Below are 409,760 nucleotides of genomic sequence, written 5' to 3'. Positions count from 1 at the left end.
AGGAGTAATCTGCTGAATCACTAACTAACTTCGAATTGCAGTTTAGGAACATCTACCATACTCAAACATTGCAAATTATCTCAAAGAAAGCGATTTACTGACGGATTACCAACACAGGTTCGGAAAATACCGTTCTTGCGAAACACAACTAACTCTTTATTTTCATGAAGTAATGAGTGGTATCAACAGAGGATGTCAAATTGATTCCATATTTTTAGATTTGCAGGATTTTGACACCTTTCCTCGCAAGCGACTCCTAATCAAATTATATGCTGCAAGAGACGACTGTGCGAAGGGCAGAAGTAGAAATTGTTCTGTATAAGGATGCACTCTCCCCGTTTGGTCCTTGCCAGTTTTCCTCGGAAGGATGGTGGTGATCTGTTGTCGTTGGTAGAAGCAGTGAAAGAAGATAGATGATTAGTTATTTATTTCCATAAGTTACAAGCAGTGCCTTCACATGCTATAGAATTGCGTTGTAAGCAGCCTTCAGTCTGCTCAAGGTAGCTGACACTGCACATCCGCTCCTCACCAGCTGCTGCTATGACATTACGGCCATGGTGGCTTTGACACTCGCCGCACTGCAATGCCGTGGCACTGGGTGAAGGCGACGTGTGTGTTGGACATACAGACGCCCATTTGTGAGGTGTTCTGTCCCCTCCCGCCCATCACCGTTCATCTTTATCTTTTGAACCACAATGATGGTTGTCATGTAGCTACATAGTACGACAATCGAGGCCCGCCAATTAGGAAGGCCCTGCCCCATCGGCCAAAGTATCAGGAATGCTGGTGTCCTGAACCAAGACGATAAGGAAGGCACCAACATCTACCCATCTGCGACGGTAGCAGACTGTGGTGTTTAACTCTGAGATTGTGTTTATAGCGAAGTAGTCAATTTCTCCCCATTGTAGCTGCTATTGCCCAGTAACCTGCAGGAAATCTACAATAGACCTTTGCCAGATGTAACCTTACTATAATCTGGGAATTGAGTGCGAACATTATGTGTGCCATTGATGAATCAATCTGACTGACTGCCTTACAACCTAAAATGTTGGGTTATTCATGGAGTAAAGTAATAGCTAATGTTCACCTGACACCATTTGTCAAGACTGCGTAAGTCCAGGTATTATGAAGGTATCAGCAGTATCAGTCTGCTTTGCTCGCTCAATGAGTTTGTAATAGTACAGGACAGGTTCGCAAAAGCTCTTGGCACATGTTGTTGCATTAGCAGTAGCATTTCTCTCGTCGCTTAACGAAGGTGATGTGATCCTGTCTAGTTGTCCTGCATATTCAATTTCTGCTGAGGTCCACCATCTGGCTTGCAAAAAGTGCTGATATTGTATTTTCCTCTGACCCAGTTCTCAGTCGTGAAACTCTGTTCTTTGCACCCACCATTTGTTGACACTGCCATAATGTATGCATGGTAACTTCGCTCTCAGACTTCGAAAATATTACCTATTTGCTGCCTTGTAAAATGTTGGCATGTGACATACCCCTCTCCTGTAAAAAAAATCGTCCTGAATTTTTAGGAAAAACAATGAAAATCTGAACTTTTAATATACAAATCTTACTTTATTTGCAAAATACTTTACCGGATTAACCTATGCTATAATTTCTATGTTTCTTTCTGGTACAAACTATGGCAGATTGATCTCGTGTTTGAGTTTTAACTCTGCTTGCCTTATTTTACCTCCTAGAAAAAGGTAAACTGCACAAATGACGGCTACTACTGCGATTATACTAAGGGCTGTTGCACTAATTGTAATCATGTTCTGCTTTCATTCATGGTGATGCTCCTGAACAAGTCTTAACATTTGATCAATGCAATTTACCCATTTCCTACATCAATTAATTTATCTATGCTCTATAGAACCATAGCATGTAGTGTATAACTTAGAAAGGAAATATTTTGAAAAGGAAAAGTGCTGAAAGGATTTTCTGGACAATACAATGTTGATTGTATGTTAGCAATTACGCATGATGGTTGCTGATAAATGAAAGTCTATTCCTGGAAAATCACATTCTGTTCCATTGATTAAGATACCACTCAGCTGCAATTCTACCATTACTAAATACCATGAGCAGTGATGGATCATTGTAAATACATATTTGTTACCTGACTTACTTCTGTGAAATGGTCCCATAATATCACCTCCTACCATCTGAAATGGGTATTCGAATGCTGATAGTCTATGTAACTGCTTCTTTTGATGGCATAAACCAGCACATTGTGCGCATGGAATACAGTTCTTGACATTGGCACATCTTGGTTTCCATGAGACCCTTCTTCATGTGCTTTCCATGATACTTCTGTCCACAAAGTTCCTGGAACTACAACATATGGTCTACACTTCGTTGATATACACAATATCCTATCATGTATGACAAAATGTAGCTGTTTGCAAAACACCTGATACTCTTTATCACTTGTTTGCGCCTCTTCAGATCTTTCAGATAAAATGCAGAGATTTGCAATGCCCAAATCTTCCTGCCAAGTGTGTCAGTATTTGTGTGTTTCACACCCAATTTGTGGATTACATCATATTGAAATTCAAGTCCAACTCATTAGATCACTTGAAGGGTCTACCATTTTAAAGCTGCATGATCAGTAATCACTTACGAATTCATGTCCATCTAGACAACATCGAATATAAGAAATACCTTTTCAGTGATATAATAACTTTACTTGGCATTATTAAGCTGATGAGGTGCATATGCGATTGGGTGTTCTTTCACAACAATAATTTGCCACAAAATTGCTCCTAAAGCTGTCCCACTTGTGTCACACAACAATACGAATTCTTTTGTAAAATCTGGAACAATTGAAATTGGATGCAAAGTTAACACATATTTTAAATTTTGAAATGCTAGCTGACACTCAGGTGTCCAGCTACATGTAACAGCTGTATGTAATAATTTTGTTAGTGGCTGTGCCACTTCAGCAAATCCCTTCACTAATTTTCTGTAGAAATTTGCTAATTCTAGGGAAAACTATAATTGTTTAACTGTCTGAGGGACCAGAAAGTCATATACTGCTGATGTAAGGCGCATATCTGTCCTTCCTCCATCTTGGCTAATTATATGTCCCATATAGTTAACCTGTTACTGTGCAGAGTAACACTTATCAATACTAAATGTAAGTGAAGCCTTCTCAAACTTATCAAATGCCATCTCTAAATGCTGAAAATGTTCTTCTAGACTTTTTGAGAATACAGTTATATGATCTAGATTGACCATGCGTTTTTTTTAGTTTTACACCTTGAGAACTCCATCTAATAAACAAATCTTTAACATAATGCAGCGCTTCAGCTACCATAAATTGTTCAGAAAATAAAAAAATGCAGCCTTCAGTGGCAAGGTAAATTGTTTAGATTACCTAGGTTTCGATGCCAATAATGGTATCTTCTTCAAAACCTATAAGTAAACCCATAGAGACATATGTTAAACATTGAAATATAACATCAATCTAAAAATTTCATAATAAGGAAAATCATGATACTTACAAAAATTAAATTATTTTGAAAGCCAAACTCTGGCCACGTCACAGAATAAAATTAATACAGTATAAACACACATAATCATAAGATTATGTCTGTCAATACTAAAAACAATAAGGCAAATGTAGACGGAGCTATGGCGAGCCAGGAATAAGGTCACATGTAAGCAACAAGGAAACTAGGCATCGTCAGCAGTTGTGTGGCGAGACTCGGCCAGCGCTCGCTATAGGGACAAACTGTCTCAAAATTACTTAGAGCAAAGTAAATTGTAAACAAAATGTGATGGGAAATAGTCCTGCAAATGGACGAATGCTTACCTATTGGTACAGTACATTAAACAACTTTACTGAGAACTAGCTACTATGTCAGAGCACGCAAATTTATATTCAAATATTTTAATAAGAGGGCAAAACCCCACTACAGTAACTAATAAATTAGTATGAGAAACACAGTATTGTGAAGCATAAAGTATCTTGAACATTAAACAGGCAAATAAAGAAACACCGTTGCAACTGGCGCCATTACCAGTATAATACAAAATACGCTACTGGCCATTAAAATTGCTACACCAAGAAGAAATGCAGATGATAAATGGGTATTCATTGGACAAATATATTGTACTAGAACTGATATGTGACTACATTTTCACTCAATATGGTGCATAGATCCTGAGAAATCAGTACCCAGAACAACCACATCTGGCCGTAATAACAGCCTTGATACGCCTGGACATTCAGTCAAACAGAGCTTGGATGATGTGTACAGGTACAGCTGCCCATGCAGCTTCAACACGATACCACAGTTTGTCAAGAGTAGTGACTGGCGTATTGTGATGAGCCAGTTGCTCAGCGACCATTGACCAGACGTTTTCAATTGGTGAGATATCTGGAGAATGTATTGGCCAGGGCAGCAGTCGAACATTTTCTGTATCCAGAAAGGCCCATACAGGACCTGCAACATGCGGTCGTGCATTATCCTACTGAAATGTAGGGTTTCACAGGGACCGAATGAAGGAAAGAGCCACGGTCGTAACACATCTGAAATGTAACGTCCACTGTTCAAAGTGTCGTCAGTGTGAACAAGAGGTGACTGAGACGTGTAACCAATGGCACCCCATACCATCACGCCAGGTGACACGCCAGTATGACAATAACGAATACATACTTCCAATGTGCGTTAACCACAATGTCGCCAAACACGGATGCAACCATCACGATGCTGTAAACAGAACCTGGATTCATCTGAAAAAATGACGTTTTGCCATTCATGCACCCATGTTCGTCATTGAGTACACCATCGCAGCGCTCCTGTCTGTGATGCAGCGTCAAGGGTAACCACAGCAGTGGTCTCTGAGATGACAGTCCACGCTGCTGCAAACGTCGTTGAACTATTCGTGCAGATGGTTGTTGTCTTGCAAACGTCCCCATCTGCTGACTCAGGGATCGAGACGTGGCTGCACGATCCGTTACAGCCATGAAGATAAGATACCCGTCATCTCGACTGCTAGTGATACAAGGGCGTTGGCATCCAGCACGGCGTTTCGTATTACCCTCCCGAATCCACCGATTCCATATTCTGCTAACAGTCATTGGATCTCGAACAATGCGAGCAGCAATGTCACGATACGATAATCTGCAGTCGAGATAGGCTACAATCCGACCTTTATCAAAGTCGGAAACATGATGGTACGCATTTCTCCTCCTTACACGAGGCATCACAACAATGTTTCACCATGCAACGCCAGTCAACTGCTGTTTCTGTATAAGAAATCGGTTGGAAACTTTCCTCATGTCAGCTTGTTGTAGGTGACACCACCGGCGCCAAGCTTGTATGAATGCTCTGAAAAGCTAATCATTTGCATATCACAGCATCTTCTTCCTGACACTTAAATTTCACATCTGTAGCACATCATCTTCATGGCATTTTAATGGCCAGTAGTGTACATAGAAACACAATGTACAAACGCACTATAATAAAGGGAGAAAGCAGACAGGAAACAGCATTGGCCATGCCATGTGGACATTAATGACATTAATGTTCTCTCACTAAATCATCACTCACCTGTGTCAGTTGTAGATGAAGTATTCAAATAACAAAATTAGATAAATATTTTACTACATAATTTTTATCATCACCAACTACTATTTTCACAAACAGCAATAGCAGAACAAACTTCATTTCTATATACTTAAAACATTATAAGAATAATTTGAACCAAATATCAATGTATTTATTAAAGAACCAGCATCTGTGTGTGGTGTACATATAATTTTCATTAATAAAATTAAGAAATCTAAACAAAATTTCTCTCCAAAATTCACTCGATTATACACATCATAAACAATAAGTTTACATATAACAATAAACAGTTCTCTATGATTATTGATGAAAAGAATAATCTGTGGTTTTATGTAAAATAACTTCCTGACCTTTTAGAATAAAATCGTCATCAAGATGCTATCAAACTGCATGTTAAAGAAACGTGTTGTAAAAATTTAAAAATGTCAGTAATGGCGAAAAAATTCAAACTAAATATTTAACAAATTCAACAGCATTTATCAATGAACCTGGTCTATATTCTATAGTTATGAGATAAAAATGTGCCTTTTGCTCAAAATTTTGCTGTTGTGGTCTTCAGTCCTGAGACTGGTTTGATGCAGCTCTCCATGCTACTCTATCCTGTGCAAGCTTCTTCATGTCCCAGTACCTACTGCAGCCTACATCCTTCTGAATCTGCTTAGTGTACTCATCTCTTGGCATCCCTCTACGATTTTTACACTCCACACTGCCCTCCTGTACTAAATTGGTGATCCCTTGATGTCTCAGAACATGTCCTACCAACCGCTCCATTCTTCTAGTCAAGTTGTACCACAAACTCCTCTTCTCCCCATTTCTATTCAATACCTCCTCATTAGTTATGTGATCTACCCATCTAATGTTCAGCATTCTTCTGTAGCACCACATTTCGAAAGAGTCTATTCTCTTCTTGTCCAGACTATTTATCGCCCATGTTTCACTTCCATACATGACTACACTCCATACAAACACTTTCAGAAACGACTTCCCGACATGCAAATCAATCCTCGATGTTAGCAAATTTCACTTCTTCAGAAACACTTTCCTTGCCATTGCCAGTCTACATTTTATATCCTCTCTACTTCAACCATCATCAGTTATTTTCCTCCCCAAATAGCAAAACTCCTTTACTACTTTAAGTGTCTCATTTCCTAATCTAATTCCATCAGCACCACCCGACTTAACTCGACTACATTCCATTGTCCTCGTTTTGCTTTTGTTGATGTTCATCTTATACCCTCCTATCAAGACACTGTCCATTCCGTTCAACTGCTCTTCCAAGTCCTTTGCTGACTGACAGAATTACAATGTCATCAGCGAACCTCAAAGTTTTTTTTTCTTCTCCGTGGATTTTAATACCCACTCCGAATTTTTCTTTTGTTTCCTTTACTGCTTGCTCAATATACAGATTGAATAACATCGGGGAGAGGCTACAACCCTGTCTCACACCCTTCCCAACCACTGCATGTCCTTCATGTCTCTCAACTCTAATAACTGCCATCTGGTTTCTGTACAAATTGTTAATAGCCTTTTGCTCCATGTAATTTACCCCTGCCACCTTCAGAATTTGAAAGAGAGTATTCTAGTCAACATTGTCAAAAGCTTTCTCTAAGTCTACAAATGCTAGAAACGTAGGTTTGCCTTTCCTTAATCTTTCTTCTAAGATAAGTCGTAAGGTCAGTATTGCCGCACGTGTTCCTGTATTTCTACGGAATCCAAACTGATCTTCCCCGAGGTTGGCTTCTACTAGTTTTTCCATTCGTCTGTAAAGAATTCGTGTTAGTATTTTGCAGCTGTGACTTATTAAACTGATAGTTCGTTAATTTTCACATCTGTCAACACCTGCTTTCTTTGGGATTGGAATTATTATATTCTTCTTGAAGTCTGAGGGTATTTCGCCTGTTTCATACATCTTGCTCACCAGATGGTAGAGTTTTGTCAGCACTGGCTCTCCCAAGGCTGTCAGTAGTTCTAATGGAATGTTTCTACTCCCGGGGCCTTGTTTCAACTTAGGTCTTTCAGTACTCTGTCAAACTCTTCATGCAGTATCGTATCTCCCATTTCATCTTCATCTACTTCCTCTTCCATTCCATAATATTGTCCTCAAGAACATCGCCCCTGTATAGACCCTCTATATACTCCTTCCACGTCTCTGCTTTCCCTTCTTTAATTAGAACTGGGTTTCCGTCTGAGCTCTTGATATTCATGGTTCTCTTATCTCCAAAGATCTCTTTAATTTTTCTGTAGGTAGTATCTATCTTACCCCTAGTGAGATGAGCCTCTACATCCTTACATTTGTCCCTGCTTAGCCATTTTGCACTTCCTGTCGATTTCATTTTGAGACGTTTGTATTCCTTTTTGCCTGCTTCACTTACTGCATTTTTGTATTTTATCCTTTCATCAATTAAATTCAGTATCTCTTCTGTTACCCAAGGATTTCTACTAGCCCTCGTCTTTTTACCTACTTGATCCTCTGCTGCCTTCACTATTATATTCCTCAAAGCCACCCATTTTTCTTCTACTGTATTTCTTTCCCCCATTCCTGTCAATTGTTCCCTTATGCTATCCCTGAAACTCTGTACAACCTCTGGTTCTTTCAGTTTATCCAGGTCCTATCCCACCTTTTTGCAGTTTCTTCAGTTTTAATCCACAGGTCATAACCCATAGATTGTGGTCAGAGTCCACATCTGCCCCTGGAAATGTCTTACAATTTAAAACCTGGTTCCTAAATCTCTGTCTTACCATTATATAATCTATCTGAAACCTTCTAGTATCTCCAGGGTTTTTACATACATACAGCCTTCTTTCATGATTCTTGAACCAAGTGTTAGCTATGATTAAGTATGCTCTGAGCAAAATTCTACCAGGCAGCTTCCTCTTTCATTTCTTAGCCCCAATCCATATTCACCTACTATGTTCCCTTCTCTTCCTTTTGCTAGTGTCGAATTCCAGTCACCCATGTCTATTAAATTTTCGTGTCCCTTCACAATCTGAATAATTTCTTTTATCTCATCATACATTTCATCAATTTCTTCGTCATCTGCGGAGCTAGTTGGCATATAAACTTGTGCTACTGTAGTAGAGGTGGGCTTCGTGTCTATCTTGGCCACAATAATGCGTTCACTATGCTGTTTGTAGTAGCTTACCTGTGCTCCTATTTTTTTTATTCATTATTAACCCTACTCCTGCATTACCCCTATTTGATTTTGTATTTATAACTGTGTATTCACCTGACCAAAAGTCTTGTTCCTCCTGCCACCGAACTTCACTAATTCCCACTATATCTAACTTTAACTTATCCATTTCTCTTTTTAATTTTTGTAACCTACCTGCCTGATTAAGGGATCTGACATTCCACACTCCGATCCATAGAAGGCCACTTTTCTTTCTCCTGATAACAATGTCCTCCTGAGTAGTCCCCGCCCGGAGAATATTTTACCTCCGGAATATTTTACCCAAGAGGACGCCATCAATATTTAATGAAGAATATAAAATTAAAAAAGAAATAAAAGAGATGTATAAACATCAAATAACTCACTTAGAAAATTTAAATAAAATTCAATAAGATAACATTCAAAATTTAAATGGAATAGTTGCTAGAGCTAGAGAACGTTTACATGAAAGAAAAGAAGAAATGAATACATTATTAACTCATGTTGTTTCTCAAGCACTCAATGAAAATTTAAGACCAACTTTCGTTCACTTAAAATTATTTTATTATGACTGTGACCAAAAAAATTATATAGAATTGAAAATAGGCATCGTACTTGTGAAGAAACGTTAAGAATTAAAGACAATCCTACTTCAGTAAATTTATATCAATGAATGAAACAAACCTTAAGAATCATTTGTTGTCAGAATTATTTTAATATTTTAAACATATACACTCAAGAACAATTGATAAATGATACAATAAATCTAAAGGCAACGAATTGAGTTTATATTTTTTTAATAACATTTCTAAACAACGGACAAATAACTTCTTCTTTTAACCATTCATCAATACTCTCTTTACGAAAAATATGATTAGATTTTGTTTTTACAAATTAATAATTTTCATTACTTAAACATACAGAACATTCATTATTTTCTGAGATTGTACAATTCGTTCATATGTTTAAGATATTTTTTGTGTGAATGATTCAGATAATACTTAATATTTTGGTTATATATTACAAAATAACTTTATCGTGTAATGCTATTATAAAATTTTCAGATAATATTTGATTACTTGGTATTTCATCCCAATCAGCTATATATTGATATTTTGTTATTAAATCTTCAAAAAAGTTTCTCTTATGAAAGCTTCTGATAATTGTTGATTTCCTGTTGAGTTGTTTCAGCTTAATTTATCTTGGAATCTTCATACTGTTCCATTATAAATAGCCATTGTGTTTCATAATCATTGAATATCTTTAAAATAACCAAAATTTTATTTCTGTTTGTTTCAGGTAGTATAGAATATAATTTATATGATTCCTCAAAACATTAATTTTCAAGAGAATAATTAATTATTGTGATGACTTTCGTTTTTAATATCCTTTCATTCCTAATTCATTTCCTGTAGCTAAATTAATTTATTTACAGTATAATTTTGTAGTTCATTGTTAATAATTTTGTTAATAAGTACAATAAGTAATTGTTTTCAAAGTTTATAATATCGTTTAATTCCTCATTCTGATGATTAAACTTTTAATTCCCTAGTAGTATAATTTTTTTACTTCACTGTTGTTGTTATTGATTTCTACAATGTCATAGTTATTAATCAGTTCAATTAGTTGTACTTTTCTTATTTATGAATAATGTTTAAGGCCAAATTGTTTTGCTCCAGCTTTCAATTTGTTTACTTTAGACTATTTAGACCCACAATCTATTAAGAAATAAATTTTATTAGATTCATAAAAGAAATATATAAATTTTTAGTCATCTTCAGTGATATAGATATTTAATATTTCAAGGCTCGAATTATCAATCTAAGGATTGTTCAGTAAAATATGTTGATTACAAATGATATTTTATCTTTTCTATATGGAATTCCAGGGGAGTAGGCAGGTTAAAATTTTAAATGTATGTGTTTTTTAAGTGAAGATATTTGTAATTTTCGGTAGTTGATGAGATGTGAAATATATATTAAGAAATTTTAATAGTGCCAATTTCGCAATATTAAGAGGGAATGAAAAAAAATACAAAGAACATGGGTGTAACCAAAAGCTACTCCCTTTGAACACATATATTAATTATTTCTCAATGAAAGTAAATTTCCAAATACTTTCCTCATATTTAATTTTTGTATAACAGTCATAAAATTATTTATATTCATCTAATACACTAAATATTCGAAAACTATTTGTTTCAAACAACACAAATTTAAAAATCTCAAATCATTCTGACATTAATTATTTTTGTTAAATTTAATTTTAAGGTCATAATACACTTTTTCTTCTTTAATAAATCATTTAGCAGAATGAATATTATAATCAATACCAAAAAGTATTAAATTATCAATAAATCTCTAAATTTATATATACAAGAATTTTTAAAAGATATTTTTAAATTATGTACTTGATGAACATGATCGTAAAATATTAAAAGATTTAAATCTCGTCTCCCAGATGGGAATAAAATGTAATGATAATCATCGTAAAATATAGGAAAATTTAACGGGGTGCGTTTTGCTCCCCAAGTCATATGTACATCCTCATAATGATTTTATTAATTAGTCTGTATTTAAGAGAATTTAAACTCGTTCAATTTAGATGTTATAAAAAAATCAACAATATTTATCTTCATCAAACAGAATTAATGTAATTTTAATCCCACATCCCAGGTAGTCCTAATTTGTAAAATAAAATTACTTTTATTTAACCAACTGTGAATTGTCAAACACAAACCATTTATCATATAATTCTTTATCTTCCTTTTTTTAAACATTTTCAACAAGATATACAGTGGGTATTTTGTTTTCTGTAATTCATGCTCATAAAAATTTCCTTTTATTTGTTCACCAGTTAAAACCCTTAATTTATATGTTACTGGTTTAGAATGAATAACATCTCGATTTCAAAAAATTCTTTTGACGAATTGGCCGTATACACTTCTTCAATAATTATATTAAACTAATTCTAACTTTATCACCAGTCTTAAATTTGCTCTATCATTAGGTTTGAGCCCCATCTATGAGATGGGTTTTAAATTTTTTTCATTAACTTGTATTGGTTTCAGTTTTGTCCTTGATTGTTTTGTGTTGTTATAATTCTTCAGTTTCTGGTGATTTGAGGGAAAAGTGAGGTGGTGATGTGCAAGACTCATACTATCCCTTTATTACTGAACTTACACAAAGTTCCTTTGCCAATCTTCTTTTCAGGGTAACCGGCTGAGATAGTCTGCCCCACTTCTTCTCCAAAGATAAGATGCTGTTTCTAGGAATTTTCTCTGCTCTTAAAATAACTCCATACACTCAAGATACTTTGAACTCAATCCCACTATATTTTCACAACATATAACAGTTTTCACATACATGAATCATTTTCCGTAAGTTCAAGTATTTCTGGTCCGTCAGATACTATTACATATTCTTTTTCATAAATACGGTTCTATAAATATTTCAAAGTTCTAGTTAGTCAACCATCCGGACCTTACGAAAGTAAGCAAAAAGTAAGAGTTTTTTTTTCTTTTTCACAATTCAGCTTTATTCTCAATAATGACAGACTTTCCACTGTCATGGTGTATGGTGCACTTGCTCCTTGTGCTTGGTGTGTAACTTCTGAAACGAGCACTGCGGATACCTGCACGCGCCGATTAAGAGGACAGGAACAGACTACAGGATAGACTTGAAGAGAATTTGGTGTGGAAAAACGAATATGGAAGTAACACCGAACCCAACTCAGGATCCGACGGTCGTCGCTCTGCCCGTTAACACAGAATGTTAATGTCCCTGGGGTACAGATGTGACTTTCTCCTGGATCCCGTGGATCTAACATTAACTTCACTTGAGCAAATGCAAACCTGTACTTTTCGTTAAATTTTGTGTGAAAGTCTCCCCATAACAAAACAATCACTACTTTACTAGGGAACACAACATTAGGTAACATTATTATATTTTCTACCTTGTCATGGAGAAGTCTGAATTTTTCATCCATAACCGTGCCAGTATCATTAGATTTTGAGAAAGCAACATTCGCAACTTTGCCAGAGATTATACTCTAGGTAATTGCTCGATCTATAACTAGCTCAAAATGTTCCGCCAGACTACTTACATTTATAATGTCAAAGTTGATTATTTCTTCCCTGAAATTCTGTCCTTCATTATTTATCCGCGGTCGATCTGTGTTCTCTTTCAAAATATTCATTTCCTGTCTTATGGAATTAAATATAACCTTACATACAGTTTCACAAGATTCTAAACTTTCATTAAGCTCAGGTTCTTTATTATTACTTTTGGCGTCAAATTCTAGTTTCTCTGTAAAATTATGAAATCACTCTTCCTGTCTTCGGTTAAATTCACTAAATAGTTGATTGATATGGGTATTTAAAGAACTGAATAGTTCACTCTTTAAATCTACCTTCAAATTCTAGACTTTATTGTTCAGAGTGCCAAATTCAGTCTTTACAGACCTATTTTTGTTGCTTGATGGTTTAAGATTTTACTTTGACCACTTAGAACCTCACTTTGAGCATCTAATTTGATGTTCAATTGTATATTTACTGAACCTAACTTAAGACCTTGAGCATTTAAGATTTCATCCAATACCTTTCTTAAAGTAGCACTGAGTTCCTATCTTAAACAAGCACTTCGATCACTTAGTTCTTGTCTTAAAGAAGCTCAATCTGCGTCTAATCTAGCATTTAATGTTATACTCTGGGCCTTGATTAAATTTTTACTTCGGACAATTTTGGCATGTCTTTATTCACCATTCTGGCCCAGCACCAGCACCAGTGAATAGCACAGGCACTGGCAGTGTCGAACGTTGGTCTCGGCGTCGGCGTCGGCGAGCGGACGAGAGTCAGCAATTCAAAGAGCAGCCGTTGCAGTCAGGTAGGGTAGTGGGTTACTGCGCTGGCGTCAGCGGCTGGTTACTGCGACAGTGTCAGCTGGTTACTGCATCGACTTTGGTGGCTCGTTACTGCGTCGATGTCAGCTGGTTACTGCGTGTGTGAGGATTGCTTCCTTCCCACATTCAAATCCTCTTAATCGAATTCTGCGGACCAATTTCTATGTCTTGTTATTATGGGTTGCTATGGCAACTCTCAACTTTTTCTTATCCCATTTTCTCCAAAAATTTCCTCCTTTTCGTGTCCTGTCATGGTAGCCACGTTCTGGCGGTTTCCGGTGATTAGAGGCAACAGTGTGGTGCTGTTGTGCATGACTTACACTTCGCCTTGATTATTGAACATACACGAAGTTGCTTTGTCGATATTCTTTTCAGGACAGTCTGCCCCACTTCTTCTCTCAAGATAAGATGCTGCTTTGGAGATATTTTCTCTACTCTTAAAATAACTCCACACACTCGAGGTACTTTTAACTCAATCCCACTATATTTTCGTAACACATAACAGTTGTCACATACAAGAATCATTTTTCGTAAGTACAACAATTTCCAGTCTGTCAGATGCTATTATATATTCTTTACCATAAATACAGTGCTATAAATATTTCAAAGTTCTAGTTAGGCCACCATCCGAACCGCACGAAAATATGTAAAAGAAACTGTCTTTTTTTTCACAGTTCAACTGTTCTCAATAATGAAGGTCTTCGCACTGTCACGGAATACGGCGCACTTGCTCCTTGTGCTGGGCATGTAACTTCTGAGGTGAACACTGCGGATACCTGTCCACGCCGATTATCGCCCAATACACGCCAGTCCTGCACAGACATAATCATGGCGCAGTAGACGCAGTTCCACTTTCACAATCTCATCTTTAAAATATCGCGTGTACGAGATGGTGGAAATACGAGTGTCTCTAGAATTTGACCAAAAATTCACGAGTCACTGCACAATCATAAAATAATATCGACACTAGTTCAGTCCATTTATAGTTTCATTGTAAGTCAAATTTTTCCACATCCTTTTTAAAAGTGTGCTGATAAATCTTTCAAATGCCTTTAAATCTGTAGAAGCTGAATAATGTTTAATATTATATTTTTCATTGCATCTTGAAAATCTTTAATATAAGATTCTTTACCACTATCTGTTAGTAAATTTTGTGATTACTGTCACTACGTTTTTTTTCTTTAACTAGAATAGCCCAATCCAATTTTGGAAAAACATGAATAACAGTTAATAAGTATTTGTATCCTTTGTTTATTTCCGAAATTCCTTTCAAATTGATTAAAACCACTTCTAATAAATCAGGTTGCCATTTATCATCAAATTTTTTCTCATTGGTTTATGTAATTCATTAATTATTTCTTCACGGTTGAACAATTCGTTCACCCTAGCACCTGCTCCAGTACTTTGTAAGGGCGTCGCGGAGATGATGCTTAAATTTACCATATGTCTTTAACAAAGATACTCTTTTTAGTTTTACATACTGTACAAACACCTTCAAATCTATATTTTTCATTTTTAGTTGTAACTCTGTGAGGATTACATGTTTCCACTTCGAACAGTAAATGCGATCCTCCATTTATATAGATGAAAAATTTAACAAGATTTAAATTTTCGCCAAATACAATTTACTTTACATCAAGTGGAATAGTTTTTATGTTATCCTTTAATCTTACAGTTAGAAATTTTGATTTGTGTACGATTATTTATTGATTGAATAGTATTTATTTAATACAGTTTATCAGATACACTTAATATAATATTAAAATCGTCAGATTCCAAATCCCTCATTATATTCTTACCTACAACAATAATTCTTTTAAGCCTGAAATCATTATCGAAATTGTGCATTTTTGTTCATCTCCAGTTATAATAGCAAATTCAATTGCTTGTCCATCATATACTATGCTTTCTAGTCTATCACACCTATCTAACACAAATGTAAGATCTGTATGCATACTTTTCAATTTTTCATCGAGCTGTGTAACTTTTTCTAAAAATGTGTTTTAGTAAATAATTTTCGAATTGTGTTAGAATACTTGTATAATTAGGTTTTGTAACATATTCTGTTTCTCAGTATTGATTAGTAACCTCATCATAACCGTTTACTCGATCTTTTGTAACTACTATTCTTCTACCTTTAAAAGCAAAATACACTTTAGCTGCAATGAAATTTTCACTCTGCAGATTGCGCGCTGATATGCAACTTCCTGACAGATGAAAACAGTGTGCTGCATAGAGACTCACTCTCGGGACCTTCTTCGCAGAAGAGCTTAAGTGAAGTTTGGAAGTTAGGAGATGAGGTACTTTCACAATTGAAGCTGTGAGGACAGGGTGTGAGTTGTGCTTGTGTAGCTGAGATGGTAAACCACTTCCCCACAAAAGGCAAAGGTCCTGAGTTTGAGGCTCGGCCTTGCATATGCTTTAGCTGCATTTAAAATGGCATTCATGAAATTCATTTTTTATCCTTTCTAAATTTATCTAACCATTAATTGTGTGACCTTCAGGCTGCAGCTTATTTGCAAGAATGTCCATTTATTAGATTCAAAATATCATTAATTTATAATTGCCTGATAACAGTTTGAAAACAAATAGACACAGATGACCACACGCTATGGCATCAAAGCTTTACATTATCTCGATATTGTAATATAGATAATTTATTTCCTAAATGGTTAACTACAAACAACTTTCAAATTTTTTGATTTATAATAACAATTCCAATATGTAGCAACATAAGCAGAAGTATCAAAATTGACTATTCCACATTCAAAATTTTTTGGTTCATTAGGTAATTTGTCAATCATATAAAACCTATTAAATATTTAATTTTTAATTCCTTTACAATTTTTTCTATATTAAAATTAGAGAAAGGATTGTTATACTTTTTGAATATTTTGTTTAAAATTTTTTAAAACCTTCCTTTTCCTCAACAGTTATATCTTTTTTGTTCTTCTAATTCTTCATCTGGTTTTATGTCATTTATTACTTCATTTACGATTTCTGCAGAACCAGCATCTAGTGAACAAATAGTAGCAAGATATGGTGATGCAGCTAAAACGCAACTTCATGTTTTGTTAATCTAGAACTTCCTTTCTTTTTTGTTCGATATACGCTGATCTTTTTCACAACAGGAATATCTAATGTTATAGGTGATTTTCCATCATATTTTAGCTAATAGTAGTGGTAAAAACTCAACTTCATATTTTATTAATCCTAAGCCTTCTTTCTTTTTTGTTAGACATTCACAATTTTTTTTTCACAACAGGTAAATTTAATAGGTAAATTTCTACCACCTTTTGTATCTCTCTTTCTCTTCTGGCCATCAGTTAGAAATTGATCAGTGCATTGTAACTGTTCATTATTTCCAGAATGAGATTTTCACTCTGCAGCAGGGTGTGTGCTGATATGAAACTTCCTGGCAGATTAAAACTGTGTGCCCAACCGAGACTCGAACTCGCATTATTTACTTTAATTTTAATTGATTTTGGTTCGGATTTGCCACATGTTAGCAACATATAGTCAATACTAAAGTTATACACTTAAACGTTTTATAAACATTATTTTACAATCCCTATCCTTTTTCATCAGCATTTAAACCAGCGACAGCTGAAGCAGTCATGCCTGCGACCATTCCTAATTTTCGTTTTTACAGTATTCCTCTAACTGCAGTTGCTGCTATTTTTTCCTAATGACGAAGCCCTTGCATGCATTTTTTCTTTTGCAGGTAACTCGTGTTGCCTATCAGCTTGATTTCTAGATTCTAAATCTTTACAATGCCAATAGGTAATTTCATGTGTTTCTATGCTTCATCTAATTTATTTACTCCTGGATAACCTTTATCTAATCTTCCATCAAATTTTGCCCCAGGATCACTGTAATTGTAACCAGGAAGATGTATTTCTAATTGAAGTTTGCTAATTAATGTATTTATTAATCCTTTGCCATGATTGTCGCTTTTCCAAAATATGTTGAGAAGATAATTCAAAAATCTAGTGCAATATCGAATTCCTTTAGGATTATTTATATTAAAATCATCTAATAGTTAATGTCTGTGTGTAATGTTGTTGGATTAATTTGTTCTGAAAGCGGTGCTGATATTCAAGACCATAAAAGTGGGTTAAAAGCTGTGAGCTATCTGCGGAAGTTAACCTTGCATTACTGCACAACTGTTTCACCAGGTACCCAGTATAGCTTACCAAATTCCCAACCAGACTAACGTTAATTATAATCTTTTAGTACTCATCTTACAATAACCAGTGATATATATATATATAAAGACAATTTAAATAAAAAGAAATAAACCAGATTATATTTGGACATTTATTTTAACATTGATCATTGTTCCATTAAAATTTCAGCATATCAAAGTTGATTCATAACTAAACTGGTGCCTTATTTAGGATTGTGAAATTGTGAGTTTGTAGTCTTACGGAACACATCAAATAGGGAGCCAAGATTTGGAGACTACATACAACACTGCATTCATAAAATAACACACGAAGAACATTGAAACATATCCAAGAGGAAATTAACCACAACCAACCGACTCAATTTTCAACCAAAGAAGTTACGTTCGTAGCGCAATCCTGACCGTCATGAAATTACCACACACTGGTATGCTAAATTCATACAAACGTTCTGTGAGATCTTCCCGAAAAGAATAGCTGAGGGCTACTTTGATGGTTACACCACATGCTTCATGTGGTCAACTTGGTTTACACAAAGAGTGTAACTCCACAATAATTTCGATAATTAAAACAAATTACATCGAAACGAAATTTACAAAAGAAAAACCTCGAACTGTTTACTATCGTCTTACTATTAACCTTATGGGTCAAACAATTGTATAACCACGTGGTACCGGTCTCACAAAGTACACCCCACGTGGGTTGAACATAAAGAAAAGTTGCTATATTGAAAAATATTGTCAAGTCGAGACATTATAATCTCATGCACATTCGCATTTAAGATTGATGATCTTAGTTCGAGTTACTGATCAACACGTGGTTCCACTTTACTCACAAAGTAGTGACAAAGCAACTACCGGAAGATATTCTGAACTTCACACTCGAATTCCACTGTGTTGCAATTTAAGATAACATTAGATATTTTAGAGGTAAACCGGAAATAAAGGTGATTAAATTTTCAGTTAGGCTGACCTTAAGAAATCCATTGTCCTACGGATTTAGCAGACATGCGCCTAGCTTGAGATGTTGTCACTTCATACGCTCGCCACGGACAGACTTCCTGGGCCCCTACCGAGCATGCTTAACAGATACAAACGGAAGTGACCACAGAAGCAGCTTCCTATACCAACATGACAAGGGACGGACAGGACCATACTAAGAATAGAAACCTCTCTGCCTTTAGAAAGCGTAGCTACCTGTTCTGACGTTGGTCCTACTGTTCTCTAGCAGACAGGCTTGTCTGCTACCATCAAGCATGCAACTAGAAATACATTTGCTCATTCTTCCTCTCACACAGAAGGGAAGGGAGATGACAGTATCTTATCATATACAGTATATAAAAGAAAGCGGATGTAGGTTCTGTATGAGACTGTGTGACATTAATTACATATAAACTGTGTTTTAAAGTGTAGTAGTGTGACAGATCATTCTTGTTTATGCGTAAAAGTAACACGCTTCACTGCTCAGTCTCCTCCCAGATAGTCAGAAACACCACAGTAAATTTAGAAGAGGAATTTATGCCGTAAATGACGACAGATTTAAGAAATTAACATGAAAGGAATCCAACAGAGACCTTTCATGTGTTATTCCAACTTTTTTACTGTGATAATTTTTATTTGCAGCTAATTTTCCTTCATGAATTACTGTTAATTTATCAATTAAATCTCATACATCATTCATTCATATTGTATAGGTTTTTCTGAATATTTGTTTACTAAACCTCACTCAGTTCTTTTGGGATTGTTGATTTTCTTATTTTCTGCCATTTTGGTTTGATTAATACATTATATTTCTGACTTATTCTATATTTAGGTTTACCAGTATTTGTATCATTATTTAAAAATTAGCATTTGTTGATATTAATATGTCTTTATATTTAACAATAATCTTCCTGATTGTATTTAACTTCTATATAACTTTATGTCAATAGTTTCATTAAATCATCAGTTGGTATGTAATTTTATCATGGATACACATAATTTCAAAATCCCCTGTATAACATTTAAAATTATCTTCAAAAAGCAAGCCAAAAACGTTGTCATTCAGAGTGCAAATATAAATTGTCATTCTTGGATGAATATTGATAGTTTTAGATAATATTTGGATATCTTTCTCATTTTCTTTTACCCTTTTTAGTATTTCATTATGTTATTTTCATCTTTGTTGTGGTGGACTTTCTGTATGAAGTAAACTTTTCTCAAATGAAGATTCTGACGATATTAATAGAATAGGAAACATTGTCATAATTTTCTTTGTGGTGATAAGGAACCATCTGTTTCTCAGTCTCTCTGCATTCTTCCATAGCTTTTAGAACATTATCACCTAAACCTTTGATTCCTTGTTTTACCTGTTCAGTACCATCGATAACTGGATGGTCTTCTTTTTGATATTTTTCATATTCCGTTTTTGGCTGTTTTTTCCATAGTTTGAATTGTTCTTTCATTTGTTCGCTTTTCTTTCTATTTCATTTAGCTTTTGTAACAACTTATGGAGCATGATCTGCAAACATTTATTAGAGATGAACAAACATAATTTTTAAGGTTATGTGCTTATGCTCAACATTCTTATTTAGCATTATGCTTCAGGTTTATGTTGCGAAGAAATTCTTTTTTCATTTCTGAAGCTACTTTCATTTAGATTTTCATTCATATCTATCGTAAAAAAAGTCCAAGTTGATCATTCACTGCACATTTGATTAACATCATCAATTTTTAAATCACCACCAATAACCTCATATTAACAATGTTATGAATGTAACCACTATAGCATCCTAATTTATTTAATATATTTTTATTCTATATTAATGGTGACAATCATAAACCTTGTTAATAACAGGGTTACATACAACAGTAATCAAGTGTCTGTCATTATTGGTGAAAATAATAATCCATGGTTTAAAGCAAAAGATGTTGCAAAAATATTAGAATACGAAGACCTTAACTATTCGATTAGATAATTTTCTCAAAACCTGTATTTTCTTATTTTGTGACAATTATGTAATGAAAGCATTGATAATCTTAAAATGAGGTGGCTCACTGATAATTGTGTGTCAAAAAATAACAGCTTACCATTCTAATGTAGGGCATGAAATCATTTACTGAAATGTAATTATGTACAGTCGTACTCAAAAGTATCCAAACGATCTGAATTGCATTTCGCCTGATTCGCATACAACCCTCATAACGCAGCTGTCTAGCAGGTCCTCTAATCGCTCCTCGGTACAGTTGTTTGACTATTGCAATGGTTCCAACAAATCACCACTAGAAAACACTGCTCTGTATCGCAATAACTCAAGATGTAAAGTAATACCACGATACTACATATATCAGGGAACACCTTATCCCAGATCAGACTGTCCTTAAGGCTTGTAAGCTCACATTTATTACAATAAATGAAACACCTGAAATGATACCACTCTCATTATTATATCAGATAGGTAATGCAAGTAGTAAGTTCGTTGTATTCTTGATTTCCTCTTCAAAGTAACATACCGTACTTATTATTTAACACAAAATGATATTAAAAATTTAAGTTTTTCTTGAGCTGCTAGTTGAGAATATGAATGAACTTCCAATGAAACGACGAACCGTCTCGTTCTGCATATGGATTCAAACCCAGGTCATGCAGACTAAGCAAAGATTTCGTGACTGACAGAAACTAACAGTCATTCCTGACTAGGCATACAGAGAGTGATATACCTCGGTTTTAGACGGTATCAGTTAGGAAATATTAAATATTAATTACATAACGTAAACATTTTTAATGGACGCGGATTCCTACCCAGCATCTATTGTTCCTGTTAATGAACTACAAGAGATGTTAAATATTGCTGCTTCACAAGTAAGTTACTTGAAATGCCGTGAGGTAAAGCTTTGTGTTGGACAGGGATTCGTACCCAGAACCTAATCGGATTGTTACCAAAGCACAATCAGCTGTGACATATAGGATTTTCTCGGCAGTAGCAGATGTTTTAACTGAAATGACGAGACAAAACATTAACTTTTTTCTTCCCAGGACTCCAACCCGGCATCTATCGCTGTTATATTCTAGAGAAAACGAACGTCAAATATGGGTTTGTTACACCAGCAGCGACATGTGAGCATGTTTGAACAACTAGTAATCGAACCTCGCGCATATCGCTGTTGACTACACACAAAGAGAAGTCAGCTACCGAATTTTTCTCCACCAGCAGCTCGGAATAACATCCTTGAACTTACAGTGATCTCGCAAATAGTTCTGTGTCTCACTGAGAGTCAAAAACGTCATATATCGTTAGTGTTGACAACGAATGAAAATATATTAAAAACCAAAATTATTATCCACCAGCAGATAGGTGTTCTCATGCTAGAGCTTGATTATACATAATGAAAACTTCAGTGATGGGCAAGGATTCGAACCCATTCACGTTCAATATGTGGAGATGTTGAGGAATCTGCAGTTTTGAACAAACAACAAATTGTAGTCGAGCTGCTGGCTGGACTGGCCGACTGATTCTAGGCGCTACAGTTTGGAACCGCGTGACCGCTATGGTCCCAGGTTCGAATCCTGCCTCGGGCATGGATGTGTTTGATGTCCTTAGGTTAGTTAGGTTTAAGTAGTTCTAAGTTATAGGGGACTGATGGCCTCAGAAGTTAAGTCCCAAAGTGCTCAGAGCCTTTTGAACCATTTTTGTAGTCGAGCTGTATTGTCACGAAAGGATCAAATTCCGTGTTAAGGGCGGTCTTAGTTGCATTCCCAGTTCAGAACCAATTTTATCGACATACAGAAGCTCAAATAAAGATGGAATAAGTGTCCTATGACCCTACATAGCGTTTGTTTCGTCACTATAAATAAATAACTACTATAAGAAAGGTTACTAGTGATTGAGTTTCTACATGTTGCCACTCCTGACTTTACTGTGGTTCAACCTAATGTCTACTTGGTAGAGAAGGAATATCATGTTTAATGTGAATTTCAGACCACAATGCCATTATACCTTCTTCACTTAGCATAGACAGAACAGAATAGAATCCGTGTCTCCCTATCACAAATCATCGGCAGAAGTTGGAATTTAACCCAGACCACGAGTATATGAATCTATCAGCACTCCAACAGACCACCAAATCCTCTTCTCCAGAGCTCATTTTTCTATTGTAACGCCATTGCGCCACACTGGATGAGAATGCTGACACACAGCCTCCCTGTTGTGGTTTGCAGCATGTTCGGTACATTCATTTACTTGGTGGACCGAATCGCCATGAACTAGCTGCCTCGGCTACCCAGTGCATACATTCGGCTCTCTTTTGTAATCACCGAAATAAAATCATGTAACTGCCACCTACACAGAACTGCCAACAGTGTAGGATGCAGAAATTTAAATAGGAAGTGTTCCCTTCCACTTGAGCTACTCTATTGCACTATCTGTTTGTTGAAAACGTCGTGCAGTGCAAAAGAAAAGCTGTAACTGTCTGTCTCTCAGAAGTCTACACCCGGCCATATGCATTGTCTCGCAACACTGTGGAATGCGGAAGTTCTGGAGGAATTGCAGTTGACATCTTGAGGGGCTGTAGCTAAGGTTCAGTTAGTAGTGTAATGGTAAGTGTCGTACGCTGTACACAGGACGTCGCGAGTTCAAATACATTCTCTGCTAAATTTTTTAAAACGCAATTCTGCTGTCTGCTGAAGTTCTCAATCTAACGAAACTCTGAACATAATTCCATTCACTTCTCAACCCAAAATAGTCACATGTGGAAAAAGGGTCAACTACTGAGACATTATGTTCTTTTCAGGTTCAATATATGGCCAGGCAGCAGATGCATCTCAAAACTTTTGTATTATGTATGGGGAGAGCGCATCGTGCCAAAATACGTCAGAAAAGTATTTTCTACATTATCTGTCGTGTGGAAGTGCCATTTTGTTCTTCTTCAAGCTTTGTTTGACAGAACAAGTTTTCTACATGCATGTAATCAACAAACTGCATGTGCATTTTCAGACTGTTATAGATAACACCAGAGAATTCGCATATATCGTTGATGTTTACTATTTTTCAAACAATACTAAAAGAAACCCTAAGAAAATTGTGCAATGTATTATAAAAAATGAAATAATACTACCCACGATAACGTTTCAATGCAAGTCTGTTTTAATAAAGCTGAGTATCTGTACACAAGCGTGCCTCTATCAAACCAAATTAGTAAAATACTGCTCACTTAGATTTAGATTGGGTCTGTGTTTAATTGGTATGCTGTGTCATACTCAAGAGTTATGCAAATGTAGCATTTCATAAATAAAGTTATGTCTTCCTATAAACCCAAAATTTGTTTGTCAGCAACGGAAAGAGGCATTACCTGTTGTGCATTATTGTACGTTTTTCATCATTGCACTATGAACCGAACGTATTTTCTTGCGTTTTCCTTGTCGATGTCTGATCTGACCGCTTGTAGCTCTTTCACAGATGGAATAAAAACGCCACACTCAGCGAGACTGGAACAGCGAACCAGAAAAGGCGCTTCTTTACATGTCTGCAATTTACCACAGAGCTAGCGAAGAAGAATGTACCTGCGATTCCTGCGTTACAGACAATTGTTAAAGATTAACAAAATAACCAAGAATGGCTGGGTGTTTAATTGGCGCACTGCATAAGTGTTCTTACCAGTTTGTTAGTGAATTATGTTCTGGTTGAATGGCAGAGAGAAAAGAGAGAACCCTGTAGCCATACATATTGCTAGTACAACGAGATATTACCTACCAACTATCCTTACTTTATATCATGAGACGAACATGGCGTCACCGAGCTGATAAAACAGAAATACATTTCTGTTTTCTCTGTCTCTCTTTCTCTCTTTTTATTTTTATTTTTCTTTTAATTTTCTGAGAAAAGCATCAAGAAGCGTGAATAATAAACAAGTAGGCATATAATCCCTTTACAGTTATTTTCATTGTTTATATAATGCAAAAATGCATCTTTTAAGTGTATTAGTGCATAATTCCAATTGTTGATAATCTACTCGTGAGCTTGCGAGCATTTGGTGGGGTGAAACCGATCACAGAAGCAAGCAAAACACAAATATTTCTTGCACCATGCGCAACACACAAACGAAACCTCGCTGCAGATACGTATTGTCGGATATATTGCTCGGAAAACGTATCTGATTCATGTTGCTAAATACAGCTCTATCAGATATCAATGTGGATGTGTAACAAGTGTATAAAAATATATATCTTGAAATACACAGAAAGGCACAAAGTGGTAGTCGACTGAAACATAGCCATGACCAGATTGTAACTGTGGTCGACAGCATCGTCGTCTACCACCTTGACAACTCGAACAGTGACAGTGCTCGGCCGGTTAGTTACGTTTACTGATATCAAAGCTACAGCATAAAAACACAAAAATGTTAATAACCTGAAGATCATTAACTTTGGAACCCATAGTAAAGTAAAGCAGTCATCAGTTAGAAGATTGGTTTGAAGACCACAGTGCTTTAATAGGCACGGTCCTGTTGGAGGTGGTACATCGTTGCTTTCCTCCAACCATTGAGTTGATGTGCCTAGACAGTTAATAGGGGAACCTACAGTTTCACGTGGCTTTCGGATCACAGTGCATTTCGGCATTTTTCACATCAACAAATACTACTCCAAGGGAAATAAGTTCAAAACGGGAGATAAAATTCGGGGGATTGACCAGGGATCGAAGCCGAGACCTCCGTACTCGCAGTCTTGCTGTTTATCACTTTGCTGCCATGTAGCCACCTTTGTGGCTTCTGCTTGGCCTTAAAATTAAGGATCTCTTGTTTGTGCCTGCATTGGCATTTGGGCGTCCCTGCACCAAAGTAAAGAGAACTGAATTTAATGTAGTGCCTTCAAGTTGGCATAAACAGAGAAGGAGAAAATTAAACGACATAAATGGTCTCTCTGTGATGCCTCGATCTTCATTGCCATTATGCGTCATGTTGTTTATTTAAATGATTACAAAATCAGGTAAAACGAACAGTGAAGATTACTGTTGTCAGTATGATGTTGCACTGCCCAGGGCCTGCAATGATAAAGCGCCCGTTTAGATCAGGCGTATTGTATACAGAAGTGGAAGAGAGAGCACTACTAAATTCTACAATCCGGATGCGTTGCGTACACACAGAAATTACTGTTACAGTCTATTTATGGTTTAACTGCGTATTTTCCGATGAGAAAGAACATTGGCAAATAGTCTTCGCAACATTGGGCTACTTAAACTGGTGTCACTCTGAGCTAGAATTTATGGTCAGCGACTAAGTGTAAGGTCAATGGGTCGGATGCGGGTTTTGCAACTGTGAAATACTTCCCCACATTACAGAGGCGAATATTAAATTTGAAGTAATATTGAGAAAATTTTGAACTTGGGTAGCTTAGAATGAAAATCTTTCTGTTTTTTGCAAAGGAAAATAATTTATTTGCTAAAACATTCTCTGTACTACACAACTTGAAACAGGTCACGTCGACCAAATCATATGGAAGAACCGACAGCGATGCATATTGGTAGGCAGTAAGATACCTTGGCTTTTGGTTCGGCAGTATTCAACAGTCATTTATAGGCGCAAGTAAATAAAGAAAGACAGCGCGTTTTCGTTATCAAGTGACGTCTTCATCAATTACTTCAGTTTTAATGTAATCTACCAGTAATTGCTGATGTTTGATATTAACATGAAAAGAATTCCGTAGATAGGGAAAGAACCTGTTCTTGGGCAACTACTTTTATAATGACCAAAAGGCATGTTCATGCACATGTGTTCCAGCAGCGATACGAAGAAAATGATAGTAATAATGATGGTAATAATCCAATTATCCAGTAACTTCACACTTCACAGTGGATTTTCTCGAACTAAGAAATTTGCTGAATTAGGGAAAATTTCAAAATGCTTCACATTGGGGCTATGGTGCCTAGAAGAGTCTTTGCATCCTGCTGACATGAGAATAGCATAATCTCTGTGCCAGAAGCATGCTTCTACTTAACCATTTAATAGACAGGCATTTTCTCCACTGTGACCAATTTTGTAAGCTAAGCATATGATCCATTACAGCACACTCCTGGGGCTGGGAAATGTGGCCACAATGGTCTGGTGGAACGAACAATCACAGGTGAAATGCATGGGTTCAGGCATTTGCTTTTAAGAGGAACAAACATATTTACTTTACCTCTGGTAACCTTAAGAGAAAGACGTTATAATTCTGAATCCGCATTAAACATCACGTTCATTCATTACCAATTGGGCAAAGTCAGTTTACGTTGGGAAATGGCATAGGCGGAAGACATGGCAAACAGAAATACTTACATTAGAAAATTTTATTTTATTAGATGAACCGATAGCCATTTAAAGGAACAGGGCTCATATTTTACTTGCACTTGATTGAACTACAGATGTTGAAAAATTTGGGCTGGACTGTGATTTTAATTCGTATCTCCTCTCTCGAGGAAATTAATTTAGATTAGATTAGATTAGATTTACTTTCATTCCAATTGATCCGTAGTGAGGAGGTCCTCCAGGATGTGGAACATGTCAGAAAAACAACAATACATGACAAATATTTAAACTAAAACAAATAAGCTAATGTACCATTCCACAGGTCCCAAGTGGAATGATCGTCATTTTTTAATGAACACTAAGAGTCATTTTACAAATACTATTGCACTGAATTTAAAATAAAAAAGTTTTTTATTTATTTATAAGGTAAGAAACATGTAATACAACTACTGTAATACTTATTTACAATGAACACATTACTGCACTGAAATGGTGCAGAAGTTAGATTATACTTACACACACACACACACACACACACACAAATTTTCAGTGAACACATTACTGCACTGAAATTGTGCAGAAAATATGTTGTACTTATATACAAATCAGTTGGTTTTCCTCAGAAATTCATCAATGGAGTAGAAGGAGTTGGCCACCAATAAATCCTTTAGGCTTCTCTTAAACTGAATTTCATTGGTTGTTAAGCTTTTTATGGCTGCTGGCAAGTTATTGAAAATGTGTGTTCCTGAATAATGCACACCTTTTTGTACAAGACTAAGTGACTTTAAATCCTTGTGAAGATTATTCTTATTTCTAGTATTGATTCCATGAATTGAGCTATTGGTTTGAAAAAGTGATATATTTTTAATGACAAATTTCATTAAGGAATAAATATATTGGGAAGCTGTAGTTAGTATCCCTAGTTCCCTAAACAGGCTTCTGCAGGATGTTCTTGAGTTCACACCACATATAATTCTTACTGCACGTTTTTGTGCCCGGAAAACTTTAGCTTGGCTTGATGAATTACCCCAGAAAATAATCCCATATGACATTATGGAATGAAAGTAAGCATAGTATGCCAGCTTTTTCATTTTTATATCCCCTATGTCTGACAAAATTCGCATTGCAAACAGAGATTTGTTAAGACGCTTCAGCAGTTCTGTGGTGTGCTCCTCCCAGTTGAATTTATTATCAAGCTGTAATCCCAAGAATTTAACACCGTCCACTTCTTCTATCTTCTTGTCATCATATGTTAGACATATACTCTTGGGACACCCCTTACAAGTTCTGAACTGCATGTAGTGTGTTTTTTCAAAGTTTAGTGACAAAGAATTGGCTAGGAACCAGTGATTAATGTCTACAAATATTTTATTGGCTGATCTTTCTAAGACTACACTTGATTTGCTATTTATTGCAATGTTTGTATCATCAGCAAACAAAACAAACTTGGCATCTGGTAATGTTACTGATGAAAGGTCATTGATATACACAAGAAAAAGTAAGGGCCCCAAAATGGAACCTTGTGGGACCCCACATGTAATTAGTTCCCAGTTGGATGATGCCTGATAGCTTGATACATGTCTCTTTCCTAATAACACCCTTTGTTTCCTGCCAGAGATATAAGATTTGAACCATTTTGCAGCATTTCCTGTTACACTATAATATTCTAGTTTACTTAAAAGGATATTGTGATTTACACAGTCAAATGCCTTTGACAGATCACAAAATATACCAGTTGCCTGCAATTTTTTGTCTAATGAATTAAGTACATTTTCACTGTAAGTGTAGATAGCCTTCTCAATATCAGAACCTTTTAGAAATCCAAACTGTGACTTTGACAGTATGTTATTTGAGATAAGATGGTTATAAAGACGACTGTACATTACTTTTTCGAAAATTTTTGAGAATGCTGGCAACAGTGAAATTGGACGGAAATTTGATGCTATTTCTTTATCTCCCTTCTTAAACAGTGGCTTAACTTCAGCATATTTCAGCCATTCGGGAAATATTCCACTGATAAACGACTGGTTACACAGATAGCTTAATATGTTACTTAGCTCAGAATCACATTCTTTAATTAACTTTGTTGATATTTCATCATACCCACTAGATGTTTTTGATTTTAAAGATTTTATGATGGACATTATTTCTGTTGGGGTAGTGAGGGTCAAATTCATATTATGGAAGTTACTTGAAATGTCTGGTCTAAGGTAATCCATAGCAGCATCTACCGAACCTGACAACCCCATCTTTTCAGTAACAGTTATAAAATGTTTGTTAAAAAGTTCTGCAACACTATACACATCTCTCGGAACAGTATAGTTCAGTCATTTCATTCCTTTTCCCAACACTGCAATCTTCTCTAGGTCTCCTCCAAAGGTAAGTATGTGAGTCGGAATACTGATCCAGTACAAAAATATTCATAATTTCATTTCAAGCCCTATCACGTGCACACCGGCCTGCTAGTGAAAATTAACATGCATTTTTAATGTCTGTTCACGTGTTGCCAACATTCGCAATAGGTGTAGTTATTTCTGGTCAAACACACACACATCTTACTGTTGGTGAGTAACCAATTGATACTTAAGCTATATTTGTGGATGATAAAGAAGGACGGTAGGTGTGTGGTTTGATTGTCGCTCAGGGACAAAAATTTGTATCCTTATTTTAGATTCAAACACCTAGCAGTTGGTAAGAAAAACGATACATAACATTTGATTTTACTTAGTTAACAATCCGATTACGTGTTGGGTTCGTATCTCCATCACAGAATTTCACATCATGCACATCATCTTTAAATGCATGCACACCTTGTTACTTCTGAATGGAGGTATATCAGACATCTCTCGTGATTAGGTAACAGAGACGAAAGGGTCTTGGTAGGAGTCCCAGTTTATTACAAAAACTGTGGTCTTTTATTTTCAAGTTTACATTTGTTTACCGATATTGGCGAAAATTTCGGTAATTCATGACTCTTCATGGGTAATCAGCAATATGATTAGATTAGATTAGATTATTAGATTTGATTCGATTAATATTTGTTCCATAGATCATGAATACGACATTTCATAATGATGTGGAACGTGTCATTTTAATGAAAGATTTCTTTACATACCATGATGCAATTTCTTTACAACAATTATTTAGTCTCTATCTCATTCTCTCTCCCTCTCTCTCTCTCTCTCTCTCTCTCTCTCTCTCTCTCTCACACACACACACACACACACACACACACACACACACACACACACACAGACACACACACACACACACACACTGATTTTTATTTTTATTTGTTTATTGTGCTCGACTATCGGCCAGGAACGAAAACGTCCATGAATGAGTTTCTTAGTTTTGAGTACACTTACGAAAGAAATATAAAAACAACTATGAGAGTTACTGATTTATGATGCTTGGTTTACAGTTAGTTCTGGGTATTATTAGTAACTCTGCTCCAGTCCCTAAACCTAGTTACAGAAATGCGAATCAGTCGCATTACGTATTCCAGGCCGTGCCAGCAGCGTCTTTGAGATGCTAGCTATGGTCACTTCCCAGCCCTCTGTAGGAACACATCGGTTTGTCTTCTTCCTGCTCGTACTGTAACTGAGATTTGGCAACAAGGAAAGGTATGTTTGGCAACTCTGTGATCGACGAGTTACTTCCTGGTGTGCACGGAATTAAGCCTCAAAGTTCACTTGATTTTTCCTGTCAGTTCCATTGAATAATCTGAGTTATTATCGCTTGAGGTGTAACAAAATATCGTAAATTTACGGTTTTCAGCCCAGGAAAGTCGTAGCACGTAAAAATCGCAACTAATCTCGTCCTTTAAATAGCGATTTACGAGTTCTAGTCACAGGTACATTCTTCTTCGCTAGCTCTGTGGTAACATACAGACATGTAAAAAAGCGCCTTTTCAGGTTCGCGGTTCCAGTCTCGCTGAGTGTGACGTTTTTATTCCTTCTCTTGTTTACTCGACGACCAGTATTTAGCCAAAAAAAGTTGTTCAAACTCAGTGCAGGTATGGCAACTTTCATTTACATCGGCGGCCCATAATGCGGCTTCTCCGGTAATTTTTGATACTATAAATTGAAGTCGGTCGTGTTCTGACCAGCTACGTGGAAATATTCTATTGAAATTATTGATAAAGATTTTCGGGTGCAGGTTGTTCTTTTCAGTGGAGAATGTTGGGAATTGTCTACTTTTAAAAATGCTGTTCTCCACCTTTAAAGAAGACAAATATCCTTGCTCACCAAAAGACTCATCATCTTTACCAACCGAGTCATCAACTTCCCAATGCAAATTTTCACCACAATTGTACTTCGTATTATCACACGTTCGGTTGTTTTTCGACCTATTCTCCAAACATTCGTCCTCTGTCAACAAATTTTGTGATGACTTTCGTTCTAACTCCGCCAATTTATGATTGGTTTTCTTTTGCCATTTAGGTAACTCATCAACTATTTTGTCTTTTATTTCCTGAATTTCGCTAGTGAAGAGCTTAATTAATTCATCATTTCTACTTAGGTGCACATTGATATTGGGTCATTCCATGCCAAACTGAGCCTGAGGCTTATTTTTTGAAAAAATGCCAAATTTAACAATGTTATAGTTTTTTGAATCTACAAAGGTTGAATTTTACTGTCCTGAAAAAATTATAAAAATTACATAATTAGCTGAGGAAATATAGTTAAACAAAGTTGGCGATTCTACAGATGAGGATGGAAAACAAAAGGTTTGCTTTTTGTGTTGGCAGCTGTTTAAATTTGGGTTGCAGCAATTGTTGATGTTTTAATTGTTTAATTTCAAGAGCGGAATCTTATCTTCCTGACGAACTTCAGTTTTTAAAGAAAGGTAAGTTATTAAGTATGCAGCTAATTCACAAAAGTTACTATGTATTTAGTGTCCCACCTGTGACAAAAAACATGAAAAAGTTTACCTTCTAACTCAGCAATTATAGTAATTCTATATATTTTAGGTTAGAAGTAAGAAAAACAAATAAAAACATCCAATGAACCATAAGGCACCTTCTAAGTTGTAAATGATCATCTATAAATGTTAAAAGAAATTGTGTCCCACCCATGACAGATTTTTGGATGTTAGACAAATCTAAACCATTTAACACTTCTTGTTATTGTTAAGTTAAATTGGTTGATATAACAAGTGCTTTGATGGTTTACACTAAATAAAAACTTACTGTTTATTCAGAAAATGGGGAAAACAACATCAGCACAGTGTATGAGAAAACTTCGAGAAAAACTGAAGAAAGATACCAGCAAGTACAATGTCCATAAAGAAAAAGAAAGAGAGTGGGATAAAAGAAGAAGAGAAAATATGAAGATGAAGGTATCCTCCAGTGAAAAATCTTTATTGGAATATCGAAAGAGGGAAGCTGAAAGAAAAAGGAAGTACAGACTTAAACTAAAATCCGTATTAATTGAAGATCAGTCTGAGACCTGTATTTCCCAGTTAGGATCATATAAATGTTCTCTGTCCCTTGGCAAAGCTGTTTCTCGGGTAAAGAAGTTGCTTCCTTCAAGCCCCTCAAAAAAATCTGCAGTAATAAAAAAGCTTGTAAGTGAAAGCTTACTTAAAAGGTAGTAAAGCAGATTTTTCCAGTAGTGAAGAAGACATCTCGAAAACTTACAGGTGATAATCTGCTCAAAATACAAAATTTTTTCACAAATGATGAAATCAGCAGGCAGACATCTGGCATAAAGGATGTAAAGTCTATTGTAGACCATGAAACTGGGAAAAGAGTTAGCTTGCAAAAACGTCACATGAATATGACAGTTAAGGAAGCATTTTTTCTTTTTAAGCAAGACAATCCAGATATTGATAACAAGATTTCAAAATTCTACGAGTTGCGGCCTAAAAATGTTGTTCTAACGTCTCAAATGCCTCACAATGTATGTGTGTGCAGATATCATGCTAACTTCAACTTCATCATTGAAGCCATTCACAAAGAAATAGCTAGTTTCCCTGCTACTCACACTCACCTTATGAATCTTGTTTGCTGTGATGTAGAAAGTGAAATATGCATGACAAGTCAATGCAAGAAATGCATCATGAATTTACACGCATTAATAGATGGAAAGTTTGATTTGTGTGACATAATATCTTGGAGAAAATGGACCGAACATGAGTGTCACCCTAAACAGAGTACTACCAGTGGAACACTTTGTGAAGCTCTCTCTGAACTTCAGTCTCAACTAAAAACATTCAAAGAGCACTTCTTTGTCAAAAGGATGCAATCTGGAGCTTTCAAGACTGCGAAAGCATCAGTCAGTGATGATGAAGTGGTATTGCAAATAGATTTTGCAGAAAACTATGTAGCACTAGCACAAGATGAGATACAAAGTGCCCACTGGAGTCATACACAGATTACAGTGGTCACTATTTGTGTTTGGATGAAAAAAGGGCTACAGTCATTTGCAATTGTGAGCGAGAAACTGTGCCACGACAAGTACTCAGTTTATGCATGTTTGAAGAGTATAATAAGTAAGCTGAAACAAGAGCTTCCCAATTTGACCTCGATACGAATTTTCTCTGATGGTTGCGCAGGTCAATTTAAGAACAAATTCACCATTTCTAACCTCTGCTACATGATGCAAGACTTTGGAGTGTCTGGAGAATGGTTTTTCTTTGCAACATCACATGGGAAAGGTGCAGTGGATGGCATTGGAGCTGTAACAAAAAGGGCTGTTTGGAATAAAGTTAAGCAAAGAAAAGTCATCATCAGCAATGCACAGGAGTTTTTAGACTGTGCCAAATCATCTGTTTCTGGAATAAACTTTCTTCTTCTGACGAAAGATCATATTGATGAAAACAGAGACCTTCTGGATGGCCACTGGAAAGCTGTTAAAAAAATAAAAGATATTTGCAGCAAGCATTACTTCAACTGTTACAATACCTGTAACCTAGTATGTGGTAGAACTTTCCTAAAATCAGATTTAGAGAAAGTGGAGGTTTTCCCACTTTCACCCAACATATATTCACTAATCTACACAGATTCTGAGATGAGTGATGAGGAATCATATCCTGATGTCCTGTTGACATCCAATTCCCAAGAAGTTACAGGTTCAGAACCAGCTGTGGAACAAATCATGCCAGGAACATTTATTTTAGTTGAGTTCCAAACTGCAAGAAAGAAATCCACTACATACAGATACGCTGCAATTGCACAGAGAAGTGTAGAAGACAATGGGGAAATACAGATTATGTGTATGCGATCTGTTGGGGACTCAGCAAAGGTATTTAAAGCTGACGAGGAGGATGTATCCTACATAGAGTTTAAACAAGTTCTTGCTATTCTCCCGAATCCAAATGTCAAACATGTTAGGGACACCTTATATTATGAGTTTCCTGGCAATTTAGACATTTTCGAAAGTGGGTGAGAGGCCAAGTATATTTTTACAAAGCGGTACATTCTTCAAGTGAAATAATTAAGTACTCAGAACTGTAAACTAATACCATACCAAAATTTATATTATTTATAAGCAACAAAAATGTTCTACAAAGTTATTAAAACTTAAAGTGTCCTCTAAGTATATGTTACCTACTGATTCATAGCTAACTGACATAATAAAATCAGTTTAAATAAAAAAAAAGATTGTACTTCACATGAGTCCCACCCGTGACAATTCCTTGTCCCATCCGTGACAGTCTTTGATTGCAATTATTGTAAGTAAGTATTACTAATCTAATATTTATTGATATTATGTCATGTAGAGAATTGTTTTATTAATGTGAATTCAATATTTTGAAGAGAAAATAAGTGCATAAATCACAGAATTCTTCTAAAATGTTGGTGGTTATTCAATGCTACGTCTATTTGCTGTCCCACCCGTGACAAAGTTTTAAAGATGAATAACAGCTCAATATGTAAACTTCTGACATTCAGATTTAAAGGGAAGGTAAAACAATTATTTGTAAGGCAACCAGTCAATTTTTACTTTATTTCTACTTATACTTGATGTTATATCAGCATCTGACTGTTGAAAAACGTAGTGCAACTGTCCCACCCGTGACAATGGAATCCCCCCATTTTCATTTGGCTGGGATCCAATAGTAGTCTTAACCTTGCCTACAATTTCATTTCCTTTTATTTCTATCCATTCAGATAGATCTTCGTCAAGTCTTTTAGTTTGATCTACTAAATACTTGTCAATCCCCTTACGAGCATCAGACTCAAACTCGACTATTTGTTTTGAAAGCCCTTCTATCAGTGCGCTAGCATTGAAACAGCTGCTTTCACACTTAACCATCCTATTGGACAGGCCATCATAACTCTTCGAAACTACCTCATATTTCTTTTCTACTTCATGAACTTTTCCCATTAAATTATTATATTGCCTCTCTAAGGTGTTAGAAAACTCTGCATCTAGTTCTCCAAATTTCGCATTTAATTGAGTCTCCCAGTCCGCCTTTAATTCTTTCTTAGTATTTTCCAGTTTATAATCAAAAGTGTTCAGTTTGCTTTCCAAAGAATCCATTTTAACTTCTAATGAACCAAATTGGGCCTCAAATTTTTCATTTAACTTTTGATTGTCCTCTTTTAATTGTTTATCATCTTTTTCTAGTGAACCAAGTCTTCCATTCATTACACCCATCTGAGTATTTATTGATACCAGCATATCAAACATTTTTTGATTAATATTTCCATTTTGAGGATCAACTTGCTGATCTACTTCCGAAACCCCAAGATCTTTATGTTTTCCCACACTGCTTACCTTACTTATCATTGTATTTGAATCTCCTAACTCAATAGCTGTATTATTACCTGTACATGTCTCCTGTCCCACATTGAGCTCATGGGATGCATCATCCATATCCTCTTCACTTTCCTCTCTCTCTCTACTCATTACTCTACTCAACTGCACATTATCATGTATTCTTTTCGTTCGTTTTGACATGATTATTCACTACCAAGACATACACTTATTTTCACTATGTATTTATATACCAAAATCACAAGTCTCAACTTCCTTTTTTTTATAATTATACTGTTATTTTAATCATACCTGGCAGTATCGCTCAGTTTTAGCGATTATTGAAGAATACCTCTCTCATTTGACAGATTCACTGGCTGCTACAATATTTTCCAACTCTAGGGTTCGTGAATCCGGATGACACTCGACTCGATGCAGCAATCCTCCTCGATCGAGCCGCACGTTGTGGCGCCACATCTACCGTATCTTCCTTCGTCGTCGGCGTTGTCGTTGTTATCGTGAGACACCGTTATACCAAGAGGAAAGGTGCGTCGATCTTAGAGCATGAGATATGATGACCTTAAGCCATTGACAACACACAACGGTCACGGTAGCACCTGATTCCAGAATAGCTGCAGTAGTTAGGATCTACGAACTATCCCCTCTTGACCAGGTCCCCAAAACTTAACTCGTAACGAGATCCCTTCAAAGCAAATTGTCATAACGATCGTCTATAAAGGCTTCACTGACGAAGAAATTTTACAGTTTATTGAATAATAACAGATACTACCAAACTGTCTTGTCTCTTCTGCTTTATTTAACATAACTTCGTTCACAGTTTCATTTCGCATTCACCACTCATTCACTGAAACCCATTGATGAACAGTTTTGGTTGCTTGACACCAACAGTCAGTGATAATGATACAGCTTTTCTCCTTTTTATAAATTGAAGCCCGCTCTCCGCAATATAATTAAAAAAAAAAACTGTCTCAATACCGCGTCCCTCCTGGGATGCGAATAGACTTATCCTGGAACTGACCACCCTGTCGGTGTACTCAGTTTAATGACCACACTTTGCTATCCGCTATTTCGCGTAACTGAATGTCCATTTGTTAGTCTGATAATACACTGTAGCTATTTAAAATTGGCCCCTTTATTTTTCACAACGCACAATTAGCACTTCTTTACTTGTTTTTTTTTCTAAGAGTAAACGAAAAAAAAAGAAAGACGCCATATCATCGGCTTAGTCGATATAAAGCAAAACACCTTAATATGCCCAATTTTACCTCTTCTAACAGGATCGGCTATCTTACTCATTAATTTACTACATATTATTTCCAATAACACTAAACAGCTATCGCCGTTATATTTTAATTGTATTCAAAAGCATGTTACTATTATTATGACCGACCAAATAGTAACAAATCACGTGGCGTGCGTTTTTAACCATAACTTTACGCTATTCAAGTTCCGTTACAGCTATCTTGACTCGTAATGTTACAACTTTACACATGTGGCTGAACACTTCCTGTTCCCTTAAATAACGTAACTATCTGGCGAATGGTCCGAACACTTTGACGATGTCGTCTAGGATACCGAGCAGCATACATAGCACACGCCCGTTGGGCATTTTAATCACAACACGATATCGATCTTTTCCGCAATTGGTAAACGGTCCATTTCAACATGGTTAATGTATCACGAAGTAAATACCGTCTGTACTGGCGGAATGTTACCTAATACCACGTCCTTAACCGTTTGTGGCTATTACAGCGCCATCTATCACAAAGCGAAAAAAGTGGTCCAACTAAAACATTCATATTTCTTTACATAATACACGAATACGTAATAAAAAATGGGGGTTACTATTTAAAAAATCGCAGTTGATATCCGTTTGATCTATGGCAGCGCCATCTAGCAGGCCAATCATAGCGCCATCTGGTTTCCCCCTTCAAGCTAGCTGAGTTTCGTTCTTTGTAGTTTTTTCGTTTGATGTTTATTTCATGAGATATTTGGCCCGGTCACTATCAATGGACCACCCTGTATAGCAGTCTGACAATGCACATGCAGTTTATTGATTACATGCATGTAGAAAACTTGTCCTGAGTTAAATCTGTCAAACAAGGTTTGAAGAAGAATAAAATGCCACTACCACACGACAGCTAATGTCGAAAATACTTTTCTGGCATATTTTGGCACGATGTGCTTTCCCCATACATAATTTTAACTGAATCGTAGCTACAGCCCCTCAAGATGTCAACTGCAGTTCCTCCAGAACTTCCGCATTCCACTGTGTTGTGAGACAATGCATATGGCCGGGTGTAGACTTCTGAGAGACAGACAGTTACAGCTTTTCTTTTGCACTGCACGACGTTTTCAACAAACAGATAGTGCAATAGAGTAGCTCAAGTGGAAAGGAACACTTCCTATTTAAATTTCTGCATCCTACACTGTTGACAGTACTGTGTAGGTGGCAGTTACATGATTTTATTTCGGTGATTACAAAAGAGAGTGGAATCTATACACTGGGTAGCCAAGGCAGCTAGTTCATGGCGATTTGGTCAACCAAATAAATGAATGTACTGAACATGCTGCAAACCACAACAGGGAGCCTGTGTGTCAGCATTCTCATCCAGTGTGGCGCAATGGCGTTACAATAGAAAAATGAGCCCTGGAGAAGAGGATTTGGTGGTCTGTTGGAGTGCTGACAGATTCATATACTCGTGGTCTGGGTTAAATTCCAACTTCTGCCGATGATTTGTGATAGGGAGACACGGATTCTATTCTGTTCTGTCTATGCTAAGTGAAGAAGGTATAATGGCATTGTGGTCTGAAATTCACATTAAACATGATATTCCTTCTCTACCAAGTAGACATTAGGTTGAACCACAGTAAAGTCAGGAGTGGCAACATGTAGAAACTCAATCACTAGTAACCTTTCTTATAGTAGTTATTTATTTATAGTGACGAAACAAACGCTATGTAGGGTCATAGGACACTTATTACATCTTTATTTGAGCTTCTGTATGTCGATAAAATTGGTTCTGAACTGGGAATGCAACTAAGACCGCCCTTAACACGGAATTTGATCCTTTCGTGACAATACAGCTCGACTACAAAAATGGTTCAAAAGGCTCTGAGCACTTTGGGACTTAACTTCTGAGGCCATCAGTCCCCTATAACTTAGAACTACTTAAACCTAACTAACGTAAGGACATCACACACATCCATGCCCGAGGCAGGATTCGAACCTGGGACCATAGCGGTCACGCGGTTCCAAACTGTAGCGCCTAGAAACAGTCGGCCAGTCCAGCCGGCAGCTCGACTACAATTTGTTGTTTGTTCAAAACTGCAGATTCCTCAACATCTCCACATATTGAACGTGAATGGGTTCGAATCCTTGCCCATCACTGAAGTTTTCATTATGTATAATCAAGCTCTAGCATGAGAACACCTATCTGCTGGTGGATAATAATTTTGATTTTTTAATATATTTTCATTCGTTGTCAACACTAACGATATATGACGTTTTTGACTCTCAGTGAGACACAGAACTATTTGCGAGATCACTGTAAGTTCAAGGATGTTATTCCGAGCTGCTGGTGGAGAAAAATTCGGTAGCTGACTTCTCTTTGTGTGTAGTCAACAGCGATATCCGTGGGGTTCGATTGCTAGTTGTTCAAACATGCTCACATGTCGCTGCTGGTGTAACAAACCCATATTTAACGTTCGTTTTCTCTAGAATATAACAGCGATAGATGCCGGGTTGGAGTCCTGGGAAGAAAAAAGTTAATGTTTTGTCTCGTCATTTCAGTTAAAACATCTGCTACTGCCGAGAAAATCCTATATGTCACAGCTGATTGTGCTTTGGTAACAATCCGATTAGGTTCTGGGTACGAATCCCTGTCCAACACAAAGCTTTACCTCACGGCATTTCAAGTAACTTACTTGTGAAGCAGCAATATTTAACATCTCTTGTAGTTCATTAACAGGAACAATAGATGCTGGGTAGGAATCCGCGTCCGTTAAAAATGTTTACGTTATGTAATTAATATTTAATATTTCCTAACTGATACCGTTTAAAACCGAGGTATATCACTCTCTGTAAGCCGAGTCAGGAATGACTGTTAGTTTCTGTCAGTCACGAAATCTTTGCTTACTCTGCATGACCTGGGTTTGAATCCATATGCAGAACGAGACGGTTCGTCGTTTCATTGGAAGTTCATTCATATTCTCAACTAGCAGCTCAAGAAAAACTTAAATTTTTAATATCATTTTGTGTTAAATAATAAGTACGGTATGTTACTTTGAAGAGGAAATCAAGAATACAATGAACTTACTACATGCATTACCTATCTGATATAATAATGAGAGAGGTATCATTTCAGGTGTTTCATTTATTGTAATAAATGTGAGCTTACAAGCCTTAAGGACAGTCTGATCTGGGATAAGGTGTTCCCTGATATTTGTAGTATCGTGGTATTACTTTACCTCTTGAGTTATTGCGATACAGAGCAGTGTTTTCTAGTGGTGATTTGCTGGAACCATTGCAATAGTCAAACGACTGTACCAAGGAGCGATTAGAGGACCTGCTAGACAGCTGCGTTATGAGGGTTGTATGCGAATCAGGCCAAATGCAATTCAGGTCGTTTGGATACTCTTGAGCACAACTGTACATCATTGACTTTTAGTGTGCCGTCAGTTATTTATAAAACCGAAAAATTTCATCAACAGATGCTTTAATTTTTAATAACATCTTGAAACTTTCCGTCAACATTAAGGTTTTTTCGTGATTTAGACTCGGAAGTGCATCATTCATGATTATATCTTTGGATTTATTCATGGCAGCTATGTTCATTCAAAACAATGGAAAGTAAACACTGTGACAAAATGTGTGTGAATTCCTAGGGAACCAAACTGCTGAGGTCATCGGTCCCTAGACTTACACACCACTTTAACTTATGCTAAGAACTACACACACACCCATGCCCAAGAGAGGACTCGAATATCCGGCGGGAGGATCCATGGAACCCGTGATAGGCCGCCTCTAACCACACAGAAACCCCGCGCAGCAAACAATGTGACGAAATATCTACAAAATTAAGGAGCAACGACGAAAGCACATAAACAAAGTACACAACATAAATGGAGTGGGTGGTTATAAGAGGGAGACGTCGAAACAATTATATGAATATGTGATGTCTCTTCTTTCGGTCAGGTCAAAAATAACAGACACCAAAAGGAATCAGCAGCTGTGATGCATGTTATGTAAATTGAAGGATGAAGGGGAGAAAGGAAAGGAAAGGGACTACTGTTATCTACTGGATCAGAACTTTGTACGACGTCAGTGGCAACGAGTGAAAATGCGTGCCATACTGTGTTTCGAAGGCAGGACCTTCTGCTTACTAGGCAGCTGCGTTAAGGCCAATTCATACTGGCTGTCACGGCACCATCAAGTCACGGAACCGTCACGTCAACGTGTATTCCCTCTGTCGGTCTCGTCATGGCACATCAAGTAAATTCAAGACACGTGATCTCAACTCACGTGGCTGTCCTCAACTGTTTTTTTCGCAGCAATTGCAATCTTCACAAAATAATGTTCGTTTGTTTTTACGCTCTGCCGGCCAGTGTGGCCGAGCGGTTCTAGGCGCTTCAGTCGGGAACCGCGCGACCGCTACGGTCGCAGGTTCGAATACTGCCTCGGTCATGGATGTGTGTGATGTCTTTAGGTTAGTTAGGTTTACGTAGTTCTAAGTTATAGGGGACTGATGACCTCGGAAGTTAAATCCCATAGTGCTCCGAGCCATTTTTTTTTTTTACGCTCGAAGTACAGAGAAGGACGACCGAAGTGCAAAACAACCCAGAAATGACTGTTGGTCCGAAAAATGTCAATGTGTGGAACAGAGGATAAATTTCGCACACTATACAAGGAGCTCGAGGAATGTGAATTTTATAAGTAGTGTGGAAAATCGAAGGACCAGTTTTTTCATTTGTTACATCAAATAGCACCCTATTTTGCAGAAAGGCTGCCATCACATCCCATGAAAATTTGTTTCTTTACATTTAGCTGCTTGTCCAGTGCAGATATTTGTGCTGTTGTCATATCATAATAGTTCAAGTGCCATATTTGTCGGTGGGGGGGGGGGGATGAAACCATATAAATATTGACCAATTATGTTTGCAAAACTGTTTCACTCACAATTCCGAGAGTTACTTAACAATAAATGAGCCTGTCACAAACACATATTTAAACAAACAATTCTAACACATTCTTTGATGTATACTTAAAAAAAAGCATTTTGCCTCTCGTGCAATGTCTGTAGCTTTCTGTCCATTTCTTTATGAAACATTACAAATGCCTGACAACAACAAATAAATTCCACTTATTAATCAATCTGATTCTACCCACAGTCCTTTTTTCACTTCAAGTTGCAGCCATATTGCAGTGCATTTCATTGCAAAACATTAAGTATTGCACCAGTATGTTATCAAAGTAGGTGGCAAGTAATTTAATACGATCACGTCATGCAATTCAGACAGCTGCCTCACTGCTTTAATTAATCTTTCGTCATTTATTATAAAACTATAAATTTTAACAAAATACATAACTGAACAGAACAGTTAATAAGAAATAACAAAAATAACAAACAAATGAAACCAGCCACGAAAATAACGACAAAGTGAAATATGGAGATGTGGGCATGGGTGTGTATCATGAGGAAATGAGCTTGGGGTTCATGTGATCAACAACGGATGGAAGATGTCAGCTGTCAAATCTTTCTTCCCGAGAATCCTTGACGGTACTGTGCCAAGATGTGAGCTGAAGGGATTTAATGGGACGGTACGTGACTTGTCGTGATGGCTAATATGAGTTATGCTTTAACCAATGCGCCACTAGGTCACAGTGTTTATCGCAACTGCTCGTACTGTCTTAGTACGCTTCTCGGCCACCACCCTATCCATGTCATCCATGCTCGCTACGTGGGAATGTGGGTCAGCCGAGAGGCGTGCCGAGATAGACCGTCCAGTTGTGATGAAACTGTGTGTGGGTGGTGCTGTGGTTAACGCAACTTCCTAGTAAGCAGGACATCCCGAATTGAAATCCCGGCTGGCACACATTTTCACTCGTCACTGGTGATGCCGTACAAAGTCAAGATGCAGCTGATTTCCATTTTCTTTTCTTTCCTTTTTCCCCCCTCCTACTTCAATTTACACAATAAGATCGAAACAAGGTGTGGTGGCTCTAAACAGTTGATTATCATGTGATGTAACTTTCTCGTCTCTAAACGGCACTGCAGTCGACTGCCTTCGGATTCAGACATTACACTGTTCCATACGTCCAGTGTTAACCTTGAACCGATCTCTGTATTTCTCATCGATACTACTGCTTTCAAAGTTGGTTTTTATACATGGAGGTAGAATATGGGCAGATGGCGCTACAGACCTACGCTGTACGTTGTTTTGAAGCCAGTGGGCAGGACCTGCCGCTATCTTGGATCCCCCAAAACATTAGCAGACGAGTGTTTACAATTGCTTCTTGATCGTTATTTCTGTCGTGTGCACGCGATATCTATTTTATATAGTAAATGTTACACTGTTTTAGTTAAAAAACACAGCATAAGGAAAGCAACTTCAAACGTTTTTCTGATCTCAAAATGCGTATTCGAAACAGTAAAGCCGGGTTCACACACGCAACGAAAGTATCGCCCCAAGTCAAGTCATTCTGAAGTGGCGCTGTGAGCTACCGTTCACACAGGACGCCACAAATTCTTCGTAATTGCGCAGTTTGCAAAATGGCGTCACCTGCATAAGCTGATTAAACGGCTGTACATATTACTAAATAAGATGTTTTGGAAACATAATAAATGTAAAATATTACTTACCAAAGTGTTTCTCGTCTCTCTTGTCTTGACTATATGTTTTAAGAACCGGTCTGCAGCTTCAAACCAAGCAGGGCTGGGTTTATAAATACCGCCTGTAGACACACACACTGATTTCAGTACTATTTTTTATGTTCATTCATGTAAACATTTCGAATGCTTCGAATTTTTAACTTTGTTGTAGCTACATCAATTCCAGGTACATATTCACGCATACTGTTTACTATTTCAATTAATGCAGCACCTCTCAAATTTCTGTCTTTGTATGATTCGCTTTTGTGGTTCCAAAGGCATTCTCGTTCTTGATACACCTCCAAGAATTGTCGCTGTGGACCACTTTTTCGACATATTAATAGCAAATGCACAAACAATAGCACTATCTGCGAACAAATACGCACTAGAAAGGTTTGAATCCAGCCACGAGGTACTGTAACTTGGGGTGAATTGGTACAGAAAATGAAATTTTTACTGAAAATTAATATCAAAATATTGTATTATATTTTTGAAATTTTAAATACAGCATCTCTAGTCCTTCCTACAGCAATGTGTTACATGTATGAAAATGCTGTACCATAACCCTGCTTCAAATTTTGATCTGAATTGTGTTCCAAATCACCCCAAGACTTGGGGTGAATTGGAACACTGCATATTTTGAACTGTAGTTGCATTTGAAACATGTGGGGAGGTGGATTGGAACATGTGAAACACATCTAACAAGCATTTTACCAAGAAAATGCATTTATACTACCTCAACTTTGTATTAATTATTGCCAATTAATATTTTTTATATTAGCGACCAGCTTTATTAACCATTAAATCTCTGAGCTTACAAATGCTTATCTAAGACAATTATTTTACAAAAAAAAACCAATCATTCATTACTTAATGCAACACTTTACATCACATGATGTCAAGGCCTTCAAGAGTTTTAAATATCATTCTACCTCGTCAAAAATCAGTTCCTCGCACTTCATCACAACTTGTGCTTTTGACACCACACACATGTCTACAACATCAGGGAAAAAAAGTATTCTTGCTTCTCACTAATTTTTTTCCTCACGAAATTAACTGGAATGTCGTCATGCAGCTCCATAGCCTCAATCCTTCCTACATATAATTTTGAATGGTTAGTCTCTGTAACAGGAAACTTAACGAAGACAAAATCGTTTTTGGCCTGAGTCATTGGAGGTGCCTCAGAAGGTCCAGGTCCATATTCCTCTTCAGTCGTTGCCTCAGATATTATAGTTTCCTGCTCCAAAACTTTGGGATGATCAGCTTCCTTCTCCTTGCTGTCCTCTCCAATATTGACTGAAATTTCTGTCTGTGACATGACACTTTTCCCAGGGAGAACTTCCAGTTTTCTACCACGAGCTTTTTTGGGTTGGGAGTTAACAGATCCATAACGAACATCTTTCAAGTGTTCCACAAAGGCTTCAGACCATACCTGCATTGGGTCACCTGTTTCATTTTCCAAACTACTAACAGGTAAGAGAGAGAGAACTTTTCCTGGATTGAAAGGTATGATACCAGAAGCACGAAATCCTGCAATCATTGTCTCGAATTTTCTCACCCATGTAGTGAAATGTCGCCTTCAATGTCGTAGGGAAGACGTTTTCTGGAAGCACACCCCTATTGCCTTTCTTCCAATCAGTCAAAGCTTTTCGCCAAGCTATTTTCATTGGGTGAAAGAATGCCACGTCTAGAGGCTGGCAGATGTGTGTTGCATTTGGTGAGAGCAACACAAACTCAATATTCTCCTTCTCACATTGGGAGACTACAAACAAAGAAATGTGGCTTGAGAGATTGTCTCCTATCAGAACTCTGACCCCCTCAAGCCTTCTAAGATACGGCAAAGCTATTGTCTGAAACCAATCTTCAAATATACTGTGGTCAAACCATCCACTTTGGTTTCTGTTGTACGCTGTACCATTCACTCCACCTTCTGTCCAGGTTGGATACAGATGAGTGGCGTTGTAAACTGCATAAGGTGGCAAAAGATGTCCATTTCCTGCAGCAGCTATCATTACAGATGTGCTTGTTTTGGATGAGTCTATGATTCTATGAGGATGGTTACATCCCCTCTTGACCAACACTCTGATAGCACCAGGATCATCGGAGAAGTTAGTCTCATCGTAGTTGACTATGTGGCTAGGTGGAACACCTCTCATAGTCTCCTCCAAATTTTTGAAATAGCTTCTCTGTTCACTTGAGCTCTAGCTCTCTTTACATTTTCACTCAAACGGACAGTAAGATTGTGGTGACGTGAAAGCAGATTTTCTCCCACTCATATCCAGGCCTGTTGTCTTCAAACCTCTTTTCCACTCTTCCCCTTCGGTCCAAGTAGCTCTTTACAATATCCCTTATCTCACTTGTTGTTAATGGCTGACCCCATTCTGTACATTTAAATAATCCACTGACTAATGTCTTCTCTTCTTCTAAGCTCAAAACAGTTTGTCCAACCATTTTCAAAGTAGTTTTGTTACTTAATTTCCTTGAAAGTGTACTAGGTGATATACCATATTTCTTGGATGCATTCCTGAGTGATAATTTACATGCCTTGACATCACTGACAGCTTGCTGCAGGCTTGTCTCGCTGTATTTTTGAAAGCCAGCTGACCCAATCTACTTTTTGTATACCCGTGGCATGTTTCAATTCACCCTGAAAAAATATGATTTTCTACATTTATGCCTGCAGCTAATGAATAACATAACCAAACCTAACCTAACTTTTCAAACATCATCACTCATAGTTGTCGTCCACATTCCAATGTCAGAGAACTGTATTATTATTACCAGAGTAGCTGTGCAACAGTTTGTTTAAAGAGTTTTAGAAAAAAGGTAAAGTTTACACTTAAATACATTATTTTTAAAAAAATCACATACCTCTTTGACACATACAATTTTTATATCACTGGAACAAATAATATCGGTGGTAACTCTAGAGGGTGGTTTCCATTAGTTACACCAAAGTATCACTCCACAGCAAAAATAATTTGTTGAAATGGATGCCGTGTTCCATTTCACCCCAGTAGTTCCAAATCACCCCAAGTGACGGTAGCAATCGAATGACGTTATTCGATTGCGGAGAAGGCAAAATGGCGCAACAAAGTAGAACCAAGTTCAACTTTTTGTGGCGTGGCGAAAGTTGCGCTTCTTAAATGGCGCCACCGAAAACTAGGAGTTCACACATGCAACTACAAAGCAACTGCAGTTCGCCATTCGCAGTGGTGATACTTTTGTTGCCTGTGTGAACCCGGCTTAATGCGACACGAAAATATGACGCTTTTGGCCTCAGTGCTGTAATTCCCTTTTGGTTATACACTTAGAATAACCGAGAAGAGAAGTATGTGCCATGAAAAGCGTGCATTCTTAATCAATTTCTTATCACTTTCATTGTGTTTGTGTCGATAATTGATAAAGCCGGAACTCCAAAAGGAATGATTGATAGTTTAGAGGCACAGATTTGTATTCGTTGCATTTTCAAGGCAAATGCAAATTTTAAATGTTCAAGTTTGCAAGAAACTTACCTTATTTCCTGTGGTGTCCCATAGATGTATGCAGGGATGATATAAGCAAGCCAGCTGTAACAAAGTGAAAGACTCGTTAAATTAGGAAGGAAAAGATCCGAATATAACATTGTCAGCCCCATTGTAGTTTACACATGTGCTTTGTTTTTAAATTGTACCTACCAAGTGACATTCAGTGTGGCAAATAACAGCAATTTACAGGGTAACAGAACAACACAGTGGTTAATGTAATGATCTAAATAGCCTGGACTTAGATATGGAACTTTGCTTTAACACATATGTAACCCTTTTAGTACTTATAATTTAACCACTGTAACAGATGTTCCACACATTTTACTGAAGATTTAATTAACTACATATTGTTAAATTACTTTTATATTAAATTTTTGATTTTTAAAACATTAGTCCCCATTTCCAGGATATTTCTTGCCAGGAGTTTTTAGTTACTAGGGAATAATCAAACAATGAAAACCAAGTGTCTTGCTCACCTCCAGAGAGGTCCTCGCGTTGGAGTGATAGGAAATCTAAAGTCAAATCACAGAAATAAAACCATACCGTAATACTTTACATTGCATTAAAATTTCAAGTATATATAAGAAAATAGTGCTTAAATAAGTCCACTTTTGAATGTAATGTGATTTGTTTAAACTTTAGACTACAATCAGAACTATTAGTACACCCGTAAGCGACGCAAGCCGGCATTTTTTATCAAAACACTTCATAACTACACGGGATCAAAACACCAGAAGCGAATGTTTTGGGGTAGCTAACATGGCGGATGTTCACATGGGTCGGCTGCAAGTTTGTGACGACAGGACAATTCCTTGTTTGTACAAGTGTAAGATTATCTCTGTTCCCGCTGGTTATTTGAATTTCGTGGACAAACGGCTGTTCAGGAGGTGTCAAGTTTGTTGCAAACTTACTGTTATTTAAACCAACCTAATTTATACAGATCACTGTGTTTGTAATTGTAAAAGAAAGAAATACTTAGACAGGCAATTTTATCACTGTAAAAGCCCAGCAGCCGACCGATGACGGCAGGGCAGTCGATTTTGTTTCATTTGGTATTCGTTTGCTGTTTTTACAATGAAGTAGTGTTAATGGGTTCTATTGTTACAGCGATATTGGTGAATTAGCTCCGGTTGGATACATTAACGGATATGTATGTTGCGAAATACATGATTTGTGGTGCTCCACAATTTACCCCTATTTGACTGTTATAAACTGACGCAGCGGTGTACATCTTCTGCACACCTGTGTAAAAAATAACATAAGTTCAGTATCTGGGGTAGTGTGTGTTATTGTAAATCTTGATTGTGGCGACACGCAGGTCTCCAACTTAGTCCGATGTCTAAAAGTAGGTCGTGTTTGTTTCCTAGGCTTTATAAGCAGTTTTCCGAACTTTTTATTAGACCGCATGTTACAGATAGGTTCGATTCGAAATGTAATATTTTGCTGTCCGTGTCGTTTGTACATGTTTCCTGGTGTCAGTACTCGTATGTGTTGTGGTGCGTTGTGTATTTTGAAAACATTTGAGAGTGATGCGAAAAATTCATTCTATATTGTCAATTGCAAACTTAATTTGTGGCGTTAAGAAACTTGCAACAATATGCTCGTTCAAAACCAATCATTTCATTATATACTAAAGTTCAGTTGTGTCTACGTAAATACATGTATAATGGTACAGTTATTTTTGAGAATTTTTGTTATTTATCATTGTGCGTAACATTTGTTAGTAAATCATTGTTTGAGTTAGTTACAGTTACTGCAAATATCTAACATCGTGTCACATTAGCTTTTTTATTAATAAGTGTGTGTAGCGGCTGCATTTGTCGTGAGTTAACGTGAATTTCGAATTTGTTTGTAATCGCAATTTTAAAGTTTCTGAGAAGTAGTAAATTTTATACGAGTATTTTCCCATGCGTGTGGCTATATCCACACCCTGCAAACCACTGTTAAGTGCATGGCGGACGGCAATCCCATTGTATCAGTTATTAGTATTTATTTCCGTTCTGTTCGCTTAGGGAGACTGGTGTTCGCACTGGTAATTTGATATCGGCCTCATGATCCATAGGGGATCCTTTTTAATAAATATCTCGTTTTATTTGGTAATTGGTACAGTTCTTAAAAGCAAATGGTAATGCTTTTAGCTTATCACACAGATAAATGTGAATCAGCACGCTTAAAGGTATTGTTTACGGTTAAAGATTGCACAAGCCACAATGCTGCCGTACTGTGTGTGCTATGCTTGGGCACAAGATGAGTTAGTCGCTGTTCGTAAGCAAATTGAAATCACACTGGTTACTGTCAAATGATTGGAATGTGCTGTGAATGGGTGTGTTGCGATGGCTACTAATAAAGTTACCAGAGTTACCTCAAGTACTGTTCTGTGCTGTTCATACTGTCCTATCTGCAGGAAGTACACAATATATTACTACTTGCCCACTTGACTGTGAGTTTTATGTCAGTGGTAGGGATCAGGGTGTCAGCCCCATCGTCCTAACTGGGAAGTTTGAGGTATTATCTTCCAGTAAGATAATTTTCATCTGTGGGAAGTGTGCTGTGTCCCATGTCAAGTGGAGGTGAACACGAAAGAGTAGGGATCTATTAATCATTTGCAGTGCAAATATGTAACCAATAATGAGACCCCTTAGGGTCATTCCATATCAAATCACCCAATAAAAAATAAATTTTACACCCACCTCCTTAGATTTTCATGAAATTTGGTTCAAATGGTTCTAATACCATCCTGACAACACCTGCAATTATTTTTGGTGTATCTCTTACAGTTTTTTTTATAAATTTTTAAAGTTTTTATGTTTTGCGTTTTCTGAACCTTCGGAAATGGTCAGTTTAATTTGTATTCAAAACTTTAAATTTGTTTATCTTAAAAACTCTTTTAGATAACATCATGAATTTTTGCAGCAAGTTTATTCATTATACATATTTGAAGATAAAAGTGATGCTATTAAAATATATTAATATTTTCTATGAAAAATAATATATATATATTTTTTTTTTCTTTTTTTTTTTTTAACGGATGTTTTGTTTTATAAGACCTGATAGAATGCTCAAATTTGTTTTAATTTACTCTTAAACATATAGGCTACTTGATAAAACAAAAATAATGATGGCTTTTTAACATGTTTATTAATTATAGTAGATTACATTAGAATTATGTACAAAGATAGTTTACTTACGACACTTATGTATAACCCAACTGATTGCTTGAAACATTGAATTTTTTTGAGTAATTTTGTCTTTTTAATAAACATTAATGCTGATTCAAACTGTTTTTCCACTTCATCCAAGAGCTTTCAGTTCTTTTGATACAGTCTTTTTTGAAGTAATACTTTCTCCCAGTGCCGCTTGATTGAGGTGCGTCTACTACACAGACTATGTGCTCCAAAGGCACTATGCAGGAATCTTCTCTTTCAGGCCAATAAAATGATGCAGCGGGTCCTGAAGGATGTAGAAATAGAATTTCTGCATCTTCTTCATCATTGAATATTGTTTTTACCAGTCCAAAGTACCAGTTACCATCATAATTTGCAGCCACATAGCAATTTATGGACAGTTCAACACGAACCCAATCAGAAGAAGAATGGAAAGAAAAGACTAAGGAGGGTTTTACACTATCTGTAGTCCTTCTAATTTCAAGGTTGTTTGTTGGAAGTGGTTTGAAGTTATGAAAACTTCTAGTTCCAGGAAAGGTTCGGGTTGCTGAAAAACGTTTATCTAGTTTTAACCGTAGCAAATCAGCTTCTTTTTTGTCAATAAAGTGAAAATGAATGTTTTCAATATTTTTTTCACAAAACGTATAGACATCGATTGCTGTCATTATTTGTTCTTTGTCTGAAAGCTGTAGACTGGCTTTCCTTAAAATTCTTTTAATAGTTCCTCCTAGGCCATCACAAATTGACTTCCCATGACTTGTTGCAAAAAAAGAGTGTTGGGCCTTCAGATTTTAGCTTTCTAGCTTGTCGCACCATGTACTCACTTACATTAAATTCTTTCATCACTTTATTTCGAATCCAAGCATCTGGAGCCAAGGTCAGAATCTGGATTTTTGTAGACCTCCCAACAGATGAAATCTTCTCTTTCATAAGAGAAATCATTACATCAAAATCCTTTGCTTTCTCAACCACACTTTTATCTTCTTCGTCATCATCAGAACTTGGTGCATCATATTTTAATGCTTTTGAAACCGCCTTTTTTGCAGTCTTTTCAATACTGCTAACCTTCCTTTACTTTGTTCTGACAAGCCATGAAGCTTTATCAGTGTTAAACCTAAATAATCAAGAGCAATGTTTGTTTGTACGAGGGATTCATTTCTGGATTCCAATGATTCTAACTCAACCATGACTTCATCATCTGTTTCACTTTCATTGACTTCAACTCATAGTTTTTCCTCACAAAAGTTACGGCATGTTGAGCAAAGCTTTTGTCCAGGTTTTATGCTAATATTTTTTGTCAGTAATTGTTTAGAAAGATCCAAGCCTACACTTCTCAACGATTTTTTGATGGGATTTTTGTGTTTTTTTAGTGGGTCTACACATGTTGTTTGATACTTTTAAAAAACATTTAAAAAGTAGTAGCTGTGGTGTGAACATATATTCTTAAATTCACACAGATTAATTCCAGATCGTAAGTGGATCAAATCTTTTTCTTCCTCACTCTATTCTGATACCGGTTGTAACTTTTTTGAAAGTGTGTAGGTTGTTTGGAAACAGTCAGATTTTTTAAATAACTCTACACTACAGGTTTGAATATCTGACATACTGATTTCACTTTTGATCTGGTTACTTTTGTAGGATATTGGAAAAGAATCTCTGTAAACTAAGCAACAGTATTTACTGAGAGTTCGAATAAACTTAATAAAATACTATCCAAGCACTATTTAACACTGTAATAATTTTTTACTTCAAAACACAGGAGTAACAATACAAAATCCAAGTGTACATTGTTACTCCAAGAAGACAAAAACTTATTTTCGGTGTCTAAGTCACTTGGCATTTTTTATTTTTAAAATATAATTAATATTATTTTAAAAATCATTTAGATATAATACACAAACTTATTCCAAAATTTCATACTGATATCTTGAGTATTCTTTAATATACAATTTTTTTTAGTTGTGAGGACACGCTTAAGTTACAATTTCCGACTGCTGTAACAAAGCCAAATCTAAAAACTTTAAAAATTTATAAAAAAAAACTATAAGAGATGGAGCAAAAAAATTTTACAAGCGCTTTCAGGATGATAAAAGAAGTAATTGTACCAAGTTTCATCAAAATCTGACATGTTTGGTGTCAAGGCCTGGGTGACTTGACATGGAATGACCCCTTAGGAAAATGGCAGTAAGGGATGAGAAGGAACACCATGTGCTTTCAGTAGGTATGACTGGGGGCCTTTGTTGGGGAGACTATTATGGAACACACTGATGGAACAATGTGTAACCAACTGCAGATTATGGCACATGTTGGGACAAACTGGGTATGTTGTCTGGGCTCTGAGATGAGTCTTGAATCATTCCAGTGACTGGCAAAGAAGATTGAGAATTCCAGCCTTACTTGTGGAGTTTCAACAAAGCTTACAATTGGTTTGATTGTCCTCAGAATAGATTGTACCCCTGTGGTATTCAGTTGAGTGGAAAGCTTGAATTAGAGAGTGTGTAGGTTCTGTGACAAACCAGGATGCAATTCCTAGACTGGCCCCATAGGGTTGAGAATTCTAGGGTCCCCCTAAATGTGTTAGGTGTGTACTACACATCAGAGGCTACTGCCCAAGTAGTTGACTTTGATAATTCATACAAAGGTTCTTTTAAATTAGGCGACTCCATGCAGTCCACATAATGATAGCTGCAGCAGACCTGAAAGTATTAATGTAATAATTTATTAATCTAATAATGTAATAAATGAAATAAATGCCACCCCATGGCCAAAAGTATTATATTCCTAGTAGCTAACTATTGAAGAATTCGTAACAAATTGCCAGTGCTTTAATTTAAGTGCTAGCAAAAAGCAGTGAAGCTTACATAGTACTGGGTACAGAAATCTCATTAAAACACTAAGTGAATAGCTGTAAGAATTTTGGGAGAAATTTTAAGGATCAGTATCAGGGGTGGGTGTACACTTACAGTAGGGTCCTTAATGACCACTACTCACCCCCTGATATCAGCAAAAACTTTAGAGGAGACTTCACTTTGCGTGTACAGGAATACCCCAGTCATACTGTCATTGGAGGAGACTAATCATACAACAGTCAATTGGGATGGGTAGTTTTGTTGGTGGTGGATCTGAAAAGCCATCCTGCCTTCTCTGAAAATTGCCAAGAATAGATGTTCAGAACCACACTCATGCTGGAAATACATTGGATTTATTGGCTACATGTAGACCTGACCTCTTAAAAGGTGTCCACATTGAAATTGTGGTATGAGTCACTATAAAGTAGTTGCAGCAGCGACAATTGACAAAGAACAAAGGGCAAGTAACAAAAGTAGAAATATTTCTAACTTCAGTTAACAAGATAAAGAATCAGCTGTGTCTGAAGATTTTAGTTCAGGACAGGAGAATGTAGAGGAACTATAGTTAAAGTTTGAAAGAATATGTGACCATGACCATGCATTGGAGGGTTCAGTAGATACGTACCTAGTAGAAAAGTTCATGATGGGAGGAACCTCCATGTTATACAGTCACTGTAAAAAAAACTTCTAAAGAGACAGAGACTACTGCATAATTGATGTAAAACAAAAGTAGATAGAGATATGCTGAAAGTTATATGTGTAACTGTCAAGATGACTACACAGGAAACTTCAGTGACTGTTATAGCAGAACATTACCAAAAGATATGTCACAAAACCCAAAGAAATTCCGGTCATATGTGAAGCTTATTAATGGGACCTAAGTTAGTATCCAGACATTGATGGCTAGCCTAGAAACAGAAATTGAAGGTAGTAATGCAAAGCAGAAATAGTTCACTGTTTTCAAATTTTCCATTAGAAAGGAACACACAGGAGTATAGCCCCAGTTTAATTCTCGTACCACTGCAGAGATAAGCGCAATAGATGTCAATGGCATTGAGAAACAGCTGCTATTGTTAAAATTGAACAAAGCTCCCAAGATTCTATGCCAGAATTGTGTCTGTGTCAAAGTCCCTTTTATCCATAAGACACTGAATATCCCTTGACTAAAAAACTGTGCCTAGTAGTTGAAAAAAGCACATGTCACACACGTTTACAAGAAGGCCAGCAAAGTATTCCACCAAAGAACTACCCAATATCATTAATATCAAGTTGTGTAATTTTAGAATATATCCTGCGCTCCAATTTAATGTAGTTGAATAGCCCAACCTCCTCTATGACATACACCATGGATTCCAGAAACATCATTTGTGTGAAACCCAACTAGTACCTTTCTCACACGACATCCTTGAAAGCCTTGGTCAATACAATCAGATAACAGTGTTTCCTGATTTCTGAAAGGTATTTGACCAGGTACCACATATAAGCTTATTGAAAATGCTATTATACGGAATATTAAGCAAAGTTTGTGAGTGGATTGAGTATTTTTTGGTGGGGAGGACACATTATCGTGGATGGAGAGCCATCAACAGATGTAGAAGTAATTTGGGGAGTGCCCCAGTGAAGTGTGTTACGCTAATGATATTGCGGACAATTTTTAACAGATGTTGCAGTTATGCATACTGAAATATTGGATTAGATTAGATATATTTTTTGCTTCAGTAGATCTGTAGTGTGAAAATCCTCCAGGATGTAAGAACGTCAGAATACTAGATGTGGGAACATCTCAAATTTATACAGTCTACAGTAGTATTTGACAAGAAATGAATACACAATGAACATGTGCAAAAGAAAACAGATATCCTAATGTACCTTCCACAGACCGCAAATGAAATGGCTCTCATGGGTGTGGAATAAGTCAGAAAACTAAAAAGTATTTCTGTTTAAAAGTTAATAGCAAAACTGTCACAAGACATGTAAATGTTTGGTATATATAGAGGCATATATGATAATTCTTTGACTATTGTAACCATTCATCATGAAATACAAATATCATTTTACAACTTTTGCGTATGCTGACCACATTACGGTGTTGAGAAGTGAGATTATACACAGGGCTCAGATCGTTTCATGGTATTAGTACTAAACACACACACACACACACACACACACACACACACACACACACACACACACACACACGCACCATTTGGTTCAGTTACGAAATTAAGCAATAGAGTAGGCGTAGTGGGCTCCTCTTAAACATTTTATGCCTACTGGCAAGTTACTGAAGAAGTGGATAAAAAAAGAAAGACTGTAATAATATTCAGTCAGATCCTCATAAAATTTTAGAGCGGTGCAAAGCTTGGTAACTTGCTATAAATACTCATAAATATAAAATTGTACGTCTCACAAAAACGAAAGAAATTTATCTTATGACTTCAATGAGTCACAGTTGAAATAAGTCAACTCATTCAACATGTATCAGATTGTAACAATTTATAGGGATGTGAAACGGAACGACTGTGGTTCATTTGTAGAATACCAAGGCAATGCAGTTAATCTACAAAGGATATTTGTCACTTGTGCACCTGTTCTAGATAAAGTGTGTAGGATTCTTACCAGATAGGGGTAACAGGACATACAAGTGGTCACAGGTTGCACCCTTGGGACATCATGCGGGTGCTGAAAGTACTGAACTGAAGGGCTTATGAAGATAGTTGCAAACTATCCCATGAAAGCCAACGTAGAGAAATTTGTAGAACCAAGTAATCTATAAATATACTACACCTCCTTACACAACACCCCCATAGGAAATGTAAAGACAAGATTATACTAATTACAGCACGCACAGAGGCGTTTAAGCAGTAATTCTTTTCACACTCCATATGTGAATGGAATGGGCAAAAGACCTAATGACTGATGTCTGTTTCTGTGGTGTTACACAATCAGATTCCAGTAAACACTGCTTTTGCATTTTCATTGTATGACATATACATTTGGAACAGTTATTTCATGCAAATGCAGCCAAGTTCACAGTAATCCCCCTAAATGTGTGTTTTGCAAAGTTTCTTTAGTCACTAACAACAAATGCTGATGTGGCTCCTTCGAAAATGGCAGCTTGTGATCCATGTGTTAACGACTATTCTAGATGTGGGAACATCTCAAATTTATACAGTCTACAGCAGTATTTGACAAGAAATGAGGTTACTGTTAATGAATTGAACTCTTGTAGTTGTCGATATTTTTGTTACTCGTAATGATGATGTATTGTCTTGACACAGACCTTATACACTAGTCTCCTGTTTGGGGTAGGCAGTTGCTGATTCACTGTAGATAAAAAATGTATTTTCTGTTGGTATGGCAGTGTGTTGAAAATTGGTCTCTTGGAATTGTTATACTCTGTTTTTGATTAAAAAGTAACAAAAGTAACTGAATGACGGCATATAGTTGTATCATTTTGTGGTAGTTAACAAAAGTTTGCAAGTTGTACATGTGGATATGAGGAAGTCATATCTCATCACATAGTGTTCTCTGTGAAATGATTCTGCATTACCGCTAATGCACATCCCTTCACTGAAGAGGAAACACACCCAGTACATGCAACTGGGAAAGGCTATTGAGTGAATAATTTCTTTTTTTAATACAGTTCTTTTACTGTTGCAAAGGCCAGTTGCAAGAGACAAGCTGCCTGCTATTTTCCTAAAAGTTGGCAATAACTATATGTTTTTGCACAGACTAAGTTTTGTAAAACTGTTCCTGTAGTCCCTCAAAGTGAGTGTGTTTTCACTTCACTGTTGTGTTTGTCATCTTTGCATTGTGATCATTGACGCTTATGTATTGGGCCTAGCTCACTGCCAAAGAGGTCAGGCCACCTGTTGGTCCGTCGTCTGTGCTGCTGGTTTCCCAGACTTGAATTTAGCTGGTTGTCAGACTGCCTGATGCTTCATAGAACCATCAGGCAGTCTGTTTTATGCAATCCGTTATCATGGTGATGCCTGATTCCACATGCAAGGCCCTGGGCAAGCCATAGAGTTCTCCCTTGCAGCACACAATGTGTACATCAGCTGTGTTCCCCCACACTGTAGACGCGTATTCTAGCACTGGTTGGATCAGTGCCAGATATAGCATAATTCCATAGTGTGGAGGAAGCGTTGATTGTGGATTTAATAGGGAGTAAATTACCTTCAGATGTGAGTGACCTTTCCCCCATGCCTCATAGATATGTGGCTTTGAGGTCAGATGCCTATCAAAAGTTACCCCTAGATACTTAGCCATGTGAGACCAGGGGATAGGGCCTCCCATGATTCGCAACAGCTGAAGGTCTATGGGCACTCTACATTGTGTTATTACGACCGACTGACTTTTAGTGGCATTGAACTTAAGGCGCCATTTCGTAGCTCAGGCTCCCAGAATACCGCATGCTTCCTGTAAGTGGTGGCGAATGACATCAGTCCTTCGGGAATGTGCCTGGAGTGCGGTGTCGTCTGCGTATAATGCTAGTGATACCCTATCTGTGTGTGGTACATCAGCCATATACAGGGAGTACAGCAGGGGGCCAACCCCTGCGGTACTCCTACATGTATCGGCCCATTAGTTGAGATACCATCTTTGGCCCGAACATGAGAAGTCCAGTCATGGAGATGTGGTGTGATGAGTCTCAGTAGTTGGTGTTCATGCTATGACTGTGCTAGAAGCTGAACTGCTCAGTGAGGATCAGCCCCTTCCTGTTCGCATGCTCCATGAGTTGTTTGATGTAAATTCTTTCGAATACTTTATCCAGAGCAGGGAGCAGAGTTATTGGCCTACAGTTTAGAGGAAGCCTCACGTCTTTGCCTTGTTTGGGAATGGCAACCACCACTGTGTGTTTCCATGCAGAGAGATAGTTGCCAGTGCGCAGAACATAATTGAAGGCATTTGGGATAGGCTGCAGTGCATCAGGTAGGAGATGTTTCAGCATAAGAGCTTCCACCTTGTCACAGATGCAGGTCTTCCTCATATTTAGGGAGCAAAGTTGGCTGTCAGTTTACTTCTCAGTGACGGGTTCATTGGCATCAAGTGCATTTTCTGCAAGGAAAATATGCAGCCGTTGTACAATTTGTGTGTGCTCTTCATCTAGATCATCCTCTATCCGAGTGTAGTTTTTCGCAAAGTAATCAGCCAACATATTGGCCTTGGCATAGGGCTTGCAGACAACTCCTCTGCCGTCTTGCAGAGGAGGAAGATTGTGCTCCTTCCTTAGGATTTTTTTTGTTAGTCGCCAGGAAGAGCCATCTTTAACACAAAGCATGGCTATTTTGTGTGCCCGGTCGCAATTTCGGTGGGTTTCCACAGCCACCTTTATTTTGTGGGGCAACTGGTTTAGGTGGCGTTTTGGTGGCAGGATGGCATGTAATTTGCCATTCATGGAAAAGCCTATTCGTATCTGAAATGACCTGCAATATTTCAGGAGAGAGCAGGTGTGACCTGTCAAGAGGCCTTAGTGTGGCAGCGTCTACAGCCCGGTGAGTGTCCACTCTAAGCTGTCACACTGTCTCGTCTGTCCCGACGATATTTGGACCTGAGATGGCAGCAAGAGTGTCCTCTCTAAACTGTTCCCAATTTACCCTCCCTAGTTGCCGATGTCGTTTTGGTGGCTCCACACTGTCATGGCTCCTCTGTGTCGAGAGTGACTGGCAGATGGTCCGATGAGAGAGCCACACAACTTGTGGTGCGATGTCGAGCGCGTCAGGATGGTTCTGTGCATTGTTTGGGTATTGCGTTGGGTTGTATGGCCCTAAAACTACTGCCATGTGCTGCTGAACTATGCTTAGTAAATTGCGAACATTATTGTTCGCTACTCTGGAGTACCAATAAGCGTGTTTTGCATTAAAATTTCATGCAGTAAAAAGTTTATCGCCAAGCGACAGTAATGTTTCAAAATCTCTGGATTCTTGTGCTTTTCTAGGTGGCCGATACACTGAGATGGATGTAATGTGACCTGACATTGTTTCTACCGCAATAGCTGTGGCCTCAGTTGTTGCTAGTTGGGGGAGCTGTACAACATAGTGTTTGGGTGAGGTCTTAATGTAGATGGCAGTACAACCTCCAGCTGTAAGCCTGTCAGTACGGTGGCAAATGAAATTTGACACCCATGTGTGGCTGGCAGATTTTAGGAAGGTTTCCTGGATGAGGCAGATGTCAATTGCCTCATCACGAAGGAACTGATGGAACTCTCCTTCCTGGGGACATATGCTGTATGCATTCCATGTGCATACAGTTAGGCCACGAACCGTATTATGCATGGTGCGCCTGTGTTGCCTGCTGATGGTAGGCCACAAGTGGCGTTTGCACTGCCGTCACAAGGAGCGTGGGAAGAGTCTGGAGCAATTCTTTGATGGTTTTTAGAAGAGAGCAGAGCTCATCTCTTAAATCGTTGTGGTTTGCACCAGTTTCCTCATTTGCAGAGGTATTTATGTTTCGCAGGTGTCTATCATGGCTTGTTTGGCAGCCGAGCACTCCCTATTCGGTCCGCACCCACTTGTGACTTCAGAAGTGAAGAAGGCAGCTGGATGTTCCCTATTCAGTCCGCGCCCGCTAACGATTTCCTTAGCGGAGGTTTGTGCGACATTCATTCCAGCCCACTGGCCAGCGTGATTCACGTCGGCGCGCGTGCCATGACTGTTTGCGTGCTTTTTCATACGTGGCTGTTCTGGTACAGCTGGAGGAGGGTGTGCAGCACCCTTTTCCCTCCTCACATTACTAAAACTAAGTCCAGGAGTGACTCGTCTGGCTGGAGTGTTATTGGCGCTCTGCTTAGCATCGGCCTTTTGGAAAGTGTCATATCCGCATGCTAGCACTGGGGCATTTCCTCTGGCTTTACTTTGCACTCATAGCTCTCATGCGGCCCATTGCATTTCATGCATTTGGGTGGCATAGTGCAGATGATTTAGGCCGTGACACCAAAAACGTTGTGCCTTTTGGCCCTTGTCACAAAACTTTTCTACCTGTATTTCAGTGATGTTTTTCAGCTGGTATATTTTCCTATTTTCTATATTGTCAATCAAGATAACCACAAACAGTGGATTCTGTTTATTTGTGTGTGGTTTCTGACACAGAAACTTAATTCTTCCAGCTCCTCTTTGAGTTGGGCTGGATCCATTTGTAAAGGTAGTTAGCAGAACACTACCTTGAGCAGTTTGAGTGGCTCAGATGAGTGGGTTTAGTATGGCAGACCTTGGGCCTTAGCCACACACATAACTGCATCGTAGTCCTCTTGTGATTTCACAGTGATCTTATTAGTATCGCGGCCTGCTGTCCTAATCGCCACAGAAGACTTAGGCTGGACTGCACTACGTAAGAGCTGTTGAAAGTTCTTAAAAGCACTTGACCATTGTATAACAATGGGAGGAGACCATCTTTGGTCTACTTGGCTGTCCATTGTTATCATCAGTTGGTGCATCAGTGAATGAATGTGACATACCGGTTTGCAGTTAGCAGCAGCTGTGCCGGTGTGGGTGCAGCTGCCCTGGCAGTGTGCTTCCTGTTCGGCAGTTGGTAGCCGTCCTCAGTGGAGAGGTTGTCCTTGGCTGCCTTCATACCTGCAGCAAAGGACTTTTTCTTTGTGTGTACCTTAGGGGGCACCATGCTTTTTGAAGTGGCAGGCTTCTTAATGGAGATTTTCTCAGAAGATGCCACAGGGGCTTCTTAGAGGGTGCGTCCACGTCAGGTTGTGCCCTCGCAGTTGCGTCCACCTCCATCTTGTCTGGTTCCTGGCCGGGATTAATCCTTTCAGGAATGCCAGACTTCCACAGGCCACAGCCGTGGTTGCAGAAGCCGCTGAAGTGCCATTGCAGCTAGTAACTGTGCCATTTGCAAAACAGGTGTCTCGTCCGTAACACAGCTTTTGCTGTCACTGACGGTGCAAGGGGCAGGTACCACTGGAAAACAGCCAGTGCACGTCAGAGGCCTCCCCCTACATCTAACACACATGCTATGGTGTTTGAGAACAAGCCCCGCCCACCACTTGTGCTGATTTACGGACTGTGTTACCTGTGTGTACAGCCGAAGCCGTGTCTGCTAGCATAGTGCTCCTCACGTTGGCATCCATTACTCCCACTACAGACAAACAGTTTCTTACTTAGTGCAAATTTAATATGTTATGGTACTTGACTTCTCATGTACAGAGTGTGTAGCCAAAGATGAAAGCAATGTTAAGTGACAGAATACATCACAAAATCTTTTGGCAACGGAATCTTGAATCTTTGAATTTGTAGATGATTACTTAAGCAGTGACCATTTGTCCTCAGTCTAGCTCCTAGGCTCATTATTGCAGCTGCTGTATAATGTTCTCTTCTTATAGACTTATTTTGAGCACTGAATTAAGTGTTTGTTCACACAATGTAAACTTGACATTGCTTAATGCATAATCCGTGTCACTTCAGGTAGGGGGCTACCTTCATAGGCTCAGATGTTATTGAATTTAGCATATGTTAAAATTCAGGAGTAAGTAAGAAACATGTATTTTTTTTGTTTTCTGCAAAAAATTCCTGCCCCAAGATACAGGCCTCCACAGATGACACTGCAAACACCATTTTGAAGATGCGAATTTCGGAAAATTTTTAAAATGCTGTATTTCTGTAACAGTTCTAGATATTTTGTTAGAGTATTTTTATTTGAAAGGTAGTTGCTTTATGATTGCAATGGTATCCTCCATTTGGACATATGTCAGAATTCCTTTACTGCCACTTTTTGAATTTTTTTTGTAATTTGCAGATTTTTTTTTTTCCAAAAATCCCGATCCAGAAAAATTAGATTTTTTCTGTTGATTATTATCTTGTAGTACTATATTCTCTCTAAGGGAGAGCTTCCTCTTTTTAGTTGGACAGGTTTTATTTTTTAAAATTTTTTTTTTAACTTTCAAGGGTAATGTATGTCTTCACTGAAGTTGTTTCTTACTAATTTCTCTCTTACAATGTTTATTTCTATTGCCTTAGTTGCAGTTATTTCTTATCACTTTCTTTGTTGCAGTTGTTTCTTTTTACTTTCATTGTTGCAGATATTTTTTACACTTTGTTTTAGTTTCTTGTCAGTTTCTTTGTAATGGTTGTTCATTGCAGGTTTCTGTATTGTACTTGTTTGGTGCTAATTTGTTTACTGAAGAGGCTTCTAAGAAATCTGAGACCGTCCAGTGAGTTGTGTGTATTCATGAGGAATTTGCTAGTTGGCACAGTTGCAGTGTGTTTTGTGAAAAGCACTGTTTGAAATGTCTTCTGACTGCAGCCACAGGAGAGTGAAGTGTGCTGACTATTTGCATATCCATAAAAGACAAAAAAGAAAACCACACTTTGTTCATGTTGGGAATAAGTCTTCTCATTTGAAGACTCTTTCAAAGTGAAGATGTTTCCAGTGACGACTTTTTGTGTTCTAAATGTTTTGACAGAATAACAACAATGATAGTATCTGAACAAGGTGAAGCCTCCCATGGTGCAGATTTTGCATCAGTAGTGGAAGAATTACATACCCTGAATCAGTCAACTACAGAGGTAAGTGGGTCATTCCACACTAAATCATCCAGCCAAAAAGAAATATAAAACCCAAGGTTTTTGGATTTCCAAAATTTACATGTGAAATGTATGCATAAAGATAAGAAAACATCCCAGTCTATGGGGTTCTGAGTTGTAAAAATTTTATCTTATATTGAGGGTGAAACAAGTTTTATCTATTCAAAACATATAGAATGGCTTTTTTAAGATTCAAAATGGTTATAGTAGACGTTATGTAGAGGTTATATAGAAGTAAAAGGTTTTAAAACTATAATTTGGAAGATCAGCTACTTAAAACAGTAACTTATTAGTACATTTTTGTTACGTATTTTTAAATTGTGGCAAAGTTTTTACTGCAGTTGTAATTTTATTTATCTTTTTCGGTTTATTTAGCTGAAGTTAAAGCCAAGAAACATGCAACATTTTTGGAGTCATGAGGAGTGTGTTGAAGTTCAGACAAGGCAGTACTACTATGCAAGTATGCACATGAAAAATTCACCAGGCTGTCTGCTGTCTTCCGTCAAGACATGAAATTCAAGTCAGGACATGAAACCCTCCCTCCCCTCACAGCTTGCCCGTACTGCAAGTCTGTCACTGTGCATTTGGCTCTGTTCAAGTTAACTGCCTAGTGTTTTGTGGTTAGTGACATTTTAAATCATTGTTATATAAAAACAATTATAATTTTATTTTTAAAACTATGTTTCGTGCGTGTGTTTCTTACCATGGAGATACGAGCAAGTTCAAGTAACGATGAAACTAATTTTAAGTGTTCAGTAGGTTCATTACTAAATTTTTATGTGAACATACTTCACTGACAAAAAACCAAGACATTTATTTATTTACGGAAAGTTGTTCTTGATAAATTCTTATTTTAAAGATAAGTAACTATTTTGTGGCTTATAAAGGAGAACACTTCCATATGTCATTCACTTATGTACAGCACTACACCATGCTTGGATATGAAAACAACTGACTGACACACAGTAACTATTTCAGTATTATTGCACGGAACATGGAACATATATAAAAACACCGTGCATAACATATTACAAGACAAAGAAAATAATTAACACTTAACACTCCTTAATAATTTTTCTTCTTAATTCTTGAAACACATTTACAGTCTGTGGCTTTGTGAGTATGTCAGCAAGTGGACTTGAACTGTCCACATGTTTCAGTTTGACAGTTGTTCCTGTGTGGTGTTGAACAAACTTTCGTGAAATTTCAATGTGTTTCTTGCCTCTTGTTATTTTTCCTTCATAAGTATTCTTCAACATATGTATTGCAGCTTATTGTTTATTCAAGCCTGAAATTGTAAGTTATTGTCCAAGGTGTCATATCAAACGTATATCATTGATTGAAGAGACAGCAGCTTGGCATTCTGCTTCAGCAGTTGAAGTTGCCACAAGACGTTGCTTTCGAGCATACCATACAATGGGCCCTTCTCGTATGATAAGACTCCACTGGTGGAGCATCTGGTTGCAGTATCACCACCATAATCAGAATCAGTACAAGCAAGCAATGTTGAGCGTCCATCAAATAATATGCCATACTTCATAGTTCCTTTTAGGTACTGAAATATTCATTTCACCATTTTCCAGTGACTAACCATTGGTTAATTACTGAATCTGTTTAAGTAATTAACAGCAAAACTAATATCCGGACATGATATTGTTGCAAGCTACAGTAGACAACCTATAGCTTCTCTATAAGGTTCTCTATAAGAATTAAATAATTAACAGCAAAACTAATATCAGGACGTGATATTGTTGCGAGATACAGTAGACAGCCTATAGCTTCTCTATAAGGTTCTCTATAAGAACCTTATAGAGAAGCTATAGGTTCTCTACTGTATCTTGCAACAATGTCATGTCTGGATATTAGTTTTGCTGTTAATTACTTAAGCAGATTCAGTAATACACCAATGGTTAGTCACTGGAAAATGGTGAAATCAATTTCCAATTGTTCATCGTTGATAAGATTTAGTTAATGTCATCATTCCACACTCCATAGGTGTGGCAACTGAATTTAAATCATCAAACTCAAATTGTCTTAAGATTTTCTTTGTATATGTAGATTGATGTACAAAGATTCCTTGTGAACTTATTTTAATTTCCATTCGAAGAGATCTCATTTGATTTTGCATTTTCCTGTCAAATGTTATTTCAGACATCTGATTAAGTTTGTTCAAAACTTCAATGACGTTGTCTGTCATCCTCCCAGTAACTAGTCCATCATCAACAGTCAGTGCTATAATCATGCTTCTGTCTTCATTGTAATAGTTGCAAGGATCATCGTCTGCATTTTCAAATCCTAATGTCTTCAGATAATTTGAGAATTTATCGTTCCAGTTCTTTGGAGCTTGTTTTAGGCCATATAAACTCTTTGTACTCTATTTGTACTATTGTTGAATCTGTCAGGTTGATTCATGTAGATTTCCTCTTGGCAGATCACTGTATAGAAATGCTGTCTTCACATCAAATGTAGTCACAATACTAAGCAATAGTCTAATTGGTTCATATCGTGCTACAGGACTAAAAGTTTCTGAATAATCCAGTCCTCCTCCTTGCTCAAAACCTCTAGCATCTAGTCTGGCTTTATAACACCCGTCTTGCTTTTTACGCAATAACCAGAGACACATTAAAGGTTTTGCATTCTTTGGAAGTTCTACGAGACTCTAAGTTTTTAATTTTATTAGCGATTTGTATTCTTCAGACATTGCTTTACACTAGTTCTTATCTTTCAAGGCATTTGAAACAGAAATGTCTTCATCTTCGCCAATCATGCCAAAGTTTGCATTATTATTGTGTTGCATGTGATCCATTTCATAGTCTGTAAATCTGACAGGTTGCCTAAGGTTTCGTGGGTCACATAATTTTGGTTGTGAGACTTCATTTTTTTTATGTTATCAGATGACATACTACAATCTTCAGAGACATCAGAGAAACAATCATCTGTGTTTCTTCTGGATATTTTAATTCATACTTTTCTCCTGTGAAAGATTTAATTACAATAGCTCCTTCTCTACGTCATATTCTTTTGTCAAATATGACATTACTAGAGGTAACTATGTCCTTTTCATCAGGCAGATAGGTTCTGTAGCAGGGTGAATCCGAATCATACCCAACAAAGGTTCCTTTCTTTGATTTCTTTTCAGTCTTTCTTCATTTGTGACCTTTAGTCAGAACATAGCAGTCACATCCAAAACTTCTCAACTTATCAAAATCTATTTTTCGTCCGAACCACAATTCAGTGGGACTTTTCCCTTTTACTGACTGAACTTCTACCAGTTTGAGTTAGCGTAAAGACGGCATAATTTATCGCTTCAGCCTAAAGGTTCTCATTCAGATTTTGTGCGTGTATTGCCGGTTGTGCTGTCTCAACAACTGTGCACATTTTTCTTTCAATTCTGCCATTTTGCTGGGATGTGTACGTTTTCATCTTCATGTGAAAAACACCAAGTTCATCTAGAAGCCTTTTAGTGAGTGCATTCTTGATTTCGGTCCTGTTGTCTGTCTTTAAACATTTTCCTTTCTTCCCAAACTGATTTTCTACCATTTTTATGAAAGTTTCTAGTTTGGAAACAACTTCATCTTTCGTCTAGAGAAAATAAATAGTTCGCAAATGAGAAAAATCATCTTTAAACAACAAGAAATATCTTTCTCCTCCTAATGATATGAGATTCATTTCACACAAGACAACATGAATTATATCTAAAGTATTTTCAGCAACTTTTCTTGATTTGAGATGTTGCTTGCCATAGATACAACCAACACATACATATTCATTCCTGTCATCAATATAATCAATACCATTACTTTTTAGTATGTCTCTGACATAGGCGACATTTTAATTGAGATTGCTGTCATACGTTTGTTAAATTCTTTTGTACGAAACAACATTTTTTACAGCTGTCGTTAGTGTCGACCTATTGCTGCAGTTTCCAGATTGTCAGCGGTTTTGAAAACTGAGAGATCTGCATTTGCAGTCTGAACATAGCCTTTGTCTAAGGCTTGAGCAACAGAACGTAAATTGAAATTTATGTTTGGTACATATAGAACATTCTTCAGAACTGCATCATACCACTGTTCTCCATCGAAAGCCTCTAATTCGACATCTCCCACTCCAATTCCTTCTAATTTAGTTTCATCATGAATTAACACTTTTGTACAATGATTTAATTATATGTAATTTATTAACCATTCCCTTCTAAATGTCATATGTTGGTGGCAACACAGTCTTGGTACCAAATGTTCTCTTGACCCGATTACAAATTTATTTCATTTATATTGGCAATAGATAATCCAACAGTGACCAGTGCTTTATGTTTGTAACCTTTTGATTCTTTATTGTCAAGTTTATCACTTGTCTTGTATCTGTCTAACTTTGGACTTCGACATTCCCTGGCAAAATGACCCCTTTGTTTGCAGTTGTTACGTGAATAATTCTCTCTACAGTATACTAAATATTTGGCACTTGGTTTATTTCTGCAGTGTTTCTTTACATGCTCGTTTTTGCTGCATTTGAAACATTGAACTGTAGATGTTTCCTGCTGACCTCCTTTGACAAATTGTTTACTTTGTTTTGAGATAAAAGCATTAGTGTGGGACGTGCTTAACAGCTCTGTTTCATTTAACCTATCTTCCTCCAGACGCAAACGTTCAAACAATGTGTCAAGATTTTTGTCAGCTGCCGCTACATTATCTCATGCAGTACGGAAGTGGTGAAGTTTTTGTATCGTATTTGTAACTAAAGATTCTCTGCAAACCTTCAATTGTCAAATCCGATTTCTTGCCATATAACATTTCTCATTTTTTAAGCTTTTGACTAACAGACTTGCAATTTACTATTTTCCTGGCTATGTTGCTATTGACGTTTAAACCTATAAAAATTTGTGCCTCAAGATCTTTCTCAATCCAAGCTTTTACATGTCGATCAGTTTGTCCTCCTGTTGGTTTAATTTCCTGTCCAGTTGCAACTGAGTACAATTCTTTGACTTTAATGTTAAATCCTGTTTAAATCGCCAAGAAATGTAGTTAATATTTCCGTGATGATCCTCTGACAAAACTTCCAATTGTGACTTGATAGAATCCATTAACAACGGCTAAAAACTCTACTGTCTGTGAAGTTAATACACATAACTGACTGTTCTGATTGTACTTTGACGATTAACAAAGTTTTCGCAAACTTAATTTTTGTGATCACTTAACTAATGAGGAGGTATTGAATAGAACTGGGGAGAAGAGGAGTTCGTGGCACAACTTGACTAGAAGAAGGGATCGGTTGGTAGGACATTGTCTGAGGCATCAAGGGATCACCAATTTAGTATTGGAGGGCAGCGTGGAGGGTAAAAATCGTAGAGGGAGACCAAGAGATGAATAAACTAAGCAGATTCAGAGGGATGTAGGTTGCAGTAGGTACTGGGAGATGAAGCAGCTTGCACAGGATAGAGTAGCATGGAGAGCTGCATCAAACCGGTCTCAGGACTGAAGACCACAACAACAACAGCAGCAGCAACAACAACAACAATTTTCGTGACACTAATTTGCCGATTGATGCTATTTCTGACTGTTTACTGATATGCAATGAGTCATTGACGTGTTTGTGTGCTCCTTTAAAAATAACAGATGAATAGTTACATATCCAGCTTTGTACTTGGGTTTATCTGAGCAAGCTTTTAGATTTGTCCTGGGCCCATAACCTCTTGATAAATTCTTGTTTTAAAGATAAGTAACTATTTTGTGGTATATAAAGGAGAACACTTCAATATATCATTCACTTATGTACAGCACTACAGCATGCTTGGATAAGAAAACAACTGATGGACACAGAGTAACTATTTCAGCATTATTGCATGCAACATGGAATATATATAAAAACACCTTGCATAACATATTACAAGACAGAAAATAATTAACACTTAACAGTTGTCTAAAGAAGAAGTAGAAATTTTAGTCTGGCATACTAATAAGCAGTACAGTGAAACAGATGATATTTGCTCCCATCATTTGTGTTATTTTTGAAAGTATTTTGAAAAGAACCAAAACTCCTGTTGTGATCCATTTAAGAAACATTCTGTACCTTTAACAAAGAAGAAAGAGTTTAGGGTAATTACTGTGTAAAAAGCAAAATATGTTAAGGAAAATAAGAACATTATTTTAGTGCCAGGAAAGCTGTTGTGCAGTAAATGTAGAAACTGTTGAATGAGGCAATACCTACTTTATATCATGAAGATATTGCTCTGTTTGAAAGTGACAAAGCAAATGAGAGGGAATTAACCAATGCAAAAAGAGTAGTAGAAAGAGAAAAGTTGAATGATACTCTTTTAGGGTTGGATGCGACACCACTTGGACTTCAGTCGTTATCTACCCAAGAAGAAAAAATTTGCTAAAAAGTAGTTTAAAAAGGCAAAAGACAAGGTTAAAAAAAGTTGTCATTAGTTTTGAAAGTACAAGAATCCAACGACTCAAGTGAGTCTGACAGTACAACTCAAAGTAATGAATTGAAGACAAAATCTGAGGGTCTCGATCATTTAGTGGGTGCTATAAAGGAAAAACTCAATACAAACTTAACCAAACGGGGAAAAAATACAAATATTAACAATCACACCAAAGTCTTGGTCTTGCAGAAAAGCAGCGGAGAAATATAATGTAGCAGAGTATTTAGTGTGAAAAGCCAGAATGCTTGCAAATAAGAAAGGTATTTTGGATTTGACAGAACCCTTCCCCAAGAAACAATAGACACTGTCCAACTGTTTTATGAAGATGATGAATTTTTTTACATGTTGTCAGGTGCTAAAGACAAAGTTAGTATAAAAAAAAAGCTTACAAGCAGAAAAGAATTCTCTTATGCAACTTAGAGGAACTATTTATTGCGTTTAAAGACAAACACCCAAATATTAAAATTGAATTTTCCAGATTTTGCTCCTTGAGACCGAAATGCTGTGTGCTTGCTGGTTTACTTGGAATTACAGTGTGTGTGGTTGCTTGTACCACCAAAACGTTGAGCTTTTAGCAAATGCTCTGAACCAGCCTGATAAAGAATCACTACACACTGTGATGGACAAATTGGTTTGTGATAGACAAAACAGAAACTGTATGTCAAGACATTGTGATGTGTGCCTGAAAACAAGTGAATCACTGCAGCTACATATAAGAGAAAAAGTAGAAGATTACGATGAAGATGAAGACATTAAATTTTTGCAGTGGGTTTCAAGTGATGGCAGATTGACTTTACAAACAATGCTACTACCTTGCAAGGAGTTTACTGATTTTACTATAAAAAAAAATTGAGTCTCTGATACCTCATTCTTACATTATAAAAACTCAAAACTCTTACTACATGAAACAGAAAAAAGAAAATTTGGCATTTAATGAGGTTTTAGTTCTTATGGATTTTGCAGAAAACTATAACTTCATTCTGCCAAATGAACTGCAATCCTACTACTGAGGCCACTTGAGCTGCTCAGTTCACCCAGTAGTGATTTTTTCTAAAAAATGAAGATTCCACCACAAAAGAAACATCGTTGTGTTTCATTTCAGATGATCTAAAACATGGTGTACCATTTCTTTATTCAGTACAAGAAAAAACCATAGATGTCATAAAGCAAAACTTTCCTGACGTTGACCAGATGGAGTATTTTACAGATGGTTGCAGTGCTCAGTATAAAAAACTTTAAAAGCATGGTAAATTTATGTTTTCATTATAAAGTTTTTGAATTAAATGCAAGCTGGTCATTTCATGCTACAAGTCATGGTAAAACAACATGCAATGGGATCGGGGGCACAGTCAAGAGAACTGTTACCAAAAAAACTTGCAGAGCAGTAGGCAAAGTTAGCAGATAATAAACACTGAACAAATGTACAATTGTTGCAAAAGTTAATTCTCAAAAATAGATTTTTTTTTCTTTTTAAAGGAGGAAGAAATTGAAATTAAAAGGGCAAAGCTTGAATCAGATTTCAAGTGGGTCAAACAATACTGGGTACAAGAAGTTTCCATTATTTTAAGCCAGCTTCTTGCGAAGAAATTACAGCCAAATGAGTGAGTTCAGACTTGGAAATTTTGTTGAAACAAAATATTTTTATGACTATTCAAACTATTAAACCTAACCTACATTTTTTTGTTGGATGCATTTATTAGCAAAACTGGTGGATAGGAATGGTTCTGGGTTTCAGTGAAGAAGAAGGGGACAATGACAATCTTTTTATGCACCCTCATGGACCAGCAAAAATTTTCTTCTGGCCTTAAAAAGAAGATAGATGTCCTGTTCCACCACCCATCTTCTATATGTAATAGTTCCATGATGCTAATTCCTGAAAGGAAATCATCAAAACATGGAACAGTTTCAATGCTTTATTGTAAAAAAAAAAACCCTTAGTGGATATTTAAATCTAATTATTGTACATACTGCTTCATATAAACTTAGTATAATACTTCAACTGAATAATTACTAAACTTTAAAGTCATCAAAAACTCTTTATACAAAGGATTTGTTTGAAAACAAATAATTGCCATCTCATGTATTCAAATGTAAGTAAACCTATGTAAACCTATTTTGTAAAATTCTCAATGTATGTATCTTTTATTTTGAAATAATTGATACATAAAACTAGTAGTTTGACTGTTATATTGACTTAAGATATTTAGTTATTGTATCAAACATTTATTTTACAAAGTAAATTACAAAATTTGACTTCAATTTGTTATAAAATTGTTACAGCTCAGAACCCCACCAATTTTTTGCACCATTTGAAAGGTAATTTTATGTTGTGTTCAAAAATATATGACTGTATTGGGTTATTTGGAGAGAGATTTCAGCTATTAATAATTTTTGATGCCTACGCCACAATTTTGAAATTAACATTATTTTTAATTTCAGTACAGTTTTTCAACACAAAAGAACATTATAAATCAGAATTATGTAGATCTAGCAATTCAAGTGTTTAATTTAGAACAAAACAGTGAAAATTTCGTGGCTCTAGCTTCAAAACTTAATCGCCCTCAGAAAACTTTAAACAGTGATAACTCAGAAACTACTTGTTAGAACTGGATGAAACTTGAAATATTTTCTTTTCATTATGCATACAATTCAAATATAAATTTTCATAAACATCTGTGACAGGTGGGTATAGGGCCCTGGATGACTTGCATGGAATGACCCAGGTGTTAGTCCTGTTAAGAAACTGTGGTCAGTGTAGTTGAGTCATAAGCTCTATGCATCAAGAAAGTGCAGAAAAATTACTAAAGCTATGGATGAATACATTACAGCAAAACTGACCACACTCTTCAAATTGGAAATTCCATCTTCAGAAGAAAATGAACCAAAGCACTCTTGCACCTCTTGCGAGGAATTTTTCACAAATATCAATTCACCTGTTGAATACTGCACATCCTACAGTGAAAAGGTGCAAGTTTTAACTATTATTCCAGAGACATTTTCAAAGAAAACAATATTGAACCATGTTCCATCAATGTCAAAGTGCATGGTAGACAAATCAAGAAATGTGAGGTCTGTAAAAGGAGTCCTTGGAAGACCAGATCCCTATTACGGCCATTCTGTAGAAACAGCTCAAGTTCAAATAGTACAGCCCTTTTATCTGGAGGATAAATGGGACTGTTCTCTCCAGAGTGCCAACAAGAAGACGCTATAACTGTAACAGTTGAAGGTAAAAAAGTTTTGAAAGTGAAGAGCTACATGACTCGCAGTATTGAAGAAACTTTGCAATTTATAAGAGCAAATATACAACTTCACATATTGGAAGATCAAAATTTATGCACTATGACCTAAGTGGATAGTTCCACACCCACCTGGAGATGTCTGTTTATGTGTGTGCTACGTGAATTTTGAACTTTGTATGGTAACTTCGAAGAACGTACTGGAGCACGTGACATATGACACCTTGGTTGGGCGTGTGAAGTCATTAGTGGTCTGTGACATAAAGCGAGAAACTTGTTTGTTTCAAGAATTTGGTGACTGTCCTGGAAAGGAAGGAATGTCTTTACAGATACTTGGCCTGGAAGAAATTACATATACGACATGGGAGGAAAATAAAGTAATTAAGAAAACTGTTGCCTTTGATAGTTTCATTGACGAACTTGGTAAATAGTCAGTGAAAGCAGTAACACACCAGCATCTGAAGAAATTGCAACAACACCACATTGCAGAAGTGAACAGGTGTGTACAGGCTGCAGGACTATGCATAGTGCTTCACTGTGATTTTGCTGAGAACTGGTCTGTAATTCTCCCACAAGAAGTACAAGGGTATCAGTGGAGTAATGATCAGGTTTCAATTTTTACAGGAGTCAAGTATTTTCAAAACAAGACTACAAGTGTTGCAGTTATAAGTGATGACATAGGATGTGACTCAGCACATGCTTTGCTAGCAGTGTGCAAAAGTCTTAAACTGCAAACAGGGGCAGAGAAGATCATCATTATTTCTGATGGTGCTCCTAGTCATTTTAAAAATCGTTACCAGCTGTTTGAATTGAGTAAGTCGCTTGTTCCAACTGACTGGGTATACAGTGCTACTGGTCACGGGAAGGAGCCTTGTGACGGCATAGGAGGCCTGCTGAAGCACCATGCTACGAAACAATTTTTCCAGGCCAAATATAGCTACGATTCAGAATGCAGAGGACTTTACGAGAGTCATGAAATCTTACACATCCACAGCCCTTATTATTTTGTCCAAAGAGGAAATTGAAGATTCTGTGAGTAGAAAAAATATGAATGGTCCAAACAAACTACTGAACTTTTGGACTCAAAATGATGGGCAAACTCATATTGCACACACCTTAAAGAGCAAGGAAGAAGAAATTTTGTTCGTTCGGCCAACACCTTAGAAACAGAAGGATAATATTCAGATTCACAACCGGAGAAAGGGGATGCTTGTGGCGTGTGTGTATTACTGTGACTGGTGGATGGCAGAGATTATAGACACCAGTTAAACGAAATTGTAGTGAACTTTATGCTACCACATGAACCAGTTGCTGAATATAGGTTTCCAGCTGAAGGACAGCAACAGTGCCATCAGTGCTCACTTCCTGCTCACAATGTTTTGAAGATTATAAGTGCTCCAGTTCCTATTGGTTCAACAGGAAGGTATCACTCTATATCAAAGGAAGATACTGAAGCAGTGGAACAAATTTTTAGTTGAAACTTCCTGGCAGATTAAAACTGTGTGCCCGACCGAGACTCGAACTCGGGACCTTTGCCTGTGCTCTACCATCTGAGCTACTGAAGCACGACTCACGTCCGGTCTCACAGCTTTACTTCTGCCAGTATCTCGTCTCCTAACTTCCAAACTTTACAGAAGCTCTCCTGCGAACCTTGCAGAACTAGCACTCCTGAAAGAAAGGATACTGCGGAGACATAGCTTAGCCACAGCCTGGGGGATGTTTCCACTCTGGAAATTTTTAGTTCATTGACTGGCTAATTTCAGTACAAAACAGAGTGCACAGAAGTTGTATAAATTGAAACCTTTAAGTATTTGGACCTTTCGCACACATTTTGGAACCATTTAAAATGCTTGAAAAATGAGTCTCTTACTCATCTTTGAAAACTAAAATTATGTTCAATAAGGCTAGGTTTTGAATTTTATGAGCCTGTTATGTGATAATGACCTGTTCAACCTAAAAGTGGCAGATAAGTCTGAATGGAGGATTTCTTAGTAATCATAAAGCAATTATCTTTCAAATAATAATAAAACAGAATATCTATAACTGTTACAGAGAAACAGCATTTTAAAATTTTTTCCAAAATTTGCATCTTCAAAATGGTATATGCTATGTCATCTTTGGAGGGCTGTAGCTCGGTGTGGAAATTTTTTTGGTGAAAACAAAAAAATATGTGTTCCTTACTTAGCCCTTCAGTGTAACACATGCTAAATTCAATAACATCTGAGACTATGAAGGTAAGATTTTCGTTGCCTGCCTGAATTGATATGGACTATGCCTTAAAACTTTTCGGCTAACATGCTGTGGTCAATGTACAAAACTTTCTTCTAACATTTCCTCTCTGACTGTAAATTATTTATGTTTGCAGTATTTTATACATTACAAAAGCAATTTTTTTTTCAGTTATTTACATGTTATGAACTGAAAGTTTGCACGCTTTCTTAAAATGAAGCAGTCAGTCAAACCAGTTACGGTGGCACTCAGAGTTAGGCCTTTAACAGAAAGTGAGAGAACTCGTTCCATTGCGAGCATTATCAAGCAACCTAGCAATCCAAAGGTAAGTTACTCTTCTTTGTGGGGTTCATTCTAGATTTGTTAGTGATGGTAGTAGTGTAAATAAAATAAATTGGTCTTTCAGTATAAGATAACACCTCTGGCCTTCCAACTTGTCATAATAGAAATAACCTAGCCAATTATCAAAGTTCTTGGTGCTTGTAAATTCTGTAAATGGCTCATTGTTTATCACATAGTTAATAAGTGTGCCCAGTTCCTAATTTTTTGGGTGTGCATATTGGTATGTACTGAAACTGGTAAAAATACATTTTGGAGCATCTTAAACTTCCACACTTTCTCACTGAATGCCTCAAAACATCAAGAAGTTACACATTTTAGCGATTTTTATGTACTAGTGACTTATTATTCTTGTCAGCTAATCTTTTACAGGAAATAAGTTTTTTTTTCTGTCTCAAAATATGGGCTTGTACATAATTCTTCTATAGACATTTGAGAGACTTTTGCAATTTAACTATCCTATTATAACTCCCTGGACTGGTATTATGCCATTTTACATCCCTTCCTATATCAGGCTAATTTTTCCATACGTGGATACCTGTCTCGTATGGCTAGATATATGTACTCTAGTCATTGTCCTCGGTTGCTTTCTTTTCGGGCATTGTTGTTTCATGTGCCAAGTTGGTATGCCCCCATAGACTGTCCACCCTTTTGATAAGGGTTTTCGGAAGGTTTCTTTCATAACCTGTTGTGTGCTTTATGTTTGCATTTTGTACTTTTTTGGCTACAATTTATATGGAGTGTCCATGCTCTGAGTTGTGCACTGTGCAAATCAGATGTTGAGAATGCATGGCATGTTTGGATGGAAGCAGTCAGTAGTTGGGTACTATGAAGTAGCCAATGTCAAGCTATTAACAGAACGATTTAATTGTATAGATAAATAAAAAAATCTACTCACCAAGCAGTGGCAGAACACACACATACAAGGTTGTTATAATTGGCAAGCTTTCAGAGCCAGCAGCTCCTCCTTCAGGCAGGAGGGTTGAAGGGGAAGGACGAGGGGGTGAAGGAAAAGGACTGGAGAGGTTGTAACATTACGAGTCAAGACAGCTGTAACGGAACTTGAATAGCGTAAAGTTATCGTTAAAAACGCACGCCGCGCGATTTGTTGTGATTTGGTCGGTCATAATAGTAGTAACATGCTTTTGAATACAATTAAAATATAACGGCGATACCTGTTTAGAGTTATTGGAAATAATATGTAATAAATTAATGAGTAAGGTAGCCGATCCTATAAGAAGAGGTAAAATTGGGCATATTAAGGTGTTTTGCTTTATATCGACTAAGCCGATGATACGGCGTCTTTTTTTTCCGTTTACTCTTAGAAGAAAAAAAAGAAAACCAGTAACGAAGTGCTAATTGTGCGTTGTGAAAAATATAGGGGTGAATTTTAAATAGCTACAGTGTATAATCAGACTAACAAATGGACATTCAGTTACGCGGAATAGCGGACAGTGAAGTGTGGTCATTAAATTGAGTACACCTACAGGGCGGTCAATTCCAGGATAAGTCTATTCGCGTCTCACGAGGCACGTGGTATTGAGACCGTTTTTTTTTTTATTATATCACGGAGAGCGGGCTTCAATTTATAAAAAGGAGAAAAGCTGTATCATTATCATTGACTGTTGGTGTTATGCAACCAAAACTGTTCATCAAAGGGTTTCGGTGAATGAGTGGTGAATGCGAAATGAAACTGTGAACGAAGTTATGTTAAATAAAGCAGAAGAGACAAGACAGTTTGGTCGTATCTGTTATTATTCCATAAACCGTAACATGTACTCTCGTTGTACGAAGCCTTTATAGACGATCGTATGACAATTTGCTTTGAAGGGATCTCGTTACGAGTTAAGTTTTGGGGACCTGGTCAACAGGGGATAGTTCGTAGATCTTAACTACTGCAGCTATTCTGGAATCAGGTGCTACCGTGACCGTTGTGTGTTGTCTATGGCTTAAGGTCATCATATCTCATGCTCTAAGATCGACGCGCCTTTCCTCTTGGTATAACGGTGTCTCACGGTAACCACGACAACGCTGACGGCGAAGGAAGATTCGGTAGAAGTGGCGCCACAACGTGGGGCTCGATCGAGGAGGATTGCTGCATCGAGTCGAGTGTCATCCGGATTCACGAACCCTAGAGTTGGAAAATATTGTAGCAGCCAGTGAGTCTGTCCAATGAAAGAGGTATTCTTCAATAATCGCTAAAAGTGAGCGATACTACCAGGTATGATTAAAATAACTGTATAATTATAAAAAAAAGGAAGTTGAGACTTGTGATTTTGGAAGATAAATATATATAAATACATAGTGAAAATAAGTGTATGTCTTGGTAGTGAATAATCATGTCAAAACGAACGAAAAGAATACATGATAATGTGCAGTTGAGTAGAGTAATGAGTAGAGAGAGTGAGAAAAGTGAAGAGGATAGGGATGATGCATCCCATGAGCTCAATGTGGGACAGGAGACATGTACAGATAATAATACAGTTATTGATTTAGAGCCGTTAGGAGATTCAAATACAATGATAAGTAAGGTAAGCAGCGTGGGAGAACATAAAGATCTTGAGGTTTCGGAAGTAGATCAGCAAGTTGATCCTCAAAATGGAAATATTAATCAAAAAATGTTTGATATGCTGGTATCAATAAATACTCAAATGGGTGTAATGAATGGAAGACTTGGTTCACTAGAAAAAGATAATAAGCAATTAAAAGAGGACAATCAAAAGTTAAATGAAAAATTTGAGGCCCAATTTGGTTCATTAGATGTTAAAATGGATTCTTTGGAAAGCAAACTGAACACCTTTGATTATAAACTGGAAAATACTAAGAAAGAATTAAAGGCGGACTGGGAGACTCAATTAAATGCGAAATTTGGAGAACTAGATGTAGAGTTTTCTAACACCTTAGAAAGGCAATATAATAATTTAATGGGAAAACTTCATGAAGTAGAAAAGAAATACGAGGTAGTTTCGAAGAGTTATGATGGCTTGTCCAATAGGATGGTTAAGTGTGAAAGCAGCTGTTTCAATGCTAACGCACAGATAGAAGAGCTTTCGAAACAAATAGTCGAGTTTGAGTCCGATGCTCGTAAGGGGATTGACAAGTATTTAGTAGATCAAACTAAAAGACTTGACGAAGATCTATCTGAATGGATAGAAATAAAAGGAAATGAAATTGTAGACAAGGTTAAGACTACTATTGGATCCCAGCGAAATGAAAATATCAATTAGCACCTGAGTAGAAATGATGAATTAATTAAGCTCTTCACTAGCGAATTTCAGAAAATAAAAGACAAAATAGTTGATGAGTTACCTAAATGGCGAAAGGAAACCAATCATAAATTGGCGGAGTTAGGACGAAAGTCATCACAAAATTTGTTGACAGAGGACGAACGTTCGGAGAATAGTCGAAAAACAACCGAACATGTGATAATACGAAGTACAATTGTGGTGAAAATTTGCATTGGGAAGTTGATGATTCGGTTGGTAAAGATGATGATTCTTTTGGTCAGTGAGGATATTTGTCTTCTTTAAAGGTGGAGAACAGCATTTTTAAAAGTAGACAATTCCCAACATTCTCCACTGAAAAGAACAACCTGCATCCGAAAATCTTTATCAATAATTTCAAAAGAATATTTCCGCGTAGCTGGTCAGAACACGACCGACTTCAATTTATAGTGTCCAAAATTACCGGAGAAGCCGCATTATGGGCCGCCAAAGTAAGTGAAAGTTGCCATACTTGCGCTGAGTTTGAACAACTTTTTTTGGCTAAATACTGGTCGTCGAGTAAACAAGAGAAATTAAGAAAAGAGGTTTACCAACCTGAGTATTTTAACAGTAAAAGGAGTACTTTAAGGCAGTATTTTGAAAAGTACATAAATAAGACACGTTATTGGAGTGATCCAATTTCTCACAAGGAAGTGATCAGAATTTTGAAGGGAAGGTTGCCCATAAATATACGTGAAAAGTTAATAAATGTTCCTGACCACGATGTAGAACAATTCTTGTCGGTGATTGACTCAATAGATATGATTATGGAAGACGCAAGACTAATGAGTAGTAATCAAATGTTGACTCTCACTCATAGTAATACGAATAATTATAATAATAATTTAATGTATGATAATAATAATACTGAAAACCAGGTCAAACCCGCATCACAGGAGCGTGGACAATCTTCATCCTATGGTTGCAATAAAAACAATGATTATAATAAATATAGAAGAGATACTTACTGTGCTAGAGGTAAACCTCGATATGGTGACGCGAATGTGCATAGTAGTGATATGAACAAGAGTAACAGGTACCCAAGTGATGAACCCAATTGCATTTGACCTTGGGAAGATAATTCGAAGCATAATGTTCATCGGCAGGATGGAACAAATGCCTCGAGTCCTCATCCAGCACAAGGAGTTATACCAATGGGCGAAGGAGCCTCCAATGTGCGACGGGGTGAATACCATAACTCGGATCATACTGTACGGATTGTGGAAGTTCATGAACCCCCACCGATGACTCAACGAGATAGATTAAACTAATACCAGTCACCAAATGCCTTCCTAGGATGACTGGAAAGGAGAAGGAAGGCAGGCATCAATTTGAACTGAGAGTATTAAGGTACAATAATGATCATGATATAAGGAATGAATTAATTGAAGAAAAACCTGAAGTTTCTAATAAATGTGGACAAATTTTACAGGCAATAATTCCAACAAGTATAAATAATGTTGATGTTGAAATATTAATTGATACTGGAGCAACTATTAGTGTCATGACGTTGGACTGTTTAAAACAGATAAGCCAAGGGGTAAAAATGCCCACTTTTCCTATCACAGGATGTACCGTGTCTGGCGCGTTCAGCGCAAAAATGCAAAAAGTTGTGAAACAGGTACGTGTTGACGTTACAATACAGGGGGCTCAAATAGAAAGTACATTCCTGGTTGTTCCTAAAATGACAGTACCATGTATCTGGGGTTTGGATTTTTTATGTGAGACCGGTGCAATCATTAATTTAGAGAAAGGTGAATGTATATTTAATTCCAATGGTAATGTTTTGACAACCACCCTGAGAAAGGGCCGAGTAATTCCAAATCAATTGTGTATGAATCTAATGGTAAAATATGTCAGTATTGATGATGAAAATGTGTATGATATATGCCTTATTGAATGTTCTGAAGAAATGATGGATAAAATGTCATTGCAGGAAAAGGTGTTAGAATCAGAATATTTATCTGTTATCCAAAGGGATGAACTGTACTACTTGTTGGAAGCATATCAGTCAATTTTTAGTAAACGTCCGGGTATAGTAAAAGACTTTGAATACCATATAAAGACGTATGCACATAAACCCTTTTGTCGTACTTCCTATTCTATCCCATGGACAAAGAAAGAAGTAGTCAGAAAGGAAATCAGTAAAATGTTAGAATGGGGTATTATTGAGCCCTCAGATTCTGAATATTGTAACCCTCTTGTGGCGATAATTAAACCCAATGGTGACATCAGATTGGTGTTGGATGCCAGAGAGATCAATAAGATCATTATACCTGTACAAACGCGACCGGAGAACCTAGAAGAGTTAGTACAAAAGTTTTATGGTGCCCGCTTCTTAACTTCTTTGGATATGCGTAGTTCATATTGGCAAACTAGAATATCGAAAGAATCTAGAAAATATACTGCATTCGTTTTTCTGGGCCGAAGTTACCAGTTTACTGTCATGCCATTTGGGTTGAAAATAAGCGGTGGTGTTTTCATATCGGCATTAGATACCGTACTGGGCAGAGACCTTTTGAATGAAGTTACTTTATATGTGGATGATTTGCTAATTGCTTCTGAAACTTGGGAGGAACATTTGGACTTATTAAGAAGAGTTTTTGTGAAATTTTTGGAATACGGAGTTACTGTAAATTTGAGCAAATCCAAGTTTGCTCATAACCAATTGAAATTTCTTGGACATATAATCACTCCTGAAGGGATAAAACCAAATCCTAAAAAGATGGATGCGATTAACAGATGTGCTTATCCAAAGAATAGAACGGAATTAAAGTCATTTATCGGCTTAGTTTCATTTTTTCGACGATTTTTACCCAATCAGTTAGGAAGCCAAGACTGTTTGTTACGGCTGTTAAGAAAAAATGTCATGTGGGAGTGGAATTCCGAATGCACGCAAGCTTTTGATAACATCCGCAATGCTTTGACTAATGCTCCACTGTTACATCATCCGAGACTTGATCAAGATTTTTATATTGCTGCGGATGCTTCTGAAACAGGATTGGGTGCCACTCTTTTCCAGATGGACAATCCAGAAGATATCAGTACCATCAAGATAATTGGGTTTGCCAGCAGAACACTCTCTAGCTGTGAACGTGCATATTGTACTACTGAATTGGAAGTACTGGCCGTGGTCTGGTCACTTAGAAAGTTTCGCTATTTTGTATATGGAAAGAAGATCATTGTATTCTGCAACCACAAAGCTTTATCTTTTATTTTAACAGGAAGGATGTTCCATTCACGTTTAACCCGGTGGGCCTTGCTACTGCAAGAATATGATATTATGCTCAAATACATCAGAGGGAAAGACAACATCATAGCCGATGCTCTTTCAAGATTACCGAAAAGAAATAATGCTGACGAGTGTGAAGAACGGACTACTGACTTTAAAGTCATGAATTTATCAAGGCAATATTGTGAGAGGCAGATTTCACAGCTATCTCGAAGTCTTCCACAACTGCAAGAAGATGATAAGTTGTGGAAAGCCATTAGGCAGGCTGTTGAAAGCAAAACGCTAAGTCACTCTCAAGAACAGTATCAATTAAAATCCGGAATATTGTATCGGAGGAAGGATGAAGAAGATGTTTGGAAAGTTTGTGTTCCAAATAAATATTTAGAATCACTAGTGTGGTTGGTACACTCACTTGAATTGGGGTCATTTTGGTGCCACTAAATGTACAGCCAAAATAGCACAATACTGCTATCATCCAAATTTGGGACGTATAGCTACAAATATTATTAAGAAGTGCAAAATATGTCAGAAGGCGAAACCCATAAACTATTGTCGGAAGATAGAATTACATCCTATCATCCCACAACAACCTTTAATGTTGGTGTCATGTGACGTCTGTGGGCCATGTCCCATGACACGTGGACGGTTCAAATATGTATTGGCTTTCTATGATCTCTTTTCAAAATATGTGAAATTATATCCTTTGAAAAATCTCCACGTTCGACCCATGTTACGCAAATTTATCAACAACTATATAACTGAGCTTGGCAAACCTATAATGATCTTGACAGACAACGCTGCTTATTATACAAGCAAAGTATGGAGAGACACTATGAAAGAACAAGGAATCCAGCACATTTACATCTCAAGATTTTACCCTTGTGGAAATCCGGTTGAAAGAATCTTCCGAGAGTTGAACCGATTTTTACGGACGTACATACCCAAACAACATTATAAATGGATCGATTGGATTTATGAATTTGAGAAAGTGTATAATGACTTACCACACTTATCGACAGGTTATTCACCTAACCAAATAGTATTTGGTGAAAGTATTGTGCCAGAATGGATGAAGAAATTACCTGCAATAGAACAAAAGATTACCAAGAAAGAAGATATGGTGAAGAAGGTCTACGAAAACCTGAAGCATCAAGCACAATTGAGAAAAACCCGTTTTGATAAAAATGTGAAGAAAGTAGTCACATATGATGTAGGGGAAGAAATTTTATTGAGAAATCACCCAAAAGCATCAACCAGGAAAAGACTGAATAAGAAATGGCAATATTTATATACAGGTCCATATAAAATAATGAAAATACCTCATGAAGGGAGCTACCTCCTGGCAGATTGTGATACTGATGTAATTAAAGGCTTGTTCCCTCACATAGACCTGAAGAAGTATTATCAATAATGAGCAAAATATAGATTCAAGAAACACTGAATGATACCAAGACTACACTCAGTGTACTAAATAAAAGCACCAATGGATAAATACGTACTTATACTAACTTACAAAGAAAATTAAAGAATGTACCGATGATTTCCATGAGATACCTTCTTGGTATCAGCAACAATGACGACGCTGAAATACGATTTATCCTCTCACTGAACGGCAATGATGGATGATTTGAAAATGGAATTAAGAGGAAAAGAAAAGGACCAAATCCTCTCTGGTTAAACAAGTGGCCTGATAAGGGTTTTGGCCTAGGATGCCAATCGTCGAACCCGGCTGTGATCCCTGCCTTGCACAGTCGGTTGAAGAACTGAGGGCTTCATCCAAGAAAAAAAAATGTGGTGTGAATATGAAGTGATTAGTGCGAAGTGCTTCTAAGACAACCTATAAACAAATGTGGAATTTAGTTAAGGGCATTTTGTCTAGGCCCATTAACTCAACTTAAATATTGTAGAATGTATGTACTGACTTGTTGAGTGAATCCGAGAGTGAGTGTATTCGCCGAAACAAATACCCTCTCCTGTCACAGTACACACAAAAAAAAAAAAAGCCTGTTCTGTCTGGAACCCTCTTCAAGACATCACAGTCTGGGGGGCCGTGTAACATTACGAGTCAAGACAGCTGTAACGGAACTTGAATAGCGTAAAGTTATCGTTAAAAACGCACGCCGCGCGATTTGTTATGATTTGGTCGGTCATAATAGTAGTAACATGCTTTTGAATACAATTAAAATATAACGGCGATACCTGTTTAACGTTATTGGAAATAATATGTAATAAATTAATGAGTAAGGTAGCCGATCCTATAAGAAGAGGTAAAATTGGGCATATTAAGGTGTTTTGCTTTATATCGACTAAGCCGATGATACGGCGTCTTTTTTTTCCGTTTACTCTTAGAAGAAAAAAAAGAAAACCAGTAACGAAGTGCTAATTGTGCGTTGTGAAAAATATAGGGGCGAATTTTAAATAGCTACAGTGTATAATCAGACTAACAAATGGACATTCAGTTACGCGGAATAGCGGACAGTGAAGTGTGGTCATTAAATTGAGTACACCTACAGGGCGGTCAATTCCAGGATAAGTCTATTCGCGTCTCACGAGGCACGTGGTATTGAGACCGTTTTTTTTTTTATTATATCACGGAGAGCGGGCTTCAATTTATAAAAAGGAGAAAAGCTGTATCATTATCATTGACTGTTGGTGTTATGCAACCAAAACTGTTCATCAAAGGGTTTCGGTGAATGAGTGGTGAATGCGAAATGAAACTGTGAACGAAGTTATGTTAAATAAAGCAGAAGAGACAAGACAGTTTGGTCGTATCTGTTATTATTCCATAAACCGTAACATGTACTCTCGTTGTACGAAGCCTTTATAGACGATCGTATGACAATTTGCTTTGAAGGGATCTCGTTACGAGTTAAGTTTTGGGGACCTGGTCAACAGGGGATAGTTCGTAGATCTTAACTACTGCAGCTATTCTGGAATCAGGTGCTACCGTGACCGTTGTGTGTTGTCTATGGCTTAAGGTCATCATATCTCATGCTCTAAGATCGACGCGCCTTTCCTCTTGGTATAACGGTGTCTCACGGTAACCACGACAACGCCGACGGCGAAGGAAGATACGGTAGAAGGTGTAAGAAATGGGGAGAATTGTTAGGGGAGACTTACAGCGTGGGATGAGAAGGAAAGACTGATTGTTTGGGACTGCACCGGACAAGACTTGAAAACCTGAGAGCTTAAAGGTGGAAGACAGGCTAATATGCAAGACAGAGATTACAGCTAAAACATCGTGCACGAGTTCAGAAGAGTGAAAAGCGAAGCGCATTGTATGTAACAGAGGTGGGACAGGGGACAGCAAAAAGTAGGCAAGTCAGAAAATGAAAGATGTAGGAAACTGAAATGGAGTGAAGAGAGAAGTAGTTACTGTGAACAAATGTTGAGATGGACGGGATTAACGTAAATTAAGGACAGGTGGTGGCGAGAACCAAGGGCATGTTGTAGTGCTAGTTCCCACCTGCGGAGTTCTAAGGAACTTTGTTGTGACTCGCCGATCTTTCAAAGTGCCGCCGCGCAGTTACGTGTGTCCTCTACATGCGGCGCTGTCTGCCAGCCATGCACCAGCTGCGCCACCTAAGTGGCCAGCCAGCCAACGGCCGCTAGACTTGGATTTGACTGTTACCGTGTACACATGTCTTACTTTGTCTACTTGCTCTGTGACTTACATGTATTGTGTTGTCTTTGAAATATATGTGTTCAACTTGGCATTATAACAAACTTGTTACTGGGGGAAGAATCCAGATGGCGTGTGTGGTGAAACAGGCACCGAGGTCACAACTGTCATGTTGTAGAGCATGCTCTGCAACGGGATATTGTGTGTTGCCCATATACACCCTCAACCTATGCCCATTCATCCTAATTGGTAATTTGGTGGTAATCAACCAAGTGGGATGAATGGGCATAGGTAGAGGATGTATATTGGCAACACACAATGTCACATTGCAGAGCATGCTCTACAACATTACAGTTGTGACCTCAGTGCCTGTTTCACCACACACGCCATCTGGATTCTTCCTCCAGACATCAGTATCTCAGAACTCTGCAGGTGGGAACTAGCGCTACAACATGTTCTTGATTCTCGCCACCCACCTGCCCTTAATTTACATTAATTGTTTCCGTCTCAGTATTTCTTCACAGTAACTATTCTTTTCTTCACTCTGTTTTAGTTTTCTACATCTTTCATTGCCTTACCCTTTCACTGCCCCCCCTCTCACCTCTGTTACATACAATGCACTTAGCTTTTCACTCTTATTAACTCATGCATGATGTTTTAGCTGTAACCTCTGTCTTGCATATTAGCCTGTCTTTCACCTTTAAGCTTTCAGGTTTTCAAATCTTGTCCACTGCAGTCCCCAACAATTAATCTTTCTGTCTCATCGTGTACGGTAAGTCTCCCCTGACCTGCGGTTCTGGGTGACTTTCCTGAAATCTACCCCTTTTCCTAGACCTCTCCAGTCCGTTTCCTTCACCCCTCTTCCTTCCCCTTCAATCCTTTTGCCTGAAGAAGGAGCCACTGACTTTGAAAGCTTGCCTAATTATAATCTTCTTTTATGTGTGTGTTCTGCCACTGCTTGGTGAGTAGATTTTTTATTTATCCATCCAATTAAATTACTTATTCAAAAACTGATTGTTTTTGTTGTTATATTAACAGAGATGTCCATATGTAGTAAAATATGACTTGGTCTTTGTGTACGAACAGCCCTTCCTTCACTATATGTGTTCCTCATATTAACGTTTGTATTATGAAGGTATGTATAGTGTTTTTTCTTACTAATTATGTTGAAAAAGTTATCAGTATCGTAGGAAATAGGTCATTCAGTGTCAAGTCTGTCGAGCAACCTTGCCCACGATCTCAGATTTGTTCTTCCTATAGAGACAAATACATATACCATATTTTAGCATTTTATCTCTGTTCTCATTTTATGGCATTTCAAAATTGGAGAATTTTGGCATGGCACGAAACAACACTTGCTAACATTTTTAAAATAAATTACAATTTTTTTCATTTATAATCAGATCATGTGAAATATACTCTTAGATTATAACGACGATGACTGTGAACAGAAATACCTAATACCTTTTAAGTAAACCAAGCAAGGCACGAAAAAAAAGAATATTATTATTTTTGTTTCTTATTTTGTTAATGAGACAGCTATCAGTCATCCTTTCCTTTCAGGCTTTATTAAAGCAAATCTAGATTTTGGATAGTGCATAGCCATTATCACTGCACCATTTCATAGTTTCAATACTTGTCCTAGTACGTCAGTCCCCTGTTGTTCAGGATTCTGTCTCAGTTCATTCTTCTTCTTCTTCTTCTTCTTCTTCTTGTTTCGAACGGGCTTACTTTCGACCGCACTTGTTCAATTGTTGGGCTTTGGTCTTTGCCCAGTACTGTCGCATCTGCTGCCGATGTAACTCCTTCCTTTCTTTTGTCCAGGGGCTACATTTCCTTCGGGGCTTTACCTGAAATCCTCGGGCTTCCTTCAGGGTACGTCTCACAGGGTGTCTGTTCTGATCAGTTATTCCCAGTGCTTTAAGGATACAGGGTACTTTTCCAGCTCAATATTATGTAAAAATCAACACCTATTTTTTTCAGGCACAGTTTATAATGTATATGTTTTACAGATTTTTTATTGATATCAAGTAATGCAGCACACTTTCTAAACAAATTAGAAGTATTTTGAATATTTTTGAACCTGCATAGGGTTATTAAAAAAAATTACAAAGAAATTGATCCAATTTTTTCCCAAAATGCTTCTTCAAATTGAGGTACCATTTAATTCAATGTTATACATTTGGAGGAGACCAAATTTTTACCAGGTATACATGACATGATGGCTGAGGTACTAGACCTATTTAATTCCACCTATTATGTATATTACAAGGATAAAAAAATATCACATCTTACATTTTAATTTTTATAATTTTTTTCCTAATTAAAATGTTATTTTTTCTATAATTTAGTTGATTCTTCAATAATGCTTAGGTCTACTACATAAGTATGAACTATTGCAAGTTACAGAAAAAAAATTAGAGCAATGCTTTATAAACTTAAGGAAATATTTGTACTTGAATTCTGAAAAATACAACTTGTGGGAAGATGCGAATGAAGATATGACTCCAATTAAACTGTGCCTCAGAACATTCCTGAAGCATAGTCTTCATTATGCAGTATTTCTTTATCTTCAAGCTTCCTCTTGGCATTCCTTTTGCACTTCTTGCTTCTTTGGCAACTTGAAGAGCGAATCTTTCAGCTTCATGCACTCGTTGTCTGTTACATGCAAGCAATTGATCTTCCATATTTTTATGCCTAAATTTCTCAGGACTTCCAACTTTCCTATCACTCCATCATTGAAACTGCATCTAGTACACCAACTTTTAATGTAGTTAGTCCTACAAAAACATTCTTGGGTAATCTTTCCCATATGCAGCAGTTGAAACTTTCATTTGTATTCTGAGTGCCCCCATGAAGACATTTACTAATCAAAACAGGGCCACTCAGGTCTCTAAGAAATTGGTTTTATTTAATTCATAACAGGTGCAGGAAGAGAATGCTTATGATGGTATATTTGACCACTTTTTGTTTTGTTTTTGGTAACCACACCAAGAATCTGCTCCTTTAGGGCAAAGTCAGTTAACAGGTTGGTCATCTGTGGACAACTTATGAAAGTAGGTGGCCCGTACAGCTTTCCTCATTGCTGCAACATCATTCAGAGGTGCAGTTCGTCTAATGGCCAGTCCATAATAATTCTGAAGGAGGTCGGTCTGAGTTTCTGTAAATATGCCTCGGCCAGACAGAGATTTTCCATCAGATAGCAACTTTCCTTTCATTTCTCCTCGTAGCTTCCTCAATCTAGCACCCATACTCTTTTGCACGTGTCCACAACACTCCAGTTTTGTTACCAAGGTATCACCACGAACATTGAACACATTAATTTTATTGAAAGCTTTAGAGTCCCCATGGCCTAGGTACTTCGTATATCTAACATTATAATTGGGCACTGACCTCTGAAATATTTGTAGAGCGCCATCAGACTCCATGCCTCCACTGTAACCATCATAATTCTTAGAACGCTGATGTTCAATATGTCCTTCAGTGTTACCAAGGCAGATGTGGCGGTACTTAGATAAGCACTCAACATCAACAACTTTTCCATTCTCCAGAGAAGTAGCACTTACAACACCATTCAAGGAACAATGTCCTCGACGTTGCCATGCCCCATCAAGTGCAACAGAAATGTCCCTGCTTCCACTAATATTTACAATTTCTTCTATTGCATGTTTCATAGATGCTTTAGACACAACTGTCAAGACACCTAAAAGTATTTTTATGTACTTGCTGAGCCTACTGGGACGAGGAGGAATTTCTATCAAACCAAAAAACATTTGAGCAGCCTTTTTTCCTTTTCCTATTGCACACATTGCATACCCTGACGTCAAATTCACGTCATATGAATTATGCACCATGTTCTAAGTCATTTTGGAGGTAGATTTATTGCAGGATCTACACAGAACAACTAATTTTGATGCTAAACCCTTCCTGTTACTTTGTTGTTCAGTTATTTCCAGACATTTTTTACATTTCGCCACTTCCTTTACCAAAGAAGATAAGATGCCCACATCAACAATAACAAATTTACTACAAACAGCGTCATTGTTAACACAAAAATTTGAATCACCAGGAGGCATGCCATGTGGGAGTTTTTTCCCTGAAGAACTGATGCATAGGTTACTTTCAACAGTGAGGCTTGCTTTGTTTGTGAGCTGGTTACCACGGAATTTCCCTGTTTTGAATTTCTTGGTGCGTGGCATAGTTCGTATTTATTGCACTCTAAAGGCTATGTACTTCCACAAATATATGTAGCACTTGGGCAACAAACATTCAGCAACACATCAACAAACTGCTTCAGTGAAACAAAGTAAATTCTAGCAAAGATAATCATTTACAGACACTAGAAACCTGCACAGTTACCAACAAATACAATGTATCATACGTGTAATCGCAGGAAACAGAAAGTTCAGAGTTATTTTCGAAATAATACTGGTTTCTGTAACAGAAATAAAGGGGGCATGGTGGAATATGTGACTGTAACTTTAAAATTTGGTATATATAGGTCATTTTTCATGTATATATCAGTGTAATCAGGAAAGACTATAGAATTTAATAAAGTCGTAATAAATTTCGATTTTTCCACCATTTATTATATTCTTAATATCCTTTTCAGTTTCTGTCAGCCAAGTGGTGCGAACCTTCTTATTTTTCCAGAAGGTGAACAGACAGTTGGCCAGTCTGTTTGGAGACAATCTTGCAACATGGCTATAGAAAGCTATCCTCCTTTTTATTGCACAGTCAAAGAGCCTCTCGATATGATCGTAGAGCTCGGAGTTATGTCGCCTTCTGAATTCCCCATCTTCTTCTATCAGGCGTAGGATCTTCCTGATTATTCTCCTCTGTCTGACTTCCAATTTGTCCATCAGACCTCTCCAGTTCATGGCATACAGGGCTTCTGGTCGTGTAACTGATGTGTAGTGCTTAAGTTTCAGGTTGTGTGACATCCATTTTTTGTTGTAGGCGTTCATAGTCAGTCGATAGGCAGTTCCAACTTGTTGACTCTCATGGATAATGACATTTTTTTCTGATAAGTGCCGAGATACTTAAACTTCTCAGTCCTTTTGATGTTTCGCTGGTCTAGTAACTTCTGCCCGTTAGCTTCTTTGATGTTGGTGAAGAACTGTTTTCTTCAGTGACATTTGAAGACCCACTTTGGCTGCCTGTTTTCTGAGGCAGTTTACCTGCATTGTTGTCATTTCAAGAGAATCAGCAATCAGTACCATGTCGTGCAAAAGCCAGGCAATTTACAATCAGTCCTTTGTTCTTACAGCCCAGATAGACACCAGTCTGAACACCCAAATTGGTCAGTTCCTTGCGCCATTCTCTCACAACCTTTTCAAGGACACAGTCGAAGAGAAGTGAGGAGAGTCCATTCCCTTGTCTCACTCCAGTTTTTATCTCAAAACTTTCTGAGTTCTCACTTCTAAATTTGACCTTAAAATGGGTGTGGGTCAAGGTTTCTGTAATGAGTCTGTGGATTTTGTTGTCTAGTCGTAGTTTCTGGAGTATTTTCTGAAGCGTTTATCTATCAACGGAGTTGTAGGCTTTCTTGAAATCAACAAAGGTGATGACCACTTTGTGGTTTCTCATCTTGGAGTGTGCCAGTACAGTTTTAAGGTTGGGGATCTGTCCAGCACAGGATCTGGTCTTCCTGAAGCCTCCCTGATATTATCCCAGCTGACTATCCAGTTCGTCTTCTGCCCTTGTTACTAACGCCTTGGAGAGAATCTTGTACGTTACCAGGACAAGAGAAATTCCACGGTAGTTGATCAGATCAGTAAAATCTCCCTTTTTGTGAAGCTGGTGGATCAGGGTCGTGTTCCAATCAGGCAGTAATTTCTCTGTTTCCCAGATGTCCTGGATGATCTCGGTGAGCTTCCCCACTTCATTGCTTCCAGCACATTTCCAGAGTTCAGCAATGATAAGAGTCCCCTCCAGCTGCCTTGTTATTCTTTAGAAGCTGAATGATTTGTCCAACTTTTTCCAGTGAAGGAGGCAGTCCAGGTTTGGTGTGGTTCGTTTGCAATCGAAGTCTTCACTGGGTGGATCACAGTTGAGTAGGTTTTTAAAGTATGGAACTAATAGGTAGCAGTTTGCTCTGTGAGTCTCTGAAGTGGAGGCTTGGGCGATTGTATTTTCTGAGTGTCTGTCTGAAGGCAATGTAGAAATATCTGGAGTTATTCTTAGTGAAGTTCTCTTCGATTTGGGTTAATTGGTTTTGTGTGAAGGTCTGTTTGGTTCTTCAAATTATCTTAGCTGTAAGCCTTCTTTGTTCCAAAAAGTTCTCAATTTTTCTTGGCTTTCTAACAATTCCACTTCCCCCAGAGCGTCTGTCTTTGGGCTATTGCATTGTTACAGTCTTCATTCCACCACAGATGCTTCCTACTTCTTGTGAGGGAGTCGAGTTCATTGGCCGTCTTTACAAGAGTCTCCCTCAGTTGGTCCCAGCTGTTGAAATCTGTACTGTTCAGTTTCTGGCTTACTTCTTGTCTGTTCTTAAGTCGTTCTATGTCAAATCTTACCAGCTTGGAGGTTCTGTGTACTCTAAGTGTTTCTAGGCTGCAGTCTCATTTTGATCTTTGAGAGATAGTGGTCTTACTCCAGATTGGCACTTCTTAATACCTTCACATTTTGTATTTCCTTTAGAGATTTTCTTGAAATGGCTACATGATCTATCCAGAATTCACCCAAATTGGTGTTAGGAGAAATCCAAGTCTTCTGCTTCCTTGGCAGGTGTTTGAAGGCTGTAGACTTCATGACCAACCCAAAAGTCCTACAAAGATCCACCAATCTTTCCCCATTGCCGTTGGTTCTCATATGTGCTGGATAGTTGCCCACTATATTTCTGTACTTTTTCTCTCTTCCCAGTTGACCATTGAAGTCACCAAGCAGTATGATGGTGTTTGTCTCTCGAACTTTAGAGAGAATATATTCTAAGTCTTCCCAGAATTTGACAGTTCTGTCTAGAGTGCATCTGTTGTCCTGGTTGGCAGGAGCATGTACGTTGACTACATTGTAGCCCTTCTTAGCACATTTGAGGGAGAGAATGGATACACGACTGCTTGGGGAGGTGAAGGTAATCACTGAATCCAGTATCTTGTGACTGATTATAAATCCTATACCTAAGTGGGGTACGTTCTTCATTACCCGTTGACCCACTTTTCCCTAGAGCATTCTGTATCCTTGGGACACGAAGGCATGATCATCCGTGAATCTGGTTTCCTGTACTGCTGTCAGTACTGTGTTGTGTTAGTGAATCGGTCAGATGTTCCATTTTACCCACTTTGAGCAGTGAATTAGCATTAAATGTTGCAAAGAAGCTTTGCTGTCTTGGTCTTAGTTTACATTGGGTGAATTCAGGATGATCCAACTCATCCTCAAAGTATGTTGGTGTGGACTCCCCAGAATCCAGAGGTCCGCTAATGTCACCTAGGGTGACGGTGGATTGGTTACCGCCTGGGGTAGTGCATTCAGCGAAATTTCCCTCCATAATCAGTTGAAGATTATTTTTTGTAGGAGAGTGGCAACACACTGTCCAAGATATTGCCCAAGTTGTTAGCTTGAGAGGCTTATTATTTGGGGTTGTCACCCCTAGACAGGTTGCCTTCACCATGGCTAAAGACTCCTGTCCACCCCACTCTTTACTTATGACAACAAGGGATGGTAGGAAAAAGGACAAGGCAGGTATAGGATGAGGATAGGTAAGTTGGCACAGATAGGCCGTTGTGGGACACACTTTGTATGTTTATTCAAGTTAACACTTTATGAAAATTTTTCAGAATTACATTGACTATCACATAAATGTAATAGGAAAATTCACAATCCATTTTTCCAAAAGTATTCCTCATAGCAAGGGCATTCACCCGTGGAAATACTTTAGGTTTGTGTATTTTTTTACACCCATCTACCACATGGGAAATTTTATCTCAGTTTTTATTCAGAAATCTTGCAATATATGTTACTGTTCATTTAGGCTTAACTTTTTGTTTTCATTGTTATTATCCTTTCGAACCAGCCCGTGCACGACAGTGCACGGTACCAGTATGTTCTAAAAAGCTGTGTGCAAAAATGCAAGTTTCCAGGGGTTTATATCTCACATTCTTTTGTTTCCAGAGATGTTTTAGAAAGCCATTGACCTAGTGATCATTTGTATACCTATCGAAAGATCTGGCATACTGCAGCTACCGAGTCAAAATTTAAACATTACATGCTCCCTTCAGACCAAGCAGATCGAGTAAATCAGTTAGTTCTTTTGCATTACACGTGGTCTAGGGTGGGCCTTAGATGGCTTATAAAAGCACCATTTGTTCAGGGGCAGTTCCTGAGAAAACTGCCAAAAAACGTGATTTTTGGGTATCTAAAGTACGAATTGGGGGAATGGTCACTTCTATAATTTTTATTCATGGCAAATTGACAAAATTTTTACCGTGTGTTTTTTAGATGATCTCTGGGAGCTTTGAAACATCTTTCAATATCATTATCCATTACTGAGATCCAGAGATTCAGAGTTACTGTACACATGCACATGATATTCAGTCGGAGGTGTAAATGTAGTTTTAATTGACAGTGAACACATGACAAGGTTTCTGGGGTAATTGTGAGTGTACCGAGGTCACCATACTATGTTTTTAGACACCATTTTTTCACTGATAAAACTGACATGCTGCTCCTGTAAAGTGGGCACTTCCCACCTATACAAGCTGTCTTGACCTGGAAATTATTCAATGGTGCCACCTGGCAATGTAAACACTTTACAAAAAATTATTTTCTCATATGAAATTCTTTGTACTTCAAACCAAATACACCTTTTCTTTGGTTTACTGTAGGTGTAGCCTAAAATATTCATTTTTATCTAAAGGAGCATAAAGTGAACTATAATTGGATGGGAAATGGTTTTGTTTTAATCCTGTATTAAGTATACTTATTTGTTTTAATCCTGTATTCAGTATACTTATTTGTTGTTTATGTACGTCAAAGTATGTAAATGTATTGAAGTATATAAATAAACCGTACAAACTTGACTGATGTACAGAATTCACATTATGTAAGCAGCACACACAGCTGCAACAAGGAAAAGAAGGGAACCAGCCAAAAAATGCTCCTGTCGGAGCAAAAAAAAGTGAGTACCGTATTTACTCGAATCTAAGCCGCACCTGAAAAATGAGACTCGAAATCAAGGAAAAAAATTTTTCCCGAATCTAAGCCGCACCTGAAATTTGAGACTCGAAATTAAAGGGGAGAGAAAAGTTTTAGGTCGCACCTCCAAATCGAAACAAAGTTCGTCTAGTTATAATATGAGACACAATTTAGGTCGAATGAATGACGATACAGCTGCAGTAGTTTGGTTCGAGTCGTAAGCTTAGCAGTTACGGTTTACCAGGTAGCCATTGCTACGCGTCACGCGCTCCGTCCGTATTTATACGGATATCCTTCCTTTTTCACGTGCTTCGTCTGGTTTGAATTGATTGCTTATTTTTCTTTGATCTGATAAATGCCGTTCTCTTTGTTATAGGTGTTTACGTCACTCCAAGCTGAAAATGCATTACTGCACTGTGTCATGCATTGTTTGTCGCATTCTGATAGTGCATGTTTACGGCCTGTCGCCGCTCGCGGCGTGGCTTGCTTTTGTGCGCGCTACCGCCGCTTACAAATAAAAAATAGAGAGGAGTCGTCTCATTAGCGAAACATTTGTTGTTACTTACACTACTGCTTTCTTTGATAATGATCAACAAGAACCAAATAACAGACTGCGTATGATAGATGATGTTCTGAACGAAATTTTAGCGAAAATTTTTCTCCGTTCCAAAATCTTTGCAGGCGCCTCTTTAGTTCATTACATTCTGCACAGAAATTAGAGTCATCTTAGATTTAAAAATCTAGTCAGTTGCCGTGCTTCATTTCTGACTGTATCACTATCGGGCATAAGAATAATACGAATATAAACATGACATGATATGTATATTCTTCCCCGTTTGCTGTTGTCTCACTCTAGTTTCGTAGTTTATTAGGCAGACAGGATTTAAATGAGATAGTAGCAAACACGAAACAATACATGGCAAAATGTTTATATTCGTATTAATCTTATGGCGAAGAGAATACTACATGTGATTCACAATTCATAAAAGCTCCTATTAGCAACCATCTCTTCTCACAGGTAGGAAAAAATTCAGAACGTAGAGTTGGCCATATTGACAAACATCCCAAACAGTCTTGCCAGTCGGATTTTCGTAGTACATTGAAATGCTGCTACATTCGAAGATCAACAATACAGAATTTGTATTTACTTCGTTGGATAATGTACCAAAATGCAGTGGTCGAAACTCTGGGCGGAGGAAGAAGGCTCGGCTCGTCTTCCACTTTTTTTTAAATTTATTTATTGATGCAGAGATTTTGGTGCCAGTATGTATCTTTGTGCCTACAAAGCACGCGTGTGTGGCGCTACATATATTCGACCGCAGAAGTTAGTTGTGGCGGCACCCACCAACATTTTTCAGAACTCCCGCTTGCTTTGCACTCGATTCTAAGCCGCAGGCGGTTTTTTGGATTACAAAAACTGGAAAAAAAGTGCGGCTTAGATTCGAGTAAATACGGTATCCCCCTCTTTAAAAGACTGACATCTTCCTCACCAAAAAGTTTGGCATTCAAACATATGCACACTTTTTCTGATGAAAAAGAGTAAAGACAATATCGGTGTAAGAGAGAGGAGACAGTGCCAGTGGGAGAGAAAGATAGATGAGACAGTGATCATATGGGAGAGAAAGTGGCAGTAAATGAGACAGGGCGATGGATGAAGACAGTTAGCATTGAGAGCGAAGGAAAGTGGAGATAGTAATGGTCAGTGAGAGACAGTGGCAGTAGAAGATAGCTGGATGCAGATAGTAGCAGTGGGAGCAAAAGAGAGAGGAGACTGTGGAAATGAAAAATTGTAATGAGTGGACACCAAGCATATTCCTTGGGGGTGGGATCTGTTGCATCCCTTCCCCCTCTCCACCCCCACCAGCAGACCATAACTTGAAAAAAATTATCCTCTTTCCCCATATCCCATACACTCATGTGTTGAAGTTTCCTGGTCTGTGGCTCAAAACCCTGAACAAATCATCCTCAAGGACATGTATGAGGAGGAGGCGGTTGAAGAGAAAGACAGCAGACTGTAGGTGAGAAAGAAAGAGACAGTGGCAATAGGAGAGAAAAAGAATGGGAGAAAGACAGTGGCACTGGGCCAGAGAGACAGTGAAAGTGACATGAATGGGATAGTGGTGCGGAAGAGTGAGAGAAAGGGATGGAGACAGTGACATTGGGAGACGCAAACAAGTGAAAGTGGAAGAGAGACATATATAGACAGTTAGACAGTGGCAATGAGAGGGAGTTGCTGAGTATGAAGGCTTAGGTACAAAGAGAGACTGCACAAAAGGATGTAGAATGCTCCGTGTTAAAAGACCACAAATATGTTTGCAAACAAAAAATTTTTGGTAAGGGAGGCAGAAGGAAAATTGAGGCAGCTAGTGCCTCATTTTTCTGTCAGTCTTTTAAAGATCTGTGTAGTCACCTTTTTTGTGCTTCAACAGGATAATTTTTCAGGTGATAAATAATACTTTTTTCTAAAAACCAACGAAAAAAAATGACAGTAGTTATGATTTATGAGTGAGCAAGTGGGAAAGGGGGGGTGTCACAGGTCCTGGATGCAACTGAGATTTTAAGTAGTTGTAAGTTTACAGTAGCTCAACCAACAGCAGTTAAGAAATAAAATTAAAACAGTAACAAAACTTCTGGTTATTTCACCTTTTTCTACCACACTGTATGAAGGTACAGTAATTATAACAACAATTTTTTTTTCCTGAACAGAGCACATATGCTCTTCTGAGAATTGATAGGTTCTTCCACTTGTCCTGGGAGGTTCTAGAATATGAACATGAGAATGTGACACTGGGCAGATATTCTGGGGCAATCAAATGGTTCTCAAGGATGCATAAATTGAACTGAAACATCATGTTCTGTTGCAAATAGCTAAGTGGTGATCCCAAAGTACTACAAACTGTAATATTTACAAGCTACATATCTAGAAGCAAATTTTCTTTAGTCTCAAGGGTTGTCACTTTATTCCTTACATTATATTTCTGGATGTGTTCCATAGCACTATTTATTGTAGTGGTTTCCAACTTCCCCAGTCTGTCGGACGGCTTAAAGTTAGGAAAATATCTGGTTCCTTGAAATATTTGAAGTCTTACAAAACAGAGTCTGAGATTCAAACTGTTTAAAATAGAAATTAACTTTATTGGTGAAAAAAATTACAGTTGCTCGCTCCATGTAAGATATGTACTCAAAAACTGGAAACTTGTGCAGGTCTCACTAGTACTCAAGAAAGTAAAGAATAATCTGCTGATTAGACCCTTACCACTGATGTCGATTTGCATTAGGATATTGTAACATATATTGTGTTTGAACATTATGAAATACCTTGAAGAAAATGATCCATTGAAACTGTCTGCACGGATTCAGGAAATATTGTTGTTGTGAAACACAACTAATGATCCATTGAAACTGTCTGCACGGATTCAGGAAATATTGTTGTTGTGAAACACAACTAGCTCTTTATACACCCAAAGCAATGAGCACTACCGATAGATTTCAAATTCATTCCATATTTCAACATTTTTAGAAGGGTTTTGAAACTGTTCATCACAAGTGGCTTCTAACCAAATAACATGCTTATGGAGTATTATTTCAGTAGTGCGACTGGATCATGACTTCCTGTCAGAAAGGTCACAGTTCACAGTAATTGACAGAAAGTCATGGAGTAAAACAAAAGTGATATCTGGCATTCTCCAAGGAGGTATTATATAGGTCCTCTGCTATTCCTAATAGCTGACCACACATGAGCAGATTTCTGCAATGGGCCAAATCTGTGGGCCAGTTCTGTGGATAATTTTTACAGATCTGGCCTGCTGATCTCAGGTCTGTCGTTATCCTCTAATGTGACTCGTCAGGCCAGATGCCGGAGGCCATAGGTGATTTCAGGAGTCGTGATTGTCTCTCACTGAAAGTACGTTGTACAGTGGAGGCTTTTTAAGACATTGTTTGATGGTTGTACATTTTTTGGTTTGCAAAATTCATTTACATTGTCAAGAAGTAGTTGTTATAAAGAATAGTAGGAAGAAAATTGTGACATCCAACGGCAGTTTATACACTGTGTTCTCGTGTGCCTCTAAAAATAAAACTCGCACCAAATGGGTGAAAAAATGCAACATTCTAGCCGTATAGTCATGACTCAGAATCTTTAAGATTCTGAACCTGGTTCCTACAAGAGACGCTTAAGGATGTGTTGGTTTATTCGTGGCATAAATTTCTTTTTGTTGTTATAGAGCATCCGGTCCGGTACAGAAAACTGTTTTCTAATGGTTAATGGTGTGCTTCTGGGTGTTCTTCGGAGTTGTTGTTTCCATTTTATGCACAAAATTTCACTGACTGATCCAGCTGTCATCTTTAGGTGCTGTGAGTTTTGCTGTTTAGTGTACTGTAGTTGCTGTCTGGTGGGCCTCATGCTGTAGAAACAAGATACAGTAATTTGTAAAAGTATTTCAACATGACCAAGATTTGAAAAGAAAAGCAATTTGTAATCCTTGTAAAATAATGGATGTAGCACAGCAATGCATAATAAAATAGTGGAATAGGACAATAACTTTTTATTGGTTAATCCTTTCCTTTTTTTCCCTTCTTTCAGAGGCCGTCACTTCTGAGCTTTTTTCTTAAACTTGATTTGAAATTTTCTAGACTATTTTTTATTACACATCGGAATTTTGTGTAGAAATGCTTCAACCATCTCTTCATACATCCTCCTTTTTACATTCTTGTTCATGAGTCATTTTCCACAAAGCCTTTCATGGTATAATTCTGAAAACTGTTTGATGTGGTCATTGGTTCATTCACTCACAATATTGGAAGCAACTAGAACTGACTGTCACATGAAAACCTCATGAAAAATCATAGACTATCTGAGCTGGGTCTTTTGCAGAAATCTGCGCGTGTCCAGCCAAAATGAGGCTGGATTGCCCGTTCAGAGAACTGCAGGTAAGGATCTGAAGGTTGTGTCTCCACTAATGCACAGACAGGGGCTGCAGGTGTTCCAGAATCTGTTGCAAATATCCCTAAAATGCACTCGTTTGTGGCTCACTAATCTATATAAATGATTTTGCTGACAATATGAGCAGCCCTCTGAGATTGTTTGCAGATGATGCCATCGTTTACTACCTAATAAAGTCATCAGAGATCTAAATGAACTGCAAAAAGATTTAGACAAGATATCTGCATGGTGTGAAAAGTGGCAATTGACTCTGAACAATAAAAAGTGTGTAGTCCTCACTTCAATACTAAAAACATTCCGTTAAATTTCAGTTACACAATGAAAGTACAGATTGGTTGTAGATTTGACTAAATGCCTAGGGATTAGGTACAATTACAAACAGCTTCAAGTGGAACCATCAAATGGAAAGTGTGGGGAAGTTGAACAAAAGACTATATGTTATTGGCAGAACACTTAGAAAATGAAACTAATCTACTAAAGAGACTGCCTACATAACACTTGTCCGTCATCCTCTAGGGATTATGCAATTTTTATCTGATGGGATTGAGGAAGGAGATTGAAAAAATTCAAAAGAGGGCAGCTCGTTTTGCATTATAGCAAAATGGGGGAGGGAGTGTCACAGATATGATATGTGCGAAGGAGTGGCAACTAGCAAAACAATGAAATTTTTTTGTTGCAGTGAGATCTTTCCAAGAAATTTCAATTGCCAACTTTCTCCTCCAAATGTGAAAGTACTTTTTTGACATCCGTCTACATAGGGAGAAATGACTGTCGTAATAAAATAAAAGAAATCCGAGCTCGTATGGAAAGATATAAGTGTTCATTTTTGCTGCATGCTGTAAGTGTGGAATGGTAGAGAAATAGTCTCAAGGTGCTTCAGTGAACTCTGTGTTAGGCACCAAGTATGGATTGCAGAGTAATTGTGTAGTTGAAACTGTCAAATTCAGTTTTTCCAAGGAAAGTCCAGGATAAAATAACAACAGTATGGAAAGGATAGATTGTTACTGACCACATAGAGAAGGCATGTGTTGCAGAGAGGCACAATGAAAAAGGATTGCTGAGTATAATTAACTAATTATTAATATTTCTAGTATTCTTTTTCATTGTGCCTGTGTGTGACTCAATACCTCCTCCATATGGTCAGTTTTTTCATGTCTAGTTGCAAAGAATGACCACTTAGCCAGCACTGATCTAAAATCATTTTGATGTAGACTTACTGTAGGTTTATAAATTTTTCTGTTGCCTTGCACAATCATTAATACAATAGTGGAATCACAATTTTTAAATTTGATGACTGTACGGATATGTTTCATGTTGTCAGTATGACACAAAGATACTTAATTAACCTTTCAGTACCTTTTTAGCTTAATTATTGCAGGTTGTATAGTGCAGGGGTCAGATATTCAATTGTACCCATGGGCTGCGTCCTGGACAGTAAAACAGTAATTTTCACTGAAGTCCATTCACACTGTGATGATGTTTACCTTAGGTGGACTTATAATTGCATCATATTACTTTGATTGATACTTTGCAGTGTAAGAATGTGGAAAATGTTTTTTTTTTTTTCAGATTAGATGAAAGGTCCTGAATAAAGTCAGCCATGTTTGTAAAAGTGTGATCTTTTGTGTTCAGTCTGTTGGAATCCATTGAATAAAGGCAGTTGTCTTACTTCATCACAGTTTTCAGTTTTTGTTTTTAAGAAACTTCCTAATTTTTCATTTGGAGGACATTAATTACAGTGGTGTGGTATATATGCGCAGGTCAAGTTTTCACATAGTAGTGCCTTTTTGAGATCCGTTATAGTTTTCTTCAAATGGTACTGCATCAGGCACTAAAATGATGATCTGATGGACGGTACAGACACATACTGAGTGGGCGCCATTAGCATGTGCTAAAATACACAGTCTGGGGGAGAGTGAACAGAATTTACAAAAACCTACTTTCATTTCAGAATAATCACTTCTAAAATTTGAATAGAATCCATATAAAGGGCATAAAATCAACCATTTTCTTTCATATTGTTTTCTTCTCTTTGCATTTCCCATCTTTCATACCTGGTAAAATTCTAGTCCATTCAATACTTTGGTAAAAATTCATTGCTATGTCTGTTACTTCAGGTTTCGGTTTTCTCTCTCTCTCTCTCTCTCTCTCTCTCTTTCTCTCTCTCTAAATATGTAAATGTTTCAGTGTTTGTCACACACAGTGTTTCAAATTTTTGTTAAGACCAGTTCAGTGACATGGTGATGAGGGAGATGAGCTCAATTTATTTCTTGTTTGTAGCTTGGTGTAAATTATGCCTAATCTTCTTGAGCAATAAGTTCACACCAATAGCTGTTTCTTCTACAGTATTTTTTGATATAGTACCATTTTTGGCGTTTCAATTTCTAATACAGGTTTTGTTTCTTTTTTATATTTCCCTTAGTTTTCAAGTTTAACTTTTACACATGTCTTTTGACAGTTCTCATTAAGTGCATGCAGTTTTAGAGATGAGCACTTTAGTTTTGTGAAAGTAGTATTTAAAGAGTTCATAGATATGGAAACATTGCTGCCAACATGCAGATATTTGCAGTTTTTCGATTGGAATATGACCAATCATTTGAGCCATAGTTTTTCGATAAAATATTATTTATTAAAATGAATGATATCACTGAAAATATAAAAAAGCACTGAATGATTATTTTTACAGATATTTGAACAATAAGAGATTTAATGAATGCCCGAATAGAAAACTTAACTAAAATTTCCAAAATAACAGGAAAAATACTGTAAAGAAACAAAACCCCACCTACTTTATTCTTCTTCTTAAGTTGCCAATCCTAAGATTGATTTGCAGCAGCTCTCCATTCAGTGCGATTGTCGGCCAGCCTCTTCAATTCCGTGAAACTTCCGCATCGTAGGTCCTGCATTATCTGGCTTATGTACTTTCTTCTAGGTCTGCCTCTTGCCCTTTTGCCCTCCACAAGGCCTTCCGTTATAGTGTGGAGAAGACTTTCATGTCTCAGAATGTGTCCCATCCATATATCTCTCCTCTTCTTGGCCGTCTTCCAAAGAACTGGAACTTCCTCCGCTCTCTGCAGGACTTCTTCATTTGTCATCCTGGCCGTCCATGGAATTTTTAACATCCTTTGCAGACACCACATTTCGAATCCTTCAATCCTTCTTCTTTCGTCCTCTCCAAGTGTCCAGGTTTCGCTGCCGTAGGGAAGCACACTCCCAACAAAGGTCTTTATTAACCGCTTCCTTAACGACAGACTTATCATATTTGATGTGAGGAGTCCTTTCCTTTTATAGAATGCAATCTTTGCCTGATTTATTCTACTTATTACATCTTTCCTACTACGACCATCTGATGTTATTCTGCTTCCCAAGTAGACAAAGTCTTGTATTTCTTTCAGCTTCTCTCCATTCAGCCTTATATTCGTAATTGCTTGATTATTTTGTTTGCTTGCAACTAAGATTTTTGTTTTTGACTTATTAATTTTCATGTTGTACCATGTAGCAAGAGTGTTTTCCATTTCCTCCAACACTACTTGTAATTCTTCCTCATTTTCTGCTAGGACAGCAATGTCATCCGCAGAACGCAGCATAGCAACTATTTTTCCCTGGATCCTGATTCCATTAGCTTGTCCTAACTTTTCTCTGACCTCGTCCATTGCTTTCTGTATGTACATTGTTCATACCTACTTTATTATTCCATATTATTTTGGGAAAAAGATGTTGGGGAGCATCCCACAACCTTTATGTGATATTTACTGTAATGTTGAAGCGTATTTTTGCACAAAATAGAACACAAAAATGTAACTTTCCAATTTTTTTCCAGTCTTGGTGGCTCAAAGCAGTAATTTTGTTTACATTCCTTATACTTCAGAGTATATAACAATCAAATTTCACACAGATTTATTTGAAAATGAGTTGGAAACTTTCTCAAATCCCTGCCAACAATCCGTTGTGTTGCTTTGTTCCATTAAAATCCAATTTTTGTTGGGTTTTGGTATAGATTTTAATGAATATCTTGTAAGTAATGTTGAAGAAGGTGGAATATCTAGCTTTTATGCGTTGTCTGTCTCCTTTACGTGTGAAGTAGAATCTCTATAGTATATTTGCAGCTTTGGTAATTTTCTTTTTTCATAGATATACTGTAAACAACACTGCAAATTATGAGTCCAGGGTTAAGCAGCTAGAATAAATTTAAGTTTTATTCTTTTGGGTGTGCAACCTTATTGTGATATGATAAATCTGCAGAATGACTGTACAGTTTCCTCTCTGCTTTTAGTTGTCTGGCCTCACAGCTGATGAAAGTTGATGTCTTTTCAACACAGGCTTCTGTTTTGTCTTCTTCATTCTGTTATTGTTTTCAGTTGTTTCTATTTCAGATTTTGATTGTATTGTTTTCACATTGTCACACATTCCCAGATAATTTTATTTATCATTATACAACTCCTGACATCCCTTAAATGAGTCTATTTGAGATTTTATTTTCTTACTGTCTTTGTGCCTTACAATATTTTTGTCAAATGACTGCCCCGGTCTATGTGTGTCTTCATTTACTAAGACACTAAACTTCATTTTTGATTTGATTTTGTATGTCACCCTATTATTAAGTAAATGCTCATAATCTACATTCAGGCTGTCTGTTTTTAATTGAGAGTACTAAGAGTCAATGATTGCTTGAAATTAAGAAGTTCTTTATACTGAACAATTTCTTTATTGTCTGGCAAAGTGTCAGTAATTTCATTTTTACTTCCATTTGGTTCTTTTCGAGACCAATTTCTGTTTGTTTTCTTTGTGAAGAAATTGTTAATGTAACAACTGTTATCTATGGTATCATATCCATTGTTTACCATTGAAGTAAGTTTCTGTGCTATTGTATAAAAAATCCCTCATTATAGTCCTATTGTTATATTTGCTGCCATTTATTGATTTTTGTAATTCTCGATGAATAATTTCTACCACCTCCCGCAGGGCTCAAACTCTATATGCTTTGCTACCATGAGCCCCCAGCCTCAGCAGCATTACTTTCTTTCTATGCTGCAAGCTTATACTTCCACTATCTCTCCCCGCTTTGCTTCTCCATCGGATGGTTTTCTTGGTGCAGACCTTGCTTGGACATGGTTTATCATTGGGTCTAGAGGTTCCATTTCTGGCATTTACTACAACTTCTTAGTAAATAAACACATGGTCCCTATTGTTGGATTTGACCTGCCACCAATTTTCAAAACTCTCCAGAAGTGCGAATTGTTCAGGGAAAGTTTCCTGATTTTTATGAAATCTGCGACTGGCTTCGCACCACTTATCGGTGCATCCTCAGGCAATATACGCTATTTATAACATAACATTGCCCTGTAGCCACTCCCCACCATTCACGTCCAATATACCGTCATCTGGTGAAAGCGGAAGTTAAAATTTAAAAAACTTCTTTAAAAAAAATTTTTAAACGATGGGAGCGGCAATGACCGTGCAAGTTGAGAGGAGCCACGCGGCAGTGGACACAGCCTGCCACAATTGTAGTGGTTTTCTCCACCAATTGATTGAGCTATGACATCTTTTAAACACTTCTCCTGCTTTCTGCATTTCAGGAGACTTGGTTTCCAGCAACGCGTACCCTGGCCCTTCGTGGATGCTAGAGTTATTAGAAGAATTGTGCTACGTATGACACTGTGTTGGGTGGAGTTTGCACATATGTTCTAAACACTCTGTATGGCGAACTTGTGCCTTTTAATACACCTTTGGAGGCAGTGGCTGTTCAGATAAGGGCATTTCAGTTTATTATTATGTGAAATGTTGGTGGTATGTCTCAGAGCGTATTGGTTAAAAAACAGTCTTGGTTGCAATTCTAGTTTTTTATTTTTCAGAAGTGTGAATTGTTCAGGGAAAGTTTCCTGGAGTGGTGTATGTTCCACCTTTGTGCCTTTCCATCTTTGCATCCTTCCCTTTAATTAGGTAATACACGCAAAACCAAGCACGGTAGCCATCCCGTTTTGTGTGTGTGTGTGTGTGTGTGTGTGTGTGTGTGTGGAGGGGGGGGGGGGGATCAACTAGTACCTGCATGGTGGTAGCCCCTGACCACACAAGGATCATAAGGCATTTCGCCTTATTTAGGCATCTTTAGGTTATTTTTGCTAGATGGACGTGGAGACATCAAGATCTGCATAACGCGTTCCCGTTCACGGGAGCGAGTAACATAACTGATTCTGTTACTCGCTCCTGTGAACGGGAACGCGTTATGCGGATCTTGGTGTCTCCGCGTCCATCTAGAAAAGATAACCTGAAGATGCCTAAATAAGGTGAAACACGTCGTTGAAAAATAAAAAACTAAAATTGCAACCAAGACTGTTTTTTAACCAATACTGTTAAGCACTGGTTTGCTGTATGCCACATATGGATTGGAAGAATTTCAGAGCGTATTATTGCATTGGTTTCTCAGCTCCCCACATCTTTCCTAATCTTGGGTGACTTCAATGCCCATAATCCTTTTTGGAGTGGAACCATGATCACTGGCTGTGGTAAAGACCTCAAAAACTTTCTGGCACAACTTAACCTTTGCCTCTTGAGTACTGTTACCCCCACACTCTTTGTTGTGGCACATGGAACTTTCTTGGCCATTGACCTTTCCATTTTTAGCCCTTGTCTTCTCCCACCCATCCATTGGAGAGTCCATGATGACCTGTGTGGTACTGACCATTTCCCAGTCTCCCTGTCCCTCCCTTAGCATGCCGTGGATGCCTGCCCAGATGGGCTTTCAACAGTGCTCACTGGGGTGCTTTTGTCTCTGCTGTCACCCTTGGCTTCCTGCAGCCTGGAAATGTTGATAGGTAGTCCAGAATACAACTACAGCCATTCTTTCGTCAGCTGAGTTGCTGATCCCTATTCCTCGGGCCTGCCCCGATCGAAGACAGTACAGAGTCCATTAGAGATCATAGGCGGGCTCTCCAATGCCATAAACAGCACCCAACAACGGAGCATCACGTTGCCTTTAAGCGGCTCCTTCGCCCTTAATAAAACGACAGAAGAGAGAATGCTGAGAATGATACTTTTCAACCCTTGGACTTGAGCCTCAGCACGTAAGGATTATCAACTTGTCTTTCATGTTCTAAAACAGTGGGTGGAGTGAAAGCAATTATCTTTTACTGCACACGACCTGGAGCCATATAGTACTCCATTCAGCGAATGAGAATTTGTCGGTGTCCTGATACAACTCCAGGGCCGAATTGCATCCATAACTTAATGATAAAGACCTTACCGGTGGATTACCAGCATTATATCCTTGTATCTTTAACTGCTTCTGGATGAGGGTGCATTCCTGCTGCAATGGCGAGAAAGCACCATTGTTCCAGTGCTGAAATGGGTAAGCACTCACTAGAGGTGGACAGTTATCGCCTAATAAGTCTCACCAATGTTCTCTGTAAGTTGCTTGAATGCGTGGTGAACTGGTGGCTGTGTTTGCTCCTTGAGTCTTAGGGTCTTCTGGCTCCATCCAGTATGTTTTTTTCTAAGGCTGTTCCACTTCTGATAATCTGCTTCACCTGGAAATCGCCGTCTGAACAGCTTTTGCCCGACATCAATACCTTATAGCTGTCTTCTTCAATCCTACAAAAGGCTTGCGACACTACATCATTGCTTCCTTACACGAGTGGGGTCTCTGGGGTCTGCTCCTGAATTTTTATCCAGAACTTCCTGTCGCACCACATTTTCCAGGTTCGAGTTGGTGGTTCCCACAGTACACACCACCTCCCCCCCCCCCCCCCCCCCTCCCTCCCTCATATCAACCATAGGGCTCTGTACTGAGTGTCCCTCTTCATCATGGTCTACCAGCTGCTGTGGGGCTGTCAATATCACCCTCCTTGTGTGCTGAGAACTTTTTCCTCTACTGTTGCTCCTCTAATGTGAGTGTTGGTGAATGTCGACTGCAAGGTGCCATATGAATGGTGCAGGCATGGTCCCTCACCCATGGCTTTTGGTTTTCAGTTGCCAAGACTTGTGTCATGCATTTCTGTCAACGTACTGTTCACCCACAACCAGAACCGTACCTCAATGTTCAACTACTCAATGTGGTGGAGTCTTAGTACCTTTTAGGACTAGTCTTCGATTTTTGGTTGATGTGGATTTCTCATCTTTGCCAGCCTAATAGAAGGTGCTGGCTGCGCCATAATACACTTTGCTGCCTGCACCTTAATACACTCTGCTGCCTGAGTAACGCCAGCTGGGGTGAAGTTTGTGCTACCCTTCTGGAGCTTTACAAAGTCCTGATACAATCCCTTCTTGATTATGGGAGTTTGGCATATGGTTAGGCATCTCCCTCAGCATTGTGGATACTGGATCTGATACACCACTGTGGGGTTTGACTTGTGTCAGAAGCCTTTCGAACTAGCCCTGTGAATAGCTTACTCATGGATCCATTGCGGATCTGGTGCCAACAACAGCTTATCAGTTATGCTACCCACATTCATAGCTCTCCTAAGCACCTAAACTACCATCTTCTCTTTCCACTGTGGAGTTGGTAATGATGTCTCATATTCTTGAGCACATCTGTTCCTGCACTGGTGGGGTCCTTTCTCATCTTCAGTGACTCCTTGAGCAGTTTGCAAGCTTCCAACCAGTATGAACCTCACCATACCTTAATCATTGCCATGCAAGATTTCATCTTGAACAATGTGGAGGCTAAGTGACCTTCGGCTGGACCTCGGGCCACATCAGAATCCCGGGGAATGAACTGACTGATAGCGTGGCTGAACTGGTTACCAGTAAACTTGACTCTTCAGGTCAGTATTCCGGAAACAGACATCCGATTGGGAGCACGCTGTCAAGTTTTAGGAATCTGGAATATGGACTGGCTCACTCTGACTTTGCCAAACAAACTGTGGCTGATAAAGGAGATGACAAATCTGTGAGAGTATCAGCATTCCAATGGATATGCTATGTATCTATGAAGAATATATTCTGCTTATACTTTAATTTCACATTTCAGCAAGACATTCTGAGCAGTTTTGTCACACCATTTTCATAGATGTCAAACTGATTTTGGTCTACTGACTTTGATACCATCTGTATGACTAAAGAAATTATGTGTTTAACAATGATGGAAATTCCTAACTGGATTAATATGTAAAACAAAGAAAAGACAACCACTCACCTATTGTTGATTGATGTATGGAGCCTAGAAATGTGCAACACAAAACTGTATTTGCACTAGCTTTTGAGCTCTTTCTCTTTCTCTAGTAGATATTTCTCTGGCAGGTGTGTGTGTAGGGTTCAGTTAGTTTTTATATTACATCGTCACTGATCTCCAGTTCCTAGCAGTCTTTGAACTCTTGACTCGTTGTTATACTGTTTTATGTCTGTTGAAGAATGCTATTTATATCCAGAACCAGAACTCAACATCTCTGATTTGTGTGAAGGCTTCTATTATGCCTTTTACTACAAGTGTGATCTGAAATTAATCAATTCGGTACACCTTCTGTGAACCAACTCCATGCTTGCCAAGCAAAAAACGAAGAGTCTATACATTAGCATTTACATTATTATTATTATTATTATTATTATTATTATTAATCTGATGGTCATTGGTATTCTATGATATCATGTTTCGTGCACAAGATTCTTTGCCAACACTGATCATTCTGTGCATCGTGAGGCCAATCATCACTTTAATGTTTCTTGGGAGACAGGGGACACACTAAGCTAAGCTCATGTGGAATACCTATAATTAAAAGAGAGAGAGAGAGAGAGACCTGCTCCTTGGGAAGTCGTCTCACTAAATAATTAAACTTTTAACCCGTGTACAATTTTTGTAGACAAACAAATGAACAGATCTTCTACTAATAACGCCTGTTCATTTATATTTAAAATTGACACAAAATTTCCCATCATTCAACGAAATTATTTATTTTCATGAACTTTGGTCACACGTCACCTGGGAAATCTTGTATCATCACTGTGTGTGTGTGCACTTATAATAGAGAAAGCTTCTATAAACACTAGTTTCTGTTGTGTATTTCTTTGCACCACACATTAGTCAGCCATATGTGAGTGGTTGCCTTTCCTTTATTTTGCGAAATGATGCCATAAACGTGTAGTTGCTGCACAGATTAAAGTGTATAAAAGCAACTATAATGTTGTAGCCACATAAACGAACACCATACTACAGATTTTGTACAAAGTGCAATTCTAAGCCTCCTCTCTAGAATGATCACAGACAGCAACAAAATGGACATCACTGCAATGATTTCGATTGTGAAAGTGGAAATATTGTACTCAAGCAAACCTGACAGCAATGAGAATAAATTTTAATAGCAAATTTGCTCAAAAGTAGCAAATGATATGTTCTAGTCAAGTATACCTGGACCAGCCAAGCCAGGCACTCATGGAAAGAGTGTATGTGGAACCAAGCAAGAAAACTCCCATTTATCAGTGCTTAACAACACTGAAATAGATCTGAATACATATATAAACAATGTAGTGAGTTTTACTCAACAATTGCATTAATGTAGTTTCTCTTGAAATAATATTATCAGTAGATCATATTCTTATGCTTTATATACTCATGTCAGACACATGAACTACTCTTGTAAATACTCTTGTACTTGCTTAATTTGACAATCCTACTGAGAAAAAAAATGACCGATTTTGTAAAATGTGAGAAATTGTTTTCATGTACATTCACATGACAGCTCCTGGCAATCACTGTTTGCCTCTACACAAATAAAATGTGCACAACCATGATTCAGCAGCCATACAGACAAGGTCTTGACGAGTTTAGTACTTGTCAAGTTCAGGCCAATAGAAACCATCATCTTTTCTGACTGCGATGAATATGACTGACGAAAATTATTATGAAAGACTCTGTAGTACAGATGGATGTGTTAATAGTCCTCAACATGCAATTTTTCTGTATGCCTTACACAATCCGCCCATGCCGAGATTGTGATGCTCTCAATCGCTGCGTGCATAAGACTCTCAACCTGTGCAATTTTAGAAGTATTCCTCTTCTCTGTGAAGTAGGGTTTCAGCTGCGTCCATCTCATCTCGATTGGGTTTTAATGGCAATGATATGGTGGCAATTTAATTACTTGGTGCCCACGTTGTTAAGCAATGTCGTCTGTATCATAGATACGGTATGCTGGTTTATTTGTGCTGGCAACCAGCATCAATTCCGCTCTGGTTTGTAACAGATTTTGAGGGATACTATTGCTTAATAACCAAGTAATAATATTGGATTTCTTGGTATATGTATTAGGGCTTTGTTGAGTTGCACTGAGTGGACACTGGCATTGTCCATCACAATAACTGAATTTGAGTGGAAGCATGATGATAACTGTTTTGTAAACCATTGTTGAAATACAGCATATGTCGCGTCAGTGCAGAACTCTTAGACTTTGAAGCCTTAAATATTAATTTACTATCAGGAATAAATCATGTGTCCACTGATGCTGCACGTACAGTTGTAAGAAGACTATATATACCTATTGGAACCAACAGGCCTATTATTCGCTTTCCGGCACTTTGCCCTAGCATGGTTCTGGTTCACATAAGTTTCATTAATATAATAAATGCGAGATGTTCCACTGTCTCAAGTCTCCTGCATTTTTGTTATAAATACTGTCCTAGCAGTCACAGCAACACTTCTCTTCATAAGGAATTTTCTCCCATTGCTTATCTTCAATATGCTTAGCATTGACCATCGATTGCTGCTAAAATCAAAGTTCTCATTTGGGTATTAATGCCTTGAATACTCTTAACGCTTAGCACGACTTAAAGTGGTGAAGTATGTGTGAAAACTCCCACTTCTTTAACAATATGACCTACTTGAGATGGTCAGCCGACTTTCCTTGCTGGTTAGCTTGCTGCTGCAACCTCTTTTCCTCTTTGTCTCTGAAGTATATTTGCTAGGAACAGGAATTTCTCAAGACTCTTTCTGCTTGTAAAATTAAGCAGATGTATACAGTTTCTTTTGCTTCACTTAACAATGTATATTTAAACATCAGACTTTTGCAAATCTCATTCACCACCTAAACAAATGCTGTCAAGTAAGTCTCCTCGTGTATCCAAAGGTTAGAAACAAAGTTCATTTACACATATGAGAAAGTTGGCTTAAAACCCAAGTCCATTCTCATCCTGAATATGAATACATGTCTTATCCTTTCCAAGTCCAAGACGAGCATTAATTAACAATATTTCAGCTGTTCTTCTTTGTTTCACTACAATAGTCAAAGTTATAAAACAGCACAGAATACATAAACACTCCTTGTTCTTTCACTACGGCTTCCATGGTGCGACCGGCAAACACTTGTCGGTGCTGTTTGATCGCCGTGTCTACAGTTGTCTCGTGATAAACTTCAAACCTGCTCACACAGACAGGTGATGCACAGTAAATAGGGTCCCTTTCTCCCACTCACAACTAAAATATCGGGTGTTTGAGACGGTGGAAGGCAGAGTGGTTCTAGAATTTACACAGAAATTCTTGAAGCACTACAATACAAATGGAATATTGTATGATGCAAAAAAACCTTGGAAAAATTATCAAAGTCACCTACCACCTTCTTATGATTGCATCACATTCCTGTCAGTTTAAAAGATACTGATCCAGTGGCTTTGATAGATGCAGTCACTTCACTGGGAATACACTGTACAGTTCTCAGTCACACATCACGCACCTCTGCCTCTCTTGCCTGGCTATTGGTAATATTTTGGCGAGCACCACTTGGCCACAAGTCATCTTCTTCAGACTGTCTTTTTCAAAGAGTTATACACTTGGGGCACTATAGCTCTTGCTTGCTTGTCTATGTCTGGGCACCTTTCTGATCCATCAACCTTAACAAATACTTTGCAAACAATTTAGCCTTTAATACAGTAGAATATTAAACAGTTCCATTCTATAGCTTTATTATGCCCACAACACATCTGACCTCCAAAATGATCTGTCACTCTAATACTATCGAACCGATGACACATTTTACCTTAAATTTCCTGTACTTCATGTCTGTGGTCACACATTTTTTGTCATCAGACTACTGGTTTCGGCCAGACCAAAACTGGTAGTCTGATGACAAAAAATTTGTGGCCATAGACATGAAGTAAAGGAAATTTATTCTATATTCAGGTCACTGTTCAATTTGTGACCAAGTCGCAGCTTATGAGATTATTTACCTTAATTATTTTCTTGTTTTGTTTTCCTTTCCTGATTTTTTCATGATGCTGTGGACATGCTATGCAGTGCCATCAACGCTTTCCATATTACTTCTCCGTCTGCAGAGGGTCAAGGGCTGGAGGAGAGCTTAGAAGTATTCAAATTATGTAAAGGTCTTTTAAAAACTCTTCTGTATTTTGTTGTTCTGATACAACAAATACAACAATGGGTGAACAGAACTCGTATCTGTACATCGGAACAATTTCTCTGTGCCCTCTTACAACAGAAGAAAATGACATTCCTCTTCAGCTTCTTTCAACTGTTTCTGGGCATTGTCATTGTTCGCAGCTTCTCTTGTTCTCTGCCTTTCAAACCACTGTCAAGCCTTGATGCCAAAGCATAAACGACCCCTTCACAGCAGGTGGACACACCCAATCGCTGTTATGGTGGTGATGTTCTGTGCTCGTGCATCTTGCCCTGACTCTGTGCCGAGTTCAAAGTTCTCTATGTGTGAACTACCTAAACAATGTTTTCACATGAACATCTTTCATCTGATTGTGAGGAAGAGGTGTAACAATATGTACATGGAGAAGACCTAACCACTACACATTCAAAGTACACTCAGCAATGCGTGAAACTTGCTCAGATGATTGAATGACGCTGTTGGCTGGAGCGTCATGTGGTACGTTGTCTCTTGCTGCTACGCATTGCTCCAACACCCACCTTATTACCTACACACCTCTATAACACCTGGGAGGACAGTTGTTTACTCGACCATGCAGGATCGTACAGCCACATCACGTACCAGGAGCCAGGAGACTGTCTTGATTTGTACTAGATAAGTATCCACACAGAGGGTGCGATGATTTGTGGAGCACCATGGATTGTTAGCACTGCGACTTGATGCGACAGCAGAGGGTGTTGACAGTGGTGCTCCCAATGACAACACTGGACACACGAATTGTACCATGTCTTCCAGATTGCATTAGTTGTTGCATGATCTCAGCACCTGGCCTGATGGTAAACAATAAATAAAATAAAAAAATAAATAAAAGGTGTGCCACTGGTTACACAACACAATCAGCTATGGCTCGCGTAGTTGGTAATATGGACAACAGGCATTATTTCTGTTAAATTCCATGAGTTTGTCCTATCTTAAAGTTCTCTGTGACACATTTCTAGAAAGTAACACAAGACTACTGTTGCATGTGCTGTCCTGACCTCCCTTGAAACAGAGGATGTTCGACTACTACTTTGGACAGCTCTAACCCATTGAAAACATATGGCCATTGATTGCCAAAGAGATTGGCACACCACTATTTAACAGCCACTATGCTTGCTAAACTCTAGTATAGAGTTGAAGCAGCATGGAATGATATACATGTAGTCAAAGCAACATGTTTCTTGCCACATACGTCTCGTGAAGTACATTTTGCTTAAGTGGAAGAAATTAGATCTCATATGGAACTTAATCACTGGACTTTCATCCTATTTAACATTTGTGCATGGAAGAAGGTAGAGGTAAATGATAGTGGTACATGAAATATTCTTACCATGCACCATGAGGTGAAGTCACCATATGTGTCAACCAAGCTCAGTTAGTCAGTGCCCAACCCAGTTAAAGCAGCTGTTTCTGTCAAAGGTACCAAATTTTGCTCCCTGTATATCCAAATTTCATCCACAAGCTTAATCATGTATTCTACTACTATACTGTACACACACAGTAATAAACATTTCATTATTTGATGTGCTTTCTAGTGTTGCAAAGTTAATGACATGTAGTGTAGTATGGAAACAGAGGTTGAAACACAGAGGACCAAACAATGAATTAAGTGTACAAGTTTGTTTCACTGGAGTTACATACAAATGCTTAAATTAAAGTTTGTGAGATAGTATACTGTAGTTGCTCAACAGAGGAAAGGTGACCGGATCTGATGGGACTCTTGCACAATTCTATACAGATTATGTGAAATAACTTTCTCTCTTCAAGCAGCAGTTTATATTAGGTTGCTGTTGCAGTAAGTTATTGGCCACAGGCATGTGAATAAGCCTATAATGCCAACATCAGTATTTTGCAGAATTGTGGGACACATTTTAGGCTGCTGTGTTATGCTCTTCTTTTATACTGAAAATTTGCTCTGCAAGAATCAACAGGATTTTACAAAAACTGGTTTTATGAATTTAGCTTGTTGTGTTCATCCATAAGATCCAGAAAACAGTAAACAACTGAAGTCAACTTCATTTTGCAATTATTGCTTTATGGAAAGCTTTCAATACAGTTTTGCAGTGTTACCTGATGAGCAGTATAAGAGATTGTGGAATATCAGACAAGATTTGTGATTCATTGGGCAACAAATAGAACTCAGGCACTTGGCTCTTATCAAGGGGAAATTGTTATAAGTGGAAATATACCACAAGGGAGTGCTCTGAGTGTGCCACTACCATGATATGTGTAAAGTACTGGTCTGATGGATAATGCTTGAAGCTCCATCAGGCTGTTTACGGGTAATGCTATATAACTATCATGATATGAGTAAAGTACTGGTCTGATGGATAGTGCCTGAAGCTCCATCAGGCTGTTTACGGGTAATGCTGTATACAGAGGGAAGTTGCAACAGCAAAATAATAGTAGGGAAATGTGACATTTTTGTTTAGGGACTAGCTGTTGACCTTTAACATAAACAAATTTAAAGTTGTATGTGCAATTAGCTGGAAAGACTTAGTAATGGTTTTCGACACAATTGATGATCAGTCAATAGGAATACAGTAGTTGTGACCATTTAATATCTAGGAGTATAAATTTGAAGCAATAGAAATGGAATGATCACATGAAACTAGTTGTAGATATGATAGATATTGGACACACAATGCTAAGAAAATGTAATCCGCCCACAAATAAAGTAGCTTACAAACCACTGTTTGACAGATCCTTGAATACTGCAGGTCATCCTACATCACTTAACTGACTGAATTAATAGAGGTAACGGAGAAGGTGGAAAGATCAGCAGCATGTGACATGATGAGTTTGGTTAATTAATGGAACTGAATCATGTGGGCACTCATTCAAATCCAAAGGCAGCTGCTACAGTAACGACATTAAGCATCATGCAAAGATTTGCTCTTAAAATTTTGAAAATGTGTATTTCTAAGTGAGTCAAGCATTTATTTCCTCTCACATAAAATTTGTGAAGTGACCATGATGATAAAATGGAAGAAATTAGATGTCATATGGAGGCTTATCAACAGTTTTTCATTGTATTTAATGTTTGTGGATAATGATGCATGAATACTCTTACCAAACACCACGAGGTGACTTGTGGCATACAGGTTAAAACTGCAAATGAATCAAATTAACTAGCTAGAAAGAATAATCAAGCTGCTGTTGTGTACACCAGCAAACAGATAAATAAAAACTGATTAATTAAATTTGTATTAAGAATTGGAAAAAAATTGAATATACTGAATACAGGTTTAATTCCATTAAGTTGTGCTACTTGGAACCAAGGATTGGAATTTTGATGTAGAAAAATAATATGTGCTACATCAAGAAATACATTTTGAAATATATTTGTCTTTCAAAACCACAGATTGAATGAAGGATTGTCTGGTATTGAAGTAAAATTTCTGCTGAATTTTAACTTTTTGACATATGGATACAGATTTCTATTTTTCCATTCCTTCATAAAATGTGGAGTATCCCGCTGACCATCACATATCTTGCTCGATACTGTCCGTTAATGTTGCAAGGGTGATGTGTGATCAAAGAACAGTTGATAATATGACAGGTAGTGTAACTATGACATTTTTCTTTAACATGATATCCTAAGCATCAATTTTTGCTTTTATTGCAAACTGCATACGTTTGTGCCCGTGCTCACACTTTGGAAGTGGGGAAAACATTATGTTCACTAGAAACAAAGCAAATTGTCATTGCTGGCACAAGCAATGTAGTTTTGATATGCCATAACTGGTCATCCCAGAAGCAGTATAACACCTTAACATACAGTGTTAGTTAATATAGTACTTATAGCTATACAAACTCTTTCTAAAGAATTTTAAATATGTTAATAATGTTATGAGAATTTGTGATGAGAATATTTGTTTCAGATATGCTTTTTCACATTTTATGCCACCAGACATGCATAGATTTTGTAAAGAGCTTTGTTGTAACTACAGTGAAGTGATTTTTCTTCTCTAGCTTGCCATATTGTTTTGGTATTCATACAGCATAAACTGTTTGTGGCTGAAGAACCTTATTACAATAGTTATTGCTTCATTGATCAGGAACTTCCTTTGTTTCAGGTTGTTATTATAGGAGAGCGTGGATTTTCTTTTGATCATGTATTTATCGAGGAAGGGCAGGAGACCATTTTTAATTTACTTATGACACCTGTCATAGAGAAGTTATTACAAGGTGTTAATTGTTCTGTTATTGCCTATGGACAAACAGGAACCGGAAAAACATACACAATGGGAACAGAACCACAGGTAAATACATGTGATGCTATGTTTCCTGATTATCTATAGGCTGTTTGTTGCCAGTATTTAACAAAGTAAACCAGTTAAACTTTTATTATTTATTCTGTTCAGTCTTATGTTACTTGATTGTAGTTACTTCATTAAAGTAACTCACTCAGAGTAGGATTAGCAACAACATATGTCTTGAAACACAGGAAAATCAAATACTATGAAACATGGCCCCTAACTCATTTTGCAGACTGAACTGTGAAAGACTGATACCAATTATGAAACACAGAAACCATTGTGCACAGATTGAATTTTCTGTTTACAAATAGCTTTCTTAATAGCTAGAAGCATAAATGGATCATGTAGAATGTTGACATCCCAGCTAGGACATTGTTACATGATACACACATCATTAGCGAGAAAGAAGCTTCCAGGTCTGGGATAAACAAGATGGAAGTTGCATACCAACTCATTGGAGCTGTTTGTAACAAATGATTTATGTTGTGTAATGGTAAGCTCCAACACTGTCCTACTGGAGCCAGTGGAAATGATGCCTTTGATTTGTTCTTATGGCAATCCTCCACTGATCCATGTTTCCTTAATGAAATTCTTGGATTGGCTCATAGCTAGAGACCAGTCCTGTGGGGAAACTTTAACAATACTTCTTTTGTCTGCCTTTGCACCTCTCTAAGGATAAACTTTTTGTTTTTTCTTGCCATATTACTTTTTACTTGAGGCTTGCATAAAGTCAAAATAAATGGAAATTGCACGGAAGATGCCTGGTTAAGCTATGCCCTTTCACCATAATCAGTTTCCACAGAAACCAACTTGTTAATGCGGCTGCAAAGGAGGCTTGCTCCCTTACATGTCATGCTCATTGCTCTGTTTCCCCTGCAAGCTGTTACCACATTATATGACCCAGAAGACCATGTTATGATGGGTGGCTCTGTGGTTAGCAGTGCAGAGCAATAAGCTGTGGTTGGTGAAATCTTCAGTGGGACCAGCTCCTTCTGACTACGATGAACTGAAGAAGTAGCACTTACATGTCTCAGAGTGACACATGACTCTCTCTTACATCATGAGGCATCACCAATGTGTCAAAGATGCAATATGTAGTTGTCAATATGGCGTATTTTAACTGATTGTTTTATATGACAACATGAGGGCAGATATATGTCTGCCACAGTATCTGCCGTCTATTTTAACTGATAATAAGGCAAGTATGGTTCGTGTCTTAATGTTTTGTGTGATGTCAGGACTCTTTCCCAAAATCGTAGTTTTGCGCTTTCAGTGTTCTGGCGTAAAAGTCAAGTGCTGGCCATGGTCAGGAATGGTAGTGCCGACTGTGAAGATGATGTCAGCCAATAGTATGCTGACCGATCCCTCTCCTGGATGAGACCAAGACAGCAGCGGCCTCTAGGTGAAGAGAACGTAAGTGCCTTGGTGCCTGGCCACGGTCCAGCTGAAGACTAGCTGTTCTACGAGCTCTACAGCAGCGACTTAGGAACTGTATTGTTTCACTTGTATTAGGAGTTGTATGTGTCTGTCACCCATTGTGTGCGACACACCATTGTAAATTCTCAGCGTTAAGTATTGTCATTTATCTTGATTTGCTTGAATTGTTGTCTAGCGATCCGAGAAAGCAGGTTTCCTAGGCACCCCATATTCGACGAATAGGCAGGACACAACTTTTAGTGTGTCATCGAGTGGTTTGGTCACCAATTATATGGTTTGGTCACCCGTTATATCCAGTAGTCACACAGCCACAGTAATCTGGCTCCATTTTAAATGTATCTCTGCTGGTATTTTATACTTGTTTTTAAGTAGTTATTCTGCTGTGTTCTACCTAAATTTTATCGATAGCTTTGTATGAATCTTCTGATGCCAATTTTGTATTTTAAATGTTTCTTTGTTGTTACAGCTTTGTTTTAAAATTATTTTTAATTGGTTTTGCCCACCTATTTCATGCAAAGGCGCTGATGACCTCATTGTTTAATCCCTTAAAACAATAATCACAACAAATCACATAGCCAGTTCATTGACTGGATAGCTTGTTTTTTTGGCTGTACAGGTTCAGTTAATGCTGACTTATGCATGCTAAGTTTAGCTGGAAAACTGGTCTTTTCTTCACATTTATTCTAATTCTCCTGCTACCTATTGATACATTTGCAGCCAACAAATGTGTTTTCAGATGACCTCTTTTCCAGCGGATCTTGTGTTGGGATGTATCACACTGTTACAAAAACATGACTCATACAAAAACATTAGTTCACATCAGCAGCTGACTAATACTGCAATGCTTACTTCATATCATGAGATAAAGAACATGGAAACAGCCGATGCTCAACAGCATGTGCTTCTGTTCAAAAATGGTGTGGCAGCAGGATGCTCTCTGTCAACCTAATGGTGGGGCAGAAGGGGAAGCTGGCTTGTAATTGTGATTTCTGTACAGGGACAAACTATCAAGAATCCCATGTTATTTTAATCACATTATTGATATTTGAACTTTTCTTCTTGCTGATGTTTTCCTGATATGCATTTAGATCCTGGGGCACTGGCTTGATGTCAGTTGTAAACTCCATTTCTCAAGGAGATTTGGAGGCCTGCTTTGGCTACGTGGGTTGACCTCATTTTGACTCCGTAGGTCTTTGCATAACTTCTCTGTTCTACTCTTGAAGGTGTCTGAAATCTCGCTTCTGAATTTTACTTTGTCTCAATCAAGGCCTGTTGTGTAATTGCTCACTTTGTTGTCAAAGCATCTTTCTTTCAGGCTTTGGAATTGTGCATTTTGATCAGTAGGGTCTTAGGCCTTCTAGAAGTCAACAAAAATCACCACTAAATTTCTGTTTCTGAGCTTCAGATATGTAGGATCAGGGTGTATATGCCCGGGGAAATCTGGGAAAAAACCCGAAAATTTTTTCGTCTGGAAGAAATGCAGGAATGTTTTAGAATTCCAGGAATTTTTCATTGTTTTGGGTTTCAGTTAACTTTTTGTAATGATACTCTAACAAAGAGTTTTACTTTAGCCCGCTACTGCAGAATACTACTGCAGCAATAAAATATAAATGAGAGATTAACACCAAAATAAAACTTCAGCTACAAAGAAAATGCATCATTGACAACAACAAAACACAGTGCACACAGAAGCATCTGCCAAAATCAAAATGTGTCACAGACTGCAATACTTCATGACAACAAACTGCTTTCAATGCGTTTTTCTTGTGGGCCTTGTTTCGATGAGCGTGATGTCACAACTGTTTATATTTCAAACAGGCAGTGGGAAAATATTGCGAATGGTGGTTTGAGAAGTGTTACTTTCAAAGTAAACTTCCTTTTAAGCAAGATGAATTATGCTACGTGTGAGAACGCGCGGTGAATTTCTTACATCACAGAGCGTTAGACTGTCATTTGAAATTTAACACTGAGGATCAGGCACTTAGAAAAATTTTGGGCCCAAAAGGCCAGCCATTTATGACATTACATAAAATTTTACTGTCGCATTTGTGTTTCATAACTTAAAGGACAACACGCTAAAAAAGACGAAGTTTGAAGGTTAGGTTGTCATATTTCTTTTAGTTCTTTCATATTGATAAATATTACATGTGAAAGTTTAGCTTTTCTTGTAACTATATGTATGCATATTAATTTAGACCATTAAATTTTCTCATTTGTGTGTTCGTGCTACTTAGCAGTGATGTTGCTATTGGCTGACTACATCACATGTTCTATCGCTCAAGTATCTGCTGTTATTGGCTGGCGAGATCGCGTCTCATGAGCTATAATTGGCTGACAAAAGTGGGTCACACTGTAGAGTTCAATGTGTCGGAAGCTATCATGTTGTATTTGGTCAAATTTGTGTTTATATTTTCATAATATGAAAATATGCACTGTAAATGTTGCCGCACATCAAAGAGCTTTACAAAACGTGTTGTTTCTTCCTGGGCTTTGTTTCCTAAAGTGCTGGGAATCTCTATGCTTCACTATTCAAAGGACTGATAAGTTTTACAGTACCGAGGTAAAGTGTATTGTCACTTAATACAGAAAAAAATGTGCTTTCACCCAGGAAAAAGTGAATTTTCACCGGGGAAGTAGTGTATTTTTAACTGGGAAAAATCTGGCTATTTTTTTCTTCTTGTCCCCGCATACACCCTGAAGATTAAAGTTTGATAAGCTGGTCAACACAACAGCATCTTTTCCTAAACCGTCCCTGATATTTTTGTAGTTGTGAGTTACATTGTTCCTCTGTATGGGTCTGTAGGGCTTTCAAGTTAATCTGGTTGTTAAATGAGTGAGATGCCATGATAGTTGTTCATATCAGATTTAATACTTTTTTTGTGAACAGTGTGAATCAGGACTGGTGTCCAATCACTTTAATTTTTTCTGTTTCCTAGATCTTATGGATTCTCTGTAATGGCTTTTCTATTGCTTTTTCACCAATGTGCTTCCAAAGTTGAGCAATTATTGCGTATTTGCTAGTTCCTTTATTGTTCTTGAGGGTCTGGATGATCTACATAATGTCCACTTTTGTGGGTGAATATGATTCTGTTTGTTTGTGGAGTTTCCTGAAGCTAATTTGTGTGTTCACTGCTAAGAAGTATTTTCCCATTCCTGTCATTGTGAGTCACTTTTCCTTTGGGATTTCTGAGTGTAGACTGGGAGGTATGTACTGTAAGTACTAAATTTGCCTAGATGTGCCTAAATTTGCCTAGAGATGCCTAAATTTGCCTAGAGATGCCCTGGGAATTACAAGTGGTTTTTTTTTCCTGAAATCCTGCCTGACCTGTCCAAACTGGCTTTCGTCAAATGTATAATTTTGTTATATGGTTTCTTGCTGTAAGGAATTTCTTCTTACTATCTTTACTCTGGTGCAAGTTAACCTCCTTGCCACATGAGCCATCTTAGCCCTATCGTTTCACATTTGTGAGTGCACTAGGGTTGTTCCCTCTGTTCCCTTAGTGCTGCTGTCTTCTTAGCTGTTTTGATCATTTGTTCTTTGAGTTATTTTCAGTTCTCTTTCTCTGTAGGGACTCTAGTTTTTGAGAGAACTCATGGTTGGAGTAGAGCTATTCTATCGAATCTGCTAACCTTCACTCTCCAGACCCATCTGGATCTATGAGAGGTAGTGATCAAGTCAAGGTTGGGTCTTCTCAAGTATGTTCAGATTCTCAATTCATCAAGCTGCCATGTGTAATGGAAACATGGTCACTTTGAAACTCACCAATTGCAATTTGGTGATGTTCAGGTCTTTTGTTTCCTGAGAAAGTATTTGATGGCTAATCTTAGAACAAGGTTGAAGACCTTAAGGAGTTCTGAAAGTCTGTCTCCATTGCAGTTAGTTCTTGGCACTGAGATGGTATTGACGAAAATGAAATTCTGTTTTATGTTAGTACTGCTTGTAATTAATGTAAGGCAAGCATCAACTTGGTGTGAGGGAGAGTGCTGTTTGTATGGCTTTTTAAAGTAGCCGCTGTAGTGATTCGAGAATTTCTGTGTTAATTCTAGAACCACTCAGCCTTCTACTGTCTTGAACACACGATATTCTAGATATGAGTGTGGGATGGTAAAATCCTACCTGCTTTGTGTCACATGTTTGTGTGTGCAGGTTTAAAATCAGTCACGAGAAGAAAGTAGATGCGGCGGTCGAACAGCACCGACAAGTACCTCTCGGGCAATCCATAGAGGTGTTACTGAGTGTGTAATGAAGAACCATGGAGTGTACATGCCACTCTGCTTATTGTGTCAGTGACTTGTTAATTAAAATGAGAACAGTTGAAAAAGTACTCTTATAGATTCTTGACTCAGCCTTGGTAGAGGCAAGGCGTATTTTCTGATTCATTTTAAGATAGTCATGGTAGTCAAGCCAACTTTCTTTTAACTGTAACTCATTTTGTTTCTAATGTTTGATGGTATGATGTATGTATGTTGAAAGTGTGAATTATATTGTGCACGAAAGTCAAATACATTGTTAACTGATGAAAAGGAAAGTTTGTATAAGTAGAAAGAGGTTTAAAAGTGCCTGTACCTAGCACTATTCGACGGAGAAGAAGTCAACAGATTTTCCAGCAGCTGACTATCCTGTGAAGAAGAGGGGCTGCAAAATTCCAAGTAAGCCACCTCGTAAAGAAGTGGAATGTGGTTTGGGGAAATAAATCAGTATAACCCACACTCACACCTTTAAGTTATCAGAATGTTAGAATGTGGCGACCTGTGTGAAAGGACCGAAAAAACTGGAATTTTCAGTCAAAAGCGAGAGAAGAATCTGTTGTGTGTTGCCGTAGCAACCAAACATAATACTCTGAGACATGGGAATATGTTCAAGTATCTAATGGAAAAGAAGGGAAAGCAGAAACGTGGAAGGAGTATATAGAGGGTCTATACAAGGGCGATGCACTTGAGGACAATATTATGGAAATCGAAGAGGATGTAGATGAAGATGAAATGGGAGATACGATACTGCGTGAAGAGTTTGACAGAGCACTGAAGGACCTGAGTCGAAACAAGGCCCCCGGGGTAGACAACATTCCATTGGAACTACTGACGGCCTTGGGAGAGCCAGTCCTGACAAAACTCTACCATCTGGTGAGCAAGATGTATGAAACAGGCAAAATACCCTCAGACTTCAAGAAGAATATAATAATTCCAATCCCAAAGAAAGCAGGTGTTGACAGATGTGAAAATTACCGAACAATCAGTTTAATAAGTCACAGCTGCAAAATACTAACACGAATTCTTTACAGACGAATGGAAAAACTAGTAGAAGCCGACCTCGGGGAAGATCAGTTTGGATTCCGTAGAAATACTGGAACACGTGAGGCAATACTGACCTTACGACTTATCTTAGAAGAAAGATTAAGGAAAGGCAAACCTACGTTTCTAGCATCTGTAGACTTAGAGAAAGCTTTTGACAATGTTGACTGTAATACTCTCTTTCAAATTCTAAAGGTGGCAGGGGTAAAATACAGGGAGCGAAAGGCTATTTACAACTTGTACAGAAACAGGATGGCAGTTATAAGAGTTGAGGGACATGAAAGGGAAGCAGTGGTTGGGAAGGGAGTAAGACAGGGTTGTAGCCTCTCCCCGATGTTATTCAATCTCTATATTGAGCAAGCAGTAAAGGAAACAAAAGAAAAATTTGGAGTAGGTATTAAAATCCATGGAGAAGAAATAAAAACTTTGAGGTTCGCCGATGACATTGTAATTCTGTCAGAGACAGCAAAGGACTTGGAAGAGCAGTTGAACGGAATGGATGGTGTCTTGGAGGGAGGATATAAGATGAACATCAACAAAAGCAAAACGAGGATAATGGAATGTAGTCGAGTTAAGTCGGGTGATGCTGAGGGTATTAGATTAGGAAATGAGACACTTAAAGTAGTAAAGGAGTTTTGCTATTTGGGGAGCAAAATAACTGATGATGGACGAAGTAGAGAGGATATAAAATGTAGACTGGCAATGGCAAGGAAAGCGTTTCTGAAGAAGAGAAATTTGTTAACATCGAGTATAGATTTAAGTGTCAGGAAGTTATTTCTGAAAGTATTTGTATGGAGTGGAAGTGAAACATGGACGGTAAATAGTTTGGACAAGAAGAGAATAGAAGCTTTTGAAATGTGGTGCTACAGAAGAATGCTGAAGATTAGATGGGTAGATCACATAACTAATGAGGAAGTATTGAATAGGATTGGGGAGAAGAGAAGTTTGTGGCACAACTTGACCAGAAGAAGGGATCGGTTGGTAGGACATGTTCTGAGGCATCAAGGGATCACCAATTTAGTATTGGAGGGCAGCGTGGAGGGTAAAAATCATATGGGGAGACCAAGAGATGAATACACTAAGCAGATTCAGAAGGATGTAGGTTGCAGTAGGTACTGGGAGATGAAGAAGCTTGCACAGGATAGAGTAGCATGGAGAGCTGCATCAAACCAGTCTCAGGACTGAAGACCACAACAACAACAACATTAATGGAGCAAAATTTGAGTGAAAAATGTGAAGATGTGAAAAATTCACAACGAAAAAACAGCAAAGAAGATTTCGATGAATTTGTCTAAGAAGAAATATGCACAGAATGCTTCAATCAAGAAGATCCAGTGCAGGGAGTATAAAGCTCTCACACACATCGTGGGGATGCAGACACGGATACCAAGGTACATCCGATGCTGATGGCACCAGCTGCTGTTGTGCAAATTTTTATATGTGTATACATATAAATATATAACAATAATAAGAAGAAGAATGGGTACACAAATAAAGAGATTAATAGAAATAAATTATTTTCACTTAATGCCCAAATTATAGGTCTGAGTATCTCTCCATGGCGTCCGTATTAAGTTGAACTAACTTCCTTATTGTCGAGATCTATACACTTCTGTTAGGTGCTTTTCCTTCCGATGCCGCAAAACTTCTTCGTGACTGTGTCGGTAATGTAATTTTCATTTATCTGACTTCTTCATCAGTGGCAGGCTGCATATGTGACATGACATTTTCATGGTACGCGGAAGAAAATAAAAAGCCCACAAATTTTTGCACTTAGAAAAATTGTTATTCAGATACCGTGAAAGCTACTACATGCATCTCATATCTACACGCATCATCTCTCCACGAGAACTCAAGACGTAATGTGACAAAAAATTGAATGAGGTCTCTCTCATTTGTTCTTGCCTTCCGGTGTAGCAAAATACATCTTTTGCGGGCACTTACAACAGTTATCCTTGGCTTTTCCTACGTACCAATACTCTGTCCTCCGGTGCTGACCTGCCTCCACATCCGCTCACCTACGCTGCGAGAATTCTATGGCAGGTGAGCGTGAAACAAAACTTCATTACTTTAGCATGAAGTGGTACAAGATACTGTTGAGTGAACTTTATGTGTGTAGTTATATTTAAAGTTAGTTTTAAATGCTTACAAGAGCTAAAGCACATAAGAATATGGAAAATGTACAACATGTTGAGGAAACTCAAGACGCAGCTATGGCCATGAAAGTTAGCAAAGAAGTACCTGACTGGTCTGAGTTGATAAATTTAATTAAAGCTCAGAGTCTGCAATTAAATGTTCAGAGTGAGACTCTAAGGAAAGAGTTAGGTTTGGTAAATTCTCAGTTAAATGCTCAGAGGGAAACTCTAAATATTCAAATGACAAATTTGGGTTTGTTAAGTGCCAAGGTCGACTCAAAGAGAAGAATTTAGTAATCTGCATGAAGGAATGAGCGCTTTGAAGAACTCGTATAAATCATATGTTTACTGACCTTAGTCAGAAGCAGAATGATACCTTAACACCAAGAACAAATGTAATAATGTAGAATCTGAACTTATTGAAAAGTTAGGCTCTTTTGAAAACGTATACAATATTAAGTATAATGATGTAAGACATGGGTTGTATACTTTGCAAAAGAGTGTAGATAAGCAGAATGTGTTAATGCCAATCATTCAATTGCAAATTACAGGTGTCGGTACATGGGTAGACAATGTAGAAAGGAATTTCAATGAGAAAGTGGCTAATTCGGGTATTATGAATGTAATTGGTGGGAGGGAGGGGGGAACAATTTGGGGAGATTATAAATCAAAAAGTTACTGAGAGAATAACATCCGTGAATGTATCGCCTATACCTTCTTCGGAACTTAATGATACCAGAAGGGTATAGAGGACCTGTGGAAAGAGATTAAGCTTATCCAGGACAAAGTAGAAAAAAGGGTATCTTCACCTAACGTTGTATTAACTAATGAAACTGTGACTGATTTACAATGGGGAGTTAATTCAGGGTTATGTAAACAATTCCTTAAATTTAAGCCAGACGGAGATGTGCATCCGCCCCATTTCTTAAAAAGGTTTAACCAAGCATTACCAAAAAATTGGAAAGATTCTAAGAAGATCGAATTTGTTGTGGGGTGTCTCCTAGGGGAAGCCTCAGAATGGGGTACGGTAAATATTGAGGATTTTCCCCCTTGGGAAGACTTTCAAAAGAAATTTAAAGAGAAATACTGGTCTGCCAGTACTCAGGAAAAGTTGATATCAGATCTATGGAACCCAAAATATTACAATAATACTTGGGGTACTATGAGGAAATATTTCGATTGGCATTAAACACGAGCATAGTATTTAGATAAGCCAATGGAAGAAGAGGGATTGGTACATATTTTAATTAGACGATTGCCCATCTATGTGAGAAAGGACATCTTATGTAGTGGTTGGAAAACAGTAGAAGAGTTGTTGTCTTTTGTTGATGCACTTGATGCAATAAATAAGGACGCAACAAAGCTTTACACGAAAGTGAAAGTTTGAACTTTAAAAAGAATAGCGGAAATAATTTTAAAAGGCATGAGGCAAACTTAGCAAAAGTGCACCAGTGCAATAAGAAAAGTTGTAACAATAATTATCAAAAGAAGCATCCACATTCAAATTTAGATCCAGTAACTTATCAAGAATTTGTACCGAGTAACCAAAAAAAACACAAAATGGGAATGTAGTACCTCGTTACGGTAACCAACCCGTAATTATTTGTAATGAGGAAAATGTTGTTTGACCTGGATCCAGGGCCAGGGCCCAGTTCGTGGAATTACATTAGGAGGCCAGATTCCATGTAAGTATGTTAACTTTATGTACAAAATACCCACAAGGGAATGGTTGTTGCTTGAAGAACTATGCTTAGCTACTAATAACCCACAACCTATAATGGCAGGGACAGTGGAAAATTCTGAGGAGGTTAACATATTTATAGATTCGGGATGTGAGTGAGGTGTCACTCATCTCAAGCACATTATTTAACTTCATACAGAATAAACAGCACTTACTGTTATTGGCAGTGACTGGAGTATACATAATCGAGATAACAGGAACAAAAAGTAAACTTGTAAAATACGAAGCTCATGTGAACTGCAGTATTGGAAATATGTTATTTCTGTCAAATGCTGTTGTTAGTAGAGAATATTAATAGAGTCGTACTGTTTGGCTTAGATTGGTTGTTGGAGTTTAAAGTCATCTTAAACTTTGACGAACATCTGCTTTGTTTTAGTAAAGGGGACAGTAGATGGTGGGCACCTTTTGTGACCAATATTCACTTCAAGGAACAAACAACAGAGCGCCAGTGTCTGCGATTAACAGCTACAGCACAATTATCACCAATAATCGATAATGTTGATCAAGGAACACATTGAACTGATATACAAGACAAAGTTAATGAATCTCTAATATTAACCGATCAACAAAGACGAGATTTGTATAAAATTTTAATGGAGTGTGAAGTGGTGTTTTCTGATTGTCCAGGTAATATCAGTGACTATATTTGTAAGTTCAAAATCAAAGATGATACTCCATTCTTTTGCAAACCGTATCCAATACCAGTGAGTTCGAAGAAAGCAGTTCAGGATGAGATTAACAAAATGATTGAAAAATGATTATAGAAGGAAGTTCCAGTGTAATGAATAATCCTCTGGTAGTGGTGAAGAAAGCTACAGGCAGGGTACTATTAGTCTTAGACACCCGTACATTGAATCAACATATAGAGACGGAGGGGGACCGAATGATTAATATTGCCGAATTGTTATCCGAATTTGGAAAGGTAAGATTCTTTAGCATGATGGCTTTGACCGCGGGATATTGGCACATATAATTACATCCAGAATCCAAAAAGTATACAGCCTTTTTCTTTGATGGAAAATCATATCATTTCAGTGTATTGCCATTTGCACTCTGTGTCCTTATTTATGTGTGCATTAGATGAAACACTAGGGAGAGACTTATTGAAGGATTTGATAATATATGTAGACGATATCCTAATAATATCAGCTACTTTGGAGGAGCGTTGTCTAATTTTGTGCAAGACTCTGAAAAAATTTAAAGAGAGAGGTATTAACGGTGAAGCTGCCAAAATCATTTTTTGCGCGCCAAGAACTTAAGTTCTTAGTGCATATTGTAGGGGTAGAGGGAATTAAACCAGACCCTGAACACATAAAAGCTATCAAGAGAATGTCCGCACCCCAGAAATGTAAGACAACTAAAAGGATTTGTAGGTATGGCCGGACACTATTGACGGTACGTACGAGGGCAGGAGTTAAATGACCAGAGAATTTTATGTTTATCGTGAAAGGGAATACCATGGACTTGGGATCAAGGTGCAAATGATGCATTTGAAAATGTTAAAAGAGCGCTTGTTGAGGCACCCATATTACATCATCCAGTTATGGGCGAACCGTTTAAAATTTTGACACATGCACCTGATTAAGGTATTGCTGCCAAACTTTTCCAAGGAGAATGGGATCCGAGTAATGTAGAACACACAACCATAGCGTTTGGTAGCCGTAGCCTAAATAAGCACAAACTAAATTACACAGCTATCAAAAAGTTATGTGGGGATCAGAAATCCATATTTATACTGATCATCAAGCTTTATACTTTCTGATGAGTAATCGATTACTACACAGTAGGTTGATGCGATGGATGCTTTTTCCTACAGGAATACGATATCAAGATACGATACGTAAAAGATTTCGAAAATATAGTACCTGATGCATTATCGAGGCTAGCCATAGAAATGGAAGACTTGAAACGTACGGAAGGGCCCGGCATTATTTTTGCCATTAATTTTAGGTCAGCAGAATATCCGAACATCAGGTTAAAGGAAATGGCTCAAAGAATAACAGAGGATGTCCATCATGATCCTTATTTCACAGAAATATTTTCTATGTGTATCCAACACATGTTACCTCCTAATCAGTTAGGAAAATGGAAAATTATAAATCATAACTTGTTTTGGAGAGACAGCATAACATCACAGTGTTGGTGTTTATGTATTCCGAAGGTAATGGAAGATGAACTTGTATGGTATGTTCATATGGGGTATGGACACTTCAGAATCAAATATCTATATCCCATTTGAATAAGTTTTATTATTTCAAGAAGTTAGGTCATAAAATAGCATCTTTGATTAGAACCTGTGAAACTTGCCAGAAAGTAAAAGAGAGTAATACTCGCATGAAATACAGAATGTATCTTATTATCCCTAAGTCATTACATGACCTTACAGCAGCAGATTTCTTTGGAATAGTTCCACAAGGAAAGGGAGGAGTATCATATATTTTGGTTATCGTAGAATGCTGGTCAAAATATGTTAAACTGTATCCTATTAAAAGAGCAAATACACAGACAGTTATACACTGTTTACAACAATACTTTCTAGAAGTAGGTAAATCAAAACAGTTTCTTACAGATAACTGACCACAATTTGTGAGCAACGAATTTAGAGAATTGCTAACGTGGGAAAGTGTTCGACAAGTGTTAATATCCAATTATCACCTATCATCAAATCCATCTGAATGGGTAATTAAGGAAATTGGGAAATTATGTTGTACATACTGCCATGAAAAAACATACTTTGTGGGCAACGAAAATTAAGGACTTTGAACTTATCCTGTATGAATTACCCCATTTATCGACTGGGTTGACACCTTTAGATGTTATAGGCAAACCTTTTGTAGGAGAACCTTTAATTAAGTAATTTAATTGGCCTATTAACCTAGTGTCAACTACGAAGTAAATCAGGAAATAGTTTCAAAAAATTTGATTGAAAAGGTGCAACAAAGAGTAAGTAAGCATAATGGAAAGGCTGTGGAACCTCAGTACCGAGTAGATGACATGGTTCTTACAAAACATCTTCCCAGGTCGACTCTGAAGAAAGAGACTCATAAGTTCTTTCAAAAATATGAGGGACAATACCAGGAACAAACGGTGGTCCATCCTAAGACATTATTTTTAGTAGATCCCACAACTGGATTAGGAAAGGGGAAATACAGTGTAAAGGATGTAAAATTGTATATCCCCCAGAGACGTTAACATTCTGAGTTAACGGATGGAGTGAACACCCTCGGATCCCTAGTTGTTTTCGGTGTTTTTTTCCAAATAGTTTCATGCACCGAATTCCTGTAAGATCTAGAACTATCCTAAAATTTGATTGCTTAGAAAATATGACCATAAAATAGAGAACGACTTTAAAGAATCACAAAAAAAGATGATATCTAGATGAAAGAAACTGAATAAAGTAGTGTATTCGTGGAAAATGTAATATGATGTGACTAATTCAACACACAACACACCTTTCAAGCAACCCTCACAAACAAGTGTGCCTGATTCTTCTTCATTTGCCGTTTTGATAGGGTTGCTAAGATTTTCTTTGGGGACCTCAAAGGGTGAAGGTGGGACAAGTCCATTCTGTAGGAGACGATTTAACACCAAACCACCTCCGGCGTCTCACTGAAGTACCCGAGAGGTAGGGATCCTGGGGAAGGGGGATGGGAAGAGTTTCCTGTCTTTGGGGCTATCTTTTCTCTCTTCTTCGATCCTAGCAACCACATTTATTTTTTTCCTTTCTTACTTCTCATCTTGAGGACCTGTCTATCATTTCACTATTTCCATATTCATAAACTTCTATCCTTGAAGTCCTTCCTTATTTCCGTGGTTACTAATAACCTACATCTTATCTTTAGATAAGAAGGCTGAAGAATCAGACTACGTGAACACACATCCACATATTTATTTTTTATTTTATTTTTTATTTATTTATTTATTTTATTATCCATCTTAAGGCATTAAAAAATGCAATTGATGTCGTCATTTGTGTACATATACAGTTTACATAACTAACAGAAATGGTGTAATATATTGTAGATCATTATTGTCTAATAAGATACAAAAATTTGTCCTTGATGCTGCACAAGGTATTTGCATTATATTTACATGTATAAGTTTAATCTAAGTGAAACTATATTAATACCGGTACTTAACATCATCTTTAGTGCACATTATAAACTCTTCTTTTGTATAAAAAGCTTTTTCTCTAAGCCATTTCTTTGTGACCCTTTTAAACTCATTCAGTGACACATTATGTGCCTCTATTGGCAACATGTTAAATAGTTTTATTCCCATGTACCTGTAACTATCTTGAGTTTTCTTTAGTCTAGCAACTGGGATGTCAATTTGCTGTTTTATATGTGTGTCATGGTGATGGATAGATTGTCGTAGTTTGTGACTGTGTTGGTTTTCTTTTGTGTGTATCAGACAACTTGGTATAAAGAGGGCTGCAACTGCTAGTATTTTTAGATTTTTGAAATATGGTCTACAAGACTCGTTATTTCTGACTCCATGGATGCATCTGACTGCCTTCTTTTGCCAAATGAAAACTTGTTTTCCTCCGGGTGAGTTTCCCCACAACAAAGTGGCATATGTTAAATGGGTGTGGAAAAAGGTATAGTATGCGTTGAGTAATAACTTACCACTAACACATGACCTTAGTTTACCTACCAAATATGTCACACGTCCTAACTCAGTACAAATATAGTGGGTATGACTCTTCCACGTTAATTTTGAATCAAGATGGATCCCAAGTAGTTTAGCTGAGACACAATCAATCTTATCACTCTTAACACACAAGCTAAAGAGAATATTTACAGTTTTATCATGATTTATATGCAAGTCATTGAGTTGGAACCACTTGATGGCTGCTCTGAGATGAGCCTCACTTTCCTCGTTTAATTTTCCTAAGTCTTTCCCTGCTGTAACAAAAGTTGTATCATATGCATAGAGTGTGGACTTACATAACATGATGCTGGGCAAGTCATTTACATATATTATAAAAAGTAAAGGTCCAAACACAGAGCCTTGTGGTACACCCTGCATGATATCGAAGGCATTTGACCTCATGTTATTAAAGTGCACAATTTGTTTTCTGTCGCTCAGATAGGATCTGATCCGAGATAGTTCTGAGCCTCTAATACCATAGCAGTGCAGTTTTTCTAGTAATATCCTGTGACTGACAGAGTCAAATGCCTTGCTGAGGTCCACAAGAGTGGCATTAACTGGTAATCCTGATTTGAATGATGACAATATATATGAAGCAATATCTCCAACTGCTTTTGCCGTTGACAGGTCGGACCTGAAGCCATACTGAGAGTCACTAAGAATATTATTCACGGACAGATGTTGACTGATTTGGAGCTGTATGCAATATTCCACTACTTTTGATATGATGGGTACAAGGGAGATTGGACGGTAATTATTAGGACAAGACTTGTCACCTTTCTTGTGCAGTGGAGTAACGACTGCCATTTTTAAGGATGAAAGGAAACAGCCACTGACAAACATCCGGTTCATAAGAGAACAGAGTGGATGTGGCTATTACATCTGCTATTTTTTTTATTACAAAATTGGAGAGACTATAAATGTCTTCTGATTTTGAGTAACTTAATTTTGCTATTGCAGTTTTAATATCTGTTACTTTTACTTCTTTCCATTTAAACACAGGAACCATATCCTCAAAATTTTGTAGAAATGAATTTCTATTATTTGATATATGGTCGTTGTCATATTTGCGGATATGTTCATTTGCAGCACTGTTATTCATACTGGCAGCATTAATGAAAAAGGTGTTGAAATCATCCGGTGTGATACAAGCATCACATGAAGTATTTTTGGTAACATCTTTATTTCTACCCAGATGAGTCTTGATAACAGTCCAGGCTGCTTTGCATTTATTTTGGGACTTATTAATATAATCATCATTTGCCATGCACTTGCTTAACCTAATTTCTGCCTTGTATTTGTTCCTCAAACTTATGTAGTTTGCTTTTTCGGCTTCACTATTTTTTGGTTTGTCATAGGAAATCATTAACAGAGTTCTGAGCCTTTGTAGGTCAGGTGTGAACCAGTTATGCACTGAGTGAGACCATGTTTCCTCATAGTTCCCTTATTTTTTCTCATTACTTTAGGGCAGCAAGTTTTAAACGTATCTGACAGTGCACTAATGAATAATGTAAACGCTTTTTCAACATGATTACTTTTCAGTAGAATGTAATTCCAATTTGTCATCTTTATTTGTGTTCTGTAGTTATCAATGTTCTCCTCATTCAAAAGCCTAATGTACTTAATTTTATTGTAAACAGATACTGGCTCTTTTGTTATCAATTTTAACCAAATACCTTTATGGTCTGATAAAAAATTAGTATTGAATAGCCCTAGTTCATACCAATTTGTCGCAACATTTGTGATTACATTATCAAGGCAGGCAGACTGTCTTGTTGGGTTTTCATTAATGCAGTGCAGATCATGTGGTCTTAGCATATTCAGAAGATTAAGTTGTTTAGGTGTGTTCTGCCTTATATCAATATTTATGTCACCAAAAATTAAAATCCTATATTTAGGCCACTTATCGAGGTGACCTGAGTCTAAACAAAGCCCTGGGAGTAGACAACATTCCATTAGAACTACTGACGGCCTTGGGAGAGCCAGTCCTGACAAAACCCTACCATCTGGTGAGCAAGATGTATGAGACAGGCGAAATACCCTCAGACTTCAAGAAGAATATAATAATTCCAATCCCAAAGAAAAACCGAGCGAGGTGGCGCAGTGGTTAGACACTGGACTCGCATTCGGGAGGACGACGGTTCAATCCCGCGTCCGGCCATCCTGATTTAGGTTTTCCGTGATTTCCCTAAATCACTCCAGGTAAATGCCGGGTTGGTTCCTCTGAAAGGGCACGGCCGACTTCCTTCCCCATCCTTCCCTAATCCGATGAGACCGATGACCTCGCTGTCTGGTCTGCTTCCCCAAAACAACCAACCCAAAGAAAACAGGTGTTGACAGGTGTGAAAATTACCAAACTATCAGTTTAATAAGTCACAGCTGCAAAATACTAACGCGAATTCTTTGCAGACGAATGGAAAAACTAGTAGAAGCCAACCTCGGGGAAAATCAGTTTGGATTCCGTAGAAATGTCGGAACACGTGAGGCAATACTGACCCTATGACTTATCTTAGAAGCTAGATTAAGGAAAGGCAAACCTACATTTCTAGCTTTTGTAGACTTAGAGAAAGCTTTTGACAATGTTGACTGTAATACTCTCTTTCAAATTCTGAAGGTGGCAGGGGTAAAATACAGGGAATGAAAAGCTATTTACAATTTGTACTGAAACCAGATGGCAGTTATAAGAGTCAAGGCGTATGAAAGGGAAGCAATGGTTGGGAAGGAAGTGAGACAGGGTTGTAGCCTATCCCCGATATTATTCATTCTGTATATTGAGCAAGCAGTGAAGGAAACAAAAGAAAAATTTGGAGTAGGTATTAAAATCCATGGAGAAGAAATAAAAACTTTGAGGTTCGCCGATTACATTGTAATTCTGTCAGAGACAGCAAAGGACTTGGAAGAGCAGTTGAACGGACTGGACAGTGTCTTGAAAGGAGGATATAAGATGAACATCAACAAAAGCAAAACAAGGATAATGGAATGTAGTCGAATTAAGCCGGGTGATGCTGAGGGAATTAGATTAGGGAATGAGACACTTAAAGTAGTAAAGGAGTTTTGCTATTTGGGGAGCAAAATAACTGATGATGGTCAAAGTAGAGAGGATATAAAATGTTGACTGGCAATGACAAGGAAAGCGTTTCTGAAGAAGAGAAATTTGTTAACATCGAGTATAGATTTAAGTGTCAGGAAGTCGTTTCTGAAAGTATTTGTATGGAGTGTAGCCATGTATGGAAGTGAAACATGGACGATAAATATTTTGGACAAGAAGAGAATAGAATCTTCTCGAAATGTGGTGCTACAGAAGAATGCTGAAGATTAGATGGGTAGATCACATAACTAATGAGGAGGTACTGAATAGGATTGGGGAGAAGTTTGTGGCACAACTTGACCAGAAGAAGGGATCGGTTGGTAGGACATGTTCTGAGGCATCAAGGGATCACCAGTTCAGTATTGGAGGGCAGTGTGGAGGGTAAAAATCGTAGAGGGAGACCAAGAGACAAATACAGTAAGCAGATTCAGAAGGATGTAGGTTGCATTAGGTACTGGGAGATGATGAAGCTTGCACAGGATAGAGTAGCATGGAGAGCTGCATCAAATCAGTCTCAGGACTGAAGACAACAACAACAACAACATCGAGGTGTAGTATCAGTTTCTGTAAGGCCTGTGCAAATACTTCAACATCATTATCAGGTGTGCGGTATACAGACACAATTATGAGTTTTAACATGGGCAGTAACATTGCTGCTCTTTCCAGTACATTTACTATACAGTAATCATTAACGCTAAGGGCACTGTAATCCAAGTCTATACCACTACTAACACATATAGAGGCTCCCCCATAGTTGTGTGTTGGTCTACAATAACCTGTTACTAAATCAAAGCCTGGGGGTACATATAACTGCAGTTGGTCTTCACTTAACCAGTGTTCATTGATACATAATATAATATTCTTGTTCACTCCTAACAAAAAACTCAGGTCATCAGTTTTGTTTCTTAATGACCTGATATTTATATGTACAAATAATAATAAGTAATCCTCACAAAGGGGTAGGTCTGGATTCCTCTGTAGCAGTATATCAGTTTGTTCGCTTTGCTTGTACATTCTTCTGTCACTTGTTGATTGTGTACTTATACACTTCCACACAAACATTAAATTATATAAGACAAAGCCTGTCACAATGTGATAACTGCCAGGTGTTTTGGGGGAGAAAGGTGTGTACATAAGGAATTATGCTCACATATATGGGGAGTATGACAGTTCTACACCAAATATACATAAGAAGAGGTACACATACATAATGAACAACTATAAATTAGTAATTAGTAATGGATAAATAAGAAAAAGGTGTGAGCAACCTGACTGCAATAAATACTCTGATGAACTGAAGGATAAGGGAATGTAAGTAGTATATATAGACACAATATCTATTGAAAGGATAGAAGTTGATAAGTAGAGGTAGACTCTAGGGGGTGAATGATATATTAAAGAATGAATCCGAAGTTTAAAATAAATTTTTAGCTTTACCAGAAGACACTTAATTATGGTAGACATAGAAATGTATATTAGAGTAATGAGCTGTGAGGCCTACTCAGAAAGGATAAGGGGGGCGTACCTGGCATTCACTAAGTATAAAGGGCAGACGTACCTACCTAGAGGTAGGACGATCTGAGGAAAGAAATAGGAAGTGTACTCCTAAGGTCAACCCACAAGCAAGGAATAGGTGCTGATCCTAGGAAAAAGGGACAGTATTGTGACAAAAGACACAAATTTTATAGGAATTATTGTGGAAAGTGTAAATTCCATCAAAGACTAGCATTATTACGTTTTGTGGAAATAAATGAGTGTCAAAAGGACACTTTCGCCCAGAGTTCCTCCAAGCTACAGCTAGTGAAAATAGTACATATTAGGAAAAAGGTAGTACAAAAAGATAAGAATAGAAAATAGATTACTCATGTGTCATAAACATTTGGAGTTTATGATTGAAAAAAGGAAATAAAGAAAAGAAAGAGAGTTCTCACAATTCCTAAATATTAGTAAAGCTGACTAAAACCTTGAGTGAATGCTCGTGTCTTAATAACAATGTAAAATAAGGAAAGAATCAAGAAACCATAAACGAAAAATTGTTCAAGAAAGAACAAAGATTTGTTACTGAAAGAAGAAATTTGTATATAAACTTATGATGTATGCTGTTAAAATATGAAATGCTATTATGAGTGGTATTACTTGCATAATGATTACCTATGAAATATCGTGTGTTTGGTCTGAGGGGGGGGGGGGATATGTAGTGATTTGAGAATTTCTGTGTAAATTCTAGAACCACTCAGCCTTCTACTGTCTCGAACACACAATATTCTAGATATGAGTGTGGGATGGTAAAATCCTACCTACTGTGTGTCACATGTCTGGTTGGACAGTAAAATCCTACCTATTGTGCGTCACATGTCTGTGTGTTCAGGTTTAAAATTAGTCACGGGAAGAAAGTAGATGCGGTGGTCGAACGGCACCAACAAGTACCTGTCTGGAAATCCATAGATGTGTTAGTGCGTGTGTAAGGAAGAACCATGGAGTTATTATGCCGCTCTGTGATTATTGTGTCACTGACTATTGTTATGTGAAACAAGAACAGCTGAGGAAGTACTCTTATAGACTCTTGACTCAGTCTTGGTAGAGGCAAGACGTATTTTCAGATTCATTTTAAGAATGTCATGGTAGTCAAGCTAACTTTCTTTTAACTGTAACTCATTTTGTTTCTAATGTTTGACGGTACGAGGTACTTACAGAAAGTTACATATATATGTTGAAAGTGTGAATTACATTGTGCTTGAAAGTCAGATACATTGTTAACTGACCTAAAGGAAAGTTTATATGTCTACTCATTTTATCAGTAGAAAGAGGCTTAAATGTGCCTGTACCTAACACTATTTGACGGAGAAGAAGTCAAAAGATTTTCTAGCAGCTGACTATCTCGTAAAGAAGAGGGGCTGCAGAATTCCAAGTAAGCCACCTTGTAAAGAAGTGGAATGTGGTTTGGGGAAATAAATCAGTATAACCCACATTCACACTTTAAATCGTCAGAACGTTAGATCTAATTGTATGTGTTTTGTTTAAATGGATTGTTGGAAATGAATTTTGCTGGGGATAAACCATCCAAAACAAAGTTAATGAGAGTTTGTGAGAAACTTGCTCCGTAAGTTTCAGCTGTAAAGAAATGAGCCACAGAATTCATAGGGCACACAAGAAACTTGCACAGAATGAATGTTACGTCAAAACCAAATCTGAAATTTATTTCTCAGCAACAATTGGAAAGTTTACTGGTTTTGTATGCTGATTTGTTACTGTCCATGTGACGTGGGTTTACCACTCCACATCAGAAATAAAAAACAAATTGGTGAGAAGAAGGAGTTAATGAAGAAGGAGTTAATGAAGAAGGTTTCACATTTGCAGGATGGAATCTGTTTGCCGCGGGAGTGGGGGGGGGGGGTTGAACAAAGTGAACTAAGTAAAAAGTTCACTTTGACAAGAGAGAGAGAGAGAGAGAGAGAGAGAGAGAGAGAGAGAGAAGAAGAAGTAAATCTTTCACTATTATGCCATGGCATTTTCAAATTTCCATTACTAAATGTGTTTTAAGTCATGTATTTTGTCTGCATCATTACTATTTCTTAATGTGTAGACTACTTACATTGTCAGGGATTGGAAGAAAGCTTTGTATTTGTGCAAGTAAATAATCTCCAAACAACCCAAAAACCTTCATGAAAACCAAATATGTATGGGCAAATATGGAAATATTTTCAAAAATGTATGGAACTTACATGTCAAAAACAAGAAATAAAATCAATTACTGCTCATTAAGAGGTGTACTGAATAGGTGAAAAGTTATAGCTTGCTATATTTCAGCTTTGTCAATTCCCAATCATTAGTGTAAGTATGTGTGTTCAGTAAAACTTTTCTGTGTTTGTGGCTATGTCACGATATTGTTGTCTATACCACCATTTCACCATCAGCGTGGTGTATTTTTGCTGACGATTACAACAGCCACAGAAGCCTATACTCACTCGTAACTTTGTACAATGCATTAAGTAAAGCTAATTTTGTGAATGTTCATACTGTGTCCCATATAACAAATTAAATCTAGTTTTACAATTTTTACAGGCCTTTGGTGACACTTTAAACTCTGGTCTTATATCAAGAACAGCTGAAAGATTATTTGAAAGTTGTTGCATCTCTGATGATACGCTGACCATATCTGTTTCCTTTGTGGAAATATATAATGAAGAAGTATTTGAATTATTAACTGACCAACCAGTGAGACTGGATGTGAAAGGTAAGAATATAAGGAAATATAATTTTTTTCCCATGAACTAGATGCAAGTGAATTGGGCCTATGTTTCTCATGGAGATTGTGATAATTCTTCTTTGTGGAGAGTACCACAGTCAGATATTTATTGAATATGGTACTTTTTTTTTGACTTGGGCTGTTATTTATTTTCAGTATCAGTTTCGGCTTATGAAGCCATGGCCTAGTATCTGTACAGAAAAGCATACTTACATTACCAGTATGAAATAAGAACATAGTGGTGTGAAGGTAGATTAGTGGAAAATACAGTTACCTTTAAATTTACCAAATTTTAAATTAGTAGCATTTTCACTATCTGCGTCTCAATTTGTATTGGTTTACAAACTATTACTAGGTGCTTTGACAGTTTGTGCATATAGGGTGGGGAATATGCACAGGTATAATTTTGACAAAGTAATAAAGTTGCGGGTGTCTAATAATCTCATTGTATAGAGAGGGAGGGGAATAATAAAATAAAATAACATAAAATTATTGAAAGGTGTTATTGAATTTGGAGTTTGAAAATTTTCTGCGACATTTAAACAGAGAGCTGAAAATGTTATTAACTATAAACACTATGTCAGTGACACATTTGTTCTGTTGAATGGTGTAGAATATGGAATTGCTGACATGTATATACAATTAAATAGTATGCTCGATATGATCAAATTCACCAATGATGCAGAAGTAAATAACTGTATTAACTTTTTAGGTATAACAATAAAGAAAAAGTATTCAATGCACAAATTCAGAATTTATTGGAAATCAACAACTACACACGCATTAATTGGTAACAGATCATGCAATACAGCAATTCACAAAAAAAGCATACTTCTAAACAATGTTATGGAGAATGATAAGTTTTCAGCTGGATAAAGGTAAAAGTAACGAAGAAATAACAATCCTTCGAAACCTTGCCAAAGAAAATGATTTTTATCCAAAAATTATTAAAGAAATGTATAAGCAAAAATTAGAAGTTGCACAGAAGTCAGCCACTGAAGATCTTACTCCGGGAAGAGGAATGACTAAACAAAATAATAATTTTGCAGTTTCCCCTATTACGGTAATATTCGAAACAAAATAGCCAGAATTTAAAAAAAAAATTGGTTTCACCCAGAAAACAATATTAAAAACGTGATAAGACATGCCACCCACAGTAGAGAACAGTTATATAAATCAGGAATCTTTAACTCTTAACTACTATAGACCGTCTCTCACACCGCTGCAAATTTTTGTGTCGATATATTTCTCACACCCCTGCAAAGCCAAATGGACTCTTCTGTTTACCTTCCTATTGGCTGTCAAGTTACAGGTGACAGCATTGTTGCTGCTCTTTGTTCCGTAATTATTAGCCTTGAGAGGTCTCACAGGCGTACGATAGTATTTGTGTGCCGTGTTTTTGTTGCATGCTACTGTTTCTCCATGACAGGGAAAGCTGGGCCTTCTATGCAACGTGTGTTATGTGAGGCAGATGTGGATGTTCAGGATCTCCCCATTGAATCTTCGGATGAAGACTTTGATGACAGCGATAATGACCCTGATTTTGAGATATTTAGTGATCACAACACTAATTCAGAGCAGGTAACTGAAAGTGATGAAGATGTAACAGCTGATGAAGACGGAGCTTACTTCTTCGGTAAGAATAGATTTTTTCGATGGAGAAAAAATCAGCCACCAGCTAACGTAAGAACAAGGCAACACAACATTGTCTTGCAGCTTCCTGGACTGCGACAGATGGCGAAAAGTCTTGAAGAAAAACGTTCTGTTTTGGAGGTATGGAAACTGTTCTTTACACCAGACATTCTAGACGAAATCATTCGATGGACAAATCTGAAAATATCTAAGCTTACAGCACAGTACGCTAACGATCGCTTATCCTATCTACAAGATATTGATGTCATTGAATTGAAGGCTCTAATTGGTCTATTAGTGTATTCAGCCATTTTCAAGTCGGGGAACGGTCTGTTTACAGCTTGTTTGCCACTGATGGAACAGGCAGAGATGTTTTCAGATGCACTGTTACCAAAGAAAGATTTCTGTTTTTATTGTCTGCATTACGATTTGACAATCCAGATGATCGGCGGAAAGAAAGAAAATAGACAAATCAGCAGCAATTTCACAAATCTTTTTGCGTTTTTGCTACTCTGTAGATGCAACAGTGTGTGTCGATGAAATGCTTGTTCCTTTTCGTGGAAAGTGTGGGTTTAGAATGTACAAGCCAAACAAACCGGCAAAGTATGGCCTGAAATTTACGGTTTTACAGAAGACATGACTCTGGTTTCCTTCTTGCCCAAGAAGTCGAAAGCTGCAATACTGATCTCTTCTATGCACCATTCAGTAAACAATGGTCCTGAATCAGGAAAACCTGAGATCATCACAACAAAAGGTGGTGTGGACTGTCTCGACCAAATATGTGCAGCTTACACGTCAAGTCGCCAGACAGGAAGATGGCACATTAGTGGATGTTGCTTGGGTGCAAATTGTTATGTGGTACATCAAGCTTATCCAAAGGCAGAGGTAATGTCGAGATTGAGCTTCATGAAGACTCTAGCAAGAGACCTAGTTGAAACTCAAATGAAGCATAGAATTGAAAATTCCCCAGCAGACAAAGAAAGGAAAGAAAATGGATATTTTGGTAGAGTCCAAAATTTTTAGTCATTTTAAAAATCAGCCAGATCAAATTATAGACAAACAAACAGAAATGAAAAACACAAGATATGTCTATAGCTTTAATAGAATGTTGCTTGCAGCTAATAAAGAGAAAAATGGTGATTCCATTTGTAATCCCCTCGCTAACAGATGAGATGAGCTGTAAGTAATTTCTGCACTGACGGATAAAATTATTCATATTACCTACATATTAAATGAAACTGAAATTTTTGAACTCCTCATTTTGTAACACATTTGAATAATTTTATCTTATTTTATTAGTTCTTCTCTGTACTTATACGTACTCATGCACTGCGGTTATTTGGCACCCAAACTTTCTTCCATCAACGTTTTATTCTTTGTTCAAAATTAAGTATGTGTGTATTTCCTACCTTATATGTACAAAAATAAATGCCAGGATACGTAGACCAGTTTGTAAACCAATATGAACTGAGACAAAGGTTGTGAAGATGCTATCAATTTAGACATTTGGCAAATTTAAAGGTAACCATTGCTTACCCTAATTTACCTTCACATCATTGTACTCTTATTTCATATTGGTAATGTAAGTATTTCTGTCTGTACAAATATTCACTAGACAGTGACTTCAGAGGCCAAAAGCAGTAGTGAAAATAAGTAGATAACAGCCTAAGAGAAGAAAAATGTCCTGTTCATTCAGTTGTGATGATTGATTGAGAAATCACACAATCTTTTTTTTTTTTTTTTTTGAATGTGAAACAAAACCACTTAAAATGCACATGAGTAGACCTTTTGATGAACATTCATTGAAATCGTTGGAGATGATCTTACTTATTTCCAGTCTTCATTCCTGAGACAATTATTGAACCAGGGGCCTCTGTAACAGACAACACCCATGTATTCTAATGTTGACCCATTGGCTCTGCTGGTTACGGCTGCAGTGGGCACTGGATCATTGAGACTGGATGAGGAATCAGTGGAAACATGCCACATGGTCAGATAAATCACTTTTTTTGTTACACCAGGTCGATGATCATGTTCGGATATGTTGTTCAGAAAACGGCTGCTCAAAACATGCACTGCACCATGCATACAGCTCAGTGTGGGAGTTATTGTGCCATGGGACACATTCACCTTGGGTCAGTGGTAGTGATTGAAAGAACCATGACAGCTGTTGAATACATGAATGTTATTGCGAACCACTTGTATCCCTTCTTTCTTGATGACTTTTCTGAAGGTGACGGCATCTTCCAATGGAATAACTTGTCATGGCCAGAAATGTGCAAAGTGATTTGAGGAGTATGATAATAAACTCATATTAATTGCTTAGTCAACAAATTTGTCTGATCTGAATTGGATGGAAAAGATCTGGAAGATATCGGGAACAAGATCTGTACCCAAAAACAGCTGGTCTGTAATTTATAGAAATTGTGTGGCCTTTGCATAATAATCTGGTATCACATACCTTCAGAAACATACCAAGGACGCCGACATGCGAAGAAGCAAGTGGTCATAATGTTTTGGCCCGTCAGTGTATATACAGGATGAAGAAGAAATTCCGCAGTTGGCAGTTGGCATGTGATTCTTCATCCCAATTCAAGACAAAAATGTATCTAGAAAAACCAAGTCCCATCAATAGGTTTATTAGAAATTCAGTTTCAAAAATAAGACTGATAATGCTGTAACAGCGTGCAGCTTGCCCAAGAACAGGTATTGTGCTATGCCAGAGCTATCCCATTAACTCAGTGAAGCTAAGCAATGCTATGTGGAATGGATATCCAAACTCTTCAGTGTTTGAGTTGTGCTCGTGATGAACTTCTTCTTCTTTTTTTTCTTTTTACAGTTTAAGCATCAAATTGTATCAAATTCACAACACCACAGTGTGGTATCTTGTGTATTTCTTTCCATTATTATTAACTTTATTCAAACATCAAGACATAACATGACCGTCTTACAGATGTAAACTATCACTTTGTTTCATTCATGACACAAATAAACCCAACAAAAAGTAATAGTGGTTATAGTAACGTCATCTGTATCCATTGAAGTACAAAAAATGCAGAAAATAGGCTACAGTAGAGTGCACATTATGCTATCACAATAATTCCATTCTGTATGTTTGACATCCAGCCTTATCTTCACACAGCCAGTATGTACGTGTACGGCCAACGTTCACGTTAGAGGTGATGTTCAAAGTGACCACATTGTATTTGCAAACACTTCATCATTTGCTGGATCATATTTTACCGGACCCTATGTGACACATATGCATCCACCATTTCTGAAGCAGCATGCACAGTAGCTATTAGGCTGTCTGCTTCTGTGAGTGGAGTACCATAAATTAGTTCCTTTAAGCATGCCCACAAATAAAAATGTAATGGATTAAGGGCCAGGAAACATGAAGGCCAGAACATTGGACCTGCATGATCAGTCCATTTCCCTGGAAACGCTTCATTTAAATACCACATTTACGCGATTATAAGATGAGGTCTTTTTCCCATTTTATCATTAGAAAAATACGAAGTTGTCTTACATTCACAGGTTAAATTATTGCTGCTGAGGTCAGTATTTTTACATTATTTAATGGAGTAATGTATGAGTTGTCTTACATTTATTGATGTAGCTTTGGCTGTTCATTTCATACAAATTTATTTTGAACAATCCCGAAGGGTAAAGCGTATCAAACAATACTTGGATTCGAATAGGCTCAAGGTTTTCTGGTATGCTGAAGCATTTGATACAGTATCAACCTCGCTCGAACAATCATGTGACATTTGACTTGTGGTGCTAGTGCAAGGGTGTAGAAACTTTGAAATAGTGATTACAATATTATGCTCTGCTTAAAAATGGACTATTTTGTGAAACACAGGAGGAAATAACATTAAATTCTATCAACTTAACAAACTTTCATTGTATTTGAACAAGATTGGAATAAATCTTGTCCTTCAAAAACTATTACTTGATTCTGAACTCAAGTCAATATTTTATTTGTTTATGAGAAATTGACTTACCAAGTTTGTTCAAATGAGAATTCAGTCAGTGTACACTTTAGACTACCAGAGAAAATGGTTTTACCAGCTTTTAGTCAGCTTTAAAGAAGATGATGACATTAAGATGAAATGAGAAGAAAAATTATTCTAGAATCAAATGTCTAAGAAATCAAATAAATTGTATTTAACTGACTGTAATTGTTGTTGTGAGAATAAATTTCAAAATAAAGACCCGTGGTGGAGATAGTACAGACAGGTGTCACTAGATCACAGGATGAGCAACAGGTTGATAATTGGACTGAATAGTGAATGTGACCTTTCATTTATGTATTAATTGTGATTTGTACATCCAACCTTCACTTTAGAACATATTGCCATCCATGTTTCACTGTTGCTCAAGCACAGCACTACAGAAAATTGGAGGGGGAGCAGTGACCCAGCTTGGCTGGGAACTAGAGTGTGGGCAGGGAGAAGGGATTCAACAGGCAGAAATTCCGTTGTGCAGCCAACCATTGGAAAGTATACTGTGTACTTTGGCTTTTTATGAACATCTACCATGTTCATACTGCAGTTTGCTTGAATGTATTTGCACTCGGAATTGAATTGACCTCAAAATTGGACAAATGCTCAACTACAACATACACATCTACAGGAGGCACTAAATCTCACATGTTATGTACAGCCACGTTGTAGATGCTCACTGTGAGTTATGACGGGAGCAATGGTAGGTGTATCAGCTGCTGCTCCTACACAGCCAATGAGACAGGGTGGGCAGACAATATGTTTTGAAGCAAGAGACTCTGTAATATTCTAATGTCAGTACAGATGGGAAATCCACTGTGTGTTCAGAGGGAGGGGCAGGGGAGGACAGCTATATTCTTGGGTCCCACAGTAACCACAACCTCAGAAACTGCAACACATTCAGAAGACAGACAAATATTTAGACAATGGAGATATAACTTTCACAGCTGTCCTATTAGGATGACGACGATGATGATTAAAAATTGTCATATCACAGATAACAGGCTAAGTAAACAAAAAAAAGACATTGAAGACAGAAATAAATGTAAACGATTTCTCTTTGTTTATTTTTTTTCTCCTTGTATTATCAAAACATACGTAGTAAATGGCATAAATTTAGGTGTAATTTTAACTTTCTGGACAGATCCCTTACATCTATAAAAGTTTGTAATTTTGATTAGTCAGAGTATAAATTTTTCTCAAGGAACCCCTTAAAAAAGGTGGTTCGTTCTTTACTCAGGTAAAGATGGTAGTTATGCATGTTCATTCAAAATTGTAGCAGTGCACCATCATGCTGAAACTGTAGATGTTGCTCAGGAGCAAGTGGAATATTTTCTAATGCCTCAGGCAAATCCTTGCAAAAAGACTTACAATATAGAGATGCATTCAACTTGTCTGGCAGTAGGTAAGGGCCCGAAAGTACTCCTCCCATGATTCCATCTGACAGGTTTATGCCAGAGCATGCCTGAAAGCCACTCTCATAGGTGACATGTAGGTTGTGTTCCGACCAATAATGGCTGCTGTGGAGGTTGAAAATACCTTCATGGGTGAAGCTAGATTCGTCAGTCCATAACATATTATTCAGAAAATGTTAATTGTGCAAAAGCCATTTACAAAACTGTACTCATCAAATGCAGTCTTCTGGTCACTGGTGTTTAGTTAATGTGTAATGATAAGGATGCAGTTCCTCAACATGCAACACTTCAACAATCAGTTTTTGATATGTCTGGAACTGCCTTGACGTATAACTGATACTTGTCTGAGGTGATTGATGAACTGTTTCAAGAATTGTGTCCTCTGCTTGTGGAGTACTTGTAGTCCTTCTATGTCATCTGTCCATGACTTGCAGGTGAAGTTTACTGGTTTCATGAAGGCGTTAGTTAGTTAGTTGCATGTTCCATTGATCAATCTCACAGTAATCGTTATGATGTGGAACGTGTCAAACGCATGAGAATGCACGCATGAATGAAGGTTTTTTTAAGCTTAAATTTTTTTTTTTTACTTTCCCCATGTAAGTGGCACAAAGTGGATATATTATACCTATAGATTTATTTATTCCTATTCAAAAATCCATCTATAGTATAGGAGGAGTTGTCAAGGAGATATGATTCCAATTTATTTTTAAAACTGTTACTGCTGTTTACCAGACATTTTATTTCATCTGGTAATTTACCGAAGACTTTTACAGCAGCGTATTTTACCCCTTTCTGTGCCAAAGGTAGGTTAAGTAGAGGATAGTGTAAGTCTTTCTTTCTTCTGGTATTATAATCATGAATATCACTGTTGTTTTTAAACTGGTCCATGTTGTTGAGAACAAATTTGATTATTGAGTAAATGTACCGTGAGGCTGTTGTAAGAATTCCTAACTTTTCAAACAGATGCCTACAAGATGTGTGACTATGAGCCCCACACATTATTCTAATCATTTTCTTTTGAGCAGTGAATACTTTTTGTCTAAGTGTAGAATTATCCCAAAATATTATTCCATATGACATCAGAGAATGGAAGTATGCAAAGTAGGTTAGCTTGCTAATTTCTGTATCCTCAAAATTAACAATTATTCTGATTGCAAAAGTTGCTGAACCTACTCGCTTTAGGAGATCCAAAATATGACTTTTCCAATTAAGATTCTTGTTTATAAGTACACCCAAAAACTTAGTATGCTCTACCTTGGCTACTGACTTCTGTTGATATGTTATATTTATTGAAGGAACTGTACTCCTTATAGTTGAAAATTGGATGAACTTTGTTTTTTCAAAGTTCAGAGCAAGCATGTTCACAGAAAACTGATCAATAACTTTTCCAAAAACATTGTTTGTATAATTTTCTATTGGAATTTCTTTCACTAAATTAATAATGATGCTTGTATCAGCAGCAAACAGTGTCAGTTTAGCTTCTTGCTTCTGATAAGAAGGGAGGTCATTCACATGTATCAAGAACAGAAGATGACCCGTGATTGAACCGTATGAAACACGTAATGTAATTTCATCCCAGCTAGATGAAGTGGAAAAGTTCCTTAAATCACTTAAACCATATAAAGAAACTTTTTGCTTCCTGTTCTGTAGATATGACTTAAACCACTCATATGCTTTTTCATTTATACCATAGAATTGTAATTTCTGTAACATAATGTCATGGTTCCCACAATCAAACACTTTTGATGAGTCACAGGCAACAAAAAATATTCATTTTGGGATGGTGCCTTTGAGGGTACCGTGCAGGATATACACGAGCAGCAGCAGCAGCAAATGCACACAGTTTAATGGATCCCACTGTAATGTGAAAAGCTATTGCCACAGAACAAAATTACGTCCTGCTTATAAATGACGAGAATTAGGGAACAAATGTCTAAAAAATACAAAAGGAACCTGACAACGATTCGAACCATAGCTCAATGGCTAAATGAAACAGAGTATTTTTTGTGAAAATATAGAGGAAATGTTGAGTCATAGACAGGCACAATGAAATGCCTGCTATATGTTTAAGCTTTCTGCCAGAATGCCTTCTTCTGAAGTAGAAAACACACAAGTACAGCTCACACACATGGCCACTGTCTTTGCCTACTGAGGCTGAACTGCAACTGCACTTTATGAGAGAAGCAATCTGTGGCTGGTGGGATTAAGGAGTGGACTGGGGTGGAAATGGGGTGGGATAGCTAGGTAGGGGTGGGGGAAGGTATAGTGCTGCTTGTGAGAGCCTGCAGGGACATGGTGGGGACAGATTCAACCCAAAACCCATTTTGAATCCTGCCTGACTCAGATCACTCCTCCATCCATTCGTGATACACTGCAGCTGCTCCCAAATAACCCCCTGCTAACCATGCAGTATTACTTAACCTGAAACTTTGCCTCACCATCATTCCCCAAATCCCTTAACATGGAAACAAACCTTACATCTTCAGAAAGAGCTGCACTCCACTGTCTGAAAGGTGGTCCTGATCTTACAATTCTACTGCTGACAGAGGCTCCACCACTGTGGTTTTGAACCACAAGGATTACTTGACAGAGGGTCCCCACTAGCTGTCAGATATGTCCACCTACAAACCCTGCCACAGTGACCCTATTCCAGAAATCTAACAGGATATCCAGTCCTCAAATCCATAGGGCCATCACAGAATCTTTCTCCCCCCCCCCCCCCCCCCCCCCCCCCCGCCTGCTCTCACAATCACCACTTCCCACACTCCTGCCTACTACATGCTTCCTAAAATCCATAAGCCCAACCACCCAGGATACCCCACTCTGGCTGGTTACTGTGCCCCCATTGAGATGAGAGAGACACTCTGCTCTAGTCAATGAACACCTTCAGCCTATAACCATTTTCTCCACTGAGTTTCCACAGTTCCTGTGCCATTACCACATGGTGCCCTGCTCACCACCCTTAATGCCACCTCCCTCTTCACTAATGTCCCTAATGCTCTTGGTCCTGAACACTAACTTCCCCAGTGCCTGACTGACTCCAAACATACAGTGTCCATCCTGGTCACTATCAACAACTATATCTCTTCCCATAATTCCTTCTCCTTTGAAGGAATCACCTACAAATAAATCTATTGTATAGCAGTGGCACCTGCGTGGCAACAACCTATGACAATCTATTCATGGGACACTTAGAGGGATTCGATGTGATTTTGTAAAAGTCTCAGTGTTATCTTGGGTCTGTAGATGGCTACTGTTGTCGCCTGCAGCTGTTAGTGCTGTGCAATTGAAAGTGGGCAACAGCTCTGCGAGTTGGTGGGGATCTTCTTATGCCGTCTCAACTCCAGAAGTAGGGGTGATGTACACTATCCATACCATTATGAGTATTTGCATTTTTTAAAATCTCTCTCTTTTCCTTTCTGATATTTTCAAAAACCAACAAGTGTCTGCTATTCGTCAAACCCAGACTTCATCCATCATTTTGTTCCTCTGATTGCCACTGCTCCACTTCTCAAAATTTTCAGTACCAGAATGCACATCAATAGTTATTCCATTATTTCTTATTATTGTATCATACATTTAATAAGATACTTCTTCAATTTTGGAATGACAATGAATTTATGTTACATATACAAATACAGTTGTCTTGTTTTAGGAATAGTCATCCTCCTACTGAAAATAAATATTTACAATAAAATATATATTTGAACATTTATGATACTTGATACTTGAACATCTTTCTGGACTACATTGGTCTCATTTAATTATTATTGGCACTGTAACAAAACTAACTATACACGCACTTGCTGATTTATCAACAATGAGGGCAAGGAAAATTTCTATCTTAACGTTAATGAAAAAAATTCTGAAATTAATTATTGGTTGTGAACTGCAGACTAAAATTGGAAAAATTGCAAAAAAGGACATTTAAGGAGGTGAGACCATGATTAATTGTAAGAACCAGAAGTTTTTGATAGTTTAAGGAGCATTAGACAACGTTAGACTGAGACAACATTGGACTGAATTGGGGAAAGAAATACAATAGAAGATGAATGATTAGCTTTGAGAGATGAAATAGTAAAGGCAGCATAGGACCTTGTGAACAAAAAGATGAGGCATGGTAGAAATCTTTCGATAATATAGGGGATATTTAGTTTTTGGATAGTAGAGGGGATATTTAGTTTAATTGGCAAGACAAGGAACTGTTAAAATGGAGCAAATGAAGTAGATGAAAGTGACTATAGATGCTAAAAAAAATGATATTTACAAAATGTGCAAAATGGCTAAGCAGTTATGGCTATAGGACAAATGGAAGCCTGTAGAAATATTCATGGAAGGAAAGACATGTGCTGCCTATAGGATGATTGAAGAGACCTGTGGAGAAAAGAGAAGCAACTATAGTCAGTTAGTTAGTTATGTGTTCCATTGATCAATAGCACGGAAAAACCGTTATGATGTGGAATGTGTCAAATGCACAAGAAATGTGCACAGGAAACAAGGTTTCTGTTTACATTATAGTGTTATACCTAAATATTTCTATTATCTATCCCAGTCCCTTAAATGGCACAAAATGCATATATTATATGTCCAGATTTATTTACTCATATTCAAGAATTCATCTATGGTATAGAAGGAGTTGTCAAGGAGGTATGATTTCAATTTGTTTTTGAAACTATTACAGCTGTCTGTCAGACATTGTATTTCATCTGGTAATTTTGTCAAAAAGTTTTATGGCAGCATATTTTACCCCTTTCTGTGTCAAAGATAGGTTAAGTAAAGGATAGTGTAGGTCTTTTTTTTCTGGTATTGTAATCATGAATATCGCTGTTGATTTTAAACTGGTCTATGTAGTTGAGAAAATTTTTTATTACTGAGTAAATGTACTGTGAAGCAGTTGTAAGAATGCCTAACCTTTTAAACAAATGCCTACAAGATGTGCTACTGTGAACCCCACACAGTGAATACCTTTTGCCTAAGTGTTGAGTTGCCGCAGAATATTATTCCGTATGACATCAGAGAGTGGAAGTATGCAAAGTATGTTAGCTTACTAATTTCTACATCCTCTAAATTGGCAATTATTCTGATTGTAAAAGTTGCTGATCCTAATCGCTTTAGGAGATCCAAAATATGACTTTTCCAATTAAGATTCTCATCTATATGTACACCAAAAAACTTAGTATGCTCTACCCTGGCTACTGACTTCTTTTGATGTGTTATGTTTATTGAAGGAATTATATTTTTTGCAGCAGAAAATTGGATGTACTGTGTTTTTTCAAAGTTCAGAGCAAACCCATTCACAGAAAAGCAATTGATAACTTACCCAGAGACAAATTATTTGTATCATTTTCTATCAGACTTTCTTTTACTGGATTAATAATTATGCTTGTATCATCAGCAAACAATGTCAGTTCACCATCTTGTTTCACATAAGAAGGGAGGTCATTCACATATATCAAGAACAGGAGGGGACCCATGATCGAACCTTGTGGAACACCCAATGTAATTTTACCCCAGTTAGATGAAGTGGCAAACTCCTTTGAATCACTTGAAGCATATAAAGAGACTTTTTGCTTCCTGTTCTGTAGATATGACTTAAACCACTCATATGCTGTTCCATTTATACCATAGAATTGTAGTTTCTCTAACATACTGGCGTGGTTCACACAATCAAATGCTTTGGATAAGTCACAGAATATTCCTACTGGCGACGTTTTACTATTTAAAGACTCTATTATGTGGACAGTGAAATTGTATATTGCTGTCTCAGTGGAACAGCATTTCTGAAATCCGAGCTGTGATTTACTAACTATCCCATTACTGTTGAGATGGCTAACCACTCTTGAGTACATTACTTTCTCAAAGATTTTTGAAAATGCTGTAAGCAAGGATACTGGCCGTAATTATTGACATCTTGGTTTCCCGCTTTTTATACATTGGTTACCTGTGTACTGTTGGTTAAGATGGTCTCATTCTCTTTTACAGTAGTACTACCTACCCCAGTTGTTACTTTTCCTGTCTCCCTTCTAACAACGTTCCATATTGATTTGTTTTTATTGCTGGAGTTGTTAATTTCTTCTCTAATATACATATTTCTTGATTTCCTTACAACTTTTCTCAGTATGTTACAATAATATTTATAGTGTAACACTACTTCTGGATCTTTACTAGTTCTTGCTGCCTCATACAATTTTCTTTTTCTTTCTGAAGACACTTTAATACCTGTAGTAATCCAAGGTTTCTTTGAAAAGTCTGTGGTGTTACATTTAGTAATTTTCTTCGGAAAACATTGTTCAAAAACGGGTTTAAATTTATCAAGAAATATGCTGCATTTATCATTAGCATTTGGCTCATTATATACATCTTCCCAGTTTACATTTCCTAAACTTTCTCTGAGGTGATCTATAGATACCAGGTTGAGCACCCTCACACTTTTACATAATGGTTTCTGAAATGTACACACTGTTAGGTTTTGTAAGTTAATCAGTTGTGCATCATGGTCAGATAATCAATTTACCACAAGGAAAGCATGTGTGTGTTCTACATTATCTTGCTGTACAAATTCATTATCTATTGGAGTACTACTGTCCTGAGCTATACGTGTAGGGAAATTGATCACTGATTCTAAGTTACTTGTTGTTAACAACACTTCTAGTTCACTTTTCCTATCAGAATTGCTTAGAAAGTTAACATTGGAATCACCACAGATTAATAACTTGTTCTTTTTGTCTGACAGACAGCATAATAGGGCGTCTAACTTTTTTTATGTATAGCTCCCAATCTCCTAGTGGAGACCTGTACATTGTTGCTAATATCAACACAACATTATCTAGCTGAAGTTCACATGCACAAACCTCAAAGTGCTGATCAACACAAAATTTGCTTACTTCAACAGTTCTGTATTTATACCCTTGTTTTATGAAAATGGCAACTCCTTTATCCATACTAGATCTACAAATGTAAGATGCTAAATTATATCCATTTATACTGACATTTTCCATCTCCACAGTTACATGGTGCTCAGACAGACAAAGTATATCAATCTCGTTCTTATGTCTGAGATCATCTAAACACATTATCAACTCATCTACTTTATTTTTTATTCCCCTGATATTTTGGTGAAGTAAGTTGATACCACCCTTAGCTTTATCCCTATTTGCTGTACATGAAGTTTCTTTTCTTCTATTTTCCTTGGTTGTTGTCTGTCTGGAATTTGGCTTTAACCTAAAAAATCTGTTTGCCTGGTCCCAATAACCACAGGGATCACCCCTTGTGTGACTGTGGCCTCCATTACAGTATCTGCTAATAGAGAAGCTAACTTATCTTTCCCCTTCCTATTAAGGTGCATGCCATGTGTAGTGTAATCCCACCTACCAATAGCATCAACTGGAACAACACTCATGTGAGACTTTGCCAGTGTCTGGAGCATCCCGTTCAGCTCAGTGTTAACACGCCTTACAGCAGTGTTTCCCCAGGGCTGACCATGGCGCTGAAAGACCTCCACAAACCCCACATTGGTGTGCCCAGTTTCTGCTCCTATTTTATCCAGGTCACTCCTAATACTATATCTTGGATTCATAGCCAGGCTGTTTCCTGCTCCCCTATGAATATCAAGAGCTCAGTATCAACTAATGGTGGAAGGAATGTAAAGAGGGTCTGTATTAGAGATTGGTAGTTCGCAAATGAACAGGTCCAAAGGAACGGTTCACCAAGATGAATGAAAGGACCGAGGAACGAATTCCAAGAAACTGTCTTTCATAGTTCTCTTTGGTTGCGGCGCGGCATTCTGCTTATAGTTCCCGGAATGAGGAACGATCAGTTCATAGTTCACTAGTTCACTTCGGTTGCGGTGGTCACTTCGGCAGTTTTCTTTCCAGCCTTGGTCCCGTGCTCATCTCAGTCTCGGTCTCCCTCGGCCGCACCCGTTGTTCTTCGCATGACCACCTGTCGCATTTCCACTGCCGACTGCTCCTAGTTAGTTCAGTATCCAGTTGTTCGTTTCGTTCACTGCACTCGTCGATTTTACATGTGTTTCAAACTGTTCTTGCACTTGGCTCTGGCTATTCAGCGTCCTCGACCAGTAATTAGAAAGTATTTTATAATTATGTAAATTACATAAAAATTACGTTGTATGTAATAGGTATGTCTTTTCAGGTAACAAAAGGGCATATCAGCTCACTTCATTATATTGATGAACGGTGGAAGACATACTTATAACAAGACTAGATTTTTTTAAATTTGTATATATTTTGGTTTCATCGACTTGATTTAGTAACTAACTTTCAATAATTTGCTTAGTTTGTAGTGTAAGAAAGTTAAAATGATTTTCGTGTATCTTTCATATACAAAACAATATATTTTTATTACTGCGAACTTAATTATTATTATTGCTGCATTAACTTTAATAATGCAACATAAAAACCTAATGTTTACTGAGTGTGTGAGGCGATTATGATGAGAAAACCACATTTTATTTTAAAACTATGTATTCTTCCATAAAGTCTCCACTTCGCCTGGGAACTCGGAGACAACGTGAAGTATATATAGGGTGTAAATGATTTTGTTTAGAACGTAGCATAGCTGTGTAGAGGAAGTAGAGATGAAGATTTTATACGAGACACTTGTGGTCTATTAAGTTGGCAAAAAGCCACCAACAGGTTTAGAAGACAACATGAACTATAGCCCATGCATGTTGTGTGAGATTTTCATGTTCTCTTCTCCAGCTCTCTACACCCAAACTATTAATGCTAGAAAAAATGAATAGGACCTTTTATGTAGGAAATTTAATGTAGTTAAATATTATATCGGGATACGTTTTTGCTAGAGGCCATGGTTTTCCACTTATAAAAGAAAAACATAGAGAAGTAACTTTGAAACCTTTTCCATATTACAAAATTAGAAATTAATTTTAATACCTTCAGCTGCTGATGGGCGTTAATAGGCATTATTATATATCGTCGGCAACAGGTGAAAATTTGCGTCCCGACTGGGACTCGAACCCGGAATCTCCTGCTTGCATGGCAGACGCTGTATCCATCTGAGCCACCAGGGCACAGCGGATAGTGCGACTGCAGGGACTGTCGCGCGCTCGCCTCCTGCGAGACCCACATTCTGAGCTTGTATGTCCACACTCTACATTTGTAGTGTCCCACCCCAACAACACACTTATTACTCGTGGAAGACATTCTTACCAAGTCTCGTAAGAGTTCGGGGAATATGTGTGCATCCGCACAGAAGAAGATGAAGGTCATGGTCTGTATTGCCAGAACTGTACACTTATATGGATATGATGTCCGTTCTGCCGGTCATGTCCGAAAGAACAGACACCATTGATGACCTGCAGCCGTCTAGAACGAAATTAGAAATTAATTTTAATACCTTCAGCTGCTGACAGGCATTGATATACAGCGTGGTCCATTGATCGTGACCGGGCTAAATATCTCGCGAAATAAGCGTCAAACGAAAAAACTACAAAGAACGAAATTTGTCTAGCTTGAAGGGGGAAACCAGATGGGGCTATGGTTGGCCCGCTAGATGGCGCTGCCATAGGTCAAACGGATATCTACTGCGATTTTTTAAATGGGAACCCCCATTTTTTATTATATATTCGTGTAGTACGGAAAGAAATATGAATGTTTTAGTTGGACCACTTTTTTCGCTTTGTGATGGATGGCGCTGTAATAGTCACAAACATATGGCTCACAATTTTAGACGAACAGTTGGTAACAGGTAGATTTTTTAAATTAAAATACAGAACGTAGGTACATTTGAACATTTTATTTCGGTTGTTCCAATGTGATACATGTACCTTTGTGAACTTATCATTTCTGAGTTCACAGTCTGTTACAGTATGATTACCTGTAAATACCACATTAATGCAATAAATGCTCAAAATGATGTCTGTCAACCTCAATGCATTTGGCAATACGTGTAATGACATTCCTCTCAACAGCGAGTAGTTTGCCTTCCGTGATGTTTGCACATGCATTGACAATGCACTGACGCATGTTGTCAGGCATTGTTGGTGGATCACAATAGCAAATATCCTTCAACTTTCCCCACAGAAAGAAATCCTGGGACGTCAGATCCGGTGAACTTGCCGGCCATGATATGGTACTTTGACGACTAATCCACCTGTCATGAAATATGCTATTCAATACCGCTTCAACCACCCGCAAGCTATGTTCCGGATATCCATCATGTTGGAAGTACATTGCCATTCTGTCATACAGTGAAACATCTTGTAGTAACATCGGTAGAACATTATGTAGGAAATCAGCATACATCGCACCATTTAGTTTGCCATCGATAAAATGGGGGCCAATTATCCTTCCTCCCATAATGCCGCACCATACATTAACCCGTCAAGGTCGCTGATTTTCCACTTGTCACAGCCACCGTGGATTTTCCGTTGCCCAATAGTGCATATTATTCCAGTTCACTTTAACGCTGTTGGTGAATGACGCTTCGTTGCTAAATAGAATGCGTGCAAAAAATCTGTCGTCGTCCCTTAATTTCTCTCGTGTCCAGTGGCAGAACTGTACACAATATTCAAAGTCGTCGCCATGCAATTCCTGGTGCATAGAAATGTAGTATGGGTGCAATTGATGTTGATGTAGCATTTTCAACACCAATGTTTTTGAGATTCCCGATTCACGCGCAGTATGTCTGCTACTGATGTGTGAATTAGCCATGACAGCAGCTAAAACACCTACTTGGGCATCATCATTTGTTGCAGGTTGTAGTTGACATTTCACAAGTGGCTGAACACTTCCTGTTTCCTTAAATAACGTAACTATCCAGCGAATAGTCCGGACACTTGGATGATGTCCTCCAGGATACCGAGCAACATACATAGCACACGCCCATTGGACATTTTGATCACAATAGCCATAGATCAACACAATATCGACTTTTTCCGCAATTGGTAAACGGTCCATTTTAACACGGGTAATGCATCATGAAGCAAATACCGTTACATGTTACATGATACCACTTACTTATATCTTTGTGACTATTACAGTGCCATCTGTCACAAAGCGAAAAAAGTGGTCCAACTAAAACATTCATATTTCTATACATACTACACGAATATGTAATAAAAAATGGGGGTTTCTGTTTAAAAAACACAGTTGATATCTGTTTGACCTATGGCAATGCCATCTGAATGATGAATAGCACTTGCGGTGCTCAACACCCGATTCATTAATGTTTACGCGCCGTCATGACTGTGTCAGATTCTACACCACAGATGCCGCCCCCCTTTTCCTTGGACAATACAACAACAGCGTCTTCACCGGCGCTTTTAATTGCGTACTTCACCCCAAGGACCAAATCCCACACTACATGCCCTGTCCGGAACTGGGTGCGATGATCCAAGAACTTCACTTGTGCGACACATGGGAAAAAGTCCACGGTAATTGCTCTGGCCACACTCATCTTACCAGTCATTCGGCCAGCCGACTTGATCGCATATATGTGTCACAAAATCTCACACAAGTAGTGGTGGCCGCCGAACTATGGTCTCAGGCCCATTCCGATCATATTGCCTATATCTGCACTATACACCTACGCCCCCAACAAGTCTGGCGCAGCAATGGCTTTTGGAAACTTAATATAACTCACCTCCAGGACCTGGAATGCCATCGGCAAGTTGAAGCAACGTGAACTGACTGTGAATGCCGTCGCCCACGAGACACCTCAACCCTGGAGTGGTGGCTCCTCTGTGCCAAACCAGCAATCCGCAAGACGCTAAATTCAGTTTGGCAAGGACATGACTGCGTGGCATCGACAGACCCTCGATTTTTACTATCTGGCACTCAGAGACCTTGACGCCTTACCCCCTTCCCCAGAGAGACAACATGACCAAAGCATAATCAAGGCTCACATACTATCGTTGACGAAGGTGCCGTAGTCCGCTCGTGACGACATGATTGAACGGCTGCAGAGGAACTCACTATGCACCACATTGTGGCATATAAGCGTCGACATCGCCAGCACCTAATCACACAACTCAGGACACAAGACGGTCGCTTCTGTATGACTCAAGCAAAGATAGTAAAGGCAGTGGAGGATCATTTTCGTCATTTTTATCAGGAAAGAAACGTAAATGGCGAGGCCACTACTGAAGTGTTACAGTAGGTAACACGTACTATCGACAAGTCTACCGTAAATGCACTAACAGAGGAAGTCTCATTCGAAGAAGTCGAAGACGCTGTGGACAGAGGTTTGGCCAGTAAGTCTCTTGGGCATGATGGACTGCCCATCAAATTCTACCGTACCTTCCGTGACATCATGATGCCTTGCTGGGTTATAATGTTCTGCGAACTTATGTCTCCAGACTGTTGTGCCGCCAGCGTTTGTAGAAGGACTTCTCATACCAGTACACAAGCCAGGTGGAGGGCGATCGATTAATGACTATCGACCACTAACAATGCTGAACGCCTATTACAAGATTTTCGCCAGGCTTATGGTGGGCCGTATTAAGATGACTTTGCCGATGATTCTTGCTCCAGAAAAGATGTCACAGGGGGGACAAGCCAACAACACATGGCCACCGGTGACTGCAGGGTCTTAATAGCGATCGCCTCTGCGTGCCGTCTGAGAGCGGCGATCGTCTCCATCGATTTCAACCGCGCCTTTGATAGAGTGCATCACAACTTCCTCCTATGAGTGATAGACCGTATGTGATATCCCTGGGGCTCATTGACACCCTACGGCGTCTTTGGACTGCAGCCAACTCACACGTCCAGATCAATGGAAGGACGGTAGGACCAGTACCCATTAAGAGGTCTCTGACAGGGTTGTCCCCTTTATGTAATCGCACTCGAGCCACTCCTAGGGGGCCTTAACCACAGCCTATCTGGCATCACGCTGCGGGACGTCACCTTTCGCTATAGGACATACGGTGACGACCTGCTACTGCTAGTTCGTTCCAACGACGAAGTTCAAAGCATACTAACCTGAATCGAGTGATACGGACAGGCTTCAGGCAGTCTTCTGAACATCAACAAGTCGGCAGTGTTTGATATTGGGCGTGGTCTTGGACCGGAAGCCCTCGCTCCCCTCTTACCAGTTTCTGATCTGTGATATTTGGGAATCACATTCACGAAGAATGTACATAAAACAGCTGCAGCAAACTGCTGACAGTTACTACAGATCACACGCACAATGGTGCGACAAACCTGCTCCGGGACTTGAATCAGCTACAATGCGTTGAATACTTGAACCTCTACGTGGCATCAAAACTCCATCATGTGGCACAAGTCCTCCCACTACTGCTGCAGATAGGTCGCCGGCTTCAGGTAGCCTTCAGTTACTACGTTTCCGCAGGTCATATATTTAAAGTACGATACGACACTCTTACCCTCCCACTGCACAAAGGGGGGCTGGGATTGGTCAACGTCAGGGCGAGAGCAGCTGCCCTTTACATGAGCAACATGAGGAAAAGATGGAAAAGTCAACATACCACTCTCACGGGTCATTTACTACAGGTTCTGATGCCAGTCTCTAACGTCCTGCCAGTGTTGGTTGCGCAGGTCGCCCCACAGCTCTCCCACGTGTTGACCTTCATTCTTGATTACCGCTATGTCAGCTTGAACCTCTCCGCCACATGTCCACCAAAGGCGAAAGATTTTTATACAAACCTTCTGCGGGCTGTTCCCCATAACGTGGTGGAAAACAAGTACCCTACGGTTCACTGGTCAAGAGTGTGGAAAACAAAACACCACAACTTTCTGTCATCCACTGTACTTTCGAAGTGGTATCGTATCGCCACCAAAAAATATGCCACACGACAGCGACTTCACGCTATTGGACTGGCAGACTCACCTTATTGCCCAGATTGTCACCTCTTGGATACCGATGAACATCGTTTTACATGTGCATCATCGTCCGGAGTTTAGCGACTAACACAGAAGATATTGGCTTGTCACCTCCAGGTCACGCCTGATATGATTGACCCTCAGACCTTACTCTGTCCAGATGAATCTTACTTTCCTGTCGCAAAATATCATGCACTTAGTAAAGTTCATCAACTATTAGCACAAGAAAAAGCTAATGAACCCACTTCAGTAGCTTCCTCTCCAAAGGAACTTCCATCATCATAATCTTTTCCAACATTAACAATTTTTAAATTGTGGAAAGCCTTTGACAACGAAGTGGCAAAAACAACACAAACTTATGATTCTCAGGCTATGGCTGTAACTGAAATGGAGAAATAAATTTCTGCGATGTTGCTCCCGAGGGATGGTGATCCTCTGTTGTGGTGGGAACAAAGGAAACTTCTCTACCCACCATTTTTCATTGGTCCTAAATAGTCTGTGCGAATCAGCGACTTCAGTACCTCCAGAGAGGATATTTTCGAAAGCAGGACAAACACTAACTGGAAAAAGAAATCGATTGGGCCTTCAAAAATTTCAGAAATTATATTTATCAACGGCAAAGTTTAAGTTTGCACATATGTGTTCTAGAAGCTGTTAAATAAAGTTTTACAATGAAGTGAAATGAATTTTTCTAAATAGTCTCATGTACCATTTTCACATTTCAAATTCGGTTGGTAATCCTTTGGAGGAATTACAGGGCAATCTGACTGCTTTAAGTTCATTCTAATCTCCTTTACATTTGTTCAAGTCGCCAATTTTTTTTTTTAATAGCACGTGTTTCGAAATAGTCTGATGCCACTTGAGTTTATAAAATGTGTGTTATTTATTCAAATACTACCATTTTTGTACTACCTGTAATACTTTTTTTCTTTGAAATGAGTCTGTGTCGTGAAAGAAAGATATGTGAATTGTAATTTAAAGAAAAAAAACTGTTTCTACAATTTTTATCCAACACTGTAAAATGTAGTGTTTGTAGGGTACAAAACTACTAGTCGTGGGCATCTGCAGAAGTTTTTCCAAGGAATGGGGCAAGGCTCTAAAATAGCCATTGTTGATGTAAATTAATTGATCACTTTTGAGATGTGTCATGACACCAGAAATCTCTGCGAAATGATGGATATCGACTCAATATTTGTATTTATTATGGGTAGACTACTTGGATACTTATAAGACAGGCATCATTCACGATTATCTTCTTTGAAGTAAACCTTTCTGTGTTATTAATATGATTCTGGAAATGACTCATTTCTCAAGTTGAAAGTGATAAAGCAGAAAATTTTCTTTTAAGGCATAGCGCAAATCACACGGCATTCTGTTAAACAAAACATTGCCGACTTACAACCGAATGAAGCCTGCGCTCCATAATCGAGTGTCTGCTGTCATATTTTGTAAAGAGAATATGATAACTTCTACAATATTATTTCAGTGGTACAGGCTGGCACATGAAAAATCGGCCCCGAGTACTAGACTGCCCATTGTCGCCCCACAGTAGTCATCTATTGTTTCGCAGTTGTTGCTTGCATTAGCTTATTTGTTATTTCTTCACTGCCTAATTATTACATGTTTATCTGTTTGTTGTATCTGCTCGTAACGGGCAACAAATCGTGCCTAATAGGCGAGCAGTCTGTACTTGGGGCCGGTTTTCCGTGCGCCACCCTATATTATTTCCTTGCGATCAGCCACACAATGCTGTAGTTGGCGAAACGAGAGGTTCTGCAGAATCACGGAAATTACTTGTACAAGTGTGTGAGAATTCTGTAATGAATAATAACTTTGTAATCCAGGGAGGAGTCACCTACACTACTAGTTTTCAGTTTTTCATAAGAACCATATACCAAGCACAAATGAACGGTGAACGAGTAAAAATGAATGGTTCCCAAAAAAGAACGATCACCAGTAAACTAGTTCCCAAGGATGAATGAGTTTGCCCATCTCTAGTCTGTATAAGGGGAAAAACTTGACAACAGTATTATAGAAAGGGAGAAGGACGTGGATGACAGTGAGATGGGAGAAACACTGCAAAGATATATGTGGTGTCTGTTCCTTTGGACACGTGTGAAAGAACAGACACATTTTGATCCTGCAGCCATTATGAATCAAGACACAAAAATATTAATGACATTAGTTGCTGGTGGGCAATGATTTAAATCAATGGGGAAAGTTGAAAATTTATGCTGGACCAGATTCCCACTAGCAGCTAATGTTATTAATTCCTCTGTGTGTTAACTGCAAGAATAATTTGAAATATCATCGAAAGGCGTAAGTGGAAACAGGGCTCCTGGAGTAGTCAACATTAGCTCAGATTTGATGAGATCCTAGGGAGAGCCAGACGTGACAAGTCGTGAAAGAAAACACTCCAAAAATGAATTCATGGACTCGAGATATTGACGACACCAGTTATGCAAGTATTGATATATCTGATTATCTTTACATGGACTGCATAGGGGCCTGAAGATGACACCATTGAGATGCCAAAACTGGTTGTCAAAATAAAATAACTTCTCAAAACAAGTGGCTGTTTGACAACTTTCCTTGGTAAATAACTGACCAAATTATTCCACCTGATGTGCCATGTATATGAAACAAGCTAAATACCCTCAGACTTCAAGAAGAATGTAATAATTCCAATTCTGAATAAGGCTGGAGCTGACAGGCTTGCATACTACCGGACCATCAGTTTAATAAGTCATAGTTGCTAAACATTGACACAGTTTGTATACAGAAGAATGGAAAACATGGTTGAGGCTGACCTTGAGGAAGATTTATTTGGATTCTCGAAAAATGTATAAACATTTGAGGCACTACTTACTGAACCTATGACTTACATTAGAAGAGGGGATGAAGAAAATCATACCTACATTTATAGTATGTTTAGAATTAGAGAAAGCTTTTGACAACTTGGGCTGGACTAAGCTCTTTGAAATTTTGAAAGCAGCAGGGATAAAATACCGGAAACAATAGGCTGTATGCAGCTGATACGTACAGAAACCAAACTGTACTTACAAAAGTCAAAGATCATGAAAGAGAAGCAGCAGTTGAGAGGGGGGTAGACAGGGTTGTGGCCACAGTGTCATTCAATCTGTAGTTTGAGCAAGCTGTGAAGGAAACGAAGGACATATTTAAAAAGAAGATTAAAATTCAGGAAGTAGAAATTAAAACTTTCAGGTTTGCCAATGACGTTGTAGTTATGTCATTGTAAAGACGTGGATTTTGAAGAGCAGTTGTATGGAATGGATAGTGTTTTGAAAACAGATTATAAGATGAACATCAGTAAAAGTTAAGAAGAAAAATGGAATGTTGTCAAATTAAATCAGACGATGCTGAGAGAATTAGATACAGAAATGAGACACTAAGAGTAGTTGATGAGTTTCTGCTATTTGCGCAGCAAAATAATAGATACTGGCTGAAGTAGGGAAGATATAAAATGCAGACTAATAATAGCAAGAAAAGTTCCTCTTAGAAAGAGGATTTGGTCAACATCTCTACACACATAAATTCAAGTCCCCTGCTCACTTCTGTCTAGATCTTGGAGTAATCTCAGGAACTGTTGTAGGAATTTTGATACGATCTTTATTAATAGGTAGACTGATGTGTGAGAAAGGTTTGTGTGTATAATGTCTTTGAAAACGATGTAAATGATCTGAACCTCGTTGCTTTAAATGTAGTCTTTGTCCTCCTCCTTGTGGTACTTGGTGAAAGTCCTTGGTGGAAAGTCATTGTGCAATGCAATGAGGTCATTTTTCAGATTCTGTTGAAAGCAGACATGTTTAGTTTGAATTTGTAGCTCAAGGGAGTCCATGCATGTTGAATTTTGCCAACCTGGTATTTGAAGAGTTGAAAATACAAAAAGCTAAACCTGGAGACAATTCATTTATTTTGTAGTTAGTGATTCATCAGGCAATCGTAATCCTGGAAACAATTTACTTTCTTTGCACATTCAAGACCTATGGACACAGTCATATTGATCAAAATTCAACAAGACCAATTTCAAGACAATTATCTGAGTAAAAAGTTAAAGTGAATATGCCCTTCAGTGACATTTCATTCAGAATAATGTTGACTGAATTATTCATCAAATACTAATAATTTGCTGCTTAAACTTCTGTCCCAATCTGACTTACAACTCTTGTCACATAAGATAATGTGGGTTGATTTTACTTTAACTTTGAAAGAACAAAGCCCGTAATCCTTACAATTGAAATGCTTAGATTATTTGTTTTAAGTATGGAAACATGCTATTACTGCCAAGAATACGTACTGCAGTCACAGCCCCTTATGTATACATGTACAGATATATTCAGATGTGTGTGTATACACATCAGGGTGTATACGACCCGGGAGATCCGGGAAAAATCGGGGAATTTTTTCATCCGGGAGAAAACCGGAAAAAACCCGGGGATATTTTAGAATTCTGAGAATTTTTCATTGTTTTAGTTTTCTGTTAAATTTTTGCAATTTTAACTGGTAAGAACCCATACTCTAATAAAGGACATTACTGTATCCCGCAACTGCAGAATAACACTTCAACAATAAAACATAAACGAGAGAAAAAATCGAAAATAACTTAAATTGCAAAGGAAATGCGCCATATACAACAACGGCACACAGTGCTCACGCAAACATGTGCCAACAGCAAAATGTGTCAAAGGCTTTAGGAAGACTATGCAATGTTTAGTAACAACAAACTGCCTCCAATGAGTGTGAAGTCACAACTGTTTACATTAGATTCGTTTTAACAGTTACAAGTGGGCTCATGTGCATGCGCAGCTGAGTGGCGTTTGAGTAGTAGATTCTCCAGCTTCTGGCTACAGGAATGTGGCTGCTGGCTTTGCAAACAGTCGCAGCAAGCAGTTAGATGCTACCGGGAAAAGGGGGTGCCAAATTCGTATTCTTGAGGGAAAAAAAAACTTGTTTCACAAAGCGCTTAGCATCCGGCACACGTTGGTCTATTGATTAATCATATAATTTTGAAATGCATCCCTGTTGGTTTTTGAAAATCTTTGAACACATTTTAAGTTGATTTCTGAATGAATAATAAGTTGATTTTTGAATGTGTGCACAGTGTACGTGATGTCACTGTCAGGAGAATCCTCATCGAATCTAGAAATAAACTTTCCGCAGACAAAAGGGGACGGGGCTACACGAGCTGAGCAGAGTAAAGCCGAATGGATGAATGCCAATCGCTGTCTGATTATGTGGTTGATTGGGTTTGCGAATGATCAGCGTTGTTATAATTACTAGCGAAATCCATAGATTCAGACTACCAGAATGGAAGTAAACGACTAACAGGAGAGAAAGATTATGTATTATCTTCTCGGTGTATCCAGGAAAATGAAATTTTGACAGAAAATTTTTGGCCAGATCGCTACACTAGTAAGGACCAGTTGTACAGTCCCCGGCTTGAAGCTGCTTAAGTTCTATTCTGATAGTAACGCGGAAAACGTGTTGTACGAACATGTAACAACCCCTAACCAGAGAATATTTGCCTGTGATTCTGGCAGGGATAGTGAAGTTAACCGGTGAACTAATTTTAACAATGGCAGGAATAGATACAGAATTGGTGATGACAAGATTGTTTGTTACAACGAGGAAGGATAAGAATCGAAGACATCACACAAATTATGAAAGAATGATTCCAAATTTATATAAAAATTTTGTTATACTACTTTTCGATCTCGTGCTTGAGAAACTGGTGTGTATGAATGAAATGTGAAACTATTTCCTAACATAAAGCTTTTTGCTTGTAGGAGGCCTAATAGGCATTTGATACTGGTACTCCGTGAATTATATTCTGTCATGTTATAAAAATTACCATTTGTGCCAAAACAGTCTCGTTTATTTGGTTTGTGTTATAAAATTTCTGCAATATTGGAAAGGCCTATTTTGTTTTACCTAGGAGACAGTGACAAAATAGACATAATCGGATCAAAAAATCACACCAGTCTTAGGTATTATTTGTGTTAACAGCTTTTTCAGTATTAGATAACGACATTTCGATTTTTCATGTAGCAAAACGTTTGACAAACTTTGATGAGGTAATAGATTCTTTTGCAGAAAGGAAAGCACGCTATGTAAAGCTGTAGCAAGGTGAGAGAGAGATTGCTAGGAGCTAAGGATTGAAAAAATGTGTATTTTCTTGCTTGTCTCTTGTCTTTATTGGTTTTATGTATCCAATATTTAATTTCATGTCACACAAAACAGCAAATTATTAGCTAATAGGTCATAAAGAGTGCAAATTTTCTGAAGTGTTCTTGTCTCACGATTACAAATAATCCCATTCGCTATTAATTGCAAAAGTTTATTTTAGAGGGGCATGCTGTCAAACTGGCTGACTGAGAGCAGGAGAGGCACCACAGGACATTTCAGTTTCCACTGTCTTGAATATACCAGGGGACACCACGCCAATAGAAATGTTCGTCTTTTGAAGCAAACCAATCAGACAACCAATTTTCGACTTCTTTGTAGGAATCGAAGTGTTCCTCAGCCAATGCGTGTCCCATTGACGAAAACAAATGGTAGTCGGAAGGGGCCAAGTCTGGTGAATACGGCGGGTTGGGTAGCAGCTGCCGCGCAGGATTAGCCAACAGTCTCAGGCGCTGCAGTCATGGACTGTGCGGCTGGTCACGGCGGAGGTTCGAGTCCTCTCTCGGGCATGGGTGTGTGTGTTTGTCCTTAGGATAATTTAGGTTAAGTAGTGTGTAAGCTTGGGGACTGATGAGCTTAGAAGTTAAGTCCCATAAGATTTCACATACATTTGAACATTTTTGGTAGCAGCTCCAAGCCAAGTGTTTTGATTGTATCCAGAACCAGTTTTGCTTTGTGTGCAGGTGCATTGTCATGTAAAAAAATTACTTTGCCATGTCTTCTGGCCCATTCTGGTCTTTTTTCAATCAATGCATAGTTCAAATTGATGATTTGTTGTTTGTAGCGATTAGTATTCACAGTTTCACCGTGTTTTAGAAGCTCATGATCCACCACACCTTTCTGATCCCACCAAACACAGAGCATTGTCTTCTTGCCGAATCAATCTGGTTTTGCAGTCGATGTTGATGGTTGTCCCGAATTAACCCATGATTTTTCCCGTTTAGGACTCTTAAAATAAATCCATTTTTCATCGCCAGTAACAATTCAATTCAAAATTGATTTTCTTCCTAGTCTTTGAACAAAAATTTGACAAATGGTTTTTCGGTTTTCCATCTGTCTTTCGTTCAATTCATGTGGCACCCATTTTCCACACTTTTGGATCTTTCCCATAGCTTTCAAATGGTCAGAAATTGTTTGTTGTGCAATATTTAGCATTGCTGCCATTTGCTTCTGACTCAGAGTTTCATCTTCATCCAATATTGCTAGCAATTCAGCATCTTCGAACTTTTTTGGTGGTCTTCCACGTTCTTCATTCATTACATAAAAAAATCATTATTTCTGAACCATAGAAACCATCTTTTGCATGTTGCTTCTGATAGAGCATGATCACCATATGCCTCGACAAGCATTCAATGCGACTCTGCAGCACTTTTTTTCAAATGAAAACAAAAAATTAATGCTTTTTTCAAATCATCACTTTCTGGTACAAAATTCGACATTGTTAACACGATGAAAACATTTGTTCCAGGACTTGATGTATACTAAATATCTTTGACAGATGTCATACCAAAAAAAAAAAAAAAAAGAAATAAATTAAGACCTGTTCACAACATATGTTCCCTATCGACATATTTGTTTCTTAATGCTCATTTCATACCAGTACGCCTGGTAGTTTGATGGCATCTATTACAAAATATACACATTTCAATACCACAGAGCGAAATACAGTGACATGAGATAGAAGAATGCTGTATGAAGAGGCATGGGACTGCACTTTGGCTCACTTAAGACCAAACAACATGTCTTACATTTCATTGAACACATATGTTTCATGTTTCAGACTTTTCAGAAAGATGTGCGCTGCTAGATGAACATATTTTTGAAAATTCGATTTTTTTAGTATTGAGTATTAGCAAATATCGTAGATCCGGGGCCGATGCACAGAACAGTCTGAGTTATAGAGGATAGTCTCCACGTGACCCGTGTTTACATTTAGTGATTGTGCTGTTTCCCCTTCGTTTACTCTCACGTCAAATGATAACAAAACGGATATCTGTGGCCGGGAGCTATCAAGTGAATTAAAATACATTCACATAATTATGGAAGACTAAATTATGTTATTAGTTTCTGATTTTTTTTTCCCACCTTTCTGACAGTCAAGCATTAATCGCCTTGCAGAACAATGAAGTTATTTTTGTCTGTTAGCTAAAGAAATTTGACTTTTATTAACCTTTTCCGCAGAGGCAGTCAATGTATTTGAAACGAAATATTTAATTCCACATCTTCTAGCACGTATGGCATTATGCCATAATAAAGAACCAAACACGATATAATACAGTACTGGTGCTCCAAGAAAATTTACATCCCGAAAACCACACTGAAAAGCTTAATATCAGGTCGAGGTCTACTTCATTGTGAATCAGGACATATGAATGTTCACTTTAAGTATGCATTTTAAATATGCACATTTTAGTATGGTTCATGAAAATTCCGATGCTCTTGAAGTATCCTCTGATGTCTTGTTTGTTTTATTACTAAATGTATGATTTTTCAATGTTTTACACATACGTACATACAGGCCGTCTACGTCATGGTAGCTGTGCAAGCGCAGTGTCGCCTGTTATCTGCGCTCTCTGGCCTGTTATCCTTAGCTACGTGAACAAACTTGCTTTAAGTGATTTTGCCATATCTTGACTAGCATCTCATGAATACACTGCTGAGTGCCTGAATTACATCTGATATACTAATGCTTTTGTGACGATTGGTATCTTGGCAGTATTGGTCATAGTGGAAGTACTGTTTGTACATTCCTGCACATGAAGGTGATAGCTTTCATTATCTGACAATGCCATGATAAATAGTTACTACTACTACTACTACTACTACTACTACTACTGTTGCTGCTGCTGCTGTTGCTACTATTGCTACTGTTATTAATGTGAAAATGATGCCTCGTAACTTTTTGTATACACTTGTTAATTAAGTCCCACTGATTTACGCCTCATGCCCTTAAAATTGTTGCTGTGGTTAGGTATCACTCACGTGGTACCAGGACAGACATTTCTCACATGAAACCAAATCAACACTCCGACTGCCTTTCTCTCTGTGGACTCTGCAGCACCATCTTTGGGAACCACTTCCCTCACCCGGTCAGTGAAGCAGCTTTCTCCTCTACCAATGACAGGGTTCCTCTCTCTGGAAAGCCACAGATCGGAGGCCTCACATCAGCCAGTAGCTGAAGCAAACTCACCTTGTGTGTTCCATGGCTGCCTGCTCATCATCCATACGAACACTTCTAATGCTTTAGATGACAAAAAGCGATATGGAGCTGGTTTGCAAACTTCCCACCTCTCTCTAATAGGTTGACTTACTTGGTATGCACAGCTGATCTTCTATGGATAGCCGGCCCCGTCGATCTCCAAAAACTTCTTCTCTGAAGAATAATGCTGGTTAAGGGAATTTATCAGACTCTCTCTCTACTCTTGAATTATTTGGTACTTGAAGAATACTTTTAGTTCAGTCATGGTACATTTCAACTTCCACAAAAAACAAATTCACCATTTCTCATAAAATATTCAAACTTGTGCGAGTCAACCAAGTCATCAAACATTAGACTCTATTAGGATACATTTACAACAGGGTTGGTTTGATAACCACCAGAAAATATGAACATTTCTTGCTTCTAGCAAGTCCAACACATGAATTACTTAAAAGTCTAATCTCATTTCTTCTTTTGTTCTTAACAATCATCACAGTCAGTACACCAGCAAAGAATAGCACAGGCTCTTCTCTACACATACACTGTAACTCTGTGGATCGTACAGCAGGTACTTGTCAGCCGCCATTCGGCCTCATTTTGCTCGTGACTGTTTTAGACCTGCACACACAAACATGCAATGCGCAGTAGGTCGGATTCGTCTCTCTCATGCTTCTGTTTAAAATATCATGGGTTCGAAACTGAGGAAGGGCAAGTGATTCTAGAGTTTAACGGAAGTTCTGAAATTCTCGAAGCACTACATATTTCCCCCCTCAGATTGAACACGCGATATGTTATATATCACCATTATGTACATTTATATCATGTAGAATAGCAATTCATATTTCAACAGTGTACCTTGTTCTTTTAATAACCGTGAATACCCTTTTTCTTATTATTTAGCTATTCCTTATTTTTTTCATTTTACTTTAATTGTAAAATGTCAATGTTTCAATCAATGTTGCAGTTAGCTTTTTCAATATTTAAAATTCATGAGGACCAATTTTCTTTTCTTTTTTCTGTTATTTAGCCAATGGTAAATTCCAGGTGTTCAGGCCACTTGAGTACTTTATTCTTTATTATAATTCCTTGTACTATTTTTTCCTTAGTACGTACTAGTATCATTATTTATAGTAGTTTGTAGTCTGGGGGAACTCTGGGCAAAATAAAAGTGTTACCTTTTGACACTCGTAAACTTACCTAAAACATAGTAGTGGTGTATAGAATTCAAACGTACTAGAATAATTCCTGTTAAATGTGTGACTTCTGTCTCGATACTGTCCTTTTCCCCTAGATCAGTACCTATACCTTACATGTGGGTTGATCCTATGAGTGCACTTCCTGCTTCCATTCTGGTAGGTACATCTTTATGTACAATATAATTAAATATTTCCTTGTAAAGTAAAATCTATTTTACACTTCACACTCACTTCTTAGTAGCACCTGTAATACCCTAGAGTCCTGTTCCACTTCTCAACTTCTATAACCTTAGTAGATACTATGTCTACACGTATTAATCAACTCATGGTACATACTATGTCTACACATAATGATCAAGTCCCATTACTGTATGACTCATCACTTCATCAGAGTGTTTGCTACCCTGACTTTTCTTAAATGACTATCACAATTAACTCCAATGTATTCCTCAAGCTCTCTCGGTGCATGAGTTGATTGCTACCATTCTTTCTTTTTATTCACACACACACACACACACACACACACACACACACACACACAAGATTAAAAAAAAAGGAATGGTGTAGAACCGTCACTTAAAAAACAATGTGTGCATCTTTCCAGATGTTCACATATCTTTTTCTCCTACAACCCTTGGCGGTTCCTACATCCTTTCAATCTGTAACTACATTGTTTGTGTATTTGTATTTCTTTGCGTGTATGTGGAAGTATTTTCCTGTAGTCTGATTCTTCGGCCTTCTTATCTGAAGATAAGTTGTAGGTTATTGGAAACCATGGAAACTAGGAAGGACTTCTGCGATAGAAGAAGATGAATGTGGAAAGAGGAAAAAATAGATAGGTCATCAAATGAGAGGTAAGAAAGGAAAAAAGGTAGATGTAGTTGCTAAGATCAGAAAAGAGAAAGAAGACAGCCCCAAAGACAGGAAACCACCCCCCCCCCCCCCCCCCCCCCTCCCAAGGATCCCTACCTCGCCGGTACTTTAGTGAGAAGCTGGAGGAGGTATGGTGTTAAATCGTCTCCTACAGAATGGACATTCCCACCTTCACCCTTGAGGTCCGCGAAGAAAATCTTAGCAACCCTATGGAAATGGTAAATGAAGAAGAATAAGGCACACTTGTTTGTGAGGGTCGTTTGAAAGGTGTGGTGTGTGTTTTGTGTTAGTCATGATTTATCTGTTAGTGTAAATCATGCTTTTACCTACACTATCCACACCCTTTTGACTTCGATACAAACCCTCCTGTCTACGTCACATCTCATAAAAGGTATAAAATATTCTGTACCAAGTATAAAATTATATATTCCATTATCACAGTCATTTAATTATTCTCACAATGCTGTGTTTTCCACAAATATATTATTCCATTCAGTTTAGTAAGAAAAATATGTTTTAATGACTTTAACTCAATTATCTTACATTTAATGTGAAAATGGTATTCTCTCGATTTCAGAAATTATTTTGAAAGTTATGTGCCAGGTATGGTTCCTCATACTTACTTAGAACGATGTGGAGGGGGGGGGGGGGGAATACCAGGCAGCTTTCAAGAAAACCATATTTGGAATCATTGTAATTATGATTCACATTAATAGAATATGCAAATTTAATTATGTTGATTTCACCCAGACTTCTGCCCACAGATTTGCACAGAAAACTGGTGAAGAGATTACTTACAAGGACGAATTCAGGCAAAAATAAAACCTAACTATACATGGAGACCGAATCGGCTGCTGTCGATGTTACAATCGAGTCCCTTCAACTGTCTTATGTTTCTAGGGGGTGGACATTCTTTAATTGCTTTTATGCACTCAGGATCTGGTTTGATGCCGTGCACCCCTACAATATGCCCTAGAAACTTAAGCTCTTGTCGCATCGTGTGTTTTAGACAGTTTCACTGTAATGCCTTTTTCTTTAAATTTTTTCAGGGTCATACTTAAGGTTAGACAATGTTCTTCCCAGGTAGCAGAGATTATGAGGATATCATCTACATATATTATTAAATTCTTCAATAAATCTCTTCCTAATGCCTCATCCAGAGCACATATAAATATGGATAGTAAGATATTTAGTCCGAACGGTAACACATTGAAATCAAACAAAAAAGCTGTATACTTCTTTGATTCAGGATGTAGCCTAATTTGCCAATATCCTGCCGTCAGGTCCATCTTGTTAAAAAAAACCTTGCTTTTTCAAATTTGGATAGTAATTCATTGATGTTAATTGGTCTGCCTCGTTCTGTCTCTATATGCTTATTCAGTGCACGCGCATCTAGCACTAATAGTACACCTCCCGTAACCTTTTTTTTTACCACTACTAAAGTGTTATTCATGATGCTAGAACTCTGTTCTATTATATTGTTGTCAATCATTTTGTCAGTTTCCTCCTTAACTGTTTCTTTCAAACTTACCGCTATTGGATATGGCTTACAGAAAAATGGAGTGTCATCTTTGATTGTAATCGCTGATATTACCGGGACGATCGGAAAATACTACTTCATATTCCATTAGAATTTTATATAAATCTAGTTTTTGTTCACTGGTTAATATTAGAGATGCATTTACTTTGTTTTGTATGTCAGCTCAATGTGGTCTTTTGTGGGTATTTTGTGCGTGAAATTAACATACTTATTATGAACCAAGCCTCCTTGTGTATCTCTATGACCTGGGCGCCAGCCCTGGATCCATATCGCATTGCGTTTTACTCATTATTAGTAATCACTGGGTGGTTACCAATCCGGGGCACTACGTTACTACTTTGTGCTCTGTTATTACTTGGCACAAATTCCTGCAGAGTTACTGGACCTAAATTGAAGGTGGTAATTATCATTACCTTAATTTCTATTGCACTGGTGTACTCTAGCTAAGTAGGGCTCTTGTTTTTTAAAATTATTATTACTATTCCTTTTCACTTTGGTGTACGCTCTCATTGCGGTCCTTATTTACGGCATCAAGTGCGTCCACAAAGGACAACAATTCTTCTACTGTTTTCCAGCCGCTGCACAAGATGTCTTTTCTTGCATAGATAGGTAAGCGTCTGATTAAAATTTGAACTAACCACTCTTCTTCCATTGGCTTATCTAAAGTACTTTGCCTGTGTTAAATACCAGTTCAAATACTTTCTCATTGTTCCCCGTGTATTATTGTAATACTTCGGGTCCCACAAATCTGATATTAGTTTTTCCTGTGCACTAGCGGACCAGTATTTTTCCTTAAATTTCTTCTGGAAATCTCCCCAAGAAGAAAAGTTCTCAATATTTACAGTACCCCACTCTCTGGCTTCCCCTAAAAGGTATCCAACAGGAAATTCAATCTTTTTCGAATCTTCCCAGTTCTTCAGCAAGGCTTGGTTAAATCTTTTCAGAAAATGAGTGGGATGTACTTCCCCATCCGACTTAAACTTAGGGAATTGCCTAGAAACCCTGAATTGGCTCCCCATTGTAAACCTGTCATTACCTCACTAGTCAATATCACGTTAGGAGAAGTCATCCTCTTAACTACCATGTCCTGAATAATTTGAATTCTTTCCATAATTCATCCATACCTTTCTTGGTATCTTTGAGCTCAGAAGATAAGACAGGAGATATGTTCTCGGAGATTACTCTCGCGGCAACTCAGTTATTTCCTGTATCTGTTCCTCCAGACTACTTATATTTATTAAGGCTGAGGTTGCTAGTTTCTTTTCAAAGTTTCTTTCCACATTATCTACTCGAGTGTTAACACCTGCAATTTGCAATTGAACTATTGGTATTAACTTATCCTGTTTTTCAACACTCTCTCTCAAATTGCGCATCTTTGCTTTACAGTTTCAAATGTAACATTACATACACTACATGAATTACTTAAAAGTCTAATCTCATTCCTTCATTTGTTCTTAACAATCATTACGGTCACTAAACCAGCAAAAAATAGCACAGGCTCTTCTCTACAGATACACTGAAACTCTATGGATCGTACAGCAGGTACTTGTCGGTTGCTGCGTCCATATTTTGCTTGTGACTGTTTTTAGACCTGCACACACAAACATGAAATGCACAGTAGGTCGGATTCGTCCCTCTCTCACTTCTATTAAAAATATCGTGGGTTTGAGACGGAGGAAGGCCAAGTTGTTCTAGAATTTACTTGGAAATTCTCGAAGCGCTACACACTGATTGCAGACAAGCTCTCTCAAGAATTTCTGGCACCAAAGGCTGTGGAGGTGGGAGGTGGTGGTGGTGGTGGTGGTGGTGGTTGGTAAAGGAGAAAGAGGAGGAGGCGGAGGAGGAGGAGAATCAGGATAAGGCTGCTCTGCTGACCCTGGAGATGCCCCCCCCCCCCCCCCCCCCCTCTCGTTCCACCCTCCCCCCATGCAGTCGGATTATAAACCAATGCTCATTGATGTGGTTTCCATCCATATTGGTGGCAGGAACTGATCCTGGGGCATGACCGATCCTCCTGGTCCCTTCATGCATGAATTGGACATCCATAATGTGATCATCTGGTGGAACTGTAATGGATATTACTGTCACCTGCCAGAACTACAACAGTTTATTTCCTTCTCTTTTTCAATCTGCATTGCTCTACAAGAAACATTCTTCACTGATGCCCACTCTCAAACAGCCTGTGGTTATCGTGCATTTTTACGGAACTGTGCTGGCCCTGAAAGATCATCTGGATGGGTCTGTGCATTGTTCGCACAGATGTCATACCTGCAAACGACCTGTGATCACCAATCACTGATTTCAAATGAAAGCCCCCCCCCCCCCCCCCCCCCCCCCCCACCAGGTGGTCACTTAGTTACATTGAGCTGACCACCTTTACCCAACAACTTTTCCCTGTTTCTTGTACTTGGAGACTTTAGTGCACATCACCACTCTGTGGGGGAATACAGCTGTGTCTGGTAGATGCCTTCTGCTTGACCAGTTCCTTACTGACCGTGGTTTGTCTCTCCTCAGTGATGGTGCTCTGCCCACTTAAGTGCTGCCCATGGCACCTTTTCATGTATCAACCTACACTACATGATGACCCTTGTGATAGTGACCACTTTCCCGTGATCCTGGTCACTTCCTTGCCACTGTTAGATGGATTGGCTACTATGTTGACACTTTGAAGAGCCAACTGGCAGTTGTATTGTCTTGGCTGTTACCTTTGCTCTCTCTCTCTCTCTCCTCTCTCTCTCTCTCTCTCTCTCTCTCTCTCTCTCTCTTTCAGATGGCATCAAAGAGGTTGTGCGATCACCTATCTGCTGAAACTGATATTCCTCTTTCTACAGTGCCCTTTCATTGCCAGCCAGCGCCATGGCTGACCAAAGACATTGCAATAGCTGTCTGGGTTCGCCAAAGATCTGTGCAACATTTGAAGCGACATCCTTCGCAGACCAACCTTACCACTTATAAGTGACATCATACTGAGGCTTGCTATCCAGTTAAAAACAGTAAGAAGGAATGCTGGAAGCACTGCATTGCTTTCCTGGGACATATGGCTCAGGTGTGGGCCAAGCTCTGTATTCTATTTGGCCGGCGAAGATCCGCAATTGTACCAACTGTCTTCCTTCAGGATGAGCTCTGTATTGACACTTGGTTCTTGCCGAACAACTGGTGACTGAGTGTATGATGGTGTCAATGTCCTTTTCTAATGCGGCTGCCTCCCAGAACATAGGTGACGAATTGAAGATGTCCACCTGTCCTTCGCCACCCGGCATGCCAAATTATGTAAAGAACTATTCACGGACATTGCAGTATCTGCCGGGCCATTGGTCACCCCTGCACTGCATGTCGATAACTTTTGCATTTGGTACAGCTCCCACTCAGTAGCCTTGGCTGAATGCCAGCTCCAAGATGTCATCAGAAGGCCTCTGCTTGCACCCTTTCCTGTAGTTTCCAGTGCTCTCCTTCAAAAATGTAAGTCTTACATATTTGTTGTCATACCACAGTCCATACTGACTTAGAACCTTACATGCCTATCCAGTGCTTGAACGTTGCTCCATGGTCCCAATTTTTGTGACACCTCTTCGACAAGAAACAGACATGGCTGCCCCTTATTTGTCAAGACTGATTGTGTGCAAAAACGTAATACTCTCTGCTTCCTTGTCCAGACCTCTTGGGGTGTGTATCATACTACACTCCTTTGTATAGCTCTGCTTTTCTCTGCAGTTACCACACTAGGTCCAAACCCTTTTGGACTATGGTTGCCAGGTTTTCAGACGTGGCGGCACCTTAAAACTTTGAAACTGTTAAATCCAGTCCATCATTGAGGAGTTCAACTGGCCATAGGAACCTTACCAAAGGGGGATTTTCGTTCTTAAGTTCCAACAATGTTCTCTCTTGCAGTTCAATTCCAGTTCATCCAACATATCCAACTCTTTTTGTATTTCTCTGGGCCACAAGTTTAGGGGGTATCCCAGGGGAATGAACTGGCTGACCATTTTGGCTAGAGACGCGATTACATTCCCCTCATTTGCTATGAAGATCCAGGTGCAGATTTGTGGATGCAACTAAGGCTCTGCTCACTCAGGGATAGAACAGCATCTGGTGGACTACAGTCACTTCTAATAAACACCTTATTATAATGGAGGCTGCTGCTACATGACACTTTTCCTTCCATTCTTTCCAGAGGGAATACACCATTGTAAGTTGCCTCCCCATCGGTCATACCAGACTGACCCATACTTCTATTTTACATAACAATCCACTTCCACATTGTGATATTGGAGCCCATTTCGTGGCAAATGACCTTCCTTCTGACCCTCCATTCTAAGCATAGTATCCTGAATTCTTTGCATTTTGTGTTGGCAGAAGGCTCACAGACAACTGAAGTAGCTCTCTGATTCCTCTGTGAGATTTTTGTTCTCAGATACAACATTTTAAACTACTGATGGGTATACACAGGACGCAAAATCAAGAATAATAAGGAACCCATCACAGCTCCTAAATCAGTCATCTTGAGAAGAGGCTATTATTAAAAATCTCCATCGGGTGCTGAAACCATCTACACTTTATGGGTTACCAAAGATCCACAAAATGAATTCTCCTCTTTGCTCCATTGCGAGCACCATTGGATCACTAACTTCAAGGCAGGTAATACATCTGGCCAGCCTCTTTACACCACATGTGGGTAACTTTGTGCGTCACATCAAGAACATTACAGTTTTATCAACAGAATTAAACATATGCATCTAGGGCAAGGTGATATAATGGTCAATTCCTTTTTAAGCTTGTTCCTGTCAAAGACTATATAGATCTCCCCTCACTGTTGTTTGATAGTACAGTTATGATATTATTTAAGCACACACTTGCTGCATTTCATGTATCACGGCCAGTATTTTGACCAGTTGGACAGCATGGCAATGGGAAGTCTGTTAGCTCCATCCATAGCCAACCTGGGAAAGTGCCGTAATCACTGCCAGGTACTGCAGGCTACTACTGGTGAGATGTGCAGAGAAAACACCACTGAAGAAGAGAGCAAGAAACATGCATTTTTGCCTTTCTGTGGCATGGTGTTGGGATAAATTAGCCAACTCCTGAAGAGAGACAGTATTCCATCAGTATTCAGGGCCCCAGCAAAATATGACATCTCATAAGGCCTGTGAAATATAATCTCAGCTTCAGAACACCTGGTGTGTGCAAGATACCATGTCTGTCTGGCTGTTACTATGTAGGCCAAACAGTATGCACTGTGGAGCAATGATGGACGGAACACGAGTGGTGCTTGCACCTACACTATCCTGAAAAAATGTGATGAAGCAAGCTGGGATATTTTTTACTTCCCCTCTTGTTTTGCCATCTGCCTCCTTAAAATTCATTTTTTCATGTCTGACTAAGTACCATTAACCCTAACACCACTAATCTTGGAACTGTCACAACATGGATTGGGGGGGGGGGGGGCCAAAAAAATTGCCCTCACATTCTTTTCACTTTTCAACATTTGTATTGTTTGTTTTGTTTTGGTTATTTAATGAACTAGGAATTTCTTTATAGTTTGCAACACACTTTCCATAGTTATCAGGAACATTATAACATATACAAATGCAGTAAATAAAGTAATGAGTATGAGAAATATTACTATATTTTTATCATGAAATGAACACTCAGACTTATATTAAGAAATCATAAAAGAATGTACAATAGCAAACCACAAATACAAAAACAGAAAGTTAACGTCAGAAATTACAAATTGACTTTTTCCTTCCTACTCACTTTCAATTTCACAACCTTTGCATATGATTGTTTTTGCAGGATAAGTGGAACACACATACTTGGAACACCTGCAACAAAACTATAGACACTTTTGTCACTTTCCTTTTCAAAGTTTTTACTCTTCAAACAGATGAGACATCTTCCTCTTGAATAAAATTCAACAAATTGAACAGTTGCAGTAATCTGTGGGCAGCATTTTCCCTTGAACACTTTCCTTTGCAGAGATGCTAGGCTTTTTGTAAACCCATGTTTTCTTTGCTCTCTCTTCCACAGCTGGCCTAATGAGCTGCTGACCTAATTCTAGCAGATACAGCCCTCTTACATTATGCTTGTTCTTATTCCGGTTTGGGTTTTTTATCATGAGAATTGTTCTAGCATTGAGGCAGGCAATATCTATCAAGGTGAAGAAGAGAGATATTGCCACCTTCTCATTTTACTGAATGATGTTGCGTTATTTGATCAACGCTGTCTATGCCCCCTTTGGTTTCATTGTAGTAGCGATTGATTATTATTATTATTTTTATTTTTTTTTTTCCCCCCCTCTGTAGACTCATCCACCTTGTTATCATTATGTTGTGTGGAAAGAAGTAGGAGATTCTTAGTAGGCTTCAGTTTGGAGATGTATGAAACCAAGGTAACTGTTGCCTGTTTTCGGAACTGTGAATAAGAACTTAGAGGATTATAGCTCTCGACCCTGCATCTTCTTTACCTGTTCTGGTATGTCTTTTCTGTTACTCCTCAATGTTCCCACCAAAGTTAACTTGTCATCATTGTAAAGCTCCTCGGGTAGGTCTATGGGTGTATAGTAATGAACTATTGTTATATTTCTTCCACTTCCTGCCAGCGGATTCACTAGGCATCTAACAAATGCCTTTGCACTCCATTCCTCGGCAGGTCGTTCATCCATCCTTGCATAGGCCTCCATTTTTAGAACATACCAGGTGTGTGCATCTGATAACATCCTAATCGATATGCCATACTTCCCAGGCTTGTCTTTCATAAAGACCTTAAAAGGACATCTTCCTCAAATAGGGAGAGCATTTCATCGATTGCTAGATCTGCACTTGGTATATAGTATTTCACAAACATTTTGTCAATTTTGTTGAAAACTTCACAAAGGGGAAAAACTTATCCTGTTTTTGTCTGTTGGTTCTTGTTTCTGTATCATCAGATCTAATCAGGGACAGAAGTGCTCCACATCGAATACGACTCATTGTAGCTATGTAGATATTCTTTCCCAGTACTTTCCCCCATAAGTCCACAAGAGGCAGTCTAGTGTCATTATTTGTGCCCATGATTATCAATATACCAATGAATGGAGGTGTACATTTCTTCTATGGTTGTAAGTTTTAAGTTCTTATTACGAGCTTCTTGGTTTGTGAAGTCCACGATAATCTTCATTATTTCGGAAGTTATAAACTTTTTGAAATATTTCTGACACACTAGAAGTCAAGCCTTCATGAGTCAAACCTTCACGAAAATTCTTTCGTTCTGCCATGTTGAGAGATATTTTAATGAGAAAAGTTGTCTCACCAATGTATAAAGGGGGGGGGGGGGGGGGGGGGGGCAAAAGCTGCCTGCACTTAAATTAAATATAATAGGCAGATTTAAAGAATTCACAAAAATTATAAAACCATGATAGCACATACTCTAGATATTTTTCTACAACTACCTAAATTCTTGCTTCTTCACTCCAACAAATAGATACATTACACAAATAAAACAAATACTGCAGGCAATTTTTTGCCCCCCACCCTAGTGGTGCTAGGGTTAACATAGGTGAGTATAATCTGCATTTTCATAAAAGAGATAGGTTGACCCTCAGCTTTAAAGAATATAACACTAGATCTAATTTTGTGCTTCGTTTTTTTTTTTTGTAGGTGATTGACTTTCTAATTTATTTTGACTATTCCCAGTTAATATCTTTTGTTATAGGGTGAAATCCGTAATTGTTTTTAGCTTAAATTCTGTAATTGACTTATAAACAAATAAAAATTCTATACTAATTATAAACATTTGGAGGAACAACTAATAGCATTCTTGAAGTATTTATTTGGCTCTATTCGAAAATAGCCTAAATTCTTGCTTCTTCACTCCAACAAATAGATATATTACACAAATAAAAAAATACTACAGGCAAATAAAAAAATACTACAGCAAATTTGGCTCCCCCCCCCCCCCCCCCTCCCTAGTAGTGCTAGGGTTAACACACATGAGTATAATCAGCAGTTTCATAAATGAGATAGGTTGGTCCTCAGTTTTAAAGAATATAACAGCAGATCTAATTTTGTTCTTAATTTTATGTAGGTAATTGACTTTCTAATTTATTTTGTTTCGTAACTTAAATTCTATTGTTGACTTATAAATAAATATAACTTCTATACTAATTATAAACATTTGGAGGAACAACTAATAGCATTCTTGAAGTATTTATTTGGCCCTATTCGAAAACATGTTAGCAAAGCCAGCCCTTAATTAATTCCAAAGTAATTACCAGTTTTGTCAAAAGTATTGTTTGCATAACTATATCTGTTCATTTCATGATTTATACAAATAATTTGTCCTAACTCTTGTAGTAGAAGAAACTGTTAAAAAGACAGAATTTTTCCATGTTTTAAGTTAATTGAATGCGGTAAGTTTTAATTGTAATTTCTGAAAATTAAACATCGAACAGTGTGTAGTAGTTTCAGTGCCTATTATTGTGATGATATATAAGGGTCTGATTTTTGGTCCCGAGGCAGTCAGTTCATGGCCGAGTATCAAACGAGAAACCTGTATTGGTTAGATCAACAACAATGCATCAGCTTAATCGTGAAATAAGTGTAAGACAAATAGGACACATGTTAAAACAATGACAGTGTCTGTTTAATTCGTACCATATTATTCTGCAAGAACTGTGAACTGTGTGGTTAGGTTTTTACTGCTCATAGATGTTCAACGATAAAGTATTGTAGTAGTATGCTGATGTATGACTGCAAACTATTGATGAGGCTTATCGAAAGTTAAACAATAGTGCACTGGCCATATAACTGTGTATTATTGGGGGGATTGTGAACAGTGAAACTAAAATGTGCACCTGTCTGCTACATCATTTAAAGTAGTCAGTTTTGAACTCCCCCCCCCCCCCCCCCCCCCTATTTTTCAGCCAGTATAGCAACACAGTACATTGACACTGAGGACAATCAACAAGGAGATAAAGCAGGCGAACATCACAAACAGGCTTTAGAAAATCGACATTGGTTTGTGTTTGACGAGGCATCATCATTATGAGAACAATGAGATTTTGGACAACATTGTAAAATAAGCCTTAGAAATAAAAATGGGAAAACACTATCAATAAGGACAGTCATTTGCAACTCAGCACAGCTGGTACCCAGCCATCACCTGGTTGAAGTGGGCATGATGGACCCAGGATAGACACTGTTTGCATTTCATATACTAGACAATGGAGGTGACGCAAGAGAAGTACACTGTAATAAAATTCTGTGTTTGTTGAAACTATACAATCACTGAAACTTATGGAAAGGTGCAGCATACAGTGAAGATGCACTACTTCGTGGAATAGTGTTTAGGTGGTTCGGGGACTTCAAAGAAGGCCAACTTGTCTATGTTAATGAGGTAGGCCTGGCGTTTTGGCTTCTACTGTGACTGAAATCATCATCAGCGCAGCTGCTGTGATTGGCTGTAAGGACTGGCAGATAATATTACATAACCTGAATGAAGTGTTGAGAATTTCATACAGCAGTGTCTTTAAGATTGTGCACTATCCTCCTCATATGACCCATGCTTGTGCCTGTTGTGCGCCAAGTCTGTTGACTGCCAAACAAAAGGCTGTGCAAATGGAGACAAGCTGTAACATGCTGTGTCTCTGCTGATGGAACAAATGTGTTTCTGGAACCTATTGTCACTGGTGATGAGTCACGGCTGCATTATTGTGATCCTGAAGGACAATGAGACAGCCATCAAAAGAGACAAAAATTGTCCCATCTTCAGGAAAGTTATGGTGATCACATTTTTTGATTGTTATGGAATGATTTACCAGCATGCAGTTCCCCCTCCTACTACTGTTAAGCAGCATACTACCCATCAGTATTAGCTAAACCAAGGAAGAACATTGCAAGGAAACAACCAGAACTTTCCTGGACTGGGTTGCGACTTCATTACAACAGTGTGCGGCCTCACGTTGTAAATCAACTCCTATAGTTTCTAGCTCAAGTCAACATTACCTGTGTACTGCATCCACCTTACAGCCTCGATCTTGCATCCTGTTATTCCAACCTGCCCCCACCTCCTCTTCCCCCATTTGAGAACTCTGAAGCAGTGCTCAAGAAAAATGAGGTAATTCTCAAGAACCTGATAAAGAATGGCCTGCACAATGTGTTAGAGGACTACCAGAGATGCTATAAAAAGTGCATTCAAGTAGGAGGGGAGTACTGTGAAAAAGATTGTGGAAACATTCAAACTGAGTAATAAATATGTGTCGAAATTTGTCTCAGTCAGCCCTCATATCAAAATGAGTAACTATTTAATATAATAGAGGGAAAAATTCCACGTGGGAAACATTTATCAAAAACAAAGATGATGTGACTTACCAAACGAAAGCGCTGGCAGGTCGAAAGACACACAAACATACACACAAAATTCGAGCTTTCGCAACAAATTGTTGCCTCATCAGAAAAGAGGGAAGGAGAGGGAAAGACGAAAGGATGTGGGTTTTAAGGGAGAGGGTAAGGAGTCATTCCAAATCCGGGGATGCACCCTCCCACCACCACCTACTCCAGTCCTGTAACTCGGAAGGTGTACACGATCAAAGGCAGAGCCACGTGTGAAAGCACCCACGTGATTTACCAACTGACCTGCCTACACTGTGATGCATTCTATGTGGGAATGACCTGCAACAAACTGCCCATTCGCATGAATGGACATAGGCAGACAGTGTTTGTTGGTAATGAGGATCACCCTGTGGCTAAACATGCCTTGGTGCACAGCCAGCACATCTTGACACAGTGTTACACCGTCCGGTTTATCTGGATACTTCCCACCAACACCAACCTATCCGAACTCCGGAGATGGGAACTTGCCCTTCAATATATCCTCTCTTCCTGTTACCCACCAGGCCTCAATCTCCGCTAATTTCAAGTTGCCGCCACTCATACCTCACCTGTCATTCAACAACATCTTTGCCTCTGCACTTCCGCCACGACTGACATCTCTGCCCAAACTCTTTGTCTTTAAATATGTCTGCTTGTGTCTGTATATGTGTGGATGGATATGTGTGTGTGTGCGAGTGTATACCCGTCCTTTTTTCCCCCTAAGGTAAGTCTTTCCGCTCCCGGGATTGGAATGACTCCTTACCCTCTCCCTTAAAACCCACATCCTTTCGTCTTTCCCTCTCCTCCCCTCTTTCCTGATGAGGCAACAGTTTGTTGCGAAAGCTTGAATTTTGTGTGTATGTTTGTGTTTGTTTGTGTGTCTTTCGACCTGCCAGCGCTTTCTTTTGGTAAGTCACATCATCTTTGTTTTTTGAGTAACTATTTAAATTTTTCTCTGCGTTAAAAGGTACCTGTCACTGAAACTTTTTCTTTTTTGTCTTAAAACTGTTTCGTTATTTTGTTACAAGGTGGATAGGTGTCCTAAAAAAGGCACTCCAAACCATTCTATTGCAGAACTTGACTCTTCTGCTTCCAAAGCAACAACTAGTCTTCCCCTACATATTATTATGATAGCTGACAGTGATACCAATGCATTTCCCTAAAAAATCAGCCAGTTAATGCTTCTATTAGTAATGAATTCAGATAAAATTATTAAAAAGCTTAGAAAGTATGTTGATGGTTCTACATCTTTAGAATTCATAAACAATAATTATAATTCTCAGTGTGGTATGCGCAGCAAGATTCTTCCGAAAGCTGCTGGCCATTCCATATCGAACACTCCCACTACTACTTCGGTGCCTATGGTTAACACACCTGCTTAAACATTAAATCCTTTAACACCACTGCCAGTAACATCTTCCAGGCTTTTCGCAGCCACATCTACTCCAATCACATTGTTCACAAACAAATCTGTTGGGATGTTTCCTCCTCCATCTTTTCCTGCCCACCCACTTTTTTCTCTCCTGTCCATCATAGCTTCAGCTTTCAAAAATGTCAGCCAGTGCCACCTAGGTCTATATGTTCCTATGTATTAAATTCAAACATTGATTCTCGAAGAATATGCTCATTCATAATCGAGGAAACATCGCCCACTTCTGGCTAATGAACTCCTGTTGGTTGGCGACTTGTTAAGTCACCCAGTAGCCTGCGCTGCCACCACACCACACTAACACATGTAAAGTGTGCTTGCCGACATTTTGTGTAGAGAGGAGGAGTGGTCCTTCAGAGATGGGAGTGCTGGTAGATGTGAAAGTATTTTGTGAAATGCTGAAAATATACTTTTCAAGCAAGTGAAATGCTATGACAGAAATGTGATACGGTTTAGCAAAAGCACGTTTTAAAGACTTTCATGTTCAAATCTGTCATGACACAGTTGCAACAACTACATACACTAGTCATGTATACACTTTGCACAACACACACCACGCACTATGGATCATAAAGATTGGCAGAAGTGATAGAGAGCATGAAGCAAAACTGCAGCATTTGAGCTTTCTTTCAAATTTAAATTTAAGTCAAGCCTAAAGTAACACTTTAACAGTGGTGAGCGTATGCAGTGCGCCTCGCAAGAAAAGCGTTACACAATAACAGCAATGGTGACAAAGTATTTCATTAAGCAGATGTCCACATTTAGCTGCTGTGATGTTTTTGTTTAATTCAAGACATTCATTGGTTTGCGCTTTTTTCGTTGTGAGCATAAAGGATGAGCTCTCAAACATGTGTGTTTTGAACGTATAATTTGTAGTCATAGCATGCCGGAAAACAACTCGATTACCTTGTACCCAGATAACAATTTCAATTTTTTGATAAGTTTTTACTTGCTGTTAAATGTCTGTGATTTTTTAAGACCTGATGAAATTCATTACCATAAATTATTGTATAAACATTGTATTGTACATTTAATTTCCTTGACTTGGACAGATTTTATACAAAGTGTTGGAGAGGATTGAGATTTTTAATCATATATGTCAATTATGTGTGTTTGTGCTTGTATTTTGGGGGGTTTTAACATTTTCCTCAATTCTACATTTTCCTTAATTATGCGTTTTTCTCGATATTGGGTCTTTTGAAGTCAGGACCACACGAAAGCATAAAATAGGGGTTTCATTGTAACATAAATACACTGACAAGTGATTGTGCTCTCATAGATTAATTTGTAATGAAATCCTGTTGCTATGTAGGGACCCATGTTAGTTTGATGTCATTGGTTTTAGTCCCTTCTTATAACAAAGGGCATGAGGAACCATGATTACGTAGACCATACTAGTAATATAATAATAAACTGCAGATCTTCAATATTATTTAGCCACTGGTGATTACTGTCCAACTTATATATGTATCCAAATTTAGAATCTATGTCTCACTTGTTAAAGAATTCTTTATGTTGCTACAGTGTGACTATGGATGTTCATGTTGTCCCCCCCCCCTCCTTTGTGTTGTCTTGTACAAGAGTTTGTGAATTACCATTATTAATGTGTGTGCCGTACGTGTGTTCACTCCACTCACTGTTAACTTATGTGCTAACTGTTTATTGGCCCAGGTTGCATAATTTGACATAGTATTCTGAAATATACAATGACATTGGTTAGCGGAAGTTTGCGGCAGTGCATGGCAATTTGGAGTGGCATATTTGCTGACATATTGGTTTCTCTACATACCAGTTCAAAAACTAATGGAAATCTGGTGTGTATCTTCCATCTTCCTCAAGTAAACATACTTCCACAAGATCTTGATGCTGTAGATCAGTGGTCAACAAACATTTTTGCCCAAGGGCCAATACTGACATTGTGGGGCGGCATCTGGGACCACATATTTGTTAATGAGCTCCCCAGTAGACTAGCTATAGTAAGTTAACTGCCGACCTCTGAAAGTCATAAGCCTGCACCATCAGGAACACTTTGTGTCAACTATTCCCAGTTTCTAATTGCTGCCACCCTCACTGTCATCGAAGTTTTGACACTGTAATTGCCTACTGAAGTATTGTGTTGTCTGTGTGAGCAGATGATTAATTGAATAATAACATTAATTGTACTTATATTTAATGCATTATGAGACATGATGACGAATGTTTACTAAATGTTTTGAGTGTGATTTTTCATCTACTCTATGTGTTATTTTACAGCAGCCTTAATTTAATATTTCTGCTACAAATAAGTACCACATTTGAAGATGACTGTATCTGTAATACACATTCACAAATCCATGTCACTTCTGTGCCGACATTTATACCATAGCAGCTGATCAGTACAAGTTGCATGAGGTGTCAGTATTGGAAGACAAACAATAAAACATATCCCTGCTCACCTCCTCTAATGCTGCTGTGACTGTGCTACTTACCTTTTTGGTGTGAGTTAAGAGGCTGTTTGATGGTCTCCATCACATGCATTGTAATATGCATATTTGAGACAATTGTTTCTTTATTTTTCTGTTCTGATTGTATATTATGTGAAACTACAAATGTACTCTATAAATTTGCTACTTTCAAAGAAACAAAGTGAAAGCAGACTGCCAAGAGGACATTGCTGGAAACTGCAAACAGCCCTTTTACATGTCATAAACATGTTGTCCCATATGACACCTTCATGCAAAAAAAAAAAGGGGGGGGGGGAGAGAAGGATTGTCATCGTTGGGGTTTGAAACCGGGACCCTCAGTATGATGACCTGACGCTCTACCAACTCACCCACAAAACCACACACATTTATTATCCACAGGTACACTTTTTGCTGTGCTCTGGTAGTTCTGGTGTTACTTGTAATAAACTTTTATGCCAGTTCTGCTGGACAAAAGCACATATTATGAAGTAAATCAGAGTTTGTTGATATTCTGTCGACATATAATGTTTGTTACTGATCTGGAGGTCTGGGTGTCAGTTCATTTCTGAATTCACCAACATCAATTAAGATTAAGCACACCTTAAAATATCACTGTCTCTGTAAGTCCTTTTGTTGATTAATGGGCAGAAAAACTGTACTCTTAAGAAGTTTGTATTGTATTCGGTTGTTAGCTGCTAGATGCGTTTTGTTATAAAATATGGCTTAGAGGCACGGGATGCATGAATACTTGATTCAGGGCGCATGCCGGCTGTGGTTTGACAACAACCATTGTAGATGGAACACCATTGTGGGAAGTGATTTCTGAAGGTGGCAAAAATGTTGTTGGTGGAGGCTCTTCTGGTTGTGTCTGACAGATATATGTTTGTGCAGGGTGAAATAGTGGGGTGCCTGGTATGAGCTGGTTGGTATGTTTAATTTTCTGACCCACTTGAGTAATAAAACCTGGTGGGGTGGAGTTTCGAATGTTGGCAAGTTGCATCTCACAGGTGTTGTTGATGGAGTTGTATCATTGACGGCTTGATTCGCTGAAGGTGCGGTGGTGTTTTCCTGTGAGGATTGTTTGTGTGGTGGGGTTTGCCTTGGAAAAGTTGGAGATTCTTCCACTGTGAAGTAAGCAGACTTCACTGTCTTGATAAGACAATGTTGTGCCCATGTCATCTTGCAGTATTACAACAATGTGCAAGCCATATTTCAATAGTAGATACGACACCCTGTATGGGGAACACAACAGCGGCTTGACTGCATCAACTCATAACCAAGCTTGCGAACGGGTTTAGAGGTCTTTGCGAAAAAAAAATGTTTACTTTGTGCTATGATGGGGATGCTGCTGGAATAAGTTGCTGCGTTGTGTGCTGCAGTGTCTATGCGAACTCTTGCAGTACGTGGACTGGGGGAGTTGTAACTTCCTGGCTGTCTATGAGGTCCATTGGAACATGAATTTGCTGTCCCTAAACTAGTTGACTCTGGGCCATATCATTGTCAGTTTTAATAGCTGTACTTAGTGCATCGCTCCAGGCACTGTCGTGGCACATGAGCACTGCTTTGAGTGTTCTATGCAGCCATTACACCATTCCATTACTTGTGGGGTGGTAGCTCATATAGTTTTGTGAACTCCACAAAAAACAAGCATCCAAATAGACATCCATGATAACTGTAGCCAGAACTGTAAATCTGGCAATTTACATGCAAACAAACTGTTTAGCTATGGATTCTGCTGAAATATCAGTAATTAGTGTAGCTTCTGGCCACCAGGTAGATTTATCTGCTATTGTCAACAAGTATTTGTACCCGTTGGAATGTGGGACTGTGACAACTGACTTTGTTTTGTTGGAAAGGTAAACATGCTCTTGATAGCTAGCAGGACTGTTTATTGGATCCTGGTCATGTAAAACATTGAACCAGTGCACATGCAGAAGCGCAAACTCTAGGGTGAGAAAGATCATGAACAACATGGTATATTTTATCTCAGTGTCTGATGGGTGTGGTTGATCTTGTGATGTGTTGCACCATTAGGCGACTTGCAATGCCAGAAAGATGACTTCCTTAACTGGTGTTATCACTGCGCAATAGCATTTGTAGCTCTGGAACCATGCGTTGAGTGTCACCGATGTCTGGCTATGACACTCCACTAATTGCATTGCATGTCTACAAGAGACAATACTTAACAATGTTTTATGAACTGCTTATATGGTAAACCGTCACAAGATATTGAAATACTCTAAATGTCTTGTGCACCAAGGTGGGCTTTGCTGACTATTTCTCTGGAAAGCTGAGATGAGAGGTCAGTGATCTGTGAAGGTGATAAATGTCTTTGCTTCAAGTTCGGTGCAGAAGTATTTTTGTACATTGCCAGTAATATCAGTATGATGCTGACCAAAGGCCTTGAGTCTGTGTAACTTTACAGGAAAAACATGCTAACAGCTACAAAGTTCCCTATACCCGTTTTTGTAATGCTGTACCAATGGCCGTCAACTGTTAAAGCTAACTGTGCGAAGAGACTTGGATGAAAGAGCAAGGTGGTAGTCAACACTGCATCCCTAAGTCTGTTGAAGGCTTCTGCCATCGTCTGTATCTGTGGTACCGACTGTTTGCAGGCGGTGTATTTTACATTAAGAACATCATTAAGAGGGACTTGGATTTGTGCAACTTTGGCAAATATCATCAGCAAAAGTTTGTCATGCCTACAAAATGTCTTAACTTGTTATAAGTTTTTTGCTGGGGCATATTCAAAATTGCCTGAACACGGTCTGTGCTGACACTTACCTTCCATTACCTAAACATTTAATAGGCAGCTTCCCTAATGTGCACTTGCTTGCACTTAGGATGACACCGTATTGCTGGAGACGCTGAAACTGTAAATACTCTTTGTGCTCTTGCTCATCATGAGAAAAAACCTGGATGCCATCTATAGATGCAAAACAAAAATTGAGACCTCTCAAAAGTTCATCTATAAAGAACTGCCATGACTGCGCTGCATTGTGCAATGAGAAAGGCATATATTGAAATTCAAATAACCTGAAGTGGATAATGACTGCTGTCTTGGGGACATATTATCTCAAGATCAAAAGAAACCTCCTTTTTTTACTCACCAAATGAAGTGGTAATGCCCAGGTGCTGTCTGATAATCAAATATCAAATCATACCTGTGTCCACCCATGTATCAAAATGCTGCTTGCTTTCAGCATAACTTTTTGGTGCTAAGTGGTGGGTGCGGGCAGAGACTAGCTGTCAGGAATTGTCCAAATGTAGTGCATTGTTGAATGCCCCACTTCCGTTCAGAGTTGGTTTTATTAAGTCTGGAAAGCTCTGTAGAGGCTGTTGAAATAGATCGTCATCCTCAATAGTGGCTGTGGTTATGTTTGGACTTCTCATCATCATTGTTGCTGGGGTTTTGTGTTCCAGATCCATTGTAATTATCTGACAATTGTGTACATGTACAAGAAGCTCAGAACGGTTTAGAAAATCCACCTGTTAGATGGTGTGAGAGACTGAGCAACAGTAAAAGTCCATTTGCCATGTATTTGGATGCTGAGGTTCACAGGCAGGTGAGCTACACCAAAGATAGGAATAATTGTATCATTTGTGCGCCCCTGCTGACAGTGTCCACTGAGGGGGCACTGTGCTAATGTCTGACCTACTTGATGCTGTTCACTATGTCTTTAGCAGAGTTACGCTTTACCGAAGCACTTGATACTTGTGGGTATGAACGCCATGAGGAGGTGGAGTTGTCATGACTTGCTTTCATTTAGTGTGTGGGGTGATTTAACTGTTGTTTGCAGCTGATAACGCCTCCTAGTGATTGCTTTTGGCATTTGGGTAACAGCACAGTTGTTTGCACCTCCTGGCCTGATATCCAAATTTTACGCAATACCAGCATATTGAGGAAGTGTGACTTTTGTTGACTCTCGATTTAGAGTTGTTGTTGTTGTGTGGGTTGAACATCCTCTGAGCAGCAGTAGACAGCGATATTCTCTTCTAAAATACTGAAACGGCACTGTAGATCTCTTAATGTGCCCAAAAGTTTATTGTTTTCCTTATCTGTTTCGGCACATCTGGCATCAGTTTGAACTTGCAATATGTTGCTTTCTATAACATCACCGTGACAAAGCACCCAGGGCTGAGCTCGTTATAGAACACTTATTCTGAGTGGGTGCTGCAGTAGGGGAAAAATGGGAAATTGTGTCCTCTTTCTTCGCTCTAGTCAATAGTCAATTATTATAAACTGTCATAAGACACCAAAATGATACTAATCATTGATGGAAATTGGTGGAGCCACATCATGCACAATATGGCTTCTGAAAAAAGGTTCTGACCCACCAAATTATGTAGATGCCTTAATAATTCTGAGGGGCTTCAATTTGTGATGGCTTCCTCATGTAAAATGCATTGCATATGTTGTTCCCTTGGCACTGACAAGTGCTTTACTATGGTGTCTTTAAAGTATTGATATGATTGCTAGGTGACTGGCTGCGATATCTAGTCTCACACCACTTTAACCGATTTGTGATCCTTCTTATCAAAGAGAAGATTCAGTTTGTCTTTGTTGTTGCCACATCACATTGCTGAAAGATGCATTCTGCTCAAACAAACCATTCCTTAGGATAGTTATCCAGAAAGACAGTATTCATACCAATTTTGTTGTAGGTGAAGTGTTCATTTGTGAAGATTTCTCAGCTTTTCTTTCTTTGCTCAATTGACTGGTGTGCTTCCAGGTATGCAGCTGAGTTTTAGTTTCCATTATACACACAATATTTTGATGACCAACCTAGTAATCATTTTCAGGTGCTGCGAGTTTCCCTGTTCCGTGTACTCACTACACTTGGGTTCCAACCAGACTGTGAACTGTTGTCAGTCAGGCATGCTATTTGTAGTGACGTAACAAGACTGTTACGCCACATTGAAGTAGCCGAAAGAAAGGCACGCGTACACACACGCCGACGGGCATCAAGTCTGGAACAGGATAACTATTGAATGGTAGCAAGAAAAGTACGTAGCTGCTTTATACTTACCTTTAATGTCTCCTTGTGATACATCTCTCTTGACTATACAAATGCGACTCGTAAGATACATGCACTGTTACAATTGGCGCCTTGCTAGGTCGTAGCCATGGACTTAGCAGAAGGCTATTCTAACTGTCTCTCGGCTAATGAGAGGAAGGCTTCGTCCGTCTTGTCGCTAGCAATGTTGTCCGTACAACTGGGGCGAGTGCTCGTCCGTATCTCGAGACCTGCCTTGTGGTGGCGCTAGGTCTGCGATCACACAGTGGCGACACGCGGGTCCGACATGTACTAATTGGACCACGGCCGATTTAAGCTACCACCTAGCAAGTGTGGTGTCTGGCGGTGACACCACATTCCTCCCCCGCAAATCGGCGAACGGTCGTGTTATAAGGCTTCCGGCCGCCGTGGGGAGGACCCCATGTTGACGTATGCGATGAGGTGGGGAGCCTAACAACAGGCGAGGCTGTGCCACCCGCACCCGGCCATTCGGTCCGAGGGGAGCTAGGAAACGCCTTAAAACCTAGTCCAGGGTGCACGTCAACATGCGGTGTATGTGCCCGTAAAGAAACAGGAGGGGCCGAAGGGTCGACCTCCATTGCGGCGGGGTAGCCGACGCGCGATGACGTCATGTGGTCCGGAGCAGGCAAGAGTTCCATGGCGGAGGACAGCTGGTCACGGGAAGCGATCGGCGGCGCGCGACCCTGGGAGGCGCTTGGCGGCTGCAGCGAAGAGTCGAATGAGGGCGGCGCCGGCGGGAGAACAGGCGGCGGCGGCGGCTGCTGCGGCGGCGCATCGCCATGGGGCAAAATGGAAGGCATCGTTGGTAACACCTGGGGATGAGGCGAGCCAGTAGATGGGTCCCCAGGGCGCTGACCGGACGGCACTGTCGCTGAAAGCAGACGGGGAGCGGCAGAACCCGTGCGACGACAGAGGCGCAGCTGATTGAGATGCCGACGCACCTCACCAGAGGCCCCCAAAACCAAATACATCGCGCGGCCGAGGCAGCGAAGAATGTGCCCTGCGAGCCAACGCCGTGAACCTCGATAGTTGCGATAAAATACAACGTCGCCTGGAGCAAAAGCAGGAGTCTGCCGCTGCACAGGAACCTGATGCGGCGGATGCAGCAAAGACATCAAGGTGCGATGAGGACGACCGTGGAGCAACTCAGCCGGCGAGCGACCCTCTTGGGGCTGAGAGCGATACGAGGACAAAAAGAGCAACAACGCGTCCTCCCGAGAATGCGACTCTTTCAACTTTAACATCTGTGACTTGAAAGTCCGGACCAATCGTTCAGCGGCACCGTTTGACTGAGGCGAAAACGGCGCGGATGTCAGATGTTGAATACCATTGGCCTGGCAGAATGACTGAAATTCTGCGGACATGAATTGTGGGCCATTGTCGGAAACAATAGTCTGCGGAAGACCTTCAATGCAAAAGATAGCAGACAACGCTTGGATGGTGGCGGAGGACATCCGGACAACAAAAGGAAAATTACTGAAGGTGTCGACCAGAACCAACCATCGAGCATTCCAGAATGGACCAGCAAAATCAATGTGCAAGCGTTGCCAAGGGGAAGTGGCTTTTGGCCATGCAAAGACTTTCCGCAGCGGTGCGGATTGTTGTTCGGCACACGCCATGCAAGAAGAACACATAGTCGTAATTGCAGCATCGAATCCGAACCAAGTACAGTGCTGACGAGCAAGTTGTTTCGTTCGCACTATACCCCAATGTCCTTGGTGAAGAAGCCGTAAAACAGAGGACTGTAACGAACGTGGGACCACGACTCTGGACTGATCATTATCAGAACGCAACAACAAAACACCACGTCGAACAAAAAGTCTCTCCTTGTGAGCAAAAAATCGGCGAACCAACGGATCCTCGATCCGAGACTTTGACAAAGGCCATTGCGTAGCAACAAAACGCAAAACGGTAGCAAGGACAGGGTCAGCAGCTGTGGCTGTAGCTACCCGACGAAAATCAATCGGAAACGATTCGACTACTTCATCCGTTTCCGAATCAATGAACATGCAAGCAAGTTCGGAAGAATCGAATGCTTTATCCTCAGCAACAGGCAAACGGGACAATGCATCGGCGTTTCCGTGCTTAGCAGTGGACCGATACAAGATATCGTAGCGGTACTGCGAGAGGAAAATAGACCAGCGAATGAATTTCTGCGCTGTACGCGGAGGTACAGGCTTGTTCGGGTGAAAAAGCGATGTCAAAGGTTTGTGGTCTGTGATGATGGTAAAGTGACGACCATACAAGAAATCATGGAACTTAGTAACACCAAACACGAGAGCCAAAGCTTCTTTCTCTATCTGGGAATAATTTCTTTGCGCAGATGAGAGCAATTTCGACGCAAAGGCAATAGGGCGATCATGCGAGCCAACTTTGTGCGCAAGCACAGCACCGATCCCGAAATCCGATGCATCTACCATCAACAAAAGAGGTTGCTGGGGATCGAAAGGCGTGAGGCAAGTATTAGAAAGCAACGCCAATTTCAACTGGCGAAAGGCGCTCTCGCATTCCGCCGTCCAGACGAACGGAACACCTTTACGGCGTAAGCGATGAAGCGGAGCGGAAATGGAAGAGGCATTGCGCACATATTTATGATAATAGTTAATTTTACCCAACACACTCTGTAGCTGTTTCACATTTTGAGGGGAAGGCAAATCTTGTATGGCACGGGGGTGCTCTGGACTCGGATGTATGCCTTGGGCATTGATGACATGGCCCAGGTATGGTAAGTCACGAGCAAAAAACACACATTTGTCCTTCCTCAAGCGAAGACCATGTTGTCGCAAGACCTGAAATAACGTTCGTAGGTTCGCAAGATTATCTTCTTCTCTCCGTCCGGAGATCACTATATCGTCCAGATAGTTGGCTGCAGTAGAGACCGACGCACAAATAGTTTGTAAATATTGCTGAAACAAGACAGGGGCGGATGCACACCCGAACGGCAGTCTTTTGAACCTGTACAATCCAAGATGCGTGTTAACCACCAACACGCGCTGGGATTCGTCGCCCACTGGTATTTACAAGTACGCATCGGCGAGATCCAACTTTGAAAAATATTTTCCCGGGCACAGTTTAGCAAAAAGATCTTCCGGGCGGGGCAAAGGAAAAGTAGCAGTCACTAGTTGTGGATTCACTGTGGCCTTGAAGTCCACGCAAAGTCTCAATTTTCCGGAAGGTTTTGGCAAAATTACTAAGGGTGAGGCCCAGAGAGAAGCTTGCACACGTTCAATTACACCCTGTGATTCTAGATCGTTTAATGTTCTTGCGACCTCATCACGCAATGCGTGGGGAACATTGCGCGCTCTGAAAAATTTCGATTGCGCGTTTACTTTCAGTTCCAAATGTGCTTCATAGTTTTTAGCGCAACCTAAGCCTGGCGTAAAAATGTCTGCAAATTCATCACCTAAGCGAGAAACACTGTCTGAAGGCACAGTCTGATTCACTGATAGGACCTGATTTACAATAGACATGTTAAACAACTGAAATAAATTTAAACCAAACAAGTTCACTGCAGTAGAAGAACGAAGAACGTAAAATGACACAAGTTTTGTTTGTCCCTTGTATGTTGCAAGAAGGCTGCACTGTCCGAACACAGGAATTTTCTGTCCTGAATATGTGGTTAGCTTAACATTTGCGGCACGCAATGGAGGTGCGCCCAGTTGTTTGTACGTGTCGTGATTGAGCAATGAAACTGCAGCTCCGGTATCGAGCTGGAAGGGTATCACTTTGCCTTCAAAGTCTAAGTCCACAAAAAGTTTATTGTCCTGCTGACGACAAGAGCGACTGTTTTGTGCAATTTGAACAGACACTTGTACAGAATCACTCGCTAATTGACGTGATTTCCGGCGCCGTCGACGCACAGTTTGTGTGGGACGAACACAGTCACTGTTAGAGAAAGTGGCACTGGACGAATCGGAATTAACTACATGAATGTCCATGGGCAAAGGTCCACGAGCCTGAATGTCCTTGGTTCGATTCCGGCGCGAAGCAAAGGGCCTGGAATGATTGTGATTGTCTGATCGGAGCTTTTTCTGGCAAACACTTTGAACATGTCCTTTCCTATTACAGAAAAAGCAAATAGCTTGGCGTGACGGGCAATGTTCACGTGAATGTCTAGTAACACACCGCGGGCATGATTTCACTGCATTTGTGTGCTGGCGCGGCACACCTGGCTGAGAGCGCGGCGGCAGCTGAGTCGAATTGCGCGAGGGCAGGTTACCGGGCCGCGCAGCGCGTCCGGCGGGCCGGTTTATGTTACACACTGCTGGCGAAGTTTCAAAAGATTCCTGAGCACAGTCTAGTGTGTCTTGTCTATCCAATATGTCTATCACTTGTTGAAGGGAGGGATTTACTAGTTTCAAAATTTGCTCCCGTATGCGAACATCAGAAACGTTCTGTGCAATTGCATCACGTACCATTGTATCTGAATAAGAAAGGCCACAGTCACATTCAAAGGCACAGTCCCTTGCATGTTGCTACCCACTCCCTATGAGTTTGACCGGCCGTACGTTTTGTACGAAAAAACGTATACCGTTTTGCAACCACATTAACTGTTTCTTTGAAATAGGCATCTAAAGCAGACAAAATTTCCTCGTAGGACAGAGTTGCTACGTCGCGTCGGGGAAACAATTTCACTATCACACGGTAGGTGGACACACCGACACAAGAAAGCAAAAACGGCTGCCGCTCATTACCTTGAATTCTGTAGGCGGCGAGATGGAAGGCAAACTGGCGGGACCACTCGGTCCACGACTCGTGCTCCGGGTCGTAGTTCCTAAAAGGCGGTGCAACTGCGAGTTGTGGCTGTGGTAGCGGTGAAGCGGCGGCTGCCTTATCGGTTTGAATGGCACGTTGACCCTGGACGAGCTGTCCTAGGGCATCCAATAACGCCTGCGTCTGCTGATTCTGCAAGCGATAAAATTCGGACAGTACATCTGGAGATTGTGGCGAAGCCATGACACAAATAAATCAGAGCAAAGCAAGGAGAAGAATACGATCCCATCCTCGTCGCCAATCTGTAGTGACGTAACAAGACTGTTACGCCACATTGAAGTAGCCGAAAGAAAGGCACGCGTACACACACGCCGACGGGCGTCAAGTCTGGAACAGGATAACTATTGAATGGTAGCAAGAAAAGTGCGTAGCTGCTTTATACTTAACTTTAATGTCTCCTTGTGATACATCTCTCTTGACTATACAAATGCGACTCGTAAGATACATGCACTGTTACAATTGGCGCCTTGCTAGGTCGTAGCCATGGACTTAGCAGAAGGCTATTCTAACTGTCTCTCGGCTAATGAGAGGAAGGCTTCGTCCGTCTTGTCGCTAGCAATGTCGTCCGTACAACTGGGGCGAGTGCTCGTCCGTATCTCGAGACCTGCCTTGTGGTGGCGCTAGGTCTGCGATCACACAGTGGCGACACGCGGGTCCGACATGTACTAATTGGACCGCGGCCGATTTAAGCTACCACCTAGCAAGTGTGGTGTCTGGCGGTGACACCACACTATTTATATCTGAATTTGCCTCAGCTGTAATTTATTATATGGTATCAACAATAATTAAACCTGACTGGAGGCCAGGTAGCCTCGAGTATACATAATAGCATCCCCCCCCCCCCCCCCCCCCCCCCCTCCCGCCTTGGAGCCATCTTAATGATGGCTTTTGCAAATGTCAGACCTAATACTATGGTTATAATTACACTTATAAAATACACTACATTCTGTAGCTGTTGCTTCTTATGTCTATTTTTTTACATTTATCACATTACAACTGATATGCTAATGCCTCATGCTACAATCACTATCTTAAAATTCGTTGAAAGAATATAAACATTTTTCTATTAGAAAAGATTTTAATTTTGTTTTAAAAACATTTCCCGTATACGTTCTTAGAGAGTTTGGTAGTTTGTTATACCAAATCAAACCCCTGATATATGGACTTCTATCAGTAACTTTTAACGTTGCTCTGTTAAGGAAATAGTTACACTTGGTTCTAGTGTTGTGATCATGTACATCACTGTCCTTGATAGCTTCTGTTGGTTGACTTAATACAACTATTTTGAAGATGTACAGAGAATATATTGTCAGATATTTGTGCTGGACAAACACGATATGAATCTCTATGTCCCATCCCATGTATGTGCCTTATTGCTCTTTTCTGTGGTAGTAGTAGTATTCTTTTTAAATGTACATCAGCTGCACAGCCCCATAGTTCAATTCAGTAACTGAGAAAGGGGTAAAGTGTTCCATAATATACTAATTTCAGTGCTTGGCTAGGAACTATCTTTGCGAGCTGGCTGAGGAGATATATGGCACTACTGACTTTTCCACATACGAAATTAATGTGGCACGTCCACCGCAAATTTTCATTAACATACACATCCAGGAATTTACAGTTACCAATTTCTGTTGCAGAGATATTAAACACACTATTCATATTGTTGTGGTGAGAACTGCGTTTTAAATGTCAGTAGTTGAGATTTGGTGACATTCACCTTGAGTCCCTGATCATTGAGGTATTTTGTTACTTCTATTACACCACTAGTAGCAAGAGATTCTAGCTCATTAGATTCACTCCCATAGAATAAGATTGACGTGTCATCTGCATAGCTCACAGTATGGGAGTTAATGGGTTGTGCAATGTCGTTAATATATATAAGGAAGAGAAAGGGTCCAAGGATTGAGCCCTGTGGTACACCTTGTAATACAGGTTGACTAGTGGACAGGGAGTTCATGATTTTATTATCTAGTTTGTATGACAATTTAGTGCTTTGCTTATGATTCAGCAAGTATGTGATTAGAAGATTCATGGCTTGATCCCCAATACTATAAGATTCCCCAATGCTATAAGATTTTGACTTTTTAAGAAGTACCCTACTCTCAGCATTCAGTTGTCAAAATATTGTGCATATAATGGAAACCACTGTATAAGCGGGAGCTCGAAACTAATGAAACTACTGTTTTCCAAATTAGAAGACTACCACATAATAGGTTATTGTGATGCAGATTGAGCAGAGATTGCAAGGACAGAAAGTTGATAATTGGATATGTTTAAATCTCAAGCAGCAGGAATATCTGGCTAAACAAGAAATAGCTAACAGTAACAGTTATGTGGCTGTGTCCTCAACATGTCAGGAGGCTCTGTGGCTTCAAAGGTTAAACAGTGGGATATCTCCAAACCACAAGAATGAATGTATGAAACTACAATGTAAACTACAAGACAGCAATGTACTTGTCTAAGGCCAGTGGCAGCAAGAGCCAAACCAATCATAATAGACACTATAAACCATTTCGTATGAGAGCCAAAGTAACTGTGGAGCATGTACTTCCAGACCTAATGTTGGCAAACATTAATTGATCAAAGATACAAAATCTGACTGCCTTTCTGGACAACTATCCTAAGGAATTCTTCATTTGAGTGGAATGCATCTTTCAGCAATACAGTGTGACAACAACAGAGACGAAACTGTGGTAAAGCCTAACCAACATCTGCTACCACACGATTTTGGACTGCAGATTTTGTTTTCCTGGCATCAGTTTAGTGTGGCTGTGAGAGTTTTGAAACTTTGTCTCACTTTTTAAAGAATCTTTTTCATAGCTATGGTATAACTATTGCATTCTGAATTTTTTACTTCCTGTATTATCTTGTACGAGAGTTCATTTTACATATTTACCATTGTTAGTGTGTGTGCAATAAATGTGTTGGTTCCAATCGGATATGCTAGTAATTTGCTGTGCTAAGTACAGTGACAGCTGTCTACAAGCTCAAAGTTAGAATATAGTTCAGTTATGAATGATTATCCGGGTGTCTACAACCCGGGACAACCGGGAGATCCAGGAAAAACCCGGGATTTTTTTCATCCGGGAGAGAATCGGGAAAAGCCCTGGAATCTTTTTGAATTCCGGGAATTTTTCATTGTTTTGGTTTTCAGTTAAATTTTTGTGATTTTGACTGGTAAGAACCAATACTCTGACAAAAAAATTGCTGTATCCCGCTTCTGCAGAATTATACTGCAGCAACAAAACATGAACGAGCGAAAAGAACGAAAATAAAACTTAAGTCACAAAGAAAATGCGCCATATACAACAACAAAACACAGTGCTCATACAAGCGTCTGCCAACAGCAAAGTGTGTCAAAGGCTTTAGGAAGACTGTGCAGTGCTTCTTAACAACAAATTGCCTCCAATGAGCGTGACGTGAAAGTTTTTGACATCAGAATCATTTTAATGCAAGATCTTTTAATGTTTCACACGCACGAACATGCAGGCTTCCTGCGTTATGGTAGCTGTGCAAGTGCAGTGACGCCTGTTATCTGGCGCTCTCTGGCAACTGCTGAAACGTACCTTTCTAATAGGTCACGGAAAAATATTGTGAATATTGCTTTGAAAAGCGCTACTTTCAAAGTAAATTTCCTTTTATGTAAGATAAACTATGTGAGAGAGTGTACGACGAATTTCTTAAATCACAGAGCGTTTGACTCTCATTTAAAAATCAACTCTTTGGTGACGACCATATGAAGTGTTTCGAGCCCAGAAGATCAGACATTTACGTCGTTATTAAAAAATTTTACTGGCACATTTATGTGATGTATGACGCGCAAAAAAGATCGACAATATATGTGGAAGCTTAGCTTCTCTTGCAGCTTATTAATATTAGAGACCAATATTATATGTGATAGCTTTGATTTTCTTGTAGCAACAATTGTACATTAATTTAAGCCATTAATTTTTCTTATTTGTGTCTTCGTGCTACTTAAGAGTGATCTTGCTATTGGCTGACTACATCACGTGTCAAATGCTGTCATCAGCTGGTGAGATCATGTGACATGAGCTGTGACTGGCTTACAAAAGCACGTCGCAATCTCGATTTTAATGCTTCGAAAAGTAACATGTGGTGTTTGTTGGAATTCGAATTTATACCTTCGTAACACGGAAATATGCAATGTATATGTTGCTGCACATCAAGGATGTTTCCAAAACGTGTTTTTTTCCCCTGAGTTTCATTTTCTAAAGTGCCGGGAAATTCTACGCCGGTGTATAAAACCTTAAACCATAAAAGCACTGGCAGGTCGATAGACACACAAACAAACACAAACACACACACAAAATTCAAGCTTTTGCAACAAACTGTTGCCTCATCAGGAAAGAGGGAAGGAGAGGGGAAGACGAAAGGAAGTGGGTTTTAAGGGAGAGGGTAAGGGGTCATTCCAATCCCGGGAGCGGAAAGACTTACCTTAGGGGGAAAAAAGGACAGGTATACACTCGCACACACGCACATATCCATCCACACATACAGACACAAGCAGACATATTTAAAGACAAAGAGTTTGGGCAGAGATGTCAGTCGAGGCAGAAGTGTAGAGGCAAAGAAGTTGTTGAAATTCAGGTGAGGTATGAGTGGCGGCAACTTGAAATTAGCGGAGATTGAGGCCTGGCGGATGACGAGAAGAGAGGATATACTGAAGGGCAAGTTCCCATCTCCGGAGTTCGGATAGGTTGGTGTTGGTGGGAAGTATCCAGATAACCCGGACGGTGTAACACTGTGCCAAGATGTGCTGGCTGTGCACCAAGGCATGTTTAGCCACAGGGTGATCCTCATTACCAACAAACACTGTCTGCCTGTGTCCATTCATGCGAATGGACAGTTTGTTGCTGGTCATTCCCACATAGAATGCATCACAGTGTAGGCAGGTCAGTTGGTAAATCACGTGGGTGCTTTCACACGTGGCTCTGCCTCTGATCGTGTACACCTTCCGGGTTACAGGACTGGAGTAGGTGGTGGTGGGAGGGTGCATGGGACAGGTTTTGCATCGGGGGCGGTTACAAGGATAGGAGCCAGAGGGTAGGGAAGGTGGTTTGGGGATTTCATAGGGATGAACTAACAGGTTACGAAGGTTAGGTGGACGGCGGAAAGACACTCTTGGCGGAGTGGGGAGGATTTCATGAAGGATGGATCTCATTTCAGGGCAGGATTTGAGGAAGTCGTATCCCTGCTGGAGAGCCACATTCAGAGTCTGGTCCAGTCCCGGAAAGTATCCTGTCACAAGTGGGGCACTTTTGTGGTTCTTCTGTGGGGGATTCTGGGTTTGAGGGGACGAGGAAGTGGCTCTGGTTATTTGCTTCTGTACCAGGTCGGGAGGGTAGTTGCGGGATGCGAAAGCTGTTTTCAGGTTGTTGGTGTAATGATTCAGGGATTCCGGACTGGAGCAGATTCGTTTGCCACGAAGACCTAGGCTGTAGGGAAGGGACCGTTTGATGTGGAATGGGTGGCAGCTGTCATAATGGAGGTACTGTTGCTTGTTGGTGGGTTTGATGTGGACGGATGTGTGAAGTTGGCCATTGGACAGGTGGAGGTCAACGTCAAGGAAAGTGGCATGGGATTTGGAGTAGGACCAGGTGAAACTGATGGAACCAAAGGAGTTGAGGTTGGAGAGGAAGTTCTGGAGTTCTTCTTCACTGTGAGTCCAGATCATGAAGATGTCATCAATAAATCTGTACCAAACTTTGGGTTGGCAGACTTGGGTAACCAAGAAGGCTTCCTCTAAGCGACCCATGAATAGGTTGGCGTACGAGGGGGCCATCCTGGTGCCCATGGCTGTTCCCTTTAATTGTTGGTATGTCTGGCCCTCAAAAGTGAAGAAGTTGTGGGTCAGGATGAAGCTGGCTAAGGTGATGAGGAAAGAGGTTTTAGGTAGGGTGGCAGGTGATCGGCGTGAAAGGAAATGCTCCATCGCAGCGAGGCCCTGGACGTGCGGAATATTTGTGTATAAGGACGTGGCATCAATGGTTACAAGGATGGTTTCCGGGGGTAACAGATTGGGTAAGGATTCCAGGCGTTCAAGGAAGTGGTTGGTGTCCTTGATGAAGGATGGGAGACTGCATGTAATGGGTTGAAGGTGTTGATCTACGTAGGCAGAGATACGTTCTGTGGGGGCTTGGTAACCAGCTACAATGGGGCGGCTGGGATGATTGGGTTTGTGGATTTTAGGAAGAAGGTAGAAGGTAGGGGTGCGGGGTGTCGGTGGGGTCAGGAGGTTGATGGAGTCAGGTGAAAGGTTTTGCAGGGGGCCTAAGGTTCTGAGGATTCCTTGAAGCTCCGCCTGGACATCGGGAATGGGGTTACCTTGGCAAACTTTGTATGTGGTGTTGTCTGAAAGCTGACGCAGTCCCTCAGTCACATACTCCCGACGATCAAGTACCACGGTCGTGGAACCCTTGTCCGCCGGAAGAATGACGATGGATCGGTCAGCCTTCAGATCACGGATAGCCTGGGCTTCAGCAGTGGTGATGTTGGGTGTAGGATTAAGGTTTTTTAAGAAGGATTGAGATGCAAGGCTGGAAGTCAGAAATTCCTGGAAGGTTTGGAGAGGGTGATTTTGAGGAAGAGGAGGTGGGTCCCACTGTGACGGAGGACGGAACTGTTCCAGGCAGGGTTCAATTTGGATGGTGTCTTGAGGAGTCGGATCATTAGGAGTAGGATTAGGATCATTTTTCTTCGTGGCAAAGTGATACTTCCAGCAGAGAGTACGGGTGTAGGACAGTAAATCTTTGACGAGGGCTGTTTGGTTGAATCGGGGAGTGGGGCTGAAGGTGAGGCCTTTGGATAGGACAGAGGTTTCGGATTGGGAGAGAGGTTTGGAGGAAAGGTTAACTACTGAATTAGGGTGTTGTGGTTCCAGATTGTGTTGATCGGAATTTTGAGGTTTTGGAGGGAGTGGAGCTGGAAGTGGGAGATTGAGTAGATGGGAGAGACTGGGTTTGTGTGCAATGAGAGGAGGTTGAGGTTTGCTGGAAAGATTGTGAAGGGTGAGTGAGTTGCCTTTCCGGAGGTGGGAAACCAGGAGATTGGATAGTTTTTTGAGGTGGAGGGTGGCATGCTGTTCTAATTTACGGTTGGCCTGTAGGAGGATGCTCTGAACAGCCGGTGTGGATGTGGGGGAGGAAAGATTAAGGACTTTTATTAAGGATAGGAGTTGACGGGTGTGTTCATTGGCTGAGTTGATGTGTAGGTGAAGGATTAGGTGGGTGAGGGCAATGGATTGTTCAGTTTGGAACTGGTATAGGGACTGATGGAAGGAAGGGTTGCAGCCAGAGATGGGAACTTTGAGTGTGAGGCCTTTGGGGGTAATGCCAAGTGTCAGACAAGCCTGAGAAAATAAAATATGCGAGCGTAATCTGGCTAGGGCGAAGGCATGTTTGCGGAGGGAATGTAAATAAAACTTAATGGGGTCATTGTGGGGGTGTTGTGAGGGTGACATGGTGTTAGAAGGTGGAAAGTGTAACATGAGGTGAAATGAAAATGAAAATAAAAATATATGGGGAGAGATAAAGGTGAACCAGAAAGAAACTGGAGATCTGGAATGAAAAGGCGAAAAGGTGTTGGTTACAGCTGAGCTATGTTGGACTTGGGTTGGTAGACAACGATGTGCATAAAGGTTAGGTGGTTGTGTTGCCGCCAAAACACGTTAAAGGACGGAAAAATCCGGGAAAATTTCGAAAAAACTGCGTGTAGTATATTAAAAGGAGTGGTATTGTGGTGGCAGATTATGAAAATGAGGCTAACAATTGTCTGACGAAGAAATAATGGCGTTAAAACCTGTGGGAAGCGGCTAAAAATGATCGGTGATGTGGGACACCCCGCACCCCTACCTTCTACCTTCTTCCTAAAATCCACAAACCCAATCATCCCGGCCGCCCCATTGTAGCTGGTTACCAAGCCCCCACAGAACGTATCTCTGCCTACGTAGATCAACACCTTCAACCCATTACATGCAGTCTCCCATCCTTCATCAAGGACACCAACCACTTCCTTGAACGCCTGGAATCCTTACCCAATCTGTTACCCCCGGAAACCATCCTTGTAACCATTGATGCCACGTCCTTATACACAAATATTCCGCACGTCCAGGGCCTCGCTGCGATGGAGCATTTCCTTTCACGCCGATCACCTGCCACCCTACCTAAAACCTCTTTCCTCATCACCTTAGCCAGCTTCATCCTGACCCACAACTTCTTCACTTTTGAGGGCCAGACATACCAACAATTAAAGGGAACAGCCATGGGCACCAGGATGGCCCCCTCGTACGCCAACCTATTCATGGGTCGCTTAGAGGAAGCCTTCTTGGTTACCCAAGTCTGCCAACCCAAAGTTTGGTACAGATTTATTGATGACATCTTCATGATCTGGACTCACAGTGAAGAAGAACTCCAGAACTTCCTCTCCAACCTCAACTCCTTTGGTTCCATCAGTTTCACCTGGTCCTACTCCAAATCCCATGCCACTTTCCTTGACGTTGACCTCCACCTGTCCAATGGCCAACTTCACACATCCGTCCACATCAAACCCACCAACAAGCAACAGTACCTCCATTATGACAGCTGCCACCCATTCCACATCAAACGGTCCCTTCCCTACAGCCTAGGTCTTCGTGGCAAATGAATCTGCTCCAGTCCGGAATCCCTGAATCATTACACCAACAACCTGAAAACAGCTTTCGCATCCCGCAACTACCCTCCCGACCTGGTACAGAAGCAAATAACCAGAGCCACTTCCTCGTCCCCTCAAACCCAGAATCCCCCACAGAAGAACCACAAAAGTGCCCCACTTGTGACAGGATACTTTCCGGGACTGGACCAGACTCTGAATGTGGCTCTCCAGCAGGGATACGACTTCCTCAAATCCTGCCCTGAAATGAGATCCATCCTTCATGAAATCCTCCCCACTCCGCCAAGAGTGTCTTTCCGCCGTCCACCTAACCTTCGTAACCTGTTAGTTCATCCCTATGAAATCCCCAAACCACCTTCCCTACCCTCTGGCTCCTATCCTTGTAACCGCCCCCGATGCAAAACCTGTCCCATGCACCCTCCCACCACCACCTACTCCAGTCCTGTAACCCGGAAGGTGTACACGATCAGAGGCAGAGCCACGTGTGAAAGCACCCACGTGATTTACCAACTGACCTGCCTACACTGTGATGCATTCTATGTGGGAATGACCAGCAACAAACTGTCCATTCGCATGAATGGACACAGGCAGACAGTGTTTGTTGGTAATGAGGATCACCCTGTGGCTAAACATGCCTTGGTGCACAGCCAGCACATCTTGGCACAGTGTTACACCGTCCGGGTTATCTGGATACTTCCCACCAACACCAACCTATCCGAACTCCGGAGATGGGAACTTGCCCTTCAGTATATCCTCTCTTCTCGTCATCCGCCAGGCCTCAATCTCCGCTAATTTCAAGTTGCCGCCACTCATACCTCACCTGTCTTTCAACAACTTCTTTGCCTCTACACTTCTGCCTCGACTGACATCTCTGCCCAAACTCTTTGTCTTTAAATATGTCTGCTTGTGTCTGTATGTGTGGATGGATATGTGCGTGTGTGCGAGTGTATACCTGTCCTTTTTTCCCCCTAAGGTAAGTCTTTCCGCTCCCGGGATTGGAATGACTCCTTACCCTCTCTCTTAAAACCCACTTCCTTTCGTCTTCCCCTCTCCTTCCCTCTTTCCTGATGAGGCAACAGTTTGTTGCGAAAGCTTGAATTTTGTGCGTGTGTTTGTGTTTGTTTGTGTGTCTATCGACCTGCCAGCACTTTTGTTCGGTAAGTCACCTCATCTTTGTTTTTATATATAATTTTTCCCACGTGGAATGTTTCCTTCCATTATATTAAACCATAAAAGGATTGATAAGTGCCGAGAAAAAGTATACTGTCACTTAACACAGAAAAAGCATATTTTCACCAGGGAGAAAGTGTATTTTCAACTGGGAAATCCGGGAAAAATCCGGGAATTATTTTTCCTTGTCCATGTAGACACCCTGGATTATGTATTGCCTTTTTCATCTTCTGCTACTCAAGAGTTAGGCCTAGAACCTGTTCCGGCCTCACTGTCTCTTCCTCAATCTACCGACACTTCTCTTGACCTGTGGTTTATAATCCATTGCTAATTTAGGAAGTCTTTGTGGTGGCATATGAAATACATATTCTGTCCATTGTTCTTTGTATTTGATTGCCTTTTGGGTTATCAGTTGTATCCCTAATTCTTCTCTTATTACTTTGTTTATAATTTTATCTTCCCTAGTGCAGTGTTTCACAGATCTTGGACATTTCCTTTCTGATGATTCTTGTTGGCATGAATCTTTGTGTCCTCCAACTTTCTGCCCCATATGATAAATTGAGAACTCCCATAAGCATACAAAATTTTTCTCTTTCCTTGTTTTACACTTAAGTGTTCTCCTTTCATAATTTCCCTGTATTTTTATGAGTTGCTTTTACTATTTGAAGCATTCTTACCTGTATGTTTTAAATGTTTTTACAGATGGTACATTAATCTTTAACGTGGGTAATTATTGCTCTCTAATGATGAACTAATTAATGTAAAGCCTAGGCCCTGCTATGTTTTGAGTTTTAGAGTAATATTGATGCCTCAATCTGTTGGTCAAAGTGTATCAGCAGTGAAAACGTTTGGAATATCTACAACCTGTAACATAGTGCCTTTGGGCAATTGTAGCTGGACAAAGTAGTAGGGTTGTTCTAAGTGTGATGGTAGTTCACATTGGTAGACAGAAGTGTGTGATTGTTGTATCTCAAGTACACTCCTGGAAATGGAAAAAAGAACACATTGACACCGGTGTGTCAGACCCACCATACTTGCTCCGGACACTGCGAGAGGGCTGTACAAGCAATGATCACACGCACGGCACAGTGGACACACCAGGAACCGCGGTGTTGGCCGTCGAATGGCGCTAGCTGCGCAGCATTTGTGCACCGCCGCCGTCAGTGTCAGCCAGTTTGCCGTGGCATACGGAGCTCCATCGCAGTCTTTAACACTGGTAGCATGCCGCGACAGCGTGGACGTGAACCGTATGTGCAGTTGACGGACTTTGAGCGAGGGCGTATAGTGGGCATGCGGGAGGCCGGGTGGACGTACCGCCGAATTGCTCAACACGTGGGGCGTGAGGTCTCCACAGTACATCGATGTTGTCGCCAGTGGTCGGCGGAAGGTGCACGTGCCCGTCGACCTGGGACCGGACCGCAGCGACGCACGGATGCACGCCGAGACCGTAGGATCCTACGCAGTGCCGTAGGGGACCGTACCGCCACTTCCCAGCAAATTAGGGACACTGTTGCTCCTGGGGTATCGGCGAGGACCATTCGCAACCGTCTCCATGAAGCTGGGCTACGGTCCCGCACGCCGTTAGGCCGTCTTCCGCTCACGCCCCAACATCGTGCAGTCCGCCTCCAGTGGTGTTGCGACAGGCGTGAATGGAGGGACGAATGCAGACGTGTCGTCTTCAGCGATGAGAGTCGCTTCTGCCTTGGTGCCAATGATGGTCGTATGCGTGTTTGGCGCCGTGCAGGTGAGCGCCACAATCAGGACTGCATACGACCGAGGCACACAGGGCCAACACCCGGCATCATGGTGTGGGGAGCGATCTCCTACACTGGCCGTACACCACTGGTGATCGTCGAGGGGACACTGAATAGTGCACGGTACATCCAAACCGTCATCGAACCCATCGTTCTACCATTCCTAGACCGGCAAGGGAACTTGCTGTTCCAACAGGACAATGCACGTCCGCATGTATCCCGTGCCACCCAACGTGCTCTAGAAGGTGTAAGTCAACTACCCTGGCCAGCAAGATCTCCGGTTCTGTCCCCCATTGAGCATGTTTGGGACTGGATGGAGCGTCGTCTCACGCGGTCTGCACGTCCAGCACGAACGCTGGTCCAACTGAGGCGCCAGGTGGAAATGGCATGGCAAGCCGTTCCACAGGACTACATCCAGCATCTCTACGATCGTCTCCATGGGAGAATAGCAGCCTGCATTGCTGCGAAAGGTGGATATACACTGTACTAGTGCCGACATTGTGCATGCTCTGTTGCCTGTGTCTATGTGCCTGTGGTTCTGTCAGTGTGATCATGTGATGTATCTGACCCCAGGAATGTGTCAATAAAGTTTCCCCTTCCTGGGACAATGAATTCACGGTGTTCTTATTTCAATTTCCAGGAGTGTATTTTGATCAATTTTGCGGATGTGAAATGCACAGTTTTGTAACTATATTCTTTGTGTAACTGACACTATGTGTGTAATGCATATATACTTCATGAAAACGTTTTATGTGGAACTATGCGCAGTTATTGTATGTATGTGACATATAATTGTTCTCCTTTGGTACAGGTGGCACAAGGATGGTCAGATTGTGACCAAATAGATTGTATTAAAGCTGGTCAGCACTGTTTATGCAAAATACTTTGACTTATTACCTTGTGTTTTACACATATGCTCCTATTTTTGTGTGTAAATTTTGATTGTTTTTCTGCCAGCTGTAATTGAATAGTATGGTGCACCCCCCCCCCCCATGCCCCCTCCCCAATTTTTAATGGTAGTAGTGATTTAGAGAAACCCAGAAGAAGCTTAAATCAAGGTCAGTCAAGGCTCTCTGAATCTGAAGCTTCCTGTTTATAAGTCTTGCATCTCACTGCTCCATTACCTTAACATGTTCTCATGCGACCTCTGCTAATGCTTGGGAATATGTAAGACTGAAAAACTGGAAGAGATATTATTTTGTCTCGACTGCATGTCAACACTCTTTTCAGATTACTGTTTTCTAATTACCAGGTCTGGTAGAAAATTGTAAGGGCTGTCATGTCTTTTTTGTGCCTAAATCTAGACAAAACAGAGGGTAGAAAGAGGGATAAAATGTTGGTATATATAAACACTAATTATTTGGTGAATTTCTTACAATTATAGAAAAACAGAAAAAATAAATTAGTAGTTTGTACATATATTCATCTATCAACCTCAGGAAATTGGTCTTTGATTGTTTTGAGATACATTTAATCTACAGTTGTTATGTACTGTTTGACCCTGTTCCAACTACTTTATTTATTCCAGGTGTGTGTGTGTGTGTGTGTGTGTGTGTGTGTGTGTGTGTGCGCGCGCGCGCGCACCCGCCAGCATTTGTTTTGGGGGCAGGGGGTTGATTGGTTAGGAACAGGAGGTTATACATTGGCTGATGTTGTGTGTGTCATACAACTAAAGAGAAATGAGATGATAACGTTAAGTTCTGTTAATTTTTAATTTGCTGAATAAATATTGTATGGTCACGGAACTTAAGGTTTTCAGATTCGAGGCCTGATGTCTGTACCAGTGAAAACAATGGATGATGTTGGCAACCTTTTATGCAAGGGAACTAATAATCGTCATACAAGACCGACACTTCTTAATAGCAGCTCCTCTAGATCACACGCCATATTCACTTTTAGATTATGTCGGCATATTGGGTGAGTTGTCATTAATTTATTTATAATTGTCAATAATTTAACTTGCATGAATGCAACACTAGCAGCTCATGCACTGATGTTCAGTGTCTCTATAGGAATTATCTAAGGTAAGGGGAACAAAACTAAGTACACAAGAACCTTGTTTATCCTGAGCAGGTGGGACCAGATATCATCTGGACAAATCCGGAAATATTTTTGTAAATGCTAAAACCCTAATATTTACTGGAGTATATAAATGTTTTATTTTGACACTAACAAGAAATACTTTTTCAGCACTTAAACTCTATATATACTGTAGTCAACTTACGTTTATTTTCTGAAATAATGTGTAAGTCTCTTTTGTTTCAAACTTGTGCAACATAAGAGTGCAGCACAATTGCAAAAATCTTTTACTACCGTCAGTTTGGTTGAAGCTGTTTCTGGCTGATGTACTAGATAAACCATTAGTTTTCCAGCAGTGCCATTGCCTCTGCTTGAGGGATTATTTCTTCACTTGAAACACTAGTTTCGTTGTCCCCTTCATCATCACTGTCATTCTTAGTAGTAGAACAGGAGACAGTACAAATTTCGTCATCAGTCATCATGCTGCAAGATCACTATCATGTACATCTGAGCAACCAGTAATGTTTGCTGACATTTCAAGGAATTCAGCAGTGTTGACAACCTCACAGACTTCACCAGTGGAATCACAATTAGCAGGCCATATGGTTTTCCACCACTTCAGTGATAGTTCAGCAATTTGATCATAAGAAGATGCAACAATAAAAACCAGATCTTTGATATGTACTGATTTCTATACAGAAATCACACCAACTTCTTCTTCTTCGATTTATTTACCCAGTAACTGTTTCCTGGACACATTTGTGATGTTCTCCAGTACACTTTGATCCATTGCTTGTAGAAGAACCTTATGTCAGGAGGGAAGTGCTTCACTCTGATGTCACCACTAACACTTCCCTCCTGGATGTGGAAGTGCATTGTCAATAAACAGTATGGCCTTTGGCAGAAGACCCTCATCCTCAAAATATCTTCTGACACTTGGCACAAAATCATCATGAAACCAGTTTTTTAAAAATACCGCTGTCCATCCATGCATTTTTTGTGAGTTGTAGACAGTTGGCAAACGGGGCTTACTAACATGTTTCAGTAAACTTGGATGTTTTGGTTTCCCTACCAACAGGAGAGGGTATTTGTTTCTGCGTATCGCTGCAAGCCATTAGTTTGGAAGCCAGCACCTTAGTGAGTAACACCTGACAAAGTCCAGAATCATCTGCATTATAAATCTGGTGTGGGGATGAAATTTCAGAGGAAATAAGTTATTCAAATTCTTTTTGGTGGAATTTTTCACAGCATCTGCATCCCTCGTAAAAATTTTACTTGTAACTGAAAGCCGGCGTATGCCATTATGACCTTTTACATCTTTCCAACCAACCTCATCTGGCTGTGAAGTTTGCCATTGAATTTTTGCTGTTTAAGTTTAATTCCTTTTCCTCCAGGATAGGACCAGATATCAGAATACAATGCTCTCTTTTTCTCATGGAAACAAATGAATAATTCTTCTTCCAGTGTTTAATTTCTTGCATTCTTCATTGTACTGTGCCACTGTCTTTAGTCACCATTTTGAAGCAAAAGTTTTCAGATTCATTTTGGTTCTTCTTCCAGTCTGACACAATTGATGTCCATACACCATATTTGCAACATTTTTGCTGCTATATTCAACAGTTCACCTTTCTCTGTTTAGTGCTTCCATTTTGCCCATTGAAACAACCACTTTCTTTTGCTTTGAAGCCATTTCACTCACACACTCTCAAAACATGGTAACAAAAGAACAATACTGATGCAACACTTTAAGGAACAGATCCTAACTAGCCATAACAATGATAGCTGGAAATGTAGGACTGCTGATGTCAAATGTTATCTGTGGTGCTAACATAACAACAGTACATGTACTATACCCTGCACATTTTCATGTTAAGGAGGAAAAGGAAAAAAAAATGATTCATATAAACCAGAAATCAATGTTAATTGGGGCCAGATAAATGAGGTTTTCGTGTACTTTCAAACTCTTCTTCTTTTTCTTATTTATTTTTTCAGGCATTTACTTCACTGGGCAAGGTCAGGAGCTTTAGCCCGTCTCTTAAGTCAAACCAAACATCCTTAGTAAGTTACCATTGCAATATATGTAGTACCTGAACAGTATGTAATAACCATAATGGTAATGGCATAGTAATTACAGTATGAATGAAATTGCTTAGCAGTACTGCTGCTGCTCCTAATAATGATGATGATGATAATAATAATAATAATAATAATAATAATAATAATAATGTTGGTGGTGGTGATGATGAATATTGTATTAAGTGATTTAAATATTTTTCTTAGAATTATACATTGTCTTTTTTGTAATTAGATTTTGCGTGCCTTTGTAATAAATATGTGGCTTTTCTTTAGAATGAATATGGATGACAAAAATGTTTCTATTCTGTATTGGCTGTATATTTATTTTCAGTTGGTAGTGGTTTTGTAGTTATAATTGTGAGTAAATTTTAAAACAAAATTCCAAATTGATAAGTTGAATACATAAAGTACCTGCATATTTCAGCACCTCATAAAATAAGCAGTACTCACAATTTGTACTGGAAAACACAATAAGGCAATGTGTACCCACATTTAAGTTTTCCATTTTTAAGGAACCTTAGGAAAGCACTGTTACAATAAACTGAGGATAAGAATGAATTTGCTTCAGGTTGCAATTAAATTATGTACAATTTTGTTTCAAAATAGTCAGTTTCAAGGCTTCCAGCCACATCATCAGATGTAAATGTGAACTGATGAAACCCTATAGCTTTGTGGAAGGAAAAAAGTGCAGCTTCGTCATAGGAAAGGCAAAGATAATCACAAATTAAACTACATTTTTTGACACCAGTCAGCTCTCAAGTCACGGTAGATTATTAATTATCACATGTACAAAATAACCCTTTGTAGAATATGTTTCTATAAACACATTACTTAAGTCAAACCCCTCTTTTACGTTTTTGTGTGATCCAGATGAAAACAACACAAAACTGAGGAAAATGCAGGGTTGAGGAAAATGTTGAAACCACCCCAAAATATGAACAAAAACTTGTATAATTGACGTATGTGATTAAAAGTCGCAACGCTCTCCAATACTTTGTATAAAATCTGTGCAAGCGATGGTAATTAAATGTACGATATGATGTTTTATACAATAATTTATGATAACGCAGGGTGTATATGCACCGGGACGCCAGGAAAAAACCTGTGAATCTTTTCATCTGGGAGAAAACTGGGAAAATCTCAATCCAAAACTGGAATGTTTCATTGTTTTAGTTTGCAGTTAAATTTGTGTAATTTTGACTGGTAAGAATTGATACTCTAACAAAGAATTTTAATTTAGCCCCCTTCTGCAGTATAATACTGCAACAATAAAATATAAACAAGGAAGAAAAAAGCCGAAATAAAACTTAACTTGCAAAGGAAATGTGCCAGTTACAACAAAAAAACACAGTGCACACGCATGTGTCTGCTAACAGCAAAATGTGCCAAAGGCTTTAGGGTGAACAATATGCAATACTTCATAACAACAAACTGCTTCCAATGAACGTGATGTCACAGCTGTTTACATTAGATTCGTTTGAGCACTTGCCAGGAGGCTCATGCTCATGCGCAGTTGAGTTGTGTATGAGCAGTACCTTGTTCTGCTTCTGGCTACTTGAAGTGCGGCTGTTAGCTGTATTGGCAGTAGCAAGAAGCAGCCAGATGTTACCGGAAAACTTTTTCTGGCGCGCCTAAGCTGCCAGATTCGCATATGCGCAGAGCAGTCTGAGCTGTAGTGGGGAGGTGGGGATGTGACCTGTGTTTTACTGTTTCGTCTTCGTTTACAGCTCTCACATCAGATGAAACAAAACGGATTTCTGTGGCCAGGAATTATCAAGTGAATTAAAATACATACACATAATTATGGAAAGCTAGAATATGTTATTAGCTTCAGTTTTATGATTTTCTTTCATTTCCAGGTTTTTGGCAGTCATGCAGTAATTGCCTTGCAGAACAATGAAGTTATTTTTGTTAATTAGCTAAAGAAATTTACCTTTTACTAATCTTTTCCGCAGAGGCAGTTAATTTATTTGAAACACTGTTGACTAGTGTCAACTATTTGCTGAATTTCAAGTGCACGTTTTTATCTTCTGGCGCTTTTGGCATTATGCCATAACCAAAACACTGGATAATACAATAGTGGTACTCCAAAGAAATTTGCATCCTGAAAACCACGATGAAAAGCTTAATATCATACTGGGGCCTTGTTATTTGTGAATCTGGACATATGAATGTGCCCTTTGAGCTGAATTATGCATTTTAGTACGATTTATGAAATTCTGATGCTCTTGGAATATCCTCTGATGTTGTGTCTCATTTATGGCGTAATGTAAGCTCTCTTAATGCTATATACATACGAATATATGGGCTTCCTATGTCATTGTAGCTGCACATGCACAGTAACGTTGTTTCCTGGCGCTCTCTGACAACTGCTGAAATGAACAGGTCGCGGGAAAATATTGAGAATGTTGGTTTGAAAAAAGCATTACTTTCAAAGTAAATTTCATTTTACTCAAGATGAATTATGTTACATGTGCGAACATAACAGAGTGTTTGATTTTCATTTAAAGCTTAACACTTTGAGGGCCAGCCACTTAGAACAATTTTGAGCCCAGAAGACCAGACATTTATGTCATTATTTAAAATTTTTGTGACACATTTGTCTGATGTATCTTAAAATGGAACACATGCAAGAAAGACCAATATTATAAGTGAAAGCTTAGCTTTCCTTGTAGTTACGCTATGTATACCATTTTAAACCATTAACTTTTCCAATTTGTGTGTTTAGGCTACGTAACAGTGATGCTGCTATTGCCTTGACTACATCACATGTCCTATGCTCTGAATATCTGCTATCATCAGCTGGCGAGATCATGTGACACGAGCTATGATTGGCTTACAAAAGTGCATTGCAATCTTGATTCAGTGCTTCAGAAACTAATGTGCTGTGCTTGATGGAATTCAAATATATACTTCCATAATATGAAAATATTCAGTATATCGTAATATGAAAATATGCAGCGTACAAGTTGCTCTACATCAAAGATCTTTCCAAAACGTGTTTTTCTTTTTTTTTGGGGTTTGGTTTCTAAAGTGCTGGGAAGCTCTACACTGGTGTATAAAACCTTAACCATTCAAAGGATTGATAAGGTTTACAGTTCCGAGGGCAAATATACTGGCACTTAAGACAGAAAAAGTGTATTTTCACCTGGGAAAAAGTATATTTTTAACTAGGAAATCTGGAAAAAATTCGTGAATTTTTTTTCTTGTCCGAGTATACACCCTGTAACGAATTTCTTTGGTTCTTAAAAAATTGCAGGCTTGTAACAGCAAGTAAAAACTGAGATTGGTATCAGGGTACAAGGTAATCAAGCTAGTTTTTGACATGTTACAACCACAAATGATGCGTTCAAAATATGCATTTTTCAGAAATGATTCTTTGTGCTTACCAGAAAAAAAGAGCAAACTGATGAACATGTTGGATTAAACAAAAACATCACAGCAGCTAAGTGGTTAAACCGCAAGCATTAATGCAAACATCTGCTTAATGACAAACTTTGGCACCATTTTTGTTACTGTGTAATGCTTTTCTTACAAGTACCATGTCATATGCTCACCACCATTAAAGTGTTGTTTTAGGCTTGCTGAAAGAAACAGAGATGTTAAAAAGTGAGTTTACTTTCCCAGTTGATGTTAAAAGTTTTTTGGAAGTTGGCTCAGTGAATTTCTGTACACTGTGTAAAATGTAAATTTGAAAGAAAGCTCAGGTGCTAAAGTTTCGCTTCATGCCTTCTGTCACTGCTGCCAAGCTTTATGATGTACAGTGTGTGGTGTGTATAGCACAAAGTATATACGTGAGTAGTGTGTGTAGTTGTTGCAAATGTATCGTGTCAGATTTAAATGTGAAAGTCTTTAAAATGTGCTATCACAAAACCTTTGTTCTATTTCTGTGTGACATCTCTGTCTTAGCACGTCTTCTGCATGAAAAGTATATTTTCAGCACTTCACGAAATGCTTTCACCCCTACCTGTACTCCCATCGTTGAAAGGCCACTTCTCCTCTCCTCACATCCAGTAGGTGATCTCATTTTGTGTGTGTTAGTGTGGTGTGGTGGCTGCGCTGACTATTGGGTGACTTAACAAGTCGCCAGTCAATAATAGTTCACTAGCCAAACATGGGCAATGTTTCCTCGATTATAACCTCGTGTATTCTTCGAGACTCAGTGTTTGAATTTAAAAGGTTGATGTTTGATATTCTTGCTGAATACAGTGCATCAGAATTATATGCAAAAAAGAAGAGACTGATTTCTGTGTGGCACAAGAGAAGGTGGTGGGTGGGTCCCTTCGTCACGTAGTGGCTCGGTCCGGAAAAATTTGCATCAGCTATCTTGCTTTTCCATTACCCCTGCAACCTAGTAGTAGTTGTATCATAATTGTGTGGTGAAGCTAAATGTTGCAACTTGTGTTGACAAAACTAGTTGTCATAGGAAAGACGAAGATGCTCACAAACTAAACTACATTTTCTTGACACAAGTCAGCTCTCAAGTTACGATAGATTATTAATAATCATATGTACTAGATAACCCTTTGGAGAACATATTTCTCTAAACACATTATGTGAAACCATAATGAGAATATTTTCTTAGTCAGTATGTAATTATGGAATGAGCTTAGAACTTAAGTTTATTTTTGCCTAAGAATGATAAAAAACATTATTTGACTACAGAAAATTAGTGTATTATCGAAAGTACCATAAACCTAAAGGTATGTTACTCATGAATTGCTGAAGGAATGTAACGCAGTCAGGCTCTCTAACACTACAGCAGAAGAACTGCATTAATCAAAGTGACCATCTTCCTCAAACAAGCTATAGACAAACAATTATCTTGACACTGCTTGATATGAACAAGACATTTAATACCGTTAATACTGAGATCTTGTTTCTGTAAGTTGAGTACTTTGTTTTTCTCACACAGTACACTCACATGGTGTGCCACCTGCAGGTAAAACAGATATTAACATGTTGTTTGTTGATTGGAGAAACCATCATATAAAAATGCTGGAGGAATAGATACCAATTAATTGTCTGTGGATTGGAAAAGTGAATATGGGAAAATATGCTCTAATGAGTTGCCTGGGTCTCAATTCATGGTCTGTGGCTTTCTCGCTGTATATCCGTCATATTTCATCTATGATATGTTCTTGTAATTATCTTATGTATTGTAGTGCTTTGAGAATTTCGGAATAAATTCTAGAACCACTTGGCCTTCCACCGTTTTGAACACCCAATATTTTAGAGGTAAGTGGGAGAAACGAATATGCCCTACTGCGCATCGCCTATTTGTATGTGCAGGTCAAAAAACTGTTACGAGGAAAAGATGGATGCGGCGGTCAAACGACGGCAGACAAGTATCGGCTGTATGGTCCACAGAGTTTCCATGTATGGGTAGAGAAGAACTAGAAAAGTTTATGTAGTATTCTGTGCTCTTTAATGTCTGTGTTGATTGTAAAAAGATTAATGAGCAATTGAATATAGATTTCTGTGCACATTCATGTATTGGACTGGCTTGAGATTGGAGACTTTTAACTTAATTCATGTCTTGGCTGTGAATGAAGCAAGACACATGTATGATTTTCATAAATTATTTGGTTATCAAACCAGTGATATTTGAATATGTGTAGTAAATGAGTCTAGTGTTTAAGGACTAAGTTAGCTTGCAGGAGTTGTTGTCTGTGGAATGTAAAAATATAAAGTGATTGAACTGAAAAGTATTCTACGAGTACCCAAATTATTTCAAGGATAGAGAAGTAGTTTAATGAATTCCTTTAACCAGCTATAGTCTTCGAAGAAGAAACTTTTGGGAGACCGACATAGCTGATTACCCAGAGAAGAGGATCAGCTACACACATCGTGCAAGTTAACTGAGTTGAAGAGATGTGTGAGCCTTGCAACCCAATACCACACTGTCTCTTGTCGTCCGAGAAACGTTAGAGTATTTTGATAACACCCAATATATCTAAGTGCTAGCCCTAAGAATGTCATGTATGCCACATCAGATACAATATTAGCTCAGTAAAACTTTTTGTTCAGATTTTTTGTTCTGTGGGCCATATTCGATATTGTTTGCAATGTGTCAGTAGGTTAGAAATAAAATACATGTTCTCTGTGAAAATATGACCACTTATTCGCCATTTACCCAGGTTGCCACAACTTCTGGAATTCAGGAAATGTCAGGGAATTTCAAACCTGTCAGGGAAACTTGTTAAAAAAAAGGGGGGGGGGGAATCATGTTTTTGTCTCAGTAGATGAAAAGGGTTGTTTACTGAGGTGTCTCGTGCATCATCAATGGCTAGGCACAGCTGAGTACATGCACCACTTTCCAACTCCCTCATTCTTACTGCGTCTCCCCTTTGTACCACTCCCCTCAGCTTGCAGTCAGTACTGCCACCACTTCTTGCCACTAGCCTAGCAGCTGGTGACGAGAGGCAGGAGGACTAGTTTGTTTGGATCTAATTCTCAGAGATTGTTGATGCAGTAGCGAGAGATGGTGGTCATGTATGCATGAGTTGTGTCTGAGTGACTGTGTGAATGTGTGTATGCTCTTGTTTTCTGACAAAAGCTGTGGCCGAAAATTTAGTTGGGAGTGTGTGATTCTGTTGTACATGCCTGTCTGCGGCTCAGCGATCATCTTTACAGTGAGTTGCTACCTATCCTCTTTAGTATTGATTCTCAGAATATTTGCGCAAGTTATCTGTTGCATGGATTGGTAAACATGTTCTCATTTCATCAACATGGTGTCTGTGACATGTGAATAGCTGGCCACATGAGTGGACTTCCATGACAAGCCAAAACCGCAGGCCATTTGTATGGGTGTATCTAACGGATCAGGCCTGCCAATCTGAAGCCCAATGTTTCCCACTAATGTGAAAGCCCTGCCCATTGGATCTAGTCTCACCAATCTGCCAGCAGTCCGGGTCTGTTTGTGTGTGACATAATGTGGCAAATTTTTGTGGTTTATCCAAGGACCCAGGACTGCGGTGCTCCTTGGCAGGCCAAAGGCCACAGGCACTGGGTTTCAGGAATTGCAACTGTCTCACTGCAAGTACATTGTACAGTTCGGCACTTTATAGACATTTTATTTATTCTAGTACATTTTGGCACTTGGAAAATAATTTATATATTGGAAACAATGGACGATAAGAAGATAATTGTGGCAGCGACTGCTGGTTTGTACACTATGTACTCATACATATCTCGAAAGAAAAATCACACAATACCTGTAAAGTCAAACAATGGAAAATCCAGGATGGAATGTAACAATACCAGAGAAGGAAAGTTGCTACTCACCATATAGCGGAGATGCTGAGTCGTGAGATTCACACAATTAAAGCTTTCGGCCATTAAGGCCTTTGTCAGCAGTACACACACACACACACACACACACACACACACACACACACACACACACAAACGCAACTTGCACACACACACAACTTGCACACACATCTGCAGTCTCAGAGAGCTGCGAACTGCGAACAGCAGCACCAGTGCATGATGGGAGTGGCGACTGGGTGGGGGCAAGGAGGAGGCTGTGGCGGGGAGGGAGAAGGATAGTATGGTGGGAGTGGCGGACAGTGAAGTGTTGCAGTTTAGACGGAGGGCAGGAGAGAAGGTGCAGAGAGGGGAAGGGGTAGTAGCAGAAAGGAGAGAAATAAAAGAAATTAAAAGACTGGGTGTGGCGGCGAAATGGCGGCTGTGTAGTACTGGAATGGGAACAGGGAGGAGGCTGGATGGGTGAGGACAGTGACTAATGAAGGTTGAGGCCAGTAGGGTTACAGAAACGAGGGATATCATGTTTGCCAGCGTGTTCAGCAACAAGGTGGTCCACTTGTTTTTTGGCCGCAGTTTGTCAGTGGCCATTCATGCAGACAGACAGCTTGTTGGTTGTCATGCCTACATAGAATGCAGCACAGAGGTTGCAGCTTAGCTTCTAAATCACATGGCTGGTGTCACAGGTAGCCCTGCCTTAGATGGGATAGGTGATGTTAGTGACCGGACTGGAGTTGGTGGTGGTAGGAAAATGTAAGCGACAGGTCTTGCATCGAGGTCTATTACTGGTATGCGCCATGAGGTAAGGGATTGGGAGCAGGGAGGGGTTGTGTAAGGATGGACGAGTATATTGTGTAGGTTCAGTGGATGGCGGAATACCAAGGTAGGAGGGGTGGGAAGGATAGTGGGCAGGACATTTCTCATTTCTGGGCATGAGAGATAATTGAAACACTGGTGGTGAATGTAATTCAGTTGCTCCAATCCCAGATGGTACTGAGTTATGAGGGAATGCTCCTTTGTGGCTGGACTGTGGGACTTTGGGAAGTGGTGGGAGACATATTTTTGTAAAAGGATGGGAGGATAATTACGGTCAGTGAAGGTTTCAGTGAGACCCTCGGTATATTTTGAGAGGGACGGCTCGTCACTGCAGATGTGATGACCTCAGATGGCTAGGCTGTACCGAAGGGACTTCTTGGTAAGGAATGGGTGGCAGCTGTCGAAGTGGAGGTATTGCTGGTGGTTAGTAGGTTTGATATGGATGGAGGTACTGATGTAGCCATCTCTGAGGTCAAGGTCAACAACTATGAAGGTGGCTTGTTGGATTGAGTAGGACCAGGTGAAGCAAATGGGGAAAAAGTTGTTGAGGTTCTGGAGGAATGTGAATAAAGTGTCCTCACCTTCAATCCAGATAGCAAAGATGTCATCAATGAATCTGAACCAAGTGAGAGGTTTAGGATTCTGGGTTTTTAGGAAGGATTCCTCTAGATGGCCCATGAATAGGTTAGCATAGGATGGTGCCATGCAGGTGCCCATAGCCGTACTGCGGATTTGTTTGTAGGTAATGCCTTCGGAGGAGAAGTAATTGTGGGTGAGGATATAGTTGGTCATGGAGACTAGGAAGGAGGTTGTTGGTTTGGAATCCATAGGGCGTCTGGAAAGGTAGTGTTCAATAGCAGTAAGGCCATAGGGATTAGGGATGTTAGTGTACAGGGAGGTGGCATCAATAGTGACGAGCAGGGCACCGTGTGGTAAAGGGACAGGAACTGTGGAGAGTTGGTTGAGGAAATGGTTGGTATCTTTTATATAGGAGGATAGGTTCCGGGTAATAGGTTGAAGTTGTTGGTGAATCTTTTTGTTGTGCCTATCGCGACTCAGCATCTCCGCGATATGGTGAGTAGCAACTTTCCTTCTCTGGTATTAATACCTGTAAAATAATAGACCTAACACAGTGACTAATAACTGACAATAATGAACATAGCAGAACCAACATTTTATTGGTGGTCACCTATAGTGTTGATTTGCACAAATCTTCCCTGCCTTGTACACTTGTTTCAAGAGACCTACTTTTTTCTGAGGTTATTTCTGAAATCAGTGAAGGTATTTCAAATCTGTTTTCTACTCCAAGGACACACATATTTTTATCTCAACTGTGTTTCGATTTATTGAAATAAAATAACAAAAGTGATCTTAATGAAAGACATATATCGTTTGCTTTACTTTCTCAATCTAACAATAGTTCATTACAAAAGATGTTGATGTTAGTGCGAGGGTTGAATGAAAAGTGATGCCTCCACCTTCGTTATTTGGGTTTGGATGGAAATATTATAATAATGCAAACACAGAAATAATCCTTAGAATGTGATCTTTAATTGCCAATATTCACTTTACCACAAAATCACCAGCCAGTTGGATATATTTCTGCTAACTATGAACAAGTTTTCTGAAGCCGTCACGGAAGAAGTCGACACTCTGTTTCCGCAACCACAGTCTCAGAGTTCCGTCAGCATCTTCATCAGAAGCATAATGATAACCCCACAGATAATCTTTCATTATTGAGAGCAGATGGAACTCAAACAGTGCTAAATCTGGACTGTATAGAGGATGCCATACAGTGGTGAGATTCAGTCTCTGAAGTTCTGCTGTGGTGACACTTGAGCTCATCGTACACAGACCTTCTGATAGCCAAACAAAGCAATAATGTGACCCACACGTTCTTGTTAAATGCCAGTTGTGCTTGAAGTTTCTCTCTGAATGATACGATGATTGTTCTGAATCAGTCTGTCGACATTTTGCTTGTGAAATTCAGCGGTTGCTGTCACAAGACGTCCAACTCTTTGTTTGTCATGCACGTCAATGTTCTCGCCTCAACATCTTTTAAACTTACTCGCTTATGTAGCCATGCAAGAAAATTGTGAAACAGGGAAAAAAGATTTGTGTCCTTCAGGCTGAACTAGAAATGGTGTACTTCGAATTAGGCAGGTTGAAGGGGGAAAGAGAGAATGGGAGCTGGTAACAGGTAACAAGTTGTAGTCAGAAGCAGAAAACCCCAGAAATCAAATTTCAGATTCCAGTGAGCAATCAGTTTGATCTGTTACCTGAAGTAGAAGAGCCTCAAACAGTGTTTGAGCAAAGTAGGCTGGAGCGGACTCATAGTAACAATTGTGAAGCTAGGTCAGGAGTAAAGTCAAGCAGAAAGAAAAGAGTTCTGCTGTTAGGTTGCAGTCATGGGAGAGGCGGAGGCCAGTTTCTACAGGTTAGGCTAGGAGTCGAGTAGCAAGTCAAAAGCATTGTGGAACCTAGTGCTAAGTGTAGTCAGGTTACAGAAAACCTAGGGGCCTTGTGCAAAGATTTTGATGGTGAGGACCATGTTCTTATTGTGGGAGCAGCAGGAAACAGCCTGGCTAGCAATTCGGATTATAGTATTAGGTTTGACCTGGATGTAATAGGAGCAGCGGCATCTCACACTCGTGTGGGGTTTGTGGATGTTTTCAGGGCCACGACCAGCCTTGGGTTAATATGGCTGTCAACTGTGTTAAGAGAGAGCCGGAGGGGTTACTGTTGGCAGAAACTAAATCTCATATCTGTGCTGTGCCTGTTGATGCGATTGGGAGGTGGGGCTACACTAGTCATGACCTGAACCTGAATAGGAGAGGAAAAGATAGATTAGTTGATTTTCTTGCAGAAAATGTAAGGAGGGCCACATGCATACAAGACAAAATACCTGTGATTACTGGAGTCAGAGGGACACATTTTTTAGATTAGAGTCAGGTTACAGACAAAGTATTGAAAGAAATTAAAGCAGAACAGTGCCATAATGTCTGCAACAGTATCCAAAGAAATAAAATTTGTGTATTTCATCAGAACATTAGAGAATTGAAAAATAAGATAGATGAGCTTCTTGTATGCATAGAAAATGGGGTAAATTCTGAAAGTATAGATGTTTTGTGTCTCTCTGAACACCATGTAACCACAGGGATGGAGAAGTTAAATTTAAGGGATTACAGATTAGCATCTTATTCATGTAGAGTCAACATGGAAAAAGGAGGAGATGCTACTGATATAATAACTGGACACAAAGTAAAAAATATTGGAACGTAATAGTTTTTGTGTAGATCAGATCCTTGAAGTATGTGTTTGTGAGTTGCTACTGCAATATACTTCTATAGTAATTGTGACAATCTACAGATCCGCTCAAGGTAACTTTCAGTTATTCATGAAAACTCTAGAGTTATTATTGAGCTACCTGTCAGACAAAAAGAAGCAGTTAGTGGTTTGTGGTGATTTTAATGTAGATTTCTTAAAAGACACGAATAGGAAAAATGAGCTATAATCTTTGTTTGGTTGTTTCAGTCTAGTATCTGTTGTAAATTTTCCAACTCGTGTGCAGCAGGATAGTAGGTCACTGATCGATAACATTTTCAGACAGTGTTCAGGCAGAAACAATTAATGTGTACCCAGTTGTTAATGGGCTATCTGATCATGATGGACAGTTAATGGAAATAATACATATAGCACCTTACAGGCATGAGGAAGGTTCATACACGGCAGGAAGGCTTATTGATGCAAACAGGGTACAGAGTTTTAAGGGCAGCCTAGAAGGAGTAGAATGGGATTAAGTATATACAGAAAATGATGCTGATGCCAAATTCAATTTATTCCTCCATAAATTTGTCTCAGTATTTGAGAGTTGCTTTCCTGAAATGTTATTGAAAAAAGCCGTTACAAAGTCAAGTAAGTCATCGAGTACTAAGGGAATTAAGATGCCGTGTAAGAGGAAGAGGGAAATATATGGACAGGCCATAATAAGTCAGGATCTGACATTACTTGCTTACTACAAAAGATACTGTAATATTTTATGGAAAGTCATTAAGAAGTCAAGAAGTGTATGTGTTCTGACAGAAATTAATAATGTGGATAATAATATATGGAATATTGTCAAATGGGAGATGGGGCAGCCTGACAGTGCACAGCATACTATAGCAAAAAGCTAAATGATGATGTTGTGAGTGAACATTCACAAGTTGCAAGTATTTTTAACAATCACTTTCTGAATGTAGCAGCAAAAATAGGTTTAAAGGGTTCAGTTGGGAAAAAAAAAAAAAATGTTAAAAATGTCATTCCCCAGGACTTTAGGCCTTTAGAAATAGCACCAACATCCCCCACTGAAATTAAGGGAATTATAAATATACTGAAAAACAAGAGCTCGTGTGGTGTTGATGGAGACTCTAACAGAATTTTGAAGTGTTGTTTTAATTTAATAAGTGGAGTCTTTAGTGATATATGTAATGCTTCGCTGGCACAGGGAATTTTTCCAGACGGATTGAAAGACGTAATTGTCAAACCTCTTCATAAGAAAGGGGACAAGAGTGACTTAAATAATTATAGACCACTCTCGTTGCTGACTTCATTTTCTAAAATATTCGAAAAAGTTATGTATTCAAGAGTAGTCTCACATTCAAGTGAAAATAATTACTCAGCATGTCACAGTTTGGATTCCGGAAGGGTTACTCGACTGAGAATACTATCTACACAATACCCATCAAATAGTACAAACCCTAAATAACAAATTATCGCCAGTTGATATTTTTTGTGATGTTTCCAAGGCATTTGACTATGTGGATCATGTCACACTTGTAGAAAAACTCAGGTTTTATGGAACTGAAGGCTATACACACAACTGGTTTGAATCATACTTATCGAACAGAATGCAAAAAGTTGTGCTGAATAACACAAATAATGTTGGAAGGGCAGTAAATTCTAGTGAATGGGGAGTTATCGCAGAGGGAGTCCCACAGGGGTCAATTTTGGGTCCTCTGCTGTTCTTTATTCATGTGAATGACATCTCACTTAATGTTCAGCAAGCAGAACTTGTACTTTTTGCAGATTACATGAATGTTATAATAAATCCCATTCCAGAAAAAGCAGCTGAAGATATTGTTAAGGATGTCTTTCAAGGAATTATTAAATGGTTCTCAGAAAATGGACTCTCCCTTAATTTGGGGGGGGGGGGCGGGGGGGGGGGGGGACCCTCTATATCCAGTTCTGTATACCGAGTAGAGTCATACCAACAATTGATGTAGCATATGAACAGGGCTCAGTTAACAGGGTAGATTTCTCCAAATTTTTGGGTGTTCACATTGATGACAACTTGAACTGGGAGAAGCATATTACTAAGCTACTCAAACAATTAAGTTCAGCTACTTTCGCTCTTCGTTTAATTGCTAGTCTTGGTAATAAACAGATCAGCCTCCTAACGTAATTTGCATATTTCCACTCAATAATGTCTTATGGAATAGTTTTCTGGGGTAACTCACCACTTAGACATAAAGTATTGATTGCACAAAAGAGAATAATTAGTGGTGTTCACCCAAGGACATCATGTAGGCACCTATTATAGGAATTAGGTTTTTTAACTGCACCATCAGAGTACATATATTCACTAATGAAATTAGTTATAAATAATCCATCTCAATTTGCGAAGAACTGTAATGTTCATACGTTCAATGACCTTTCCTATCCGTTATTGAAGCTGTCAGTTGCTTAAAAAGGAGTACATCATTCAGCAACAAAGTTCTTTGATCATTTGCCCAACAACATAAAGTGTCTGGCAGGTGGCAGATCAAGTTTTAAATCTAGATTAAAATCATTTCTTTTGGACAACTCCTTCTGTTCCATGGACGAGTTTCTGTTTCAGAACTGGTAAGAAATTTGTGCCTCTAAATGTATTTGCATGTGTAGAACTAACAATTGCAGTAAAATTAATATTAGCACTATTCATGTGTGTATATATATCTTGTAATCTGACTTGCTGCACATCATATCGATAAAATAATTGTAAAAATGATCTACAGAACATGACATAACTAAACTAAACCAAAACAACGACACACAGTACTCACATCAACACAATCACCATAAACTGCTTTCATTCTCTGATGAATCTCCTTTGGTGTGACACCTTCTGCTGTCAAGAATTCAATGACTGCATGTTCCTTAAATCACATTGACCGACTGTCTGCACAGGGTTCCATACTTTACACTGTACAACATAACCGTTCAGTGCTAAGGCTATGGAACAAGCCAGTACCTGCCACATACCAATGCTGCCAATTTTTAAAGAGTTACGAAGGTGGAGGCATTAGTTTTCAGTCAACCCTCATTCTTAAGATATTTCCTCACACGGAGGAGAAGTCTACCAGTCTACCATGGGGCATCAGCTTTTGCAGCATCTTTCCCTTCTGTGGTGCATGTCTATCCTCTTGCTATTCCTTTTCCCATCTGTTGGAGAACATGTCTGGGGTGTTTTTGGAAATGTTTCACACTGTCTGTATCTGACATAAGAACGGTCTCACCATTGTTTTTCATTCCTTTTTCCTATCTTCGTTCACCTTCTCCTATCCTTCATTTGCTTGGTATTGGAGGCTCTTCTTTTTTCTTCTTCCTCCCTGTGTGCTCCTGAAGGCCGGCCCACGCGTCTGACATGTAACAGATGACTGGACAATTCGTAATTCCCAGCCCCGCGTCGACAGGTGGAGTTCGCATGTACTCCCTGGTACAGATCAGGACCAGAGAAGGGTGACTGCCTGAGCTACTACCTTCCCAAATTGCTGATTGGTCCCTCTCTGTCAGGTGTCTGGGAGTTGTGACCTGATGTTTGAACAATCACCTAAGGCGGGGTGCCCCCTTGTGAAGGGTCCCCAGTGTGGAGGAGCATGCCATCAGAGACACTGGCAATCATGGGGGATTTTCTCGCAATGAGCCAATCATCTTCACTTCCCAATCAACTGCTAAAAAACAAACCGAATGAGGCTAACGATTCAAAGAACCTCCCAGCTGCACCACGGTTCCTCATGGGTTCATTTACTGAAGACGGTCAGTCCTTCGCTACAGTAAATCCGTATATTATTCAAAAAGATGTTGATGCAGTTGCCGGCCCTGTGAAATCCTGCTCTCATTTATAGAATGGCACTTTGCTTTTGGAGACTACTTCTGATTCTCAAGCACAACTGCTTGCCATTTCACTTCTCCAGTGAACTCTGAATGCTTCCTGTGGTGTTATATAGGCTGCTCAATGGTCTGACTGAGGCCGAAATCCAAACACACCTCTCTGATCAGGGTGTCATTGCCGTCCACCGGGTGATGAAAAGATAGATGCCACCTTAGTACCTTCTCACCTTTGATAGAGAGGCGCTTCTGTCCTAGATCAAAGCAGGCTATGAGGTTCTCACAGTCCGACCGTACGTTCTGACCCTCATGCGCTGCCACCAGTGTCGTCATTTCAACCACACTCATGTCTTGTCGACACCCGGCCAAATGTGTAACCTGTGTTAGGGATGCGCAAGAGGGTGATTGTGCGCCTCCTTCTCCCTGATGTGTCAACTGCACCGGTGACTATGCCACCTCCTCTCGAGATTGTCCCGTGTATCTCAATGAGTGGACTGTCCATATTATCCGGGTAAAGGAGAAAGTTCCTTATCCGGTTGCTTGCAAGTCATTGGCTAGTCTGGCTAGTCGCAAACCCTGTGTTCTACCATTTGGTACTTACAGTACTGTTATTGTTACATCTCGCTCCATGAAGGATATAGCCATGCAGACTTGCGTCCTCAGATTCAGCTCTGAATATGTGAAATCGCCCAGTCTTATGGTAGCATCGCAGTGCCCTCGTCTAGCTGCACAACAAGCCATCAAACTCTCATCTCATGGGGCAAAGTAACTAGCTACGCAACTGACAGGCTGGGAAGGACAGAAGGTATAGTCCCATGAAAATTCCTACATCCCTCCAGCCAACCAAAACCTGAGTGTATCTCTGCTAATCGTAATAGATCGAAGAAGTTCAACAAAGGCAAACAGTCTTCTCCTTCGCCGACTCGAAAATTCTCCTACAGTGTTGCCACATTTTACCTTCGCCTGGCTGCCCTCCTTGTCGCCTGTGCACTCTGCCAACCGTTTTTCTGCATTGGACTCCGCACGCTAACAGCAGAAGAAAGCCAATACTTAGGTGGACTTCATGGAGCAGGTTCCTCCTGTCTCTGTGCCCTGTAGCAGCGAGTCTTCACAGAGTGGCACTCGGCAGCTGCCGACTTGACACCTCTTCATTTTTTCTTCATGACTCCCCTCCAATGAAATGTTCGTGGCCTTCTATCCAGTGAATAAGATTTATGGCTGCTTCTAGAATCACAGCGTCCACTTGTACTCTGCCTTCAGGAAACAAAACAGCATCCTCATGATCGCTTTGAGCTTTTGAATTTCTTCCTGGCCCATTTTGACCTTCCACCCGAGGTCGGCATTTCATCTACATCTATATCTACATCTACATTTATACTCTGCAAGCCACCAAATGGTGTGTGCCGGAGGGCACTTTACGTGCCACTGTCATTACCTCCATTTTCAGTTCCAGTCGCTATGGTTCGTGGGAAGAACGACTGCTGGAAAGCCTGTGTGCGCGCTCGAATCTCTCTAATTTTACATTCACAGAATCTTGAGCGTTACAGTGCTGCCTTTACTGTGAGGAAGCTAGATCACACTCTCACTTCATCCTGATCCTCCACCCCAGGGCCAGACGCTGTTCTCATTCAGATGTTGCAGCACCTTTCTCTTGCGAGCAAGCACTTTCTGTTTAATATGTACAACAACATCTGGACATAGGGCATGTTTCCCAGACACTGGTATGAAGCCATTGTCAAATCCATACCTAAGCCTGGTAAGAACAAACACCTTCCTTCTAGCCACTGCCCCATTTCTCTCACCACCTGTGTTTGCAAGGTGATGGACATGTGACTCATACCCGGCTGGTATGGTGGCTCGAGTCTCGTAATTTACTAACCACTGCAGTGTGTAGATTTCGAGTGCGCCGTTCTGCAGTTGACCATCTTTTTGCTTCGTCCACCCATGTCATGAATGGTTTTCTTCAGAAATCATAGACTGTGGCCATGTTTTTCGATTTGGAGATAGCCTACGTCACCTGCTGAGGGATTGGTACCCTCAGTACTCTCTATATGTGGGGCTTCTGTGGCTGCCTGCGCTGTTTCCTTAAGGAATTTTTAAAAGACGTGAGTTTTCAAAGTATGTATGGGTTCTGCCTTGTTGGACAACTTTATCCAGGAAAACGGTGTGCCTTAGTGTTCCGCCCTGAGCATTGTCCTCTTTGCTATCGCCATTAACCCTGTAATGGTCTGTCTCCCGCTGGGCATCTCCGGCTCCCTTTTTGTTGATGATTTTGCCACCAGTGCCAATCTTCACGGATCTATCTCATTGGGTGACGTGTTCCATGATGTCTCGATTGTCTTTACTCATGGAACATCGACAATAGCTTTCATTTTTCCACTGACAAGATCAGTGCAATTGGTTTCTCCCACCATCTTTACATCTCGGGCCTGTTGTTCTTCCATTCATTGAAACTACGAAATTCCTGGGGCTCCCACTCAATGGGAAACACTCTTGGTCCTACCACATGTCTTACCTGGCAGCCCACTGTACATGGTTTCTCAGTGTCGTATGTGTCTTCAGTGGTACTTCCTGGGCTGCACATCGAACCATCCTCCTCCGTTTGTACCATTCCCTCGTTCTTTCGAAAATAAACTATGATAGGTTCTTTGTTTACGCATCTGCACATCTGTCCCTCTTATGCTGTCTCAGTACTATTCTCCATTGTGGCCTCCATTTGTCCACTGGCACCTTTTACACTGGCCTCGTTGAGAGTCTGTATGGAGAAACTGCTGAACTACTGCTGTCCTACCATTGTGACTTTCCCCTCAGTTGATATGCATGCAGTTTGTCTGTCATGTGTGGCCACCCATCCTGTGCCGCCTCCTTCGATGACTCCTTTGATTGCCAGTTGTGTCCCTCTTCTCTGTTACCTCCTGGAGTTTGCTTTCAGCTCTTGCTCCAGCAGATTAACTTCACGTTCCTTGCAACTTTCTTGGTGGGTGTGAATTCTTCACCACCTTTGCTTCATGAGGCAGCCCGTGTTCAGCTTGGCCTTCATTTGCTTCCGAAGGACACTACACCAGCATTGTTCTAGTGCCTTCAGTTTCATGATCCTCGCACAGAATTTCGCGATAGTATCTGTGTGTATGCTGATGGCTCTCAGACTGACCATGGTGTCGGCTGTGCCTTCGTTGTTGATGCTGACGTTTTCAGTAATGGCTTCCAGCACACCGCTAAGTATTTACAGCAGAGCTCTTCGCCCTGTATCAGGCCATGGAGTACATCCGGTGACACAGTCTTTTCAATTGTGTCATCTGCTCACTTTCCCTCAGCACTCTTCAGAGCCTCTACGCGCTGTACGTAGTCCATCCCTTAGTGCAACAGGTCCAGGAAAACTTTCACTTGCTCACCGTTGATGAAACCACTGTGATGTTTATGTGGATTCCTGATCATGTCTGTCTGACATTAAATGTGACTCCTGATGCTGCTGCCAAGGCTGCAGTCCTTGTACTTCAGGCCACTAGTTCTTACATTCCCTCTGATGGTCTCTGTGTTGTCATCTATCAGGAAGTGGTGTCACTTTCGCATCGCCATTTGTCCCTCCTTCATGGGAATAAGCCCTGGGTTATTGAGCCTCTCCAGCAGCTTGGACGACCTCCTCTTGGCCCTCCTGCCATGAAGAGGTCATTTTAACTAGGTTGCATATTGGTCACTGCCTTCTTAGCCATCACCATTTGTTAAGTGTCATTCTCCACCACTTTGTGCTCATTGTGCCCAATTTTTAACTGTCTGCCATTGCCTGATGGAATGCCCTTTTTTTGACTGTTTATGTTCCCATCTGGGTTTGCTGTCTGAGTTATCGGTCGTTCTAGCGAACGACGCCTGGGCTGTCAACCGTGTTTTAGTTTTTGTCCGTCGTAGCAATATGGCGAAGGCCATTCAATTTTTGGTTGTGGACCTCCATTTCTCTGTTGCATATTTTAGAGACCTTTCTCCACGTTCCTGTTTTTAGGTGTCTTCTCTTCTGTCATTGGGGATTGACGTGTAGTCTTTTTTAACTCATGTATTTGTCTTTGTGTTTCACAGTTTTGACATGGGCGTGTATGATCCTAGTTGTTTCTGCACCCTAAAACAAAACAGGGGAGAGACATGGAAGTCCTTACATTTTTGTCAACTTATGTCTTTATTTACCCTTGTGATCTCAAAATTTATCAGGGAAAAATGCTAAATCTTATCTGGAAATCAGGGAAACATCAAGGAATTTCACTTGGGGAAACTTGTGACAATCCTGTTACCTAATTCGATTTTTAAAATCCTAATCTACAACAAAATTTGATAAATATAATCCAACAACGTATAACTGAGCTGTTGAGAACATTTGTGGTGTAAGCAAAAAATGTAGTTTTGAGATATTTAAGGCTTTATTAGAAATGCTGTAAGTTTTTACATTTTGAATGTATCCAATTTTATTTGTTGCTACTTATAGTTTAAAGAGTAGTGTATTTTGTGATGTATTTTATTATGATTCATATTTAACAATTTTGGAGGGACCTCTCCCCCCATTTGTATCAGTAATGCTTTCAGTGTTTTCACAGGAACACATGTTTCAGTACTTATATCACATAAAATTAACATATACCAATGTTGCCGTCAACAAAATCTGTATTTAACATTAAGTGGAATAACTTTATTGAAAAGCTTTACAAATAGTATTAACAGAAGCATGCCCACTATACAATAACATACATAAACTGTAAAGACAATTTATTAAATATTGTAATAGAATTTAGCAGTTGCTTCTAAAATATGGGATTTTTAACTATTATTATGTTCCATTAAATGCCTGCAGGATGGTGCATATTGACTTTATTTAAGTTCTTCCACTAAACGACTATCATCTTTGTTGTTCTACACTTTCAAGTTGGTATAAAATGTGTGAAACACAGATAGAATGTATGGTAAAGGTGTAACATGTCTTGTATCTTTGCATGGCTCAGGTCTAGTACCAGAATAGAGTTTCCGTTGCGTAAGCCGAGTAAATTCTTCTGTTTTCTTTTTTGTGTGTAAACAAAGTTCCTGAAATTCCACAAGTTCAATCAAACTCTTCTTGTAAAGCATGATGTAAGGCCTCTTTTTCTGTCAGCCAAGCCAGAAGTATTTTATGAAGGCTATAGAGCACAAATTTAAAGTCTAATCTGAGTCCTTGTCGTGATAGCACTAAGAAGCTATGCTGGTATGCAGATTGTTTTTAGCTGCACCTGTCTTCTGCTGGTCCTTAAATGAATACACACTTTTTAAATGGACCGTCCCAGTGAGAGCACTGCCAATAGCTACTTTCAAGCAGTAGCTTCATCCCATCAGTGGGTATCTAGTACCTTGTCAAAAGAATATACCTGAAATCTAATGACAGACCTGAGATCTCTATACAGTCGAAAAACAGCAATGGAAACTTGTGTGTACCACTCCATAAATTATCTCCCTTGATCTTTAGGTTACGAGGTTGCAAACTTTCAGTGGTATATCTCAGATGTTTGTGAGTAAGTATGACACTAGAAAGTCATGGGTGGAAAACAAATAACAGAAAGAGTAAAGATAACCACACATGAAATAACTGAACCATTAACCAGTTGAAAGGCATATAAACAAGACTTAAATTGTCACTATGCTTTAGGACAATTTCCTTCATCAGAGGAAACTAATGAAAACATACACTTCCACACTGTTCTGGCCAGGACAATGTAGACCTGTCTTCTTTGTTTGTTAACTTTGAAGAATTTCATTGTTCGTAAGCTTAGCAAGAGCACCAATCTTGAATCTTGCATATGTACTTGCTGACCACTCATTGGTTCCACTTTATCAATAGGCTACACCATTTGGTTTTTTCTCTTCTAGTGGTGCGCAGTGGTACTGCAGTGTGGGAATGCATTGTGCACCAGAACTGCAGACTGCAAACAAACAAAGATTAATTACATAACTTCATTTTTTCGAGGTGATAATTGGAACAATAACTACCCCTCATATATTGTGAGTGGTTACCTTTACTCTTTTCATTAGCTGATTGTTTATTTTTCTCATTCACTAATTAATACCATCAAGTAATAAAACATTTTATTTCACCTTAAAAGCTAAGGTAAAGGTAGTTGCCTGGGGAGGCTTCTATCAAGTACATAGTTTACATGAAAAACATTTTCATGATCTTTCCACTTTTACCACTCAATTACGTTACTGGTTTGGAAAGGTATGAACTATACAGTATCTACCAAACTGTGGCCATCTTGGCCTTAATAGAAAGAAAATTGGGTGGGAGAATCATTGTCTTTATGTAATGTCTGTCCTTTTCATATTCACTAACAATTTGGTCATACATAAAGCTAAACTGTCCATGTTTTATACCTTATCTCTTAATTCTGTGTTCTTTGATAATTTTGTTTTGTTTCTTTTCTTTTTACAGTTTTGTATGGACTGACAGGAGTAAATTCTTTTGTTGTTGATTTCTGCTTCATATGCAGCACAAATGTGCAAACATGCTACATTTAGTGACACTGAAATTTCACATTATAAGCTGAACTTTTGTTTAATTTATAATACCCTGTTAGTGTTGCTTCAAGCAATGTTTTTTTCAAAATCTATAACTCAAAACAAGCTCCTACTCTGTGAGTGATTGGTGAAAGTTACTTATGACTCATATATTCTCGTCCTATCTAGCCCAGTAATAGCTGTTAACTAAGTGAGAAACAACACATGATGTGCTTCCTCTGGTGTACGATATAATACTAACAAATATCATGTGTTACATAGGATGGGACATTATGGTTGACATGCTGGAGGAGTATAGTCTTTGCTCATGCTATATGTATAGTTGACTTGAGAAATCTTGTATTGCCCTGTGAATGTGATTTGATCTTTCTTCCTATATTTAACTGAAATATTTTTATTTATTTATTTATTTTATTTTTTTTCTCCAGAAATGATGTACTATTGTCAGAGTTACACATGGTAGATCTTGCAGGATCAGAAAGAGCAAAGAGAACAGGCACCTGTGGTGATGCTTTCCAGGAAGCTGTATGTATCAATAGAGGACTGCTGGAGCTGGGAAACGTAATTCAGAGCTTGTCATCAGGCCGTCATGGAAATCATGTTCCATATCGAAATTCTCTTCTCACTTCTGTGCTACATGGTTTGTTACAGAGTTAAATGTCAATTATTTATGTTAAATTTAAGCATAAGTTCAGCAATGTATGGTAATTCTGCATTTATAGAACTGTAAACTTTGCAACTTTGGACATTTTATGATGGTGCTTTTAATTCAGTCAGTAAGTTTATTATATATGTACTTATGAATCAAGGAAGTGAACAAAATTTGAGATTTGCAGCTAAAGATACTTAGCCGATTTTTACCTATTTTTGTGGAATTTTTAAACAACTGTGTAATTTACTCTTTAGTTATCATAATGCGATAGTAATTATCATCACCCCCCCCCCCCCCCCCCCCCTCAAATTTACAGTATGCAAATTGATTTTGCTTTTATAACAATACTGTAGAAACAGAAAAACTCATAAATGGGATACACGTTTATGAGCTTTGATTGTTAACGAAATGAATACATTTCCAGCTAAAAGCTCCTGTTTAACCGAAATAGATGGCACAGAAATTGCCTTGGCTGTCCCAAGCAGTGTGGTACACATGCAACATAACATTACAATCTCAATTAATATACATTAGAAGACACAAATTTGTCCTTTACTCAACTGTTAAAAAAAATCTTTAGTCGGCAGCTTGATATTCTGATGGCCAGATAAGCACAAAATTCCTTTTAAAAGAACCACAGAGATCCGTAGACAAAAGTGGTATCTCATATTGCCCCCTCCATTTCCAGTGTCACAGAATACAATTCCCATAACAATAGAGCAATAATTACTATATAATCCTCAACACTAATGTTAATGACTGACTATACTACTTAAGTATCTTTGAACAGACACTCATATTATCATTTTCCTTTCCATAAATTTTCTCAACTGGAGATAAGAACAACTACTCTTTCTGTAGAAACATTTCTTCTCTATGCTTTCATAACTTTGACATCAGTCACATAAAAAAAAAAAGAAGAAATAATGAGACATTTTATCATGAAACTTTCAAACAAACTCTTCAAATGACCATTTTCTCCAGTGTCTCACCCTTTTCTACTTTGTCAAATCCATTTGCAACTTTAGGTGACCGAGAAGCACTTATTACCTTTACGAATTTCTGTTGTAAAAATACATTCACTCTTTCTCTCATACAAACGGTTCCCGATGTCAGTGAATCTGTTGACATTGGGTACTTCAGTTATTTGTTATACCTTCAGCAAGTGATAACCATTTCACTTCCTTTGATTTATAGCTATTTCACATCACTGTCAGAACATGTTTGTTTAGGACAACTTTTCCTTTTCATTTGGGTGCTCTGAAGCTAAAAGCATCTCAAATTAGTCAGTTTACTCCAAGCATTACCTACATACTTCCGTTACCATCATCAGCTCCTCAGCTTAACATAACAAAAATATCGATCCAGGGAATTCACCTAACATCACTTCGTAACTCTTCTCCCACCACACATTATCTTTCTCCTAATTCATAAGAACTTTCTTTTGCTCCAAGGTATCCATGTTACTGATGTAAGTGACAAGTAAGTGACTTTATTCTTCCTGAAAAATGACAGTATAACATTGCCTCTATTCACTTAACAAACCTTAATTGTAATTTGCCAACCCTACTTGTTCATAAACTATTCTATCAGTTCTATAATCTTTCCATGCACTTGGCAACAATAAATAAAATGACCTCATAGTAATGTTTTATTTTTAATACTTACACTAATTAAACTCGTTTCTTAAGACAGTCATCCCTCCAGCTAGTGCAGTTACTACAGACACCAGAATTACTTTCTATTATCCCCTCGGGTTTTGTAGTAGCCATATTCTGTATTATAAAGCTGCCTCCAGCCCGACACTCCCTCTGCATTTATATACACTACACATAGAGCTTATACTGTATGAGATGGAAAAAAGAACAGAGAACACATTATGGATACACATATTAGCAAGAATGTTTGGTTCACTCTTTTCTCACCTGCCATTATATAAATTCACTTGCAATACATACAAAATTGTAATAAAAACTAAAATTTAAGGTGGCCATTGTGCACAGTTCATATAGCCTGGCAGATATGATTGATTTGGTTTCCTAACTTTAATTGTAAAGTCACAACCATCCCATCATTATGGTATGTGCCATAAAATAGTTGTCATTGTTGTGGAGACAGTCATCTTCTTATATATTTTTTTTTTGAGTAGCTTGACAATTCACTCTCTCTTTATTGAGCAAGGTGGTGCAGTGGTTAGCACACTGGACTTACATTATGGAGGATGATGATTCAAGACCGCATCCGACCATCCTGATTTAAGTTTTCCGTCATTTCCTTACATCACTTCAGGCAAATGCTGGGATGGCTTCTTTGAAAAGGCGTGGCTGACTTCCTTCCACATCTTTCTCTAATCCGATGGAACTGATGACTTCACTGTTTGGTGGAGCTCTCATTTGTCATCAGGTGAGCCGTATGAAAAGATTTCCATTGTGATTATGGTGGCACAACGTGAGTTAACAGACTTTGAACGAGAAATGGTTGTTCGAGCTAGACACATGGGACATTCCATTTTGGAATTCATTAGGGAATTCAGTATTCTGAGATCCACAGTGTCAAGAGTGTGTGGAGAATGTCACATCTGAGGCATCACCTCTCCCCAAAGTAACCCAGTGCCCAATGGCCTTCAGTTAACAACCGAGAGCAGTTGCATTTGCATAGAGTTGTCAGTGCTAACAGACAAGCAACAGAGTGTGGAATGACAACAAAAATCAATGTGAGACGTATAACAAACATATCATTTAAGACAGTGCAGCAAAATTTGGCATTGGTAGGCTATGGCAACAGACATCTGACTTAGGTAACTGTGTTAATGGTATGCTATTGCATGCAGCGCATCTCCTGGACTTGTGACCATATTGGTTGGCCCCTAGATAACTGTAAAAATGAGGCCTGGTCAGAATGACAGTGCGCCATGTCAAGAGGGCCACACTTTTTTGCAATTTGTTTGTAGAACATTCTGGATAATTCAAGCTAATGATTTTGCCACCTAGATCATCCAACATGAAACCCATCGAACATTTATGGGGCATAATAGAGAGGTAAGCTTGTGCACAAGGTCCTGCACCAGCAACACAACCTTATGGATGGGTATAGATGCAGCATGGATTAATATTTCTGCATGGGACCTCCAGTGACTTGTTGAGTCCATGCCACTTTGAGTTGCTGCAGGATGCTGGGCAAAGGGAGGTCCGACATGATACTGGGAAGTATCCCATGACTTTTTGTCACCTAAGTGTATTACCACTTCAGGATGAGGGATTCTTAATATTATTTATGGGTCTTTAAACAGTTGAAAGAATTTCTGTTTCCTTCCCATATTTATTGCTCTTATTAATCCTTTTAACATATACTGTCTCATCTGTCTTAAATTTATTAACATTTGTTACATTCAATACTGGTTGTATTATTTATTGTGCACTGTTTCGTAATTTTTTCTAACAATTTCATTTATGGTTTCTTTTTCAAGTCATTCTATTCACAGATAACTAATCTCCTTTAACACTGGTTCACCTATTATTCCTCCCTTTACAATTTCTCAGGGTGCCATTCCTGTGCTAAAGTGTGGCAAATCGTTTAAAACGATTTCAAGCTGGGATATTAACTCTGGCCAGTGGGAATGTCGCTTCATACGATGTGTTCTTAGAAGCAACTTAACTGTTTCATCAACTTTTCAGATCAATTTGAGGATTAGGAAATGGAGAGATTTCGGAAAAGTTGACCAGAACCATGGGTCAGGGGAGTCTTCTACTTTCATCCCTATTCCTTCACCGTCAACCCTTCTGCCAGAAGAAGGTGGCACTGGCTCAAAAACTTGCAGATTTCTACCCTTTTATGTGGTGTGCTCAAAAAGTAATGGGAATTTTTTTTTCTTAAAGAATCTTTATTTATTCACTAACATCAATTTTGTCCACTTCAAAGTAATTCCCCCTCAGATATAATAGACTTGTGCCAGCTTGTTTTCCAATCTTGGAAGTACTTCTAGAATTCACTTTTCATTGTGGTGTTCAGCTCCTTCAGCAACTCTGTTTTTATCTCATCAGTGGTCACAAAAAAAGTCCTTTCATGGTTTTCTTCAGCCTCAGGAATAGAAAGAAGTCACAGGAGGGTCATATCTGATGAATACAGTGACTGAGACAATATAATGGTTTTTTTTTTTTTTTTCCAAAAAATCACAAACAGGCAATGAGGTCTGAGTGGGAGCATTATTGTGAGGCAATTCCTGTAAATGTTTTTGCCACAGTTCTGGTTGTTTTCTTCACATTGGTTCAGGTAGTATTTCTTACTGATGCACGACCATAAGGTAAGAACTCTGCACTAACCCATCATAATCAAAGAAATCATTCAGCTGTTCCTGAGTGATGTCTACCTGACATAATTTATAGTCAAAATTGAACAGTTTGGGAACAAACTTTGCTGCTACATGTTTTATGCCCAAAACATCTGAAAAAATTGGCTTGGTATGAGCCAGACGACATGCCAACATCATCAGAAACCTCTCTGATGGTGATACAGAAATTTTACAGAACCATTTTCTTTACTTCTTCCACATTGTCATCAGTGATTATGTGTTAGAATGTCCAAGGCAGTTGTCATCTACAACTTCTTATCTACCATTTTTGAAACATTTATACCACTTGTAATCTCTTGTCTTACTCATAATAGATTGCCAATAGTCACAGTCAATATTTCAAATTCAGTGCTGCAGTTTATTCCATTTTTCAAGCAAAATTTAATGCAGATTCTTTGATCCATCTTTTTTGTAAGTAAAAATTCGCTGAGCAGTTGAAAACATGTATAACCTTTTTGACTCTCAACAATGAACTAAATACCCAAAACAGCTGAAAATTCAAACATACATCTGGAACACATATATCAAGACAAAAAAATTTGAAAAGTGAATGTGTAAAGGCCACAAAATTAAGAAAATATCCATTACATTTCGATCACACTTCATATGTGTGTTCTCCTGCTGCCGGTAACTTTTTTACCTGGTTCTTTTGCGTTTCCCCCAACACTTTGGTACTTCACATTGATTTTGTACTTTCTCTTTCCGAACCCTGTTTTCGTGAATGCTACTGAACTGCTGCTATTTAACAATTTTTCTGCGTTGTGTCTTTATTGATTACTGACTTCTACAGCTGTTCCTATTTGATTCAGAATTCTGATTTCTGCCTTTAGTGTTTTTTTGATGTTATCCTTTTTACTTTACTGTCAGCATCAGTAACCATTACTTTTCTTAAGGTCAAGTACTGTTCCATTCGAAACTTAGCAGTCAAGGCCCAATAAAATTCTCAGTGTCAAATCCGTTACTACTAACTTGGATTTCTGGATGTGAATTCCTCCTCAACCTTTTTCTTTTGGAACCTGTGGTTTGGTTGATGCTTGTACTTACATGCGTAGAATGTGCAAGTGCCTACACCATCTCATAAGGTGATCTGAAAACTCATAATTTCCGTAGATAGTTCGTTTGCCGTTTGCAGTAGTCAACTGGACTCACTGCTCAGTTCCAATCTGCCGTGCTGATTGTTCTTCCTCATTTGGCAGTAGTGCTTTGAGCTGAAAGATAGGCTGCTGTCAAACTAACATCACCAAATCAACAAACACCGAGACATCAGTGTTAACTTATATATTCTTCAACATAATAAACAATATTTTATGTTAACACCTTGCAGAACATCAATTTAATATTACAATTGCCAGAGCAGACAATGCTCTGTATGTGACAGATCGCCAGCCAAGGTCTAGATAGGCACCACTTGGTATCCCTGCACAGGAAGAATCCGGTTGCACATTGTCGTACACGGTGCTATTCCATGTGCTGAGCTCATCTCTGGTGCAGCACCAACACGGAATAAGGAGGAAGCGGCTCCAGATCACAGAGCAGGTGGTGATGTTTTAACACTTGTTTTGCTCCCCAGACATACAGCTTCCCTAGGTTACTCCATCTCTACACAGTATTTCACACACAGTGAACTGTCTGTTCTCTTTTCCTAACTTCAGACATATTTTGTCAGCTAAGTTAAACCTTGAGTGTGACATGCTATTTCCCTGTGACACTACATATCCCGCCATGGAGGTGAAATATGTCGGAATCATTCATTTCTCTTGAGCTTGTAGTGCTTCTTGAATAACTTAACGCCTTTTTAATATTTTATTACTGATACTGACACTTTACACATGCCTTTTAGTACTATTCATATTATTTTCTTTTGAGATCAAGGGGAAATAGAAACTTCATAATTCGATTTCAGTTTATTTTTTACAATATTTGTATACCTTTGCACATTTTTCAGAACATATTTTTTTTTTTAATTTATTTTTCTGGTGCCTGTATGAGGAACCAGATTCCAATTTTGGAACTTGTGTGAAAGTTTTCACTTACATTTCTTTACATCATAATATGTAACTCTTTTGTTATTCTCCTGCAAAAATTATCACTGCAATTAATACTGCTTTGTCGTTTGGATGCTGCTTTTGGAATAGTGTCTCTTAATTTCTTACAATAACCAAAATATTACCTACATTCAGAGAAGAAAATATTCCTGCATTATTCATGATACCTTATGGGTCAGTGTTCTATATCGAATCTAATTTACTCCCTACAGATCATCTTGTCCCTGAGTCCATCTTACCAAGGCATAGGTCATCTCAGCAGTGATTCCATTTAAACTTTTTTTTTAAGGCGTGGCCCAGGTCATCCACCTAGGCTATTTACCACCTAATCTCCGTATGTATACACATTTTGCTGCCCTTAATACTACTTCGTGGAGCACCTTACCTCCTTGCATATATTGTTTTAATTTGGCTCTCATCCTCCTACATAACACTACCCTTAATTTTTTAAAAGATATTTCATGTTCTTTCTCCCAGTACCTTTACATTGTTCCTCTCCTTTGAGGTGTTCTGTGTTACCATCTTAACAATGGAGCTGCTTTGTAGTAATTTCATACCCTGTTTCTCCTGTTCAGTTAACTGTTATCTGCATATTTAAGATGTTAGCACAGCATTCACTTCCTTCTAAGAACCTGGCTTACTTTTGTAATGGTCCCTCCACTCTCTCCCCCTGCCCTACACAAAGATAATGTAGCTAACATCAAAAGCAACCTCAGTACAATAAGTGTTTTCTTGTTTGTATCTGTTAGTATTTACTTGTTAGTGTGTTTGTGTGTATGTGCAGGTGAGTTTCTACTCGCGTATTAGGCCTGTGTCCTCAAACAGCCATGTTTCCAAGCCACTAGTCTCAAGCCTGTTGTTTCTTCTGTTCACTGAGCCCCTATACAATATATTTAAAACCAACCCCACATATGCACATTGTATAAAAGATAAGTGAGTGTGAAAGTTGGTGTCACACACTTGTCAAGACATTGTAATTGTAATGGTATTGCACTGTTGTAGATTTTCCCTGTAGTTAGAACTCAATTATCTTATTCTCCCTTTAATGTAGAGCATTACATGCTACCTGATATCCACAGGTATAAAATATATTTATATTTAATAATGGTTATTCATCATTTTTCATTGCAGGTACATTTACAGTATTTCTTTATATGTATTTTAAGTAATAAGATAGGACAGTAGAAGTATAGTGATTTGTTGATGAAAGAATGTTAAGAGAGTGAAGAATCAGTGTAAGGAAAAGGAAAAGTTGAAGTAATGCATTGACTAACTTGGTGCCTTACATGCATTACAGCACATAGACCATGTAAGGCCATGGTTTCTAAGGTTTCAATGAATTTACAATGTTCCACCTCCTGACTTTGGCCCCTAGACTTGTATTGTTTCCCAACATTTGGGCATCTGTTCTGTGGCGTCGACGTATCTTGATGTTACATTTATTGCTCTTACATTCTCTGTTTCCAGCATGATTGGATACAAACATATGTGATATTATGTTTTGTTGTTCCCACTTCCTTTTATTATTACATCATTGTGAAGCATTATTGACATTGGAAAAATTAGTTTCTTTTCTTTTCTGAAATCTGTTTGAGTGTCGGTTGTTCTCATGTTCCTTGTGAGATGTATTGTCCCTTCATATGAATTCCCCTCACTTCGTATTTGAAATATCTAAACCTCCAATAGAACATAAAAAGATTGTTTACTGTTGACCAACCTCAATACTATATTTATTTTCTAACAAAGTAAGGGAGTCTCCTCACGAGTACTTTTAGTAAGTATTTTCTCCAGTTGGTTGTTTAAATACTTCCCCCTGGTCAGATGTCACTCTATATATTTCTAATAGCTACTTCAAGAATTGATAAAATATTTTGGGTCTAGTAGGTCCAAAGTTAATTTTTCCTATGCAGCCTCAGACCAATACTTTGTTTTAAAGATTTCCTGAAAGTCGTCCCTTGATCTGAATTCTTCTGAATGTGCTGTACCCCATTCAGCCACATCCCTGTCTGATAACTCAATGCAGGATTTACTTTTGTGGAATCTTCCCAATGTCGAGGCAAGGGTTGTGACAATTAGGGAATTGCTTTGCCAAATTTGTGCTGCTCCCTAATTGAAGTTTCATTTGGTACCACAGTAGTATTCAATCTTATTCTTTTCTCTAGCTTCAACTTTATTTTCTCTATTTCATCCCACAATTAATTAAATTCTTGTTCTGTCTTCAAAGCATCTTCCTCCAAATGAGATGTGTTACTGAAGATAAAATCTTATTCATGATATCTCTGATCAACTATAGCTTTCATTTTTTCCTCCAAACTAGTGTCCTTTTCAATCCCTAAAGTCTCTAGCCATTTTTGGATGTCTCTCACCTGGCCATGCACATTGCAGAATTGATGTTACTTGTTCTCATTCATTTGTAGTAAAGTATTGTTAAATTCTAGGAACTGTTCTCGTACCTTGTTCCTCACAAAACCACATTGTTTGTCCTTTCGTCTCCAGCCTCCCTTTTATATGAATCTAATGACTTTTGTAAGTCTAATATTCTATTGTTTGTTTCTACTTTCTCTTGCCTCTATTTACTGATACGGATATGTAAATCGTTTACCAGCTTTTCTGAACTAGTCTTTGTATTTTCTATGATAGCAAACACTTTTTTCTTTCACTCTTCAGTTCATTTGTGGTATTGTGTGTTATTTTGCTTAAATCATCTCTTAAGTCATGTATCAACTAATTTGTTAGTTCAAATAGTAAATCACAGAGGCCTATCAGTATTTATGATGCCATTTTACATATTATTATTGGCACATGAGCACAGATACACAACATACTCTTAAAGATTATGTTTTTGTTTAAACACAGACACTCTCACTCGCAGGGTCACTGTCATTTACAATTCAATTGCCTTTGTAAATAAATTTTACGTGATACTATTGACTATCACAACATCCTGCTCAAACTACTAATAAAACTTTTTGGCACTTATCAGTGCACTGGATTTGTGGGCTGGACTGAAACAGCAGTGGGTCGTCTGGTGTTGGTGCCGTGGAGCAAAGTCTTAGTGGTCTCGTCGCATAGATTTCCCTGATGAATAATCAAAGCAGGGACACGTTTTCTTAGACAGCAAGCTGCTTGGTCGGCTGCTCTCGCTTTTTTGTTATCAGCAATTTGTGTTTCATCAACTGGTGCCATCACTCCTTTTTGTATTTTGTTGATAATTCACTGTAGTCAGATAAATTTGCTTTTTCCCACTGCTAATAAACAATTTTTCATGACTTCGCTCTACCAAAGTAGATTTTTCTTTTCTTTTCTTTTCTTTTCTTTTCTTTTCTAATTTTTTTAAATAGTCTTGTTAATGTCTGTTGTCAAGGGCAACCATCCTATTTTCGTAGCAAAATCTTTCTTGTTTTGCAATAGTCGCTCTCTTTCCACTGCTCTACTATAATTCACATCAGTCAGAGGGCGCCAAATGTGGTGTCCCAGTGGTTTGATTGGAGCTTGTTCTTAAGTGTGTATTATGTGCAATTGTGTAAACAGTCTCATCAGGTGTTTTGAATACTCATGATATCTATAAATAATTCGATAACCCTTTGCAGTAGTGGATCACCTGCTAGTTGTGCATGGATCTGTAAGAATAGAACACTGACCAATAAGATATTATGAATAATGGAGAAGTATTTTCCTCTATGGATGAAGGTAATGTGTTGGTTCTTATAAGAAATTAGGAAATGGTATTCTAAAATAGTACATCTGTTAGTGGATACCAGAAGTGAAGCTAGTATATTATCTTAGGGATTTTGTGTGGAAAATCAGGAAAAATAGAAATCTCATTCATTCATATTAACCAATGTTCACCTCATTCCAAAAGAAAACAGCTTGAGGAGAAATGCACATCCAGTTATCCGTGTTATTGGTAGTGGATTTTAAACTGAAAGTTTTATTGGGCCTTGACTGCTTGGTTTCCAATGGAGTAGTACTTAACCTTAAGAGAAGTAATGGATATTGGTACTAATGGCAAGGTACAAAGGATCACATTAAAAATAATAAATAGCACTTTTATTATTTCACTGACAAAAAAAATCTAAAATCTTTTGATTAATATTTTAAAATTAATTTACATCTGACTACCTGAACTTAATGATGTTTCTTGACCATTTGCTAATTTAAATATTTTTCTTTTTAACTGGACCTAAGAAAATTAACATGGGGTACTGGACCTCTACTTATTTATTATTCAAACTTTTATACATTGGTCGAAAAGGTGTTGAATAATAGAAAACAACTTAATACCCCACTAATTCTTTCGCAAAGTCTGACCTACACTTCCTACCCAAAAAGAATAAAACAAAAATCAGAGCAAATCTTATAATGCTCTTCAACTTTTATTCCTGCCAGGGAGGAGAGAAGACTTTTCCTTTTTCAGGTTTGCCTTCTAACCTGCCCTCAGCTCTCCCACTGTCATTTTACACAATATTTTGTAATGTCTGAGAGGTGAAGTGCACTCTGTTTCCTACCTTACTGTGTATTAATATAAGAGTCTAGAATATGATACATAACTGTGCTTCAGGATGATTGCTCAGGATTAACACTTTTGAAATTTTTTTACCAAGATCCCCAGACAGGCAAAGGGGCAGTGATTTTATTCATTACATTAGTTGTAATAACAATGGCTGTCAAATTTAGTGGCCAGCTCTGGTTGGTTGCTTTTTTTCTGTGCAAGTGATGGCATTGATGTCTGACAGTATCTGTGGTCTACCTTCTCATTGCTAGATGACTGCAGTTGCCATGGCTCTTTTAACCAGTGTAATCCACATGCAACCACAGTATTGCAATCTCAGAATCTCATTTAATATTCATTATAACACACACACTAATTTGTCCTTTACACATTTCTTCAGGGTAGGGAGAGGGAGGTGAGCCGGAAATCTACACATTCTGATATATATATATATGTGTGTGTGTGTGTGTGTGTGTGTGTGTGTGTGTGTGTGTGTGTGTGGGGGGGGGGGGGGGGGGGGGGGAGGGGGGGTGGATGTCTCACGGTCTCTTTTGCAGATAGAGCCCTACATGTCACTTGCAGTTGTCTAAAACTTCATTATTCACTTAAAGTGTTCTTTCAAGCCTTGCATTTTAGGTGCAGCACCGATTATTGAATGTGTACAAATACAGTCTCCTAGGAGAGTTGTATATTGACATGTGGTTAAATTAGTTAGTTAAATTTATTGTTGTTATTTTGTTTAGTAATGTTGGATATCCTGGGTTCATTTCCAGGATCAATTTATATTCCTTTGTAACAGTTCTTGTATTTATAAGTTTGTCATATAGTATTTTGTCTTTATCTTGGCGTTAAAGGCTCTTTACAGATTCATAATATGATTGCCATGATAGCGTGTGTAAGTCCTTCAGAACTTGACATGGCTGAGACTCTCAACACACTTCGTTTTGTTGAGAAATCCAAGAAGGTTATGCAGGCGATTGAGATAAATAAGGTTGTCCAACGCCACAAGGTAAATCCATAATAAGTTTTTATTCTGAACTTAATATAATAGAAAATTTCTCACATGAGACATATTCCTAAATGATTTTTATTGTTATGATGGATTGGATATATAGGGGAAGGCAAAGGATGGTGTGTGGCTCGGCATCGAATTGGTTGAGTGTCATACTACAAATCCACAGTTCTGGCATTCAGTCTCCAGTTAATCATAGGTTTTTTTCTTTTTCTTTTCTCTTTTTTTCTTCTCTCTCACTTTATTGCTTTTTTCACCCCAGGAAATGATGTGTATGTATAAAAAAAGGTGAGTTGCATTATGGTTCGGATTCCATGTTAAATTATGAGTCTTCTTATAACTGTGTGTGTCATTTCAAACATCTTAGGAAGGCAGCTGCATTCCATCTCCAATAGAACGTTCTGGTTGGAGACAGCTTGTAGTAAAGTAGAGAAATTGTAAATGCTGTTAAACTGCAGTCCCACTATATATCTAAGTCTGAAGATGTCTGGTTACTTTTATTATTACTAATCAAACAGTGAGAAATCGAGGATGGAATGTAACAATATTATGAAAAGGAAGGTTGCCGCTCACCCTTTAGTGGAGATGCTGAGTCGCAGATAGGCACAACAATAAGACTGAAGAAATAAATAAGCTTTCGTCCAACAAGGCTTTTGTCAAACGCACCAACACACACACACACACACACACACACACACACACACACACACACACACACACACACCTGCAGTCTCCGCCAGCTGAGGGTACACTGTTAGCAGCAGCAGCAGCAGTGAATGAAAGGAGTAGCAACAGGGTGGGGGTAAGGAGGAGGCTGGGGCGGGAAGGAGGAGGGGTAGTAGGGTAGGGGGACAATGAAGTGCTGCTGGGGTGTGTGCAGGGACTAGGTGGAGAGAGTATAGTGTAGCTAGGCGCAGTTGGGAGGTTTGATGGATGGCAGAAGGAGGTGGTTGGGGGTGGGGGGGACGGGAAAGGTAGTGGAACAGGAGATAAGTAAAAAAATTGAGTGCGTTGGTGGAATGAGAGCTGTGTAATGCTGGATTAGGAACAGGGTAGGTGCCTGTTGGGTGAGGACTATGACTAATGAAAGTTGGGACCAGGAGGGTTACAAGAACATAGGATATATTGCAGGGAGAGTTCCCACCTGCGCAACTCAGAAAAGTTGATGTTGATGGGAAGGATTGATATGGCACAAGCTATGAAGCAGTCATTGAAGTAAAGGATGTCATGTTGGGCAGCGTGTTCAGCAACAGGGTGGTCCACTTTTTTCGTGGCCACTGTTTGTCGGTGGCCATTCATGTGGATGGACAGCTTGTTGGTTGTCATGCCCACATAAACAGCAGCACAGTGGTTGCGGCTTAGCTTGTAGGTCACATGACTGGTTCCACAGGCAGCCTTGCCTTTGATGGGACAGGTGATGTTTGTGACCGATTGGAGTAGGTGGTGGTGGGAGGGGGAGCAGGTGTTATGTGGGGATGAGCTAGTATGTTGTGTAGGTTCGGTGAATAGTGGAATACTACTGTGAGAGGGGTGGAAAGGATAGTGGGCTGAACATTTCTCATTTCAGGGCATGACGAGAGGTAGTCGGAACACTGGCAGAGGATGTAATTCATTTGCTCCAGTCCCGGACGGTACAGAGCTATGAGGGGAATGCCCCTCTGTGGCTGGACAGTGAGATTTTGGGAGGTGGCGGCCGACTGGAAAGATAAGGCACGGGATATTTGTTTTTGTACAAGGTTGTTTCAGTGAGACATTGTCCTCACCCATCCAGCTCCTTTCCTGTTCCCAACCCAGCACTACACAGCTCTCATTCCACCAACACGTGCAGTCTTTTTACTTCTGTCCTTTTCTGCATCCCCCCCCCCCCCTCCCCACTCCCCCATGCCCTCCATCTAACCTTCCGAGTGCACCTAGCTGCCCTACCATCTCTTCCCCTCATCCCTACGTGCTCCCCAGCAGCACTCCACTGTCTCCTACCCTCCTGTCCCTTGCCCTCTCCATCCCAGCCTCCTCCTTACCCCCACCCAATTGCCACTCCCATCATGCTATACTGTTGCCGCTTGCAGTGTGGCTTCAGTTGCCAGAGACTGCAGTTGTGTGTGTGTTGCGTTTGCATTCGTGTGTGTAGTCTATCTTTGACAATGGTCTTGTTGGCCGAAAGTTTATTTGTGACAGTCTTTTTGATATGCTTTTCTGTGACTCAGCATCTCCGCTTTATTGTTACTAATTGTGCGACAATTAGACATTATTGCAGAAGAACAAATAAACTGTGTACATGATTTACAAATTTACAGACCCATTATTTGTATAATTTATAACATCTGCTGTAGCGTCCAAGAAGTCCAAGGGGTTTCCAGGGTACAAATTTTGAGGGCTCACTCTTCAACAGTGTGCCTGACAGTCAGTGTTTGACAGCCACAGGTGTACTTCGAAGAGGTAGTCTCTCCCCATCTGTATCTGTAATTGGCCACCGCATCTCCCGTTGTTGGTCTGGATCCTGTTGAGTTCTGTATGTTCTCTGTGGCAGAGTAAGTTCCCATGTTTTGTTATGGCTTGAAGAAAGCTATGAAGGCATGGTGGAGTAGTGTCGTATCATTCTTGTGTGCAATCTTTATGTAGATTGAAGTTATGTTCCAGCTGTTTTCAGTGGGGATGTCTGGAGTAGAGTCTGTTGATTTGGATAGGTGGTATATGCACATAAATTGGTAGCTGCTGGTTGTTGCACATTTTTTTATATTCTCTCAGAAGATTATTCTTTCTTCTCAAGTTAGCTGATGGAATGCAGCTCAGAATACTGGAATGGACGTGGTCACGCCAGTAACAGTCCACAAGAATCTTTACCAATATCTCGATGTGTATTCTGTTATACAATAGCCTTTCAAGTAACTTGTACGTCATACGAAGATTTAACTTTTACAAGCTTTTGATGCCAATGGCTCCTTCTTCTGGCAGAAGAGTTGAAGGAGAAGGAAGAGCGATGAACGAAAAGAACCGGAGAGGTTTAGGGAAAGGGGTACAGTTAAGAAAAGTCACCCAGAACCCCAGGTCCTAGGAGATTTATCGCACGGGATGATAAGGACAGACTGATTGTTGGGGACTGCACTGGACAAGATTTGAAAACCTGAGAGCTTAAAGGTGGAAGACAGGGTAAATATACAAAACAGACATTACTACTAAAACATTGTGTACGAGTTAATACGAGAGATAAGCTAAGTGCATTGTATGTAACGGAGGTGGGTTGGGGGACGGCGAAAATAGATAAGTCAGAAAATGAAAGATGTAGGAAACTAAAATGTAATGAAGAAAGGAGTAGTTACTGTGAATAAATGCTGAGATGGAAGGAATTAACGTAAATTAAGGACAGATGGGTGTCGAGAACTGAGGACATGTTGTAGTGCTAGTTCCCACCTGCGGAGGTGTGAGAAACTGGTGTCGGGGGTGAGGGGGGGGGGGGGTTATCCAGATGGCATGTGTGGTGAAAAAGGCACCGAGGTCATGACTGCCATGTTGTGCACAGCATGCTCTGCAATAAGATATTGTGTGTTGGCTGTATACACCCTCTGCCTATGCCCATTCATCCTGACTGATAACTTGGTGGTAGTCATGCCAGTGTAAACGGCGGAACAGTGCTTACGTAACAGTTGGTAAATGACATGTCATTTCACATGTGGGTCTCCCTTTGATAGTACATGTTTTGCCAGTTACAGGGTTGAAATAGGTGCTGGTAGGACTGTGCATAGGGCAAGTCTTGCAGTGGGATGGTCACAGGGGTAGGAGACATAGGGTAGGGAGATGGGTGCTAAAGGAGCATAGGGCCTGACAAGGATATTGCGGAGATTGGGCGGGTAATAAAAAGCTATTCTAGGTGTACTGAGAAAAATCTCAGACAAATGGATCTCATTTCAGGGCATGATTTTAAGAAGTCATGGCCTTGTTGAAGTAACTGGTTGATACGTTCAAGACTAGTATGATACTGGTGAGTAATTGGATGTGATGACACAGGAAATCTGCTTTTGAACTAGGCTGTTGGGATAATTGCGTCCAGTGCAGGCTGAAGTGGGAGTGGTGGTGTATTGCTGTAAAGAGCCTGCATCCGAACAAATACATTTGCCTCAAATGCCAAGGCTGTGTGGGAGAAGAATGATACGGAAAGGGTAGTAACTGTCAAACTGTAAGGGCTGTTGTTTGTCAGTAGGTTTGATGTGAACGGAAGTGTGTAGCTGGCCTTCGGTGAGGATGAGATCAACATAAAAAATGGCACGGGATTGGGAATAGGACCATGTGAAATTTAAGTGGGAGGAGGTATTTTACAGGAATTTTAACAGGTCAGCCTCACCATGAGTCCATACAACAAAAATGTCATCAATGTATCTAAACCGAACTGGGGACTGAAGGCTTATGGATCCCAGGAAAGTCCCCTCCAAGCGACCAATGAAAAAGTTGGCATAGGAAGGAGCCATCCTGGTTTCCATGGCCGTACCACTGATCTGTTTGTATGTCTGCCTTCAAAGGTGAAATAATTTCTGGTAAGTATGAAGTTGATTAAGGTGAGCAAGAATGGTGTCATAGGCTTGGAATCAGGCGGGCATTGACTGAGGAAATGTTCAACAGCAGACATACCATGTACATGGGGGATGTTGGTATAGAGGGAGGTGGCATCAGTGGTGACAAGCACAAGTGTGTGGTGGGAATGGGATGGGTATGGTTTTCAAATGATCTAGGGAAACGAGTGGTATCTTTAATGTAGGAGCGAACTCTTTGTACCATGGGTTGCAGGTGTTGATCAACTAAGGCTGATATAAGTTCAGTGGGTACTTTGAAGCCAGCAACTATAGGATGACCAGGACGATTGGGTTTGTGGATCTTATGAAGAAGGTAAAAGGTGGGGTGCATGGATTTGGGTGGGGTAAGAAGTTTTACGGATTGAGGTGTAAGTCCTTATGAGGGACCTGAGATTTTTAGAAGGGATTGCAGGTCAGTTTGAATCACAGGGGTGGGATCTTGATGGCAGATACTGTATCTAGAGGTGTCAGGAAGCTGGCATAGACCTTCACTAACATACTCTTTCCAGTCAAATACCACAGTGATGGATTCATTGTCTGCTATGGAGGATAATGATGGAGTCATCAGATTTAAGGAAATGTAGAGCTTGGAGTTCTGCAGAGGATAGGTTAGGGTCATGGTGGAGGGATCTGAGAAAAGGTTGTGAAGCAATGTTGGATGTGAGGAATTCTTGGAAGGCTAGGTAGGGAGGATGCTGAGGCCACGACTTCCTAAAATCCCGCCCTGAAATGAGATGTTGCCCACCACACCTAGAATAGCTTTTTGTCGCCCTCTCGATCTCTACAATATCCTTGTCAGGCCCTATGCTCCTTCTGCACCCATCTCCCTACCCCATGCCACCTACCTCTGTGACCATCCCCACTGCAAGACTTGCCCTATGCACCCTCCTAACAGCACCTATTCCAGACCTGTAACTGGCAAAACATATACTGTAAAAGAGACAGCCACCTGTGAAACGACGCGTCATATACCGATTGTTATGTAAGCACTGTTCGGCCTTTTTCATGGGAGATTTTCTTGCAATAAGCAAAATGTCTTCACAGTCAATGGCTACAAAACGTAAACAGAATGAGGCTAATGACAAAAGAATATTGCCCATTTATTTAGCTCTATATGAACTAATTAAGAGTGCCTCAAATAATTAGTTCATATTTGTGATTAGAGTTAGGACTACTGTGATTTATACATATACCTCTGTATTGGCATTAGACAGAGTTTAACAAGCCTAAATGATGAAACAATGCAGTTTGTGAATCTAGCACGAGTTTCATCAGTGTCAATGAAGCTTATAACAAAACATTTCTAATTTGTTTGCGGTAACTGTTGCAAAGTATTGTGATCGAACATTAATATGTAGGAAAACTCTGAAAGAAGGTGAATAATTTAGGAGTAAAGGAGAGCACTGACTGAATAACAGAGGCCTTGAGTTTTCATCAGGTGCACAGCAAAGAAAATGAGAACTTGCTAGCTGTCGGAAGAAATCCTTTGACACGCGCGTGCGCATACACACACACACACACACACATACACACACACACACACACACACACACACACACACACACACACACACAGTAGAGTTCAATGGCTGCTTTGCAAATTCACCTTTTCTGAACTATGTAAATGGCTGTTATCCCTGCAACATATACTTTGGTGCAGTTCTCGTCCTGGCCTCATTCTCTGCCCCACTGTTCCCACTTTCTCCACCCCACAGTTTCCACTTCCTCTGTTCTGTTACTCCCTCTCACTCCACACTTCCACATCATCATATTCATGCACTGCATCTCACTGGCTCCACTAGCCATGTATCACACTTGCAGCCTATGCACCTGCCACCTCTTTCTCCTGCATTCCAAGCCTGCACACCTGCTGACTTCCTCCGAGGCACTAGTTCCCCATCCCTAACCCCTCTTCCTGCTTCTTTTCCTTCTGCTTATTCCAAATGACACAACCTCCACTCCACCTTAGTCCACCTGCCAAGCTACAGTCCTAGCACACTTTATGACATACAGCTAAAATCACATTAGGGAAACTTGTAATTTCGAGCTGCGAAATCTTTTGACGAAACAGTTGTCTCCCTGACTATGTAGCTTTATTGTTGTTGTTGTTGTTGTTGTTGTTGTGGTCTTCAGTCCTGAGACTGGTTTGATGCAGCTCTCCATGCTACTCTATCCTGTGCAAGCTTCTTCACCTCCCAGTACCTACTGCAGCCTACATCCTTCTGAATCTGCTTACTGTATTCATCTCTTGGTCTCCCTCTACGATTTTTACCCTCCATGCTGCCCTCCAATACTAAATTGGTGATCCCTTGATGTCTCAGAACATGTCCTACCAACTGATCCCTTCTTCTAGTCAAGTTGTGCCACAAGCTCCTCTTCTCCCCAGTTCTATTGAATACCTCCTCATTAGTTATGTGGCTTAGCTTTATTAGTACTGGTTTTATTCCTGCAGCAGTCACAAAATAAATTATAGGCTTCTCTGTGCCCACCATGTTAGTCCCCCACATCACACAACTGCCTTGAAATGGCCACCTGCCATAGAATTCCACACAGAGTAATCTTTTACAATTTATTTTGTAGTTTGTATATCCAGTCAGGACCAGTGGCTCTGTTATGTGAGAGCTCCAGCATGCTACCTCTTCATGAACTATGTATGACTGTGTCTACACTCTCTCAATAAACAGAATACGGGTCTGCTTAGCCAAATAATTCATCAGCTGAAAGGCTAAAACAGAACTCTCTCATGTCAACCAGTAACATTCAGTAGTAGCAATTAAAAGCTTGTAAGATAATGAAGAAAGGAAAACACAGCTGAACATGTGGACTGTGTGTCAGAGCAAAAATGAATTCCAGAAAATTAGCAAATTAAATTAGCCAAATGCTATTTTACTGACATGTTTCGGTGATTTGGGTGCATAAATTTTTAGGGTATTAATTAAAAAATGTAGACTAATAGTGCTAATGTATTCTAGGATTTTGGTATTATTGCAGTGTGTTTGGAAACTTGGTTGTGAACAATACCAAGTCACAATCTGACAAACGAAGATGTATGAAGGTAACCACCCACAGATAAGTGATGTATGGATTCCTTGATGATTATATAATCACACTAGTTTTCTATCATAGGCTCTGGTGGTTGTAAATATGAGAGATGACTTCTGAGGTTAGGAATGGGAAGAAATTGTTGAGAATGGAAGGCGATTAATCTGAGTGGCAGCAGCAAAATGTGGATTACTTCTCAACAACTCCCATTTAGAAAGTTCATAAGAACTGGTGCAGCAATAATAGGGTCTAAATTGCGTGTGTATTGATGAAACTGTCAAATTCGTCAGTGTTATGGTATATGAGCTTATGATTTGCCTTAGGTTTGTGCTGGCAATTGATGTGGTTTGGCAGCTGTCATGTCCATTTCAATTCTGAACAGTAATTTCAACGGTAACATGATTTGATCCTGCCTGTCTTCCACTTGCCATGCAAATTATGGTAATGAAAATTTCTTCCAACACCCTGGCTCAAATTATCTAATGCCAAACATCACCAAACATTAGCTACAGTAGGGTACCACCTCCAGAGAGTTTAATGCTCCTTACAATGCTTTGACGGTCAAAGCAATCCTTTGGAGTACCAACTGCTCTGTTTTGATTATTGTAGATTGTCTTTCAACACTATGATCATAACAGGACTAGCATGTGGCACAGACTTGTAGTGAATTTTTCCTTTACTCTTAAAATTAAAACTTCTTTTGGGAACACAAATTTCTGTTTCTGTTTTGACCTACCATGGTGCATCTCACTTAGACACAACTTTCAATGCCTAATCAGCTTTTAGTATCCTATTGACGAAGGTGGTTTGAAAAGCTTACATCACTGAAACTTTTTTGTTTTGTTTTTCAATGTAGTCTCCTTGTAGATTAATGCACTTGGTCCAATGGTGTTCCAGTGCCTTGATCCCATCTCGAAAATGAGTTTCCTCCAGGCCTGCAAAATAGTTGTCAACTCCAGCTATCAATTCTTTGTTTGAAGTGAATCTTCGTCCACCAAGAAAAGTTTTCAGTTTTGGGAAGAGTTGGAAGTCTGATGGAGTGATATCAGGTGAATAAGGCGAGGGTGGCAATAATTCATACCTTAGTTCATGTAATTTTGCCATGTCTTGATGGAAGATGACTTTCTTCCTTGCTAAACTTGGCCTTTTTTGCGTATTCTTTTTTGAAATTTGTCTAGGAGGTTAGCATAGTATTCTCCAGTAGTTGTTTGCCCAATGGGGAGATAATCTACAAACAGAATACCCTCTGTATCCCAGAACATCGATACCATGACCTCTCCTGCCGAAGGAATTGTCTGCTTTCTTTGGTGGCGGAGAATGAGCATGTTTCCACTGCTTTTACTGTTGTTTTGTTTGTGGGGTATAGTAGTGCACCCAAGTTTCATCTATGGTTACAAACCAGTGCAAAAAATCTTGTTCATTTCTCCTAAAATGGGCCAAACATTGTTCAGATATGTCCATTCTCATGTGCTTTTGATCCAGTGTCAAGAGTCGCGGCACCCATCTTGCAGATAATTTTTTCATTTCTAATTCTTCAGTTAAAATGTGGTATACCCTTTCAGATGACATTTGGCAATCACGAGCAGTTTCACACACTTTCAATCAGCGATCCTCCATGATCATTTTCTGCACTTTTGCAATGATTTCTGGAGTAGTGACACATTTGGACCGACCACTGCATGGATTGTCATGTAAGCTCTCCTGACCAAATTTAAATTCATTTGTCCACTTGGCAACAGTTGAATATGAAGGAACAGAGTCCCCCAGTGTATTCTGGAAATCGGCATGGATGTCCTTTGTTATCATATCATTCTTTAAGAAGTACTTAATGACTGCTCGAATCCTGATGTTTCCAACTTTGCTAATCACTATGCAGAAACAAAAACAGAGCCACGCTCTGCCACAGCTCCCTTCCAAGAGCACTGACCTGGCACGTATTTACAGGCAATAATCCAACGAGTACCACATGAACAACTCGTTGCACTAGTGACGACCTCTCGTGGTCATTCCGAGAACTTTTCAAACCACCCTTGTACTTGTCATTTTAGTTTCACAGAAGGCTATGCCAACATGTTGCCACATGTCTAAAAATCTGACTTACTGGATATCCATTTAGTCTTCACTTTGTTCACAGCACATTGTATGTTTTGTGGTACTGGGTTCCTCGTAGTGTGAGACAAAGTTCAACTTACTTTAGAATAATGACTGGCAGATATAACTAACTGTTTCATGGTGTGTGAAAAAATTATAACTTGCCATTTTCGATTGTGCAAGGATTAATTTGTAATCTTTGTCTGTATATGTGAAACGCCCCACTGGTTTAGTCTTTTGTACATCTTCCACAACTTAACACTACAATTCATAGAGATATTGAGCATGTATATGAAGTGCAATTATCGTTTTTTCTTGCTATATGTAGAATAATTTCAAAACAATTATGTACAGGAAATATATCTTATCACCATAAGTGATATATGGTAATCTATTTTTTTTTGTTCTTTTTTTACAGAATAAAGCCATACCAAATTCATCTGCAATTCGTCCCAGATACCCACTTGCTCTACACAACTATCAGTATAGGTAAGTTTTATTTCTTCATTGCTTTATAACTTTTAAAATGATGTACTTTCTCTAAGTTTCCGCTGCATTATGCAGTATTGATTATGATAAATAGAATTATGCAGCTTGGTTACTGTGTTATAAAACTAACACAGGGTTTTAGCATTAGGCACATATGTGTATAATGATTGTTTAATATTAAGGAGTGTAACAGGTGCGCAAAGAAAGAATATATTTTGTTAAGTGCTAGACTGCAAATTCCAAGCTCTGGGTTTCAATCCCAATTTTCTTCTGAAATTTCTTCTGTGGCATGTTGTTTCTCTGACCTTCAGCAGCAATTTGTAAATGTGCAAAATGCCAAGCTGCATTGTAGTTAGCATGGTTAGCAGTCTGTATGATATTGTAGGTCTCTCCTATAACTTATTAAGTAATTTCAGAGGTCAGAGACGGGGGCATACCATCTCTAACAGGACCGTGCCTAACATGGTACTGTAGTGTTCAAACAAATTTCTGGTTTGAAGACAGCTTCACACCTACAGCAAAAATATCCTTGATCAATAAAATGGCAACATACTAACATCCACAACATCTGTCTGAGTGCACCCTTATTTCCCCAGTTGCTCGTGGATCCAAAATAGAGCCTCCGAAATTTTCTTTACCCTCTCCCAGCAGAAAGGGTGGGCTGCTGGAAGGTACAAACACCCAGTTGAACAAGAGGGCTCATGTAGCCAGTCTTCCTGATTCAGTCTGTTGTAATAGATTGCGTGTTGTTTCGTAGAATGTGTTTCTTATAGTTAAAAGAAATGCCTTGGGGAGTATGCAATAGAAACTGAATTGCACACCTTGAACTACATCAAAGGTGTTGTGACTTGCAGGGATCTAGTTGACATTCCCGTAAAAGAACTGAAAGCCACTTGGTCCCGGGAAGGTGTTGTCGACGTGCAACAAATTATGAATGGGTTGGATGGCGATCTCATAAAATCAGACTCTTTTATCCTTACTTTTAACAGCATCAAACGACCAGGGCATGTGAAAGCAGGATTCCTACTCCTAAGTGTACGACCTTATTACCAAAATCCATTGCGATGTTTTAAATGCCAGCACTTCAGGCACACTACTCTTGGCCATAAAGGAGAAACCGCTTGCGGGAAATGTGGTAAAGCCGCCAATGATGGAGTTGTTTGCTCCTCTCCCCCAAAGTGTGTCAACTGCTCTGGGGATCAACCTCTGTGGAGCAGGGACTGCAGAGTTTTTCTTGAGGAACGGAAGATCCATGAGATCAAAACGACAAAGCGCATCCTGTATGGTGATGAAGCCAAGAAGTTATACAAGTCCATGCAGCCACCTACGCAAGTCCATGCAGCCACCCACGTTCACTGCATCCTTTTCTCCCATTCTGAAGCAGGCAGTCGTGAAAACTGACGCCGCTACACAAACTGAGGTTGCTGCTGTCAGCACTATGAATAGGTATATGTGTGGAGATAATGGAAATTGATTAATAATTATTGCTTGAATAACTGGAAAAATTGATTGGAAAGAGTAGTTGAAAGAAATTTGGAGGTAATTTATGAATTTATGCACAATCCTGGGCGAACTTTAACTGATACCAATATCAACAGACCTTCAATATCAATACATTCAAGGTCAATATTCATAATTTGCATTATGTACTGCTTCACATTAATTCCATTGTATTCCATCTTGATTGTGACAATGTCGATGGAGGATTGCTCCTCCAGGTGTCGGGTAAATTCTTCTTGTCTGCTCCGAACCTCTTGATGCAAGATCTCAGCGACGAGAGAAAGATGAACAGAGAGGAGTGGACATCTTAAATGTACAAATAAATTTTTATTTTCCTACTAACTTTTTATAACACTTTTAATGTACGGTTGAAATACACATTTTTAACAATGATAGTACGACGAATCCAAGCATACATCCGTAACCTACCACTTTTCGAAACAAACAGGTGAAGACACAGGAATTAATAAGCTGAAGAGTGTATTTCTTATTTTGTTTCATACAGATGTACCAAAAATTATCCTTGACACAAAACGACTCGTTAATTTATCTTTGTCAGGGTCTATAACCCATTCAATTTATATATAGTTTAAAAAAAAATTGTTTCAACATAATTGGGCACCCACTGTGCACTGACGTGATACGTAGGTGCACAGTGTCTGAACTTATTTCCCTTTTTGAGTGTTGATAATCCTGGCTGGTATGGGCATAGGAGTTATCCTGAATGGTTATCAATTTATATGGGCATGTCAGCTTCTTTTAACACATACATACACTCCTGGAAATTGAAATAAGAACAAAGTGAATTCATTGTCCCAGGAAGGGGAAACTTTATTGACACATTCCTGGGGTCAGATACATCACATGATCACACTGACAGAACCACAGGCACATAGACACAGGCAACAGAGCATGCACAATGTCGGCACTAGTACAGTGTATATCCACCTTTCGCAGCAATGCAGGCTACTATTCTCCCATGGAGACGATCGTAGAGATGCTGGATGTAGTCCTGTGGAACGGCTTGCCATGCCATTTCCACCTGGCGCCTCAGTTGGACCAGCGTTCGTGCTGGACGTGCAGACCGCGTGAGACGACGCTTCATCCAGTCCCAAACATGCTCAATGGGGGACAGATCCGGAGATCTTGCTGGCCAGGGTAGTTGACTTACACCTTCTAGAGCACGTTGGGTGGCACGGGATACATGCGGACGTGGATTGTCCTGTTGGAACAGCAAGTTCCCTTGCCGGTCTAGGAATGGTAGCACGATGGATTCGATGACGGTTTGGATGTACCGTGCACTATTCAGTGTCCCCTCGACGATCACCACTGGTGTACGGCCAGTGTAGGAGATCGCTCCCCACACCACGATGCCGGGTGTTGGCCCTGTGTGCCTCGGTCGTATGCAGTCCTGATTGTGGCGCTCACCTGCACGGCGCCAAACACACATACGACCATCATTGGCACCAAGGCAGAAGCGACTCTCATCGCTGAAGACGACACGTCTCCATTCGTCCCTCCATTCACGCCTGTCGCGACATCACTGGAGGCGGGCTGCACGATGTTGGGGCGTGAGCGGTCGACGGCCTAACGGTGTGCGGGACCGTAGCCCAACTTCATGGAGACGGTTGCGATTGGTCCTCGCCGATACCCCAGGAGCAACAGTGTCCCTAATTTGCTGGGAAGTGGCGGTACGGTCCCCTACGGCACTGCGTAGGATCCTACGGTCTTGGCGTGCATCCGTGCGTCGCTGCGGTCCGGTCCCAGGTCGACGGGCACGTGCACCTTCCGCCGACCACTGGCGACAACATCGATGTACTGTGGAGACCTCACGCCCCACGTGTTGAGCAATTCGGCGGTACGTCCACCCGGCCTCCCGCATGCCCACTCTACGCCCTCGCTCAAAGTCCGTCAACTGCACATACGGTTCACGTCCACGCTGTCGCGGCATGCTACCAGTGTTAAAGACTGCGATGGAGCTCCGTATGCCACGGCAAACTGGCTGACACTGACGGCGGCGGTGCACAAATGCTGCGCAGCTAGCGCCATTTGACGGCCAACACCGCGGTTCCTGGTGTGTCCGCTGTGCCGTGCGTGTGATCATTGCTTGTACAGCCCTCTCGCAGTGTCCGGAGCAAGTATGGTGGGTCTGACACACCGGTGTCAATGTGTTCTTTTTTCCATTTCCAGGAGTGTATATAAGTTTTCTGCCCTAACAAAGTGCTTGCTGTAACTGCATAGTCCCATTGTGGTCAGTCAGCACTGCACAGTGTTTAGCTTGCGAAGCATGCACACAACGCAACATCCGCTATCATCCCAGTTCGCACTCACATGTTCAATACGAGGCCAGAGTGTCCATGTCGTGCGTGTACGGTAGCTTTCACTGCAGAAATTTGTGAAGCTTATATTCAGCAGCATTATCCTTTGTGAAATCTTCGATGAGGTGGCAACTGGTTTCCATATCAGTGGCCCGAGGAATTTATTTAACATCGTCGCTCTGACTTATTCAGTGGGGAGAGTACATCTGACATCCGTCGACCAGGTAAGTTCCTTACTGCTTTTACGACATCGTCGAGCACAGAAAATTCATGCCACACAAAGTATTGCCATTTTTAGTTTATCACACATACAACCACATATTGTTTTATCACACTTACACTTAACAATTTGCAGCCAGGTTTTGTATGGGTTTGCACTTTGTTTTTGTGCACCTTTCATACAGTTGCATTACGTAAAGTTTCTGTAGTGTCCTTTCCACGTGCTGTACACATAACATGATAAAATACAAATACAATTACAAAATACACTTACCATATTCATTTGCTGACATGCCATTATTGTTGCTTGTACACATTAAAGCCTGTAACATATTATCTCCCCTTTTTATACATAGTGTCACTGCTTTTCATTTCGTTTTCATTTTCGTTACATTACTCGATCCCAATTATATAAGTACACATTTTACTCTCATTTAGTTATACATTCTTCATATAACATTTATACAATAATAGATTCTGTTTTCATGTGTAGAATAAATTGACATACATTTCATTTCCATTTACAGTGACTTCTTGTGGGAGCATATTTATCATTTCAAAAGAATCAAAGAATTAAACAATAGTAGCTACAATAGACACTACGCACCGCTCAGGTAACTACACATGGCCTTGCCCCTCTAGCATTGTTCGGAAAGGATCTACACACTACAAGGTTCAGGAAACTCCACAGAAAGGCATTTATGTGCTCAGTTACGTCTCGTTAATGGACTTAACTGTGATCTACAGAGCAAGATAGTTTGTTGTTTCTAAGAACAACTCAATTCTGACCTTACCAGTCATATCAAATACTCGTTCAGTGTTTAAAAGTGCAGCTCACTATTTACTTATATAAAGAGTAACCATTTCAAGTGCTAAGGTTTACTGAGTTGTATCATCAATATGCTATCTTACATATAACCCGGCATGAGTGAGGTCGGGTATGTCATACCCGAGGTGTTTTGAAGCGCTGATTATTGAATGTCATTGTTGCCACACAAATCTTGCTGTCACAGTAGCTGGAGGTGACTGAGTGTTGAGTTTATTGTTGTGCCAGGGTTAGAGGGAGATACACGTGTGCAAAGGTGGCTAGGGAACGTCACACATGACCTCGTAGTTGATGTTACATTTTTGAGCTGTCAGCATATTTATGAGATACATAGTTATATATATTATTCTGTGATTTATTTTTAGACTTTATATTTCTCAGGATGTCTTACAAAGAAAATGAATGTCAGCTACATGAACTACTAGAAGTAGTTTTAGAAAACTGTTCAAATGCTGGTTTCTGTGATTCCAAGAGCTTAGAAGAGATTGGCAAAGTTTGTCAAGGAAGTGAAGAAAGTGATTCAGATCAAGAGGGTATTTTGTATTTTTCGGAAGAGCCAAAATCTGCGTTAGTGGCTCCTAGTCAGTCACCTGAGGCACGTGGGATTTTTTTATGCATCCAAAGATGGTACAAAATGGATGAAGGGTTGACCTAGGCAAATTGTTCGTATTTGTTCAGAGATTATTATTACCAATTCCCCAGGTGTAAAAGGTATTAGAAGGTAATATCATTATGTTAATTAATCAAAGTAATTGTAATTATGTTCGAAATTTGCATGAAAAAATGTTACTCATCTCGTTTAATAGACACCACTATTAATAACCCAAGGGGGGGGGGGGAGGGGGGGGGGGGAACTTAATACACGATTATACTATCAAAAACTTGTCATCAGACTTTCGGAAACCTCATAGCTGGTGTAACAATTTCTCACCTCATTCACACTGGGATGATCGTAATACAATGTTTACATAAGTATAACAAACATGCATATTAAATTTTAAAGCTGTTTGATGCTTCCATGGGTAGTCGACGCTCACAGTAGTTAGGTTTTGAACCCTTGATTATTTAGTAGTTCTCAACCTTAGTTCAGCATCGTAATATGCGACTTAACTGCAACCGTTTTCTTCCTCGCATACTTTCACACCATCACATTCCTATGTATTATAAACTTACAACTATATTTACACGCAGTGCGCTCCTTTCTTATGTTTATGCGGTACCTAACACTTTATAAGCATTTATCTTTCTTCACTTTAGGATGTGTCGGTGCATCGTTTCCTGGAAGAAAAAACTTAATACTAACTTAAAACTAAATCTTCGTAGATAAGTGTGTAGTTGCTCAGTGGCTACGAATACCTTTTTCATGTATTCAACCATATATTCGTTTACTTCGGTGTGCAGTCATGCTATCACAAAACTTATTTAATGTCATGTGTGCATCTCTGTTCACCTTATAAATCTGAAAGATAAAGTGTAGTAGAGGCATGTCGCGACCTCTTATTCGATCTGCCAATTACGCTATACTCTCTTGTTTACCTTCAGCATGACTTTTCTCATCTATCGAGTATGACTAGTGCGTGCACTTTCAGTATTTAAATTTGTAAATATTATACATATATAGATATGTTGTATATTGTAGTGTAGCTTTAGTAAATATCTCGTAGCTTAGCGTCCCTTTCCTCTGTATATAATCCTTTAGCTCATCTTTGTGTGTGTGCATTGTGTAAATAGTCATAGATGTAGTATAGACTCACTCTTAATTTTCTATGTCTCTGTTTATTTAATAAGATTTACAAATCTTAGTGCGGGCTGTAGCTCATCAGGTTTTGTTTGGTTTGGGAACTCCAACACCCCCAGCTGTGCCTGTCTGGCCCTCACGCGCTTGTGGTTTGTTGACTAGCTTGCTCCCAATTGCAGGTGCACTGCGTCGCTCTATACCACTGGTGTCACGGCGAGTTGTGTATTGCATTGCACACTACCGTGCATTTCACAGATTCATGTATTTGTTTGTGGCTGGGCTACGCGCAAGGCAAAACGTTGTATTTAGAGTATCGTAGTCTCTAGACACACAAAAGTGAAATTCTTTCTTGTTACAGGCATTCATCTTATCGTTTACACATTTGATGTATAAGAAAAGTAATGCAAACAAAAATTTTCCTTATGAACTAACACCATATATTCTGGAATGTGATTTTCCAGCATCCTAAATATAATATTATTATACATGTATACAACTTAGAGGGTATACAGCCCTTCTTGAGTATATAAATGTTCTGAAGTCTTTGCATGGGTAAAGGCCCTTGTCTATAACTGTGTTCGTGTGCACCAATGTGTATGCTCTCGCGTAGGGGATTTTAGTAATTATGTATGGTCCAGTGTATAGTAGAACTTTGCCACTTACATCACAGTTTTCCAATTTCTTTGGATTTGGATGTGTTCTAAGTAACACCTTTTGTCCTTTATCAAATTGTTTATATGTTTCAGCTTTCTGTAATAGATTCCTTTCCTATATTTAGCCCAGGTTTTAGGGTTGATTACTGCTTGTCGTATTTTATGCTCCTGTGATAATTCCAGTATCCGTACCTTGGGCAAAGGTTGTCTCACTCGTCTACTTGTTTGCAATTGATAATCGTCTCATTTGGTGTAAATCCAGTTGATTTATGGGGAAGGTTGTTAACAACTTGTAAGAAAGGAGTGACATATTCAATCCACTTGGTATGTTTATGAGGCGTATAGGTCCACACAAACCTGTTGAATTCCTTAAACACCATTTCTATGGGGGATTCTTCGGGATGAAATTTGGATTCTAAAATGTGTGTGATTTAGTTGGAATCTACAAACCCTTTCCATTTACATCCAACAAAGTATGAGGCATTATCTCTGTTAATGACTTCTGGTTTTCCTACTCTTGCAAAATAATCCTCTTTGATTCGTATTATAATTGAAATGGGTGTAATGTTTTGTACAGAATACAGTTTTACGTATTTGGTGAAAATATCATACAGACCTACTATATACTTTAGTCTCCCCTCACCTCTGGGATAGGGTCCAGCCACATCCAACAATACATTTTGCAAAGTTTTTTTTTTAACCATAATGGGATGTAGTTGTATCTGTTTGGAGTTGTTAGAATGTATTGCTTTCTGGCAGACAATACACTCTCTTATCAGCTGTAGTACTTTTCTTCTAAAGTTGGGGAAATAACCATATTTACCTATTTTGTCACTGCATTTTGCAGTGCCATAGTGCCCCCAAGTATTGTGTGTGTATAAGGTAAAATCATACACATATTCCTCTGGCAAACATACGTGCCATTGTTCTTGTTCTGGATGGTTCCTATGGTACAGAAGACCTTTGTGAACACTGGACTCGCATTCGGGAGGACGACGGTTCAATCCCGCGTCCGGCCATCCTGATTTAGGTTTTCCGTGATTTCCCTAAATCGCTTCAGGCAAATGCCGGAATGGTTCCTTTGAAAGGGCATGGCCGACTTCCTTCCCTAATCCGATGAGACCCATGACCTCGCTGTTTGGTCTCTTCCCCCCCAAACAATCCAATCCAATCCAACCTTTGTGAATAGTGAAAAACCTTTTTAAATTTTCATCGCCATTTTGCACAAGTTTCACGCTTACCTTACTTCGGCGTGTGTCTTCCTGCTGTAATTGCTTCATGTGTTTACACATGTGGACGTAGTATGGTCAGAGTGTTTTGTCTTCCATCAACATAGCTCTTATTTCACCTACCTGCTCTAAAAAATCGTTAAATTCCTTTAAGCCGTGTGGTAATCGAGATAGAGCATTGGCTATTTTGTTTTGGTTTCCTTTTATGTACACTATTTCAAAATCAAATCTTAAAAATACATACCTCACCTGGCTATCCATCAGTGTAGCAATTTACAAGTTAACAAAAATGATCGGGACCGATGGTCACAGCATAGTTTTGTGTATTTACCATGAAGTAAATATTAAAACTATTTAAGGGACCGTTGGTAACTATAGGTACAAACGGTTGGTAACTACAGATACCAACCACGCACAGGCAGGGTGATGACTCCAGCAAGCAACCAAATGGTGTAAATTGTCCTGAAGATGACCCCATCACGGGTTGAAACTGGTTGGCGGCAAAATAAATAATGTGATTGTGACTGTCATTTTGAATAATTGAACAAACTATTTTGTTTTTGGGATCACAATTAAGTCTATTAACGAGATGTAACTGAGCACATAAATGCCTTTCTGTGGAATTTCCACAACACTGTAGTGTGTAGATCCTTCCTGGAGAATGCTAGAGAGACGAAGCCATGAGTGGTGAGTGGTATCTATTGTAGCGACTATTGTTTACTTGTTTGATTCTTTTGAATTGATAAATATGCTCTGAGAAGAAGTCACTGTAAATTGAAATGAAATGTATGTCAATATATGCCATAAATGAAAACAGAATCTATTTTTAGATAAATGTTATATGAAGCATGTATAACCAATCGAGAGTAATATGTTTACTGCTGTAATTGGAATTGAGTTATGTAATGAAAATGAAATTTGACAGAATGTACTAAAACCAAATGACAAGTAATGACCCGATATATAAAAAGAGCAGAAAATATGTTTCAGAATATAATGTATATGACTGACAATAATGACATGTCAGCAGATGAATAGGATAAGTGTATTTTGTAACTGTATTTGCATTTTATTATTTTATATGTACAGTATGTGGAAAGGGCACTACAGAAACTTTATGTAATGCAACTTTATGAAAGATGCTCAAAAACAAAGATCAAAAATATACAAAACCTGGCTGCAAAGTGTTAAGTGTACATGTGTTATAACAATATGTGGGAGTGCGTGTGGTAAACAATACTTTGTATAACATGAATTTTCTGTGCTCGACAACGTCGTAAAAGCAGCAAGGAACTTAACTTTGTTGATGGATTTGGGTGTACAGCTGATCTCCCCAGTGAATAAATGAGACCGACAAGGTGAAATAAATTCCCCGTGCTGCTGACTTGGAAACCAGTTGTCACCGCATTGAAGATTTTACAAAGGATCACACATCTGAACAGGAACTTCACAAATTTGTACAGTGAAAGCCACTGTAAACAGAGGACATGGGACACTGTGGCCTCGTACTGGACATGTGGCTATATGTAAACTGAATGAGCTATAAACAAAGACACCACAAAAAGTAAAGTAACGAGTTTTTTGTGGCAAGTAAGAAATACACTCTTCAATTTATTAATTCATGTATCTTAACCCTGTTTCTTTTGGGAAGGGGTAGCGTATGGATGTATGCTTGGATCCGTCGTATCATCGTTGTTAATAATGTATATATTAACCATTGTTTAAAAATATTACAAAAAGTTTTCAGAAAAGGAATATTTATTTGGACAGTTATAAGTTCAACTCATCTGTTCATAATTTCACTCGCTGCCAAGATCCTGCATCAAGAGGTTTGGTGCAGACAAGAATAATTAATGCTGTATCTGGAGGAGTGTTCCTGCATTGACATTGTCACACTCAAGACTGAACACAGTGGAATTAATGTTAAGGTAATGACTCAGACGTGATAGGCAACTATGAACTCAGTTCACTTATACTAAAAATATTGTGCTTCATGTGCTTTAGACAGATTGACAGGTTCAATGGTTGTGGTGATTATTTGGTACCGCACACTACTGGAAGCAACAGTACATAATGCAAATTATGTTTATTGACCTTGAGTGTAATAATATTCAAGCTCTGTTGATATTGGTATCATTTAGAATTCACCCAAGATTGTGAACAGCTTCATAACTTACCTTCAAAAGTTTCTCAACTATTCTTTCCAGCAATTTTTTCCTATCATGCAAGCAATTATTAATCAATTTCCATTTCCACATCACTATTCAGCAGTCATTCATTGAGACCCTCAGGAAAATAAAAAGGCCAAGGTGATATAATGGTAAGCCTGGACATTGTGTCACTTTTTATGAGTGTGCCTGTACAATTCATGCTGGAACTTTTGGCTGAGCTCTTCAAATGGTTCAAATGGCTTTGAGCGCTATGAGACTTGACTTCTGAGGTCATCAGTCCCCTATAACTTAGAACTACTTAAACCTAACTAACCTAAGGACATCACACACATCCATGCCCGAGGCAGGATTCGAACCTGCGACTGTAGCGGTCGCGCGGTTCCAGTTTGTAGCGCCTAGAACCGCTCGGCCACTCCGGCCACTGCGCTCTTCGACCATGCCTTAACAACAACGTGCTTTCTTTACCACAGTGGATATTATGAGTTGGTGGGTGGCACAGCCATGCGATTCCCACTGTTTATGGTTGTCATGAATTATTTCATGGACCACTTCGGGGAGCAAGGTCCAAACTCTGCGAGGTTGCGTCCATCTTGGTTCCTTCCTTCGATACAATGACAACATGGTCTTGTGGTGAAAATGTACTGTAGCAGTTTGTCAACCATGTGAACAGTGTCCACCTCAATATTACATTTACTGTCGAGTTGGAGAGATATGGCAAGCTTCTGTCACTAGATGTTGTAGTTGCTGGCTTGGTTATACTGTGTATAGTACGGGTCGCCCTGTACACAAGGAAGTGGTATGGAACATGTTGGTACGCAGGGAAAATATTATTTGTGATGAGAACATCTGAAGTCTGAATTTCTGTGTTTTGATCTCTAGTTCAGAGAAAATGGTTAAGCAGGGGAGAAACTGCTAAAGCTTATAAGTGCCACCAATGAAAGACACCTAATGAATATGCAGAAGAGGGCAAGCCAGCTGTATCTGTTCCATACTGTGGAGCAAGTATTAGCAAAATAGGATGTGTGCTGAAGGGCCATGTACTAAGACATGAGACCAGTGTTCTGACCCCACCTCCGAGACAAGAGATGCGTTACACCCTGTTAAAGATAATACATGTCTTCGAATTCCTGGTATGTATGGTGTCCTCTGTGAATGTGGTAGCATTTAGGTAGGTCAGACTATTCACACTGTTGCAAAGCATTCATGAACTATTCATACTGTTGCAAAGCATTTATGACTTACCAAGCAAAGATAACATGAAAATTGTTGGCTGTGGCTCAACATTGCCCAGAAAACAGGCATAAAATACAGTTTGTAAAAATGAGTGTTTTGTCTGAAACATTATCATATTGGGATTCTTTTATCAAAGTAGTGGCCGACACTAGAATAAACAGCAACAGTTTTGACGGAGACCAGGGGTACACACTTCGTAGTGTATGGGGACGGGCTACGGACATTGAGCCTAAGAAAAGCCGTGGGCTTGACACTCGTAGGGATGCGAGAGAGCAGTTTCAAACATGCTATTGGCTTCTCACACCTTATGATGTCTCTTGGTACTGTGGCGGGATGGAGCCACTACGAACTGCCCAACTTGCCTTCCCTACAAGTGCCATTCCAGCCCTCTCTGGAAGGTTCCAGATGCTGCCAGTACATCTACATAAACAGAACACTGCGCAAGCTCAGGCAGTCAGTGATTTGAAATCCTGATGATAACAGCGGGGCAGCTATCAAAAGGCTCTAAACTGAGACGTTCTTATTGACTCACAGCATTGTGAAAAACTCCAAGAACACAGTCTGTCTGTCCATGTTCTCTACCCCTCTCTCTGTCCATCTTCTTTTCCCCCCTCTTTTTGTCCATCTGCTCGTTTACCCTCTTTCCATTTACTGCTTCCCCCTCTGTGTGCCTGCTCCTTTTGCTTCTGTCCATCTCCTCCTGCCCTTCTCTCTGTCCATCTCCTCCTTTCCCTCTCTCTGTCTAGCTGCTCTTCTCCCTCTCTCTGTCCATCTGCTCTTCCCCCGTTTCTCTGTTCATCTCCATTTTTTTTTGTGTACATCTCCTCTCCCCTCTCTCTGTCCATCTCTTCTTCCCTTTCTCCTCCCTCTCTGCCTGTTCATCACCTTCTCCCCCATCTCACTGCCTATTTCTTCCTCCCTCTGTCTCCGTCCATCTCATCCTCTCTCCTTTCTCTGTCCATCTACTCCTTTCCCCTTGCTGTCTGTCCACCTCCTTAACCTCCCTTCTCTGTCTCCATTATCACACTACTCCCTGTAGGAGGCTGCTGGTTGTTACCCACCTACAATTTTTTTTTTTTTTTTTTTTTTTCTCTCTTCCCCAGATTATAACTAATATCTGTACCAAACTAAATGGAAATATTTCCAGGGGCTTAGCATGAGCTTTTTATCCAAGACATTGCTCACATACCCACATGTCAGCTATATTTCACAAATAGTTAAATTATTTTCCCTGTATTTGTACATATATTTCACTGTATGTCTAGTGAATTTTGGCCTGCAGTTTCATTTTCATGTAGCTCAGTGTTTATGATGTCATATCTCCTGAACTGTGTGCTGTACGACAATATAATTTTGCAGGTACATCCAGTGGTATATGTGCCTACTGTCTATGTAATGTGTTGTGAATAGACTTTATTAGTAAAGAAGTAATAAATTAACTCATCATGTATGATGCAGCAGTTTCTCTTGCAGCACAGTGTTTATGATGTTGTATCTCCTGAACTATGTATGGTACAATGATGTATTTATCTCGGGACATTCAGCAGCATATGTGGACTCTGTGTACATAAAGTGTTGCGAATAGAGTTTGTAGCAATGAAGTAATAAATTTAAATGACTTGTGCATGATGCGGTGATTTTGGTTTTACATTCAGAGTTCAGTGAACTTAAGTGTCATATAATGATGCAATTTTTCTGATACATTCAGCGGTATATGTGAATATTGTCTGCAAAATATGTGTTCCAAACCGTTAATAGTAAATAAGTAATAAATTAAAATGTTATGCTTCATGTGGCAGTTTTATTGCATGAACTGCAAAACTGTAGTATGCAATAAACTTTTTTCCTTTCATCATTTTGTGGGGGTCTGTGTGTAAAGTTTGTGGTAAGTCTGTAAGTGTTCTCATTCAGAAATACTGGATGACTAGATACGGGTATTCTCGCATTGTGGGACACACTTGCTTTTCACCCCCTCCCAACACCTTTGACAGGTGTCTTTCCAGACAGTAAATGATACGTTGGCCAAGTTTGGTTTAAACTGGTCAGTTGGTTTAGGAGAATGATGTGGAGAGATGTGGAATGTATGTACATACATACAGTTCTATAATTTGTGCGAATTGTGTCTGTATTACACATCACATGAAATAGGGTGACAGCTGCTGTCATTTATTGAATTATATGTGTTTTAGTTTCTCTTGTAGGTTCCTAACTTGGAAAAATACCTTCCACATATTTGAGTCTGTAGTTTAACTGTCAGCTGAACTGTGGTAAAATCTCGGATTCATCTGTGTTAAATTATTTTTGAATCATGTTAACTCATGTTCTTTTTGTACACCTCACTCTGTCCTACTGGAATTCCAACTCAAATGAACTTCTCAAGAATTATGAATCTGATACTGTATTATTTTTGTAGTATGAGTTATTGTAAATGTGTGTAACAGACGCAGTTCACGTTAGTAGTTAATTATTTATTGAAATATTCCATGGATAATAATTGTAATTTCCCACTTCCAAGAATCAAGCTGTAAACATGATCGTTAGTCCTTCTGTAGAAATTAGCACTTTTATGCTACATATTCTTTTCGAATGATGGATGATGTTGTGGAGACTTCGGTTATGGAAGTCTGCATTGTGTATTTTAAGAAAACATTCTGCCTTAAAAATCACCAAATCGTCGTTCTGCAAATACCTGCCACATAGTGGTTTCTTCATCAGTCAATAGTAGCCCGGTCAGAAGAATATGGGGTTGGGGCAAAATTTGATTGTCCAAAGGTAGGGTTTTGTGTGTGTGTGTGTGTGTGTGTGTGTGTGTGTGTGTGTGTGTGTGTGTGTTTTTCCATGTCCTGTCGGAATGAGCTGAGCAGTTGTCGTAGAGCAAACACATCCCCCCTTGCAGAGCTTCCCAGAACTTTTAATCGCTTCCCAGAATTCTTAATCTTCTCATTCACTTGTAACCTTGTCCTTTGTGTGATGACAGTTGCGTATTCCTCTTTCTGGCACTGGTGATTACATGTGCTTGCTGTGCTTGGTTTGCTCCTGTGTCAGAGCGCCATAGTGATAAACCCAGCATTTACCCATTGTGATTAGGCGGCTAAAGAAGGTGTGTGGATGGACCTAAACTGGCAGCTATATTTTCCACTGCTGTCTTCAATTGGTGAGCACTTTAAATGGATGTGAACATTCAGACAGCGGCACACTTGGACAGAGGCATTTATCATATTCAAAATGTCATGTAAGATGTTGAAAACTTATCCATGGCTGATTTTCACATTTTTCACTGTAGATTGTGATACTCTAGTACCAAGAGCCAGAGTCTCTGCTTTTCCTTGTTATTCTCAGAGAGGTTGTCTGCTGCTTCATTTTTCCTTCTTCAGACTTGTTTGACCATACTGGAAGTGTCCGTGCCGTTTAACCTCTATGTCATATTATGTTACATTATTTCCACACACTTCCAACTACTCAGCATGGATTATTTCAGCATTATTTCCCTTCAGATGCAGACAATAAAGTACTGCATGAGAGTTCACCTTATCAATGGGCTGCCTCATTTTGTTTCGGCTCATCTAGTGGCATGCTACAGTACTTTGGCACAAAGATATTATTCTGCATCAGGAGTGCGGACAGTTATCTACAGACAAACAAAATATTACCTAAGTAATTTTATTTTTGTGGAAATGATAATTAAAGCTTTATTACTACCCCTATTATGATCTGGAATGAGTCAGTTTACGTTTATAGTACACTTTTTTTAAATAAGAAATGTGATAATGTGGCTGACCATGACTATCTCTTGCATTTATTTTGACCTAATGTAAACTTTTTCTATATATATTTAATAACCAATTGCACAATATAACTTCGCATTCGGAAACTGTTCCATGATATAGGAATTATGAGTTTGATACAATTTCGGTTTGTCTTTGAATTTAATTTTATTTTCTGTTACTCACCGTATACCAGTGAAGCTGAGTCGCAGGTAGGCACAACAAAAGACTACGACAAAATGAGCTTTTGGCTAACAAGGCCTACGTCAGAGATACAATTCTCTCTCTCTCTCTCTCTCTCTCTCTCTCTCTCTCTCTCTCTCTCTCTCTCTCTCACACACACACACACACACACACACACACACACACACACACACACACACACCCGCGCGCGCGCACATGCATGACAGTAGTCTCTGGCTGCTGGCTATCCTTATTACAAGCTTCCCCACAATATTCCATCCTGGATTTTCCATTGTTGAATTTTGTTATCTGTCGAATTCTTTACTTCAGAGGGTAGGTGGTAAAATATTACGTGATAGAATAATTCACATTTTTCTTTGGCACACTAAGGCTAAGTTAAGTTTAGTGCTAATCAATTCTGTGTCTAATATTATATTTATGAATATCGCTGTTTGTTTGTAATTTTGATTGACTGTTGACAGCAAAGAGTAAATGTACTGTAGAAAGAGCTTTCACAAGAGGTTGTAGTGTGGACATAACATATTATCCTTATTACACGCTTCACTGCAACAAACAAATCAAACAATGGAAAATTCCAGATGGAATGTAACCATATTATGAAAAGGAAAGTTGGTACTCACCATATAGTGGAGATGCCGAGTCGCAGATAGGCACAACGAAAAGACTGTCACAAATAACAGTTTCAGTCAGTGTCAATTGGAAGAAACCGGGATGAAGTCAGGTGAGACATCGAGTAATAATGTAGAAATGAGCTAAACCTTACTTGGAAAAAATGTAAACCTGGGGAATTTTTAGCATTGATCTTGTGGGTTTTTCTCAGGGGCTATGAATTTATGATGTAGAATCACGAAAAATGTAAAATCAAAGAACATAAAATCGAAGTTCCACTGTATGTATAAATAGTTGCAGCACACCATGCGCAGACATGCAGGGCAACTCAATTTATATTTTGTGTGCTTATAGACATGGCTACAGTGTGAAGCGTTACATCTTGTTGACAAAACTGGTGGTGTACCTAGCATTTGTTTTTGGTTGCTACATGACATAGTTTGGTGGAGAAGTTGGGTAACACAAACATTGACACCATTGCTGATCCAATTAAAGATAGCCATTATTTGAATGCCTATGTATCTAAATAATTATTAGAATAATTAAATCATTTGCAAATAAACTTTTTCGGTTAAAGTGATTATTCCATCTTGCAAATACAGATAATTATTTGTTATTTATTACTAGTAACTTAAGTACTGAATAACATAGAAAAGCACCACATTTTCTTCGTTTACTTCATGAGAACAACTCTGTCATGGATGGCTTGTGTTCGTTGCTATGCCTCGGCACTTTGTCTGTAGGGTGAATAATTATTAATGTGTTGTACAGGAGTGTGTCTTCATGGCTTGGTAGGTAAGTTTCAGACAACAATGCTAAAGGTCTAGGGTTCGATCCCCTGTTGGTTGTAATGATAAAACTGCCAAGTTTCACTTTGTGTAGAAGTGGGCTGTAAAATTTGGTTGAAAGATTAAGGAAGTCGGACATATCACCTTCAGTAAAACAATGACTAGTAAAACCCAACAGTGTTGAAACCAACCTATGAGTTGAACACAGATTTACTTAACTTACGGTGAAACAAACATAACATAAAAATGTTTGATAGGCAAATGGGCTACATTTTAACATATCCCATTTGACTGGCCCTGCACTTCCCTCCCTCCCCTTACGAACTTTCTGGACCACTCTGCTTAACTACACAAATATAAGAATGCAACCAAAAGAGATTCTAATCTGGATTCTTTCGCGTTTGTGCTCCTACAAAGACAAAGTAAGGAAAGTGGTTGGTAATGACTGATATCAACATGCTTTAAATCTACTAAAGCAGCATTAATCAGAGTGTATTGCAAAACTGCACAAAAATATAATGCTTTTTGGAATGCTGGTGGATGTAAAAAGCCATCCAAAACAATTGAAAGTATTGTAGAACTGACACTGAGTAACCTTTGCGTTGAGAGAGGGAATAGTTTGTATGACAAATTTATTCAATCAGAGGTTAATCAATGCAGTTGCATAGAGCTTTGAGTTTAAAAAATTTTATTACAGATACTAAGTTTGAATACATAAAAAAGTTTATTAAATGTGCAGGGCCTATTACTGAAGTTTCGTATACACTGAGATGACAAAAGTCGTGGGGCAGCGATACGGACATATACAGATCCCAGTGGTATCGCACACACATGGTATATAGGGACAGTACAGTGACGGAATTGTCATTTATACTCAGGTAATTCATGTGAAAAGGTTTCTGACGTGATTATGAACACATGACTGAAATTAACAAGCTTTGAATCTGAATTAGTTCAAAAATGGTTCACATGACTCTAAGCACTATGCATCTGAGGTCATCAGTCCCCTAGACTTATATCTACTTAAACCTAACTACCCTAAGGACATCACACACATCCATGTCCGAGACAGGATTCGAACCTGCGATCGTAGCAGCAGTGCGATTCCAAACTGAAGTGCCTAGAATTGCTCGACCACAGCAGCCGGCTCTGGATTGGTAGTTGGAGCTAGACACATGGATCATTTCATTTCATTTCATAGCATAGAGCTGTCATTGCTAACAGACAAGCAACACTGCGTGAAATAACTGCAGAAAACAATGTGGGATGTATGACAAATGTATCCATTAGGACAGCACAGTGAAAATTGGCATTAATGGGATATGGTAGCAGTCAGCTGATGTGAGTGCCTTTGCTAACAGCACAAAATCACCTAAAGCGCTTCTCCTGAGCTTGTGATCGTATTGGTTGGTCTCTAAATGACTGTAAAACCTTGGGCTGGTAAGATGAGTCCCAATTTCAGTTGGTAAAAGCTGGTGGTAGGATTCGAGTGTGGTGCAGATTCCACGAAACCATGGATCCAAGTTGTCAACAAGGCAATGTGAAAGCTGGTGGTTGTTCCATAATAGTGTGGGCTGTGTTTACACGGACTTCAGTGGTTCCTTTGGTCCATCGACTACTTGGAAACTATTTGCAGCCATTCATGGTCTTCATGTTCCCAAACAACGATGGAATTTTTATGGATGACAACGTGGCATCTCACCACGCCAGAATTGTTCACGATTGGTTTGAACAACATTCTGGAAAATTTGAGCGAATGATTTGGCCACCAAGACACTCAACCTGAATCCCATTGAACATTTGTGGAACATAATCAAGAGGTCAGTTCATGCACAAAATCCTGAACTGCTAACACTTTTGTAATTAAGGCAATTATGGGTGGCCATAGAGGCAGCGTGGCTCAGTATTTCTGTAGAGAATTTCAATGACTTGTTGAGTCCATGCTACATCAACTTGCAGCACTACCCTAGACAAAAGAGGTCCGACATGGTATTAGGAGATATCCAATGACGTTTGTCACCTCAGTGTATACTAGAACAAAAAGAATATTTGTTACGAACATTTAGTTCCATGCTTGATGTGTCTACAAAAAAGGATACAAGAACTAGGGGATAGCTCCCTTAAGTTTTACAGCATACTGGCAACGTCCTACTGAGAAAATGTCAAGAGATGGTTTGAAGACTTATTTTGCCTTCTTGCGCCAACAAACGAACATACAACTATTGCTGGGCTGTCTTATCCACGCTTTATAAACAAATAGTTCACCTGTGTTGGTAACCATGACAAAGGGAGGCTTACAGTGAACTACATTTGTATAACAGCCAAAGAAATGTCGAAGAAATCTAGTGATGGGTTTGAAGTGAAATACTGAGAGAAAGAGCAAATTTATTTTTCAGTTTTGAATCGAATTAGGGATGTGAATCTGACAGGGACTTGAAGTTATTTGCCAAAAACTATGTTGTTGATTTTTTTTTTTTTTTAAAAAAAGGAGATTGTGATTTGACAGTCTTACATCATTATACTGAAATCAGGAGATGTAACATACCATTATCCTCTTTGGCAAGCAAAGACGTATTTAGCATGACTAAAATTCTTCCACATCCAAGTACGCTTTCTAATGAGGTGTTTGAATGACGAATGAAAACTAATTTTAAAGCAATGAAAGCTACATTTGTTCTATAAATGACAAAAGAGTTAGATTGATAAATGCTTTCGGAATGCAAATAATCTGTTGTTTGTGATTTTTTTTCATGTAGATGAATAATTCTTCAATTAAATATTTTTTTTGTTAGTCATGAAAAGTGAATAATAATTTTACCTCTGTTCCTTATATGTCATTCGAGTAAATTTTCCAACTTTGAATCCAATGAAGGTACTCAGTTCATTATGATCAGTACACTCCTCCTTGGTTCAAATGGCAAGATAGGGTGTCACACACACACACACACACACACACACACAAAATCACAATCACAATCTTCCGTTTATTACCAAATTGACTATTTGTTAATGCTTCAGAGGTCTCCTATCAAGCAAACTCTTCTTTTAATGAAGTTGTGTTGTGATTTTTCCTCCCCAGTTTGATTCAGTATCTCGCCATTAGTTGTGTAATTTATTCTGCTAATCTTCATCATCTTCTATAGCACTACATTTAAAAAGCTGCTACTCCCTTCTTGTCTGTATTATTGATAATTCAGAATGCACTTCTGTATAAAACTTCTGTGGTAACTAATAGTTTTAGAGAAGACTACTCAACACTTAAGTTAGTATTAGATTTTAACATTTTATCTTTTCGTGAAAAGCCTTTTTGGCAATTGCACGTCTACATTCTATAATTTCTTTATCTCTACTATTGTCAGTTATTTTGCCCTCCGAATAACAGAACTAATCTATTGCTCTTAGTATCTCACTTCCTAATCTAATTCCCTCAACATCACCTGATATAATTTGACTGCATTCCACTACCAAAGTTTACTTTTGTAGTTGCTCATATTACAGTCTGATCTCAAGACACTTATCTATTTTGTTCAGTTGAGCTTGCAATTTCTTTGCCATCCCTGCAGAAGTGCAATGTCATTGGCATAATTCCATTTCCAAATTTCTCTTTGGTTATTTTACTGCTTGCTTAGTGCACAGATTGAATAACATTGGGGATAGGCCATAGAATATTTTGTGGCTTATTTTTCTATCAGCGGTGATAGGAAAGGGCTGCTGAAACATTTCAATAGTCGATCTACAACTCTAGTATTTTGCTGGATTTTCCAATTCTGTCAGTCACTGTACAATATCAATGCTCCGACAATCCTAACATCTTCTAATTGATCGACTATATAGGTGTAAAATTCCAACTGGATATTTGCATGAGTGTGTCTCACAAGAGACTGAACAATTTCTACCGTAAAATCTGAACATCAGTTGTCTTTTCAGTGATGATTTCTTTGAAGTCATGAAGGTCATGTGTGCCCCATTCCCTTCACTTGTGGTCTGACAGAGTTCACCCACCAGACAGAAGGACCTGTCTGTGGACCTCAGCCAGCCGGAGTGGCCGATTGCTTCAGTTTGGAACCGCGCGACCGCTATGGTCGCAGGTTCGAATCCTGCCTCGGGCATGGATATGTGTGATGTCCTTAGGTTAATTAGGTTTAAGTAGTTCTAAGTTCTAGGGGACTGATGACCTCATCTGTTAAATCCCATAGTGCTCAGAGCCATTTTTTTTATTTTTGTGTCCCTCATCATTGACAAACACCAGATCAGTACAACTCCGATCTGCACAAAACATAAGAAGCCTCCCAAAAGTGGAATGGTTTCTGCTATTACTTACTTTGACCCCCAGACATCTTTCATCAGCCGATGGAGATCAAGGACATGGAACATCTTATTCTACAAATGTCACCTCAGCCACAATCATATCTCACTCACTTCTCAATTCTTGTGTCCTTGAACTATTAGAACTGCAGCTTGGCTGCTGCAAAAGTTATGGGCGACCTTTCTCCCTCTGTATTTTATCCCTTTTAGGGAGTGTTGTCTGCTCCACGTGCCTTCTTCTGACTTGAATCTCTCAGTGGACTGTCAAATTATTCTTGAAGTTCACATCTTCGATCTTGTCTTCTTTTACTTGAATGTTCCTTCCCATAATGCTGTCTTCAAGTCAGAAAGTTCACCAGGTGGGATAATTTTGTCATGGCCAATTCTCCCAATAATTCTCTCAGTAATTCAGGGGTTATGTCATCTACTCCAACAACCTTCTTTCCACTTGGGTCTTTTAGTGCTCTGTCAAATTCTTCTCGCAGTATCATATCTCCTGCCTCAGCTTCATCCACTTCCTCATCGCTTTCTATAATATTGCCTTGATGTTCATTCTTCTTGTGTACCCCATTTATATATTGCTCCCACTCTCCCCTTCTTCTCTTAACACTGGCTTGCCACCTGAGCTGTTGATAATCATCCAGCCGCTTTTCCTTTTTCCAATAGTCCCCTAATCATGCATATTTCTACAACCTTCATTTGTCCTCTAGCCATTGCTGCTGAGCTGCTTTGCAATTTCTGTCGGTCTCATTAATAAGACATCAGCTTTCCATTCTGTCTGCTTCATTACCTTCTCTCATCACTTGTGTTAAATACCTCCTGCGTTATCCAAGGATTTCTACTGTTTATTATCTTCTTGCCTGTGTAATCCTGTACAGCCTTCACTATTTCGTCTCTTGAACCTGGCTATTTGTCTTCTGTTGTATTCTTTCTCCCTGTTTCAGTCCAGTGTTGCCTAGAGCTCCTTCTTGAAACTCTAAACAACTTCTAACTCTTTCAGTCTGTGCAAATCCCTTCTCATTAATTTCCTATCTTTTCAAATTTCTCCAGTTTTAATCTACAGTTCTTTCAGTTTATCCAGATGCCATCTCGTTAATTTTCTATATTTTGCAATTTCTCCAGTTTCAGTCTGCAGTTCGTAACCAATAAATTACGGTCTGAGTCCACTATTGCAACTTGCAATTTAAAATCTTGTTGAAAATTCTCTTGTTTTACCATTATGTAATCAATCTGAAACCTTCCAGTGCTCCCAGTTCTCTTCCACACATAGAATCCTCCTTCATGATTCTTAAACCCAGTGCCAGCAATGGTTAAATTACACTCTGTTTCACTATCTGAATAATTGCTTTTATCTCATCATACAGTCTTTCAATCTTTTCATCATCTATGGAACTAGTTGGTATATATACTACTGTGCTGAATTTTGCTTCCTGTCTGTCTTGGCACTATAATGATACATTCAGTGTTCATAGTAGCTTGCTGCATTGCTATTTTCATATTCATTATTCAGCCTGCTCCTATCCGTTACATTGATAACACTGATTGGAGGTCTTGTTCATCCCCTCACTGTAATTTACTAATTCTCACAATGTATAAATTCTGCCTATCCTTTTCTCTTTCTAAATTCTCTAACTTAGCTACCAGATTAAAGGACGTAATATTTTACTCTCTGACACAAAGAATGCCAGTTTTGTTTTTCCTGAAGACATCATTCTGTGCAGACTTGGGTTAGAGATCTGAAATGGAGAACTATTTAACTTCTGGAATATTTTACTTCTTAGGATGTCGTCATTAATGCATACATATCTAATAATTGTCGCGAAAAACAAACTGAAGATTTTCATAATTTTACAACTCGTACCTATTGTTAAGTCTTCTGTACTGCTCCTTTATATTCCTTGTCTGTTTGCTGATAGCAAATGTGTCAGCAGAATTACTTTTGTGAACAATCATATGTGCAAATTATGACATTACAAATACTGATGCAGGGACATGATAATAAACGAGACAAATTCAGCGATACGGCTATTTCACAGACCTGAAAACAAATTAGGAAATATAAATTCAGTTCAAGTTGACGTTTTCTTTTATTGTGATGGGATGGATGATATATCAACTGGACATTTCTGCCTTTTCAACAGTGGAATCCTATGCAAAGAAGGGAGTAGAAGCTTTTGAAAAGTATTGCTACAGAAGAATGATGAAGAATAGCCAGAGGGATTTGAATAAAATAGAGTATTATCAACATCTATGTGTATCAGATTTATTGTTATAGTGTCATAAAGAACTTGGCAATGCTGACAGCTAGAAGGGTGGGGTGATTGGGGGAGGAGTGGTGGGTGTTGGGTTGGGTGCTTGGGTGGTATGATGAACCTCTTCATTGTGAAAACTGTGAGCAATACAACATTGGACTAGTCATTATGGAAAAAGTGAAACATGAATGGGAATTTTCTTTTACAGCTGCCATCTAAACATTATTTAAAAAATTATTATTAAAATTATTATTATTATTATTCACGTTTGGGCCCTACTGGACCACGCGAAGTACAATCACGGGGCATTCAGTTATTTTCTTTTAGACTTTCTCTCTGCCCAAATTGTTTTCATTCTCTCGGAATGAGCTCTTTTCCTTTCATCAGACCATGTGGTTCCAGTTTTCTTTGGTTTTTCAGCTTGACCAACTACCCAGTCATGAATTTTTTGCCCAAATAATTTTCTGTCTTGAATTTCATCTTGTTTTATATCTGCCTCTTTCATGTCCTCTTTTATAGCAGCAATCCATTTTATTGTCTCAAATTTAGCTTTACTTCGATTTTCGTAGAATTCCACTACTTGTTTAGTTAGTCTGGTAGCATCCATTCTCTTAATATGCCCATAAAATTTTAATCTGCGTTTTTTCATATCCGAATATATGCTGGTGTATTGTTGAATTTCACTATTTGCTCTTAGCCTGTATGTTCCTTCTTCAGTATATTTTGGACCTAAAATTTTTCTGATTACTTTTCTTTCTCTTTTTTGGATTTCTTGAATGTCCTTTTTTCTGTTTAAAATTAGCGTTTCAGCCCCATAAAGGCACTCTGGTTTTATGACCGTGTTGTAATGTCTCAATTTAGAGTACCTCGAGAGACATTTTTTGTTGTAGATGTCTTTTGTAAGTGTAAAAGCTGTCTCCATCTTTTGACAACGAATTTCATTTCCAATTTTTTCTAGACCAGTCTCTGAGATTGTTTCACCTAAATATTTGAATTGCGAAACTCTTTTGATTTTTCCATACTTAGTTTCCAAAAGTTTGGGTGCCAGTTTGTTGCTAGTCATATACTGTGTTTTTTCAAATGAGATTTGGAGACCTACTCTTTCTGCTGTTTCTTTAAGAATTTCTATTTGTTTCTGAGCAATTTGGATGTCCTGCGTTAGAATAACCAAGTCGTCTGCAAAGGCCAAACAGTCTATTCGAATATTTGTTCGTCCTAATTTCACTGGTTGGTCAATTTTGGACTCCAATTTTCGTTCGCGCCACCCTTGTATTACTTTTTCTAGAACGCAGTTAAATAGCAACGGAGAGAGTCCATCACCTTGCCTCACGCCTGTTTTTATTTCAAAGGATTCTGAAATTTCTCCTCTGAACTTTACTTTTGATTTTGTACCAGTTAGCGTGTCTCTGATAATTGCCGTGGTTTTAGGATCCAGGCCTTGTTCTTTCACAATTTGGAAAAGAGATTCACGATCCACTGAGTCATAAGCCTTTCTAAAATCTACAAAGGTACAAACTAGTTTTTTATTGTAAATTTTTTGGTGTCTGAGAATTAGTTTGAGGACTAAAATCTGTTCTGGGCAAGATCTATTTGGCCTGAAACCTGCTTGATATTCGCCAATTTTCCATTCAAGTTGTTGTTGTGCTCGGTTCAGAAGACATTGAGAGAGGATTTTGTATGTGACTGGAAGAAGAGAAATTCCTCTGTAATTATTAACATCAGTTTTGTCTCCCTTCTTATGAAGTGGGTGAATCAAGGCGGTTTTCCATTCATCAGGAATTTTTTCAGTTTGCCAAATGTTTTGCATGATTGAAGTAATTTCTTTAACGGTTTTTGGACCAGCTGCCTTTAAAAGTTCTGCAACAATTCCATCTTCACCAGATGCTTTGTTGTTTTTCAACCTATGAATTTCTTTAATGATTTCCTCTTCATTTGGTGCAAGTGAAACTGGATTGCATTGTTGGGGAATTTTTGGTGGAAATCTTTCTGTGGGCTCGGGGCAATTTAGAAGATTCTTAAAATATTTAGAAAGTTCTTTGCAATTTTCTTGGTTGTTAAGAGCCAACTGTCCATTTTCCTTCTTGAAGCAAAGATTCTGGGGTTGGTACCCCTTTATCTTGGTTTTAAAAGTTTTATAAAAATTTCTGGTATTGTATTTCTGAAAATCTTCTTCAATTTCTAAGAGTTGACTATTCTCATATTGTCTTTTTGTTTGTCTAATTAGTTTTGAAGTGTCTTTTCTAGTTGTCAGGAATGTATCATATGTGTCTTCTGTCTTGTTGCTATTCCATGCTTTAAATGTCTCTTGTCTGGCTTTGATTGCATGATCACAGTTTTCATTCCACCAAGCATGTTTCTTGTGTTTTCGTAAAGGAATTTGATCTTGAGCTGTTTTGATAATCTTGTGTTTGAGTTGTTCCCAATTTTGTGCACTTGTTTTGTCAAATTCGTCTGCTAATAATGATGGTTGGATTTTACTGGTGTCAAATTTGGGGATTAATGGTGTCCTTTTGTTGAAATTTTGGGGTTTTAGCTTTAGTTTCACACGGGTTAAGTAATGGTCTGAGTCAATATTGGCGCCTTTACGAACTTGAACATTTAAAATTTCTTTATGACATGGATACGAGATTGCAATATGGTCAATTTGGAATTCACCTATGTCCTTGTTAGGTGATCGCCATGTCTTTTGTTTTGAAGGTTTTTTCTTAAAATGACTTGACATAATTTTGAGATTGAAATTTCTGCAAAATTCTACCAGCCTCTTTCCATTTTGATTGGTCCATTTATGTGCAGGGAATTCACCGACCGTTTTTCTAAATTTTCTCTCTTTCCCTAACTGTGCATTAAAATCACCCATTAAAATCTTTACATAATTTTGAGGAATTTTGGAGACTGTATTCTCTAACACTTCCCATGATTTATTTACTTTTTCTGGATTTGTTTTATTCTCCTGGTTGATGGGCATGTGTGCGTTAATTAAACAGTACATTTTATTTGCACATTTCATGGAAATTGTCATTAGTCTGTTGTTTACTGGATTTACTTCGATTACGGAGCCAAGAATGTCTTGCGAAATTGCGAATGCAACACCCAGATGCGGAGTGTTTTTAAGAATTCTTTTGTCTGTTTTACTTTTAAACAATCGGTAGTTTCCAAAATCCATGGTATTCTCATCAGGCAACCTTGTTTCTTGCAGGGCTAAAATTTTGATATTTTGTTCTTTTAGTGTGTCTCCTAATTTATAGAGTTTTCCTGGTGTCAAGAGAGAGTTAATATTGATAGTTCCAAAAAATGTTTCGACCTTGGGCATGAGTCGGTCAAAAGACTTCGATTTCCTCTGGTTTGGGATATAGCGTTTCAGCCTAGTCTCCCCAGAATCCGATAGACTAGTTGCACCACTGATGGCGGAGGATTTGTTACCACCTGGGGTAATTTTGTAATTACTAAAATTATTATTTATAAAAAATCATTAATGCTTACGAGAACACTGTCTGACATGTATTGGAGGAACATTACCTTTTTCCTGAAATTAATTTTTTTGTTATTGGGAAATACAATCCACAAGTGTGATTTAGGTAACACTGAGTAAATAATTTGTATTTTTCATTCATTTTTGCTTTATGATTTTTATGTATATTGTAAAAACTTATTGATCTATTATGATGTAGATTGCAATATTTCTTCAATAATTATGTAGTAAATTATTCTAAGTAAAAGAAAATATAAAGTTGTGATACCAAAGACTGATGTAACATTGCGGTATATACCAGTTGTTACACAGCAAATGGCTGTTAAATACACAAACAAATAAATTATGTTGTGGTCTCATTTTCGTTCTTTCAGAGATTGGAATAATATGTTACAGTACAACAAACTTCGAAGTCAATAATTAAGTGGATTAGATTTCTATTACAATTTTTTTGGAATCTCGGGTTGCTTTTACATTCAGCCTTTGGTGTGGGTATAATTCCTGATATACCCTGTTTGTCATATCCTTGCAAGAATTTTGTTCATAACTGATATTACAAATAGTCATGCATAATTATTGTGGAAGGTTTTGTTGTACCAACAACATAAGAAACGCACCATCACTCTTAGAACAAATGAATTGGCATCTCACAAGTGCAAAATGGAACAAATGAATTCAGTGCTCGTGGTGCTACATGCCAAGTAAAAACAGTTATTGACAAAATAAGTCATGTGCAAAGCCAGTGCTAATTGAGAGCCAGTGCCATTCACACTCGCATATATAGGCACGCAGGGCTGTTGAATATGCCTGTGCAGACATTGTGCGCTGTCGCTCGGCCGCCATGTGGCCTCCTAGAGGCCACTGATGGTGACAATGGCCAGTGATTGATGCCTAGGTGGTAGTTTGGCAGTTGTGACATCCCTTTGTCCGTGGGAGAGGTATGAGGTGCGACTCTGTGTGATGACCCATGTCTGTCCAGGTGTTCTGGCTGTTCTGTGAACCAGGCCAATGTCATCACGGGTGTTGGACAGCCCCTCCAGCATGACCAACTCCCAGTTAGCATGGACAGGACCATATGGCTGGAAGGTACCTGCCAGGCAGCACTGTTGGCGTCTCTGTGTCTCCTTCACAGGCAGTACTTGTTGGATCCCAGCACAGGCACAGAAGGGAAGAGGTGGGGGCTGATGTCAAGGTCGAGGTCTGCCTGATCATCGCTGATATCCAGCCTGTCTCGGGGAGCCTATAAACAGTGGAAAATGAGAGCAGGGCCATGGGCGATGCACTGAGTGAAGGCAGGAACAGCTGAGGAGAGAGGGTGTGACAAACTTGTGGCGAAGGTCGACGGCAGCATCGTGACGAGCCATTGCCAGAGGTTCCAGAAGAAGGGGAAACCAGGCACAGCTCATTTTGATCACTGTCCAATCTCCTGTGTCCAAAGTGAACACTTGCTGTGCTGTTGCTGATGACCATGAGAATCTCCCTGTCCTGGTGTCTGACCACCCTTTCCCACATGCGAGTGTCCGGCCAGAAGTGGAGAGACGGCACTTCAGACAGGCCCCCAGTCAATGAAAGCATGAGATGGTGGGCTGGTGACCAAGTATGAATTCTGCTAGATCCTTCTCCCTTATTCCTGTATGAACTAAATAAATAAATAAATAAAAAATTCTGGGTGCATGACCCTTTCAGCCTCACAATTTGATAAGGGGTCAAAAGGTTTTGACAGCCAATGGTGAATGCCATTACCACCAGAATGTGCTGAAAACTTTGCAATGAAAGTGTTGTTCATTGTCCAACACCAGCATGAGAGGAAGACCTTCTGTAGCAAAAATCCTGCCGACGCAGTGACTGTTCCTAGAATGAGATTTTCACTCTGCAGCACAGTGTGCACTGATATGAAACTTCCTGGCAGGTTAAAACTGTGCTGGACGGAGACTTGAACTCGGGACGTTTGCCTTTCGTGGGCAAGTGCTCTACCATCTGAGTTACCCAAGCACAACTCACGACCCATCCTCACAGGTTCAATTCTGCCAGTACCTCTTCTCCTACCTTCCAAACTTCACAGAAGCTCTTCTGTGAACATGGCAGATCTGGCGCTGCTGGAAGGTAGGAGACGAGGTACTGGCAGAACTGAAGCTGTGAGGACGGGTCGGGAAACGTACTTGGGTAGTTCAGATGGTAGAGCACTTGCCCGCAAAAGGCAAATGTCCCGAATTCGACTCTCAGTCCTGCACACACACTTTTAATCTGCCAGGAAGTTTTACAGTGACTGTCGTTGCTGCACTCATGGAACAACAGTTGACCACGTAAGGTAAGATGGGGTTCACATTGATGACAATCAGCCAGGTTGTATCCAAGAATGGTCCTTCAAAGTTGACCTGAAACCATTCCCACGGGTAAGATGGAGTTGACCAGGAAGAAAACGGCTGTGAACTGCTCTGAGAACAGTTATGAACAAGCTCGAACTGCTGGTCCATGCCTGGCCAGTACACATGGTGCCGGGTGAGCAGTTTGGTATGAGAGGTGCTCCAGTGACTCTCGTGTAGGAGCCTTAGTATTATGGGGCACAAAGGTTCCAGTGGAATCACCCATGGAGGCTGCTGTTTTGTAATAAGGAGGATAATGCTGTCTGTGAGGATGAGCCAATGGTGAAGGTGAAAATAGTGGTGCAACAGGCTGGAGTCCCAACTGGGAATGTGGTTGGGCCAGCCCTGTTAGATGTACTGCTGCGCCTGTTGCAAAATGTTATCTTTCATCATTACTGCAGCCACATGGGAAATTGTGATAAGAAAAGTGTCCACCAAGTGCTGAGCCAGTTCATCCAAGTGAAAGCACAAAATGTTTTCTTTGTAAATTCCATGTCAGATCGCATAGGGAGATGGGAAAGGGTGACGACATTGATGTATTCTGTGGTATTATGGAAATGAGCTTCGTAACGATACCTGCTGAGAAAGTGCACCCAGTGCTGCAGATGGTGGACAGTCCTCTCAGGGAGAGAGTAATGCCTTATGTTCTGTGGTGAGGTGAAACTTCGTTGCATAGAGGAAAACAGTGAACTTCTTCTATACTGAGGTAACCAAAGAGCCTCTTCCTCAATTTGTAAATATCGCTTTTGTGCCGCTTTGAGTGTCTTTGACATGAAAGCACTCAGATGTCCGAAGCCTTCTGCATCCTTATGTGCCAGGACAGGCACCATCAGGCCCCAAGGTGTCTCTTGCCATCACCAACTCTTGAACTGGTTGAAATGTAATCAGTGAAGAGGCTGTTATGAGGATTTGCTTCAGAATCCTGAAATCTTGCTCACACGCTGCCGACCAGACAAAAGGGATGCCCTTCTAGAGGCTGTTATGAGGATTTGCTTCAGAATCCTGAAATCTTGCTCACACGCTGCCGACCAGACAAAAGGGATGCCCTTCTTCTGTAGGCTGTTTAGCAAGTGCTTAATCAATGCCACACTCGGCATAAATTTGCCATAATATGTGATCATCGCCAAGAAAGACTGGAGTTCATATGATTTCCAGGGTTAGGAAGCTTGAAGATTGCTTTGATCATCTTCTGTGTGGACTGAATACAGTCATGGCAGGTCACTAACCCCAGGTATTCCACTGACAGTTGAAAGAAGACTGACTACTGTAACAACCACCACAAGTTTGCTAAGTGTTCTGCCATTGTAGATGCATCACCACAGTTTTGTCAAGGTAATTTATGTAGCCGGGGACATGCTGCAGCAGTTGTTCAGGGAATCTTTTAAAAAATGGCTGGCGGTGCTGGCCACCCCAAATACGAAACATTTGAGCCTATAGAAGCCATGCGACATGTTGATTACAAGAACTTCAGTGAGATCTAGTTTTGAAATAGGCTGTCCTCCCACTGGTGCCGAAAATACTTCCATAAGGTTACATAATGACATTTGTCTTGATCTCTGACAGAGACTTAACTTTAACTTTAAAGTTTCCACACAAGCACAGTTCGTCTAACGGCTTTTTTATGACAACTAAGAGCATTGCCCACTCACTTGGAGACATAAGTTCAATGACGTCAATAGCTGTCAACTTGTTGAGTTTATTTTTGACAGCTCCTACAACGCATGGAAGAAGCAGGGATGTGCGGGTGCCTTTAAAGTGATGTGAACCACAAGGCTCCTTGCCTAGCCAACACTCCCAGAAAATTAGGCCATCCAGTTCCTGAAATGGTATTTGTTCCGAGATCAGTTGGATGGCATCCTTGATCACAAATCGAAAGGCTGAGAAAGCATTGAGGCTGAAAAAGGTTCTCTGTATCTGTGTTGTGGACCGCTAGAAAGCTGTGGTGGCATAAGACATGTTTGTATGACACTACGATTGTGATTTTTGTCATTGAAGTGGAATTTTTTTCTTGTTATATGCAACCAATTGGTGTGTTTTGGATAGGTTTGAAAGTTTAACAGGGATGCCAAGATGTTACGAGTTGTTGTAACTGAGACTTGTTTGTCACACAAAATGAGCATGATGAACAGTTTCTGAGGGGCACTCCTGGGTGTTGAAAAAACAGACTGACACCTTATGCCCTTGTTTCTGGCATGCCTTGCACTGTGTCCACCTGTCAGGGACACTAATTTGTTTTTGCAAACATTCTGGGCACAACAGAAATATGTGCTGGTTGGGGGAGGGGGGAGTGATTGCTTTCCTTGTTTTCAAGACTGGGCCAATGGCAGCAGGGTTTGCTCTCTGCAGTTGCTGCATTTCCCACTTTGGCTATGTCTTCTGGGTCTGATGTGATGGCCACTGCCTCACCCCAAAATTGAACTGCTGCCCTGGCCCCAGGAAACTTCGGAGGACTGAGCTAATTTTAAAACACCCCACAAAGAAGGATCTTCAAATTACAGAGCTTTCTGATGCATTTGCTTATCTTAGCCCCACCGCCACCCCCCACCCCCAAATAATTGCGTCCCATATAATCACTTTCGCATACAATTCTTTATGTACATGAGTCTCAAAACGTCATTTCCTACTGTCTTCTGGGTCTGATGATGGCCACTGCCTCACCCCAAAATCGAACTGCTGCCCTGACCCCAGGAAACTTTGGAGGACTGAGCTAATTTTAAAACACCCCACTAAGAAGGATCTTCAAATTACAGAGCTTTCTGATGCATTTGCTTATCTTAGCCCCCCACCCCCTAATTATTGTGTCCCATATCATCACTTTGGCATACAATTCTTTATGTACATAAGTCTCAAAACGTCATTTCATACTGAGGCCCTGCAGTTCAGCTGCCCATGCACACTAGGATTGGTTGTGCTGTTTACGACACTGATAAAACTCTACATGGGGTGCAATAACATGAAAGTAGGTAGACAGCAAAACACACATTTCATCGAAGGACAGATGTGCTGGTTCCGAGAGAGGGGTCAGTTTGCACAAAAGCTAGATCGTATTAAACGAGATCCACGACAGGTAAAGAGCTTTGATCATGCCACAATCCATTACCTGAAACATCGTGAAATGCTATTGGAGGCATAGGCCTCTCACTCCTCCACCAACTCATCATATGGTGGGAACGGTGGTGGATTCGCAGTCAACTGCCGGGAGAACAATGTGGACAACAGGGCCTCCTATTGTTTCTGTCCCTGTAGCAGATGTTGGAGAAATTGATGGAGCATGACTTCCACCAAACAAATATATTGGCGGCTCGCAAGTACAAAATAGAACAAAAAGAGTACTCTGTTAATGGTGCCACATGGCAAAGAAAACAGTGAAGTAAGTCACGCCTGGGGCCAGAGCTGAAAGAGGGTGAGTGCTGGTCTGCACTTGCCTGTATTGGCACACTTAGCAGGGGCCACTGAATATGCCTGCACAGTAGTTGTGGGCTGTCTCTTGATCACCATGTCACCTCCCAGTGGCCGCTGATAGACACATCAGCCAATGCCCAATACATAATTGGTAGTTTGGTGGCTACCACAATTTTGTTCATTGCATTCTATAGATGATCAATAAGTGTTCCAACCACGTCTGACTTCTTCAGTGTATGACAACTGGCTTATATAATTTCAATGATTTCCTTTAAGTAGCATTTTGTTGTGTTGGTGTTAGAATTCCTTCAGATTTTCCATCATTGTCACACACTTTAATGTTTTTAAATCTTTTAGTTGTGCTAGTGATTTTTTGGTTTTGCAGTGTAAATAGCTTTATTAAAAATGATACTTCAGAATATTATACATAATATTAAACTTTTGCAGTTGTTTTCTTCATATGTATAAGTATATTGGCTTATGGAGATCTAATGCTGTATTGTCTACAACATAGGTTTTAGATGAAAGTTTAAGTGTTCTGCCCATGGTTGAATTTTCATTTAATTTTTTTAACTCCAAGGTTTTCCTATTGATGCATGCTTCCCCACGTCAGCTCATATCATTTACTGCTGTCTTGAATCTTCCAACTAATTGTCAAAAATGTCAACCAGACAACATGTTTCTCCTAGTATACCAAGAAAAGATTTTTTTCTCATGTGTTTTGTTATTAACGTTTTACAGAAATATGTTGTACGTTTTTTCCTAACATTCAGAATTAGTTACAGATTGGCATCTTCTGAAAGCATTAGTTCTTTGATAACAGACATTGAACCTTTAAAAAAGAAAATATATTTCTATGGTAACATATCACATGCTAATTTAATGTTTCACCCAATAGTTCTGTTGCAGGAAATGCAGGAAACAGGCAGTGTGGACCAGGTATATCATCAGGTCCTTTTGATAGTGTGTGTTCCCTGAATACCGAGGAAAACATCTCGTCCAAAGTGAATGATGGAAGTGGATTTATTAGGTATATTGCTCTGTGAAAAATTCTTATACATTCCACAAAATTTATTTGAGTTCATAATTTTATTGATATAGTATAAAATATTTCTCATTGTCCTCTTACTTTATATGAGATTATCTACTTCAGCACAAAGTCTGGAATATAAAAAAACATAAACACATCAAAAAAGAAGTTCGCCATCACCCCGGTTCCCAGAACTCCTGAAGATAGACATTGACTGTGGACATTGTATCACTGACACAGTCCCTTTGACTGTCTGGAGATGTCGCTAAACCCACCCAAAGATGTAAATGACCATGCATGAGCAGCGCCTATTGGATGGAGGGGGTCCGACAGCTGATCAGTTCCAGTCATTTCACCAGGAAGGAGGTACACGGCTCATGTTGTCTGTAGTTCAGCATGCCTAGATGGTCAGTACCGAGATTTGATCGAGTCCACATTGTTACTTTGTGCCAGGAAGGGCTCTCAACAAGGGAAGTGTCCAGGCATCTCAGAGTGAACCAAAACAATGTTGTTCGGACATGCAGGTGATGCAGAGAGACAGGAACTGTGGATGACATGCCTTGCTCAGGCCGCCCAAGGGCTACAACTGCAGTGGATGACCGCTACCTACGTATTATGGCTTGGAGGAACCCTGACAGCAATGCCACGATGTTAAATAATGCTTTTTGTGCGGCAACAGGACGTCGTGTTATGACTCAAACTGCGTGCAATAGGCTGCATGATTGGACTGCTCAGGATTGGCATCACGTTCTCTTCACTGATGAGTGTCACATATGCCTTCAACCAGACAATCATTGGAGACGTGTTTGGAGGCAACCTGGTCACACTGAACGCCCTAGACACACTGTCCAGTGAGTGCAGCAAGGTGGAGGTTCCCTGCTGTTTTGGGGTGGCATTATGTGGGGCCAACGTACGCCACTAGTGGTCATGGAAGACGCCATAATGGCTGTACGATACGTGAATGTCATCCTCCGACCGATAATGCAAGCATATCGGAAGCATATTGGCAAGGCATTCGTCCTAATGGATGACAATTCGCACCCCCATCGTGCATATCTTGTGAATGACTTTCTTCAGGATAACAACATTGCTCGACTAGAGTGGCCAGCATGTTCTTTAGACATGAGCCCTATCTAACATGTCTGGGATAGATTGAAAAGGGCTGTTTATGGATGACATGACCCACCAACGTCTCTGAGGGATCTACGCCAAATCATCGTTGAGGAGTGAGACAATCTGGACCAACAGTGCCTTGATGAACTTGTGGATAATATGCCATGACAATATCTGACAGAATTTAGAAAAAGTAACAAAATTACGTGAATCACATACCACACTGTTAATAATTACATGAACATTGGGGGGATTCACCATACATGTACCCACTTTTGAGTATAACCAGCATCTCTCAATACTATGACTTGTAGCAATACATTCCCCATGTGTTTTGACAACTGACATATATGATTCACGCTCCCAGCAGGAAATGCTCCAATGGTGAAATAGCAGCTTTTATGTCATTGGTTGGATCTCAGGCAATTATGGTGGTCACCGTGATTTACGCACGCAGTCGTATTTCGTGACAAAATAGTCGTATTAGTCACTATCACAGTGCCATACTCATAACAATACATAAAATCACTTTAAATATGTGGCTGCTATAGTTTTGACATGCAAGGAGAAATAATTCTAATGAGGGAAAGAAGTTTATGTTTACTGGTGTTTCAACAATGACTACCTTGCAACTATTAGTTCACTAATGGTACCGGTACTTTTACTTTCGATAGCGGAAAGCAAACATAAACAAGCGAAGAATTTATTTGAATAGAGTCCATACTTCTACTACTTTTAATAGAGAAAGAAAGTATTTAGATCAGGGGATAGCGTTTGGCGAAATATTTTAACTTTTCGTTGCATACAAAGCATTGTTCTGGGCAGCATGATGTTGCCGGGTTATGATGTTGTGAGCAGGATACAGGTAGTTCGGCTTGTTAATCTATTCCGGCAAAATGTGAACAAAGTTTCTGCACAGCTGTACCAGTAAGCCAGTGGCGATTAACAAACCACAAGACATTGGTATGCACCCGTTGTTGATATGTCCCCTCTTGCAAAGCACATTACATAGACAGTGTTCATTTATACACTTATTGCACTGTCCATGGCACTTCTTTCCATGACTACACAGTTCATCACAATCATATATCCGTAGCCACAAATACACAGTTCATAGAACTGTTCTTTCACGTGATGCACACTGTAAACAATGTCCACTCTTCTTGCATTTCAAACTTCTGCAACGTCATTGAAAGGTAGATATACTGCACAGTTCATTAAAGTATCCATTTACAGGGCATGATAGAACACAAAAGGCAATAGTTCCATCACTCGAATATCAATGCCAGTAAAGTTCATATGAATAAAAGTACTGTTTGTGTTGGTCACAACAAAGTGTTGTTAGTGGCACCTTCACAGTCCGATTTATTTGGTCCTAAGGTTCACTGGTGATGGCATTATGTACCACAGTGATAAAGCAAATTGACATTCTCATAGTTCGGTATCACTGTCCATACAGTTCTGGGTGCTTTTCATAAAAACAGTTTCATTATCCTGCACATGCTTCACAGACGCATCATCCGCCATACCTTCTACTACATGTCCTCTGTTCGAGTATTGATGTAGCAATTGCAGTCCCCTGCCTACAGATGTTATGTCATTATTGTAGATTACATAAATCTTTATAAATGTTCTTGACTGCATTTTTCACAATTAATAATATACCAAAAAGAAATTTACAAAATTTTCCACATTTCCAAAGCAAGAAACTTATTTATCCTTTGGCAAACAAAATAATCACAATTACATCTTTACGTTTAAAAATCACAGTAGTACATTACATCATCATAATAACATATGGCAGTAGAAACAAAGGAATAAAGTAGAAAATGAAAGAAAATCATGGCAAAAAAATTTGTGTGTGTAATTAGCAATGCCTTCACAACCCGCATTTAGCAGGGGACACTGGTTCAAACATGCGTCTGGCCATTCTGATTTAGGTTTTCCGCGATTTCCCTAAATTGCTTCAGGCAAATTCTGGGATTGTGAGCTTGTGCTCCAGGTCCTGTGACCTTGTCAGTGGGATGTTAAACATTAATCTCCTCCTCCCGCCTAGTCTCCCTCTTCGCCACCACCTTCCTCCTCTCTCCTCCCCCAACTCCTCCCTTTCCCTCTTACTATCCCTTATTTGCTCTACCCTAACTCCTATCACACCGTTGTGCAGCTGCTGACTCATCTGTCGAAAGACCTGCCTCACATTGCCATGCTACACTCTCCTTGCTCCTTGCAAACTTCCTTCCCAACCCCCTCATCTCCATCTACCTACGCAACTACTTTCAGTATCTATATTCTTGCTGCTACCGTGAGCATCTACATTTGCAAGCGCGTTTGCACGCCTCTCTCTCTCTCTCTCTCTCTCTCTCTCTCTCTCTCTCTGTGTGTGTGTGTGTGTGTGTGTGTGTGTGTGTGTGTGTGTGTGTGCGTGTGCACTCACGTACTCTTACTAGAAAAATAGCAAGAGCTTGAAAGCTAGTGTTAACTGTTTTCTGTTACATGTTTCTGTGCACCATTGACCCATCTTCTATAGCTAAGAGGCTGCCTTTCCCTTATTTTATGTAATTTTCTGTTCTGGAATTTCCAATATTGGTTTAAATTGCCGATTTGGCGTTCTTCCACCCCTTAACCCTATACATTTGTTACTGTCTTTCTTTGCTTACCTACAATTCATTTGTCAAGTCTTTATTTATCAATAAGTGTATTCTTCTCCTCTGCAGAACCTGTCTTTAAAACACAAACCAGCCATCCTCTGTTGCACAATTTAAATGCCCACTGTTGTAACAGTCCACAACACTAGTAACTGCTGTACCACAACAACAAGCCAATCTCATGTGCTTATATATGACTGCGATCGTGTTTTTTCTAGTTGTGCATTTCAATTTGCAGTAGAGGCATTTCTATTCGCAAATGATGCTATTACCTCCTGCTTATTTAATACATTTCCTGACCTTCCTCATAACTTGCTGCATGCTCTATGTACAGTACTTACCATTTATTTCTGTTTAAACACTTTGAACATAAGTTTTCCTCTTCTTATATTTGACTTGTATTTGACAAATTTTCAGTCAATCCTTTCATCTCCTGACCATCCATGGCATGAATCCCTGCTCATTCTACCTTTGCTAATTCCGAAAACTCTCCTCTCCTGTTGCAAAACTTTAACCACACATCCTCTTTCCAAAATCTTGTCTGGCACATGGTATCCCATCTAATGGGCTTACCATTAAATTGGCATCTCAGGTTGTCTCCCTCTTGCTGCAAGAACCTTCACCTTTTCCAGTTTCATCAGTCCAATTCGATTAGTCTCATCCTTCATAGTTGTACAATCCAAGCTCATGCCATACTCAAGAGTCTCTGTTCCTTTTGCAGAATCCTTTTGCTCTGTGATAGATCTTTGCCTTTCAAGAGTTGGAACAGCCTCTCAGTACCATCTGAAGAAGTTGTCCCATCTGCTCCTGTCCTATGCCCACATGGGCTTACCTATAACCAAGAAGGATCCTAACACTCTAATCCAACCCTTCTGTCAGCCCCACATAGCTGCTCAACTATGCCTTTCTGACTTATTCCATCTTCCATACCACCAAAAACTTCCTCCAACTACTGTCGAGGAAGCCGACTACTGTTGTCAGTCTGTCCCGCAAAGTACTTTCCCCCTTTAGAAGTCTCAGTACTTCCTAATGGCTTCACCTTTAATCCAAAATTTAAATTCAACCATGTTGTATGCGTAAAGACCTTCTTTCCTTTGCCTGTTCTCTCCAATGCAGACATTTCTTTGCTATGTATGCCACTGACAACAGCCAACCCAATCTCCTTCTCTTTCCCCCCTTAATAGGAGCTTGTTTAAAACTGTTGTAACCTCACCTCCAACTCTGATCCTTCTGTTCATCCACCCAATCATCCCTTGGCTATGTTTCAGGAATTATTCACTACTAACCTGGCCTCCCCAGTCAGTCAAACATCACTCCTGTGGAACACACAGCTATCTGTAACCTGAAAACCATTCCAGAGCTTATCATTCTTCCAGCAGACAAAGGCTCCACCACACCACCATAGTGGTCATGAATCATACTGACAGCGTAGCTGGGTGTTTCTTCCAAGTTTCCAACACTTCTGCATACAAATTGAACAGGGTGTATACACCCTGGAAAAGACCCATGAATTTTTTCATTCAGGAAAAATCCAGGAAATACTCTGGAATTTTTTAGGGTTTTTTATTGTTTAAGCATTCCATTAAATTTCTGTAATTCTGACTAGTAAGAACTGATACTCTAACAAAGAATTTGACATTAGCCTGCTACTGCAGAATAGTATTGCAGCAACAAAACACAGACGAAAGAGCTCCACCAAAATAAAAGTTAAGTTTGCAAAGAAAATGTGAACAGTGCACATACAATTGTCTGACCACAGCAAAATGTGTCAAAGACTTTAGGACAAAGATTATGTAATACTTCGTATCAACAAACTGCTTGATATTCTTAAACATAAAGGGTAAAGGATGATGGCAAAATTATAACTATATTTTTTAAAAAAAAGGTGCAAGGTGAGTTCTTGAGCAGTTTTCACAACTTGTTATTGGCTTTTCTATGGAGAAGTCGCTCGACAGAACATATATTCAGTCAGGCAACCCGTGAAATGTTCAGTGCACAGTAGAGAATTTTACAGTCCTTCTTCTTTGGGTCAAGAAGAATGTTCGATTCAAATCGTTGGCGAGTTGCGTAACGTTAATGGCTGCTGTCACATTACCTTTTATTTATGTTATGGTGCATATATTCACAGTTTTGCTGTTATTTGGCAAAGTAAACTAATTTCAAAGCAAAAAAATAAAACTGGTTGTGGTGACACACTAATCTGTAGCTTTGCTCGAGGTATAGGTTAGATCGGAAGGTAACAGTTTGGTTGTGAGTTGGCGAAGCCAACAAAGGTGATAGTGAAAAAACCGGCTACGGTGCCAGACTGATATGTAGTTTACCCAAGGTCTAATTTAGGTTGAAAGGTGACAGTTTGGTTGAGAGTTGGCATGCCGACAAATGATGTACAGCATTTGTCCCATGTTTGCTATGTCACTGGTCAAAGTCAACAACTCATATCAGACAGTTCTCTGTATCCAAATGTTCAGCTGCAATGTAAGCTGTGTGCTTAGAATCCTGCCTAGCCACTTGCTTGGAAAAAAACAGCAAAAAAATTTTGACTATCAGTATTACATGTGAAAGCTTCTCTTTTCTTGATGAAAAATATCTTCTAGTAGCCTTATTTCGTTAAGCAGGAATACAAATGAATGAAAAAATCATCTAATAGCATTATTTTGCAAAGCAGGAATACAAATTATCATGCCATATTTTCCTGAATTCGAAGTTCACTGTCAGGACACTGGGAGCGCTACTACAATCTCTGTTTCTGTATCATAGCATGGGCATCACACTTCTTATATGTGTTCGGAAACTACCATGCCATAGTTGGAGAATTCATATTTATATTCTCGTAACACCAAAATAAGCAATGTATATGTTCCCAGAATGAGATTTTCACTCTGTAGCGGAGTGTGTGCTGATATGAAACTTCCTGGTAGATTAAAACTGTGTGCCGGACTGAGGCTCGAACTCGGGACCTATGCCTGTCACGTGCAAGCGCTCGACCATCTGAGCTACCCAAGCACAACTCATGACCTGTCCTCACAGCCCTAATTTTGCCAGTACCTCATCTCCTATCTTCCAAACTTCACAGCAGTTCTCCTGCAGACTTTGTAGAACTAGCACTCCTGCAAGAAAGGATATTGCGGAGACATGGCTTTGCCACAGCCTGGGGGATGTTTCCAGAATGAGATTTTCACTCTGCAGCAGAGTGTGCGCTGATATGAAATTTCCTGGCAGATTAAAATTGTGTGCCGGACCGCGACTCGAATTCGGGATGTGTATGTTACGTGTGCATTAAAGATCTTTTCAAAATGTGTTGTCTTTTACTGGGAGTGCTGGTAAGTTCTGCATCGGTTTATAAAAGCTTTATCATTCAAAAGACTGGTATGTTCTACAGCTCTGAGGGAAAGTGTATTGTCACTTAACATAGAAAAAATGTTCTTTCACCTAGATTGTAGTGTATTCTCACCTGGAAAAAAGTGCATTTCCACCCCAAAAAAAGTGAAGTTTTAATTGGGAAATCTGAGAAAAATCCGAGAATTTTTTTCTTCTAATTCACATATACACCCAGTTGATGAATCCACCAGAGGCGACAAATAATGTCAAGTATTCTTCAAAAAGTTTACTACCAAAACCAAGAAAACTGTTCGTCTAATCCATGTAGTTTGAAAACGAACAAGTTGGTCACAAAAAATTAAATTCTAGGTCTCTTTCAGACTGTCTTGAAACAAAGTTCAACTAAACATTCAGTTCCTCTGTCAATTCAGGGAGTTAACGTTCTGTCTAGGCACGAAGTTAAAATTCCCTTGGAACAATCTACTGTCAGTGTACTACAAGAATAATTTAAGCAAAATTTTAAGACACCCACAACCATGAAGATAGATCCATCAGTCTCATTGAGGCAACCCAGGGCTTTGCCCGTAGCAGCAGTGGCTGGTTGATGGTGGAGACAGTAGTGTTGGCATGGACTATATGTCTGAACTGGAGTCCTGGCTTGGAGTGAACTGCTGATTGAGGGCTGTGTGCCTGCCTAAATACTGTCCGGTGGATCCTGTATCTTGGGATGTATTTTCAGTCATGTATTGCGGAAGCAAGCAGGTTCCCGCAACTCGCAACCTCAAGTGATGCTACTAGGTCCACCTAGTAGAAAACCAGGAATCCTCGTTTTTGGCAGAAAGTGGTTGCCTGACACATGCTACCCTCAATACCAAGCATATGATGTGCCAACCTCGAAGGCATAACGTTGTGGCATATCATCCACCTCTCCGAGAAGGGCCAAAGGGGGCAAGGCTCACCTTTATGTGTTCCTGCTGCTCTGTGTCATCAGTGGTGGGCAGGCTTGGGTCCTTCATGATGTCCACTTCCATTGGTGTTGGTACTGCAGGAGCAGGCTGGCCCACAGCACTGGGAGTTGAGATGATCTTGTGTTGACTTTTTGTAGCCTCTCCTGGCTCTCGCTCTCTGGCAAAAGAACAGAAGATAATCCATGTTTGAGATTTTGCCTTTGCGGAGTCATATTGGTTTTATATGTTTCTGGCAGACCATGACGCTAGTCAGGATGACTTTGGCCATGGCCCTGCCACGTAGGTTTGTTACTTTTGCAGGGAGCCACTGTCGTTGTCCCCTAGATAAAATGGTATAAGGGTGGTTACAAGTTTTTCATGACTGTTGCTTGCTGACAGACAGATGGATGATCGAAAGTCATGATGTACAAGGTTGACTACTTAATTTTTCTGCTGGTGAGGCTCTGTCTTATGAAGTGCATGATATGAAGCTAGGAACAAAGTCAAGGATTTGTCCAGAGAGTGATGGCATTGTAATTTTGATATTTGATTCTTGAACGTGTGGACAGACCTTTCTGGTAGGCTGTTAGAGGCCAGATGGAAAGGTGCTGTATGAGATGTGATCAAAAAGTAATGGGAATTTTTAATCTTGCAGGTTTTATACTGTGTATTTCCAAAACGTTTTTATCTTGTTTGTACAAGTGTTGCTGATGTGTGTTTGCATATTCAGCTGTATTGAATATTTAGTTTAGTGTTGACAGTTTTATGTGTTTTCATGTGCTCAGTGAATTTTTACTTTCGGAAAAGATCCATCAAAGAATTTGCATTAAATTTTGCTTGAAAAATGGCATTAAGTGCAGCACCTCATTCAGCGGGAGGGGAGGTGGGTGGGCGCGGGAAGGGGTGGGGGGTGAAATGGGGGGGGGGGGGGGGGGGAGAGAGAGTTCGATACATTTCTAGCAGACCTAATACTGTGAGTAAGACAGGAGTTTATGGTTGTCTAAACATATCAAAGAACATCGAGAAGACATCAATTGCTGATGACATTGTGGAAGGAGTAAAAAAAAAAAAAAAAAAAAAAAAAATTGGAAAATTGGCATATCCTTTGGGTCAAGCCAAGCCTCTTTTTTTTTTTCCTGGAATATGTAGCAGCAAAGTTTGTTCCAAAATTGTTTAATTTTCACCAAGAATGATGTCATGTAGGCATCATTCAGGAATTTCTGAATGAAGTCAACAATTCAGCAGAATTTTTAAAGAAGGTTGTAACATGTGACAAAACAGGAAAACATGAGTATACGGGTATTATGTTGAAAACAAGGCCCAGTTGTCCCAATGGAAACGGCCTGATTAGCCGATACAAAAAAAAAATTGAACAAGTTTGATCACATGTGAAGGTTCTTCTCACTGTTTTCATCGATTTCAATGGAATAATACATCATGAGTTCCTGCCTTATGGCCATGTGGTCAAAAACGAATACTAACTGGAAGTTTGTGCGCTGTTTACGTCAAGTAATCCAATTAAAACAGCCAGAATTGTGACAAAACCACTCTGGAACTTCCATCACAATAATTCTCTCTCTCTCACATCTCAATACTTGTTCACGATTTTTGGCAAAAAAACAAAACTGTTAAGATGCCTCGGGACGTGCCCCCTGCAACTTCTTTCTATTCCCGAGGCTTAAAAGAACCATGAAATGATGTTGTTTTGCAACCACTGATGGGATGAAAACAGAATTGCTGAAGAAGCTGAACACCACAATGAAAAGTGAGTTCCAACAGTGCTTTCAAGATTGAAAAAAGTGCTGGCACATGTGTATTATATCTGAGGGGGGTTACTTTGAAGAGGAGAAGCAAACAAAGTTGATGTTGATGAATAAATATAGATTCTTTAAGAGAAACAGATTTCTATTATTTTTTGTCACACCTTGTGTGTATTAATTGTATGCCATTCTTTTCACAAAAAGAAGAAAATTTGCCTGAAGTGATTTGTGGCCCTTTATCAGTTACCAAGGTCTCTGGGATCCCTTTTGTTTAAAATTTTTTCACCATCGACTGGATGGTTTGACTGGATGGGATGTTGATGCACGGGAGACATAAGGACCTGCAGCAGTGGCTATGGGCCAGGTATTGTCTGGTAAAATCTAAGTGTAGTCTTAAGCATGATGTGGAAGTGTCCAACCATGGGAAGAATTGGTGAGATGGTTCAGCCTGCTTCCTTTGGCAGGTGATGCCAGCTGCAACCATTTCGATGATGGTGGCATCATTACCCTGCCAGTGTAATTGCTGCCGAGCTAACGTCAGAATAACCACCCTGTTATGTTGGTTCTTGCCCAGTGGGAGTAGCACATCATGGAAGGTGTAAACCTCATGTCTTCTGTGCCAATAGTACACCAGGATTTCAGGAGCCAGATGTTTGTGTAATCAAAGGTTGCTCCTGCTGGTTCTAATGAAGCAGTTCCTTGAGGAATGGGTCATCTGCGGAGTGTAAACCCACGAGTGATGTGCCCAGTGGTAGGACAGCTGCTGATTCTTCTGGCTTGTTGTCTAAGTGAAAACATATTTTCACTTCTTTGTCTAGTTGTGTGTGACCTACTGGTAGTCGGACAGAAGATCAACATTAGCATGTTATGTGGTGGACTGGAATTGGCTGTCATAATTATATGCATATAAAAATAGTGCCCACTGTTGTAGATGGATGCAGAAGCCTTGAGAAGGGGTAACGATGACTTATAATCAGTCAGAAATGTGAATTTTCCACCATATATGTAATCAAAATCTTTTGAGGCCAGAGGTGATGGCCTTTACCTCCTCTTCAGTTTTCATTGAGCAGTGAACAGAGTCTTGGAGACAAATGCAATGGGCCACTCCATCCCTTTATAATGTAGGATAGGACTGGTGCCACTCCACAGTCAGAAGCATTTGCTGCTAAGACCAGCGGTCGGGATGGATCATAGGCTTTTAAGACATGAGGGGTTGAGTGAGTTTGCTTAAATTCTCTCAAAGCCTCGTCATATGTTGGTGTCCAACGCCACTTTACCTTTTTACTGAGGAGGTTATGAAGAGGCTCTGCAATTGTTGCTGCCTGTGGTATGAATTTTTGATACTAGTTCTATGACATGAGTTGGCCAGTATCTTTTGTATTGGGTAATTTTTCGCTCGCCTCCACATACTGAGGTGTAGGAGAAATGTCTATAGCACTGAGGATGTGTCCCAAATTTGATCTGTGCTACAAAGAAGCTATACTGTTCCTTATTGCACTTGAGATATGATTTCTTGATCACTGAAAACAATTTGTCTAAGTTGTTAGCCAGATCCTCAGTATTTTTACCTGGTACAGCGATATCGTCTAGGTAATTTGCTGTATGCAGCACTTTACTAAAGGCCGGGGCACTAGACTCTGTGAATGACAGCTGGTTGTACTGATGAAGTCTGAATGGAGTATTGAGTACTAGCTTCTGCCGGGATTTGACACCCAGGGGAAGTTGTTGATAAGCATCTTTGAGATCATTGTCAGCGAAATTTTTTCCTAATTGGTCAAGATGTCCTCCTCCTTTGGAATTGGTTATGAGTCCACCATGGACTGGAAGTTTATTGTGTTTTAGAAATTACCACCTATGTGTAGGATGCCATTTGGTGTTTCTATTATGAGCGTAGGCATGGCTCACTGAATGTTTCAGAGAGGGGTAAGGGTTTCTTCATTCAGCAGTCATTATAACTCAAGTTGCAGCTTGTCTAATAAGGAAAAAGGCACATTACGTGCATTAAAGAAGTAAGGGATACTAGATGGGATAGGGTTGTATATATTTAAAACTCCTTGTGTGTGATCCTGATTGGGAAAACACTGATTTGAATTTTGCAGGCAATGTGTCAAGGAATTCGGGAACACTGAGGGAGTAGATGGGATTTAGAGTCACGTATCTACAGTCCCAAAGCATTGAGGAGTCCTATTCCTAATATGTTTACTGCGCCATAGTGTCCATTACAAGGATGCGGGCCCTGATGCAGTGATTTATCTTGCTATTGCAGTTAGTCCCTGTCTGAAAATCCTTGGGTTGGAGGATTTTGGTGGCAACCACTGGTACGACTGCCAGTTAATGATGGTTGTGGAAGAACTTGTGTGTATTTGCAACCTGTGCTGCACATCATCAATGTGGATCATCAGGGACATACTGTTTGTGGTGGTTGAAGACACTGATTTGATTTGTGCTGCATCCTTGGAAGGTTCATTTGCAGTCAGTGTTCCTCCTCCTAGTGGATCGACCATTTTGTAGTCCACTGGCATTTTGTGTGGCAATTGAAATACTTCTGCTCAAAGGCTTGATTTCCTACACATACATTGTGTCTGTAATAATGACACTGATGATAGTGTGCAATATAAGACATTGACTACATATTGGCAATTGTCGGAATTGGCACATCAGTGCCAGGTTGTTCTGTGCCATCTGCCAATCCATCCTGACTGGTGGAGGGGATCTACAGATTGTCATGGTTGCAAAAACTTGGGCTGGGTTTTGCATGGTGCTGTCAAACACAAGGATTGTTCGAAAGCCCTAACGATGGGCAAACGTATTTGTAATGAAGTGTCTTTCAGTTTTAACAAGTCTGTCTGGACTGTGTCATCCAGAATGTGCACTAGTATTGTGTCTGTGACTAATGAAGCTGCATATTAGTGATTGCCTTCTGGATTATTGCACACAAATGTAAAGTCCCTGGATACTGCTTGCAGCCATGCAATCCACTCTGTGTACGATTGTCTATCGAGCTTGTGAAAGCTGAAGAACTTTTGTCTCATTCTGGAAACTTTTGTCTAGCTGCTACATTCAAAACTTACACTTTGAAGACCAGCCACTTAGGCCCAGAGGACCAGCCATTTATGCCATCATTTAACATTTAACTGGCATATTCACATCTGATATATTTCAAAGGATAACACACACTATAAAAGACCAGTCTTCAAGATTAGTTTCTCTTATTTGTTTTAGTTCTTTCATAGGGTACAAATTAAGCAATAATGATAGCAAAAAGTATAATTATCCTTCAAAAAGAAGCATAGAGTGAATTTCTGAGCACTTTCACGAGCAATCAGCTTTTCTATTCAAAAGCTGAAGTGCTCAATGGAACATTTATTCAGCCAGGTAACCCACAAAATGTTTGGTGCACAGCAGTGAAATTTGCAATCTTGCTTGTCAGAAATACTCAGCTGCTGCAATTTAAGCTGTGCTCTTGTGATTTTGACTAACTGCACTCTCGGTGGAAGGGGGGGAAGAAAAAAATAAAATTAAATTAAAACAGCAAAAAGTTTTTGACAACCAATATTATGTGTGAAAGCTTCACTTTTTTTGATGAAAAATATCATCTACTCATCATATTTCACAAAGAAAGAAGACATAGTATTGTGCTGAATTTGAAGTTCACTGCCAGGCCATTTGGAACACTATTACAGTCTCTGTTTCTGTATTGGAGTATGGACATCACACTTCATATATTTTGGTGTTCTCTGTTTGGAAACTGCCGTGCTGTACGATTCAGAGGACTAATATGTCTTACAGCTCTGAGGGACGTGCATTTTCACCCAGAAAAAGCATGTTTTTAACCAGGAAATCTGGGATTTTTGTTTTCTTGTTCATCTATACAGGCTGATTGTGCCCATATACAATTCTCCTACCAAATGGTCTCTGCCTTTGTTGACCAACACTTCCAAACCATTGTCCATAATCTCTCACCATACATTCAGGACAACGCTCACTTCCTTCACTGCCTTTCCACAGTCCCTGTCCCGTTGCCACCAGACACCGTGTTTCTCACTTCCGACATGATGACCTTACACACCTACATCCCCCGTGCTCATGGCCTTGCAGAACAGTACCTTTTCCATCGCCCTGATACCAAACAGCCACCTTAATCCTCCTAGCCAACCACATCCTAACATACAATGATACTAGTTTTGAAGGCCAAATCTGTAAACTAATCGATGGTACTGCCCTGGGTTCTTGCTTCGCAACTCATTTATGGGCCATTCAGAGGAATCCTTCCTTTACAGTCACCACTTAAAGCTGCTTGTCTCATTCACTTTCACTGATGATATTTTCAAGATCTGGACTGATGGCTAATACGACCTTCGCAACTTCCTCGATAACCTTAGTACCTATACTGAAACCCACTTTATCTGCTCCTTCTCAACTCAATGAGTCACCTTTCTAGATGTTGATCTCCACCTCTCATATGGCTCCATAAATATGTCTGTTCATGTCAGGTGCACCAACCACCAACAGCACCTCCACTTTGATAGCTCCATGCCAAAAAGTCTCTTTCATACAGCTTCACCAATGTTGGATGCTGCATCTGTAGTGAAAGCAGGAGCTGTCAAGATGTGCAGATAACCTTACCAGCCTTTATATTGTATCCAGCTTATCCTTACACAGATCTGCCATGTCATCTCTTCCTCTGACAGCATTAACGCTATTAACCAGCCACCAACCAGCACTCCTTTAATCACCCGTGTCTTGAAAACCACAACCATATCATTCACGAGGGCTTCAGCCACCTCTCATTTTGCTTGGAGATGAAGGCTATCGTAATCGAAATCCTGCCAACATTGCTCGAAGTAGTGTTCCGCTGTCCACCACACCTACAAAATATCCTTGTCCATCCCTACCCCAATCCTGCACCTCATGAGTCACTCCCTTGTGGCTGACACAGGTGCAAGACCTGTCCCATACATCCACTAGCCACCTCCTACCACAATCCAGCCACAGGCTCTTCCTGCTCAATAATAGGCAAGGCCCTGTATGAAAGCAGCCATATTATACATCAGCATTCTATTGGGCATGACAAGCACCCAATTGACCACCCTCAATAACGGCCACCTCCAAACTGTGGCAGACAGCCACATCCATCACCATTCAATTGTTGAACATGCTGCACACCACAACATTAATGACTTCAACAGCTGCTAGTGAAGCAGCATGTGCCACTTTCATACTATCTTCCAGCACACGTATCTCTGAACTACACAGGTGGGAACAGCGTACCCTGCACTGTTGCAGTCCCCCTGACTTAAAACTCCTTTAACTTGTTTCTTACTGCCTGAACATACATTTTCCCTTACCTCTTATATCCATACCACTCCTTCTCCATCCAGATTTTGTACTAACTTTTCCCACTACTCTTCACCTCCATGTGGCCAATTTCCCTCCTTCCCTCCATCCCTATTATAAGCTATTATTGGCTTAATCCTTCCTGTACAATTTCAGGTTATGTAACATTATCTCAATCCTGTACGTGAGTCACTGCTCACAAATTCAACTGGTCTCATTATGTGCATGGCCTCAGGTGCTGTCTGTGCACTGGCCTGACAGCACTCTCGTCTTCATGTTGTCAAACTTCTGTCTCAAAAGTTTCGGTGAAGTTGCCCTGCACACTGCCAAACATGCTGCTGATGCCTACAGAATGACTCCAACAGTCACCAAGTTCCCACTAGCATTCTCTACCTGCACAGACTAATTAGATCTCATCCTCCTCCTCCTCCTCGATTATATATTGTTCTTCTTGGAATTGGCTTATTCTTCTCAATATTATATATTAGGTTTACCTATTTTTTTAATTATTCTATTCGTTCATCTGACTCTGCATTCTTTCCCATGTCTTTTTCCGTAGTTGCCACAAATGCTGTTATAAACTGTAATTTATATGAATATGATCTGGCACTTCATGAACACAATAATTCTTCAGTCTAAATGTTTATTTATTAAGTTGTACATCAACATTATTGCGCTTTAGACCAGTTCTTTTTGGGAATATTTTAAATACAGTATTCAGATAGTATTTGCATTTGGATGACATATGGTAACCATTTCAGAAAATTTTGCTTATTTGCATTGCTATAGTATCAGCCAGAGACTGTATTATTTGTTACTTGTTTCTTGTGATAGGCTCAACTCGAAATTGCATTTTCTTTCACTGAACACATGTTAAATTGCTTCTGTAATTTTTGTACCTTATCTTTCTTTTAGCTAACCAAACTTTTAATATTTTCAAACTTATACAAGAACAAGTTAGATATGTTCATATACTGATGTACATCTACATCTACTTCCATACTCCGCAAGCCACCTGACGGTGTGTGACAGAAGGTACCTTGAGTACCTCTATCGGTTCTCCCTTCTATACGAGTCTCGTATTGTTCGTGGAAAGGAGGATTGTTGGTATGCCTCTGTGTGGGCTCTAATCTCTCTGATTTTATCCTCATGTTCTCTTCGCGAGATATACATAGGAGGGAGCAATATACTGCTTGACTCCTCGGTGGAGGTATGTTCTCGAAACTTCAACAAAAGCTGTACCGAGCTACTGAGCATCTCTCCTGCAGAGTCTTCCACTGGAGTTTATCTATCATCTCCGTAACGCTTCTGCGATTACTAAATGATCCTGTAACGAAGCGTGCTGCTCTCAGTTGGATCTTCTTTATCTCTTCTATCAACCCTATCTGGTACGGATCCCACATTGCTGAGCAGTATTCAAGCAGTGGGCGAACAAGTGTACTGTAAACTACTTCCTTTGTTTTCGGATTGCATTTCCTTAGGATTCTTCCAATGAATCTCTGTCTGGCATCTGCTTTACGACGATCAACTTTATGTGATCATTCCATTTTAAATCACTCCTAATGCTTACTCCCAGATAATTTATGGAATTAACTGCTTCCAGTTGCTGACCTGCTATATTGTAGCTAAATGATAAGGGATCTTCCTTTCTATGTATTTGCAGCACATTACACTTGTCTACATTGAGATTCAGTTGCCAGTCCCTGCACCATGCGTCAATTCGCTGCAGATCCTCCTGCATTTCAGTACAATTTTCCATTGTTACAACCTCTCGATATACCACAGCATCATCCACAAAAAGCCTCAGTGAACTTCCAATATCATCTACAAGGGCATTTATGTATATTGTGAATAGCAACGGTCCTACGACACTCCCCTGCGGCACACCTGAAATCATTCTTACTTCAGAAGACTTCTCCCCGTTGAGAATGACATGCTGCATTCTGTTATCTAGGAACTCTTCAATCCAATCACACACTTGGTCTGATAGTCCATATGCTCTTACTTTGTTCATTAAACAACTGTGGGGGAACTGTATCGAACGCCTTGCAGAAGTCAAGAAGCATGGCATCTGCCTGGGAACCTGTGTCTATGGCCCTCTGTGTCTCGTGGACGAATAGCATGAGCTGGGTTTTACATGATCATCTTTTTCAAAACCCATGCTGATTGCTACAGAGTAGATTTCTAGCCTTCAGAAAAGTCATTATACTCGAATATAATACGTGTTCCAAAATCCTACAACTGATCGACGTTAGAGATATAGGTCTACAGTTCTGCACATCTGTTCGACGTCCCTTCTTGAAAATGGGGGCCTATAGAGACATCCAATTACCATGTGTGAGCCTGCTTTAACCATGACCTTCACCCAAATTATTTCACATTTCGGATCTCCGTCAATTTCCTTCAATACTATTGAACTTCTTATCGCTATAAACATGCCTCTCCCTTCACTGTCCAGCCTGTCTCTGCGGTATACATTCCAATCTGAGTTTAGAATGTCATTACTGTTTACATCTGGTTTCAGCCAACTTTCTGTCCCAAGTACTATGTGGGCATTGTGACCGTTTATTAATGAGAGCAGTTCTGGGACCTTTCTATAGACGCTCCTGCAGTTTACTATTAGCACATTAATATTGTTATTCCCTGTTGCATTTTGCCTACTCCTACCTTGCCGTGTCTCAGGAGGCGTCTTGTCGGGCCTAGGGAGGGAATTATCTAACCTAAAGACCCATATACGCACATGTACTCCACTACCCTTGTAGCCACTTCCTGTGTGTAGCATACGCCTGACCTATTCAGGGGGACCCTACATTTCTCCACCCGATAGTGGAGGTCGAGAAATTTGCATCTCAGATCTCCGCAGAATCTTCTGAGCCTCTGGTTTACGCCTTCCACTCAGCTCGAAACCAGAGGACCGCGATCGGTTCTGGGAACGATACTACAGATAGTTAGCTCAGATTCCACCCTGTGAGCGAGGCTTTCCGCCTTCACCAACTCTGCCAACGGCCTGTATGAACTGAGGATGACCTCTGAACCCAGATGGCAGGAGTCATTGGTGCCGACATGAGCAACAATTTGCAGTCGGGTGCACCCAGTGCTCTCTTTCGTCACCGGCAGGGCCTCCTCCACATCTCGGATGAGACCCCCTGGCAAGCAGACAGAGTGAACACTGGCCTTCTTCCCTCACCTTTCCGCTGTTTTCCTAAGGGGCTTCATCACCTGCCTAACGTTGGAGCTCCCAATCACTAATAAACCCCTCCACCCATGTGCCTGCTCGGACCTTGCTGAAGGAGCAGTCACATGTCCACTCACAGGCAGAATGGGCGATGCTACACGGCCAGCCTCCACTTTGACCATCAGCCTCGTGCGCCGCTGAACCCGCCACTCCCCTTGGGGAGAGGGTGGCCTAACTGCGCCCGGTACCCGGGAAGATGTCTCGACAGCAGGGACAGTGGGTGAAGCATGTAACACCTGGGGTGTACCATGCGACGCACCAGACTCCCCATTGCTGCTACACTCCGAGGCAGCAGCCTGAAGACGGCTGACCACAGCCATCAACACGTTCAGCTGTTCGCGAACAGTGGCCAGCTCCTCCTGCATCCGTACACAGCAGTCACACATCCTATCCATCCTAAGAGATCAATTTACTGATAGAGCAGTATACAGTATTATCGTTTCTTGTTTCACTTTTCAGAGGTAGGCCAAATACTTCTTTTCATTAAACATCTAAGACAAGACAATGGTTGAACAAATAAATGTTTCAGACACCACAGTTTAATGTGTTTCTGCAGTACCAGATTTGTCAGGGATAGGGGCTGGCAGAATCTGAGAAGGATCCAGAAAAAAGGATTTTTATGGTTAGGAGTGGAGGGTGTGCTTTAGCCAGGGAAGGTGTTATGTTTCTGAAAGGGACAAATAGATGGAGCACGGGTTCATTGGGGGTAGGGATGGTGTAGGAATATGGGAAAGTACGGGGGAAATGGATTAGACATAGCATTAAGTGGTTGTAAGGGGAACTGGATAGCAGAGCGGGTGTTCGGGGAGTGAAAAGAAGGAAAGTATTGTGCTGAGGGCACTAGGATAATTTTGTGAAATCAGGATATTTGATTGTGTATAGGGGAAAAGATGTAAAATTCTGACAGGTGTATTATGTCAGTGGGATGGTAGGATTCAGAAGTGAAATCTAGTAGTTGTTTGCTAGGAAGATGTTATAACTGTGATCTGGTGGATGGGTGATTCATAGAACAGCATGTGACACAGTCATAATATCTGTGATTGGTGCAACAGGGTATCACAAAAAATGCTCATGTTGGTCGGAACCGATGGTGTGTGTGTGTGTGTGTGTGGGATAATACAGGAGAATCGAAGTATATGTAAATTATGAGACAGGAACAAAGGACAGATGACACAAGATTTAGGATGGAACTCTGCTGCAAAACTGCACAGCTTTTTATGTCGGTAAGACTACCAGCGAGCTGTCCACCTGGATGAACGACCACCACCAAATTGTTGCCAAGAACAAGGTTGACCACCCAGTGGCACAACAAGGAACTGGGCGTTTCAATGGCTGCCTCACAATCCTGGCCATTTGGATCCTTCCCTTTGGATCCTTGAAGTACGCAGATAGATGTTATCCTTGCAATTAATTCTTTTCTCCCATAACTGTTCTGCCCTCCATCTCTGGTAACCCTCTGTCCCTACAATGGTTTCCCCTTCCTCCTTCCTACCGCTCCCTGCCAGTTTACGTCCCTGTCACTTTCAGTGTGCATTGCTCCTCTTCAGTTGTGACACCTGCACATCACATGCGTAGCCTGTGTACTGGCCACCCTTCCAACCTGCAATCCTAGCTAGTAAACCAGATGCCTCCATCTGAGTTGCTACCCATCCAACCCCACTGTGTCTTCCTACCTCCCACCTGTCTCTCCCTCTACACAACCCACCCGACACAACACCCACCCATCCTGTCGAACTGCAGCACAGGCATTGTTCCTCCAGCTGATGCCATGTAGGGACACAGGTGTGTGTGTGTGTGTGTGTGTGTGTGTGTGTGTGTGTGTCAGTGATTCTCATTTTTCGTGAATGGTCTGCCTTACTTGTAAAGAATGTTAATTTCTACATATCTTAATCACATTTTTTCAAAGTTAGTTGTAACTGTGACATTGAGGGGTGAAGATTATATCTTCCTGGTTGGTATAAATTTCTGGGACGGTTCTGTGGAAACAATAGTGGATTGTGGGTGAAAGCATTCTAGATATTACTTAGTGTTAGGTATTGTACGAAGAGATTCTGATAGTGGTTTTGAAACAGAGCTTCCAGTGGATAAAGATATGTTTTTAAAATTTTGTTGTGAGTTTACCTACATTACGGAGGTAAATCTGCGGCCTACTTCCCAATTAATGGCTCCGTTAAATTAACGGTTAGAATTCTGTATGGTTGCTGGCACTCAGAATCTACTTCTATTTTTTTATTATTTATTGAGATCTTGTATAAGTGCCTTGCTATGCTTTCACTTTCTTTTAGATACTTTTTAAAGAAATCAGTGCTCATTCACCAGAATAATATGGCTTACACATTGAATGCAGCTTTCTTTTTAGTATGTTTAAGAAATTTGAAATACCCCCATTTCAGTAATGCTCTCATTGTACCGCCCTCCAAACACGTACATGCCAAATCCCACTGTCCAAATTATAAAAACATTTTTGGATTTTTTGAAAGTTTCCAGAATGAGATTTTCACTCTGCAGCAGAGTGTGCACTGATATGAAACTTCCTGGCAGATTAAAACTGTGTGCCCAACCGAGACTCGAACTCGGGACCTTTGCCTTTCGCAGGCAAGTGCTCTACCAGCTGAGCTACTGAAGCGCGACTCACGCCCGGTACTCACAGCTTTACTTCTGCCAGTATCTCGTCTCCTACCTTCCAAACCTTACAGAGTTCTGCAAGGTTCGCAGGAGAGCTTCTGTAAAGTTTGGAAGGTAGGAGACGAGATACTGGCAGAAGTAAAGCTGTGAGTACCGGGCGTGAGTCGTGCTTCGGTAGCTCAGATGGTAGAGCACTTGCCCACGAAAGGCAAAGGTCCCAAGTTCAAGTCTCGGTCGGGCACACAGTTTTAATCTGCCAGGAAGTTTCATAAAGTTGTTGAATAAGGAATTTATGTACTGCTATATTTCAAAAACAGTTTAACTTTTAAGATCATTTATTTACAAAAATAAATGTGACTATGGCATACTTTTTCAGTCCCATTGTGAAGAGGTGCTGTGACCAGATTGAAAGTAACCTCAATGAGAAAATAGAGCAAATTGTGCTGATGACTGTACAGAAGGAAAGGAAAACTAGAAATTGCGTTGCAAACAATGTTTCTGCGATGGTTTATAGTCCAGTGCTCCACAACTCTAGAGAACTGCTGCCTCTTTCGAATGACAGAAAGACAGTGTTTCGGTGAGTGTGTTGTATATAATAGAATAACTGATGAAGAGAGTGGTTAAAGGATTTAAGTAATGAACAAAAATAACATTTTTGTTTATGCATTTCTGCTGTAACCCATTTATGAGTTAGTTATTATAATAGAACTTCTTATAAGTGATAAACAAATTGTGAACTGTATAATGTCTAGTCCAAGTTTTATCCAGGAAAGAGATTGAGAAATTCCAAGAACAAATGCGAGAAGCAATGAAGTTAGAAATGAGAAATATTATCCAAGAAGAGGTAAAAGTAGCACTCACTAACACTATTTGCTCAACTGTTGAAGTCTTGCAGAAGAAAAAATGTAGTCCTGGACGAGCAGCACCACTATTGTGTCGTAGGCTGGTGAGTCAAACTTCAGAATTATTCCAAACATCTAAATGGTACAGTGATAACTTCACTCATAATAAGTGTTTGCATGCCTGTTCCTTTTCTTAAATACATCAGAATGTGTATGCAACTGAATAAAGACCAATATAACATTTAATTAATGTTCAATAGACAAGAAATCACTCTTAAAAAATAATGGAAACACTAGGCATCAGAATGGTGTAGCAAACTATATTGCCAATAATATCGAGTAGTACTATGCAGTGTAGCTACTCTCTGAATTCATCCACTACATCTCTCCAAGATGCATATCATGATGTGGCATAGAACCTCAAAACTTTCATGCAAAATTGTGTGTGTGAGAGCAGAAGGAGTTTTGTGGATTTGCAATTGCAAGCAGATTAAATATCATAATGAAGAAGCAATGAGTGTTATTGTGTAGGACATGACTGTTTATTCTTTGATGAACTATTGTTTTTATAGTTGTAATGTTGTCACCCTTTATTTGGAGTCCACTTTGTTGTATATAATGCACATATTTGCTTTTCTCTTCGTTACTTTGTGATGTTCGAATTTTAGTGAGTCATTTCACCACCACATTTGATACATTTTTGTGTTTCTGCAATTGACCCCACAAGACATTCACAAATGGACGACGTCACTGTGCAGAATGAAATCACTTAAATCAGTCCACTTTATAGCACTCGCTGCCATAATCACAAAAAATTTCTCTCGAAACTCGAAAATGGTTTTATTTTTGGCACTAGAAATACATTGTCTCTGTTCACCTCTCATCAGTTATGTTACAGAATCATCCTATTGGCTATGCGGAACTGACACGGTTTCAACTTATAAGCAGCAGATAAGCACTCCTGCGACTGCCACTGGGCCTGGTCTAGACTTCAGCCACAACAGGGACCAACCAAATGAAGCAGTGCAGTTGTTAAAACTCCAACCTCATATTTGGGAGGATGGGATTTGCTCTGCCCAACAATCCTGATTTACGTTTTCCTTTGTGATGTTCAAATTTTAGTAAACAACAGTGAAATTCAAGAGGGTCTCTTAAAAACTGTCAGATTTGGGACATTTTGGCTGGACCTGTAAAAGCTTTAGTTCTATTTCTGATTTGAACTAGGTGAGGTTTTTTTTCCAAATTAAGATATAACTTATGATATTTGTAACAATGAGTAAAGGTTAATAAGTTACTGTTCATAATTATACATAGTTTGTAACCCACTTGTTCATTATCTGGAGAATGAGGATGTTGTTGTTATGATTGTCTGAGAGATTTTGAAGCTCATATGAATCAGTTTGTTGCTAGTTACTTTAATGTGTTGACCAATATGTGTATCAGCATTCAGAATGCGTCTGTGGACTAGTCAGATTTATGGTTATGAAATAGTGGATGGCTCCTTCAATAGATCACTTGAAGATGAATTTCTTAGACTCACAGCATTCCATTTCATCTTATTCCATCTTCTCACATATGAGTTAATGCATTACTGGGAGATATAGCACACCAAAAATATTAGCACTTGCGTATCATCAAATATCAACTTTTGCGTGTTGTTCATATGTGATTTGGCAGAATATTTAATGAAATACAATTTTATTATACGCAGGACTCATGGGAAATACTTGTACAGTATTGCCAGTGGTTTGGTAAGCCACCACTACTTTACTATTTCATCAATAAAACAGATCTGTTTGGACATTTTGCTGCACTGAAGTGTTGTGATCCTACATCAATCACTGGAGGTATGGATCTACTGTAACTGAGTAGTAGCTCATTACCAAGACCTTGCAGTAGCTTCAGAGCACACTTGTTCTGTGTTAAAAGCATGGTGTTGCCCCATGAATTGAAGAGCAGGGTATCTATGTGTGTTGCCATCAGTGGCTCAGCATTCATTCGCGATCGCAAGGTTCCTGAACCGAGGAATGGTAAGGGCCAGCAGTCGTCTGTCACCATAAGCTCTGGTGGTGCATTGGTAGAATGTTGAGTGTCACAGGGAATGGGGATCCTGGCTTTATCGCCTGTATTGCAACGATGGTAAAAACCTCCATAAAAAAACCCTCAATCTCAAGGTCTGCTGCGTGCTCATGAGATGCTTGGCTGTTGAGATGGAACAGTTATTAGCAGGCAACCTTTGGGGAGCGTGCCACACCTATGTCGCATAAGGCTTATCTAGGTACACAGGGCTCTGTCTGGGTAGACTTTTATTTCCGTAGCTGCTCATAGGACTGGGATGGATCATTCGAAATTTTCTCTTCCTCCCTTCCCAGCAGAAAGAGCAGGGCCCTGGTAGCTACCAACACCCATTCAAGTAAGAGGGCTTTTGTAACCAGTCCTCCTGATTCTAGACTTATTCAGAGTGGTAGAATTTACAGTAACAGAACACATGCTACTGGCCAGAATGTGTTTTTTATAGTAAAGTATTCTCGAGTGACTCCATCAATGAGGCTTTCATGGCCACCTCCCGCTCTTCATATGGTCTTTCTGGTCTAAGTGCTTTTTTAGATCCCGGGTTGGGGAAGTGCTGTGAGATCGTTTTGAGCAGGAAAATGGTGTTCCTCAGGGCAGTGTTTCACGTGTTAATTTCTTTTCCATAAACAGTATCACGAATATGGTAAGGAGTCCTGTACAGTGCTCCTTATATGTGGATGGTTTTACTGTTTTCTGTTTCTCCTCCAGTTTTGCAACAGTGACCCGTCAAATGCAACTTATAGTGCAGAGGTTAGAGGAGCAGGCTGCAAAGATGTTTTTCAGTTTTCTGCAGAGAAATGTGTGTGCGTGTTTGTTTTAATCATGCTTGTCATATTTTTAATTTACCTGGCTTATGAGGGACTCAGTTCTACATTTTAAAGACTCAGCGAGGATTCTGGGCCTTATTTTTGCTGTCGTGGTTACCGCACCTGAGAGACCTGAAAGCAAGAACTCAGAAGGCACCGAATATCATAAAGTGCCTTAGCCACAGGTCTTGGGGAGCAGACAGGGCATGTCTGCTCCAGTTTTATGGAGCTTTTGTGTGTTCACGGCAAGACTATTGCTGCGCAATGTACAGGTCATATCTTACCTGATGATCACTGACACCACCCAACATGAGGGGATTAGGCAGGCCACAGGTGCTTACAGGATCAGCACCATTCGCAGGCTGTAGAAACATCACTCACCGTGTGGCGGCAGCTCCTCAAGGTGTATCAGGCTTCTAGGTTCCTCGCAGCTCCGACTTCACCTTCTGTTCTAAGGGTGCTCATCCACTTCTGAAATGCTTTTTCTTCAATTGTCATAAGCAACAGTGCTATTTGGAATCTGCATGCAGCGTGTGATGGAGTCACTTCATATGGAGCATGTACAGTCCCAAATCCAGTGTTTTTACTGACCATCACATTGGTTACTGCAGAAGTGCAGGATGATTTTAGATTTAGTGCAATACAGGAGAGATTCCACGGCTGCATATGGCTTTAATACTTTATTTTCTCATCTTTTAACTGAGCACCTCAATTCTACAGCTGACTTTATGGGTGGGTCAAAACAGGAGGACTCAGTTGATTGCTCTGTTGTTTTCCCAGATCGTGTCCTCAAGGTCCAACTGGCTGAAGACTTTACTATATTCAACGAAGAACTGTGTGTGATATTGTGGGCACTGGAGCAGATGAGACTAAATTCCTTGTCTGTTCTGATTCTCTGAGTACCCTTCATTCTCTACAGCGTTTGTACCCAGTGGACAACGTAGTCCAGAATATACAGGACATCCTCATTCAACAGGTGGGAAAAGAAGTGTCTTTCCTTTGGGTACAAGGACACATGGGTATTGTGGTTGTAGCAGCCAAGGAAGTGTGTAGCGATTCTTGGTTATTTCAGTGTCCTATCTCCCTGCATACCTTGATGTTGAAATATGGAGTTACGAGTTGATGGGAAACAAAGTAGAAGCTGCATTTAGTTAAGCCCACTATGCGGCCATAGTGTACTTCCTTTCAGTCACGACGTCCTTCTTACTCATCTTTGTGTAGGCCACAGCCCTGTAATGCATGGCTTCTTGCTCTGGTGAGAGGGCTCTCCAATGTGTGGTGCTTGTTGCATACAGATCACTGTGTGCCACACTTTACTCATTTACCCATCTCCGTGTGCCTTTCTTTTAGCTCTTCTGTGGTTTTACGTATGTTTTAATATCATGTATAGCACCTTTCACCTTTCATTGGTGTTAAGGCCTGTGGGGTAGAGTGATTGTGTGGGTCTACGCAAGAGAGTGAATTAGTGTAATTTAGATTCTTCCTCCTCAGTGTGTGATAAAAATTTTAGGCATTTTGCCCAAATTCTTTTTTGATGGACTCTATAAAGTAAGTGTTTGAGATTGGAGTTGTAATGCTTACTGCTCTGCCACTTGCACAGATATTATGCAAGAGTAGTTGAGGAAAGTTTTCTACTTAGTCCCAGTGGAAGATATGTAAGTATTAAGAAGACAAAGAAATTTATCAATGCATTAGTCTGGCAATATGGCATTGTTATGGCATGGTTACACAAAAATGCTACAATAGACAAAGGCCAGGCTGTAGTTGTGTATCTTCTGTAATTCTTTAGATATGTTCTGCCCCCTCACCCACAGAGAAAAGATATGTTGAAGCATCTCATTGACTCCCTTATATTCATAAATTAACTTAAAATATTCATAAAAGCTGTGGGTGATAAATGAAAAAACATGACAGCATTACTGGTTATGTAGAAGGCAAATAGACCAGGTTTTGTTGGCAAAGTAAGTAATAAACAGCTTTTATTTATAATACAAGGTTATTATATATGATTGAAGTGATTTCACAGATTTTCTGTAGCTATATTTTTTGACGTACTGTCACAGGGCTTTGCACACACACAACTCAAAAACGATTTCTGAGATATTACAAGTGTTCCATACATTCCCTCTAGTGACTCCGCAGATATCAGGTCCATAACTGGGTTCTTCCGGGAGAGCATGGAGGCCTTGACATAAATTGCTGGCCATCAACCCCACCACAACCAATCCATCAGTTTCTCAATTTGCTGTGTAAGAATCCACAAACATCATGATGCAGGTGGGATGGAGCACAATCTTGTCAGTAGATGACGTCCACACTGTTGGTCTCCAGCTGTGGTGTGAGATAATTTTCCAGCATGTCTAGATACACATTTTGTAACAGTCTTTTCAAAGATGAAAAAGCGACTGTAAACTTTAAACCATGACACTGCACAGAACAAATTAACTTTTGGTGAAACTTGAATGTGAATTTCACCCACAGATTCACAGATTAAGCCTATTTTTGTGCAATTCACAAACAATTTTGCTTCATCACCTATCCTCTTCCAAAAACTTTTCAACTGTGCCGAAAATTCAAAGTCTCTGCTTTGTCTCGTGAGTCAGGGCTTGTAGTAATTGCAAGCATTAAGGCCCAGCTTCACTCGTTTCCTTAAGCTCATCCAATCGGCGGTTGTAGTATGTTCGGCTCCCTGCTTGCTCTGTTTGTCAACTTCTGTGGGCTACATGCAAAATTTGCCAGCACGCAGACAACCGTTTCTTCACACATTGCAAGCCAACCTGTTGGTTTCCCCTCACACAGGCATCCTGAAGCTTTAAACTCTGCATATGATTGCTGAATGCAGTTGGCAGTTGGGGGATCGTGGTTGAACTTCATTCTGAAATGTTGTTGCACTATTACGGCAGACTGATGTGAATGCATTTCAAGCACAACATATGCTTTCTCAGCACTTGTTAACATCTTGCCTAACTGCTCACTGTTGCATTCTTGTGGCAAGTATCTGAAGTGCGGATACTACAGTACAAAACTTTTTACGTTTTTCTGTGTGAGTGTTGAGTTTTGTGACAATATGCGAATTAATCCAGCAACAGTGAATTTATGAAATGGCTTCAGTCATTTATTATAACCTTGTATTTACTCTTCCACATGAATCTTATATGTAGCCTTGGCCACTTGCTCCAACTTCTGCTGTATATTAACTCAAATGTAAGTGTTCCGCCACATTGCGTCACACACCTTCATGTTCATTATGGAGGAATTACAGGGCTGTCAGCCATTGAGTTTATAAGTGTTTGAATTTTGTACATTGACTTACAATAACTGTTAGTCCAAGGAGCTGATTTGTTAAAATATAATCAACAGGTAACAGTTCAATCAAGTTTGCTTAAAAGTCTTATTCTTAATAAAACTGCTTGTAGATGAATATTTGTTTCATTAAAATGTGATTTTGATGCATAACATGGTCACAGTAAACAAGAAACCAAAATATCACTTAGGTAGAAATTGGGTCATATATGATATTGTTGGAATAAGACTCGTTATAATATATGGGTATGAATTTATAGGTGGTTCCTGCTATCGACTACCGTGCTCAACCCCATGTGTATCCGACAACTATCAAGAAAACTTCACTTTGTTAATACATATGTTCCCTCAGTCACACCATCAACAATGGAAGAAACTTAAATCATACAATAATTACTTGTTATAATTACAGTATTGTAAGTGTTGTGCATGACAAGGCATTCTGCAAACAATAACTGATGCCTTCTCTTAAAACTACATTGAACAAATAGTGTGGGAGCCCACACACGATGGAAATGTATTAGATGTAACATCAAAAAATAAATCCAACTTCTTTGAAGATGTTCACATTATAATTGGTATCAGTGAACATGAGACAGTCATAGTAAAAATGAGTATACAAGTCAAAAGAGCAACTAAAGTAAGTTGAAAAATTTACATGTTCAGAAACAAAACAAAGAGGCAGTAGTGCTGTATCACTGCTCTGGGCTGGAGCATTTAGAAGAACTCTGACTCCAGTTTAGAATAATAACACTGGTCCACAAATTTTCTCTTTTCATTTTTTAAAGAAACAAAAGTAGCCTGATATTCCATTTCTGATAGTGTTTGCGTTCCCACGGCAGCGTCTGTAAAGCTTGCCACCCGGCCTTCAACAATGGATACCGCCTCCTGTGGGACCCTTTGTTTAATCGCCTGATTCTCGCTAACGTCTTCCAAATCCCCATTCTTAACGTTCTCCATTATGAACTCTGTTAATTACAGTAATTCTTAATATTCTGTCCTACGTGATTTCATCTCTTCACTTGCGGTGCACTATGTGGACGACACTTCGTTCGCAACAATGTGCAAATTCGGCTCAGGAGACAATCCCAAGATTAAGAATTGTCCTGTCACCAGCATTGCCACGTTAACGTCCACCTTCCCTTCTATCGACAATGTTAGAAATATATGACCGTATAAACATGTGCCTAAACAATTGGAATAAAATTTTGAAAAGGCTATTATTCCAAAGATTCAACATAAAGTTGATAAATGAGGGGGAGGTTAACAAGATGCCTTCCAGGACAACTTATTCCACTTACTTAATTACTGTAAAATTTAGTATGGTTGTTCGGAAGGTTTGTGTTATCATTCACGTACTGTGCCAACGAGAAGGGGTACCACTTGGATCGGAACAGAATAATAAGAGTTCCTGAAATAATTATAGCTAAAAGAAATATGATCGCCAGCCCAGTTGGGCAAAATTTCTGTTCAGTAGGTGAATTAATGAGCCGAACAGTCAATGTCATGAATTACTTGAAAACGCGCGGCGACAGAGGGCTGCATGCATGTTAGCAAAAGCAACTGAAACATTTACGTAATAAAGCGAGAAAGAAAATATTTTGCACTCGAAATATCATTAACTAATAGAGCTGAAATTTTGAAAACATACAAGATAACACTTAGATTAATGGGTACTTACTGTTGTAAGTGACATGGCGCTACCTCACAATAACGTCTACTATTTTCATATGAATTTTGGAAAATGGCAAAAAATAATTAAAAGAAACTCTATTGACTTCTGAACAGGGAAGTAGAAATTGATAATTACTGTATCAAAAGGTAATTATTATACTTTAGCACGGCTGCAAGTCAAAATGTGAGCCAGAACTTTACTAACAACAAATTACAATAATCACTGATATTTGCACTCACTCATTAATTCTAGTTAGTGCTTTTGTTCATAGTGCCAGGAATCATTTTAATTTGATTAGTTGATTTGCTATTTGCAACAATTAGATCGCCTCAGATTAAAGTTCAAATTTAAAGTTAGTGAGACTGAAATTACTGAATGTTTTAAGTTCAAATCTTTAACTGAATCATTTAGTTCATAAGCAAAATTAATTGGCACTGCAATTTTTATTTTTCATAAACGGTACTCGGATTATTGTAACAATAGGACAGGACAGGAACATACTTGGTGATTGATTTTAGGAGAATCACCGGTAAACAGTTTTGATTAAACTGTGGTAATTATTCACTCGCAAAATACCACAAAGCTGAGTAATGCCGTTACAAAAGTAGTTGACAATAAGCTGAGATGCAGCAATCTTACTTCAGTCCATTCTCAATGTGACGAAGTTTCTGATGACGATACTGCTGCTGGCTCCTTTCCATGATAATTAGTGAGCACGGGAGTTATTGGCAATGATATTTGCGTTGCGGGTTCTTGATGTTGCTGCAGCCAATATTTCCACTGCCCACGCTCATCACTTGATATGTGCTGCTAAACAGTCACTCCTCCAGTACAGGGCACGCCATCCATGCATCCGCACTTCACCAAGTCTCACACCAGAGTCCTCTCTCTGTGTAGCATGCGCTCTGACATAACATCCTTCTGCATCCAGAGACGTCACTACTCCAACGATACTTATTCGTTGGCAAAAACCTAATGTTTCCCTAACATTCCCTCAATGATTACTCAGCGATATTTACATAAGATACATAATTGATTATACAGCAAAATGAACAAATTAATTCATACATCGTGTACATATAAATTTATATAAGGATAAAAGCAAGTGTGAGCACATCAGCATGAAAGTGTTACAAAGTCCCGTTTCTACATTATTACATTTATCTTCGATGTCAAATTCTAATTTTTTAGCTAAATCCTGAAATCGCTTATCCTGTCCTTGGTTAAGCTCAGTAAATAGTTGTTCGACGTGAGTATTCAAAAAAACGGTGAATTCACTCTTTATATCTAATTTAAGATTTTCTGCTTTATTATTATTAGAGTCAAATTCAGTCTTTAACAAAACTATATTAGCTGCTTGACTGTTCAAGGTTTCCTTTGGCTACTTAAAACCTCACTTTGAGCATTTAATTTGATGTTTATTGTGTATTTACTGAATCTAACTTAAGACTTTGAGCGCTTAGTTCTTGTCTTAAAGAAACATTTTAAGCATTTAAATCTACTCTTTGAGCACCTAACTTAGCATTTAGTTCTGTTCTTAAAAAAGCATTTTTATCACTTAGTTCTTTTCTTAAAGCTGCTGAGTCTGCTCTCTGGGCTTTAAGTAAATTCTCTACCTCAGACCAGTCTGGCACCTCCATACTCACTGTCATAGCCTTGGCTGGTTCTGAAGTTTCCCCTGTTTTTTGAATGCTATCCATGTCCCTATTGATTTTCAACCTAGTGATCATTTAACACAACTTCACCTCTAAATATACTAGCTGCAGTACCGTAGTCTTTGAACAGTTTCCTCTTCTTCTTCTTCTTATTGTTGTTTGCTCACCCGGCGTAGAGTTTTATGCTGCATCTGTGAGCAGATGTAGAATTGGCACCGATGAATAGCACGGTCGCCGGCACCATTGAATGTTGGTTGCGGCATCGGCGTCAGCGAGCAGGCGAGAAGTCAGCAGCGGTGAACGGCAGCCATTGCAGACAGCAGTGCTGGCGGGTTACTATGTTGGCATCGGCGGCTAGTTATTACGTCGGGGTCGTTGGCTGGTTACTGCGTTGACGTCGGTGGCTGGTTACTGAGTGTGTGAGAATCGCTTCCTCCCCACAACCAAATCTTCTTAATCAAAAAGTTGAAATCTTCCCTCCGTTCTTTTGACGTTATTATCTTCTCCCGTCTTACATTGTGTTGCATTCGCAACTTTCTTCCTTTGGTTCAGCAGACACAACACATTTACTTGAAACAGTTTCTCAGTCTGTTATGCCTAGTTGCTATGGCAACTCAAGTATCTTCTTCCCGTTTTTGGCTTACAATTTCCCTTTTTCTTCAAGTACTGTCACTTGGTTGCCACGTTCTAATGCTTTCTTGGACAACAACAGACAGTGCTGTGTTGGGTTGCACGACTAACATGTCTCTTCCAGTTGACTCATACATTGTGCATGCAGCCGATCCTCTTCTTTGGGTCACCAGCTACGTCACTCTCACTGTTTAATTCTTCTCCGAAGACTGTATCAGGTTAAAGGGAATAATACTAATCAACACTCTATTCTTGAAATAAATCATGTATTCATAGAATCTTTCAATCCAACAACAGTATCTTTTCAACTCTTATCCCCAAAGTAACAGTTATTCTGTACAAGCTCCTGCAAGCCAATTGGTTCCAAGATAAATGTCAGAATCAACCAAACACCCATATAGTTACATAAGTGCTGCCTTATGCAGAGCCAAGACATGAAGTAAGAGTCTCTATACAATACACACTTCATCTGTCTCTGTAACAATCCTCATGACACTACAAACTACGGAACATTATACCAACACTCTTTGACTTTTTGATATAAATGCCAAGGCGCTGCTGGTAACCACTTGTTGGGGCCGCTCGTCTGACGCAGCTCCTGGCTTCTTGTGACAGCTGTCGCTCCTACACACACAGATATGTGTAGTGCAGTAAAAAGGCTCTTTCACCCTCGTCGTTAAAATATCGGGTGTTCGAGATGGTGGAGAGCCAAGTGTTTCTAGAACTTACCCTGAAATTCTCAAAACACTACGTATGGAGGTTTCAAAGTTAATGCTGTAGGGGTTGCTGCTACCTGTGGAAGTGGCACAGTTGTGTTAGAGAAAAACACTGCTTACAGAGGAAATGGCCTCCATGGGTAATTCTGATACCTGGATAAAAAAATATTGCCAAAGAACTCCATTGATCCAAACAAATTTGTTTGCCGACCGTGGGACTAATGACAGTGTTTATTAAGGCTCTGTATAGAAATGGAGCAGCATCTCAGTAGTTGTGTAAGAGGTGTTCATGACTCGTCACAGATAAGATCACAAAGTGGATATTCATTGGTCCACAGATTTGCCAGCTGTTGGGGACACGCACACATTGAGTCCACTCTAACCTCTGATCAGCTGAATGTGTGGCATTGCTTTCATTGTGTGACAGCATAGTTGTTGGGAAACAGGAGAGCCGAAAATTACAGGGGCCTTTTGAATGAACTCATTCATGCTTATAAGGTCATTAGCTGCATTGTGACCCTGACGACGCACTTCCTTTACAACCACTTCACTGTGTTGCCAGTAACTGTGGTGCATGTGGTGATGAGCACAGCGATGGTTACACCAGTACATTTCTTTCATGATACAGCTGTACACAGGATGGTGGACTGCTGCTATGTTGGCTGATTTCTGCTGGATGTCACCAATAAATGCTCCAGGCACTACCGGTAAGAGGAAGGCAAAGAAATGACTTGAATGAATTAGTTACCTAAATTTATTTCATGTATGTATCCTATTGATTATGATAGCAATATACGTGAAACATAAAGTCCCAGTTTCTTGTAACCTTGAGCTCGGAGACAATTTTAATCATCACATTCGTGTTCAGTGCATTGGAATCTATGAAGATTGCCTACTTCAGCTTCTGCAAAAACTCCACTGTGAACCAGTTTTATTGGCCAAACACTGGGCAGATTTGTGTCCAGAAGGTCTCTTCTATGGTATACAGTGCCTGTAAAGAAACTTCAAAAGAAACATGGACTGCTACACAATAGGTATAAACCAAAGGATACAAAAGGAAATAATTTTGCAGGTCAAAAGGACAATGCGTAAAGCCTTCTATGGTTAGTGAAGTGAAACCTTATTGGGAAATGTTTCACAAACCCCAAAGAAGACAGACTGTCAGTAACATCAACGTTAGAGTCCATATACGTGTGCATGACATGGAAACAAATTTATGGTAACAAATCAAAAGAAGAATTGCTGAATTCAGGTTTCAATTGTTCCTTTACAAAGAAAAATTACAAAGTCCAGCCCAACTTCAGTTCCTGAACCACTACAATTCGAGTGTCAGTGACATTAAGAGACTGCTAAGTGAAACATGGACGATAAATAGTTTGGGCAAGAAGAGAATAGAAGCTTTTGAAATGTGGTGCTACAGAAGAATGCTGAAGATTAGATGGGTAGGTCACATAACTAATGAGGAGGTGTTGAATAGGATTGGGGAGAAGAGAAGTTTGTGGCACAACTTGACTAGAAGAAGGGATCGGTTGGTAGGACATGTTCTAAGGCATCAAGGGATCACCAATTTAGTATTGGAGGGCAGCGTGGAGGGTAAAAGTCGTAGAGGGAGACCAAGAGATGAATACACTAAGCAGATTCAGAAGGATGTAGGTTGCAGTAGGTACTGGGAGATGATGAAGCTTGCACAGGATAGAGTAGCATGGAGAGCTGCATCAAACCAGTCTCAGGACTGAAGACCACAACAACAACAACAACAACATCAACAACAATACTGAACAAATTTCCTGAGCCTGATGGAATCCATCTGAGATTCTATACAGAATTTTATGATGACTTAGCCGCTCTCTTAAGATACTGTATATACCTTGAACAATAAAAGAAATGCATTGGTCAGTGCTTGCAAGAAAGCACAGATCACACCCAGGTACAAAAATGGTAACAGAAGTAGCTCACGAAACTACCAGCTGCTGTCATGAAATCCTTCCACAGTAGAACTATAGAATATATTCTGAGCTCAATCATAATGAGATATCTCAAACAAAACGACTCCTATCTGCCAACCAACATGGAGTTCACAAAAATTGGTCATGTGGGAACCATCTTGCATTTTTGTGACAAGACATTCTGAAACTTGTGAATTAAGGCAGTCAGATAGATGAAGTATCTCTTGGCTTCCAAAAAGTGTTTTACTGCAGACAGTGGCAAATCTTGTTAATGAGAGTACAGTATTATGGAAAGGATTGATTGCCACTCAGCATATAGTGGAGATGTTGAATTGCAGACAAGCACAACAAAAGGACTATTAAACACACAAACTTTTGGCCAGAAGCCCTTCTTCTGAAATAGACAACATACACACACGTTTGTGCAAATGCAACCTACACACATATGACCACTGTCTCTGGCTGCAGGGCCAGAAGTGCAGTCAGATGAGAAATCACATGAAATTTGTTTGAAAGATGCAGTATGTTGTGTTGTGTGGAGAACCATGAACAGATAGAGGTAACTTCAGTCGTGATCCAGGGAAGCATGTTGGGACTCTCACCGTTCATGCTGCGTGTTAATGGCCTGGATGACAATATTAACAGTACATCAGACTTTTGCAAATGATGCACTAGGCTGTAAGCAAGTACTATCTGAAACAAGCTGCACAAATATTCCGTGGTATCTTGATAAATTTTGAAGTTGTGCAACGATTGGAAACTTGCAAAATTTATTTGGAAATGGAAAATTTTCTGCGATTTGTAAAACACAAAATCATAATTTTAGCCAAATCATAAAAATTCATAAGCTGATCAGCTAGGAAAGCAGCTGGTAAGATTGCTTACCAAACTCTCATGTGACCCATCCTAAAATATTGCTCTTTCGTGTTGGACACATACCAAAGAGGCCTAACAAGGTATACTGAATGTATTGGTACACAAAGAAGAGCAGCACAATCAGTGTCAGGTTCATTTGATCCACATGAGAGCATTGCTGAGATGCTACAAAACCTGAACTGACAGGTACTTGAATATGGACACCAGTTACCTTTCATGGCTACTTACAAAGTTTCAAAAAATAGTATTAAGTGAGGAATTTGAGAGAGTAGCTTACATGCACTCCTGTAGGTGGGGACCACATAGCAAGTGTTGACTATTTACAGTAAGCACAGAGGCACTGAAGCAATTATTCTTATCACGATCCATAAGTAATGGAATGAGAAGAAATTTTGTTACACTGCCATGTACTTCACAGTGGTTTGCAGAGTATAGATGTAAATTTATCTACATCACTCTTCTTGAACACTGAAAATGAACTGGTGCTTTGTTGTGACACATTGGCAATAGCAGGCATACATGGGTGATGTTGAAAGCTCTCAGAACAAATCTTTCACTCTGCAGTAATGTGTATGTTGTTATGAAACTTCCAGTAGTTCAGACTGTGTGCTAAATTAAGATCCTAACCAGGAATTTTTTTCAAGATATATTTGTTTGTATACTCATCCTTTAATCATTGTTTAGAGTGATATTGGATTTACATTTACACGTACAGGATTAATTTATAATTTGAGTACACATATTATTATTTTACAATAGACTTACACATGAATGAATTAAATTGTCACATACTCAGGGAGTGAACATAGGGGGAACATATGCAGGAATTCTACACTGTCACTCATGGCAAGGCGTAGTGGAGTTGGTTTGTTGTAGACCTTCCTCACACCTTTAATGAAGCATCTGTATATGTGCATATCGCTATCCAATGACTTTTGTCACCTCACTGTTCAAGCCGTATGATTATCCATGTTTAATATCACCCAGACTTCATGTATGAAGTTACACTTACTTTTGTAGCAAATCTTTAATTGGAGTCAAATTGAGAAATGGTTAACACCACACTTTGGTTAGTATAATAACTATAAATAATATAGGAGTAAAGTAAGAACCCACCGAACCCCAGAGGTGTTGAAATGTTGACAGCCTCATGAGCAAGACCTCTACATCTACATCTATGTGATTACTCTGCTATTCACAATAAAGTGGCTGGCAGAGGGTTCAATGAACCACCTTCATGCTGTCCCTCTACCGTTCCTCTCTCGAACAGCACGCGAGAAAAACGAGCACTTAAATTTTTGCGGGCGAGCCCTGATTTCTCTTATTTTATTGTGATGATTAATTCTCCCTATGTAGGTGGGTGCCAACAGAATGTTTTCACAATTGGAGGAGAAAACTGATGATAAAATTTCATGAGAAGATCCCTTCGCAATGAAAAATGCCTTTGTTTTAATGATTGCCACTCCAATTCACGTATCATGTCTGTGGCACTATCTCCCCTACTTAACAATAATACAAAATGAGCTGCCCTTCTTTGTACTATTTCGATGTCATCCGTCAGTCCCATCTGATGCGGATCCCACACCGCACAGCAGTACTCCAGAATAGGGCGGACAAGCATAGTGTAAGCAGTCTCTTTGGTAGACCTGTTGCACATTCTAAGTGTTCTGCCAATGAATCGCAGTCTTTGGTTTGCTCTACCCACAATATTATCTATGTGATCGTTCCAATTTAGGATATTTATAATTGTAATCTCTAAGTGTTTAGTAGAATTTACAGCCCTCAGATTTGTATGACTTATCGCATAATCAAAATTTAGCTGATTTCTTTTAGTACTCAAGTGAATAACTTCGCACTTTTCTTTATTCAGGGTCAATTACCACTTTTCGCACCATGCAGATATCTTATCTAAGTCTTTTTGATCATCTGATGACTTTACAAGACGACAAATGACAGCATCATCTGCAAACAATCTAAGACGGCTACTCAGATTGTCTCCTATGTCGTTAAAATAGATCATGAACAATAGAGGGCCTATAACACTTCCTTGGGGGATGCCGGATATTCCTTCTGTTTTACTCATTGTCTTTCCGTCTATTACTATGAACTATGACCTTTCTGACAAGAAATCACAAATCCAGTCGTACAACTGAGACGATACTCCGTAGGCAGGTAGGCAGGCAGTTTGATCAGAAGATGCTTGTGAGGAATGGTGTCGAAAGGCTTCCGGAAATCTAAAAATATGGAATCAATTTCACATCCCCTGTCAGTAGCACTTATTACTTCATGAGTATAAAGAGCTAGTTGTGTTTCACAAGAACGATATTTTCTGAATCCGTGCTGACTGTGTGTCAATAAATCGTTTCCTTCGAGGTACTTCATAATGTTCGAATACAGTATATGTTCTAAAACCATACTGCAAATCGACATTAGTGATATAGCTCTGTAATTCAGCAGATTACTCCTACTTCCCTTTTTGGGTATTGGTGTGACTTGAGCAATTTTCCAGTCTTTAGGTACATATCTTTCTGTGAGCGAGTGGTCGTATATAATTGCTAAATATGGAGCTATTTTATCAGCATACTCTGAGAGGAACCTGACTGGTATACAATCTGGACTAGAGGCCTTGCCTTTATTAAGTGATTTAAGCTGCTCTGTTACACCGAGGATATCTACTTCTATGTTTCTCATCTTGGCAGTTGTTCTTGATTGGAATTCAGGAATATTTACTTCGTCTTCTTTGGTGAAGGAGTTTTGGAAAACCGTGTTTAATAACTCTGCTTTAGTGGCACTGTCATCAGTGACATCAACGCTATTATCACGCAGTGAAATTATTGATTGTGTCTTGCCACTGGTGTGCTTTATGTATGACCAAAATCTCTCTGGGTTTTCTGCCAGATTTCGAGACAGAATTTCATCGTGGAAATTATTAAAAGCATCTCGCATTGAAGTACGCGCCATGTTTCTAACTTCTGTAAAACTTTGCCATTCTTGGGGATTAATCTGATCCGTTTTGTGTACCATGGGGGATCAGTACCATCACTTATTGATTTATGTGGTATATATATCTCTCTATTGCTGTTGACACTATCTCTTTGAAAACATTCCACAACTTTTCTACACTTACATGACCAGATCGGAAGGAGTGAAGACTGTCTCTTAAAAAGGCGTTAAGAGCATTTTTATCAGCTTTTTTAAATAGATATACTTTGTGTTTCTTTTTGATGGTTGTAGGTGTTATGGTATTCAGCCTAGCAGCAACTGCCTTGTGGTCGCTAATCCCTGTATTCATCACAACAATCACTATTTGTCCAGGATTATTTGTTGCTAAAAGGTCAAGTATGCTTTCACAACCATTTAAGCTTCGAGTCGGCTCATGAACTAATTGTTCAAAATAATTTTCTGAGAAAGCATTCAGTACAATTTCAGCTGATGTTTTATGCTTGCCACCGGCTTTAAACGTATAATTTTTCCGGCATATCGAGGCTAGATTGAAGTCACCACCAACTATAATTGTATGAGCGGGGTACTTATTTGAAATGAGACTCAAGTTTTCTTTGAATTGTTCAGCAAAAATATCTCCTGAGTCGGGGGGTCGGTAAAACGATCCAATTAATAGTTAAGTCTGGTTGTCAGGTATAACCTATACTCCTACTATTTCACATGAACTATCTACTTCAATTTCGCTACTAGGCAAACTACCTCTGACAGCAATAGATACTCCACCAACAACTGTATTTAATCTATCATTTCTGAACACTCTTAGATCTTTGAAAAAATTTTGGCTGAACTTATTTCTGGCTTTAGCCAGCTCTCTGTACCTACAACTATTTGAGCTTCAGTGCTTTCTATTAGGGCTTGGAGCTCTGTTTCTTTCCCAACACAGCTATGACGATTTACAACTACAATACCAATCATTTCTACAACTACCTTACTGTGCTTTACCTGCCCACTTTCTGACAGACGTCCTTTCTGTGGTTCCCTGAGACCCTCTAACCTAAAAAACCGCCCAGTCCCTTCCACGCAGCTGCCGCTACCCATGTAGCTGCCTCCTGTGTGTAGTGGACCCAGAAACCCACCACCTGATTGCGCAAGTTGTAATGGTACTTTGACTACCGTGCCTCCGCCAATACACAGATATAATTTATGATCGCGTACGCAGAAGAGCGCTGCGCCACCGACCGATTTTTATAAATAATTTTGTTCGTCTTTTTACTTTTGTGTAGGTTTTTTGTTTTTAACAACTAATTGAACACACTCTCTCTCTTGTCTTCATACGAAAGACGTGTATTTTTTCGGCGATGTGTTGAATGTGCTTTTGGATGGAAATTAAAATTATATTACAAAGCTAGGTTGTTTCAATAGTGATTAGAGGTGGTTATCGCCAAATTTGTAAATTGATCATGACAGTGACAACTTGAAGAAGTTTTCAACAGACGGAGAAAAGTGAAAGACGGGTCGTCCTCCAAGAGAAATTAGGAGGACAGCCATGAAGACTATATTGTAATTAATACTGCGTATCTAACAAGATTATAAGGTAAATTTCAATTAGTTTCTGATGCTATTTCCGTACAGTCGCTTTTTGTAGTGTTGCCAACCCGGTCTGCCATGCACGGTCAAATTACAGCACGATCTCAATCAATAATACGAAGTCCGCCTTATCCGTAACTGAAACCACCATAATTCAAGATATCAATCAGATTTTATATTTTTCACAGCAGAGCCCCGTGGATAAAGGAAACACTACAAAGTCAAGGAATCTGCAGCCTACGCGGTCACAGAACCGCCTGAGCCTCTGATTCAGACCCTCCTCTTGGCTCTGCACCAAAGGACCACAGTTGGTTCTATCGACGATGCTGCAGATCGTGAGCTCCGCCGTAATCTCAGAAGCAAGACTTGCAGTCTTTACCATTTCCGCTAGCCGCCCAAAACCAGACAGAATCTGCTCCAATCCAAAGCGACACACGTCATTGGTACCGACGTGAGCCACCTCCAGCAGTTGGCTGCACCCTGTACTCTTCAGGGCATCCGGAAGCACCCATTTCACATCTGGAATGACTCCACCTGGAATGCACACAGAGTGCACACTTGCTTCCTTCCCCACCTTGGCAGCCATGTTCCTAAGGGACCCCATTACGCGCTTAACGTTGGAGCTCCCAACTACCAGCAGACCCACCCTCTGTGAATGCCCAGAACTTGCGGGCTGAGAAGCTTCCTCTGGAATGGGGTGGACGACTGCATCCAGTTCAGAGACATCGTCAGCCACAGATAACGCCCGAAACCTGTTCGTCAAACGAACCGGGGAGGCCCTACGATCGGCCCCATGGAAAGTTTTTCACTGCCTGCCAGCCTTTGGAATGATCTCTCACTCGACCACGGGTGAGGGGTCAACCTCAGTGCAGGCAGTACCCGGGGAGGTCACAGCAGTGGACCAATCGGAAGACACGTGAGACGTGCTCGACATCCCTCGCATCCCCGCATCCGATTCCCCGCAGTGACGTCCATTGACAGCAGCCTCAAGCTGTGTGACGGAAGCTAACGCAGCCTCAAGCTGTGAGTGAAGGGTTGCCAGCTGAACTCGCATCTGTACACAACAATCACAGTTCCTATTCATTACTGCACTCCTCCTGTTTGAAGCTTGTAAAAATATGTAACAAGTGAACGGTGTACTCGCCTTAGTAGTAGCAGGAACTAGCAGTGCGCTCTCGCTGACAGTCTAACTGACACTGAGCTGTTCTAACCAAAAAAACAAAAGCCTGCACGATACGAGAGTCAATACAATGGTCAATAGCAACGGCTGTACTGTACACTACACTGTTTTTGAAATAAAAGGTTGTGCCTAGTAAGCACTCAAACACCCAAGAAATTACAAAAATAAACTAGTAACTACACAGCTAACTGAAAATAAGTCGCTCCTGTTTGAAGCTCGTAAAAATACGTAGGAAGCAAACGGTGTACTTGCCTTAGTAGTAGCAGGAACTAGCGATGCACTCTTGCTGACAGTCTAACTGACAGCTGACAGAAAAGTTTGCTAGCTTTCAGGTGAATTCTCAAGCTACAGCTCTCTCTCTCTCTCTCTCTCTCTCTCTCTCTCTCTCTCTCTCTCTCTCAAACACACACACACACACACACACACACACACACACACACACACACACACACACGCTCGCGCGCCTGTATGGCAGCACTGTGCTATCTAAATACACTGTGCCAGGGCTACAGTTCTGACTAGTTTTATTTACATGAGGGATTTTGTTAGATGGGGTACGTGAAAGGAGAAGGAGGTGGAGAGCAGGATGCATGGTGTTAGGGTCCTGGAGCAGGGTGGGGATGTGTGGGAGCAAGGGCCTAGCAAAGATTGAGTCTAGGAGATTAAGACATTGAAGGGTGTATTGGTTAGACAACCCTCATCTACATAGTTCAGAGAATCAGGTATTGAGATGAAAAATCCAGATGGGCTGAGTTTGTGAAGTAGCCATTGATATTGAGCTTCTTGTGCTCAGCAGGGTGTTCTACTCTAGGTGTAAACTCTGCTGTTAGCCACAGTTTGGCAGGTGCCATTCCTTTGGGTGGACAGATGCTTCATGGGATCAAGCGCAGATAAAATGTTGTACAGAGCTTGAAACACACCTCATATATGACAGATGGTACTACCTGTGATGAAATAGGGTAAGCCTTGGATGGACTGGACTGGATGGACTGGAGTAGGATGTGCCAGATTGATGTATTGTTCAGCTCTCACATTGGCTTCTTCTACATAGGTATGAAACATGCTTCAAAGCATTGGGTATGAGTATGCCTGTAAATGACGCAATGACTCTTCTATTCAGTTAGTTGTTATATTTGCACATAAACTATTTGCATTTTACCAGGAATTCCATTACCATATGTGTATAAACCCCCCCATGAACCATGGACCTTGCCGTTGGTGGAGAGGCTTGCGTGCCTCAGCGATACAGATGGCCGTACCGTAGGTGCAACCACAATGGAGGGGTATCTGTTGAGAGACCAGACAAACATGTGGTTCCTGAAGAGGGGCAACAGCCTTTTCAGTAGTTGCAGGGGCAACAGTCTGGATGATTGACTGATCTGGCCTTGTAACATTAACCAAAACGGCCTTGCTGTGCTGGTGCTGCAAACGGCTGAAAGCAAGGGGAAACTACAGCCGTAATTTTTCCCAAGGACATGCAGCTTTACTGTATGATTAAATGATGATGGCGTCCTCTTGGGTAAAATATTCCGGAGGTAAAATAGTCCCCCATTCAGATCTCCAGGCGGGGACTACTCAAGAGGACGTCGTTATCAGGAGAAAGAAAACTGGCGTTCTACGGATCGGAGTGTGGAATGCCAGATCCCTTAATCGGGCAGGTAGGTTAGAAAATTTAAAAAGGGAAATGGATAGGTTAAAGTTAGATGTAGTGGGAATTAGTGAAGTTCGGTGGCAGGAGGAACAAGACTTTTGGTCAGGTGATTACAGGGTTATAAATACAAAATCAAATAGGGGTAATGCAGGAGTAGGTTTAATAATGAATAAAAAAATAGGAGTGCGGGTTAGCTACTACAAACAGCATAGCGAACGCATTATTGTGCCCAAGATAGACACAAAGCTCATGCCTACTACAGTAGTACAAGTTTATATGCCAACTAGCTCTGCAGATGACGAAGAAATTGATGAAATGTATGATGAAATAAAAGAAATTATTCAGGTAGTGAAGGGAGATGAAAATTTAATAGTCATGGGTGACTGGAATTCGTCAGTAGGAAAAGGGAGAGAAGGAAACATAGTAGGTGAATATGGATTGGGGGGAAGAAATGAAAGAGGAAGCCGCCTGGTAGAATTTTGCACAGAGCATAACTTATTCATAGCTAACACTTGGTTCAAGAATCATAAAAGAAGGTTGTATACATGGAAGAATCCTGGAGATACTGAAAGGTATCAGATAGATTATATAATGGTAAGACAGAGATTTAGGAACCAGGTTTTAAATTGTAAGACATTTCCAGGGGCAGATACGGATTCTGACCACAATATATTGGTTATGAACTGCAGATTGAAACTGAAGAAACTGCAAAAAGGTGGGAATCTAAGGAGATGGGACCTGGATAAACTGAAAGAACCACAGGTTGTAGAGAGTTTCAGGGAGAGCATAAGGGAACAATTGACAGGAATGGGGGATAGAAATACGGTAGAAGAAGAATGGGTAGCTCTGAGAGATGAAGTAGTGAAGGCAGCAGACGATCAAGTAGGTAAAAAGGCGAGGGCTAATAGAAATCCTTGGATAACAGAAGAAATATTGAATATAATTGATGAAAGGAGAAAATATAAAAATGCAGTAAATGAAGCAGGCAAAAAGGAATACAAACATCTCAAAAATGAGATCGACAGGAAGTGCAAAATGGCTAAGCAGGGATGGCTAGAGGACAAATGTAAGGATGTAGAGGCTTGTCTCACTAGGGGTAAGATAGATACTGCCTACAGAAAAATTAAAGAGACCTTTGGAGATAAGAGAAACACTTGTATGAATATCAAGAGCTCAGATGGCAACCCAGTTCAAAGCAAAGAAGGGAAAGCAGAAAGGTGGAAGGAGTATATAGAGGGTTTATACAAGGGCGATGTACTTGAGGACAATATTATGGAAATGGAAGAGGATATAGATGAAGACGAAATGGGAGATAAAATACTGCGTGAAGAGTTTGACAGAGCACTGAAAGACCTGAGGCGAAACAAGGCCCCGGGAATAGACAACATTCCATTAGAACTACTGATGGCCTTGGGAGAGCCAGTCATGACAAAACTCTACCATCTGGTGAGCAAGATGTATGAGACAGGCGAAATACCCTCCGACTTCAAGAAGAATATAATAATTCCAATCCCAAAGAAAGCAGATGTTGACAGATGTGAAAATTGCCACACTATCAGTTTAATAAGTCACAGCTGCAAAATACTAACACGAATTCTTTACAGACGAATGGAAAAACTGGTAGAACCGGACCTAGGGGAAGATCAGTTTGGATCCCGTAGAAATGTTGGAACACGTGAGGCAATACTAACCTTACGACTTATCTTAGAAGAAAGATTAAGGAAAGGCAAACCTACATTTCTAGGATTTGTAGACTTAGAGAAAGCTTTTGACAATGTTGACTGGAATACTCTCTTTCAAATTCTGAAGGTGGCAGGTATAAGATACAGGGAGCGAAAGGCTATTTACAATTTGTACAGAAATCAGATGGCAGTTATAAGAGTCGAGGGGCATGAAAAGGAAGCAGTGGTTGGGAAAGGAGTGAGACAGGGTTGTAGCCTCTCCCCGATGTTATTCAATCTGTATATTGAGCAAGCAGTAAAGGAAACAAAAGAAAAGTTCGGAGTAGGTATTAAAATTCATGGAGAAGAAGTAAGAACTTTGAGGTTCGCCGATGACATTGTAATTCTGTCAGAGACAGCAAAGGACTTGGAAGAGCAGTTGAACGGAATGGATAGTGTCTTGAAAGGAGGATATAAGATGAACATCAACAAAAGCAAAACGAGGATAATGGAATGTAGTCAAATTAAATCAGGTGATGCTGAGGGAATTAGATTAGGAAATGAGACACTTAAAGTAGTAAAGGAGTTTTGCTATTTAGGGAGTAAAATAACTGATGATGGTCGAAGTAGAGAGGATATAAAATGTAGACTGGCAATGGCAAGGAAATTGTTTCTGAAGAAGAGAAATTTGTTAACATCGAGTATAGATTTAAGCGTCAGGAAGTCGTTTCTGAAAGTATTTGTATGGAGTGTAGGCCATGTATGGAAGTGAAACATGGACGATAACTAGTTTGGACAAGAAGAGAATAGAAGCTTTCGAAATGTGGTGCTACAGAAGAATGCTGAAGATAAGGTGGGTAGATCACATAACTAATGAGGAGGTACTGAATAGAATTGGGGAGAAGAGGAGTTTGCGTCATAACTTGACAAGAAGAAGGGATCGGTTGGTAGGACATGTTTTGAGGCATCAAGGGATCACAAATTTAGCATTGGAGGGCAGCATGGGGGGTAAAAATCGTAGAGGGAGACCAAGAGATGAGTACACTAAGCAGATTCAGAAGGATGTAGGTTGCAGTAGGTACTGGGAGATGAAGAAGCTTGCACAGAATAGAGTAGAATGGAGAGCTGCATCAAACCAGTCTCAGGACTGAAGACCACAACAACAACATGTGTATAACAACTAGTGCTTTTGTGTTACTTCCCCATTTGTTGACAACTGCTATATTCCGGGTGATCAAAAAGTCAGTATAAATTTGAAAACTTAATAAACCATGCAATAATGTAGATAGAGAGGTAAAAATTGACACACGTGCTTGGAATGACATGGGGTTTTATTGGGGGGGAGGGGGGGGGGGAGTTCACAAAATGTCTGTCATGGCGCTGGACAGCAAAACATCAGTGACTGCGCATGACAATCGTGTATAAACGGAGCAGTAATGACAGAGAGAATCAGATGTGCCAGCAGTCGCAGCATGCTAACGTTACCTGAAAAGGCGCTTTTAGTGAAGCTGTATTATCAGAATGGGGAATGTGCTAGTTCAGCAACACGATACTATTGCCATATGAATGGGATTCGAATGGCTAAAGGTCTGTTAACAAATGCAGCTGTGGCGAGAATGATTTCGAAGTTCGAAGCCACGGGTTGTTTAGACGATAGACCCCGTAGTGGCCGACCGAGCACAAGGCGTAATGCTGTTGAGACAGTTCAGGAAGAAATGGAGACTGTAGTGGGTTAGTCTATGCATGGGGATATCAGCGCTCGTGCAGTCGCACGGTGCACCAGCATTCCAGACACTACTGTTTGGTTGGCACTGAGGCGTACTCTCCAATACTATGTGTTCAAAATCCATTGGCATCATGAACTGTTACCTGGCGATTTAGTGAAGCGGAGGACATTTGCGGTGTGGATGTTTCAAAAGATGGCGGAAGATGACGATGGGTTGAGTAACGTGTTGTGGACCGCCGAACCTCATTTCACGCTCTGAGGGTCTGTCAACGCCCACGACTGCAGAATTTGGGCTACCAAAAATCCTAGAACTGTCACGGAAACTCCATTGCCCGACGAGAAAGTCACGGTATGTATTGGATTTACCACATCTACCGTTATTGGGCCTTTTTTCTTCGAGGAAATGCGTGATTCTGGTTTTGTAACTGCTACCCTGACGGGTGAGAGGTACGCCGATATGTTACAGAATCACATCATCCCCAGCCTGGCTGATAAACACCTGCTGGAACGTACGATGTTTATGCAGGATGGCGCTCCACCCCATATTGCTAGACGTGTGAAAGATGTCTTGCGTGCGTCGTTTGGTGACGATCGTGTGCTCAGCCACCACTTTCGTCATGCTTGGCCTCCCAGGTCCCCAGACCTCAGTCCGTGCGATTATTGGCTTCTGGGTTATCTGAAGTCGCAAGTGTATTGTGATCGACCGACATTTCTAGGGATGCTGAAAGACAACATCCGAAGCCAATGCCTCACCATAACTCCGGACAAGCTTTACAGTACTGTTCACAACATTATTCCTCGACTACAGCTATTGTTGAGGAATGATGGTGGACATATTGAGCTTTTCCTGTAAAGAACATCATCTTTGCTTTGTCTTACTTTGTTATGTTAATTATTGCTGTTCTGATCAGATGAAGCGCCATCTGTCTGACATTTTTTGAACTTTTGTATTTTTTTTGTTCTAATAAAACCCCATGTCATTCCGAGGATTTGTGTCAATTTGTACTTCTCTATCTACATTGTTCCGTGATTTATTCAGCTTTCAAATTTATACTGACTTTTTGATCACCCAGTACATTAATACTGCAGAGTACTCATTGTTATGGCAATGGTTGTGAACCATTCACCTGAATGTACGTAAGTGTCCTTTGTTTCTTTCATTGATTATTCTGTGCAAATCTTCAACAACTGTAATTTGGATAGAAATATTGTATACTTGTTTAGTTTTACAGTGTTAAGGTGAGCACAGTTGTGTGTGAGTTACATAATTTAGCTTCAGTTACACACTAACTCAAAATACATAACCTGTTGACTGTGCTTGATTCATTCTGTTCTACAAAGCTAGCAAATTGGATGGATGAAAAAAAATTCACTGTTGGTGTTAATCAAGAGAAGGTAAGAAAATTGTTTGTTAGAGACTCTACAAAATTATCCCATACCCTGAGCATAAGTATTTTCAGGTCATGGAATACTGTTGCATGTACGTAGTATGTATGAAAATGAGTGTATTTTGTATGATGTCAAGTGCAACTGTTTCAATGCTCTGCAATGCTGCCTTTCCTAAAGGTTTTATGTTTATTAGAAAAAAGGGGATTCCTATAAAAGAAAAGTTGCCAAGTGGGAGAGTTTATGCTAATGTATTTGAGTGTGTTTATGTGAAAATGCTACAATAAAAAATGGATATATTTCATACACTTGCTCTGTATAAGTAGAGTAATAAAAACATCAGTATATTGTGAATTAGTCGAAGAATAGTATTTAAGCTGAAATAATAAATACTATTAAAGATATCAAAGCAATAAAATTATTTGTTATGGAATTCTGTGTTACTTAATTTTTGTGTGGCTTTCAATTTATGCATGAAATTTGTAAAGTTCCTGCATTTGTTCCAGTATGAGACCCATAACTTAAAAAAAATTGAGAAAATTCTGTTATAATTTGTAGATGAAATTAGAGCTATAGGCCACTGCTGTCACAAGCACACTTTTTTGTCTTTGCTATTTTCAGAGTGGACAGCTAGATGAGAGAGAGAGAGTGAGAGAGAGGTAAAGTGAGTAAGGTTAATCCACCTAGATGGCAGCAGGGAGTTGTGGAATATGTTCAAGCTTAGTTGTGTGTTGCTATTATTAAATATATAATAGAAATTGCTGTTTTATTGGATACATTATATTTTAGTATTAATCTGTTTTAAATTTTCAGGATTTTGAACACAACACATCAGCCACAGTAGGTCAAGAAGATATAAAAGCCCAGCCAAGGCGCTCTCTGCGTATATTTGGGAGGGAGAAACACAATGTTTCTCCTTGTAAAAGAAACAGTCTAGTTACTAAAGACATTCTGCCAAATGTTGATTTTAGGGAAAATGGTAGGCAGATGCTTTGCAGCACACCATTGCCCTTCCCTTTCATTTCCTTGGGAAAAGAAAAGACACAGGATGAACTAATCACTCCAAAGAAAGGATCATTCCTGTCTCCAAAGAGATATGACTTCATTCCTGACAGTTTGGATTATGGAGGCACATGTGACGCTCCAGATTACTGTAAAAGAGACAAAACAAACAGTGTGGAAGCACAGAATACAAGGCCTCGGCGCTCTATGCGACTTTCTGTGAAATATTTGAATAATGTGGAAGAATCAGTTAGAATTCAATACAATCGAACCAATGCGGCACTTCCCACACCAAATGGGAACCTCTCAACTCAACATAGGAATTTACAGGCACAGAATACACCAATATTGAGAACGAATCCAGGCCAAATTAATCTGGGCAGTTATGATCCTGTTAGTCAGTGTTCTCAAGCAACAGAAATTATTACAGCTGATCACAGTCCATTGCCTGAACAGAAGTCCCTACAGGCATTTGATTCAGTGATACAAACTGGCAACCACCATACTATCCATACTCGAAGTGATTCTCATCTTCACAGATACAACAATCATCATTATTCTCATACTGTAAGAGGAAGATATCTTAAAGAACAAACTGATGATTTTACGGCACTCAACAGTCACGTCATATCTTCATCTCAGGAGCAACAACAAAGTGCAGTTGGCAGTATTGTAAGAACAGATAAAATAAATTATCATAGTCAAAAGGTTGTGTTGAAGAACAGAAACAAGAGGTGCACAAGAAAAATTAATCATCATAAAAGTAAGTAATAATGTACAGAAAGTTCTAGTTGAGAGTTATGAATTATTTAAGAATAAAGGAGACAACTCACTGAAAGGCAGAAATGCTGCGTCATCGATAGGTACACAGGTACAGAGCTTTGCTGGCTTTTGGAATGCGTTTCCCTTTTCAAGCCAGTAGGAAAAAAATGTCCGCGCGTGCGCACGCCCCCCCCCCCCCCCTCCCACACACACACACACACACACACAAACTATGGGTGGGAGGGAGGGGGGGGGGGGGGGGGGCAGGCAGCACGAGTTACCTTAGTTTTAGGCCAGGAAGGGGTTACGGGAGCAAACAATGTGCTGGAAGGGTAGATCCCACAAACAATGTGCTGTGAGGATAGATCCCATCTGTGCAACTCAGAGAAAAGCTGCTAGTGGTGGGGAGGATCCATATGGCATGGGATGTGAACCAGCCATTGAATTTAAATCTCACACATTGTGCTCTGCTGTGTGTTGCGCCACTGGGTGGTCTGCCTTCTTTTTGCCAACTGTTTGGCAGTGGCCATTCATTCTAGTTGACAGACCAGGGGTTTGGAGTTTTGGGAAGCTAGGATTGTTTCCACTAGATGACCCGTGAAGAGATTGGCATAGGTGGGTGTCATGCGGATGCCCATGGCTCTGCCATGAATTTGCTTGTATACATTCCCTTCAAAGGTGAAGTAGTTACGTGTTAGCGTGTAGTTGGTTAGGTGTACAAGGAATGAAATGGTCGGTCCGGAATCTGTAGGACGTTGGGAGAGCTAGTGTTCAATCGCAGCAAGGTCATGGGCATAAGGGATGTTGGTGTACAGGGAGATTGCATCAATAGCGACAAGTAGGAATCCGGGAGGTAAGGGTGGGGGTGTGGTGGGCAACCGACACAGAAAGTTGTTGGTATATTTAATGTGGGAGGCTACATTTTGGATAATTGGTTGGAAATGTTGATCAACAAGGGCCAAGATTCTTTTGGTGGGGGCACTGTAACTGGCCGCAGTGGGGTACCTAGGATTGTTAGCTCCCGGCAGACAAAGGTTCCACCACTGTTGTGATGAACTGGAGTGACTGCCTGGCAGAGGGCCTCTTCCAGTTGTACAACAGCTCGACATACAAGCTCTGTCAAAGTGACAAAATCCGAGAAGTCCAACATAACCTCCAATCCTTGTTGAAACTCCTAGGCCCTTCCCAGAACCTCTCCCCTGAATTCATCTCACTACTCAGCCCAACAACAGCCCTCGCACTCACCTTCTACATGCTCCCGAAAATCTACTAACCTAACAATCCTGGGCACCCTGTTGTGGCTGGTCACAGTGCCCCCACCTAAAGAATCTCAGCCGTTATGATCAACATCTCGAACCAACAGTCCAAAACCTAGCCTCCCATATTAAAGAGACCAACAACTTCCTGTGTCGGCTGCCCACCATACCCATACCATTACTTCTTCGATCCCAATTCGTCACTGCTGATACAGCCTCCCTGTATACCAACATCTTTCATGCCCATGACCTTGCTGCGATTGAAAGCTAACTCTCCCAACATCCTGCAGATTCCAAACCTTCCACTTCATTCCTCGTACACCTAACCAACTTCATCTTAACCCATTACTACTTCACCTTTAAAGGGAATGTATACAAATAACTATGCCGCAAGGTTTTACGGCTTTGAGAGACGAAATGTCATAACCTTAGCATGCACAATAAACTGCGTGTCATTAAGGAGACTACGAATGTGTGGCAGTCCTCCATGCGGGCCTCTCGCAGGGAATCTGTGGTTCTGTGCCGTCTCCGCATTGGCCACACTTGGGTGACACACAGCTACCTCCTACGCCGTGATGACCCATCTAAGTTTTGGTGGTGCGCCCAGCTGACAGTGGCCCATATCTTTGTGAGCTGCCCTCCTTTGGCTGCCCTGCAAAGGACTGTTCAGTTACAGGACTCATTGCCATTAGTATTAGCTAACAATGCCTCATCAGCTAATTTAGTCTTACTTTTTATACGTGATGGTGGGTTTTATCATTCTATATAAGTTTTTGAGTGTGTCCTTTGTTCTATTGTGTTCTCCACTCCAATGATTTTAGGCTGGATGTTTTAATTTGTCGCAGATTGGCTGGCTTTTCCTTTTTATTCTTATGGTCGGCCAGCCACGGTCATCTCCTCTCTTGTTTTTACCCCTTCTGCCTGTTTCTTGCTCCTCCCTGAGGTTTTCTGTTTTGACCATAGTAGTGTTGGATGTTACTGTGCTGTATGTCTCCTTTCTTTTCTTCTTTCCCCTGTGTAATTATTTTACATGGAACAAGAGACCGATGACCTCGCAGTTTGGTCCCTTCCCCCCTCGTCAGTAGGCGGAGCTCTGTACCTTTCGTTTGTGTACCTATCAATGACGCAGCACATAAAAGTAAGTAACTTTTTTGTGTTGTACATAATTGGTGCAAAAATGTGAGATCTCAGTTTGTTTGTATTTCTACTTCAATATTTTGCAACTTATCTTGATCAATGAACTGTAGAGTACCTACAGTTACAGTTGCAGTCAGTATCTCACATCATACTAAGGAAGGAAAAATATTATCATATTCCATGACTATATTTATTTGATTTCATTTGTTTATAGCATGCTGTCAACTGAGGTTACTGAGCATGTCTCAATGCAGTGCATTCTCATATTCTACTGAATGAACTTTTCTGCACTCTTCAAGGGTTTCTACAACAAACATATTCAGGAAAATCTGACGACAGTATGGTGTCTTTCTTTGCATTAGTGATTAACATTTTCACATTGTATTCTGAGATTTATTTTTGCACTGAGGTGACAAAAGTCATGAGATACCACCTAATATTGTGCAAGACCTTCTTTTGTCTGGTGTACTGCAGCTGCTCAATGTGACATGTACTCAACATGTTGCTGGAAGTCCCCTGCAGAAATATTGAGCCATGCTGCCTGTATAGCCATCCACAATTTTGAAAGTATTGCCGGTGCAGGATTTTGCGCATGAACTGATCTCTCGGTTACATCTCATAAGTGTCCGATTCATGTTAGGCAATCTGGGTGGCCAAATCATTCACTTGAATTGTGCAGAATGTTCTTAAAACTATTCCAAAAAAGTTGTGGCCCTGTGATATGACGCATTGTCATCCATAAAAACTCCATCTGTTTACTCTTCTATTGTGTTACATTCACCAGATTTTTCAGTTCCTCCGGAATTACTTTGGATATCGTGTTCAACCAGATTCACAAGTGGAAATTTTTCCCAAGAGACATCAAATTCCATGTGATCACTAGAAACTGACAAATTATTTTACATTCTAGAAAAGATCACTTTCCATTTATAAGAAATTCCGCCTCATCATTGAATTAATGAATAGAACTGTTTGTTTATATGAATGTTACATAATCTTCTGAAACTTATGGAGGTAATAGAGTTTTGCTGCTTTCAGATGTAAAGAGTTTGTGTTTATAGAAACCTTCTGATATGATTTAAGAGAGAGGTTGGTGTGCTGTAAACTTCTGTCCATAATCCTTTCATAAGTTTACTGTCATTATGCATCAAATTTGCAGCTTTAACATTTGTTAACGTTGAGGTTCGCCGATGACATTGTAATTCTGTCAGAGACAGCAAAAGACTTGGAAGAGCAGTTGAACGGATTGGACAGTGTCTTGATAGGAGGATATAAGATGAACATCAACAAAAGCAAAACGAGGATAATGGAATGTAGTCGAATTAAGTCGGGTGATGCTGAGGGAATTGGATTAGGAAATGAGACATTTAAAGTAGCAAAGGAGTTTTGCTATTTGGGGAGCAAAATAACTGATGATGGTCGAAGTAGAGAGGATATAAAAAGTAGACTGACAATGGCAAGGAAAGCATTTCTGAAGAAGAGGAATTTGTTAACATCGAGTATAGTTTTAAGTGTCAGGAAGTCGTTTCTGAAAGTATTTGTATGGAGTGTAGCCATGTATGGAAGTGAAACATGGACGATAACTAGTTTGGACAAGAAGAGAATAGAAGCTTTCGAAATGTGGTGCTACAGAAGAATGCTGAAGATTAGATGGGTAGATCACATAACTAATGAGGAGGTATTGAATAGAATTGGGGAGAAGAGGAGTTTGTGGCACAACTTGACAAGAAGAAGGGACCGATTGGTGGGACATGTTCTGAGGCATCAAGGGATCACAAATTTAGCATTGGAGGGCAGCATGGAGGGTAAAAATCGTAGAGGGAGACCAAGAGATGAATACACTAAGCAGATTCAGAAGGATGTAGGTTGCAGTAGGTACTGGGAGATGAAGAGGCTTGTACAGGAGAGAGTAGGATGGAGAGCTGCATCAAACCAGTCTCAGGACTGAAGACAACAACAACAACAACATTTGTTCTATTAACTTTTAGCCACAACATTTTTATGTGGTACTGGGAGGAGGAATGATTATTTCTGATTCCATATTTGAGTAGATTACTGACTACTTTATTGTTAAATTATTCTGACATCTTTACCACATCATTTTTGTTCATTTTTTTCTTCAGTTACAAATGAAAGCTCCTGTTACTGTTATAGCTTGTTCACATACCTGATTAGTCCTAAATTTTTCAATAAGGAAGTTCAAACTCTGATTCCTGTAAGGTAGGCTGTCATAGATATCTTTAAAGTTGTCATATTCCTAAACTCACTTTCAGATTTTTGTCCTTCATGGTTTTTTTTTTTTTTTTTTTTTTTTTTTTTTTTTTTTTTTTTTTTTTTTAACCAGCTTGATCTGCAGTTATCTTTTGTGGTGTTGCCATGTGTGTGCCAAAATCTTCGGTTCTGCCACATGTAACCCGAAAAATATTTTCAAATAACATTTTTAAACAATATGTGCTGTTCCATTCAAATTTACATATTCACATGAATTCTGCAACTGGTTTATTTAATTCACTTGCTATCAGATTTACTGCTTTCCAATTGTCTTTTTGTTATTTTTCATACTCTGCGTTTTGATCATTTGTTGACTCGATTTACATTTAACTCTGTAACGTCCTTCAAGTTTGTCAATATTGATTTTACAAGATTTTGTAAATGGTTACTCCTTTCATTCACTTGAGTAGAAACTGTATTATCTTGCAGTACATGCTTAATTTTTTTAGTCTTTATGTATGTGTTCCTGTGGCTGGGGTCCACAACATTTCATAAAAAGTACTTAGTGGTTATAATTCAAGTGCAGCTACTCACAGAGATCCAGTGTGGGTCATAATTATCATAGGGCAGCAAAATTTGGTAGATATACTAATGTGTTAATGCGGAACTGAATTGTGCTGTAAAACAAATGAGATCCAGTTGTGGGCACCAGGTGCAAATCTGGCACTGTACACCATATGATGATGGTATGACATCCATGCTCTCATTTGACAAACCATAACGTGTGAACAATATGGTTATTGAGAAGAATGACCACTTGCTCTTAGTGAAATTGTTTTGTGTGTCCAGCAGCAATTACGGTGTTGCATTGAGAGAGTATCGCCTATTGCGAAGTCTGTGGAGAAGTCAAATGTCATTAAATTGTTTAAAGAAGATGGTAATGAAATCTGAAAACGTGAGCGAGCTTGGTGTGGCACGTGGAAGAGGAAGGTATCCTATACCAGTGGAAGTTATTGACAAGGTTGCTGTTACTGCAGTTGACCCTGCAGCATATGCCTCGAGTAGTGCTAGTGTTCATGCAGTGTCACAAGGGCTGTCCATCCCATGGTCAGCAATATGGAAAGTTTTGCAGTCCATTTTTTTCTATTTCGTTATCACTTATTCCAGCACCTGCCATTTTGGAATATGTATGATGGTTGAGCACAGGAATTTTATTATGATACTCCATTGGGAAACAATTTCAGATGGCCAATTTCAGTATTTTGATCTTCCCTCTGTATGTATAGTGCATTTTGGTATTGAGGCTGGCAGAATCAATAATTCTTATCTGCTTATCGACTTTCAGGAAAACCAGAACCCCGTAGTACATCTAGTCAGATCCATTAGCAAAAGTTGCTTTTGAACTCATTGAACACTTCTCACATTGCTCTCCTTGTGTCCATTTTTTTTGTCAATTAGGCTTTTACTCTACTTAATCCTGTGATGGAGTCTCTTTCCATTTGCAGCAACTTTCTAAAACTGATATTGATTTTCATTTACTGATTAAAAAAGTTTGAATCTGTTAATTTAAGGGATAGCTGTCATGAGTCCATTATCAGGCTACGTGCTTGAAATAATTTTCACACTAGACATTCACAAAAAACATGCTTGAAATAATTTTCATACTGTACATTCAGAACAACCCCACATAAATCGCTGTATCTTCTAACAGTTTTAATCACATGACTTTCAAATTATATACCTGGTAAGTTGAAGTCTTCCCCAATTGCAGCAGCATAATCAGGAAATTTATTCACAGTATTCTCCAGTTTTTCTTTACTCTGCCAACACAACTTCAGACATCTGATTATCTTGTCCTTTTTTTTTATTATGCACAGATTATTTCAGCTTCTGAATTTGTAATAAAAATGTCACTAGACGCTAGAGAGCTTTTTATGGCAGTAAACACTCTTTCACCCTTGGCATCTAGTCTATCTGTGTGACATTTATTTCAATCTGAATATAGGACTTCACCGTCATTCACTTATTTCACTTGACTTATTGTTTCTAATTTTATGTGGCAATATTACCTTTAATAACTGATACTAATTCTGCAAAATTACTTTGTATACTCCTGCAGTTTACTAAAATTAAATAATAGTTTTTTTTTTTTTCTCTATACGGTTGTAAGGGTGATCCTTTTCTTTTGAGAACAATGTGGCTGATCTCTCTTCATTTTTAGCAGGCAGTTCATCACCGATGTAATTAAGATGTTCCTCTGACCTAAAAACCACTCAAATGCACGCCGATGTTCTTCCAAGTAGCAAATTGCTATGTTTAGGGACACCTGATTTATTGAAGGCCACCCTTTTGTTCTCCTTCTGACAGTAGAGAGTGAGTGATTGTCAAAAAAACCTTCTGATCCTCTGTTTCAGAACATATCAGAAGACCAAAATTGATTGTGGGTGTGATGCTGCAAATAGCGAATTGTGGTTACACCTTTCATGTGATGCTGGCTGCCTTCATCAATCCAACAATCCATTTACATGAATGTAACATTTGTGTTTTCAAATTGAGTACGTTGCTAAGTCTGAATAAACCACCAAGGTGTTCTGTGGTTTTCTTAAATTGCACAAAGCAACTGTAGAAATTGTTCCTTTGAAAAAGACAGGGCCAATTTATGTCCCCATTCCAGGCTTTTGCTCTGTCTCCAGTGACATTCTCAACAGAACATCAAACCCTTACATTCCTTGCTCACTTCTGAGTAACCTTATGACTGCTTTCCCTAACTGCTTGGTGAACCTTATGAAGTTCTCTGTTTTTTCTTGTAAAGTACTACTAACGTATGTTTCTAGATCCACTACTGTTACACACCATCCGCAAAGCTGTTCGAAGCAATATTCATTACAATTCAGTACTTTCGATTTCACTCTGTTTTTCCTGTGTGTGTGGTGTGTGATACGAGGGTGAGTCAAATGAAAATCTTAAATTTGTAATAACAAATCTAAATTTCGCACCGTTATCCTGTAAGTTGGTAAGCATGCTACAATCAGCATGCAGAATGGCCTGTAGGTGGCAGCATAGTGCCGATGCACCCATACCGTCACGGTATGAGTATAAAGATGGCCACCCCACTTGCGACTTGCACCAGGGAAGAACAGCATTCTGATATTCGGTTTTTGCGTAGTGAAGGTGTGGAACCTATTGAAATTCATTGACAAATGAAGGTTCAGTACGGCTGAATGATATTGCAGCTTGTTTACAGATTAGTCATGGGTCAGCGCACCACATTGTGCACGATGTGCTCCAGTTTCACAAAGTGTCTGCAAGATGGGTGCCATGGCAGCTGACTCCTGAAATAAGAGAACGACGTGTTGATGCTTGTGAAGAACTTCTTCGGCGCTTTGAAAGAGAAGATGATGGCTTCCTAGCAAGAATTGTTACTGGGGACGAAACCTGGGTTCACGTCCACCAACCAGAAACGAAGAGAGCGAGCAAGGAATGGCGCCATTCCTCATCACCAAAACCAAAGAAGTTTCGAACAGAACCATCAGCAGGGAAGGTTATGCTGACTCTCTTTTGCGTCAAAAAAGGCATCATTTTGGAGCATTACGTGCCTAGAGGGACCATTGTCACCAGTGCATCATACACAGTTCTCCTAAAAAATCATCTGCGGCCTGCAATCAAATCAAAGTGACTTGGATTGTGTCAGCAGGTGTCCTTTTGCAACATGACAGTGCAAGGCCCCACATTGCCCTTACAACAGTTGCAACAATCACAAAACTGCATTTTGAGTGCCTTCCTCATCCACCATACTCACCAGACCTTGCCCCAAGTGATTTCCATACATGTGGACCACTCAAAGATGCAATGGGAGGAAAGAAGTTCCATTCTGATGAAGAGGTACACCATGCGGTGCATGAGTGGTTGCACGGACTACCAAAAGAATTTTTTGCTTAAGGAATTTATGCACTTTTTAAGCGCTGGAGGACTTGCGTTGAGCGTGGGGGAGATTCTGTTGAAAAGTGATACAGCTTTGTACCACTTCTGCACAATAAAGAATATTTTAAAAAAGTATTTATGGTTTTCATTTGACTCACCCTCGTATTAGGATGCATCTAAAACTGTCTGTTCAAATTTAATAATTTTTAAGCAATATTCTGGTAACCAATATGTATCTGCCAACTATGCACTTGCCGTTTCGTTTTTCTCTGTTGATTTTAGAAATTCTATTTGGTTGATGGCTTTCAGTGCTTTGGTGGAAGATTAAATAATAGTTCTTTCAGATTCATGGTTTTGACCAGGCTGCAGAGTTTTCCTATGCTATAGCTGTTTCATATGTAACTGTATTTACTTGGGATGCACGAAGTGTATTATTTATGACCATGTTTGAATTTACTCTGTTGAGTGAGTCTCGGACTTTGCATTTACACATTCCAAAGAAAAAATTACCTTCGCTAGTGTGGATAGTATTCTTTGCAATGCCCCTGATGTCATTTCCAGCTATACTGTTGTGGTTGCTGTCCAAATTGTTACCTTCAGCATCATTTATTATTACGTAATCCTTCGCGTTAATATGTTTCACAAAAGAGCCTGAATCTGCTGTACGAATTCTGCACCAGTTTTGTCATGGAGAAGCATGTCAATCACCTTGCTGTAAGACTTCCTTGGTCTTCTTAATGCTTACCTTTCTAATTTTAACGTGTTCCTTATGTCCCATACTGTCAAACAGCTTCTGGACTTAGTGGATTTTCTTGTTACTTTTGTCCAGCTTCTAAAGCAGTGGGACAGCAGGAGATGTCCAAGCTGATGCTATTAGACTTGCAGCATTCAGATTTGATAAATGTGACTGATAACCCAGTCTTATGATCATATCTTTAACATTGCTGTTGTGAACTACAACTCACAATTGTGCTAACCCTTTTCTACAACTACCAGATTAGGTCAAAGTTCAAGATTACTTGCACTTTTTCGTGTATTATTTAATTGTAGTGTGCTTCACTGCATTGTCAGTGGTGAACAGCATCACTATATACCAGTAGGTTGTGCCACAACATCCCATATAATCAGTGGCAGCTCATGAGTATACATTCTGGGTGTTCACAAAATTTTAGATTCAGGTAAATCTAAGTTTGTGAAAGTAATAGAATCTGCTATATAACAGTTATACTTATCAACAAGTTTATACAATTACAGCCACTGCAAATAATAATAATAATAATGCGCATAACACATCTGACAAAAGAAAGAATTGTTTTTGTGGAACTTTGTTGTTTTATACATAATTAAGTACAGTTTAGGGCAAGAATGAAATAATGTGTAAGCTTTCACAACTCTATGTTCCACATTTTTGTGCAAGTGGTAGTTTTCTTGCTTTTCCATTTTTTCGGATAAATATACAAGATCCTCAATAGAGGTGTGACTTTACGTACGAGCTGAGTATCAGATATTCATACATTAAACCAACACGTTAACTTACGCTAACTGTCCACTTCGTTGTTAAATGGTAACCTGTAGTCACTCTCTCTCAATCAAAAGATATGGTCCAGAGGCCCTAGTTCCTTCTTAGCTAACTTTTCCTGGTAATTTACTTTTCTGTTCCCAGAATAAAATTTGCACTCTGCAGTGGAGTGTGCACTGATCTGAAATTTCCTGACCGAGAAACTGTATGGGCCTGAGACTCGGGATCTTTGCCTTTTGCTGGCAAGTGCTCTACCGACTGTGCTACCCAAGCATGTCTCAAGAGCCCACCTCTCAGCTTTACTTTTCTGTTAACATTTGTAATAGATTCAACAGAGTCCATGTTTGCACTACATACAGAAGCCAATTCCCGCCTAGTAAACAACCAAATCCAAACACAAATTGCCTTTCTTGGAAATGATTAAACTTAAGTAGTAATGTCTACCAACATGGTCACTTGACTAGATCACAAATGAGGTGCTGAGCTCCATAAGGGTCTCACAGTGAAGTGAATATCAGAGAAACCACTGATACAGCTTTTTGTGAATTTTCATGTACACGATGCGGGCCTACAGCACAGACAAACCTGATTCACCATAAGATCAGCAGATTTCCAAAACATGGATAAATGCTATAATCTCACAATCGACGGTGATATGCTTTAGGCCCTTATGATTCTCAGTGCCTCAACTGGATTACTGTACGATAAAATTCAGAACTTAATACAACTCATTTAGAAACCCATAAATAGTTTTTTCTCTCAGTGTCACTATAATATAAGCTGACATCTGATCTATTTTACTATATAGTGAGTGAATTGGCATATCTGAGGAGCGTGCTATCATCTAGCATGATTTATGTTGAGCAGATGGGGATAAAAGTCTGCTGCAGTGTGCTACCACCTGGACACATTGCCGTAAACTTATAGTTGACTAGTTAGGGCTAGCTGTGCAGATCATGAACTGTACACATTGTTTATCAAATCCATATTTATTTGGTCCATAAGGCAATTATGTTACGCCAGTTCCACATGCATGATAGCTCCTTAAAATGTGCACAACCGAAGGTGTGCTTGTGACTCTGATGCCAAGTTTCACAGAGTCTAGAGGAGCAGCAGCATTGTAGATTTAAGTGCCTCATCTTTCAGATTGCAGCATCTATGTTACATTTAACAGCGTTCAAAGAAAAATAACCAGTAAATCCAAAAGGTGTCAAAAGTTAAGTTGTTTATGTGCTCTTAAATGGCAGCTGCCATTGCATATGACGACACTGACAGTCCTTGCAGCGATAATTGTTTATGATGGATCTAGGGCAGTTTACTCATGCTGACAGTGTATTTGTTTAATGAGAGATTGCAGTTATTGGGGCCCCTAGGTATGATTATTCAGCTACAAGTATAACATTGTGTAATTTAAGATAATGTAACATTGTTAATGGTGGTTTGTTTCATATAACTCTTCATTTATTAAACTATTTTGAAAAGTGAAGTGTACAATGCTTTAAAGCTGAAAATCTCTACTGGTGTAGAAATAACGTTATTTTGATTCACAACTTTTACACGACTGCAAAATAACTGCTGTGTGTACTGTGAAGAAAATGTGTCCCATGTACTGTGAGGAAATCACATGGTCTTCTAAGTATTGCTTGGAATCCAGATGCTGTATATTATACCATATCATCTGCATGGTACAATCGAGTTTATTTTCTGTTGTACCTGCTCTCATTCTTATGTATTTACTTTCAAAACAGAACTCTAGTAGGCATCTACGTGTGAAATTTTACATAGATTCCTTCATTCACTCTTGTCAGTTTCAAGGCATCAACTGCTGCCTAACTTGTTGATGCTATGCAATATAAAACCATAATAGGCAGGGGTATGCTTGCAAGGACCTTGTGATAAGCTGTGCAGTAAGATACACTACACTTAATTGACAGTAACGTCACTGCCTGTCAGCAGTAACCATCACCAACATGTATCCATATTAAATGCTACTAGACAGATGGAAGAGTGGTGCTCACTTTATATGTGTTGTTCCATGAGAAAGAACAAGGTGCCATACAGATTTCAGGTAAAGCCCACATCCCTGTTTATTAGGCCATTCACAAGTGAGGTGAGGAGAGTGTAATGTGGAAAAATTGAAAATAAGATGCAAGATGACGTTTGTTAAGATATCAAGGAAAAACTTATTTGATACCTGAGAGAGCTGAGTGAATAAAAACTGTAGAGGGAAAAATGAGAGCAGAATGTATCCAACAAATAATTGAGGACATTGGGACAAGTGATATTGGCAGATTGCATGAAACCAGGCAAAAGACTGATGACATACAAAAAACAGCAATATTTGTTGGGCCTGCTATGTGGAACATGGTGTAATATTCATATTAAATTTTGAAATTAATTGCTGTGGAATATTTATTGAACCTTCCTCAAACTGGTTAGAATTCTTGCTTTGCTGAGGAATCCAAGTGGAACATGCATTATCCACTTTCAGATTTGTTGTCCAGCTTTTACAGTATCAGCCTTAAACTACACAATTATTCAAGATATTGGTAATGGCTAACAACTACTGCCACATATCTTTGTAAACAGACCATGTTAAAATGTTTAAAATATTGACCATGTAATTTGAAAGTGTTTGAACAAAGATATGTTCCTGTTTGAACTCCAGTAAATCTTTACCTTCAACATTTAAATATTGTTCTTATAGTAATGCATTTGTTCGTCACCTATTATACTTACTGTATCAATTAATAATGATACTTGCTCTGATAATTGCTGTGAAGCTGATAGTGCAACTGTTGTCTCTCCCTGGAGAGTCCCAATTTCTGAAGTTGTTTGGCAATTAATTTTCATACAGGTAAACCATTCGTAAGTTATTTCTTGCTTATTAATTTTATCTCATTAATGCTGTTAATTATTACATTTTTACAGGTCCATTTAGAAGAGAAAGCATCAAAACACCTAAAAAAATAATCATGATGAAAGAACTTGTAGCACATAATGTTGGCAATAATATCCATCAGGAGCATATGAACCGAATAATTTCTTTACTAAACACAGGTAGCACAAGAGAATTACAGAAGCTACCAACTATTGGACCAAAAACAGCTTTAATAATTAATAATTACAGGTAAATATTTTGCACTGTTGGTTATGTTTAATTTGTGAGAGAGTGAGTTTGTACACATGTGCATGTCCACACAAGACAACTGCAGTCTGGTGGCATGTGTGGTGTAGGGGATAGCCAACAACTAATGAGTAGCTTCATTTTATTTTAATTAAGCTAGTGAGGTTCTCTTTCTGTCAAATTTCAGAACATCTGGTTCTTTACAGAATAAAACCAATCATAATGTTGCAGTTATTTTTCAAACACTTCCTGTAGGTTATTCGGGTGAATTCAGTCGTGTGCGTGCAAGCTTCCAAATGATGATCCAAATCTTTGGTAATGACGGCATTAGTTAATCATTGGCCATCATCCCAAGAACATCCAAGTTGATGCCTCTAATCCTTGGGTTTGAGTGACCTGCCCTTCCTTTGTAGCAGTCCCCAACTTCCAACTCTACATACTCCTCATGGAAGAAACTAATTGTGCAGAGAACTAGGGTAGTTTCCAGTACTTGTAGGTGTGTTTATTGCCAGTAATTAGAATTTTGCCTCCGGGGGGTAAGCTCTGGCTCACTCATCTGTGATACAATTGTAGCTTTTCGTTTCTCAACTGGAACCATAAAATTAATGTTTCATCACATAAAAAATATTTGTTATTGCTTAATTTTGTTTTGATCCATTTCAGAAACTTATCTGGGGAAACATTTGAATCAGTAGACGACTTAAGAAAAATTCCTGGTTTAAATAAAAACTTTCATGAGAAATTTGCCCTGGTAAGTGTTTAACATAAAGTAACATTCTTTTTGTTTTTTATCTGTTGTGTGCCACATGAATTGAAAAATCAACTTCATAGTACAGTATTTTGTTCATGCAGTGTAATTTAGTTTCTTAATCTATAGTGTTACTAGCAGAGAAACCTGGTGTATTTTTTTATAGCTGTCCCACCAAGCCTGTCCCACACAACATCTGGCCTTGTGCTTGATATTTATGATGTCATATCTATTAAACTAAGTGTTATACAATGATATAATTGTGTTGGTACATTCAGCAGCATGTGTGGATACTGTCTGCAGAATGTGTTGCGAATGGAGTTAGTAGCAACAAAGTAATAAACTAAATGTCATGCATTATGCAGCCTTTTTTCATGCATCTCACTGTTTTTAATGTCACACCTCCTGAATTATGTGTTGTACAATGATATAATATGCGCTTACATTCAGCGGTATGTGTGCATGCTGTCCGTAAAATGTGTTGTGAATACAGTTAGTAGTAAAGAACTAATAATTTACAACGTAATGCCTTATGAAATACTTTTACTGCATGAACTTTAGAAAAGTTGTATGTGACAAACATTTTTCCTTTCATCATTTTGTCGGGTTTGTCAGTGAGAAATGTTTTATCAAAATAGTGAAGTAATCTGATACGCCGTTTTGTTACCTGAAAAGATGTATGTATTACATACCACGTAATTTTTATGTAGTTTACGTGATTATAAAATACATTTTAATTACCGGTTGTGTACGTTGAATAGAATACGAAAAGAACCAGAAGTTCAGAGTTCAAAAAGTGTTTGAAACAGATGTAGAATGGGCGTGCAAAACAAACAAAACGATCAACAACTTGATACTGATTACTGAACTACCTATGAGCAGTCGGCAGTGGAACTGCAACGAGTGGCCACACGCAGAAGGAAGAGTCCGACCGAGTGAGACCGAGACAGGCGGGAACGAGACCGCCGATTGCGCTGTCCCACTCCAACTTCGGGCTAAGCGGCTCGCTAGCATTTTTGGACCCACACAAACTGGCTGACTGCTTTATATTAGCGGCATATATTATTGGCAATTGAACTACAGAATCATAAATGATCTCGCTATCAGCACAGGAACTTAGCTTTGTCATGTAGGATCCTTCTGCCATAGTATTGCTGTCTATGTTGCAGTTGAAACTGACGCTGAAGATCTCGTAGCCTCTGCTGTGGTACTGCAACTGCCGCTGCACAATGAATCGCCATTGACTATGTCGCTGCTAGCTGGAACCACGTGTACTTGCAGGATGTATACAAACCGGGAGATCCGGGGAAAACCCAGGAATTTTTTATTGTTTTAGTTTTCAGTTAAATTTTTGTAACTTTTAACTGGTGAGAACCAGTGCTGTAACAAAAGATATTTCTGTATCTCGCTATTACAGAATAATACTGGAGCAATAAAACATGAACGAGAGAAAAAAACAAAAATAAAACAAGTTGCAAAGGAAATGCGTCATATACAATAACAGAACACAGTTCTTATACAAGTGTCTACCAACAGCAAATTGACTCAAAGGCTTTAGAAAGCCTATGCACTGCTTCATAACAACAAATGGCCTCCGATGAGCGTGACGTCACAACTGATTAGATTAGAACAAAATTTTGAAAAACACAACCCTCAGTCGCGAACACAATTTGTAACGTAGGTTTTGGTGTCACAAGGGACACCTCCTTCGGACAAAATTAAAACTAAATGTTACAGCATAACGTACCAAAAAATACGAAAGCTGCGGTCATACCTCACAGCATTAGATAGAATTAAAATAAAATGCAACAGAGGTGCAAGCCCCTAGGGGCTGCCATGTGTCCTCTGCTACAGTCAACACAAAACAAACATCATGCGACTTGTGCGCCGCGGCAACTTCAAGACAGTACCGCCACCTGGTGGCTAATTGGTAAAACAAGCTCTTCTGTAAACATCTCTCGTAACTGCAGAGCGGGAAATAAACACCTGAACGGTGTACATGAAGTAATTACAGTAGCGGGATACTGCATTATATAAAATGCAACTAATGAATGACTGGCTGTAGTACAAAAATTCCAGAACAAATGCATCAAGAAGACATACGAAATAATCCATTAAATGACATTACTGCTTGCTGTAATAGATACATTATAAAAACCAAAGAAGTTTTTTTAATTTACGTATATGAGCCGTAAAAAGAAAAGGTATCTCTGAATCTGCAGGAAGTAGTTGGTACATCAAAGTGTTAGATCTTGTCAAGCAGCGGCTTTACACCATTGAAATAACTTCTTCTGCGCAACTGCATCTGCTCGTTGAGAAAAAGTTCATCATTCGAAACTAAATGCTTGAAAATTTCCAGCTCCTCCAAAATATCAAGTGTATGCCCTTTTTTTCTGCAAAATTTCCAACTTCTCAATCCCTTTAGGAGAGTGCTCTATGATGAACAGGTGATCTGCAAAAGAAGAATTAGGGGCACACGAACCGTTTTCCCTCAGTAAATGTTCTTTACAGCGAACTGAAAAGACATGTCCTGTTTGACCAATATAATAGGCACCGCAAGTGTCACATGAAATCTTGTAGACACCAGAATTCTGCAGGGGGCTAGTAGTTTACTTTAAATTATGGATGACATTTTTTCTCAAGTTGTTATTTGTAGAAAAAGCAATTGTATTTAATCCAAAGCAACCTTTGAATCTGGTATGACACTGTCCCTTGTGACACCGGAACCTAGGTTACAAATTAATTGTGTTCGCTACTGAGGGCTGTGTATTTCAAAATTTTGTATTATACAACAGTCACTGATTGACAGCCATGTTAAAAACCTTATGATTACATTAGACTCATTTGAGTAGTTGCGAGCGAGCTCATGCGCATGTGCTTTTAGAGTCACGTATGAGTAGTATCTTCTCCCGCTTCTGGCTACACAAGCGTGGCAGTTAGCTGTATAAGCAATAGCAGCAAGATGCTACCTGGAAAAATTTTACTGGCATGCCTAAGCTGCCAGATTCACGAATAGTCAACAGGGCAGGATCTAGGGGGCGGTGGGCAAACTGGGGTATATACCGTGGGCAGCAATTTCATGGTTTTGGGGGGGGGGCACAAATTCATATTCTCGAGGAAAAAGACCTTGTTTCCCAAAGCGCCTAGCATCCAGCGCACTTTGGTCTATCCAGTATTGCTCCGGTTCAGAAATAGCATAGATCCGGGACTGATGCACAGAGCAGTCTTGAATTGTAGTGATGAGGTGGGTAGTCTTCACATGACCCGTGTTTACGTTTAGTGATTTTGCTGGTTCCTCTTCTTTTATTGCTCTTATGTCAAATGAAAACTAAACGAATTTCTGTGGCTGGGAGCTATCAAATGAATTAAAATACATTCAAATAATTACGGAAGGCTAAAATATGTTATTAGTTTCAGATTTGATTTTATTTCCACCTTTCTGACAGTCAAGCATTAATCGCCTTGCAGAACAATGAAGTTATTTTTGTCAGTTAGCTAAAGAAATTTGGCTTTGATTACTCTTTCCCACTGAGGCAGTCAATTTATTCAAAACGAAGTGTTTAATTCTGCACTATTGGCTAGTTTCAACTGTTCACTGCATTTCAAGTTCACGTTTTCATCTAGCACCTATGGCATTATGCCGTAATAAAAAACCAAACATGAGATAATACAGTACTAGTGCTTCAAGAAAATTTACATCCGAATCTGGACTTATGAATGTGCACTTTAAGCCGAATTTTACTATGATTCACGAAATTCCGTTGCTCTTGGGCATCCTCTAATATCTTCTTTCTTTTATGACATAATGTAAGATCTTTTAATGTTTCACACGTACGAACATACGGGCTTCTTGCATTATCGTAGCTTCACGAGCACGGCACACCTGTTATCTGGTAACTGCTAAAACGAACCTTTTAAATAGTTCGCAGGAAAATATTGCGAATGGTTGTTTGAAAAGCGTTACTTTCAAAGTAAATTTCCATATACCCAAGATGATCTATGTGCGAGAATGTACTATGAATTTCTTAAATCGCAGAGCATTTGACTCATTTAAAAATCAACTCTGAGGACGACTATTTAGAATAATTTCGACCACAAAAGAGCTATGACTGGCTTACAAAAGCGCATCGCAATTTCGATTTCAGTGCGAAAGTATGCAGTGTACATATTGCTGCACATCAGACATTAACACGGAAAAAGTGTATTTACATGTGGGAAGAAATGTATTTTTAACCGGGAAATCCTGGAAAAATCCAGGAATTTTTTCCCTCGGCCACGTATACACCCTGTCTCGGCGTTGCCTCTTCTTCCATATTACTTTTTTTTTTTTCACGCCTAACCACTGCTAACACTTGGTTTACACAACTGTTGCAAAATTCGTAGCTCAGAGCCCCCACACAAACTGCCTAAACTGCCACAGACTTGGGACCATGGTCACAGAATGTCTTTAACTGTGAGAATTGCAATTGTAATTTCGCAGCTATTAAAGAAATGTAATAGTCAGTCCTGAACCAATCTCACATTTGACTTTTGCGAGAGGTCCTGCCTATCTAAGTTCAGATAATACTTTTGGAAACACCTTGCAGAATTCAAATCCAATTCTAAACTTTCCAGAGTTCATATTCTGCAACTAACACTTTCCAAAATCCAATCCTGTTCCAATTCTTTGCAGGATTCTTATCCCTCAACTAACACTTTCCAAATTCCTATCCTGGACGAACCTCTAATTGCGAGCTAACATCCCAAAGAAGTTCCGGCTCATAAGAGGTTCCTCTTTGTCAAAATGTCTTGGCTCAAACTCGTCTAGGGCTTGAACCGCATGTATCGCGTTACACGCTCTAAATTAGACACTTGTGACCCTTGGATAACTTGTCTGGCTGATGGCAAGTTTGTGAAACGCAGAGTTAACATATTGTATAATAACAGTAATAATAATATCGGGAACTAAATTCACGACCCATAAATGATTTAGGCCACATAGTTACGATTTGGTTTGAACAATGTGTATTCAGAAAGCAAACTAATAGCGAAATTTGTCGTATTTAGAGTTATGTTACACTCAAGCGCATACCCATTAGACACAGTTCAATCATTCACAATCTCATCGCAAAATACACTCCTGGAAATTGAAATAAGAACACCGTGAATTCATTGTCCCAAGAAGGGGAAACTTTATTGACACATTCCTGGGGTCAGATACATCACATGATCACACTTACAGAACCACAGGCATATAGACACAGGCAACAGAGCATGCACAATGTCGGCACTAGTACAGTGTATATCCACCTTTCGCAGCAATGCAGGCTGCTATTCTCCCATGGAGACGATCGTAGAGATGCTGGATGTAGTCCTGTGGAACGGCTTGCCATGCCATTTCCACCTGGCGCCTCAGTTGGACCAGCGTTCGTGCTGGACGTGCAGACCGCGTGAGACGACACTTCATCCAGTCCCAAACATGCTCAATGGGGGACAGAACCGGAGATCTTGCTGGCCAGGGTAGTTGACTTACACCTTCTAGAGCACGTTGGGTGGCACGGGATACATGCGGACGTGCATTGTCCTGTTGGAACAGCAATGATGGGTTCGATGACGGTTTGGATGTACTGTGCACTATTCAGTGTCCCCTCGACGATCACCAGTGGTGTACGGCCAGTGTAGGAGATCGCTCCCCACACCATGATGCCGGGTGTTGGCCCTGTGTGCCTCGGTCGTATGCAGTCCTGATTGTGGCGCTCACCTGCACGGCGCCAAACACGCATACGACCATCATTGGCACCAAGGCAGAAGCGACTCTCATCGCTGAAGACGACACGTCTTCATTCGTCCCTCCATTCACGCCTGTCGCGACACCACTGGAGGCGGGCTGCACGATGTTGGGGCGTGAGCGGTCGACGGCCTAACGGTGTGCGGGACCGTAGCCCAGCTTCATGGAGACGGTTGCGAATGGTCCTCGCCGATACTCCAGGAGCAACAGTGTCCCTAATTTGCTGGAAAGTGGCAGTGCGGTCCCTACTACACTGCGTAGGATCCTACGGTCTTGGCGTGCATCCGTGCGTCGCTGCGGTCCGGTCCCAGGTCGACGGGCACGTGCACCTTCCGCCGACCACTGGCGACAACATCGATGTACTGTGGAGACCTCACGCCCCACGTGTTGAGCAATTCGGCGGTATGTCCACCCGGCCTCCCGCATGCCCACTATACGCCCTCGCTCAAAGTCCGTCAACTGCACATACGGTTCACGTCCACGCTATCGCGGCATGCTACCAGTGTTAAAGACTGCGATGGAGCTCCGTATGCCACGGCAAACTGGCTGACACTGACGGCGGCGGTGCACAAATGCTGCGCAGCTAGCGCCATTCGACGGCCAACACCGCGTTTCCTGGTGTGTCCGCTGTGCCGTGCGTGTGATCATTGCTTGTACAGCCCTCTCGCAGTGTCCGGAGCAAGTATGTTGGGTCTGACACACCGGTGTCAATGTGTTCTTTTTTCCATTTCCATGAGTGTAGAAGTTATCTACATGAAAAGTTAGAGTTCACACCAAGTGCGTGGCTGCTCACCACTCAAGAGACTAAGTCCCATGATACCACACAACACAAAATTTTGTAAGTCGTTTCACTTCCAAGCTGCTGAAAGACCGACTGTCCGCTTTCGCATTTCAATCCGAACTATGCCTTTCTGCCCGTCCCCGGCCGTGTTTTCCATGCGCCGAATATCCTCACTCAACTGTCAAGGGCAGTTCCCTTTCGTGAAGCCGTCCATCTGATTGGCTACAGCGTATTCTACATTATTTTACATTTTAACGTATTTAAATAATCAACGCTTGACCACTTTCACATTTTAAATAAAGTAACAATAATATCCATTACATAATAAACGTTAAATTCTTTTACATAAAACCAATACAATTTCCTTCTTTCTTTAAATGCCATGGCCAGTAGCCTTGCATCGATGTGCTCTCTGATAAATAAATAAAGAACAAAAGTAAGTCAAAAGTTGAGTCACCACCAACAGAGCTACATGGCATTACTCTGTGAGAGACTTTGCAGGGGTTTGGAATATAAATCATGACAGTGGCACAAAGCCTTGTGACATGGAACTTCATATCCCCACCTCTTCTTTATTTTCTGATCAATTTCTGAAAATTTATTCCACAGTCAGACTCTGAACTGGCTGCTTTAGAATAGAGTGGCACTGTACAGCTGTCTAAGCTAGGGAAGTGGATTCCTTTGTAGATGTAATAAAGGGCAATTTAGAAACTGGTTAGCTATGGTACATTTGTAATGTAAAAATTTCTCTGAAACATTGGTCAGGGAATAATGTGGCAGTAGTTAACTGTTCTTTGTCTTATGTCATTTCATCCTTCTGATAGGTTTAGCTCAAAAACTGTCCGTCAGGAATTCTATGGAACTTGTTGACTTTGTTGGTGTTGTAAGGAATCTCAGAAATTTGTTTAAGTCTGACTCATGCATTTGTGAACAAGCTGTCTAAATGACGTTTCTGGCATTGAACGGCATACACATTCAAGAATTTTCTGAGTTCATTTGCATTTACTATACTTTTTTTCCTTTTGCGCTGTATAGTCTTCTTTTTCTTGCATAAATGAATACAAATTTTCAGGAAATTATTTAATGGCACACAAGGAAGTTCAGTATAATTTACAATTTCGTTTTCTGAATGCAATCTTTTCAGATAATACTGAACGTGTGTGGGACAACATGCCTGTCGAAAATTACCGTTGTGGAATGTTGGAACATATACCTTGCCTGATCATGGTTAGACACAAGACACCAGTCGATCTGCAATGCTAGCCTCATCCATTACAGACAAAAAGAAGACACTCGAAAACCCACTCTAGGGAGTGCTGATCTCTCCTCATGCAATTATTACGTCTTCGGTCCTGTAAAAAAGATTTTGAAGGGTCGACAATTCCAGTCAATTGAGGGTATGCAGCAGGCAGTTATGGACTTCTTCATGTGTTAGGACACAGTGTTTTACCAAATTGGTATCTTCAGCTTGGTGTGCTGCTGGATTAATTGCCTCTATGCTCATGGTGATTTTGCATGATTGTCATACTGATCTGGACTGTATAGCCTTCAGACAGACACTCTCTGATCACCCTGTTTATTTTAAAGCAGTATTCGCAAACTTTTTTTAATTGTTGTCTGCTTCAGTGAATAAAAGTATCTCCAAAATATTCCTGTAAATGGTATGGTCATTAGAGATGAAGTACATTCAGAGTTGGACAAGGATGGAGAAGGAAACTGAATGAAGCTATGCTGTGGATCTAGCCTGATATTCGCATGAAAAGATGTCCAGGCAAGATTTTAGCTTTCCTCCTACCAAATACAGGCCCAGTGTTTGTACCACTGTAAAACAATCTTTGCATTCAAGAAAAGATACTGTTTATGATCCACAGCTACTCTGAAATTTTTTGCTGACTGCAAATTCCTAAACATCCCCTGTATTAGGTATTGATCTACTACACAAGAGTGACATACAGAAATATGTACTGGACCAGGACTTGAACCTGGACTTCCAACTTATTGCGAATAGTCGCCTTAACCCCATTGGCTATCTGTGCACACTCCCTCAACAGACCCTGTAGATTGTCAACAGTGTCTGTCCTTTCAGACATACATGCAAGTATTACAAGCCTAGGCGGGCACATGATGGCAACAACATTGGTCTCTGTTATATCCTAGCCAGTAATGCCACCCGAGCCCGCTGCCAAAAGGTTGGCAGCATCAAAGTCTGGACGCCGTCCGCATAAGCAGCGCCAGCGAGACAGGAAATCGCCTCAAGTCTGCGCGCGCCACCGCTGGCTTCTGGGTTCTTAAGCGCTGGAGTCGCGAGCGCTAGGACAGTTCTGTATTCGCCGCTCAGTTGTATACTCGCCACCGAATTGTGTACTTGCTAGTCAGTTGTGTGTTCATCACAGCAGAGTTGTTGTTTGTCGTCAGCCGACGCTGACCTAGACGCTCTGACTCGAACTAGACAGATCTCTGTAGACACGGAGTTCACTATTGTGTTTCTGTATCTTCGTCAATAAAGATAAGTACCGACTTTTATTTAATCAGAGTGTTTGGGTTTTCATCTTTCTGTTCACTGTTCCAGCGGACCGGTCGGCCCGCTATTAAAAGCGTGGCGGTGACTTCGTAAGCCGTTTCTACAGCGAATTGTTTGTCGCTACGAACGCCGCCACAAAAGTCTCGATCCCTCGTTATCTCATTCTCTCTGTTGCAGCCGTCCAAGTAATATTGCAAGCATTAGATGATGAATCTAATTGCCTACAGTGTAAAGATTTAGATTGTGTGATATAAGGAACAACTTACTATACAACAGAGTAAAGACTATGACATGGGAACAAAACAGAGCAGGAAGTGCTACTATGGAAATTTTGAGTAAAGATGAAGAGGTAGTGTACAAAGATCATGATGATGTCCTCCAGAGATGGGAAGAATTTCTAAAAGAGCTATATGTCACAAATAGCAAACCAGAAACTCTGGAACTTGAATCACACAACAGTGTAAGTGATGACGAGAAAGGACCAACCATCATAATGGAAGAAGTAAAGTCTGCCATAGCTGCAACGAAAAATGGCAAAGCGGTAGGTACAGATATGATACCGGGAGAAATATTAAAATGCTTGAACCAAGATGGAATAAGAAAAATATTGAGATTATGTAATAAAATATATGACAGTGGTGAATGGCCTGAGGACTTTCTGACAACAGTAATGATTCCATTACCGGAAAAACAAGGAACCAAGAAATGCAGCGAGCACAGGACAATCAGCCTCATTTCAGATGCAGCCAAAGTGATGTTAAGAATAATTTAGAAAAAGGCTTGAAAAAGTAATGGAGGAGAATCTTGGCGAGGAGCAGTTTGGCTTTAGACAGAATACGGGCACCAGAGATGCAATAGGGCTCCCATGAATCTTGGGAGAAGTTTATTGAAAAAGGAAGAGACCTATGTGCTTCATTGATCTAGAAAAGGCATATGACAAAGTGGTTTGGGACAAGCTGGCGACTATAATGAAGGAAAAGAGAGTGCACTGTAAAACCAGAAGACTTGTAAACTCATTATATTTTAATCAAAAGTTTCAATTAAAGTGAGAGGAGAAAGTACAAACTGGATCAGACTAGGAAAAGGAGTAAGACGAGGATGCACCTACTCTTTTCAACCTCTACTTGGAAAATATGATTGACCAATTCTCATTAGATGGCAAAGGCGTAGAAATTGGAGGAAGAAGAGTAGGGTGTTTGAGGTTTGCTGATGACATGGTCCTTCTAGTCACAGGGGAAAAAGAATTACAGGATTTGGTGGAGACCATGAAACTAATGGAAAAAAATATGGAATGAAAATTAACACAAATAAAACAAAAGCATTGGCAATAGGAGGAAATAAGCAAATAAAAATTATGCTGAATGGAGAAATACTAGGACAGGTGCAAAATTTTAAGTATCTTGGAAGCAGGATGGACACCGACTGGAAGTGCACCACAGAAATTAAAACAAGGATAGCAATGGCAAAAGAAGCATTTTATAAGAAAAGGGGAATTTTCTGCAGCTGTCTGGACAGAGAATTCAGGAAGAGACTCGTAAAATGTCTTGTATGGAGTGTTCTTCTATATGGCGCTGTGGACTATGAGGAAGAAAGACAGAGAAAGGCTGGAGGCTTTTGAGATCTGCACATGGTTGAGGATGGAAAGAATAAGTTGGATGGACAGAGTAAAAATTAAGAGGTATTGAGAAGAGTGGGAGAGAGAAGACAGTTACTAGATGTAATAAAGAGAAGAAAAAGAAATTGGATTGGGCATATATTTAGAAAGAATGTCAGACTGATAAAAACAGTTTTAAAAGGTTGTGTAGAAGGGAAAAGGAAGCGAGGAAGGAAGAGATTCCAGATAATGGATGACATGATGGACGGTACAACATACAGCAGCCTTAAGAAGGAAGCAATGGATCGCAGAAAATGGAGAGGCAAAGGACCTGCTAACATAGCAGATAACTGATGATGGTGATATATGGAAGTTTATGTCAGTCCGGGCTTGCACTTTTAGCTGAAGTGGCTGAGTTAGATACTAACTCAGAGCAAAATTGATAGATCTTTTCGAATGCTCACCATACTACCATGCAAGCACAGGCATGAAGGGACTCCATTTAATATTTACAAAAAATATGGGTGTTGGCGTTAGTTTAGAGTGGCACTTCCCCTCCATTACTTGCCAATTCCCCTGCTTTCTCCATGGGTGTCCAGCTGTTTTCACATCTATCGGTCATGTTATTCTGCACACACTCTACTTAAGATAAACATGTATAAAAGTATGCAACATTAGCCCAGTTTTCAGAATGATTAACTCCTTCTTTGGGCAAGGGAATAAGATAGGTAGGGAAAGGATTAAAATGGTCCAGTAGATCACTCAGTTCATAGGATGAGAGGAACCCTTCTGATGTGAAAGGAGACATAAAGTAGGAGGTACCAAAAGAGTAGGTGATCAAAGAGAGTAATATGGCAGCTTCAGCACAGTTGCAATGAGGTCAGAGCAAAAAATAAAGTTGCCTATGTTAAGGTTGCCAGCATGTACGTCCTAAGTCACTGATTTAATGAAGCTGCTGCAGAATATGTCACATTCATTGACTGTAGTGCAGCAAAACATGTCATGTCCGTATCACCAAACGCGTTGCACTACACATTATCTCGTGTAGTAATGCATCAGTTTAATGGGCTGGCTGTTGCAAAACCCACTTTGTTCACATTTCAAGAACAGTCTGTTTAACTTCTACATTTCAATGCATATACAGAATGTCCATAGAAAGTGGGAGAATTTTCATGTCTTAAGTTTGGTAGTCCTGGTCAAAGCTGCTGCATCAGTGGTAGGTAGAATCAAAAAGTTCAAGGTATTGAGAACTTTGCTCTTGAGAACCAAAAGCTATCAGTTACCACCCAAGAGTTGAAGTCTTTTAAAAGTACCATCTATTTTGTTTTCATAATCAATTTTTTGATTAATTGAACATATCTTCAGCAAAATAGAAATTATAAACAGCACAGTGTCATTTACTTGAAAACACTTTTCAGTGCAGTATTCTTTCTTGTGTTTTGTGTATTACAGAAATGATAGATAAATAATGAAAAAAAACTTGTTATGTGCTTTAAGCTGACCCTTACCAAAATATTATGGGTTACTATACTGGGTCAAATGAATTTCGTATTGGAAACCCAATGTTTTGTCCCCATCTGTGGAGGACATCTTGAAGAGGGTTCTACTCCTCTCGAAAGTCCAGTGCGCACCTCAGCTCGCTTCTGATGGCAGCAAAGGGATGCAATTAAATGGATTCTGGAATCTAGTGCTGAAGGAGATGTGTGCCATTTTTTACATGGTGGATGAAAGTAACCAATAACAACTCAAATTTTGAAAACATGACCTTATGCCTCTGTGCGCGAGCATATGGAAATACTGTTTTACTTCAGTCTGTAGTGAACCAGTGTGTGCATCAGACCTTTGAAAGAGCTACAGCACACCTTCAAGACATCACCCACAGATGGGGCGAAACATTGGGCTTCAGCAGAAATGAAAGTGTATATATTACCCTTAGCACCTTAAACTGATTCAATATTTCGTGTGTCAAATAGCTTTTAGGTTACCAACACAATCATTAATTTAGAGCAGTGACTTCAATGTAGAAACTTGTAATGGGATTGACAAAATAATTAATTTAGAGGATATCTTTCATAGCAGAGCGCTCCCAGGAAATATCATCCGTCCTGTAGTATTATCAATACTAGCATTACTATATATGGTGAACTCTCCTATGGGTCATTTCCATGTCAAGTAGCCTAAGGATCCCCACTCAACCCTCTCCAAGTGTGATGCAATTTTTGCAAGATGCCTCTACAGGTCTCGTGTGCAGCCATTACAGCTTTACAAATAATATGATGGGGCCACTAGCCTGGCTTATATAAAAGCCAGTTTTCCATGTCACGACAGACACAAATAAATCACCAAGTTTGCTTTACTGTTGCTTATGTTGTAAGGGGACTCCCATCGTGAAATTTGGGAATTCTGCTCAAACTCTTGGGCATAACAGCCTAGCTGCTGAACATGTGTCCATTGTACAACAGATTTATCATAATTTTCTCTCAAAGTAACTCACAATTCTTTTCATGATATATTTGGATCATGTTTTGGCAGATGATAGAATGATTTTTTTGCTGCTAATTTTTTCATCATGTGCAAGTAGCCAACATGTCATAAAACTGTGCAAATGGCTTCTTGATTAGTCATATAATTACTGAGTTCTTCAGTATGAAATAATGAAGAACCTAGAGTAGAATAATGACAACATAATAAAGGGATAGATTGCTACATATCATATAGAAGTAACACATGCAACACTACCACACCCTGCACTCCGACATGTACAGGCCATAAACCCAAATAGCCAAGATGCCCATTATGGCGAGTTATTGTGCTCCCAGTGAGAGAATCTCTGCTCCTGTGGACCAGTACCTTCAGCCTGTTACCCACAACCTAACCCCCCCCCCCCCCCCCCCCTCTTTTTATAAAAGACACCAACCATTTCATCCACCGTCTTTCTACAGTTCCTGTTCCTTTACTACACAGCACCCAGCTGATCACTGTTGATGCCACCTTCCTCTACTTTAACATCCCTAATTTCCATTGTCCTGCTGCTACTGAACACTTACTTTCCCAACTGGCTCCAAACTCACAACCTCCTTCCTGGTCATAGTGACCAACTATATGTTCTCCCACAAACACATCTATGGTAGAGCAGTGGGCACCCACATGTCACTGTCCTATGCCAACCTATTCTTTGGCCATCTTGAGTAATTGTTCCTAACCATCCAGAATCCCAAACCCCTCACCTGGTTCATATTCATTGCTGCCATTTTCATAACCTGGACTGAGCAAGAGGACACTATCAAATTCCTCCAGAACCTCAGAACCTTCTCCCCCATTCATTTCAGCTGGTCCTCCTCAGCACAAAAAGCTGCTGTCCATGGTGTTGACCTCCACCTGCAAGACAGCTACATCGTGCCTCCATCCATGTCAAACCTACCAACCACCAGAATTACCTCCACTTTGACAGGTGCCACCCATTCCGTACTAAGAGGAGGAGGAGATAAGTGTTTAACGTCCTGTCGACAATAAGGTCGTTAGATATGGAGCACAAGCTCAGATTAGGGAAGGATGGGGAAGGAAACCGGCCATGCCCTTTCAAAGAAATCGTCCTGGCATTTGCCTGAAACAGTTTAGGGAAATCACAGAAAACCTAAATCAAGATGGCTGGAGATATAAATATGGCTTCCCGGCTATTACACAAGTTGAAAATATGGTCACTATTTTTTATAAACTTAAAAATTTGCCATATTTCGTGACAGTACCTTTTCCATTAGACGTTTGAAAACAAATATAAGTCTTGGCTTCAGTTGTCTAAGTATGATTCCACAATGCATCGTTGTCGGCTGCAGAAAATGACGTGGTTCAGCGTGTTTCTCTCATTTTGGTGTTTCAAATACAGTTTCTTCCAATGTAGTTTCTTCTTTTCAGATAATACAAAAATAATAGTTAACATAATTCAAAATTATTTATGACTGCGACCTTCACATTGTTCTTCCGTCAACACACACCAAGAGTTAGCTTCCGACTCGGACTGACTATAGTCAAAGACTACTCCAACGTCAAAGATATTTTACACAATCAGTTTCTTTGCTATTCTTCGATACATTTTCTAATAGTAATCAATATGCTTTTACTCTCAAAAACAAGTAAATTAACATATAATAAGACAAATTATAATAAATTCTGACAAAAATATAAGAAAACATTTTCAATTCAGTATCGACAAATACGGTAAAAAAATAACATCTCCCAGATCCATTAGAAGATGAGTTTGAATCATCCTCCTGAATGCGAGTCCAGTGTGCTAACCATTGTGCCACCTTTCTCAGTCTGTTCTGAGAAGCCCCTTCCATTCAGCCGAACCATCTGTAACCATCACATATATAGTGGCGAGCAGTCCATCTCCAAACACACCAAGGGTCTCACTGAGGCCTTTCCGTACCAAAATTACACTCCGCACCTTGTACAAAAACAGATATTCCGTGCCTTGTCTCTCCAGTCACCTACCAGCTCCCACATCCCCACCATCCAGCCACAAAGGACACTCTCCCCGTGACTCGGACCCACCCTGGACTGGAATAACTAAATCACAATCTCCACCAGGGTTTCAACTATTTCTCATCATGCCCTGAAATTAGGAATATCTGTCCCACCTCTCCCATTGTGGTATTCCGCCACCCACCAAACATACACAATATTGTTATCCATCCCTACTCCACTACTGTTCCCAAGCCCCTGCCTTATGGCCCGCAATTGATATAGATGCAAGCCCTATTCCATACATCCTCCTGCTACCACCTACTCCAGTCTGGTCACAGATGCCACCTATTGCAATAAAGGCTGGTCTATCTCTGAAACCAGTTATGTGATCTACAAACTAAGCTGCAACCACTGTACTACTTTCTATGTGAACGTAGCAGCTAACAGGCTGTCTGTCTGCATGAATGACAACTGACAGTCTGTGACCAAGAGACAACTGGACCACCCAGTTTCTGAGCATGCTGATCAACACAACATGCTTCACTTCAGTGACTGCTTCACAGCATGCACCATTGGAATCCTTCCTACCAGCACTAGCTTTTTTGGATTTTGCAAGTGGGCAGTCCACCCTGTAACCCCTTGGCCTGAACCTTTGCTAGTCCCTGTTCTTCACCCACCAGTAACCTTCCCTGCTCCCAGTCCAGCACCACACAGTCTTTTTCCCCTCATCTGCATCTCTCATTCCCTCTCCTCCCCCACAAACTTCCCAATTACACTCAGGGGCAACCCCAACTCCCATCTCTCCCCTCCACATCATGTCCCTGCATGCTGCCAAAAACAGCAGTACGTCTTTCTCTACACTGCTATCCCTCACCTTCCCTGCCTTAGCTGCCTCCTTATCCCCACCACCCACAGATTCTTCTTCCATCAGGCACCGATAATGTGCTCAGTATAGACTTAGTGGCCTGAGATAGTGGTCATATGTGTGTGAGTTGTGCTTGTGTCAATGTATGTGTGTTTTCTGTTTTAGAGAAAGACCTTTTGGCCTAAAGCTCAAACATGTCTGCAATTCGACGTTTCCTCTATATGCTGAGTAGCAAACTACCCTTGTCATAATATTGTCATTATCCAAGAATAAAGTCAATTCAAATAATTTTTTCATCAATTTTGTCTAATTTTAAAAAGGCTATATTTTGAAAGGGTCACCTTAGATTTGATTTTTCTTTCCAGCATTGAAAAGAGCTCATTTTGTTTGGTCAGGACAAGTTTGTTTCATTTGTTAGACAAACCAGTAAATAATGAAGTTCAAAATGTCCTGTGGTGACTATTTTGAACAAAGAATGTGTGGACTTTTTGAATCTGAGTGTTTGAAAATTATGTAAAATCTGTTAAAGCTGCTTCTAGTTGCCTCTGATTTTTCATAAAATGAAAATTATATCGCTCAGAATTTGGAATTCATCATGACACTTTTCACCATCTGTGAACACACAATTATTATTATTGTTCTTATTATTACTATTAGTATTATTTTACATGTGCCATTTATGCATTGAAAGAAAGTCAAGTAGAAGTTAGAATCAGACTGTAGCTTCACAGACTTTCAATTCAACATTTCATTGCAGTGTAGCATTGATTTTGCAGATATTTCTGCAAATCACATGACATTTGCATCTCGAAAAGGATTCAGAAAAGTAAAAGAATTTTCAGCAGAGCAACAACAATTACTTAAAAGAAGAATGAATTACTGTCCTGCTGAAAATATTCAAATCTCTTTATCACGTAGCATTGCTTTAGATAGGTATAAACTGCTGTAAAAGTACTGTTCTTATCCTTTTGATCTAAAGAGCAATATGAAACCTGCTGAGAAATTGTGCCCACAATATTGAAAACTGAAAAAAATTTGGGAGGGGGGGGGGGGGATGTAACAGAAGCCAGCCTCACAGTCAGAAGATGAAACAGAGGAAGTACATCCATCAGAATCACTGAATCGCTCAAGACAAACCTAACTGGTATAAAGATCTCTCCTCTGAAATTTCAAATGGTGTCAATGAGCAACTTCATATGTCATTCAAAAAATGAAATTGAAGTAGCAATTAAACATGAGTTTGCTGTTGCTAGGGGCTTTGATCCAAAAGATTTTGAAACACTTAACATAAGTAAAGTGTCATACACTACTGTCACAGTGAGATGTGAGGAAGTGTGGCCATTTAGCATTTCAGAGCTATAGCATGTACACACGACCATCTTTTACTGGAGGCACCCACATCATTTTTAACTACCATAAAGATTTTATACTTGACATACAAGTTGTTTGATGAAGTTGTGTGCAATATATGCCACTGATGATGGGATGTATCCCCAAATAGCAGTCTGACAAATAAATACTTTTGAAGTGCAACTAATGTAATATAAGATACCTTTTATTATGAATTCATATACTATGTCTTACATGTATTTGATGAGCATTGCTAATATTGTAGGATAATTTTGTTGTATGTTTCATTGTCATTTAATTCAACATGCTACACTTTATGTAACTAAATTCCCATGTTATTGTTCCATTAGCAATGTCACAGGGAACTATAAGTTGAGTTGACAGTAACTCAGTCTTACTAAGATCAGGATCAGTGTGGAGAACATTTTCTTTTCTGTATATGTATTATGTATTTTTGTTTTGGTGACAGTCTAGATGTTGTTGGGGATTTCCTCACAATCTATTAACGGAACAAAAAAGATGTTTATGTATGTTGGTAGCCCCTTTCATGAATGTATCCTGGAATTTTTTCTAGCAGTTAGAAATTCATATGTGCGCAAAGGCTTGCCAGATGTGAGAGTCATGGTGAGTTTCCTTGCACTTTGTGTTACATACTAAATTGTAGACTACCTTAAAACTATTAGTTTTCTGATGGATTTGATGTGACCCAGCATGAATTACTTTCCTGTGCCAACCTTTTCATCTCAGATTAATGCTTGCACCCTACATCCTCAATTATTTGTTTGATGCATTCCATCCTGTGTTTTCCCCTACGATTTTTACCCATTACAGCTCCTTAAAGTGCCATGTAAGTTATTCCTTGACATCTTGCATGTGACCTGTCATACTGTTCCTTCTTCATGCCAGTAGTTTCTGTATGTTTCTCTCCTTGGCAGTTCTATGAAGAACCGCCTCATTTCTTATCTTATCAGTCCACCTCAGTGTCAATATCCTTCTACAGCACCACATCTCAGGTACTTCAATTCTCTTCTCTTCCAGGTTTCTAACAGTTCATGACTGACTTCCATACAATGCTATAGTCCAAATGCACATCTTAAGAAATTTCTTCCTCAGATTAAGACAAAATTTTGAAACTAGTAGAATTCTTCTTCTAAGGAAAACCCACTTTGGTTGAATTTATCTACTTTTTATATCCTTAATTTGGTTGTCATGTTATTTTACTTTCCAGATACCAGAATTCCTTTACTTTGGTGCCCCAATTCTGATGTTGAATTTATCATTAATCTCACTTCTGTTAGTCATCATTACTTTTGTTTTTCTTCATTTTATTCTTAGTCCATAGTGGTTGCTCATTAGACTCAATATTCTCAACAGGCCCTGCAATTCTTCCTTACTTTACAGAAAATAACAATACCATTAGTAAATTTTATCTTTGGTATCCTTTCACTCTGTATTTTGATCCCACTCCTCAATCTTTTTTTGTTTAAATCATTACTTTTTCGATTTATCGACTGAACAGCAGGTACGAAAGACTACACCCCTGTCTTATATTTTTTGTAATTTGAATGCTTAATATATTGTCTTCTATTCTTATTGTTCCCTCATGGTTCTTGTTGCAACAGTAGAGTGCATTTAGGTGTCTGTATGATTGTGAGTGTGAATGAGTGTAATATTGTTGGAAAAAGAGCTAGTGCTCAAAAGCTACTTTGGATCCTATTTTCTGTTATGTGTTACTGTACTCCACGCATTGATCTGCTATAGGCGAGTGGTTGCCTTTCCCTTATTTTCTTGAGAAATTCTAACATGTTGCACCATTTTATATTGTCAAATGCTTTTTTTTAGATAAATAAACCCTACGAAGGTGTGTTTATGTTTTTAAGTGCATTTACATTTTCTAAATCCAAACTGATCAGTATTTAAAATTTTCTAAATTTTCTTTTCCACTCTTCTATAAAATATTTTTGTCAGTAATTTGGGTGCATAATCCATTAAAGTCATTGTCCAATACTTCTTGCACTTTGCTGCCCTTGTTATGTATGGGGTTGTGTGGATGATATTTTTCTGAAACACTGTGGGTATGTCACCAGTCTCATAGATTCTACTAATCAACTTGAGTAGTAATTTGATTGCCTCTTTCCCCAGTGATTTTAGAAATTATGAAGGAATATTATCTGTGCTGTTATCTTATTTAATAGCAAGTCTTCTAAACCTCTATTACACTTACATTATAGAAAAATTTCGTACTACTACTTTTGGATCTCATGCTTGAGAAAGGCCTATTTTGTTTTATCTAGCAGACAGTGACAAAATAGACGTAATCAGATCGAGAAACCACACCAGTTTTGGGCACTATTTGTATTAAAAGCTTTTTCAGTATTAGACAACGACATTTCAGTTTTTCCTGTAGCTAAACGTTTGACAAACTTCGTTGAGGTTCTAGATTCTTTCGCGGAAAGGAAAGCGTACCATTTAAAGCTGTAGCAAGATTAGAGAGAAAAAAGTGCTAGGACCTAAGGATTGAAGAAATGTGTACTGTCTTGCGTGTCTCTTGTCTTTACTGGTTTAATGTATTCTGTATTTAATTTTATGCTACACAAATCAGCAAGGTATTGACTTAGAGGCAATAAAGAGTGCAAATTTTGTGAAGAGTACCTGTTGTCTCGGTTACAAATAATCCCACCCAGTGTTAATTGTGAGCCCTTTTTTTAAGAGGGGCAGAATGTCAAACAGGCCGACTGGAAGCAGGAGAGGCATCCCAGGACATTTTAATTTCCACTGTTCTGAATATAGTTTGATGGCATCCATTACAAAATATACATGTTCAATTCCACAGAGCAAAAAACAGTGACGTGCGGTAGAAGAATGCTGTGTGAAGAGGCATGGCACTGCACTTTGGCACACTTAAGACCTAATAACATTTCTTACATTTCCATGAACATATATGCTTTATGTATCAGACTCTTCAGAAAAATGTGCACTACAAAATGAACATATATTTGGAAAGTCGAATTTTGTAAATTGTTGAGATGCTATCTCAAACGCTCGAGCGAGGGGGGGAATGGAGGCACCACTATCTAGTATTGCCCTGGTTCGGAAATATCGTAGATCCGGGAGTGATGCGCAGAGCAGTCTGAGTTATAATGGGGATGTGGGTAGTGTCCACGTGGCCCGTATTTACAATTAGTGATTTTGCTGTTTCCTCTGCATTTACTGCTCTCATGTCAAATTAAAACAAAACGGAATTCTGTGGCCGGGAGCCTTCAAGTGAATTAAAATACTTTAATATAGTTATGGAAGACTAAAATATGTTATTAGTTTCAGATTTTATTTCATTTCCACCTTTCCGACAGTCAAGCATTAATCGCCTTGCAGAACAGTGAAGTTATTTTTGTCGGTTTGCTGAAGAAATCTTTTTCGCAGAGGCAGTCAATTTATTTGAAACGAAGTGTTTAAGTACACATTATTGGCTAGCTTCGACTGCTCGCTGCATTTCAAGCACACGTTTTCATCTTCTAGCACGTATGGCATTGTGCCATAATAAAGAACCAAATATGAAATAATACAGTATTGGTACTCCAAGAGAATTTGTATCCAGAAAACCACACTGAAAAGCTTAATATCAGGTCAAGGCCTACTTCATTGGGAATCTGGACATACAAGTGTTCATTTTAGTACGGTTCACAAAATTTGAGTATCCTCTGGTGTCTTGTTACTTTTATGACATTTGATAGATCTTTTAATGTTTCACATGTATGAACATACGGGCTTCCTACGTCTTTGTACCTGTGCAAGTGCGGTGATGCCTGTTATCTAGCGCTCTCTGGCAACTGCTGAAATGAACCTATTGCTAACAGGTTGCTGGAAAATATTTGGAATGGTGGTTTGAAAAGCATTACTAACAAAATATACTTCCTTTTATGCAAAATGAACTATGTGCGAGAATGTATGATGAGTTTCTTAATCTCAAAGCATTTGAATCTCATTTAAAAAACAGCTCTTTGATGACAAGCCATTTAGAAGAATTTAGAGCCCAGAATATCAGGCATTTATGTCGTTATTAAAAATTTAATTGGCACATTTGTGTGATATGTGTTAAAGTGTTACATGTGCAAAAAATGTCAACATTATAAGTGAAAGCTTTGCTTTTCTTGTAGCAACACTATGTATATGAATTTAAACCATTAACTTTTGCTGTTTGTGTGTTCGCGCTACTTAACAGGGATGTTGCTATTGGCTGTCTACATCACGTGTCCTATGCTCTGAATATCCACTGTCATCAACTGGCAAGATCACGTGACGTGAGCCATGATTATCTTACGAAAGTGCATTGCAATCTCAATTTCAATGCTTCGGAAAGTAACATGGTGATGTTTGGTGGAATTCGAGTTTATACTTTCTTAGTATGAAAATACGCAGCTTACATATTGCAGCACGTCAAAGATCTTTTCAAAATATATTTTTTTCCTGTGAGTTTCATTTTATAAAGTGCCGGGAAATTCTACGCTGGTGTATAAAACCATAACCGTTCAAAAGTTGATACGTTTTACAGTTCTGAGGGAAAGTATAATGTCACTTAAATCACCCGAGAGAAAGTGCATTTTTAACCGGGAAATCCATGAAAAATCTGGGAATTTTTTATCCTTGTCCGCGTATACACCCTGTACTACAGCTCAAAATGGACTGTCTTATGAAATGTAAGTAATCCAACTCGCTAAATGAAAAGTTTTGTGAAATAAGTTGTGATAAATCTTTAGCTGAGAACTTCTCACCTAAGCTTTCAAATCCATTACTGTTCACAATTGCAAGCTTTGAACTGCCACTGCTTTTAGCTTCAGATGGCAGTGAAACTTTTTTAATGTAAATATTGGTTTTTCCTTGCAGCAACTATAATTTACCTTTTATGGGACCGTGAGCTGATAAATCAATTTATTGCAGTAACAGCTGCTCTGGGACACTCTGTAAGACTTCCAGTGTTTGTACGAGTGCTGGAATTTTCATTTAAGTTTCAAACCTGAAAGTAACCTGAAGGTATTAGATTAAATGAAGACAGTAGGCCGCATTAAAATTTGATTTCTACAAATGTAATTTCTCTCCAACATATTGTGTAATATGAATCATATTCATTTAGTAAATGATGACTGATAAGTGTCGCAGAGAAGATATTGTCAAGCTATGCCCCAAATATGAGTAGTGTGCAGCTTTTCTATTATGTAACTGTTGCTATGGAATTTCTTCCTCTTCGTCATAATTTTCTTCCAGCAGTCAATACAACAACAAATTGCCGTCACTAATTTGAGAAATTTGCACGAACTGTTCACGGCTGAGTTGAAGACTACTTGCACATAGCCCAGTTAGGCAGTGCACAAGGTGCCAGTGTGCTCAAATAAAACGCTTTAACTTCTGTTTTCTCTATACTGTAGTTAGAAGTGGTTTTCCTTCCAGTTTTAAAAACGGTTTCAACATGTTAGCTACATATGTATAACCTAAAATGAACCAATGTGAAGTAGCCAGCAACCACATTTTTCACAGAAAACCCTTCAAATTTTTTGCCGCAATGTAATTGGAAATTTGTGTGCCATGGTTTCCTCAGAATAGAATGAGAGGTATTATATACAGTAGTGTAGAAATTTAGAATAAGTTATTTTTTATAGTTTAATAAGCTTTTATTGTTTACAGCAAGTAAATTGGAAAACTCATTTTACTCATGTACAGCTGGCTGTGAGTCGCCTCATGGGACCCATTCATTATTTTGCTGTGCGGTCTTTTCTCTTACTAATGCTCATTACATATTTCTGACTTTAACAGTACATCGAACAACTATTTACTTGTATGTTAGGTCAACAGCTTAAGTGCACAATCAATACAATAAACAAAACAGATCCGTTCGCCTTTGGCTTTAGACCCTCGTGTCTACTTGTTCTCCTCCCAGTCTTTTTGAATTGTACATCCTCCTCTTGAGAATTCTGAACAGTGTATTCACTGTTACTAGCTAAAATTTATTGCTGAAATCAGTTACTGAATTACATACTGGGTATCCTCATATACTTTTCTAACCCCTCATCTGTTGGCGACCTCAGCATGTGTCCCTGAACATTTTGTTGCCACTGTCAATTATCATTGAACTGTTTACAGTAACTCACCCCCCTTTGCTACCCTCCTATTCACGATAAACCATACTTCTATCAGACCATTTTCTAAATGTGTTATATTACCCTACATTTGTCTGACCAGAAATCCTTATCTTCTCCCCACATCTCTCTGGTTTACCCCCTAGTAGATCTAGACTGAGCCTTTGCATTTCTGATTTTCAGATCTAACTTCGCTACTACATTCACACTTCTGACATTCAACACTCCAATTCATAACATGTTACCCTTTCATTGGTTGTACAGTCTCTTTCTCACGGTCAGTGCTCCTTTGGCTGTACCCTACTTTAGATATGAATAGGGGCTAATCCATGATATTTTTCAAATGGCAAGATCATCATTACATCTCTTCACTTACATGCCACATGTCCTGTGGATATATATAGTGTATATTCACCTGTTCAGTATAGTAGTTTTGACTGCCATCTCCGCCTTCTTTGACAGGGCAATTGGTGAGGGTGAATATTTGTACTGGAAATCTTCAGTCTCCATTGATATAATTTGTATTCAGAATTTAAGCAGTGACTAGAATTAAACCCAATACCCAGAATGTTTCAATTATTAGTCAAAGATATTTCTCAAAGACCATGGTAACAACTGACTAGGTGAGCCGAAATACTAGTTGAAATATGACAATGGCATACTGCTTCCAATATGTCAACGTACAGTATACACTTTCAGTTGAATATTGCTTGACTTTTTATTTCAAAACATAAAAAGTTAAATACCATTTTCTTGTTATTTCTGTTCAGAAGGGAAAAAGTATCATTTAGGAAGACCATAGTGGCGTCAAGAATGTCATAAAAGAAAAATACTCAATTATTTATAATTAGTTGTATGTTGGTAGTGTATGAGGTGGTGTTATTTTATAAGACGTGTTGTTTCATAAAACACAATGAAAAAATTATTTAATATCATGATATTTCATGCATCTTGTATGTGATTCTAGGCAAACCTTGTCATATGAATCATCCCTGAAGATATAACCACAGGACACCAATACTTTACACTGAAATGAAAACACAAAGGGTACTTGCAGTGCTTTTGTGTGCAGTTATTTCACTTTAGAGAAAATAGTAATAAACAGAATAGGAGGCTCAAGGGTGCCTCATAAGCACTCTTAAAGCTCACATTTTCAGAACTGCAAATGTGTAATTTTTGTATATTTTAAGAACTTAAGTTTTTTGAACTTATTATACTTGTCTTCTAATTGATGTTAAAAACTTCAGATATTTTCTTTATCTAATAAATGATATGTACTATTGTGAGTACATTTGTAGAAATTTAATGATGTTTTGGGGTATATCAATAAAAATGTTATACCTTCCAACCTCCCTACCTTCCTTTTATAGTTTAATTTTGCAGTGATCAGGCATTGGTCTGGAATAGTTAACACAGAGAACATGAATTGTTGCTAAGAGAGCTTGACCATATTGTCTAATAGGAACAAGTGTCTCTTCACTTTATGAATATTAATGTTCCTCAGACTGAAGTGAAGAAATGTTGCTTTAAAGGATAACAGTACAGGCCATTCTACTTCATTTACTGACTTTACAAAAACAACACTCTTTCTTACAATGCCTAACCCAGCCACAATTGTCTTAATAGTTAAAAAGTTTTCCACATTCACATTGAAGGTTGCAACTGTATTGCTTTTCCAAATTAATCTTTCAGGTGGTAAGTGTCCACAATAAACTTTTTATAACTCTTCACTTTATAAAATTTTTCACCAATGAAAGCTGCTGACAGACAATGATGAGCTGTTTCATCCACTGATTTCATATGCAGTTATACGCCCTATGAACCATACCATTACTCACTACTGCCTTCACAAACAGTGTAATATTTCCAAATTCATAAATCATCACTTCAGGAAACTGTTAAAATAATTCTGACATAATGCATGTACACACAATTGTTTTGCACAAAACCCGAAAGTCGATGTCCTTTTCACATTCTGATGCATCCCCAGTAGCTCTTGGGCATTGTTGAAAGAAATAGCAAGACAGTGCTTCTGCTGGATAAACACACTCTCAGCTTCAACAGTTCCAGAGAACGAACCAGCAATGAGTAAAGGACACAATTTAATGTCACACTGTTATCAATAGTCATACCATTTATAACCTGTTATAATAACTTTGGTTTAATTAGGATGGGAAACACATTTTTTTTGTGGAAGTTGAGTTTGAAATGCGATTGTGATGAATTGAGGTGCTTCTAACTGCACTGATGTTTTAATAGCTCAAGTATGTGTGGATGCTGTAGGTAGGTCTGGGTATTCAAAAATCTCCCATGATTGGAAGGTTAGCGGTAGATAGGTGCCGGCATTCAGAACTGGTCCGCAACAGTGATGTGAGGCATTTTCCATACTGTAGTATTCATCTTTATTTAAACATTCTCTGCAGCTGTTTGAACGTCACTTGCACTCCGCACCAAAATAAGTTTCTGTTTAGCGTTCATAATAATTCGCTGTATGTCCTCAAAAAACCCATAAGCATTTTTAGTGGCACGCAAGCGGTAAATCGGCTGTATCCCCCCTCACCATCAGGTGCATCTATGAACAATCTCGCGTTTTCCACGCTGTTTGAATCAGAGGCTGAGGCTGAAATGTACGTCTTAAGGGTTGACGTTATGCCGACATTGTGTGAAACAGGAATGCTAGTGCATTTCGCGTGAGCTTCGATAGCATTACCACAGTGCCGCCAGCTTTCTTAAATGTTCAGTCCAGATGCAGGAAGCTCTTCCAAAGCAATGTTATGGCATCCTGATGCTGGGTAACAATCCTAATTTCATCATTTTCATTGTTAAATGTGCTTGAAGCGTAGGGTTTGTGTGAGTGATATTCATGACGTATAATTCGGTCATCATACTCTACTGACTGAGTTACGTTGAGCGACGTCATTCTGCGGTTTTAAACCTGCTGAAATGAGGAATTTGTAATTAAGGTGTGTTATCACCTTGCCCTTCCGCGATGCACTGATGGGTTGTGAGCTCGTTGTTGCTAGCTTTATACTGTACTCCCATCTCGCCTTAGATGCAAGCGTACAATGATCTCTTCTCCTCGAAAGTTAATAAGCTGATTATTCTGGGCAACAATACGCAGTTCTAGGTAATCCAATGTCTGAACTGTCACTGGGAGATGTATAGCGTTTGTGGGGGCTTGAACTATTTTATACCCAGTACCGACTGTAGGGAAGAATCCGTAAATTGAGTGAATCAACTTATTGTTGAGGTATGAGTTTGTGGCAATATTGCACTCAACATGGATTGTGCTGACTGGTAGTATATCTGCAGCTTGATCCGATGCATAAAATTTAGTCGCGCCCTTCACCAAAACATGATCCTTTGCAAAACCTAGCAGTGGACCTATTGAATCTCTCTGTCTAAAGTCAGTCCTAGCACTCTCTGTCCGTATTTCAGATTTAAGGGTATTAATGTTTGTGCGTAGTTCAATACCTTTTCCTGACTGTTTTAAGACTTCGTTTAAATCATCAGTATTGTAGGCACCCGGTTGTATTTGTAGAATCTCCTTCCGACCATCAATTTCCAGATGCAGTTTATTGTTGCTCTTTGTGATATTTGGAATGGTGTTATACGTCTCCAGACCAATCAGCGCAATACTCTAGTCCCCTGCACTTAAATCAATCGGCGGAAAGTAATTTGCACGTAATGCTGATCCTCGCTCTTTTAAAGTCAGAGTGTACGACATTGCATCTAAACCTCAAATGATGGATGTGCATTCAATAATGGTTCTTTTATAAGTGTGGATGTTCGCACACCGTCTCTGATGAGGAGAGGTGAAAGTGCGCATTCCAGAGGTTTGCTGATGCAGGCGAAGGCTAATTTGTCGTGGCTGTGATGAGGAACATAACGCAGAGATTCTTGCACAGGTATGTGTTAAAGTCCTCATATCGCCGGAAATTGTAGAAAACACGTCTTTTGCTGGTGAAATAGCGTTGTAATTCTTCAAGTGGCTGTAAATCCCCAAATGAATCGAAATATTGTACTGTATTTGCACTTTTCTTAATATAACGCCACCCAATGGGTCCCTGGACCCGCAGCAACATCTACATTTACAATTCCGCACACATTAGTCCGCCACATGGTCTTCGGTAATGTATCCCGCATAAAGACGCCACGGAATCCAGGAATGTGAAGTTTTTCTTTTATAATATAAATGAGATCGTTATTCGTGAGCGCTTGATCAGGTGGGATAACTAATGAACGTTTTTTTATTTATGAAGAGACCTAGTCCTTTCCTGTATGGTTTTAAGTAGAGACCCTTTCTGATAACTGCTGCTTCCATGGCCCGATTATGTCTTCTGGTTTCATCTAGTTGCGTATGTGCATTTTTGACCGTCTTGGCTACAGCTGCACATTTACCTGCAAGTGCACCTACCGCTGACAGAGCTGCAAGGGTTGGAACATGAAACGGAATAATTCCACCTGATGTGTTTAGTAGTGGTAGGACCCTAGGTGGTTTAATTGCAGTCTTCTTCTTCTTCTTGTTCTTATCCCCCCCCCCCCCCCCCCACCACCCCCCCTTTCAACACACTTTTAGCTGCACACATTGATGTGAGAATACAGTTTTTCAAACCACCGGGTTTCTTCTTCTTCGCCCCCAAAGCTGTTCGCGCTGCATTCATGATGTCGCACATCGTCGCTGGCTGGGCGCAGCTAAGTACATGCACTGCTTCCCTACTCCCTCATTCTTACTTCTTCTCCCCTTCCTACTACTCCCCTCAGCTTGCAGTCAGTGCTGCTACCACTTCTTGCCACTATACTAGCAGCTGCCAATGAGAGGCAGGAAGGCGTGAGGAGTGGTTTGTTTGGATCTGATTCTCAGAGGTTGTTGATGCAGCGGCCGGAGATGGCGGCCATGTGTGCGCGAGTTGTATCTGAGTGATTATGTGAAAGTGCATGTGCTCTCATTTCCTGACAGAGGCTATGGCCAAAGATTTAGTTGTTGAAGTGTGTGATTGTCTTTCCTGTGTGCCTGTATGTGGTTCAGCGATCGTCTTCAAGGTGAGTTGTTACCTATCCTCATTAGTATTGATTCTTGGAGTATTTGCACAAGCTATCTGTTGCATGGGTTGATAACTGCGGGGTCATTTCATCAACTAGTGTGTCTGTGATACATGAATAGCTGGCCAGTAGAGTGGATTTCAATGACAGACTAAAACCACAGGCCATTTCTGTGGGTATCTCAAACGGATCAGGCCTTCCGATCTGAAGCCCATCATTTCCCACTAATGTGCAGGCCCTGCCCATCAGATCTAGTCTCACCAATCTGCCCACAGGCCAGGTCTGTTTGTGTGTCATGTAATGCAGCAGATTTTCACGGTTTATCCATGGACCCAGGACTGCAGTGCTCCTCGACAGGCGAGAGGCCACGCGCGATGGATTTCAGAAATTGTAACTGTCTCACGACAAGCACATTGTACACTGCAGTGTTTTATAGACATTTTATTTATTTCAGTACATTTTGGCAGTTAGAAAGTGTGGACAATAAGAAGACGAAAATTTTTGCAATCGCCGTTAGTTTGTACACTATGTACTCATATATTTCTCGAAAGAAAAATCACACAATACCTGTAAAATGAAACAGTCATGTGGCATTGGTGGCCAGGAGATGGGGAAGTTTGGCTGCTGGGTTGCAAGTCTTCATTCAGGTGACGCCACATTGGGTGACTTGCATCTCGATGATCATGAAATGATGATGATGATGATGATGATGATGACTGTACAACACCCAGTCCATGAGTGGAGAAAAATCTCCAACGTGGCTGGGAATTGAACCCAGGCCCGCTGTGTGCTAGGCAAACATGTTACCACTCAGCTAAGCAGGCAGGCACACAATATATCTAAAATACTAGCTATAACACAGTCGGTAATAAGTGACAATAATTAACATTGTAGAACCAACATTTTATTGGCAGTGCCTGTAGTGTTGGTTTGCACAACTCTTCCCCATCTTGTACACTTCTTTCAAGAGGCCTAGGCTTACGTTTTTCTGAGGTTAATCCTGAAATCAGTGGAGGTATTTTAAATCTGTCTTGCAATTCCAAGGAAATGCATATTTTTATCACCTGTTTCGTTTTATTGAAATAAAGTAACATCAGTGGCCTTTAATCAAACACGTATACCATTTGGCTTGCTTTCTCCATCTAAAAATAGTTCATTACAAACGATATTGATGTTAGTACTTAAGATTTTTGCTCACATATTTAGAAATACAGAAGTCCCTATATTTTTCTGTCAACTGTAGTCTTTGTTCACCCTTGAGACCTCAAAATTTGTCAGGAAAAAAATGTTAAACTTATCTGGAAATCAGGGAATTTCACTTGGGGAAACTTGCGGCAACCCAAAATTCCCTTTCATGTGTTTCATTTTTATATTTTCTGCTGTCACTAATTAAATTTTCATATCTTCTATGAGAACCGGTGATTTCTACTAGACTCTGTCTTTTAACTTGTTTGATCCCCTACTGCCTTCACCATTTCATCTCTCGAAAATTACCCATTCGTCTTCTTCTGTATAACTTTCCCCTACTGTAGTCAGTTGTTGCCTGATGCTTGCTCTGAAACTCTCAACAACCTCTGGTTCTTTTGGCTTATCAGATCCCATTTACTGAATTTCCTACCTTTACTGCAATTTCCTCAGTTTTAATCTACAGTTCATAATCAATAAATTGCAGTCAGAGTCCTCATCTGGCCCTGGAAATGTCTTACACTTTAAAATCTAGTTCCAAAATCTGTATTACCATTCAATAATCAATCTGAAACCTTCCAGTGTCCCCAGGTCTCTTCCACATAAACAGCATTCTTTCATGGTTCTTAAACCAAGTGTTGGTGATGATTAAATTGTGCTTGTGGGACCACCATGACTATAAAGAACATCACTGGTGGTTGGTTGAGAGTATACATGCAATCTTTGACAGTCAGTTTGCTTAATGGCTTGAGTGTTTGCAGTTTTATCTGGCTTGTGCAGCCTTTAGACAATAAAGAGTGTGCTTGATCGGATCTGTGTAGTATTAATATACCTCCTGCACATTATCCACGTAGTGCAGCAGTACACTGGTGGCCTATGATGACTGTGTTTACATTTATTATGTGACAACAATGTTTCTGTCATACCATGATTGTACTGTGAAGTTCACACTTCTGGAAAGCAGCTCTAATATTGGCATACCTGGTTTTGGACAATACCCTTTATGCACCTCTTCACGACAGTGCTCCGACAATGAACAATGACACTGAATAACGGGGTCTGTCAAACAACTTACTCTGTGATTTCACAACAGACTCGATTTTTCTCGTAAACTGTACCACCTCTGAGTCGCATCAATCCAACCAGTTGGATTCACATTCGTTTGGTTTTGCCAAGGAGTCACAAGTGCCACACAAGAATTTGTTCACTTTTGGCCATATGCAGATGGCTGCATTGTCTTTCAATTCGTCTCCCATGCCACAAATGTACACAGCCGAACTGCACAGGCATTCTTTCTCTACTGATGCTATGGTCGCAGATTCAAATCCTGCCTTGGGCATGGACGTGTGTGATGTCCTTAGGTTGGTTAGGTTTAAGTAGTTCTAAGTCTAGGGGACTGATGACCTCAGATGTTAAGTCCCATAGCGCTTAGAGCCATTTGAACCATTTTCTACTGATGCAGCTATAGCAACTCACTGGACTAGGAACTCGTCTTAAGCTGCAACCTTTTCAGTAGGATCAACCAACTCTGTCATTTGTGGCCAGTATTTTTGCTTCAAGTGGCATCATCAGTGACAGCTTGAAACTCGTCACACTGCTTAGTCACCTGGGTGAACATGAACATGCAAATATGATCAGTGATGTCATATTCAACCTACCCACTGAAAGTAAATACGAAGCTGCAAAATAGCACTCCTCTGCCACCTCTCCCACTCCACCACGTCATGTGCGATGAAAAGTTAAAGGACAGGACTCAGTCACAACTATGCCATCGGTTATGCGCTCAAATTGATTTTCACCTCTTCCCTGATCATAGTCTCTAACATTATGGATCATCAAGCTCCTAATGGTACCCTGTTCTGCCTATAATTGAAATAATATTAACTAACTCATGTAAGAAAAATAAGTTAGTTCTGTTGCTGATTACCAGACATAGAATTAATTAAGATCAATTACGAGATATGGATCCCAGAACTAATTCGTTAGCATTGCTTTTTGTAAAAATCCAACTGTTGAAAACAATATTCGTCTTTCTGTATGTCACTGTAGATGCTTTTGTTGTTGTTGTTGTTGTTGTTGTCATTGTTGCTGTTGTTGTCCTGCAAATAAATAGGACATGATTTCACCGAGAGCATTCTTGGATCCTGAAAGTGTTGGAGGAGGAGGAGGAGGAGGAAATTAGTGTTTAACATCCTGTTGACAATGAGGTCATTAGAGATGGATGAAAGTGCTTAAGAACAAAATATTAATCTTCCTCTGTTCTCAATATTGTGGCATAGTTGGTTCCTCCATTTAGCAAAGTTGTCAATAATGTAGTTCAGTCATGCTCACAAAATGACATATTTCAGGTATAAATATTGCTACTTTAAAATTAAACACCAATTTAAGTCACTTTAATATTTATTCTTCACAATAATGACAAAACAATTTTTTCACACTTAATGAAACATCATAAATATAATTAACAAGAGCACATCATGGATGAGTTATATTTCGACTTCTCCCTCTCACAGCTCACATGCAACTCTCTACTATTGCTACTACTGGTACTAATCAGAGAAAAACATAAACTGTAGATGCATGGCTGGTCAAAAAGTCTCATTCACATCAATTTTTCAAAACAGATGACATATATGTGGAATAGCTTACATTGAATAATTATTGCATTTAATTAAGTTTGATTATTCAGTTTTAGTTTTACATAATTAAAAGGAGATAAATAAACATGACATAAAAATATGGCTTCGCAAACATCAAAATAAACCAGTAATCTCATATTAAAAAATATATGTTATTAATGTTACACAACTTTACAATAAAGGAAAAAGTGTATTGTGTTGTACAATTGGTTGCTGTTGTATTGCCATCTACTACACTCTACAATCACACAGATGTAGTTTCGATCAAAGCCACCCACAAATGTGCCACTGGCCACGCTCACCCACAAACAACAGCCATTGGATGTACAACTCAAACTTGTGAATAAAATATTTTCCATCATTCAACATTGACAATGTACCAACAATGATGACACCAGTGGCACTGAATGTGACTTGCAACTGTGTTGGGAGCACACCTGATCTACCATGGCTCCAGCCAATCTCACCCAACCTCCGCTGAGCCTGAAGTCATCACACCTGGTTGGAGTTATGACTTTTGCACTGCCACAACAGTAACCCACCCACCTACCACATTGCGATCACACCTGTGCAGAACCTCGTCAATCATGCTTCACCTGCACCTGTGCCAAATCGATTCTACTGGTACCAAGTACATTTTGGTGAATCCACTCACAATTGTCATTCGTCTTCCCAAACTCAATGTACAGTCTGGAGGAGGTGCACCAAACCATGCACGGTATCTAAGTCACATAGTCACAATGAAGATGATGGCCCTCACCTGCCTTGCTCTCATCATGACAACAGACTCTTTATACTTGACCACATCAGCAACCAACAATATCTGGTTGACTCTAGCTTGGAAGTCAGTACTTTGCAGTCCTCTTCAACATCCCTGACACCAACCGTTTCAGCCATCCAGCTTTGTGCAGCAAATGAAATTATAATCTGAGTTCATGTATCTCACACTCACACTCTGGACCTCTGTTTTAACTATGTTTTCACCTGTGAATTTGTATTTGTGGATGCGGATAAACATGTAATCAGCACAGACTCCCTATGTCGCTTGTGTTTGACTTTCAACCTGCCTTGTAGCATGTTGATTCACACAGCTAGCAGCCACTTTGCCACTGGTGTCAATGACCACATCCCCTGCGTATATTGGCACAATGGCACAGCCCACTTTCGCAGCAGCTCCCGCCACTCACAGAAATGCCCAACAGCCATAGGTTCTTTCAGGACTGCCTCTGCACCATTCATCGCATACAGCAAGCATAACAGCTTTACTCAGACATGTGCATGATGAACTTCCACCTGCAACAAGGCAATGATGTCATCCAACACAGAATTTATGATCTGTGGATGCACTTAGAGCATCATTTTCATCCATCGAAACAAAAGTATGTACTGTGCTTTTCGTTTGCCCTCCCCTTAACGTGTCTCCATGCCCCATACCGCGCGTGTGTGCTGTGCACCATTAAAGACAGAACAATTCATAAGATTATCATTACACTTGGACCACCGGTGCATCACAGACTGTGTAGACTACCACTGGATTTACTCCAGGTCTCTAAGGCAGTGGTCGACGAATTCATTCCAAGTTGGCATTGTATGACCCTTCGACAGTTCGTTGGATTCACCCATCAAACTGGTTCCCAAAAAGAGATGAATCTATCAGATTGTGCAATGATTACAGGGTCTAAATGCTTGCACTAAACTGAGCAGCGACCCAGTTCCAAACTTACTGGATTTCACTCATTATTAGGAAACACCTCTGTGTTAAATGTCATTGACTGCAAAACTGCTTACCTTCAAACCCTATGTGCCTGACAAATATTCAAAAACTGGCTTTTATCACACTGTTTGGTTTGTTTGAGTTGATGTTGCATGGACTTGAGAAAGCCACAGCCACTCAAACATGATAGCACTTCATTTGTGGCATACTAGTAAGCCTATATTGATGATATCCTAATTTTCTTGCCAGACAATGACTCCCAAAACTCACATTTCAAACAACTTCTTGGTGCATTCTCTGACATAGGAGTTGTGATCAAAGAAGAGAAATGCCAACTCTGTCAAAAGAAAGTTGTTTTCCACAGTCATGTAGTGAACTCCTCCAGCATTTGCTGTATGTGACAAAGACCATTCAGCAACTTTTACCAACACAGGACTGCCAAGAACTATGATGGTTTTTAGGCACAGTAAATTTTTATTGAAGGCATCTTCTACAGGCAGCTTCCCTTCAGGCACCTCTTGCTCAAGACCTCACTGGCAACAACACTACCACTAAACTCAAACTAACATCAATGTCACAGATGCAGTCTGCTTTCAGACACATTGAAAAAAGCTATTACTTTGGTTCACACCATTCTCAACTGCCCACTCGTGGGGTATCCATGCAGTCAGAGGCTTCTTGTCACGGTTTGTGCGGCTCCTACCTGTCGGAGGTTCGAGTCCTCCCTCGGGCATGTGTGTGTGTGTGTGTTGTCCTTAGCTGACGTTTGGTCCCATCGTCCTTACCACAAATTTCAACTGTCAGATCATCACGACTGCTTATACAATCAACTCCATTGTTAGTGCTGTCATGCAAAAAGAGTTGGTGGTGATCAACGGCCACTCCGTTTTTTCCAGCACAGGTTCCTGCATTCATAATGCAAGTGGTCAGTGTATGGTCAGGAGCTAGTAGCAGCCTACAGAGCAGTCTCTCTCCTCCAGCAAGACACTGAAGGATGCTCTCTGATTATTTATGTGGACCATCACGTGCTCGTTGACTCAGTCTAAAACCTGCCAAAGGACCCTTGTCCCTAACAGTTTTGGTACTTGGATTGTGTTGCACAATTCAGCACCAATGTATGTCATCTGAAAGGTGCAGAAAATGTCAGCAGATTATTTCTCATGCATCACCGTCATCTCATCCATGTTTGTCTACAAACAGATTGCTGAAGCGCAACAGCAAGAACAGCAGTTACAGGCTCTTATCCATGACCTATCCATGAGTCTATGAACTGAACTTCGACCTATCCCAGGCATGACTTGTCAAATGCTGTGTGTGGTTTCATAAAAATCATCATGCTCTCTTATTCCCCAACTGTACTTCCATGCCTTTTTTCAACCATTTACTTAATCTGGCACACCCTGGCATATGTCTAACTGCATTTTGTATGCCCTAATGGGAAGAAGAGCTGTAAGCTTTGGACTCATGCGTGCATCCCTGTGCCAGAAGAGAAACATTTCACATCGAGCTCAACCACCTCCAAGTCACCATGAAGTCTGGAAAGCATGTTTGTACATGTATACTGAAGTCACGGGACCACTACCAATCTTCGATGGCTATCGCTACATTCCGTTGGTGATCAACAGTGTCATGTACTGGGTAGGAGCAGTACTGCCTAAGAATATAACAGCCGAGTCCATTACCAAAGCCTTTCTTGACACCTAGATTTTGCACTTTGGCTGTCCCATGTCTATCACAACTAACCAAGGTTGGCAGTTTGGATCTGTCCTCTTCCTTGAACCGTACAAAATGGTTGGCATCCGGCAATTTAGAATGACTATGTATCACCCATGGAGCAAAGGACTTGTCAACAGTGGCACCACATATTAAACACAGCTCTTATGTGCCACCACACTGGACTAAGGGTCAACGGTGGCACCAAATATTAAAGGCAGCTCTCATGTGCCACCACATAGGATTACAGACAGAGGTGTTATCGTGGGTACTTCTGGGAGTACATACAGCTGACAAGCACTACCAGCAATTTGCTGAAATACTATAGGGTGAAGTGCTATCCCTCCTGGTGGACTTCAGGCTCCAAAGACCTCATATTACTCCTCCAGACCTGCCAACATTGTCTCACAAGTTAAGTGGCGCATTGCTCACCATCACATACCTCCCAGTCATCTGCACTCAGTGCCGAAAGTTTTCATTCACAAGGCTCTCAAAGCTTGTGAGTATTGATATTAAGCATAACACAGTACAACCAGCATTCAACCCCCATTACTCAGGGCCACAGGAGATACTTCACAGGGTGACCGTACCTTTGAGATATTGTAAAGTGCAGCACATAAAAGTGTTCATTAATCACTTTAAGTTGGTGCAGACCCTGCAATAAGCTTTACTGTATGAGGATTCCTGTCAAGCTTGCCTCACTACTTCCATCTGATGACTTTGTCACTACTGCAGAGGTACCTCTAACCTTTAAGTTGCGACTTGACATCAATAACATTGATTGACGACAACCTCCTTGTTGAGGGGTAACATTTAAATCACCATACCACAGATGGCTCTACCATCCATCACTTCCATGAAACACTGAAGTTACCACCCAATGTTGGGAAGAATTTCCTTTATGTTTTATATCGTCTTGAGAGGCACTGGAGTTCCCTGGAGTTGGCTGCCTGCATCTACAATAGAAATGTAGGAAAGGAAGTCCACAGTCATATTTTCGCAAGATTAACAAGAAGGAGAAGCTGTCAGAAGATCATCTTCTTAAATTCTGAAGGTGGCAGGAGTAAAATACAGGGAGCGAAAGGCTATTTACAATTTGTACAGAAACCAGATGGCAGTTATAAGAGTAGAGGGGCATGAAAGGGAAGCAGTGGTTGGGAAAGGAGCGAGACAGGGCTGTAGCCTCTCCCCGATGTTATTCAATCTGTATATTGACCAAGCAGTAAAGGAAACAAAAGAAAAATTCGGAGTAGGTATTAAAATTCATGGAGAAGAAGTAAAAACTTATATATATATGGAAACATTCCACGTGGGAAAAATATATTTAAAAACAAAGATGATGTGACTTACCATACGAAAGCGCTGGCAGGTCGACAGAAACACAAACAGACGCACACATACACACAAAATTCTAGCTTTTGCAACCAATGGTTGCTTCGTCAGGAAAGAGGGAGGGAGAGGGAAAGACGAAAGGATGTGGGTTTTAAGGGAGAGGGTAAGGAGTCATTCCAATCCTGGGAGTGGAAAGACTTACCTTAGGGGGAAAAAAGGACAGGTATACACTCGCACACACACACACATATCCATCCGCACATACACAGACACTAGCAGACATTTGTGTCTGTGTATGTGCGGATGGATATGTGTGTGTGTGCGAGTGTATACCTGTCCTATTTTCCCCCTAAGGTAAGTCTTTCCACTCCCGGGATTGGAATGACTCCTTACCCTCTCCCTTAAAACCTGCATCCTTTCGTCTTTCCCTCTCCTTCCCTCTTTCCCAACGAAGCAACCATTGGTTGCGAAAGCTAGAATTTTGTGTGTATGTATGTGTCTGTTTGTGTTTCTATCGACCTGCCAGCGCTTTCGTATGGTAAGTCACATCATCTTTATATATATATATATATATATATATATATATATATATATATATATATATATAGAGAGAGAGAGAGAGAGAGAGAGAGAGAGAGAGAGATATGGATACAGAAGAAACGAGAAACGACACAAGGTAAATGAACAATAGCACAATTTCGTACACACAGAGCATTTAATAATAATACAGTTGTACTATCCTTTAATTTTTCCATTTTAATTATATTATATCCATTATCTTTTTATATTATTATACTACAACTGGCGACCTAAGTGCCACGACTTCAGGACACCATTTGTAAGTAGGGTTTGTTAACTATTGTTATAGTAAGAAATTTCTATCATATTGATATTAATAATAAAAACTAATTGTCTGCATTTTCTGTTTGCATAAATCACAATGGGGAGCATGTAAAGCAAAGAGGCAAAAATTGAGGATAAATTTTTGGAAAGAAATATGATTTGATCCCAGGTTACGTAAAACTTACACGAATTTTTCAGTGTGATATGCATTATCAGTAAAACATAAAGAATTGCAACACAATAGTTTGCGTGCCATAGTAGACCTAAAACAGGCTTTGACATTGCATAAATTACAATTATCAAGTGTAATAATTAGCATATGAATTTTTTTCCTTTTTTGTGAAATTTTTATTCTTTCATATTCATACAACATGGCAGAAAAATATATGTCCATTGTTGCTGGCAAGAGCGAAAATGCAATCAGGCGAAATGTCATAGAATTGCTCAATTGAAGTTCAGACACCATGTATGCCTACTGCAGAACGTTTAAGTAGGTCAGAGATGAGTATCGCAGGTGCGACAAATGATAGTGATGCTCCACAGCAGAATAACTTTGATGACGAAAGGTTTACAATTGACGAGACAATGTCACACATCTCCCAGAGCAATTCATGTGTGAAACATTGGAGAGCGATTCAAATATGAATCGTGACAACACATTACAAACACAACTTGTTCACAAAGCAATTATTAACTTGGAAGAACAGATGATACTTAACACAGTAGTACAACTGACACACTGCTATGGCGGTTATCATGTAACATAAACACGAAATTAGATAATGTGAACACCAGTTTCAGCGATATGAAACAAGATATGAATACCAAAATTGATAATTTGACACAGAATCTTAACACCATCACACAAGATATGAACAAGATAAAACAGCAACAAAACACTGTTACGCAAGATCTAAGTATAATGAAATAAAATCAATTGTTCACGGATTTGCAATACAAGGTCTCACAGAAGTTCAATGACTTAGTCAAAAATTTTCGCACTGAAATTGACGAGGAATTGAATGATATGAAAAAACAGGTAAAGCATGAAGTTCTTTCTGAAGTTAACAGTACAATATTATCGAGTTAAAACAGAAGGTAGATTCTTTTAACGAGCATCTTGATGTTGTAGAGCATCAGATAAAGAAAAATCACAGACTTGAACCCAAACATTGAAGCCATGCAGATCCAGGTCTGTTCGACAGTAAAAAAGGTAACAACTGTTGTTAACAAACTAAACAAAGACTATGAAGGTGTACCTCTAGCTGCAGAAGAGCTTACTTTAAGGGTAGCAAGGTTAGAAATTGACTCTGCATGTGCTAAGAAGAAGAGAGAGAAGGTAAATGAAAATGTAAGTGAGATCATTAGTCAAGCTGAAGCAGGTATGTTAGAATCAATACTAGAAATAAGAATAACCTTCACAAGGATTTAAAGTCACTTATTCTTGTACAAAAACGTGTGCATTATTCAGGAACACCCATTTTTAATAACTTGCCAGCAGCCATAAAAAGCTTAACAACCAATGAATTTCAGTTTAAGAGAAGTCTAAAGTATTTATTGGTGGCCAACTCCTACTCCGTGTGTGTGTGTGTGTGTGTGTGTGTGTGTGTGTGTGTGCGCGCAAGTACACTCTAACTTCTGCACCATTTCAGTGCAGTAATGTGTTCATTGTAAAGAAGTATTATAGTAGTTCTATTATATGTTTATTACCTTATAAATAAAGAAAACTTTTTTATTTTAAATTCAGTGCACTAGTGTTTGTAAAATGATTCTTTCACTCGACATGAGCAGGCTTAAGTCTGTTGAGAGAGAGTGTAACGGCTGAACCATTTATCTGGATGTCATAGCTGTTGGCTGAGCGCAGGAGAACTTGGAACGGGCCGGTATATGGGGGTTGGAGGGGAGCACGGACAGTGTCATCTCGGTGCATGACATACTCGCAATTGTTCAGACATTTCGGGATGTGTACCTTATGGCGGGAATGGCTGGCAGACGGAGGGATGTGGAGGTTGATGCAGTGGCGTCTGACGAGGTCCACGAAGGAAGGTAAGTCAGACTGAGGGAGAGAAGCGGAAGGGCTCACAAGTTCGCCAGGTAGGACAATGTTCTGGCTGTATACAAACTCGGCTATTGTGCATTTGAGGTCTTCCTTACAGATCGCACGAATGCCGAGTAGCACAAGGGGAAGGGCCTCCATCCAAAGAGAGTCGTGGCATCGAAGAGCCACCATGAAAGTGCGGTGCCAGCGCTCAACTATCCCATTACTTTGCGGATGGTATACTGTGGTATGGATGTGCCGTATGCCGCAAATGTTACAAATCTCGTTGAACAGGGCCGACTCAAATTGTCTGCCCTGGTCAGTCGTGATGATAGCTGGACATATGAAACACGATACCCATGACTCGACGAAAGCTTGAGCAATAGTTTCTACCATGATATTGGGGAGGGGGACAGCCTCGACCCAGTGAGTTCAGTCGATAGATGAGAGAACATAACGAAAGCCATTAGAGGGGGCGAGAGGGCCGACAATAACAATGTGAATATGCTGGAAACGCCCAGGAGGGATCGAAAAAGTGCCGGGGGGGGGGGGAGAGAGTGTTTGTGTACTTTGCAGCGTTGGCACGCGACGCAGGAGCGTGCCCATTGCTGGCAATCCTTGTTGACGTTTCTCCACACAAAGCGCTCCGCTACGAGGCAGGTGGACGCACGAACACCGGGGTTGGCTAAATTATGCAGTGCGGTGAAGACAGCTCGATGGAGCATCGCTGGGATGAGGGGGCATAATGTGCCCGTACTGTCGTCGCACCGGATCTCACCAGAAATGCCAGGGAAAGCGGTGCAGATGAAGTGTAGTGAAGAGGTAGAGTCTGAAATCAGGTTTTGTGAGTCCTTGTCAGCGGGTTGTAGGTTAGGCAGTTCAGAGAGGTCTAACAGTGAATGAACTGCATCGACTTGTGAAAGGAAATCAGCAACTATATTGTCAGCACCCTTTATGTGTCTAACATCGGTGGTGAACTCAGATATGAAGTCCATGTATCTGAATCGGCGAGGAGGCGGGTCAGCTGGCGGGTTTGAAATGGCCGCAGCCAGGGGTTTGTGGTCTGTTAAAACTTAGAAAGGGCGCCCCTCAACGTTGTCTTAAAATGCTTGATCGCTTCGTAGACCGCGAGCAACTCCTTGTCAAATGCAGAATATTTCTGTTGTGCATTGGTGAGCTTGCGCGAGAAGAACTGCAGAGGCGAAGTTTGGCCGTTGACTGTCTGGCTAAGGACAGCGTCGATGGCAGTATCACTCACGTCTGTGGTGATGAAAAGCTGCACATTGGGATGAGGATGTGCGATAGTGCAGGCCTCGGCAAGAAGATTTTTGAGGGCAGCGAAAGAGTGAGTCATAGCAGGAGTCCATGGAATGGACCGAGATCCAGAAGTCTTGGTGCCCGCCAAGGCGACCGTCAGTGGAGCCTGAATTTCCACAGCCAGAGGTAGATGACGGCGATAATAATTAACCATCCCCAGAAAGCACTGGAGGTCTTTGAATGACGAAGGTCTGTGTAGGTTTAGTATTGTTTGTACTTTGTGAGGGGGCAGTGAAATGCTGTCGGCAGAGACCCGAAAACCAAGAAAAGTGACAGCGGGTTGATGTAGCTGCAATTAGTCCTAGTTGGTCTCTATGCCTGCTGCCGCGAGAGTGTCCATAACAGTTTGCACGTGTCGAATGTTGTCCTCAACGGAGGAGCTGAACACAAGAATGTCATCAAGATATGCAAAGCAGAATTTTAGTCCGAATAGCACTTTGTTGATGAAGCATTGCTAGGTCTGGGTTGCGTTTTTCAGACCGAAGGGCATGAATCGAAACTGAAATAATCCGATTGGGGTGGTGATTGCTGTCTTCTCAATGTCTTAAGGAGCCATGAGGATCTGGTGGTAGGCCCATTTGCAGTCAATGACAGAGAACGTGGTCGCACCTGTGAAGGAACTGGTAAAGTCGGCAATGTTGGGTCTGGGGTAGGTGTCCATAATTGTTCGTGCGATAGTCTCTGCACATGCGCCAGGGCCTGTCTTTCTTGGGTGTCATATTAATGGGCATAGACCAGCTGCTGGCAGAGGGTTCGATGACGCCGGAGCTTAGAAATTCAGAAATCTGCTTTTTAAGGTTGGAGAGGCACTCGGGACAAAGACGACGTGGTTTACTGGAGATCGGGGGGCCTGGCGGGAGATGAAGCTTGTGAACAATGCCGTTGGTGACGACGGAAATGTTGCCGGCCGGAGTCACAGTGCAGTTCTAGGCGCTATGGTCCGGAGCCGAGCGACCGCTACGGTCGCAGGTTCGAATCCTGCCTCGGGCATGGATGTGTGTGATGTCGTTAGGTTAGTTAGGTATAATTAGTTCTAGGTTCTAGGTGGCTGATGACCTCAGAAGTTAAGTCACATAGTGCTCAGAGTCATTTTTTTGTTGCCGGCGACACGGGAGGTGGTTTGTTTGCAATGTGAGGCGGGCGGAGCAGGTGAGGCGAGGTCGTGGTGTTCGGAGCCACTCGGCGGATCTAATGGGAGCCGAGGAGGCGAAGTGTCCCAGGAGTCAACGTGACAAGATGGCCACTGGTCCAAAGCAGTGGCACCGTGGTCGGGTGAGCTCAGTCGAGCTCTTGAAGCGTTAGTGAGTCCATTGTCTGAGGGCGCGGCTGTGGCAGCATGGTCACAAACAAAGCGCTAGGCGCGAGTGCACTGTTTGTGTTGTCAGTGACGGTCGCACGGCGGCGTGCAGGAGCCGAAGTTGCATAGTTTGAGGTGCTGTATGTGAGGGGAGGGGTAGGAGCTGTCAGTACGGGAACACGTGATGCTCATCACGCATGCGCACTCGTGCCTGGCCGAGTGTCAAATGCTGCCGTGTTATGGGGGTGTGGAACTGTCATTACACGTTATGGTAGACTTTATAGCACAGTTGCGAGGGGTAGCGGGAGGTAAGCACACGGAGGCTCGATTGCTGGGACTACAAGCAGATTCGGCACACTTCCTGACCTTGCTTTGTCCTTGCTGAAGTGTCTGTAATTCCTTTGCTGCGTCGGATAGCTGGTACTGAGTTTCGTGGAGCCAGAGGGAGAGCTCAAAGCTTTCCTTGTGTAGGTGAGCGACGTTTTCAATCTCAACAAGGCACTTGTGTGTTGTTTCTTGTAATGTCGTCAACAGAACCGAGCATGTACAGATGAGATGAGCCCAGACCGACATGTCACAGATGGGTTTGCTCGACGGAGCACAGGGGAAGTGAGTTTTGGACGGGTGATGAAGTACGGTGTTTCGCACTATGTCCGGTGAAAGTTTGTGGTGTCGCAAGAAGTCAATGCCTAGTATAGGTTCCTCGATATTGCACACTAAAAAAGTCCACTCGAGCTTGCAGTTTGGGGAGAGTGAGACGACGTGGGAGGTTGAACCTGAGCATTGTAGTTTAGTAGAATTCACAGCTTGCAGTGAAGTATGATGAGGGCGGATGTTCAACGACACTAAGGATGTAGGCAGCAGCAAAACATCGGCGCCTGCGTCCACTAGGAAAAAGTATCCCGATGAAATATTTTAATATAAAGTCATCTGTGATTATCCGATTGTTCCCGGACAGAATGGAACACTGGGAGGTAACTGTCATGTTGTGCGCAGGAGGTGGCACTTGGACCTACCTGCGATTTGCGTTTGGGAAGCAGCAGAGTGGTCTGCAGTTCGGTGCCGCCTCACCAAACCATATGTGGAAGTAACAGCATAGGTAGTGCGAGTGCATTTCCTGCGGAAAGTTCGTTGCCAGAGGTTCGGTGGCCGCAGCCTGTTCGGATGCAGGAGGGGGCGTGACCGAGGGCGGAGCCGGTGACGTCCCAGCTGTTTGTATACTGCATCCCGGAGTGAGCGAAACGGTCGGTACAGTGCAGCCCTGGTCGCGTCCGGCCGTGGGACAAGGAGCCAGAACCTGGGACTTGTCAGGTAGGCAGTGGCTGGCGAAGTAGAGTAGTGATGCATCATGTAGTTTGTCATTCGTTGCTCGACAGGTTCAGGAGACCTCTGAGCCAGAGCGGATGTGGGGAGGTAGTTTATCTGTCCAGAGTGCAAGGAGAGCTGTGTCAGAGAGTAGATCATCGCTGACCAGGGCCCGTAGCCGTCTCCAAAGTCGTGAAGGTTTGTCGTTGCCTAGTTGCTCGACATGGAGCACTTGCCATATTGCTGGCTCAATTGAGTGCACAAGCAGACGTAGAACTGTCTTTTTGGCTAGAGTGTACCGGGTAGCTGAGTCCAGGGCGTCGACCAGTTCAGCAGTCAAGTCCTCCTGGTCGTGCAGGTGGGTGATAAGGCACAGAAATCTGGTTGATTCGTCGAATTTGAAATGGTCGAACTCTTCGTCCACAACTTTGAACCAGGTTGTTGCTCTGTTGGGATTGAACGGCGGCAGCGTCGGTAAGCATTGTAGAACATTCAGACGAACAGGGCGAGTTGAATTCGTCAGGGCACTGCCTGAAATGAGCTGTTGTTGCTGCAGTATTCCAGGAGAGTGTGTCTCCAGGGTATGTGGCGACGACGGCTGGTCAGGTGGCAGCGTGAAGGTGACGCGTTGTGGTTGAGCACGATCCGTCACAATGCGGAAGGCCGACGTGGGTGAGACACCGTAATGTGTCAATTGCGGTTGCGGAAGTTCGACTGGAACCAGTGCAGGAGCAACAGGTGAGAAAAAGTTCAAAGTTTGAAAACGCGTGCCAGTCCGCGAGAAACTCGACGTACGATCACAGAGTCAGAGCCACCTGTGTTGCAGGGAGATTGCGGAGGTGTGGGCTGTCCAGAAGCACAGTGAGGAAAATGATGTCGAACGTTCGGCGGAATGTGTGAATGTTCACTTTTCATAGTCACTTCACTCAAAACGGTGTGTGGATAAGGTGAATGTCATGGCACAAAACACTGAGGCGTAGCAGTACGATGGAGATAGAGGTCAGGCACAGATAACAAGCCTTTGTTCCTGTTGCAGGCCGAGGTATTGAAGCAGGAAGGCATGTGCTGATGCTCAACCATGGCAGGTGCGGGTGTGGTCAGATGCTGAGGAGGTTGACCTGTGAACATATCAGTTCCGGCCACGTGGCAGGAATCCGCATGGTACTGCACGGATTGCGGCATGGCAAACCGTTGTTCTGGCGGTGGTAGGTTATCCAACAAAGCATTTGCAGAAATCGGCATTGATCCCACACTGCACGGAGATCTGTAAGAGGTAACTGCACCGTCGGTGAGGGAGGGCACATGTGGCGGGAACAAAGGCGTCTGATAGCCGGAGCCATGCACACTCCTAACCTCACTTATTCTTGCAGGCATGAAAATGTCCGGCATAATCGACGAGTGAGAGGTATTGTGTTGCAGTCCTGGCGGGTGTACATCGTCCGTAACACAATGCATGTTGATCACAAAATCCGGCGTTAGGCTTTGGGCTGGAGCCATTGTTCGAATGTTGTGTTGATGTAATACACGTGAAAATAACTGACGCGGAGGCCGCAGACACAGTAAAACGGCGAAAACGGAAGACGTTACAACTCGAGGTCACCAGTGAGATGGATGCTCGGGTGAGATACACCAAACAACACCTTATAATCAGGAGTTCATTTATTCACATCTTCACACAAGTAAGGCTTACAAAGAACTGGATTGCGGAACTACACAAAGATAATAGGTTCGTTTGAGCAGTTACCAGAAAGCGCCAGACAACAGGCTGTACTACGCATGTGCAGCTACGATGACGCAGGCAGCCCTTGCTTGGTGCTTGCTCTGCTCATACGCTTTTCGTCATATTTCTGGTGGAATTTTGTGCGTAGTGGGGCATCACATGACCATGTGCAGCCCTGTGGCATGTTGTTGAGAGGACATACTAAGTTGTACTTAGAGCAATAGTTTTATCATATCCCACACAGATAAAGGATGCAAATAAGGAAGCAGTTCTTGGCAAAATATCATTTCAAAATTAGACTGTGAGGCAAAGAAACTGTACAACTAACAGTTTATATGCTACTCTAGGAAGAAATATGAAGCCATGTGGGGAGTTAAAACATTAAACACGGCATGCGGCCAGTCTAAAATTTAGCATAGAATGGCATTCTATAAATTTTGAGACATAAATACAAATTAAGAAATAACTTCAGGCCTAGAGGAAGTACTAGACAAGTGCCTTGTGATCGAAAAACACTGTTTCACAGAAGGCAGACTTGTAAAATTCTGCTACAGCTGTCATTATATTTGAAACAAGATATTTAGTTCAAAACTACTGAGGAAATTTGCCTACTTAGTCAGCTTCAAGTCAATGTTTACGTATGTTCATTCATATGTAGCATTAAGAGATCTTACAGTGTCATAAAATGAACAGGACATCAGAGACTACTCCAGCAGCATCGGAATTTCATAAACCATACTAAATTTATTATTTCTTTAATCACTATGGGACTTAACAGCTGAGGTCATCAGTCCCCTAGAACTACTTAAACCTAACTAACCTAAGGGCATCACACATACCCATGCCCGAAGCAGGATTCAAACCTACGACCATAGCGGTCGTGCGGTTCCAGACTGAAGCACCTAGAACCGCTTGGCCACTCGGGCCGGCTACATATTAAAATGCTCCATTCCGCTCAAATTGCACATTTCTATGTCCAGATGCACTCTGAAGTACCTGATATTCAGCTTTCCATGTGATTTTCGTGATACCAATTTTCTTGGAGGTCCAGTACTGTATTCTCATGTTTGGTACTTTATTATGGTATAATGTTATTCATCCCAGAAAATGAAAATTTGCACTTTAAATTGAACGAGGTTGAAAGTAGCCAATAGTGCGGAATGAAACACTTCATTTATAAATAAACTAACTGCCTCAGCGGAAAAAAAAAGTTAATAGAAGCAAATTTCTCTGTAAAACAGACAGAAATAACTTCATTAAGACATTAATGGTTGATTGCTAATAACGAGGAAATAATATAAAATAAGAAAATTGAAACTACGAACTTATTTTGGTCTTTCATGGTTATGATAATGTATATTAATTCACTTGATGGCTCCCGGCCACAGAAATCTGTTTTGATTTCATTTGACGTGAGAGCTGTAAACGAAGACATGTAACATATAGACGGGTCACGTGGGGAAGGACCCCCCCCCCCTCCCATATAATTCAGTTGGCTCTGCGTATGCGCGAATCTGGCAGCTTGGGCGCATCACAAAAAATTTTCTGGATAGCTTCTGGCTACTTGCTGCTACTGCTCATACAGCAAACAGCCACGCTTCAAGTAGCCAGAAGCGGGAGGAAGGCACTGCTCATACGCGAATTCAGCTCTGTGCATGCGCACGATCCCGCTGCCAACTGCTCAAACGAACCAAATGTTTTGCTTAGTTCAAAGATGATGCTCGGATCGATACTGGTGTCGACCTCATTGGCGCCACAAGTACAATATTCTTTTCCAACTGCATATTTCACAAACAAATTTGATACTGAACAAGAAGAAAACACTGAGTTTAGTTACGAAATGGTAGAGCAGAAACTAAGTGAATCACAGATACTAAATGATATGCAACGACAAGAACTTTCTAACTTGTTATTAGTATGCAGATGTTTTCAGTGAGGAGCCAAGAGTAATCAAAGACTATGAATATTAATTTTAAGTTCATTCATATGAAACATTCTTTATAGAATGAGATTTTCACTCTGCAGCGGAGTGTGCGCTGATATGAAACTTCCTGGCAGATTAAAACTGTGTGCCAGACCGAGACTCGAACTCGGGACCTTTGCCTTTCACGGGCAAGTGCTCTACCAACTGAGCTACCCAAGCATGACCCACGCCCCATCCTCACAGCTTGATACTGAACAAGAAGAAAACACTGAGTTTATCCTTTCTTTCGGGAGTGCTAGTTCTGCAAGGTTTGCGGAAGAGCTTCTGTAAAGTTTGGAAGGTAGGAGGCGAGGAACTGGCAGAAGTAAGGCTGTGAGGACGGGGCGTGAGTCGTGCTTGGGTAGCTCAGTTGGTAGAGCACTTGCCCACGAAAGGCAAAGGTCCCAAGATCGAGTCTCGGTCCGGCACACAGTTTTAATCTGCCAGGAAGTTTCAACATTCTTTATAATATCATATCCTATTCCATGTGGAAAACGAGAGACGGTAAGGGATGGGATCAATCATATGATTAAGTGGGGAATTACACAACCTTCAGTTTCACACTATTGTCATTACCAGCAAGTAAACCAGATGGCTCTGTAAGATTAGTTCTCGATGCTAGAGGTATCAATAAAATTTTAGCAGCAGTATGCATAAAATCAGACAAATTGGATGAACAGCTCTGCAGCCAGGCGACTAGCGCGAGTTTTGGTGTTCTCGTAAAGATAAGTTATTTTAGATTATAAAACATATAGACTAGTACTGATTACGTGGTAAATAAGTGTATTAGTGTGCCGTTTAAGTGTACCATTAAAGGTTTCACTTTTCTTTACGTAATATAGCAGAAAACGCGAAAAGACCGTACAGTCGTATTTTTTGTTTACGTTCTGCTGCAGCAAATATATAGAATTTCGCTTAGTTGTTCCTTGCTCTCTCCAGCAATTTAACTTAGCTTACCTCTTCATTATTTAACTAGCATTTCCGGAAAGTAGCGTAAAGTTTAACTTGTTGTTTCAGAAACTTTGCACTTTTGTTTTTGTTTACACACAGTTGCGTATAGGCCAAATTTGTGTAACCATATTTTCGTGTTTATCTGTAATTTAACTGACTTATTCTTAATCAACTATTACGTTTATCATGAGTGAAAAGTGCTTGACTTGCCGTAGAATTGTTAGGTCGGGGCTTTGGTGTGATGGGTGCTGTAGTTTTTTCCATGTGGGTGACTGTAGTGGCGTGGGAATAGGGGAAGTAAATGAGACTCATCAGTGGTTTTGTAGGATTTGTAGTAGAGATAGGAAGATACTGGAACAGGAGGGGAAAATTGCTGCCCTTCAGGCTGAATTAGACAAGGCCAGGGGAGATCTTGACAGGTTAAGGAGGGAGAAGGGTAAAGAGAGGTGGGAAGTGGCAACAGGCAACAGGAGGAACAGGCCTAGAACTTTGTCTGACAGCTTTATGGTGAATGTGGAAAATAGATTTGACCTGTTGCTTCAGTTAGAAGCTGGTGAGCCTCAAGCAGTTGCAGGTGTAGACAGGGCACAACAAACTTTCAGCAGCAGATTGAAAAGTAAGAATGTAGGGAAATCAGAAAAGAGAAAGAAAGTGTTGTTGTTAGGTAGTTCCCATGGAAGAGGTGTTGGCCAACTCTTGCAGGATGAACTAGGATCAGAATACCAGGTCACCAATTTTTTTAAACCTAGTGCTGGTCTGGAGCAGGTGACAGAGGATTTAGGATCACTTTGCAAAGATTTCACTAAGGAAGACACCGTGGTTATAGTGGGTGGGGCAGGTAACAGTATTGACAGAAATCCTGGGTACAGTTTAGAGTGTGACCTGGCGAAGATTGCATCAGCATCGAAGCATACTAGTGTTGAGTTTGTATCTGTTCTTGGGCGCCATGACCGACCTCATTTGAACTCTTCTGTCAAGAGAGTTAATTTGGAGCTGGAACGGCTGCTCATGTCGGGTGCGGGGTCACACATTGGTGTGGTTCATGTTGATTCTCTCAGTAGGTGGGATTATACTAGGCATGGCCTTCACCTCAACAGGAAGGGGAAGGGTAAATTGGCTGGGGAAATAGCAGGAAAGTTAAAGGGGGGAGGCACTGTCATGAGTGGTAAAATACCAGTGGTTATAGGATTCAGAAAAGACCCTTTTTTAGGGTAGGGAGGACAGAAAGAAAGCAAATTTTAAGAGAGGTTAGAACTGAGACAAACCTTCAGTTTGAAAAAGAAATCAAAAAACATAATTCCAGCTTATTACATCAGCATAAACAGCCATTGGTTAAGAATTTTCAACTGTCAGCAGATATTTTAACTCCACCCAATTTTAACTCAGACAATGTGAAATGTCAGCTATCTTTATTGCATCAAAATATTCGAGGACTGAGAAATAAAATTAATGAATTAACTATATGCATAGATGAATTAGAGTCTTCAAACCCAGCTGACATAATCTGCCTCTCTGAACATCATGTGACCACTGGTATAGAACTTTTAAGTGTTACAGGGTTTAGGTTAGCATCTCACTTTTGTAGATCAGAAATGGAGAAAGGAGGAGTTGCCACATTCATCAGGAACTGTCATAAATTTAAGAACATAGACATTCATAAATTTTGCCTAGAACAGCATATGGAAGCATGTGCAACAGAATTAGATTTTCACAAAAAATCTTTCATAATATTAAGTGTATATCGAGCACCTGCAGGTAACTTTAATCTGTTTGTAAACCACCTTGAAGCTGTACTGGCCCATTTAATAACCAAAAACAAAGAAATAGTGGTTGCTGGTGATTTCAATGTAGATTTCCTTAAAGACTCTCCGAATAAGAACTTATTTGAGTTAGTAACACTATCATTCAACTTAATTCCCACAGTAAAGTTCCCCACTAGGATAGCCACTTGCTCACAAACAGCCATTGATAATATCTTTATAGAAAAGTCCAATGAGCAAAATTATATTACAAAACCAATAGCCAATGGCCTCTCAGACCATGACATGCAGTTCCTTCTGTTAAATGTTAATACTGAACAGGATATAAAATCTGTTAAATCTGAGCTCAAGAGGGTAATCAGTAAGCCAAAAATTGATTATTTTAGGACACTCCTCAGAGACATTCACTGGACTGATGTTTACAGTGCTCATGGCATGAATGAAAAATATAACATTTTTGCTAATAAAGTGCTTACCTTATTTGAACACTGCTTTCCCCCAAAACTTACCAAGGTTAGAGGAAAATCTACAAAGAAGCCATGGATTACTCGAGGAATAAGGGTATCTTGTAAAACAAAAAGAAAACTGTATCTGTCAATCCGAAACATTTCCAATGTTGATGCTATAGCACATTATAAGAAATACTGCAAAATATTAAAGACTGTAATATGGATGTCAAAGCAAATATATTACAAGGAAAAGATAGTCATATCAGATAACAAAATAAAGACAATATGGGATATAGTGAAGGAGGAGACCGGTAGGACCAGACATGAAGAGGAACAAATAGCATTAAGAGTAAATGATACATTGGTGACAGATGTGTATAGTGTTGCAGAACTTTTTAACAAACATTTTATAACTGTTACTGAAAAGATGGGGTTGTCAGGTTCGGTAGATGCTGCTATGGATTACCTTAGACCAGACATTTCAAGTAATTTCCATAATATGAATTTGACCCTCACTACCCCAACAGAAATAATGTCCATCATAAAATCTTTAAAATCAAAAACATCTAGTGGGTATGATGAAATATCAACAAAGTTAATTAAAGAATGTGATTCTGAGCTAAGTAACATATTAAGCTATCTGTGTAACCAGTCGTTTATCAGTGGAATATTTCCTGAATGGCTGAAATATGCTGAAGTTAAGCCACTGTTTAAGAAGGGAGATAAAGAAATAGCATCAAATTTCCGTCCAATTTCACTGTTACCAGCATTCTCAAAAATTTTCGAAAAAGTAATGTACTGTCGTCTTTATAACCATCTTATCTCAAATAACATACTGTCAAAGTCACAGTTTGGATTTCTAAAAGGTTCTGATATTGAGAAGGCTATCTTCACTTACAGTGAAAATGTGCTTAATTCATTAGACAAAAAATTGCAGGCAACTGGTATATTTTGTGATCTATCAAAGGCATTTGACTGTGTAAATCACAATATCCTTTTAAGTAAACTAGAATATTATAGTGTAACAGGAAATGCTGCAAAATGGTTCAAATCTTATATCTCTGGCAGGAAACAAAGGGTGTTATTAGGAAAGAGCTTGATACATGTCTATCAGGCATCATCCAACTGGGAACTAATTACATGTGGGGTCCCACAAGGTTCCATTTTGGGGCCCTTACTTTTTCTTGTGTATATCAATGACCTTTCATCAGTAACATTACCAGATGCCAAGTTTGTTTTGTTTGCCGATGATACAAACATTGCAATAAATAGCAAATCAAGTGTAGTCTTAGAAAGATCAGCCAATAAAATATTTGTGGACATTAATCACTGGTTCCTAGCCAATTCTTTGTCACTAAACTTTGAAAAAACACACTACATGCAGTTCAGAACTTGTAAGGGGTGTCCCAAGAGTATATGTCTAACATATGATGACAAGAAGATAGAAGAAGTGGACAGTGTTAAATTCTTGGGATTACAGCTTGATAATAAATTCAATTGGGAGGAGCACACCACAGAACTGCTGAAGCGTCTTAACAAATCTCTGTTTGCAATGCGAATTTTGTCAGACGTAGGGGATATAAAAATGAAAAAGCTGGCATACTATGCTTACTTTCATTCCATAATGTCATATGGGATTATTTTTTGGGGTAATTCATCAAGCCAAGCTAAAGTTTTCCGGGCACAAAAACGTGCAGTAAGAATTATATGTGGTGTGAACTCAAGAACATCCTGCAGAAGCCTGTTTAGGGAACTAGGGATACTAACTACAGCTTCCCAGTATATTTATTCCTTAATGAAATTTGTCATTAAAAATATATCACTTTTTCAAACCAACAGCTCAATTCATGGAATCAATACTAGAAATAAGAATAATCTTCACAAGAATTTAAAGTCACTTAGTCTTGTACAAAAAGGTGTGCATTATTCAGGAACACACATTTTCAATAACTTGCCAGCAGCCATAAAAAGCTTAACAACCAATGAAATTCAGTTTAAGAGAAGCCTAAAGGATTTATTGGTGGCCAACTCCTTCTACTCCATTGATGAATTTCTTAGTAAAACCAACTGATTTGTATATAAGTACAACATAACTTCTGCACAATTTCAGTGCAGTAATGTGTTCACTGAAAATTTGTGTGTGTGTGTGTGTGTGTGTGTGTGTGTGTGTAAGTATAATCTAACTTCTGCACCATTTCAGTGCAGTAATGTGTTCATTGTAAATAAGTATTACAGTAGTTGTATTACATGTTTATTACCTTATAAATAAATAAAAAACGTTTTTTATTTTAAATTCAGTGCATTAGTATTTGTAAAATGACTCTTAGTGTTCATTAAAAATGACGATCATTCCACTTGGGACCTGTGGAATGGTACATTAGTTTATTTGTTTTAGTTGTAAATATTTGTCATGTATTGTTGTTTTTCTGACATGTTCCACATCCAGGAGGACCTCCTCACTACGGATCAATTGGAATGAAAGTAAATCTAATCTAATCTAATCTAATCTAAAGTTTACAATACAAAGTTCATCAGCATACTCAGTCTCAAGGAGTCCTACTGGCAAATAAAGCTCCATGAAGAAATTCGGAAATATACAGCATTTGTTTGTGGTCACAGAAGTTACGAATTCCATGTTCTACCTTTTGGACTGCACATTGTTGTGGGCGTGTTTATATTTGCACTGGACAAAGTCTTATGACCAGAACTGCTTAGCAAAGTCACTGTTTATGTAGATGACATGCGCTACGGTCGCAGTTTCGAATCCTGCCTCGGGCATGGATGTGTGTGATGTCCTTAGGATAATTAGGTTTAATTAGTTCTAGGTGACTGATGACCTCAGAAGTTAAGTCGCATAGTGCTCAGAGCCATTTAGATGACATGCTAATAGCGACACCCAATTGGTTAGAGCATATCAGGCTGATTGAACATGTACTTCAGTGATTCACAGAATATGGTGTAACAGCCAATTTTAAAAAAGTCTGGTTTTGGTAAGGAAGAAGTTATATTTTAAGGTCATGTTGTGTCAGAACGAGGTATATTACCTGATCCGAAAAAACTTGATTCTATAGCAACTTTCCAGCTCCAAGGAATAAGGAACAACTAAAAGCCTTTTTAGGACTAACATATTTTTTCGTAAATTCATACCACAGCAACTGATGAACAGCGATGCGTTACTCAATTTGTTAAAAAATAGGCTTTGGTTATGGGATGACAGGAGTCAGGAGGACTTTAATAACATTAAGTAGGCATGACTCAATGCAAACATTCTGAGCCAGCCTGACATGTCCAAAGATTTTTGTCTATTCACAAATGCCTCATCTCAAGGGCTGGGGGCATCCTTGTTCCAGATGCTGTAGTGTTTCCTTTCCTCGGGGTTCTGCCGTGAAAATACAAAATAGAAAATCTGAATGGGTTTTGAATTTTGATGGAATAAGTTAAGGATAAGGCGGAATTCGTATTACTGATTGAGATAGTGCTGTAATTTGGCCGTGAATGGCAGACCGGGTCGGCAACGCTACAAAAAGCGACTGTAAGGAAATAGCATCAGAAATAAGTGGAAATTTACCTTATAATTCTGTCAGAAACGTAATATTTATTATAATAGTGTCTTCGTGGCTGCGTCTGGAAAACTTCTTAATTTTCTTGTAGGATGACCTGTTTTCATTGTTCGCTGGTCCTCTTGTTCTTCGTGTGATGAGAATTTCTTGAAGTTGTCACTTTCACTGTCAGGATTAATTTATAAATTTGGCGATAACTATTGCGAATCACTACTGAAATAACTTCGTTTCGTAATATAATTTTAATTTCCTCATTGTTTATCACAGCGCCAAAAAACACACGTCTTGAACGTATGAAGGCAAGAGAGTAATAAACTAGTTGTTAAAAACAAGCACCTACGCAAAAGTAAAAAAAAGGATCAAAATTACTTATAAAAAATCTGTCGCTGGCGCAGCGCACTTCTGCATGCGCGATCGTAAATCGTATCTTTGCACGGGCGGAGGCACGGTAGTCAAAGTACCGTTACAATGCCTCCTCTACTGATACGCTCCTCAAGCGAGAAAATTTACACACACACAGATATATATGAGAAAACAAGAATTTTACATATTACAAAAAAATATTTCTGAGCACAATGCTCTTTGCATAGTGGTCTTTGTATATGAGTTGTGACATTGATTCTTTGAACTGCGGCG

General features: G+C 39.5%; 2 protein-coding genes across 6 annotated transcripts; one reads left to right on the top strand and one right to left on the bottom strand.

The window, feature by feature from the left end:
* Positions 1-47,976: 47,976 nt before the first annotated feature.
* LOC124716797 (kinesin-like protein KIF22) lies at positions 47,977-379,601 on the top strand. Of its 5 annotated transcripts, none has more exons than XM_047243349.1 (15): positions 47,977-48,079; positions 74,802-74,955; positions 116,589-116,774; positions 139,180-139,351; positions 210,626-210,791; positions 235,130-235,341; positions 247,093-247,247; positions 257,363-257,433; positions 291,375-291,506; positions 312,863-313,063; positions 313,255-313,432; positions 339,956-340,907; positions 353,882-354,080; positions 354,741-354,828; positions 379,263-379,601. In XM_047243349.1, the coding sequence occupies exons 2-15, from the start codon at positions 74,845-74,847 to the stop codon at positions 379,278-379,280; spliced, it is 2,841 nt and encodes a 946-aa protein (XP_047099305.1). In that variant the 5' UTR covers positions 47,977-48,079; positions 74,802-74,844; the 3' UTR covers positions 379,281-379,601. The 5 variants fall into 5 exon arrangements, with proteins under 5 accessions (XP_047099305.1, XP_047099337.1, XP_047099321.1 ...); XM_047243365.1 differs by having other exon boundaries at positions 47,996-48,018; XM_047243357.1 differs by having other exon boundaries at positions 48,029-48,086.
* LOC124776361 lies at positions 66,644-67,531 on the bottom strand. The gene is made up of 3 exons (XM_047251316.1): positions 67,495-67,531; positions 67,062-67,430; positions 66,644-66,888 (listed from the first exon to the last, which is right to left on the bottom strand). The coding sequence occupies exons 1-3, from the start codon at positions 67,529-67,531 to the stop codon at positions 66,644-66,646; spliced, it is 651 nt and encodes a 216-aa protein (XP_047107272.1).
* Positions 379,602-409,760: the final 30,159 nt, after the last annotated feature.

This window comes from Schistocerca piceifrons, chromosome 1, assembly GCF_021461385.2.
Source record: "Schistocerca piceifrons isolate TAMUIC-IGC-003096 chromosome 1, iqSchPice1.1, whole genome shotgun sequence".
Taxonomy (NCBI): Eukaryota; Metazoa; Arthropoda; class Insecta; order Orthoptera; family Acrididae; genus Schistocerca; species Schistocerca piceifrons.
Note: the sequence above shows the minus strand (reverse complement) of the source record. Positions and strands in the feature narration are given on the sequence as shown.

What these genes read in the sequence shown, in the direction of transcription:
- LOC124776361 (XM_047251316.1), bottom strand. Translation starts at nt 67,531, where the DNA reads ATGTTATATGGCAAGAAATCGGATTTGACAATTGAAG. An exon ending in ATCGGATTTGACAATTGAAG is followed by an intron (nt 67,431 to 67,494) that starts GTTTGCAGAGAA and finishes GTACTGCATGAG; the next exon opens with ATAATGTAGCGGCAGCTGAC. An exon ending in TGACAATAAAGAATCAAAAG is followed by an intron (nt 66,889 to 67,061) that starts GTTACAAACATA and finishes ATTGTACAAAAG; the next exon opens with TGTTAATTCATGATGAAACT.
- LOC124716797 (XM_047243349.1), top strand. Translation starts at nt 74,845, where the DNA reads ATGAAGCAGTCAGTCAAACCAGTTACGGTGGCACTCAGAGTTAGGCCT. An exon ending in AGCAACCTAGCAATCCAAAG is followed by an intron (nt 74,956 to 116,588) that starts GTAAGTTACTCT and finishes CCTTTGTTTCAG; the next exon opens with GTTGTTATTATAGGAGAGCG. An exon ending in CAATGGGAACAGAACCACAG is followed by an intron (nt 116,775 to 139,179) that starts GTAAATACATGT and finishes CAATTTTTACAG; the next exon opens with GCCTTTGGTGACACTTTAAA.